The following is a 485,967-nucleotide window of genomic DNA, read 5'->3' as shown; positions in this document are numbered from 1 at the left end:
GCACAGAGACACATATGATGTTGCTTCTCTAATTTTACATGCAAGTGTAGAGCCGAAATCACAGCACAGTTGTATGTTTTTATCTTACTGTATGTGTATTTGATTTCATCAGACGACGGCTCGATTATCAGGATTTTTGTGCAGATTAATGTTTTTGGAAAAGGGAGAGCTGGTCACTATTTCATATTCATTGTCTGACAACAGAAACAGTAAAATATATAAATGAAAACAGTTTTTTTTTAGAATTTAGCTGCATCCAAATACAGTTGTGGGCAGAGAGAGGCAAAAAAAAATTAATAATAAATAATAAATGTGCATTTTCAGAAGAAGTGAGCTGAAAGTGAGTCTCCGGCTGCGGAAAGTGAGTCGTTCGCTGCGTGAGGTGAGTGTGTATATTGTTGCACCCGCCGGCCTATCAGTGGTAAACTCAGTGGCTACTGGCAGTTGTATAGTGAATTCCCGCGACAAGTCGGTAGCCTTATTTTTGGACCGGACCGGACCGTACGCTATCCAGCCATGGACGCGGTTCTTCTTGCAGCTCTAGACGGGACCGCCTTGTGGCCAGAGATCCGTGCATTCCTCTGTTTGCGTATCCTGTGCGCTTTCGTCATTGGCGGAGCAGTCGGTCAATCCCATCTTCCAGTAAATACGACTTGTGATTGGACTGTACGTCAGCAGACAACAAAGCATTGGCCAATAGCAAAAGGCCCTCCCTCCAGGCTTTTTTTTAAGTTGCGAGTTTGCGAAGCTTCATTTTCGCTCAGTCTGAGTTTCAGAGTTTCAGAGCGGAGCTGCGTGACAACGCTGCCACAAATCAGGTGAGTCGCAAACTCGCAACTGTGTGGGCGTATCTCCGCAAAGTCGGTGTTGTAAACTCGGCTCTGAAAAAATAGTCTGCAATAGGAGTGCAAATGTAATGTAATGTAATAAGTTTCGGCCCTTCGAACCTCAGTTTTCAGAGTTTCAAAACTTTTTTTTCACCTGTTCGCACACCAGTTTTCAGATCACTATTTACAAGGTTTTAAAACATGGAAAACAAACTAATACAGTGGGAGAACACTGACAAATTTGAAAATCTGAAAAATTCTTTGCCGCAACATCGTAAAAAAAAAATGTTGCAGTCCTGAAGAAGGAAATCTTTCAAAAACAACATAATGTTTGCAGAGATATTTGTATTTTTTTTACATTTTGCAAGCTTGCAAATCTTATTTTTCGATCTTGCAAAACTTTTTTTTGTAAGATTTTGAGCTTTCGAACACTTAGTGTTTCAACCTTTCAGAACTTTATTTTCAGTTTTGAATCATGGCAGGATAATAATCCCATACTTTTGAACCAGAAACAGCGGGGCAGAAGCACCTGACCTGGGCTACAGAGAGAAGCAGCACTGGACTGTTGCTCAGTGGTCCAAAGTACTTTTTTTCGGATGAAAGCAAATTTTGCATGTCATTCGGAAATCAAGGTGCCAGAGTCTGGAGGAAGACTGGGGAGAAGGAAATGCCAAAATGCCCTGAAGTCCAGTGTCAAGTACCCACAGTCAGTGATGGTCTGGGGGGTGCCATGTCAGCTGCTGGTGTTTGGTCCACTGTGTGTTTTATCAAGGGGCAGGGTCAATGCAGCTAGCTATCAGGAGATTTTGGAGCACTTCATGCTTCCATCTGCTGAAAAGCTTTATGGAGATGAAGATTTCATTTTTTCAGCACGACCTGGCACCTGCTCACAGTGCCAAAACCACTGGTAAATGGTTTACTGACCATGGTATTACTGTGCCTCAATTGGCCTGCCAACTCTCCTGACCTGAACCCCATAGGGAATCTGTGGGATATTGTGAAGAGAAAGTTGAGAGACGCAAGACCCAACACTCTGGATGAGCTTTAAGGCCGCTATCGAAGCATCCTGGGCCTCCATAACACCTCGGCAGTGCCACAGGCTGATTGCCTCCATGCCACGCCGCATTGAAGCAGTCATTTCTGCAAAAGGATTCCACGACCAAGTATTGAGTGGCATAACTGAACATCATTATTTGAAGGTTACCTTTTTTTGAATTAAAAACACTTTTCTTTTATTGGTCGGATGAAATATCCTAATTTTTTGAGATAGGAATTTTGGGTTTTCATGAGCTGTATGCCAAAATCATCCGTATTAAAACATTAAAAGACCTGAAATATTTCAGTTGGTGTGCAATGAATCTAAAATTATATGAAAGTTTAATTTTTATCATTACATTATGGAAAATAATGAACTTTTATCACAATATGCTAATGATTTTTTGAGAAGGACCTGTACACACACACACACACACACACACATATATATATATATATATATATATATAAGCAGTCATATGAGCAGTTAATCAGATTGCTTGACTATTTTCATAAACAGCCCAAACAAGCATAACAGATGTATGGTGCATGTGACACTGTAAGGTTCTTTCCTCTCGAATGTAATTATTTAAAATGTGACCACAACCTTCGGCTCTGTGAAGACGGCACACATAAGAGTACATGTGTGATTGGCAGACATAGTTTTTGTGATAACATTTTTTTCACATCTTGATGCAGAGTGATTGAGGTTTTATACTTTTGTGTGCAAGTATTTGTTTAATTGAATCAGGGGGTTGTTGCTCATTCTCTCTCTTTCTCTCTCTCTCTCATTACACTGTATTTCTACTAATATAACTGTTTAAGTGCATCACAAATAAATATAGATTTGTGTGTCTGGGGAGGGGTCTTGTGTGTCCTCTAATACTCAGCTAAACATTCAAAATTAGTTTTGCATGCTTTCTCACCCTCAGGCCATCCAAGATGTCGACATGACATGTGAATTCTTCCTCCAGTGAAAACGTTGTCTTGTCTAAATCAGGAAAGGTATAAAGCACATGTTAAGCACTGTTTACAATCAAAAAACAGTTCAAAACAGTTAAATAAAAAAAAAAAAAAAAAAACATGTTGGTGGATTCTGATGTGAGAGGACAACAGGGGATGGACTGGACTGGAGGCAGTGAAAGAAATTACAAACATGCAGCTTTTCACTTCACAAGACTATGGCTAATTGATGGACTGGAGTCATGTCAATTACTTGTGGATTGTTGCTTTTATCAGCTATTTGATCTCTTAGCCTGACAGCACCCATTCACTGGAGGATCCATTGTTGAGCAAGTGGGCAATCTGGTGAGCAAATTTCTCCAAATCTGTTCCAATAAAGGAACAATCTCATCTATATTTCTGAGGGCCTGAGGGTGAGTAAATTTTAAAGGAAATTAAAATTTTTGGGTGAACCATTTCTTTAAACCAACAGTCACTGTGCTCACACTTTTAATTGGAGAAAAAAAAAAAAAAGTTTCAATAAAACAGATCAAAGGTAATTTCCCATTGTACACTAGATGCATTCAATAAACTGTTTTCATTACTGTTAATAATGTAAAGAAATGTTTGTTAAGCACCAAATCAGCATGTCAGGTTGATTTCTGAAGGACTGTGACACTGAAGACTGGAGTAACGGCTGGTGAAATGTCAGCTTTGCAATCACAGGAACATATTAAATTCTAAAATATAAAAAAACAAAAAAAAATTGTTATTTTAATTTGTAATACTATTGGACAATATTACTGTTTTACTGTATGTTTGATGAAATAAATGAAGCATTGGTGAGCATAAGAAGTCTTACTATCCCCAAACTTTTGATAGTGTATTACATTTAATCAAAACTTTCACCTAAATGTAAAGAAAAAGGAGGAAAAGGAAGGATCAATATAATATGACTTGTAAACAAACATATTTGTAAACAATGCATTGGCTCCAAATGTAGTAGTCATTAAAAACCATGTTAACCAAATAAAATAGTCTCTGCTTAAGATGCACACAAACAAATGCATCTAAACTAACATTAAATGTGCGACTGCATTAGTGTCCTTACAAAAAATACGGCTTCCACAAAATAAAATCAAGAAGAAGTGTGCATCAATTATCACTGCAGAAGTTAAGACTGTGCACACAGAGCTTCTCATTAAACCAGCATTCACCTTTCTGGCCTGTCAGAACAAAGTGTCTATTTGTAGCCCACTGATTAAACCATTAGTGGGCTGCAGATTTGCAATAACTCTGCTAATCTATTCAAACTTTCTTTAGCCTGTTGCAACTCCTATGTCTGACAGCCCGTGCAAAGGCGTATGGTAAAACATACTTCATGAAACTCCACAAAGAATAAATTCTCCTCCGTAGCCTACAAAGCATTCCAAGTTTTTCTGTTGAAGCCCAGCTGCTGAGAATAGAAAACACTGGATCTTTTGTGAGGTGACTCAAAGTGCGTGGGTACAAATATATCAGTCCTCAACGACAGAATTATCCCACTTTTCCCTCCTTTTTAAGGTACAATCTTGCCATCTTATTTGTTAGAACATCCTTTCTCGAGTTGCCATAACAAGAGCATAATGGGTATCATTGTCACATGAATTATGCTTGGACCTGTGAGTGGGTGGGTTGAACTCATAGAGGACAACACCATCATGGTGTTTTTCTGTCCATGACAAAGAGCTTCTTAATTGTGACCGAGTACGTTTTAGAACTGAGTCATGCCATTTTGTCTTCACTGTGCACCGCAGACCTTTGGCCATTGTGTTTGTCCATTTTAATCAAATTCTAGACGCGCTTATGGTTAGAGCCAATGTGAATGATAAAAGAATCCAGGCTTGAGATGTGGATGTGTCATGAAGTCATGTTTTCCAGCACATAGAAGGCTGCTGTTTGCTGTTTAGGCCATCCTTTTGTCCCCCAATATTCAAATGGGGTTTAGTTTTAAAACGCGAGCCCGTTCTGCATAAAAGGCCGATAGAAATCTAAAAGGACAGAATATGTGACCAAAAAGGCTGGTCAATAAATGTCTTGTCCTAACACCCGGGCAAGAATGTGGGAAATGGCCCAAGAGGCAAAAGTCTGCCAGACATATAGATACAGTTCAAATGTCTGAGGAAATGGAGATTATATTACATTCAACACATTTTTCTAAAGGCAAAACTGCCTGCAATGAATGTCTTTATGTATTACCCTCTCTGTTCTTTATACTTGCTGATCTTTTTAGACACTGGAGTCGAAATTAAGCATTTTCACAGCTTTACCTTGCAGAACACAACCCAGCACACGTGCGGTCGCATCGTCACACACACACACACACACACAGCACCACTACCTTATTAACACTGACATCTGATGCCACGACTGGGCAAACGAAGCTCAGCAATTGATGTCAGAGCCTTACAAATTAAATAAATGGGGAAACGCTATGGTGTATTACACCCACTAAGTCTCCTTAATGAACAGTCACACGTTGGTGCACAAAGTGTCCTGTGCCAGACAAATCAAACATGTGCTGGCTAGAAAACAGCCATGGAGCTGCACTGCGTGGTGAGAGATCAATGAATAGATTACCTTTTATAGATTAAACACAAAGTGAAAAAAGTGACAATTAAATAAACGGCAAATCTTAAGAACAAGCTAGATAAAAATTAAACTAACACTTTTTTAATCAATATTTTAACATTACCATTATTTTAAGAAAATATTTTAATTTAATAAAAAAATTACATATAAAAATGCATGACAATTTTTACTTCACAATAAGGTCCAATTGATTAACATTGCCATTAACATCACATTAGAAATTATTTTACATCTATTTTTAATAATATAGTTGTATTTATTATTATTATTATTATTATTATTATTATTATATAAATCCATATTCATTCGTAATGCATTAACATTAATAAAATGTATTAGTATATGTAGAACCTAGAGTAATAAAAAGTATTGCTAATTGTTAGTTCATGATACCTATTGCATTAAATAATGTTAACAACTTGAACTGTTACTGTAAAATGCTACAGATGCATAGACAGAGATGAATGTCATTTCCTGTTTAAGGTACTTGTACATGGACAGCTTCCTTCTTTAGAGTGCTTAAATTTATTCATTCAATCGTCTGCCATTTTTGTTTTCACGGCTTGCAGCCCTTTGGTCTGCCGCCCAACACCTTATAGGTGTTCAGCGTGCGGGGACATTATTTTCAGATCACTTTACAATCACTTATTTTGCTGTCGGAAAATGTAGAATAATACGTGTGGATACTACAGGTTGGTTGAATGCATAACTGCAGCCAGACATCTCTTGTTCTCCAAGGTGGGCTGAGCTCGGTTTTGAAAGACAGGAGAGGAGAGAGATGAAATATCTAAAAGGGGTTAAGTGCCGAGGTTACCCATCCACGGAGCATAAAATGAAGGCTCTCACTTTGATGGACACCAGAACCCAGATCCCTGATGTCCCAAAATATTAGGTTTCTCTTCTAATAAGGTTGGAAATATTGCCTACTGTCATGATTAATCTGGCCGGGTGCTGGCACTGATTGCAGGTGACGCGGTCACAGCGCAGTGCCCATGTTAGTTTCCACACACCGTCAGCTTCACTCCAAGTTCTGGGCGAGCCAGCCTGTGCAGTGATAGCAGCTCTCGGTTGCCTCTAATAGATTGTGACAGCCAAGAAGGAAACCTTTATTTTAATTCAAACAACAAAAGCCAAATAGCAAAACTTATGTACGTGCCTAACTTTTTCTTCCGCACCTTTTCTTATCTTCCCCCATTTCCATTTCTCAAATTCTTTTTTTCTCTTCAGGAGAGATGCAAGCGCCCTACAGGGTGAGAAAATCTCCAAGCCACATTATTCTCAGCCTTAGCAGATACAAAATGCGGAGGTATTTGCAGATGTGGAGGACGGCGCAAAAACATTTGTCGAATCAAAGGCTTGAATTATTGCACAAAGTTCAGCAAGTTTCACATGGCACTTAGAAACGCCATTGTCCCAGCCTGGAACAAGGAAGCCCATTCTTCAGAGGGGGTGAAAGATAACCTTGGACATTCTCATAATCAAATCTGTAAGTCCCAGTGGACCATCGGGACAAGGCCTTGAGAATTCTTTGCATTGGCCATGTTCAGAATGCACTGTTTGGCCTAACAATGGCAACATTGATTTTAATGCTCAGAGAATTTTGGTTGAGCTGAGCAAAATGATGGGGATGAGGGGGGTGTGCGGCTCCTTGTCATTCCCATGAGGGGCGAAGAGGGTCATATCTGTCTCCACCACGTCCACCCACCCCTTCTCCATCCATCCGGCTATGATCTCATGCTGAAAGCTTTTCTCTCAAACAAACATATGCAGATGCCCAGAAAATAGCGCCACTTCCTCCTTTTGCCCGTTGCCCTCTTGCTATACTGCTATCAGGCCTGATATTATTTGCACAATCACTCATTGTTGACAGTGTATCGAGACTGAAACAGGAGTGTTTTGAGAACTGATGTTACATTGATGTCCGGTTGCCATGGGGCCACAGTTGCGGCATGAAGTCATGACCTTCCTGTTTGGCCACATAGTAACTTATTGAGTCGATACAAATTACCCTGATTCTTTATCTACCAATTTAGCTGCTGGTAGTGGGCAGGGGTCACATAGCCCCATTCATGGGATGCCTTTTGAAGTTACTGCTACCACTGTGAGACTTTAACGCTTACCCCCATGCGGTGGGATGGGAGGTGGGAGGTGGGGGGGATGTTTCCAGACAATGAACACTATTGCTTCCCGCCTTCAAAACACTTACTTCAAAAGGATCTCCCTCTGCCAGTTTTGAGTTTGCTCTGGTTGCCGGCATTGAACATGCTTTTCCCCGTGGATATAAATGTTTTATTAGAGGTGACACCTCGGGCTGCTCTTTCCGTGCTTTGGTGCAAACCCTTAGACAGAGACACAACAGGACCGAAGGGAAAGCACTCATGCAAAAAATATCAATTAGAAAACACCAAACCGTTCACTGACACACTATGAATTTGTCACTCTTTGAATGAACAGCAAATATGTGAGGCAAGAGCATCTGGGCATCTTATTAAATCAGAACTCACAACAACATGACTCCACAGCAATGACAAAAATTTTATCGGAATATCTGCTCCACATGTCATCCCAGGCTTTGGGATTTCATCTTTTACCGAATTATAACTTGATTTCATGTGGTATGTAATATTCAAGCACCCCATCAACAGAGAAAAATATAATGATTTACAATAGATATACATAATTGATTGCCAATCAGTCTCTGATCAACCTTTAATGAGACTATTGTGTTTCCCAAAGAAGATGGATGTTAAAAGAAGCCTTTGAAAAACAGATGGTGGATCCCTAACAATAAGGTTTTTGCTTCTTTTTGAAAATGATCAACTTCCTGTGCAACCCTGACAGAATATTATCAAACCCTGATGAAATAATGCTCTTCATTAAAATAACTATGGACATAGTAATATATAAAAGTATAACAAGACATTTCCTTCCTTTTCAGTAGTCATATATTCAACATTTAAAAAAAAAGAAATATAAACACATATACTTCATTTTTTCATATTCAGTAATAGTGGCATTGTTTTTTGTTTGTTTGTTTGTTTGTTTGTTTTTTCTATTTCATTACTACTATTAACTTATTTTCTGTCCAGCAAAACTAAATTTAAAACTACAGTGTCAATACTATAATGAAAAGCATATTAAATTACTCAATTCAACGATTGTTGTTGGTGTGGAAAACCAGCACTGAAGCACTAATGAAATTTATATTGCATAGTAGCAGATAAAAAAAGATTTGTCCTAATGACTCATGAGCCTTTCCTCAAAAGATGAATGTGTTTCCTTACATTTGCACACCTTAACTGCATGGATTTAATTTGTTGACAATTGATACTGATCACCTTCAAATGGCTTTTAATTGATATTGGTGTGGAAGCAGTGAACTTTAAATAGACATTTCTAATTATTGGATTTAAAAAGTGGGGGCTTTTCGGGAAATGTTATGGCATTTGGAAAAGGATTCATGAGGCAATAAGGAGATGGCCACCCTGCAGCTAAATGACATTAAAGCCTGTTACTGCTTATACCTGAAGGGAGCAATGCTACCCAGTCTAGGGAGGCGAGAGTGGGGTCCCACCTCGGGGCTGGTACTTATCTGGAGAATACATTACTTTATCCTGATGGCCAGATATTTCTGTGTCACTCATCTTGCAATTGAAATGTGGCTCATGTCTTTGCAGGAGTCAAAAGGAGGTTGAGCTGTTGCAGAAGACAAATGGTATCTGAATAAAAAGATTTACAGGTAGGCATGCATGCCAATATTTGGCGTTTGCTCTTGTGCACTGAGAAATGCCATTAAAAGAGATAAAACAAATAAGCAACATTACACGGGCAAGAGTGGTGTTATTACATTTAGCACACAGCTTTTACAAAAAAGCTTTTTACAAAAAAAAAGTTTAATACTTGAGATTTGAGATTTGATTAATTCCAATTTCAACACCATACAGCCCATTATAGACAAGCTATTTTATTTATAGAAGGCCGCAGGGATGACATATTTCTGTAGCCCGAAATATGGAAACAAGTTAGCATTTTAGCACTTCCAATTTCATCGTCCTGAAGTCAATAGATTTTTTAAAATGGGTTTTTGGTTTAATGCCTGAAATAACGTCTGTGGTTAACATGCTCACATTATTTTTTAAGTTTTTCTCTACAACATAAAATACATCAGTAATACCCATTGTGAAGCTTTCACTTACTTTTATATCTTGAAAAAGGAATATGCTAATAAGTGGCTAAATGAGGCTACAGAGGTTGAAAGACATTAAATGTCATCACGCCAAACAGGAAAACCAATCTACTCGCTAGTCCACTTTTATGTTTATAATTATGCTCTTGCAACATATTCTAAACCAAACTGTCAGGGGAAAGGTTTTTTTTTTTGTTTTTGTTTTGTTTTAAATAAAGACTGAAAGAGTTAAAGCTCAATGGTGGTGGTGTTAAAGCCATGTGACCGTGGTATAATTTGTTAATAGACTACGTTAAAGTTTTTACTTCTGGCAATTATATTTAGGCTTTGAAATTCATAAAAGTTGTGTTCATTTGTGACTTTTATGTTCAAAAATAAATAAATAAATCATGAAGAACAAACATTTGACGATCATAAATGTTTGTTGGTCACATAGCTTATTGACTGCAATAATCCAGAAGTCAATAGAAAAATTCTATTTAGTTGTTTTTGTGGTAGTTAATGTGGTGGTGGTTTCTTGATTGTTGTACTAAAAATATGTGTTATTTTTTGAGCACTATTGTTGTTCAGTCAGTGAAAATGATCCCAAACGAAGACAGAGCAGGGTCCACTATTGCATGTTGCCAAGCACTGCACAGACTAACGAACTGTGAATAAAAGGAAAGACACAAACCGTAATATATTCCTGTTGTGTTATAAGAAATATCAACCATCAAACCATATAGTTTTATAATGGACAATTTTGACTAAAGGACTTTAGTCCATACAAGTAGCTATTTATGCATGTCCAAAAACAATGATTGAATGAGATTGATGACTAAATTACAATTGGTTACTGTCATCATTAACTTCTGCTTAGTGTAAACCAGACATTGCTCTCCAAGCCCTCCCACGCCAATGATATCCCATTAGAGAGCTTAAATCTCATTACCTAGCACCAAGCATCAACATGCCTGCAGGGAGCTAGCAAACAGCCGTGACAGTGCTCAGACAGGTCCAGACGGTGTCCCACAAGGCTCTATCCTTGGTCCTGTGGCATTTTCAGCATGGAGCCCTGTAGAAGGAGAGCCAGATTGAATGGAAGAGAGAGGGGTAGTTAAGTATGGTTAAAAGGTTTAGAAGAAGTTATGGGCACTCCTGGGGTCAGGCAGACATGGTGTGAGAAGGGTCAGAGTAGGTGATAATCTCAGAGGTCCCAGCACTGAGACTACTGTGTCTTTGGTCTTGTTCCCTCAGGTGAGGTTAGGGGCTCTATATTTTGCTGGAGCAGCACAGGACTAAGGCTCCATGGAGAATGACTGGAGGAATGAACCTGGAGAGTTCAGAAGAGTGATAGGCACCCATAGGGATCTAATCTTGTCAAATCTGATGAGACTTAAATTATCACCCACAGTTAGCAAGAAAGAGGTTTGAGCTGATTTGTTCACTACTATTATTTTTACAGTTCGAACTTAATGTTTTCAATTACATTGAAATAAGGATAATAATTAAATTATCTCGTCATTCCTTTTTCTTTCACTTGTAAAACATCATGCAGTATGGCCTTCAGTTTTACATCAGACACTAGTGAGAACAATCCCTAATGTAATGTCTGTCCAGCATGCTTCATTGGCCATAATGGAGGATCAGTGTCAAAGCAGCCAACAAGATGATTACATCCCACCAAAGCACAGCCATTCTTTAGTATTGATCCACTTCAGCTGGGAAGACAGAGGACGTAAATATTGAGCCAGGTGCAAGCTAGAGCCAGTGAGAAAAAGATCCCATATATGTTAATATCTACATAAACACTAAGCTGCAATACATATCGGGTATGAAACTTAACTCTGGCCTCAATGTTATAACAAAAACCGGCATTTCAGGTAACTCAAAGTTTTCTTTTTGTATTGAAGAGGATATATAAAAATATGGTAAAATACTGGACAAATTACAACACAATTTACACTTGGTCTTTTCATCAGATCAGATATACAATCAGTAAAAATGCATGAAGAGACCAATTTAAACACCACCATAGTGATCAGGATCAAACAGGCAAGGGAAATAATAATTGAACATCATCAATTCAATGAAGGATGGCATATTAAACAGATTTGGACGTCTGTTAATTATTTATTTAGCAGCGAGATCCCATTCACCAGTATTAGTCAAGAGCAACTGTATGACATCAAGTCAATACGGGAAATGATCTGATTGATTCACACTGTCTGAGTACCAGCAATTTTTAAAGTTCTTCCAAATTTTAACTAAGCAAAAATTGGAGCACTGATAGCATTTTAACCAGAACCAGCATTTATGAAGAGCGAATGCAAGTGTACTGCATGTTTCCTATGTTAATTGCAATCCCACCAGCATAAACATTATTATACACTGTTGAAATGTACAATGTCGCATAACAAAAAGCTGAGTGTCCATGTGAACCATCTGAATAGCTTTGTTGTTTACCATAAATAAATTATTTATACCTATAGAGCTTCAAAATGTTTATCTTTGTGCAGTATAAAGCTAGTGGAAAATAAATTATGTTTTTATCAAAGGCAACAAATGTTTAAACTGAGGTTTTGAAAGATGGGCTGCACTTTCCTGGGAGGTGTTGGTTGGCCTGTCAGTGATTACTGCATGAAACATCAAACACAGACACTCACACACTAATGTCTTACAGATACAGCTGAAACGAAAACAGACAAAGTTTGCACAAACCACCTTTGAGGAAGATCAACTAAAGGAAAATTTCTTTATCATACTGGAAGAAATGCCATAAATGCTAGTTTGAAATGTTCTGCTAACCTTGTGGCAACAAAAAAAAATGTTCTGGAACAACAAACCTTGCTTGTGAAAAAAATATAAAAATTGAAAAATGGCTAATGGGTTGATTGAGTTACAGTTAAACAATAGAAACAAACGGGATGTCCTCAAGCTTTTCAAGGATGTGTCAATATGGACCAATCTTGAAATAAAGCACATAAGCACAACTAATCATAATCGTTATCCTCTGAGCCTTGAGCATTAAGTCTTCAAGGGGTGTTGTGTTGTGTTGTGTTATCCTCATCTGTTCAAGAGTGCAAGTTGGGCAAAATAAATTGGACTTGGAAGGCCTCTCAAAAGTAGTTGTCATGATAATGAAGTGCTTGAGATGTTGCCATCAATCGAAATCCAGCACCAGGGATCACACACAGCATATCAACAAAGAAAAAAAATGTGTGCATGCACACAGAAAATAAATTACAACCTAAGAATAGAAATGGCAAAAATGTCAACTGGGGGAAAAAAAAATGTTCTGAGTTATCAAAAAAAAAAGTGTAAAAACATATACACATATAGATAAAAAGCAAATAAATAACTAATATTCTATACACACACACATAATATTATATTAATTATATAAATATAATTGCACTATTGATACCTATTTTTTAATTAAATAAAAAATAATAAAACAAACAAACAAATAAATAAATAATACACTATAGACATAGATATAAATTATAATTATAATATGCACCAAATAATGACAGACTAAATAAGTTATATATATGTGTGTGTGTGTGTGTGTGTGTGTGTGTGTGTGTGTGTGTGTGTGTGTGTGTGTGTGTGTGTGTGTGTGTGTGTGTGTGTGTGTGTGTGTGTGTGTGTACACATTTTATATATATGTTTTTTGTTTTGTTTTTTCAGATAAAAATCTCAAAGGGAAAAAGTTAAAAATACAAAACTTAAAAATACTGAAAAATACAAATAGAATGGTTTGGACCTATATATATATATAGTATTGAGATACAATACAGATTACAACAAAACATATTTAAGCTTAAGACTACAAAAGCAATCAAAAATTTATCTAAGCAATCTAAATTTTGATTGTGGGAGGACGGTTATCCTAATACATTTTGTGTAAGTCAGTGTAAGTGTGTGCACACCCCATGGCTCTGTTGTCCCAATACTTAAACCCCTCTTTTTCCCGAGCATTTAAAATTGTCCTTCCCCGACACAGCGTGACTGTTGCTCTACATGACATATGTCCTTATGCTGGTTCACATGTCGACCATTAATAAACAAATGAGGGCTCACCCAGGAGGTCGAGAAGCTCAGCTGGCCCATTTGTGACAGGACCAGAGGACAAGAGGACGAATCTGGGGAGGGGAGATGGGGGACGACAGCATGTCTGTCATCCTCTCCTAACCTTGTCTTTGTCAGAAGCGGGAGAGTCAGAACACGTGTGCACACACTCTCATCCCTCACTCCAAACCTTCAGTGGCTGATTAGTGTGAGTGACAAAGTGGAGCAGCAAGTCCACTCAGCTCTTCATAATAAATCTATCAGCAGGGTAATAGAATTCCATCAATCCCCCCTTCCACTCCTCCGCCCCGTGGGGTCAGTCCCTCGAGCACCGCCGAGGCCTCTCCCTTGGGACTGTACAACTGTTATTATTCAATTACACTCTTTTCTTCCCAGTTAAAAGACCATGATATCATTATCACTTAATGAATATATATAATTGGATCTAGGGACGCTTGCCTTTCCAACTGATGAATAATGGTCACAATTCATTTTGGCCTGCTATGAGCCTTTTTTGAGCATCTATTATTCGACTTCTCGCTAAAAATGATGATGACAAAGGGAGTTTGGAATTAGCTTCAGTGTTCATTCAATGCTTAGTTAAACAGAAAGGATAATAAAATGGAATCTGAGGGTTAAAGCTCAGGGCTCACTGCCATCTCACAAATTCACTGAAATGGTACTTTAGTGTGACAGTGATGTCATTAGAAATTGAAAAATCGAAAATGGAAAAATAGCCTACCTATTTGTGTTTATGTTTTTTTTTTTTTCATGTATTTTTTTATTTCTCATTCCACGCTCGGTGCTCCTTACAGTAGCGTATATATATATATATATATATATATATATATATATATATATATATATATATATATATATATATATATATATATATATATATATATATATATATACATATATATATATATATATATATATACACATACATCTCTGAAAAGATATGAGAAGCACAATTGTGAAGAATAGATGTTTTCAGAAATTTCAGAAGTTCTACTTATTCAGTATTTTTTTTTTCATGTTTTAAACAGAAACCGTTGTCTGATTAAAACAAACAAAAAAAGTAAGTAAATAATAAAGAAGCAGATACAACTAAGATCATTTCTATTTTTAGGTTAAATTTTTATAATAATGACTCTCTGATAGATAGGTAACTCAGTATTTGTGAAATTGAAACAAGTTGAGCAGATTGCATTCAGTCAGTGCTGCTACAAAACAGAATAAGGATCTTAGAATCTTATCTGAATAAATAAATACAAATGATCCAGACAATCAGAGTCCAATGGATATAACAAAAGCCTGTAAAAGGAATAATAATGATGGTAATAAGCAGAACAGAAACATTGACTTCAGTTCATTTGTAAAGAAAAGGAGGAGGAAAAGTGACAGAGGAGAGCAAGGGACCTGGGAACAGAATAAAAGGGTGTGATTTGCCTCATAGCAGTAAACCCTTGCTCTCCCATTGGTAACCAAATGCAACAGTCCCTCCCCTCCACATTGTGTGGGGTAAACGTTGCGTAGAGAGGGTTTGTGCGGATTAGCAAGCTGACCAACGTTATCAATCCTGGTTAAGGAGGTTCTGTTGACAGGGCAGGGAAACAAGGATCCAGCTGCTCCCAAGTCCATTGGGCCTCACTGAACCTTTTCTTCACACATACACACGCACGCCCATCCATACTGCTGCGACAAGGCCATCTCATACCCCCCTCCCCCCATACATCACTCCAAATTAAATTTACATCAGGCCCTCCTCAATCAGGGACCCGGCGGGAAAACCTGACATCGTTAGACAGAGCGTGTGGCCGCCATCCATTACACCCCTATTATACACATGTCTTTGGGTTTTAGCAAAGTTCATGCATACCTAAGTGCAAGTTTGTGTTAAAAATTAAAGACTCTTTTAGGAGGACAAAGGAGTTTCTGAACTGTTGACTTTGAGAGAGTCTTCATTACCCCACAGCTGACGGGTCAGCACAGAAGACCCGGTCTCACTCCTTTTTTCCCCTTTCATCCTTCCTTATTTTCCCCCAATCACTGCAATCCGAGGAGTCTGTCTATCTCTTTTTCTCTCCTAAATGCAGTGTGGAGTTCGAAGGTGAAAAATGGCTTGCTAATAGACAGACGCAAACACATTTGTTTCCCCTAATTTCTCCATTAAACCATATCTGTGAAGCAGGATCTGATATCAGGTGGTGAGAAGATAGTGGGACCTGGCACCCGAGTGAAGCGCTTTACTCTTTAATTGCTTCATTAGCATCAACACTAATCCCCCTCTAATTTCCACTCTCATTTCTCACACTCATTTATTCCAGCTCCCTCTTCAGCGCTGTACTCCCCCCCAACCCCCCCACCACACCGAATCCCACCTCCCCTAATCGCACACCACCTATTTGCTTTCCAAGGTAATGATAACAATTCACCACACAGTAATGTTCATTTCATAACCTCTATTCCCCAGATAAACAAGATGATGTCGAAAAACAGTCAAGCATACTGAGCCCCATTGCATCAGACTCTAATTTTTCTCCCTAATTATGGTTTAATTACAGTTGTGTATGCTAATACACTAAACATTTGTACAAAACATGCCCAGCTTCCACCTTTTCTTTTCAAGGTGCTGTGTGCAATTAAATTTCGCAGGATTTTTTAGAGGTAAAAAGTGCAATACTACAAAATACTTCTACTACTAATAATAATAACAAATAAATAAATAAATAAATAATAAATACAAAATGTCAATTTGTTACAAAAAATATTTTATAATACTGCTATTACAAATAATAATAATAATAATAATTGTTGTTATAAACAAAAAATGTCAGTTGGTTAAGAAAAATGCTTCTGATGATGATGATGTCATGGATGAAAAAAGTCAATGGGTTAAGAAAATATATATTTTTAATTATACTACCATTACTACTACTACTACAAATAATAACAATAATAATTATTATTTAATTCATAATATCATTCATTTTACTTTTCTTAACCAATTGTCAAATTAATCTTCTTGTTTTAACCATAAATGTATCAATGGGGGGGGGGTTAACTGGAAAACAAGACCATTAAGAGATTTGCAGTGAAGAGTTTTGCCTGCTTATAGCATGAAAACAGTCTTTTTACTCTGGTGTGGCAGCTATGAATGAAGAATGAAGAAACACAACTTCACACAATGAAACACAATGGAAGCCATTAGATTTACAATATTCTGCTAACTGTTTCCTGATAAGTATAATTTACGAGAATTAACAGCAGCTCTGTAGAGAGGTGACAGAAAGCTCTATAGGTCTTTGTGAGATCACACACCCACGCCACCCTCACTCTCCTGCAGTCAATGACCCAGTGTGACGGTTCCAAAGTTGCTCATCCACACACATCCATGGACTGCATGCCACTGAACCATTAACATACAAATGGCCTCAACTTAACACGTGATTAAGATTTCAAATGCCATTAAATGTTAAAGAACTACCAACTAAAGAATAAATAACCTTAATGGCGACCTATAACATGCTGTCTGTAATTTCCATTCTGCACCACCTTGGTTAAAATGGTCAGAATTTAATTCCTTATCATTCAACAAATCTTCTCAAAAGGCTTTGGCACTACTGTAAGAACTTTCCATTAAATATAACCTATACTGTCCCAAACAGTACATTAAAAGTCCATAAAGCATAAATGGAATTATATGGAAAATTAATTCAACTTACCATATATAAAACCTAAAAGTAAAATGTATATAGCAACTAATTAAATGCAGTATTTTTAACATGCTATTTATTAAAATGAGTGCATTCTTCACACCAAGAATTATTTAGAACCAAGAATATATGCATTCCTCAAAGCATAATACAAAGAGTTTATTAACCTATCTGCTGTTAACACTTCAGATCCCTCATAGCCTGGATTAATGGTTCAAAATGAACTTAGAATAGAGTCTGAAGAGTTTGCTGTTTGTTGCCAACTCCATATCATGGCAAACGGTTGTCATATAGGCATAACATGGATGACATAACTGGTCCCTTTTCATTTAGACTTGATAAACACCAGCTCACAGGCACAAGAATTGAATGTTTGTGTGAGTAAGTGATGACTGCAGTGTGGTGGATGTATAATGACCACAACCACTGACAGAATGTAGTGATTCATCTTCTGGGAACTAAATCTCAAGTCAGTAATGAAAAAAGCTGCATCTTTTTGATCACAAATACAGTCAAAAAGTACACAATATATAGTAGTATTTAAAATAAATATTCTAATATTTTAATATAGTTTTATTATTACTTTTTTCCCTGTGATGGTAAAGTTGAATTTTCAGCAGCCATTACTCCAGTCTTCAGTGTCTCATGATCCTTCAGAAGTCATTCTAATATACTGATTTCTTATCACAGCTAAAAAAAAATAATAATAAAAAAAATGTTGTGCCTTCTTAATGAAGTATGGAAACTGTGTGTCTTTTTCAGGATTCTTTGATTAACAGAAAGCATTTGTTTGAAATAAAAATATTTTGTAACATTGTAACACATGTTATTGTTATTTTTATTAAATTTAACTCATCCGTGCTGAAGAAAAATATATTTTTTCATAGTGATCCCACTACCAAACTTTTAGAAAACCAATCAAACATCAAATTCATACCTTAAATATTGTTTCTCTGATTACAGAGTTTATTTTCTCCTCTTTTAATTTATTGTTCAGTCTTTCCCTGCAGGCCTTAGGCTGACTACAAGGGTCAAGTCAAGACAGGGTGAAAGAAAAGATCACCCTTCCCATCATTTATTTTTATCTTTCTCTGATGTCCCACACAACAGCTTCTCGAGAAGTACCTACATGGATCAATATCTATTTAGTGACCTAACCCCTGTGTATGTGTATGTCAAAGCAGGCAATCTAAAGCTGTTTGAAGTATTTCATCTGGCACAGTCCTGCCCCCTGACCTGTCCGAAACACGGACTTCTCCGTCCTAAAGGCATGCTGCTCTGTAGCAATAAACAAGGCTGGGAAGTTGTTTCACACTTGTCACAATGTTGGTGGCAACCGACCCCCTCTCGTTTTCTACCAGGCTCTCGCTTGCTCTCCACCTCTGCTTTTCAGAAAACAACAGTAACTCAGGGCCATAGAATTACCACTTCTGAAACAAAGATGGCCAAGTGGCCCAACTTGCCCCATGTTAGGGGTAAGTTGAGCCATATCAGCTAGCTATATTTACATGAAATTAAAACTTGCATGTAATGAATTAATATTATTATTATAAAATACATTTTTAAACTATGTATTCAGTTTCAAATATTGGCCAACATTATCTTGATATTTTCTTAAACATACCCAAAAAACAACCAGAAAGGGAAGATAATCAGGCACATGTTTGTGGAGTGATCAAGGAAGTTTCAAAGAACTAAAATTGCACATTTGGCTTCTTCTTGGGCCACTTTATTGGATAGTTAAACTAGAAAATGGGTAGATGAAGAGAGACTGGAATGAAAACATGTCATGGGACAGATTCAAACCTGCGCAATGCTCTGATTACTGCACCAAAGCTCCCACAATATTATGAATAATCATTATGAATATACATTTATCAATAAGTTCTACAAATATGAAAATTTTTCTGCCTCAGTCTGATATCTGACAACCTGTTCTTTGTACATAGACAAAATTCCAAGCATTTGACAAATGAATTAAAGAACTTTTTTTCAGAAATAATATAATTAAAATTTCACTAATCAATTTCACTGGTGACCAATGCTGAGACACAAAAACAAAGGAAAAACATAAACACATAATACCTCCAATTGGTTCATTGCTCTGACAGGATAAGAGTAAATAAGCAGACATTTACGCCAATCTTTCATTCAGCCGGCAGTCATCCATCCAGTGTGCACCTCTTAATCTGGTCCTGCTAGCACTGGGGAAACAAAGACCTTCACCAGATAAAACAAATGATCCCACTAGGAATGGGAAACAACTCACAGTCAACAGATCCACTCTTAACACAGGTCGGCCATCTTTGTGTGATTGAGCCATGTGTGTCCACAAAAACAAACCCAAAAAAAACACATTGCACCAGAAAACAGAGATAAACCAAGGCATAGAAATAGACCTCCAAAGTAGTACACAATTTAAAATCTGCCATCTTTGCTCATGGGACCACAAAAACTTCTAAATGCCATTTACTAATTAATTTGGAGTTTCAGGAAATTTTATCTGAAAGACTGATGGCATCAGAAGAACATATACAGTCCACTTTTTTTCCAAAAAGTTTCCAAAAATATTAGTATATATTGCTTGTTAAAAGTAAGAATGAAACAGAAGTAGCAATATTTTCTGTATTTTGACTTAGATCAAGTGGATTACTGAAACGTAAAAAGTAGGGGGGGGGGTTTAATTCTATGCATTGGTTGTTAATTAGATTTTGAGATGTGTGGGTTGCACTCAAAAATGGGGGTAGATGAAGGCAAGCTTGCAAAGGATGAGGTTTGAACCCTTACCAAAAAGTAGTATACTTCAAGTTTATTTTATTAAGTATACTTAAGTAAAGTTCAAGTATATTTAGACTTTTTGTAAGTATAAGTCAAGTATACTTAAATGTCATTTTAAGTATATTTCTGAGAAGTACATAAAAAGTAAACTAAAAGCATACTTTCCTATTTTTTTAGTTTAAAAGAAGTATACTAATAGCACACTTGAATAAACTTCTTTTTCGTAAGGGAAGTCCTGCATGTCACCAGAAAGACACTTGAATGAGTGTGCACACTTTTCAACAGTACTACTCTTTTTTTTTTTTTTTTTTTTGAGTAAAAAAATGTATACTGTACATGTAAAAAGAAAGGGCATTCAGTAAAATTTAAAAATATGATTATGTGAACTAAAACGCATTGATCTGTGTCCATGTATCATAATATTCATCAAATTAATTCACCCTTTATGAATAAACTACATACGAGGCATGGTGGCTAAATCTAGTCTATTGCTTCAATATTTTTACAAATGTGACAGTCTACTAAACAGAATACTGCTTAAAAAAAAACAGCGCTCTTAAAATTACGCATATAGTTGTCAAATATAAGCCAATTTAAATGCCTACAGTTGTCTGAGATGCTGTGTTTTGGATATTTGCTGCCAAGAAGCATTACTTGTCCGTTGTGGTGGTGACCTCTGCAACTTGTTCCCCTGATCTCATCCTAATTTTAATGTGAAACTAGAGCTCTATGTCAGCCCCATGTGAGGGTGAGTAAGGGGCCTGGAAATATCAAGCAAAGGGGTGCGGCCGCCTTCCATGGAGGAACACAAACATTGCTGACCGACCTGATGGTTCTGTAATGAATATATTCAAAGTGTAACAGAGAGAGTAATCCAACTGCAGTCTCGGGTCAGGAAAAGGACTGTGCCAAAAAGCTACAGCACCTCATTGCATTTTACAAGCAAAATTAAACAAGTTTTACAATTTAAAAAGCTGACACTGTCCTTATTGTCAAGTTTACACCTTTTTTCAGAGCCGTGGAACGTTCTACTTCGAAACAGAAGCTACTGTAATACTGAATATGTTTATCTAAATGAAAGATAAATGCTGTAGATGATCAACCTATGAATAACACTAAATACAGCTACAAGCAAACTGTGTGAAACATCTCTGTGTCAAATCTAAATTGTGATAGAGTTCATTGAGAAACAATGACACCTCTGTTGTTGTGTTTCTCTCTGTTCACACTCTGCTAATGACCTTGTGACTCTGTGATGTGTACAATAAACAAGTGTGCAATAGTTTCTTCTCTTATTCACAGTGTTACATTTTCTTCTAATAAATTGGTCAATTATTCAATGGCATGCAGAGTCACTAAGTTGTGTTCATATCAAATCAGTTTTTTGATAAATTAATAGAAAATATTTAAATGCACTTCAGAAAATTTAGAAATAATAATTTTTGCTTTTGAAATTAAATTGATCAGTGTAAAGCTTATAGTATAAGAGATCACCAGAGATGCATGAAGCATCAAGTGCCAAGAAAAAAAAAAAAGGAAGATCCGGCACATATATCAAGGAAAGGGCATTTAGATGATAATTCTAATAACTGCTTCCATTCTACAATTAAGTAAAACAACTTTTTCTGTAAGTCACTAAATTGGAACAAAACAGCATGACATAGCCAACAAAGCCCAAAATATATGTAACTTCCTCAAAGTTATGCTTGACTAGCTTTCTTTGTGTGAGATGTGTGTCCATAGTATGCACATGGATGAATGGCCCAGTGAGGAATTTAGCTGAGCACTAAATGAAGTGACTTATGCCAGGCAAATTTAATATGTGGTTTTCACAGACTAAAGTGGTGGTAGAAGGGGGGCGCTATGTTGTTGCCCCAAGGCAAGATGATAAAGAAGAGCAACACTGGGGAAAGAATGAAAGCTTTGTAGAGCAAAAATTAAAGAGACCAAAAAGTGCACTTATTACAGAAAACTGCTAAACATCTTTTAACTGAGCTTGCACATATAGGTCCATAACATAGCCTATCAGTGATATACATAATCATGAGATATAGAAGAAGCTCAAAAGAACAACTAACAGAATTCAAAACAGTAATGAAATTCTATTATGGGACACAAACCATCAGTTCACATATATCCCTAGCAGGCAGAAAAGACCACTTATCTGTGGGTGACATAGAAAATTTATGATTCTACAAAAAACAAGCACACACAAGAAACTACTATGAAAATAAATACACATAGAAAACAAAAAATGGCATTTCGGTTCCATAAAGCCTAGATTTATTTATCAATGCATGTATTGATCTGCCTTTTTGGGCCTTTCATAAAGATCAAGGGATCCAGGCGGTGAATCCTGGGTGCTGACGCCGGCACACAATTACTGCAGGCCTCACTGATTCCATTTACCAGATTAAGCACTTTGTAAACATTTGATAACATTCAAAGAAGGGGTTCGGTTGTCCCAAACAGAATTACTCGCAGATGCAAGTCATCTGACAGGAATAGTTCTAATTTCTAGTATAGATTGTTTTCATGCAGAATTCTAACATGATAATTAAATCTGCTGTTCTGAGCCCCATCTCAAGTCAAGTCACATGGTACCTTTAGTCATTTAGCAAGTCCTTTGCTGGGCTATTGAAAGCCGCGGGATTCCAGGGCAAGGTTCCTGACTGCCAAATGACAATTTGCCACAGCGCTTTGATGATTTTATTATGTGTTTAAATAATACAAATAGCCTGATTCCTGCACTTAACAGAAGACCACTCAACTGGGAACAACATGAAAAACACCCTGCACGTGGCCATTAGCAGCCATTCACAAAGTTACACCAGTTTTTCATAGTGAGGTTAGAGAGTGAAGCAAAGTTTGCTTTGAGAAAAGAGTGTTTATGAGAAATATGTGCAGCAATGTAGGATAATACAAGAAACATGCACACTGAAATTTAAAACAGATTTTTCTGTTTTGTTACAAAAATATTATTATTTACCTATAAGGCCCTTAATGGTTTAGCTCCTGCATATCTAACTACTCTTCTACCACGCTACAATCCATCACGCTCCCTAAGGTCACAAAACTCTGGACATTTGGTGGTACCTAGGATAGCAAAGTCCACTAAAGGAGGTAGAGCTTTTTCACATTTGGCTCCCAAACTCTGGAATACCTGATAATGTTCAGGGTTCAGACACACTTTCTCTGTTTAAATCTAGATTAAAAACACATATCTTTGTTCAAGCATTCAAATAATGCATCTTATAATTTTGGATTGCAGTTATATCTGATCAAATGTGCATTATTATTCTTTAGCTTGGGTTAAACTAATTAATTTTACTTGGTTGGAACAGCAGCTTCGCTAATTATGTCTCTATTTGTTTCTCTGTTTTTGCGTAACTAGGATTTACACAAGCTTCAGTCTGGATCCAGAACACCTGAGAAGAGATGCCAACCCCTCAGGGGACCTCAGATGATGTCAACCCTGAAACAACATGCAGAACTACCAAATTTTGCTATAAGTTTGATTGCATCATATGATAACTGCTGTTAACAGTGTTCATCGTCTGCTTGTTTACATCTTTAATTGATTTTTCCATACATTTCTGCCATATGTACATAAACTGACAGTCACCACTGATAAGCGACTACTAAATATTGTAGAAACGTAATTTTCTGTAAAGTTGCTTTGCAACGATTTGTATCGTGAAAAGTGCTATACAAATAAACTTGAATAAAATTTTTTGTCAAACTAGAAAGACTAGTAAATAAAGACCTACAAATTTATAAGATTTTTACAGTCTTTTAGATAATTTTTGTTCGTATTTCCCATTTTGACCAACAGATGGCACATAATAGTGAATCAGTCCAGTGTTGCCATGAACTGCTAGTGTGGTATTTGCATTTAATATTAGCAGTCTGTTCCATACAATTTCCATCCACCTAATAAATTATTCAAAAAAAAAAAAAACAGACAATTTATTTTCTTTAATTTTATTTATTTATTATTTATTTCCCCCATAAAGATGTAAATTTAGAAAGAACAAAAAGTTATTTTCCTCAGTTTTAGCATTGTACACAAGAAGTTCATAATCCAGTACAATCCAATACATCCACCTTGTCTGAGCTGAGAAAGATCCTTTTTTTAAGACTTGTTGTTAATCGGGTGTGATATATGGGCCACTAAAACTGCAAACAAAGCCATTAAAAACAATGCAGTTAGCAGGGTTTATACATGTCAAGTTTAAAATACCATTTGGAAAAATAACCAAAAAAAAAAAAAATGTATTGTAGTTAAACCATATGGTAGCCACAAATTAATCATGGTTTTGCTACACTAATCATAACAAACAGTAATCAATCAGGAAAAAAAATGGTTTTTGAATCATAAAATGCACATTTATCAATAATTGTCTAAATCATATTGTTCCGTTGTTACAGTTTCCCTGCAAATGCATCAACAGCTCTTGTGAAGCATTCGCTATAGGCTATGCTGTGGCGCTGCGTGGCGATTCACTTTATGGAGTGCAAAATACAAACCTTTCTGTTAATCTTTAATAGCTACGGGTCGCTGAATCAAAATAAGTATACGGCTATACGAATATAATGTTCTAAATGTCTCTATAAACAATCTGGCGCGTTTTAGGAACACACAAATACTAATTTTATAGTTATGAGAATTACATGAATGAATTACATAGCTATATCACGCTGAGAAAACATCTTCAGACATTACGTTCAATATTTAGGAATGTCTTAAAACTATTTCATGTGCAATAAATAAATATATAAACAGTAGCCTACATAGCCTATGAAAAACCCAAAGAACATAAGACTACGTCTTTTTTTGAACGCAGACTTTGCAAGGCAGTCATAATTACATTGGCAGGGGACGTGTGATCTTTTTAATTATTCTGCTCTTCATTTCTGTCCCACCATTCAAAATGCTCGAAACCCCATCTTTATAACCCCAGAAGGCTATAAATTATCTAACTTTGAGGTGAGGGCGACAAGCAGATCTCTTTCATTTGCTGGCAAGAGATGTGCAGGGGTTAATTGAATGGACCGTTCTCTGGCGTGAAAATAGAAAGTACACTTGTTATCTTGTGAACTCTCAACGTATAAGAATCTAGTGAATGTCAGCATGAAAGATGGAATTAACAAGAGATCTTTTTATTGTTCTGGAAGGTCATTAGGCTGCCAATTGGGTAATTATGGAAATGCTCTGAATGTTTTCCCCCTTCCGTTATAGGATCTGAGACCCTTCAATCAGCCCATCTCGTGGGAAAGTTCAGCCATAACTGCAAGTGTACCAGCAAAATCAGATTAGCCAAAGTTATTTCATTAGTATTTATAGCCGGAGGCATTTGTTGAAGAGAGAAGTTGTGAGGCTCAAATGGAAGAATTATTAGCTAATGACAAGGGCCATAGCCCACCTAAGACATACACTTGAGTAGACTTAATGAATTGAACCCATTGATTGCATCGACTCTGGACGTCTACAGTGTTCAGTGAACATCATAATACACAACAACGCTGCGGTTTGCAGCTACTCATTTTAATACTTTATCAGTCTGGATATAATACAATTCAGGATGTAATGCAGTTATTGCATCAAAATCTTAGAGGAACATCAGGATGGAAACAGTCGGCGTGCGTTTTTTGGGTTAAAGGAATCAATAAAACTGAATATGAATACATTTATAATTGAATGAATATGAATAAATACGAATAAATTTAAATATGAATACATTAAAAAAAAAAAACTCTACAATGGAAAACTTAAGCTTGGCTGAAAATAATAGTAGCCTAAAGTCAAATTGTTGGAAAAGGGACAACCTGCAGTGATGAGTTCATCCCACTGTTTTTGACTACTTTGAACAGAATTACTATAATTCAAGTAGAAATAACAGAATAAGTTACTGGCCTTATGATAAAAAAATGTTTACAGTGAGATCTCTTATGATCTGAGAATTCAATTATTTTTTACTACTAATAAAAAGGGACATAGGAAATGACAGCGATAACGTGTAATTTCAGTGCATAGCCAATTATGCCGAATTGCTCTCGCGAGATTATAGGAATATGGAGCTCTTGGAAGAGTCCACTGTGACGCCACTCAATAACTCAGACATTTCGCGTGGTGGCGGTGATTTTCTCAACCGCATTTTCTGACTGAATAACAAGCATTAAGATAATTAGCTCTAAAGCTACTATGGGTAAAGTGACTGAAGCATCACTATTGGAAAATCTGACTGAGATCAGGGGTCAGGAAGATAGCACGTATAACAATTACATTTATAACAAATACATCATTATAAATATTTTATCGAAGTTCACAGTTGTTTAGGCTATAGCCTAGTACAGACACAACAATCTTATTTAATACCCCATCTACACGGGCAAGCTCTGACGTCTTTTAAATGAACGTGAAATATTGACTGATTATAATAAATAATGAAAAGTTAAGTCAGCTGACCTATAAACCCTTAAAGAACACATCAGATTTTATATTAATATGTTTTCAATATGAAAAGTTACCATTACTGTATCGAATGGAAATTGGGAATATTGTGTGTTCCTCTCGGTGAGAGAAGACCGTGGTTTTCATAAATAAAGAATACAATTTAGATGTAAAAAAAGAGAAAAGAAATGGATGTTGGATGAACTTGCTTTACGCAGGAAGTTCATACTAGTATTAAGACAAAACCTAAATAACACCCTCTCATCGTGCTAATGTGCTACTTCAGTCTTCATCTAAATAACAATGAAACGTAGCCTACAAACCAAGTAACATCACACATGCTTAACTATGCGCATTGACATGTTAATCTGTCTGAATTTTTGCACCCATCCTCGACATCATGGGCCAAATCCAACCATATCAAAAATACAGCAATATCAAAAGATAATTTTGTAGAATGAAATAAAAATACATTGAGTTTATTAGGGGTTAGCCAAAAAAAAAAAACGGATTGCATATGCATTATATATTATTATATGTAAGTATCAGGGGATGGAGCTTTATTCCAGAGATTCTCCGTTTTAACAACTGATACCAGAATTCATTGATTAGGTTTGAGGAAATCAGTTAGGAAACTGTGGCAGTTACTTGCGTGCAGCCAGTTTAATTTTACATCCAACTGCAGAAAGAGAAAAATTATAATCTTCAGAACAATATAATAAGCATTAGGCTATTCATTATACGACAAATTTGAATTCATTAAGACATTTGATGGAATTCTGTATTTTGTGTGGAAAACATTTGTTCAGGAAATGTATTTAAATTATAAAATGGATTATTTTACATCACAAAAATTCATACAGCAGTCCTGTGTAAAATACAAACAGATCGTCAATATCAATGATTTCATATTCATTTTCAAATGCATAGTCTTCATTGTTTTGACACCCTTTTTTATTTTTCCCCAGTGATGATAGCTCAAATCTCAGTTATTCGTCCATTGATTTTCACCTGCTCATTATTTTTAAAACAGTGTTTTGATACCGTTGTCATTTACCATTTTGCAGAATTATGTTATGTTCAACTGAATCTGCAGAGCATAACACTGATTTTCTAGTTTGGCTGTAATGATAGGAACCTGCAGGAGGAAACTATAAAGGGGACTGTTAAAAATGAGCTGGATCATATTGTTTGACAGAAAGTTGCAGGTTGATAGAGTGGATTCTTCAAGAGGGTGAAAATGGTGAATTCAGAGAGAAAAACGGAGATCCTGTCTTCTGGTGGGTATAGCCTTGGGGAATCACGGTGTCGACCGTAGAAAATCCAATTAAGGATTGCATTTAAATGAAAAGTCATTTTTTAACCAGAGTATGACGTGGACACTTCCCTTTCTAGATGAGAGGAACAGTTTTTCTGCAAATGGTTCATTTTTATTAAATCTGACATGCTGATAATGCGGAGTTGATAATAATTGGCACAATAACCGTAATTAACCCTTGTATGCGTTTGGGTATGTGGGACCCGTTTTCACTTTTTATCAAAAGAACAATGATACTATTAGTTATTTTTATTTTTCAAACTCAGACTCATTGGCCGTGGCTCATTTTCTGTGAAGAACATATATCAGAATATATCATTTCTGCACAAGATTGTAGCACTTAAATTCATAAATGTGATCTAACAAAGGCAAATGTCACATTTTGACCATATATGCTGTTTATATTGCTTGTAATTGTGATTAAGTAAACATCTGTTGAGTATTTTAACATATCATTTTTGATTGTGTTTAATGAAAAACCCAAAACTGCAGCGGGTCCACACTGGCTGAGTAACAAAAATATGAACACCACACAAGGGTTAAAAGCGCGCTAACAAAGCAATTAATTTATTACAGTTGTACAAGCTTGCCCCCCAACTGTGCTTTGCTTACATAATAAAATAACTCATTTTTACACCAGTTTTGCAAAAGATGAGACTCTTACGAAATACATTTCATCTCAACGAAGTAAAGAATCATTTATTCTTTAATAACCTTTTTATTAGTATTATTATCAAAAATATATTACACATGTTTATGACCGAACAGTGTTTGCTGTGTATACAAACAGCATGTCAAATCAAACACCCAGTCTGTCGATTTAGATAAAAGACAAAATGCTGAAAATAGACATTTTCCAAAAAAAAGAAAAAGAAAAAAAAAACACTTTGAAAGGATTTATACCAATATTGACAAGAATTATCCTATGTTTTATTTATTGAGATCCTGCAATGTCCTATTTATTAATGTATTAACCATTTGTTTTATTGAGTCCGTGCAGCATTCATATACCCTTCAAATGCGAGGCATCCTCGTAGTTCAAATTCAGTTTTCATCTGGGTTACATCCTTTCCTCTGCAGATCCCTTCTCCCCTGAATGGACACATTCCCCATTACGCCCTTCAATTTTCCCTTCTATCTCTTTTATTTCAGCGATTTAATTAGGCATATATTCGATCCTGCTTTGCTATTTGTGAGCTATTTGTTTCTGACCTTGCTGGGTAATCACATTCAGCAACTGTATCCGCACCGTCACCTGCTATGCCTGCGTCTCCTAATAGGTTCATGCTGGAAAGAGTTAGCTTATTATTCTAAAAGGTTTTGTCGGGTTAAGCCGTGCATGTGTGCTTAAATGTGCATTTCATTAACAAACTGCGAAGGTATAAATCCGGATTTACGTAGCTTCAAAAGATCACAGAGAGGACGAATTTGATCTCCTTTTGGGCGATATCATCCACGATGTCTTTCAGTGCGCACCGACTCGAGATATATGGTCTTTTACATTCTAAGCCGCTGACAAAACCCTTCATCATTCTTCAACATGCAGCGCTACAACGCAAGCGTTTATATTTTGAATTAAACAATAGCACAATTACAATCTAAAGCAATTAACCAGCAAATGTTTGGAGTTTGCTGAACTAAGTGGACTCCTATAATATTATACAAAATATTTATCTACTAAAGTAACAACGAAATATGTATAGGCCTAAACTATTAAACAATTGCGTAATGAAAAAATATTTCCCAAGCCAATATTGGCTTTAGGCAGCGTTAGGGTGCTCCGACTTCATCCTAAGTAGCCTGTATTGATAAACGGGACATCACACGGGCCACTGTATGCTTGCCTGAGCTCTTCAACACCATTAATAACGACATGATTCAACTAATCTCATTCATTCACCGTGCAAAAAAAAAAAACAGCTTCAAAGATGTAGCACAAGCAAGCGTTCCTCGGAGAATTGAAAGGATGGTAAGCAGGCTAAAGGTAGTAAAGGTCGAGGTGAAAGGTGGTGGCCTATTTGCAGATTAAATGTCATGCAACAAAAACAAGTGTACTGAAAATATAATATAGGCTAACCAGTAATTTAACTCCCTATACTTTGTACCAAAAAATCATATCATTTTTATACTAAGTAGGCTAATAATAATAATTTGTATTATTGTTATTACCATTATTATTATGATGATTATTATTTTATTGACAATAGGCTAATTAATAATTCGACATAGGCTATATAGCAGTACAGTTGGCTATTTTGAGAGCAGTGCAGCAAAACCTGCACCAAAATACAGAGATAAGCGATTCACTGAAGAAATATGGATCTTAACAGTTTCGCAGTTTTCTCTGTTATGAAAATGATATAGGCTAGTCTATTTTGTAACCTCTAATAGAATGGTGTTGAGAATAATTGATTCGAGCGTCAATTACATCAGCCTTTATTTTCATTACAGCTGGGCAGATATTCCAAGCTGTAGATCGATAAGACGCTATATGTGGTTAAATATGTGGTTAAATAGCCTACGTGATGAAACTAAACATAAAACTTTTTTTTTCTTTACAATGACAAAAACCAGACAATCACATCAATGATTAATCTCTCAGATATTACAAGAAACAAGAGCATCCAAGTACAAATCACAAATAAGAGCATAATTAAACCTTGCAGTTCCCGTGAAGCACACTGAGAAGCGTTTTCTCAAACGATCCAGGAAATGTTAAGAGTTTACATATTCCCTCTCCGCTTTCTTTTTCTTGGGAATATCCCACATGCGTCGCTCACCTGTGCGCGTGTGAATGGCTCCTATGCATTTACCCGCGCGCTCATTTCCTACTTAATTCATATGTTAACACGAGCCATGATGAGGGTCGTTAGCACCTCTACAAAGATCTTTATTTAGAGATTTCCATTGTTTTTGTACTTATTTCAACCGTAACAAAATCAGTGCTGCTACGTCTACAGAAACACTCGTGTAGCCTATTTTTTTCCCCCAAACTGAATTCTACTAAAGAATTTTATTAATAAAAGTAGCCTACAATATTTAAAACTGTTCGTTTAACCATGCAGTATTCGAGCACACAATATAAATGACAAGAGATTCAATTAACTTAGCTGTAGACGTTTTCGTTCAGCAGCTTTCAATATAATTGGCCTAAGAAAAGTTAAGTTTGCGTTTAGCGCGGGCGAGTGAATGCACGTCAGCTCTGGAGATGATTTCAATCATGCAGGCCGATTTTCTCCCCTCCGCCGCCGCTAAATGGTCTATGACGGACGAACAGAGGCGATGTTACTGTTGTTCCCTTTGTTGACAAATCCATGAAACAACTTCAGCTCAGCGGTATAACAGCGCGACCTCTGACGTCGGCGGGTCACGTGACGCAGCTGATAGTATATCTTTAAGTGAAAAGTAATCTATCAGACAGTCCTTAAAGCTTTTCAAAGCATGTGTCATCTTGACTCCTCGGTGCAAAACCACGCTTAGGTTTCGAGGAAATACAGTGGAAAGGAGACAAGGTTTAAGGAAGCATTTGGACTGGAGAAATATCTTCTAAAGTTGAAGTTTTCCTGGCAGGCCGGGACTGACCTGCATTTATAGCCACCGGTCGTCATCTGATCTGACCGTGCTCTTACCTTGGGTTGCTCCAGCAGTAAAGTGAGCGGTGATGACCCTGTCTGGAGGCACCAGTGCCAGCAACATGTCCGGTCAGACCGTGCTCACAGCTGACGATGTGGATATCGACGTGGTCGGGGAGGGCGACGAGGGGATGGAGCGGGACAGCGACTGCGAGAGCCAATGCATGCAAGACCGGGGAGATGAGGTGGAGGATATCGAGGTAAAGGAGCGCAGCGACAGCCCTTGCGAGAGTGCCGGTGAGGGAGAGTCTAAGGGGGATGCTCAGGAGAGCTCCTCCGGTCCCATGCAAAGCAAGCCCAAGAACAGCCTGGTGAAGCCGCCCTACTCGTACATCGCCCTCATCACCATGGCCATCCTCCAGAGCCCGCAGAAGAAGTTGACTCTCAGCGGAATCTGCGAGTTTATCAGCAACCGCTTCCCTTACTACCGGGAGAAGTTCCCGGCCTGGCAAAACTCCATTCGCCATAACTTGTCCCTCAACGACTGCTTTGTCAAGATCCCACGGGAACCGGGCAACCCGGGCAAAGGTAACTACTGGACCCTCGACCCCCAATCGGAAGATATGTTCGACAACGGCAGCTTTCTGAGGAGGAGGAAACGCTTCAAGAGACACCAGCAGGACATTTTCAGGGAGCAGACCGCCCTCATGATGCAGAGTTTTGGGGCATATAGTATTGGGAATCCCTACGGGCGCCACTATGGAATTCACCCTGCCGCTTACTCGCACCCTGCAGCTGCTCTGCAGTACCCGTACATTCCCCCGGTGGGTCCGATGCTCCCTCCGACGGTTCCTCTCTTGTCCTCCGCAGAACTGAACAGAAAAGCATTTAACTCTCAACTAAGTCCAAGTCTCCAGTTACAACTGAACAGCCTGAGCACCGCGTCAATCATCAAATCCGAGCCGTCCAGTCGACCATCGTTCAGCATAGAAAACATTATCGGGGTCTCCAGCAGCTCTACGAGCGCACAGACTTTCCTGCGGCCGCCCGTGACGGTGCAGTCTGCCTTACTGAGCGCACAGTCCCTGTCCTTATCCCGGACATCAGCTGCCATCGCGCCAATTCTCAGCGTCCCGTCAAATATCATCTCCGGACAATTTTTACCGACAGCGTCCACAGCAGCGGTATCTAAATGGCCTTCTCAATGATAATCAAACTATTTTTTTAGACATATAAATTTTAAAGACGATACAGCACGAACTATAGGCAGCACTGGACAATTCGTCCGCCCCAATGTAGCCATGTAAAGACTTTTGAGAAAATTCATAATCAAAAAGGAATGCTTTCAGTACAGGTAATGTTTGTAAATATTTGTACAAAGAAATTAATTTACATGTTTTTTTCTTTCCTATTTCATTTCGTTGTTTAAAGTTATAGCTGAGTGAGCCTTAATTTTCCTTATTTTGTTTTCATTTTGAAAGTGATTTCACAATGTTTTTTTCCCTTTGTTTTCCAATATGAAATATTAAACTGTTCTTATTGAAAGACTGAAAAAGTATGTTTATAAAATTTAAATATATGTATTCTATGTAGCTATATTGTGTTGTAAATCAACTTCATTTGTTAATAAATTTGAAAACAATCCAATGCATCTTAGGCACAATCGACTTTATTAAATCAAAATTATGTTTTCTAAAATTACAGGAATGTAAACAAACAATGAAATGTAGGCTATAAATTATAGTCATACGTATATTAGCCTACTCATATTATAGGTTTAAGTATTCAAGTATGAGGTAAGGTTTTCATCTCGAAATAGAAGAAATGTTAAAACAATAAATGTTTTCAGTTATGAGTGTTATAGGCTAGCTAAAATAAAAAAGATAAACGAAATATTCATGATTATATTTTGAGACGGTTAATTTGCGATTAAGGCATTTTGGTCTATTATTTCAGCGGTGCTTTTTAAAATTAATAACAGGACATTTTAGGTTCTCTTTAGGTTATAAAAAACACTGTAGGCCTAAATACGAAAATGTTCTTTTATCTCTGTGTATATACAACTCTAGGCAGTAATTTCATCAGAACAGCATCTCAGTTTCATGTTGCAGAACAACTATCACAAACGGTTTCAGTCATCCATCCTTAAACTTGCATTAAAGACAAATAGCTATTCTAACCATTACCAAAATCAGAATATTAATTTCAAATTAAACTAAGCTTACTTAATCCTACAATTTCGACAATGTAGGTTACAAAAATAGCAACATTCTTTCTAAATAAAAAGCTCAATAGCCGTCGAGAAGCATTTACAAGTGAAAATGCAGTGCGACCTAAAAATGTTTGGGAAGTTGTTCTTATAAAAGCAACACTCTTTCACAGTTGTGTCTAGCTAATCAGTTCTACTCAAACAGCAAATGGTAGATGGTGTGTGGCGCACAAGAGTTAGGGCTATATTTAATTTACACCCATGGGAAAAGAAAAGGAGCCGCTTCTTGAATTCACTTTCAGGCTAAAAACGCTGAGACTGACCTTCTGAAAGGCACTAACAGGGCCTTCACAACTGTTTCCGTATTCCTTAAAGTAAATGTTTGTAAGCACATTGTTCTGATGCCTTCTCTCACAGTGGACTTCGCCAGCACATTCAGTAATTTATTGCTGCATTTTGCTGTTAAAAATAAAGCCTTATTCAAATTAGCCCAAATTAGGTCGTTGCTGTTGTAGGTGTTGTTCTCTCAATGGATACATATAACTACTAACGCATTTGTAATCGCACTCATAGGGTATGTAAAAGCTATCTCAGCTAATTCAGTTTGATCTATAATGTATTTATCAAAGATTTTAGCGAAACCGAAAATTGGACATTCAGAAATAATTAGCTATAACATAGATACATAGGCTTAATAAAACATTTTAAAAGCCCAACATCTGAAAAGACACCGAGAAGATGATTAAGAAAATAAATATGCCTGTACATTCTATAATTAGCCTATACACACACCAGATGATGATGATGATGATGATGATGATGTTTTAAGTCCATCACTAGATGGCGTTTACAGGAATAAATTACACGATACGACTGCTTTTTCTAATGGGTGCAAAATTTCGATGCATCTACAGTAACCGTGGTCAGATCTCTAAAATATCTGTTTTAAGGATTACGATCGCGCACGTGGAGCAGTTAGATGTTATTTGTTTTGGACTAGAGATACTGTGAAATTGTTTAGATTCAAGGGGTTTAAATGAGGGGTCTATTTCTAGGACGGCTGGTGGGAAAGAGTACAACGCATCCTGCTTTATTCTTAATAGCGAGCCTTGGATAGGCCTATTTGCTATTAGGCCTATACAAAAATAAATAAATAAAAATAACAATAAAAGAGACCTTACGCCAGATTTAACAATCATGAATGTCAGTGATCATTTAACTGTTGTTCAATAAGAACAGTCATGCCATTTGGTTTCATCAACAGTATCTTGAGAATTATGCTATATTCGTTTAAGTTCGGTTGCGTAACATTTAACAGCCTTAAGACGTTTAACAACAACTGTTTTTGGCAACTTTTTATTTTTCTTGGCGTGTGAGATACAAAGGAAAACCCCTTGCTGAGCATTTTGAAAGTGACAAGTGATCGGACACATTTCTGGGTAAACTAAACAACGCTTTGACCTTTGTGGATCCACCTGCTCACCGCGCTACACAGGTGTAGAGTCTCCGTATTCCCACCGCCTATCCCTACTAACAATTTTTGGTTCTGGGAACGTTCCCTGGTGGTTAGCCAGGAAAGTTTTCTTAACGTAAAGAGAATGTTCCTTTTAGGTTAGGGGAACGTTCTGGGAACCTCCCGGGAACATTTAACCATCATAGGGAGAATTAAATGAGAGTGAATTTATCCATTATTATGTAAGATTTCGTGACATAACCCAGATTTTACATTTCTTAAGAACCAAATAATAACTTAAATTTGAATTTTATTTTTACAGACATTTACAATGAATAACATTTATTTGACTTTAACTAGGATAACATTACATTAATTTCTTGCCACTGAATTAGCCCGATTTGCTTCTCTCTTTTGGTCAGTATACAAAAACTTCATGTTCTCTTCGAATAGACGTGCCAATTCTCTCTGAAATCACAATATTTACTCTCGCAGCCTATATGTATTAATTATAAATAGTTATTCAATAAAAGGGGCTGCGTTTCCCGATAACGTTGTCTCTTAGCGCGCTACGAAGACTCTAAAGGTATGCCTGTACTATTTCTAGGCGTGTTCCCCGAACTAGCTATACCTTAGGAGGCTGCTTACGTGCGACGTTACCAGGTGCTGTCCGTGGCGGTGGTGCTGAATTGATTGATATCGATGGCATTCTATGCACGGGCCACTTTTCTGCGTTATGTGAGAAAGCAGTGTTCTTTAAAAAACAACTGTTGATTTTAAATAAAGACACGAAACCTTTTCAGAAGTTGCGTAAAACTTTTACTTTCGCTTTGCAACATGCATCACGTCAGGGAAGAAAACCAAAAAAAAAAAAAAAAAAAAATTCCCAGAGCACCCCCCAGTGGTAACCACATAAAATAGAGGGGGGAAAAAACCTACACGAGACACTGCTTAATAATTTAACATCTTCTAACAAAAGAAAAGAAACAAGAAAGAAAAAACAAAGGCCTACACAAGTCCAACAGAAAAATATTCTGGTGAGAGTGCTTTCCAGCAAGAAGCAGTTCAGTTTTTTTTTTTTTATAAGTTCTAAAATTTTAGTGCACATACACTATATGGCTGCGCGGACGGCATCATCTTTGATTTTGCACAACTATTATACTCGTATATAATGAAATGTAAAGAACTGTGAACTGTGTTTTCTGTAGAAGACAGGAGAAAGCACGTGCTGGAGAAGCGCGTGCAGATCAGAGGCACGCAGTAAAGAGAGATTTAAATAAACCCAGAGGTGTTTATGATAAGCTTTTCAAGATTACGCTTAACCTTGGCTTAATATTTCAGCTACAAATTTTGATTTATCTGATAATTATAATGCGATTTGACTGCTTTAATGTCTACAACTTTATTAAAAGCTTATTTCAGACATGAAATTATGCTAAATATAGTTTGTTTATGAAAAAATACACATTTCAGCATCAGAATAATCTCTTTGTTGGTCATCACTCAGAAACATCTGCAAAGTTTTTTTTTAGCTTACATGGTTATGAAAATAAAACTAAACCTGCAGGGAATGTTCTGGGAAGGTTCTCTTTAGGTTATAAACAAAATAACCTACAGGGAACGTTCTTATTTGGTTCCCAAAAGAATAACCAAATGGGAACCATATGGGAATGTTAGGGGAACGTTCTGTGTTTGATTACAGCATCATGCCTGACCCATTGCTTTACACTCATGTAATGTTCATTCTTCAAGGCTATGTGTTACATTAAAGACTGTTTTTCTATTAGACATTATTCTCTAATCATATAGATGGGTTTGGTTTCACACAACGGAATTCAGGACAGCTTCTCTCGAACCTTGCTTTGCAACAATAACATTACTTTTCTCTTAAAACTTTTCAAACATAAATGGATGTCTAAACAATTCTGAAAGCAGAACAATTATTGCAGTCTAGTACAAATGGAAATGTAAAAAAATAAACGAACAAATGAACAACCAAATAAATAAATAAATATATAAATAACAGATACAAAAAACACACTACAGAAGCTACATGCAGGGCAGCATTACTATAAGGACCGTTGACAATCTCCTGGAGCACATTGCCAACAGTAAATTTGGATACAGTGGTTACTAAATATTTAAAAGGGTGCAGAGACAAAGCAGTAAATGACAAAGATGGCAAACAGGGACATTAACATGTCATTGAGCTGGATGTGACTAATAGGCTCCTTACTGTAATGAAAGTGTCATTGAAAATCAGCACTTGTCTGTGGTAATTATTTATAAATATTTGACGTCCAAACCACAATGTCATATCCAGCAGCTCTTTAAGTGAATGAATTAATAATGATTACACCACTGCTCAAAAAAGAATTGAGGAACTAAAGTATGATTGTAAAGTAAGTGACAGTTTTGCAAATACTCTCAGACCAAAATTTGACTGACATCCAGATGACTCACTGAATGCCTTAACATGTCTACTGATATATATTACTGAATGTTGTATTTTTGAGTCAATAAAAAGATTGATGGGACAATAAATGACACAAAGAAATAATAAACTAACAAATTGTTCTTCAATTTAATAAAGCTATATTGGCTCTTATTGTCTATTCTAATTTATTTTCTGTAATGGAATAAAATCATTAGTTTACCAATGCAACAAACATAAGTAATGCTAGAATTCTGAAAATCAACATGGTGAGCATATTCTGATGAAATAAAAAAATTACACATTGCAAAAACTCCATATAAAACAGTCGTTTGTAATTTTTAAGGTTTTAATAGATAAACAAAATGTATGTAATGTGCAATAATGACATTTGAAATGGTTCTACTAAAAATTATAGGCTAAATCAAAATAGTTCTTTATGGAATAGATATTTGGTAGCCTACAGACCAGCGTTGATTTAGGCATTTTTGGGATATAATTGAACATAAAAAACCATTCACATACACATAGTGTTCGTGTAGGGCAGGCAAAAGGCAGTTCATTCAGTGTCTTTACCTGGTGATGTTCCACAAATTTGATCTCTTTTCTTGCTGCACTTCAACACTCTATCTGAGCCAGAACTTATTTAATACCAAAAATTTTCATGTTTTGATCAGACCATGTATTACATTTACAAATCAGACCTTGACCTCCCAAACGCTCAACTAGTTTAAACACTTCAACCCACGTGCTAATCTATGATGTCATCACGAAGCGCCACTCCGCCGAAGCATCAGGAAGTGAATCTCAGCAGATTCGGTTCTGTAGAAAAGTATGAGCGATGCTGCAGATTTATGATTTTTAAATCAAAAGTGGTAAAGGCTAACGGACATGGAGAACTGGAGCCTTTTTTCACTGTGCGTGCTGCTCGGTTTAACGTCGAGATGGGCGGTGTCTTTTCACTCATACTCAGGTTGGTTTTCAACGGTGCACCGGTTTCTTTAGCATCAGTAGCCTATGACACGTCAGTGGCAAGTGTTCGGAGCAACTCATTCATATGTAAATAATCAAGATCAGCTCAACTAAAACGACAAGCAAGAGGGATAAACATTATTCGGGAAAGAGTGTTATACATGACTAGTATTGTACCTTATAAACTTACGTTTTTTAATGAATAAATCATGCTATTCTGCATGTCGTTTAATGGAATAGGTGCAGGTAAACCGCCAATGTTTGGGGACTATGAAGCACAGAGACACTGGCAAGAAGTGACTTACAATCTACCTGTTCATGAATGGTTAGTCTCTCATTATTATTTCATGGCCGAGTAAACCAGCACTGGTGAAGCTCCCTTTCCTTATATATTGTAGAAATTAAACGTCACAGTTATTTATTTATAAGGCCAAGATCTTATATGAATGTGGCCTAACAGTTATTTTTTCTTTCTCAAACAGTACTTCAATACTACAAATAATGATTTGAACTACTGGGGTCTTGATTATCCTCCTCTGACAGCATATCACAGTCTGGTCTGTGCATATGTGTAAGTTTTCTTTTACATGGTATCGCATATATATACTGTATATATAAAAGAGGTATATATATTCCATTTATCAGTTGAACCTGGCTTGATGATGATTTTTCTTTGTGTGGTGTGTATTTTTATAGAGCAAAGCTGCTCAATCCTGAATGGGTGGAGTTGCATGCATCTAGAGGCTATGAAAGTCACTCACATAAGTTGTTCATGAGAGCCACAGGTAGGTAGCAGTGTGGCAGTGTCGTTTCTACCTCTTAACTTTACTGAATTTGCAGAAATACTTGAATTATGAAAGGCATTAAACCACTTATAATCTTTTGTTTCTATTTATTTAAAGTGAAGTTATTTCTAATGAAGCTTCCATGATGATAGCTACCACAGTCACCACAAATTCAGCAGACTGACCACAGCTCCTTTTTAAACATAAAATTATGTACTAGTGCAGAAATAAGGATTATTATTGTTTTGTATGTAAAATATATGCTTGTTCTGTGTATAGAATTACTCTCATACACTTGTATATCATATACCATCTTGTGAAATATATATGTATATACAGTATTATAGAGTATATATTATATTCTCTTTCGGGGAAATTGCTCATCTGTCATTTTTAAAATGATTTATAATAAGTAAATATTAAAGGGGTCATGAACTGAGAAATCAAAATTGGAATTTGCCACTTTATTATGACGTAATAGTGTGGCCAAACACCACCTCCACAGAAGCAGATCAAGATCTGCTTCTACATCGCTGCCTGATTAGCCCCGCCCACCGTTTCAAGCATATAGTGTAACTAACGAGAGAGGCAAAGGCAGGTCTATGCAGAAGCCAAACAATAAAGATGGCTCAGAAGACAACAAGATGCTGTGCAGTGCCAAGTTGTGGAAAAACACAGTCTTTGCCTTGCCTTCCTTCTGATCACAACATTAGGAAAGAGTGGATGAACTTTATTTGTAATGAAATTCCAGACCACGTCAGTAAGAACTCGTTTTACCACAGATTCGTTTATAAACAAGGCACAATCTCACGCAGGATTTTCAGAAAGATTAAAACTTAAAGACAAAGCTGTGCCAAATATATTGGAACCGACAGTAATGTCGCACCACACAAGTGTAGCTTTTTATTACGTGGTCACTATTGCTTTGTCTGTTGTTACAGATCATTTGATATGTATTGTGTATTTATGCGTTTTAACCTAAATGCCAGCAGCATCCATCTATGAAGGATGTAGGTTATCAAACACACACAACTGTTAGCCAATCATAGAAGTGGGTGTTTTCTTCCATGTCTACAATCCACTACGCCTATTCAAGCAGAGCGTTCCGATGAGGGGGGTCAAAACAGGATGGAAAATAGCCTATTGTTTCTAAATTATGATGTTTTTTTTTTTTAACATTATAAGTGGACCTCAGAGAATAGTACAAAATAATAAAAACGGCAGTTCATGACCCCTTTAAAATGTAAATCTATTTATTAGTTTTATGAGAGTGTGTTTAAATTGGTGCATTGAAGTGCTTTGAATAATCTATTATAATGTTTTTAACTGTTTATAGTCGTCAAAGTCAACAGTCATTTGATTGCATCTAGTTATAGTTAAATGTAATGTAAATCTCTGTAGATGAGGAGAAATATTTATATGGTTATATGAACCTTTCTTGTTCCAACAGTTCTTTTTACAGATATTTTGATCTACATTCCAGCAGTTTTGCTTTACTGCTTCTACTTTTGCGATGGGTCCTCGAAACAAAAGGTAACTAAAAGACTGCCCTTGAATTGGTATATTGTTAAATTTTATTTGTAATCGTTGATAATGCTTTGATTTGGTCAAAATGTATAATTTTGTTCTCATAGGTTGCCACAGCTCTCTGCATCCTTCTGTATCCAGGACTTATACTGATTGACTACGGTCATTTTCAGTATCCTTTAACCTTTACCTTAATTGCGATGGTATTTATTTATTATTATGGTATTTGTTCATTTAAGCTATTCACAGTCATGCCAAGAACTTAAAATCCAAAAAGAGCAGCATGGGCATCGTCTTTAACTGCAATTTCAGATATAACAGTGTGAGCCTGGGTCTGGCTCTATGGGGGATTTTGGGACTTGGTTTGGGCTGGGATCTGTTTGGTTCCTTGGCCTTCACTTTGGCTCTCAATTACAAGCAAATGGAATTGTACCACTCACTGCCTTTCTTCTGCTATCTCCTGGGAAAGTGCATCAAACAGGGCTTGATTGGGAGAGGGTGAGTCTCTTGGGTTGTTGCATAAACATTGTTTTTTTTTTTTTTTTTTATTAACGATTGCAATCATATGTTAAAATTGATTAATTTAGTTATTTAAGCAGACCTCAAGAGATTCCAGAAGATACAAAACCTAGTGTAGTAAAAGTTGGCCTGCCAATTGTTGACATTTTGGGAGACCAGTTATAGGCTTATTCATTATTCACATTAGTTAAATGGTGTCAGATTTATTTATCATGATCAATATATATATCAATATATATATATATAGTATATGAGCAAGTATGAAGTATGCTTACAAGTGTAAAAACCCTGTTAATGGAAGATTGCTCATAATTAATAAATCTGTTGGCAATGCTAATTACAAAGTTAGCTGCAAGTGCTCAGCTTTCAGTCCAGCTGCACATGTCATAGCCTTATTTATGCCTGAGAATAACAAATCCTTAATATTCATCATTAGGCACTTCACCAATACAGGTGGAATTTTTAAAATGATCTTTTATCATTCAATTTGACTTTGTTTGCAGGATAGATACATTTCTACACCAATCCTGCAGCCAAGCTCAGTGCAAGGACCCTGCTCTTTGCTGTCTTGCATTTGTTGATTTAGTAAAAATGTACCAAGGGCATTTAGAGGCAGATGCATTGGTGGATTAGTTTGCCAGGGAGGAGACATGTCCAGATGACTCTCTGGCCATGCCTGACCCTCCCTGCTATGCCTGTGCGTGCAACTGTATATCTACAGCTGAGGGGTGTTAGTTGCTCCAGTATACAGTACACTGAAAAACTGAGTGCATGTTGTCTCTGTTCAAGTCATCGCGTGACCTTATTTATGACCCATTAATTATGGAAAATATTTTTTCGAAATGTGTAACACATCTAAAGTATTTTGTTTTTCACTAATTAATATTACATGAACAGTGTTTTATGACAAATATGTATAAGATGTTCAAGACTGTTGTATTGGTCTGCAGATCATAAAAACTGAATTGTTAGGACAACAGATTTGACAATTTGTGTTCACAGAATAAATTGAAAGACATTTGTATAAGTATATTGCTAAATTTTTGTGTACCCAGATTTTTTCAACTGGCCAAGATCTCATTGACTGTATTGGTGACCTTTGCCCTCTGCTGGATGCCCTTTTTGTCCGACCCCAAACAACCTCTGCAAGTTCTTCATCGACTTTTTCCTTTTGGTCGGGGTTTGTTTGAGGTAATTCACATAATGTATATGTAGCAACACAAAGCATCAATGGCAAACACGTTCAAGTTCATCTAAATTGGTTCCTTTTTAGATTTTCTTGAACCAATGCTTGGATAACTGAGATTAACTTGCCTTGAAAATTGAGAAATACATGTTTACTATTTACTAATTTTCACAACAGTAGTTGCACAATTGGGTATTGGGCTTTAAGCTTTACTTATGTAAAACACTGAGGTAAAATCTATGTAAATCAGTCATATTTATTGCTTAAGGAGTGAGTTTTAAACCCATCATTACAGTGTGATGCTTGTGATGCTTATTCAGCTCTGTGCTTGCCTGTTAAAATTTCCAATGCAGGGTCGGCTTGGAAATGCCCTTGAAATCCTTATCCACATGCATTACATTTTTCTCTGTATGCATGCATGCATGAATGCATAAATACACTGTTGCTAGAATCCTATATAGATAGATATATACAGGAAACTGTAAACTGTGTTCAATTTTGGATCCGTGATATTAATGCAAATAGAAGACTGACTTAATACACATCTTGCCAGTTGGAACTTTCTGTATTCATAGATTACCTCAATGAAACCCCTTGGGTCTAGTGCAGGATTTATCCTTTAGATCTGATAAGTAAACAAGGGATTCACATTGAGTTTATTGGAAAACCAGAGCTGTGTCCTGTTCATTGTCTAAAGCCAGGTATGATCTCTTTTTGTAAGCCAATACTGAAATACACTGTGTACAAGTACTGCTTTTGAAATGGACCCAAAAAACCCTGTTGTCAAAGGAGCTGTGTTGTGAGAAGTAATTGAAAATTCTGCAGGGCTCAGGGCCCGGAATATATCATGTGTTTGCCTGACATGAGGCTAACATAATACACAAGGTGTGAGTAATTCTAAACTAGAGCCTTGAGCATTTGTGACGGAGGGATCGCTAAGAGAGTCTTGGCTGTTGCTATCATGTATACATCAGAGGATGGTAAAGCTAGGTGTTATTTGTCTGTAGAAAAAAAGAAAAAAACAAAAAATTAATTAATTAGGCATGACACTACACAGCAAAACCTTTGTGTTTTTTGTGCAAAAAGACCTGTTGTCTAAAATTCTGTGGAACAGATTTGTTTGTCAATGCACCTCATTGACTTTCACTGTATAGACAAAAAACAAACATTTTTCAAAGTTGGTCTCATTGATGGGTCTCATCTTCAACTGTAGTGTCCACTCGTCTTTACACAGCTGTGAAAGACAGCAGCTGTGTTTTCGAGGAATGAGCACTATGGAGAATTTCTCAGAAGCAGGGCTGAAACTTTCATAACATTTACTAATTTTGTTGTTGCACAACTGTTAAAGGCCACAAGTCTTTGAGGAATCACATGTCGGTACCCCAGCAGAAAGGTCAATGAGCACTCAGAACAGATCGGTTTCCTAAAGGGCTCAAGTTGGTCTTCTGTATGTGGTAAAACCAGTCTTTGCAACCTCGGGGACATTATTCATGTCCTTGTTATGCATTAGGACAGACATTTAACCCTGTGTCCATAAGTTGACAAATAAGTGCATAGCTTTTTTGACATCATGGTTACTTGACGGGAAAATTAATGGGAGTGTAATGCTTCACCCTTTCCCTTTGTACCAATGCCCCCCAAGAATGCCCACAGGAATTTTTATTGCGCTTTCAGTTGGGAAATGATTTCACTGAGTAATGTCACTTATTTGCTTTCTCTTCAAAAGCCATATACCATTTAAAGATACTTACCTAATATGTCAGTGCTAATTTTGTAAGCATGATCATAAATTTGTGGTTATTTCAGAAATTTACTAAAACAAAAACTATTTAAAAAGTTTTAGGTAATTGGAATAAAGCTGAAATAAAATATAAATATTCGATTATTAGAAAAATTACTAACTAACTGAACTAAATAAGTTAAAGTACTAAAGTTGAAATACTAAATTTAATAAAACGTAAAAAATAAAGCTATGTAGAAGTATCTTTTTACATAGTATATAATTAATGCTAAAATAACACTGAGGCCTAACATAGCTTTAGGTGCTTTATTAGTTATCAAGAGTGGTGCATGCTGTTTCTTTATATTCAGTATTGATGTGTGATATGTGTTATGTAACACATGGGGCAGCTGTGGCCTAATGGTTAGAGAGTTGGACTTGTAACCAGAAGGTCGCAGGTTTGAGTCTCTGTGCTGGCAGGAGTTGTAGGTGGGAGGGAGTGAATGAACAGCGCTCCCTTCCACCCTCAATACCCATGGCTGAAGTGCCCTTGAGCAAGGCACTGGACCCCCAGTTGCTCCACGGGCGCTGGATATAGCTGCACACTGCTCCGGGTGTGTGTTCACGGTGTGTTCACTTCTCACTGCTGTGTGTGTGCACTTGGATGGGTTAAATGCAGAGCACCAATTTCCCGAGTATGGGTTACCATACCTGACAAATGTCATGACTTTCACTTCACTAATATTCTCTATATTTTACATTTTCATTTTGTATGTATATGTAATCTAAATGCATTTAAATGAACTCACTTTTATTTTACCCCAATATTACTTATTAAAGCATAAAATAAATTTAAATTGAGTTAACACCCTTGAATGTATAATATAGCCTAGTTTAAACAACTGTTCATAAAGAACTTAAAAAATGACCTAGCGGTCAGTGTATCATTTGTTCTCATTGTGTCATTCTGTCCGGAGCGCATTAGTTTAGTGACTTTGACAGCATGTGTTTGTTGACAGGATAAAGTGGCTAACACATGGTGCAGCTTGAATGTGCTGATAAAGATCAAGACCCTGCTGTCCAGAGAGACTCAGCTGTTCCTCAGGTAATCCTTCAGCATCCATTTACCCACCACCCTTTCTCCTTTTCCTTTGTCTCTTTATGTATCTTCTCCTCAAAATATTTCTCAGTATATTCCCCATATTTGTGAAACACATCTCATTATAATAGAGGGCACAGTGGGATTTTGGGTAGTTAATGATTTCAGAGAGATTTTGAGATAGTGATATGTGGACACTAATCTTCAGGTGCAAGGGTTTGGTCAAGATTATTTCTTTGACTATTCACTTAAGAATTTTTTGTGTCTTTGCTTAGTCTTATTTATTCGTTTTCTCATTGTTCTGTTTAAGGTTGAACTCAATCATGGTTTCCTCATTAAAAAGTTAAAAAAAAAGTTAAACAGCCTGAAGTTATATAAGTAGCCTACTAAAACTTTGTTTTATTTTAAACGGAGCTGGTCCCCTCATTGGGGCAGCGATTTTGAAATGACAAGACCAGTCAAATACTGCACACTTTATCTTGGTTAACCCCACTATTATTGTACATTAAAACATGCAGAATAAATGAATCATGGCTGACTGTAAATAATGCATTTCTAGTAAGTGTAAACATTGGCATGATGCTACATCCACACTACTTGGGGCAGTCGTGGCCTAATGGTTAGAGAGTCAGACTTCTAACCCAAAGATCACGGGTTCGAGTCTCGGAGTGAATAACCAGCGCTCTTTTTCACCCTCAATACCACGACTGAGGTGAGACCCTTAAACCCCCAACTGCTCCCTGGCGCCGCAGCGCATGGCTGCCCACTGCTCCATGTGTGTGTGTTCTGGGAGTTTTTCTGTGTGTTTTTTCTTGGATGGGTTGAATGTAGAGCACAAATTCTGAGTATGGGACACCACACTTCAGAATATGTACAAGACGACTGCTACATCAGTCAACTCTGAGTTCACCTTTCCATGTAGTTTTATAAGCAAATGGATATGACTGTTAAAAGAAGAAAAATTAGCTTAATTCAGTGTGAAAATGTCTCGTTTACAACTATGTTTCAAAACCAAACACAGGTGAGAAGTGATTCAGGAACAATACAGGATACAATACAATATGTTTTTGAGACTTCTGCAATTCGGCAGTACAGTCAGGTCACGTATATAACACTTTGTACACAATAAATTGCTTTAAAGCAAGCAGCTTTATGGCATTAAACATAAAAAACAATGTCAGTTTCGCTCTCGATTAACTGACATCTGTTCACGTTTTTACTCGCATCTGACCTTTGTAAGGAGTGAAATTATTTCCTTATGAAATGAATTCTTTGTGAAGCCAGACTTTCAGGAACTCTCGCATTGCAAATGCAGATGCACCAAAACAATTGGGCAAACAAACAGATAGGAAGATCTGGAAGAAAGACCATTTGTTCTTTGGTACCTTCACCCCTCCTTCCCCCCAGGGCACATGGTCCAGGCATCTAAAAGTTGTTACGCTCATATAAAACATTTACTATATCTTCAGGATTCATGATTGTAAACTTTTCATGTTTGGTGTCATTTTAAAGGTCTTTGTGCGATTGGTAAATTGGTCTCAATTTCACAGTAGTCACTCGTATTATAAGAGAGATTGAAAACTTCTGTAGAATTGTGTTCTGCTGTGAAGGGGGTGTGTGTCCCTTTAGGGGTCTGTGAGAATGTTTATCTCCAGCCAGGTGTGACCCTGATGTGATCACGGGAACCTAAAAAAACCAGAAGGTCTTTTATGTTTTTACAGCTGATTTGAAGATTATTTGTTGTCTGGTCTGAGTATTTAAGGGAAGTGACAAAACACTACTGGGCGATTCTGTTGCCAGAAAGCCCGTAGTGTGGAGTGTATTTCATATGCTCCATACTATGTATCTTCCTGAAGTCAGGTATACTATTATGTAATTGTGTTAAACACATTGTGCTTACAGAGCACACTGTATAGTTGTTTGTGCTACTACATGTTCACATTGGCTAGTTAAGTTTATTCTCTAAAACACCTGAGTGCTTTGCTATGCATTTTAGACCATGTGTCTTAAATTAGGATAACTGTTACATGTGTGACTATGTTAAATTTGTGTGCCTCCTGCATGGATCACTTGGCCGTTCCCAATATGGCTACAGTGTCTTTGTGCAGGAGCAAAGTTACAAAACAACTACAATGTGATTTACAATTACACTGTCCTTTCTAAATTGGCTTCTAATTATTTTCATTATGTAATTGGCATGATACAATTTTACCTGACTGATAATAAATTGTTATATTTGATTTATTCTGCATTATTCTTAATTCATTATTACTAGTAGATTAAAGCGAAGGTATTACCTCAAATCTGTGTTCAGGATTGTTCATACGAAAGGTTTAATAGATGGAGCACGGGGCACATCAATTGAGTCCATTTCGATTTCTGACTATCACTGTCTTAAATAAGTTGCAGTTTTCGTAAATATATAAAAACTATGCTTTTTGTACGAGTAAGCAGGGCGCGACCGACTTAAAGGTAGATATTTACCCTGCATCCAATGTTTAAGATCAGACTGACGAGTTTGTGTCCGGGAAGAGCATTCAATCGGCCGAAATGTTACTTCTAAAGCGATATCGGGTCTGCAGTGAACGAATAATTGAAAGTATGGGATTTTCAGAATACTCAAATATCTAAATTAATAAACAATCGATATCTGTGATCAGCTTTTTATAGAAATATTGCCTAAATTTAATGATCACGTGAAATTGGAGTCAGATTAAACATGGAGCTAGACTAAAATTCAAACTAAATCCTGATAAATTCAGAAGCGCAAAGAAAAGACCGAATACGCATTAAACCTTCGACCAGGCCGCTGGATTCCGTTTTTTGGGCTGGCGGGTGGATCCTTACACCTTGATGGAGTGAACAGAAGATTTCCACATCAACGAAGGCAGAGCCCCAGAGCTGACCTACCTATTACCAATAGTACCAATAGTAGATCGAAGGTGTTTACCAGCCAGAGCAAAGTTTTCCGAAAGTTCACTTTGGCAAACCGTTTTGAACTCAAACAAACTTTGCTTTGGCCAGATTTTGTTTAAAATGACGCCACACTAGTTCTTTGATTTTGCTTGAAGTCTGTCATGGCCTATATGCTTTTCCTGTAGTTTATCTCGCCTCTTACATTGCATCTGTCATGATGGACCAGATTCTTTGTCCCACTAGGGTCATTTTCCTCCAAGTGAAAGATGACTGAGGGGTTTAAGTAATTCTGTGAGTGCTCAGCAGGCCGTCCCTGAATCTCATGCATTTCCTGCATGCTGGGATCTTTCTTGTTGACTGTGAGGATGTATAAAAAGATCAGGCAGCCGCGTCCTCTAGTTCCATGGGATAGATTACGGGCTTTGGCAACAGGGGCTCTTGATCGTATTTCTCTGTTCCATTTGTGTGAATAGTTCATCTTTTATTAAAGGGATAGTTCACCCAAAAATTAAAATTCTGTCATTAATTACTCACCCTCATATCGTTCCAAAGCCATAAGACCTTCATTCATCTTTGGAACACAAATTAAGATATTTTGATGAAATGCATAGACAGCAAGGGAACTACCATGTTCGAGGCCCAGAAATGTAGTAAGGACATTGTTAAAATAGTCCATGTGACAAAAGTGGTTCAACCATAATTTTATCAAGCATGTGAGCAAAGAAAACAAAAATAACAACTTTATTTTCTCAATTCTTCTCTTCCGTGGCAGTCTCTCTTCGTCGTGATACTGTCGTGAATGGCGGCGGAGACTGACACAGAAGAGAAGAATTGAGAAAATAAAGTCATTATGTTTGTTTTCTCGTAGCTTGATAAAATTACGATTGAACCACTGATGTCACATGAACTATTTTAACAATGTCCTTACTACATTTCTGGGCCTTGAATGTTTTTGTTACTTTTGTTTTGTATGTGGTGTGATGTATATGTAGGGTTTGATAGATATTATGTTATTTTGTGATTTTTATTATTTAGTGTTGTGTTGATGGTTTGGAACGACATGAGGGTGAGTAATTAATGAGTAATTTCATTTTTGGGTGAGCTGTCCCTGTAATGTATGAATGTATTCAATTAAATCATTATTTCTTTTTTCTTTCAGTTTTGCTCTTACTCTGTTGTTCATCCTGCCTTCATCTTTAAAATTGCTGTCCAAACCCAATCTATGGCAGTTTAAGCTCGCCTTGGTGAGTGGTGTCATGATTAGTTTGTCTTTGACAGTTCAGCGGGTTGTATTTTTGACCACTGACTCTCCTGATCTGCTTGCATTATAGGTGAACTCCTCCCTGGCTTTTTTCCTCTTCTCCTTCCAAGTCCATGAGAAGTCTATCCTTCTAGCAGCCTTGTAAGCAGCAGAATATAATTCACTACTTGATCCAATTGCTTTAAACAGTTCTTTTGCTCAATCCACTGACACTGTCTGATGTAGACAAAATTTATGACAGACTAAATAACAGTGTCATGTTTAAGACGAAGTGTTCAGTTTCATAACTTTCCACTGGGTTTTTTGGTTCAACCAGTGGCATGAGTTATGGCTGGAATATTTTTCCAAAGAAGGGGTGGTAGGAAGATTACAGAAACATGCTTGAAAATAATTATTATTTAGTAATTACAAGAAACTACTTTTTTATTTTTATGCTTTTTAACTTGCAGAAATAACTTTCAAAATGCAGAAATAAAACAATTAAATAATGTATAACAGTTATCAAACACATAATCATAAAAATATCATATGATAAAAAGGCAATATTGGTTGATCTCTAGACATTAGAAATGTCACCTTCAGTTACGTTAGTAATTGTTAAGTGCAGTATTTTTCCATATTCTGCATGTTTATTCCTTCAAGTCATAAATCTAATATATTATGATGTACAACATATGCACATATGCAAAGAACCAGCTGCAAGCAACAGATTTTAATTGTTGTGTTATATCTTGTGTGTGTTAGTCAATCAGTGAGGCATGTTTCTGGATTAAGTGTTTCTATTAGGTGTTAAAAATTAGCTGACAGAGAGTGTAGTGACTGGATCACTGAGAAGAGATGATACTGATACCTAGTCCTTGCACTCTCAGCTACATAATTATAGCATTGGTATCATATAAACATATCTGTAATGTTGTAAATATAGTCTTAAAAGTCAAATATATGTTTTACAGGCCAGTTTGCCTTGTCATCAACGAAATACCTCTGATTGCCATTTGGTTTCTACTAACGTCAACTTTCAGGTAAGACACCAAGCAGTATGTATTATTAAATTAAAATCACAGTACTATAAACAAATTATTCCTTACAGTTAACAAAATCAACAAATATATAGTAGATATACAAATATATATAGACTATATAGTGAGAGGAAAAGTAGTATTCAATAGGGAAGTCCCAGCTGTCAACACTAATTGTTGTGTGCATGGTTTAGTGTAAGGATATCACTGGATTACATGACATAGCCCACATACCATTAAACTAAGACCCCTTTGTGTAAACACAACCCACCATTCTCTGGACTCACACTGCCTGCTTCCACAAAACTGTTTTAATCCTGCATATTTATGTTTTTAGCTGAAGACATGATGTTCTTTGTTATGGAAGATAATTTAATTATATTCTATGATAGAGTAGTTGTTGCACTATTAGGGGAAATATCCACAAGAACATACAGAGACAACACACTACCAGTTTTCTATGCCCCAAACGCACACCATTTATTAGCAGACTTTCTACTCATTATGGCAAAATGTTGCGCCATCAAAATTCACAGCTAGTATTGTTTTTTTTTTTGCATCATAACTTGTTCTGCTAACACAAAGATTTTTTCATTTTGTCAACACTTTCTCAATAGCAGTATTATTCATGATATGGTTGGTGCAAATTATTGTTTTTCAGCCAAATGCCTATGGAAACAGCTAAGCTAGTTAGCTAAAAGTTTACTTCCATGTCTAATATACTTATGCAAAGTCAAGTGTATTAACTTTTTTGATTTTGTCAATGCAAGTTACAGAAAATGTTTTATGAGCAATAGTGAAGACCTGCCAGAAAAATGTGCATCATTGTGATAATTAAACCATATTTATTAAAAAATACTGTTAATAAAAATATGTAAAGAAAAAATAACATTGTATCACAATACTTGTTATTACTTATTGTACTTAAGTACATTTTATGTAATAATGTTATTGTTTCTGGAGATCTGTTTTTCACAGAACAGTTTTAAACATTGTTTTAAATGTGCAAACATATAAAATATTTGGTTAAATTAAAAACATAATTTTCATCTAAAATTATAAGCCATTTTAGACAGAGTAAAACTGACTGAAAAGATTAAATATGGCATAATATTGATTAAATATAAAGGATTTTTTGTACACAGAGAGGGTCCACTAATGCAGGCCACCATTTTGAAATGACAGGGCCAGTAGAATACTGCATGCTTTATCTTGATCACCCTGCTATTATTAGACACTTTCATTTGCAGAATAAATTAATCTTGGCTGACTAATGCATAATGCATTTCTACTAAGTGCAAACGTGTGATTCTACATCCACATCACTAGATGTCCATAAATTTTGAAATGGCAAGACCAGTTGAATGCTAGGAACTTTATCTTGGTCACCCGTTATACTACGAATAATGCTTTCCCTTCTAGGGAACTAGCGCTGCGTTCTCTACTGGACACTATGGGGACTGCCGCCAGCAGGACCAGTGTCTGAAACACGTGTGAAACAACTCCAAACCCATTGACCCACATAGCCTGTGACGTCACAGGTAGGAAGCCTGGAAGAATAAGAGGCCACCTGCCGAACACATCACCAGGTTTTGTTGTCTTCAAGTGCCGCTTGTTTAACAGTGCGAATTGCACTCGGCTGCATCTTTTTCAGCATACAGATTACGCTATTGTTAAGGGTGTGGCTGAGCGCAGATATGCAAGCAAGTTTTCTTTAAGGACTCCTGCTCTGTCATCCAGACCACTTCAGACCACCTTGCATCTGAATGGCAGGGCATATGTGGTGGCAAGTCAAGCTAGTGGAGCCTTGCACACAATGGCTGTATTACAAGCTTACCAAGCTATCTTGCTTAAAGACCTAGATGAGGACAAGGGTTTGCAGCATCACAGACTTGGCTCTTCGTGCCACTAAGCAGACTGCTGCTGCCATTGGGTGTGCTATGGCAGCAATGGTGGCTACGGAGAGGCATTTGCGGTTAAATCTCATGAGAAAGCCTTTCTTCTTGATGCTCTGCTGTCACCTTCCGGGCTTTTCGGTACCTCTGCTGAGGAAGTGGTCGAGAAGTTCAGAGAGGCGAAGATGCAGTCCGCTGCCTTCAGGAAGCTCATTCCCCGCCGTCCCAAGTCTTTCTCTAAAACTTCTGAGGGGGCTGGTCTATCTCGATCTGTGGATTATAGGCAGGATCAGAAGAGTAATGTGGCCACTCCCACCCCCTTCCCTCTAGGAGTCGGGCAAGCACTAAGAGGAAGAGAGCGGATCTCAGGAATGTGTTGGATAAGAAGCATTCCTATTCTTAAACCGTGCTTTGCTCCTGACACTTCTTGATGCTTCAAGGGGAACATCTCGAGTTACGCATGTAACCATGGATCCCCGAGAGGGTGTCCCCTCACCATGCCAAGGGCTTGCCTGTTTTCACATGTTCTTCAGACAACCAAGTTGGTGACGTGTTCGGCAAGCGTCCTCTTATACTTCCGGCCCCCTGCCTGTGACATCAAGGGCTACGTGGGCTAACAGGATTGGAGTTGTTTTACACGTGCCTCAGACACTGGTCCTGCTGGCGGTGGTCCCCATAGTGTCTGCTAGAGGATGCAGCATCTTGTTCCCTCTCTGGGAACCATGATTACATGCGTAAAACAAAATCAATTGTACATGAAAAGATTTGCTTGATTCTACATCCACACCACTAGGTGTCAGTATATATTTACAATGTAGCAAGTATATGATGATTGCTACATCTGTCTGAACACCAACTGTTACAGAGGGATAAATAATCAGTTATTGTACACATCTTGGATTCTGTTTGTTTTTAAGACTTACGTTTTATTTTTTATTTTTTTCGGGTTTTTTTTTTTTCACAGCATGCTCCCCCTGCTGGTGAAGGACGGCCTGCTGTTGCCTTATGTGGTGACCTCATTGGCGTTCCTCTTTCTGAGTTTGTATCTGCTCTCTGCTTTAGAGAGAAGTACAGAAGAAGAGCTCAGACTTGGCCTCTATCGCAAACTCACTAGGCACTGGCTGCCTAAACTCAACCTCAGCCGGATCATTAAATGGAAAGTAAGTTAACACTGACATCACAGCCTGTTACTCCACACCACTGATGTTAATGATATCAATGCTTATGAATAAGTCAGTTAAGTACACTGGCCCACCTGAACGGCCCATAACTTTCACATTAGCTTGACCCCATACTCTTCCTAGTGCTTTTGAGGACTGAATGTTTCAACAGCTCCTTGCGTGAATGTTCGAGACCAGGAGGTGTGCTATTTGTGTAGCGTGAGTCATTAGCACAGGTTTGCCTAGATATATTTATTTACACAAGAGACATAAATAAGGGGGCCCTACGATGAAGGTAGTGTTTCATTTGGGGGTTGCGTTGCTCACACCAGCACTTCCACTGATCCTCCACTCCATCCATCATAAATAGACATGTTAATGTTTATATCTCGCCTCACCTTCCTGAAACAGGGTGGAAAATAAACATCAGGTTACAAGGATCGGTGTCGGGCCGAGCACTTGACTAGGACTAATGAACCTTTGTTTTGGTACTTCCCCTTTCTTGTAATAAGTGTTGCTACTTTGTCTTTTGCAGTTCTGGTTTTCACTGGTGGCCATGGCAGCGTTGAGCTTTACGAGTGTGTGGTTGGAGCCACCGGCCAAGTTCCCCGATCTGTTTCCAGTGCTGGTCTCCATCCTCTCCTTTCTCCACTTTCTGGGCTTTATCATATATTTCAACCTGGTCCAGTTGATGGAGCCGCAGAGGAAAAAGAGTCAGAAGAAAACAAACTGAAATATGTCTTCAAAGATGTTGGTTGTCAAAGGAAGAACTACAGCCAGTATGATGGTGAAAGGAAAGAACAACCCCTTTGGTTAGAATAGAACAGGATGGAAATAGTTTGTGAAAATTCAATTTCCTCTTAATGAGGTTCAGGGATCTTGCTTGACTTGAGAAGAGTGAATCCAATGAAAGGAGATACAGTTTTGCTAGACTTTCTCTCACTTGTTTGCCTTGGAAATAAATTCAGTTTGTGGGATATTGGTATTGTGTAAATGACCAAGCCATAAGGCCATTATTTTTACATTTTTGATACAACATTAAATGGTTTTGTACCAAATGAAAGTGTCTCCAGTGTTTTCCAAGTTTGCTGTCTTTGTTAACAGGGCAGAATAATTTGGACAATTATTTGTGATTATATAGCAATATGACAAAAAAGAGTAATTGTTATAATTATTATTTTTAAAATAAATTATTAAACAAAATAAAAAATATTACTATATTAAATAAATAATTAACCGTTTTTGCAGCTTGGAAATCGCACCAAGCCCACTAAGCCATACCACTTTTTTTTATCATGCAGTTCACACCAAATTAACAAAATAATAATAATTCACAACTAATTCTATTTTTCTTTCAAGTAGTAAATGAAGAAAAATATTCATTAATTCAGTGGAATAATCTTTCTAGTGACTGAAGACATGAGTCTAGTACTAAAGCTATGCATTAAAATGCTTCAACTTCAACGAGCTGTAAAACAAAAATGATTGAAGGAGACATATCAGAACATAATGCTGTAAAGCTGAAATATCAAGGGGAAAAAGTACAAGCAATCTTTTTCACCCCTCTTTGTCCGAGTTAATGACAGCCATTAAAAAAAATCCATTACAACTATAAATGTTATCAGGTCACAAAGGGGCTACTGTGTTACAGCCTGAGCGAGGTCTGGGGCCACACACACACACAGACACAGAATGAGAGGAGAATGAACAGGTTTTGGTAAACTCTAGAACAAACAGCAAGTCACAATACTGGAGTGCTTGATACAATTTTAATGGATGGTGCTAATATTAACCATATCTTGCTGTCGGGTCATGCCGTACTTAGTTACATATCTTGAAACTCTTCTGAAGCATAACCCATAGCGAACAGACCAAATTGCTGAATTCTGAAATGTTGTTCTTGTTCTTCTCAACTGTAGCAATGCAAAATGTGTGAGAAAGTGTGTGTTTTGTTGGGTCAGCTTAAGCTTTTGTCCTTCAGACAGCCTCTAGAAGTGATAAAGAGAGTTACGTGATCCATTTTGAGCAGCCACCAGCTGCCGCCCATGTCATACATCGAGAAATGATCCCTCAGCGGCTGCCAAAATAAAGAGACAGATCCACCATGAATACTCTTATGTTCTGTATAATGTGCATGTGTAGTTTTCCAACATCTGTTGTTGCTTTCTCAAATATGTGTGTCTGTGTATGCATACATTTCTCCCTGTATCACCCCTAAAGGGACTGTGTGCTAGAACTAAGAACACTATTTTCGCAGCAACGCAGCACACTGTGTATTGTAGAATCAACATTTTGTCAGATTCCCCATGAAAGGTGGGGGGAAACCTTTCAGAGAATGGATTCAATGTAAATGTGTCTGAGATGGGATGGGATGGCAAGATGTCAGCAGCACTGTCTCATTTTGACTACGCTGGAAAGACTGACAGCCTCTTCATACATCTCGCTGCTTTCAGACTGACAGGATATTCAATGTACATCAAACATACTGACAGAGAGCTGCGGCTCTGCCAAAATGAGAACCATTCTATTTGTGACTGTGCACAGAATTACAGTGGGTATAGAAAAGAATCACTCCCCTTTAAAATAATCACATTTTGTTGCTTTGCAGCCTGAAATGAAAATGGGCACATTTTTTGTTTTATCAAGCTGTATTTACGCAGTGCAGCTTATAACATCCAAGTGAAAGATATAATATCAACACGTCAGAAAAAATAAATAAATAAATAAATAAACAGAATCACTGAGTTGGAAAAAAAGATCACCCCCCTCCAAAAACATTATAAAGGCTTTATCAATGCATCAAATTTCAAAGGCTTCATTTGGTACATCACAGACCCTGTCTCTCCAAACTGGATGAAAGTGCCAGGAGGAGACTGGTCAAAGAGGCTACCAAGAGACCTACAGAAACTCTGAAGCAGCCGCAGGAAATTATGACAAAGAGTGGTCATTGTGTGCATGTGACAACAATATCACAAATTCTCCACAAATGTGGCTTGTACAGTATGGGAGGGTTGCAACAAAAAGGCCACTCGTTAAGAAGGTCTACATGCTGTCACGACTGGGCTTTGCCAAAATGCACCTATAAGTTTCTGAGGCAGATGAGACTAAAATTATTTGGCCTCAACACCAAATGATATGTCTGGCAGAAATCCAATACAGCTCACCACCCAAATAACAGCATTCCTCCAGTAAAGCATGGAGGTGGTAATATCCTGTTATGAGGGTGTTTCTCAGCAGCAGGGACTGGAGCTCTGGTGTCAGGATAGAAGGAAAAATGGATGGGGCAAAATACCGTCAAATTCTTGAGGAAAATATGCTGCACTCCACCAGAAAGTTGTCAATGGGAAAGTTTACCTTTCAACAAGACAATATCCCAAAGCACAGAGCAAAACTGACCACACAGTGGTTGAAGGAGGAAAAGGTGAATGTCCTTGCCTGGCCTATTCAGAGCCCAGATTTAAACTCCACTGAAAATCTGTGGAATGACTTAAAGACTCCAGTCCAGAAACACTCACCATTAAATTTAACTGAACTCGAGCAGTTCTGCAAAGAAGAGTGGCCAAATATTGCAAAGTCTAGATGTGCAAAGTTAGTAGAAACAAATCCCAACTTACTAAATGCTGTAATTAAAGCAAAAGGTGGTTAAACAAAATACTGACACAAGGGGGTGATCCTTCTTCCAGCTCAGTGATTGTTTGTTTTTTGTTTTTCTCTGAGATGTTGGTGTTATATCTTTCACTTGGATGTTGCACTGAGTAAATACAGCTGGATAAAACAAAAACCATGTACTTTTTCATTTTAGGCCGCAAAGAAACAAAATGTGATTATTTTAAAGGGGGTTTTAAATGTTTTTGTTTCTTTTTTTTATGATTGTATATGAAGAATATTGAGTGTATTGGTTTTTGAAAGTCTCTGGCATTTTACAATATACTATGTCTAGTTAGTTAACATTTATAACTAAGATTTAATGGATTGTTAAAATTAAATTTCAGTTCAAAAGTTTGGAGTCAGTAAAAATCTCTTATGTTTACCAAGGCTGCATTTATTTAATAAAAATACAGTAAAAACATGATAATATTTTTAAATATTCTTACAATTTAATTTTCTATTCTCATATATCTTAAAATGTAATTTATTCCTGTGATGCAAAGCTGAATTTTCAGCATCATTACTCCAGTCTTCAGTGTCACATGATCCTACGGAAATCATTCTAATATGATGATTTGGTGCTCAAGGAACATTTATTATTATCAAAGATTAAAAGATTATACTTATACTTTCAGGATTCTTTAAAATTAAAGCTTTTTGTCAATAAAAACACTCAGTATGACACTTAAATGCATCCTATTTACCAGTTCTGTCAAATTACTCTAAAATTATCACATTTGTAAAATTAAGTTACTGTTAAATTGAACATAATTCAACTAGAAATAACTTTCTGGTGTCATGATAATGTTTTATGAAGAAGATTCAAGAGATGAAATCTCTGCCCCAGTGGTTGCGTGTATGTTGCTATGTGGTTGTTAAGGTGTTCTAACATGTTACTAGAGGGTTCTGGGTAGTTGCTACGCTGTTACTAGGGCGTGCAGGGTCAAAACAACCCACCCTGCTGTATAAAAACTCTACTTATTACTATAGAATTACATGAATCTCTGTAAAGTGACAAGCTTGTAAATTTACTATGAGTACAATATCAACCCAGGTAGAGGGGAAAAAAACACACACCTTAAGATTGCCTTCAGAAATTCAGAAGAGCTCCCAGTCTGTTTCAACCCTGTGAAAGCAACATAGATAGATTACCACACACTTGATTTAGCTTAAGAGACTAGATCATTTTGTGAATACATGAATGAGACACGTGCACATGTAACTTATCAGGTAAATCCATGCATCAGTCATGGATTCTGTAGACTGCTGCAGCTGCCAGAGCTGCTAGATGATCTAAATGCAAATGATCTGAAATGCCTCTGAATGCATTGACTAAATGCATTTCATACTCCTGCAGGACGTGTGGACATAACAGGCATTCACATCAGAGACCAAAACACATGCTGAGAGTTGCTCAACTCTACCCTCCCCACCCAAAGCCCTCTAATATACAGCAGCCCTTTAATTGTTCTGGTGTTTTCCATCAAAAAGACTAAAATGTTCCCCAAACACACCCCATTTATCCTTCAACAGCCCAGGATTGATGTGGTATTAGCAGGGTCTGTGACCCCGTCCCAGCCAAGAACCAAAAACCTATTTGTTTTATTACATTTTAAGGAATTTTTAATACAGTCTATTAAGGCTGTCTTACAAATCTCCCACGGCTCGACCCCATCTGCAGCCTGATCAATTTTTATACTGCTGATCCGTCCCCTTCCTTCTCATTTTGTCATCTCAAAATTCATATTATATAGGATTTTCTTATGGAAACCTTGCCATAAATATATGTTACTACATCTGCTGATGTGCATTGGAGGTCGCGGCATGAAGATGGAGAGGACTTTGGTGAAGATAAAATTTGTTTCAGCGGTAAGCAGAACTGTTTAAATGTTATTTATTTTCATGCTCCAAAGAAAATATATTGTGAAGTGCAACATTGATTTAGAACATAACAATGTCTCTGTATGGGTGTGGAATAGGTAGAGGCATGGGCCGATTTATGAATCCTTTGCTCAGCTCCTTTAATTGAATTTTCCAAATCTCTCGCCACACAGAAATAATCAATACCCTCGGTTCAGGCGACAAAACTGCCTCAGAATTATTGCACTCTCTCTTTTTCCATTTTGCACTCATCAGCAACATGTAGCATTAGACTCGGGACTTGGTACTGCCTGAATAAGCCAGCAAATTTACAGCCGGTCTGATTGTTTTGGAGGGAAGGCCTCTATAGAATGCTTGGGGAAAACTTTTGTCAGTTTCGCCATAAACATCTTGCTTGTGAGTTGCCCTTTCACCCAAGGTTTTGTTTTGGAAAGCCATTAGATGATTGCCTGGGATGGAAAGGGCTTCTGTTAGAGACATGGATACAACGGTTTGCCTGTCAAAGTTAAAATATCCTTGTGGATTTTCTCAGCTGTCTTGGCAGTATCACGCTGCCTGGTGCTCAGCTTGCTTTTACACGAGTAGTGTCATATCCTTGCCATCATATGTCATCCGCACCAGCTCCTGTATGGCTCAAGTGACACTGTGTGTTTGAGAACTCTAATAGCAATTATGTGTCTCTATGAAATTCAGGGTATTAGTGATCTGTGCCAGGACATAATGGTGTCCCAAGACTACAACTACAACATCTTCAACTACTTACATATATTTATTAACTGTGGTTGTAATTTGTCTTTAGGTATCTTTATTTATTTAATAATGCTGCTGCAAAAATAGTTCTGGCCTAGTTGTGAATGCAGAAAAATATTCAATAATCTTATGAACATACATTAGGGAACTTCGGTAATTTTGAGCTTTGACTTTAAACCCTTCTAAAATATAATGAGAAAAACCTCACTGGAACGAATCACATTATTTGTACAGGACATACTCTGATGCTCAGTTTGATAACCGAAGTCTGTTTACTGAAATGGTCCATATTTAGCATCATTTCTGTGAAAATGTATGTTTTCATGGACAATCACAATCTTTTCCTGGAGAAAAGATTTCCTGAAGTAATTTGATTTCGTCACACCAATCTAATTCACAATTCCAACACAGAAAAAGCCAGAAAATGCCTTTCATAACACAAATGACAATAATAAATGTTATAATAATATAATATATCTATTTTAATATATTTTGCAATATATAAATGCAATTTATTCTTGTGATGGTTAATTAGAATTTTCAGCAGCCATTACTCCAGTCTTCAGTGTCACATGATCATTTATAAATCATTTTAATCTGCTGATTTGATGGTTTCTAATTAGAATCATTATAATGTTTTTGCAAACTGTGAAACTTCTTTCAGGATTTTTTGTTGAAGAGAAATGTAAAAAGAACAGTATTTTGAAAGAAATGTTTTGTAACATTATAAATGTCTAAACTGTCACTTTTTTATCAATTTAATGCATCCTTGCTGAATAAAGAGTACTGATTTATTTAAAAGAAATCTTACTACCCCAAACTTTTGACAGTAGTATGTAGTAACACAATATATAGTAACATACAATATAATATAATATAATACATAAAGCATCAGTCAATCCTAATTTTACTTAATGGCATAATTTGTACATCATTTTTATTATTTTACACAATGGCATGATTTTTTCACATAATTTGTTTATTGTCAATGTATGTTATAATGTCTTAAAACATCAAAGGGTTGAATCTCTTTCTAGGGACGTAAATGTGAAAACACTCTTGTACTGTTGTTGTTGTTTATTATATTGATAAATTTCATGCTCCACCATGTGATCAAGATTGTGACATTCCTTTGGTGTCGAGCTACAAGCAACATATACGCAGAGGTCCTCGGGTGTGACTAATTAAAACAATTTCAGGCGACCTTATCTTAAAAACATGCTGAACTTCATCACAATTCAACCATTGAGTTGCAACAAATCACCATTGTGTGACTGAATCACAAGTGCAGCTTTGCTGGGGGCTGAATGTGTGCTTGAAATAATCTAATTAATTCTGTCCCATGAAGAGGAGTTCTGGCTTGTTTGTGTTAGGAAAATGAAATATTTGTCTTAGAAAAAGAGAACCTTTTATATGTGCAGACATCGAGACAAATATCTATGAACACACCGCATTGACAACCAAATCTCATAAATGGCTATTCAAGGGTCCCATGTGACCAAGATCCAGAACTTGTGCTAGTGCTTGAAATCAATCATGACTCACATATAAGTGGAACACAAAATGTTTTCTTTCTCTTGCTCTTTTAAGCAAAGCAATGGGGTCACAATCATCATACTGTTATTGGAATCAATTCAATGTGGCTCATAACTTATCCTTGTGTCAGAGTCTAACAAAGACTGTTGTTGTGATAGGGAAACTTTCAAGATTTGAAACATAACTAACTGTGAAGTTGTTGCTATCTGATCTGGATTATCTTTGATTGGATATCCACTTAAGATAAGTTTTATCGTTCATGCTTTTAAATAGCAAATAAACTTTTTAATTCATTTCTGAACATTCATTTGATTTCCAAATTTACTCACCTTGGAAATGGCCCTTGTTTGTGTCTGCTCTATGTGCACAAGAAGCAATTTTAGCAGCTGGAAAGCAAAGAATTCAGTTTTATGTTTCAGCAAGAATTGATAGCCAATACTCTTAATAGCAAATAAATTGTTTAACCAATGTCTATAAAGTGACCCTGAGAAAGTGAATCATTTTATTTCCATGCATTATGAAGTTTATGAATTACAGCTGAAAAGAAAAAGGACTCACACAGATTCTCATGTCTCTTGAGTTCAGTTTGTAGATCAGCAGGACTCATCAGCAGAAGACTCCTCAGCTCACCACTGCCCTCTACTGGCTACAAACAAAAATTTATGTAAGAACAGTCTTGCATTATATGGCATTCCTGTTAAAAAAAAACCCCACATAAATACACAAAAACAACATTGTGTGCAACCTCAGTAATATGCCTTAAATATAGCTTGCATCACGCATCAAAATAAGCTTAGCCTAGTTTATATCTGTACCACATATTCAGGATTGAGGCACCAAATATAATAATTTAGATGAAGCATATTACCCAACCACTAAAGCTTCTCAAGGTCTATGGTGGTTCAGACCCTGATCTAGTCTTAGTTTAGAGGTTTAGTTGGCAAATCTATAAACAATCCTCTACAAAAAGACACACTGTGGTTTTCTTACTATATTGGATCCACATACCACTAATGTTTCCAGCTGTTGTCTGTATTTCATAAGGTCCTTGAATGATTTTTTCACCTTAGACCTGAGGAACAGAATTCTGAAGGGGAAAAGGTATTAAAAAACAAAATGAAAACAAACGAAAGAAATCTGAAACCACTTTCATTTGTTTTAATAAGGTTTCATTTGTTAACATTAGTTAATTTTTTTTAATAAGGTTTCATTTGTTAAAGTTTGTTTTGTTTATTGTTTATTTTAAAATTTTTTTGTAATTTTTTTGTAATATTAATTTTGTTATCTGTTATTATTATTTAATGGGCCTGATGAATTAACATGAATTATCAATGAACACTTGTAATTATTATTTTTTTTTCTGTTAACAAAGATTAATAAATACTGTAACAAATGCTCACTGTTAGTTAATGCATTAATTGTCATTAACTAATGGGACCTTACTGCAAAGTGTTACCAATAATTAATACAATATTTATGAATTAGATTTTTTTTTCTTAAATTACAAATAAGGCAAGTGCCATGACAAAATATATTACACATATTACATTCTTGCAGAAAATTTGCTTGATAGTGACAATGAATTTGAATTCATATTCAATATCCTTACTAAGTCTATGAGAAGACAAGCTGACTAAGAATAAGATTTTTAATTGTATTTTTAATACACGTTTAAATATATTGCAAGACATATTAAAAGGTTGGCAAAATCTTACACAAGGACTGTCGTCCAATCACATTCAAGATCTCGTCTTCATTTTGCACGGGAATTCTCCTGGGTTTGACTCCCCAAATGAATACTTTCTTAAATGAATCATAAGCCCGCTCTCTTTATTGATGTTTTTATATATATTTAACTAGCTTCCTCTTAAATGACTGCAGTATAAAATTCAAAACTAATGCTTGTCTTGATGGATCACACGGAGCTCTGTGTTAGTATGCCTTGGAAAGGAAATTGGTCTTTTCTTAAACTCTCCTTATCCAACTATTTTTAGTGCTATGTAAATCAACGAGGCTTTTGGCTAATGATGAAACTTCCTCCATGTCCTGTCATTAAATTCTGATCAGTCAAGTGGGACAAAGGAAATATCCATTAATGAGAGGAGAAATCTCGGTCTGTTCCACTGCTCCAGTTATACCAATGTTAGTAGCTTCCCTAAAATAGACTTTAACGACACTCTGGTTTTTCTAAAATACAATCAAGTAAAAAGTTTAATATAGTAACTCAACAACATATGGGCAAACAGCTAAGCAATATTAAAAATATAAAAAACTGTATTTTTATTTGTAATTTTCTCAGATTTTATTACTAAAATTACAGGAATCATCAACATGTATAAAAGGACATTTCTACATCCTTACCTCTCAGCATCTGTCATGGGCTCTTTTGTTTGAGGGAGATTCGTTTTCTTCCCACCTGCTCTGGAATTACCTGCTGATGAAGCAGTAAATGTCAGCAATTTATCAAATCAGCATGAGCAAAGATATTATTAATGGCTACACAGACAGCTAATCTAAATGCAATATCAGTGGATTACAAGAGACCCCTACTGTACAGGATTTAGGCAACAACATGACATGAGCAGGGGATTGTTTATGGCGATTACCGAAAGCGAAAAAAAATACACACACATCTTATTCTGCTCACGATGAAAATAAATAAAAAAATAAAAACTCCTGGGGGGCAAAATATGAGTTTTATAGGACTAAGAGGACACAGTAGCTGGTCTGTGGATTTTATACCTGCAGTTTTTGTCGTGGGACTCATCAACTGGGTTCCAGTCACAGGGGAATAGTCCCTGTTTGGTGCTTGCCTCTTAGCTGGGATCTAAAATAGATTCATTTGAAGCATTGGTATAGATTTCTTTATGTTGTTGTACTTTTAATAAATAAGTAAAACCTCATTCTTTTACTTTCATAACTTATGATTAATGACATGGTTCTGATGTTACATTAAAATGAGCTGAAATAATAAACATTAAAAGAATATGAAAAGGCCATTTATGATCTGAAATCCTGGCGTAGAGAAGTGTTCGTGATTTACTTAACTCACATTTTCTTTGTCTTGTAACTGAAGGGCTCTCTTCACACTGTATGGAAATTTAGAGTTTATTAGGGCAGTCAAAAGGGTAACATCATTATCAGCAGTTTATTTGATTTTTGTAATTAAGGCTTTAACACTTTTGGGTTTGCTTATTTATGTGGGTGATATCCATACCAGAATATACTTCTTAAAGTTAAATAGTACTTTATGTATGTATTTACATTCTCACATTATAACATTGTAACGTTACATTATATGTGTTTTTATTCCAATTATACCTGTACACATTCAAGTTCAATAGCTTTATTAGAATATAGTAATTGCTAGACGATATTAAGTGTGACAATTATTGTACTAGACTAGCTATATTAGGTTTATCCGTGAATTATGATACTAGAATAGTAAAACCTCAAATCTAATACTTAATTTCGGTGTGTGATATTTAAAACTTATTTAAAAACACTGAAGTATTAAATAGTTCTTAGTATTTGTCTCACGTGGAGGTCCTTGGACAGCTAAATTGATAGTTATATGGTCATAGTTACATATTCGATGAAGTATTATTCAGTATTATGGCGTATTTTGCAGAGTACCTACTCTAATGCCATCTTTTTCGTAAGGATAACATGAACACAAACATATATCGTTGAAATTATAGTACGTTGAAATAGTGTTAATAATTCTGAGAAAAAGTGAGCCACGTGAATCGATAAACTTACGGCATTTTAAATATTTATCTCTTTCTTGCGATGGAGTTGACAGGCGTTTTTATTTGTAGTTTGGCGCGGTGCGGCAGTAATTTAAGTCCCCCGGAAACACTGAGCTGTAACTCTACATGCTTGTTAAAGTATCTGACAGTATTTAACTCCATTTTACCAGAGAATTTCCACACAGCATGAGTTAAAATATTGTTAGAGTATCAGTGGTGCTGGCTGCCAAGATTATATCACACACATATCTAATTGATAAATATTGTGTGAGGAGCATTGAGAGCAGTTGTTTCCCGTTATCGCATTTTACCTGCGCACCGGGTTTGTTTACACACGGCAGCCATGGCAATCAGACTCGTTAGTGAACAACACCGACAACCATAAACTAGACCGGACTCACCTCTCTAGCTGACTGCTGTTATCACAACATGCTTTGATATTTCGCTTGCATATTGAATATATTTTCATAATGCAGCGCTCAGAGGAAGAGAGGTTTTATATGACGTGCAGGGCTGCTTATCTGTCTGTGTTCAGATCCAGCCTGGTCAATATGACTTCGAAAGATCAGCTGTGCTCCGGTGAGCTCAACATCTTTATACCTGCACGTTGATCATAATATAAAAGGCTAAATATTATTGATAATATCAATAAATGGGTAACAGTTAATTCATAACTAATCAATCCGCATTCATAATTCAGAAACAACGTGTTGTAGATAATGTAAATTCAAATAATACAGTATAATGAACGTCATGAATACATTAGTGAAAGTGATATTTCTAAATATTTCTATATACCATCTTATGTTAATATTTTTTAATGACTGAGCCAATGTGAGTGCCGAATATTATCAGTAGTCAATGTATGTGATTGTCCATCTTTGCTGTTTTGTCTCTCAGTTCTTCAGCAAGCTGGTAGAAATCCATCACAGAAAGCTTTAGACAAATATTGGCCACCTGGAACCAAGAAGCTGAATTTTGATGACTTTTGTGAGATACTTAAGAAGGAAAAAACAGCAGAACCAGACCAGCTTATGAGAATTTTCAAGGAATTTGATACAAATTGTGATGGATATATCTCACACGATGAGCTCAGCAGAATCCTTACTTCCGTACGTGTTACATTTGTTCTTCTCTCTCTTTACAACCATGTTTGTCTGCTGTTATAATCATTTCAGGTTTGATTTTTATTGTTTTAGTCTGGTGAAAAAATGTCACCTAAGGAAGTGGATGAAGTCTTTTCCTTAGCAGATGTCAACAAAGATGGGAAGTTAGACTATGCAGAGGTACAATCTCCAAGCATTTCACAGCAATACATGTTTTGGTTGAAAAAGAGTGGTTTGTAATGTAAACAGACAAATTATAGTATGAAATAGGTGAGCTGAATTAGCCAGGCTGCTGTTTAGTTCTGCAGGCTTCTCGAGTCTACAGTAGAACAGTGTCAGACCGCAGCACTGGAGAAGCTTGAGGCTGATGCCAAACTGAAGAGGCAGAACTTTGGCAACCAGTTGGACAACTCCCCACAGAGCCTAGAGTCCCAACCTGAGCTTCCAGCTTCAGAGATACAGCCCAGAACAGAGCCGGAAACCACACAGAGGAAAGGTATGAGACAAGGTCTGCACTAGGGTTCAGAACTTCAGAAAAGGAAAATACGGGACAATTGTTGTTTATAAGGAACAGAATACGAGACATACATACGTGTATATATGTATATATATATATATATATATATATATATATATCTATATATATATATATATATATATAGATATATATATATATATATATATATGACAATTCATATTTTTAATTAAAGACAACTTATAAATTTAATATGGGCTACATTTTTTTATTAGTCATTTTGTGTTTCAAGAATAAGGTCCAAGGTTAAGAATACACTAGAAGTTACTGAAATGTAAAATGTTTTTCTCTATTTAACAACATTACAATAGTGAACGCAACTTCCCTTTTTGGTCAAGGCTCATGTAGATTGCATTTTTTCTTGCGCGGCTGGATGTTGGACACATGAAATATAATGACGTTGTCTGCATTTGCCAAAACTGATTTCGATTCTGCAGCCTTCCTCTACATATACAACATGAGGCAGTGGCTGTGATTGGATGATGACAGGTGATGGTGATCATTCTCAAGTGTCATGCTGCTATTGCATCAGTCAGAGGTTAGATCAGCGTAGCAGACAATAAACGGGACAAGAGAGGTCACATACGGGACACATCAATTGGCAACCCTAGTCTGCACAGAAGCACAAAACATAATGTTAGTAACTTATGCAACAAAATGCTTTTGCCTTCACTCTATTTAATTTGGAGTGAGGAAATTAGAGTCAAGGTTGTCTTAAAGGAGCAGTTCACCCAAAAATGAAAATTTGCTGAAATTTTACTCTGGCCATTCAGGATATAGATGAGTTTTTCCTTCATCAGAACAAATTTGGAGGAATTTAGCATTACATCACTTGCTCACAAATGGATCCTCTGCAGTGAATGGTTGCCATCAGAATAAGAGTCCAAACAGGTGATAAAAGCATCACAATAATCCACATAACTCCAGTCTATCAGTTAAAGTCTTGTGAAGAGTTAGGCTGCATGTTTGTAATAAACAAATCCATCAATAAAGCCTTTTAACTTTAATCCATAATAAATTGAGCAAGTGATGTCATGCTAAATTTCTACAAATCATTTCCGATAAAGAAACAAACTTATCTATTTCTCGGATGGCTTGAGGCTGGGTACATTTTCAGCATTTCTTTTTTTTTTGGATGAACTATTCCTTTAAAATGTGACAGTATTGCTTGGGTGGGGTTCTGCCAGCTCTGCTTTACAGGCTGGATTGCAAATGATGCGCACAAAAGCAAACAGACACACAATTCTATTTCCATTCCTCACACTGCATTCTATTATATAGCAACTAATGTTTAAGCTATTGATGTCCACTCATGTGTGATGAAAAATCATTTGGATTTGTGCCATAATGTGAACTCAATAGTGGGTTTGAATAGGGAGGAGCTTTTAAAACCTTTTGATTAAGGCAACCATTTGTCATTATTATGAGTAAGCGCAGGACTAGTGAAGATTTTCTGGTGTTCGGCTTTAAAGATGTGCAGTTTCTTTTTCTTTATCTACATTGTTCATTTTCTTTTTCGGATCGCTTAGTGATGATGCAGCTGTTGTAATGAAGATCCACATGAAAATAGTGGTAGCTTATAGTTTCTATTTTTGCATGTGACAGATAGTCGCTCATCATCCAGACCATCATCAGCTCGCAGTCGTCGGTCACCTTTATCCACGGCCATCACCATGGGTTCTGGCAGCACTAAGAGTGGGAGACTGGCAGAGCCCAAATCTCTACAGGTACCAGCTGCATTGTGGGAGTGCCGGTGTCTTTTGGAAACTCTTTCTCTCTGATATAGCTCTTAAGAATAGAGATTAAGGTTGGGATAAGATTACACAATAAAAATATAATTAAATCATGTTTAATATTAAACAACTATAAATGAGCCAAAGTTCGCATTATAGGCTAATTTCCATTTGTTGTCCCCGGTCCATTCCGAAAAACTGTCAACCTAAATTTTCTAATAAAAAAAAAAAAAAAATACATGCATACATAAATAAAAGATGAGTAATTATGGAATAAGCAATTTAGGAATAAATTGTTACACACAAGTAACAACTCCAAGCTTCCTATCTTGGAACTTCCATTTTGCCAACATCTTAAACTTTATCTAAACTGAAGTGCTGTGTTTTTGTAGTATAGAGGCCTTATGGTAGCAAATTTTCACCTGGTCGATATGAGTGCAGCTCTGCTACTGATCTCCTTCCCTTTGTTTGCACTCTTTTTGACTTTAACCTCAGCTGGTTTGCTTTGCCACAGAAAAATAATGACCAAACTCATTTAAGCAAAGAGATTGGAAAAAATCTAGATGCTCCTGGGTGAAGAAAGTTCTTTCGCCTCAGTTCTAGCATGTTGTATTACCTGAGCCAGGAGCTTGATAATTGGGTGTAGGGATTGGAAAGGGTCAGGTCGTGTGTTTTTATGGTGGCTCGCAGTCGGTGTGCGAGACTTTAAATTACGAAGGTTTCTGGGAGGTGACAGGGCAGTGTATTAGTCCAGCCGAGTGACCCATCTCCTTGGGACACTACATCAGGGCCTTTTAAAGTAGACACTTGCCTCGGGCGCTTTTCTTCATTTTGATTCGGGGTGGACAAACCACCCAAGTGTTATGATTTGATCCTTAACACGTTTCACAACCCAGCATAAATTCTGTGAGGAAATTGCTTTTGTTGAAGAAGTGGCATTTCAGGAACATGTTTTTTTTTTAGAAGGAGGAGAAGAATAATATAATTATTATAATTATTAGGAGTCTTTTGTGGCATGTGGGGAAGGTTTTTTTTTCAAAACTACTCTCTGATGGGTCAGAAAGGAGGCTGTTTGACTCAGATTTTTGATTACTTGATGATTTAGAGTATATTTTCTATAACATTTTAGCTGGACCTAAACAACAGCAGTTAAAAGAGCAAAAAGGCTTTGTTTAGACAAGAATTTATGGGTTTCCTCAGGCCTTTTTACTTTTAATTACATTATTAGTGTGTATAATATGAATTTCAATGGTCTGTATTGAAATTTAGGCTTATTCACTTATTATTTGCATACGAAAATAAATGTTTGACTGTTTTGTTTCACCCAGGTCTTTGATTGCCTTTGTTCTGCAAAGATATTATAATACCGCCACCCTGTGGTTGCATCATTCTTACTGGAATTATGATACTACAGCTGTTTGCAGTTTTCATTATTTATTTTTTTTATTATTATTATTTTTTTAATGCCTTTAACACTTATTTCACCAGGACTGGCATCACACTCTTATGAGAGGTTGTTTTTATCTGGAGGAAGATGGAACAATTGTTTCTCTTCAGTATCGCCTGATTATACCAGAGACAACCAGCATCTACTTGACCATACGTCCCCTCAACCTTAGCCCGATTCCTGGTAAATTTATTGTAGTAAATATATTGTGGTGTTATAGACCAATGGTTTTAAAGACCAAAGTTACTGAAGTTACAGTTATTCAAAGTATCCAATTAAGCAGATTAGTGAATTTTGTAGTTGTATTTTTGACTATATGTGTATGCCACAGATAAACCTTCTCCATGGATGTGTGTGGACACAGCTCTCTATGTGGTGACGGGGAATGAGACCAAAGAAGATTCAAATTTGGTTTGCTTTACTGAGTTAAGGGATAAGGAGGTTGGTAAATACATCACTTTCCTATCGAAATATGATAGTATATATATTATTGATTTATAACGCCTTCTTGTATGTATAGTATGTTGATATATTCTCTTCAGCAATGATATAAGAGTCATAATCTGACACAAGTGCCTTTTCCGTTTTGATATTAAAATATACTAATCTGATCTTTTTATATATATTTTAATTATTCTGTCAAACAAATAATTTGTGTAAGTGTTAATAAACCGTTCCATCTTAAGCTAAATGAATACATTTTAATGGGTGTGTAGATATAATTATGCCTTCAGAAAGGTACCAGGGTTGATTTTAATGCTGATGCTAAAGTGCTAAAAAAGGAGAAGACTTGTTCTTCCTGAATGTGTGGCGACGTCATTATGACAACATTTACTTGGGTACACAACTGATAACTATAACTTTTTAATAATACATTATGTCAGCAAACATCGAAAAGTAAATGTAGAGCGAATAAAGACAAAAGGCTCTCTCTCTATCTCTCTTTCTATTTGTCTCTCTCTCTCTATCTGTCTATCTCTATGACATTTATATTAACATATAGTAAACGTTTGCATCAGCTATTCATTGCTGAAGCCTTTTTTTTTACATTAATTCAATATGAGGGACACAAATGTCCTTTTATAGAAAAACATATATGTGTGTGTGTGTCTGTGTGTGTGTGTGTGTGTGTGTGTGTGTGTGTGTGTGTGTGTGTGTGTGTGTGTGTGTGTGTGTGTGTGTGTGTGTGTAAAATATGGAGGGAATAATTGCAGACAGCCCATTGAATTATTAGAAAAATAATGCACAACCGAGGTGGTGATACGGCCACGATGCGAAGCGGAGTGTCCGTTACACCTCGGGTGTGCATAACATGTTGTAGTTTTTGTTAGTCCTGTAATTTCCGTTATTACAGTTAACTATTCGAAGTGATATGGAACTGTAATGCGGTCAAGAGAGCTGCCTGGAACTACGTTCACCATGTGTTTCCCAGAAAATAATTGCACACCTCAGAACGTTTGTCAGCCAATCAGATTCAAGCATTCAACGGCCCCCGTAGTATAAAAGTATATATTAGCATATGCAATGTATATATACTGAAAATATCAAATACTAAACAGAGAACTGCATCAAGGCAATTACATTTTACAACAGTTAATAAGATGTTTGTCCTGTGATTGATGAACAGAGGTTTCTGTGGAGAGGAGAGCTCAATGCCGGCTCATATCTGCTCTTGCCCTTTACCACTGGCTGCAGATTGATGAAGAGGACAAGGAAGACCACCACTAAAACTGCTCAGCTAGTCAACCGCACCCAGTCAGGAGAGCTGGAGCTAACCAAAGAGTTCAAGTAAGTCAATTCTAATCTTAAAAGCTAACATATTTATAGTGAGTTAAGGTAGAGGACTGAATAAATGTTTGATTACTTGTTTTAGGTATCTATGAGAATGTAATAATGAATTTGTGCAGAGATGCTGTACTGGTTTGTTCCACAGGGCGGCATTGTCTGAGATCTTTGAAGTGATTGATTTGGATGGCAGTGGTCTGCTGAGCCTAGAGGAGTACAACTTCTTTGAACAGAGAACCAGTGGAGAGAAATGTGATGAGGATGCCTGGGCCATCTGCAAAGGTCCCTTATACAAACACACTGTAAATGAAACTGAGACATAACACCGCCCTACATCACATCCAATACCTGTTTCCAAAAATAGTCCCTGTTTAATCCTGATTTCAAGGTTAGAATTATGGCTAGTTACAGAAGAAAATACAAACATGACCCAGATGTTTTCTGTGTAGCTACGGCCAAACAGCTACAGAAAAAAAAAAGTTTATTTATTTATAACCTTGTGCTTATGTAACATTGTTTGACATTAAATGGTTTATTTGAACATATTTTTTCCACTTCTGTAAAATGTAAGTTAAATGATACATTTGGAAAAAAATATTCTTGTAATTAAATCTGAAACATTTGACATTTGACTATTTTTGTTATTCTGATAAATGCATTAAAACTGATGATTTCCGTCATTCTTATTTTGTAAAAACAAACAAAAAAAATGTATACATAATGGAAAGTTTGAACTCAGCTTCATCAAATTAGGTAATAATAGGCTTTTTTTTTTATTAAGCAAAGTAGCAGAATGTTTCCCAGATTGCAGGATTGGAAAATGCATTTCTTTGGATGTTGTGATAACAAAGGCTTCAGTAATGTTAAGTTTAGTTTAAAATAAAAATATTGCTTCCAGATCTTAAATAAGTAATGTCCTATCTAGTCTAATAATATGCATTTCTATAACAGTATTTGGTCTCCTGTAGAGAACTTTGACACAAGGAAAAATGAGTTAACTAGACAAGGCTTCCTGGAGCTCAACCTGATGGAAGCGAATGATCGGGAAGGTGACCCCAGAGATTTGTGGCTCACCCTGGAGGCCATGGGCTACAACCGCAGTTTAGAGATGGTGGAGGTACAAGTGTCTTTGAGATTTACTCATGAGAATGTCTTGTAATTCCAACTAATATAAACTGAAGATGTTTTTGCCAGGGTTTAGGGAAAATGTTCTTTTTTTGTGTGTGTGTAACTAACTTGTAACCAGTGTAATCAGAACATGCTGAGCTAATGTGTGTGTACATTTTTTTTTTTCTCCCAGGCCTGTCCGTTTGTTATTGCAGTCTACTGTGAAGATGTAAAGGCAACTCTTCAGGCAGTTCATTTGGATTCTGGTATCAAGATGTTGAATTCTGCTGTACAGAGGTCTATCACATCAAAAGCAGAGGCCAGATCTCTCAAGGGTCATGAAAATGTCTTGGTTTATACATACAAAGGAGAGAGCAGGATTTCATCAGTCATTGCCAATAAGGTAGGTTGGCTATTGTTTTATGTCACTTAGCTTTTTATCCAAAGAAGTCTAAAATCAATACAAGACATTCATCTCTAAGCTTTTAAAAAAGTTCTTGTGTAGGCCTCACTTTTGCACTTCTAGTACTTAACATTCACTGGGAATAGAACAAAGTAACTGGAATGCTTTATAAAAAGGAACACTGGTCATGAGTAGAATTTAAATGTGTTGAATTGCCATTATATAGGCAAAGTCAGCTGAAAGACCATTTCAGTTGATAGAAGAGAATTAGATCTGCTAAGAGGGCTTAGGATTTTGCCGTAGTTAGTGGAACTATTATCTGAAATACACACTAATGTTCGGGGTTGGGAAGATTTTTTGTTAAAGTTTTGTATAGAAGTCACTTATGCTCACTAAGGCTGCATTTATTTGATCAAGAATACTGTAAAAACATGAATGTTGTGAAATATTGTTACAATTTTTACAATAATCTCTATTTTCATGTGTTTTTTTATATTATATTTTATTAAATATTATGTATTTTTATGTCGTTTATTCCTGTGATGGCAAAACTGAATTTTTAGCAGCCATAACTCCAGCATTCAGTGTCACACGATCCTTCGGAAATCATTCTAATATGATGATTTGCTGCTCAAGAAACATTTATTATTAATATCAATGTTGAAAATGGTTCTGCTACTTAATATTTATGATACATTTTTTAATATTCAATGCTGAATAGAACGTTCAAAAGAACAGCATGTATTTGAAATAGAAATATTTTTTATCAATTTGATGTATACTTGTTAAATAAAAGTACTTTTTCTTTCAAACATTTTTTTTTTTTTACTCATCCCAAATTTTTGAATGTAAGTGTTCACATTTCCTGTAGCACTGTTGTTAATGAATGATTATAAAATGAAATGTAATGTTTTCTTTTCACCGATTTTCCCATTTTGTTTTCTTGGTATCCATCACTTTCGATGCTGTAGTCCAATCAGAAGGTGACGGTGCACATCAACAATGAACAAAGCAAGAACTGTGTGAGCAGCAGGGGCATGAGCGTGTTTGCTGTGGAGGTTCCTGCTAGGACTAAAATGGTGAGATACACTATTTTGACTCACAAATAGAGGTTAGTTTCTTTTGTAGATGCTGGATGAGGTGCATTTCATGCTCTATTTCCCATTAGAACTAATAAAAGAACCCAACTAGAGTGAAGCTAGCTATACATGACAGACACTTTGACATATTTACACTTACAATGAGTGTCTTTAACAGTTGTGCTCTGTTTTGGTCTGTGTTCAGGTATGTCAGCACGTCATGGCTTTAAATGAACAACAGGAGTGGACTTACAACTGTGTTGAGACCATCATACCAAGTTTGTAACTGTCTCAGTAATGTTTTTACTACGAATTTATGAATTTAATAACAAATTTATTATGAGACAACAGATAATGTAGTGCTTGTAAAATAAATAACACAATTTTGTTTGCTACAATAACCATTGTAAACATGTTTTTTAATAGCATGATAAAATAGTATGTTTGTTCGTCTGTTTTTACTGTTTCTGTAAGCATTATTCATGTCATTACAGGTACATTCGTGATATTCATATTTTTTGTAAATAAAGCATTTTTTTTTTTTTTTTTTGCGATAACTGTCAGTAAATCATTTTTTATTTGTTTATTATTTAAATTAGAAAAATGATTTTAAAGTTCACACAATGATTTAATATTATTTTCTGTGAATGGTTCGTTTGAATTAATTTATTTTATTTTAATTTATTTAACATAATGGGAGGTGACCAATCACATTACATGTCATATCAGTTTGGGTTTCCTATGAAAAAGTGGCAATTTTACATAAGCAATATAAATACACTAATTTAGTTTTAAGCACTAGTCTGGCATTAAGCTAGTGGACAAACGTACAATCCAAATTGCAGAGTGTTATACACACAGACCTAAATTTTATTCGCCCTTGACCTTTAGCACCACATGTAGGTTTAAGCTTCTATTTATAACTTTCAGTCAATTATTTTGCCCTTTGACTTTCACTACTGTAACTGAAGAACAAGTCTCTAAAGGTCACATGACATGTGAGGAGTATTTGAAATGCATTCCTTTGCTCTCCATCTCTCTCACCTCTCCAAATTTTGTATTCAGTATGTAGCCTGTTTTATTTAGTGTTGCTAGAGCTCAGAGATTTTTGTATAACAGTCTTTTATCCAAAATGTGACACCCACGTCTGTTTCTCTTGCATTCGAGACACTCTTTCATCTTGACTTTTAACCTTTTATTTTTTTAAAGAAACCTGCAATATCATGACAACATCTGAACCTTGCATCATTGTAAACTTTGTTCTGCTTTGAATGAATTCTGGGTGAAACTTGATGCAATAGATAAACAAAACTCTGATCGAGAGCTCCAGCTTTTCCAGCATGTACTTTCAAGGGCCCCTAAATTTTCTCCCACAAGACCATGAGCTGCTTAAGTGTACAACTAAAAGCCTTAAATGTTAGTATTGAGATAAATATTGAGATTCAGTGAAGAATCAGACATATCTAAAGAAGAAGAATTTGATCTACAACCACTCTGATGTTCAGATATTGTTTGTTTAGTTTTTCATATGATACAATATTAATTTAGAGGAAAAAACAGTTTTATGTTTTACATTCTTCAGCCTTTTTGTACAGTAGTATTACAGACGTTATAAATGGCATAACTGTCTCTTTAAATGTGGGCGTGTCCGTTTAAGCGGCGAAAGGCAGAGAAGCTACGTGGGGAACTCAACGCACATCCCGCTGGGCACCCGGATAGTGACAGACACTGACCGCTGCTGCAACATGGTGAAAATTACGGTTATTAAGACCAAACCTTACACCGATCAAAAACCCGGAACAAGCGGTTTGAGAAAGAGGGTGACCGTGTTCCAGCAGAACCAGCATTATGCAGAGAATTTTATCCAGAGTATCATTTCCACCATTGACCCTGCTCAGAGGCAGGAGGGCACCCTGGTAGTGGGAGGAGATGGACGGTTCTTCATGAAAGACGCCATTCAGCTGATCGTCCAGATTGCTGCAGCTAATGGGGTTAGTATTAGCCGAATTCGACGCGTAATTTTATGCAAAAGTAGCATGTAGCAAAAGTTATTTCCTTAAATAGGAAAAGGTGTCTCTGTCTAGTCATTAACACATAACAGTGCATTGCAAAACAGATACGTTACTCATAGTGTTTCCAAATACATTGCATACACATCTATAAACGTTACATAATTATCGCTGGGGACTAATCTTGCCTATCTCGTTCATTTAAGTCGGATCTTTTCAAATCTAACTGAGCGATTCGGACTGAATCAGTCCGTGCGGTTCACAAGTCATTACCAGACCTTGACGGTTCATGTACGATTCAAAATACAGGAATGAGCGAGTTTGATTTAATAACACCCGTGTTAATGAAACCGAACCAACAAAAACTAAATAATAAGCATTATCACTTTATTTTTTTGATGCCAGGGACGAATGGATGACGTAACTGCTGCAGAATTGCGTAAATTAACCGCAGAATCCTTTTTTCTGATTCTTTAAATCAAACTGTTCAAAAGAACCGACTCGCGGAAATGATTCGGACTTGATGCAAACGAGCTCCGTGAGCTTTCAAGCTGAACTGTTTTGGGACACCTTTGACATTTCACGCACTGCCAAAAGCAGGAGCCGCTGCGTGTTGACGTCACAACATCCGTCTCATCATGTTGCAGAGCGAAATTAATTTAGAAAGTAAAAACTTGCAGCAGCGTTTAACAGAAGGAGTCTTGTAGTAGCGACCATGATGAGGAAGAGGCGTGCTTGCGGTCACGTCCCTCGTCTGCACGGCATGAGTGCTGTATTAAATTAAAATCGGTACAGAATAATGTTTGCGTCACTTTTTTAAGTACTACATTTTCATTCTTTATGAATATGCACTACCCATGTCCTATCAATTGCAATGCAGTTGCAGTGTTGTGTAACAGTCCATAGTATATGTGTGTTCTATAAGTCACAAGGACACATCAATAAGGTTGACGTGATTTAAACATTGTACTGGATGGCAAAGTCAGTGTTGTTGTCTCTTATGGTTCAGGGTTTATGAAACAGTGTATTTCTGAATTTAACCTTCAAATTTAAATTTTTTTATAATTTTTTTTTATTATTATTTTTTACCATATTTTTCTATGAGTTGATCATCACTTGTTCCGTCTATGATCTCTTAGATTGGCAGGCTGGTCATTGGTCAGAATGGGATCATGTCAACACCTGCTGTTTCCTGTGTGATCCGAAAAATCAAAGCCATCGGGGGGATCATCCTGACAGCCAGTCACAATCCTGGTGGCCCCAGTGGAGACTTCGGCATAAAGTTCAACATATCTAGTGGAGGTTAGAGATGCATGCATGAATTGGTAATTAGCATATGTTAGTGATGAAGTATTAAAGACTGTATTGAACTGGAATTCAGTTTGTCTTGTTTGTCTTTCCCAGGTCCTGCACCAGAGGGCATCACAGACAAAATCTTTCAGATCAGCAAGAGCCTCCAGGAATATCACATCTGCCCTGAGCTCAAGGTGGACCTCTCAGCCACTGGCAAGCAGATCTTTGAGGTTGACACGTTCAAGCCCTTTACTGGTACCATTTTGGAGTTTTACTATTTGCCAGATATATAAATTCATTTTTCAGTTCATATTTGATTAATGTGTCTACACTGTCGTTTACAGTCTTGTATCTTTTGCAGTTGAAATTGTGGACTCAGTGGAATCCTATGCAGAGATGCTAAGAGATATCTTTGATTTTGCTGCTCTGAAAGAATTGCTCTCAGGACCCAATCATATCAATGTACGGCTCGATGCAATGCATGGAGGTATGGATTTTATTCCCCCCAAAACACCAAAAACATACATAAGTCCTTTGAAATTACATAGTTTCATAAACCGTATATGAACCAACTGAAGACTACCTCTTTCTGTGTTCTTCACACTAGTGATGGGTCCTTATGTAAGAAAGATTGTATGTGAAGAACTTGGTTCACCTGCTAACTCTGCTGTTAACTGCGTCCCCTCTGAGGACTTTGGGGGACACCATCCTGACCCTAACTTAACATATGCTGCTGACCTGGTCAGTGCTATGAAGGGAGGTGAATATGACTTTGGAGCAGCGTTTGATGGTGATGGTGTAAGTCTAAAAGTTTATATCTGAAGTTTATAACCGCATACGCTGCTGTTCAAAAGTTTGGGGTTACTCAGATTTTTTGTATTTTTAAAAGAATTCTCTTCTGCTCACCAAGACTTCATTTATTTGATTAATAGAGAAAAATACAGTTAAAACTGTAGTATTGTGAAATATTATATCAGTTTAGAATAACCTTTTTCTATCGTAATATCTTTTTGAATATTCATCAGCCATTACTTCAGTCTTACTTCACATGATCCTTGTTTAGGAGCAGTTTTACATTTAGATTTACATTTCAAATAAATACTGTTCTTTTGATCTTGCTATTCATCAAAGAATCCTGAAAAAAAAAATATATATATTTATTTATTTATTTATTTATTTATTTATTTATTGCTGTTTTTTCAGGATTCTTTGATGAATAGCAAGTTCAAAAGAGCAGTATTTATTTGAAATGTAAATCTAACATTATACCATTAACTTTATGTAACATTATAAATGTCTTTATTCTCAGTTTTGATCAATGTAATGCATCCTTGTTGAATAAAAGAATAAAAAAACTGATCCCAAACATTTCAGTAGTAGTTTTGCTTTTAATTATGCAATTAAAATCATCCAGAAATTATTCTCAAGTAAAACCTCATCATATTTCCCTTCTTACTGTTCTCTTTGCAGGATCGTAACATGGTTCTGGGTAAGCATGGATTCTTTGTAAACCCCTCAGACTCTGTGGCAGTCATCGGTGCGAACATTACATCCATCCCTTATTTCCAGAAGACTGGCGTGAAGGGTCTGGCTCGCAGTATGCCCACCAGTGGGGCTTTGGACAAGTATGATCATCTAATCTCACTTATATTTTGTGATTAAGCCCTATATTTAACCACCTCAATAAGTCTAATAAGTGTGTACTACACATGCCATAGTATTTCATAAACTTTAGTGCAATATATTGTTTGTTTTTGCCATACAGTGTTGCCAAAGCTTTGAAGATGCCGCTTTTTGAGACTCCCACAGGCTGGAAATTCTTTGGAAACTTGATGGATGCTGGCAAGTTATCCCTCTGTGGTGAAGAAAGCTTTGGTACTGGTGAGTAGCTGTGAAACTCCCTTTAACTCACTATTAACCTGCTTAGAAGGTTTATGGTGAAAAGCTTTTATTTTGAGGTATTTAAATTAGTGGGTAAATACTTAAAAAAAAAAAAAATCTATATTTAAAATAAATATATATACACATGCCTAGTGACTAAAATGTTTGATGCTTATTATTTTGAGGAAGTACACTGTAAAACAAAAAAAAAGGTGTCTCGCAGGGACTTTTACTATTTTTCACCATAAATTGTATGATAATGCATCATTTTTGCTGCAAAACCATAAATTTGACAGTATTTTAAAGTAAAATGACAAATAATGTGATGTTAAACCATTTATAGTTTCTCACAATGTATGGGAAGGATACTCATAGTTAATCATGTTTGACTGTAGCATTTGTATTTTTTATCTGTAAGCATTACAAACATTTTTTACAGTGTATATTAATGTAATTGAATGTTATTTACAAGGGTATGTCCAAAAACCATATCAAATTATATCATGGCATTCTACTGAGGTGCATTTATAACATTTTGCACTAAAGACGCAGTTATACATTAAGTTCATAAAGTTATACATTTGTTTTCCATGACCACTTAAATTATGTTTTCAAAGTAAGTCAAGCTCTTTCCTCTCAAAATATGAAAGAAAGCCTGATTCCTCATGATACAACCGTTTAAAGTCCTGTTTTTTTTTTTTTTTTTGGTAGGTTCTGATCACATCCAGGAGAAAGATGGTCTGTGGGCAGTTCTCGCATGGCTCTCAATCCTGGCCACTCGCAAGCAGAGCGTAGAGGATATCATGAAAGACCATTGGCAGAAGTTTGGACGGAACTTCTTCACAAGGTAACTGCAATAAAGTGATCTCTATAGCTTGACTGCCCTCTGCTGGTAGACTTGTGGAACACACCAAACTTTGTCCTGAATCTCTTATTTCAGGTATGACTATGAAGAGGTGGACTCTGATGCTGCGAATAAGATGATTGATCACTTACAGACAACTATGTCTGATAAAGCCTTTCTAGGGCAGAAGTTCTCCTCAGGGGATAAAACGTATCAAGTGGAGAAGGCTGATAACTTTGAGTACACAGACCCTGTTGATGGCAGTGTTTCAAAAGGACAGGTGAGACAGGTGTACACAAGACTCTGATTATAATATGAAGATGTGATTCATGAGATCAGGAAACATTAATGATTAGTGATTATATGGTCAGTCCTTTGCATAATTAGTTTTTTTATAAGCTCTCCTGTAGATTTCAGATCACGTTAATGTTCTGATGTGCATTTGTTCATATATATGATTAGAACTAAAAACAGTCAGTTCTCATATAATAAATTATTTTCTATAATATTTATTATTTACTTACTAAAATGTATTTTCAATAATGTATTTTCACTTATTAAAAGAGCTTTTTATTCCTGTGATGGCAAAGCTGAATTTTCTGCAGATGTTACTCCAGTCTTCAGTGTCACATGATCATTCTAATCATTCTAATATGTGATTCTTATTATAATCAACATTTTTTTTTTAATTCTCTTTCAATTTGCTTAAGTTTTTAGAATATTCAGTCATATATTTCACTACCATTATTTAGAAAACAGCTCTTTCTACTCGTATAATGAAATGTTTCATATATTATTTACATTTATTTTATCCTTTTTTATGTCTGTTCTGTTACACATCAAATACTGAAATGACATTGATATGAAGATATTCGTTAATATGATTTCTCTGATGAAATTACTGATGAACTGCATTACTGTTGAAAGAATAGCCTCATCATGACCTTTATTGTGTTTGAAATATCCAAAAGAACAGTCTTGGAAACGTTTAATCTAAACACCTTTCTCAATTTCATAGAAATTTGTGCATGCTTTCCAAAACACAGTATTTTGGCCCTCATCCCTGTTTCCTGTCTTCATGCTTTTTTAGGGTTTGAGGATCATCTTCTCTGATGGCTCACGTATTATCTTCCGTCTCAGCGGGACAGGCAGTGCCGGGGCAACCATCAGGCTTTACATTGACAGCTATGAGAAAGACCCCCAGAAAATTTATCAGGACCCACAGGTAAACTGGTCAAAAGTTACCCTTTTTTTTTATATATAAAATATTTCTTCATCTTTATTCATTCATTCATTCTCTTTAAATGTATGCATTTATTTTTATTATTATATGTTAAAGAAAAAAATCTGTTGTAGCTGTAGCAGTAATCAGTTTTGACAGGCTCATCCCTGCACATGTGGTTAAAGATCAGATTCACTCAATTTTATCTGCTCAAACTGGATCACAAGAGTCTTAAAGAATCAACTTCAGACACGCTTAGAATTGAGCTGAGATGACTTTTTAGTTCCAGCAGTTCTTTTCATCTTGAGTTTTGCGGCTTGAGTTACTGTAGAAGAAAAGGATTCTCATTTTTAATACAAAACAGTCAATTTGGACCATCCGTTTTCATTTATTCTAAATCAAAGTCCCTATTGTATTTCTCTCATTTTGTGGTTCCCTTTTAGTTCACTTGTAACATTTCTATCCTCTTTAACATTAACTTTGTCTCTGGACTGTTGTGAACAGGTCATGCTGGCTCCTCTGGTGGACATTGCCTTGAGGATCTCTCAGCTTCAGGAAATGACGGGCCGCACTGCTCCAACTGTGATCACATAATTACCCTAGAGCCCATATTCACCTGATCCAGCCCAGACTAGCCCTCACTGTATGCAGCAATGCCTTACTGCATCATTATTACCATCAGTTTCATACCCCAGTAACTGTGTCTTCAATGTGCCCTCAAGAAAGTGTCACATTTTTAGTGTTCCACATGCACAATCAAAGATCTATATCCATTATAAAAAGAGAGAGTATGAAATAAAGTCTATTAAATTAAAGGCTTGTTGTGATTTGTTCTTGAGGAACATTTTCATGAATTTTCTTTTGTCATAAGGACTAAAGCACTAAACTTTCCTCTGTGTCTGCTCATATTTAGATTCTAAAAACAATAGCTATGTTTTATTCATATACACAGTTTGTCATTCATTTGAGGCTGAAGGTAGTAACTATAATGTTACAGTGTGTTATTTGTATATAATTTATTATTCAAAATATTGTTTTAAAAAAGGTATTTTCATTAGTGGTCTCAATTGTATGTATGGACCCAAAAGTTTTGGCAGTGACACAAATTTTGTGTTTTGCAAAGTTTGTTGCTTCAGTATTTGTAGATTATTTTTCCACATGTTTCTATGGTATACTAAAAAACAATGATAAGCATATCATACATTTTAAAAGCTTTTATTGGCAAAAAGAGTAACCTCTACAGTTTGCTCCTAACTGATGGTGCTCCATTCTTGCCTTATTAGTTTTTGGAGTTGATCACAATTTGTGGGCTTCTACTTTTACACTCGCCTTTTGAGGACTGACACAGGTTCTCTATGGGATTGAGATCCGGGGAGTTGCCTGCATGGATCCAAAAGTTCAATAATGATCTTTGAGACACTTCTTTATCACTCTTTGTGACATGGTGTGCCATCATGCTGGAAAATGCAGGAATCATCACCAAACTGCTCATGGATCGTTGGAAGGAGTCACTCTTGCGGGACGTTTTGATACATACCATTCTTGGTATGTGTCAAATATCAAGTGGGAAGTCATGGCCTAATGGTTAGAGAGTTTGACTCCTAACCCTAAGGTTGTGGGTTTGAGTCTCAGGCCGGCAATACCATGACTGAGGTGCCCTCGGGCAAGGCACCGAACCCCCAACTGCTCCCCGGGCGCCGCAGCATAAATGGCTGCCCACTGCTCCAGGTGTGTGTTCACGGTGTGTGTGTGTGTTCATGGTGTGTGTGTGTTCACTGCTGTGTGTGTGCACTTTGGATGGGTTAAATGCAGAGCACGAATTCTGAGTATGGGTCACCATACTTGGCTGTATGTCACATCACTCACTCACTTTTTTTTTTTTTTTTCTTTATTCCTGGCAGTGTTTTTGGGCAGAATTTTAAGAGACGCACACCCTTGGTTGAAAAGCAACCCCACACATGGATGGTCTCAGGATGCTTCACTGTTGGCACAACACAGGATTTCTGGTAGCGTTCATCTTTTCTTCTCCAAGCAATTGATTTTCCAGATGTCCCAAACAGTCAGAAGGGAGCTTCATCAGAGATAATAACTTTGCACCAGTTTTCTGCTGTCCATTTTCAGTCTGTCGTTGACATATTTCTTGTGTTGTCATCATAAACTCGCAGTCAGTCTATTTGGTTTGAAATTTCCTTCAATTTAGTTAATATGGGACATGGAAAATCAGGTGCATATACTTGAGAACAGAAACCTCTTTATTTTGAAAAATATATATAGGCCTATTTTTTTTTTTTTTTTTTTTTTTTTAATAAAGGTAGCAGCCTATTCGAAACCTGCATACACACATACACATATGATCAAAACATTTCTTCAGTCTTTGTCAGAAATGACCTCAGCTTTATTACAACCCATTTATTACTACCTGTCAGGACACCCATCAAACACCTGCTTTCAAATAGTCTCCTGCTTGTGCTCTGGATGAATAAATGGGTGGGACATTTTTTAAGAACAGGTTTGCACATTGTAGAAGCCCCCCTTTGTTGACATAGCAAGATACAAAGAACGTCCTGCACAGAAAGTAATGGTTTGCAGGTTTTATTTTCATTGGAGGTCATTACATGAGGTAATGGCAGTAACAGTGTGTATTTAGCTGTCAGGTTATTATATTTTGAAATTCTCTTTTAATCTCTTTATATTTCTACCACAGCATCTTTATTTAATCTAGAGGTTTAAAGAGATCTAAAGCCCTTAGAAAAGGTCACTCATGCAAATAATTTTAGACATAAAGACTACTAAAGAGATCTTGTCAAATAAAAAAATTGCAACCAGTGCAAATACCTTTTATACTCCATATGTTATTATTATGTAGAATTATTTAAGTATTCTGGAAATCTTAAGTTATTTTACCCCTTTCAACATCTGCTTTGCTTTAATCTTTCCACATTATCATTCATAAATCATAATTTCTTCATACATGTATGTATACATTGTGTGTGTGTGTGTGTGTGTGTGTGTGTGTGTGTGTGTGTGTGTGTGTGTGTGTGTGTGTGCACGTGCGCGTGTGCGTGTGCGTGTGCGTGTGTGTGTGTGTGTGTGTGTGTGTGTACACAACATTTACCTCATGTAACATTTTAGTTTGTATTAAGTCTGGAGTGGCATATTTCCATAGCTTGTTTTCCAACAACTGCAGAGAAAGAATCTATTTGTTTTTAAGTTTACACAGTTCCCCATGCATAGTTTACTCCATGAAAATAAACCTACATCAAGTTTTCATTCCAGTTATTTACTGGACGATGCATGACAGACTAATCCAAGAAGCCCTTAATATTCCAAAATATTAGCTCACACAGTGTGGCATGTTGGTCTTTTCTGCATTCTTTTCCACTCTGTTATCCGGAGGTTATTATGCTATGATATCAATTACCATAGGAATCTAATAACACAGAAGACAGAGAGAGATGACCTATTGACCTAACAACAATACACTGTTGTTGCTCCATTTTGTTTATGTTATTGGGCCCAGGTTAAAGCCTTATGGAATGTGCTGAGATGCAATCATTGTCAGCAGGTCATGTGGTGTGAGCAATAATTCCAAAAGCCAGGCAAAATAAATCCAGCAACAGGGTCATGCTGGCACTCTTTGCATCTTTCATTTTCCTTTTTGAACCCTCCACCCCACCTCTTCCTGAAACGCACACACACACACACACACACACACACACACACACACACACACAGAGACAAACACTTTTGAATAACATCTATGTCACTCGCTGTCTAATTCTTGCTGACCCTATTTCCATTTGATCAAACATGGCCCCTTGTACCAGATACAACTGCTATCAGAGGCTGAAAGACTGGAAAACTTTAATGAGAGACCACCCATCCACCCAAAGTCTTCAAATAAGTCCTCTCTATGTGCCCCATCACTATCATACTATATGGGTTTTGTAAATATCACCTTTACTTGCTGCTCATTTTGCCTTAGCCTGTTAATAGCACACATGTAAATGTCACTAGATGTTAGTATGCACATTGATTCTTTGTCATTCTTGGACTCTGATCAAGGATTATTTTCAAAGGGCTTTTTTGATCTAAATGTAAATGATCTAATAGACATAATTTACAGATCTTCATGAAAATGAGGTCACAGTCACAGCACATCTTGAACTCCACTCAAAAATGTCTTGTCAGACACACATCATCAGTTACCAGAAATGATGTCACCAACAATGCCCTTATTTGGGTAGAAGAAAATGCATGACAATACATGCATCATCTCTGAAAGTCTACGTCTTTATTATTAGACCAAAAATGCTTGATGTTTAAGAGTGTCGACAATAATTAAAAAGAAGAGAAGTGCTATTCATGTGCTTTTCAATGAATTTGGAAAAATTTGCATACCATTTTCAAGAAAAGTTTCAAATAGATGACTTTACAAAGTGTCATCTGCTACAACCAAGTTAATATAGGCCTTATATTTCCCTGCATATTGTTCATACTAATTTGACAAGTAAAGATTTTATAGTATTTTAGCATTTTGTATTTTTCTACAAATTAATAATAAAATATTATTACACCAAAATCATAACAATGAAATGTGTGAAACTACCAATTATTTGTAAGATTTTTTTTTTAAATATTATTTTTTTTTTTTACATTTTACATAATCAGGACAGTTGTATCACCCTGATACTGTTGGTTCTTAAAATACATCAAATTAATTTTAATTCAGAAATTAATGCTCATCATCATAGATGGTATGTTTAAGCCACCGCATGTATGAATTATGAATTACATTTTTTTAAAAATAGATAATAGGACAAAAATATAAGTATCATGTAACCCTATAAGAAAAAAAGAATATGACATTAAAAGGAAAAACACAAGTAACTTCAATTCAGTTTTTGAATAGTAGGAAGCTCAGTAGTAGCTTGTCATTCATAATTCAAGAGAATTTAATCCCATTAGCTACAAACCCTATAGTAACTCCAGAGATTATTCCATTTAAGGTACAGAACAGAAGGTCCATTCTGAATAGATTTGCTGTGTGTGGAGAACGGCCAAAGGGATGGACCTTCAAAGCGGCCCGCATAACCCTCAATCCTCAGCTCATTACAATTAGATGAGTTTCGTTGTGCATGGTTGCAATTTTAATAATCTTATTTTACTTTGGAAAAATAAAACAGATAGACATCGGAAAGAAAAACAGCCCCATGTCACAAATATTTCAACTGCTTTGCTGCTCAGCCGATAATGGCTTCCAAATGTTTAATATTAGATGCAATCACACTGAAGAAAAGGTACAGCTTTTCTTTGAAAACTGAGATGCTTGACGGAAGAGAGGGAAAAAAAGTTATAAATCTTAGCTTGGACAAAATAATCCTGTTGCTTTATGAATCTTCACGGCTTTTCTACGCAATTGCATGCTCACAGTAATGTGTTTGATTTCTTAAAATTAGTTTCCATTCCTTCATAATTCATTCCATCAAAAAGCTCTTATGAAAGCAGCAGGGACATCCTCACCAGTCAGCATCTCCTCCCAGCATGTGAGCTCATATTAGAGTCTGCAGGAGTGCGTCTTTAACTGGGCTTTGATCGCAGCCTGCTGTTTGTGTGTGTCAGAGAGCTGAAGTCACTGGAGGAAATGAGGGATAAACTCTGGGTCTGGAGAGTCAACCCAGCCCATCACTTCAAAAGAGGAATGTCATACTCTTCTTGTCCTCCGCTGATATAACATAAATGAGCAGAAACAGGTCAGGATGCAAAACCCCAGGCTTGTAAAATTGCTACCATTCTCGGTCTGGTCTTCATAGACCTGAAACAGCAGCACGTTGGGTCTGGATATTAGAAAGAAAGGGCATTCAGTCAACAGTGATCGACTGACAGTTATGGACATTAAAAAGTAAAAGGCAATTATTAAACATTTATTAAAATGATTAATATAATACAAAATATAAATATAATTTTTATTTATTTGTGTTAGAAATGAATTGTAATTTACTTTAATTGGAAATGTACATATTTACAACATTATAAAATATAAGAGTGCAGCTCCTTTAAAATTACTGTAGCTATTCTGTGGCCTTATTTATTTATTATTTTTATTATCATTAATCTTCTTTTTTAGGGATTGTTTTTAAATACAATAACTGTCTTTAATTTTCATTGTCTGTTGCAACACAAATGAGCTAATGCAACAAAATTCCTAAACATTGTAAAATGGAAGGTAGCCTAATTAATTTGTGTTGGGTTTACAAACATAATTCCCAACATACTTTTCAAGGATTTTGAAATGAAATGCTGAAATTATGCGTTTTTGAACAAGGTGGTATAGTTATTGTCCAATGTTATCAAAGATTGTGATTCAGAGGGATTTCTTATGCTAAAAATTTTAGGGATTCTCATTGTGACAAAGAATAGACATAGTGTTTAGGCAGAACAGGCATTTTGAGACTAACAAAATTATGTGGGAAATTGAGTTACTTAAAAATTAATTAGCAAATATTGCACTACTGATTGTTTTTCTTATATGTGTTTTTTTGTTAAAAAATAAAATAAAACAAAAAAGGAGGTGAAACAGCTGTATTTAAACAGCAGGTGGCACCAAGCACACCGTTAAGCAGCACAAGTCCTGAGACTTTGTGGGAACTTCTTGAGAGGACTGAAGAAAGTCAAACTCCAGAGAGGGGCGAGAGAAGGAGAAAGCAGAGCAGAGGACCGTCCGCCTACAACATTACACCTCTGCGGACACCCGAGGATTAGTAAAGTCCAGAAGAGCTCTGCATCCTCCAGCTACAACACTGACCTGCGAGAAGAGCTTGCGGTGGATGTAAGAGCGCTCACAGGCAGAAGAAATGAGAAGAGGAACAGTGAAAGAGCCGCTCGGATGCCAGCGCAACTTCACACGGATCATCGTGTTGCTCGTAGTCAGCTGCGGTAGGCGATCGAAGTCATGCATTTACAATACTGTGTTCATAATCGACTTACAGATATATCTTTATTTAAATTGAGCCTCATCTGTCTAGTAAGAAGTACTGAGCAGTCGAAAATATTTCAACAAAAACAAATTACAGTGCAATGCCCACGTTACATCATAAATGTACAATATTAAATTAATTGGTTGTTTACTTGTTTTTATATATGGGCTGTAATATGTACATTGTTATGTAAACTGACATTTTGTTAATATTTAAATAAGTTATTTATGTCATTTTACTCAAACTTCATGTTGAACAACTAGTTAGAGGTGTCATTTCATTCAGTAGTCCTCAGGTTTTTTTGTTTACCTGTTGACTCATGTTGCCAAAGGGCTGTCTAAACATTCATTGGAATGACAATAAAGCTCTTAAAGTGCACTGATTGAGAGAGTAACAGTCTTTAGTTCTCAGTTGGAGCCTCTTTCTATGGTCTGAGCTGCTTCATTTGCCTTATAATAGTGCTTTGACATAAGATAGCATTCAATTATACTGAGCAAAGGGCTTAAAAAGGTACATTAAATTCTACGAGCTTTTCATTATTTCCTAGTTTACAAGGATGAGACTTGAGTATAAATACCAAAGACTGACTTGAATGTAGCCATACACTTTTGAGCAACTCTGTATTTATGCGTGTGTATGTTACTTTTATTGATTACTGCAATAGTTAAAACAATAACAGTATATGTACTGTAAGTACAGGCAGTTTGCAGAATAATTATAGAGTACCTGAAGTTCATAATTATCAGTGTACCCATATATACACTGCAACATGGACACTTTAAAATAAACGGGTTTAATTCCAGGTCATATTATAATACTAACAAATTGTTTTTTTTTTTAATAGTAATAAGCATACAGATAGATGTATATGTATTCAAATGTTAATATTAAATATTAGATTATTTTATTCAATTTCATGTTTATGTCCACTTCATATATACCACTTCTAAAGTTAATTCTGATAACTGGTGTGTGTTAACACTTGAAGACATTTATTTTTAAATAAGCTAACTTAAAGTTAAACTTAATTTACAAATGTAGCTTGTATTAAGTGCTAATCAGATTTCAATATAAGCATGAATTACTTCAACTAAAAATATTTCAGTTGAATTGTGAGATTAAGTTACATTATACTACAGTATATCGGCATGTTTGACAAATTTTACTGACAAAGCAACAACCTGCTAGCAAATCAAGTAATATATCTCTGATACTATGACTTCAGTGTTATAGAGTGTCTGTAGTTCATGACATGCAAAGTTTTCTGCATTGAGTTGTCAGAGGGGAATTTTAACAATTGCTCCTCATTTATAACTTAAAGTACTGACTAAGCCCATTGGTGCTGTGGTTTGGATAGATTTCTTTCCAGATTCCCGCTTTCCGCTTTGTGCAGGGATGTCTGTACTTTAGGATGGGAGACATGAACTCCATTTTATGTTTTGACGAGTTAGTTTGACCTTTTACCTGATGGATGAGTTTTTTGTCAATATGTGGCTTACTTCACCTTGTCGATATAAATGCAATAGAGTTTTCCCATCTGTTCTACATAGTATCCGTGGATATTTTGTCACAAAATGTAAACCTTTTCAGATGGAGTTTTATAGACACTACACTACATATATCTGGCTGTGTCATATTTTTGAGAGTAGCGGGCAAAATGGAAACAGACTGCTTTTGTGATCCAGTCTTTGGTTTTAATAATAGTTGGTAGATTGTAAATCACTGGGGTGGAACTCTATCAGTGCATTATACTGCCAGACTGGATATTGACACTAAAGTCAATTGGCCTCCAAGAAAAGTCTACGAAGGAGTATTTGACTCGTCATAGTAAAACTCATTGGTTTAATCTGGTTTTCAGTAGTATTCAAGCGTCAAGGCTCCCGTCTTTAAAAAAAAAAAAACGCTTCATAGATGTTGAAGGAATGCCTATCCAACAACATGTTCCAATTTTGTGAAACCCACGCAACTCTGGTGAACTGTTCACTTTATGTTGGGATGACTTTATAAATCACTGTTAAATGTGAGATGCTTGTGTGTATTATATCACTAGTTGTATTTTTTCCCCCTGCTCTTTCTGCAGAGTTATAAATCTTTAAATATGAGGTGTCAAACACAAGAAGTTACTGTGCATTTTATCTTTTATGACTAAATTCTGAATGTTGGCCGGATTAAAAACTTGGCTTGTCTTGTTTATTAAACAGAATGGGGGGAGAATTATAAAGCCTACCAGCAGTTTTAACACTTTGAGTGTTAAAACTGCTCTCTCTATTAGCCTATCTTTTATTCTTCTGTCAGAGCTGGATGTTTAGGTCTTGGATATGAGCTCAGAGAATGATCTGTGTATTTTCACTTGTCTTTAGTGATGGTGTGATTAAAGATCTTAGTCTGTGTCTCTCTGTTTTGGTTTGTGGTGGAGTAACTGGTTTATAGACTGAGTTTATAGCCATTCAGTTTCATTATCCAGCTTCAGTGACATCAGAGTGATTTAGAACATCATTGTTCTTATTTTTGCAACCTGCTTTTTGAAACATTGTTGCAATGTTTTTTTTTATGTTATACAAATATCTGTCACATTACATGCCTTTATTTTTTATGTACTTTTTATTTTATTTTCACCCAAAATGGATGGGAAAATCAAGATCTTGTTATCTTGATAAAAAAATATGGAGGGACATCAGAATAAGGCAGTATATTGTAATAGTCTAGGTGGCAGTTTGCTTAGTTAATTCAATTATATTTATCCATACAACTGGACCAATATCATCTTTTTTCTTATTTGCTGTTTTCACAGTGTTCGTATGGCTTGTTTAAAACAATACAAATTACATTTGATTTTTTTTTTTTTTTTTATCATCCAAAGTGGATACCAGCATCTGGCAACAATGTCATATTTGTTTAATTTTGTCAGTATTTAGTAATCTCAATCTTTATATGGCTTGTGGATACATTTGTATAAGTCTTTTCCACCTTTCTCCACCTTCATCTTTCTGGTACTTGCCCTGAAAAATTCTAATGGTAATATACATCACAGGCCAAAAGGTCTGCAGTGAATATAATAGGAAATGACCTGCAATGATTATCTAAGCGATCAGACGTCTGCCAACACTTATCAAATAATTACTTTCCCTTGCTTGCCCAATGTATTGTGCCAGGATACGCTACATTTCTCTTTTTAGAGGGTATGATGAAACATGGCTTTTTAATTTTAGCTGTAAATGTGTCGGAAAGTAAAGCTCTAAAGCCTGTTTTCGCTGTATTAAGGACTAAACTAACTCTAAATGCGTAAAGACTGGTAAATTTCTTGCCGACCACAGTTGGGCCTTTGTACCTGCCACACTCCCAGTGAGCTCATAAATACCTAATCTTAACTGCCTGTTCAGTCGGAGATTGATATTTGCTTTAAAAATGAAAATATATGTGCAAAGTATCAGTCCTCTGGGAGATTTCTCTCTTTTCCTCCACCACACAGTGCTGGTCTTGACAGCGTCAGGTTTCTATCTCTGAGGAGCGCTTTGTACATTCATAATTCGGTCTCGCTGTCAGTCTTGGAATTTTTTTTTTTTTTTTTTTGGGGGGGGGGGGGGGTCTAATGTGGTCTAGTTGTCAAAATCTGTCTCTGAAATTGCAGTAGTACATTGAGTGATGGAAGTGGATGTTACTAAGCTTGGCTTTCTTTGAAAAACATCCTTTGGGTGTTGAAAATGCTGCTACACTCATGCACCCACATACAGTACTCACAGCTGATTAAACCATTTATAAAGGATTCTTTGGCAGTGTTTTCCCTATGAGGTTTCAGTCTAATCAGGTTTTTGTTCGATTTATGCATGTCTTTTTCAAATGCTGGTTCTTTGCTATATACACTGTACCTAGCACTTCTTTGGCTTGAACACTGAGGACTAGTTGACAGGCTGGGAGTGTTAAAACTGTGCAAGTCAGATCTCAGGAAACAAATGGTTATGGTTTTTAGACACTGCACAATGTTAGCATAACATGTCCCTATTGCAGCATTCAGTTCATAGGCGGATTATTAATTTGGGATTAATTTGTAATATTCAAACATTCCTAAATCTTTTGGCGTTCTTCCTCTGATCTTATTAAATACACTGGCCTAGCTCTTTAGGAGATCCAATAAGCTTTTTAAGTATGTTTTGAGTACTTTTGATTCTTTGTTGTTTGGTAATTACTATAAGTAGCTAGAAATGTAGATCCTGTAGGTAAAAAATGCTTAAGACTGTGATGATTAGCTCTGTTAAAGTGATTTAAGTTTAACAAGCTGACTCCAGCCACAATAATGCTTCACATGCAAAATAAAACGATCAGAAAGGTCCTCGCTGTCTTGTTTTGAGAGTCCCACTCTTTTTATAAACCTCTTATGTAGTGAAGATTGTGTTAAAAACATATTATCCACTGACAGCAACTCTTGAGCATTTTAAATTGTTGTGTTGTAGCTGGGGATTAGAATACCCAGAGTGAGGCCTCTCCGCTCTTACAGACATTTACCCACAGGCTGCAGTTAAGCAAAGAGCTTTTAAATAAATATTTGTTTGTTTAGGCTCTGTTTTTTGTATGCTTGTCAATGCCAGTGGGTCACAATTAAACACAAGTCAATGTTTGCCCTGTTACTTCAGGACAAAAGCCAAAGCACTATTAAATGTTGGTAAGGTTTGTTAGAGGCCAGCAGAGAAAATCTGAGGTGTTGAAGGATTATAGCTCCATGATGTCCATTTACTAAAAACAGAACAATATTCAAGTTCTTAAAACAAAACAAAAAACTTATTCAAGAGGTTTTGAAATACCTGAAGCTTCAAATTGAATTTAATTGTTTTTAATTGAAATAACAGATGATTGTTGAATCATCAGTTGATGAATGGAGTTGGTGTTTGGATAAAGTGTGTACTTAAATATTATTTATTGCTATATTGTAATGCTATATCATAACACAGACACACACAAAACATACAACTGCGCTACAGGAAAACTCCTTCTAGTTGTTTTTAAATTTCTATCAATATTCAATAAAAATCATATTTTTTTCAATTGGAAACATAAAAGAAATTACATTTTCTTAAGAGGAGCTGTTAGCCCAATTGTTGGCTTTGTGTATTCCTCCATTAACTCCACATCTCTTTTTCCTTTTAACTCTTTTATGCAGGCAGCTCTCTTACTCTGTGGCAAAGCAGAAATGACTTACCCGGCCGCACCAACCATAGAATCCTGAAATAAAAAGCTTAATTTCCCTACAATGCTTTGTGATTGGAAGCCAAACAGGCCACAGAGGCCTATGAGACCTAAGCCCAGCTATGTGTACAAAGAGGAAACACTATGAAGCCTTTGCTGTCTTAACTGCTCTAAAAGACTGACCCCATAGATCTGTGAAGCAGATATCTTAAGCAACATAAAAGTCTTGATAATACTAAGACTGAAGGGATTATCCATCACCTCTGACAATTACTTTACTTTATAAAATTTCCTCAACAATGACAAGGACTGACCATAGTCTCTTACAAACTACAGTGTACTGTAGCCTACATGTATCTTTAATGTTTATGAAATACAGCAACGCTCATGTGGCTTCGCTGTGTGTTTGCCTGTGGCAGAGAGGAATCTCATCAAGGCTCACTTAGATAGAAATTTTATTCAGCAGGAATGTCTTCTTCAGTCCCAGTGGAGTATCTCAGAAGCGGATCAGAATCTTAAATGGCATTGAGGGGAAAATTGAGTTTACCTGTTTGGACTAGCTCTTTCATATTTCCACGTTAACAGTTATTTCATTTCCTTTTGGATGTTTTTCAAAACCAGGACTACTTTATACTGTTTACTACATTTTTAAGGCAAAGCCGTGTTTCTCTGTGACATAGACGTTATTCAGGTTTAAATTTAATTTAAATAAAAAAAAGGGATAGATGGATTATATTATATTGTTATTTATTTATTCATTTTCATATGATTCATACTTTTTATTTTATTTGATATTATTTTGTCATATCATGTCATTTTATTTCATGATGATAATGCCTAGAGTGCAGGGTGGCCAATGGCCAAAGTATAATAGAAATAGAACATAAAAGCAAATTGACAAACAAAATTACAATTATATTTAAAACATTTTACATATTATATTTACATATTATATTTACAAAGTATTTATATATTAAATTTCACTTAATATTGTTAGAAAACATTTTTTTTTAATGTAAAATGTGCATTATACATGGACATTATTTTTTTTTCACAGTGTTCACTGTTTACCTCAAAAATGGCCAAATATTGTCTGATTAATTGGCCTGACTGATCAGTCTTTTACTGCTGCAAACTTTGACTTCAACAAGTGAAGAAAGCAAAGCGACTGGGTCAAAGAAATGAAGAGAGAGGAAGCAGGAGTGAGTGTGACTGGTTTTAGATATACAGCCCACTTCACAACAAAAGAGATTTACTGGACTAGGAAACTGGCAGATGAGTTATTTAACCAAACAGAGGAATGAGGTCAAGTGAATGGGGCAGCGGTGAGTAATGCAGAAGCTAGGAAAGTGTATGCTTTCATTATTCTACTCATTTTATACCAGTACAAGTCAGTTTGTGTCTTTTGAATCAATCAAACATGTTTACTAAACATTCTTTGTGCCTTTCCTTCCATATACTTCCTAATTTTATTTTTATGATACTGTATAGATAGTTGGACACAAAATTAAATGTTAACAAATAAAAGTGTGGATTATTCCGAGGTGTGTGATCATTCCACCAAGACTCAACATTTTGAGAAACACCTATTCAAACATTCACAGCTATTTTGCACAAAAATTCCATATTAAATGGGCGTGAAGCTATTTATTGAAACTGATACGGACATGCATTTACATGCATGCTGCTCTGTTGTATAATTAAATGTGCAAAACTTCAGCAGGATCTGTGGCCTAGCGTGAAATTTGGCTCCACTTTATGGGGTGAACAAGCCTATTACCAACATTTTGAGTTATTATTTCTGACATGCACCGCTGGACTGCCGATTTCAAATGGGAGGCACATTGTGCTTGATTCATTTCTGTTTTATAGCACATCCAAACACTGAGACTGCTAAGACAAGTCTATTGTTAGTATTTTCCTTCAACTAGCCAGTGGGAAAAAATATGAGAAATGAAAGTGCTTGATAGCTGTAGATGTTTTAATTTCCAGTTTCTTCAACTGCAGTTACTTCTTGTAGTGAAATGTGCTTCATTTGAGATTTTGTAGCTTTGTGTTTAAGAAGATTTTGAATATAGCACAATTAGGCCATATTTATGGCACACTTAGTTTTTTTTCAACTCGTCAAAAGGGGAGGAGCTGGCCTCTATATACAAGCCAGCTCTGAGTGCCATTTCATCAGAATCTTTTCGACTGAAGCGACAGTCATCTATTCACGTGCAGCCTTATAGCACGGCAGCCTACGCAATGCTCATTCCCTTATCTCAGGGAACCGAGGTTACATTTGTAACCGGAGCTTTCCCTTTCGAATGGTCTCCCCTCCCTTACGAAAAAGAAGTTTATTCAAGTGTGCTATTAGTATACTTCTTTTAAACTAAAAATAGGAAAGTATGCTTTTAGTTTACTTTTTATGTACTTCTCAGAAATGGGCTTTATGTACTTCTCAGAAATATACTTAAAATGACATTTAAGTATACTTGACTTATACTTACAAAAAGTCTAAATATACTTGAACTATACTTAAGTATACTTAATAAAATAAACTTGAAGTATACTACTTTTTGGTAAGGGCTGTTGCGTTGCTGATGCTTTCGGGCAATGTTCCACTGCAGTTTAGTGCCACTAAATACGTCTGTACTTCTTCAACAGTCAATGAAACAGCCATTTTTTGGTTGTAAAAATTTTTCAAAACAGTTGAGTTTGATCCATCACTGGCTGTGCTGATTTAAATCTAGCGGTTCTGTTGTGTTTATGTCACAAGTGTAACTACGCAGGTAGTTACGATTCTCTCCGGCCAATCAGTAATTCGCAGAGTTTACACATCACATTTTGTTAATTGTACAGTTCGCTTGGAACCTCAACTGAGGTGGTACTAAAAAAAGTACCAGGTACCAGGTACTGTACCCAGTGGAAAAAAAAACAAAAGTGAACCGTACCGAACCGTACCGTGCCGTACCATTTAGTGCAAAAGCCCCATTACTAAGGGGTTCCTGTTAGCATGAGCTAATGATGAGACCCAAGCTGTTTAGGCTGAGGACTACATAACATAACCCTCTCCACTTATAAGGGGAGTAGGTAGTATTAAGTGGACAAAATCCAAGTTATAAAATATTTTGAATTTAGAAGGCGAAGTCTATACCTGTTGAAGTTAGATGTCGATGATAGGAATGTTGGTGGACAAAGATATCACCAATAGAAATCATGCTACCAAGCCCAGGAGGAGGCCATTAGGGCACTGCAAGCCTGCTGAGGAGTATGCCAAGGCTATAGCATCCACTCTCCAGCGAGATAGTCTCTGCTTCGTAACCGGCAGCCCTTTAGAGCGGCCTTCGAAGCACCCAAAGAGTTGCTCTGAGTGTCTAAACAGACCAGAGTACTCGACATACACTCTAAGAGCCCGCACTGGGCAGAGTGGATTGGGATACTGCTCACAATCTGAACTGGGGAGTGCTAGAAGGGTGATGATTTGTGCTCTAAACAGAGTGGAGAGCCCTTTTTCAGCACATAGCCGTGTCTCAGTTTGAGGACAACTCTACAGTGGTTAGGCCCAAACTCAAGACAGGAAGCACTGACTGACAGTGCTTGCAGGTCACCCACTGGCTTGACGGATGTTAGAGCCTAAAAGAGGGCGGTCTTAAGTGACAGAGGCCACAAGTAGGCCGATTGGAGTGGCTCAGAGGGAGGGCCCCATATGGCCCTGTGGACTATAGATAAGTCCCAAGTCAGCACAGTATGAAGACGAGGCAGATTCAATCTCCGAACTCCCCTCAGAAACTTAACGACTAAGTCGTTTCTACTAACTGATTGGCCAGCCACATGAAAGTGATTCGCCGCAATGGCTGCCACATACACTTTGAGTGTGGAAGGGGTGCACCTCTTATTCAGCAGCTCTTGTAGAATGGTTAGTATGTGGGACACGTCACAAGAGAACAGGTCCTCAGTGGGGAGGACCTCCTTCATTAAAGAAGGTGATCCACAAGCGGAGAAGGGCGTGACTCATGCTCTCGCAGTGAAAGCATGCCAGTTCACTGAGCACAGCCTCGGTGTGGGCGGATTATGATTGGTTGCTAATGACCTTATGTTTAGGTCACAGACTAAATTGAGTTGAAGCACTTCAAGTGTTGCAATAAATGATTTTTCTGTTTAAGTTTTTGGATTGCTACTCTATTTTGAGTAAACATACATATGTAAAACTAAAATCATAAGAAGCAAGGAGGTTAGAAATCTTTTTTCTCTTCTTCCTATTGACTGAAAATATCTAGACAGGAGCTTTCTCAGGTTTGTGGAGAAATGAAAACACTCTGCTCTAGTATTGTATATTACACTTGAAGCAGGTCACTGAATCTTTCACCAAGATTATGACATTAATCCATTCTCAGAAGCCAATAAAATACCCTCTCAATTTTTACTGCTGTCAACGCTTCATGTCTGAGTCTCTTATTTTACCCCAAAAAAAAGCACTAACCATGCATATGCTTGTAGTTTTTCATTTTCTCCTCAAAGTGGAAGTTGCATGCATGACTCACAGTATTTCTCATCTTGAAGGTGGTCTTGGACGGACCCCAAGATTGCCTTGATGCTTCGTAATATGAAAGCAATTAGCAACAGTTTCATGGTGTGCTGAGATACATGCAATAACAGAGTGACTGTGAGTCACTGGTGCCTATGTCAGTGCTTGTAGTCCAGTTTTACCGTCATAGGTGTAGGTAAACACCTGTAACAAGGGTCTAAAATTAACACTCACCAAGCGCCAAATATGAGTAAAAATCAGCATTGGAAAGTTTATAAAACAGTGTTACTCGCCAGTTGGCCGGTAACTTTTTATTAATTCTAACAATGCCTTAGAATGTGATATGGTATAGTGTGATTATCAAATTTTAATGTTATCTGATGTGCTGCGTTTTTCAGAGTGAAGCGCAGTGCATTTGTTTAAAATAATTAAATTTTTTGTAGTAAATGCTGTTGTAGTAAACTCAATCTTTGCAAGCGCTGTAAGTATTGAAGTTGCACTGTTGTATAATATTAATATTATTAATAATAATTTGATTATTATTAGGCACTGCCTGCAACTACCACTGAGGATTGCATTTGACGCTTGGGGTCAGTAAAATTAGTTTTTAATCATTTTATTCAGCTAGAATGCATTAAATTGAATAAAAGAGACAGTAAAGTCATGTGCCTTATATTCTTATATTGCAAAAAAAGAAGAAAAGTTAAATAAATGCTGTTCTCTTGAACTTCTGTTTAAGAATCTTGAAAAAAAACAAAGAAATGTGATGATAATCAGAAATGTTTCTTGAGCACAAGATCAGCACACAGCATAAGAATGATTTCTGAAGGATCACATGATACTGAAAACTGGAGAAAATGTATGTATTTATTGTATATATTTATTTAAAGTGAAATTATTTTATTGTTAGAAGAAAGAGAGTAGTACACAAAACATGAAACCAGCACAGCTTAGGACCAATATACATTAGACTGTTCATTAAACAAAAATATTTTACCGCAGATTACTGTGATTGACTGTTTAGAATAAAGTATTCTAGAAATGTACCTTCCTTTTCCACAAGAAAAAAGACAAAGCATTCTCTCCTGGTCTACAAGCATCTCAAAAGTCTGAAAAAAAAAATGTGGAAAATATTCCCAGCTGTAGCATCACAAGGGCTTTACACCGGCTGCTGCTCCACAATTCTCTCCTAATTGATTGTCCATTTTCCTTTCCAGAGACCAGGCCAAAGGGGTTCTGTAAGCAAGTAAGAGTGTGTGGCTCTCTGCCAGAGTTTGTCCACTCAGCTTTAACATCTGCGTTTAGAAGTGTGTCCATGGGTTTGAATACTGTATTCTGTATCAGTCAGCTCGAAGTCTTTGAGTGATACAGATATTAAGCATGATGTGGACACTACTCGGCATTTCTCAGTGTGTGATGTTGTTTTTCAGTTTAGATTTACACCTATATTGAAGCATTTTCCAAAACTAACAGGATGCAATAACACAGAAACAAAGTATAAAATAACAAGGCTGAGATTTCTGGCCAGCGCAGCTTGAGATGAGATATTTCTCAGAAGGTAAAGCCATTTTCACCTTTTCTTGAAGAAGCAAGGCCAAAAATAATCTATGTGAAGCATAATTCACAGTTCTTTTAAGCCTTAAAGAAAGCATAGAAAAAGTTTGGTTAGTTTTAAGCTATCCACTATCAGTTTGCTGCACACATCTGAAGAAGACAAATGGAATTGAAGGAGGAAATGCATCATCTGAAAGCCTTTTTAATATCATAAGAATTTGTTAAGCTCAAAACTTTGATGTTATGAGGAAAGCATAACTAATAGAGCATGACAGATGTGCTCTTATCAGCATACTGATAACTTCATCTTTGTGCATATTTTTTAAAGAGATGAAATATGACGAAATACAGACGCAGACATCAGTTGCAAACTTGGAATGGAAACAAAAGGAACTGTTTTAGTCCTGCAATAGCAGTAATCTTCATTCATCAGTGTCTGTTACATAAGTGGTTGGAAATTAGTGACAGTACAGTATTTTACAAATTGGTGCTGAGAAAAATGCTATTATCTTATTTGGTGGTCTTATTTGGAGAGTGCTTATGTTTCTTTCTGCCGATGTTTCTTTTTTATTTTAGTGTGTTTGTATCTCTCAGGCTCAGACAGCTTTTCCATGTGTGTCTTTGCCTTTCTCTGAACAGGAAATATACACCGTATTTGAGTAGTTTTGGGGCTATTCTTCTATCAAGCAGAGATTTTAGGGACTTTGTGTTTTGCAGTTGGCAAGATTTTACTTTTTCACAGCAGCAGCGGCATTTTACTTCAAATAATGAAACGGCCAGATGTCAGTACTACTCTATTTGACTCCTGGTACTTAGTTCAAAAGATTGGAAACTACCTACCTTATACCACTGCAAAATAAATTTTCCATCACTTAAGTGCCATTCTCATAGACTGCAGTTGTGCAGTTAAAAATGCAAGGCAGTGTATGGGCAGTGGAACAGGGACAAAATGTTTTTGAAAAGTTGAACTTTGGAACGCTGTGATACACTGCAAAAGATGTGCAACACGAGAGCAATGGTCAAACACGTCAATGTACCTCATGTTTATGTAGAAAAACTATTAAAAAGCAGTGCGGTGGAATGGAAAAATACATCACCCCTTACTCATTCTCATTTCGTGCTGTCCCATATTGTTTTCTTCTGTGAAACACAAAAAATGAGAAGTTTAGCAGAATGAGTGATCTGCTCTTTTCCATGAAAGGAAAGTAGATGGCAGTTTATACAGCTTGTGTTATTACAAGTCTTTTGAAACTGTACAACTGTACATTTTGCATGATGAATAGTCCAAATTCATAATTTTTTACATTTATTTATTCATTTGTTTATTTATTTAGAAGGTCTGACTGTGTGTTTCCTCTCAGTCAGAGGTTTGCTTCACACCTCACTGTACAAGTATTTGAAAGGTACGCTGTACTAAGTGCGGCGCTCTGAATCCCCTGGCTTCAGCCGTGGGATTCAATTATTCCACCACTGCCGTGTTTTCAAGTAAAGCAAACATGGAGATTCGCAGAACATTGAAGGCAGCTGCATCTCTCGAGTGGAAAAAGGCACAAAAGACCAGAGGGGGTGCTTCTGAAGGAAGTAGAGGGAAAAAAAACAGGGTGACGGGGAACAAAACTACAGGAGAAGGAGGAAGGGGAGGGGGTGAAGATGTTTTATTAATGGCCAGGCATTAGAAAGATAATACAAATTATAAATTGCCATAGTCCGTTGAAACCGAACCCTTTTTCTTTGTTCATTGCAAAATCCACTTGGTGCACTGCCACGAAGGAGTATTGTACTTAAAAAACAAGTAGGCACAACTAGAAATTAGGGTTTCCCATGTAGACAGGAAGTTATAAAATGGAGAAAGGGCAAGACATGAATGCGGATTCTTTATATAAAGCAAGAAAAATCAATAAAGAAGGGGAGTGAGGCTGCTCTTCCCACTCTTGATCATCCAGTGGCAAGGTATGGAGAAGAGGCACCCTGCTTTTCCTTTAGCTAACTTGGGAATAACTCTGAACCTTGCTGTGCTGCTTGATTGGCATGACATGAATCTGTAGACCGATGAGGGGAGGGGTTTAATGAGGGGGTGCTCATCAAAGGACCCCCCCACCCCATGCCCCCATGTTAGTGGGACTTGAAGCCCAAGATTCCCAGAGCCAGCAGGGAATCTGAAACCTCAAGGGGAAAAAAGGGAAATACGATAGGCCTTTCACTGACACCTGTCTATCTCTTTGTTTACCTTAACTGTCATAAAGGGCTGATTTACATGTTTTTCAGGCTTATATGTTCTCTGCGGGTAGGTTTTGTGCTTTCTACATTGTGGATCACCATCTGTGTTTCCTCTTTAGCCCGTGTAGACCCTAAAGTGTCCAAATTTTGGGGACAGTATTTTTTTTATATTATTATTATTTTTTTTTTTCAGCAAGGACACGTTAAATTAATCAAATGTGACATTTAAAAAACTGTTATTTTAAATTATAATAATAGTTCACAAATTATATTACTGTTTTTACTGCATTTTAAATAATTGGAGAATTAGAGACCTCTGTCAAAAAACATTTCAAAACATTACTGATCCCAAACTTGTTGAATTGTAGCTTGTCCTAATATAAATAGTTGGTTTTCCATTAGAATGTAGCCTCAAGAAATATTTCATGGAGGAATGGACATACTGATACAATCTCATGCCAGCCCTTGTCTTGTCTTGATTAGTGTAAATAACCTGTCCCTATAGAGGTGTGAGAGATAAGGGAGACTGCACCTACACTTAGCACACTTGACAAATAGTAGTCCACAACATGCCTTACAAGTGCTTACACAATCCTCAGCTCATCTGGCAGACAAGAGAAGATAGAAACAGCTCTTCCAAAATAGAAGCTAGAGTTATTTTAACTTTCTGGATAAGAAGAGCTGTGCATAGAGAGAAAATTATGACTTGTCTTGCAGTATTTGGAAGCAAGGCAAGAAAAATAACATTATTTTGTGCACTGTTATTATTATTATTATTATTATTATTATTTTACTACATTAGACATCAATTTTATACTAGTGGTCAAATAAGTATCCTATATCATTTCATGATATATTGTGAATCCCTATATGATAGTATGGTTGAATTTGGTGGGTTTGAAGGGAATAAGTGAGTGAGAGAGAAATGATCATTACTCAAAATCCTGGCATGTTGACCATTTCATCAGAGCATAGGTAACATTGGACTAAAAAAACAGAACGGGAAGCCTAACCAGATCCTAGCAAACACAACCCAGACTCTAACGTCTACAGCACTATCTCTCTGTGTGTGTGTGTGTGTGTGTGTGTGTGTGTGTGTGGTCACATGTGTAAGTGTTTGTGTGTGCTTGAGTGAGAGACAACAGTGGTTTGCTGTCATTCATCTGTCATTACGACACCAACATGTTTTCACTCGAAAAACAGAAGCCGTAAACTAACTTTTACTTTCCTGAAACTGAAAAGATTTTACTGCATGTGTATTTTAGTTAGGGCTTATTTGTTTCCATTCATATTTGCACATATACAACAGCACTCTTCTGGCGATAGCCTTGATAGTGTACCAGTACCAATATATAAAATATAAATAAAATAAAGTTGTATTATTTTTATTAAATATATGTTTTTTCAGCAATTTTGTGGACTTCCTACAAATGAATTCTATTATACATATTAACATTTTAAAGGGATCATAAACTGAGAAATTCAAATTTTAAAATCAAAATAGATCTGACATATAAGACGTGATTATACTATAAAAACATCCTGTAAGTTTCAGAACTCAAAAATTCCTTGTTAGTCTAAAAACAACTTTTATTGAAGCCAGTCTTCCAAAATGACAGGTTGTGGAATGTGCCACTTTATGATGTAATAGTGTGGCTAAACCCCGCCTCCACAGAATCAACGCGTGTTTCTACATCACTGCCTATTTAGCCCCGCCCACCGATTTGTGCATGTAGTGTAAATAATGAGAGAGATGAATGCAGGTCTACACAAAAACCAGATGATAAAGTTGGCTCCTAAGACAACAGGACGCTGTATATAAACACAGTCTTTTCATGGCCTTCCTTCTGATCCCAGCATTAAGAAAGAGTGGATGAACTTTATTTTTAATGAAGTTCCAGACCACGTCAATAAGAACTTCACCTTTGTTCATTTCATTTTACTGCAGGTTCATTTACAACAAGGCACAATTTGACGCAGGATTTTCAGAAAGATTGAAACTAAAAGACAATGCTGTGCTGACTATATTGGATTATATTGATAGTAATGTTGCACCACACAAGTGTAGCTGTTTTTATTACGTGGTCACTATTGCTTTGTCTGTTGTTACAGATTGAAGTATTTATGCATTTTTAACCACAGCAGTGTCCATCTATGAAGGCTGTAGTTTATCAAACATACACAACTGTTAGCCAATCATAGCAGTGGGCGTTTACTTCCAATTCTACAATCCACTATGCCTATTCAAACAGAGCATTCCGATGAGGGGGTCAAAAATTGACAAAAAATACAAAATAGCCTATTACTTCAAAAAAATTTGATGTAAAAATCGTGATAACATTATAAGTGGACATCAGAAAACAGTACAAAAAAGGCAGTTCATGACCCCTTACATGGTACAGTAATCTTTCATTAGCCTCAACATAATGTGGATATGTGGTTGGATTTTCTCAGCAAATTTATTGTCTATGATTAAATTATATGGTATTTTAAGTGATTGGCAACTAATTATATATATAAAAAATGTCTTTTATATCGAACTAATTAACTATTATATATTATTTAATTATCTATGTAGTTATCTAAATATATAAACAACTAATCTGCCTCAAAATGATTGAGTGAAATATTACTTTTAATTTCATGATTTTAAACTCTTCATTATTATTATTTTTAAACCCCTTTTTAAACTCTAAACTCTAGCTTAAAGTGCATTTACTGTATATCTTAAGCAGACATCAGCACACTCAAATGCTTGAATGTTGGTAAAGTGCCACATGTGTCACGTGGATGGCTTATAATGGTATTATGTGTGAACCTGGATTAGGAGGATTTAGACCAACCTATCTCCAGTTGGTTAGGAGTTTGTTCTGTTTAAATGACTTTTCCATTGCTAAGCCAAGAATATCGTCTGTTTATGCTCCTTGGGAGGCTGGGTTTAAAAATTAAGGTGGCTGGCATTTGCCTGATGAAAATGACCTTCTTTTGTAAACTATGAACTCATAAGGCTGAACAAAGACTTGTGCTTAAGCCACGTACACACAGCGTCCAATTTATTAAGCAGCAAACATGGCCAAATGCTATAATACAATAAATCTCCAAAACCCTCATTCTCAGACTCGGTTTAAGTGATTTTGCGGTCAAAAAGCCACTTTTCTACACCATGCGCAGTAATATTGATATATTGTTGTTCCTTCTCTGGTAAATTTTAGTTAAAATGTATCTCCTGTCTCGTGTAACATAGGCTTTTCATGCAGTCACAGTCTGTATCCCACCTCACTAAATCACTTCTGACGTGTGGCGTTCGGGTTCTGCTGGTTCACCCCGCCAAAGTCTGTACCCGCACATCCTGCAGGTCAATCTTCAACTCACATTGTAAATTCAGCTCTCCTCCTTCAAGAATAAAGCTCTGTGAGGCCTGCAGACATTTAGCTTGGCCATGAATACCAGCGTGCTGAGCGCTGGAGAAGAAAGCCTGTGTTGAAACAGGGGCTATATGCAACTGTAGACATGTGCTGAGGCCAAGACACTCGAGACAAGAGGTGAGAAAAAGTGCATGACGCATGACTGAGTAACATATATATATATATATATATATATAGTTGTTTTTGTTTGACATGAATATCTCTATGTCATCTGTACACTGTATTCAGGCTTTATTCGATTTTATTGGATCAAGATCTGCATACAAAGTGCGTGCCTCTTGTGTTTGGACTATCTTTTCCCTAGTGCTTCAGTTGGAACTCTACGGACCATTTTACTATAATAGGCTTGAGCACAGAGAACAGAAACACTGCTTACAAGTGTTTGTATATGTGTGTTGTAAAAGTACAGGAATTCAGATGCAGTGTTTGAGTGTGTTTCAAATCTGTACAGGGACAAAATTGCTATAAAAAAATGTTCGCTAAATCTGACAAAACCTTATTTAAAAAATGCCTTTAAATGCAAATCTAGTTTGTAAAAAAAGTAAATGTTTTTCTTAAAGCTGTGAAAAAAGATAGGAAAAAAAAATTCAGATAACAATTAGTAAGAAAGTTATTTAATGTGTGTGTGTGACTCTTCTGTGTTGCAGTAGTGTGTTGCATCATTAGTCACCAAAAGCAGTTATTGTGTTTGTGTTGTACAGTTTGTTTATTTGTAGTTTTATCCTTCATCACTTTAGAAAGAAATCTCTCATGAGATATAATTTTTTTAATATCTAAGTTGTTTCTCTTAAATACCAATGAGAGATGTAGCACGTCTAGTCTAAAGCATCTAAAAAGGTAATGCCACAAACTTGTCAAAATTATTTAGTTTTGTTACCCATATTAAGTTTTATAACTCTGTTATATTGCATATATTTACAGTACTCTGTTATACTGTATATATTTACAGTTCTTAGCTTTAGGAGAAATGTCTGAGACAATCTTTATATGTAATATACCTGATTAAAGGGATACTCCACCCCAAAATAAAAATTTTGTCATTAATCACTTACTCCCATGTCGTTCCAAACTCGTAAAAGCTTCGTTCGTCTTCGGGTCACAATTTAAGATATTTTGGATGAAAACCGGGAGGCCTTTGACTGTCCCATAGACTGCCAAGTAATTAACACTGTCAAGTACCAGAAAAGTATGAAAGACATCATCAGAATACTCCATCTGCCATCAGTGGTTCAACCGTAATGTTATGAAGCGACAAGAATACTTTTTGTAAGGGAAGAAAACAAAAATAACGACTTTATTCAACAATCCCCGCCACAGGTATGCACTGTTTTCTTTCAATTAAAGCTAAATACACATAGAAACAGCGCATCCTTGTGGTGTGGCTGATACAGAAGAGCATATGCAGCATACGGTGATATGTAGAGACACAGAGGAGACTGTTGACAATGAAATTATTGAATAAAGTCCTTATTTTTGTTTTCTTCGCTTACAAAAAGTATTCTCGTCGCTTCATAATGCTACTGTTGAACCACTGATGGCAGATGGACTATTCTGACTATGTCTTTCATACTTTCCTGGACCTTGAAAGTGTTACTTACTTGGCAGTCTATGGGACAGTCACAGGCCTCCCGGTTTTCATCCAAAATATCTTAAATTGTGGTCCGAAGACGAACAAAGCTTTTACGGGTTTGGAACGACATGGGGGTAAGTGATTAATGACAACATTTTCATTTTGGGGTGGAGTATCCCTTTAAGTCTCCTGAGACATAAAAGCGCAACATCCGAGCATGAACATTTTCCAGAGATGTCATACACTGATTCTCCATACAGTTTTCCTCCTCTGCACCTCTATCTGTCACTGTACGTAGGCATTTTTAAACAGGTTTTCAAAGTATCAGCTCTTATTTTCCATAAGTCTTGGGTTCCTTTGAAAAATATTTAGCTTTCCTGTCAACAATTGACTTTGTAGGAGTCTGAGAAAAGGTCCTGCTGGAGCGGTTATTGTTGTCAGCAATGAGGCAGATTTAGGGAGAATTTCTGTTAGCGCTGTGTGGGTTGTCTGCATACCCCTTACCCAGATTCCTCTGAGGACGGCCCAAACGCCATTGTCTCCCGATGCCTTTGGGACCCAATGATTTGAAACAAATGGAGCATATGAATGGAGATTCTTGTTGTGGGTACGAGTGTGTAATGAGGAAAAAAAACATGAGAGTTGACAGAGAAAGTTTAGTAGTTGTCAGAATGTTATTTGTATGCTGTATAAATGTGTGAAGCCACATTCTGTTAACTTTGTGCAAAATCCTGTGTGATTAAATTCATCTGTACAGTCTCCAGGGCTGCATTGTCTTCACTCTGCTCTGCTTCGCGGCACCCTACCTGGGCTTGTCTTGTTATGTGAACCCCCCTTCTGTGGATGTCGATCATGCAGCCTGAAGAGGGACAAAATCAATCTTTGGTTGGGTGACTGGTGAGCAGGCTGGAGGTGGTGTCAGCTGTCTGTCAAAAGCCAGCATGATGAATGCAGGTGGTGCCGATTCATGGATCAGACATTGGAGAAAGGTTAAAAAAGAGGACAGGAATAGTCATTCTTATCACTGGCTTCATCTCCAACTCTCCAACTTGTGTGTGATCATCTCATGGCTGGTTATGATTACTGAGAACAATTGCAGAGGGTGAACAAAGCTAAAATATGTTATTAAGACCCATCTTGTGATTTGTCTCTCAGTATCCATATCTTGCTCCTTGCTTTCTCCACTCTTTCTTTTTCTCTTTGATTTTCTTTGATCTCTTTGAATTTTTTGTTTTTTAAAGAACCATTAAAGCAGGAATTCCCAAACTCAATTTTTTTTTTTTGCCGAACCCCTTGAACTAAAATATTTACTTGAATACCCCCTGAGATTTTAAGTTAATATTTGAATAATTTAATGACACAATTGTATGTTCACAGTTCTCGGTTAATGGTCATGCAGTTATACAAATAAAAATTAATTATTGTTTAGTAAAAATTTTACTTTGTTTTGATTTTACAATTATTTATCTCAGCTCTTATTTATCTCATGATTTAATTAATAATTAAACCTCCTGTAGTTCCCTCATGAACACCAGTTTGAGAAACCCTACTTTGTAGGAAAAGTTCATCCAAAAAAGAAACTTTTGTTATTATTTACTCATCCTCATTATATTCAAAACATATGACCTTTTTCTTCCATGAGACGAAAGTAAATATTATGTCTGGTTTTAGTCATTCAGTTGCAATGAATTGGGATCGAGGTTTTTAACCTTGAAAAAAGGACACAAACACATTGTAAATGTGACATCATAAAAATAGTCCATAGTGTATCTTCTTTGTGTTTGAAACAGACTGAAATTTAAGAAATTTGTTATACACTGAAAATCTCTCCTAACTTTCTTTGGCTCAATCGTGAAAGCAGTACATTAGCAATGTCCAATTTGTGACTGAATCATTCTTTTGAGTCAAATATTTTCAATAAATTTGTTGACCTGGCTCATAATATCAGTCTGAATGATTATTTCATTAATTGGACTGATTTAGTTCTTAAAGTTCTCAGCTGGCTCTCTGATTCCAACAAAGAGAAAGATTGTCAGTGAATAATGGCTTTGTTTTTCTCACAAAGCTATGAGATGAGATGACTTCTGAAGAAGTTATATGGACTACTTTTATGATACCTTTTTATCCATTTTGAAGCTTCAGTCCCCATTAATTGTAACTGCATGGAAAAAATTGACCAGCACAATCATCAGAATTTCATATTTCTTCCACTGAAGAAAGAAAGTCTCACAGGTTTGGAACAACATGACGGTGAGTACATGATTACTGAATTTTCTTTTATTTGGGTGAACTATCCCTTTAAACTCTTCCTCATCCACTTGCAATGGAATATTATATCACAAGCTCCAACATTTCTTGACGCGTCTTGGCCAGGATAAACAAAACTGCTGTGAACAGCTTCTCAGTAGGCGAGCACTACAGGTTTGGATTGTTAATATGAGCTGGAATTCACTGTAGTCCACCAGATCCCAGCGTTTTCTGAACATTTCCTCTACTCAGATATACGGATGAAAAGAGGCCACAAGGTCGTTTTTGTTTTTTCAGAATCTCATAAGTTTCTTGTCATTCAAAAGAAAGGCTACAAGGATACAGCAGTTGAGTAATTTTTTTTTGCACTGGGTTCAGTGATACAACCAGTGTTATTCATCACTGACTTCCAATCATACACAAGAGCATGAGCCTGCTGGCAGCTGTTGAGAGAAGATGGATGCGGTATGTTATTGATGGTGACATTGGAGTTTTTCTTGCAGACGGAACCCCCTGCTCGTGTCCATGTGTTTGCCCACTTCAGAGACACACCTTTGAGACCCAGACATGTGCCTGGATCTTTTAGGGTAACACCCAAAGCTTTGCTTTTACTACACAAGCCACCATGGCTAATGTTAACCTTCACCATGGCTAATAACATCATGCTTTTAATAGAGACTCAGAAGCAGAAAGGGGCGATTTGGATTACTGGAGAGTGGAGCATTTAGACCTGAATCCAGGTTAACTTCAGCTTTCTAGAAAAGGATTATTTATTCATTAGCGAAACCCAAACATTCTACGGGACTGTTATTCATTTGTTTAGTCTAAACAGTCATAGGGCAAGCTGCAAAACCTAGCGCCGAAGAGGGAAGGTTTAAGAATGCCTGTTATTTGAATGCAATCAAAAATATATTGGTGCACACAATGATGTATATATATATAAATAAATAAATAAATAAATAAATAAATATGTGTGTGTATATATATATATATATATATATACATATACATACATACATACATACATTTTTTATATATATAATATATATATATATATATATATATATATATATATATATATATACAAACCTCCTTTTTTGCATTATCTATTATAACCACTTTATATATATATATATATATATATATATATATATATATATATATATATATATATATATAAGTGGTTATAATAGATAATGCAAAAAAGGAGGTTTCATTTATATAAATATTTATCATTTTAATATTTAAATTATATTATTATAATTTGTATTAGTATTATCATATTAGTATATGTCATCTCAGAGTTAGATAACCATACAGTATAAGATACTAAATAAATAAGAGTTATAATGCACATACTACCATTATGAATATTTGTAGCTTGTTGAAGAAAATAATTTTAATATTTCCCATGTGCGTCGAAAGTTGAAAAGCATGATTTATGGTGTAATATTGGATAACATCTGAAAGAAGTTTACTGTGTATTTCAAAGTGATATTACAAAAGTTTGCGTAAAAAATCAAGTAATGAAGTAAACTCATTTCATGCATGAATTCACACTAAAGTAGTAACATGCACACAACAGCTCAATTGAGAATGTCGTGGCCTAATGGTTAGAGAGTTTGATTGATTACTATAAGTTTGTTTGTTTGTTTGTGTGTCGGGAGGAAAAAGAATGAGTTGGGTTTGTATTTGATGTCACTTCACTTCATCTAACACACTGCGGCTCATTCTATGCTCTTGAATCAAAAATATAAGAAAAGTTCAAGTTTCACTTTGAAATTAAATTAAAATAGATTGTAAACTGTTTCATATTAATGTGTATGTTGACATAAAGAGTTAAATCAGTGCCATAATGTATTTTTATCCCTTTAAATTAGCAGTATGGCAAAGTTTTAACTTGTCTTGAAAGAGTAAAAACAAGATCCTACAGTTAAATATCCAACATGGACCGCTAAATATCCAGTATTGAACAGAAAGCATCATAATATATCCCATTAGTAAAATGACATCAGCTTGGGAAGTTTTACTTTATGTTTGGAAAGTGTCATTTGGAAAGTGTTAATTCCTGTTCCTTCAGTTGGATTTGAAATGGTAATTATTCTTAAGTGACTAAATAAATGAAAATATCATGTTAGGAGTATTAGAATAAATTCAAGACAAGCTAGCACAGCTCTGTTTTCACTCTCTCACAAACACAAAGCTGTTGAGCGATTGTGTGCCATGTGAGAGACATTTCAGATGTTTATGTTAGCACTGAACAGGCCCAGCTGCTCACATCTGGATCTGCGGTGATGCTCACTTTGGAAGAGAGAAGAAACAGCTCTGTTCCTCTGCACATCTTAAGCAGTATTCCGACAATAAACAAATCAATTGAAGAGAATAGCTCTTACACCTACAGAGAATTCACCCATGTCAGAAGTTCTTCCTCAAGGACTGTGGTGCTCTGGCACTGCTTGGGCGTGCAAACAAGAGAAATTCCCTAACAAAACAAAGGAACTAAACCTATGGATCCAGGCAGTTTGTCTTTTTATTCTATATTCTAGTGTGTGGCCTTCAAACGGCTGACCCCAAATGCTATGTATGTATCTTAATTTGCAATGTTTTTGCAAATCCATCCTCTGCTATACTAAAAGTGGATCATTTATCCAGTGCCCTTCTTCTTCCCCCCATGTTGCCACAGATTTTCCAGCTAGTGACATTCTGCCAAGACAACCGCAGAAGGCTATGCACACACTAATGTTTTTCAGGCACAGTAACATGATGCATAATCTACAACAAAACAAAACAGTCATTTAGAAACAAAGGGGGTCACCTCCAGCTCTGGCTGTATTGTTTTGGATGGATGAGAATAGGGCCAAAGGCAAACATTGATCCTCACTGTCCTACTGAGAGCCTTCCTGAGTTTCCCTGAAACTTCATGGTGCAAGTTCTAAGAGTCTGAGAGATGTGTGTGATTTTTATTATTGTGTGTGTAAGTTTTGTATTTTTTTTTTGAGATTGTTGGTGTGATATGATAATTTTTACAATGCCAAATAGGGCATTCCAGTATCAGACAAGTTCTTAATATCAAATGAACATCCATTGCACCTCATTTCTAAACGTACTTTTTAAAATGTTCCTGGTTTTAAAGGGATAGCTCACCCAAAAATGAAAATTACCCCATGATTTACTCACCCTCAAGCCATCCTAGGTGTATATGACTTTCTTCTTTCAGGCAAATACAGTCAAGGTAAGATTAAGTAATTTAAAATGTCAGTAAATGGTGGTTTAGATTTTATAGCAAAATTTCTGCGTTGCGAAGTTTGGAATTACTTTGATCAGAATTATCTGACAAAATAGAATAACATTTGATCAAATGAATCAGTGAATCTGAGCTGTCATAATATCACCACCACAATGAAAAAACACATAAAATCCAAACAGCAGTCGACTGACTGGTGGTAAACGACTGCAGGTAAACGCAGCTGTACCCCGAGTGAGCCAAGAAGAGAGCTTATCTGATAGCAAAATGATCCTGAGACATATGCTTTATCTGAGTTTCCTCGAGGATGAGTGGTTTCAGAACAAAAAACACAAAGCGCTGTAAGAAACTTTGCTTAGCACACTGTTATCTTTGTGTCTCTGGAACGTCTGTGTCAGCGTGCATTCTAATTGTTATCAGACTGAGGAGCCAACTTTCATCTGAGCATGTGGATATTATTTTCCTTTTCTCAACATTACCATGTGAAACGATATAAACACTATGAACATAGGCCGACTCGAGTGTATGTACACTCTGTACTATAATTGGCATGGCCTGCTTTAATTTTTCCATTTGCTCTGCTTGAGCTTGAATGCTTTTGTTCTTTATACATAATCAAATATTTGTTTTTTATGAGCCCAAAGATTCAAATAAAATATTTTTGGTAAATGCCCTTCCCTACTTCAAAATCTAAACCCCCATTCACTGCTATTATAAAGCTTGGAAGAGCCAGGACATCTTTTAATATAACTCTGATTGTATTAGTTTGAGATAAGAAAGTCATAAACACCTAGGATGGCTTGAGGGTGAGTAAATCATGGGGTAATTTTAATTATTAGGTGAACTATACCTTTAAGTCAACCCTGGATCAATTTTTCTGTTTTTTTTTTTTGAAAATCCAATCTATTCGAAGTAAACTTTTAAAATCTCTTTTTTAGTATTTCAACATTTTACTCGCCCAAGAAGCTGGCATGGCGTTAAAACACCAACAAACCAACCCACTAAAAGCATCAGGTTTGAGTGGACTTTGGTGTCCAAATTATTTACCTTATGTTTGACTTAAAACAATATGTTTCGACTCTGCAACTGGCATATTGTATGGTTTGCCAGCGACGGAATGGCATTGGCGTTTGGACCTCTTGAACAGTATGTATTTTGAACAAGCATGCTTTTGATTATTGAGGACAGTGTGTAATGTAAGCAATGATTTTTATTCACATGCCTTCCAGTTACCTCTGGGTCTTCCTTTGTTCTTTCAAAATTTTGTGGCATGGTTTCAAAAGTCAGAGTGGCACGCTTTCAAATAGTCCTTATGGTCTGATTGTCAGGACATGTGAGGAGCCACAGAATACATGTGGGCAGCACATGAGGAAATGATGCGATGGTTCTGTGAAATCAGGTCATATTAAATGACCGGGCAGCTTCGATCTTCTGTGAAACTTTTACGGCTTTATATTAACCGTTCAAGCTGCTTGAGATTGTTTTTCAAAACAAGTATAATTACCATCACAGCTTAATCGAATGCAGGCCAGATCAGAGGCTGAAACTGTAGGAGTGCACCTACTCTGAGTGTGTGTGCGGCAGAAAGAGTAAAGCACAACCAGAACACTCTGAAACACCATGAACCATTTCCCACCAGCATTACAATTAATAGCAGAGCTCATCAATGGAAGCATCATGGTGAACTTCTTTGCTGACTGAACAAATGTGTTTTTTAATTTTTTATTTTTTTAATCTGTGCTGGCTGTCAGGGCACAGTGTTTTGCCATGTTTAACATGCTGTTAATGAAAGTGTATTGTAAATTAAAATGGTCACTCTGCAAAAGAAGCCAGTCTGCAAAAATAATATTCTAAATCAATATTTTTGAGATGTTTTCCAGTAAAAAAAAAAAAAGACGAAGAAGAAAAAACAATATGAAAATTGATTGTTTTCAGAGAATGTATGCTTTAAACCCAAAAGCTTTTTGTTTTAAGCTTAAATCTAACAAAATTCAGTGAGGTTTATGCTTAAAACAAGTAAAAACAATTTTTCAAAGCGGTAAGAAAAATCATTTAAAACTTAATTAATACATAATCTGAAAAGAAATCTTAAATATTGTGTAATTTTAAAGAATGTTTGGGTATTTTTACTGAAAAATACAAAACTACTAGTATTGCAGTGGATATTTTAAATATTGATGGCTCATGTTTTCTCTCTTTTTTTCTTTTTTTCTTTTCCTTTTTCTCACTTTCTGATTTATTCATTAATATTGCATAAGCTAAGAAAGTATTTTAGTGTGGATATGATCTGAAAGGGTCTTAGCTGCATTATCCATAGAAAAAAATGGTTAGTTCAACCTGCTTTTAATGAAGAATAACAATTTTCTGTCAATTTCAAGGCTTTTCCTGCATGTTATTTTAAGAAAAAACTAATGTCTGGACCAGATACGCAGCAAACTGTGCTAAACAGCTTGACACAGGAGTGTTGAGAGGAAACAGATGCCTAACTTCAGCATGAAACAGAAAAGAAAAGGCATATTATTGTCAGCGAATAAGTCCTTCGGTCTCATTTGTGAGTAAGTGGTGTGTGTAAGTTGTGTAATATTTCATTTGTGGTTGACTGTGGGGAACTAGTCAATTTCCTCAAGTTAAAATTCTCCAGAACACTAGATCACCAAATGGGTTTAGTTATTCATGACTAAACTCTACCCCTCTTAATAGGGCTTGCACAAGTACTCGTTTTCACTAGTCAATTAGTCATCAATAAAAAAAGGTCAATTAGTTGGTAGAAGATTAGTATTGACGTAATTCCGAATATGTTTTGCCATTACAGGATAACAAACAGAAATAATCTGTTTAATAATCTGCATATTTTTGTCAAATTGTTTTTTTTTTCTTTTTTTTATGCCAATGAAGAAAGACAAACTTAATTCAAGACATTTATTCTTAAAACAAATCTTAATATGCTATTTTAAATGTATCTTGTTATTGTTTTTAGATATTTTTACTCAAAAACAAAAATACTGATCAAAAAATAATAATGATCTTTTTTTCTCTTTAAAAATCTGTCAAATCTAAATGCTACTGCCCAAATTTCATCAGCTACCACAGTCTACCATTTTTCAAAAATATATATGAAAAGAGGTTGATTTGAACATGCTACAGTTGCCTAATAATCAGTAATTTTTATATTGTTATATTGTTTATTTTGTTTTTTGACATGACATGTCAGTCAGAAACAGTAATTGCTACTTTTTACTACGGCACGTCAATTCTTCTTAGACATTGCAAATGTCTTTTAGTAGCTGAAGGCAATTTCTTGTCAGATTTTACTCAACTTTTTTTTTTACTTGAAAGAAAAACAAAATTACAAGAAAACCATTATTTTCTGACCTACTTCTTGTAAGAGGGGGCGGGGCCTCTCGCTCTTGAATGACGGCCTGAGCAAACAAATGAGAAACCAGAATGTTTGTGTGGTCATTTGTGGGTTTCGCCCTCTATTTGCATGTCATTACTGTCAACTCACAAAGTGTTCATTCATACTTATGCTGTACGTATGCTACACATGGGTGAAGAACACACACATGCTCATAAACACATGCGCATGCTAAGCGTTGAGATCAGAGCCCAAACACACATTCAAAAACATAAATAATCACTCACCATGACCTGTCTTAACATAAATAGAAAGACAGCTGTCAGGGCCGGTTAGAATTACCTCTGGAAATGACAGTTGTCAGGATGGTACTCTTGTTAGCAAGTGTCGCAGTGTGCTGAAAGGAAGTTTTGATTTGATAAGTTGCTCTTGACACATGGACGTTTGAGCTTAGGAAGCGTTGTAGATTGACAGTTTGGCACAGAGGAAAAGTTAATGGACACAAATAATTCTATGTTTGTGTTTTATGAATCACTTGCCTCTGCCGTGTTGTAATATCAGCGCTTAGCCAAGTATCGATGGTCCCATTGCTAATTGGCTAGTGTCAATGTGTTACATGACCGCTAAAGAGACATTCATCAAACAGGGTGTGCAGTTTTTTCAACAAATTTATTTCTTGTGGAAATAAATCCCTCTCTTGCACACTGTCATCGGTCCATCCATCAAACAGACAGTGTTGAAAAGCTCTGAAATGGTATTTTGTTTTGCAGCAGTTAAGCAAGACTGGGCAGAGTGAAGAAACAGTATAATGTAGTATTGTGCTTGTGTGTTGAATGAGTAGAGGAAGCCTTGTAGATGATGAAAGAAAGGAGGGGGAGAGATTTTCAGAGTGAGGATTTAAACAAGTGAATGCTGCTGAGGATGAACTGCATCCCACTGATAGTGTTGTTTACTTGCACATGTTGTCTGTGGCATTTTAGCACCTAATTGACTAAAGCAGACATTACTGATTAATAGGTTTCTTCTGAACCACAATTAATTTCTCAAAAATTAGTGTAAGTTCTTCTTCAAATGTATTTCCTACTTGGACAGTATGGGATTTCTCATTGTTACAGTGCAGATGTTCACTCATTGTCATGGCAACAATTTTCGTAGTCATTGACTTACAATTTAATAAAAAATAATAAGTTACTTAAAATAAAAACAAAACATTACCTGAAATAAATCATTTTTTTATTATTATTATTTCACGTAGTTTCCAACACAACATATTCTTGCAATATAAAAAAAAAAAACAAAAGACAAAACAACAAAATTACTAAAATTAAAATGAAAACAAAATATTTAAAAAATATCAATTATCTAAAACTCATAATATTAACAAAAACTATTATTACTAAGTATTTGAATGTAACTAAAACACTGATTTGCAATATGAACATTGTGTGTAAAATTGCCCTTATAGTAAAACTGATATATTTGAAATTGATTCATAAGTTAAAACTGCACATTTTTGCTTTCAGGGTATGAGATTATTGAGGATTTATGTTTTTCAATTTACTATTGCTTCCAACTTCTGAATTACAATATACCTAAAATATCTGAATTACAATATTCCTAAAATGAACATTATTTAATTTCATACCTACAGAAGACATTTAAAAATTCATGCCGCCACAGTATTTCATTGCATTTAGCACCTCCTTTACATGGATTCTGTGGGTAAAACAGAGCTTTCTGTGCTGAAATATTTCATATGCAAGTTACATAACTGTTTAGTGGATTTACCTCTTTAAAGTTCTTTCTGACCTTGTCTTGCTTACAAGATGCAGATCTTTATGGGAGGATGATCTAATAGGACACAAGGAGGGAATGAGCAACAGATTCTTTTTGGTTTTTGCTCTTTCATGTGAGAATCCAAAAGGCAATAAAACCCAAATTACTTAAGTCAGGCTTTCAAGTTACCATGAAGTAATTCAGAAACATAGAGGGTGTTCAGTTGCACCAGCATCTCTGAGTTGCATTATATTAAAGACGAAAAAGAGACAAGGCAGACATTAGGGAGAAATGTGAAAGGAAGGCAGAGAAAGCAGATGGGTCATCTGAGCCAAATCATTACGTGTGTGTGAGTGCTGGCAGTGCTGGGATGTTTTACAGTGGCTTTTTGTGGTCAATCTGAAGCTCTCTGTGACCCGCTGGTGACCTGTCCTCCCCCTCTGTGCCACAGGCCACTTGAGGTGCAGGTTAATGAGTTGCTTCACAGTTCCCACAGTCTGACACCAGCATACCTTCTTCATTTCTATGAACTGCTCCTATCTAATCTCAGATATAGACGTTAACATCCATCTCCGGTGATCTGATCACAGTTTTGTGATTGATTGCTATTTACACCTGGTCGTAGTAAGCATCTCAAATCTATCTCCTTTGACCACTAGAGATCAAATTTTGACGAATGAAGGGTTTTATTTCAGGTCTCAGATTCTATTGTTCAAAAGTTTAGGGCCCTTAAGATTTGTTTTTTGAAATAAATTACTAATTGTGTGCAGCAAGGATGCATTACATTGATCAATAGTGACAGTAAGGACTTTTCAAGATTAAAAATCAAGATTACTTTTGCCAATTACATGTTTGTATTGTAAATTAAATATCTATTCATCAAAGGAAAAATGGTTTCCTCCAAAATATTGAGCAGCACAACTGTTTCCATCATTGACAATAATAAATGTTTCTTGAGCATTAAATCTGCATGTTAGAAAGATTTCTAAAGGATCATGTGACACAGGAATAAATTACATTTTAGCCCATAAAAAATAAAGAAAAAAATGGAACGTTTCCACACTGTTTCTCCCAAAAGCAGTTGAATTTTATTTCTTCACAAATGGGATGTTTCAAAAACCAGAGCTATAATATGATGTGAACATTTTGGTCCCTGTTTACAGCTGTATTCACTTAGTATTTGTTAAATGATTGGAAATGGATGTAAACATGGTGTAAACAGAGCCTTGGATTGCCAGCAACAACACACTCTCCTTAAATGTAATTTGCTTGCAAGACTAAGAGTGTAAACTTTTATTTATTTGTGAAATGTTCTTTTCATTTAATCTGTCAGTCACTCTGCTAAATTTTGTGGTAGCACAATCATTAGGAGAGAAATGCATTTGCACTGCAGGTCTATTTAAAAGCTGCAGATGTGTTGATAAACTAATGCTCCGAGCTCTGCTTTTTTTGCTGCGGTCACTAAAATTGCCCCTCATGAATCCAGTTTAGTGTCATTTGCCTGATAACGTCACTTCAACAGACTCTACTTATACATGCAAGATTCAAATTTTATATTTGGATTAGGGATGCACCGATGTGAAAATTTTGGCCTATACCGATTACCTATATATATATATATATATATATATATATATATATATATATATATATATATATATGTATATATATATTATTTGAAAGCCGATAACCGATATGTTGGCCGATAAATCTATATCCAAATTTTATATACTTTTTGAGAGCCTGATTACAAAAAAGTATCATCATTAAAAGCCACATCCCTAACACTTCAACATAAACAGCCTAGTTTAAACAGTGTACATTTATAGTTTTACTCTCCCATTACCAAATTTCATCATAAAAAGTCTTACAAATAAATAAAATAATACAAACAAGTTGTCTCAGGTCAAGAGTTTCAGAAGGATATAATGCATTATTTATTTATCTGCTTTAAGATATCGGCCAAATCTTCTTATCGGGCCAATACCGATAACAGAAAAAATGAGCATTTATCGGCTGATACCGACATGGTGGCTGATATATTGTGCATTCCTAATTTGGATGCAACATTTTTTGTGCTTTTTGAACATACAGAAACATAATAACTGATCTACAATATATAGTCATGAAATCAGAGACCTTCCCTTCGATGAAATCCAATCACAAGTGGCCACAGGAGACCCATCTGTTTTGGCTGACCACTTATGATCAGATTGCCAGAGACTGATGTCTGTGCATTTCTTCAGCCAAGATTTGAACCCATTACAACTGGATTGTCTGTCCAGATGCTAAACCACCACCAAAGAGAGTTTAGTTTTATTTTACAGCAAGTGTATAGTTTTCGGATTTTAATGATGCTATACTGCTGCATGCATCCTGTACAGACTCACATAGCATTGACAAGTTCTTTAGCCAAGCTAGAGTTAAGATACAAGATGAAGCGCAAATAAAAGTGTCTTGTGTGAATAGGGAGAAGATGAATCTCTCTTGTCTTGTTCGAACAGCTCAGATCTTCCTCTTCTGTTAATGGTCTGTGGATGATTTCTTTGAGATATTTTTATAAGCTTTCATGGAAGCCGGAGATATCTCTGAGAAGTCCTTCGTTTTTGTACTTCAGCATAACAAATCTCTGTCTCTCTCACAGGCTCTTTCTTAACGCCTTCCCAGACTTATGAACACACTCCTCTTCAACTCCCACACTCTCACTCTCCCTTGCTTCACTAGAATATTGAGCTTCCCGGAGACAGGTGGCTCATTTCTTATAAGAAATATGCCCGTGTTGTATTTTAAGTAAGTATTATCATAAACCTGTATTCCAGACTTTAATATGCTCTAGTAAAGCTCAAACACATAAACATTATTAATTTTAACTGTATTTACACAGTAGCAAGAAAATTAACAGGATAAAGCCCTACAGGATAGAAATGTGGAGCTAAAGCCATTGAGCACTAGTTTATTTATTCTTTTGAAATGTTTGAATGTCTTTTTGAATGTTTTAAAGTGAGACAAAACAACTAATACCACAGAACATCATAATTATCCCGGGTTTTGTTAGCTAAAAATATAATATGAAAATAATGTCAGAATGAAAGAAGACAGATAAATGAATAAATCAATAAGTAAACCAAAATTAAGCCAAAGTAGTGAAATTGTTTACAATTCTTCCCTATGTTCACTCAATTTTAATACTTCTTTTAAAGATTTCTGTCTTTAAAATGTGTGGGTTTATTATTTCATTTAGGGTGTTATGAAGTATAGTATGGTATATGGTAGGTACATAAAACTACCAGAGTTTGGATGCACTGAAAGAGAATATGAGGGAGGGAAGAAAGGAGGGAGTGATGGAAGATGAGAATTTGTGTAATGGAAGATCAACATTTATCAGTCACTGAATCCCTGTTTTGGAGGGCATGCCGCAGGACGGTTGGATAAACAAAGCAAGACAAAGGCCAAAGTTCACCAAGTCAATACAACACTGGAATAAAATAGAAGAGAGTGGGATGCTGTGGTCATTCATTTCCTTCTTCTCAACCCCCTGTCATTGTTTTTTCAGTCTGTCACTCCTCACTGTTCCTCCCAATTTCAGTCACTTCAACCTTGGACTCCTCGTTCCGCCAGTTTGCTTTTGGGTCACACCCCATGCAATATTTTTTTGTTATTTAAAGAGTGTCATCGTTCACTTTGCTTATTACACACAGGGATGCACAGCAGCACACAAACATTTTTAAATATGAAAGATTTAAAATTAAAGATTAAAATATAAATTATTATTATTGTGTAGACTACATGAATAAAAACATGCCTACATGTCATAATGGAAAGCCATTGCATGTATCAGAATTAGGCTACCTGTATTTGCTCGAGCACGAGATGTGTTCTGTCTTTGCGCTTGCAAATTCCACCGTGTAAATAGAAAATCCGCCATGGCATGAGCACAACTGCCTCTTAAAGGGAATGGGAGATAACACTCTGATTGGTTTATTGCATGTTACGCCCAAAATACACCCATTTCTTATTAAGAGACTAGGGACAACCCTTTACGACCATTTTTTCCCATGGAAAAAGTGGATTAGTGTACCTGCGCCGTGCGCTTTAGACCATACACTTAGATCGTTAAAATAGGGCCCCAAGTCTATAAGTGAGTTTTTAAATCTATAGGTTACCCATAAATAAACGATTCTTTGATTGTTTATTCACCCTGATGTCAGTCTAAACCCATGTTGTTTCTTCTATGAAACACAAAATGAGACATTTTGAAGAATTGTGCTGGTTGCGCTTTGCCATCGAACATACTTCGGCACCATTTTTGAGGCTTAATAGAATGGAAAATAGCCACATATTTTCAAAATCCTCCTTTTGTGTCCCTTAAGTCATAAAGGTTTGAAACGACAAGAGGATGAGTAACTAATGACAGAATTTATATTTTTATGTGAAATATTTCTTAAATGGTTGTTTTAAATGTCTCCCAATGCCAAAATATTCTTTATTTAAAGAGAATTTTCTTGTCCCAGTTGTGCATCACATAATAAAGGCTAAAAACTGACAATCCAAATCCACTTTAAATCATGTAGGAGTGAAGTAATCAGGCCACGGTCAGAGTATTGCGCTTTGGTCTTTTTTAGGTTCAGTTGGCCTTATTTAATACAGCTTGTCTGTCCGCCCAGTGTAACTTTGGAAAGTCATACACGAATCAAAGCAAAGCATGTGGTTCTGTCATTGTTGGGATAATTAACAATGGTAAATGTTTGATAACTATGCCAAATGGTAACAAAAACCTCTATAGAGAACTTTCACCATAAAGGAGGCCGTATCAAGCTCAATTGCTCAAACACTGTGTGCACTTTTAGATAGTCATCAGATCTTTGAAAAAGTCGATTATTTTTGTGACATAGTCCATTTTAAGGTAATACAGTCCAGACTGAGTCGAGGCCATATGGCTGTGTCTTTGTGTGTTTGGAGAGAACTGCTCATTTATCACGACCATTTATCAGAGTCTGCTGAGAATTCCCTCTAAACCTTTTTACGCTGTGGCCCCAATTTAAAGCCGCTTGGCTCTGCCTATCAGAGTATGTGTTTGTGCATGTGTACATGTGTAAAAGTAGTCAGGAGTGAAAGGTCTCCATGCTCTTTAGAGTTCATCACATTAGCCAGATTTCACTCACGCTTGATTTTGTGGCAGGGGACTTACACCATAATGTCAGTATATATGTGCTGGTTAAGTACAAAAACAACTCATTTGTGACCCTGGACCACAAAACCTTAAGTCTTAAGTATAAATTTGAGACATCAATTTATACATCATCTGAAATCTGAATAAATAAGCTTTCCATTGATGTATGGTTTATTAGGATCGGACAATATTTGTCGGAGATACAACTATTTGAAAATCTGGAATCTGAGGGTGCAAAAAAATCGAAATACTGAGAAAATCACCTTTGAAGTTGTTCAAATGAATTCTTAGCAATGCATATTACTAATCAAAAATTAAGTTTTGATATATTTACGGTAGGAAATATCAGTATTTTGATTTTGCACCCTCAAATTCCAGATTTTCAAATAGTTGTATCTCGGCCAAATATTGTCCGATCCTAATAAACCATACATCAATGGAAAGCTTATTTATTCAGATTTCAGATAATGTATAAATTGATGTCTCAAATTTACACTTAAGACTTAAGGTTTTGTGGTCCAGGGTCACAAATTAGTTGTTTTCGTACTTAACCAGCACATATATACTGACATTATTGTGTAAGTCCCCTGCCACAAAATCATGCGTGAGGGAAATCTATCTATCTATATATATATATATATATATATATATATATATATATATATATATATATATTTGTTAAAGACCATGCTTTATTCAGCATACTGTATTTTAACTGGTTCAACAGTAAAACCTTCTCATAGGGTTTAAATTATTCTACATGGTGACTCAAACTGATTTTTTTTTTTAATACACTGAAACTAAAAAAAAGCATTTAAAGAATTGTGTCCCATTCATTTGTGCTTTGTCTATTTTTAATTTTTTTTTCAGCGCAAGAACATGAACATCTTCTTAGATACATAGTCAGGTGAACTTAAAATCTAAAAATTAGAGTTTTCTTTCGTTCAGGCGACCCATACACTTGTTATTTTTGAAAAAGTGAAGTTTTACACATCCTTTACCAGTATTCACAATGTAGACTCCCAAAGCCAATCTTTTAGAGTGCATGATTTTCAATGAAATGAGATTGAAAGTTAAGAGAACTTGCAGATCTGTCCTTTACACTTTCCCTAGCTCACTTCCTGCAGACTGTCCCAAGAGAGGTATTGGTTTCCTGTGGAGCCCTTCCTTTACTAGTTGTCCCACCTGGGTCATGGTATGGGGTGGACTGGGACAGGATTTTGGGTAAAGCCCTATTTGCTAGCACTTGAGCAGCACAGCCTCCCTCTGTGGAAACTGCATCTTGGAGTCTCTTGTTCTTCCAGTCACTCGCTTTTTGCACTGATCCATGAACTGCTCCTGACCTCCGTGTGCTTGTGATTAATGTCCTCGGCACAACGTTTCATCCCCCCCTTCGAAAGAAAACATGCAAGTGAGTTAGAGAGCCAAGTGATGTTGGGACTTTTTGCGAGTTATAATGAGGAGAGAAAGTAATAAAGAAAGAGAAAAAGAAAGCAATGGAGAAATGCCTTCTTTTTAATCACCCTGTGGGGCCTCAGACCTTCATTGGTGGCAATATTGATGCGGCATAACATGATGATGATGATGGGTCAGTTCCTCTCGCCCATGCATGTCTTCAAGCCATTGCTCAAACTATGTGGTCTTTGGTTCAGCAGAGTGAGACGGTTGCTCCAGTCACTATTGTGGTTCACCTCAGTAGCTTCCTATGAATCAAAGAATGTCCTGTGACAAAGCGCTGGTCAACCAGCAGTTTTACTCTGAAAATTAGCATGGAGGTCAAGTAGCTATGTTTACCCTGCTGAGTTAGGGTTAGGTTGAAGTATCTTGTAAACCTCGCTGTTCTAGTGTTCATAGTATGTCACAAGCATTTGTTTTTCTTCTTTGAAGCAATAAATCATACAATTTTGTTATGGCATTTGCCATAAAATGTTACAACAGTTTAACTTACATGCACAGAAGTACATATGGAGACTCAAAAATGTGAAACACAGCTTTTCTTACCCTGTTTTTTTATGCTATATGCTACTTGGATTTTTTTTTCTGCGAAGTTTCTTAAGAGTTAAATGCCTGTTTGATGATGTTTATTTCAAAGAAGGAATTATGTGGAATTCTGCAGAGTGGATCTACACAAAGGTTTTCAAATTACTGTTGAAAGGGGGTGCTTGGGGCTCTGAGAAAATTTTGAGATAGAAAAAAACTTTACTTTCACATCTACCAAATGTTATATTTCTAGTTCATTATGTCTAAAGACAGAAAAGAAATCATAAGGATAATTCCAATTATTTTATTTTATTAATAGCACTAATACCAGTAAGAAAATGTTTTCCAGAGTATATTTAATAATTGCTTTTGTATAAAGTCAATTTAATTTAGGAAACAAGCATTTAATTTAGTCACAATTTTACATCATAAAGTATAAAAAAAAATTTATACATTAAAGTATATAGCTGCCTTTATATTATAGGAAGTGGGCCCCTCGCAAGGGGGAGGGATCATATCATATTTTGGGGCCATCGAAAATCCATGGAATTAAGTGTGGTAAAATGTATTTAATGGAGCAGATAGCTGTTATTACCCTCTTTTTTTTTGGTAGCCGAAAGCATGATCAAATAAATCAGAGTATTTAATAAACAAATATGACCAGACTTTCTAATTAGGAAATCTGCACATTATTTGTGGCTGCAGATTCCATGTACACATGCTCTTTAGTAATGGATAAATCTATCAGAGCTAGAATCATGGCTTGTGGCATATGTTTTTACATTTGCAGATTCATAATGAAAGCTATATGTTGTGTGTCATCAACAATAAAAGCATTGGTGAGACAGACTAGACGTTGTTTGATGAGGCCTGTGGGTGACCCACCTCTTGACCTCTTCCTACCTCTTGACCTGCATGACCACAGTGTCCGACTTCATAGGGACAGAACTTAGCAACCTGCTGAGGTGCCATAGCAACTGGCTATGAGCCTTTGCTTTCCCGCCACCATTTGACCGTTGATCATTGTGATTTGCAGGAATGATGATGAGAGACACACACACACACACACAGAACCACATGAAAAATCTAAAGAAGGATTCACAGTGACACAGAATGAAAGTTACAGACTTCAAAGTCTGCCCGTTCACACACATTACAGGGTTCCCACGGCCCTGAAAGACCTGGAAATAACTGGGAATGTTAAAATTGTGATGTCCAGGCCTGGAAAAGTCATGGAATTTAATGTAATCTTTAAAGTCTTTGGAAAGTCTAGGATATTAATGCAATGTCAAAAGTTTTGGAAAACCCATGAAACTTTCTATTGTAAATGTACTTTTATTATCGCTTTAAATTGTTTTATCGGTAAGCGTGAGCAATTAGTCCACTGAGCCTCATTCATAAACTCAGGACTTTTTTTTTTGTAGACTAAAAAGTATAGTTGTTTAAATTCGTTAACTTTAAAAAAAAATAAAATTAAATAAAATTAAAAAAGCTTGTCATGAAAGTAGTTTGTAGGACTCATTCACTGTGTTCCATGTCATCTGAAGTTATACGATTGCTCTGTGTGTGTGTGTGTGTGTGTGTGTGTGTGTGTGTGTGTGTGTGTGTGTGTGTGTGTGTGTGTGTGTGTGTGTGTGTGTGTGTGTGTGCTGCATAATACATTCAATAATCAATATTATAACTACCACCATTACACTACTATTTAAAAGTTTGACATCTATAGCATTTTTTTATGTTTTATAATAAATATTTTATGCTCACCAAGACTGCATTTGTTTGATCAAAAATGTAGTAAAACAGTCATTTAATTACAATTTATAATAGCTGGTGTCTTCTTTTAATCATATTTAAAATGCAATTTATGGCAAAGATGATTTTTCAGCAGTCATTAATCCAGTCTTCACTGTCACATGATTATTCAGAAATCATTCTAATATGCTGATTTAGTGCTCTTGAAACATTTCTTATTGTTATCAATGTTGTGCTGCTTAATATTTGTATGGAAACCGATTTTTTTATGATTCTTTGATAAATATGAAAGTTCAAAAGGACAGCATTTGTTTGAACTACAAATCTTTTACAACATAATAAATGTCTTTACTGTCACTTTTGATCAATTTAATGCATCCTTGTTAATAATTTCTTTTTTTTTGTAAAGAAAAAAAAATCTTACATAGCCCGAATTTTGAAAGGTAGATTAACTAACTACTTTCATTGTGCCTATATATATATATATATATATATATATATATATATATGTTTTTTTTGTTTGTTTTTTTTTAACGTGTGGGTTTCATCAAAACATTTAAAATAGTTCATACTGCAGTAGTTCAGGAACACTTGCTTGTTTTATTTGTCTAGCCTTCATTGCCCCATTCAAAATAAGTACAGTATTTCAATTTAAATTCTATTAATCAAAATTAATAATAATTCTTTGAAGGAAAATAATCCATAATTATGATTCCTGCACTAAGTGTGTGTTTTGTTGCGCACCTTTCTGATGTCTCCTGCAAAGACACACATTCAGCATTCACCTGTCCCCATTGGCAGGAGGTGTTGCTGGGTGTTTATGATGTCAGTTTGATTAGAGGATAGGTTTACATTACCCGCACTGACATCCTGCTCAGGCCTGAGAATGGAGTCAGTGTGCTGGAATCCCTGGCATGTTTTCAGTGCTGTGCAGAGTAAGGGCATCCTTTTATATCCAAACCCCCTCTCTGATCCTTTCTTCTCTTTCCTGATGAGGTGATAAGAGCCAGAAGGGATATAATGAACCTCTGTCAGAACAGACAAGGGAGTGAGGAGGGTCTCTGTTGAGCTGGACAAGCTTACATGACAGCAACTGTCCTGGGGCAAGGCTACGCACACATGTAGACGGATACACACGTGCATTCCAGTCTGACACGCTGTACTTATTGTTAGACCTTTTGACCTGCTTGTCAGGCAAAATGGTGTCTTCCTCTGGAAAGCCAGTCATAATTTATGCAGTTAATCTCCTCTAAGGGCCGCAGTCTAACTCTTTGTAGCACTCCGAACTCATGGAGTCCTCTGGAGAAGCACCTCTGGTTTTTATCTGTGGCAGAAAAGCGGAGCCTTTTTTCCTGCAATGATCTCAACTGTCCCTGATCTGCCCTCAATTTGAAATTTTTGCTTCCTTTAAAGAGGAGCTCAATGGTAAACAAAGTGAATGTTTTGAGTATATTAGATAAAGCCTGCTTTTTTTAGGCTTTGGATGTGATTTATTGAGGGGACAAAGTTTAGTTTTTTGTTAACTGAATTTACAGCTGACTCGTAACAGTTTTCCTCAAACCACCATAACACCATTCACTCTTTTAAGTGAATCTGTATAGAACATTCCCAGGCTGTTAAAGTTAGTTAGCATGAAATTTGCGATTAACTTCCCTACTGATACAGACAGGTCTAGTCATTGTTTGCTTATTTTAATGCTTGACGTGTGCTGAAGGTATGTCTATCCTTTATCTGAACCTCACAGATTGGTTTGCAAGCCTCCATCTGCACTGCTGTGTCATGTCCAACCCTCAGCACAGTCATGCTGCTCTTAGAATCTGACTCACCACATGGGTATACATTAAAAGAGCAATGTATCTACTCACACTTTTAAATGTTGTCTACTCTTAGTTATGATTTCACACAGCTGTGCAGTTTGACTGGACATTCACATTGACAGCATCTTGCAGTGACAAAGCAACCTGAAGTCATTTGTTTTCAGTGAAAGTTGGTGAATTTTGGCAACATTAATAAAGCATTGTAAGGTTGTGCAGCAATGCATTTACTTTATGCAAATTAACTATGCATCAGCAATCACATCCATCCAGTGATATTAAGTGTACAATCATTTGGACTGCTGCAGTGTTGGTCTTTTTACGCAGTCTTAGTGAAAATAGAAGTGAGTGGTAACACGCTGTTTGGGTAAATGAAGTGCCTCCTAGTAACAACCAAATCATGTCAGTAAATAAAATCCAATTGCCTAAAGCTACGGCTGCCTTAAAACAACAGAAGTTGTAATTGCAGCGTGCTGCAAGCTCCACTGGTGCTTTCTGGTCTGACTCTGAGAGGAAGGAGGGCTTTCATACGGAAATTATAGGGCTTAGCTGTGGCTGTTTGGTTTGTTTGAGTAAACCATTGCTTTTATTTTGAATGTGCAGTGGAGAGTGATTTTTATGTGGCATACATGTAGAGCATCAAAAGGCGCTGCAGTCAAACTTATGCCCTCTGTGGGAGGAAACAGGACTAATCAAGGTATGGTTTGGGATGTATTTCAGAAGAACTGGAGAGAAGCAACTAGCCTATGTGTTTCTGAAAGCACTGCTGAAATTTCTTGCAAAAAATAGTGCTTTGTCTGAGCTTGTCTCTCTCAGGAAGATTGGTTCGGATAACACACAAACCACACATAAACACTGATATACTGAATTTACAGTACTAACTCAGTTTTCAGTAAAAACCTGATAGCAATTCAGTAAATAAAAAAATAATAACAACATTTTAGCCATTGTGGTATGACATTTTAGTGCAAATTTATTAGGTTCCTAAATGCACAGTATACAGTCAAACCAAAAATTATTCAGACACCAGATATAATTTTCATATTTTTTTACTAGTGGATGAAGGGCACTATAGTTCATTTATGTAAGTGTGAGGATAGCAAAATAAAGTAAACTGTGACATATTAAACATATTAATACAGTGGACTACCAGTAAAATTGATCATAAAAATTTGGGACCAAAAAAAAAAAAAACCTTGACCTGGCCATGTTTTGCTTAATTGTTATCTGATATTATCAAGATGAATTTGTTCTGACACAGTTTAACTTTTAACGTTTTCTAAACTATAGCGAATAAAATGTGATAATGTGTGAAATGTTGAAGGTGTCTGAATAAATTTCATTTTTGACTGTATATTAATTAATGGTTAAATGATAATATTCAAGTTTGGGGCCCGATTCTCACTATGAACTATTAACTTTTGCCTCAATAAAGTCCTAATTTCCTACTAATTAATAGTAAGGTTAGGTACTGTATGCTAATTAGCAAGAAAGATAATTGGTCCCTAAACTATTTTTTTTTATGTATTTTTTTTTTCTTCAGTATTTTGAAATAAAATTGTTTGTCCTGTTAAATCTATTGTAATTTACTAAATATAATTTTCACTTTATACAGTAATGTATAAATTTGTATTTTTAGCATTGTAAATGTATGTTAAATTTAACAGAGAAGTTAATAGCAAGATTTAGCATTGCAAATAATCTTTGGCTTTGCACGCATTTTGGAGTTATTAAAAGGTACTTTTTAAGCTAGCAGAAACTCTGCGATTGGCCAACTGCTCTCTGTAGCTCATCTCTGAGTCTCACAGCATAGTATCTGTCCTCTGTCCCTGGCTGATGAACTCACAGGTCTCTTTTCTATTAAATTAAATGAAGCGCTTTAGTTGTTTTTCTTTCGTCCAGACTTGGCGTGTGCAGAGGCAGCAGAACAAAGCCTCCGCTTTCCTATAGCGAACGTGGAGCCAGATCTACGCCATCCAAACTTGGCATAGAAACTTGGAGTCAATCTGTAAGCAATTTAGTGTAGCTCTGTGGAAGCAGTTTGCGAGAGACAGCGCACGAGAGCGGGAGATTTCTTATAAATAGTAATAGTGTGCGGCAGTCAGTAAGCACCGAATGGGTGTGCTTCAAATTAAAATGTGCTGAAAAAATCCTTAAAGGCAATCAAAAGCGAATACCCACAAAAGATTGAGTTCGATATTACAGTAATCATTTCCGCCAAGGTCTTTCTTTTCCAAAACAAAAAAAAAGAAAGGGGGGACTTCATAAGAGCATATGAGTTGCCTGCAAGTATGCACAAGTCTATGTGCGGCTAAATGTGTTTTGTTAGTGTGTGTAAAAGATTGCTCGCGTGACTGTTATGATTATGTCACCCATATGCTCTCCAAATCTGTCAGTTCGCCGCAGAGTCAAAAGTATTGACCTGCACGGACCAGACGGTGGGATCATATAACTGATATTATGTGACTGATTTTACAAGGCAGGTGGTGCAGGGTCATGCTTTCTGCCTTTATTAGAGCAAAGCAAACTCAAATACCCTTTTGTGCTGTGCCATCTCCTGACTGCAGTCGACCATAAGAAAAATGAGAGATACTTCAGCCTTATGGATCTGTAATATTTTTTGGAAAGCATGAGTGATATTTCAGTCAAGGTGTGGTTGATATGATATTATTAATATTTATGAGTTTGCAAGAGCAGGGAATTAAAGTCTTGGTATTTTTGAAAAAATTTAATTGCCAGATTTAATTCGTGAAATTCTAGCATGTGTAACATTTTAACACCCTTAAAACAAACGAAACACAAAAAAGTAATTAAGGAGACCTGATAAGCTATTTTATCCTTTAAAAAAAAACTAGAAAGATTTTTTAGAAAAAATAATAGTGGACAAGGGACAGTTCTTCTAATAATAAAAAAATTAAATAAAAAAATACCCCTATACATGTATACCTATAGCTGAGTGTATATCTGCATGGCCTTCACAGTTATTATATAGCAGATGTTTCTTTCGGTCATTGCACAAGTTACCTCTTTTATAGACACTTAATTATGAGCAGCTTGTAATAAGAATGTTCTTTATGAAAACAGCACTTGGGATCCACTCCACCTCTTTAAACCTTTGAACAGTTGTACTGGGACTGAAGTACACATACATCAAACATAATAGTCTATCTGTACCAAATGTACTATTTTTAATTCGGATCATCATTCATAGACTGTAATATTTTTGTATTGATGTAGAACAGAAGTTACATTGCGGCTACATTTTGTTCCCAGTGGCATGCTGAGAGGTTTAGACCATTGCAAGATATGCTTGGCTCTTTCTCAGATATGATACAAAATCAATCCTGAACTGACTTTCATAAGTTTGTGTTTCCTTGTTTGGGACATGAATAAGTAGTAAGTACTGCTTTTCCCCCACCCTATCTGTGAAAAGTGCCAATATTAATGGTGGAACTGTAGGATGAGACTGGACAGATAATGCTTCAGACTTGCAGAGAAAACTGATTTGCTTAAGTCTTCTGTTCAGGAAGCTGGGCTGATTTCCAAAGGATGTGGTTATATGGATGTCCTGATTTTAAGCTTAACTAAGCATGCCAGATATTTCTCTGATGATGACTATTGATGAAGAGGTGGGTGCTCTGAGGTTCAGAGTGGAAATGCCTCGGCTGAGTAACATTGGAGTATAAAACAGACATTTACTTTTATATTTCCTTAAGGCACTAATGGATCATATAAATACAGATTATTGCACTAAATATCACTGTATAAGCAGAGTTCTGCATGAACTCCAAACATTGGTCTGAAGATCCCACGATGGATTCTAACATGACTTGCTGCTCTTTTAGATCTTCTGCTGAGAGTTTATCACTGGCTCACGGCTTGGTGAAGAACCACTTCACCTCTGATGTGAGATACAATGTGCCACATTTTCCATAAAGACATCCCCAAAGGGCAAAATCAAAAGCTTCCATTAGTTAGAGATCCCTGCTGTTCCCATTTAAGGCCAACTCTGAAACTTGAGAGGAGAAATGAAATGTGTTGGAAATCTGCACATTAAGAGCAGATAGTTTTCTAAAGGTTATTCATCCCTCATGTTTGAATCGTCCTCCTTTTTTGTAATCACTTCTTCAGATGTAATCAAAGTTTTTCCATCTGCTTTGCATCTAGGAAGTGATTCTTAAAGCCTTGCAAAAGTGCTCATCAGCAAAGGCACTCAAATGATAATGTTTCTTACTGGGAGCCTTACTGAGTGTGTGAATGCCTTTAGGTTTGATTTATGTAAATGTTTGAGGTTGTGCAGTGTTGTGGTTATAGTTTTGGGGCTAGCATGCATCTCTTTGTTCAAGGATGAAATTGCACATGAACAGGGAACGTGAGGAACCAGCAGGAGGCATCTTGCTCTCTCTCTCTCTCTTTCGTATACAGTGTCACTATAATGCTCTAATTTTTCTCACTTTCAAAACTAACACATTGAAGCTGTGTGTTTAGCTCAATCCTCTGTCATGTCACCTCATGTTTGACTAATTGTGCTGCTACCCACATTACAGAACTCCATATCCTCTAAACTTAGCTGACATTGTTATTACTTCTCTCTAACAGTGTCACTGTTAGTGTTTCTCATTATTTGGGATTTGAACAAATCCTTAAATTGATAGTTCACAAAAAAAATGAAAATCATTTACTAATCATATGTCATCCCAAACTTCTTTGACTTACTTTCTTCTGTGGAACACAAAATAAGATATTTTGGAGAACTTTTAATGGCCCTCAAAAAATGTAATTAAATAAAACAGGCATTCAAAATATATATGTTTTTCTTTTTGTATTCCACAGAAGAAAAAATGTTAAGTTGCATCTCAAATGACACACTATACATTTATGCACTATGTACTCAAGTGTGAAGTGAATTAATTTTATAAGGTTATTTTGTCATTAATAATATGAGTCTGATATTCCCCTCCCCTCTGCTACCTAATTAAAGCTGTGACATTTCAGTGTATGAAGTGCCAACATTCCACACTTAGTTTTTTTCCTGTTAATTAAGTGCATTATCTGCATATTTAAAGTGCTTTTTCTTTTTGGAATTTTAAGTGTGAACACACTAATAGTGCTATTTATACTATAAAACAGCATAGAATGGTGCATAAGTACGCACATTGTGCAGAACAAAAATTATGACAGCATTTCAATTTTAGGGTGTACTATCTCTTTAACTTTTAATAACGAACTTGAACTAGTTCTGCATTGTTTGTACTAGAAATATGAATGACGGCATAAATCAGGCAGTTTGTTGAAGAGAGGTATGCTGTTACATTTTAATAATTTTTTTATTGTAATTTATTGTTATTTTCTTTTTCTTCAAAAAATGTAAAGTTCTGTTTTTAGGTGTAATTGTGTCATAGTGCCATGGGATGTGCTGTCAGACTCAATGATAACTTGTGTACAGATGGACGTGAGGTAATATTGTTATTGTGCTGGGCTCAAGGGTCCAATCCAGTCACAATGATTGGAGAGTTTTGTCTTCCGGGAACAAACTTATTGTGTTCGTCCATAATAAATAGTCTTTTCCTCCACATATGTATGAAAAACTGCAGCCGCCTGTTGATTTCAAGGGCCATAATTTATGCTGTTGACGTACTTAATGTGTGCAAGCTGCAAACAACATCTATGAGCAATTCATAATTGTAACATTTTAAAGAAAAGTTTGACAGGGCTGTAAAATGTATGATGTTTTGCATTGTATTTTGAGATTAAGTGGTACAGGTTTATTTTTGTTGCAGCACAGCCATGTAATTACATGTTAGGGGAATCAGTTGTAAAACAAGTAAAAATTTGTTGAGTCTTGTGAAGTCGACTTGTGAGGGATCAGGGTAATGAGAGAGAAAAAGAGCTGCCCTCAGGAGCCAGGGATGAGGAGATGTGTGTGTGCGACAAGATAGAGAAAAAGAATCATAAGTAATGGGAAGAAAAAGTTGGATGATATTGTCCTACACTCATACACTAGGGACTGAAGAAAGATAAAATAGCTGAACCACCCAGTTGAAAGGAAAAACAAATGAAAGATAGAGAAGATAATACAGGAATTCCACAAATCCCCAGTGATGAGTCAGGGAATGATACGTCTCAGCGGAGGCCCTAATAAATTCCTCCCTTGATTGGGAGCATGATGTGAGGCTTAGGTTGCTATGGCTGCCTGCAGGAATCTTGTCTTGCCTCACCCAACTTTCTCAGGACATTGCAGTTGATTGTGGAGTCTGGCTAAGTCAGTTGTCACCCAGACAGGTGTCTTCAGTAATCACGGTAAAGTTTGATTGAAATAATTGGGCTGAATGGGCCTTGATTGGAAACGTCTTGGGTGTTCTCAATTAAACAGGCAAGTGTTTTTTGAAATCAGGATTCATTTTTGGGTCAGAAACCCACACCTGAGGTGAAGCTTATAGCCAAAGCATACAGTTATGATGAGTTCCAGCATTTAATGATGAAACAATGAAATATTCAGTGTCATAATACATGTTGTTTTCATCGATCATACTTTTTTGTTTAGGCTGAAACAATTCTTACATACTCTATTCAGACTCCTTGTAGAATTTCAGCTTTAGGTATTTTGTCTAAGGTTATATTAAATATCAGGGAATTTTAAAATCATGTTTTCCAGGCCTGACAAAATTGTGGACATTATTAAAATCTTAAAAGTCATAGAATTTTATGTAGTGAATATACACTACTACAGCGGTTCTCAATTCCAGTCCTCGCGACCCTCTGCTCTGCACATTTTGTATGTTTCTCTTATGGCTTCAGATGTTTGTTCTATTCGAACGTAAATCACAGGATATTCCGCCATGATTCCAGTTCAAAGCGAATGTATATGTTCCATTCAAAGTGCATTGAAGTGTGCGAGACGCGAATTTAAATTATATTTATTTACTGAGGTATATGATGTCACACTTGTCTGTGTGTGAAGACATTGTGCAGCACAAATCGGTGAGTGAATCGCTCAACCAGAGCAGAGGGTTGCGAGCACTGGAATTGAGAACCGCTGCACTACTGCTTTTCAAAAGTTTGTGGTCAGTTAGATTTTTTTAAAGAAATTATTGCACATTTTATTATTTAATAATGTTATACAAGATCTCTATTTCAAATGCTGCTCTTTTGAACTTGCTATTCATCACAGAATCCGTGAGGAAAAAACTAAGCATCACAACTGCTTTCAACATTGATAATAATAATAACAAAGCATCAAATCAGTATATTAGAATGATTTCTGAAAGACAATGTGACACTGGAGACTGGAGTAATGGCTTCTGAAAATTCAGCTTTGCCATCACAGCGATAAATTATATTTAAAAATATATTAAAATACAAAGTTTTGTTGGAATTTTAAATTGTAATATTTCACAATATTACTATTTGTTCTGTATTTTTGATTAAATAAATGCAGCCTTGGTAAGCATTAAAACAATTTAAAATTTTCAAATACAATTTTTTCTGCTTGATATTGCTGTTTTGTTGAGCTTGTTTTTTTTTGAGTTAATCGGTCTAAATGATTAATTAGCAAATTTAACAAGTTCTTTTCCAGTAATCACAATCAACTGGAAAGATCACGGAAAAGCCAAAAGGTTTAGAAACCCTGGTGAACAAGTTTTGTTCTCTGTAAACTTTACATATTAATAAATGTAAATTTAAAATCTGAAAATTACTTATCACCCACAGTGACATCACTGTAATATTTACAGACTTAATTGTGATTGGTGACATCTTCCTTTCATTTATTACCAGTTTTATTACCATTATTTAAAACTTTAATGCTATTCTTTTGCAGCCTTGCAAGCAATGGTTTTCCGATTAAAGCACTTGGTTATTTTAGCCAGATGTTTGAATTTGGGTGTCAGTCTCACCTACGTAACATCTGGTAAGGCAGAGCTGTCAAAATAGACTCCACTTGTACTGGAGGCAGATACGTATATGTGCACAAAACAAATTAGTCAGATGCCAATCAGTGCAACTGGCCCAAAGGGCACTATCTACAGCTGCTAACATATCATGTTTGACATTCAGCCACTACTCCATGCCTCTGGCAACCACACCCTCATGAGCAGGCTGAGAGTTATGGGAGCTTTGGGGCCCATGGGCTGCAGTTTAGCTCTGATTCTGCACTCGTCATGCAGGAGGTTGTGATTACAGGCCAAGCTGGAACCAGTAGGCCTGAGTCAGCGCCATCTCACTAGGAATCTATGCAAACCCACATGAACATACATCTACAGATGCATACTCTGATGTGAAAACCACCCTTCCAAGCATTACACATAGATAAAGAAAGTCACTGTGACCTTAACCCTCTCTGTAAACACCCTTTACGTTGTCAGATATACATGTGAAGCCATACGGTGAGAATCGTAACCACATACTCATAATTCATTCCTCAAAATTACACACAGAAACACACACTCACTCACACCCATATCCTCGCAGCCTGCTGCTGGCATGATCACTCTTTCCTTTCACGGATGCCAGCTAATCACAAAAGCACACCTTAGACGTGGAGAAACTATGCGTGTGTGAAGGAAAAATAAAAGGGTTTGCTTCACTATAAATAATCATTTTAGCATTTTTGTTTTGTTTTTTTAGTAAAACTATCAAAACATGCTTATAATGACATAAATGTACTACTTTTGCAAACATAATTGCATAAGACAAGACTTGTTTTCAGAGAATCTTGTTAAGTAAAACTATCTAAACATGCTTATAACAAGATAAATGTAGTTCTTGTGCAAGCAACAAAGTTAGTTTGTTATTTAGTTAGTTTGTTTTGCTTGTTTGAAGCATAAATCTCATGAAATTTAGTTTAGCTTATGTTTAAAACAAGAAAAAAACAGTTTGCAAATGAGGTAAGTAAAATAATTCATAATTCAAGATATATTAGTATAGTAAGATTTGATTTTTAAAGAATAGACTTTGGCTTAAGCAATACTTTTAGCCAACTTGAGTTTGTTTGTTCACTAAATGCTTATTTTCTTATAGACAGAAAGTTTTTTGTCATGGCAGCAACACTTCTTTGTTCAGCAAATGGTAGGGATGCGTCTGTACCATATTGGTTATAGGCCTATATTAGAGGTTTTTTTAAAATTGTCTGGATCAATATATATTGGACAAATAAAAGTACAGTCTCACTTCACTGACATAACACTGTTAAATGTAGTTTTTATCAAATCGTGAAATGAATATCCATTTTTTTATATTGTATATTATAACATTGTTGGATGTTTTTTTACAGTGTTCCTATAATTTATGGCAGAACAGACAAGAAATGCAACACCTAGTACACCTTAAGTGTCTGATTCTGCAGAAAATGTCAATTTAAGACAAAGTTATTCTCATCTACATAATCTGATCCTAGAAATGCCTCAGATGTACAAAATATACTCGCATTCATCCAGTTAGAGCTGTGCTTGACCGGCCAACCAAACTCAGTTGCACTGAACAGAACTGGACCTAGATCAGTTGATAATAGATGCGTCTTAAAGGCATTTTTTTTTCCAGGTGTTGCGTATCTTTGTGTGTGGCCTTGTGTCACATGTTCAAGACCACCTTGCTCCGTTCAGCCGACATAGCTTGTGTTTGGTTGACTTCCTGTTTCATCAAGCCGTTTGCTGAGAAAAGCCAGGCCTGGTTAGAATCAAAATGTACATGCGCACACCCTTGCCTCCTCACTGGCCCTCGAGCTCTCGCATTACACTGAGGCTAATGTCAATTTTCTTTATCCAACACCTTTCTCTGCGTCCACATGATTAATGAAGCCTAAACCTGCATTCATCACTCAAACACTCAGGGTTTGTCTGTGAGTAACAGCAGTGGACCTGAGGCAACACAGAGCCATGGGGTTTCTGTTGTTTTGAGAGAATTACAATTATTTAGACCTGTGATTTCATAGTCTATACACACCTATTTGAAAGATTTCAAGGTCCATGCTAATTTCTTACATAACAGAGCTAATTTCAAGACCACATAAAATCGAACATACGTTAGATTCAAGATGCTGATATTGTGTTATATATAAAATGATGTTGTGTTCAAAATGATGCATTATAAACTATGCGCTCACTCTGTGTATTCTGTGTGTGAATTTTGAAATGTAGTGTTTTCTAAAATGAAACAGCCAAATTTTTCAATTCTGTCAAAATTTGCTCACCATCATGCCATTCCAAGCCCATTAGAATTTGGTTAATGTTTGAAACACAAATTATGATATTTTAATGAAACCTGAGAGGTTTCATGTTCCTCCGTATAAAGTCAAGGTAACCAAAACATAGAACATCAAAAAAAAAAAAAAAAAAAGGTCATAAAGGCCTTGTAAAATGCTCACTGGTTTTTGTGCATTACCCATTCATGTTTGAGCTTCTGTGTTTGCCATGTGTGATACGCTCTGTGTATGTCTGTTTATATGTGAATAAGAGCCTAAATTAAATCTGTTCATCATAAAGAAATGGTATCTCTCACACAATTCATATGAATTTGAACACCTTTATGGCCTTTGGATCTTATAAGTTTTAGTTACCTGGACTTTTAATGGAATGACAGAAACATATATCTTAAAAAAAAAAAAAAAAAATATCTTAATTTGTGTTTCGAATATTATTGAAAGTTTTATGGGTTTGGAAAATGATGATTTAAGAATGTTCTTTTTCGGATGAACTATCCCTTTAACACTATGTCCTGTGAGATGCAATTTGATTGCAACTGCAACAAGACACAACAAAAACAATCACAAATCACAGCCAGTCAGAAGAGCTTGTGGACGGGCTCTCTCTCTCTCTGCAAGTGCACTGTTGTCTCACACTCACAATGAAATGGATAAATACATAACCAAATGAATGAAAAATAAACCATTTTAGCGCTATTCAAAATACACGCTCAGTGACTGATACAATCTTTGTCGTGTTTGTTCACACAGAATTTACACTCTGAACATCCTCATTTCCTTTGTTATTTTCAAGATCTGAGATAAAGTATTCATTTTCGCTTTCATCATGGTTATTAAGTAATTTACTTGGCAGTCTATGGGACAGTCACAAGCCTCCCGGTTTTCATCCAAAATATCTTAAATTGTGTTCCGAAGATGAACAAAGCTTTTACGGGCTTGGAACGACATGGGGGTAAGTGATTAAAGACAAAATTTTAATTTTGGGGTGGAGTATCCCTTTAAAGTCATATAAAAATACCTGAACTCAAATTAAACTATTTTTATGTTGTACAAAACACATAAATTCCTAAGACTGTTGCAGAAATAGAAACCATCGCTTGCTTCGTATCACCAAAGTGCAGAAGTTTGTGAAATGGGACACACCTCCAGTCTTTCTCTTCTTGGTAAACAGAGCAAAAATATTGAAAACTGTACCAGACTTTTTTTTTCAGAGGCAGGTATAAAAAATCAACCTTTGTAAAATCAGCCATTGTTTTTGCAGTTTACTTTGGTTTAGTTGGCATTATATATAGATATTAGCACTGTAATTATAAGAGGAAGTTCTATGCTGGGTGAAAGGGTTTAGGTAGCTTCTGTTTTATGCCAGTCTGCTCATACATACATACACAAACCCCAGACACGGTGTGTCACCACAGGCTTTGCTTGTAAAATCAGAGCAAGTGTGAAAATAAAGAGGTGGTTTAAGGTTTTATGAGGACCGGTACTGTGGCAGTGGTGGAGTGTGAGAGGAGAACTTCACCTCTCTCAGCTTAAGCTCATGTGGCAGTTGGCTGTTCGCACCATTTACTGGAAGCCAAAAAAGTCTCATACAGTTGTGCTACACTTGCAGAGCACAGAGCGTTTTGCCTCAGTGTTATGATGTCATTCTGAACGTGAGGTCCTGGAAGGTGGATGGATTAGATTATGTATGGTGGAAAAATGGATTGGTGGATTAGAATAAAGGAGTTGAACCTTCAGTGAGTTTGAAGGGAAGCACGGGGATTTGGGATCCATGATTCTCTCACACACCTCAAGCATCACTGCAATGGCATCAGCTTCACATAAATCACAGCAGACAGAGTAGACTCCAGTTCAAAACTGAGTGAAATATGTCAATGAACCAAACATTCAATGCATTCTTGAGGTTAAACAACTAGACAGAGCACAATGAATTGACATAAAACACAGGTGCCTCATGATGTATTTTAGGTTGAAATGTAAAGTTCAATTTATTATAACAAATATTTTATGTTTACATTTTTTAAAAGTGAACAATTATCTTGTTTGGTGTTTAGAGAGAATCAAGTGTGTGTGTGTGAGGGGGTGGGGGGGTAGTCAGAGATAATTGTTTTATTGCAAGTATTACTTGTATAATAATTATATATATATATATATATATATATATATATATATATATATATATATATATATATATATATGTATATATATATATATATATATATATATGTATATATATATATATATATATATATATATATATATTACAACCTTTATGTAAAATAAAGATAATAGAAAGTGCCATGTGGCTCCAGCTCCAGTTTGAATGGATGTGCCACAGCAGAGTGGAGGTGTGTTTATGGTGCCATGTGCCCCACTGGTGCATCTAAGAGCACCAGGGGATAATGTTAGCTTGTAAAACTTTAGGAGCTTTCAGCCACAGCCAGCCTTTATGTGCAGGGACAGAGCTGCACTGTGGGGACTTTCCTGCGATGCTGCTACTTTTTCATTATGGAAAGATTGGAGAGCACACTGAACTGTTGAGACTTTTTTGTAAGGCAGAAATGGACGACTACACGCTGCACAGCTGACTTGATAAGCGTTTTCCTCTTTCTTGTCTGTATGACATTTGTTTTAAATAGTCTTTCACTGAATAACTGGCCTATAACATTTCACTTTTTTACAGAAGACTGTTTCTGCTTCAGATGAAAAATCATTTTAATTAATTGTGACTTAATATTTCACTTGCAACTTTTTTTCACATAATTGTGATTGTATCTAAAAATTGTTTGTCATATTTGCGAGTTTATCATAGAACTTTGTATATCCTAACCCTAACTCTTTTTTTTCATAAATGTGACTTTACAGTATATCGCAATTTGTGTTTTTACAGTTTTGACTTTATTTTTCATAACTGTAAATCATAACATTTCATAAATCTGTAAATATTTCTCAGAATTGTAACTTTACATCTCAAAATATGACTTATCTCAAATTCTGTCCTTGTTTTTTCCATAATTGTGAATATTTCTCATTTCTTATATTTCATTTATTTCTCAATTTGACTTTTATTTATTCTCATAATTAATATTAGTTTTTTTATATATCAAATAATCTTTTCATATTTGAAAATGCTCACATTTGAAATTCCTCACAGTTATTTGATTGATATTTTATGGAAACATGCTTTCGTCATTTTCTAAAATCTTATAGCTTTTTTCCAGTCTTTATAGTGAGTTAAAGGGGAGTACATTGACCTGTCATATGTCAAAAGATCAAGGGAAGTTTGATTTTTCAGTTCATGACCTCTTTAAATTTGGTGATTTTGGTGACCTCTTTTAATAAAGTTGACCTAACATAACCTAAATTTGGTGGTTAAAAATGTACTGTGATGGTATACAGTTATAGTATCAGTAATAGCATCATAATTTTATATATACCATGGCACTAAATGATTACCATAATCTCATATTATGATATCAACATAGCTCCTAAGACATGTCAGTGTTAATACCATGGTACTTTTACTGAGACGTAATAATATGTGACAAAATCCAATGGAATTAAATGCATAGAATACTTCTATATACTGTACATTGTTGCTCTTGATACTCACACACACACACACACACACATACATCCTTGCTTTCTCTGTCTCTTGCATCTTCTCTTTATACATTTCTAATGGTTTGGCACTAAAAGTAGCACTGAAGTGGGAATATCTGGTGCACCTAACATAGTTTTACAGAATTGCTAAACTAAAATAAGAATTTTTCTTTTGTTCGTATGCTTTAGTTGTTGGAGGGTCTTTCTGCGCTCCAGTTCTCTCCACCAATTTACTGTAAATGTTCCATGCATTAATCCATCTGTTCTGTGTAATTGTACCATAGGTTGTGCAGGAATGTTGGGAGCCATCTTGACTTGTTTTTGTCATATTGCTGCGCTTGCTAAATGCATAGCCTTACTTCTAATTGTCCGGGAGACAAAATAAACTTTCTCGCTCAGCCGTACTAAATTGAATTAGGGTTTTAGCAATTAATTTGGCATCCATTTCTAAGGCAGGTCAACCGTCCTGTGGAAACATGGTGCTCAGATGTTGTTGGCAGGACTTCATGAAGGTTCATGGCTCTGTGGACTTGTAATTGCACTCTGTGAAGGCAAACTCTTGATGAGCTCTAATGGACCCAGTGCTGCTCTGCGGTGCTGTTCAGTGTCCTACAGGAAGACATAGAGCTTTCGGAGTGCACAAACACACACACACTCACAAAGACTTTGTTTTTGCTCAACACAGAGCGTAGAGGTGGTACTTCCCGAAACATTTACCCCCAGATTCCACCAGCAGACTTCTTTGGGCCACAACTGAGCTTTCCCTAAACAAAAACTTTTTGTGTTCATACACAAACAGTTTATACCAATGGTAAGTAGATAAATAAGCCTGTTAGGTAAGAACTACAATCATTCAAGGGTAATTTCTGTCTGGATACAAGGGCTTCGATTCTGCCGCATGATTACATGAAAGACGCTATGGCCTCTGTTTTACACAATAATAAACAAAGCCTTAATTATGCTTGTGGAGGGAAACCTCAGGTCATACGCAGCTAAGGACGGACATATTTTGATGAAAAATGAGACTGTATGCTGTGGAAAACAGGAAACTCACTAGCCTTGCTCATTTGCTATGGTCGATTGTAGTGTTTAGATGAAGTTCCAGAAATAGCACATTAAGTACCGCATCATACCGAAATGCAGATGTACAACAGGTGGGCCGTATGCTTTTATTTCATTTTTAGCTTATTATTTCTGTCTTTTTCAGGTCCAAACAGATTTTGAACATCTTAAAACAGTTATTCTTAAACAGAAGTATGTGTATTGGGAATCTGAGCAGGTTCAAATGGGGTACTACATGGAGAATCTATAAAACAAAACAAAAATTTGAATAATATTTATACTGGTAAGATTTTTAATGAAAGAAGATGCTCATCAAGGCTGCATTTTTTGATCGAAAATACAGTGGAAATAGTAATATTTTTATTTCTAAAATAGTTTTATTTTATTTATTATTATTTTTTAAATGTGTTTTTTTATTATTATCATTCATTCATTCATTCATTCATTCATTCATTCCTGTGATGGCAAAGTAAATTTTCAGCAGCCATTACTCCAGTGTTAAGTTTCACATAATCCTTCAGAAATCATTCTAATATCGTAATGATTTCTATGATATATTGACTTGCTGCTCAAAAAACATCTCATTATTATCAGTGTTGATCTTACTGGACCAAAACTTTTGCGTGGTAGTGTGTATTATATAATATTTTGAAAATGTGTTAAAAAATGTATTAAGAAGTAACGTTTTATACAGTGAATTTGTGTAGACTATTCTCATAGTACAATTATACAGTGGTTTTTTTTTTTGTTACCGAAAGTTTTGTTTAATTTAAACCAGACTTTATTAATATTAATGATACTGGAATATGATATCCAGTAAATGAGAAACACATTTTGCTTTGGTGTTGATGAAAGTATACTTGAGCCTTACTGATGGGACTCTAGGGGTACAAAGTTGGGAAACACTGTCCTACGGAATCAATTCAGTCTTGTGCTCATGTGAAAACTTGAGAAAGTAGTTTTAATAACAACAGCACATTTAGACAAAAGCCCCCGCTGAGGTGATGAATCCACTGACTGAGTGAATGGGGGGAAGAGAAAGGACATAAAGGTAAAATATGTGTAGCACAAAGTCTGCTGTAAGAGTACAATTTATGGCTGACCAGGTTGAAAGCAAAATGAGGGATTTTTATTGGGTTAAATCTACTGCTCAATTCCCAAGAGCTGGGTCACTCTAGAACCATCAGCTTTAGGTATGATGAAGCTCTTTTTCTTCCCCACTTCCTGCAGCTGTTAGGAATGCCATGGGTGGGTTAATTCACGCAAAACTCTGTCTTGAAAATGACTGCAGTTTGTTAGGTTGAATTTATGCCTTTAACAACTTTAAATAGGTGTAAGATTGCATCAAAGTATTCAACCTTTATCATTCAGCTAATAAATGTAATGTAATGTAAATAAATGTATCAGTTTGAAAAAAAGTAATGTGGTTAACCATGGCACGATGTTGGAATAAATAGTACTTGTTACTGAATGATTACCAATGTACTGTTAGCTTTTTGAAGATTAGTTTTTTTTGTTCTTTAAAGTTAATGCTAAGGTGAAACTTTAATTTCAGATGTTAAAAGTTACAGTATTTCTGCTACTTAAAAAAAAAAAGTAGTTAGCTTCACTAAAGCTGCAAATTATTCACCGCATATCCACAAAAATATTAAGCAGCACAACCATTTTTTTTAATTAATACAGTAATAATAACCAGTGTTATTAAGCATGCAATAAACAGCATATTATTAGAATTATTTCTGAAGGATCTTGTGACACTGAAGACTGGAGTAATGGCTACTGAAAATGCACCTTTGCCAATAAAGGAATAAATTATATTTTGAAATATTTTAAATGAGAAAAAAATTATTTTAAATTATATTTGTTTTTCATTGATGTATAACATTGATGTAGCATTTTATAGCATAAAGGAGGCAGTTGTAATGCTACTGAAAAAAAATTGTGTTCTTCCTCTCTCTCTTTCTCTGGTCATATGTGACTGATTAGAGGATGGGACAGGGAGAGAAGCACAGGCTTTGTTTTCCCTCTCTTGGTCTTCTTGGAATTCCAATGAATTTCTATGTTGCACTCACCCCTCTGATCCTACTGATCAATGAGACCCTGGAGATGGACAGATGGAGACCCCCTCCCTTTCCTCTTTAACTATTCTCTTTCACCACCGATTCTCTTTCTCTTGTTCCCTCCCTGCGTCCCTTTTCTCTGACTTGTGTCTGTTTCTCTCTGTGGAGGGAAGACACAAGAAGCCCAGCTGTGGAGTGACTGGACATTTGCTGATTTTGGCAGTGACTTTGTCTTTTTTGTGGCTTTGATCCATTAGAACTGATTGGGAAAGGGATAGGATTCACAATGGAATGGCCTCTTAAACAGCGTGTGTGTGTATGCGTCCTTATGTTTGTGTGCTGGAGAAACAGGTACAGATTTGCATCTCCCTGGCCAGTGATGTGAGCTCATGATGTTTTGGTGTTTAAATAAAACCGTCACTATGGAAATTGCCCACCAAACCCCCATCTATTACACTATATGACCTCACTGCCATCAAAACTTGTATATATGTAGGCCTTTTGGTTTTCTTATTTGTTTAGATACTGTGTAACTTAATGTAACGAAATATAATATTTATATTTCTGTATTACATATAACAATTTTACATGTAATAATAAAAATAATAATAATATAAAGTTAAAAATAATATAATTATATAATATTATGAGATTTGAGATATATAATATATTATATTCAAGTCTCAAATATTTTTTATTTTCCACCATTGCCTTACATTGTCCCTGATGGTCATAAATGTGGCAATTTGGAGGAGAAGATAACGTGATTGAAATAGATGAATGAAATTAAAATAGAATAATGAATAAAATGAGGATCTCTCTCACTCTCTTTCTCTCGCTCTCTCTTGAATTACAGCTAAAATCAGAGTGAATAGGTCCTGGCGTATTTGACATTACAGACCATTTCATGAAGACAAAATGAAATCACTTCAGTTTTAATAAACACAGGCATTTTCAGGGTCATGACCGCTTAACTTAGTCTCTTGCTTTAATAACACATTTTTCTATAATAATTGTTAAGTTAAAAAACGTCTTACTGTAGCTGTTCAGAACACGTAATTGGTTAGCACAGGAGTTGTGTGTGTTAATACACTTGGGAGTTTGTTTATGTTGAGATCATGCAGAATGAATGCAATGAGATTCACAGAGCGCTGACAGTTCATTGGCACAGCAGCGCTCTCTGTCCTCTCAGCACATTAGTACTAGGCCAGAGAGTCGCCATCTATTAAAACATTGATGCACACACACTTCCCCATATCATATTCTGCAAAAATTTTTACTAAACATTATCATATTGTTCATATAATTTAGTTATTCGGGCACAACACAGCTTGTATGACAGCTGTGAATTTTCTCTTGTTATCTATTGTGTATTAATGTTATTATAACTTGCACTACCATTTAAAAATTTTAGGTCAGTAAGGGTTTTTTTATGTTAATTTTCTTGTGCGTACCAAGGCTGCATTTATTTGATCAAATGTGTGGTATCTGTTAAAACAGTAATGTTGTAAAATATTATTGCAAGTTAAAAAAATCTATTTTAATATATTTTAAAATGTAATTTATTTCTGTGATGGCAAGCTGAGTTCTCTTATTATTATCAATGTTGAAAACAGTTGCTGATGCTTTTTTTCAGGATTCTTTGATGAATAGAAATTTCAAAGTAATTTTTTTTATAGAATTTGTTTTTTTTTGTTTTTTGTTTTTACATAGTCTTTATTCAATTCAATGCATCTTTTAGGTAAAAAAATATTTTTGAATGGTAGTGTGCTTTGTTCCCTCTTTCACACAAATGAGCAAAGCTGCTCTAAAAAGCGGAGTAGACTTGCTGTAAAACTCATTAGCGTGTCTGCTCCTCCTCAGATCCCCACACCACCAAGCAGGAGTCATGAGGGGGGTCACCAGACATCCTTTGCCTGCTTTGACCTGGCTGTCTCTCAGGAGAAGAGAGGTCAAGGCTACCATTTTAGGGTTCAAGGAGTGATGAATGGCTAGCGTTCCTGTTCTGTCATAAAATTGTGTTTAGTTTGACCTTATTCACAATGGCTTTGTTTCTTTTTTTTGTGAGGTGAGGCTATGCTATGTTAGATTAGTTTTAAGCAAAACAATTATAATCCCATACTTTGTTATGCACGGGGAATATTAACTCAAATCCACCATATTGTTAGTCTTTAAGCTGACAGCTCTAGTGCACTTTGGGGGCTACAATTACATCAGAACGTATGCTCCTTATGCGGCTTATTAGTTAGCATCAATGAGCCTATATAAGCGCATTAGAAATGCCATCACGTTGTAATATTTTGCAGTTCTGGCGAGCAGACCTCCATCAAAACCTCAGTGTATTTCATTCTGCTTTCGTCTTCCTGGAACTATTTGGCGATTTCATAACAAAAAAGAAAGAGAGACCAAAATATGTGAAAGAGAAAGGAAAAGTGATGGATGAATCCAAGAAGATGAGAGACCACAGGCCGGTGATGGCTTGAGCAGGGCCGAGCTTCTTGAGGCAAGAGGCTGGCAGATGAACACATTCCACCAGGTTAATTTATGAGCTCCTGTGAGCTGACTGAACCACGCTGATGCATCATGGAGGAGAACAGACTGACTGCATAACAGACCACCTTCCACCATTTACCTCCCTCACCTTTGTGCTCTTCTCTTGATTTCTTTGTCACTCATCTTAATCCCACGTCTGGTGTCGGTCCATTTGTTTTCATTTGTTAATTAGTGGTGCTTGCTAAAGCTGCTAGTTTTGCTTATACCTAGGGAGTTTTTCAAAACATTTTAAACATTAGCACAGATATGGTTGATACCTCAAATAATGCAGCTTGCTGAAAACGATTCAGTAGGTACCTTGTTTTGAAGTCATGATTCAGTATGTTTTAAAAACTGGCAGGAGGAAAACAAAACTTAAAATTGCTATTTTGTCCACCTTTTTATTTATTTATTTATTTTTTATTTTTTAAACTAGACTAGACAATGGCTTACTGAACAAACTATGGACCTGATTCCAGCACACTCTTTAGTTTATGTTGTTGTTGTAAATGGGGAAAGATAGGTGTTTCCACTTTTGGATACAAAATATATTAGAAAAATGTAAATATTAGTCACAATTATTGCTCTCTTGTTCTATTGCACTCAATCTGTTAGATGGAAATTCTTCTTTTAATGAAGTCTGTGAAGTTTAACAGAGACTCGCTTACTGTCAGGATGAGCCTTTATGCAAAATGGAAATGCTGGTGTGACTTATTAATATAATAAATATAATTATGAAAGAAACAACCTATTCTAGCAACCAACCGGAACAAGGGTTTTCCACAGTTTTTGTTTTTATTACTACTTTAATCTGCTTTCTGGAGACTTTGCAGATATTATTAGATAGTATTATGCAAATTAATTTGTTATACTGACAGCATTATTAACAGTAAGGAAAAAATATAAATAGCTTTTTGGGTAAAAAATTATCTCAGATGTGCTGTCAGCCTAAATTAAATATTTAGTATTTACAGATAACTTACGTATATTTACTGAGTTTATTTACAGTTTACTAATGTAAAATAAATTTGGAAGCAGTTGAATTTTTTTTTGTCTTTACTGTCTAACACACTTTTGTCTTCATAACATACTTTTTTTTCCACACTTAATATTCTTTTCTTTTTGTATTAAAGAATGGGTCAATATACATGAAAATTTGGTATATCTGCCTTAATGTTTTAGCAAGAGTGTCCCCCAAGTTGATCATATTTGTGGGTCCTTAAAAAAAGAAAATCCAGTCTCTCTTTCTCATTCATCCAACACACGCACAACCCCCCACAAACACAAAAATGTTTAATACCACTTGCATGAGACTTGATAAAACAGTCTTCCAGAAGGAAAGGGGGCGGTGGGGGTGGCTATCATGGGAGCAGTGGTCTCTGTAGACTGTCAGCGATGGCTGCTCATTTCAAAGACTGTATGTAGATGGCCTTAAACCGCTGAGCAGCTTTTCCAGATGTGCGGAATCAAAGGCATTGCTGCACATCAGTCTACAGAACCCCTCTCCCCCCAGAGAGCCTGAGAAACTCTAAATGTAATGCAAAGGACCCAGAACGGGTTAAATTATTGCTCATCATATCACTGAAAGGGCACTTTGGTTCAGTTTACTTAAAATACTAACTGCTGTGTGCATGTTCCACATGAGGTTTCTAAAATTTATCAGTCTCCAGTTAAAGACAAGCCAACTTAAGGCATATAGACTGTGCGCCCTTGCTAAAATGTGAGCTATTTGGCTTTATTATGGAGCGATAAGATTGTCTCAACACAGGTTTCGTCCATAAGAGCCTTTCAAGTTATCTTAACATGTGAATCTCAATGGTGATCGTTCATGTGATCGTTCTGATAGCTTTCAGGCATTTAAATGGCCGTGAGAACTGTAACGATAAGGTAATCAGAATGTCGTTGGTGGTGGCTGATTCATTATTTCAGTATACATAATTTAAGATGAAAGTCGTCACCTTTGTTCAAATCGTGCTTTATACAATACAGACTGTTTTTTAAAACAGCTTCACGGTGATAAACAGGAAAATAACAGAATCAGTTATGAAGTTGTTCAAATATGAGACTAATTTAAAAAGCAGCTCTGTAGAAAACAATACAGTCATCCTCCAGCTCAATTCGGTGCAAGTTTTGTTCTCATCCAATAGAGTCATCAAATCGATAAATTTGCTGAAATTCATAATGTTGTTTCAAAGGGACCGCGGTCTAAACTATTCTGTCCATTGCCCTTTTATAAGCTGTGTTTTGTTATTTTGTCTGGTTATGATCCCGTAGATATGCTTTTGTTTAAAATCCCATGGATGCGCTAGAACTATGTAACTGTAATTGGAATCATACTTTAAAAGCAGGCCAAAAATGCTTTGTTGTATCTCCAAAATGCTTGTGCTTATTCCACAAGTCTTATTTTGCTACAAAGATAGATCGCCCCAGTAGACAATATGTGTCTACGCATAAGTTGACCCCCCATCTAATCTATTTCCATGAAAATCTGTCCCTGTTTCTAGAGCCCCTCTCTCAGGAACATATGATCCATGAAGGCATGTGATAACATCAGAACAGCAATATTAGTGTAAACATCTTCCATATGCTATCAGATGCTGGCTTTATCTACGGCCAAGGCTGCTTATTCCATCCTGCGTTGTTGCTTCATTGAGGGACGAACTCATTGGAACTGGAAGAGGTAGCATTTGATCATATCAAGGCTTTGTCAAGACACCCTGAAGGAGGTAGAGCTGTCAGGACGGGATAGATTTAGTACATGTGAACCTGCATGTGTCCCCAATTACACAGAATGGATGGTTCCAGACCTTGAGCTGAGGTGGAGGTGCTGAGGGGGAATGAAATGGCTAATGAAGGCCAGACCCCCTCGCTCTCCGGACCAGTCTGCACTGGACCAAGCCTCCCCTGGTTACCTGCACATTATTAACAATTTAAAACAATGCCATATAGAATTATTCCAGTCTGGTGTGTTGATGGAGTGGCAGAAATAGGAGCAATATGTTTTTTGCAGAATGTCAGCAAGATAGGACGTCTCACAGCTAGTTGTGACAGGAAATGAGGTAATACAAAATGGATCTTTTTTTTGTGATGCCTTTTTTCCTCTACATCGTCTTTTCCCTTGGTGCTACATCCACTGTCTTGTCTTTTGTCTTGTTCCCTCTGTGACTTTGATTCTGACCTATACTACTATTCAAAAGTTTGGGGTCAGTAAGATTTTATAATGTTTTTGAAAGAAGTCTCTTATGCTCACCAAGGATGCATTATTTGATCAAATATAGAGTAAAAACAGTTATATAGTGAAATATTATTACAAATTGTCAATGATACATTATAATTCAGAAATCATTTCTAATCTGGTAATTTACTGCTTAAGAAACATATTTCCTAATGTTTTCACAGATCTGTTTTGTTGAAATCGTGATCTGCATTTTTTCAGGATTCTTTGATCAGTAGAAAGTTCAAGGGTTTGCCAGGGACCATTTTTGGGGTGCTCTTAAAAAGCATAGAATTAACTATTTTGGTTCTGTATACTAGCTATAACATCACATAAGAGTTACTAGAGAAGGGTTTGGACTATGTGCTCTCTGTTGGTACCATCTTCCAATCATCATTTGCAGTTGTGGCTCATGTGATTTGTTCAAAAGCTTCCATGACCAGACCTTCCAGACCTAAGTGCCCATGAGCAAAGATGGGAGCAGGCAGGTCTTCTGGGGCTACTGTCCTATTGGATTTCCTTCCATCTGGACTTTGTTCCTGCTGTTCACTCTCTGTACCCATCTTGTGCTCATTTCCTCTTGAAGTCAAGTCCTCTGGAGAGTCCACTTAGTTAATGCTTCATTAACATCTACTCTTAAGTCGCTGGTTGGCCCGCCCCAGAGTTGAGTCCTGCAGTCTATTATCTCTACTGCTAGTTCATATTAATTAATTAATTAATTAATTTTTTGTGCTATTTGGTCTGAGTTTTGTGGCGAGCTTTAATATGATCTTTCGTAATTTTTTTCCTATTCATATTAAAGTGCAAAAGACTTTCCTTATTGCACTCTTTTTTATATAAAGATATTGTCATATATTGAAAATCCACTGAAAACTTATAACATTTTAGAAGTTGAAATGACAGAAAGTTAACTTAAATGGATGGGAAAAGAGATTATATAACAAAATGATGAAAACATTTTTTACCATGTACATAAGTTTATACACACACCCATGACTCATTCCTCATGGTTCTGGTTGTTTACAGTCCAGTGTCTAACCAGATCCAGGCTTCCCCCACATCATCACTCATTGTTCTTCTTTCAGTGCTGCCATGTTCACCCCATGAATACACAAGCATATGAAGTGATGTCCAACCGAAATTCATTTTTCCGCTGTATATGACAAATAGCTACATACATCCCGAGTCGTAATCAATTGGTGATCTTCGATCACCCTGATAATGTCACACTGATATAATTTTAAAAGAATGATAAATGTAGCATTAAATCTTCTGAAATAGACATTAAAGATTTGTTTTTGTTTTTTTTACATTTGATTAATTTTATATTATTTTTATTTTTTTAAAGACAATCTAATTAATGCTGTATAATACTCTTCCTATTATTATTCTCTGTTGAAAACCACTGAAGTACAGACTAGATGTGACTTTTTTTTCAACGAGTCTCCATCTGGCAATCTACTTGTCTTCAAACAGCCAGAGATGCAAGTTTCATTAAGACTGGAATCCCACTGACAAATCCTCAGCATTAGGAGCCAATTGCTGAGGAAGAGTCTGCTCCTCAAATGATAGTCTCTTTCTGTCTCTGATTTCTGATGAAATATGTGTTTGGCTGTGGAATACCAACTTTGCTCTCTTTTAGATGCAAATAATATCAAAGCAGCAGTATGCTTTCATTTAGTGATCCTTCTTGTTAATGTATGCTAATAAACTCTCAGTTGATACAGTTAAAAAATCAGTTGATATAATTCAAAATGAAAGGTCCCTGCAAATAGAAGGTGAGAATTTTTTTTTTTTTTCAGGAAGCATCTTCATTGATAGTTCATGCAAAAATGAAAATTGTTATCATTTACTCACTCTTCTGATGTCCCAAACCTGTATGAGTTACTTTCTTCTATTGAAATGTCTTTTGTATACTAAATACTGTAGTAAAGGTTGATGATTGATCAGCGTTCTTCAAAATACCTCCTTTTACCTCCTTATACCTCCTTGATTACAGAATTCTCATTTTTCTGCAATTCTGCAGTGCTATTTCAATGCGTTTAACACCTGGTTAAACTGAATTGCAGGTGGTTAGTGAGTAGCTCTAGCACACAGAACGCGATTTTGCATGCTCTAGACAGGCATGTTTGACATTTGCGCTCGTCTTTTGCAGGGCCTTGTGCATGATACAGGATTCTAAAAATGCAACGCTTATGTTAAAAAATCTTCAATGTCTCTAGACCTTGCTCTTTTTTCCATGCAACTTGCTTTTTTAAACACAAAAATGCATTCTGTGTGAGTGGCCCCTAAGACTTTTTGGATGAAAATACTCCACACAATGCACCCCAACTGTTCACTGAATTCTCCCTTTTCTGTACAGTATTTCTGTATATATTGTCTCATTTAAAATCTAAACTTTTCCCTAGAGATTCATCCACCGGTTTTACAGTTTACAGATTATTTCATCAACTTCCCTTCGATTGCTTTACTTGACAGTTTATGCATGCTTCTCCATGTGTTGTCTTCTTATGAAAGTCTTTGTGGTTTTCCAGAGGAATAATACTCAGCAGGACATCGCATATAACAGCAGAAATAATGTTATTTTTTAATATAGTGAATCAATCAGAGTCTTCTTAAAAGTTCTCCGAAAGACTCCTTTGGGGTTTTTTGTTTGTTTAGTTTTTTTTTTACTTGCACCAGATGGAATATCCTTTGATTTTTGGCTAAAGTTTGTCCAACTGACTTCAGTTCTCTCTATCTGTCTTTGTCCCCATCCCTTTTACTTGCTTTTCCTCTCTCATTCCGTCTCTTGTGCATATACTGTCTTCCTCATTATGTCATCTGAAGGTTCTCTAACCCTTGAGGGCTGTTCTATCAAGAGACTGTCTGTATGATTGACAGAAGAGAAAGCTGGAGGCAGCCAAAGCTGTAGACATCCCACTGGCACTTTCTCCAAAGCTGGCTAAGAAACAAGTGGAAGACTGGGCTGGAAGAAAAGAGAAATAATAAATGGCTGTAAGTTTTACTGGAAACATAGATGGTTCTGGATCGAATCTGGTTCATTTTGCCGTGACTGTCACACCATTGGGTCAGGTGACAAAGACATAGTATGTGAGAGAGGCTCTTAAGCCCACAGATGTTTTCCATTCTGTCTGGGCAGACTTGTGAATAGTGCGGTGCGGCCATCAATGGATCACGTTTAAAGACAAATGGCTTGTATTGATCAATGTCCGAGTGTTTTATGTGATTAGTTTCCCAGTAGTGTTTTTATGGATATGTATCAATGCAGCAGTTCTGGGAACTAACAGCTTCTGCGGACACATTCCTACGTTTCCATGCGAATAGTGTCTGGTGCTGATAGCGTAACACATCGCCCATGACTTATCTGTCATACTTGTCTCCCATTTCCCAGCTGCAAGATTTACCATAAATCAGGGAGATTAACTTTTGCATAAAAGCAAGGAAGTAACCCTTTGGAAAAGGAGTTACAAGCACATGGAAACACCTGTATACTAAAGAAATAGACCCAAGCGATTGATTTTTATTCGATTGTGGGTTTTCTTGGCCTAGTAAATGGATTATCTCATCTATAACTCTCATATTTAGGGTATTACACCTCTTTTGAGGTCAGATTTGTGGGCTTTATGAATGGTGGGCCCTGAAAATTGCAGTGTTGTGGCATGTAGTCCACATCTGCTAGCTTTGAGGCCATCTGTGTGCTTTTTTGTTGTAAATGTTTTTTTTTTTTTTAAGCACATATGCACATTTAAAATGTGTAGGCCTTCTCTTTCAGCAGAGGTAGCTTTTTATGAATAATCTTTTCAGTGCCTGGTTAGAAATGTTAGAACATCTCTTAAAGGTGTATTTCTTCTTAATCATGAAAATGTTTATGATTTTTATTTTTATTTTGTGTTATTGACATACATTTTCCCTTAGTTTGTTCAATTGGCAAACTAATACTTAGCCTGCTAGCTTAGCATAGCACTAAAACATTCTGGTGGCAAAAAGCAATTTTCTCCATTGATGTCCATTCAAAATTAGCCTATTAAAATCATTGTTTATGGAAACTACATACAGTATAAATTGCAAATATCCCACCACATAAAAGTAGATATTTTGAATGTGAATTCTTACAGATAATATCTTAATATAAACTCTCATCAGTGTGGTTTAAGGATCTAGAGTTCAGTATGGAGTAGTTGAGTAGCACCAGGTGCAGCATGGGGGCTTGAGTCCTGGATGTGAAGAGCTTGGATGATGGACAGCTCTGCAGCATCACTGGTAGTCCTCAAACACTTTCTCTTGTCAGTGTCATTTTCTGCAATCATCCCTTAGGCAGAAGACAATCATTGCTTTTAAACGGATTAAGATGTTCCACAACCTACATCCAACTAGCTTGATTTGTTCATTACACTCTCCCTATTTCTATCAAGCTTACGGAAAGACTGCAGAAAGCATTTAGAAATTCTGATCATGAGGATTTGGATCAAACCCCGGGCCTCCCGTGATGTTTAATCTGCAATGACATTCTAAATTGTCCCACATTAACCGGGGCATCTCGGTTCTTATCCGTCCCAAACGCTCCTCAGGCTGAGGTTGCGGAGTTGCTTTAGTGAAAATCTATGTGAGTTTCATATGGGACCTTTGGAATACTGACAGGCACTCGCAGTGCTGTTGCCAATCACACAGTACGTGTCTTTCTCTCTTCACCTGAGATCGTGCTTGTATCCAAATTCTGATAATGCAAGTGGAGTCTGTTTCACGCAAGTGGAGGATTTCAGCATGTTGTCAGTCTGGCACAGGGAGATCGCTTTCTCCTGGTTGTCAGCAGAAAACAAATGACCTCTACAGTAGGTGGTAACCAGAAGAGCACATTCCAAAATGCTCCTGTGAAATCTCAGAGTGACCCGATATGCCCAGAGATTGCATTGTGTGTTTACACGAATCATTAAAAGGTAGAGTAATATCACGTTTGTGACGTGTTGCATGTCTGACCAAACATCACTCTGGGCCCCTGAAATTAGACCGTAGGTAAACGATGCACCGGCTTTGAAGTGGTTTGGGTCCTTTCAGGAATATGCTAATCTCTCCCTGTTGATCTTGATTGCATGGGATGTCCTGATATAATACCCATCAGCCTGTGTGCTGCTCTGCTGTTTCAGCAACACATTAGCCTGCGCTGGGGAAGCAGCTTTGAAACTGTAGCTTGCCAAGCTACAAGCTACTCATAATTTAGAGTAGTTCAACTACAGCCAAGCTACTCCTGAAAAAGTAGTTGGCTACACTACAAGCTACTAATGAAAAATGCTATAAGCTGCTGATAATTTAAAGTAGTTAAACTGCAGCCAAGCAACTCATTGGAAAATGAAGCTAGTAACAAAAAAGCTATGTAAATGGAAAATAGTTAAAGGGTGAGTACATACATACACACACTGCTGTTCAAAAATTTGGGGTCAGTAAGTTTTGTTTAGTTTTCCAAGAAATTAGTACTCATTAATAAATATATAAAATATAGTGGGTATAGAGAGGAATCAGATATAATACCAACATGACAGAAAATAAATAAATAAATAAGGATCATCCCACATAAAAATGACTTGTAAAAAAGATTAGGTAAATTGTTTTTCCTTACGTGATTTACTAGTGTTAATCTGACATTACATTGTTACATATGAAATGAAGGACAATTTACAAAAGTTTGAACTCTTTCAAGATGGCTTAATGAAGCTGTGTACGCAATAATACTGTGCTGTATTGTTCGCTATACTGTTTTTCATATATTATATATGTTATATATGTTATAAACTCCATTGTACTAATTCTTCCTAGCAACGTATACTAAATTTTGCTGTGACAAAAAATCTCTTACGAGGACTATTTCACAAAAATGCTCTTTAGAGCTGATGTCCATTGTTTCCAGCTAAGTACTTTCACCCTGGGGCTAATGTTAGCTCATTCCCTTTAGCTCCCAGGAGGGCCGCCCAGGGGTGGGCCTGGCTGTTGTCTTGCTAAGGAGGGCTAACCGGAGGAGAGATTACCTTTCAGCTGCATCAGAGGCTGTGTTCTGCTCTGGTGTTTGTTGTGCTAATGGGAAAGTTCCTTGTATTACAGTGTCCATGGCCAGCGCTCACCCTGGTTCATTGCCCAGTCTCCAGCCTGTCTACACCTGGTCTGTACCAGGCCATCTGGGTCCCTGGAGCCTGAACAGAGTTATCACGTTACAGCTCGGCTTCCTGAGACAGGACGGTGGGTTAGGTGGTGGAGGATTTGGGGGTAGCTTGGTTCCTGTTCCCCTTAGTGCACTCGGTGTAGTTATTCAGGTGGAGTCTTGTTGATCCTTTAATTTATGGATCAGGTGACACCTGAGAAGGTGAAACAGCCATGTTCCTCTACCATGGATCTTCTCCATCTCTCTTTCACTCAGACAGGAGGTTTACTCTTCTCAAAGGTTGTGACAGTAAAGGAAACACCTAGCCAAGACAAACCTCAGCATTTGGGCCAGGTTCAGCGCCCACCTCCAAACACACAAAAGCTTATGGATGGAATCATCAGCATGGGCTTTTCCCTCACATTATCCCTGTCATTAAAAAGCTTTATTGTCTCTGGCCCAGCTAGCTTCACATTTTCCATTCACATCCAAGTGCCGATGTAATTATGCTAATAATTTATTAAGGTCGACAGGCAATTGTTGGAACCCAGGAAGATCCAGCAACTCTCTATAAAGACTCAGCCAGCTGTTTTTATTTAATTGATTGAAGGGGACCTTACAATTAGATAATGACAGAGTAATTATGACTGCATTATTTATTAGACTTAAAGACTTTCTTTTACTTGACGTCAATAGTGCCTTTTTGTTGCTTTGTTTAGAAAATATATGCCAAGAATCTCTATCTATCTATCTATCTATCTATCTATCTATCTATCTATCTATCTATCTATCTATCTATCTATCTATCTATCTATCTATCTATCTATCTGTCTGTCTATCTGTCTGTCTGACTGTTTCTATCTATCTATCTATCTATCTATCTATCTATCTATCTGTCTGTCTGTCTGTCTGTCTGTCTGTCTATCCATCCATCCATCCATCCATCTATCTATTTATCATGTTGACTTCTGTTTTAAGTTGATAATAATTTGCCACTATTTAATGGTATTTTATGGGATACAGTACTTGGGATACAGCTCAGTTTATTGCATTCTTCAAAAATATAATGACAGAAAATTGACAGAGTAATTATAGTATAACATGACTATAGTATAACTTGGTTGGGTCCCTGCTTTGAATAAGAAGACAATATGTCGATAAGTCTCTCCTTGTGAGCATTCTTGGATAAAACTAGATTTTAAAACGTGCGTACCTTTTTGCCTTTTATTTAATTTCGCTTTAGCATATTTTAAGAATAGTCATATATATGTAAAATAGTGAAGAATAGTGAAAATCAAGATCTTCATCTGTGTTTATATTATATACAGATATACAATATACACTATACAATATACACTTATTATACAATAAGTGAAAGTGACAAAAAGTGGAAAAAGTGAAAAAGTGAAAGTGATGTGACATACAGTCAAGTATGGTGACCCATACTCAGAATTCGTGCTCTGCATTTAACCCATCCAAAGTGCACACACACAGCAGTGAACACACATACCGTAAACACACACCCAGAGCAGTGGGCAGCCATTTATGCTGCAGCGCCCGGGGAGCAGTTCGGGGTTCGGTGCCTTGCTCAAGGGCACCTCAGTCGTGGTATTGCCAGCCCGAGACTCGAACCCACAAACTTAGGGTTAGGAGTCAAACTCTCATTGAGTCATTAGGCCACAATAAGTGAAGAGAACACATAACACAGAAACCAGACTGAAACCTACAACCATTATGTGCTTTCAGATACATACTTATTGTGAATGCTGTACCAGAGGCTTTCCTGTGCATTCTAGCTTGATTTTTCAGGTGTATTGCCTTTTAAGGTCATAATTAACAAATATTCCCAATTAAAGCTTTCTTTGTTGTTTGGCAACATTAGAAAGGTAATCTCCAAATTACACTGAAATTTGCCTAATATTTCATGATTAGCTAATGATGGGTAACTTGCAGATGTGGACTAACTGCATTTCATCAGTTTTGATATATTCAGCTGACCTGTGTCGCACCAGTTTAAATATATCACAAATAGGGCTGTCATTTAAAAAAAAAAAAAAAAAAAAAAAAAAAAAAAAACGGGTAAAATATATTTAGATGATCCTAATTTGGGGCCACACTTGACTCAGATGTAAGTGACAGGTCATGCTATAATGAGTAATGGTCATAATGTAATGAGCAGATGAGGTGAGCTGTCATAGATACATCACTAATGAGTGTAATTCGCATTTGCAGTCAGTGTCATCGTGGAAGGGGCATTAAACCCCCTTCCCCCTGCAGCTGCTGGTCTTTACCCCAGCAACGGTAGCATGTGGTGGTTTGTGTGTGTCACACAAGACAGTTCATTGGCTCTAACAGGTGTGTGTGTATATCAGCAGCTCATTAAAGTGGCATGTTTTCTAACACCAGGCCTATTTAAACATTAAATTAACAACCAGTTAACGTAATAACATCTCTGTGTTCACACTTTGACGCTTGTCTATCTCTTTCTCCACACTTTCACTCTCTAGCTGTGAGATTTGTGTATTTATTCCACACCACCACTAGAGCTCTGTTAAAATAAAACCTAGGGTACTTCTTCGTTGCCTACATGTGCAGCTGCCTTCTAAGACAGCATCGTATCCATCATGGAACATCATAAGCGAATGATTAGGAGCGCACTACACAGAAAGCAACTTTAGCAGAAAAAGTTTGCCATTAGCATGTTGTTCATCTAATTGTGTTATACACTAATAAGCATAAAAATAAACAACATGCAAATATTAGGTAAAGTAATAAGTTATTAATTTTGCAGATCTTTAAAGTATGCTGAACATTTTTTTAATTATACTGGTTATTGCTATGTTTTGTATTATAAGAAATGTAAGTTTATTTATATACATTTAAATTAAATTTAATTTCAAATTAATTAAGTTGAAAATTACATTTTTTGTTAAATTTTTTTGTTTGTTTTTGTTGAAAAAATAAATCATGTTACTATGCATTCTGGGATTTCCTTCCACAAGTAAGCCTACTTTTTGGAAAAGGCATTGTGGAGAGACCAGCGAGGCTGTAAAAGAGCAGTAAATATTTTTATTTGTGTAATATTTCTGAATGATCATCCCCGAATGGAAGCACACCTTTCTGTTTTTGGCATTCATGGAACTAGGTACAAAAAGTGAATACCCCATCCCCCCCCCCCCCCCCCCCCCCCCCACCCCCCCCCCCCCCCCCCCCCCCCCCCCCCCCCCCCCCCCCCCCCCCCCCCCCCCCCAACACTGTAGTTCCAGCAGAGCTCTGAGCCTGTCAGCACACTGGAGATTTATCCTCCAATGTGAGCCCAGTCAGCAGGGAGTCTGTGTGATACATTACCAGAACTCTACTTAACATATGGATGCACACATGCACAGACGCAAATGCACACACAGCTTTGGTAGTCATGTTGACTGAAGTCTTTGTTTTCAAGGTTATAAGAGTGTTTGTGCACTGTTTTAGTGTTTACTTGAGATTATGCTATCAATCACACCAAATGGCTTTTTTAAAGCAGGTCAGTCAGTTTACACAGCAGCCATCAGTTACACTTTATTTTAAAGTGTCCTTGTTAGAGTCTTTGTAATTATACATTTAAATACTGAGTAATATTAATTAATTACATGTACTGTACTTACTATATGGTTAGGGTTAGGATTAGGGTTTGGCAAAGGGTTACTTGCATATAATTATGCATAAGTAATTGTTATTATAATAGTAAGTACATGTAACTTGTAACAAGGAGACCTTAAAATAAAGGGTGTTACCCAGCCATCTTGAAAAACTAATCACATTGTTTATTACAGCAAGCTGTTTCACTTTGCAGCCGTCTTGGTAACTGACAGATATTTTGTACCCTTGTGAAAAAAAGAAGTGCACTTAATCATTTTGTTTTAAAAATACTCTTAATCTTACAAGAGCATTTTTTAAAACCTGCATATAATTTTATATTAATGAAATAAAAGGGCATTTAAAGAGAGATTAAACTTTTTTGACTGGCTCTAAGCACAATTTAAAGTTCATTTTAGATCTGTATTTTAAAGAAGTACACTTATTTTGTTGACTATGTTAGTCAACAAAATAAATGTACTTCTTTAAAGTACAGCAAAAGTTAATAAACATAACATTGAAAGGAAAAACTGTTTGCTAAACTTTTACTGTAATGTGTCATTATCATTATAAAATAAATTGACAAAATTGCTATCATATATTTATGTCGGGGCTGTTCAGACATGGTCCTGGAGGGCCACTGTACAGTTTAGGTCCAACCCTAATTAAACAGACCTGAACCAGCTGATCAAGGTCTTCAGATTCTTTAGCTAAAATCACGTAAATCTGCATAGACAAGTCAAGCTTATGCGCTCTAGAAAGAGTAAGACTAAATCAGATCATGTCTTTAGCAATATGGTGATTGTAAATGTCTACACGTACATACAGTTACAGTGTTGGGATTTTTCCATTGATTTTCCAATCATTAATTTTGTCTTTCTCCTTTTTATACCATCTCTGGGTAAGCATACATACGTTAAAAAAAGGGAGAGAAATGAACTAATTCTGTACATTCATGGAGCACCTTGCACCTTACACCTTTTATCGGACTCCTGTACTGCCCCAGTCCATTGTTTATTGTGTTCTGTAGTAAAATGATGAAAATATCCCTGATCTGACTCAAAGGGGGCCATTGTAAGATGAGCATCACTAACTCTGAACCTGTCAACACTTGCCCATATTGTACTGCTACACTATAATAAAATGTCCTTTGTACAGTAACAAGCCTGTAATCTTCTTATATTAGAGGCAGTTTTACCTGCACGCTCCTGAACACACAGAGCACTAATAGCAACATGACTGTCTCTTTAATTTCACATTCTTGCTGTATGTTTTATAATTTTCACAAAAGTGAATTGAGACCGAAATACTGAACCGAAAATGACAAAATGTTTTTAACAAAAAAATAAAATGTTAGAATCAGCTTATATACATAGATACTATCAGATTACTATCCGTAATGTAAAACGTTTTGTCAGTTAACCTTAAAAACTGTACTTCATGTCTTAAAATCTAAATTCAATAGGGAACTATGTACACTTTGACAAAATAAACAGAGTCAAAAGGGCCCCTATGCAAGGCAGAATTGTCTTATATCATCCTGAAAAGGTTTATTTTGCAATAATGACTGGCTCACTGTATATTATCTCGCTTATTACATGGCTACCTGTTCAATAAACTGCTCCATTAAAAAAAAAAAAAAAATCTGATTAATATTTTACATGTGAGGTTTCACAGGGTTAATTTAGAAATTAGTTTTCATGACATGTATTTTTTGAAATGTCAAAATATCATAGCAACTGCAGAACAATACATTAAATATTACTCAGAGCACCTTAGCAAACGCATAGGTTTTATGTATTTGTTTTAGAATTATTCTTACATATATAGCAATGGTATTACTATAGTAGCCTATTTATTTTAAATATGCTGAATCAATTTAAATACAGTAGTACATGCATATGTTTTAAAGTACCTTTGTATAGCCATCTATTACATTCTCTGTACCATGATAACACAATGTGTCTGAAATGTGCCTCTCTTTGATTTTCTGTTCTGGCTTTGTATCTACAGGGGCAGAGATTCCTTCAGACCCAAACGTGGTGGCCGCCTCCAGTTGGAACATGTCCAGTGGCACTGAAAGAGGTGAGTTTTAACCCAGCTCTGCTAGGCCACTCAGGGATGCCATTAGGACTACAGTAATGTGACAGATCGGCAGCGATTGCTGGATGTTTTGTCTGGAGATGAATGTTAGTTTTGATTGCCAAAGCAGACAGCATTTCTAGCTGGAACATGTGAGCTCTAGGATGGCAGCATTTTGAAAGAGGCTTGTTATGTGTCTTAAGTCATCCTAATTCCTCAGTCTGGGACAGTGCGTGCTCATTTGGGGGTTTCCATGGTCATGGTAAACCTAGATCTGTTGTGTCTGTGCTGTCATTTTAGATGCAAGTTGGAACAAAAGTCTGGAGAATTCAAGTAATAATGTATTTTCCATAAGATTTCACAGTGCCATCATAAAGTAACTCCATTTAATTTCTTTCTGTCATGAATGCACATGCACAAATACCTACAAATACATAATATTATACATACAAATACATAATATAAGCACTCTGTCCTCTGCCTTTTCTGTCATTCTTTTATTTGTCATATCATTTAATTGTTCTTCCTGTCTTGAACAAAACTCAGTAGTAATTAAAGTAATAAGAGAATTGGAGTCATTATGTCCGCTAAATGATTTCTTCAAATTCTCCTAATTCAGATTTGTTGCCTGGCGTTTGAATACAGCTGTCAACACAAGAACTTTCCTCTGACTTTGAGACTTTTCCTTTTGACCAGCAATTGACTTATGTTTTAGGTCAGAAAACAGAAAAGGTTTAAAGAAACAAAAGATCTCATATTTATTCCTGTCTGCTAGATGTATACCTTTTTTTTTTTTGTATATGAGAAAGTAAGCTAGAAAATAAACGCTTTGAAAACTTACTTTACACTCTCACTAGTTTATCTGATTTGTCTGCTAGCAATTTAGTGTATATGCATGTCCCAAATGAGAATTTTCCAATTATTTTCATGTCTTTTTTCTTTTTTCTTTAAGCCATTATAATTCTCCAATTATATAATTTTATGTAAATTACAAATGTTTGAAGTAAAATACCATTTTATGTATCTCAAATACACTCAATACAATCATATATATATATATATATACTTTATATATATATATATATATATATATTATTATACACAACTTTACATTTATTATTCATAGTTTTTTTGTCTTCAAATATAATATGTCTCATATTTTATCTCAAACATGCTGTTTATGACATGCTGTACCCGAGGGATTGCCTTTTTTTATATAATTAGCACTTTAACATTTAAAGCCTACCATATCATATTTAATACATGGATTTCTAAAATCTAAAAAAAATGGAGCTTAATGGCATTAAAGGGTTAGTTCACCCAAATATTAAAATTATGTCATTTGTTAATCAAATTCATGTCGTTCCAAACCCGTAAGACCTCCATTCATCTTCAGAACACAGTTTAAGATATTTTAGATTTAGTCCTAGAGCTTTCTGTCCCTCCATTGAAAATGTATGTACGGTATACTGTCCACGTCCAGAAAGGTAATAAAAACATCATCAAAGTAGTCCATGTGACATCAGAGGGTCAGTTGGAATTTATTGAAGCATCGAAAATACATTTTGTTCCAAAAATAACAAAAATTACGACTTTATTCCGCTTTTTCTTCTCTTCCGGGTCTGTTGTGAACGCGACTGCTGTGACTGTTGACGTACGGCGCTGCTGACGTGTTTTCTGGTGCGCCCAATAACAAAGATAACACGTCAGCAGCGTCGTACGTCAACAGTCACAGCAGTCGCATTCACAACAGACCCGGAAGAGAAGAAAAAGCGGAATAAAGTCATAATTTTTGTTATTTTTGGACCGAAATGTATTTTCGATGCTTCAATATATTCTAACGGGACCCTCTGATGTCACATGGACTACTTTGATGATGTTTTTATTACCTTTCTGGACGTGGACAGTATACGTACATACATTCTCAATGGAGGGACTGAAAGCTCTCGGAACTAAATCTAAAATATCTTAAACTGTGTTCCGAAGATGAACGGAGGTCTTACGGGTTTGGAACGACATGAGGGTGAGTCATTAATGACATAATTTTAATATTTGGCTGAACTAACCCTTTAAATGTGGTTCATTGGCTCGTAATAATATATATAGTACCTTTGTCAAATGTTCCATAAGAGGAACATATCTAAAATCTAAATGATTTTTATGAAGTAAATTTAAAAATCACTTTTATATAGTCATTATTATTTCAAAACACATGGAAACATTTTCTTAGAGTTTTTTTATACTTTGTCTAAAGGTTCAACAAACTGCTCCATTTAAAAAAATGTGGGCTAATATTAAGACTAATATTTATGTTTTACAGAGGCTTTACAATTTAGATGTCAGTTTTTAAGACATGCATTTTTATGAAAGGTAAAAATATCATAGCAACTGCAGAACAACATGACAAATACCACACAGAACACCTTAGCAACCACATAGCTACACCTTGGCAATCTCCTGTAAAGCTCTAGCATCATGGCGTCTAGTTATCTAATGCTTTGAATAAGTATCTACTACATTTTAAGTGATAAATGTTTGCATTTTGTTGCATTCACTTAATATGGATTCAACATCCAAGAAAGAATATACATTCCTTCCTAATTGTCTCAGTGGCTCCGAAATGGAATGATAGACTCGAACATCCATTTCCCTGACACTCCCCTCCAATAACTATCAGCACAGTAAACAAAGAGCCTACTGTTCACACACATCCACACTGCCAATAAAAGATGCCATTGTCTTGAGCCCGCTAATCTTAAATGGTCAAATTACTTCTTCAAATCATCTGCTGAACAATGATAAATAAACAACTGAATTACATGTATGTGTTGGTTTTGTTTGTGGTTGATTCCTTCTGGCTGAAGTTCATAACCATTCACTGCATCCTTACATTATTAGAAGGAATGTGGAAATGCCCCAAAGATTAGACTTGTCAGTCAGATGCATTATGGGTCAGAACTGATCGCCCTGTGGTTGTATTCTTCATTTGGTTCCATTTTTTGGAGAGACAAAAATGTATATTTTTGCACTGCAAGACAGCTGATGTTTGGATGGAGGAAATTAAGATGGTGAGATAAAGAAAGATCCGCTAGGGGAAGGAAGGTATCTTTTCCTCCAGCCGTCCTCAGACCAGACATGTCTGGAACGAGAGCAAGGAGGCGGTAGAAAGAGAGGAGGGAAAAGAAAAGGGAGGAGGTGTGAATGGACAAGAGGACGGATGAAAGAAAGGGAAAAAGGAGTGGAGTAATAGTTGGATGGTGTGTATATTAGTCATTTGTCACCCAGACCTCAGGTATCTCACTGTGGTTTCATATGTTGTGAGTGGGACATTAAGAAATGACTGAGGCCCCAAAAATCTGCATGATTAATATATTTTGTGGTGTGAATTTGCAGTGACTTGCTTTTCAACACACTTTAATGCAGCTGTTTTTAAAGGTAATGTGTGTGAAATATATTGATATTATACAGAAAAAAGGTTGTTTGCAAAATTGTCTCTAATATTATTATTGTTGTGCTTAATAATGCAAAATTAAATAATTACTAAATTAAAATTAAATTATTGTTCTAAATTATTGTAAAAATAAATTTAAACTTTGAAATTATTATTGTAAAAAAAAAAAACACATTTGCTGAAAAAATAAGGCTCAGAAATTAACCAAATTAAAAATTGACAATTAAAAAACAGTTAATATCATCATGAACCAGTTTTTTTAGAAAGCAGAATATTGTGTGTGTGTGTGTGTGTGTGTGTGTGTGTGTGTGTGTGTGTGTGTGTGTGTGTGTGTGTGTGTGTGTGTGTGTGTGTGTGTGTGTGTGTAACAGAATATATTTAACAGAATATAATTTTTAATAACAACATTTTGGGCCGGTTTTGTTATTTTTCTTTGGACACTTAAAGACTCCAGTTTGAAAACCCCTGGACTAATGTATTTCAGATTAAGTATAGAGTCAATATTAATTTTTTATTTTTTTAAGACAGCTTTTTTTTTTTTAGATCCAATCCTCATATTCCTGTTGATGTTGTGGTCAACAAAATCCTGCTCAAAACTACCAAGAGGTTCCTGGTAACCCTAAATGTAGTTTTCTGAACTCTGCTGTCAGGTGTAGTTCAGACAGCACTGGGTTTTCAGAAAGGTGAATGGTAGGAGATACTGTAAACCCCCTCCACAGCAGGACTATTATTGTGGATGTACCTGCACAGCTGTAGACCCTGCGGCTGCTTACCCTGCCTGTAACCCTGGGGGACCACACTCATGGAATGTATTTCATAGTTTTACAATTCTGATTTATCATATCATGTACCTCATGGATTCAAAGACAGTTTTCAAGTTGTATAGTTGTATAATGTACAACAGAACAGAACTTTTTAGGTGGGCGTGGCTTTGGAAATATTTTTCTCCAATGAATTTCTTCATGGCCATTACCAAAAAAGACAAAAATTGAAAATAATTATGCTATGTCTTTAATGGAGGAATGAACAGCTCATCTTATGAAAAAAAAAAGTGAATGGCACAATTGAATCAGAAACAGCAGTACGATATAAAAACGATTCACTATGACTATTAATGAAATATACCTTTCTTGAAATATTTATTATAATTTTAAATCGTTTTTTCTATGGAAAAAAAGGTATTTTTACGTTTGGAACCCCATTTTTGCACTGTATTATTTATTTATATATTTTTATTAATTCATTTATTTTGTTGTAGTAATTACAGTCACTGCACAATGGCCTAGTCTATTAGACTCTTTTTAATCATGAGTAAGTATTGACAGAATGTTGGACTGCATGTATGATATGCTCATAGTAAATTCGTGCTGAGTGAGAGGAAAAGTTTACTTTCACTCTTTGCTTCTTGGCTGCACCAGTAGGGCTTGTCAGGATGCCATCAAGAGCCTGTCAGAGCATGTCTGCCAAACCGATCATATGTATCCACAGGAAATCCCAGGGAACTCTACAGAGGTTAAAATTATTTGTATGTAACAACTTTGACTGTCTGGTTTTTGCCAAGATGATCTCATTAGTATTCATAGGAATTTGTACACTAAGTATACACTTTTTATTTAAATTTCTTTCACAGTCTTTTTGACTGTATGTTTCAGTGTCTATTCAAACGTACAAAAATGGATTCGTGCTAAAACCACACGTTACTAATACTGATAAGATCGCTTTGTTTTCACAAGCACACACACATACCATTGTATATCCACTCTAACACCAATTCTGGTTGAGGTCCTTCACCACAAAGTGTTTCAGCATACCATCTGTGTAACTTTCCCATAGATTTGAAGTGCTACCTCATACGTTCCCCTCTATGGCCTTAGTCAGACCAGAATGGGTCAGATCTGCTGAGTTCACTGCAAACACTTTTATTTCCCTCCCACCACTTATGAAATATTGGGGGTTGTCATGTTTTTGCTGGCCTCTTATCAAAGTTAGCTGTAGGCCTGGCAAGACAGATTTTCTAGAGACAGAAGTTTCCAGAAGCTTCAAGAGGTTTTGCCGTCCCCTCTGGTGATATCCACCCTGATGAGACAAACTAATGATTTACCACCTAGTGGCAACCTCTATATATCATGTAAAGAATTCCTAACTGGCAGCTTAGAGGTTTGTTGCACATCGTATGCTCATATGTAGTTAAAAATACACTCAAACACTAAGAAAACCCTCTCAAAAAAAAAAAAAAACCTTTGACTTACTGCATGTCATATAATGGTGGTTTAAAGGATTAGTTCTGTCTTTATTGCTCCCCCTCTTAATGTTGACTTTTTTCAACACTAGTCCCTTTGGGTAATTTGAGTGAGTTAGCTACAATCTACGTTTTCAATAACTTTTCTGTCTTGTCCTTTCAGATCACTTTCTCAGGCTGGATGCTCCAATGAATAACATCACTACCTCCCTCGGACAGACAGCTGAGTTACATTGCCACGTTTCAGGGAATCCACCACCCACAGTCCGCTGGCTTAAAAATGATGCCCCTGTGGTCCAGGAACCGCGGCGTGTCTCTTACAAGCCCACTTCGTACGGCTCCCGCCTAAGAATCCGAAACCTGGACACCACAGACACCGGCTACTTTCAGTGTGTGGCTACCAACACCTATGACACAGTATCTACCACAGGAATCCTGTTTGTCAAGTTTGGTGAGTGTTTTTGGAATTTAACAATATCTTGATGAATTCATAATAAGGTGACTGACTGACATATTGCAGAAAAAATCTAGGTCTGTGTTCAACACATCCCATCTCAGAAGATCGTCTTTGCTAGCTGAGGAAACATTAGGGTTTTTTCAGTTATATATATATAGTAATTTTAGGAGAAACATCTGAGACAAAGTCGATACTTAAAAAAAACTATATATATATATTGTTTTTTTTGTTTTGTTTTTTTTTAGTATCGACTTTGTCTCAAATGTTCCTCCTAAAATTACTTTGGAAAAACAAATGCAACAAATGCCAGCAAACCAAATTCCAACATTTGCTTGATTGTGTTAACCCTGTTGCTGGTGCTATTAACCAGCCTTAAAGGGAAAGATAGTTCACCCAGGAATGCAGATTATTACCATTTAATCACTTTATGTCATTACAAACCTGTATGACTTTCTTTCTTCTGTGGGACATAAAAGAGCATATTTTGGAAAATATCTGAGTCTGATTACTATATAGTAGGTGATAAATAGTATGAGAAATGAGTAGCATTTCCAAATTTCTTGTATTCATAACATAAACAGTAGATATAGATTCCGAAGTGTGCATCCAATGGACACTTTACTATCTCATGAGGCCGTGAGTCACATAACAAAGCCGAAGGATGTAATATCTACAAATTTCATTCATACTACATGCATTGTACCTACTCAGTATGAGATTTTGTACACACCTGGTGTTTTTTGTTGGTATTGTTAAGGACCCCATTGACTTTAGTTGTATGAACAGAAATAGCTGATTATATAAAATAAAATTAGTCTTTCTTTGTAGAAGCATCTAAGTAGCAGTATAATTCGGGGGGGGGGGGGGGGGGGGGGATCATATTCCATTAAAATAATGTCTTTGTTATCTAGGAGAAACTAATACGATTTTAAGAGATTTCCTAGTAGTACACAACTCGAGCGTAGTGTTAGTTCTGGCAAGTTACATCAGTCAAGCTCGCATCAGCTGACTCTCAGCTGATCCACATCTAGTAAAAGGGATATGACACCTATCACAGCATTCCATATAGAAGCTCCTTCAGTTTATTAGCGGCTTCGTGTTGGCTCAGTAGCTAATTACCCTCCTCCATCCCCAGCTCCTCTCATCCAGTCAGGATTCAGCCTTCTGATTCCCCTTTGAATCAGACTAATTTCTAAAAATGTGTACATTAAATTATTGAACATTAATGATATCTGCAAATGCATTTATGTTGGTTCTGTTCTGTTTACCCTGTGGGGGTTATCACTGCTCTCCCTGCTCTTATCCATGCTAGGCTGCATGGATGCGCAGGAAGTCATTGCCCAGAGCATAGCTGTACCGCCAATCCAAACTGTATGCTAATTGTCAATCATCTTTGACGATAGTTGTCCTGACAGAACCCACATAAATTTTCGCCTGTTGCAAAGCAATGGTCCTTCCATTTAGAATGACGACCCTTGTAAATGTTCTGATGGGCTAAATGGCACAGAAACTGAAGGTCTGATGAGGTCACTGTAGTTATTCTCTATTCCATGATGCCAATGAGCCATACTTGCTGCATGTGTTGTGCTTCTTTGCATGTGTTGGGCGATTTGTGCCTAGCATGTTGTTAAAAAAATTCTACTCCCTCTTTCTCCCAGATCCGGCTCCCACCCCTCTGCCTGGAAGGCCTTCACCGTAAGTCCATTTTCCTTTCCTTTGTGCTGTACCCCATCCAAAAACCTCCAATATCTGTCACTAACTATAGCAGAGCAAAAGGGGAAAAAACTTTTGATTGGGAAATTATTGTTTTGTTCTTTAAGGGTTTGTTTGCTTGAGGGTTTTCATTTTTTGTGTGTGTGTGTGTTGTTGTAGTGCTGGAAAAGGAATGCATGTTCTTGTCTGTAGAATTTTGTACTCTATGTTAGACTGGGACTTCACTTACTGCGATTTAAGTATAACATTTCCAACCTATATTTGCTTGCAAAGTCTCACACCTCACACTTTGCATATTTTAAAGAGTGTATTTGGATAGGGATGTAAATAATATGATTTGATTATCATTTATTACTAAATTGTGTTACAATTCAGTACATTTGTATAGGAATGTTCTGGAACAATGTGTCCATGCTGGAAGTAGATTAGGGATCTGGGTTTAAAATGTATAATTTTATTCAACAATGATGAATTAATCAAAAGTGACATTTTATATTTCAAGTACTATTTTCTATTTCAAATAGTTCTTGTGTAACTTGTTCTTGTGTAACTTCAAATTATCAAAACATCCTGAAAAGCTTGTATCACAGCGTCCACAAATATATTAAGCAGCACACTAATGATAAGAAATGTTTCTTGAACAAATCAGCATATTAGATTAATTTCTGAAGGGTAATGCGATAAGAAATGGCTACTGGGAATTCAGCTTTGCCATCACAGAAATCAATTACATTTTTTATATTTAATACATTAAAATAGAAAACAATTATATTAAATTGTAACAATATTTCACAAAATTACAGTTTTACTGTTTTATATATTTTATAATTTTATAATGTAATCATTTAATTAAATGTTATATCATTTAAATATTATAAAACTTATAAACCATTCAATTATATAATCAATGCATTGCATTTTCATTATGATTTATTTTACTGTCTCAAATAAATATTTTAGTTTTATATTGGAATTGAGGTTTACAATGAAAAATGCAAAGAAATCTACATTGCAATTCTAGTAGTTAATTTCAGATGTTTATCAGGAAGTACTCTTATATCTGGTAATTAAAGACTATTCTGAACATTTCTGATTTATAGTTTTAAAGTTTGCATTCCAGAAACTTCAGCAGGTCAGTTCTAGGTTAGCTAAGACAAATGAAGATATCGTTCATTATGATTGCATGTGTCTTGTTTAAGACTGTATAGGAACTGTAGTATTTGTATGTCTAACTTCATTAAAATCAGCCAGCACCTGTTTGTGCTAAAATGTACAACCGGGTTCACCACATGTTTCTGTTTCAACCCACTCAGATTACAGACAATACATTAATACACTGCCTTCATGTTTCTCTTTTAATCTTACCATATTTCCATGCTGCAGGCTTCAACACCTATTGTAGTCAGTTAGCACGGGAGCATAGATTTATGATAGCACATGTTTTTTTTGTTTGTTTGTTTGTTTTAGATCCTAGTAATTCTTTCAATGCAGTGCTGTGGAAATTTAGTAAGTAGTTTTCACCCTCACTGGTATCTTCTCATATTATGTAGCAAGTTGACCAACTGCTAGAAGTAAACAATCGCGTGGTTTTTATTTACAGTACTGATGCAAATCTCAAAGTGGTGCAGATTTCATTTCTAAGCTTTGTGGATAGTCTCCATCCAAATCAAAGTCTGAACCCCTGACCATTTGACGTGACTGGCTGTGCTCCAAATCACATTAATATTGATTAAAGTCCACAAACCCGTCTGTGTGCCTCTAAGCCTCGTACACAGGCTCGTTTTGGACTGGCTGCCGTCATTGCGCTGAGGTGCACAGAGATCCCTTTGAGCCATATGTTGGCCTGTTGGTAATCATTACTGTCATCATCACAGAAAGTCGTCATGTCAGCTTCCATCAAGAGGAATAGGGTCAGTATGCTGTTTGTTTTTCTTTACGCTCTTTCTCCTTTTTTTGCTTCCTTTCTTTCCGGAGAAGTATCAAAGTGTCAATCTTGTCTTGGTGAGAGGTACCTGGTAAAGAGTGTGGGGAGAGAGTGTTCCTGGTGATGTGTTGTGGCTTGGACTCTAATGAAACTCTTCCTTTAATGAACTCCAGAGCAGAGGTGTGTTTGCAGGCCTGGTGTCAATTCACAAACTGAGATCTGAACTGGCCACAGCTGGTCTTAAGCTGCCCTTGTAGTGGGGAAAAGAGGAAATTTGAGAGAAAGTGGGGAGGGGTATTGGTGTCTGAAGAGCAAAAGGTCAATGAATAGGCAGAGTAAAAGGGATGAAGCACGAAAAGGACAGAATGAGGTGACATTCATAGATTAAAAGTCTACCAGTATATGGCAGCTTGTTTTTGTACATTCCAAGAAATAAGCAAGGTGTCTGTTTTACAATTTTGAAAACTGTAGTTGTTTAGTGCTTGAAAAATTGTTTGTGAAAAACTTGGAATATTCTGAATAACCTGTTGAAATATCCTTCACTTGCGACCTTATCATATTTGCAACTTTATTTCTTTTAATTACTACGTTATATCTTACAATTTTAACTTTTTTCTCATATTTTCGACTTCATATCTAAGAAATGCTACTTTATTTATTGTAATTGTAACTTAATTTTACATAATTACAACTTTATATCTTTCAATTGTGACTTTATTTCTCATATTTGCATAATACGACTTTATTTCTTGGAATTTGCAGCATAACTTTTTATGTAATCGCGCCTTTATATTTTACAATTTTACAATGACTTATTCTCAGTCATAATTGAGAGTTTATATCTCACAAATGCAGCTTAATATTTCTGTAACTGCAACTTTGTCTCACAATTTTTTCCATTAATGCAATTTATCTTATTTCTTATAATTGTGACTTCATATCTCATAAATACTGCATATATATATATATATATATATATATATATATATATATATATATATTTGTAATTGCAACTTTAAATCTTACAACATTAAAGGGGTCTTATGATGCTGCCAAAAAGAACATTATTTTGTGTATTTGGTGTAATAAAATGTGTTTATGGGGTTTAAGGTTTAAAAAAAACACATTATTTTCCACATACTGTACATTATTGTTTCACCTCTATGCCCCACCTTCTGAAATGCATCGATTTTTACAAGGCTCATCACTCTGAAAAGCGAGGTGTGCTGTGATTGGCCAGCTATCCAGCGCATTGTGATTGGCCGAATGCCTCAAGCATGAGACGGAAATGTTACGCCTCTTAACATATTGTGATGCCTTGTCCGGCCAGAGCGACGAGACATAAACATAAAACCCATTATAAATGTGATATAAGCATGATTTCTAGTCGTGTCTTCTTTTGGAAGGCAAAAACAAAGTAGTTTCGCTTTCACAACGAAACAGCGTTGCACACCTTGAGTGAGCAGAGGCTGAAGGCCTAGAGTGAGCCGCGGCCAGCTTGAGTGAGCTGCAGCCAGCTTGAGTGAGCAGAGGCGGGCGGCTTGAGGTGGATTCTACGAAGTAGCATACCTTGTGCTTGCGGCAACCACATGTGACGACCCCGGGCTGGACTCTTGTTTGTCCACGGTGAAAGCCGATTCGGCGATCCACAGTGCAAAGTTGATGTATTTCCTCAGTGACCAGCACGGATCAGCTGCGGGCATGACAAAGCGGTTATCCTCTTTTGGAAGGCCAAACAAAGTAGTTTCGCTTTCACAGTGAAATACACAGCGTCTATATGACATGGCGGAGGCAGCAACAACAATACTACAACGAGAATAAAAGGTACGCCTTCTTTCATTGCGTGAACATCTGGGCGGTGTTATGCAAATCTTCCCACATAGTGACGTAGAGATGTGGGGGCGAGCAGTTAGAACGAGCCGTTTCAGGGCGTGGAAGAGTCATAACTTTTATAAAGAACATCTCTTTTAATTTGAGATTTTAGTCTTTGCAACTTCACAGATCTTCTTTATTCACCAAGAGCTTGTAACACTCCAAAGATAAAGGAAAATTTGAAATCGCATCATATGACCCCTTTAACTTTTTTCATAAATGCAACTTATCTCACAATTGTGACTAATTCTCATAACTGTGGATTCATGTCTTATACTGTATATGTGGCTTTTTTCTGTAATTGTGACGTCATATATGACCCTGGACCACAAAAACAGTCATAAATTAAATTAAATTAAATTAAATTTATGCATTTTGTTGTATTTTTTTTCTAAAGATATTTGTAGTTCATTCAGGCTATCAATTTTTACCTATCATGTGTTCCTGGGGAATCGAACCCCCAACCTTGCGCTTCGCAACGCAATGCTCTACCACTTGAGCTACAGGAGCACTGATATAAGTAGCACGGATATATTTGTAGCCATAGCCAACAATACACTGTATGGGTCAAAATGATCAATTTTTCTTTTATGCCAAAAATCATTAGGATATTAAGTAAAGATCATGTTCCATGAAGATATTTTGTAAATTTCCTACCGTAAATAAAAAAAAAAAATATTTATCATTAATAATATGCATTGCTAAGGACTTCATTTGGAAAACTTTAAAGGTGATTTTCTCAATATTTAGATTTTTTTGAACCCTCAGATTCCAGATTTTCAAATAGTTGCATCTAGGCCAAATATTGTCCTAACAAACCATACATTAATGGAAAGCTTATTTATTCAGCTTATGGCTGGTTTTGTGGTCCAGGGTCACATATCTCAAAATTGCGACTAAGGGTTGTTGGACCACAGTGACTCACATCCAATGAATTAAAACATTTGAAACATATTTCAAAATATCTTCTTTCCTGTTCCAAAGAAGAAAAAGTCACACAGGTCTTGAATAGCATGATCATGTGTGAATGATGACAGAATTTTCCATTTTCTAGTGAACTATCCCTTTAGGAGTTTGACCATAATGGAGTCCCATGAGCCCTTTAAGACACAGGAGGCTGTTTGTTTGATGAGGGCGGATTTGGCTTTGATTCAGTGATGCGAGGTTAACTCTGTTTTATCGTTTGCAAACGGAAGGGCTTGAATAAGGTGAGCTGGTCTCAAAACAGCGGGTAGGGGCAACGTCTACATACAGTCCCCTGTTGTGTCTAGCGCTTCTCAGATGATCACCACAGCTGCACATCATGATTACTCACACTGAAGACCTTACTCATAGACTTTTTAATAAATGCAATATGTTTTCTTACCACTTTTCACTGCCCCTCACTTTTAACATTGCCTTTTTTATGGGGACCACCTGGAAAGGAGGTAATAGATGAGGAATGGGCATGAACCTTGAGAGAAGAAACAATGGTCAGTGTTGTTCTGGCCCAAATGTCAAGAAATAGACAAAAAATAAATAGACAATAGACAAGAAATAACTTTTAAGGAAGACAAATGACTCATCAACCAATACTTTCTGTGCTTTCTTGAAGCCTCCCACAAAAAAAAAAACTGATTGATCACTGGTTGCTCTTTCATAGTTCAGGATTTACTGGCATACTCAGTTATGTTTTATTCAAATATAAGCTTTGTTTTAGATGTCCCTTCTAGAATTTCTTAGAAAGGCAGTTCTCAAACTTTTTAACTCTAGTGTCACCTCTGATCAGATCTTACCTTATTTCTTGTAAGTCTGACGCAGTATTTCTAAATTGTGACTTTGTATCTCACGGTTGCCGCTACATTTCTTGTAATTGTGACTTTAATTCTCATTCTCATAATTTTGACTTTACACCTCACAACTGTGACTTCATTTCTTATTTTCAACTTTGTCTCCCAATTGCCTGCTTTATTTTTAGCTCACAGAGCAATGACAAGGTCATATGTTTGATTTTAAGAAATGCATATGCTGAATCAATTACTTGTCACAGTTTAGTTCTGTTTTTGTCTTGTGATACAGTTTTCCTGTACTTAATTAGTTACTGTACTTTGCACACCTATTTTGCCTTTGAGATGCTTAGCCTGTCTATATAGAGCCCTCTGTTTTCTCCATTGTTTGGTCTTGTTAATACTTAATGGTTGTGTGTATCCCTGTTCATGAAATGCATTAAATGTGTTGAAATTGTTACCTTGCCTTGTAGTGCCCTCTCTCCCCACACTCCGTGGCAATACACGCTGGGAGTTTTTCATTTGCAGGCCTTGAACATGAAAACCCCTTATAGTTAACATTTTTGATTCTCATTTTTAGCTATATGTCTGTCTGCCATCACTAGCCTCTTTCATAATGAGCTGCTTTCAGTTGAAAGTTATGGACATTAATCATAGTGGAGGAGCTGCTAAGGTTATCCTTAACAAAATATTAATGTACTATAAATAGACTTGATTTCTTTACTTTAATAGTCACAATGCAGTTCCGATGAAACGTCAGCAGAATTCTTTAATAGTAGGTGCTTTAACCATATACGGCCCCACATTTCTTCAAGGTTGTTGATAACATCCCCCTTTTCCTGTTTGAAAAGATGAATACTACTGTCACTGTTTTCCTTGCTGTTCCTTGCTGTTTTCCTTGCTGTTTTAACTGGCCTGCTGAATGATGGATCGTACTGTTCTTAACAAAGTCCAGACCATTGTTCGCTCAAGGCTGGGTGATCGGGGTACGGGAGCTTGAGATATCCCAGAAGCTTTCTTAAAGCTTTTGAAGAGATATTTGGACATTCAGAACCATGTCACCGTGGTGTGTTGTTATGGACGATAATTTAATTGGAAAGTTATGATAGTAAGTAGCAGCTGTTTGTATAGGGTTTGAGTTGGCACATTGAGTTACAGGACTTGTAAAAGCAGCTCAGATTTATTGCAAGTTCCTTTTTTTTTCTTTTCCTCACAGACATTTTTTATCTAATGGGACACATTACCCTTAGAACTGGTCACTATATATCTATGGAAGCCAGTTTTCCACCTTGGGGCGGGGGGGGGGGGGGGGGGGTGGGGGGGGGGGGCATTATGTCTTTATTTTTCATAATTGCGACTTTATTACTTGTAATGGTGACTTTATGTTAAACAATTGTGATTTTTATATCTAACCATTTTCACTTTATATCACACCCATTTAATTTTTTATTTAGATATTTTTATATGGCTTATATAAATAACACTGACAGTCCAAAAATATGACTTGGATGATAGCCACTTTAATATAGTAAGTGTTAATGTTTTTTTTTTTCACAACATTTTTGCTCAACATTTATATTGTGTACAATTTATCTGCTGACTTGACCAAAGATGCACTTGTTTTTTGTACCTTCAAAATAGGTTATAATAACTGCAGAAAACTAGCTCACCATGTGAGCAGATCCAGAGATTTAAATCTCTAGCTTGTTATGGAGTTCTTTTAACTAAGTGTTGATTGACTGAAGATTGGAGCTCTAATATGAGTCTCTTGGTATATGACCTTTGACCTGGTATGCTCTGTGGTGGAGGTGCAGTCTGAAACTTGAGCCTGACCTTTCGTCAAAACTTCTTTTCCAGTCTCGGGGCAAGCAGTGCAGGTCAGCATACCTCCCCAGCACCCCATATGATGCCGTATTACCCTCACTCAATTACATCAGCAGACCACACCACCCTGTCATAGACATCCTGTTTATCTTTATTTTATTGGTCCATTAATATATACCAGCTGATATTAGGTCATCACAGACAAAAATATTTTCATTTCAGTTTGATACATGAAGGTTGGTTCTTAACAATTATATACATTCTCACAACTTACAAAAGTATAATGTGGTATACATTTTTATTTATGAAATATAAATATAACTATGTGTGTGTGTCATAATTATAATCATTTTAAGACCTCTCAAAATTAAAAAAAAAAAATGCTTATAATCAAATAATACAAATATAGGTTTTTCATGTTGTCTCCCTCTATTTATGATGTCATTTTCTTAACCTTCTAAATATCATTCATCCTATCATGTAAAAGACACTTTTATAGTGTATAACTTTTGAAATAGTACTTTATGGTAGTTTATACTTTATATTATATATTCAGAGTATCCCCAGTATCACTCTCTCTCTCTCTCTCTCTCTCTCTCTCTCTCTCTTGCTCTCTCTCTCTCGCTCTCTTTCTATCTCTCTCTCTCACAGTCTTCTGACTTTCCTTGTTCTATCAACTCTCTGCCCTGCACTCTCTCCTCAAGTTTTTCCACGAACAAAGTCTGGCAGCCAAAGGCTTCTGATTTTTTTCCATTTGAGCTATAGCAGACACACATTTGGATACACAACTGTAAATATGAATGAAAGCTCAGAAACGCTTTCTCTTTCTCTCTCCTTTTCACTAAGGGAATGAATTATGCCTTATTCCCATTACTTTTAGAGGGACATGGGGCCAGTAAATTTGCTTTTATTGGGAGAACATGAACTTTATTCCCAGGGCCCCTCTCAAATGGATAACCCCTTACCTGCAGCGCAAGTTCCTTTCTGTTTTAATGCGTTTTACAGCTTTGGATATGCTAAAGTTATGAAATAATGTCTTAGTGAAGATAGTTTAATGATATAAATAATGTATAATGATTTGTTCTGTTGATATGGACAGAGATAAATAGGTCATGCTTAAGGAAAGCAGAGACAGTTGTGTACAGTGAGCCTATTTATTGATATTCCCCGGCTTACATGGAGTCCCTTTGTTTTCCTACACCTGGATGTAAGCCGTGAGTAATACATAATTACCCAAGGTTCCTCACTCTCTGTGATTACACAGTGGCTGTGTTAAGCATGCATGTTCTTGCCATTTAAACAGCCGTGTTTGCATTATGATCTTTACACTTTGGCTTTGTATATCATAAGGTGTGACAAATCGCAAGCACATATCAAAACATAGTGGAGAAGCTTTCTTGGATAAAGGTTGTTCTTTACTCTGCTTAGTGATTATATGAGTCATGTTGTCAGTTTAGTGGTGCTGTGCCAATTCTTTCAGCCAACACTGATTACAGCATGAACTTCAGGTGCTTTTTTGGCAAACGAATGTAGATTCATATAACGCGCAGTAACATATGAAGTAAATAACAGTGGTGTCAGGATTCAGGTTTATCACTTTCACACAAGCAGATACAAAATCACCCACATCTATTTAAACACACACATGCACAAAATGAGTGTGAAATCAGAGTTGTGCCACCTAGTATTCATCAAAAAACCCTGTCTTATTCACTGAGCACCACAGATTAACCATTTTAGCACTTAAATAGTACCACAACTTAATGTAATTTAAAGGAATAGTTCACCCAAAAATTTACATTTGCTGAAAATTTACTCAACCTCAGGCCATCTAAGATGTAGATGTGTTTGCTTCATTACCGGAACAGATCTGGAGAAATTTAGCATTACAACACTTGCTCACCAAATGGATCCTCTGCAGTGAATGGGTGCCATCAGAATGAGAGTCCAAACTGCTGATAAAAGCATGACTCCAGTCCATCAGCTGATGTCTTGTGATGCAAAAATCAGCATGTTTTGCTTGATAAACAAATCATCATTAGAACTTTTGAACTTCAAACCATTGCTTCCAGCTAAAATTTAAGTCCCCTATATCCTATTGCTTTCTCCAATAACAAAGACGTCTTGTCTGAATCAGGAGAGAAATATGCACAGATCAAGCACTGTTTACAAGCAAAAACAGTCCAAAACAGTTGTGGGCAAGTATGTTGGTGGGTTTTGATGTGAGAGGACAACAGTGAAAATAGTTTTTCACTGGTTATTATAGATTATGGACTGATATTTTGGCCAGAAGTGACAGTTTAATGTTAAAATGCCGTAATGATGGATTTTTTGCAGACAGCAGCTTTTCAGTTCACAAGTCGTTAATTGATAAACAAGAGTCTTGTGGATTATTGTGATGTTTTTATCAGCTGTATGAACTCTCATTCTGATGGCACCCATTCACTGCAGATGATCCATTGGTGAGCAAGTGCTGCTCACCAATGGATACATTTCTAATGCTAAATTTCTGCAAATCTGTTCTGATGAAGAAACAACACTCATCTGGGATGGCTTATGGGTAAGTAAATTTTCAGATAAGTTTTATTTTGGGGTAAACTATTCCTTTAATTAAAGTCTGTAATTTAATATTTACATTTATTTATTTATTTATTTATTTTTTGTAAATGAATAGTTGAGCTGTTATCACCCGTGCAAATAATGTTGTAAAAATAATTTTATTTATGAGAGATGCTTGTTTGCCATTTTTATATTGATCATGACAGAAGTAATTCATTACAGGAAGGAGAACAACATTAATTTTGATAAATATTGTGGTATCCTGCTATACTCATCACAGCAAAGTTCTCAGAACCTTTACAAGATGGAGAACTATGGCATGCAAACTGTTTATTAATTTTGTGGGTGTGTTTGCGCCGTTACCTTGTTAGCATGATTCCTATAGTGTTTCAGATGCTGACGCAACACAGACCAGCATGTGCAAATAAACAGCTCTATCAGTTGGCACAGTTCACTCTTTGTTTACTCCACCTAATCACTTGTTTTGTGACACCTCAGCTGGTCAGTTCTGTCTGTTATTGAAAGATCAGTGCACACTGTGGTTCGGTGAATAGACAAACAAACATGGACTGTTTTTCTCCGTGTACGTTGTCACCTCTCGTCCTAATGGGCTCCTAACAGCTTGACCTTTCTGCTCTCTTTTGTTTAGCAAATCACTCAACTGCACATTGTATAAGCAAATCATCTGTGGGGGTTATAATACACCCGTACAGCCGATCTCCAGATTATTTGTTTCAGGGAGAGGCGTTGCCCAATGGACATGGATCTTTAAATTGAGAAATCGGATCCCGAGGCTCACACTGCTCTCAGGGGATGTGATGTGGTCAGATGGAGTGTGGAGGGAAGAGAAGGGGTGGATAATCTTTTGGGATCCTAAAATATATATCATAGATTTAGTTGCACATTTAATCAGGCTTTTGTCAGATGTTGATTGATGAGGAGCTGTCAGAGTACCAAAAAAATATCAGTGACATTTCATGGTTCTTGGTGCTAATTTTGATACATTTTGATATGAAAAAACTAATATGTCATTTATTTGTGCACATACTATTTAACAAATCCATGGCATGGACCTTCAGATATATTTACAGCTAAATTATTTCTTCAGTGCAAATTTTAAACTATTTTATTTAAACTAGTTTTATTCAAAAATAAGAGCAGTCAGTGCCCCCCTCCCTTTTTTTCTTTTTAATATTTTGTATAAGGATAATTAATTGTTATATTAATATTATTGTAAACTAACATGTTTTTAAGTAATTATTTTGAGTAGTTTTCTCTTTTTCTCTTATTGTTAATTAATAATCATTAAATAATAAGATAATTTCATAATAATTTTTAAATAAACAATAATGTCAATAATATTATTATAAAGTTTTAAGTTCAACTACAAATATTAACATTAATACAATTATTATTATTATTATTATTATTATTATTATTATTATTATTATTATTATTATTATTATTATTATTATTATACAGGCATTTTTGTCAACTTACATGAATTTCATATGACTGGTTTCTTTACAATAATACATTGTCAAGACAAGCAGTATGATTTTGTTTAACCTCTGCTCAGATCATGTGTCTATTCTCTGACTATAGTATGCATGCCCCATTTCTCTCTTTCTGGGAGAGCTCAGGAGTCACAGGGCTGTGTCCTTTGCTTCTGTAATAGAGGCTGCTATTGTGGTAGTGTAACCTGAGGACTCTTTCCTCTTTTTCTTCATGGCTTCTAATGAGAGTCCCTCAGTGGCTGTCTTTCCCTTCCTCTTGAGGTGCAGTCACGGACCACAGACCCCCCTGTATCAGGGACAGACCTGTCCACTGTTACCCATACACCCCCCACCAATTGTTACATATACTGCTATTGACCCAGGTCAAATTTTAACTCCGGAGTAAACCTGACTGTGAATTGTATCTTCTCTTTTTCAAAAATCCTTCTCAAGGTCTTAAGTCTAGTCCTCATTATACAAAATTTTATGTGTCTTACATCTGGCATACAGAACAGTCTCAAAAGCCTTAAAGATTTTGTGTGTAGATACATAGCCAATGAAACAGTCTATTTTACAGATTCAGGCAGTTTGGCCCTCTTTACAAACTCTACTCTGGAATGCCCTCATACTTATAGTAACAACAAAGTTAAGATGTTTTGGAAAGTGTTTCATCAAAACAGCACGGATAATATGGATATGAACATTCATAGTGCATGCTCACAGTCACCGAGAAGTGAGATTCAAACACCATCATTGCTATCATGGTACACAAAGTATTTGAGATGAAAATATTGAGTGTTATAAACTCCAGAGGTGCATGAGCACATAAAATATGACATGAATTTGAATGAGAACAGAAAATAAGAACATGCATCACTGTTGGCCCCATAAAATATTAAAGAGAGGTGATCTAACACCAGAGTTTAGGAAGGATCCTTTAGTCATGGAAACAAAACCTTTCATGTTTAGAGATAAATCTTTCAAAAATAAAGTGTGCGTCTAATATACAAGTAGATAGAGGGCAGTATGTTATTACAACTAAACATGAATTTTCGGCATTATAATACACAAGACTTCTGTAGATTTTGACTTAAAGGAATAGTTCACCCAAAAATGAAAATTTGCTGAGAATATACTCACCCCCTCAGAGCATTCAAGATGTAGAAGAGTTTGTTTCTTCATCAGAACAGATTTATCATTGCATGTCTACGGTGAATGGGTGCCGTCAGAATGAGTCCAAACAGCTGTTACAAACATCACTGTAATTCACAAGCAATCCACACAACTCCAGTCCATCAATTTATCTTGTGAAGCACAAAGCTGCGTGTTTAAAAGACACAAATCCATGATTAAGGTGTTTTAACTTTAAAAATTCTCAGTCTAACGGAAGACCAATGCAGAAGATCCACTTGTGAGCAAATGACGTAATGCTACATTTCTCCAAATCTGTTCTTATGAAGAAACTCATCTACATCTTATATGACCTGAGGTGAATTTTAGGCAAATTATTCCTTTTTAAATTTATTTTAATAGTTTTATTATAAATGTACTTGATGGTATGTAGAGAAGTACAGGGTTCAGTGCATTTTCATTACTTTGTTTTCTACAATCTTTCCAGTCCTTTTTTCAATTTTTTTTAATCATTGCATAAAAATTAATCCAGATTTCTATTTGTATGTCAGTAACCAATCTTTGTAGTGTACATTTTTTTTTTCTAGGGTAACAAAGTCCCTCAGTGGACAGACTGATGATATCAAGCTGACTTGTGGACCAGTTTTACTCTACTTTAAGATCTTAATAATTTCCATGATGTTTCCAGAACTGGAAATCACATGTTTTCCATGATCGTGGGAGCCCTTCAAGTGAGCTTATCTACAATTAGTTTTCTTAATGTAGGACAGTGAGTCTCTTGATCTTATAATGTACTAAGTGGAAATATCTGTTCATAAAATCAGTCGTCAGCAGTCAGATCTGCTTATTTCAAAATCACATTTCTGCATTCCAAACGGAGTATCTCACTGTCCATACTGATCAGCCTTTCTACTGCTTAACTCATTTTTAAGCGGAGCAACATATGGGGGGAAAAAAACATCTTTAGGAGGTGAAACATCTTTAGGAGGTGTTTTTGACTCCTTAATGGATAGAGAAGGAGGGAGAGTGGTTAAAAATGATGGAGTAGGCTTCAGGCCAGGCAGATTGGTGATTGTTTCCGGATGGGAATATCTTGATACATTTATTAGACTCCAGGGCATGTGCAGTAACACTGATGACACAAATCCATTCTCCTTACCGTGTTAGTATGCGGCACTGATATCTTCATGAGCTCAGCTTCTCAACAAAGCTCTATCTTGTAAATCACAACTTTGTTTGGGCCAAGATGATAATTTTAGGGCATCAGGTTTTACACAAACGTGGAGTTTTCTAAAGCATGCCTTTTTCTTAGGTGGTGGAAATGGCCTTATATAGATATAGTCAATAAAACAAAAGGGAAATTCCAAATAATATGAAACTTTAAAATGTGTTTAATTCTTTTTTTATTAAAAAATTATTGAGTGAATACAATTTAGTACATTATGTTTAATAAATGAATTAACAACTAATAAAAAATACAAAATAAGAGTCATCTGTGGTCTCAAATGTTTAGGCGCCTTTGTATAATTGTTGGTGGATGGTTTTGGTTACACACTCTCAAGAACAGGACACCCTGAAAGGATTAAACATCAATCTTGGTAATGTTTAATGTGCATCTCTCTCAGGTTGATTTCTGTGCTACTCAGCGCACAGGGGAGCGTTTTAGACTCCTCGCTCCATCCTGTCACGGCTCAATAGGTTTAACAGGAGACTTCAAGCGTCCTGCAGGAATTCCAAAATGTGCTTGATCTGAAGAGCATGTTGAAAAGCATGTCATGTTTTGTGTGTGCAGATCTTCCTCTTGTTACATCGCTGTCACAGGTCAATTAACACAGTTTGCTCAAACTTTTCCTTTAATTATCACTCATTTTCAGTTGGCTCTGATGAGTAAAGAAATGCCCTGGACTTCCTTCTGTTTGAGTGTGTTCATGTATATGTGCATGTCTAAGACAGCAGGAGAGAATGTAAGGGGAAGAAAAAGTTGGAAAAGAAAATATAATATGCAAAAATAGGTTGTAATTCTCCACAACAACTGTTCCTCCTTGTCATTAAGCTTTTTGTGGGTGGCCACAGTTACCAATGCATTCTCATGTGACGCACATGCTGGAGAGCTGTGAATCTTTTCCAGTGTCTGTCACTGTGCTGGATTCTTGTGCTGGCCTGAATGAGCACACTCAAGTTTAGTTAACTGTTTTTACATAATACTTGACAGGACAAATTTTGAACAAAACTGTTTCATCCTTACAAAACAGAACTGTAGCGTTAGTATGGGAATGGTGTCAGATTGTAATGCCATGGTACTTTGATATATTCCATTGCATAATTTAAATAAATACAGTACCGTTCAAAAGTTTGAGGTCAGTACGAAAAAAAATAATAATACTGTTATTCAGCAAGGATGCATTAAATTGATCAAAAGTGACAGTAAAGACTTTTAAATTGTTAGAAAAAAATATATTTTTTAAATAAATGCAGGTTTTTATTAAAGAATCCTTAAAAATGCATCAAGGTTTCAGCAAAAATATTAAGCAGCACAACCGTTTTCCATCATACTGATGATATTAAAAATCATCTTTTAAAAAACATTTAAAAACTTACACACCCCAAACTTTAAACGCTGTTGTATGTATATATAGACAAAACTGCCACAAATAAATGGACGTAATTGAATTGAAAAAGGCACAATAACTTTTATTTCCAAGTTGATAGCTAATCACTACTGTAGCATGCAGTTATGTGGCAAAAATGCAATGTACTATTGTTTAAAACATTTGTATAACAATATAAAAGACCATAGAATAATACTTATTCTTCTAGTTTGAGCATTTTTAAAGAATAGTATACAGTATATAATGTAGACTCTTAAGTAAATAAGATAGTATTTCATTCCAAACATGTCCAGATTGAGTACTAATATCTGGATTAAAGTTTGACACTGCTTTGACGTTTGACCTGTGACTTTTCACACTTTCACGCTTTTCATCAACACCCCCAACCATTTTAACTGATTCTGATTTTTTTCAAATTTTGTCTGTTTATTTGAACTGTTCATAACCCGATCATTGTTTTTCTCTCACTTTGTCTTACATATTATAAAATCAAATTGTTTTGGTTTACCGCACTGCAAATCACTGGAGTCTAGCAGTGACTCAGTCTTTGCTTTTTTTCTCATAGTGTATATATGGATGCCATACGCTTTTGCGAGAACCACCCGTTCATATGGTTTAAATTACAGGGTATGACATGCAGACACAGAACAAAACAACTTTTTTATTATTTACAATATGTTGAATGCTTTAAATGATATATCCAGGTCTGTATTATATTCCATTTGAATGTATTTTTCAGATGTTGGATTTGTATTGTATAGGTTGATTAAATATGCCAAGCTTGTTCTGTGGGGTTGCAGCTGTGCATTTGTGTGATACAGTGGTGCTAACTGCCCTCTAGTGTTAGTGTTAAAATTACAACAGTACATGATTTCTCTCTGCCAAAAAAGAGACTACAATGCTGTGATAAAAGCCAGGGTAGGGGGAATCTGGGCTGGATATTGTTTGTAAGGCCTGCTAATCATAATTAACATGCACATTTCATGTTTGTTTTGTTTTTAGAGAGGATTTTGAAGAGGAAGGTTTCTGCCAGCCGTATAGAGGGATTGCGTGTGCTCGCTTCATAGGAAACAGGAGTATCTTCGTGGACTCGCTGCAGATGCAGGGCGAGATCGAGACCCAAATCACAGGTAGCCCTTTAAAAAAAAACATTCTCTCCTCAGTCCTTACAAAAGACATTTGGAAACAACTCTACTGTACAGACTTCAACCGAAACACAGCTGATAAAATCAGTTTGAAGACAGCTTTTGCCAGCTAGACTGTGTTTTTGGACATTTATGATGGTCATAAATGGAAATTTATCATGGTATTCTTTGAGCTATGTGAATATAGTAATTATTCGGGACAATCTTATATATCTGCCATGGTATTACAATCTAATATCTGATATCTTTACTATAGTACTGCCCACCTTTCTTTTTTCGAGGGAATAGTTATGCAATCTGAGAGCCTGGCTTCAGTTTTAAATTTAAAGAGTTTTTTGTTTTCTGTGACAAAGTTTACAATTGTAGCCATTTTTGATCACACAGGCATTCACTGTGGTTTCTTCTCTCAAGAGTGAGCAGTCGGTTTGTTTTTAAATCACACAGCTTCTTGCAAAACCACAACAATTCACCAGAACTTTGTCTCTTTGTTGTTTGTGTGTAAGATATAATTTCCCTCGAATACAACTAAATTGTTACGTAGCTTGATGGAATCCACAATGGCTTATTCTTGCATTCAAATCTGCAGGAATCCCCTGTGTAAAGGCTTGTTTCTGTTTTTTTCCAGCGGCGTTCACCATGATTGGCACCTCCAATCACCTGTCAGATCGCTGCTCCCAGTTCGCGATCCCATCCTTGTGCCACTTTGCCTTCCCCACATGTGACCGCAGCTCTGGCATGGACAAACCACGCGACTTGTGCAAGGACGAGTGTGAGATTCTGGAGAATGACCTGTGTAAGACAGAGTACATCATCGCTCGTTCCAACCCCCTCATCCTCAAGCGCCTCAAACTGCCCAACTGTGAAGACCTGGCCGCTTCGGACAGTCCCGAGGCTGCCAACTGCATGAGAATAGGCATCCCAATAGCAGAGACCATAAATAAAAGCAAGTATTTTGTGTAATTATTTTTTAAAATATATATTTTATTGAAAAACTAAATCAGTTCTCTTCTTCTCTTCCATTTTAGGCCACAAATGTTATAACAACAGTGGTTCAGACTACCGCGGGACAGTCAGCGTGACTAAATCTGGTCGTCAGTGTCAGCCGTGGAACTCGCAGTATCCCCACAGCCACATCTTCCTGGCCATGCGTTACCCAGAGCTCAACGGGGGACATTCCTACTGTCGCAACCCCGGCAACAAGCATGACGCTCCCTGGTGCTTCACCCTAGATGAGAGTGTGCGCATGGAGCTCTGCGACATTCCTCCATGTGGTGAGATGCACTACTAATATTGACATCTGATTATGTTCAGAATAGCATACTACACTCATACTATTTTCAAAATATACAGTATGCATGCTATGTGAGTTTTCTTTATGCACAGAATACCGGTAAGATCTACTGAATTTACGAAATGCTGTATCCCACAATGAAATGCACCGTTAGTATTATTTATATGCCTAGACTATTATAGTACTTATTAAAGATTTTGGATTTGATTTCATTTTTATACTGTATTTAATATAGCTTTAATTTAAACTTTTATTACAGTTAGTTACAAAGCCAACATTTTTAATTTTGTAAATGTTAAGTTTTTACGTTTTCTAATAATATACATTTTATTTCAGCTTAATTTTAACTACTAAAAACATTTTTTATGGTAACAATAACAGCAAAGTAATGCACCTCCCATTTCAAGTGTGATGAGAACAATAAATATAATTTAAAGTAATGTGAGCTTTGATTTTACGTTTAACTTTTTTTTTTTTGGTTGATTATTTCATTTGACTGCAAAAAGTTTAAATATTTGTACACAAAATTTGGTGAAAAATGCCAAATATTTTTGAAATCATTCATCATCGTTTTACATGCTCTTTTAAAAATTAGTATGCAATGTACAGTACTTTTTTCAGTATGCAGTATGCTAGTATTTAATTCTGAACAAAGCCAAACTTGGGTAACCTGTGAAAGATTTTACTCCAAAACACATATTTTTAATGAGCACTGGCTTAGCTTGACTGCAAATTGTTGTTATAACAGAATTATCATATGGTTTTAGTATATATATTTGTCTATTGATTGTCCTCAGATTTGCCCAAGCATGGCAGCAGCAGTATGGGGATCCTGTACATCCTGGTACCAAGCGTTGCTATACCGCTAGCCATCGCCCTGCTGTTTTTCTTCATCTGTGTGTGTCGAAACAACCAGAAAGCCTCACGTCCACCAGCCCCACGCCAGCCCAAACCAGTACGTGGTCAGAACGTGGAGATGTCCATGCTCACGGCATACAAACCAAAGGTGAGATGTTGCTACTAACAGATCATAACCAACTATGAAAGTGCATCTACACCACAGTGTATCAGTGGATTTCAGCACAAAAACTTGCATTTTATTCACTTACTACCCAAAATTCAGTTGCTAAATGCGCTGAAATAAATGATTAAGTCAGTTCTGATAGTGAATTTGGTGCTAAAACAACAGATCATGTGTGCAAATAAACAACTCTATCAACAGGTGTCTCCATTTAGATTTTTATTCTTATACTTTTTGCCCATTGGAGTTGTGGGGTATTCTCATAATGTTTGAATTAGTGTATATTCCTGGGTTAAGGGCACTGCACAAACAGGAGGCAAAATGACAGGATGGATGAGCATATGGAGGCAATCTCTTCCAAGCCTGAAGAGGAATCTTAATATAATCATATTGTTATCATTCCATTTGGATCATTCAAAGCAGATTCTAAATGAGATTTTCGCTTGAAAATGGTTTTTCCTTGCTTTGTCTTCTTGGTTGCTGGATAGAGAGACATTTTACAAACAAATATTTCGATGAGATGATGGTAGTTTCATTTAGCTCCAGTATTAATCAGACCTTTTGACTCTCTGAAGTGCTGTTTGTATCTGTAACACATTGAGACCTCTTAACTACAGTCTCAGCTGCAGGCCAAAGTTCAGCCTTAGGTCATTCAAAGGTCACCATTCACTCAAAACAGGGATGAGACATCTTTAGCCTCAGGATGGGTTGCCGCTAACACAAAACATCTGTTTCTTTCAAAGAAAGAGACTCCTATCATTCATTTAACGCTGTTCATTTTTCTGTTGAATGTAGCTGTGACCTTTTGTCAAACTTTTTATTTCCTGTTTCATGAGCCAGAGTCTTGTCCATACCAGTCACACAACATTATGCATATTACTTACATCTCTATCACTCTTATAGGGGATAAAACAACATTGAGTCACAGTGACTGTCATGTAAGTGGTAAGACAGCTTCTGCGAAGTACATAAATGTACACGACAGTGAGAATATTTTAAAAGTAAACAGAGGTTTTATGCATTTCTGTGGTCAGTGGTTGAGGCTGTAGCATGTCTTAATTTTCAGCAACAGAGCATAAGATTAAAAACAAAGCTTTTTGACAACAGCTTCTTGTATATATTAGTGCTGTCAAATCGAATAATCGCGATTAATCGCATCCAAAATAATAGTTTGTGTTTAAATAATATATGTGTGAGTACTATGCATATTTATATGTATATATAAATATATAAACACATACATGTATATATTTAAGAAATATTTACATGTTTATATATATTCATATTTATATAAATATATGTTACAAATATTTCTTAAATATATACATCTGTGTGTGTCTATTTATATATACACAGTACACACATATATTATGTAAACAAACTTTTATTTTGGATGCGATTATTCACGATTAATCGTGATTAATTATATATATATATATATATATATATATATATATATATATATATATATATATATATATATATATATATATATATATATTCAAATTATAATAATAATAATAATTTATTGTAATTGCTGTAGACCAATGAGATTACATCAGAGCATCAATCGATAGTGCAATTTCATTTGTGCGAATGCGTAGGAATGTAAACAGTGACATAATAAGGTCTAACATTATCAGCCATAGCACAGTGTCATTTGTTTTGCATAATGTTACTTGACCACAAATCCTTTACTACATTTTTGGCTCATATTTCCAATAACAAATTTGCCACCCCAGCCTTACCTTTCTATTTCCTTCTCTTCTGTAGAGCAAAGCCAAAGAGCTTCCTCTGTCTGCAGTTCGCTTCATGGAGGAGTTGGGCGAGAGCAACTTTGGTCAAATCTACAAAGGCCACCTGTACCTGCCAGGCATGGAGCAAGCTCAGCTAGTGGCCATAAAAACACTGAAGGACGTCTCAAGTGCACAACATTGGGGCGATTTCCAGCAGGAAGCATCTGTCCTGGCAGAACTTCATCATCCCAATGTGGTTTGTCTCCTGGGTGTTGTGACCCAGGAGCAGCCCGTTTGTATGCTCTTCGAGTTCCTAGCTCAAGGGGACCTCCACGAGTTTCTCATCATGCGCTCTCCCCACTCAGATGTGGGCTGCAGTAGCGACGAAGACGGAACCGTCAAGTCCAGCCTCGACCATGGAGACTTTCTTCACCTGGCCATTCAAGTCGCAGCTGGGATGGAGTACCTCGCAAGCCATTTTTACGTCCACAAAGACCTTGCAGCAAGAAACATCCTGGTTGGTGAGCAACTTCACATCAAGATCTCCGATCTTGGCTTGTCAAGAGAAATCTACACCTCAGATTATTACAGAGTCCAGCCCAAAACGCTTCTTCCTATTCGCTGGATGCCACCAGAAGCCATCATTTATGGGAAGTACACAACAGACTCTGACATTTGGTCGTTCGGTGTGGTTCTGTGGGAGATCTTCAGCTTCGGCCTGCAGCCCTATTATGGTTTCAGCAACCAGGAAGTGATGGAGATGGTGCGGAAGAGGCAGTTGCTGCCCTGCCCGGAGGATTGCCCCCCTCGCATGTACGTGCTGATGACCGAGTGCTGGCAGGAGGGTCCCGCTCGACGGCCGAGATTCAAAGACATCCACACCCGACTACGAGCTTGGGAGGGTCTGTCCTCTCATGCCAGCTCCAGCACACCATCCGGAGGCAACGCCACCACCCAGACTACCTCTCTGAGCGCCAGCCCCATCAGCAACCTCAGCAGCCCGCGCTATGCTGGATACATCTACGGACAGAGCCTCCCACCGGGACAAATCGCAGGCTTCATGGCAGCACAGATGCCTCAAAACCAGCGTTTTATACCTGTAAATGGATACCCTATCCCAACAGGCTATGCTGCCTTCCCTGCTGCCCATTTCGCTCCAACTCAGGGCCCTCCACAGGTGGTGCAGCACTGCCCTCCGCCGAAGAGCCGGTCACCCAGCAGCGCCAGCGGCTCAACCAGCACGGGTCACGTGACCAGCGTCCCCTCCACAGGCTCCAATCATGATGCCAATACACCTTTGCTTTCTCATTGTGTCACTCTGACACCCATGACAGCAGTGCCAGGTGGCACAATGGCAGTTTTTGGACATATGACACAGAAGTCTATGCAAATAGACCCAAGTCAAGCAGCACTGCTGGCTGACACTAACAGACTGATGTACAGTGAATCCTTCATTACTGCCGATTTGTGAATACATGTGTTGTCCTGTATATTGATTTATTGAATTATTGATATTTTAATGTTTTTTTTTTTCTTCCTTGTAAATATGAAATAGCCTGAACAAAATGCGAAAGTTTATATTGTAATGCTGTTTTATAAATGTGTTTTAAAGGAAACTTGTATATTCACAAATGCTCTGTGAAGTTCATGCCACTTTTTCAACTTAGTATGACTAAACGTGGCCTTAAAATGTGCTTTTTTTCAACCAGAACTTTGAAATCATGCTCTTTCTCAGTTATTTTCGTCAGAGCTGTGGGTTTATCACCAGTTTTGCCTTCTTTTTCACTCATTGACGATTTCCTGGAAGGCTTCAGAATGTCTTGGTCTCTGTCCCGTCGTTGTATTTTGGACTTATTGAATCTGTTTAATTGCATTAATATTGCATTGAAATCCAACCCTGTAGCCGACGTTCCCAAATGAAGGGAATAGTTTTGCAAAAATATATCACTGATGCCTTAACATGAAACAAAAAGTGGTAAGACTTTCTTTGTAACCTGTGTTTATAATACATTATAAAGGTATTCTTAAGGCATTATAATTAATGCATAATGCATTATTAAAAAAATAAAATAAAATTATAATATGCTGTATCATCTCATAAATAAACATAAAAATAATAATACTTACACATTTGTGGTTATAACTTTTAAGAGTATGATTATTTATAACACACACTGAATGCCATTTTAAATCCACTTAATTTATAATGGCTTATCTCATTTCTTGGTATTGTTTATTTAAGTTCTGCACATTATCTTTCTACATCTTGTGAGTGGTTAGGAATGGTTGAGTGTTTTTCCTGTGAGGTTAATGTTAATTTTACTGTGAGCTAGTTTAATCTCAGTTGCAAAGTTATTTATCAACAGTTGTCTAAAGAGTACCATCAAAATAACCATACTGATATTACAATAAAAATAGTTCAAAACAAATGTGTACACATTCATCTGATCTGATATCTGATTTTATGGCTGTAGTAGTAGTAGTAGTAGTAGTATTTATAAGTGATCTTTGTCTGCTTTAAGTAAAGTGAACTACTTTAGTTAACTTGAAGCAGACAAAGATCACTTATAAATAATAAGACCACATCATAAAGCCTTTTGGATGTTTTCATGAAGACTTTGCATTTGTCATTTTAAGGTAAAAACACTAATAAGATGTACTAGGTTATTGTGCAGATCTTAAACAATGGCAAGATATGAGACTTATAATACATTATAACTATGGGAAATATGATTCATTGTAACTTAAGTGAATGCAACGTGTTCATTGTGTGTTATAACTCATCATACTCTTAAAAGCTATAACCACAAATAAGTAGGTATTATAATACATGAAAAGTGTTCTTATGATTATTTATGAATTGAAACAACGTATTATTATGCATTATTCATTAATTATGATGCCTGAAGAATACCTTTATTATGAATTATAAATTTGGGCTTCATAGAAAGTGTTACCAAAAAGGGTTGCTTTAATTATAGCCACCATATGATCCTGCATCTTATTATAAATTTAGACATTTGTACATGTGGGAGAGAATGTGTTCTGTGACATTCTTCTGTTACTGTGGTGGCATTCAAGTCATTGCAACACATGAGACATGCCGGGGCTGCGTTTGCTGTAAGCCAATAAGCCAGTGACTTCTCAGGCAACATTTGCGTTTCTAAGGTACATCCTGAAACTGATTTCAGCAGGCTTCTGAAGTGGCATAACGGTCTAATGATCTACAACAAAATAGTGAGAACTTTGGTGTTAACCAAGCAAATATTGAATTTATACCATCTTGCTAGGAATTAAAGTGATAGTTCACCCAAAAAATATGAATAAAATAAAATAATATTTTGTCATCATTTACTTATTTTGTGTTCAGCAGAAGAAAAAAAACTAATCTAGGTTTGAAACAACGTGAGAATGAGTAAATTTTGACAAATTTTTATTTTTGGGTGAACTATCACTTTACATAAAAAGCTCACAATACTGGGCAGAAACCTACATTTATACACAAACTGACTGCTGCCTTTCAGGTGTCATTTTTTTCCTTTCAGTTCAACTGTCATGGAATCACACACATATACTGGGATATCATTAGCAGATGAAGAAATCTCAGTTGATAAGATGTGACACAATCATTGGATTCAGATGTGCCTTTTTGCCTTCCAACCTCCATATGCAGCATTTTTTCATCTTTCAGACATAGCCCAGATTGTTTACATAATTATATTTGTCATTGAACAATATAGCCGAAATTCAGGCAACCAGAAATCATTCACATGATTTCACATGATTTCTATGTATATTCTATATGTGCCTTAACCCAGAGCATATATAAATATTTTAAACTGGATAACATTTTATTTGTCTAAACGAGTCGTCAAATTTTCACATCACTGTTTGGCAAAGCATATGTGAAATCTGCCCTACAGTATAACTGATGCAGGACTCCTCACTACCTATAGAATGTATTGTCTAAAAATTCCTCAAGAGGTCAGTGTCACTCTGCGACTCTGATTGAATGAAGTTCTTTATATTTGTCTCATGTTAATACTCTATGTGCCTGCAATTTTTAGCTCTCATTTGATGTTTGTTAACTTTATTTTCTCTCTCTCTCTCTGAATGTGTATCTTGTTTAATCTCTTAAACTTTCACAGAAACAGAGATTAAACAAATCACTTTAGTAAGCAGCTGTATGTCATGGTCATTCACATTGTGGTTTGTTGCTATGCAACTGTTTATTTCAGCGACACCCTTGTGTTGAAGACAATCAAGAATTTATCTTTTATGCTGGGTACAGTGTTTGTGAAGACATGATTGCTTGTGACCTATGAAATGCCTTTTGGACAGTCTCATGACATTTCATGAACAGCCGTTATGCATAAAAAATCTGATCAATGGTTTATTTTTATATGATTTGTCACACTATTTTACATCAATATTGCAGTCTTATTATTGTACGACTGAACATACAGTGTGTTGACATTATAAAACCCACTAGTGAAGACATTTTACTGGTCCTCACTAGTTAAAAAGGCTTATAAATATGTTTTTATTGAAATCTATTGTTCTGCACGTGGTGTGTGTGTGTGTGTGTGTGTGTGTGTGTGTGTGTGTGTGTGTGTGTGTGTGTGTGTGAACCGTCTTTTGGGGACAAATTTGTGCCCAGAAGTAAGTTAAACCTGACAAAATCTTCTAAATCCTCCTTATGGGGATGTCCTCATTAGTAAAAAATGATAAACAAAGTTAAAATAGTAAACATGCTGAAAGTGTTCGGTTAGGTTTAGGGTGTGGGTGTTGGTTAGGTTATAATATATAATATTTAACTTGCTGTATATATACATAAAAAAATGCAGAAAAACATGCAAGAAGTTTATGCAATGTGCCCATTTAGCTGGGTAAACATGCATGTCTGCATGTGAATGTTTTACATTATAGTACTGAACGCATTTCAAAGGTACGTCAAACAATTTTCCTTGGCACTGGATAAACAAATCTTTTAAAACGACTAACAAGTCCAGCATGTTTGCCAAAGGAAAAAGAAAAGAAATGATGTGCGCATGACTTAATGATTACTCCCATAAAGACTCAATCTCAACCAGGAGAAAAAACTCCTGACCTTGAACACAGAACGTTCAGCATTCAGAGGGGTTTGATGTTTGGAATGTTTTTGATCAGTTCTGCTCTCCGGTTTCTTATCTGGAATAGGCTCAGGAATGGCCATCCAGTCTCTGGCTCTGGAACGCAATGTGAAGGTATAAATCCACACCAAAGTGCCATTTATGAAAGAAAATTATAACAATATGCTATATATTATTCTAAAGGCTTATGATTAAGAAGATACGAAGAAACATAAGGGGGGGGGGACAAGACTAGGGAAACAATAGGGATCCATGTGATTTGCAAATAGTAGGGCTGTGTAAATGACAGACAATGGTTATGATTGGGGCTGGCTTTGAATGAAACCCCATAATGGCAGATGGGTTCCAGGTGTGCGGTTGATGATGGGCCAGGGGTGGATCTGGGCATGACAAGAGCCAGTGAACCTTAGGATGGGTGTTCCAAGAAGTGGGTGGAGAAAAGGAATGGCAAAAGTGCTTCCAATATGGAAATTATGTATAAATGGCATCTATGCTAATATTAGTCTGTTTCATTCTTATTCCGAGGTCACCACAGCCACCCAGATCCAGTTCTTACCCAGACCAGATGGTGGATGAGCACCTAGAGACGACCTCTACAGCCCTGAATGTCAGCATAGTCCATGTCAATTAGATGAGCCCTAGAGACAGATCCTCTGTGAAGACCTCGTCAACTCTAAAAATACTGGGTTGTTTCAACCCAACTTTGGGCCATATATAGACTAACACAGCTGTTGGGTTAAATTTTGAAATTCAATTTTTAACCCAAAAGTTGGGTTAGTCCATATTTGACCCAAAGTTGGGTTGGAACAACCCAGTATTTTAAAGAGTGACGCCAATCAGCACAAGAGCAGCAGCCTGGAATTAAACCACACCATGCTGGTTTCCAATGGAGTTTTGGTTCCTTGCCACTGTCGCCTTTGGCTTGCTTAGTTGGAGACACTTAATTCTGTAAATATTGTCGGCTTGACTGCTCAGACACTGTTGGAAGAGAACTGAACTGAGCTGGATGGTGACATCACTGAATCAACAATGAACTGACTTTAACTTAAAAACTGACTGTTTACTATTGTCCTCCTAAATTATCAACACACTGTTTTCCTGTTTATCACTGTAAAGCTGCTTTGACACAATCTGTATTGTATAAAGCACTATATAAATAAAGGTTACTTGACTTGTTAAATATAGTGAATATAGTGAAATATATGTCTATATAATATTCTATAGAATATAGAGTCTGTAGAATATTCCAAATGTTAAAAGACATTTGAACAACTCCTCCTTGTTCCTCCTTTTGTACGACCAAGTTTTACATGCGTTTACATGTAAAATAGATATTGCGAATACAGATCGACTTTCTTCCAGTGTGTATACTCTGAAAGACAATGGTGACGTGTTATTTATTTATCCATCAAATATTCAAGTATTGTATACTTGACCTTGATGACTATATCTTGACTTTGCAAAAACACGCTCTTCCTCACTTTTAACTGTGCATGTAAATGCACTTCTGGTTATTTGTCGTTTAGCAGAAAATGTGATTTTTTTCCAGTTTTACAATGAGTGCACAAAAAAGTGTAAAACGTGAGTTACAACAGTGAGGCATGACAGCAGACATGAATTATGGATTGAGTCCAAGTGAGGTACAACATAAGGTAAGTATATCAATACCCATCCTATATGGTTTAGGATGAACTTAAAGAATGTATTCATAATGATAAATTATTAAACTTTACCTTTATTCACTTAATAATGCCAAGTAGGGGAAAATTTTATTGAAAATGCGAATGCTAGCTGGAGAACTATAACAAGATATTTTATTGTTTTTTAAAGCTGTTACACTATGAATAATGCGATTCATACAATTGTAATTTTATTTTACAGTTTTTCATTCTTTCTTATATTGATGCAAATTACCCCAACTTGTAGGCCTATTATGTTATTGGGGTTACCTTCTCGTTATCTTACACACACACACACCAGGTGAAGTCCAAGAACTTTGTCACCTCACAACCCCACCCCAATTTAATATAGATGAATGCCTAAAATTTTGATGAGCCCCCAAACCATAACTTGTCAGTCCTGTGAGCATTCAAAATAATCCTTTCAGTCTCCCCTCAGTTTAGCTTCTTTTGTGTTCACAAGAGACAGTGAGAAACAGCAAATCCTTCTGGTATGAGTAAGCTTGATTATGAGATGAATAGAAAACATTAGCATAGTGCTAACCAATGCTACAGATTAAATGTGTTTTGAACACAAACCCTGCTAATGTCTTATGTTTTTCCTCCCTACACAATTAAAATTCTTCAGTTAAATCCAATGTTTTTTTGTTTTTTTTTTTGGAAATCTGCAGTGCAGTAAGACAACTGGTATTGTGAACTCTATGACAAGAAGTCTTGATATCTTATTTGGTGTATCTTTTTAAGTAAATGTGTCTTGTTGCGAGGATTTTTAACTGGAAAACCAGACAAAAATAATAAAGAATATTATTAGTGTTATCTGAAGAAAGTGCCAGTATTTTGGTTGGTACAGCAAGATCTCCCTCAAGAGCTGACCTAATTTGCATCAATCATTCAGCTCTCTATTCCCTCCAAGTCACTGTGGTTAAGCCATGGAAAGTCAACATGTGACAGGTAACCTGCAGATGATCAGTTGCTCTCCTCAAATAAGAACTGTTCCTCAAGGGGCTTCTTTAGAGGAACATCCTTAACTTACCTGAAAGGTTCATCAGCCTTTTGCATAGTTCTTTTAAGTTTGCATAGGGATGTGTGTGAATAGTGGATGTGAGTATTTTGAGTGTTTGTCTGTGCTTTAAAGTGAGATATGAGATATGGGCTCTGATGAAATGTGAGTCATAATAATGAAAACATTCTATATTAAATTGCTTCCATTTGTCAGTTTGGCAGAGAAGGCATCTCTTCACAAATATGAAAGCGCAACAGACAAAATCATAAAATTCCTTAATAAAATTATAGCATCCACCGTAGTCATCATAGACAGGCTAGACATATTCCATATTAAATTATATATCATAATGAAAATGAGGACTTTAATGTCATACTGTATGCATCTTATGGCCGAAATGCTCTACAAGACTTTTTCACAGATTTTTGCATCAGTTTGCAGTCTGGACAAGTCAATGCTAAATGCCGAAAGTCAGAGTCTGCAGATTTTGGGCAGTCGGAGTTGTAACATTTCACTGAAAATCGCATAGTGTATGAGGGGCACAGAGTCTTTTTTTTTTTTTACTTCAAACTTAGATTCCCAACAGTCTGAAGAGATCAAATATGTTTGATGTTTTGATAATTGTGATATTCTTTTGATTTGTCATGCATCTCCTAGCAACGAGGTGCACAATTCTGTATGAGTCTGGTAGTGTGCGATCTTTAGTAATTTTGTGCAAGATGCCCAGTTATCCTTTGTAACCATTTACAAAGTCAACAAGTGTATGCTGCCTAGTGGTTTCAAATCTGATCAGATTTAAAATGTCATGTAATGTATTCCAGCCTTTAGCTGAGATATCCTTATTGACATGGTGCACAATAGTGTATTTTTTATTATCCTGACAAAACATTGACTACTATTTTGAGTTGGTATGGTACCATTTCAATTTCACCATCTCAAATTGCTATGGTCCTGTTGGTTCTCTATCACAGTGCAAGACTGCGACTGCATCGACAGACCTTTTTGTGGAGGGTAAGATTCATCACGAAGGTGATTAATTTGAAGTTGATGAGCTTGTCACGCTAAACAAAGACTGCCAGTTTTGGCATATGATGAAATGGGCAAAATTGTCACCAAAATTGCACAGAAAATGCAATATTTCTTCAATGTTGTGAAGTCCAGTACAAAAGACACAAAGTACATTCAGGTGGATACTGGACATAGTCAAAGAGCATCTGAATGCTGATGTGCTCTTCTAGCAGCAAAAAAGGCAGAGTGATGCAAGAGAGAGAATGAGATGCTGGTGTAAAGTTACTGTGTTTTTTTTCCTGGGCCCTCACTCTTATCTATTCCCATCATCTCTTCCTGGCTCGCATTCTTTCTCCCTCTTTGCGCAGACAAATCCTCAATTGTCAGGGAACGTGTGAACTGTTGTTTCAGAGCGGGCGACAGCTGATTGACCCCTGGACAAAGGAGTGCACTGTCCAGAGCATGGTGCTCTGACCTTAAGCAGTACAGATGAACAAAAGGTCTTCTGATTTCCTCAAGTGGCCAATCTTCTTTATTAAGACCTCAGGGTATGTGTCTAACCATTATTTCTGTGGCTCCATAAGCAAAACAACAGCTGTTAACTTACATTTATTTAAACATGCTCGATCTACTGTTAGAAAAGTACTGTTGGATGTTTTCATTTATGAGTTGATCGCATTTTGAATGTCATGAATTAATGATCATGATTTAATCATCAAGAATTTAATTAGCATCACAAGCTACCACTGTAGTCCTCTTGTTGCATTTACATTTATGCATTTGGCAGACACTTTTATCCAAAACAACGTACATTGCATTAACAGTATATAACTAATGCATTCCCTGGGAATCATATGATCTTGGTAGTGCTAGCAACATACTCTACAGTTTGAGCTGCAGGAATTGTCAGCAGCCAGCTTTTTCAAGACACATCAAAACTTATATATAAGAAAAACGTACTGTATTCTATGCCATGAATAGCACCATTGCTAATATGCATTTAAAATACATGTCAGTATTTTCACCAGCAATGTCATTGAATTTTTGGAATATTTTGATCAGTATGGATGGGTTTGGGAAGAAAAACAAAACATGGGTTTGGGTTTGGCCATTTTACAAAAGTGCACACACTATAAGAGGCAAGAAATCTAAAGAGAGCCAGGTCTCGAGTTTTGGCCAAGAATTTCCAACAATATAAGGATGATTTAAGGCTTTCCAACCACTAGGTAGCATGGTCATGGTCGTATTTACCATGTTTTCGACATATCAGATTCTTTGGTAAAACACAGCATTTTATAAGAATGAAAAAAAAAATGTTGAAAGGCGATATGGCTGACCTTGAAACCGCATATTAACAAGCTTGCAAAGATAATGTAGTCATGGTTTCACCTGAACAGATTTAGATGGATCTGTGGTTTTCCATTACAGACCACCGAGGAGAGGTTTTCCTTCGACATTTGTGCTTTCCAAAGCTTTAGTGAACACAGTACAGCTTGGATTACTGCAATTTGGCAGCACAATGGAGAAAGAAGGTATAATGAGAAGAGCTGTTTCATCTTGGAGAAACAGGCTGACGAACAGTCATAGCTAATGAGGGTGTTTTTTTCTTGTCTCGGTTTATTTAGCTAGCGAGACTTGTGATGAAGATTGTTTAACAAGAAAATGAACTCTGCATATATATCCGTCATCAGTCCATCCATCCTCTCAGTCTTCTTGAGGAGAAAATCAACATAATGCTCTTTAATGTCTTCCATGTGCTTTTGGGGTTCATGAGTAATCCGGAATGCACTCACTCAATCCCCTTTCTGTTCATTTTTATTGTTTTTTCTTTTTTTATTTCTATTATGTTCTGTGTTCTTTCTTACTGTCGCTGCCCATTTCCCTCTCTCTCCTTCTCTCCCCCGTCTCCCCCGTCTCCCCCCTCGCTTTCTGTTTCTCCTATATTTGCACGTATGTTTCCACTCAGCCCAAAATTCTTTCCAATTCTAAGGCCTCTTCCCCCAGGCTAAAAGGAGGGGCCAGATCTGAGGCCAGTTTTCATGACCTGGATCAGCGTGTTTCTACGTACTCTCCTTTAGAAGAATCCATATAATATTACATAACAAAATCCTCTTGAGTTACAGGCTCAGAAGTTGTTCCCACCTGTACAGCAGTGAGTTATTTGAAAGGTCTGTGATTGGGTCTGTTGTGTGATTCATTTTTTTCAGACTGCTGTTTCTTCATTCAGATTTTGTGTACAAGTCTTTTATAGATTTGGTTCATAATACACCGTCTCAATTATGAGATCAACTTAAATTCAAACATCATCGGCCTATGGAATCCTACCAGACCTTGATCACCTATTCTCAGGAATCAAATACTCTGACACAAAAGGCTTAATGTCCAACAGACATTGTGTCCTCAGTCACTCTAGTCTTATTCATGGCAGTCTGCCCAGAGCAAAAAGTCAAACCCTTCAGGAAAGCATCCTATATGGGGCTGGTTTTAACGTTAGCTTTAAATTATTGTCATGGAGGAAATGTTCCACCTTAAAGATTTACAGGACAGCTGTAGAGAAGGGCCTGTTTTCTAATACATGAATATGCTTTGAATCTTCAAGTGTGTTCTGTGTTTTTCAGTTGCAATTTAATGGATGTGACTGCAGATTTTGTGCTCTATAATTTCTGATATTTTAAGATAGAAATATTAGCCAGTGCAACTCTATATAATTGGAGATCTTCACATCTTGAACATACATTGCTAAGAGCACTAACTTTAATGAAAAATTAACTTCTGGGTTCTCATAGATGTGCTACACAGAGACCTAAAGAAAAGTACTGCACACATTAAATTCTGCCATTTACTCTCCATCATGTTGCTCGAAACCTGACTTTCTTCTGTAAAAACACAAAAGGAAGCCAAATGTTAATCCTGCAATTTTCAATACAATGAAAATAAGTGGTGACCAACACTCCAGAAAATAATTAAAAGCACCATAAACGTTATCCATAAGACTCATGAAACTATGGCTGGCCACACACTTGAAGATTTTAAGGCCGATTTCAAGCCCGATTTGCAGCCCTGAATGATCTGGGGGTGTGGCACGATTCTAGGCTTGTCACAAATGATATTTTGTCCAAAAAGTCCTCTAAGTCCTCAAGTCTTGATATCACCATATTTTGTCAGTGATTCTAAATTACATTAAATCTCATATATCTTGTAACTGTTAAAGATGTGCCAAATTTGATTATGCCCATATTCAATTTCAATAATAGGATTTGAGAGATATTGTGGCCTACAAAAGAAGGAAAATAATTTGGGTTTAGGACAACAAGTAAAGTAATTCATTTTTAGGTGAACTGCCCCTTTAAGGTTCCGGTAACTTTACTTTATAAATCTTCCAATAATTATTTTGGTCCAGTTCTCGTTTCCATGGTTACATGGACTACTTTGATTGGTGGAGCTGCCCGCTTCAGGATTATGATTGGATATTAAAGACAATTTGTTTAAAATTACTTTAAAATCACTCTGACTTGTGGCTTTTATGGAAGCATATATCATCACTTAACAATCTCAGAGCTCATGGAATATCTATCTTGAAAGGCTTATACATTATCTCCAATATATTTCTCTATGGAGAAAATGAATGAAGTTTTTATTGCACTCTGTGGAGTCTGATTCCATTGCTATATTCTCACAACAGCATATTTACAGCTGAAATTCATAACCAGACCATCATCTTCATCATTTTGGATTTACTATCATCTTTTGCAAAATATTATTTTGCTAAAGTCCTGCTTAAACCAAATGTCTATTGGAAATGTTTTTGCAAATGCTGTTTCGCATTTGCTTGCTAATGTCACAGTCCTCAGCACATCCAGAAATAGAAAATAGCTTCATCTGGGAATCGCCTTAGTCCTCAAAGCTCACTATACTGCTCTGATGTTGAAATAGTTTGGGGGGGGGGGGGGGGTTGAGGGGGGAGAAAAGTGCAGAACCAGATTCAGTTTCAGTTGTCTGTAAAAAGCCAGGAATAAGGTTGTCATGGCAACACGAGTAGGTTTAAACTCCCCCAAAATCCCTCCTTAAACCGACATTAAAAAGAGTATAAAACATAATACAGAGCCATGGTACCATTTGTTTTTGGGTGCAAAACTCTCTGGAATGGCTTTGTCCTTTTTGTTTGGCTATTCGGCTCAGCAAGAGTTCAGGCTATGAGAGTGTTTTAATGATGCCTGCTTGAATCACATCCATCTGCTCATTATTGAGGCCTAGTTTAGCAGCTGGCTCAAATTAAAAACTGATAGTGGCTACTCCCAGACTTACTTCTTTGAGGTGAGGTCCATGTTTCATCTAAGACTAACGCTGCATCCAAAATCGCCTGTCTGAGTATACACATTTGTGTAACTACTTACTTTGTGACCATAAAAAAGTGTGTAGTATGGATCACATTGTCATGTGACCAGTGTCCATTGTGTCACTTCACTGCCATCCAGAACTCCTCTCATGTGGCCTCATTGGATAGTTAAGTGTCTATTGGATTTGCACTTTGAAATCTTAACATAAATAGTAGATCATCCGCATAAAATCGCCTGCTGTTTTATGTTTACTATTTATTTTGTCATACTACTCTATTCACATAGTTGTTTTCACCTACTACATTACAGTGTTGGACATTGTATTGTTTCCATTGTGTAGTATAGCCCCACCCACTGTGAAATCTCATTGGTCCAAACTCCTGCTTACATAAATGTACATTAAATATTAAATGTCTTTCGACTAGCTGTGAATTTGCCACAGACAAACTGCTTGTTGGTGGAAACTTGTTACATTGTGCTTGGTGTCATTAAAAGACTGAATATTTACAGTATTATAACATACTGCTAAAGTGCACTTTCTTTAAATGCTGTTTCTTGTTTCATTTTTAAGTCTTCAGATCTTCTCAGAGAGAGAAGAGTGAACACCAGTGGGCCACTGAACCCCATGTGAAGAGGACCTGTTTCAAGAAAAGGTCATGTAAAGGAATGTGGCCCCTTGTGGGGTCAGAGTTTAAAAGTCAGGGTCGGCATTCATTCTTTTAATGGTGCAGTCCATTAGTTTACACTGTTCTGTGTGCAGAGCAGAACTAAAAACAACCCGGCACGTTCTTTCTCTTTGTCTTCTGTTGCTCAGTGGGAACCAAAACAAGAGACTAGTTTAAATTAAGAAACAGTATTCCTCAAGCTTTTGAAATCTGTAGAGAACCAGCAATTTAGAACACAGTTAGAACAGTTGTCTTTGTTAATGCCACTCTATTAAAACCTTCATACTGTATTCAAAGAGCAGCAGTAGTCTGCAAATCATGCATGTTCTTGCTCAACCTTTATCACTTCAGACCAGGTGGCTTTGTGGAACTGCAGACAAATTAGAATTATGTAAATGAAATAATCCACTGAGTCAAATTCTGAGCCACTAACTACTAATCACTATGATTCTTATGTAATTATGTTTTGCTACAGGTGAATGACATAGCAGGCAAGGGAACATGGAGATTTCAATGTAATGATTTTAATGTTTCTTAATGTGATCTATCTGAGTATTGTTTTGGATCATTTTAATGTTATATTTGTGTAAAATATTCGTCATATATCAATAAAGCACATTCAAATTTAAAAATAATAATAATAAAAACAGAGAGAGGTTCTTGCTATTGCATGAAGATCCAAAGTCTATATTTTCAGCTTTAAAATACTGACCACTATGCTGCAACTTCTTGGTACTGCTAATGAGACTGAAATCTCTCCCGCTGTTTAATGGGGCTAGAAAAATACCATACTTGAGCACGTTCCTCCGCCTAACCCTGGCCACATACGAAATTACAGCCTGGGCTGCTGCTCGTGTGTATGGACTTGATGATAAACTACCACAGACATTTAACTCACCACCTCTAAAGAAGAGCACAGCAGCATATGTATGGTATGTAAATATACCACTTATTTGCAACTTATCCAGTGCTGATACATTATTCTGGACTATCAGGCATGTTAGCTACGGTCATGAAATTTTCATATGAAACAGTCGAAATGCAAAGCGTGTAGCTCATCTATTCCAGTTTCTGTGCTCTGCAGGCATCGGCAGCAGCCGGAGGAGAAACTGCGGGCTGTGGTGATGCTCCTTTCATCTCCTCTGGCTGTGGATCAAGCAGTGTGTGCTGCCCCCACCCGCACTCACTCCACCTCTCCCCCCTTCTTCTCTTCATCCTCCACACAAGCACTGATGGAGCATCCCAGCGGATTTCATTCACCATCAGCATATACCCGGTTTTTAACCATCATGTCTTTTGAGATTGACTTGACTGTTTTTTTTATTTTTTTATTGTGTATTTCTTTTTTCTTTTTCTTTTTTTTATGTTTATGGTCCTATAGTGGAATCCATATACATTTAAACATTTAAATTTTTTAAACATTTATGCATATTAATATATAAATGATATAGATTCATATAATTAATAAATATAATTAATGTATACTGTTTGTCATTATTAAATGTTAATATTGTTACATATATACAATATATATTATATTTAAATATTTGAATGATATTTATTGTATAAATATATAAAATTATAGATGAATGTTACATTTGTAAAGTAAATGTATATTATAAAAAATTTATATACAGTATATAATAATTGATATTTATAATATAGACAGAAGACAAAATAAGTTCATTTTACATCATACAGTCATTGTTGGAAAGGGTTCAAGAACAGCGAGCAGTTTAATCGATCAGGACAAACAAGGGCCTCATGAACAAGTATCACAAAAAATAAATAAATAAATCTTATATTTAGACACATACTTGTCAAGATTAAATAGGACAGCTTTTAATTTGACTCAGCTGGAGGCCTTTTTAGATTGCAATTAAAGGGGTTCTTAATTCAGGGCAATTAATCTAAGACTGGGGCGTATAATAAATCAGTAAATACAAAGATACAAAAGAGACCGGACGAAATTGAACACATGAAACCAATTTTACAGTGGTGGGTTTGTTAAGCACAAGTAAAAACAGAGTCTTAAGCCCCTGATGTTTTGCCAAAAGCCCCTGATCTTTTTGAAGATGGACCATTCACCTCACAAATAAAATATGTATTACATGTTTTATAAATTTTAATTTGTTCTCCAAGTACTAGAAATCCATTTTTCCATGAGAAAAAAGCAATCTGCGCTGCTGGCTTATCTCTTCCAGCCCTTGCAACGCCCCTGGTGGTGACCAAACTGTCCTCAAGTAATTCAAAAATAACTTGTTGGTCACCATGCTTTATACACTTTTAAAGACACATAAAGCTAATTGTGTTTTCATGCATTTTTCCATATGCATACATTATATTAAACTGTCTCTAGAAGTAACTATATGAATGAATTGCAAATCACCCCACACAGCTGGCTGAGGCTGATATTGTCCATCCCTTAAATTCCAGCATGGTTTGCAAGGTTTTCCAAATCACACCATGCTTATATAACGCAAACTGTTAAATATTTATTAACACCTAATTAATCCTCACTCTCTCTCTCATTAAAATTAATTAGACAAAAATATCAAAACAATTTAAAAAATATTGTAATGACCCTACTTCATATTAGGTAATGTAGCACAGAGATTCATGAGGTTGTGAGGTTCCTATCCTTATTTTGAGAGAAACGATAATAAAAAACCTGCAGGCTGCTTTCGTTCAGCAGAACCAATGCATCCTCAGTTGCCCAAAATGAATGTGTTCTGCTTTAAACGGCCCTCAACCACAGGTCAGACCACATTATTATGCTTCTTAGCTTTAAATTACATAAAAATATAGTGTTTCACAAGTCCAGTACACATAGAAAATCACTGAAAGCACAAAAGCATTCATTCCCTCACACTTGGAGTTCACCTCACCGTTCTGAATATAGGCTCCCTTACCACACATTTCAGCTGTTATATTTGCCATTTTACTTATTGGAGTAGCCAGTGCTTTTCTGAGGTTGGCACATGCATGCATCTCAGTAATGCCCCCACAAACCACACATGCTCCTGTCATGCTATGACTGGGGCGCTGCATTTTTGCAAAACATGAAAACTTTGCAGTAGCATGCATATTCCTAAGTAAATAAATGTTTAAGAGATTTAGGCCACATCTTCAATGTATTCTTGATTAACCCTCATGCTGTTTCGGGTCTGAAAAACCTCAAACCCCTTTTGATAGCTCACGTGCATTCATTTAAAAAACTGAAAAGACTGCCACATCTAAAAAAAAAAAAATGTTAATTTCAATATGCTGTTCTCAGATTGATATACAACTGAGTCAGATAAAAAACGTGATTCAGTGACACAAAATACCCAATTATTTCATTCATTCGTTCATTCATTCATTTTATTTAGATATTTAAATATCATTTAATAATATTCTATTTTGCTAATGCCAACTGCAGACATTATTTACAATGTGTTCTAGCAGAATGTTGCATTACTATATTGTATTATTGACAGCTACTTTTGTATTTGTTGGTGATTTGATTTTATATGTAAGCCTTAATGGTTTAGATTAAGAAACTATTTCAACAGATGATGTGCTGTGTGTTTTTTAGAAGAAAAAAAGGTAATATATATATATATATATATATATATATATATATATATATATATATATATATATATGCTTCTGAAAATGAATTATATGGTCCAAATATTGCCCCTACATCACTGACACACAATGTAGCAGTAGACATTTTTTCAGACATTTATTTGAATTTGTTTATCAATAGTTTTATTTTATTTTATAGTTTATTGTTAATTTTTTTTTCTACAGGATGTGGTTAATATCAGATTGACCCCAAACACAAATGTCATTACTTTTCTACGATCTTCTATAAAGTAGGCTTAACATAAAAGTCACCTTTTTGAAAAGCGTATGTCTACTTTGTGTTATAAAAAGGGTTAAAGCCTTAATCAGATGTGTCTACTTAGTTTTAACTTGGTAAATGACAATTTGAAAGCAAAATAGGAGGTTTTGAATTATGAAAATACTTCAGAGGAACTCTGGGATCCCAAACAGCAAGGAACAAATCCAAATCCAGCTGCTCTGCAGAATCCATGACGGTGTTTGGATGGCGCGCCTCCTGCTTTTCACTCCTATTGTGATGCTTCGGCTCACACACACTCACTCGCTTTAACAAGCGCCAACAGCCAAAGAAACTAATGCTGCGCTCTTTACCAGCGTTTGAGTTTTTGAAACTATGCCTTGATGCGACATAGTAACCCCGCTGGAGTTCGAAAAGTGGGAGAAGTGAAAAGGGAAAGTTGGGAAGTAATCGGTGAAGTTTGTCGCTATTCCCGTGCAGGAGCGCATCGAGCCATAATGGCGAGTCGTGCGCGGACAGGATCTCGATTCTCTCTCGCGGCGTGGAGCACACACTCCCGATCACACTGGAATAACCTGGAGATTTCAAAGTGGAGCCTTGTCGCCCTGTTGCTGGTTGTTTGTGGTGGATTTTGCGGTGCGGATAGTGAGTTTTCGATCCTGGAAGAGGCTCAGATTTTGGCAGTGCAGATGAAGAAGCTGTCTACTCAGGAGCTGGGTGTTCTCACCATGCAGGTAACTAATAAAACACTTTTAAAACGTCAGCCTGTGTCTTTTAATGCACTTTCAATTTGTAATATATAATGTTTTTTTTAGAGAGTTTGGTTTGCTCTATTAATCTTAAATAACATTGGAAGTGTGACATTATGTGCACGTTATTTAGGATAGATGCAAGTCCTGTATAATATCATATACTACTGTGCATTTCTGTTAATTAGCCTACCTTAATGCTTATTTTGCATGGTTTGCGCTGTTTATCAAACATACAGACGGTTCATTGCAGAGTTATTTGGACTTTTAAAAACACGTTGACGTAATGACAGCTTTTACAATTGCTTGTTTATTGATTGACTGTTTCCAGTCATGCTTGTGTGCATTCATGCATGTAAAGGCTTTACGTGATATGAATGAACAGATTTAAAACTGCATTTGAAAGATTTATTGTTTACTTTTCCCCGTGTTCATTTTTCCCTCATCAGAAACATCTGCAGTAGTACTTAAGTTCCTCCAATGCATGATCATATCTGCATTTTAAAAATAGACAATGCGTAGCCTACATTTATTACCCCAATTTGTTATTAGCTTAAAAAATTCTTCTAGTTTTAAAAATGGAAGTGTATATCTCATTTACAACTATAGCTTTTTATATTACTTTGGGGTATTGTGTGACTTGGTTCATTTTATAAGCAAATAATGTTTATTTATAAATATCTTACCGTGTGTTTTTGTAAAGACATACCATTAAATGCACTATTTGGCGCCACCAGAATCAGGCAGCTTATGTATACACCGTATGTGTGTGTGAAATTCATTCCAATTTCACATTAATTATATGTTTTGTGAAAGTTTCAGGATCGATTTGCGGATATTATAAGGCATAAACATCTTCCTTGGACCTTATTATTAATTACGAATACAATTAGAAGTGTTTTTCGCAACAAATGGTAAATTTTTTTGTTGCGCTGTGATGTGTTGGTGTGAACGCGCTGCACTTCAGAGGGAGCGCGCACAGAGGTGGGCAGTAGGGGGCCAGACCCAAATGGCCTTTCATCTGTGCCACACTATACTGCTGTCCTAGCTCCTCCTTTTTTCTTTGTCACACTCAGATGTTAATAATCTCCCTCTCTCTCTGTCTCTCTCTCTCTCTGTCTCAGTCTCACACACACTTTCCCCCTCTCTCTCCTCTCCACACTCTCTTTGGACTTATAATTGGTTGTTAATCAAATGAATGAATACTCATGCAGCAACAATTACAAATTGGCAACCTCCACCGAATATCTGTTGAGATAAATTTTTCTTCTCTTGCCTTGAGCCATGTATTTAGCTAGAGTAATTTCCCACAAACTAGAATATCTGCTTCCAGTTTAAATATTCCTGTGCCCATAAAAACATATCTGACCTCATGTGTCTGAACTCTTTTACACCTGCATCATAGCTGGATGATGGATGATTCATCCTTATTTAAGATGGGTTGCTCACATAAATGTTCTGCACCACCTGTTAAGTGTACTGAGGGTTGTAAATGACATTTCATTTATTTGCAATTTTTCTCTTAAAGCTTCTCTGAGCTCCTTCTGTTTGTCCATCAGACTGGTGGCTGTGCTTTAAGTTGAGGCTGTTTTAACTGAGGCCTCCTAATTAAATAATGATGGTAATTGTGAATCGCTGTGTGTAAAAAGTAATAGAGATGGGCTAGAGGATTGATTATGCAGACTCAGCTGGTCCATGGTGCTTGTCATGTCTTATTTTCAGTATCCTCCCACGTCAATGAACATAATCAGTATAAAACCTAATAGCTGATTGTGATAAGATTGGTGTTGTGGTTATAGGAAAATACAAAAGCTTTTAGATGCATCTAAATTTTAAAGGGATAGTAAATGCAAAAGTTATTCCAAACCTGCATGTCTTTCTTTCTTTATGTGAGCAACACACAAAGAACATATTTAGAAGTTTTTGTCTATGCAATAAAAAAATCAGTTGGATCCAAAGTAATACTGGACCCCATTTATGTTCTTTGATTTAAAAAAAAAAATAAATAGAAAGAAATCTGCATATCATATAGTGATTTTTTTTTTTCTTGTAAGTAGTCTTTGTGCTGGATGTATCAATGGAAATTAGTCCTGGTTTGAAGGACTTTTCATAGTCTCTGCGTGGGATGATATCTGATTAAATAGCCCATTGAGATAGAGCCATTGCAAATGACCCATCCAGTTAACGACAGTCCATCCATCAGCTCATGGCTGCTGGGGCCCCTTTAAAGAAGTCCAGTCTGATAGGCCACCTCCACCTTACTGCCAAACTGGTCACTCATCTACATGTTCATGTGATCTAATTCAGTTACACTGGATGAGTGTGTAACAGTAGGTTGCTTGTGAGCTTTCTTGTGAGGGCGAGGCTTTTCGGTCATGCTTAATTAGCTCTGGAGTATTTGTTGTGTTGACTGTCCACTACACTGTGACTGTGACCTTTGGAACAGCTTCCTGCTTAAGTGCACACGCTCGTCTGAGAGGAACAGCCACCAGTATTGATCAGAAGAACCGTGTCCTGTCTTTATGTTCTGTGGATTGTGTATGATTAGTTTTCTTTGAAATTAGTTGAAGATTATTGTGATGACTCAACCTTGCCGAACAAAAACGTACTGTGGTAGTACCATTGTACAAGTGATTATCCGGTAATTTGATATACTGAACTAATATTCATATACCATGGTATTTACATGGTTCTTCAAAGAAAACCATGACAGTATCAATTCCAAAAAAAACAAACAAACAAAAAAAACAGTAATACCAAAGTTATTTTTGGTTCATTTTAATTATGTTTCCTTATTGTTGACCTTATGTTGAAATTAGAGTTGTTAATTTTCTGACAAATCAAATGTTATTTATCAGTGATCACCAGTTTTGAAATATTATCAGTGCCAGTGAAATCAGTTGTTCGCTGCTATTCAAAGTTTGGGTTATGTGCACCAAGCCTGCATTTATTTTAGGGGTGCTCCGATTGATTGGCTGCTGATGGCTATCTGCCGATAATCGCTTTGGGAAGTTCGGTGGTCTCTATAAAGGCCGATCCCATGCTGACGACCCGCCTGCCATAAGAGGTTCGGCATGACATGCAGCGGCATAGTCTCAATCTCTTTCCAGCCCAGGTAAAATAATGCTGAAGGTGAGGTACAATTCATATTTCTTCATTAATAACTTTCTGTGCATGCTGCACAATTGACACAGAAATTGTCACTTGCACAATCAAGGCATCGTCACTAAAGTTTATAATTTGTATTTCTTTTTAAGTCTTGCCAGTGTTTAAACCATTCAGCACTCACACACTCTCCTAGAGACGGTGCGCTCATGCACACTCGTAGTGCACACACATAATGGCAGGTTCACACATACTCCGTTTGCAGTGTGTATGTGGCACATTTTTTTTCCGCGCCCATGTTACCAGATTAGAGCAGGGGTGGGCAGCTTCGGTCCTGGAGGGCCACTGTCCTGCAGAATTTAGCTCCAACCCTAATCAAACACACCTGCCTTTAGCTTAGTGATGTTGAAGACATTGATTAGCTTGTTCAGGTGTGTTTGATTAGGGTTGAAGCAGGACAGTGGCCCTCCAGGACTGAAGTTGCCCAGCCCTGGATTAGAGTGTTCACACTGCACACAGTTGCGGTCCAGCAGTGCATTCCAGGTCTATTTTTGCTGTGCTGCACACGCTGAATTAAATCCTGATCAGAGCACCGATCTTTTTTTTTTTTTTTTTTTTTTTTTTTTTTTTTTGACTTTTTTTTTTTTATTAATCATAAAATATCATATTAATATATAATTAAGCTTTTGGAGAGTCGCACCATATGACATTTTACATTCTTCGCTGTGATATCAGGACAGTTATAGAGTTACAGTACAACAAATAGACAAACTAAATTTGATGTGTGTTGCTTGTGTTTAGATCTTTGAGTTCACTGTTCACTTTCACACACAAAAGTTCATAGTCTAATACCATTTTCTTAGATTCCTAAATTGATTTGCCCAACATTAGCAATTAAAAAGCGTTTCTGTCCTCATCCTCCAGCTGTTTGATTTTAATTAGTGATGGCAGCAGCAGAAGATTCTCTCTTTTGTTTTCCCTATGCACTTGTTGCCCCCCCACCATATCTTTTCTGCTTTATGTTTCATTCTATTGTCGCTGTCTTTTGTCCCCACACTGATGATCAGTATCCTGTTGAAACCACTCCCAGACTCGAGTTAACAATCTAAAGAGAGCGTTCCTCACTGTGCATCGCAGCAAAACATTTGTATGCTTTAATTGGGCTTTCGGTGAGGGGAAAAAAGGCCACCCTGGCGGTCTTTTCGTTGGGTATCACCATGGTAAAGTAAACCTCAACAAAGCCATTGTGGCATATTTTTCATTTACTCGAAACTTCACCAAGAGGGCTTCTCATTGCACGGCTAGGATGCGCCTGTTATTGAACAACCTAGTTAGAAAGTCTGCTGTGAGGAAGCTTTTGAGAGGAGGTCTTTCATTCACAATCTCCCAGAGGCAACCCCCCCCCCCCACCCTTTCTCTTGGAGAAGAGTCTGCCTTCTGTAGTGCCTTTATTAACCAGGAGCTGTAATTAACCAGCCTTATTTAATCAGTTTGGGCTCTTTCTCTCACACACACGTAGGGAAGAATAGAAGCTTCATGGGAACTGGCATTTGTGCAGCACTCAAAAGCTTCTTTCTGTAAGTTCAGGGTCGACCTGGGATGGGACATTGGGCCTTATCACAGAGTCTTCAATGGGGAGGTCTTCACACACCCTACCCTATTCCTAGGGGGATGGGAGACTAGGGGCCCCACAGCACTCTTAGAAGTGTGTCTGTGTTGTTGTTTGTTGGATGACTATGCAGGGAGGCTTGGTGCTTGTTCTCTCTTCTACCTTTATGTTTTTTGTAACTGTGATCTCCTTCCCCCCTCATCTGATACGACCTTACATTAACTGTGAGAGACGAGAAGGGCCCTGACTGCATTCGCTCCAGACTGTTTTTCATTTCTGCTTCTTTTCTTTTCAAACTGACAGCCCCCCTCTGTCCAGGGTCTAAACCGTCCTGATAACCCTCATGTTGTTGTTTGTCTCAGAGTAAAAGAAATGTATAGGATTTAAGAGTTTGATGTCGATTAAGGATTAATTTTTTTTTTTTTTGGGGGTGTATTGTGATGCAATATTTGAGCAGTTTAGAGGAATAGCCTAACTCATCCACGTCATTTCCAAACCTGTATTTTTTTCTTTCTTCCATTGAACACAAAATGAGATACTGACTACACAAAAGGAGTGTCCTGACTACTCTATTACATACAATGAAAGTGAATGGGGATGGGTGATACGTTTCTTTACCTAGAACAAAAAAATAAATAAATACTCAGAAAACCAGCAAAATTCAATTTTTTTTAATTAACACCCTTCTACTGTAGCTGTCAAAAATTTGTAAAATATATTTAAATGTTAACAGAAGGTTTTTTTAAACAGACTTGTATTTCTTGAGCTCAGAAGCATTTTGAGTGGTTTGGATTGACTTGAAAGTAATTTATTTATTTATTTGTTTGTTTTTATTTTAACTACAATTAAATTTTCCTTTTCATATTAAGTGCATTTGAGTAAATTCTAAATCACTTTGAGTCAAGTCTGACCATTCAGACTTCATTTAGATTTAAATCAGATTTCAAACCACATTTTGATGTGCTTTGGATTGGTTTTGTAAAAAAAAAAAAAAAAAAAAAAAAATCTTCCGGGTAAGATGTCAGCAAAGTCTATTTTAGCAATCAAACAGCTTTTATCTTTGCTTTACAGGCTCTTGATGTAATGTTGGAGTAATGTTCTCAGGCTGTGATTGATTGTTTAGAGAATGTGCATTTTGAATTGACATTTTCTTCCCAGAGTTTCCAAAGCCTCATGCATTATGCAGGCGGCTGGTGGAAAATTTTCTAGGTAGGGCGCTACGTCCAACAATTTTAGCATACATCCCAGTATGATTTATCCCAGTATTTTAAATAAAAATAATTATGTTAAAAGTTTGAGGATGATTCTCACAAAACTATCATTTCTGCAAGAATTTTTCAATATAAATTAAAACATTTTTTAATTTTCATAATTCACAATTTATGTGTACAGTGCAACAGCAGAAACTGAGGAAAAAAATAAATGTCACATTTGTTTAAAGCATTTTCTGTAACAACAAGTCAAGCTGCAATACCAAACAGGACCACACAGAGATGCCAACAGACCACTATACCAGTTGCTTTAACCTGACTGTAATTAAATATATATACGGATCCATTCAGAATTATTAAACAGCGCAAAAAGCAAATAAAAACATTCTGAATTTGTCGAATGTGGTGATCTGAAGGCAGCTCAACATGACCAGTGAATAGTTCCTCTGTCAGAGTGAGTGTTGATGCCCATATGTATATAAACAACACTGACCGCAGCATACTCCTATAAAAACAGCATTATTCAGCATTATAAAACACTTGCCAGATGTGCGACCATACTGAAATGTGCTCGTGCAAAAAGCTATCAGAGAGGTCACATACATGGCTTATTCATTTGCACACTAATAATAATGGACTCGCATGTGTTTAATAAAGTACTACTCCTCTATGTCAATGTTATCGTCTTTACCTCCATTACAATCGTCATCCATCAAAACTTTACTGGTAAGATAATGGTTTGCTTTATTCAGGCCATACAGACTAGTCCTGACTGAGTCTGACTTCGGCTTAAAGATAATTAATAGGTATGTTTGTTCATTCTCCCGGAACTCATAGAGATTGCATTGCAGTCCCTGCAGTTAAAACAAAAAAAAACTTTGTATAGAAGTGTATGAGAACACTTAGGGCAATTCTCGGCTAGAGTGAAATTGCCTAAAAAGAGGCGGTACTCCACAGAATGTGACTGACGCTGATTGGACTATATATCCAGAGGCAGAACAAACAGTCTAGAAGAGTGACAGCTGTGGTTGAATGTGATGGGGGAAAAATCCCTCCTTTTGAACTTTGGTGGTGCGTCGCCCTATTGCCCTAATAAAGAAGCCACCCCTGGTATTATGTATGGAGCCAGTTTGATAGGGCATTGAAGTGTCTGAGGCAGGAATGTTTCAGTTTGGGAGGAGTAGAACAGCCCTCAAATGACAGGGTGAGGAGGACTATGTCTGGGCATCTAAACCCATTCACTTGGAGTGAGTGAGTGAGTGAATGAATGTACTCCCCTTCATTAATCCTGAAATCTTCAATCCCAATCGCACCGGCTGTTAACATCCATTTTTCTAAGCCGTTCAAAGTATTGAAGTGCTCACATAAGTATAACAGACACTCTGGGCATTGGTTCTTTTACTTTGTATGCTTCTGAGAAACCGCACCAGACCAGACCTTGTTTTATTAGTTCAGGAAGCAAATATTGGGACATTTTACCAAAACTTGTGTTATTCTTCACAGAGGAGGGAGCTCAGATAGAAGATGGATGTGTTTAGAGATTAAGAAGGGGAGGATGAGAGCGCCCACTGTGTTTGGTCGGGGGGTCACTCCCTGATTTAGAGATTTAAAGTGGGTCCATAAATACAGAGGTCAATAGTTTGCATCCCATCCAAACCCCTTTATCTGATAACCTTTGAGATAAGAGGGTAGGTGGGAATTCCTCTTTGTGGTCCTGAAGGCACATTTCCTTTTGCTCATTGGTGGCATAAAACGGTTGGAATACGTCTCTATAAGCTTTTTGTGCTTGACCATTGCTGTTTTGCTTAAGACTAAGTCGCAACAACAGGCTAAAGCACAGCATGTTGTCAGCACACAAAAATTAGGGATGCATGATATGTCATTACCATGTTGGTACCATTACTATAATAATAACATTATTTTTAATAAAAAAAATTATATATTATTATTATTATTAAAAATGTAATTTAATTATTAATTTAAATTTGTTTTTTGTGTATTTTTTTAAATTGATACTTATCAGCACATATTGAGTATTAGATTTTTACAATTTGTCATTGTATTCCCATTGTGCTCTTTTCTTCTGATTTTCACATTTAGATTATCTTTGCTGTCTTGTTCTCTTTTAAAATAAATTTTAATAATACTACATTTTGTTAAATTTTTTAAAAAACAAATTAAAAAAAGAAAGAAAGAAAAATTAGTCAACCTAATTGACTACTGAATGACTGACTAGTTGGTTGTCTTTTCTGGTACTTTTATTATTAGTGTACAGGTAATTCTAATTTCATATATTCCATTTAGAAGATTGGCAGCCTCTCTCACCACCCAAGATGAAGCAGGAAATGACCTCAGATAGTGTCTGAACTTTGAATCTCTCTCTTGTAGTGTGTACTTTGAAAGATAAAAAGAACCTTGATTCTGAGGCCACTAGTTGGCTGACATAAAGGAGCGTTCCTTCTTTGAATGTGCGATAGGAAAAGGAGGAAAGCTGCTAGAGCAACAAGCAGCAGCTGTGTTTTGCTATGACTGTCTCAAGCCGGGCCGCTGCTTGCCAAGGACAGTTATTTTATCTACCCCAACTGACTGGTAACGCAACACCTGCGTTAGCACAGCAGATGAACTTGGGTGTTAGGCACAAGAGTACACTTCCCCTCTATGATATGTAAACATGAAAAAGGAATCAAAAAGAATTTTTATTGGCCTCGATACTGCAGTCGATGCTTAACATTTGTGTGTGTGTGTGTGAGGACTATTTATGAGCATTTCCAAAGTAATACTTCTGTTTATTGATTCTGATTTATTGATACTGAATACTGATTATTTATGTTGCAGTGTGGTTTCAGATTAACTGCCCTTGTCTTGTCTTGTGATTGCTTTAGCAGTAGGGAGCAATTTACTGCCTGATTTACTAGGTGCCTGTGCCTGTGAGAGAAAGAAGAGAGCAAGGTTGTGGAAGAGAGAAAGAGAATATGTTTTTGCTCGATGTATGCATGTGCACTTCTCAAATCGTGCCCGCCAGCAGTCCGCCTGGCATTTGTGTGTGTGTGTGTGAACTGGTCCAGTGCCAGCGTCTCTTTTACAGGAGTCTTGGGGACAGTGCTTTTTAGTCTCTGGCGTCTGCTGAAAGGAAGGCTGTGTAATGAACAGTTTGCAGCAGAGCACTGTGGGAATGCAGGTGTCTGGATGGAGGCACTTATTGTAATGTTTAGTGGGCTCTGCATGCACGTTGACTCTGTTAAAAGGCTTAATGTGGTATTTTATGTAGTTATTTATGGTTTCTGTGTTATTTTCTGTTTGTAGTTAATGTAATACTGAAGTATTGTCCAAAAAATGTCTCCAAACTGAAAGACCCGATCAAAAAAATTAAAAATAGTTGATATTTGAGAGTTAATTCTGATGTTGACCTGATCACTATCAAGCCTATTCATATCATGCATTCAGTCAACATCTGTAAACATTTGATTCAGCATAATATCATCTTCTATTTTTTTACCTTCAGTGTGAGACCGCTTCGGATTTCCTTCGGATTTCAACCTGGTAATGTCTCTGTGGTTAAAATCTGTTAATTTCAGCGCAATTTCTTCCTACTTACTTCAAAGAGTGAGTTTACCACACCGCAAACCGGAATCAGGCCTTCAGCTGTGTTTAAGTGAGGATTTGCCAAATCTTTAATCTGATTTTCATCTCTGTTTGGGTTCCTCAAAGAGGATTAGGTGAGTTTGTTTGTTTGTATTGTCTTCACTAAACAAACCATTATGGATGGTGCCAAAACCTAGTGCCGTATTCCTGTATTTAGCTGGATTAGGGGAAGGGAGGGTTGGTATTTTTTTACGATTTGAATTAACCCTGGCAGCTTTCTCGGTGGAAATGTTATCATTTAGAGAGCAGTTGCAAAGGAATGTAAGGAATGATTTGACAGAAAATATATCTTTGGTTGCCTGGGGTTTTTACTGTCTTCGACTTTGTGGTTCATGTTGTGTGAGTTTACCAGTTTGCGCATAAATGCATATTTGTGTGAGGAAAAAATTGTCCATGAATACCCAGGGCTTTGATCAGCCAAACTTTAGGCTTGCAATGGTGTCACGGTGTAATCTGACAGAAACCGCATCGATGACATTTCCAGACTGCTGATTCAAATGCATTTCTGTCTCGTTCTCAATGCTTGGTGTTGGCAGAGAATTTAAAGAGAATGCAAAGCGAGTGTGTTATTTTTCTTCACCCATTTCCCATGAACATGTGCATGCAAACCTGACTGAAACTAAGGTATTGCAGAAATAATTGACGGCAATTGAGTTTTTCCCACACGTTGTTTTTGTAGTTATTATGTTTGTAGGCAAATGTTTCACCATGTCACTGCCACTTTGAGCAAATATTCACTTGCATCTAAAGTTTTTGGCCTATTAAGCTGGTTTGATATACAGATAAAATGTAATTTTCTTTAAATGGAGAGAAATTGCCTACCTAGACAGGCTTCCTAACTGCACATTACATACTTTATTGTACATACTTATTTGATTGGTTAGGATGGTGGTATGTTCTTTTTTTTTTAAATACTTCTAAATGCAAAAGATAATTGCTAACTTTCAACTGTCATTTGATGATCTGCCATAGATTTATTTTCTTTTATATTATATTTATATAATTATTTAATTATTAAAATTGTATTTGTATTACAAGATTTTAATGCCATTTAAATAAAATTTTAAAAGCACACAGCCTGCGAAGATTTTAATTCTTGTCTTAGCACAGTGGATGATTGATGGTGAGTAGGCGGTCCTTCACTGTTGTCTTGGACACATCAAGTGTTTACACTATAAATGTAGTGTGGTCACCATTTTGACTACCTGAGAATGTGAAGTGATTGTATTGCAAACATTCTGTTCCCCAATTACACTTGTATTTAGCATTGTCCACTTTTGATCAGATCACCCAAAATAAATGTCTATGGCAAGTTAAAACAGAATCCTAGAAATTCATTGAAGTCAGGGTTTGTTGCATAGTAGCTTGTGTGAGTGTAATAGACTTTGGCAGGCCTGTGGGTATCAGAGGCCCTTCTCGCTCACTGATTCTGTCTGTAACCAAGCCCCTGTGTCCATCTGAGCGTGTTCATCACGCACCCTGAGTTCACATCCGGCAGACAGCCAACAGAGCCTTTGTCTTCTGGACTGAAGCGAGCAGCAGGATCCTGCTCTGTCTTACTGATCTGAGAATAACCAGAGATAAGCAGTGGTCCCAGACTGGAATGATTCTCCCTGATCACTGGAATGTGCTTCCCCTTGTAGGCCTTGGACTGGGTTTTCATTTGGAAGTTTTCTGGATTCAGGATTAAAGTTTTGTGGGGTTTTAGGAAATGTCTGTTAGCTTTGAGGTAATTTGTACTCCTAAAAGTTTAATTTTATCAAATATACATTTCAAATGTGAAATTTCTTAGAGAAAACGGACCAAAAATAGTACTCACTCATCCTGGACTATGCTGTTTTTTTCCACCTCAGTGATGAAGTACAGAGCTGTATATCCAAGTAATACACCTTTAGAGCTCCCCAGAGTTTGGTCTGTTTTTGAAACTTGTTTTACAACAAGAGCACACGTGTACAGTAATTCTAGGTAGTGTTGGTCAGTGTTCCTGTGAAAGATGCTGCATTCTTCAATAGGGTTGACAGAAAACACAGCCTTTTTATTTTGATTCGTTTTTGTTATTTGAAAAGAATCGGATATTTTAGCAATTTCTAAGTTCCGTTTCCGAAAACGGTTCTGGTGTGAAACGTGACCAAGTGCTGTGTGCAGCCTTCCGCCGGTGTTCTGACGATTCTGCATTTCCCGTAAAGGATGTCACAAACCAAATAATAGAAACGCCGCCCTGCCTCTTTAACTACTGAGCACATTGATTCCAATGACACGCATTCCACAGACACGCCGGGTCTTTAACTACCAAACACATGTTTCTCACGACTGTACGCGCACTCGCGGCTTTGATAACTGTGCACGTCGTGTTGTCTGACTGTACATGTACCGACAGCGTGCAGCACCTGCCGCCACTAAATTACATTATATTTGTCCCATATTCTCATTAATATACATACTGTCTTCAACTTGGACCACTAAATAAATAGACGTTATTGTTATGCAAGTATGAGGGTTAGATTATTTAGTGTCCAGGTCATTTCAAGAGTGATAAACAAAATGATAGAAAATATTTATTTTCATGCATTTTAAAAGTTTAAAAATGTGGAAACCACTCATTGCATCACACCATCTCCTGACTGCATTATAAATAGGGGCTTTATGGAGTGTGTGTATACATGGTTATAAGTATAACAGTTTATATTTCATTAATTTAGGGAAATGAACAAGTGTCTTAGCCCCCAAGGGACAGCTTATTCCTGCTTGAAAAGCAAAATGTTATTGATAGTGTAAAAAACATCAACTTTGAAGCACATGCTGATTGATGGACTAGCATTACTCAACATTACTTACTATCTTCCAGCAACACTACATTCAATGAAGGTAAAATAGTAAAAAACATAATAATAGTCCATTTAAATGGAACCGGAATCTGAAAATTTCTAACAATACCCGACCCTACTTATAAAGATCCGTATGCTGTAATTCAAATTGAATTTTGACATTGCCAACCTTTGAATTAAGTTGACAGTAAGTAATAAACAGTATTGAGCATTGAGAAGTTGAGTATTGTGCATTTTTCCTTACCACTATTTTTTAATAGTTATTTAATGATTTTAATGGAACCAGAATCGGAACCGGAACTGGGAAATTTCTAACTATTCCCAAACCTATTCTTCAGTGACAGCCCTACAAAAGTCCCTCTATAGCCCCTTTCACACTTCACGTCGGACCCGGCAAATTGCCGGAACATTGCCGGGTCGACTTCTGTGTGAAAGCAAACACGTCCCGGGATTGATTCCGGGATTGAACCCGGGTCGGGGACCTAGTAACATTGGCGGGTTCAGTCCCGGAACGAGTGCTGTGTGAACAAATGCCAGAACCAATGCCGTGTCGTAGTGATGACGCGTGTTATCGCGCGACTCTTTTAACGGGTGTTTTAAAGGCAGATCACCGTTCGCGATTAAACAAATATGTGCAAACTGTAACGAAGCAGAGATCAGTTAGTTCCTCACTTTCCGCGCTGACTTTGAGATCGGTTACCAGCTTAAGTGAAAGTTAACGTGCCTAGCGTTTTCGACTCGTACATTACACGTCACACCCTGATATCACGTGTCTTCACGGGACCTTTACGGGTTGTGTGTGAACGCATGCACATATTCCGGGTAATCACTGGCAGTGTGAAAGTGCAAAATCTAGCGACCTGGGTACAAATGCCGGGACACATTACCCGTGTATTTGCCGGAATTGCAGTGTGAAAGGGTCTTATGAGCCACTGCCACACTGTCTCCTGTTTTGGGGTCATCAGGACAGAAGAAATACAAATGTATCCCAGTAAAGCTTAGCATTATGGAAATAGCAGGAAGAAAAAGATAATTTGTTTACTTGGTAATAAGTGCCTTAACCCTTTCACATGTAAGTTTGAAATATACTAACTGACCCCCCAGCGTGAGTTTTTTTTAATGTGACCATTATTTTGAATGTGTCACCTTATTATTTCCATGGTGACGCATTATGCTTGTCATGTGACATACCGCAGCCACAATAGTGCTGTATGACAGATGTGTCACCTATATCTCATTCTTCATAAACTTGTTAACTATGGCATGAACTATATGGTTTTCCCATTCTGAAATACGTGTAAGTGAATGTTTTGTCATTTGCAAACCTTAATAATGATCTTGTTGGTTGATCTATAGCACCACAATTCAGAGAATTATATCTGAGAGATTTACAACACGTAAATTCATCCATTTTTCCCTATATACATGAAAGTAAGTTGCCGGGGGACTGGGAGAAGAACAGAGTGAACTTTATAGTTATTTACACAATATTTATCCGGTATAAATAAAACACGTTGTCTTATTATTTTTGTATTTTACAAACTATAAATGTATTGTTTTGCTCTGTATTTAAATGTCTGAAACCTAAAATAAACATTATGTGGTTGAAAACACTGCATAGTTGTGATAATATGACAAGCCGAGAGCACGTCCGTCTCTGGCTCTACGCCAGCCGAAGCAAGAGAGCACATTTGAATCGGGCAGTTATATGATGTCACTGTACATTCTAAAATCCCATATGTGGGACTGTACTCCCTGGGGCACAGAAAATGCGATCCCACATGTGGGACTGTTCCGCTCAAGAGGTTAAACTGAGTATCTTTCTTGATTTGCTTCCACAAACCTGGCAAACTTTGACAAACCCAGGAACTTTCTAACATCAAATCTAAGAGCATGATTTTGTTTCCCAACAGACTGATTAAAATCTGTACACCCTGACTCTTGGAGGTTGCATAATATGCAATCTAATTCGACCTTGTGATTTTCAGCAACATGAATACGGTCACTGAACAGACTGTTGACTATGTCGACTGAGACTGAGAACAGCTGTTTTGATTCTTGTGGGGCACTTATTTAGTCAGTAATTTATTCAGTCAAATTTCATGTAACTTAAAGGCATAGTTTAAGCGCATCAAGTAAACATGTTTGAGTTTCCATTTACCATATTTGATGTGCTCTGTGTATTTGCATTGATCAGTGTTTAAAAATCGGTTCATCATATTGGAGATTCTGTGTCTTCAGAAGACTTGGATTAAACCGTTTGGTTTATTTTACCATCTCTGGTCCCACTTTATATTAAGTGGCCTTGACTAATATGTACTTACATCAAAAAAATCAGTAAAATGTACTTACTGTGTTCATATTGTATTGCAAAACACTTTTGCTGCTATTGAGGTGGGAAATGGGTAAGGTAAGGGACAGGTTTGGTGGTACGGGTAGGTTTGGGCGGGGGGTGGGTTTAAGGTGTAAGGGATGGGTCAACAGTGTAATTATAAATGTAATTATAGAAATTAATTACAGAAGTAATTACATGCAGATGTTTTTCAAATGTAAGTACAATGTAAAAATATGTGTGTACACAATAAGTGCATTGTGATTGTAATCCAAATTATTCATTTAAATGTAAGTACATAGTAGTTTAGGCCACTTAATATAAAGTAGGACCCAATCTTTTTCTGAAATAATTGAAGCGACAAAGTTTTTGTGGAATAAACTTTCAATAAAGGGACACACATCTCTCAGATTTCATAAAAAAAATAAAAAATCTTAATTTGAAGGTAAACAAAAGTGAACCTTTAATTCATTTTGCTTACACGGAACAGAGTACTGATGTTAAAAATACCCTCCCAAAGTTAATTTACAATGTATAGATTCACTAGTCTAGTTTTCTGTTGCTTGAAATATGGCTGCTTTACTTCTTCCGTGTCAATAGTCATCTGCTAAAACTCTGGGGCTTAAGGTTTCTTACAGAGGATTTTCCAAGTGTCTTAACACAAATATCCTTAATATTTTCACGAATCTAACCTGAAAGACTTCAAAGTAATTGTCCAGAGGAACAAGCTCAAGAGAATGCAGTATGTAGACGTGAGCTCACATTTTAATATAATGCAAAACAGGAGAGTGAGAGGACCACCCTTGATCTATTATACTTGCTTTCATTCAGTTTGGCTCTCCCGAGAGATGTGGTTGAATTAATGCAATCAACGAATTACATTTTCTGAACAAAAAAAGCAGATCGCTGGTTTATACGGAGAGGTCTGTTTGCTTAAGCTTGACGGTGCTGAAATGTTGGCTTTCACAAGCCTGCGGACACAGTTTGATTGCCTTGTTCCCATAAACTTAAACTGACTCTGAGATGTTTGATCTGAATTACGTATTTTATGTGGAAAAAGAGATTTGCCCTTCAGTCCAGGCAGAAATCCCGTCTTCTACCATGCTGTTTGAATTCTGGTCAATGTTTGCTCTCCAGTTCTTGAGGTTTTCTCACCTCACTTGCTTCATATTTAGCCGTTCTCAGTTCAAAAGCTTTAGATGAAGAACATTACAAGGGTGTTATTATGACTGCAGGTGCCAGATCTGTTGGTGTGTGTCTGACTGTGTTGGCAGTGTTAAAGGAGAATGGGCACAGAGGGCAGCTAAGCCCGATGTAGCCCAGACCATATGTGGGCGTTGTGGGTTGAGGTGGTTGGGAAGTTGGAAAGTTACACCACCGTGAGTGCCAGGGTAGCCAGTGCACGATTCAGGACTCGCAACATAACCTGAATGTAGCATGATAATTAAAAACACAGCACAGAATTCTTTGTTGTTGCCATTTGATCGCACCTGTGTGTGATAAAACAGCTTGAGTCCAAGATGGAGAATGTGTATGGATTTGCAGTAGGTCTGCATATATTTATGGATTAACACTTCTGAAAGATTTTGTTTATTTTTTTTGGTTCAGGTTTGCTGTACTAAGAAACTCTTTTATAATCATTTAGTAAGAAAATCCTTTAGTGCTTTGATCTGCCAGTAACAGTTTTATAAGTTGTCAAATGGTATTTCTGTTTAACAAGACCCAGATTTGAAGTTAGACTTTCCTCTTTAGTGGATTGGAAATGTATCATTGCACAAGCCGAATGTTTGGCTAAAAAAATCAGTATTTTACACAGGGAAAACTGACACCATTGCTGTTTAATATTAAATAGTTTATTTGTTTTATGACTTGTGAATAATGAACAGTCTGTAGTGTTCATTAACTACTTTGATCTGTTTGTAGACTCATAGCTTTTATACCAAAATTGGAAATTTGTTAGTCAAAATCCAACACTACTGTGTTTTTTTTTGGCATCTGATGGGGATCTGGATGATCTGGTTCTAGGCAGACCCTGCCAGTATAGCAGGAAATGAAGTGGTGTCTCCATCGTCCCTCATAGATGGATGAGCTCCAGGAATGTCAGACAGGGCTGTGGGCTCCAAGACCTTCTCCTTTTTTCCCCAATCTTCTCTTCCTCCTCCTTCTCCTCCTCCCCTTTTTATGTTTTTCCAGCGAGTTGTGAATTTTGCTCAGTGTTTGAAGCTAACATTTCACCTCTGACAAACAGACATCGCTCATCTCCTAAATTTTAACACCCCACGAGAGGAAAGATTAGAGACTCTCTCATGTTTACCTCCACAACTCTCAGAAGCAGAATTGCATGCTGCCCTAGTTTTAGTCAGAAGAGTATAAAAGTCTTGCTGCTCTTCTCTCTGAATGTTGCTATGGTGCAAATAAAATCATTAATTTCATCTGGAACCTCAAAACAATGACTCGACAATATTGAATAGATTTTATTTATTTTTCCATATGTGGCAAATTGGATGAAGTTTGTTGCTTCTTAAATCTACTGAATTCTGCTCTACGCTAAAGACTTTTAGATTTTTTTTTGTTGTTGTTGACAGTTTTGATTTCAGTTTTTCACATGGGCCAGTTAAGTTCTCAGTTAGTTTGTTGTAACCTACACATTTAAATCCTACTCTTCATTAAAGCAAGACTCAACAATATGCATTTTTTCTGCTGTAGTTCAGATTTGTTATTGCCCTGCCAATATTACACTTTTCAAAGTTTTAATTTATATATATATATATATATATTTATATATTTATTTATATGTTTCAATTTGAAAGGCATAAAAAATTTGATCAACGAATGTAAGATGTAGTGACAACACAGCTTTTTCCTTTTTTCTATAGCTTACCACTTTTTACACAGGTATATCTTTTTATGTGCTGTGCATACTGGATCTTGTAAGACTGCAGCAATGGCTGTATGCAGAAATTCAAGGTAATAAAACTCTCGGCCTTTCAACTGTTGTAATTGTTATTTGGGTCCCCTTCACATGTGGAAACCATTATATCCTGTCTGCTGGACTGAAAAAAAACAAACAGGGCTGCCATGAGTTGGAGATCTGCGGGGAACCCGCTCTGTGACCCGGTCTCTCAACGGGCCCCTCAGTGTTTGCACAAAGAGGTTTTTTTATTATAGGACCCCAGGCTTTGTCAGCTCCTCCAACGACACTCAGTCTCTCTCTCGGTGGAGGGGTGGCCTAAAACATAAGTTCAGCCCAGAGCGGATCATAAACACACAGGTGTAAGGTGTGTTATCTCTGCAGGTGATTTATCTAAGTTGTAAGTTGAGTGAGGCCTGATGTATATCCCTGTTAAGACAGTATATTGATGCTGGATGTGTTAAGAGATTCTTTTATAGTAATGCCACATTTTTTTCTCTCAAGAAGACAGTCATCAGGCTTACTTAGGCTGAACTGCACATGGTGCTGGACCTTGAAAGTATATGAATGCAATGTTTTGACTGTGCTAGTAATGCGTAACTGTGGAAACCAAAGTCATTTTTGCTCCAGCCTTACACAGTGTCATTACTTCAGTTCTGATGGTCAGATAAGTTTGAGAAGATTTGATATTAAAGAACCATTAAAACAACTTCTGCTCCATCAACCTGATAACTCTGTGAGATTATATATGCTCGCATCTGGAACTCATTTTACACTCGCTCTCTTCTCGTCCACCCAACCCCCTCACAAACACACACACTTCAGTTTATTCACTGCTAATGTGAAACATGTCAGCCACACTTCAATATGTTAACTCTTTTTTTCAAACAAAATTGAAAAATTTATGCAAGAAAAACATGAAATGTTGTAACTTAGGACATAGCTCACAAATATCTGACTTTTGACATATCTTTAAACTAGACTTTTTCTTGGCTGTTTGTTGTAAGAACCAGTTGTAGTAAGATTTTTTATTTAATTTTTTTGTTACTGTAATGTATAATTTGATTAGGTATGCCTAATCATAAGGGAACCAACATTCATATATTGGGACAGCAAACATTTAGGAGACAAAAAAAATTCTAAATTAAAATCTAAATTATTAAATAGTGTTAAAGTGTGAATAACCTTGATTGCTTTTTCATGATACAAGTTTGAATCTAATGGCAACGATGGTTGAAATTGTTTCCTTTTATTGAAAAGAAAAATCAATTTATAGCAACTACATAAATATCAGTACATAAATATTGAATATCTTTTAAAAGATGTAATATTGATATAATTTCTAGTTATATTTCTTAATCCTAGATGTTACGGAATGATATTTATACACCATAGTATTTGCAGTATTCCAATTATATAATAAAATCCAATAAACTGCAATAATACCAAGGTACTGTTTCGTTAGCGAGGAATCAAAATTTGAGTTATCTGTTGCTCTGTGGTTCAATCTATATTGCATTTCAGTATTCATTTGTCAGTTGATGTTACATTCAAATTGCTTTTTGGTTCGTGCCAATGTGTATATTAAGCATTTCCGCACATTCAGGTGCAGATGCAGAGTGCTGCCTTGTCTCTGGCTCATCCTTAGAAACTGGGAGAGGGTGAGAGAGAGATGGAGAGAAAAAAACACATCAGAGGGCAGGGAAGGATGCCTCATTCTAGAGCAGAAGGCTTTGTAGTGCAATGAGCACATTGCTTCTGAGAGTTTGAGCGTGGGGGTGGGGGAGATGGGGGCAAGCGGGGTACCTGCGGCAGGAAATCGCAATAGCATCCCAGACTGGCTTCTGTTGTCTGGCCTTTCATCTTCTCTGTTTGTACCCAGTTTCCCCTGTCGCTGCCACAGCAACTAGGTGTTGTCAGCTGCAGTGAAGAAATATGGGATTTCAAATCAGATTGTCAGTTACTGTCATAGAACACATTTATTTGAAGGCAGTTTTTAGTACATCCAAAAAAAAAGAAACAGTCAAGGCAAATAATTGAAAATAAAATTACATACAAGAGATAAATGTAGGTCATAAAGAATTCATTGGGACGTTTGAGCATACAAAAACTTTAAATGAGTCTTTTTCTGATTTACCACAGTATAAAACATTGCAAGTGAATTGAGTTTTACAGTGTTCATACACGATGAGGTAAAAAACAACAAGTTATAGTGATAATGACATGTAATCTTTTTGCCTGTTTTTATTGTGAATTGTATGAAAGGATTTTCAGTCATGAATTCACTTTAGATCACATTTGTTTTTGATAGCAGCAGTAGATATCCTAAAGTGAAGGATCAGCCAAAACTGAAATTTTTTATCATTTACTCACCCTCATGTTGTTCCAAACTAACTTTGTCAAAAGTATCGATGTTGGTACCAGTCGGTACTGAAATTTTAAAAATGTGATGATGCCAGCATTTCCCGCTAGCATTTTGAGCGCTGTTGAGCGGATTCTTAAACAGCTCTGATTGGCCGCTGTGTTCACGTGCTCAACAGATAAAATATTAGTACCGACATTGGTAGTTTTGACAGTACTATTCCAAACCTACAGTACTTTCCTTTTTCTGTGGAAAAACAAAATAAAATATATTTAAAATATGTCTCAACTGTTCTGTCCATAAAATGAAAGCCAATGGGTACAATTTTGCTTTGTTTTGTTACAGTGTTGAAAATGGCTTTTATTGTATGGACAAAACAGTTTATATCAGATTTTGTGTTCCACAGATGGCATGAGGGTGAGTAGAAATGACAGAATTTTCATTTTTGGGAACTATCCCTGTCATATTTCATTATCGTATTTCACATCTCCTAACATCCCTCATGACTGATGAGCAACTTAAAATAATAATACTAAAAGATTATTTAACTTAATTAAATTATTTTTCGAATCTTTAAAATGTAATCACTTCCCTTTCCTCTGAAACAACATTTCTTTTCCAGTGACATCACTTGGATAGCCACCACATGGCCACATATTTGTTTAGTCATTGTTTTAGCAAACTCTCAATCAATGTAACCTTATTTTATGAAACGACCACTTTTGCTGTCAAATAAGTTATAGATAAATGAAATTGATTTCTGGCCTATATTTTTTCATTCATTATTGTGTTTACAGAGTTCACATTAACTTACCTTAGATCAAAATCACAATGCTCTTTAACCTACATCTTTACTGCAGTGTAAAGGGAGGGTCAGTCCAATGATTTAGACCTTGTAGGCCTAAAGAGAGGATTACGGCACCTTTTCTGCTCATTGCATTATGTGAACACACCCTTTCACTCCTTTGTACAATCCCAAATTAATGAGGATTAGCTGGATGGGCTCTGGCCTTTGAAGATGACTGAATTGCTAATAGGTTTATCCCCCTCCATCGCACCATTTTTAATGGAAATACTGCAGAGCATCAATACCACAACTCCAGTGTTGTTCCGCTCCCACAGCACATCAGCTGTTTCCTCAACCAATGCATGGAAACTTTACAGAAGAGTGTGTGCAGTTAAAATCCAATAAGCTCATCTGTGCCTGTTAGCTTTGTGCAACTTCTACGCGGTATGCTGGGACTGACAGAGCATTTTTCTGTTTGTGTATTGAAATATGGACATGACTTATGGGTTTCATTCCTTAGGTGGAGGCAATAATTCTTAAGTGGCTGCTTTTTGGCTGAGGAAGATGGCAATATTGATATAATAAACCACCCTGCGGAGGGCTTGGTTTTAGTCAATCTGTCTTGCTGTACCTCTGTTGAAGGGAGTACCGGAGCCTTGACAAGCCTGGATCAAAGACAGCATGACGTTCAGTCATTCCAGACATCTATTCAACTGCAGTCAAGATTAACCCTGAGGTTGACCAGATTAATAACTGCCCTGGATACCACATTCTGAGCAAAAGCAGCTGCACATTGGCTTCTTTGTCCTCACTTAGTTGAATGGCAGTGTGTTATTGCTTACAATCCTATAGCTTGTCATTCATTTTAATGTCAACTTGTCTGTGAGGATTAGATGGTGGATAGTCCAAACATGGAGCGGTCCTGTCAGTTTGTAAAGTTCAGGCACTGAGTATTGCAGATGGCATAGCTTGATGTAACTCTGTTTCTTTCTGTTGTTGCAGAGCTACAGACCGAGACTAAATTGGTCACAGATGTGACAATAAACAATTGCGACAATAATTTAAATTCTAGTCACCATTGGTGACAGTTGAGAAAACTTTGTTTCCATCCATTTCATCAGTTTTGTCATAATATCTCCTTAAAGCGGTGGTTCTCAAACAGGGGGCCTCAAGATGCCTTAAAATGATTTAAAATAAGACAGAACAAGAACCATGATTAATCAAAATTTAATCAATTTTTTTAACTGCATGAGAATTTTCTTTTAGAATACACTTTTTCCAGTTATACCAAGCTCTAAAATTCCTTATCCAGAAAATCACGAACAAGCAGAAAAGTCATGGGGCCTTCAAATATTTTTTTAGACAATGGGGGTCTTGGTAGCAAAAAGCCTGACTTAATGTTTAGATTTTGGTTTAGAGGACTTCAAAACATTCACAAAACCATTTCGAATTTCTTGCGAGTTTGTGATTTTAAATCGAACTAATTTGGGAATCGTTTAGAGTCGTCATTGACTCTTTCATTCAAAATAGTCCGGGAGCCTTTACTGTGATATATACTTCAGTTTCTGAAACTTAAGATACATATTCCCATACACACAACTTTCAAATCTTTTACAAAACATAGTCACAGTGAGGGAAACCTTGTTTAGGTGAAATGTTGGAACCATAATAATAGTCTAGTGCCTTGTGTTTTTATCAGTTTTCTTAAGTCAAAGACCTTCCTCTCAAGAGTTTCACATTTGTTGAGAGGGTTCTCGACTTACAAGCTGCAAAATTCCTCTTTGGCCTGGGTAAAGCTGTGAAAGCCATCGGGGCAGTTCAAAAAACAAACCCACTATGCCGGGGAAAGACCTGTGCTGGTGCCCGATGTGCTATTTGTGTTTGAGCCTGTGTTTATTTTACAAGAAGGGTCTGAAATTACAAGTTTCTTCTTTCACTTAGTTTTCCACAGCTTCTGTGTCTGGAGCTTTATTCACAAAGGTGGGGCTCATCCATACATCACCCACAGTTTGTTTTGCTTTTTATAAACATGCGCTCGTGATGAAATTCCAAGCCTTAGGTGAGTGCGGACATGTGCCAGTTTCATCATCTTTTATGTGGGTGACCACCCTGACCTCAGACGCATTTCACAGTGACTAAAAGAGTTTCTTCTCTTCTTAAGTGTTAAAGATCATCAGTCCTCCTGATGGCGAGTGATTTTTGGATGGGGTGGGAATCCATCAAGTTGTTATGACACATTCCGCAGCGGTATTCCGTGTCAGGATTGCCATGGTAATGAGGCGTGCAGAGAGCAAATATCTTCATTGTGAGGAACTATTGAGCTTGTAGGCTATTTTTGAAGGTTTACAATGGTAAGGTGTAGACATAGAAAGGTTTAATCTTCCATAGCTCATTTAGCTGGGAATTGGGAGGCCAATGTTTGCTGAGCTTTTGTGCAGTATGTAATGTAATTGTTGGCTTTAGATGTTTATCTAGTGTTTGTGCCTATGATTGAGCATCATGTTGGCAAAAAATGTACATTTAGGTAAAAGGTACTTGGGGCCCTATGAAATTGGTTTTATTTTTTCCCAAATTCCGTTTTATTTTTTTCCAAATTCAGTTTTTTCCATTTTAATTTTTCTGGATTCCGTTTTTTTTCCCGTTTAAATTTTTCTTGACTCCTTTTTAATGGTAAATTTAATTTTATTAATCAAAAAGCATGTCTAATTAATTAAAATCATGAAACATACATTTTCACATCAATTTATTAAAAGTTTAACAAAAATTACATGTTTAGGGCTCTTTGAAATGTTTTATTTTTTCTTCACCATATGTTTTATTGTAACCTAATTCTGTGTTTTAGCATGTCTAATTATTTAAATGCATAAAAACAACTTAATTTATTCAATTTTTTCTTCAAATAGCTTTATAAAATGTTTTTTTTTTTCCCTCAGAAATTCTGTTGTGTATTTACATTTTTCTGGTTATCAAATGAAGGCATAAAACATGAATTTAATTGATCTTTTAATTATTGAAAATGAAGCAAACTTAATTTTTTTGGTAAACAAAGGGGATTTACTATTAAAATTAAAACATGGATTAAATGTTGTGTTATTATTCCTTAAAAAATAATGTTTGTTTTTTTTTTTTTAGTAATAGTAGTAGTAGGCAATGTACATTCTGCTGAACAATAGGTAATACATTTCTGGCAAATACTTGTCTTTAAATTAAACCGGACTGTTATTTTGACGGGTTGCCATGAATACCTTTACAGTTCTGTGTATATGATATGATGCTAGTTTTACTCAAATCAAACTGTCAAATGCTCATGAAGTCACTCTCAGAGCAGTTCTGGGGATGTTGTTCATGTGTTTACATCCTCATTTAGTGAGATAGCAGTTGCTGAAATTACCGCGAGCGTCACGCGCGCTTCCATGTGTGTGTAATAAAAGAAACCGCACTTCTGCACCATTTATTAACAGAGACACGCAGAACATGCAGGATATTTAAATCAAAGTCCCTTTAAGACAAGTCATGTCACTCGGCGGCCATCTTTGAAACGTCTCTTGGGCATTCAAGTGCAACTCCTATCTCTTAGAATGGGGAAACATCAAATTCTACAAAACTGTTCACTAGGCTTGCGATTAAATTTCATATTTGAAATCAAGAAATCTGGTAACAACTGTGTCATAAATGTTGTTTATTTTGCACAAATAGCATTATAAAAAGGCTATTATGTAGGCTAGAACATGCAGTCCTAAGACCACATCTCAAAATGCTGATTGTTTCTTTTGCAACCGGACGCTTCTAACGCCAGCTGCAGTGACGCGCTGACTTTACTGATTAGCGATTGAGTTTTTCCCCATTCAAAACTATATGAGTGACATGTCTTGGGTATTCTATAGTCTTTGTTTAAATCGACTTTTCCAGCTTAATATTTACAGATATTAGTCCATATCGCGATTTGATTTAAGTGTAATGACCTACTTTTGATTAAATTTGAAAAATTCCGTGACATTCCGCGTTAAACTGTAAATTCTGGTTTTTTGACTGTTTTCCGCAATTCCGTCCGTGTTTTCCAGATCGCGTAAGTCATAGGGCCCTAAGTACTAGATGAAACTTGAAATCCACCTGAATCTGGTGAATTCTGGTGAACACACTCTCTTTCTCTAGGAATTTTGCCAACAGAGAAATTACCTGGTGTATTTTCAGTAATAACAAAAATAGAATTAGTAATTAACATAAGTTATTCAAATAAGAATATAATGTGAGAGAACATTTTGAAACCATTTTTAGGGAAACTTTGAACCTGTAGCTTGCTAAACTAAAAGCTACTCATAATATAGAACAGTTAGCATAAGATATATTTGACCAAAAAGCAATTAGGAAATCAACATTAAATTCAAATGAACAAGATAATAAAAAAACAAAAACAAAGTTGAACCATGGCTAAACAGTAATACTCGTAGTCTAAGACAGGTCTGCAAAAGAGCACAACGTAGATGGAAAAAGGATAAACTCCACGTATCCTTTGAAATCTTGCAGGAGTTTTTAATAACATATCAAAAAGCTTCAAAAGTTGCCAAGTCTAACTATTTTTCTGCAATAATTTCCAAAAACACCAATAGTCCTAGGACTTTGTTTAATATCTTGAGTTCTGTTTTTAATCCAACAGGCAATATCTGTCTTTGAGTCTTTAACTTTGTGTGAAGTTTTTTTTTTAGATTATTTGTGGAAAAAATAGAAGCAATAAGACAGTCCATTATTTCTTTTACTGATGACCCTTCAGATCTTCTGACTCCTACTTGGTTTTTTTATTCATTTGAGCCAATTACCATGCAGGGTTTAATGGATTCAGTTGTAAAACTGAAGCCTACTATGTCTGCTCTTGATATTGTTCCTACCCACTTTTTTAAAACTGATATTTGATAGTGTTGAGGCCTGGATTCTTGCAATTGTAAATAAGAGCCTTCTTTCTGGGTTTGTTCCAGCTTATTGTAAACATGCAATGGTGAAACCTCTGTTGAGAAAGCCTAATCTGGATACAACTGTTTTATCAAAATTTAGTCCCATCTCAAATTTACCATTTATTGCTAAAATTTTAGAAAGAGTTACAGTTACAGAGCTTTTTTGGAAACAAATAATACTCTTGAAAAATTCTAGTCTGGATTTAGGAAAAATCATAGTACTGAGTCTTCTCTTTTAGGAGTATTAAATGACATTTTGCTGCTTGTTGACTCTGGGAACTTAGTAATTTTAGTGCTTTTAGATTTGAGTGCAGCATTCGATATGGTTGATCATGGCATTCTTTTATCGCACCTTGAAAAGTGTGTGGGCATCCAAGGAAGTGGCCTGAGCTGGTTCAGGTCTTATCGTAGTAACAGAACTTTTTCAGTAGGTATTAGTCGCGCTGTTTCATTTGTAGCTCCTCTTACCTTTGGTGTTCCTCAAGGCTCTATTTTGGCTCCCATCTTGTTTTCACTGTACATGCTTCCACTAGGTTCAGTTTTAAGGAAGCATTGAGTGTCCTTTCATTTTAATGCTGATGACACCCATATCTATTTACTTTTAAAACACAATGACAAGAATGGTTTAGAAACATTGCTTGCATGCTTAGCTGATGTAAGATCTTCGATTTTATAAATACTTTTTTGCATTTAAATGAGGGAAAGATGGAAGCAATTGTCTTTGGATCCTCTGTAGGTAAAGGAAAATCAAATTTTAACTGTGGTCATTTGAACTCTTAAATCAAACCAACGGTCGGTGAAAAATTTGGGAGTTCTTTTTGATTCCTCCCTCAAGTTTGACCAACATATTAACTCTGTAGGTAAGTCATGTTTTTTCCATCTTAAACTTATGTCAAAAGTTAGATCTTTTCTATCTTTTAACGATCTTGAAAGAGTCATACATGCTTTTGTTTTATCACGTTTGGACTATTGTTACTCCTTGTATATTGGACTACCCCAATCCTCCATGTCACGGCTTCAAATGGCTAAAAATGCTGCAGCCAGATTTTTAAAGGGGTTCGTAAATGAGAACACATTACTTTGATTTTAATGTCTCTTAATTAGTTGCCAGTGCGTTATAGAGTTGAATTTAACATGTTGCTGTTCGTTTTTAAGTCCTTAAATGGTCTGGCACCTTCTTATTTGTCAGATCTTGTAAATCTGAATAGGTCTGCCAGATTTTGCGATCCTCAGACAATATAACTCTGTCATATCCACGATCAAGAGTTGAAAGTTGACTGTGCATTTGCAGTGGCCGGTCCTAAGTTATGGAACAGTCTTCCCTTATCTGTGAGATCCGCATCTTCTGTATATGATTTTAAATTTAAGTTACAGTCTCAAGTTTTTATCCTTGCATTTAATTAATTATAATTCTTGATCTTATTAGGGCTCAAGCCTGGAGGGCGAGAGCCCTATTGTTTTCCTTAGGATTATTTTTTATTATTATTATTATTATTTTTTTCCAACGTCTCGGGGGCTTTTGGGGCCCTTAACATACTCGAAAACTCTTGAAAATTGGCACACACATTGGAACCTGCGGCCATTAGGGCCGGGCAGAGACTGATACACGGGCGTGGCACAGGGGCTCTACAGCGCCCCCTGGAATATGGAGGGCCATATATCATACATACTTGCACGTAGACGTATGAAACTTGGTACACATATAGATCTCATCAAGCCAAACAACTTTCGTACTGCATGTCATAGGCTCCGCCCAACAGGAAGTGAGCTATTTAGGGTTTAGTATTCTTATTTTTCGTCAAAGTTGTGGGGGCTTTTGGGGCCCTTAACATGCTCAAAAACTCTTGAAAATTTGCACACACCTTAGAATCTGTGGCCATTAGGAGGCTGCAGAGGCTGAGACCCGGGCGTGGCACAGGGGCTCTACGGCGCCCCCTGGAACACAGTCAGAAATGTTGATGTATAGTTCAAACATACTTGCACGTATTCATATGAAACTCAGTACACATATAGATCGCATTGTGCCGAACAACTTTCGTATTGCATGTCATAGGCTCCGCCCAACAGGAAGTCAGCTATTTAGAGCTATGTAAAAAGTGCATGCTCTGGAATTTGATATACTTGTCATAGGTTTTTTACCTGATTGCCACCAAACTTGGTCAACATGATCTCAAGACATTGGGGATGCAAAATTGCCAGGGGATTTTTGATATCTCGAATGGTTTGCTTGTGGCGAGGCGTTGAAATTATGGCGAGAAATGAGAAACAGGAAGTGTCTAATAACATCCACATACATTTCCTGATTTTAATTAAACTTCGTCAATTTGTTCGTTGTATGATGCCGATCGCATATATGTGACTATTAGGAGTCAAAATTATAGCGCCACCAACTGGCAGCAGGAAGTGTGCCATTTTCAAAATGATTTGAATTCAGCATCTTATTTTTTAATCAATTTGCTTCAAACTTCATCAGAATAATGACAAAACACAGCCCATGTAAAACTGTTGAGGGGATATTGATATCTAATATAGTGTTGCCATGGCAACATATCAAACTGGAATATTTTTCTGTATAATATATTCTGATTTTGAGGCAGATAACATGCTTAGAATTTCATGAAACTCAGAACACATATCAGTATTAATGATAGCTAGACACTGGCAAAAGGTCATAAAAGGGCGTGGAGGAGGCACTCTATAGCGCCACCTTTTGTCAAAAGTGGGGGGTTTAGTTTTAGCTACAGACACCAAACTCGGTACATATATTGTTCTTATCAAGACGGACAACTTTCTAATTTACAGTCATTAGCTACGACCAACAGGAAGTCGGCTATTTTGATTTAAATTTGTTTTTTTGGCTCTGTGTGAGGAATGTATGTGTGCTGAGACTTTCATTGTCTGAGAGAAAATGCGCCTCTACCGGAGCAATTCCCGGGACTGAGAGGGAGGAGTCTCGCTTAGTTTCACTTTTAAATCGGTTAAAAATACAACTAAATAAATCAATTTAATTCACACTTACAAGCTAAACCAACATATCTTATTATTAGCGGGTCATGGCTTATTAATAATTGATGTCTGGCGACAGAGAACAGAGAGATAGACGAGAGATATGTCACCGCTCCGAACAGCGCGTGCAGTCTCAACGAGCTCACAACAAACGAGTTTATTCTTGTTTAAGACCTTTTAAAAATAAAATATTACGGCGATTGCACGCAATCCGCAAATTAGAACACACCAAGAGCTAAATTCAGATGTTTGTGAGCTGTTAACATGTTAAAATGAAATATTTGCTGCAGCCTGTCTGACAGCGCGAGACGTCTGAACACTTGAAGGGAAAAAAAAAGTCTACATACAGAAACTACAGCCTTTTACATTAAAACACAGCGGCGAATTAACACAAAACAATTAGAAGAACATATTATAGAGATGAAAATTGAGTGTTTATGAGTGCTTGTGAGATTTTCTTTGTCTAAGGGCTGAACATCACATATTGCTCTGCGCTCCAGAACACGGTGATGGTTTTTCGGCGAGAACGGACAAATAAATACACATTTAATTCACACTGACAAGCTGAACCAACATATGTTATTATTACCGGGTCAGCTCTCATTAATAATTGATGTCTGGCCAGAACAGTGAGAAAGACCAGAGAGAAATCACCGCTGCATCAGCGCGTGCAGTCGCACGAGCTCACAGTTAAAGCATTTTTATAGTTTTAGGAGCTTTTTAAAATAAAATATTACCGCGAATGCACACAATCCACCCATTAGAACACAACAAGAGCTAAATTCAGGTATTTGTGAGCTGTTTGATTGTGAAAATTGAAAGACTATTTGACAGCGCTAGACTGTCTAAGGGCAGAATAACATCGATCTCTCGAGCTCCAGAGGACGCTGATTCTGGCAAGAACGAACAAATCAAGAACAAGGTTATTTCAAAATACATAATAGCTTGGCGAATATAAACGAAAACAGTCACGTGAACATAAACAGTTTGAGAAATAAATCTGAAGTGTATCATGATACTGGATTTGAATATTAAAGTGACTGCATTTACCAGCTGCTTTCTGTCTTTAATTTTAATCTATAAAAACAGAAAATCATTCGTCTTGGCTGCTTTTTTTGTATGTATTCATGTATTTATTTTTTATTATTATTATTATTATTTTTTTTTTTTTTGCTCTAACAAGAATTAATCTATATTTAATTAAATTAAATTTCTGCATCTAAACACCTATAAACCTAAAACATGCTCTATTAAACTATTGTTAGCAATTTCTTTATCGTCCAGTTTAACTGGTATACACACTTTTATTTTCATAATAAATTTTTTTTTTTTTAGATAATAGACAGTTACAGTGGTCTATAATAAATTTTAACAGGTTTTGTTCAAGCTGCTTAAAATGTTTGAAGTAGGCTCATTTTTTTAAATGTAAATCCTAAAAAAACAAACAAAAAAAACAAACAAACAAACAAACAAACAAAAAAATAAAACTGGGAAACAGCCATATTTACGAAAAGGTGCTTAACCTATAGAAAAATAAAACTATGAATTAAATTAGTGTTTAATTTTTAGTAATTACCATTTTTGTTGTCATAAAAACCTTCTTCTTTACAATACAGAATAACGATTGTCAATAGTAAATATTATGAAAACAATAACTGTTGTATTTTTCATCATTATATAGTTTATGTATTATAATTGTAAAAAACAAAACAAATTTAGCAACTCACATAGTAATCATTCAGCACTGCTTAAAAATGTAAGTTGAAAATTAAACTCATGATTAAGCAAGAAATAAGATACAGAATCAGTAAATTCAATTTTAATGTGGGTATATTATCAGTAAACTAATCATTAAATATTTATAATCAATCAAAAAATATTGCCCCCTTTCATAATGTTGTTCAAAAATGAAGGGCACAATGCTAATGTTGTCCACTCGATGGCGCCACAGGATAGCAAATACTTCAAGATTTGTTCAAAGACTTGAAAATGTTTCATTTATGTAAATAAATCAAAAATGCATATACATTCATTCTTTTTTCATAAACTTTAATAAAGCCCAATATAGTAATTATGCAAAAACTATCATCTCCGAAATACCATTACGTTTTTTATCTTATTTTCATAGTATTGACAACATATTTCTCAAGTTATCACGCATTACTGAAAAAGTGAAGAAGGGACACTATATTTGTTATCTATTTTCATGTTGTGTGTATAATAATTTACTTGAAAAGAGACACGTCCATTGTTTAACTGCATCATCTACACAAACCATTGTGCTTGGACCCCTTATGATCACCTGGACTTAAACCACATTGTTTCAGTTACCTTCTGTGTCTTTGGCCACAACGCTTCAGTGACAGGAATGTGAAATAGCAAACAGGGGAACAAATAAAAGGCATGACTTTATTTGCATACAGCTAGCCAACTCTATTACAGGTGTTCCACAGCCAAGACTCTTATTAGAATAGAAAATAGCAAGGGTTCGAATAAATAGTTTATTAATCATTTAATTTCACTTTCTTAATGAATATTGTTCTGTGTATGTGATTTCAAAGTCTTGATGCTTCGGATTAACCCGTTAATTGCCGTATCCCTTAAAAACCTGAGTGCCAGAGGATTATTGTAAATGCATGTGCCCGCTGGGCACAGTTTACCTGATGCCACCGGGGTGGCGTTTGCGCTGATGGCTTGAGCCCGCCATCGCTGCTTGCAGCTATATTTTTAACTTATGTTTTAGTGTATTATATTTATTATTACTCTTTTTATTTTACCTTTCCTCTTTTGTACAGCACAGTGGTCAACTCTTGTTGTATTTATTTGTGCTTTATAAGTAAATAAATGAAATTAAATGAAGTTGACGCTAAATTCAAGTAAAAACATTCAAATGTGTATATCTGAGTTAAAAACCTGGTGATGAATGTTTTTAACTGAATGCATCACAATAAATAGAAATACTGTCAGTAATACTAAAAAATACTGAATCATGAGTATTTCAGTTTGCCAGTCAATAAATTGGTTTTAATTGATCCTTTCAAATGAACTGATTTACAAGAATAAATCAGACTTTTGAGAGGGAATGTTTAGTAACAGCTCACTTTGCTCTGAAGTTGTGTTTGCAAGACAATGGAATATTAAAGACAGTGTTATGTTGTGCTGCAACTTGGAAAATGTAGTTAATTACTGGAAAACTGTTTTACACTATTTTGAACATAACTGAGCTGAAAAATGACCAAAAAAGTCATTAACCAAAAGTCCTGGTGCATACGGATAAATTCTGCCAGATATTCTACCTGTCATTGCCATTTTCTTCTTGTGTTTCAGTCTAGCAGCTCCTTACTTGTATTTGTCAGTTTTCAGCAACTGTTCTCTCTTCTTTTCCACACAGAGAATCTTCAGCTCCTTTGTGTACACGGAGAAGACTTCAAATGGTGAAACAGAGGTGCAGCAGGTGAGTTACTCATCAACATCCCTTGATACTGAATGAGTGCTGTGCGTGTGTGTGTGTGTGTGTGTGGGGGGGTCTAGAGGTGCAAAGGACACCCATTAAAATTCTCCAGTTGCTGTCTGCTGTCTTTGAAGCCATCTTTGAGCTTTCTACTGCTGAAACACTAATTCCAACCTCTATTGACTGCACTGTGTCCCTCCCTAACAAGCTCTAGAGAAATGAGAAGATGGTTGCTCATGCTTTAGCTCTTTCTAACGTCAAGGCATTTGGCCCATGATCAAAACTCTCTGATTAGAAACCATTTTAAAACTCTGCGGCATTAGGAAAAGAGCTTGTTCAATTACAAACATGCCTGTCTGTCAGTATGGATAACATTTAACAGAATGAGACAGGAACATTATGTATTTGTATAATACCCATGGCATAAATGTCTATTTTAAAGATATGCTATCATGGTTTAAAGGCTTAACACTGAAATTGTCATATTGTGTTAGAGTACACTATTTCAATGTGAAAAGTTTACATAAAGGAAACATTTAGTCTCATAATTTTTCATACTTTTTTTTTTCAGTTTGTTAACCAGCCAAACTGTAATAATAATACTTTTAACTGATGTTTCAAATGGATGCTATTAATATTTTATTTTCTTTTTTAACTATCGAAGTAAAAGATTGGGCATTACAATATTATGATTGGGCAGTATAATAATGAATTGGATATACAAAAATTTTACCTTTTATGAGGTTTGGTTATGGATGTGAGATATCACGATTTTTGTTCGAGGATGATTAAAACGTCTCTACTCTCCCTTTTTTGAGGAAATATCGTAATAATGTGCTAAAACGCACATTCTATTAGCTGTGATTTTGGCGCCTCTATCTCAATATACTGTAAAACGCGACATACATTCACATCAAATTTTAACACAGCTTTAGAGTTACACTTATGAGACATTGAATGTATGTTTAATTAGATCTATACTTGGCTTTTTTTAAATAAATGTTTACATTTTAATAAACAAATAAATAAAGCCACTTAGCCAATGTAAATTTTAAACACTCACACACACACACACACACACACACAACACACATATATCACAAATTGTGATATGATATTTTTGCCATATCACCCACCCCTACCCCTTACCTTTGACCTTTGGACAACCTTCAGAGATCATGCCAGGTTTTTGCTTGAATTGATCAAGAACCACTTTATCACAAATAATTAATAGTTAAAAAATTACCCTAATCCAAGTACTCTGTTGGATTTTAATTGGACTTTATTATTATTATTATTATTCACATTTAATTGAATTGCATTACAATGCATTCATAAACTTGATTGCTTATAAGATTACATACACCTTGCAGAATCTGTTAACTGTTTTTTTTTTTAACGATGTCACGTTTTTTTTAATATAAAAAATACTACATCCCTTATGAAGCTATATTCTACAAGACAAAAAAATAACAGAATTTACATATTGTCCTGTTCAAAAGTATACACACCCTCGTTCCTTAATATTGTGTGTGTTGCCTTGAGCATCAATAACTTGTAGTTTTTGTCTACAGTTCATTTATTTGTTATGAAGGCTCTTAAACTAAATACACTATTTTATGATCCCTTGTTATTTTTAAAAAGAAAATATATATATATTTATTATTTTTTGAGGTACATTTATGAGCACAACTGTGTATATAGTGTGTGCATATGTATTATCATAGCTAAATTAAAAGTAATAATTAAGGAAACAGTAACCATGGAATTTCATTTCAGTAATTTTCCATCTGAAACTACGGGAATGCATTTCTTTCCTCTGTCAGTTATAAGACAGTAAGCCTGTCATGTGCTAGTGTTTTATTCTTGCCATGGGCCTCTCCCTCATGCCTACTCCAGCTTCTGTTTTGCTGTAAGGCATAAAGAGCTTTCAATGTTAATACACTCTGTTCTGACCAGCCTCAAAACAAATCAGCATGAGTGGCAGCAACTGTGCTCGTACCCCATGAATGTGTTTCTCAGTGACACACACACGCCCTGAGCAAGAACGAACAGGTTGTTACTCTTCACCTGGGTTTCGGTGCCAAGAGAAGCCCTTTTGTGTGAATTATTCCTGTACGTTTTCTCTCTCTCTCTCTTCCGTTCCCTCTTACCTGCAGCTATTTACCGGCTGCTGGTGAGAGATTAAGCCGATCGCTGGCAGGTTTTACTAGTGACACCTCGATAGCTAATTGCCAAACAGGGTTTTTGGGGGTAGACGCTAATAAACTGTTCTGCCTGCTGATGCAGTCGAGACCTGAAAATGTTTGATTATAAAGTGTCTCAGGCTTTGTCATGCTATAATGCTGTTTTGTTGTTCCGCATTAATTGGCACTGGATGTACTCATATTAAAAAGGGAAGGAAGACCAATTAAAATGATTGCTCACTCTACTATTTTGGATCTTGCCGCTGGTGTAGTTAACTAAGCTGGGCAGATTCAGACTTATTAAAGTGTCACATTTAAGAGGCACATGTGAAACACCTTTTTCTGCTGATCTAATTCGGTCAAGCCATTTCTACATGTATGAAAACTACTTTGTGTTAAATTGCTTGGCTTAATATGCAGCAATAAGTTTACATAAATGTGTGAAATTTAGAAATGAATAATTATATATTTATTTTTATTGTATTATTTTGTGGTATGGTGATGCAGCCTAAATAGAGTCTATTCTTAGCTCTGAAATCTGTATTGCATTAAATTGACCTAATTTTAGTTTCTGTTTAGTAGAGCTCTTTAGATTGTTGTCCTTAATCAGGATGAGAATTAACTCAAGCCTTGTGAATTTCAAATGCGTTTAAGAAATAAAGAATACGGAAAGAATAATGGTTGATAATTTGAGTGTAGTGAAAACGGTCCGTGTACTTGGTGGCCAACGGATTTTCGTTTCCGATTTCCATCTATAAACACAATCGGATAACGAGATTGTTTTCCGTTTTCCGTCTTTTAATATCAAAAGAAAAATGGATTGTTTTCCATTTTTTGTTTTCCTATTTACTAATGGAAATTGGGAAACGAGCGTTTTTCGGTTTTGTTTTTTTCCTTTTAAAACAAAAATCCGTTGGCAACCAAGTACACGGACTGAAAACTGTGAATTTTTTATTCTGCAACACAAATAACCCAGTCATACTTTAGATTTTTAAACCATTGTGTGTTCTTAAAAATGTAAGTTGCTAACAAGTTGTTACAATGGTTATGTTCCTCAGGCATGTAAACTCATATGTCTCTAAGTGGTTTACTCCAACTAAAAAACCTTCTAAAACCCATTAGAAATTCCCAAGGTAAAGTGAATTAACCTTGTTAACCATGATAGCCAACAGATATTTCATATTTGATCATCTTTGATTGCCATTAATTTGCGAGAAAAAGAAAAAAAAAAATAGAAAAACAATATATTAATACATTGATTTACACTTATGGTGTCAAGACCTGGTTGCTCATATTTCCTTTATACTGCTTTGTATTGTCTTTTGCTCCATTTATTGTTTTAGTTGACATTCTAGTTCTTCTTTTATTATTCATTGTAAAGGTTATGAAATAACACCTTTTAGATCTGTAACTACAAATCCCATTATTCTGGGTTCCTCTAAAAAATGTGACTTTTATCGGTTGCTCGTTTGGCAATGCTGTCAACATCTGCCAGTCTTGTGTATGCGCACACATGGTAATGAAGGCCTGGCACTGCCATTTGTGCAAGTTGAAAAGGCACCCCAGTGGAAAACGGCACCAATTAGGATCATGTCCATGTCTTGTAGTGACACAAAGACAAAGTAAGCCGGTCTTCTCTTAATGTCACCATTTTAATGAGCTAGGACACAGACCTCGGGAAATACCCTAAACTAATTTTCACACAGTTTGTCATTAAAGACATTTTTATAAATTAGATAATTTCTTATATTAACTGTAGCTGGCAAGTAAAATTTTTTATTTTTGTTTAAATTCTCAAAATTTTCTCTAAAGCCAGGGTTGTGGATTGAGCTCAGTAACATGTAACCTTAAATTATCTTCCAGCTTTTTCAAGACTTGAAAGTTTGATTAGATTGTACAGAATCAGATGTACTGATGTTCTGGATAATAGTGTTATTTTCTGACCTGTCTGAAGTTGGAATGTTTCCCTTGGATCTTGAACTTGAAAGAATAGCATTAAAGTTTAGCAGCAGTGGCTGAAACAGGCAGCTGATTGGATGTTCACGGTCAATAGGTCATGCATCGTTTCTCCAATCCAGGACATGGAGAACATTTATCATGTTTTTTTTCCCCCTTCATATTTTAGTCCTGTGTATTTTTGTTGTTAATGCAAGAATAATGTGTGCAAGTTTTAGTTTACTAAAACATCGGGTGGCTCATGTGTGAGTAATTTATGTCCTGTGTGAGGAGAAACTCTTAGCTGAGCTGCTGCTCTAGTTAATAACTTTCTCCAGGGAACTCATTGGGTAAACCAGAATTCACAGAAGCATGGTTAATCAGCCATTACTCCTTTGCATAAGTGCAGTATAGACCCAAAGTTAAAACAACATCCCAGTTTATTGAAACCCCTTCTGGTTTATGAACTCAGTTTTCCCTTATATCACCAAACCATTTCCCCAAAGCCTGTGGCACTGCAGCAGCTGACAATGCATGTCTAATGCTGATCGATTACTAGTCTCCAAGGTTAGTTCAAGCTCTCTTTGATGTAGAGTGCAGCACTAGATTTGGAAGGTGAATTAATCTCAGCTTATTTCACAGGAGTAATGGAAAGAGAGTTCTCGAGCAAGAAATGTGTATATTAAAGTGATATTTGATTAATTTATTCTGTATTTATATATAAAAAAAGAACAGTTTTGCATTCAAGTGGTAAACTATGTATGCATACGTGTATATATATATATGTGTGTGTGTGTGTGTGTGTGCATATATATGTATGTATATGTATATGTATGTGTATATATATATATATATATATATATATATATATATATATAATGATTTTTTTGATCATTGGGTGATAAAAATTAAAGGGATAGTTCAACCTAATTTGAAAATTGTTATCATTTACTCCAAATCTGTTGAACACAAAAGAAGATATTTTGAATAATGTTAGTAACCAAACAACTGATGGTAGCCATTAGCTTCCAAAGTATGGAAAAAACACTATGGAAGTCAGTGGCTACTGTCAGCTGTGTGGTTACCAACATTCTTTAGAATACATTCTATTGTGTTTTAAAGAATAAAGAAACTTACACTGGTTTGGAACAAGTGGAATGTGAGCAAATGATGACAGATTTTTAATTTTTGGGTGAATTATCCTTTAAGTTGAATTCCTAAATAATATTAATTTATAAACAATCTTAATAAATAGAAATATGAATACATCTGTTTTTATTGTTTTTTTTTTTTTTTTTTTAGCTAGCAAAAAAGATCCGTGAGAAGTTTAACCGGTACCTGGATGTGGTGAACAGGAACAAGCAGGTGGTGGAAGCCTCTTACACGGCCCATCTCACCTCCCCTCTCACAGCCATCCAGGACTGCTGCACCATCCCCCCCTCCATGATGGAGTGAGTACTCATTTATTACACCTTTAATTTAACCTCTTTTTTTTCCACAGCACTTCCAAAAACAAGACATATTAAACAAATTTTGTGTACCTTTTAGTACTTGTAAAACATGTTGAATCTGTGTGAATGTGATGCGTCACACAGTTTACTTACTTCACTGATTTTACTGTGTGACTGTGTAATGGGTGTGGGTCAGTGTGAATGAGAAGATCATTTTTAAATGCGACAATTTTTTGTTTAAATCACTGAAAGGCAATGATGAGTAAGCTGAGATGTCAGACTGCTCTTTCAAACCTAATCTCTCTCTCCCAGTGCAGTTTGCAGAGTTCTTGGTGCTTTTTTTGTCTGCTTTGTGTCTTAACTGTCCCTCCCTTCTGTCTGTCTGACTGATTCTGTCTCACTCACACATCCAGACTCAAATGTTTGGCTCTACTCTTCTGAATTTTCATCTTCTCTGCAACCCTTAATCTCTGTTTGAAGGATGTTCTCCATCATCCGATGACCTTCTCAGCTATGTCTCTTTCATTCTTTATCGCTATCATCTGACATTTTAAAGATTCTACTGGTTATTGCAAATGAATTAAGTTGTTTTTTTCCCTCTACATTTCCTTTATCATCACGTTCTATTAATGTGTTCAGTATTCCTCAGCTCCATCAAGAGAGAGGCAATGTTTCCGCATACTTTGGCAAAGATTTAATTAGAAAATAGATTAGATTAGAAAAAGGCTCCCACAGTCATGGAAAACATGGATATATTTAAAAATGTTTAAACTTAGATTTTTAGACCAGGTAGTGGAAATTACTAAAATATAAATATCATTTTACACCACCAATTTAAGCTTTTAGGGTAAGAATTTCTTTGTCTTTTGTAAGAAATGAATACTTTCATTCAGTATAAGGGATGAGATCTTGTGAGATCCGATGTGTCTCGCGAGATCTGATTGGTCTCGCAATAACGGGATGATATCATCACAAAAAAATTTGCAGTGTTTACATTAGAGCTGCACGATTAATCGTTTAAAGATCGATTAATATAATGTATAATTAACATTTTTTTTTAAAAGACTTAAGCAATGAACATCAAGTTGTTTATTGCTGCATATAATACATTAAAATAGTAGTTTAATCTCATAAAGTACAAGTTGATTTCAAAATGCACCTACATTTTTTTGCATTTTGTGTTTTTAATTTGAATAAAATGATTATTGATTTATTGAAAAATCTCGTCTCGTTCTCGTGAACCCAGTCTCGTCTCGTCTCGTGGGATAAGTGTTTCGTCACACCCCTATTCAGCATGGATGCATTAAATTGCTCAAAATAAATAAATTAAAATTTAAAATTAAATATCTTCACAATATTACATTAATAAATAAATACATTCATTGATGTGCATAAAATACTCCTTTCAAAAATATCAAAATTCTTTGTACATTGGCTACCATTTTTTTTTTTTACCAATTTGCTATATATATTTTATCTTTCTCCCTCAAGAATAAGTTTGCTTTGTCAAAATGTGCAGTTCTCAAAGGACTGTTTTAGAAAATGTCTCTGTCCCTGAGGCACAGAAACATCTTTTACAATGTGTTGAAGGGAAGTAAAATGATAGTAGGTGTTTAGAAGACTACAAATAGAAGTTTACTTCAGGTTTTCCAGTATATCATACAGTGTCCAGTATCAAAGTCAAAGCATTATATGTATCACCTGAGCCTTGATGAAAAAACATAAAAGAGCTAGCTAGGAGCTGCTTTATCCTACAAGACAACCCTTGGATTTATTTATGAATGATACATCATTGGGCCTGCCTTAAACCTTCACACACCTGTCCAATCAGCTCATCGATGTTTATCTAAACCGCCTCGTCAAGTTTTCTTAACAATGGAATGTATTACACACTGCCTTGATATTATCATGTTACATCCTGTTTGTGGGTTTTTGAAAAGCCTTTCATTATGACAGCATGATGAACAATATAATGTAAATTTTTTTAAATGGTAGAAGTGAATAGTACTTTTGACAAGCAGGTTTACAATGGTCTACACTTAAATGAAAGATCCATATCAGTGATCTCTAGAAAAAGTCATTTTATTTTGCATAAGGGTGGTCTACCCTTATGGTGGTAACCACATTCAGATCATGCGACCTGCTGTGTCCTGTAAAAGTTGCTTTAAGGCACTATGGTTCACTCCGTGGCCATCTTGGTCATGTTTTCTATGCAGATAGTAGGCATAATAGTATAGCTCCTGTGTGATTGCAAAACATCCATAAAATGTTTGTCAGGATTTTGTTTTAGTAATATATTTAAAGGCACTGTACACTACAAAATTTAATGTAAAGGCTCTATAAATGTCAAGGTCACTGCTGTATTGGCCAGTAAAACATACAAAATATTACATTTAAGATGACCAATTTTAAATTTAAGGCAACCAGCTTCTGCAGATTTTTGAGTTTTCTCAACTTTTTGTTGTATAAACTGAAAACAAGTTGAGAAACTCAAAAATCTGCTGAAGCTGGTTGCCTTAAACTTTTAAGTTTTCTCAACTTTTTATTTTTTACAGTGCAGTCGTGGCCAAAAGATCAAATGTTTCACACCATATCAGTACCACATCCCCGTCATACATCCCAGCCGTGTCTGTTCTCCCATGAGCGCTGACCTCTGGCACAGGAGAATGCTTTAATCAACATTCAACTCCACTGCCTCCTACACTTAACCAGCGATGAAACCATCTAGAAATAGCCCCTTACTCAGGACGCATGTGATAGACTGCTCTCTCGCTCTCTCTCTCTCGCTGCTTAGGGGGATTTAAATGTCGGTGAAGTGTTAAGTTACATTTGTGCATTGCCCAAAGGATGGTCTGCAAAACTAATGATGTTGAAGTGTGTGCATGTGGAGTCTACAGTCTCCACATGCATGTGATAAGGCTACAACTGTTATCACCTGTACCAAGTCACTAACATGTTTTTTTTTTTTTTTTGGACCATGGTAATACCATGATATTCTTTGAAGAACTTTGAATACCATATAAATATCATGATGCATATGTATGGTAATGATGCAGTATTATTTTTAGCCTTTTAAGGATATTCCAATTTCCAGTTTCTGTACTTTTGAGCTTTCTATTCATCAGTGAATCCTGAACAAGCTGTATCATTTATTTCGAATAAAAAATTATACAATAGTAGTAAGATAGTCTAAGATTAAGATAAGAATTAGCACCAAATCGGCATATACAAATAATTTCTGAAGGATGATGTGAGACTGAAGACTAGAGTAATGGCTGTTGAAATTTCAGCTTTGCCATCAAATGGAGAAATTACATTTTAAAATATATTAAAATAGAAAACAGTCATTTAAATTGTATTAATATTTCACTAAATTACTGTTTTTCTTTCATTTTGACCAAATAAATGCAGCCTTGGTAAACAGTTTTTTTTTTTCAAAAACATTTAAAAAATCTTGCAGACCCTAAACTCATCACTCTAGTCTATGATGTTTACAACGTATGTACATATAATTTTATTAAAATGTTTGGTAACACTTAATTTTAAGGCGTCCTTGGCACACGTTACCTTTACTTACTACTATAATAACAATTAATTATGCAAAATGACATGCAAGTAACACTAATCCTTACCCTAACATGTAGTTTAATTAATAATACTCAGTAATTAAATGTATAATTACACTGTAACAAGGACACCTTGAAATAAAGTGTAACCAAATATTTTAATTCACGAAGTATGAATGATGTATGTATGTATGATGTTTACAGTGTTTCTTAGATTTAATCAAGATTTTTATCACTACAGTTACAGTAAGGTAAATCAATTCAGATTTTCAGGTGGTTAGAGAAAAACATTTCATATATTAATTCAAAGATTGTTTTTGTTTTTAATTCTTGCGCCAATGAATTTAGACTGTCACATTACATTACATTCCTTTTTAAAAAAAATCACTTGGATCTTTGTTTTTCCAGTGCTTACATTTCTTGATTAGGGTTTCTTCCCCCACAAGCAAACTCTCGTTCTCCTGATCTCTTTTCCTCCCTCTTTCACTCATTTTCTCATTCTCTGTTAACTGTTAATCCGGTTTGTATCTCCCAATCCTTTTGGAGCCAGACCGTTTGGACAGGCTCTGAGCCTGAGCTAATAAAGATAGCATGTGAGAGAGAGTCTGTGTGTGAGAGAGGGATGCAGAAAGGGAGCGAGAAGAGGGGCTTAAGTTACCATAAAGGGGTTTTAAAAGCTGCTCTGCCGGACTGCATGCTTTCCCAAGTCCATGCAGGGTGAAATAGGGAACCTCTTTTCCCATAATCCCCCTTGAGCCTCCCTCTTAACTCTCGGAGACTGTTGTGCTAATGAAGCCCATTCTGATAGATGCAGTGAGAGTGTGAGTGTGTGTATGTGTGTGTCACAGACAGAGCTGATACCGCAGTGGTACGTGCATCTTATCTCCGCCGCGTGGCGAGACGTCACTGATCTGCCAGCACTCTATTAGCCATAGAATAGAATCACAGGGACTTGTTCTTGTCACCGTCAAACATGAAGTGCCACTAAATGAGGAGTTCATCTCAGTACATTAGGACAGCACTTTACTTAGTTTAAATATTAAGAGGCTAAAAGCATTCACTGCTCATATTAATGACTGTGTCCTGACACAGATTACACATTCATTTAGAATTACTGTGTTCTAATACCTGATCATACATTTAATCGTCATCTGACACACATGCATTAAGTATTTCCCAATTTACTTTTAGCGCAAAATACTACTTTGGGTATTTATGACTAAAGGTTTTATTGATAGACCAATATATCAGCTTAGTCGGTTAATTAGCCATTTTTGGCCAAGTGTTCATTCCCCCTTGTGTTATAAAATCTTACGAATAAAATGAAACATGAGTTTTTTTGTTAATAATAATAATAATAATTATTATTATAATTATTATTACTTAAATATAGTAAGTTGGTGTCTGCATGTTGTAAACAGCATCATATGTTTGAATCCTGTATTGTTTTTAAGTATATATATATATATATATATATATATATATATATATATATATATATTGTTTTTAAGTATATATATATATATATATCTATATATATATATATATATATATATATATATATATCTATATATATGTATATATGTATATATATACATAACATTTTTATCATTTATTTTTATTTTTTTTACATATATATTTTGCCTGGTAATATACACATCATACTTTTTTTTAAGAGAGAATTTAAATGCATATTTTGAATGTAACTGTTACCATTTTCATGTATTGTTTATTATAATTATTTAATTGTTGTCAGCAGAATCAAATTAACATTTTGTTTGAATTGTCAGTTTTAAATGGTTGAGATCATGGCAGCTGGCTTCAATTTTAGGATAATTTATTATGTGATTTAAATCGTATGCTTTGAAATTGAAATATGCAATTAGAAGTGAACGGCAGATGTGTTTTAAGTTCTTGGTTATTTTAGGTCACATGCTGTTTTTCACACCGTGCAAGCTAAACGATACCTTAAGGGCTTGTTTTTCCATTCATTTTTTTCACCTCCTCATTCTTTCTGAATGTTTTTGCAGAGGCCCTAATTTGCATGTTGAACCGAAATCAAACATAGAGGAGGAATAAGTCTCAAGCTTTTACTTAATATATATTTTCTCTCCTCTTTTCTCGCTCTCTCACTTGAGCTTTCCCCCGCTTTCCTTTTGCTCACTTGCTCTCCCGTCTTTTTTCTAATGTAAAATTCAAAGCAGCTTGCAAATTTATTTTTTTATCTAGCACATTTGCTTTGCCACCACATGTAAAGTGTGTTGAAGGAGAATTCTAATGACTATGGCCTGATGGGAATTAAATGTCTGTAGTTCAAAGCGCTTTGCACATCACAGCAGCCGTCAATCAAACCGCAGCCCCGCTCCAGCTCTGTGAGATGACGATAATGGGGAGAGAGAAATGAACCCGATGGTGAGAAAGACACTAGTTTAGTAATGGGTGATAGAAAAGAACATATGTAGTTCATGTGGCAAAGGACAAATACAGTGCATTATGGGGATTGTGTGAAGAGGAACAGAAAGATGTATGCAGTAACTGACATCAGAAGCCATCGGTTGGCAGATGATGAGGAAATGATGGCTAGAGCTTGTTACAGAGAGTGTGTGTGTGTGTGTGTGTGTGTGTGTGTGTGTGTGTGTGTGTGTGTGTGTGTGTGTGTGTGTGTGTGTGCAGCAGTGTTTTTGTAGAGTCATAAGGGAGATGAAAGCGAATGTCAGTGCAAGATCTCTGGAGATACTGCATAGATCTGTGCTCGATTAGTGCAGGCAGAGACCTGAAACAGCAGCATAATGGGTGGCTATGAAATATTTGTTTGCAGCATGTTCTGAATAGACAAGAAAGAGTCTATATCTATAATATATATTAGTGTAAATTCATCTGTATCTTGGTAAAAACAGACAAATGCCAAAATGGATGGGTTGAATACCATCCTGATTTGCAAACCATAAGCAAAACAATTATAAGATAAAGGAAGTAAGACTGCATTACATGCTTTTTTATTTTTTTATTTGCAGTGTGGATAAACTAGTTTTTTGTCAACCAAAGTGTGTTTTATGCAATGCATTATTGAATTAATAAAATACATAAATACACAATTTGACAAGTAACAGTTATGGCTAGTTTTATTAAGACTTAGTAAAATCATTTAATATAGATTTAGCATTTACCCTTTACCTTGAAGATTTGAATTTCATTGGAATATTAGTTAGACATGCTTGTATCATCTTTTTAGTTTTAATTATTTTTCTGGTTTTCTATATTTTATATGTACACTGCCATTCAGATATGTTTTTTATTTTTTTGTTATTTTGTTTGTTTTTTAATGTTTTGGAAAGTTTTCTTAGTTTAGCATTCTCTTATGCTCACCATAGCAATTATTTGATAAAAAATACAGTCAAAAAAGTATATTTGAAGTATTATTATGCTTTAAAGTAACCATTTTCTGTTTTAATATATTTTAAATTTACGATTTATGACAGTAATGGTAAAGCTGAATTTTCAGCAGCCACTACCTCAGTCTTCAGTGTCACATGATACTTCAGAAAACTCTTATTTATTATTATTCTTAATATCTGGTGATTATGAAACCTTTTTTAATTATAATTATTATTATCAATGCTGAAAACGTTTTTATGCTTAATATTTTTGTGAAAACAGTGTTAGGTATTATTAAAAAAAAAACTTTAAAAATGTCTCTGCAGTCTTTTTTTTATCAATTTAATGCATATTTGCTGAATAAAAGTATTTTTCAAGAAGTATTTGGAAAAAGCTTACTGAACCCAAATGCTTGAACAGTTTTTGCTGTTTATTTTTATATTTATATTTTATCTATAAATTTGCCTCTTCATGCCTATCTGAAAGAGTTGGATGCTGTGAATAAAATCAAAAGGGTTCTCCCATCTGCTCTTCGTCATCCTTCTCTCCCCTCAGACTGCATCCCTCCATCTTCCTCTTTCATCTCCAGCAGAAGAGCTGTGCAGCTGGTAGAAATAGATATCGACACAGTCTTCCTCAGGGGGTTTTACCACTCAACTGTAAAAGCTGTTTTTATAGAATGAGAAACACTTCAGCTTCATTTTTCTTCATGACTGAGGCCTTGAACTAACTGAACACTCACCAATCAAGTGCTGGACTGTATATCCTTCAGTGTCACTTTCTAATTATCGCCGAGATAAAAGAATCTGTATTGATGTTTTGTCTTCTCTCTGATTTCAGGTTTGATGGTAATTTTAATGCCAATGTTTCGAAGACCATCAGCTGTGATCGTCTCTCCCCTACCGTCAATAGCCGAGCTTTCAACCCGGGACGAGACCTCAACTCTGGTGTGTATAACACAGACAGTGTCTAAGCTTCAAAAACCCAAAGCCAATTTCCACTTATCCAGCTGCTGCCATGGCAACCGTTTGCAAAGAACAATATTGCTTTTCTGACGTCAAATCTTCAAAGATTTTTTGGCCTTTTGAGTGAGACCGAAATGAACAATGCTGTTGAATACGTGACCTTGCTCATTTGCGCCTGGAAATACTTTATTTTCTCTCCTCTCATCTCTCTGTTTTTATTCCTTCTCTTTTGAGTGACCACAGCTTTGTACATCTGTGCTCTTTTCCCCTTTATATCTGCTCTACCCCACCAATCAGGAAGTGCACGTTTTTATCATTTTCTACTAGGGCTGCACGGTTCTTGCTAAAATGTGAATCACGATTTTTCTCCAGGGGAATTGAGTCCACGATTCTCATTTTTTCAACCAAAATATTTATTGCAGTCAAGCCAAACCAAAAATTGCTGGACTTAAAAATAACAAAAAAATAGTCTCTCTTCCTTATTTTAGACACCTTAAAGTGAATAACTTAAAAGCTGTTGAACAGAAACAGAACGTTAACAATAATAAATAAAAATAACTAATAAAAAAACTAACTTTACGGCTGGCCGATACCGATCCCAGTCATGATTTTTTGCTTTTTATTAATTGTGCAACCCTAGTCAGTGTCAACACCTCCACTTCGAATCAGATACTTCAGTGTTTTGCAACAGGAAAGCCCCCAAGCCCCCTATAATTGTTTTAAATAAATATAGACAAAAGAATACTAACTGATTCAGTTAATTCAGTTCAATTCAATTAACCTCTGTGATGGATCCAGCAAGTGGGTAGACTGAATCCAACTATAACTTGATTCCTTTCGATCAGTTCTTTAAAATAATCAGATTGTAATAGTCATTTATTTGTGAATTGGATTACATAGGCCCCCTATTATATATTTTACTATAAAATATCTAAAATGGTGCATAGGAACTCTGTAGAAATGGAGAATTGTTTTTTTAACCATCTGTATGAACTGAATGGTACCACTTAAGTTTAGGAAGAGAAAGGATATTGTAGTGTACAGTAACAGCACAGTTCATTCTCAGGTTTAGTGTTAAACACAGTTGCCTTTTTTTTCAGTCACCTTGGTTCAGACTCTCCCTTCTTCTGGCCTCACACACTTGCTTTCACTCCTGAACCGATTACCCCAATTCATCTTCATACAGATGCTTATTTTTGTAATGTAGTTATAAGGAGTTCATGTTACCACTCTTCCTCCATTTGTCATTGAATACTGACCCTGCTAACAATGCAGGCAGTCATCAGTCACTTTTGATCCCTGTTAGTCTAAACATTGATGAGAGAGAGACAAAACAATTAAGAGGGAGGAAAAACCTGGTGAGAGAGAGAGAAAGAGAGAGATAATGTTGTGTTAGAGTGTGATGTCTTTGATTTAGTTTGTAGGGTTGGTTCCTATTTCCCAACATTCCCCCCTTTAGTGTCCTTTGTTTCACTCTTTACTCCTCTTCACATCTCTATCTGTTTATTTCTCAGAGTTCTGTAAGAGTTCTCCCAACTGCGTCCCAGTGTTATAAGTCCTTAAAGCATGTACTTATTATGCTGCTGACAGAAAAATAAATATTATCAAGTGCTGTCCAAATGTTTAAGGTCAAATTTTACCTTTATTTAGCAAAGATTCATTAAATTGGTCAAAAATTTAGTGAAGACATTTATAATGTTATAAGAAATTTCTATTTTAAGTAAATGCTGTTCTTTTGAACTTTCTATTCATCAAAGAACCCTAAAAAAAAAAAAAAAAAACGCTTTTGATTTGTTAGGACAAGATACCACCATAATCAGGTTGAGGATTAAATTTTATGAGGGATTGGAACTTGCACAACAGTCACAAATTCCTCTTATGATAGATTACAAGGGATTGTGTTCAATTTTAGGCACAAAAGCATGTGCAGATGTGCACTTCTTAAAAATCCATTGCCGTTTACTACGATTTGGGATACTCAAATTATTATGCATACTGTTTAGGCTCACAGCCTACTTGAGACGCAACTTTTGGTTTATCACTGAATATTTCTCTGCAAGAAATACACAACAATTCCCATTAGCTGGATGAGAAAGAGAGTTTACATGAGAAAAAACCAAATGCAATGATTTTTGGAGTTAATAATAATCTTGAAATTGACAGGACCGTAAGCGAGAAGAAATATAACAGTCGGTGGAGATTTAAAGCGGAATGAAGGGGTGTCACGTCATGACTCTTAACACTGGATGGGGTATTAAGCACTCTGGGGCGGCACATGTGTATGATTTTTAAAGCTGTCAACATGCTGTAAAGTTCCTGTTTATACTTCGGGTATGGATTGAAGGCTCTTGTGGTTGGGAGGCCTGTTCGTGCTTAGCATCCATTTTTCTTCTTCTGCAGGTTTCCACAACAATTTGATGAACTGTGTTTATTTTGATCAGAATTAGGAAAGGCTATTCCATGTCTCTGTGGCACCTAAAGCTAGTGTTTTCTTTAATAAACCTTTTCTTTCTTCATTATTATTATTTTTTTTTCATTCTTAATTATATTATATAATATTGGCCTTGTGTTGTTTGAGTATACATTTTGAATCACTCAAGCCACTTAAAGATGTCGGCATGTTTAAGTGGAATGGGTAAATCAGGTCATTTAATTGACCCGAGTAACCTCTTGTAGCACACATTCTTCCTCTTTATGTAAATTAAAGTCTTTTTTTTTTTCCTGTTCTTTTTTTTTTTTACTTTGGGTGTAAAGGGTTCATGTAATATTACAAGAATACATTTCTGAAAAGGATCCTACATATAGACGTATGCCCTCCTGAATACTTCCACTGCCTTTTTCACTTGTATTCCTTCTTTTCCTGTATTTTCTTGTTCTTTTCCCCACTTTCCTTCACTTCCTGGCTCCTGTTAAGTAAGTAAACGCTTGAATTGATGGCAGCAGAGTGGTGATCACTGTGCTTCTCGAGTGTTTGGAAAGGATCAGCTTGTCTGGGCTCCGGCCATCACACAGCTGGGGCCTGTTCAACTGACACGAACCCTACAGCTGCCTGCTTCAAGTGCACACACCATTCAAATAGGTCCATGCTGCATGGCATATTAAATTAGTTCTGGGTGATTGTCTTAGAGAGCTTGTGACATTTAGATACTGTTTCTATAATATATAAATTTTTTATTTTTTTATTTATTTTTTTTTTTTTTTAGACCACAGAGTAATACAAAAGATATCAAACTTTTCAAACTGTTCTTGCTTTCTCATTTACTTTAGTGCTGGCAGACAACCTCAAATCCAATCCAGGGATCAAGTGGCAGTACTTCAGCTCAGAGGAGGGCATTTTCACTGTGTTTCCTGCTCACAAGTTTCACTGCAAGGGCACATTTGAGCATAGGAGCAGGTACAAAGAGCTTTCTCTCTCTCTCTCTCTCTCTCTCTCTCTCTCTCTCTCTCTCTCTCTCTCTCTCTCTCTCTCTCTCTCTCTCTCTCTCTCTCTCTCTCTCTCTCTCTCTCTCTCTCTCTCTCTCTTCTCACCCTCACACTCACACTCACACTCACACTCACACTCACTCTCACACTCACACTCACACTCACACACACAGTCCTGTAAGTTTTCACTCTGAACACTGATATACCCTACAGCGAGGTATTGAATCCCATGCTTATCGAAGTCTTTAGAGCTTGCTTGGTAATGAGACTTTCTATATTTTTTTTTTTTAACTTTCCTGTTTTAATAAAATTCAAACACATTATTATTATCTTTATTTATTTGAACAGGGACACTGTAAAATATACATTAACCTTAGAAAGGAGAGATGCATTATACCAGGTTGTAACGCTTATGCTAATTTCCACCTGTAGTCCCTGGGCAGGCTATTGACAAATAGATACACATATTAATAATACATTTACCCCAAAACAGCATTAAATCATTCATTCATGCACACCAACTAAGTACATATTTTTCCAACACTGTCTTTTTAAAAGAAGCTGTTTAGACTGATTCTATTTAGAAATGTTTCAAAATTTTTGCCAAGTACTTGTAAAAAAAAAAAAAAAAAGTAAAATGCTCTTGCTGTTTTTGTCTTTATATTAGTATTTTTAATTAACGGATTTGTTATTTTTTTTTACTGTCCCCATGTTTTAACTAGAGACCAACTAAAGGTTATTTAACCGCCCACGCACCTCAGAATTTAGCATCTTATGTGGCTGGTCTGTTTAATGTAGTTACAATAGGCCCCATGCCCTTTACTGGAATGCAGGGTCGCCTCTACTAAACCCCACTGGAATCTGCCACCCAGTGTTGTGGGCAGTGTGTGCCTATGCTGAAAGATGGGCTCATTTCTGATGCCATTCCCACAACTTCTCTCCTCCTATTTGAGATTGCACATGAAACTCTGGTACTCAGGATTTTAGCTTGATGTATATACGAGATTTAGGCATTAGCGAGAGCTTTTTCATAGTGTTGGAGTTGAAAAGGGTTTCCAAAAACCACACAATAGAGTGCAGTATCTCTTGCACTAGCACTGTAGTGAAGAGAGCGGGAATCGCGCCAGGACTACACTTGGCTTCTTGCCGTTAGAGTCCAGGAAAAGTCGTTCTGCAAATAAGTAGATCGTAAATCTTTGTTTCTGCGTGTTGGCAGGCCTGTGTATGTTTCGGCAGTAAGGCCACAGTCGAAACATATTGTAGTGATCATAGACCATGGTGCCTCCGTCACTGAGACCCAACTCCAGATCGCCCGCGACGCTGCGCTAATCATCCTCAACTCCATTGATGAACATGATAAAGTAAGGAAGTGACGTCATCGTCATCATCATACACCTTCCACTGATTGCATTTGTTCTTTTGGCACTCAACATCCTTTTTTTTCCCTTCAGATCTCAGTGTTGACCATAGCAGATACTGTTCGTTCCTGCTCTCTGGATCAGTGCTACAAGAGCTTCCTCTCACCTGCTACCAGCGAGACTAAGAGGAAGATGAGCACCTTCATCAACAACATTAAAGCATCTGACAGCTCTACCCAGCATGCACTGGGCTTCCAGAAAGCCTTTCAGTTGTTGAGGAACACAAGCAACGTCATTAGACAGCCGACTAGTAAGAGTCAAAGCTTATGTACATTAGATTTACTAACACTGTGCCGTGTCATTTCCTACCTTTTACTATGCATTTTTTGTTTAGGGTTAACATAAGTGTCCTTAAATGTATATACAGTACAGGTCAAAAGTTTGGAAACATTACTATTTTTAATGTTTTTGAAAGAAGTTTCTTCTGCTCATCAAGCCTGCATTTATTTGATCAAAAATACAGAAAAAAAAATGTAATAATATTGTGATATATTATTACAATTTAAAATAATTGTTTTTAAATGTATTATAACTTTAAATTATCATTTATTTCTGTGATGCAAAGCTGAATTTTTAGGATCATTATCACATGATCCTTTAGAAATCATTCTAATATGATGATTCATTATCAAAGTTGGAAACAGTTCTGCTGCTTAATATTTTTTCAGAACTTTTTTAGGATACTTTGATGAATAAGAAGTAAAAAAAAAAAAAAAAAAAAAGAAGCTATGTTTTTAAAATATAAATATTTTGTAATAACAATATACACTACTGGTCAGTAATTGGGGTCAGTAATTTTTTTTTCCTTCTTTTTTTTTAAATAAAATCAATACTTTTATTCAGCAAGGATGTGTTAAATTGATAAAAAGTGATAGTAAATAAAATATATTATTAGAATATACATTATTAGAATTTGTTTTTTTTATTTGAATAAATGCAGTTCTTTTTAACCTTTTATTCATCAAATATATTAGACAGCAGAACTGTTTCCAACACTCATAATAAAATCAGAATATTAGAATGATTTCTAAATGATCATGTGATAGACTGGATGTTACATGTGACACTGAAGGCTGGAGTAATGATGCTGAAAATTCAGCTTTGCATCACAGGAATAAATTACTGTTTTTTCTGTACTTTTGATCAAATAAATGCAGGCTTGATGAGCAGAAGAGACTTCTTCCAAAAACATTAAAAATAGTAATGTTTCCAAACTTTTGACCTGTACTGTATATATATGTGTGTGTGTGTGTGTGTGTGTGTATAATGCATTATAAAAGTAATTTTAAAGCAGTAATTATGCCTTGTAAAGCACCATTGTAATTTTCTAATGAATAATTCTTCTAACCATTGTTATAATACATTATAATACGTATCTATTCATTGAACACTCTTTTAGAAAGTTTAATACATTATACATGAAAAACATGGTCTCAAGTTGCCTCAGGGTCGGTAATTATATTCAGAATGATTGATTATTGATCATCTTCCCTCTCACAGACACGGACATGGTGATAATCTACCTGTCATCAGGCATCACCTCCAGAGACTCATCTGAGCACGAAAAGAGAGCAACCCTGAGCGTGGTCAAAGAGGAGAACCGCCACCTCAACAACTCTGTCATGATCCTCACTTACGCTCTCATGAACGGTGAGATATCGCCAAGGAGTGCAGCTTTTTTATTGGCTTTTTGTCTCGTAGCCAACGAGGCCTCATGGTGAACACCTTTGTGCATGTTTTCAAATGCTTTTTCAAAATATGCTCAGCTGTTTTGACGCCCCTTCATCTTTCTTCTGGTCTTTTTGTGTGCATGTTTACGCGTCTACTGTAAGAAACCACTCTCCATTATATTGCTCTCCTCAGCTGTTCCTTTCCCTGCTTGTATTAGCCTGCAATTAACATACATTACTTTGGCATCGTGAAAATTAAAAATGGAGATCAACGAAAAGAAGAAAGAGGAATGCAACAATACATCAAAGGCCACTCAGTGACATGAAAGATTGAGAGAGGCCTTTTTTCATGCATTAGATGACTCAGAGATATGATTCAGATTGATTAGCTTGGCAATGCAGGTTACGCTACTTTGACTAGGTATTGTGAGGCTCTGAAGGACACACACACTCATATTTCCTTGTTTATTTGAAGTCTGGTTAATTTATGACAAGTTGTTTTATATTCACATATTAAAACCTGTCACAGTTTCAGATTAATAGACTGAAGTGTTGAAATGTATGTCCAGTCCAATAACAGTTCAACAGAATTGAATGTTCCTCCAAAAATGAAAGACTGACTAACAAAAGCCTCCTATTCTTTTTGTTAAAGGTCCAAAACCACCATTTCATGATGGAAACAGATTATGTGTGATTTTTAGCTCTGGGATTAAGTAATCCATGTGGGATATGAATGGCTTTCTATTACTGTGCTGCACTCTAAATGGGCCACAGAAGCAAAACCTTTACAAAATACCCACAATATCTGTGAAAATTTAGATGAATAGGTAGATTGAATTTGATTTTTGTTCCAAATTTTAAGTGAGTGCACAAGAGACACACAGCACATAGATATTGTGTAGAAATGTCAGTTTTAATTTGTGTTTTGTTTTTTGTACAATTGTCCTCAGAAGGAGTAACGGGACTCAAGGAGCTGGCCTTCTTGCGAGACCTGGCTGAGCAGAACTCTGTTAAGTATGGCGTTCCGGATCGTTCTGCCTTGCCCGTCGTGAAGGGCAGTATGATGGTTTTGAACCAGCTCAGTAACCTGGAGACCACCGTGGGCCGCTTCTACATCAACCTCCCCAATCGAATGATCGACGTGGCCTCCTTCAGCTTGCCTTATGCAGACCAGATGGGAGACGGTAAGTTTAGAACATGAACTTGGCATAAAGCTCAAGTCTGGCACATTAACATTCTCTCTGAAAAACCATATGCACTCAATGCACAAGTGGCTCTGAACCAGAAAGTTTCCATGGTGCTATATACTGTGAACTTAAACTATAAGTAAAGCCACAAATCACAAATGCAGTCTGCTCTTATAAAGCTGCTAGACAGGAAGTCATTCTGATGAAATTATAGCTTGATTGGAAATGATGCACAAGTGATATTTACCTTGATTTTTTTTATTGCTTCATAAAAATGTCTCATTTATCATTTTTAAATTTTGATAAAACTTTATTATGCTGTGATGGAAATGATCCCTGAAAGAAGTCAAGGAACATTCATAATTTGATTTAAAATGTAAAAATAAATTTTTTCATTTATTTTTATTTTTAGTTAGAATAGTCTGGGACAAGGGTAAAAAAAATGAAAATCTATAATTTAAAGATATTTTTAGAAAACATTTGATGTTGTCAAGGATTTTTTATTATTATTATTATTATTATTTTATATATATATATATATATATATATATATATATATATATATATATATATATATATATAAAAATCAACCACTGTGACAGAGAATGTGGCCAAAGTTAATACCCAAGAAACGCATATCTATTTGAAACTTGGAAATTGTTTATTGTTGTTTTGGAGTATAACTGGCCTTTTGGCCATGGCTTGTACCTCACAGTTAATAATATTTCTTACAATTGAACAATTGAATTACTGTTTACATAGTTTGACATATTAGTATGGCGACAGAATCAAAGGAACTTCTTCTGTTTTTCCGTTTTAGGTTTCATCATGACCGTCAGCCGGCCATGCTACTTTGGGAACTTGTTGCTGGGTGTAGTTGGAGTGGATGTAAATCTGGCATACATACTGGAGGACGTGACCTACTACCAGGATTCCCTGGCCTCATATACATTCCTCATAGACAATAAAGGTAGGGAGATGCGTGTACTGATGATTGTTTTTGGTGGAGATCCACCTGGTTCCATTTATTTAAAATGAGCCAAACTTGTTCCATATATTTCTGTGTTTGCCTCACTTCAGCTTGACTTTCTAGCTTCACCATAAATGACTCAAAACACTACACTGAAGGCCATTAACCATTAACCTCAGCTGTCCCACATTGGGTGGCTCAGAGCCAGATCCATGGCTGACATCATGCCAGTTTCTTGACTTTTAGGGAGAAAAACTTAAAATTAGTTTTTCCTTGAAAAGGAGCTGTAGAAGCACTGTCAGCTTGTGCAAATATTGTCCACCATAGAATGAAATAATTGGCCTTATTTTGACACTCTTTCATTTATTCTTACCTCATCCTGCTCTAAATAACATCTATTCGTTTTTCCATGACTTCCCCCAGCAGGGTGAAGTTTCTCTGAATTTACAACACTGTTAACCTCCACTTAGTACATATTAAAACAATTTGATAAGCCCACCAGAAATTGCCGCTTTGCACTAAAAGGGTGTGTTGTATTACATATGTAATAAAATGAGGGTGATTATCTGTTCCTGAGAGTATACAGTCTATCCTAATGACTGGGATAATGAAGTGGCACCTGCTGTCTCCAGCTGTTCAGTAAAGAGACGTGATACCACTGCCTCTCAGTTCTTTTCAGAAAGATGTCTCTCGCTGTGTTGTGCAGGCCACAGTTTTTGTGTTTAACCTAGTAGTTGAGAATCTTGACTGGTAACTGAAGTTTCTAATTCAATTCTTTAAGTAAATAATTCTTTAATAGTAATTTAGTCAATTCTAATGGTCAGAGAAAGGATGGAAAATTGTATTTTTTTCACACAAAAAAAGTTTCAGTTTAATTTAAAGTTTGTTTATTAGGTTTCATTTTTTTATTTAATTAAATTTAAAAATTAGATTTAACAGTTTAATTTAATTTAATTTTTGAATATCTTTCAGGCTACACCCTCATGCATCCGTCACTCACCCGTCCATACCTGATGACTGAAGCTCCCCTCCATACAGACATCATCCACTATGAGAACATCCCAGGGTTTGCTGCTGTGCGTCAAAACATCCTCAGGTGAGGGTGTATGGGCTGTCAAAAAGACCTGGGTATCTGCAGTTGCAAGAGTCGACTGTGTTATTCACGTGATTGCTAAGCTCATGTTGTGTGTTTCTTGTTAGTCTGCCTCTGGGGAGCCAGATCATTGCTGTGCCTGTCAACTCTTCTCTGTCTTGGCACATGAACCGCCTACGTGATCCCAGTCGAGATGCCTACAATGTCAGCTACGCTTGGAAATTGGTAAGCTATTCCTCCACAGTGGAACAAGCATTGGTTTAGAGCAGGCTTAGGGAAAACCAGACTGTGTAGAATCACCATTCTATGTGTCTGTCTGTTATTTTATTCATTCTTTTTATTTTACTTATCTTGATCTCTGATTTGCAGGTTCAGGACACTTCGTTTATCTTGTGTATAGTTTACGTTCAGCCAGAGATCCCGGTGAAGCAACTGAAAAATCTGAACACGGCCCCTAGCAGCAAACTCCTGTACCACCGCCTGGATCTGCTGGGGCAGCCCAGCTCCTGCCTCCACTTTAAACAGCTTGCTACAGTCGGTAAGTTCAGATGAAACATTAATATAATCTTTACATTTTGTAAAAAAAAAAGAAAAAAAAAAAAAAAGTACATGCTATTCTCATATGTTGTTAGGACTTACCACACAGAGCTTATGTTTCTCTGAAAATGGACATTATTTTAAGATATATCTTTTTTTCATAAATCAAATAACAAATCCAGATGGAACACTTGCAAAAGACTTTTTGCATTCTTGCTCAACAAGTGATTTTTTTTTAACCAACAAAACCCAAATAAATGTTTTACTGTACCAGTAGTACCAATTCAAATCTTTACCTGATCAAAGTCAACAGCTTTCAAATGCGACTGTGTGTTTTTTTTTTTGTGTGTGTGCGGTCTAGTTTCGAATTACAAAACCAAAAGTTTCTATTTACAATGGTTTTGCAGCGTTGAGTATTCCAGCCAATCACAGGCATCTCTGTTGAAATCAGTGGCCAATTAGAGGTGTTTTCTGTAGGTTAGTCAGAATCTGCTATGAAGTAATTTTTGTTTTCGCAAGTTTACAGAGTTCTACACACTAGAAATAGAGCTGTGCATTAAGTGATGCAGAGTAAATCAGAGTAACTAAACTACAGCAGCAACAAGTCTGTTCCCTGAATTTATTTAGCAGCTTTTACAGTTAAAGATAAGTACTCTTTTTAAGGCAATATTTTTAAAATATAGTTTTTAAATTTAATATAGAATATTTAATGCATTATTATTTAATTATTATACCATTAATCAGTAACTTGTAGTTTACTAGTTAAGTATTTTTTTGTCATCTTCATGAATGAAAAGTTAATCTATAAATGAATTTTACTGCATAACTGCAGAGTTAAAAAAATAATAAAGGCTTTAAAATATTATACATATATACACAAACAATATACCGTATATTACTAATGCTTTTTGTTTTGTTTTTTGAAAGAAGTCTGTTATGCTCACCATGTACAGTAAAACAGTAATATTGTTAAATATTATTATAATATTATTTTAATATATTTAATTTAATTTATTCCTTTGGCAAGCTGAATTTTTCTATTCTAAATGTTGAATAGGATTGTGTTTCATTTTTCATGGTTCTTTGATAAATAGAAAGTTCAAAATAATATAATTTATTTTTTTTATTAGTCTTTACTGTCACTTTGGATCAATTTAATGAGTCCTTGCTGAATAAACATGAATTTCTTTCCTAAATAAATAAGTAATTTTTGAAAAGTGTACCTTTTTTTAAGTTACTGTTACTAAGGGATAATTGATAATGGTTAGGGGCTAATATAATAAAGCAGCACAACTGATTCCTCTCTCTTTTTTTCACAGAGAGTCCCACAGTGATGTTGTCTGCTGGTAGTTTCTCCTCTCCATATGAGCACTTGAGTCAGCCAGAGACCAAGCGCATGGTGGAGCACTACACAGCTTACCTGAGTGACAACACCCGGCTCATAGCCAACCCAGGCCTGAAGGTACACACAAACACACACTTACTGCACATCTCAGCAACACATGTCTCATAGCCAACCTGGGAATGGCTCAATCTTTCACAGTTAGTGGTCACATGGATGGTTTCTCAGTCCTAACTGGTAGTTTTTAATTGGCAGTCTTCCTGTCCTTTTTAATTCTTCTTTTTCATTAGGGAAATGCAGTGTACCAGTCTTTATGATTCTCTGCTTAGTAGAATTCTTTAACACCCCCCTCCTTTGGTCTTCCAGTCTTCTGTGAGAAATGAGGTGATGGCCACCAGTCACGTGACAGATGAATGGATGAGTCTTATGGAGATGAGCAGCCTCAACTGCTACATTGTGAGGCGTTACATAGCAACGCCCAATGGGGTGCTGCGGATTTACCCCGGTTCGCTCATGGACAAAGCCTTCGATCCCACCAGGAGGCGATGGTAAGATTTGAGCCTCAGGATAGAGGTCTTCAAACTCCTAGTGGGACACTGGTCAACAGATCCCACATTCTGTTAACTAAGCTTAACTGATTCCCAAGAAAGTATTTTGTCCATATGCAATTGCACACACTGCAAAGAAAACATGTATTTAAAAAAAAAAAGATTGTATGGGAAAAAAACAAATACTTTGATCAATTTGTACATTTTTGTTTAAAATGTGGTCTGATTAGTGATCCGTTTGTCTTTTAGGTACCTACATGCTGTAGCCAATCCTGGTCTCATCACTTTTACTGGACCCTACCTGGATGTTGGTGGGGCGGGTTATGTGGTCACCATTAGCCACACTATCCACGCCTCTAGGTCAGTTGTTTAAGGGTCACATTTCAAATTCAAACCTACTGGATCTCAACCAGCGGGCCTCAGCAAGCTTCCACAGTATAATTAATTAAAGTAATAAACTATTAATAATATATTAGAAATGTTCTAACACTTAATTAAAATTTTTAAAAAAAAATCTAGAGGTCTTTCCCCTCTGAATAACTTTTTTTTTTTTTTTTTTACAGTTCTGGAATCACAAAATGCATTGTGGTTAATTATATATATATATATATATATATATATATATATATATATATATATATATATATATATATAATATCTATAATATATATTTTTTTTAAAACAAGCAGTTTTGTCTTAATTATGTAAGAATATTGGAGACACAGGAGTCAAAAAGTTTCAGAAGCGCTGGTTTAGACACATCATTTGCTGTGTGTTAAAGCTTTTATAATGTGGATATTAGTTTATTTTTTGCTTTTTTTATGCTTGTATGGATCAGCTTTTAAAAACGATAATATAAATAACGTAAATATAGAGAATTAAATGAATAGGTTAACCATAACATGAAAATTTTACTCACTCTCAAGATGTTTTGTTTTCTCTATGATGAAATGGCCAATGCTTTACAGTGTCAATCTTACTATATAGTAAAAGTAGTTCATACAACTCATTTGCTACATAAGTCATTATTCATTTTTTTTTAATTCAACATCAAATTTTATTCATGCACATTGTACATAAGTTTATAATGTACCATGAATGAAACTTTTATTTTGTATGAACAATCTCTTGAACAGAACTTGAGTAAATAATTTTGGCACTTTTTTTTTTAAGAGTTGCCTGTAGAATGTGCAGCATATGTAGTACGTAATAGTACCTGTTGCAAATGAAAAACAACTGCCTTATCACTGTCGGGTTTGTGCTTGGCACAGTGCATGCATGCGTGTGTGTAGAGATATGATGAAGCTATTTGAAACTGGCAGTGTTCCAAAATGTCTGGTGTAGATAAAGAGAGTTTGCCCTCCACGTTTTCCAATCAGTTCTCTCTTAAGAGGAGGAAATGTGACTATGGAGTGTGCGATCTGATCTAAAGCTCCATTGCAGTGACCCATCATACTGTAGATCTCCTTATTCTTCATATTGTTCAACACACTTATCTTCCTCCTTTCCCAGTTCCCAAAAGGCCTCCGGTTACACAGTAGCGGTTATGGGCATTGACTTCACTCTGCGCTACTTCTACAAAGTTCTGTTAGATCTTCTGCCCATCTGCAACCAGGACAAGGGCAACAAAATCCGGTAAGGCCTTTCCACCAAACACAACCGCCATCTCATTTCTTCTCAAACTCTCTAGTGTTTGCCAAGACCCCAGTGTGCTGGCTGTGGTGTCCAGCGTAGTGCCTGAAGCTATCCATGCCCCACAGAGGCTCTTTAAAGCTCTTTCAAATGAAACTAATCAGATTTGCTTCTGTTTGAAAAGAGGCATTCACTTAGTCTTCTCTGCATGCTTCTAAGCTCCCTCTTTTAGCATAGGAGGAGATAGAATGAGAACGATCTGAGGTGGGGATCAAGAAACAGTGAGGGAGGGCTGGACGTAGAGAATGAGGAGAGATGAGAAGGGAAAAGTAGAAAGACTGGAAAAATTATGCTTATTTTATTTATTTATTCATTTATTTATTCATTTTTCCAAAAAAAAAAAAAATTTGGTGCTTGCCTCTGCAAAAGTCACTGCAATGATAATAGGGTGTTGTGGCAGTTGTCAAAGATTTTCTAATCACTGGGGTGGTCGCTTATGATATTCAGAGAACCAGCTTAAGCTGAAGTCACAAGCGTAGTTGTAGAGTAAATGAGCACAAAGTAAAAATATTATGTACTAGTATAATATTTGAGCATAATAATTGGGAAAAAAATGGCAGAAGGATAACATAATGATAAACAACTTATGATGATACTACAACATAAACAACTTCTTGCGCTTTTGAGCACAGGGTTCAACAAAAAACAATTCCAGTTTGTTCCATATTTCCCCTTCTAATTTTAGATGTAGTTCCTGAATATAAAACAACTTAAAAAAAAATAATTACAAAATAAATAAAACTTTTGGAATTACACAATGTATTTTTTTATTATTATTATTTTTGTAATTATAATTTAGTTACTTTTTTAATCTATAGATACACCTAATTTTTGCAAATTATATACTGTTGGGGACAGTTGGAGTCTTGCAATCAAAAAGGTAGATAGCCACTGATTTAGACTATATCAAGTATAATAGTTTTTGAAGCTTGTTTTTGTATCATAAAGAAATAGAAATCTAAATTTGTATTTTCTAATAGTCCAGTAACTAGTACTCACTAAGCCCCTAGTATGAAATTTGTAACTTTGTTTAGAATAGCAATAGCACACTTCTCCTCAGTAAGCCATGCAGTTAGCTGTATCATGCATGTCTGTAGCACAACATCCTTAAGAATAAGCAGTAATAATGCTTGCCTTTGCAAGCAGCACAAATAAACCCTACTGATGCAATATATAAATGCCAGGGAAGAAACGGAGTATGATTTTCAGGACTGACTGAAAGACACAAAGGAAGATAAGCTGATTAGGGCTGCATTCCAGGCACATCCTGTTATGTTAGGTGCCAGTACCCCATTTTTCCCTCGCTCCCTTCTTTTCTCTCTCTTTTACCCTTCCCTCTCAGTCCTCTCTTCCCTCCCTTTTTCTTTCTTCTTAACTCTATTTCTACCAGTTTGTCTCTTTCTTTGTCCCTCTTCACGCTCTCTCTGTCTCTTTATCTTTCTCTGTCTGTGCTGTGGAGGCCTCAGTGTTCTTTGAGTTTTCAGTGCTATGGTCATTAAACAGGATTAGTGACGTGGAATGCCTCAGTGTGCCACACAATAACCCGAACCGTTCTGAACTGCAGATGGTACCCTGTGAACATACAGGAAGCCATCTACTGTTTCCTTCCACCTTTCCCCTCTAAATGTCATTTTGGATCTTTGTACAGGCTCAGAGTGCTTGATCCTGTTTGTCTTGGTCTTTATGTATGTGTAGGTGTTTTATCATGGAGGACAGAGGCTATCTGGTGGCCCATCCGACTCTGATTGACCCGAAGGGCCACGCTCCAGCAGAACAGCAACATATTACTCATAAGGTAAGGAATTTTACTTCTCTTGAACAAGAAAATAGGCATTTTTATGTATTTGTCCTTAGAAAAAGGGGCATGTTTATATTCTTTAGCCATATTATATTAAAAGATTGGTAATGAAACTGAAAAACAAGCTTATTGAGTTCATAATTTTCTCCTGTTTTGCTGGACTTTTAGGAGCCTCTAGTGGCCAATGACATTCTTAACCATCCCAACTTTGTGAAGAAGAACCTGTGTAATAGTTTCAGTGACCGTACTGTGCAGCGCTTCTACAAGTTCAACACCAGTATTGTGGTGAGTGGAGTCTCTGAATTATTTCATATCAGTCAACTTGTGAATTCTGTTTGAAGTGATAATCCTGCATTTTTTACCATGTAAAGTTAGTCAGCATAATGTATTAATGATGTTAGGATGCCACCTAGTGGAGTTTATTTTAATAGTGGTAATAGCAGATGTGCTTTCTAGTGTAACCAGTAGTTGTGGAAAGACTGTTATGAAATTAAATGATTGTTAATGGCTAACTGTGTCTTTGTAATTTTTTCAGGGTGATCTGACAAACCTTGTGCACGGCAGTCACTGTTCAAAGTACCGGCTCACTCGTATCCCAGGAACCAATGCGTTTGCTGGTATTGTGAATGAGACCTGTGATTCACTGGCCTTCTGTGCTTGCAGTACTGTGGATCGTCTTTGTCTTAACTGCCACAGGTAATGTGTACTCTCTGCACAACTCTACTAATAATAATTCTGTATCCGTGTTCTGTTCATTTACGTAAATATTAAGGCATAGCTATGTTTATTTATTTATTTACACAACTGTTCAAAAGTTAGGGGTTGGTGAGGTCTTTAAATGTTTTTTTTAACTATAAAAAAACCTAACAAAAAACAAAACAAAAACTACAAAAAAACAATAGTTTTGTGAATTATTTTTTACTAGGCTTGTTTTTTATATATATATATTTTCACTCAGTTTCACAGACAAGGCTTAAGCCTAGTCCCAGATTAAAATGCGTGTCTGAGTTTTTACCTGAAAGAAACTTGCACTGACATCTCTTAAAATATGTCAGTGCCATTATTTTGTCTTAAGATGCACTTGAGTAATGTTATTTTCTGAGGCACGTTTATAAAAGATACTTAAATGTCCTAATTAAACTATGGCCTAATCCTTTTTTTATTTTTTTATTTTTTTATTTTGTAGAATAGAAGTTTCAGAAGTCATTTTTGTTAAATGTACAGCATCCTTGCTAAATAAAACCATTCATTTATTAAAAAAAAAATAATCCTGACTGACCCTATACCTTTGAAAAGCATTTATTTAGTTAGTTAGGGTTAGGGATTTTAACCACAAGAGTTCATAATGAAAATAAAAGTAGTTTTATGATAGAAAAGTAATAGCCTAAATTAAAATGAATTAAATACAAAAATATTTAAATACAGTTAAGTGCCTATCAGTACTTTGATTCTCCCATTCTCATACTTAAGGACTCCTTGAAACGGTTTGAGTTGTCTATCCTATGTTAATGTATTTCCTGGACTGAACACATTAATGGCTCAACCCTATTTATTTATGTATGTATTCATTTAAAATGCCAGTATGCTTTAGTTGTAACTCACAATTGTAAACCAAAATTTGCATTTGATTTGAGAAAATCAAATTTTTAATCAATTTATAAGACTGCACTAACAAAAGTCATAGCCACAAATCTCAAACTTTACGTCCATTCATATAAATAATAGTGAAGTTGATAGTTCCAGGTTAAAAGACCTGCAAACAGACTTTTTCAATGTATTTTCATCTTCCCCAGAATGGAGCAGAATGAATGTGAGTGCCCCTGTGAATGCCCTCTAGAGGTGAATGAATGTACTGGCAACCTCACCAACGCTGAGAACAGGTAAACCACTGATGTTTAAAGGACAGTCTTGCATTATTTATTTAGGGACATGTAGAAGACATTGAGTCCATTTTTAAACATATTACATGTTGTACACAATGTGTTGGGAAAAAGGTTACCCCTTAAGAGCTTGGAGAATAGACTGCCACAATATATGATCCAGAAATTAATCACTGGACCACATGTCCAGATTCTCATCAGAATGCACTGGAATGAATCACACTTAGTCACACACATGCACACACACACACACTTCTGCCTGTCACTTCATCAAGTTCTTGTTTGTCACGATGAATAGATATCCAGCCACCTGTGTCCTCAATTAGCCGTCAGTTCAGGATTGTTCCTCAGTAGACATTTAGACAAATTCAGGTTTGTTGCATTATTCCCAGCTGAGAGATCTCAAGGCATTTACTTTCCTCACTGTGCCATCTGTTAATTTTAATGAAAAACTGTACACTTGAATGCTAATAAATGTATGCTTTACTACAGAGAGCTGTGTGTTAAAAAAGGCTGGGTATTCATTGTGTAGCAATAATAATTGTTGATTTGTTGTCTGCTGAATGTCATTGATCTACAGAAATGTAGTAATTACAAGTAGCTTTGACTTTAATGAGTTCCATATTGAATTTAGGGTCTAACTGACTCAGCTTGCCTTATTACTGTGTGTGTGTGTGTGTGTGTGTGTGTGTGTGTGTGTGTGTGTGTGTGTGAGCAGAAACCCGAGCTGCGACGTGCACCAGGAACCTTTGTCTTTGACTGTAATTGAGCCCAGTCTACAGGACACTCTGCCTCAGTGTATCAACACCAGATGCAGCCAGCGCTTCACCAGCAGGTACAGCCATATACTGTATCAGTTGTGATCAGTCTGCCCTTAGCAGGACCTTAACAGAAACACAGAGTCTTTGAGAGTAATGATGTTTCTCCTTTCACTTACATCTAATTTCACATCACTTATTCAGAACCTGTGCTGACCACCGCAACAACAAGCATGTGTTTCTCAAGATCATACAACGTCAGCTATTATCAGGGACTGTCGAAATCAAAGACTCAAAAATAGCTCATGAGTTATCACACACTTTCATTCACCACAGTCTCAGAGAACAAAATCTGTGTTGGTAACATTAGTTAACTGTATGAACTAGCAATGAAAAATACTTCTAAGGCATTTATTAATCTTAGTTAATTGTATTTCAGCATTATTAAAATCCAAAGTTGTATCTGTTAATATTATTTAATAGACTTGAACTAACACTGAACAGTTAGTTTAATGACTTACATTAAGATGATATAAATACTGTAAAAAATGCATTGCTCATTCTTAATTAATTAACTAATGTTAACTAATGGAAGCTTATTGTGAAGTGTTACCACTGTGTTTTATGTGACTAGTTGTTAAATATACATACTCAAAACTTGTAGTGACAAATGGTATTTTCATTTTTAGAACTAAGTATAGTCTAAACTGCTTTTATACATTTTATAAAATAGAATGTTATAACATTTTCTAAAATGATTTTTAGTATATTGTTTAAACAGTGTTTGTGGGGGTGCTTTGGTGAAACAAAAGATGATTCATTGTTACAAAAGATTTTTATATTAAATAAAATGCTGTTCTATAGTACTTTCTACTCATCAAAGAATCCTGTGTCATGTTTTCCACGAAAATATTACAAACATTACCAAAATAAATAATAATAAAAAAACATTCAGCATTGCTGATAATAAGAAATGTTTCTTGGGCACCAAATCAGCATTTTAAAATGATTTCTGAAGGATCATGTGACACTAAAGACTGGAAGTAATGGCTGCTGAAAATTCATCTCTGTCATCACAGGAGCAAATTACATTTTAAAATATATTGAAATAGAAAACTTTTTTTTTAATAATTGTAATATTTTACAGTTTTATCGTATTTATGATCAAATAAATGCAGCCTTGGTAAACGAAAGAGATATCTTTCAAAAACATTACAAAATTCATACTGTAGCCATCTCTATAACTTTTTTCTTTTTGTATGTTCTGTTTTATTTGTGTGGGTTTTAGTGACTGTTTTGGTGTTCTGGACTGTGAGTGGTGTATGGTGGACAGTGACGGAAAGACCCATTTGGATAAGCCTTACTGTGCCCTACAGAAGGAATGTTTTGGAGGGATAGTGGGTGCCAAGAGTCCCTATGTGGATGGACTGGGCATTTTAGGTGAGCTACTACTTCTGCAGTCACATTTATTGCACTTTATTAATATATTTTTTCTGTTTATAATAACTTAGGTGGATAAATTGCATTGATGGGTCACAATAGTCCAATAGTCATTTACTTCTTTCTTTTGTTTAGTTTTACTGTTTTAGAAAGATTATGCACAGAATTTTGGAATAACACCGACTCCATGATTCACACATTTTGCCTTGAGGATCTTTGCTAGCGTGTATGCTTTATTTCATTATTTCATTTCATTATATCATTATTTTTGTATTTCTGTGCAGATGAGGAGTTGGCTTCGCTGAACATGATCAAGAGTGCGCCTGTGGGGCCAGTGGCAGGAGGGATTATGGGATGCATCATGGTACTGGTGTTGGCTGTGTATGCCTACAGGCACCAGATCCACCGTCGCAGCCATCAGCACATGTCTCCGCTGGCCGCACAAGGTGAGGCTGGACACTTTGAGTCTGAAAGTGAGAATGATTCTTACCAGGGACTGTTGGGAAATAATACTAGGGCTCTGCAATTAATTGAATTTCAGTTTTGATTTTGGCTTCCAAAGATTATGAAAACACAATCATTGAAATACAAATATAATTATGCTACATTCCATTCCTTCGCATTAAAGCGGTTTGCTTTCACTTCTCCTTAATGTCCAAATTGGTCAAATCTTGTAACACAAGTGCAATAATGTGCAGCCTACTGCAGGATGCGTTTGAAAAAAAAGTTGTTAAAAGTGCATAAAGCTGCCAAAAAGAACTCAGGCAACTTTCTGTACGCGTATTCCAAGATAGAGTGGAACACAGACAAGCAAAGTATACTTTGGGCTTCGGATACACATCTAACAGTCAAATACTCACCAAAATATGCCAGAAGGCCCGTGTTGGCAAGTATTCATAATAACACAGTCAGTTATGTCTTAAGTGAACACAAACAGAGCACAAAATTAAATTGGATGCGTCGTATATTAGAGCCGTGCATTCAGTCGTAGAGTGACAGCAGCCTAATATACCTGCTGCTGTCCTTAATGTTAATCAAACAAAAGCTGAAGAAAAAAACATTAATAAGCTTTAATAAGAATCCATGTACAGTATATATAATTCAGACTGTTCAGTGTGTTTATATATATATATATATATATATATATATATATATATATATATATATATATATATATATATATATATATATATATATATATATCAAGAATTGTGAAATTTCACTGGTATATAAATGTTGATATCATAGCAGCCTTCTTTCCAGCAAATATACTTAATGATGTAGAACTATCGTGAAAAAAAAAATGTATTGAAAAGATGTGTGGTATCGCTCGCTCCTAATTTTGCTAATTGTGATTATAATATTGACCAAAATAACTGTGGTTATGATTTTTGCCATAATCAAGCAGCCCTATGTTTTACTCTGTTGTGAATGTGATTTGGTTTCGTTTTAATAGTTTACTACTGAATAAAAAAATAATCAGCATTAAAGATTATTGAATTAAAGTCACAGCGCATAACCCATGTTATTGCCATTATGTACCATATTTCAGATCGAAACAAGATATTCAAGGATTATAAAATGTAGACTGGGACCTTTTTTAATCGTGTATTGATTAGACAGTGACGAGTGATCTCTGACAAAGAGTCTGGTGACGTCAGCCTGAAAAGGAAAGTTGTTTCAGAGAAAGAGCAAGTAAAACTCACCTTAATGAGGGAAAAATTATTGAGTGCACTTTTAAAGTGTGCTACTCTGTGCTAATGAGATACTAAAGTACAGTTGACCACTAAAAGGACTTTAGAAGGATATAAAAGTAATTTAAAGAGCTGAATTCCCTCTTCCTTTCTAGTTGCTGCCTCATGTCTAAGCTAAATTAAACCTCCATATGTGCACGACTAGGAAGCATAACTTGCATGCAGTATATAGATCTGTCTGAATCAGTCTGAGAAGTGCTGCTGTTTTCTGTTTTGCAGTTACATAAACTGTCTGAGAGAGTCCACTTTAGTCTGAATCTGCATTCTAGAAATGAATAGACTTGAATGCTATATTCCCTTGAATTGGCTGTCTTCGTTTTTTTAATGTCTGATAGGCATTCGTGGGCAAAAATTGATTTGAAGAGATTTGATGTCTGTCTTCTTTTTTATGAGAAAGACTGGACCAAGGGAGAAGACAAAGATATATTACATCAAATCTGTTCAGGGTTGCTCCATCTTTCTGATCTTCTCCTATGCCTGTCTTTCTGTCTCTCTCTCTTTCATCAGAGATGTCTGTCAGGATGTCCAACCTGGACAACGAGCGAGATGACAGAGATGAAGACAGTCACGAAGACAGAGGAATAAGTAAGATCCCCGCCTGCCTGCCTGGCACAGCTTCAAACAAATTAACACAGAAAACCTTCAATGCCCATTTTAGCATTAGTAATTGCACTGAGGGTTTTTATGTACATCAAATCTGCAGTATTATACTTTGTGCCATTAATGCTGTTTTTCACTGATTCAGTGCATCAGACACCAAATGGATGATAATCCGTAAATTCTTTGTGTATGGTGTGCTGTTTTATTCTCTTAGAGTAAAAAGTGAGCATTTATGCTCACAATGGTACTGTGCCATTCTTGTGTGATAATTGCTTCAAACAGCCCATGTGGGTTAGTCTGATGTCGTAATTGGTCTCATCTTTATGCACAATATAAAAATGTGTTGTACATTTTATAATCAGAAGCATTTACAATGCCATCTGATTTACATCACAAAGTTCTTTTAATTAGATTTTGTGCTATGCATAACTGTAAGAAAGACTTTTTGAAACATCATGCATATCTGTAAGAAATCTAAATGAATAACAGGCAGTATGTATATAATACTGATTATTAGTGCAGAGCAATTGGAAATGTGGAAAAATGTAAACACTAAAAACAGACAAAACATACAGGAAGGTACTTACAATGGCCGCTTGCCCAATTGACTACCATTGTAAGTGCATAACAGTCAGTGCATTTATTTGAATTTTTGTTTTATGAACTTAGGGCAATTTATGATCTTTGGGCAACATGCAATGAAAAAAAAAGTATAATATTGAGTAATAACTTAGCAAATGTATCGCATAACATCTCACATTTCATAGAGCTACTGATATACAATTTCTTTCCCTATTCACTTAAGTATATCCTGGTGTCCACTACAGTGGACATGTATGAAACTGATGCATGTCTCAAAACAGAAAGTCATATTCTGCTTTGAACCCCACTAAAGTTGTCCTGAGATGTTCATTTATGACAAACACTTTGAAAATTAGTCCGATTTAAATGATAATTGCAAATATTGTCATTTTCTATGAGAGTGCCAAATTTGATCATTCTGTAAATACAGACAGTAAAATCAACAATTATTATTGCTACACAGTGAATACCCAACCTTTTTTAACAAACAGCTCTCTGTAAGTACAGGACATCCAGAGTTAAAACTGTGGCCTGTATGCTCTCAGAGAAACTTGCTAAAATATAATGTCTTCTACAGCGGACAGAAATAAATGCCTATAAGACAAGAGTGTGATATGGTGCTTTGAAAGTCTTTTGGAAGACATCTTTTTGAATTTTTTTTAGTTCATCCCCAGTATAACCTTTTATATGAGAAGTATCTACAAGTATGTTATTGCCTTTAAAATTTGCTGTACTTGTACACTATGCTGGCCAGCTGGAGACCCAAGTGTTTTATTGTTATATGACTGTTTGGCTTTGTTTCTCTCTCTCTCTGCAGTTAGTAACACTCGATTCATCGCTGCTGTTATTGAGAGGCACACACACAGCCCAGAACGACGACGGAGATACTGGGGGCGGTCAGGGACCGAAAGTGACCATGGTAAGAATGTGTGTGTGTGTGTGTGTGTGCGTGCACTCCTTCCTCAAAGTCTAAACGAAAAACGATATTAGTATGTCTGAAAAGATCCTTTTGAAATAAGGGTCAAAGAAAAATTCAAAGGCGTGACCATCAAATTTCTCACTTAAGAATATACTGAGAGTTTTATTATTGAAATAAAGCAAAGCCAGGGAGCTCAGTGTATGCTTGTGTTTGGCCTCTATTTCATTGGCGGCTCCGGGCTTGGGTTACATGGAGTCTTCAGTGCATGCTAAATCTGCCGCCCCTCAGGGACGAGGCTTTCTGGAGATCATTGTGTAACCAGCAAGAGGAGAAAGGGCAGCCCTATTCCACAAGGAGAGGTGCAATGAGAGACCTGGAGGAAGAAAGCCAGCAAAGTGGGTAGATTGAGAGATGCCAGAACAGTTAGAGGTGGCAAAGACCAAGTACAAAAGTTTCTTCCCTGTATTTTTATTTCTATGGTTAAAGTTCGCCTCCCACCAGCTGCTCAGTCATCCAGCTTAAGGGGTCGTTTTAAAGCAATATCGATTTGGCTTTTGAGCGTGTGTATGCAGGAAAACAGCACCGAAGCCTTTTCCTGTGCGCTCTGACTCATTACCACTCCACCAACACGGAGATTTTTCGCCAGGAGCAACGTAGATATTGGAGTATTCGATTCAGATCGAGGCTTAAAGAATTTCTCTAAACAGAAATGTGTTTTCTGCCAGGAACTGGGATGCTTTTTAGTACTTGTTTGCTTGCTTGGCTCTTTGATATGTTTAGGGATAGATCCTGATCCAGAATTGGTATCCCAGCTCTTTCATTCTCACTGCAGAGTTTCAAAGCTTATTCCAGATCTGGTCTGAGACGGCTCATGCAAACATTGATCAAAGTCAGGTTCATAAGAGGTTTTTGACCTTTCTTTTCACCTCCGATCCCGTTTCAAATGTCACATGTGGCTGGACGCTTGGCCATCTGACAGCGGGACAAGACCTTTTTTGTGCTCTCTGTATTGGGCCTTAATTTAATTCAGGATGTGCTGTGACTGTTATTATGTTAAGTTTCCAACTGTTTGTTTGTTTTTGTATGCATTGTGAGCTCCTCTCCCACTGTACAAGTTTAGTTGTCAGCAACTGTCTAATCTATTATTCACTTCAGCTACTTCATGAGTCTTTTGTATTGTTGTCTAAACAGGAACATCAGCAGTTTGACGGGAAAATAGATTTGGGTAGATAACAATAACGTTGACAGCTTCTGCTTTCAACTAGATTTTAAGTTAAAAAATTATGTATAAAGGAAGGTGTGTGTTTCAGATGATAACTCATCAACATTTGTTCCTAGTTTAATTTATTTTCTTTTTGAGGCATTTAGTTTTAAAAAAAGTAGAAATATTCTATGTAGTCTCAGTATAAAGTCTGTATGTTTAAAGCTGTATAATAGGTGTAGTAGGTACAGTAGTAGGCATCAAGGCTTTCTTCCCCAATGCAGAACTCTTGCAATGAGACAAACTGATAATATGAACACTACTTTGCACTATTGCCATTCCTCTGCAACACAACTTCCACAACTTCATAATTATTATAATCATTACTGCAACTATATCAATACATTTATAACATATAGCTGTTTTTATAATTATAATTTTGCACTGCACTGATTAAAACATTTTTATTTGGATCCCTGGTCTGTATTATTTTCAATATAATACAGTTTGTGGACAGTAAGATTTTTTTCTTAAAGAAATGAATACTTTATTTGACAAAGATGCAGTAAATTGTTTTAAACTGACAGTAAAGACTATGAATTTTGATATTTTTTTTCAACTGTGATATAAAAATCTTTCTTGAATACTAAAGCAGCATATTAGAATGATTTCTGAAGGATCATTTGAGACTGTATACTAGAGTAATGGCTGCTGAAAATTTAGCTTTGCTATCATAGGTATTGATGACATCAAATTGTCATAATATTTCACAATTTTACAGTTTTTACTGTATTTTGAATATATATATATATATATATATGTATGTATGTATATGTGTGTGTGTGTGTGTGTGTGTGTGTGTGTGTGTGTGTGTGTGTAACTAGTTTCCGTAAGCAATTTCTACAAAATGACAGCGATATAACTAGGTTCAAATTTCCATTCTCAGTTGAAAATTTCTCTTCAGCTATTGTTTTAGAGATACAAAAAGCTGTTAGCTACACTCGTAGAACATTTAAGATTCAAAGTTAATTTATAATGTAGCTTCCGAAAATATTGATTGTGATTCCTTGTCTGTTTGTTTGTAGGTTACAGCACCATGAGCCCTCAGGAGGACAGCGAGAACCCGCCCTGCAACAATGATCCTCTCTCTGCGGGCGTTGATGTGGGCAACCACGATGAGGACCTCGACCTGGACACGCCTCCACAGACAGCTGCTCTTCTCAGCCACAAGTTCCACCCTTATCGGCACCCGCACACACACCACCCCCTGCACTTGCACACGCATCATCTCCAGGCTGCCGTCACCGTGCACAGCGTGGATGCCGAGTGCTGATCCTGCCCACCCGTGACCCCAAACCAACCGCCAACCCTGCCTTTAATGCCACTTCTAACTTCAGCCATCACCTCCATTCAGGCCCTGCCAAACCGAGGAGAGAACCTTAATTCCCGACTCTCCCTGGGCATCTGCTGAAGGAGGTCAGAGGTGTTGTGTGCTTGTTGACCATGGGGGCGAACATTTAACCTCTGTAGAGGTCATTAAGGAGTGCATTTGGCAGGTGCATACAGTACAAAGCTCCTTATGTTTGTTTTTTCCAAGAAACAATGAAAATGAAAGGATTATTTTTCTACTATTTATTTAACAGGAGTGGAGATGGAGATAATGATTGGAAAAAAAATTAAATTAACTGACTGACTGAGTTTGTCAGCTTTCTATTAGGCCTATGGAGCCCATTTTAGGACCTGGTCCAGGTTTTCTCCTCAACTAGACTGTGAAGCAGCCTTGAAGGATTCGATTCATGGCACATTTGAGTCATCTGCATGCCATGAGAATTTCTTGTGGGGAGAGTAAACAAAACATTTCAAGGAACGATAGACACAAATGCCTGCGCTGCACATCCAGGAGACAAGAAAATGTGGCATATTCTGAGGAGCTGTCACTCGCTGGTTTGATTTATTTGGGGTTTTTTTGACAGTGTGAGATGATGGTGAATCTCAAGACACTGTGCAATGTGACCAAGGTGTTCGGGGCCACAAACCCAGCGCGGGATATTTGAAATATTTTAAAGATGACTGGGAGAGAGACTATGCTCAGTTGTGTCACTGTGTGTATAAGCTCTCGTTGTATTTCTGTCTGCCCGATTATTTTACATTTGGTGTACGAGAGAGAGAGAGAAACAGAGTGTGCATGTGTTGGTGCTTGTGTACGTAATTGTGTGTGAATGTGGTGGATGTGTGATGGCGCAGATGGATCGTCTCCAATAATGTTGTCATTTTTTTTTTAAGTCATTAGTCAGTATTGATGGAATGCCATGATATTTTCAGATCCTTTTAAACCCATGTGCACTTTTACTGAACTGCTTGTCTACTGATATATAGACATTGTGCTCCTATGATTTTAGAGGGATTGTGTCTATTGTTTTCAGAATGAAATGATATACCATGTATATACATCTAAAGTTTAACGAAGTAGCTATAAATGTGTCATACACTACAAACCTTTTATCCTCTTCAGAAGTGTTTTATTTTGTCAGTGTTTATTGAGGTTTTTCTGCATATGGGGGGGGGGGGGGCTAATGAATTGTTTTATTATGGTTTTAATTTATCTGTGATAAGAAAACATACCCATTATCATGAGTCATGTGATCTTAAATGATCTAACACATAAGCAAAACAACTTTTCACACTTTATGATACAGAAGTCTGGAACATTAGTTCTGTCCAGGCATGTCCCTGTGAAATTTCATCCTCAGTCTGTTACAGTGACAGTTTTAAGCAAGTATACCTTTGAGACTGCTGAATCACATCTATGAATCATATTTTATGTGCTTAAAGTTCCGTCCGTGTGCAGCTATCATTCTTATTTTGGTCATATAACACTTTAAACTTGATATTCAGATCTCTTGCAGGGTGAATATGATAAATCGTTCCACTTTGTGACTGTGATCAGTCTGGTCATTATATGGGATCTGCTGTGATTCCAACATAAGCAATAATTGCACAGAATTTGGTGTTTGTGTTTATACATGCATTTAACTTCATATAAAAAGATGTAATATTTTCGTTATTAAAATGTTTTACAGAACAAGTCATTTCAATACTTAGAGATTTAAGATTCAGCTCATAATTCAACCACCCCAAGAGGATTGAGGGCTACTGTAGTTGTCAAACATTTTACTCCAGTGAATATTTTTCAGGGTGGGGATACTGAATAAATTAACTTCGGTGTAGGCACATGCCTTGAAGCTTTGGCCACAGAACATTTCCAATGTTATTGCCAAAGTAAAATGATAGAGTTGATTAAACACATACATTTTTGCCCATTATATGGTGTAAGGGGTTAATCTGTCTATTAAAGGCTTTTCAGCTAAATTAAAATGTTTTGAGCTAGTTTCAAACCAACTGAATCTGTGGAACTTGACTTTTGACCTTTATGGTTACTGAAAAATATCCCATATGTTACCTTCCCCGTGTGGCATCTAGCCCCGATGTCTTCTAAATATTAGTAGTCAGTAAGTATTTAACAACATTTCAACTTTCTCTCATGCCATTATTTCTCTATCGCATATTTCAAGTATATCCATTATAACCCTCTTTCAGGTTGATGTGGTGATCCTTTTCATTTTTTTTAAATATCAATGCATAGGTTGTCCGTTTAAATGAAGCAAAGCACTGGGATTTATGGGGTAGGATTAAAATATAAGCCTACTCCATTATGACATCATGAACCCATTACTGACCTACATTTACGATTTTTGGTTGATCATTTTTAACCTGAACACGAGGTGTGAACACAGTGTTGTAGGCAGAAAAGTGGAGCACTTCTGTTAAAGGGTTACTCCATCGCAAAATTAAAATTGTCATTATTCACTTACCCCCATGTAGTTCCAAACCCGTAAAAGCTTTATTCGTCTTGGAACACAGTTTTTGGATGAAAACCGGTAGGCTTGAGACTGTCCCATAGATTGCCAAATAAATAACAGTGTCAAGGTCCAGGAAAGTATGAAAAGCATCGTCAGAATAGTCCATCTGCCATCAGTGATTCAACCATAAAGTTATGAATCGACGAGAATACTTTTTGTACACGAAGAAAACAAAAAGAAAAGTTTGTTTCAAAGAACCAGTTCAAAAAAATATTCATCTAGTGTCCTGACAAAAACACCATCACATGTTGTCACCTGGCATGGCATATTAGCCTAAGTGCTTTAAAAATGTTCCAACGTGTCATACATATATATATAGTTTTTTAAAATTATTATTATTACAATTATTATTACTATTATATAAATTATTATTGTTATTATTTTTCCTTTTATTTTGGTTATTTCATAATGGTGTTTATTGTAATTTCCATGTGTTCAGTTTCTTTCTCCCATGATTTACCAAAGTGCTCAAAACTGGCCACTTCAAAGGGCCCTTCGGAATGAAGGATTTCAAAGGGTACAGCTGATGGACACTTCGGGCTCCCATGATCCTTTGCGTAGATTCTTTGCATGATGACAGCGCCTGCGTGTGGGCATGTGATGATGACGCAGAAGGGTACTTCAAGAAACAGTTGTTTGGTCCCCTACACCCTTCAACCCTTTGAAGGTCTCACTCCGAAGGGTAAACCCTTTGAAGGAATTAGGGCATAGGGATGAGCCCTTCCGAATGGACACCAGGGTATAAGCCTTCGGTTGATTCGGACCGATTCGTTAAAGGTATACTCCACCCCAAAATGAAGGGGGTAAGTGATTAATGACAAAATTTTCATTTTGGGGTGGAGTATCCCTTTAAGACTCGTTTTATGAACCGTTTTAACTTACTGAAAGATTTGAAAGAATCATTCGTTTACGAATCGGACATAGTGAAGATTTAGAGAAAACCAGTTGCACAAGTTCACATCTTCTCAAATTTCTCTCATTCTGTCATTACCAAGGCAAACATATCCTGTGAAATGTGAAAATCGTTCAGTTTAATTACTTATTGTTCTCGTTCTTCTGTTCCAGGTGTAGGCTACAGTGTTTACCTCTCAGTAATTCATATGTATGCATCAGTTGCGAAATAAGAGAGTCACGCATAAATGAATAAATTGCCAGTGGATTCACGATGCTTGGGACAACACACACACACACACACACACACACACACAATGACTCGGATATCGCCGCCCACGCATACTACGCACTCAGCGCTGCTCGCAGTGAGGAGTTCAAGGTTCCCATCACCCCTTTACATAAACACGCGCGTCCCAGATGCGCGCTCTGCCCGCTCCAGCACTCGATCGAGCGCCCACGCGCTACTTTTGTGAGCCATTGAAATATTCTGGTCTTTTCTCTCACTCCCACTCAGAGACGCGCTGAATCACTGCTTTAGTTCATGTTCAGGTAATTCAAGTGAACGCATATGATATAGGCTATGTAACGTTTTACGTTGCTATATTTGACATTTTCGTTTTTCATTTATTTATTTATTTAAACTGCCACCTCCAAAATTGCACAGAAAATCTTACGCTACATAATGATGATGATGATGATGATGACAATAATAATAATAATCTGATTGTTACATTTATTGTCTTGTCGAAAAAAAAATCCAAAAACAGTGCAATCCCCATTCTTAAAGAGTCAAATGCAATCATCTGTAAATATTTTTGATGTGGGATGTGTAGCTGCTGAAACTGAAAGCGTTCATTCAGGGATATAAGGACTCATGTGATGGAGTCTGGCAGGAGATGGCATTTAGCACACCCCCAAAAGACGGCATAAGTCATTTATTCCACACCAGAGCCAGTGTATAATGAGTCAAAAGATCTGTCAGGCATGCCTTCAGATGTTTCTGCCATACACAATCTCTCCAAGTATACAGACTAAATGATTTCTGAGCTATAAATGTCAGCTTGTCCATACAGTTTATTTAAGCTTTCATGTAGTCACTTATAAAAAATTCATTTTAAAACGTATAGCCTAAGTTTTTAGACACATTATTGGCAGATACAATGTTTGCTCCATCAACGAAAATAGTTCTGAATGCAGTCAAAGCAGGAAAAATGTTGTGCATCTCTGAGCAGCACACAGCAGTGGTGTTTAATTAACTAATGAGCAAATCGGTTGAGTGAATGATTCAATATACAGTGACTTGTCGCCACCTACTGGTGTAACGATGTAACAACAGAAAGAGTCGCTGAAAAATCGCCACTACTGAACAGACAGCCTGTCTAGAACACTGAGTGTTATTCGAATACAAGTGAAAAATTGGAAAACATATTCATTCTTTCGATAATGCTCTTTTTCTTTTGGAACTTTTTTAACAAAAATATGCTAAATATCAGAATAACAATTGCCGTCAAGTTTACCATTGCTCTGTAAAATCTTGCAGGTGAAATCCAGTCATATTAACATGAATCTTGGAGTTTCTTGTGTGAGCTGTGCTTTAAATTGCATTAGCGAAATTTTGTGGGCAAAAAAAAAACAATTTTCTTTTTAGTTGTGTAGCGATATATCAATTCGCCAATGCAGTGAATCCTCACACAAAATTCCCAGTCATGTGGATTCCAATTGAAGAAGCTGGATTTTGCCTGCAAAAAATTTGCAGAAAAAAATGAATTTTTTGACAGCGTCAACATTGTTATGCTATTATTGACAATAAACAATGGACCTTTCTTCTTCCTTTTTTTTTTGCCAAAGAATTTAGCTGAAATTTCATAACAGCACTTGCCTGTCCTTTTAAATTATTTGCATAAATAAATAAATACTAAATATACGTAAATATTGCTTAATGTTTTAATAAATATTTTTAATTACAAAAGATCTGCTTACTAGAACTATTACATCATCACAGACTGTTATAGAGCTGTTTTTGTTGTTGTTGTTGTTGTTGCTTTCTTAAATTTATATGACATTGATTGTTATTATTATTATTTTAATATGATACTGTCCTGTTAAGAAGGGGAAAAGAAACTAATAGTCAGGATGTGTTTAGTTTTCCATCGGTGGAGGTCGCCAGTTGTACTGTGCTGGGGCTCATTCAAGAGTGCCATCGATGGGTTTGACTCAAAGCACAGACGCCCACCTCTCCGCTCTCTCCGACTCACTTTCCACCGAGCGCTTCAAGATGGCGGCCGCTTCATCCATCCAGCCGCCGAGCGTGCACGCGATAAAGCGTGAAAATTCACCTCACCCGGAGTCCGACAGCCCCGCGAGCCGACAGGACGAGGACGCAGCATCCGAGGGGCTCTCCATCCTCAGAGATCTACCGGAACTTGATCCCGAGGAAATCGAGAAACGGCTGGAGAAAACTCGCAGAGAGCTGAGCAACAGGAGGAAGATCCTTATTAAGAACCTGCCACAGGATACAACCAACCAGGTAGAGATTCACATTCATCAGCCTGACAGGTGAAAGTTACACCGCTCACTAGTTCACGGGACAAAAGGGCTGTTCAGTAGCTTTTCTTATCATTTTAAGTGTGGTTGTTAGTTTGTTGTTGAGTTTTATTATTCCACGAGTGTGCATGTCACAAAAACAGACATTTAAGCGCACCACCGCTACGATGAATATGTTTCAGACAAAATAAATACATAAATAAAATGGCAAACACCAGTTACAAAAAAGTTAAATTAAAACATTTATCAGTTTGTAATACGGATATAGGGGATCGTCTAATTAAATGTAAACAGTTCAATTTAAGTTGAAAAAGATGAATTAATAGATCAGTGCTGCAACTTTTGCGTTCATCTTCGGGAAAACCTGTCAGTACAACTGTTTGCGCGCGACTCGCCTGCTTTAAAACAGCACCAAATTTCTATTGTAAAACACCGCTGAAATGAAACGAAAACAAATAAGCGGAAAATATGCAGTAAAATAACAACCCGACGGCACCTTTGGATGAACCCGTCTGTACAGAAGAGCTCCTGTGAAGCCGAGTTCACCGTTTATCAAGCTTTCCGTCTTATGTAGCCCCACAACCTCATAAACGCGACTCCAATAACCAATATGCATCCTAACATATGTTCTGTGGAACTGGTGATATAGGCCTAACGTTACTAGACATTTTTCGAAATTAATTGAGTATGTTACTACAAAAGCGCAACGAGTTACATTTTAATACACCCTAATAGGTTTTATTTTGTTTTAGTTGTATTTTTTGTTTTGTTATACTTTGTTAATCCTTCCTTATTGTAACTCTAATTATATTTATTTAAGAGCACGGCTTGCTTGCGTAATGTTTTCTCCGCGCGGCGGCTCTTATTAATTTACCTGGTTGTGGTTGGATGTTGTCTGGAGGCATGTTTGCTCGTGGAGACAGACAGACTGAGTGAGATCCGGCTGAGGGCGTGCAGGCGGGGAGAACGGCACAACGGTGAGCTGAACTCTGAGTGGGAGATTTTCATATTCAACGAGCTGCGTGGCTGCTGCCCATGGCATTTCCTACAGAGTTTTCCTCCACATTATTAATGTCAGTAAACATGTCAGATACCTGGGTCCTTGAGGGAGGTGTAATATTTCCTCAGCTCCAGGAGGAGATGAATGCAGTTAATATCTAATTGTCAGAATCTGCTGAGCAGATGACATTACACTGACGTTTGCACTTCTACAATGCACTTTCATATAAAGTTGTGGTGAATATATCGTGCAGTAGCATATGTTTTTATAGATTCTGTTAATATGTTTAATTGTTATTGACATATTATTTCAGATGCAGCCTCTACTGCATGTTGTATTACGGGCACCTATAACCTTAGACAGCTCGACAGTGAGTAACAGTTTGGAGAAGAGTGTCAGGTGCACACTGCTGCTGTGATAAGGTCACAGAGTAGCGGCTTATCACTGAGAACACGTGTCAGGCAAAGCAGCTCTGTCTCTCTTTCTGTCTGTGTTCCTCATTCATACATACACAATCACTCTGCTCCTTATACTGAATAATTTAGGAGCAGGTCGGTCACCGGTTTGGGCAGGAGAAATGTCAGAAATGAACTCTTCTGATTGGTTGATCTCATCCACCTCCTCACTGTTGAGCTCTGTCTACTTTTCCACAGGATTGCTGTTGGTTTGGGTGTCAGTAGCAGATGCTCAGCAGTGGAGTATGGAAGTGTGTGTCCTCTCTGAATACACAACAAAACATTCACACTTACAGATGGGGTGGGCGAAATAAGCAAAAATGTATCATCATATTGTATTAATGATCTGTTATATTAATATTCTATTATATAACTTTTTGGTCAACAAACATGTGGTTCAGAAAATAATTCAGAAATGTGTATATATATATATATATATATATATATATATATATATATATATATATATATATATATATATATATATATATATAATTCCCGTTTTTGAATCATTTTCTGAACCACATATATGTCTTTAACTTAAATTAACATAAAAATGAAAAAGCATATATATCCACCCCCTTATAGCTACAGTGTATCTTCTGATGGCTACTTCCAGCAGGATAATGCACCATGTCACAAAGCTCAAATCATCTCAGAGTGGTTTCTTGAACATGACAATGAGTTCACTTTACTCAAATGGCCTCCACAGTCACCAGATCTCAGTCCAATCATGGATGTGCAGCCGACAAATCTGCAGCAACTGGGTGATGCTATTATGTCAATATGGACCAAAACCTCTGAGGAATGTTTCCAACACCTTGTTGAATCTATGCCAAGAAGAATTAAGACAGTTCTAAAGGCAAAAGGGGGTCCAACCCGGTACTAGCATGGTATACCTAATAAAGTGGCCAGTGAGTGTGTGTATGCATGTGTGTGTGTGTGTGTATGTATGTATATATATATATATATATATATATATATATATATATATATATATATATATATATATATATATATATGCTTCTTTAATTTTTGTTGTTGTTGTTGTGATAAAGTCATTTTGTAGTGTTTTTGATATATTACTTCTTTAAAACATGTTTTATTAATTTTATATTGGTTTTAATTATTTTATTACAGCCAGTTAAACTAAATGAAAATGAGAAATAGCTGAAATAGTTTTGTTTTTATTTTTTCGTATTTTTTTTTTTTTTTTTAATTATTATTTTATTTAAAGTAACAGTTCTAGTTTAAGTTAACTATAAACCTAAATTAAATATGAAACAAATTACTAAGCGGTCCCCAATCGGTCATCTGTATATATTTGAATGTAAAGTTATTGGAATGCCTGTTCCCTACCACGCGGGGGCATTTTGTACAAACTTGATACAAACAGTCTATCTCAAAATAAAATATATTTAAAACATCAATATTTAGAGTAAATATGTATTCTTAAACTTTAAGTTTGCTAAGAGCTCGGGAATATATCATACTTGAGTTGTAGTCACTTAGAGGTCATTGCATACTGTTTACCTAGTGTTGCTGGATAGAATAAATAGTTTAGCATAATTCCTGAGGTACTGCACACAATAACAACTGCTAGTTCTGTCAGGAGCCAGGCTAGTAGAAAAGCTTGTCCTACCTAGCAACAGTAACCAAGGTCGTGGAGCTTAGTGAAAAATGATCACTAGAGTGAAAATGACAAAATCACAATTAGCATTTTCTGCACATTCCAGAATAAACGTGAGAAAGCAGTGTAATGAAAATTGTGTGTTTTGTAGTGATAGATAGTAGTTAGCAGCTTTCATCAGTGTCACAGGTCAACAACACATTCAGACAACATTACACATCTCATCCTGGCCATGTCTTCTCAAGGACAACAAAGCGTCTTAGTTCTCAGCTGATTCTAAATGATTAACAAGTTAGCATATTTATTCTCTCACTCTTATAAACTGCTCTCTCATTTAGTTTTAACTTCCGTCTTTTAGTTTTAAATCCCCTTGTTAACACAGACGGTCTGTAAAGCATTTGAATAAGTCACATGCAGCATACCTGTGTTTCATTGGTGAACAGGCACAGAGACATTAATCAAGGGCAGTAACCCCCCTCCCTTCTGTTAGCCTTCAGCCGTCCAAGATGTTCAGTTGAATCATAGCGGACTGATGCTGGTCCTGACAGTGTGATCCATATCTGATTGTATCAAGATGCTCACTCAGGCTTTCTCGCCATTTATGGGCCATTACAATGCATGTGTAATGCTCTGTGTTAAGAGAAAGCCATAAGTGAGGCAGACTTGTGTGGAAAGTGTCTTGTTGACTCTAATTAGAGCAGGGGGAGGGAGTGCACTGCTCTTTGAAATGGCAAAGAAAGTGAATTAGACAGTGTACTGCAAAGGACTGAACAGAATGTGAAGTTGAAAAAGCATGTCAGCATGTCAGTGCTGTCTACTCAATTTGATTTGGTTTTCATACATATTGAAGATGAATGTGTTAGTGAATAGTTTGATGGATATGACTCAGGGTTCCCACGGGTCCTTGAAAGTTTGTGAATCTGAATTTTTTTTTTCAAGGCCCTGGAAAGTTTTTTAAAATAAACATATATTGACACAGGTGCTCGAAAGTGCTTGAATTTATTTTGTGCAAGAAGTTTTATATGGAAAAAATTCCATATTATTCCCTCTGGTCCACTAATGTGTTATTTCGCTCAAGACTTGGTGGCCTGTGCATAGCTTGCTTGATTTACATTAGTTACGCGCATTTACGCGTTACGTTAAGTGTTTCCCAAATGAGGTACTTTGTGTTGTACATTGCCATGATGTTAGAGTGACCATATTTCCTCTTTTTCCAAGACATGTCCTCTTTTTGGATCTTAAAAATGCCTTCGGCCTGGATTTCTGAACCTCCCAAAATGTCAGGGATTCGGCTTTTGCTTTCTACAGTCGCCAATGATTGTGTGAGTTCTTGTATTAGAGCGCCACTAGGGACAGTTTTCTTAATCCCGCTGCCAATAAATTTCTGACCATTATTACCCGCTCCCGTGATTTTTGTGTCCAGTCCCACCTGCTCCCACAAACATTCTAATATTGCATAATTTTCGTGCATCAGCGAGCATCTATCAATATGCATAATAAGTATTTAAATCTCTTTTAAATAAGCGCTCGCTGTTCACTTTCACTTCTGTTTACGCGATCATGCACGCTCTGTGTAAAGTAAGATCAGATATTTGTCATTAAGCTCAGGATTTGTTGAGCAGCAGATCCTCCAGCATGGTCTATCAGCCATCTCTCTCTCTTCAACCCATGATCAGTCAAATCTGACTCCTGCAGCTCATGTTGAATGCAGGGTTGCCAAGTCTGCGTTTTTTTTTTTCTCATAATTTGATGCAAAGGTAATAAAAGACAAAGTACAGTGGTATAAATGTACATACATTTTCTTATGTAAATCTAAAATGCAAAGAGTATAAATATAATTAATTTGAATATAAAATTACATTTGTAATCAGAGTCTGAGAAAAGGCTCCATTGCATTTTTTTCGTTCTGTGGAACACAAAAATAGAACTACTGTTGTCCTTGCAGTGAAATGCAATGACCAGGGATTAGACAGTCTCCTTTAAAATAAACAAAACCATAAAAGTATTAATAAATGGTTAGTTCACCCATATGAAAATTGTCATCATTTATATCATTTACCTTCATGCCGTTCCAAACCCAAAGACATTTGTTGATCTTCGAAACACCAATGAAGATATTTTTAATGAAACCTGAGAGATTTCATAAGCACTTTATTTTTACAGTCCTGTTCCACGTGTACATACTATGTACTTATTTTAACAATTACAATAACTGGGTAATAACTAGGTACTACCCTTATCCCTAAATAGGGCCCTATGATTTCCGGGATGCAGAAAACACTGACGGAATCACGGAATCCAGTTATTCAAAACTGAATTTACTGTATAGCGTGGAATGTCACAGAATTTGCCAAAATTTGGATGGATAAATCAAAAGTAGGTCAGTACACTTAAATCAAAATGGGACATGAACTAGTGTCTGTGAATATTAAACCACAAAAATACTATTTAAATATGAATCCTGCATGTTCTGCAAGTCTCTGTGTGAATGAATTGCACACACACTGAAGCGTGTGTGATGCTCGCTGTGTTTTCAGCCTCTGCCTCCTCAATATATACGTATAATATAATCTCTAGAACTGCTCTGAAAGTCATTTCATGAGAATTTTACCTTTTTTTTTTTTTAAGAGAAAAACTGCTCAGTTGATGTGGATTCATTTTAAATCACCAAATACACAATTTCAGGTCCTCAGCAAAATCATAGTTCGACAGATCGCCGACATTACAAGAAAGTTCATCTCACTGTGAACAGTAACTCAGCACAGCACACATTAACAGCTCCATGCTGTTGCAGTTTGCCATGTGCCCTGCTGAATCCAGAAGTCCCTTTGTCATAATCAAATGTGTGCTTCTGGATGTTCCTTATGACCAGCTAGAGAAAACACAAAGCCAGTGTGGGCACCTCTGGTTTATCTCTGTTAACACACGTTCGGGATGTGACAGCAGGGCCTGCTGTGTGCATAAAAGGGAAGAGGAAGAGATTTATGAGACAGTGTATGTGTGTGTTTATCTGATGGATAACAGCGGACGCTCTGTTTCTGTGTTTGGCTGCAGTACACCTTTGTTGTATCAATTTTCATAATGATAAAAGAACAAGTTTGTATGGCACCCCAATATACTGCATCGGGATGATCGCTCACTGAAAGTATTACTGAATATTTGATATTTTGATATTTTATGTTTTTATTTTTATGTTTCGCCAGAAAAAAAATGTTTATACATCTTAAGTTGATTTTACAAAATGAAGAAACCCTTCTGAAAGAGACATTTTATGTCTCAGATTCTCTCTAAATAATGGCTGGAGGCCAATTTGCGACATTACTCACATAATGCGCCAACATTCTTTCCTCACACAAATGAAATCATCAGCTCTATACAATATACTGTATAAGCATGCAAGATAAATGATTGCCCTATAAAGTTAACACCTTGTTAAACCAGTTATGCATCTCTTCAAATCCCTAGTATGAGGCTATATATTTATATATTGTTTAGTTATATTTTGTTTAAATTTCTGCTGCAATAAATACTCACTTTTCAGAAAGAGTACTCTCTACAGACTATAGTGCAATAATGCACTGGATAAATATATTACTGTATGTAGTGTATTTTGGTGATGTATTTGTGTTTTTATAAATTAAAAAAGGTGTATTGGTTATTTTATGCTATTATTGAAATATAAAGCTTATTCACAATTTTAGCTCCGGGTTTTCCATTTACTCACCAGTAAATGAAAGAGGAACAACTTTCAGACGATCAAATTTGAGGAACTAACTGCTAATAATATAATTTGTGTAATGTAAATATCCAATACATTGTAGCATTAATTTGCTCACTTTTTGTCTCTTTTTCGTTTCCCCCAGGAGGTCCATGAAATTCTACGCGAGTACGAGCTCAAATACTGTTTTGTGGACCGGAACAAGGGAACAGGTAATTGGCCTCCATCAGTCATCCTAGTGCTCTCATGTTTCTAATGGTTCTCTTCCATCTGAGCCATCAGAATCCAGACCTCTGAAAAAAACGGCACATGTTTGCCTACTTAACACACCTGAGATTTATTTCCTGTGGTGGTGAATGAGGACTTACAGATAATTGTTGAAAGGTCTCAGCTCTGTAACTGCAAAAATGTTGCCTGTTCCTCTGAAGTTAAGTGAAGCTTTGAGGTTATTTGAGTTTGTACATTCTGTCACTGTGTTGATTTGTCCTCTTTTTTTATCTTTGTTCTGTTTAAAATATTGAATCAAATGAGCAGGTGCATTTTAGATTTCATATATTATTTTAACTACAATATAATAAAATAATAAATAAAATGTAATAGTATTTTAACTTCAGTCCATCACTTAAAATAATGATCTAATACATCCTGAAGAGCTGCTATTTCAGCTGGATTCCAGACAATTTGAAAGCTCAGGGTGACTTCCAAAACAAACCAAGCTTGTCATTGTCATCCATGCTGAAAAACAATTTTAAGTCTAACATATGGTAATAAATTCTTGAAGATAAATAAGGGAAGATAAACAAAATGCTCTGAAGTTAAGCAAAAGTGTATTCTGTTATTCAGTTTGAGGATTATTTGCTATTGTTGCAAATGGGAATGTAAAAAAATATATATTGGTTGTCGTTTCTGTATACTATAAAAGTTTACCCAACTATGAATGTGAAAAAGGTCCATGTGGGAAACTTAATAAGCTTTCATTCTCAGAGCTGTCAAAATAAAAGTCCTGTTTCCAAAACTTATCAACCAAACAGAAAAACGTATCGGCCCAAGTGCTAATAATTAAAAACGGCAAAATATGAGCTGATATATTGCATTACTTTTGACACCAGCCGTAGTCAAGCCACACATAGCTACTGTTGGATTGAGCCTCAGCTGCACTATTACTGCGATTACAGCTGCACATTTCACACATGGGCATTTTTCACAGTCCAGTGCTAAACCCAAGGCTGATTATCAACCTGCACCTTCATGTCACGCCGGGATTCTGGCCTGCTAAATGTCGTCAGTACCTAAAACCCCTGGCAGCACTGCAAACATTCCCACATGCTCTAATTAGCAGTATCTAGGGATAAAGGTGAAACACCGTGATGATCTCATCCTCCAGCCGTTCGGGGCTTGTCACCTCCTGCCAGCACCCCAGCAGAGGCTCCGGTGTCAAAGATCAGAGTCCAGTGTGCCTGCAGGAGGTGGAATGGTGCTTGTGCTCTTTAATACTTGCCTGAAATATTCAGAACAATTTAAAAATGAGCGATTCACATAGACCTGTTCTTTCAGTTAGAGATGAGTTTAAGTGAAGAGCTGTGAAGAGTGTAAAAGAATGAGGAACTACCATGAGAGGAAATGAGGAAAGGTTGATAGAGACTGCAGGGAGAGAAAGCAATCAGAGATTGAAGAAAGAATTACAACTTATATGATGGTGAAAGATGGGGAAAAAAAGAAATCCTACAGAAAAAGAATTGTTGTCTCCTCTGGCGTTCAGCCCAGAATTGAAATATGCTCTGATATTCCCAATGCTGGAGGCTTACAGTAAGGGAATTAAACACCTCCCCCCCTATTCCTCATGTTATAGTTGCTTCATACTGCATTATGAATGTTCCTAGGCTAAATGATCTGAACATATGCTTTTAAGGCCTGCCAGGGAAGAGCTGCCTTCCAAAACAAAAATAGTGACAATAGTGGCAAGCTCTCCTTTCAAACGCCGGTTCTTAGAAGCACAAGTCCGTATTGTTACTGATCTGAAATGTTCAGTGTCAGTGCTTTATTTCAGGTTTTGCTGCCTATGTCTTTGTAAGGTCATTTCAGTCTGCCATAAATGTAAGTTACTCGTGTGTCTTGGGAAGTACAGTATATGGAGGTCCTCAGTGCTCAGACTCCATGTTATGCACCTGCCACACAACACAAAGACATAAACATCACCTAGACAAGTTGAGTTTAATAAAATCAGCCCAGCTTTGCATTCACACTCAGTTCTTTCATTTCTAAAGCCTCTTTAGAGATGGTAAAAGTCACTTGTGTGCCTGTGAATCTCCCCCATAACTTTTAAATGCCAAACAAGGCTGGTGGACAGCTTTCTCCTTTAGCAGCTGCAGGCCCTCTAGCTTTATAAATGTTTAGATTGCCTGGAAAGCGAGGCAGTTTTCCTTCAGAGCGGTATGTTCAGTCTGTGGTATGCTGATGATGTAAATTATGAGCTGTACTGTCTGACCTCTAGTGTACTATATAGCCCCTGTAGACTGATGCAGGTGTGTTGTGTTTAAGGGATTTTTAGGGCTGTTGTTAGTAGAGTCTGACCGATATGGGTTTTTTGGGGCCGATACCGATATTAGGGAGTAAAGAAAGTCAGATATCGACATATCGGCAGATTTTCTTTATGTGAATATTGTAGTACAGTACTAGTCAAAAATTTGGACACACTTCCCATTTGTGTGTGCAAAATTTTGCCTGGTTCTGTATATAGAATACAGTATATACATAAACAGAATATGTATATATATATATATATATATATATATATATATATATATATATATATATATATATATATATATATATAATATATATATATATATATAACAGATTTTTAGCAATGTTAACTCAAATGTGGTGATCAAACACATGATGTGACCAAAATATGTAATGGAGGCAGGGTTTTCAACAATTTCTCAATAAACTTTATTATCTAAAATGAGCCTGACATCAGTGCACTTCACAGTACGCTTCACATCACCTATTATAAATAACTTTAAAACACAATAGAACTATATATATATATATATATATATATATATATATATATATATATATATATATATATATATATTTATAACTTGAATTAAGAAAATAAACAAGTTAACTGTGTAGGGCAGTAGGGCAACAAGCTACTGCCAATCCAACGGGGGCAGGTTTCATATTTAAATAGTCTTTTTGCAGTTTGATATTCACAGACACTAGTCTATATCGTGATTTGATTTAAGTGTACTGACATGTTTTTTATTTATTCATCAAAAATATGACAGATTCCGTGAAATTCTGCGTTATTGTCACGATTCGCTTTGGGAAGAATGATGGAGACACAGAGAAACATTCACAGTCTTTAATACTTGAATCACAGGGGTAAATCCACAACAGGAACACGGGAAACACACGGAAGAATGATGTAGAGAGGGGTTGATGTTATAAGTATTTGATTTTTGTGTCGCGGTGAGCTCCGGTGCGCCACAGACGTGTGCAGTGATGTGCAGATCAGCTCTGAGATCTGCTGTTAAAAATTAACCACCCATTCATCATATCATCATGCAAAACTAAGAATTAAAATCATTGTAATGTGATGATACTTTAGGTGCGGTTGGGTGGCGGGCGGACAATTTGAAGTAGCGAACTCGGGTGAAGTACACTACAGTGACCTGGGTTGCCAGTAGCAAACAATGCAGCAAGCTCTGCTGGACAAACAAATAGGGATGTAATTATTAACCGCGAGCTGGTTGAAAATTAATAAAAATATGTGACGATTCAAATTGGTTGAGATGCTAAACAAATCGCGATTCAGTTAGGGATAGTAGTTTATATAAATTTGTATGTCTGAGGGGAACTTACTGTCTTTAGAAATGTTTAGATGGTATTTTTTCTTTTCATCTTGCCTCTGTATAATGCAAGTTCATAAGCGCAGCGCTGCTTTGTTTACAGTGGAAACTTAGGAAACGCTTTAAGCGCCGCCTGCTGGAAGAGAGTGAATCTGCGTCTCATTCAGCTCGTCTACTGTTTCTGTTTCATGCAGATATTTTTTTTATGTATAGTTTCACAAAACTGAAGTCAAATCATTCTGTTTCTGCTTCAAATTTCAAAATTATACAATCTAATTAAGATTAAAAACTGCTCATGTTGCATGTATGCAGCATCTTTGTTTGGATCATGATTAAAATGCAGTGGTTGCCTGCCTCTAATTTTAAATGGAAAGAGCACAAACAAAGCTTTATTTTGTTTATATGAAGAGATTTATTTTATTTGTGTTACTTGTTTATTTGATTCTGAGCTTGTTTTAAAATTTCAATTTAGTTTTGTTATTAGCATTTACATTATATTTAAATTTTGTTATTTAGCAGACGCTTGTATCCAAAGCAACTTACAAAGGAGGAAAATAGAAGCAATCAAAACCAACAAAAGAGCAATGATATGCAAGTGCTATATTAGTATATTATTATAGTGTTATATTTCAATTTCACAAAGAAACGTGCAGAATTTTGTCCAAGCAATAATAAAAGGACGCATTTAATTTATAATTTGTCTTAAATCTCATTTTGTTAAAAAAAAATCATGAATCGAATCGTGACTTGAGTAAATCTTTACATCCCTACAATTTAAGTAATTACACCATTTAGAAGCATTTAATCTGTGTAATGTTGGTGCTCATCGTTTACTCTGGTAAAAGGTCAATAAGTTCTGTAAAAAAAACTAATTTCTGTGGCATATTAGCCGATACTGATATATCTGTGACATGCTCATATCGGCCGATATAAACGGTAAAATGATATATTGGTCGGGCTCTAGTAACATTAAGCAAAGATGCCAACATCTAAGTTGCATAGTTTAGAAGTTGCATACCTCAGCTGAGTAGCTGCCATGGAGATGATAACAGATATCTCTCTCCAGGTATATTAGACTTTGGGTGACTCAAACAAATAGAGCAATGTTTTGATAGCATCACAGAGCCAGTATGTTTACACTATTTGGTTAAATCAACATACGAATCACTCAAGTTCTTGGGATAAATTATAGGATGTATACTGTTTATTGAGAAATATTATTACAGTTTAAAATAACTTTTCAAATTTATATTTGTAAATTGTAATCTATCTTGTAATGGCAAAAGCTGAATTTTCAGCAGCCATTATTCCAGACTTCAGTGTCACATGATTTCATAATTCAAGTATTCTGATTCACTGCTGTAGAAAAAAATAATTGTTATTATTAGTGTTGAAAATGGTTCTGCTGCTTTGCCACCCGTAGTTGATTGTTTGCTTCAGTTGCACTGACAAGGACTGAAATGCTCCAGAAAAGCTCTTTTCATGCTGAGCTAATCAAAATGACCACAGATGTTCACTGCTCAAATAGCTTTGTGTGCCATTGAGAAGGTGATTAGCTACACCTTTACACAGTTTACAAATACAGCTGTAAATACAGTAAATACAAATACAGAGTAAATACAGCTGGATAAAACAAAAACTGCATCCATCTTCATTTCAGGTTGAAAAGCAACAAAATGTGATTCTTTTAAGGGGGGGGGGGGTGATTATTTTACTGTGTGTGTGTGTGTGTGTGTGTGTATGTATATATATATATATATATATATATATATATGTTTGTGTGTATAATTCTTTACTGATTGCATATAAGAAAGTTCCTAAGTACAATTAATTAATTTTTATTTAAAAAAAATAATTAAGAAGCTCTCATATTTTCTTAAACATTTTTTAAGTATATATATATATATATATATATATATATATATATATATATATATATATATATATATATATATATATATATATATATATATATATATATATATAATATTTTTGAAGACATCTTAAAAAATAAAATCTACTAATATTTTTAAGCATCTTCTTTTTTTTCTCTGTTAGTATCCCTCTGAATGTTTTAGCAGCATGATAAAGCAGTTTCACTCAAATAAAAGAGACAGAAGGACAGGAGGAAAGAAAAGGACTCAAGTTTTAGAAGAAGATACATGATTTATTTTTATTCACATCTCTTATGGGTGAAATGTTTTAGGTTTACCGGTAATAATCTTGCTTGGGTTTATTGTTTAGGTATTTCTGGACATTGGAATCTGAGAGCTGGTGTTATTGCACTTAGGAGTGATGTGGAAGTACAGACTTACAGCAGCTGGAGAAAATGCAGAGAAGAAAGTAATACAAGAGAACCAGCTGTACACACTAGTTCATTTGATTGAATTGTCAGTGTCTGGGAAGGCCATTAGGGATCAGACCTTCTTCTGTCTCTCCTCCCTTCCGTTAACATGACTGCATAGCTTTTCCAGTAAAATCATGCACGTTGTGAAGTCTACTTTGAGTTTTTTTTTTCTTCTTTTTTCTATTTCTGCTCCTAATGGAGGTGGTAAGAGTGGCTTGTGTAGAAGTTTTTCCCTGTAATTACAAAACAACAGAGGGTGTGTGTGTGTATGAATGTGAAGAGGTGCACACTCTCATAGAGGGATTTGCTCCGGGCTGTTGCTTCCTCTCTTTAGGTAATGAGGAATATTTATCTTCCATCTCCTATGCAAAGTTTACTCAAGATTCGCCTCAGTGAGCCCAACAAATTGGCTTCGTGGTTTGAAAGCAATTGTTAATGGCTGTGCATTACGAAACAAAGCCTGTTAATTTAACATTTAGAATCCACCATCAGCAGTCCTGGATTTTCCCATCCTCTGTAGTTATAGAATTAAAAAAGCTCGGTTGTTTCAATAGGGGCATCATTCCATGATGGAATTCTGAAGGAATGTGTGGTGTTCCGGATTGGCAGTGGAATGACAATGGATGCAGTGGGCATGGGAATTAAAGTTTAACAATGGGACTTTTGTTTAAACTGCACTGTCCTGTATTGAAGACACATACAGATCAAAAGCGCTTACGCTGGACTAACTACACCAGCTCAATTGGCCCAGTTAACAAAGATGCTAAACTACATAACTAATTTCTAAATTTTTGAATATGCATATAACAATTTGAACACTTTGCATAACAAGCTCTTGAAATTTAAGTACTGAAGAAAGTTTATTATTAGTTGTTGTTGTTTTTTAACAGTATCTATAGTTGCAGGCCTTTCTGTGCTGAGGTCTTCAGATCTCACCTGTTAACTGTCACTTGACACTTTTCTTTCGGACTTATGCAGTTGAAATGTCTGTAGAGTGCTTTGAAGCTGCTTTAGTGACCATGATGTTGAGAGACTTTGATAAAGTCTCTCTGCATACATTTTATCCTCATTCAGCCTCATAATATATAAGGGTTCACGTACAGCCCTGCATATTTTGCCCAATTATTTTTGCCCAATTATTATATTATATATAGGCCATCAATGTTCTGGCCTTTCATGGGCTACTGCACTTGGTGTGATCAAGAGGTGCTCATATACGCCCTTTTGTGAAGCTTTTTTTTTTGTTTCCTTGCATATTTTTTAAAAAGTATCAATTAGGGATGGTTATGTCATGGTATCTAATTAAGTGATTAAACCCTTTTGCTTTTTGTGTTGCATTGTGTTCATTTACAAGGTGAAAATGGGCTGGTTATGACTGATACGAGGTCATAAAAAGAGCTAATTTATGGATGTTCTTTTTAATGTCAAGCAAAGCTGCACAGAAAATGGAGGAAAAGCTTAATAGCACAGAATCGCTTGGCCATGAGGAGTTTTTCTGCTGAGGAATATTTTGAATATTTATATTATATTATATTATATTATATTATATTATATTATATTATATTATATTATATTATATTATATTATATTATATTATATTATATATTATATTATATTATATTATATTATATTCAGCAGAACAGCTTAATGCTGTATTAAGCTTTCTGCCAGATTGAGGTTAGCTAAATGCTTACCCTGTGTGCCTCTTAGAAGACACAGTGGGTGACTACAGCTTTATACTCACTTCAGATATTTTTAATTTTTTTACTTTGTCAGTCCTGGATGTAGTAACATATTTAGAATACATTGTCTCCCACAGTACAAATCCTTCAAATATGGACGTTTATGCAGACAATAGCTTAAAAATGTTCAGCCATCAGTTCAGCATCTCAGGATTCTTCTCATGCCTGTGACAGCACTTCACTGATCTCTCTCAACAGTGGCTTATCAAGCAGAGAGACAGCACAGATAACAGCTGAATTCAAGTCCCAAAGGGAGGAGAAGAACACCATTAGAAACCCACATGCTGTCATTTCACGCCTCAATTCTTATGTGCGCTGTTGTTTGCTGTGCCCAGTTTCTAAATGACTGATTTGCAGCCTTAAAATTAATTGGCGTGTGAGCGTTCACATTCACATTCACTCCCAACGGACAGTTCATCAGCATGTTCAGTGACAAATCATAGCTGTTAAAAGTACTTCTAGCTGACACGAGTGGTCTATGAGGGAAACACACCGGAAATGGCTGCCCACTCTCTTGGCTCATGTCATGTTGTAGTTGTCCTTCGAGAATCACAAATTGGGAAAAGAGCATTGTGTTCTGGCCTGCTGACACTGATACTATATATATATATATATATATAATGTGTTTATATAGTATATATATAATATATATATCTATATATATATATATATATATATATATATATATATATATATAAAATCATGGTTAAAGAATTTGGGTAAATCTCACGAAAACGTAAAAAAAACTATAAAAATAAAATAAAATGAAATATTTTTTTGTGCTGTTTTCTTTTTTAGGCCTATTTTGCATTGTTTAAATGATAATTAAGTGTGTTTAATTAAGTTCCCTCAAATGATCATTACCATAATGCGTACAAACATTTTTCTTTTAAGCTTTAAAAATTAATGTAATGCGTACAAACATTTTTCTTTTAAGTTTTAAATAAAGTATCTATTCTTATATGTTACAAATATTTCAGCAAAATACTTGTAGTGCCTTTATTACTTTTTCATTATTTTATATATATTTTTAATTAATATTAATATAAACTAAAAAAAATTAAGCCAGTATAAAGGCAATACAACACACTATGATGCATAAATTAGTGGTAATTTTGAGGTGAAATATGATATGATCTTCACAGGTTCAGACAGTTTTTTGGTGATGCATGTGTTTATGTGATGGTACGATGTACGTCATTTAAACAGCATGAGCACTCCATCAGAACAACCACCCTGCATGCATCTCAATCTCACAGATGATGAAGATCGAGAGAGGGGGCCGCGAATGGATCCAATAGCGGTGTGGGGGTCTCATTGTCCACTTGAAGCTTTAGAGGGGCTTTTTACGGGAGCGTGTGGGAGTTAACTGCTCGGCCCGACAACCACTTCAGCAGTGGAAAGCAGAAGGAGATCATCATTAATTGATGCAGTGGCAAATGTAGGCGGCTTTGGAGAAGGAGCACACAAACTCTCACACTCAATCATGAACACACAGGAGGACAAAGGCCAAAGTCGTGGCTGCTGAAGAACACATTTGAATATTGACGCTGGGTAATGTTAGCATTTAACTGATCCATTATCGGGCATCTTTGCCGCGCAGCTGGAAATGGGAATTACAATGTCATTTAGTTTGTTTTTCTGTTTTGACTGTCTTGTATGCAAGGTTTTTTCAGATATATTTTGCTTATATTGTGCAAGGAGATTTTTTTAGGACACTCCATGATAATAGTAGCAGATCCTCTAACATAGGCTCATTGAAAAAACATACCTATACCTACGTTGTTGAAAAAAAAACTCCAAAAATGTACATATACATAAAATCCACTGCAGTTTCCAGCTGAAATGAACCCTAGTGGCAGTAAAACACCAACCATTTTTATTTCTTTTCACACAAATTACAATTACAAGAGCTGATTATAAGGGATGTAACGATTCACTCAACTCACGATGCTATACGATTCACAATACTTATTACACAATATGATTTTCTTTTCTTTTTTTCTCTTTTTTTTTACAAAATGAGATTTAAAACATTATAAATGAAAAGATGTCCTTTTATTATTGCTTGGACAAAATGCTGAACATTTCTTTGTGAAACTGAAATATGAAAATTTAAAACAAACCCCAAATCAAATAAATAAAAACACAAATAAAAAGATATTTTTATATAAACAAACTAAGGCTTTTCCTGTGCTCTTTCCATTCAGTTAGAGAGGCAACCACTGCATTTTAATCATGATCCAAATAAAGATGCTGCATGAGCAGTTTTTAATCAAAATTAGATTGTGTAATTTTGAAATCTGAAGCAAAAACAGAATGGTCTGACGTTAACTTTGTTGAATTATTCTACATAAAACATCTGAACAAGACAAAAACAGCAGGTGGGCTGAATGAGAATGCAGATTCACTCTCTGACAGCAGGTGGCACTTCTGGTATGGCAGCGGTGATGCATTTTTTTGTTTGTTGCTGTTGTAAAAGAAGCTGCTTGACCCTGTTGATGAACACTGCTTTAATATGCATTATTGATAGTCAATGTTTTAATGTGAGTTATACAGAAACTTTTCTAAAGACAGTCAGTTCCCCTCAGAGATACATTCATATAAACTCTCACCCTAAAATGTGTTCGTTTAATATCTCAACTGATTTGAATCATCACATATTTGTATAGATTTTCAGTCAGCTTGCAGTGCAGTTACATCCCTACTGATGTAAGGTATAATTAACGACGGGCCGTTGAATTATGAGGAAAAATAATGCACACCGAATCGGAGTGGCCGTTACATCTCGGGTGTGCATAATTTTTCTAATCATTTAATGGCCTGGAGTCAATTATTCCAATTATACTATGGCTACCACACCTCAAGACATCGATCAGATGATATATTTAAAGGGATTCGTCTGGTTTTTGTACTTAAATCACTATTGTGAGAAGGATTATTTCTTCCGCATCTCATCCAATACCTCTTTTGCTGGTTCCAAAATGTCATTTTAAAGCTGGTAATGGAGGCTTGAGCCGTTGATAGCATTCTAATGCAGTTATTAATGAAGTTATTAGAAAGAGAGCGAGAGAGACAGAAACACACAGAGAAAGAGAAAGAGAGAGAGAGAGCTTGTGTGAATTAGGCTACCTCTGTGCATCCCTCAACAGTGTTCTGCAGCAGCGTCTCTACACAGCGCTGTTATAACCTCACTAGTGAGAAATGTCATGTGTATTTACTTTCGGAAAATCGTCTGTCATGTTGTTGTTTTTGTTAGTCCTGTAATTTTCGTTATTACGGTTTTGTATGGGTTTTGATTTTTAAGTGTAATTAGGTATTGAGTTCTGCCTGGAACTACGTTCACCATGTGTTTCCCAGAAAATAATTGCACACCTCAGAATGTTTGTCAGCCAATCAGATTCAAGCATTCAACGGCCCCGTAGTATAATATTCATTGATAAAAACTTATTTTATGTGCGGTTTGAAAGGAGTGAAATTATTTCCTTATGAAATAATTTCTTTGTGAAGCCAAACATTCAGGAACTCTCGCAATGCAAATGCAACAAAACAATGGGCTTTGATCTGTTTGTGAAGCCAAACACTCAGGAACTCTCGCAATGATTTGATCAGATAGGAAGATCTAGAAGAAAGACCATTTACTCTTTGGTCCCTTCACCCATCTTTTCCCCCTGGGTACATGGTCCAGGTCACTAAAAGTCGACAGTGAAATGCCAAGAACTCAAGTTACTATTCTCACATGAAACATTTACTATACTGTATCTTCAGGATTCATGATCGTAAACTTTTCATGTTTGGTATCATTTTAAAGGTCTCTGTGTGATTGGTAAAATGGTCCCAATTTCACAGTAGTCACTTGAATTATAAGAAACATTAAGTTGTGAGGAGTGTGTTTCATATGCTCCATACTATGTATCTTCCTGAAGTCAGGTATACTATTATTTATTTAAAAATGTAACTGTGTTAAACACATTGTGCCTATAGAGCACATTGTATAGTTGTTTGTGCTACTACATGTGCATACTGGCTAGTTAAGTTAATTCTCTAAAACACCTGAGTGCTTTGCTATGCATTTTAGACCATGTGTCTTAAATTAGGTTAACTGTTACATGTGTGACTATGTTAAATTTGTGTGCCTCCTGCGTGGATCGCTTGGCTGTTCCCCATATGGCTTCAGTGTCTATGTGCAGGAGCAAAGTTGCAACACAACTACAATGTGATTCACAATTACGCTATCCTTTCTAAATTGGCTTCTAATTGTTTCATTATGTAATTGACATGATACAATTTTACCTGACTGATAATAAAATGTTATATTTGATGTATTTTGAACTCTCCTGAAATCATTATGACTAGTAAACTGTGAGGAGGCTCTTGTTACAGCAGATTTACAGCCAGGATAGGTCAAACTGAAGGCTTGAGAATGATAGGAGCAGTAGGCACGTCACCGGAGACCTTCTGATTTTTGTCTGTCCCTGTATTAGCAAGTTGTACGGGAAAGGACTAAATGAACTACACTTTTTGTCATAAGCAAGCAGTAGGCAGCAGGCAAAACAGGTATTAGTCCACCTACACCCTCTGACTAACATCAGACTGGCGAGTTTGTGATCGTAAGATCCACGTGAAGCTAGCGTTAGACTTAAAAGAGACATTAGGTCCCCAGTGAACGGATAATTGAAAGTATAGTGAGTCTGGAATAATCAAATATCTAAATTAATAAACAATTGATATTTGTGATCAGTTTTTAACTTGAAACATTGCCTAAATTTAATGATCACATGAAACTGGAGTCAGATTGAACACAGAGCTAGACTAAAATTTTAACTAAATCCTGATAAATACAGAAGCGCAAGTAAAAGACCAAATACGCATTAAACCTTCGACCAGGACGCTGGATTCCACTTTTTGGGCCGGTGGGTGGACCCTTACAGGTTCCTTGCACAATACTGTTTTATGACCTCCAAATGCTTTTACCAGAATGCATGATTTGTAAACTAATACATTTTGAGATTTGCATCTGCAGCTCTAAAGCTTTTCTAATGTAGCAAACTTGCTTGTTAGCTCACCCGGTACAATATCTCACTTGCAAAGTGCTCAGGTACGAGCCCTGTAAAACGTGAGTCAGGATTCTTTTTCCAAAGCCTGTTTTTACACTAAAGATAAAAGACAAATGTGTCTGTTTGTTCTTTTGAATGTTTATCAGTATACATACTCCAAATATACAGTATGGCAGCTGTCAGTTTGTTGGGTGTTTTCAGTGGTAATTGACATGCTAAGATATAGCGGGTGGACGCCAAAATCTGTGTGTGTTGTAGCATTATTTTTAATGCATGGTCAGGTGACCTTAGAATTGATATAGTTGCAGTTAGGAACTTCAGGTATGCACGTGATTTTGTGTATCTCTGACTTGCAAGTTGACACACCATAAAGCAGTAGTTGGATCATAGAGCATCTGTCTGCGTGTTTGTGATAGCGTTTGTGTGTCTGCCTGAATGCTTGATAATTGACATGCTGTAAAGCAGCAGGGGAAGACTTGTTTGTGCTCTGCCGCTGAAGGCAGCTAGTGGGGGGAGGACACTCTGTCAAGGCACAGCCTGAAGGACCCAAACTTGGCCCGGCGCTGATGGCATTGGTCTGCTAAGATATTGCAGCCATCTGGTAATGACACCCAGTCTGAAAGGAGCCTAACAAGCCATAACGAGCACAGACCAGAGCAGAGCTGCGTTGTCTGCTCTTTGCCACAGACCTAGTTGTAAACTAAAGCCACAGTGATTGCATGTGTCTGTGTCACAGTGGCTAAATCCGCATTCACGGTGCTACAGTGTTTAGCATGACAGAATAAGGAGTTGAACTTGCTCAACTGAAATATTTAGTTGCAATTTTTTTTCAGGTTTACATCTGATATTAAAATGCGTTATTAAAATCCGATCTCAAGTGGACAAAGGGATAATGACATTATCCCCCCTATTACACGGCTACTTGCCACATAAGTAAATAATTAGACAAGAAATATTGATTTGATTTTAAATATTTAAAGGCAAATGTTCCGTGAAGACAAGCGGCAAGTTCAAACTAGACAGACATTTATGGGATATTGTGCAGTCAAACCACTTATTACACAACATTTTAACAATTATGGCATTAAAAGATTTAAGACAAAAATGTTTTAAAATCTTACCAGTTTGTTAGTTATCTTATAATCTAATTCAGTGTGCAAAACAGTCATCAAAAAATGGCAACAGCTGCCTTTGTATGAAACGAGAAAGCGAGTCTGCGATACCAGGATGACATAATTAAATAGTTGTACACAATTTTGAATTGAGTTTTAATATTTTATTAGCTAAACAAATGCAAAGCTTCCACCAAGAAAAAACTTTAACATACCTTGGAATGTTGCGACTGACCAATCAGAATCAAGTATTCCACAGAGCCATGTAATAAGTACAGTTGTAAAGGGGGTGTGAATCGTTTTGTTCTTGTCCATATTTGACCACTCCAGAGGAAAACACATTAGACCGGGTTGCTTTTGTAGTGTAGATGCTCATGTGGTTGAATGCATTTGAACAGCCACAAAAGCCACTTTGTTGGCTGAAATCGCAAGTTTGGTTTAAAGGCAAAAAATGTAGCACAAACTCAGTGTTTGGTGAAGTTTTGCGGCTATCAGAGCAGAAACAAAGCTTGCTTTCTGTATCATTTTCCATTGTCTCTTCACATTCATAAGTATGTGAGCTTTTTCTCAATATTAGACTGGTAGATCAGAAAAACTCATGCTCTTTTTTTTTGTGGAAATTATGATTCAGAATTTGTTGATGAACAGAAATTACAAAAGAACAGAATTTATTTGAAATGTTTTTTTGTAACAATAAATACATTTGTACATAAATTTTACGCATCCTTGCTGAATAAAAGTATTAATTTCTTTAAAAAATATATTGAACAGTAGTGTATGTGCTGCCACATAGAGTTTTGGTCTTAGAATAAATGTCAGATAAATGTTTTTTTTATTTTTGTAATGGTAAACTATCCAGTTGAGGTACAACGTTTCGATGGTTTGTATGTTTTTGTTTTTAATCATGCATGTTTAGAATGTGAGTGTTCATTTTTGACCCTGCCTTCAACATTTCCAAAACTAACAAAATAACAGCCATTTAATATTCCTCAGTTTTTGCTGGTGTGGCCATTTTTACCAAGGTTTCTGACCCCTGATTTGTGTTAGATGGATATTACACTTACATCATGCATGCAACAAAGCAGTCTCTTGGTATCAAGAATAAGATGTAAATTTATGACATAGTAGAATTGGGTACAGTTTTATCATTGCCAAAGAAGTGAATTCAGTGTGTAACTGAAATATGCAAATTTAGCCAGTTAGCCAGTTAGTTGGAATGATGCTTTATGAGTATCATTATTAGCCTGGACAGAAACGACTGCATCAGTCATCTTACCCAGTGTGCTAACAGATACAAACCCATGCTTGTTTTGTTTTTGATGTTGTGTTTTTTAACATGGTTTATTAATTATTATTGATGTGTTATTGTGTTGTTAGTGGTGATGTTGTAATATACAGTAGCTGAGTGAGTGTTACTCCTCCCCAGCATTTTATCATCTCAGAGCTAACGAAAAGTCTAATGAGTGTAATAAGAACGGGGAAACGGAACACAGACGATGCTCATGGGATGAGGAGGCTCAACACTGTGATATTAACTTTATAATTGCTGTAATTGTAGTGCCTTTGTTTTGTGATGTTTCTAGAATGCTAAACATTCCAATCTGGACTCAAACTGACCACAACGGACCTAAAGAAGCCATGAAAGATCTGCAGTAGATTAGAACAGTAATGTTATCTTCTATTGACAGCTGAACTCCGTCATGCTAGTCCCTGTGTAGCGCTTATTAATGACTCCACTGTACATTAATGAGTAATTTTAGAAGTCTCATGGCAGAAGAATTATAGACTTTATGCTGCTACAATAAAGCCCCTCACCACACAACCCCCTCTCCTCGACTTATAAAAAAAAACTAATAACTGTCACAGATTGAGACGAAGGCTATAATCAGGTTCCTGTGTTTTAAAAAAAGGCTGTCTCAGTGCTGTCACCAGCTAAAGTGGCTGTGATTTCTAAGATTATTGTGTAAGCTGTTCTTTGTTCACTCTGTATTTTTTCTTTGTCGGAAAAGAAAATGCCTAGCTATGCTTCATTTACTGTAGTTAAAAGGAAGGGAGGAATAAAGGGGGCGGAGGAGGACAAAAAAATGAAGTATAGAAGAGATTAACTTCTATGGATCATGGGCCTGTGTGACATTATTTATAATAGTTATTTACTATTTATTATAAAAGATTGCTGTAGTTTTAATGGATTGCCACTGTATGTTATAAAGGGCAGAACAGGTACAGCAGCAGTTAACAGGCTGATTAATTTCTGAGGGGGTGGAAAGTATCCAATTAGTTCTTGCTAAACAATTTACTGGGAAATAATGCAACAGCCTCATTTACAGCATAAATGTCATAAACTGGGTTTTGTGCTCAAAAGCTGGATGTATAATTAAAAGTAATGTGCGTAACATATTGAGAATTAGATTTTACTGTATGTGGAACAGCATGTTTTGTTAAACAAAATATTTAATGCCTCGGCAAGAGTGATAGACATACTTTTCAACACTTTATGCCCTGTTTTTTTTAAATCATGTAAAATCCTTTTATGTTTGATAATTAAATCGACAGACTTCTTGTGAAGTTAATTACATGTTTTAATTGAATTTCATTGTAATTAAGGAATTATTTTATGACAGGCTCACTGTATTGGCATATTTCCAGGAATTAATCAGGTTAATAAACTGAGAGCCATCTGCCAATCCAAATTTAGCTTTTACTTTTTTTTTTTTTTTTTTTTGTTAATGAGATAAGACTGAGATGAATAACTTAGCAGTTATTCTTATGAAGTCAGGATTATTAGGAAAGAGTGGCAGATCTTTTATTCCTAATTGTGACGTACATCTGAGTGTAACTGATTATCGAAAAATAAATCATTTAGGGCTGATCTGTGTATCCATTGTTGTTTGGATTTTAAGATATGGGTGTGCATTTAAAAATGGAGGCAGACAAATGTGGTTTTGTAGAGACAGGAGACTTAAGTGGACTAAATAATTAAGAAAAGTCCGGCATGCATCACCAGAGAGAATTCTGTTGTTTTTATCAGAAAATTGCATTGGGATTTTAATTAATTTATCAAATAAAATAAAACATGCATGGATATCGTTCACAATAGGATCAATGCATTTCAAAAATATTTTATTTTGTTTATGATGTATGTGTATGTGTTATTTTAATGGTTTTCTCTGACCTGTATGTTATTTTTTTTTTCATTTGTGTTTGTTAGACTCAGCGTGACCCACAACTTAAGTTCTTTCTAAAATCACTCACAGGATGTACAGTAGTACTTCTCTTGTACTCTTGTTGCTTTTTAGTTTCAAGACCCGTTTGATTTGCTGTTTGAGTGTTTTATTAATGTTTTTTTTGTGTATGTGTGTTTATGTGTGTGTCTCACTAGCCTTCGTAACCCTTCTAAATGGTGACCAGGCACAGGATGCCATCCGAACTCTGCACCAGACATCAGTCCGAGGCCGTGACATCACAGTCCAGCTTCAGCCCACGGACTCTCTCCTGTGTGTCACCAACCTGCCCTACACAGTCACTGCCAGCCAGTTTCAGGAGCTGGTGCGCTCCTACGGCAACATTGAACGGTGTTTCCTGGTGTACAGCGACCTTACGGGCCACTCCAAAGGCTATGGCTTTGTGGAGTACATGAAGAAGGACTCGGCCTCCAGGGCACGGTCAGAACTCTTGGGCAAACCTCTGGGCGACCGTGCACTTATGGTGCAATGGGCTGACGTCAACCAGCTGACCTCTGCTGACCACCTCCACTCCAAGTGCCTATGCGTGGATCGCCTGCCGCTAGACTTTGAAGACTCTGAAGAGCTGGCGCACATTTTTTCAGAAAGCTACAAACCCGTCTTCTGCCAGGTGAGATGTGGAAAAAATAACAGGGTGTTTTTATCTAGGCATTTTATCGACACGGATGGAAAGAATTATTTTATAGAAAAAAATATTTTGCTATTTGGTGAAGTAAGGGAGATAATATTTCTTAGTCCAACAGAGAAATGATTTCTATAGGACTACTGCAGTCCAGCTGAATTTGTTGGCTGCTGCCATTTGCAGTCTTTTAAAGAGAAAGTTTTTGCCATCATTTAATCACTGTTTGTTTCAAACTTGTATGACTTTCTTTATTCTGTGGAAGACAAAAGGAGAAGTTTAGCACATTGTTGCTGGTGCTCTTTTTCATACAATGAAAAGATGGGAACTGTCAAACTGCAGAAAAAAAAGTTTCAAAAGACAAATTAGTCTTTTGATTCAATTAAAATAACCAGCTCATTTGAGTCATTCATTTAGGAATCCAGCCACAATGATTGTGCTGTATGTTTTTCATTCACATAAAAAATGGCTTATAAGAGTCGTTTGTTGGAGAATCAGACTTCTCTGATACTTTTCTGATTCACTTAAAGAAATGGCTCATGAGAGTTTTAATATATTTATTTTCGGTAACTAATTGGTGTGTATGTTTTTGTTTCACTTAAAATAACTGCCCTATAAGAGTCATCTTTTCAGGAATCAGAGTACACTGAGTCTTTTATTCATTTAAACATTTTAATTGAGTTTTTCTGATTCACTTAAAGAAATGGTTCATGAGAGTCATCTGACTACACTGACTGCACAGTATTTTTTTTAATTGATAAACATAAGAGTCATTCTTTCGGAAAGATGACACTGCGTTGTTTTAATTCAGCTAAAAAATGGCTTATAAGTGTAATTCATTTGGGAATCCAAGTATACTGTGCTGGATTTTTCTGATTCAGAATTTGTTTGGCTAATTTGTTTGGTATTTAGACTGAGCTATGCTTTGTAATCAGTTCACTAAAAAGAACTGACTCATAGTCGTTCACCAAAAAAATGCTCATAAGGGTAATTTGTTCAGGATCAGCCTACACTGGTCACATCTTTCTTCATTAAAATCATTTGGTTCCAGTATTTGTTTTTTTGTTTTTTGTTTTTTGGAATACAACCCATGTTTCTGTTCCAACCCAGTCATTAGAGATGTACTGATGATCTGATTGTGGCTTTAGAGGGTGAGTTCTTTTACCAGACTTGGTGACGAGGACTTGTGTGGAAACCCTACCCAGCCTTCACTTCTGTCTCCACTGTGTTAATAAGAGAGTGCTTTTCACCATGCATACCTTCTCCAGAAATCAATACCTCCCAGGAAAACTGCCTTTAAGTGCTGAGTTAGGGCCAACACCAGCCAACACAGAAGTCAATACGCTACACAACTCTCAATCCCATGAAGCTTTGCAGCCGCACTAAACCCACACCATCTGCTGGGGTGTTGGGGATGCATCAAGCTTTCAGGACTTTGACCTCAAATTGCATTACAGTGCTCTCAAACCTCTTTAATACTCAAGCATTGCTTCAAGAATCAATAATGGAGCTCTCTGAATATTGCCGCCCCCACTTCTGTACAGAAATGAGATAACACGATGAACTGCACAAGTGATTCAGCTCATTTCTGTGCTGGAGATGCCGGAAAATAAGATGTAAAATGTGCCTCATGTCGACAGAAAATGTCTCATCAGTATTTAGGGTTTTTTTAATGATCTAAAAGCTTCTTTCATAACTGGATGGTGATTGGAAAGAGTGACTCTGGTAATGTTCTTCTAATTGTAGTTCTTCAACACAGCTGTTTAGATTATTTCAGAGTTTATTCAGTCCTTCTGATGTAATAGCACAGTGGTTATCGAACATTTTCAGATTGATCGCTTTAAAAGTAAAACAAAAATAGCAGACCACTTCACCACCCCTAAGTATATAATATGTATATATAATTAGCCTTAGTTTATTGCTTATATTTTGAAATAGTCCCACTTTTACAGTTTTTCTAGACTACTGTTTCTTGTTTAACAAGACTGCTAATTAACTAGATGTTAAAGGTGCAGTATGTAAGATTTTTACTCATATTAAAGCATAAAAATACCATAATATGTTTGCAGATATTTAAGAAACATGCTAAGTTGACATGTTTATCTGAAAAACATATGCTACTGTGAGTTATTCTCCTTTGAAAATGTGCGTTCCGGGCTGGAATGTTGGTGTTTGTTTTGGTTTGTGAAACCTGCCCAATTGTATTTCAGCACCCTGGGTTGCCAGTTGGCGGAAAACACAGCGTATTTCATTTCATTCATCGTCAAGTGCGCTTCCATTTTGTGCTTTCCTGTTTGTGTCGTCAATCTGGCAACCCGCATGTGCATCAAGTCTGAGGAGGAGTGGCCGGGTGAAAAAACCTTTTCAATATTTTGAATTTGGACTGCAATACCTAGTTCAACCACTCGGTGTCAATCCTACATATAGCACCTTTAATAAAACTAAATGAGGCAGCTGTTCACTGTTTATGAAGTTTAGTTTGCATCCACTAATACATAGATGACATTATTGAAGTGAGATGACAGAAAAACTAAATAAAAAATTAATGTTAACATTAGTCAAATTACTCAGTAGTGTGCACATTTATACCTGGGATGTCTTGACTGATCACAAGACACACAAGAAACAATTATTAGGGAAAATATTATCTTTGTGTTCCTTAAAGGAAAGCCACACTGACACTGACTTTTACTGGCTTAATGTCAAAATAACTTGATCCTATTTCTCATTTATAGCGATGACCAGGTCATGTTTGACTCTGTACACATGATGCAGCAGTGTATTTCTCAAAACCACTATGGTGTGATATGAAAGGACACAAAACTCTTGAGTTTAGTTGACAGGAAATGTCAGCTCCATTAGATGTGTTTGAAAATGCATCTTTTTTTTATTCTTTCTGACATCTCACCTCCTACATTGTCACTCATTCATCTCGCAGCCCCCCTCCCTTCTGTCAACTCTCTTCCTTTTGCCTTTCTTTTTGAGAAAGACAGCAGCAGTTATGTTATTAGATGACTCAGCGTGTTCATGATGGGCATATTCTGACCCTGGCACATATGATGGAGTCACATACACATAAAGACTGACAGTTGGAGGCACACACAGTGCATCCAGATATATTTAGGTGGACGTGATTTTTGGTGGAGAGTTTTGATTTTGTTATTGCTGCTTTCTGTTTTTCTTTATCCATTCCTTCCCCTCCCTCTCTCTTTGTCTCTGCTAGTCTCTGTTTATCTCTATGTTTTCCTTTTGATTGATATGAAGGCCAGCACATCTGCTGACCCGTGGCCTGACACATTCAGTAGAATTTAAAGGCTGTCACAGCACAACCACGAACAAACATGTCACTTTTTAAGACAACCTCCTTCTTGAAGATGGAGTATGAAGATGCACACAGTATATATACTTTTAAAATAAGTAACCATGAATGTTTAATGTCTAAAAATATTCATATTGATCGCACAGATTAAGTGATGTGATTTTTAATGCTGCTGCATTATTAATGACCACATGTAGGTTATTTGAAAAATTTATACATCCATTTAGATTTTTGGATTGACATGCTTTTACATTTAGCCTTTATTGTTTTGCTGCACATGCATTCTGCACTGCTTTTATTTTTTATTATATTACTTAGTGCTTGCATGTCGAGTGCATGTGTATATCTGTTATTTTCCAGGTTTGAGTTTTATTCCCAGGTTGTGTTGTTCCTAGGTATATAAAGGTAAAGTGTTCAGCACAAATGTTCAGTGCAATTTCCGAATACAATTTGTCTATTTAGACCAGGGCAATCATACTATTATTTATATAATATTAAATTTTTATTAATATGTTGAATTTTAGCTTTAGTAGTTTTAGTAATTTTATGTACTTTTGTCATTTTTCAATTTTCTGTTTTTTTTTCTGTCATTTTTATCCATTTCTATTTAGCTTTTTCTTTTTCAATTTTAGCCTAGTTTAAGTACTTAAACTTATTTTATTTAAGTTCCAACATTAGTTGGACAACATTGCTATTTTTTTTATTTATGAATATTTTACTTTAATGCAGCTTTGTTTCAATTAACGAAAACATTTTTTTCTTTCTTATTTTCTTCAAAAAAAATAAAATAAATAAATCTTGTCACTTGATCTTATACCAAGTTACATAAGGCAGAATTTTTTTGTACTTCACTGCCTTGACATTATTGTTTCATTCATACTGCCTGGCGCCCCCTTTTTTTCTCCGAATCCCACTGGGGTCTTTCTATCGCTCTCAAAGGTCAGCCATTTATAAGAGGTAATAGAACATGTCCAAGCCAGAGGGAACACACCATGCAGACATCCAGCTACAATATTTGCTTTTGATGGAGTACTTTATAGTTTGGGATACTGTTTGTGTGTGTTTAAATGGAGGTGGTTGCTGTATTGATTTCCCTGGCCTTAGGTCAGTAATGGCTGGTATTTGCATGTCTCAATGGGTGTAGTCTCAGACTTCAAGCCCACGGACTATTGGCAAAATGGGCAACACTTTGGGAATTTCGAAGTCATCATCTGAACAGTTGAATTCCACAGGATTTCTGGGAGAAATTTTCTGTGTCTAATTCTTTAACGGTTCGCCTGGAAACAAAGCCATCATGACTCCAAACCCCTTCAGAAGAACAAAGCCATTGTGTTTACAACTGTGACCAATGATTGTATATTAGGATCAACTGAACGCTGGTATGTGAAGTTCATGGTATATACTCTGTGCCATTGTTGCAGTAACCTTGCACAACATGCTTGAATGATTAATTTATTAGTTGCACACCGGTCTGTTATTGTAGGAACATTGAATTTACATTTTCAGTCCCCAAACATGATGCTGAACAAAACAAACTGTGATTGGCTGCTTTACATGTCTGTCACAGCTTCTTGGGCGGTCCTTGGGCATTGGCAATGAAAGTTGTGATGGAGTCCAGAACCTCTACCGTTTACCACTCTCTCCTTCCTGTCTAGTAAAATGTTTGTATATACAAGGCCTAAAAAAGGAAACTTAAGGATTATCATTATTGTGTTAGATTTGTGTCAAGTGCCATGCAGGATATAGACTCATGACAGAATCAGTTTAGGCCAAGAGAGAGCAGTTTACCATTTGCGCAACTCAGCAGGTTTACTGAAATTATTTTTTTTTGCTCCAATTTGTCATACAGAAGCTTGTCATCATCATATACATACACTTCCTGTTTGATTTTGCTTGTCTGTGTGTGTGGTGTGATAAGAGCCCTGGGTGGTGACAGTTTCCTTGTTTGTTTTTTTCTATGCCTCTAAATATCTGCTTTTGATATTCCATCTCTATTTTCACTGGGTTTTTTTGTAAAAAAAAACAAAAAAAACAAGCGATTTAATGAGCTCATCTGGGGCTGTTTGTGTGTGTGTGTGTGTGTGTGTGTTTGTGTGCAAATTTTAGAGTCTGAATAGGTGGGTGTTTTAAAAGCAGGAACATGAAGGAAGCCCATAAAAAAGAAAAATCACAAATATGATGTTTTTAATATGAGATTTTTCCAAAACTTTTTTCCTAGACAGAAATGCGACTAAATGGAGAGCAAATGGAGACCTTTTCTTATGTTTCCTGCTTCTTAGATTTTTCTAAATTTCACATGTACATTACCATTCAAAAGTTAGAATTTTTAAAAGAAATCAGAAAGGATGCATTAAATTGAAAGTAACAGAAAATACATTTATAATGTTAAATTTTTTTTAAATAAATGCTGTTCTTTTGAACGTATCTTTTAATCTATTATTATCTATTACTGATCTAATTTATCTATTCATCAAAGAAGCCCTGAGAAAATGCATCCCAGTTGCTACAAAAATATTATACAGAACAGCTGTTTTCAGCATTGATAATAATAAGAAATGTTTCTTGACCACCAAATCAGCATATTAAAATAAAGCATGCAGACTGGATTAATGACTGCTTTGCAATCACAGAAATAAATAAAATTTTCAAATATATTGAAATACATCTCAGAAACATAGAAAATCTGGAGTGTCGCATACTATGGTCACTTTTTAAAACACCATTGTTTGCAATCAAAAGTCAGAAGTTTCCATACTCTATGGATGTGCAGTGTACCTGTTATTGGCTGATATTAGGGATATTTAAAAAAATGTATCGCATCGGCCAATAATACATGCTTAATCATGGGCTTTAAAGGTATGGTACAAAAATACAGGGGGAAATAATAACTCACTATTTATTGAAGCATACTGTAAAGAGTGCTTTCCTATAATAGAGGAAATCATCTGTTATCGGCTGTAATATCTGTGAACTCAATATCAAAGAACAAATGATCTGCATCAGTACACATTAATTTTATAGCTTTGTTTTTACTGCATGGCAGTGATTGTCTCATTTGCTTCTTGCTTCTTATTATATTCTTCTAAATTTATTTGGGAATCAAAAACCATAAAACAGAGAAACTGTATTTGGTAGGATGGAGCCACCTGCTACTAAAGCAATCACACACCCATTCAACTCTAGGTGCCACTTTAATGAGTTAATTTACATTTTCACAACTCTGGAAGTTTGGTACCAAAAACATCCACAGGATTTGTTCTTTCATATTTGACTATTTTAAGATATTAACACATGTGCTTCAACCTTGATGTTTTGTGCTTTGGCTCTATTAATTTGTAGGAATTTTAGATTAAATATCTGAATTGACATTCAAATGAAATGTAACTGATAACTCCAATAAAACTGCTGAGCTATAGAAGAGCAGTAGAATGTTCCTCTGGGAAGGTGGATTCTGGGAATGGTGTGCATTCACCATAGTGTTCAATCAAACGGACACACACACACACACACACACACACACACACACACACAATTGTTTGACACTCTTCCAAATGACGAATGCTTTTCCTTCTCTATATTTAGACTTTTACATACGCTGTCCTGACTGCATTATAACTGGCACAGATAAGACTGGGTTCCTCTGAGACATACCGCACCACTTATTACTGCCAAGGACGTATGCCGTGTGTTGTGTGTGTGTGTGTGTGTGTGTGTGTGTGTGACAGTGTGAAAGAAATATCCAGGCCACACTAGTACACATTACAGATTATTGGTTTACTACATCCTCACCACCATGTATGTATTCGTCTCTGTGCACATCTACTGTACCACATGTTTAAGGTCCCACTTTGAATCTGACTGTTTCCCTTTTTGCTTCTATCATCTTTTCTATCATCTGTCCTCTAATCAGCCTGTCTTCATCTCACATTCTCTCAACATCCTGTCTCTTCTTCAGCGCTCCTCGTTTTCCATCTTCTTCGCTGTCACTAGGACATTATCCGTTCATTCATTCACTCACTCTCCAGAGCTCCCCTCCTTCTCTCTCTCATTCTCTCATTCCTCTGTCTTCCCTCAGGAGTCTCATTTCCATCAGAGTAACTGCCAATAGCTGATCAGTTTCTTCCACCCCCTCACTTTATAGAGTCTCTCGATTAAACCTTTATTCTTTATTTCCTCATCTTTCTCTTTCTTTCTCTGAGGCTGTAGAAAGGCTGTGCATCAGTGTTTACTGCACCACTATTCCAATGTTGTTAACTTGTGAATTGTATGTGGTTGAGAAAGAAAGTATATAATATATTGACATTAAACATGTTAGAACAATCTTAATTAGTGCATCTTTCTTTCTGAATCATGGACTGAATCGATAAAGAAAGAGACTGTGCTGTGGCACACAATGTGTATAATATATTGATTTTAAGCAAGTTAACAATGTTCTATTGGTTTGTCCTCACTAACTGCACAGATATAAGAAATTAACAGCACAAAATGTGAACACATCACTTTATTAGTGTGATTCTTTGTAATGAATCAGTAAAGTCTATAATAAAGCACAGGAGTCATCATTCTGAATCGTGGACTGAATCGACTTGATTTGACGTCAGTGTTAAGAACATGATCCAGAATATTTAAGATACGTCGCTTTAAGCCGAACATGATGAAGGAGTGGACAGAGGAGGCAGGTCTTTCCACTGATAAGTCCCTGGCAGTTGGTATAGATGTTTTGATGAGGCGCCGCCAGACTCCCTTGAGGCCACTTCAACAAAATGACGCACGTAGATGAAAGGCAACACCTCACAACACATCTGGAGAGTGTGTGTTTGTGTATGTTTACTCAAGCTCACCCTTGTAAATGTTCTTGATTCCCTGTGTGGTTCCTCATAAGGAATGTGAGATTCACAAACACTGCCTGGTAATTGTGCTGGGAATTAGAGAGTCTTTAGCATATTTGCAAGTAAGCTTGTGTGCATGTGCAAGTTTTTTTTAAGTTGACTTAACATGTTTTTTGTACATAGTGGTCCCACATATTTTGTTACCTAATGCAATAACGTTCATACATCTTTAAGTGTGGCTTAAGTGACCATGGTACTTTTTTGGGGGAAATGCATGTTAGAGATGTTGTAAGTGTAAAAGGTTATTCTAGTTCATATTTAACATATCATTCATATTTATTTTTCAAAAGTAAAAACAGAAAGGTTTCTCTTCACCCCATCCAGAGTCATGGAAAGAACTATAAACAAGGAATTGACTTGCCTGCTAGAACACAGCACATTCTCCCACAGACAGAGTCTAGTTTTAGATCTGGACACTACTGGATTAATGAAAGTATAAAATGAAGTTATTGTTCCTGACATGAAGCTGACTCAAAGATGATATGCTGCTTGGTTTACACACTTTTGAAAATTTACAGTGGTTTTTGCATACCAATTACATTTTTTTTTTTTTTTTTTTGTGATAAGATCATATTTCTAGCAGGTAAACCTATAAATGGCTTCTCTTCAAACTATTATATTTGTAAGCCGAAAATAGTAACTTTAAAACACAATTTATATTCCTTACCTCACTAATAGATGATTTACAACAGTAATTTCTGCCATACCATAGTATTATTGTTGTATACCATGGTAGATTTCATGGGCGTCGCTAGGCCATTTTTATCAAAAATTTCTACTCGGCGCCCCCTAAAAAAAATTACAGTGCATGTGACATTAACTACCATACAGTCATGCACAGAAATTTTTGAAGACGGTGACAGACCTACTTGAGCACAGAAAGAGGTTTGTTTAGAAATGCAAACAGTACAATTTTGTGTTTGTAGAGTAAACAGGTGTGTGTGTGTGTGTGTATGTGAGAGAGAGAGAGAGATCAGGAAGACTTGTATTTGGTTTATTCAATACTCAAATATTATAGCCATCTAATTTATGCAATACAGTGGACTACTGCAATAGGTTTAGTATATCACCCTAACCTATTAGTCAAACGTTATTTTATTATTATACCCTTATTGCCCCCCTAAAATGAAAATCCTAGAACCTCCCCTGGTAGATTTTATTTCTATTTTTATTTGTCTGATCTATACTTTGGTGTCTTGGACTGGTCTAACAACTCCAATAATATAAAGAAAAGGGATGAGCTAAAATTGTGTTTATATAATAAATATATACAGTGGAGTCCTAAAGTCTGAAAGCACACTGAAAATCTGTGATTCAAAACCAGATTTAAACCTGTAAATAAACAGAAAGTTTTAGTATTCTTAAAAAGTTGTAAACAAATAAACAATATAGGAAGAAACTAAGTTCATAGGAAATATTATACAGTATTTCTAGATCACTAATCAGATAAGCAAATTTGAAATCCTTTGTACAGGTAATAATAATAATAATTGTAATTATTATCACTGTTGTTGTTAAAACATTTGAATTGAACAAAAACAAAAATATTCTGAATAGTGGTCTCAAATGTTTGGAGCCCACAGTATCAATAAACAGAAATGTTCATGTTTGCCACAAGGAAAAATACTCAATAATTAAACCTCAATTTCTGTTCTAATATCAAAGTAGTGCAGTGGGGGTTTTATTTCTCATGTCAGAATGTCACAATCATTAACCACATCCTGTAGCTGCAGGCAACTCACAAATCAACACCAGAAGACACAGATCAGTGGGTTCCTTAAGGCTCTGCACAGCCCAGCGGAGCTCATTTCTACAGATAAATTTTGTTTCCATTATTTAGGATGCATCCAATTGAGTATTTTAATGAAAATGAATGAAATTGTTCATTTTTTGGTTTCATAAAATAATCATGCAGAGATGATCAGAAAATTGGATTGTAATGGTGTACCCTCAATCACACACCTTTGGCAAGATTTGTTGATTTATGAACACTGTGTGTGTGTGTGTGTGTGTGTGTGTGTGTGTGTGTGTGTGTGTGTGTGTGTGTGTTGCAGCTGGCTCAGGATGAGGGAAGTCCAGTGCGAGGTTTCGCTGTCGTGGAGTATGAGACGGCGGAGCAGGCTGAAGCCATGCTGCTGGAGATGGACAGACAGCTGATCCAGGGTCAGGAGATACGTCTGTCTCTTTGTCCCCCAGGAACTTCTGGACGCAGCACTCTCGCCGCCCTCATCGCTGCTCAGGGTGTGGTGAGTGATGTGCACACTCGTGGGGGACAAGTGACTTTCTCTTTATTGCCACATAGCAAACAATGAAAGTGTTTCTCACATATTCATCCAGAAGCATTAACGCACACACGTGCATGTGTGAAACAGCAGCGGTGACAGTTTAATTACAGTATTCATACAAACCCTGCTGTTTCAAACATCTCCAGATCTCCGCTGCATTTCCGAGGCCTGAAATAAACTGCAGGGCTATTTGCATCATGCTGGACAGATCCACATAAACCAGCAGCTTGTCCTGAAGACACTGTCAGTGGTGTTGAGCATTAACCGATATTCTCCAAAACACAGGTTCTCTTTGATGTTTTGTTAGAACATAGGTTTTTTTTGACAGTCCACACTTTAATTGTGTTTATTTTTTTTTTAAATTTAGGACTAAATTCTGTAGACAGATATAGTATATTGTTCGCAGAGCAGGATGTTACATCTAAATATGAATTGATTTCATTTTTCAAAATTCAGGTTTTTGCTTGTGGTGGACAATAAAATATCTGACTGCAATTCTTTTAAAGATGAAAAGGTGGAATGTTTATAGACCAAATAAAATTTTCCTTCTAGTGTTCCCTTCTAGCATTTGTCCTATTGAAACAGGAAAATAGAGCAGGGCATATCAAAGACCTTATCTATAGTATATATATATATATATATATTTTAGATAATAATAGTGTGCATCAAATGTGCATGCTTATTGGTAGTTTTTGTAAACTTTTAGGAGTACAAGAGCATATAAAATACTTCAAAACTAAAGACCTGAAGCAAAAGCCACAAAATTGCAATTTTGATTTCATGGGGTCTTAAATGCTATGCTTTATGTCTCCACTCCTCTCTGCTCTCTCTTGCCTCTCCTCTCTCTCTCTCCCTCTCTCTCTCTTACTTCCCCATTTTCCTGCAAAAAAATATCCAGCCAAATGGAGCAAATGCAAGCTGACATTTCTCAGGAAGTCCACCCCTCCGAGCCACAGGCATCTCTGTGCTCTGTCTGTATCAGAGACACGCCTACCCACTCATCCACAGACTGTGAGGGCACAAGCTTTCCCCTCAGTCTGATGGGCCGTTGCGCTTGCGTTTGAGTGTAGTCATATAATTTTAGCACTGCTTGGGGACTTGCAGGTGTCTGCACTTGTCTTCCTCACTGGTTAGTACTGTGGAAATTCTGACACAAATGTCAAATGATACGTGCTTTCTGGTTATATATTAGTCATTTTCAATTCCGCATTTCAGTTAGTGCTACATGAAACTTAAGTTTAATTGCTGCCTTATGATGTGTAAGTAAACTCAGAGTGGTGCAAAGGTTACAGTGATTGATTGAACATGAGGAATTTAATAATCAAGTGAAAAAAAGTCAAATAAAAATGAAAGTCAAATTAAACAAAGATGGTATTATGTAATTAGGAAAACATTTTTACAGTGAATATATGTAGATACAAAATATGTTATTTTGGTTGTTTGTTCTTGTTTATTGCTTTTTACATTAAAGTTAAGTTACACTGAAGTCAGCTTTATGCATGTTTAAACATTTTAAACTGCTTTAAAATAATAAAAACTATAATTTAAAATTTCAATTCATTTATACAGTTATAAATCATACTTAATTTATAAAATCTGATTTTAAAACTATAACTACAATAATACAGTAAATATATATATATATATATATATATATATATATATATATAAAAAATTTTAATGGGTAGAGGAACCAAAAAAATAAAAATTTTATGTGGTTTAATTTATTTTGTAAATAGATATTTTTCTAAGTAGATATGTAGATAATAGATATTTCATGCTTAATTATGCTTATTAAAGTGTATTGTGCGTGCTTCTGTTCACTGTTCATTTTATCGTTCTGTCCTATTTTATCTTTCATTAAATTGTAGAATGAACATTTAGAGCTTCTCCAGTGCAGCAGTACAGTATTCACTTGACATTTTCCTGTAATGATGTTGGGAACCACTTATTGTGCAGAAATGATGTAACATTTAATCTTTTTACTTACATGAACAATTTACTGTTAATCCAGAAGACACATGTGATGCCACTATCTGTATCAGTGCATCCCTAATTCTTTTATTTTACTTTCTATTATACCTCTAAAATGTACTATGCCTGGAATTAGCAAAGAATTAGTGGTTTATACACTGTGATCTCCTTTCAGATTATACATACTGCATGATGTAGATTACAGTAAACCACCAGATGTTCTGTAGATGTTTTCTGAAGTTTCAGTTGTCTCATGCAATAGAAAATAGAACATCTCAGCTGTAGTTTATGGCTCTTTAGAAGCAGACATCAGGAGCAGAGCTCCCTGCAAATCCATCTCTGAAGCTCTGGGCAGGGGGCATGATGGGACACGGCCCTGCTTTTGTCAGTCTTATGAAAAGACAGGCCAACTGTCTCTCCAGTCCCTCTCCCCAAATACTCCACCCATCTGCTGCTTTACCCAGGGCCATCACCACCACCACCACCATCATGTTCCCCGGATTCTTAAATTATTACGTACATCTCCCCTTATTCCTAAATATGTGGTTACAACCTTGACTTCACCCATTCCAGTATGAAAGCAGCAAAATGTGTGTATGTGCACTAGTGTAGATGTCTATGTGGGTAGGGGAGTAGTAGTCAGCAGATGGAGTTGGAGTGTGGTTGGGATGGATCCACACCTCTAGCAGACATCAGAGATCTAATCAGGGGTTCCGCATGTCTGCAAGCATCTCCCCCATGCCAACACACATGCTCACTCACCGCTGGGACATAAACATCCCAGATAAACATTTGACAAGACATCAAATATGAAAAGGAAGCTCTGCAAAAAAATAAATAAATAAGATAAAAAAATCTTAACCCTGTACAGCCTACTGTATCATATTTGATATTCACATTTCTAAGGCCTTTAAATTATCAGCATGATCAAATTTTTTACTTAAAAAAAAGTGCACCGTCTATTAGATGCCTTCTGCCATCTGATTGATATTTTGCACTTTTTTAGCAAATAAAAGGCCTTTTAATATAATTCTAAAATTATTGTGGTGCATTGTATTACAATAAAAACTACAGACCTTTGATAATAAAACAAAGCATACTAAGACATTATTGGCAGATAGAGAGTGTCAAGTGATGTTTATATACATTTTATGTAAATAGTCTGCTATACTCTTATAAAGATCTTACTGATTTACATTATAAGCTAACAGAATTTAATATTACTTTTTATATACTTCAAAATGTAAAAAAAAGTTTAATAACTTAAGCTTAAATTTTTAACCCTTATTAAATTTCTGAATGCTCTTATATTTAAAACATAAATCTTACTAAATAAAGTGAGGGACATGCTTTGACTAGAAAAAGTATTTGCCAATCTTCTATGAAGCATGTAAAAAAGAAACAATGAATAGGGACTGAAGCTTTCAAGCTTCAAATATGAGGTAAAAACTATAGAAAAGTATCATGAAAAATATATATTTCATTCCAGGAGATCTAGGATAGATGTAAAGATCTACTTTAATGAATAAAAACTTTATTTTTCATGTTAAAAACTATTCTTTTAGTTCAAGATATTTCTTACTTTATGCAGTTTTGCTTCCCAAGTAAATTGTTATTTAAATTGATTTGTCTTTTTTTTTTTTTTTTATATGGTCATATGACGTTGCTAAAAAGAACATTATGTTGTGTATTTGGTGTAATGCAATGTGTTTAAGGTTCAAAAAACACATTATTTTCCTCATACGATACATTATTGTTGCTCCTTTATGCCCCATCTTTCTGAAATGCGTTGATTTTTACAAAGCTTATTGGTCTGAAAAGCGAGGTGTACCCTGATTGGCCAGCTATCCAGTGCATTGTGATTGGCTGAATACCTTAAGCATGTAACAGAAATCTTACGCCCCTTACCATGCTTTGATGTTGTGTTCTGGCGCGACGAGACAAAATCAATAAAACCCATTACAAATGAGGCATTTGTTGCATCCAGTGGGGACATAATTACTGATTATTATGACTTATACTGTGTGTACTTACACTTGCGTATCGCGCCGCGTAAACATAAAACCATGTCTGCATTTGTGATCGGAGAAACAACAAACAACAAGCGCTACTCTAAACTGCTCAAAACTTGCATTTGATTTGTATGTTGAGTGTTATTTTATTATAAAAATGTACTTACAGGCTGTGAGTCAGAAGTGCCAGACTGTCCTTGCAAAGTTGGAACTGCCCCACTTTATAGAAACAGCCTTTGTGCCACAGTTGCATTGTAGGCTACTCTGCAGGATCAGGAAACAGTCCTCCATAAAATGTGCTGCACACATCTAAATATTTGGGTTGGACTGTTCTGGAACAGTGTTGTAAATACAACTTAACCACTGATTTCTAGGTGTGTCTTCTTTTGGAAGGCAAGACAAAGTCACTTTCACTTTCACAACGAAACACACAGCGTCACACACGGCGGGCTTGAGTGAATGGCAGCTGGCAGGCTTGTGTCAACAACATGTGACGACCCCGGGCTGGACTCTGCTTTGTCCACGGTGAAAGCCGATCCGGCGATCCACAGCAGGGGGAGTCCTGCACGGGTCCATTTTTGGAGACCCGCCCCCACCCGTACCCACAATGTTCAGCACCAGATCCGACCCGTCACCCGTGATAATATCAAAATTAAATCCGCACCCGCCCAGACCCGTTAATATTTGGCCCATTACCCGATTCGTGCCCACGATAAATCATTCCAATTAAAGTGCTTTATTTTTTTATCTCGCACCTCTCTCAACACCACAGCAGCATCATGAATGAGCTAATGAAACAGGCTAAAGTGCGCTTTTTTTGCGCCATTCAAGTAGCCTACCATAGGCACCTAAATAGGCTATACAGTAGAACCTGATAACTATACGCAAATAGACCTATTAATGAAAACAAAAACAAGAAAAGATACAACCTGAGCCTGTCGCTCACAAACAATAGCCTTACTAGGCTACGAGAAGCATCAACAAAAGTCAGTGGTGGTGACGTGATGGGTCAAATGTCATATCGTTGTTGCGTATGTGTAATGGTAATTAAACATACAAATATTGCGCACATTTTTCATCCGCGCTACTACCCGCCCACATGGAGTTAATTATCCGCCTGCATCCCTGCCCGTGAATTTTAGGAATGTCACAATCCACCCGTTTTAGCCAATTTTAATGCAGGTACCCGCGGGGTATCTGCAACCCATTGCAGGACAGCGCGAAGTTGATGTATTTCCTCAGCAACCAGCACGGATCAGCTGCAGGCATGACGAAGCGGATATCATCCTCTTTTGGAAGGCCAAAAAAAGTAGTCTGGCTTTCACAATGAAACACACAGCATTTCCACAACATGGCGGCGGCAACAACAATACTACAGCGAGAATAAAAGTTACCCCTTCTTTCTTTGCGTGAACATTTGGGCGGCGTTATGCAAATCTTCCCACACAGTAGATGTGGGGGCGTGTTTATAAACGAGGCGTTTTAGGAGGGCGTGGACAAGTCTTAACTTTTATAAAGATTATCTCTTTGGATTTCAGACTTTAGTTTTTGCAACTTTACAGATTCACCAAGAGCTTGTAACACTCCAAAGAGAAAGGAGAAATTTTAATCGCATCATATGACCCCTTTAACTGACAAAAACATAAATACTGATTAAGAAAATTCTGTGTTCATTATAATAATTGTTTGGATATGGGTTTATTTTTGTATAATGAATGAATGAATTAATTAATGTTTCTTTCTTTGTCATCTTTCTTTGTCGTCTGTGCTCCTGTAGATGTTGAGCAGTAAGAAAGGTTTGCTGCCTGAACCCAATCTGGCCCAGTTCCTCAACAGTATGACCAATCCTGCTGCTCTCCAAGTCCTTATGAGACCCTACCCTACCGCCAAACGTGGAGGTAAAGCGCTCTCTCTGTGCCTCTCTTAAGTGTCTCTTTCTTTACTCATTAGGAAAATAATTTATTGAGTATTCATGAGTAATATGTTTAAGTACTTTTCCAGACAACTGTGTCCTGCGAGTATTATAGATTTTGAGATGAAGTATCATGCTCATGCTTCTGCAGATGTGTGAGTGTGTTGGCTGTGTAACAGTGATAACTAGCACTGTAGATTCTGAGCAGATTTTTCTCTTGATGAAAGCCTAATCATATATTAAAATGAACTTTTCATTGGGTGGGAGAATAAATGAGCTGAGGAATAAGTGGAGGCCGGAGCTTAAAGAGAACACACAATTACAACACTAAATATAGCACATGATTAAATGTTAAACTTCTCTACCTATTCCGGAGCAACTTGCCATTAGTGCTGAAGCTGGAATTTTGGAATGACAAAATCATGGGCCACCAAAATCAACCACATACTTTCTGCTGTCCATCTCTCTTATTTTGAGGGCTTGTCTTTATTTGTTTCTTTCACATTGTTTACTCTCCTATTTTGACCTCTCATTTCATTCATCTAATGGTTTCCCACTAGGAAAGTTTGGTCGACCTCACAATCTTCCCTTCCTGCGTCCACCATTGACTGCTGCGCTGCTACAGTTAGGAAAAGCACAGCAGGTACTCATTATCTCTTTCTGCCACTCGTAAGACTGACTTAAAGGGACGGTTCACCCAAAAATGAAAATTCTGGAATCATTTACTCACCCTCGAGCTGTACTCCTCTTTTAGCTGTTGAACACAAAAGAAGATATTTTGAAGCATGTTGGTAACCAAACAGTTGAGGGTAGCCATTATCTCCATAGTATGGAAAAAATACTATAGAATACTATAGTATTCTGTCAATGGCTTTCATCAACTGTTTGGTTACCAACATGCTTCAAAACTTTTTTGTGTGTGTGTGTCCAGCAGAAGGAAACTCATACAGTTTTTGAACAAGTGGAGAATGAGTAAATGAAGACAGAATTTTCATTTTTGGGTGAACTGTCCCTTTAAGGGACCTTAGCAAAGCCAAATGTACTCATAGTTAAAGAATCACCCTAGAGAAATAATGTAGATTCTGCATTAATGGATAAAAAAGGCTATAGTACAGCAAAAAAAAGAACAGAGGAAAATATTTTTTTTATTTAGAGGAAAATATGTTATAGAATAGGGTGCTACCTCAGAAATAAATAGAAAAGATTAAGGATGCATGTTTAACAATCTCTCTTTCTCTTATGCAGAGTGCCATTCTAGGAAATGGTCTTGTTCTCCAGAATCTTCTTCACATGCAGATGGCCCAGCAACAGCTCTTACAGATCAAAGACAAGCAGATCACTAATGTGAGGGTCTGTGTGTTCACTTGTCTCAAACATACCCATAACAAAGAAATACATCGCCACTTTACTCTTACCTGCAAACACTGCATAATTGAACAGCCTGAAATTGTGTTCATAGTTCTTTTTGTGAGAATATTATTATTCTGCATTAAAGTCTGTTGTAAATAATGAGAAAACTGCAGATTTTGTTCAGAAAAGCATTATTTATTTTATATAGCAGTATTAGAAGCATACATCTAACTGGCATTTTAATGCAAATTTGAGGTTCTGGTTGAAGAATAATAATGCTATCCACAGGAAAATTTCTGTGAAAAAACAAGGTAAATTTGTGCAACAATAACGCTAACATAAATCTTCTTTTGTGCATGTGTGTATGTATTTTGTAGCTATAATTTCATCTGTATGTACTTCATATTTCACTTTCCAAAGGCCCCTGTTATGGCCTGTCTGCTCTCTTTTCTCCTTCATCGCTCTCTCCTTTCCCTTCAGGTCCCAGGTCTTTTAGGCGACCCTTCCCGGCTGCTCCTCCAAAAAGTTCTGGGTCTTCAAACTCCGGCGGCGGTTCCTCTGGGGAAGGGGTTGCTGGGAGATTCTCCCACAGGTGAGAGCTTCTGGTCGGGTGGTCAAGCTCGCAAACCGCAGGCTTGGTCCAGAGGTCTCATTCGCTTATGGCAGGGAAAGACATTTGCAATGCAAATCTTCAAACTGTTTGAAAGCCGCATTATAAGCAGTTTGAGGCAGCCGCTTCAATCAGTATTTTTTCCTTTATGCTTTTATACAGACGTGTGTCTGTTTGTGTGTGCAAAGTCCAGTACTGGCATTCATCAAAGCATCGAAGACCATTGAAGAGTATACCTTTGTCCAGGGTCATTTCTATTTGAATATCAGTGCCATGCAGGTGTTACAGTGATGTAGAAATTGAAATACTAATCTAAGGATTTCCAGAGTATGCAATATATGCATTGATAATGTAAGCTTTTTTATTAAAGTAATTTAACAAAGTTCTCTGGTTCGTAGAGTTGGGCCAAGACTCTTCTACGGTCACGTCCCAGGGTGGAAACTCAGGGGCTGGAATGTTGTCACATGTACCTGGACGTTCACACGCGAGTTCCATCGGCGAGCAGAATGGAGTCACTGTGACATGTCTGGCTCCGGAGAAACAGCCTGCACCTCCAGGAACCACAGGTGGCTCCGTAAGCTCCCAAACCCAACTGCAAAACTTCCTCCCTGGAATTAACACACCAAGTCTGGGACCTTTGCTGGGGAGTTCGACACACAAAGCTGCAGCAAACCACCACAGTACAAGTGTGCAGACTAGTACAACTGTTACAGTAAGCCTGATTTTCTTTTCTGTTTTTCTGACTTCTTAGCTCAAAGCAAAAATGAGAAAATCAGAGACATTTCAGAGCTTTAAATGAAAAGAATTCACTTCAATATTTTGTTATCATATCTGTCATTCCATATATATATATATATATATATATATATATATATATATTTATTTATTTATTTTCAAAGTTTGGTCCTTGATTAAATAGTTGCACAGTTTTAAAAGTATTACGGAAATATAAAAATTCTGGTCAGTTTATATATATATATATATATATATATATATATATATATATATATATATAGTAATAAAAACTAAAGACTTTGTTCAAAAATTGATATTTCAAAATAATGTTGTTATTTTAAACTTTCTATTCACCAAAGAATCGTTAAATCTCCTTAAATGTATCACGGTTTCCAAAAAGTATTACGCATAACAACTGTTTTCAACATTGATAATAAAGGAAATGTTATTTGAGCTCCAAATCAGCATATTAGAGTGATGTGACACAGTGAAACAGTTGTATTAAATTGTAATAATACTTCACAAAAATTTTGACTGTATTTTGATCAAATAAATGCAGCCTTGGTGAGCATAGGAGACTTCTTTCAGAAAAATTATCTTATTGACATTAAACATTTTCATATATTTCATTTTTTATATTTTTAGTATGTAAATATACATATAATACAATATATAATTATTGTTGATATTTTTATACAACAATAATAAATATATTATATGTATATTTACATTTACATTTACAAAAATAAAATAAGTGATGTGACATACAGCCAAGTATGGTGACCCAGAATTCGTGCTCTGCATTTAACCCATCCAAAGTGCACACACACAGCAGTGAACAAACACACACTGTGAACCATTTATGCTTGGGCGTCCGGGGAGCAGTTGGGGGTTCGGTGCCTTGCTCAAGGGCACCTCAGTCGTGGTATTGCTGCCTGAGACTCGAACCCACAACCTTAGGGTTAGGAGTCAAACTCTCTAACCACTAGGCCACGACTTCCCCCGACTTCCCAGGAGTTAATAAACTACATTAAAATGTACCAGAAGTCTTTCACCAAACACAGAAAAGTTCTTGCTTATAGTTATAATTCTGTCTGAAGTGCTCCACTTCCATTGTTCTGTCTGGAGGTGTCTTTATTCAGACACAAGCACTCAGCCACCTAGTAGAGTTCAATACAGACTCTGACAAAGTTCTGAGCCCTAATGACAGACCACTAGTGCTGCAGGCTCTGATTACTCACTGCATTACCCTACACAGGCTAATGGAGAGCTCTGTCTTCTGTGTGACTGTATTGGAGATGAATGCCAGACTCTGTGCCAGTACTTTTCCATGGCATCTCTGCTCTTGCATTGCTCTTTATTTGTGAAAACTGTGAAAGAAAAAAACAAAGATGCTTTAAAAAGAATGTCTGTCTTTCTTCTGTGGAGAAAGAAACATAAGGTGTTTAGAAGAATGTCTAAGCTGCTCTTTTCCATACCATGAAAGCGTACAGTGACAGAAGTACCGTATGGTTTCTAAAGACTTAGAATGTAGGAGACGAGTTGTATGGGGTGTTTTTATAATGCTTTTTTTTTTTTGATGAATGGAAAATGGCAAAGCTGCTTGGAAAAATAACTTATTTTGCACTCCATGAAAGAAATAAAGCTATATGCATTAGAAATAATTCAGTTTAGGGAATGTATTTTTGAATCTACTGAAAATCTATTTAAAGAAAATATATATTAGGGCTTATTAATTTAATTAATTACACAATATGCCAATTAATTAATCAAATTAATAAATTTGGGCTAAGAAATTACTCCCCAAAAGATCATTATTGTGTTAATTGAGAAATGCATTGTATTGACATTACAAAAATGTAGCTTTAGAAAGAAGTATTTTAATTCTACATATAATTTATTATATACAGATTTTTAAGGCTACAATGTGGCCATTAGATTCTTTTTCAAAACCTGCTTCTGAAGTGGCATTTAGGCATGTTTACACAGACTGTTCAGAAGTGTCATGAATGCATTTCCACTGCAATTAGAATTGCATTAAGAATGCTTTAAGATTAATGGCATTTAAATAGGCATTAATAGGTTTTAAATGAAATTAAATATTGAAATAGGAATATTAACAAAAAATTAAACAATACTCTAAATTAAAAACAATAACCACCAGTAGGTGGCGGCAAGTCATTCAGGTCATTCGGTCATTTATTCAACAGATTCATTCAAACAGCTGAATTATACAGAAATGAAGCACGTGACTGTCTTTATGAATGGGTCACTGAAACATTGGCTCACTTGATTCGTTCAAAAACATGGATTCATTCAATAATGAAACACCACTGTGTTGCTCGGAATGGAAAAACAGTCCTGCTGTGGTTTTGTTTTGAACTATTTTCATTGGCGAAATTGAGCAAAACCAGTCAATACTGACAATTTTGTGTATAAAATGTAACACAATATTATCTTCTTGTTTATTGAAGTGTTGTATAAAATTTGCAGTTGTGTAGATATCCAGGAAAAAAACAGCACTCTTGCTCATGTAATATTGCTAAACTGTATCATATGATGGAAATATAAGATAAAAAAACACATACCTTGAATGACATTCATTATATCTTGAATTTTAGTGGCATACAACCAGAGCTGGGTAGTAACTGATCACATGTGATCTGGATTATGTAATCAGATTCCAAAAATTAAGTACTTGTAATTAGATTAAATTACATTTTAAAATACTCACAATCATACTACAGTTACTTTTTTATGAATTACATGATTACACTTTCTTTATCTGTATCTATAGAGTCAGTCCAGTTGTCAGACATCTCTGTTGGGAGACCCCCCTAAAGAAGTGAAGTTGCCTTCCAACCCATATCTAAACCTGGCTAGTGTGCTTCCTGGAGTGGTACTACAAGGTACGTGCACGATCAGAATGGAACACACTGAAGATGACTCACTTCTGCCAGACCTTGGAATGTATCTCTTCTCTGTCAGCTCTCTATTTTCAACTGTAATGTTTACAGTGTAAGACTGTCTTGTCTCTCTCTGACTGGCTGCAGCCCACACCAGCAGAGAAGATAAAGACTATGTGTATGAGAGATGTTCTAAATGGGTGTCCCTGAGCAGGCCTTGATTTACATCAGAATTTGTCTGTGTTTCTCCTGCAGCACCCTGCAACAGTAAACCTCAGACTGTGCAGACGCACAGTGGGACGTACAGTGCAGTCCTGCCACCTGCCACCCACCAACCCAGTCAATACAGCGCAGAAACTACTCCAGCAGAATACAGTCACCAATACACTCAGCAATACACGCAGGTATATAAATGAAAAATATACATGCATTTATATATATATATATATATATATATATATATATATATATATATATATATATATATATATATATATAAAATCATGGTTTCGACAAAGTTTCCATTCTCAATATCTATCCATAGATAGATAGATAGATAGATAGATAGATAGATAGATAGATAGATAGTCTGTTTTTGAACCATAGTCTTGGGACCTTGTATATCAGATGAAAGTATTTGACCATTGTAGAATACAGATGCTGACTGTCACAGACACAGAAAGAAATCCCAGCGTTCACTGCAACGATCAATCAGTCTCACTCTTAGCCCACTCTCTCAAGTCTTTCCTCCCCCCATTATATCCCCTCACAATATCTCTCTCTAACACAAGCTTCCACTGAGCCCCAGACTTGACAGCGAAAGCCAGAGAGAGCGAGAGGAATGAGAAAGAAAACAATTCTGCCATATGCTCAGTTGCACAATAGAGATAGATGGGTCTATACGGAATACAGAAAATAAATGTTCAAAACAAAACAAAAAGAGTTCTATCAGAATGGAGCTGTAGTGCAGCACCATGTCCTAATCAGAGCCTGCAAATAAAAGTTACTTCTTCCATTTAAATAGGATTTTTTTTCCTCCCAACTGACTGAGCTTTTTGTTGATTGCTTGGTTTATATTTATGCTCTGTTACGTTCTCATCGGATTGAAGTCCCACTTCACATTAAGCATCAAATATCTTCTGATATCTATGACTGAGCACACAAATCTCTCCAAGCTCAACTTGTCACATCACACTAAGTTTGGACTAGGGAGGTCTTTTATAAGCTGTCTCAACAGCTCCTTTCATACCAGAATGACATTTCATTACACAAATGTGCTGTTTACACAAGCAACAGAGTTCCATCTTTTTACCGATAAGATACCATTCACAGATCATAGTACTACAGTTACTATAATACGCAATAGCAACTGGATAGTGACTATCCTGAACTGTGAAAGGCAAGCTCTAACCAATCATTTCCTGCCATTCTGCACTATGCTGTCAAAAAGCCGTCAAATGAAATAGAAATCAGAATGTAAGGATCTCAACAGACGCAGAGGAGAGGAAAATGTGCTCCAGGAGAGGATGAGAGGGAAGGAGAAGGAGTTACAGTCCTCCCAACGTCTCTCAGATTCCTACTAGCGTCTTTTGGGTGATCCCCTACTCATTCCATGGCAGAGAGTTTGGAGGGGAAGGAAATTTAGCAGGATTAAATGGCTTAAATGTGGGTCTCCCTCTCATTACTGCCGGCGTTCCTATGACAATACTAGGAATGGGTGGGAGATGGAGGGAGAGAAGGGGGAGCGAGAGATGAAGAGGGGGAAGAGAGGAGGGAAGAGGAAGATTGGCTGCGAGTTGTCTGTCCCATCTGGTCGCACACTCCCACACACTCCACCAGCTTTAGTGAAATGAGACAGTGAGCTTTCACGCTGTAGGCGTCCAGAGAGAAAGAGAGCAGGGAATGGAGAAAGGAGTGATGGGAAGGAGATGAGAAGGAAGAGATATATTAAAGGAATGGTAGAAGAGAAAGCTAGCGAAACGGATTAGGCCACAAGGTTAGACAGACGGAGAAAAAAGAGGAAGCAGCTGAGAAGATGGAGCTTTGCAGGCACCTGGACTCAAAGCAATACATACAGTATATTGCAGAGTCATGTAGTCAGACATTTGACTATCTAGTCCACTTCGATGCTTATTCTGGCCAAGGTCCACCCCTTAGAGATCAACATGTAAAAGCTGCTCCTGGAAGGCTGCTTTCCTGTAGACTCCCGAACACCTTTATTAGTTTGTTGAAGTGTGTTTGATTAAGGATGGCTACCCTTGATATAAGGGTCTGTGGGTCAACCTAAAATCAGATACAACCCTGTTATTAGTGATTTTCATTTTTTTGTGATTGTTTTTTGAAAAAATGCAACGCCATAAACAATGAATCACCAAATCTTCTTGCTCCGAAGTCTGCATCAGAAGCAGCCTGTGTTTTTTTCTTATAATTTTAATTAGTGCTGATATTATGCTGCATTCTGTGCTCTGATGTTAGTGGTTCCTGGTTCGAGTCTTACTGTTTTAGTAATGGAAAGAATACAGATCTTTTCAGTGGAGAAAATATCCCACCAGACTGGGCACAAGGGGCATAACTGGAGCTGCCCGGTACCTTGTAAACACATTTTTTGCCTGATGGACTTGTCTGCACCCTGACCATTGCAAAATCCAATAAAGCCAGAAAGTTGTTGTGTACAATATGCAGTGAATAGACTGAGTATGCCATCTAAGGCTGGGACTAGAGTCAGTGAGATGTGTCAGTAAAGGCCCAGACACACCAAAGCAACATCAAAGATCTATCAACAACAAAAGCCAACTGTGCTGTCACACCTGCACCTGGGCCAAAAAGTTGCGCTTGAACACACAGCAAAGACTACAGCCAACAGCCAACTAGCCTGTGGGTTCTGTGCCTATGTGAGAGGAAATAACTCTCCATACCAGCAGTAGCAATAGCTGTATTCATGATTCAAAAAGGGAAACCAGAAGAAATAGGACTTCGAATATACAACGAGAAGAGCCTTCTCTGCGTGCCTTCTTGGCTTTCTTTCTTCACTTTCGTTTTCTCTCATCGTGCCCTGGTTCGCTAAGCTGAACAGCTAATCAGGGTGCTCTCTCTCACTGATGGGATCCACCGCAGATTTGACGAGCTCCAAAAAAATTCCAAAGGGGTCCGACTAGTGCCAACACAAAAACTAGTCCAACCGATGCTCAACAACGGTCCGACATTGGCTAATGGTCAACCGTCAATCTTGGTGTGTCACAACTTGGTGTTAAGTCAGAGAAAAGAGTTGCAAGGAGAATCACTTAAGCCCTCCATATACTCACAGCAGAGCCCCAGAGCACACAGACCTATTATTTATCTGCCACTGATCTATGATAGTTTTAAAGGTGTTAATCTGCTGGAGCATATCTTTTCAGAATGTTCGCTTTGGCAAGCTGTTTCAAACTCCCAAAATGAACTGCAAATGAACATCATTTTGGCCTGATTTCATTTGAAATGTCACACCAGTTTGGTTTTTTATTTCACTTTAAGTATATCGGGGTCTTAAAGTTATAGTGAAGACTCCTGTTAAAGCTGTCTGACTGTATTTTATTGTGCTTCATTGGTTCTGTTTTATGTCTCTGTGTGACAGGAGGCCATGCAGCAGTGGTACCAACACTACCATGCACAGACCTATGGCAACTCTAGCCAAGAGACAGCTGCAGTTACTGAATGCACAAAAGAGCAACCTCAGGTAATATATACATACAGTCTTAAGTGGCATTTGTTCTAAATTGAGATTTATACATCATCTGAAAGCTGAATAAATAAGCTTTCCATTGATGTATGGTTTATTAGTATCGGACAATATTTGGCCGAGATACTGTACAACTGTTTGAAAATCTGGAATCTGAGGGTGCAAAAAAATCTAAATACTGAGAAAATCACCTTTGAAGTTGTCCAAATGAATTCTTAACAATGCATATTACTTATCAAAAAATAATTTTTTATATATTTACAGTAGGAAATCTGCAAAATATCTTCATGGAACATGGTCTTTACTTAATATCCTAATGATTTTTGGCATAAAAGAAAAATCGATAATTTTGACCCATACAATGTTTTTTTTTTTTTTTTTTTTTTTGGCTATTGCTAAAAATATACCCCAGGGACTTAAGACTGGTTTTGTGGTCCAGGGCCACATATAATTAATTTTTTACTGTTTTTCAATATTAAATTATGCTTGAATAAAACCATCAATTTTTATGACAGCCAAAATTTAAATGTTTATATTTATATTTATATTTATATATTGGAGTAGAAATATAATAATGTACAGTAATTGTAAAGTTAGTATTATAACTTTATTATAAAAACTTCATTGAGTGTAATTTAAGTGTTTGTATACAAATCAGTTAATTTTAACCTTGAGTATTATAGTAGGCTAATGTAGTACCAACTGACTCTCATGTATATTTTGCATTAGTTGAGAGATTTTTTTTTTCCCTTCAGAAAATTTGGCATGTATTGAACCTGCTATATATCCAAAATAATCAGTCAAATCGGAATCAAATTGTGAAATACCCAGTCCTAGTTTTAGGGTGTACTTATTTTATGTCAGAGGGGTTCTGCTGACAAATAATAATAATAATAATAATAATTTGGGTAATCATTTAGTAAGGAGATAGTCATGACGATGTCATGAACAACAATAGAAGTCCATGGAAAGTTCCCACCATGATAACAAATGTGTTTGTGTTTGTCACAGGTGGTGGTCACCTCCTCATACGGAGACTACAGTTCCTACATGCATGCTGTCAGTCAGTACTATTCTCAGACGCAGATGAGCCAGACAGCTGCTCAAGTCTACCAGCACCGAGATGTCAGCAAGGTACTCAACAAACACACACTGAAACAAATCATGCTTAATGATGCTCACTATACAGTGTACATTAACTATCTCTGACCATCTCAAAACTCAGAAAAAAGGGGGATTATACTCGCAGGAATACACATACATACACTGCAGCAGAAATGCTAAACGGTTCACCCACTGCCCAAACCTCACACACTCTCTAGAAGTAGAAATACTCCAGCCGTCATATTTATGACAGATGTCAGAAAAGTCAAAAGCCTGGACTTCCACTGTGTCTAAGTGCCTGACACGGCATCTCTCTATGACAGATCATTCTATGACTTACTGCCAATTGTTCATACGGTCACAGACCAAAATAGGTCAGAAATCAGACTTTCATTTTGCTGTAGGTATATACAGTATGCAAACTGTATGCATTTAGCAAAACACAAAATCTATACTACCAAAATGTAGGTAAAATAAAATAAAAACAATAAGCTAAGCTTTTATACATGGTCTTTTTTTTAGCTGTAATGCATGCTATTCAGAAGTTTGGGGTTGGTTAGTTTATTTAATTATTTATTTATATGTACGGATTCCCGCACATGGCATGCATGAAAAAATAGTAGGATAAATCATGTGCACGATTTACTATTCGTTTCCTCGATTTGCTAAATCGTGCACACGATTTATAAATTGAGAGAATGAATTAGTAAATTGTGCGCACAATTTAGCAAATCGAAGGAATGAATTAGCAAATCGAGGGAATGAATTAGCAAATCGAGGGAACGATTTAATAAATCGAGGGAACGAATTAGCAAATCGAGGGAACGATTTAATAAATCGAGGGAACGAATTAGCAAATCAAGGGAATGAATTAGCAAATTGATGGAACGAATTAGCAAATCGAGGGAACGATTTAATAAATCGAGGGAACGAATTAGCAAATCAAGGGAACGAATTAGCAAATCGAGGGAACGAATTAGCAAATCGAGGGAACGATTTAGTAAATAGAGGGAACGAATTAGCAAATCAAGGGAACGAATTAGCAAATCAAGGGAATGAATTAGCAAATCGAGGGAACGATTTAGTAAATCGAGGGAACGAATTAGCAAATCGAGGGAACGAATTAGCAAATCGAGGGAACGAATTAGCAAATCGAGGGAACGATTTAGTAAATCGAGGGAACGAATTAGCAAATCGAGGGAACGAATTAGCAAATCGAGGGAACGAATTAGCAAATCGAGGGAACGATTTAGTAAATCGAGGGAACGAATTAGCAAATCAAGGGAATGAATTAGCAAATCGATGGAACGAATTAGCAAATTGAGGGAATGATTTAGTAAATCGAGGGAACGAATTAGCAAATCGAGGGAACGAATTAGCAAATCGAGGGAACGATTTAGTAAATAGAGGGAACGAATTAGCAAATCGAGGGAACAAATTAGCAAATCGAGGGAACAAATTATCAAATCGAGGGAACAAAATAGTAATCGTGTGCAGATTTCAGTACATCGAGGGAATGAATTAGTAAATTGTGCTCATGATTTATTTATTTTTTCTTGCATGTCATGTGCGGGGCTCTGTACATATGCATTTATTTGATAAAATACTGCAAAAACAGGAATATTGTGAAATATTATTACAACTTAAAACAACTATTTGAATGTATTTTGAAATGCAATTTTCAGCAGCTATCACTATTTCAGTCTTCAGTGTCACTTGATCCTTCAGGAAAAAAGTTGTGCTGCTTAATATTTTTGTGGAAACCGTCAAACATGTTTTTCTTTATTCAATTACTGTCTGCTTTGTAAATTTCTTTTTGAATACTTTTTTTCACTACAAATTATATTATTGCCATAATGTGAGTGAAACATTGAAAAATTATCTAGAATTTCTTTTGCTTTTGAAATGACAGCAGCACTTTAGCTGCATGAACGCCATTGTTGCACTGTCACAAATTTGCTTATTTGATTAATGACTTAGAAATACTGACGAAATTTAATTAAATCTTCATTCTTACATTGTACATATTAAAGACTGTGAGCTGATTTATGTGCAGGCTTTGTGGACTGTATACACAAAGCGTGTTGCGATAGAAGTTAGCTCATGTTTGAGTGTTTGTGGTATTTGTGTGAGGTGTAGGAGCTTAAGTAAATGTGGTGGCAGGTGGTGTTACAGGTCAGACACACATTCCTCACTTAGTCTCATGACACTTTCAGGACATGAGATCCTGCTAAAAACACTCTATCACTCCTCAGCACAGCAGCTGGGCCAGTGTGTGTGTGTGAGAGAGAGAGAGTGACCTGTCATCTGAATAGTATGTGTGTGTGTGTGTGTGAGAGAGAGAGCGAGAGAGAGACCTGTAATCTGAATAGTGTGTGTTGCATATGGAGAGATACTGTATAAGTGTATGTATAAATGTTTGATGGTGTCTCTGTATAGGAGGTGGAGGTGGTGAAGACCCCCTTGAGTGGGCCTCTGCACACCTCTCTGAACGGCACTGCTCAGACCCTGCTGCCCACCTACAGTGCCCTACCCATCATGCCTAGCTTCATCACACCAACTCACACACACGTGCCCAGTCCTGCCACGCACACACCCGCCACACCCTCAGCCACCGACTGGAACAACTACTATTATGTGAGTGTGTCTTTCTATATAAAATGTGTGTATAATTGTGTGTAAGAGAAAGAGAAGTGAAACGAACCACATATATTGTGATATATTAGAACTACAGCAGACACCTGAAAGATTACATGTGTTTAGATTCCAGGAAAAAAAAAAAAAGTGTCATTTCAGTCGAAAAGGTTAAGGCATGATAACATTAGCAAATTTTTGCAGGCAAAGTAAGTCCATTGTCCATTCTCAGTAGTGTAGCGATGCACGAAACACTGCTTACTGAGAGGCCACTTCCAAACTAAGCAGCTTTTAATTGGTAAATGCGACAAATAAGTTTGTTTAAAGTTTATTGTGAAATTCACATCGGGGAATGGGAATTTTGCCATACAAAGTATTACACCCTTCTTGTTGAAATTTAAACAAATATCTTGCCAAAACTGTCCCTTCCCTTCATTACTGTTGCTATGTCCGACAAGCCATGGTGCTTTCACGCCACACATCATGCTCTCACACAGTGAAAAATACATAGTGGAGCAAAGAGGAAACTGACAACATGCAGACAGACAAGACAGAGCAGGTTATTTTTGGTATGAAAAAAAGTCTCAGCTTTCAAATGTTGTCCTTTATTTAAGAAATTCAAACAATAAATACTGTTTTGTGGCTCTTTAATGTGTCGTGACAGATCGCTGTAGTGCCTCAGTTTCAACCGCGGAAAGACTACAATATATACCATTTTTCAAGTTCAAGTCCACCAGCGTTAATCTACTCTGTTATTGAGGCGGAAATGGGCTTCCATAGTTAAAAAAAAAATACATAAAATAAAAAGGTATTTAAAACTTTATATTTCCAATATTTCAGAATGTGACTATATTTTCCAGTTGTAACTTTATATCTCACATTATGACTTTACATCTCACGTTGTGACTTTATACCTCACAGTGTGACTTTATAAGCCAAATTGCAACTGTTGCTTGTAACTTTATAACTCACAGTATGATTTTATTTATTATTTTAAACTTTATCTCACAAATCTAAAAATTATTCCGCAAATAACTTTTTTTTTTCAACAAAAAGAGAGGCAAAAACGTGTTTCTATAGATCACAGCCTCACAAAATGCCAGTAGTTATTTATCATTGCTTACCATAAAGTGTTCTTTCACACAACGTTTTGAAATGATAAATGAAAACACTGATAACCTATGAGTGCAAAATGTCTAGTAATGGCTTAAATATTGAATAACATTGCAACACCACCATTTATTAGTTTGTGTTGTTGTGCTTTGTGCCTTGAACATTTTTAGGTAAGTTTGACAAGGCCAATAAAAGTGTAAATGATAAAATATCAAGCACTATTTCAGTCAAAAATAGTGCAAGTGTGATATTTAACGTCCATAAAGGCAAATTTTTAATGTTTTTTTTTTTTTTTTTTTTTTTTCATGAACCCTATTAAAATGCCCTGGCAGTAGTACTAGTATAATTATATTAGACAAACAGAACAATATATGAAATGTTAATATATGAAATGATAGAAAGACAGATGGATAGAAGGTCAAGTGAATACATACGGTGTGTGTTTCTGCTCTCTGCTCGAGTCTGGCAGTAACTTTATTCTTCAGTTGGAAGTAGAAGACTGACACATTGAGAGATAAACACCTCTAACTGCACTTCGCTGATTTAAAAATGAGTGCTTTATCGTAGTGCAAGAGTCAGTGTAAATTCCTCAGACGCGTGGGTGGGCTGAGGGAGACGGCGTCAGTCATTTACTGTATGGAACACAAAAAACCCGTCACTCATTTACAGTATGTCACTCAAACTCAAGCATACAGTGAACAATGAGTCGCGTACATCATCATCAATCAGCAAACAGGTGAACTCATTCTAATCACTGTAATCACTTCTGTTATAATCAACCTCTTTCTTTCTCTCTAGAGTCAGGCTAGAGGGCAGAAGCGAGAATACCCCACACTGCCTACACAGGAAGTGACATCAGAGTATGTAGGCCAGCACTCACAGGGTCTTGGGGGCCAGTATGCCGACTACTTCAAGAAGAAGAGGATCTAACTCGCACTCGCTCTCATTACTCGCTGCGCTGTATGTTGCCGTTGTCATGTCCAGGCCTTAACTTTTAGTCTATTATTGATATTTATGAAAAGATTGTACATTTTATTGTGCGTAAGGAGGTTTCTTCCTCTTCTTGAACTGTATGTGGATCTGGGTACTGTTGTTATTTCTGGCCGACGCTAGATTGCTCTGACTCTGTCCCAAATGATGCATTAAGATAACTGATATTTCTCTTTTTCTGTTCTGCCTTTTTACCTCTCTCCCAGGCGGGACGTACCATTCCACTCCAGAGGGGGGGGTTCATGTCCGTGTTTTACTGTACAAACGGTTAAGGGCTGATAAAGATTGAGCTACACTCAGAGTATAACAACTTTTTTCTTTTTTTTCTGACAGGGTAGGGCATAGCCAATGTATATTGTATATTCTGCTAAATGAGTGTATTTTTTACTGTGTACAGACATTGAGGATATTATTAATATTAACGTCTTGCTTAATGTGCCACTGTTTATCTTGACTATCAAATCGCTTTCCGAAGTGTACAGGAAACACGTGTTCATATCTTTGAGGATTTATCTTTAATGTGTGTCTTTGTACATACTGCTGTATCTGTAGGAACGATCAGCCATTCTGAATACTGCAGGAGCCTTAAAACATGGCGCTCGGAGAAGACATGGCTAAGGCAATAACCTCAATAACTTCAATAACTTCTCTGGAGAAACTACCACCACATACAGCACGTCAAGGTGACTTTTCCCCCAGGTGTCGGTGGGGTGACCTCCACAAAACTTTCAGCTACGATGCTGCCAGTGGTTTCTTTTTAATAACAGTATGAGTAATAATACATTAGAATAGTAGTAGTAATAATCTGCTGGAAGGGTGTCATGGGTTGGAGGCGTTACATATAAGATAAACACCTGGCAAACAGCCCTGATGCAAACACCCACATGGTAATAATCTAATATAATGCCTTTATATGGATATTAGTAGTCTGTTATTCTGTGGTTTAATCTATTTACTTCTTTAATGGAGAGAGTCTGTATTTTGGTGATTTTATGCTGCAAAAAATCCTGTTTTTTAAACCCATATCAGTTTTTTTTTTTTTTTTTTTTTTTTTTTTTTTGCTATAATATACGTTTAAAAAGATAAATATACTTGAGAGGCAAAATATGTGAGATATTAAAATAATCTATGTCTTATTTTAGAAACTTAAAACAAGTGGCAGAAATCTCCCAATGGGACAAATAAAGTCTTAAAGGGATAGTTCACCAAAATATGAAAATTCTGTTTTTATTTACTCAATAAGATAGATTTTTTTGCAGTACGCTGTTGGTTTCTGGTTGGATGCAGTCTGGCAGCAGATTGTCTATCACATAGCACATACAGGCGTTTGCCTGGTGCGTTCAGCTGTTTATGTAGAAGGATCTGTGCCGCCTTTTTTCTACTCTTTTGAAGTGATTGTCTCTCGGTTGTTCTTTCTCTGAAAGCCATTCTCTCACCTCCACAACAGACTGACAGCACATTTGAGGAGCAGCCTCTGTTATCGCGTCCTATTTATGTTGCATTTTTGTATTCTGACAAGTATAAAGACAATCCCAAATTTACATCAGTACCTGAGGCTCTGCGTCCCACTTTCAGCACAAAACTACCGTTTTTAAACACAGAGGCCTTTTTTCCAGGAAACACTAGAAATGCTTAAGAATAAAATGTTAAATGTGAGCAGTTTTAGTTGTGTGTGCTCAAGTTCAGTTTGACTCCTGCTGCTTGTTTCTAAATAATCAGAAATGGGATTTGTTGCAAAATGACACTCCACAGGGATTATAAAGCACGTTTTTTTTTTGGTCACCTTCCCATGAGTCTCCTGTTCTCCAGCCGTAACACTGCCCCAAATCAAGGCGAGTCTGACTCTTTTACCATTAAGAGAGGGGTTTGAGTTACTAAAGTAAATAATCTCTTTAAAGTGTTCTTGTTTCTATAGAAAGGTGAAGGATGGAAAATTGTGCCTATTTTGCATTTATGAATCTGGTATTTCTTACCATTTTTGCTGATGGTCAACACATACTGATGTTCCCCTTGTATTTCAAGTCAAGCCTGTATTGTATTTTTTTCAATTCTGCTCATTGCAAGGTCACTTTTATCCTTCTGAATATCATAAATGTGTACATGTGTGCTTGTATCTCAGAGCTTTGCAATACTGAAGCGTCTCTTGATGTAGAAGGTACCACTGCCTGTTCAAACACGCAGGGTCATCAACAGCCTGTTTTTAGTTTAAAAGGTTGTAGTTTCTTCTTTTCTTTTTAACCTTGAATTGAGATTTTGCAATATTTTATAATCCAAACTCTATTGATATTGCTTTACTGTGAATAAGCTATTTTTAGGAACAGTGGAATTTAAGCATGCATATACTCCTGCAATACAAGAAAAACTTTTTTCCTCTTTTTTTTTCAGTAGATGTTTTCAACACGAGTATTTAACAGCAAAACAAAAGTATTTATTTTATGTGTATTTATGTACATTTTACTCTGTTGGATACAATTTTGTTGTCATTTTTTTTATTTTATTTTTTTGGAGGAAGATGGGTTTGGGTTTAATTTTGAGCAGATGGAATTGTTTTGCATTCCATATTAAAGGACAGGAAAATGATGTCTCTCGTCGCCTTTTTCCTTTGACCGTTCTCAACTCCACTGTGGCCACCATGGAGGTGTAGATATGAACACAGCGACATGCTTTTCATAATTCCTTCACATGGCAGATGAATCATTTTCCCTTTACAGGAACCATGTGTGAGGATTAACCATAATCTGATAATCAGATGGGAATTAGGGCGTCTTTGAATATTTAGTCTTCTTTTAGCAATATGAATAACAGCTAAGGCTTTTAAGCACTTTAAGATGCTAAACTCATTTATACGTTTACACCCTGATCCTTCTCTTTACTGTCAGCATCCATCTTTTAGACAATGACAAAATACCTCCGATAGAAAGATGTTGCACTTTTGTTAATCACCTATAAATTCAATTTTGATTAAAAAAAAAAAAAGGAACAGATAAAATACTAACGTATTCGTCTTATTACATTTTATTCAGTTTCTGAAAGATAGCGGAGCCTGGAATATAATTTGCACAACATAAAATGTGAACTGTTTTCTTTTAAAAATATCAGAAACTCTACTGCCCCCTAGTGCCTAATTTTAGGCATTTCATTAAACCCATATTCTCCTTGCCAAATACCCTTCCACATGCTGATCTCAGAATCATCCTCTTCAGTTTTCCGTGGCAAATGTGAAGCTCAGAGAGGAAGTACAGTTATTAGAATGTGACAGCATAGTGCATCTTGACCAGCGCATGCTATTTCAAAGTTCTCCGGTAATCCAGCAACGTTTGGAATTTTCCAAGAAGGACAGCTGTCCACTCCAAGTCTGACAAACTTACAGTCTTTGAGCGCTTAACATACTTTGCACGTCTTATGAGAAGGCGCATAATCCACTCAACATTCACTTATCAAAGCTCCAAACTGTGGACCACACGTGTAATAAATCTACATTCTGACATGCTCCTCGTCTTCCTCTTTTTCAGTCTCTGTCGGTGCGTATACCTCACGATGGGAAGAATCCATACAGCGCGTGCTGTAATGCACCTAATAATGAGTTATTCATACATGCATCATGGTGGCTGCTGTGACACTGAGGCACAATATGAAGCTGAGAGTGTCACGAGTCAAAATTCCTGATTCACCTTCCTTTTCGCACCAGTCTGCATTTGAACTTGAAGAAAAAATGAGCGGCTCGTGACTGGCAGTTACATATTTGCATATTCAAAGAGAGGCCGGACAGTATTCAGTGGTTCTACCGGTGTCTTATTTGGCTATTTCAAAAGTTCTGCAGTTTTTGAGGTCATAAGGTGAAAGATAAAGAGTATGTTGAAAGAGTGCTACACTGCACATTTACACTTTTTTTTTTTTCTTGGGATGTACGGGACTCTCTGGGACTGCCTCTTGCAAAAGAAGCGTGTTCCATCTTATTTCCAGAGTTACTGACTGTCAATCATCTGCTGAAAGTCAGTAATCAGGCCTTTGAAGTCGATCCGTTTTTCAGGTGTCGCCTCCCAGCATCTCCTCATCAGACTGTACAACTGTCAAAACACGAAAGATTACAATCAGACACAAGCCCTTGAGCGCAGCCCATACCTGCTGTTTAATCATCTAACCCTGCACTATCATAAAACAAATGTGTGATTCTGCAATTCATAAAGCAGGAAATATCCTATGGCAGGATTTTCCAACCAAGGTATGGCTGCAAGGGGTTTTGTAAAATTGCAAAATGTTAATATCCGAAATGTTTATGCCAAATAAAGTGAAATATGCATACTAATACTAATTTAACAAATTAAAAATATTTAAAGTAAACTGTTTACTTGAAAACATATTCATTTAAATAAAAAATGTATACTTCATGTAAATAGATGAGTTAAATAATATTTTTATTAAAAGTAAAAAACAACACCGAATTAACACATACTTTATGTAAATAAATGAAATGTAAGAATTATGTTTGCTCAAAGATAAAAGGCTCATTGTCAGTTACTGCAAAAGATTAGTTTGACTGTTTGTAAAACAGTCTTGACAGTTAAAAACACTTTGAGATCTAATGGACGTCTATGGGGAAACGGTTGCTCCTAAGACTTCTGTTGCATATGTGGGTGTGAACTGACTTCCATAGAATTCTCTATCATTATTTAAGATCTGAAGTTACTTTAAGTTATCATACTAATATGATCTGTAATATACACTACCATTCAAAAGTCTGAGGTCAGTAATAATTTTTTTTTTTTTAGATCGGAGCTCAAGTCGATTTTTTTTATTTAAAAAACACAATAAAACAGTGAAACATTACAATTTAAAAAGACTCTTTTCAGTGTTAACATATTTAAAATGTAATTGCTATCCTGTGATGGCAAAGTTACATTTTCAGCAGCCCTGACTCCAGTGTCAACGTCAGTTTTAGAAATCATTTTAATATGCCGATTTGCTGCTCAAGAAACATTATCAATGTTTAAAACGGTTGTACTGCTTAATATTTTTGCAGAAGCAGTAATAATTTTTTTATTATTATTAATAGAAAGCTCAAAAGAACAGCATTTATTTGAAATAAAAATATTTTAAATGTATTTACTGTTACTTTTGATTAATTTAATGTATCCTTGCTAAATTAAAGAATTAAGTTCTTTCCAAAATAATTAAATGAATATAAATACCCAGCATTTTGTTTTAGTGAAGCTATATATTACCCTGTCTGAGCAGCCGTCTGGTTTTGGAAGTCTCTTTCCCTCCTCCAGGACTTTGACCAGTCGAGTAACAGTCATCTGGCCGTGTGTTGGACCAATCATCTTAAGGAACACCTGTGGGGGTGAAGCAAAGTCAGGTCACTGGCCTAATTCAGGTATTAAACGTTCATCCATGTCTCCTCTAGTAAACCCAACTTTAACCCTTTGGTGCTTTCAGTGGGTGAGAAAGCATTGCATTGTGCATCTGCTTTGTGTACAATGTGAAAATCTGACAAGTCCCTCAATAACAATGTTTCCCCAAAGTGGCACACAGAAAAAAAGTGGAGACTGGTGTGCAGACGTCTACCGCGGCTGTTGGGTAAGACATCTGCCACTGTGGGCACAGACTGGCACCATCTGTCATGTTCTCAGAGAGAGACTCACCAGCACCTCCTAAACAAGAGCTTCTTTCAGCCTACAGAAATGAACATGGGCTTTCTAAGAAAATGCTAGAAGTGCTCAGTTTTGCTTCACAATAAATCTGTATTACCCTCCTGCTGCTTAAAATCAAACACTGAATTAGAAACGCAATCACAATAAAATACTTGCATGAGGAAATATTTACATAACACATTTGCATAAAAATAATTACATACGTCTGTCAAATGCAGCTGTGATATTTTGTGATATTTATTTGAATCATCTTGTACTTTTATTTTCTGTATACCTTATTTTCTTTCAATTTTTTACTACTTTTTATTATATTTATAACTGTTTTATCATTACTATTTTTAAAAAAAATTGTTTATAGCACTTTGAATTACAACGGTGGATGAAATGTGCTGAATAAATTTGCTTGCCTGCTGACAGAAAGCTCCACTGTTATTATGATAAAATATTTCATTTGAAACCAGGGTTATTATAGTTACTATATATATATATATATATATATATATATATATATATATATATATATATATATATATATATAACAAACCGAAATAATAACTAATAAAAACTATAAACATATTTAAACATATCTAAAGCTAAAACTTTAAAATTAACATGAAAGCAGAAAATATAAAAATTAAATCCAATTCAAAATATTAAAAACTATAATAGTATCTCATTGGTAAATAACACTGTTTGATACCCAGTCAAGAAAATGAAGATTCTAAATTGAGAAACAAATTAAAGAAGAATTCCATTTATTATTTTCAGGTTTCAAAAGGGCGTTCATATGCGAATTACATCACCAAAGTGGAGACTTAAAGCGAGTATGCAATGGCTTTGGAGTGTTTGGGACAGGGCTAAAAACATCTGACTGGTCACTTACCGACATTGGGCTGCATGAGGTGTCACAGTATGTGAGCAGCTCATACATGGTCACTCCAAAAGACCAGACATCAGACGCCCTGTAGAATTTGCAGTGGATCAGGCACTCTGGAGCATACCTGGGAAAATGAGGAAAAGAATCATTACAAAGTGGATTTCCCAAGGGAATTTTACAATTACATGAATACAATTATGGATGATGATACATGACATCACCAACGCATATGGCTCATATTAGATTTAATGGAGATCTAGTTTAATGTACTTGGTCACTGTTGTATAGCAGGACCTCTTATGAGAGATTCTTACCAGAACACTGGACTGTCCAAATCGTCTTTCACAGTGTAATAACCCTCATTATCCTTAATGCTTTTGGTCAGGCCGAAGTCTCCAATTTTTACCGTGCTTTCATTCTCCACCAGAACATTCCGGGCCGCCAGGTCTCTGTGGATGTAGTTGCGAGAGCCCAAGTAGTCCATGCCCTGGAGTTAGAGGTCAGAAAACAGCAGGATTGAGCATAATGTTACAGCCATGTCTGCATTTCAAACACAACATATGGGCTCAGAAACCCAGAGCATGAGAACACAAAGGATCACTGTAAGCAGCTGTTGTTATTGTTGGTCTCGGAGTACAAGACCATAAAGACAACAAACAAGCAGAACATAAATAAGCAATGTGGAAAGTATATGTATGTGTATATATAAGAAATAAACACTTTTATTCAGTAAGGACACATTACAATGATCAAAAAGGACAGTAAAGACTTACAATGTTAGAAAAAATTTCAAATAAATGCTGTTCTTCTGCACTTTCTATTCATCATGGTAATGTATCACGGTTTGCACAAAAATATTAAAAGAAAAACTGTTTTTAACATTAAAAAAACAATATGCGTCGAGCATCTAATCAGCATATTAGAATATATTACATGAAAATGTTTAATTTTATTTAAATAATTTTCAATTGTAAAAAGATTTCACAATAATCCCTTTTTTATTGTATTGTAAAATCTTACCAAACCCAATAACTCACAATTTGATTGTAACTGAAACTGCAGCAAATTACACACAATCTAGCTCTATTAGTTTTTATTATACTACAGAGTATTTCCACATCACACTATCACTCACTATATCACTGCATTAAGCCAAATAAAATTGATTTGATCAGATGGCATGTATTTTGAATTAAAGTGAATGTTACAGGCCTTTACTTTAAAATATTTTTTTTTAAATATGTGACCATGGACCACAAAACCAGTCATAAGGGTACATTTTTTTTAATAAATAAACTTTCAATTAATGCTTGGTTTGTTAGGACAATATTTGGCCGAGATACATCTATTTTAAAAATTTGGAATCTGTGGGTGCAAAAAAATCAAATATTGAGAAAATGGCCTTTAAAGTTGTCCATATGAATTCCTTAGCAATGCATATTACTAATGATAATACATTTTTTGTATATTTATGGTAGAAAATTTACAAAATATCTTCATCGACACTGATCTTTACTTAATATCCTAATGATTTTTGGCATAAAAGAAAAATCGATCATTTTGATCCATACAATGTATTTTGGCTATTGCTACAAATTGACCCGTGCTACTTATGACTGGTTTTGTCACATATGTCTTTTTTCGTCAGTCGCATTGTTTTTTTGTTTTAAAGAACATGAATGAATAGAATAGAGCATTTTTATTTTTTGCTCTTATGTGAATAGTCCTTTTCTTTGTGATTATTTCTGGCTTTTAATTTCATTACATGTTTGTTTCAGTGTGTCTGTGTGTGTTTTAGGGGTAAAAATGCCGAAAATAGTCACAATTTTAGACAACTTGTGAAGCATCATAACCCATTCAAATATGATGTTACCTGGCAGATCTGCACAGCATAGTTGAGCAGGGTTTTAAGGTCTATGTGTGCTTTGTTTCTTGGGAGGTATTCCTTCAGACTGCCTGCCGGCAAAAACTCCATGATGAGCTTAATGGATCTCCCACCAAAACAAAAACATGGAAAGATTCACTCGACCAACTCGTGCATTTGGTATCAAAAGCCATTACAGTGTTATATTATTCATGGTGTTCAGAATCGTGGTTTACCCTCTTCATGGCAGATGCCCTTATATTTGACAATGTTCTCGTGGTAAAGTTCTCTCAGAATGTGAATCTCACGCCACAGGTTACTGCTCTGCTCTTCTCGGTTTTCCGGCTTTAGAGACTTCACGGCCACCAGCTCTCCGGTCCGATCTCCCCGCGGGTCATACCTGCACAGCTCCACCTTTCCAAAGTGACCCTGAAAACACAAGGATGAACTTCAGTCCTACCAGGAGCTGGTCGCTGAAACTATAAGCAGTCTGTCCTTGATGAGTTTAAAGACAAAACACACACACACACACACACACACAGTGTAAATACCTCTCCAAGGTCTCTGATCTTCTTGAGGAACCTCTTCTCAAACACTGTAGGGTCCACCTCTAGCATGGGAACAGGCTGAATGGACGGGTCTAGAGAGAAAACATTAAAGAGGACATTTAATGGAAAATTTAATAACCTACAACAGAACTAAACACACATTCAGTATTTTTAGCATGATGAATGTAGTGCTTGGTACTAACCACAAGAGGTCAGTATGAAGAATAAGGAAGGAAATAAATGTATTATTTTGGTTCCAACAGTTAATATTTTAAATAACTAATCAAGTGTTTGTCTCTGTCATCTGTATAACCTGACTTCTTTTCCTTACTCTGTTTCTCCACCATGTCAATGTCTCTGACAATGGCTCTGAAGAAGAGTCTCTGGTGAGGGTCGTAGGTCATACAGTGCGTCATGAGTTTGGCCAGCTCCTCACAGTCAGGGGTGGCCAACTGACACTGGGCTGCGTAAAACCTCTCCTTCTGCTCACAGAGAAGACCAACAAGAAAATTGCAGAATTTTTCAGCACAGAAAGGATCATGCTAAGACATACATGTACCTAGCAGAGCATGTGTATGCGTTACCTCTGTGAGCTTTTTGTCTTTGAGAGGTATCTCTCCGTTGTAACAGATCTCCCACAGAGTTGTCCCAAAGCCCCACTTATCCGCTGCAATGCTCAGATTAGCCGTGTCCTGTACACACTCAGGAGCAATCCAAGGAATCCTGTCCACACACTCTGCAGACACACACCAAGAACACAGTCATGCATGAACAACATGCTAGATTGGATTGTTTTAAATCAATATAAAACTAACACTCAAACAACCAAGCTGGGTTTTACTGGGTAAACAATCCTCATTTTAGGGGGTTTCCACAACCATTTCCTTATTCAAACACACACTGTAGTTTCAACAATCATCTTTACTGTTATCGAGCTTTTATGTCTTTTAAAAGGGCATTTCATCTAACACATGATCTCTCTGCAATGCTTTCTTGTATGCCGCATTTCCCTCTCTGTGCCCCTTTCATTCATCTGAGAAGCACACACACCACCACGCCAAAACAAAACACACAACCAGTCTTTCCTGTAACAGTCCCTGACATACAGCAAACAAAGAGCTTTTCTGGTCTCTGAAAGTGCTTCAGGGAGCTGAGCTGGATCTTGGCCAACAAAATTCCTGTCAGTTATTTTTTCCGAGCAGTCCATTTTCGCAGTGCAATAGAGCCCTACTATCAGATACACTGCACTGACTCAGATGCATTTATCCTAGATAGACACTTGACATTTTACCCATACAACTCTTTCTATATACAATATTATTATAATGCACATATGGTATATTTAAATTAATATTTATTACATTTAAGTTCATTTATTTTACATTATCTATTAATATTTTTAAAATATTTATTTATTGCATCAAAAGCTGATGAAATAAACCTGTCGTAATGCCAACATAAGAGTTGTTATTTAAATGTTATTTCTCTGTAAAGGCCTTTTTTAAAAATTCCTTTATAACTGTTAATGTGTTAACATGCTATTAAGGCAGTCATAACCTGACTAAATGTTTATAGTGTGTTAATAAAGTGGTCATAATGAATCTCTCACCTTCTCTGCTAAGGACAGTAATGGGTATGCCGGGGTCACTAAGCTTGATGAAGGGACCTCCCTCTCCAACCAGACCATCTCGAGCCACCAGAATGTTCTTACTGCACACATATCCATGAACCAGCTTCTTATCCTCCTACAGGATACACGGAACAGTCACATTATTCACTTATTATAATAATTTTTATTGATATGCTACACTATGTTGCTTAACAGTTCAAATAAAAATAAATGTGAACATATGAATACATAAAAAAACTGTAATATGGTGAAATAATATACAAATTTAAAATACTGTTTTCTATTTCAATATATTTTGTAAATGTCATTTATTCCTGTGATGGCAAAGCTGAATTTTCAGCAGCCATTAATCCAGTCTTCAATGCTGATTTGGTGCTCAAGAAAACAGGATGCAATTTGATGTGTATAAATTTCAAAACAACAGCATTTTTTTAATAGAAATCTTTTGTAAAATTATAAATGTCATTACTATCACATTTGATCAATCTAGATCAAAAAGAATTTACTTAAAAAATAAAATCTTATTGACAAAGGTAGGATTAGTGCAAATTTATACTATCAATCATTTTTTGTTTTTCCAGTCATAAACACTTATAAGAATATTGGTATAGGATCAGGATTTCAATACGGTGCATCCCCACATACCAACTTTATTTTTAAGACCGGTAAGGCAAGGTTTTGTGCATTTGTTTTTGTTTCTTTACCAGATAGCTGAGGGCACTAGCCAACTGTTTGGCAACCTGGAACTTCCATGCAGTGCTGAGAGGCGTGCTCTGTCTGCGCATGAACAGATCCAGAGGACCATACTGAACAAACTCCTCCACCATGATATCTACAGACGGAGAAGGGAGAGAGAGGCAAATGGTATTTTATGCAAATAACCACCGTTATCAAATGTTCTTCCTCTCTGACACACAAACACTGTTCATACTCATTTATGCAAATTCTTTTTTTGCAAACACGCAGACACACCTATCGCGTGCACATAGGTGGTTATCCTCAGAGTATTTAGGTTTGTTGCTCAATGGACCAGGCAGTGTAGTTTGCAATTAAATAACTAACCTGCAGGCATTGCTCAACAATTTAATGGAGTTCTGTGTTTGGTAGCAGCTTCCTCCTCAGAAAAATAGCATTTATGAAACATTTACATGCCACAGAAGTATAATGCAAAAATTGTATCCTGTTAGACTCAGTTCTATATTCTCATTTAACACTACATTCTTGTTGGAAAAACAATGATTTACTGTTTGATTTCTCTGTGATTTTCAAGCAACAAGGAAATGTTTTAACATTTTACTCTTGCAAATATAACACTGCCAGTGTGCCAGATCTACACGCTCAGGCAGAGAATGACAGTGTTTTGTTTGTAAATAAATAAATTACTTTTGCACCAGTGACTATGATTGCTGGTTGCAATTCAACAAGCAGAATAAAAAGAACGACCCATTTCTGACACTTATCATGCAAAACTTCAACAGAACAGAATTAAAAAGAACCAAAAGTTCTAGTTCTAAAACCTTGAGTAGTCTGATGTGTGTCATCCTCTGTCTGGAAACAGATGTCAGAAAGGTTAGGTCACTTCCAGAATATTAATTTTCCATAAAGTTTACTCACCCCTAGTGCATCCAAGATGTTCAGGTGTTTCTTTCTTCAGTCCCAAAGAAATTAAGGTTTTGAGAAAAACATGGATTTTTTTTTTTTTAAGAAAATGATGGATTGTTTGGCTAGATAAGACCCCTATTCCTCGGCTGGGATCGCATAGAGACCTTTGAAGCTACATTGAAACTGCAATTCGGACCTTCAACCTGTTGGCCACAACTAAAGTCCATCATATAGAAAAAAATCCTGGAATGTTTTCCTCAAAAACCTTCATTTCTTTGCGACTTTAGAAAGAAAGACATGAACATCTTGGATGACATGGGGGTGAGTAAATTTTCAGGAAATTCTTATTCTGGAAGTGAACTAATCCTTTAAGGCTAGAATATACTAAAAAAAGTTTGCCCTTATTTGCAGTCTGGACAAGGTGACACTAGCTGCTGTAAGTCAGAGCCTGTCTACAGATTTAAATTAATAGACTCCATATAAAATCACATAGTGTATGATGGTCACAGACTCTACTATTTTTAGCTTCTGACTATGATTCCATCCAGTCAGAGGATATCAAATATGCTGAGCAGATCTTTAGCAACAAGTCAAAATGACGTCAAAGTCTGGTAGTGTGTGATCCTCAGTTGTTTAGTGTATGATGGCCAGTTTTTTCTCGGTAATTTACAAAGTCAGCAAGTGTATGGTACTTACTCTCCTGATGGCGAACACACACTCCGTAGAGCAGGGCGATGTGTTTATGAGAGATCTGACGCATCATGCTAGCCGTCTCAAAGAAAGCCTGAGAGAAGACAGAGAAACACATACTTTTAACAACCACACTGATGAAAGAATACCGGGAGTTGAGATAAAGTGGAAAATTCAATTTAAACCCCTCATGGTTCATTACATATGAAAATGACCACAATTAGGTTTCCATTGATTCATTAAGCAGAGGCTTTTATCCAAAGCAACTTACAAATGATGAAGACTGTCAGGAGATGGTAAAGTTACAACAGCTGAAATCAATAATTTTGTCTGCTAAACTTAATTTAATCCTAAATAGGCCATGTAATTCCACATGTGCGTCTTACCAGAGAGATATCTCGGTGTCCTGAGCCCAGCACTTTCAAGACCACTTTCACCTCCTGTGAGTATCCTCCCATGTCATCATCATCTTCAGTCTTTAGCTTTAGAATCCCAGCATAGATGTTGGTCCTGGTTCCACGTCCCAAATGCTCACCCTGAATAAGACCACAATGTCATGTAAAGGCGAAGCTAACATATCAGTAAGTAAACAGTCATTTAACAGACACTTTTATTTACATTTAGTGATTTATCAGATGCTTTCATCCAAAGCGACTTACAAACAAGGACAATGGAAACAATCAAAATCAGCAAGAGAGCAATGATATGCAAGTGCTATAACAAGTAGAATAGAAAAAGAATAGAGCAAGCATTTTTTTTTTTAAGAAAACAAGCAGTAAGTAAATGAATAGACTGCAAGTCTAAAAGGGGCACGTTTTTTTAAAGAAAATAATTCAAATAGAGAGTGCTAGAGTTAGAGGGTCAAATAAAAATGGAAGAAATGTGTTTTAGCTGATTCTTGAAGATGGCTAAGGACTTGGATTAAGTTGGGAAGGTCATTCCACCAGGAGGGAACATTTAATTTAAAAGTCTGTGGAAGTGATTTTGTGCCTCTTTGAGATGGCACAATAAAGCAACATTTACTTGCAGAACACAAGCTTCTAGAGGGCACATAAGTCTGAAGTAATGAATTTAGGTAAAGGGGTGCAGAGCCAGTGGTGGTTTTGTAGGCAAACATTAATGCCTTGAATTTTATACGAGCAGCTATTGGTAGCCAGTGCTAATTGATAAACAGAGGTGTGACGTGCATTGTTTACGGCTCATTAAAAATGTATCTTGCTGCTGCATTCTGAATTAATTGTAAAGGTTTGATAGAACTGTCTGGAAGACCTGCCAAGAGAACTCTGCAATAGTCCAGCCTGGAAAGAAAAGGAGCTTGAACAAGGAGTTGTGAAGCATGTTCAGAAAGAAAGGGCCTGATCTTCTTGATGTTGAATAAAGCAAATCTGCAGGACCAGGCAGTTTTAGCAATGTGGTCTGAGAAAGTCTGCTGATCATCAATCATATCTCCAAGATTTCTGGCTGTTTTGTGCCTAACTGGATGGTGAAATTGTGATGAAACGATGTATTTGATGGAACCACAAGCAGTTCTGTCTTGGCAAGGTTGAGTTGAATGTGATGGTACTTCATCCAGCAAGAAATGTCTGTTAGACAAGCTGAGATGCGAACAGCTATTGTCGGATCATCAGGATGGAATGAGATGTAGAGTTGAGTTTCATCAGCATAGCAGTGGTATGAAAAGCCATGTTTCTAAATGAGAGAACCTAATGATGCCATGTAGACAGAGAAGAGTAGTGGTCCAAGAACTGAGCCCTGAGGCACCCCAGTAGTTAGATGTCGCGACTTGGACACCTCACCTTTCCAAGATACCTTGAAGGACCTCTGAGAGGTAAGACTCAAACCACTGAAGTGCGGTTCCTGAAATGCCCTTTGCCAACAGGGTTGACAGGAGGATCTGGTGGTTAACCGTGTCAAAAGCAGCGGAGAGATCCAGCAAGATAAGTATGTACTTTTATTCATAGCATTCGATTTTTATCCGGTTTCAGGGAAAGACCCTCTACAGTAACCTGTAGTGAAACATATTGCTCAGAGTTTTCATTGTAAACACAGTTCACTTCGGATTGTAAGAACCAGATCCTTGCTGATGTAATGGTGTGAGTGATTCAAATCAAACCGGAGATTATAAAGAAAACATTTGTTACAACATAGACATATGTTCAAGTGTTTGGGCTTGGTAAGATTTCTTAAATAATTTTGAAAAAAGTATCTTATATTCACCAAGACTTAAGATTTATTTAAGCAAAAATACAGTAACAACAGTTATATTTTTAAATATTAGTACAATTTAAAATATTTTTTTAATTTTATATATATATATATATATATATATATATATATATATATATATATATATATATATATATAATATATATATATATATATATATATATTATATATATATATATATATATTATATTATATTATAAAATATAATATAAATATAATTTATTCCTGTGATGGAAAAGCAGAATTTCTTATTTTTCTTATTATTATCAATGTTGAAAAGTTTAAACCTGCCTTTTTTTTTTTAATCATAATTTATTTATTTCAACTTCACTTTTCATCAATTTTATTCTTGCTAAAAGTATTAATTTATTTAAAAAAAAATCTTACTGACCCCAGCTTTTTTAAATGTAATGTATAATAAATTATGTGTTATATGTCTAGATACTTTAATAAAAGTATAATTAAAAATTAAAACATTTATTCATGGCCAGTAATAAATATCTATTGCCAGTACATTTTCACTCACCACCTATGGAATTAATCTATACAGTAGATTTTCTGACAATATCTGTATTTAATTTTATTTCTTAATATCATGCCATGCAAAAGATAAGTCAACAGTACGTTTGTTTCAAAATCCATGAAAATGTCACCTGTACAATCTCCTCCTTAAGGATGCGGTCGAAACTCAGCTGGCTGACTTGAAGTTGTCTCTGTGGGGCGGGGTCTCGGTTTGTGGTCATCACTAATAGGTTGGAAATTTCTGAAGGACAAAAGAAAAGCATTTGTGATTGGAGGGCACCATATAAAAAAGTTGAGCCACTGGAGTGATTATCCAGGCATGTGTATTTTGAAAACATCTAAATACATGTGTTGGTGTGCAGACACAGTAACAACCCCCACCTAAACAGACAGCGGGGAAGAGGAAGCTGTGCAGTGACAGTGCGCAGTTCAACAAAACATGTCACTTGCAAAGTCAAAACAATGAGCATGTGTGGGACAATGTGTGCAGATATATTAAGTGTAATTTGTGTTTATGTAAATGTGTGTGTTGTGATGTTCATTTTGCAGCATCAGCTGGTCTTTTGTCTACTCGCTGACATCATCTGGATGCAGACCTACAAAGCTCTGTTTTTATGAGTGCAAGTAGGGTAAAAAGATTAAGAGATGTGAACAACGGAAACCCACATTTACTACATTTCCTGCCTGTCACTGATGCCTCAGCATGTACTTTTAGAGGAGCAGATGTAAACAAGACCTGATAGAGTCTCAAATGTGCAATAACTGGACGTTTTTCACAACCAAAACATTCCTGATGTTTGGTTTTACATTAGTATAGAGCTGTTGCATAATTGCTAATACTGACAGAACACACAAAGAAAATGTATTTTTAAAACCTCTGGATTCATATGTATCAATATACCAATAAATCTCAATGAACTGCAATATTTTCCAATAACATTTTAATACATGAAATTTTCTGTAAACATTTTTGAGTAATGACAGAAGCAAAATCACTGAACCAATTCGCTGAATCACAATTAAAAGACAAATATTTAAAAAAAAAAATCTGAAACTGGAAGATTTTCTGGAAGACTGGCGAAAAGTTCAATTTGGACCCTGGTTTCTCTGCATTACACAGACATCTGTCAGACTCTCTTAGGAACCCTTAACTCGGTCAGGCTGGGAATCCAACTGACGCTTAGCTGGATAAAGGATCTGATCTTGGATCGGTTGGCTGAAATACGAGACTGCACAACTATTAGCTGCCAGATACACAGCTGCCTGGGGTCATACAAGGATATGATTGCATGCATGTGCATGCTGATATTTGACTTCTCTAGAGAGCAATGTGCTTAAAAAACATTACAAAAAAGATAATTCCTCTTTCAGCTTGAACCACTTGAAGATTCTGGTAGAGATGTACACTCTTCTGAGATTTAGAATCATTTGATATGAGTGGGGTAAAGAATCAGTTGGAATTCTTAGCAGTCAGGTTTGTGTAATTCAAAATGCCACTCATTTCAAATAATGAAATTAGCTTGCAGGAATGATCATTTGATTCGTAAACTTAACTTAGAAATCCACTCAGAACAAAAGCAACACTTACAACCCCATCAATATCTCTCACTAACATCTGAATACATAAAAACTGATGAGTCATAAATAACTGTGTATTTGTGTTATGGAAATTAACACCTGACATATCTGTGTGCTTATTCATGGAAATGTATGATTGCGGGGAATTCTAATTTTGCCTCTACATTGCATTCGCCGAGTTCATCATTACTCACTACCTAAATCCTGTATTTATGGAAGACAGAAAGGTATCACTTAAAATTAATTTTAAAAGTTATATTAATTAATTTCCTATGAATTAATGTACCATTCTAGCAAATGACATTTGCTAATAAAAACATATATAATAAGAGATGGTTCGGCCAAAACTATTTAAGCTTAATTTACACAATACTTCAGTCATGTTGACACACAAACAAAGTCTTACAGGTTTGAAACATTTACAGATGTTTTAGCTTTTCATCATCTGAAATTCTGCAGCTGTTACCTGTAATAATCTGTTAACACAAAAGACTGTCAAATCAATTACTTCAAATTAAGGCATGTCTTTTCTTGTTACAGTGTCATACCAAGTCTTTAAAGCTTATGATAATCTAGTTTACTAAGAGAAGTGCTTCAAATCTATTTTTTATCATTCTTTCTAGTCTATTTGCACTTATTCACTATAATATATTACTTTATATTTTATGTGCCCAGTTTATTACCTGTATATTCAGTGAAAACTCAACTGACCTGTCATGTTGAAATTTAACAAGTTAATATACAATTGTGGTTGGTGGCATAGACTGGCTGACGATAAAAGGCAAGTAAACATGTCAACTGCAAATTTCAATAGTGTGTTTCACACACCACACTGAAATTTTCATAACCTCATAACTGCTCGATGATTCAACAAATCCCTATCAAGAAAACAGTGAGATCCATTCATCGGCCAGCAGTGCACACGGAACACTGGAAAATCCTGATAATTCAGCTAGCAGCTTTTAGTAAACTGGGCAAAGCAATGACTTATGATTTTAGTTTCAGTATAAGACAGGACTATTCACACCGGAAAATGTGCAATGTGCTACTATCTATCGATGGCACCAGAGAGGGAACTTTAGGGGCTTTTTCTAATGGAAATCCCAGCCTATCCAAATAGGCTCTGCATTAAATTTACTCAAACACAAAACACAATTCCAGTTTAGCTTCACCTCAGACTACAGGCAATATGAAAGTAGGAATCAAAACTCTGTCTGCAAAACTAACAATCAAACGAATTTTAACATCAGATGAGTGGACGATTGAGTTGATGAACTGATGGATGAATAGATGGACGGGTGAGTGGGTGTTGGTGATGGAGAAATGAATATATGAGGTGTCTGAGATGGATTGACTGATAGATGGACAGAAAGATGAATGTATGAGGTTGACTGAGATCGATGAATGTATTTATGGATCAATGTATGAGGCATTTGGGATGGATGGATGAACGAACTGACAGACAGTTCAATGTATGAGGTGTTTGATTGGGATGGATAATGGGAGGGAAGGATGGATGCCAGATTGAATGATTCAATGGAGAGACAGAAAGATGTATGAGGTGTTTGATTTGGATGGATGAATGTTTGACTGAGATGGAATATATGGATGGATTATCTGTGTTGCTCACTGACACTGCATAGATGGTCCTCTGTCACATGACTGATTGAGCAGAATGAGTGTTGTACCTCTGGGTTGTGGTGGGCAGCAGCGGCGCAGCTGGAAGCGCAGGTTCTCTGTGCGCAGGTTCTGGCCTTGTAAGTGCTCCAAAAGCTCCTTCAGAGTGGGCCTAAATGTCTCTGTCCCATACAGTCTGTAACCTTGAGGACTCGTTTCAATTTGGAAGTTCTTATACTGGGGAACAGGCCTGGATTCATACAGGTCCATCTGAAAGAGAGAGAAGAAAAAAAAAAAAAAGAGACAGAGAAAAGAACATGATTAAGCACAAAAGAGTTAAAGGCAAGAGAAATGGTGCATGAGAAGAATAGTGAAGGGAGAGAACAGGATTTGTTAAACAAATGTTGGGCGGCTGTAAACCGATCTCCTCTAAGATAAGGTAAGTTTGCTTTTGGTTGACAGTAAGGTGCTGGGTTTCTGAAGTCTAGTTACATTTTACACAGTGATGACAACATCAAACATGTAACAGAAAACCTAGCATTTGTGCATTTACTTCCTTGTTTGTTTGTTAAAACGGCATATATTCATTTAACAAACTCATACACATTCTGTTGATCAACACAGGTCAGCTTAGTTAAATCAACTCAATTCTATTTGTACAGCATGCTGAACAAGGGAGTTGTCACGGAAAAGCAATGCAAGGAAACTCTGATCCAGCATGTACAACAGCCCCAATGTGGTTTGTGGTTCCGCTCTAGCTACTTATACAGTGTAATACAGTTCTCACATTAACTGCCAAAGTAAATCTGAAAATGGACGCATTGTCCTGGTCTGATTTGGTCCAAAAAAAAAAAAAAACACTACAGCACGATCCCAATTGTTATTCATGGCTAACTTCTGAAAAGTTTGCTGAATTTGCTGCCAAAATGTGGTGTTGCGATATTTGACAGAGAATTTGAATTATATATCATATGAACACACAATCTGTCATGGTCAGGAAAAGTGTACAAAAAGAGCCAGATCTTCTTGATCTGCTGCAGAGAATACCACAAGAAAATCTGGGCAAATCAAGACTTGTCCTGTCTATGCAAGACAAACAGATCAAAGGGTTTCAGTTCCCAGCTTACTGATTTCACAAAAACGTTTATCCCAGCTACAAATTTGGTGTATGTATGTATGTGTACCTCAATGCAGACAACAGTCATAATGATGTAGTTATAGTCTGTGCAGCTCCAGCGCAGGACGTAGGTTCCTTCTTCATTCCCCTCCTGACGGAGTTTATGAATGGCATACTCTGTGCTGTATAGAGACAACAGACAGAACTAGTCGCAAAATGTCTTTCCTGAAAAAAAGCTGTTATAATCCAAACTAGTACTAAAAAGCTTCAGCATGAAAGGTCGTACATTATTTTACCATGATTACAAGGTGTTCATGATTTCAAGGTGTTGTTAAGGTTGAGATTAACTGTTAGTTGTTCATGGTTGTCAAGCATCTATATTAACCACCATTTTCACTAAATAAATCTAATAAAATAAATAAAATACAGTGGTCATAGATGTACTTGTATGTAATTACTACAGTGATATTAACAATGTGTGACTATTGTTAGACTGGGTCTTATGACTTATGACCCTGCAGCATTTACACAACCATTCAAAAGTTTGGGGTCAAGCCTCTATATAATAATAATAATAATTTATTATCAATGTTTTAAACAATTGTGTTGCTTAATATTTTAGGAAAAGAGTGATACATTTTTCACGATTATTAGCTCTACAGTTCAAAAGAAGAGCATTTATCTAAAGTTTTTTTTTTTTTTTTTTGTCGTCATTATTGATCAATTTAATTTAATTTATGCATTAACAATTCATTTCTTTAAAAACAAAAATTTAGTTTTGTTAAAAACAAAATCTTACTGACCCCAAACTTTTGAACTGTTGAGTATGAAGTGAAGATATTTCCTCAAACTATCTGTGTGAGCCTTATTTGGAAATCTATAACTAAAGTATGCTAATATTGTCATACCAGATAGGTCCATGACAGCCATTTTCTAAATTCTGGACCACTGATGAGGGTGCGACTTCAGTGCACAGGTAATGATGAGCATCTACAGTCAATCTGAAGTAACCGTCCACCAGTGCAGCAAATGACAGAGCTGCGTCACGATAAAACAGGTCCAACTCCTGAGGAGGAAAGAAGAGGAATACCTTTGTAGGAAAAGCACTATAACATATCTGTCACTACTATCTACTTCATTCGGTGAAATTTATTTTTATCCACATGAATTCTTAAGTCAAGCTGTTGATTTATGGATCATATGAGGTATGGAAGTTTTACACCATATTCTTATCAGGTGAAGAGTTCTTGTCCTAACTTGCCAAAACAACAAGCAACAACATATTTTGCTGATAACTAAACACTTCTACATTGTTAAACCCTTGGCATCATTAAATCTTATCGATCCACACATCAGATTTAAAATACCATTATATTAAATATCTCTGATTGGTTACGACTGCATCATATACAGCATGAATGCTTGTGTTGGAATCAAATTGTACCTGGTTAGGACACAGTGTAGCAGAAATTAAAAAGATAAAATTACCATAGTTTTATTGTCTTGTCTGTAAATGGTGGCACAAGACTCCTTAATGACGATGTGGGTGATTTCGAAAAAGTCAGAGAAAATCGTCCATCCACTGTCTTTCTTTTTGTCATTCTTCTGCTTGTTGTCGGCCTTGTTCTTTTTAGATTTGGTTTTGTCTTTCACTATCAGAATATTCTATTCAAAAAGGATTCAAGACAAAAAAAAAGCACATTGGTAACAACCCTTTAAACAAGTCCAGAATTGCTGATGAATTTGTAAGATATTACAAATCTGCAAGCTCACAAAATCTAAGTGCTAAACTCACCGGTACAGGCTTTCTCCTCCAGGAGATCCCAGTGGTTCCGGATACTTGCACTTCATAGCCCAGTCCATCATCCCCCGAAGGAAGTGTGAGGGCCGGAGATCCATCGCTCTCACCAGATACCTTCAGAATCTTGGGCTCAATGGTCTCCCGACCCAGACCCTGGGTCAAAGTTTCGAGAGTGGAGAGATACTTGACCTTCAGGTCATAAAGGGTTATGTTGCTGTCCTGGATGGTCTTGCTATTGAACTCATTGAGGAAATTCTTGAAAACGTTGTTGATACGTATACGTGTGAGGAAGTTACGCTGCTTAATGGTCCGGTTCAGACTGTCCGGAATGAATCGCTTGTAGCTACAGAGATAGAGAAGAAGGTTGAATAAAACTACTTGTTTTTAAAGGCAGAAAACCAAAATGATACTTCCTTTTTAGTACTCATCAATACATACACCAATTCACATATTTATTACACATCTCTCTGCGATATTTGAATCTGATTGGTCAATCACAGCATTCTGCAAAATAATTTTGTCCTAATAACTTCTAAATTTTGACAACTTCCCAATATCATATACTTTGCTACATAATAAAACTATTTAAACTCAAATTCATTTCATTTATTTTTATTTATTCATGTCTTGATCATCCTGCCAGAATTTAGTTTGTGATAACGATTGCTTGACTATATATTATCTTAAGTAATGCTACAATATGAAAATATGAAATTGTATGTTGTGTGCTCACTCAACAGCAACTCTACACGAGTGAACTTTGACAGTGAAATGATTCCATACACATCCTAAATAAGAATTAAAACTTTGAAGTACCACATGAACATAGTATGAACATGACAATTACAAATGCAGCTGTTAAAATACAAACATATTTGACCTCAGAATTCTGTAACTGACCAATCTGAATCAAGTATTCCAGAGAGGTGTGTTCTAAAAGAGGTTAATAGTAGGAAGTGCCATTTAAATATTATCAATGTCGATCATTTTGCAGATGTCTTGTAAAAAGAAGATTGTACAGGTCACCTGGTCTCAGCTCCAGCTCCTGATAAGGGCAGATCATTGCTCTTGGCATGATGGGTAATGGCCAAAACAGCCATTCCCAAACACTCATTCTCTATCTCATGAAACTCTGCCTCATTCTGGGGAGCGCGCACTGGAGCAAGTCCCCTCAGAAAGTCATACTGGCCCTAAAACATACCAAAACAGTCTTTAAAATTGAAGTATTTGCCAAGCAAAAAAGTTAACATTATCACACACACAAGTTATTAGACACTAGTGTACATACAGCCCCATAAAGGTTTGAATAAATAGCAGTGCTCCAAAAAAAAAATTTTTAAATACATATCAGACTTCAAAGAAAACAATCAACATGATAACAACAGATACCATATGAGAACGTTTTTGAATAATCATCAAGCCACAAAGCTCCTGTAGCACAAAACAGGCAATATAACTTTTGTTTAAAGTTGTCATAGAGATATGGACAACCATGTTAGTGATCCCTCAGGTGTTTCCTGCACTCACCTGTGCAAACAGGTAGTCAAGAGATGCAGCATCCAGTAGAGGTGTCCCCTCAGGGCCTTTCGGAGAGACTGAAACCCCTTTATGCTTGAAAAGTGAGTGTCTCCAAACTGGAGATTCTGTCTCACTGGTGCCATGCCAGTTTGTAAAATAAAACCTGTGTAAACAAGTAAAATGAGTTGTCAAAGGATTCATGGGTGTTTTTTCATCAACACATACTTTCATGTCCCAGGTTTTTTTTGTTTGTTTGTTTTTTTTAACTTAACACACCTGAAGTTTTTCTTATTTTTATATGAAGATCAGTGTCAGGGAAGATGCATATACTAAATCAAATACGAGATGTGTTGTGTGAAGAAAATGATAAATAAAGGTAAATATCGGTGAACAATATTTCTGTCAAATTATTCCAAAAAAAGGGAAAAGAAAATATTAGATATTATTTTATAGGGCAAAACAGTATATACTGTAGCAGTTTAAGAAACATCCCAGTATGTCTGTCAGAAGAGAAATGAAGAACAACAAGTAGGCAAATATGCACAAGTGCGTGTATGTGTGCGCATAATGCATATCAACATTATGAATATAGTCAAAAAAATTATGATGACAGAAACTGATAGCATATAAAAACATACAGAACATTACATAAAGGATCAAAACAAAGGCTTACATTATGTAAATATGCTAACATATGGTTAATAAGGTGCACAGGGTACACGCATTACCAAATCATGTGTGAATCAATAGAAGAAAAAACTACACCACCCCATTGCCACGCGAGCAAGAGATCATTGTAAACAGGAAGTAGCATGAGTGAGAAAAGTGTGCTGTATGCCACAGAGGAAGAAAGGGTGTGCAAAGGTTGACCATAACCTGTTTGTGTGCACAACAGGAAAGCTTCACACAGGGAGACATCAATTCTGTACCCACCACTCACTCTGAATACAGTAACTGAGTCTTATCTTAGTTTCACTGGTGAAAAGGGGAAATTCAGGGGATCCTATGTTTTACTTTGCAAGATTTATAATTTATTGAACAATTAAATGTTTTTCCGAATAGGAGCGGACTGAAACCATGTCAGAGGATTTGTTTCTTTGTTTATTTTTTTATTATTATTGTTTTGTCCTAAAAGGGGATTGTAACAGATTTTTAATAGGTGTGCCACAGGGTTCTGTAATGAGTTCATATGCATTTCTAACATTTGAATCAAACTAAACGGTAATGGCTGATATTAACAAGCTCTGACATCAAACAATAAACTTCACCAAACCAATCAATAAATGTCCAGGTTATTTTTCAATTTAAAAAGAGAAAAAATGTAAAATTGTATTCAATTATATCTTCTTATTACTACTATTATTATTATGATATAATAATAATAATTAAATATTAATTATAAATATTACTTATTACAAAAATACAATATATTTTCTTATTACGGTAATGAGAATTTGGTTGTGAAAATGTTCTTAATCATCATTAAAATAATGTCACAATGCCGAAAATCTTAATAGTCCTAAAACTGAGCTGTTCAGTTTGTAGTACAAAAACTTTCAAGAGAATTAGAATGCTGTAAGCCCTGCCTGGAATTACTAAGGTTTTTTTTTTTTTATAGAATTTTTTATTTTTAATGTGATGTTATATGTGCTTTAAAAATGTAATGCAACAATGGTGCAACATAAAAACAATTTGTTGCAAATTTGTAGCACACCATTAGTTGCAACGTTTTTAAAGCACACTATTATTTCAAAATTCATGTTCCTTGTTTTACTCTTGTTTTCGAACAAGAAAGTATGATCAAATAATGTTAACCACAACAATTTTTTTTATTTTTTTTTATTTACCCCATATCATAACTGTTTAAAAGATTTTTGGGGTTTTGGCAACAGCATTCAGTTGTGACCACTCACCTCATACGGTAGTGAAGTTTGATGCTGGTCTCCTCTGTGATCTTGAACACATGATTGGGAGCATACCAGAGATCCTGGCTCTCTTCATACAATGCAAACAGGTTGTGGCACAAAGGTGAGATGTCTGGGGAAAAACATTTAGAATCAAAATTAGAGCCTGATTCAAATGGTTACTTTTACACCTGCCATTCTTATAGCTCTCACCAGTGAATAACCTCATGAGATGATTCCTAAGAGTAAATAGTCACAGCTTAATGGTTGTTTATGAGAAAAAGTTTACTTAGCAAAAGTATTTGACAAGCTTTTATTGGCACATGACACAAAAGTGCGTCAATGGTTTTGCACATCTCCTTTGCAAAAGGAAAAAGATACAGTACATTTTGCATTAGTTTGAACTGAAGTCCTTGATGAAAACAGATCGCAAAGCTTGAGCAATTGTGAAACTGTGTAATTTGTCATTTTAATATTATTGTTTGAATTAATTTTTATTTATGCTTTCATTCATTTTATTCATTCTTTTATTCATTTTCATTAATTTAGCATAAAGCAAAGAGTATGAACAAAACAACTACAACAACAATAGCTAAACAAATAAACAATATGAAACAAAGAATAAAAAATAGTGTGGTCAATAATGGTTTCATTTATTTTTATTTCAGTTTTAGTTACAGTGAATTTAAGGTATACACTTTTTCCCTGGGAGTTGAACCCACAACCTTGGTGTGGTTAATGCCATATTTTAACAGCTGGACTAGTAAACAAAAAAAATACTTAACCTTTGAAGTAAAACCAGTGGCTAACCACTGGGTGTGAAAAAAAAAAAACTGTGTGAAACAAACACCATCATAGTTCCTCTTGAGCAGCTGCCTTCTTGTCTAATATAAACTTCCCTTTCCTCTCACACTGTCCAAGCCAGCTTTTGTCCTTGGTCTCAACTTTGAGGAAATTATCAACTTGACATTTAAACCCAGCAGCCATTTTGTGGCTGAATATTGATCAAGAGTCAAATACACAGATATGCTGTTACACTGCGAGATGGGAAGGGGCAAACAGAGACATTCGGTCGCAGTGCTTCTCATCCTAAAGTCAATGTCTTGTCAAAATCCACCCATATCACATGATGATACCAACAGTAAAAACCCTTTAAGTTCCTCTTTTGGGTTCTGTGAAACACTGTACAAAAGCACCATTCCTCAATCACACAATAAAAATATGAAAGCGAATACACAAAAAAAATCCCTTTTTAAACATGAATTAACTTTGATCTGTAAAAGCCCTCTTTTTTAGTCCAATTTGCTTTCTACAGTAACATTAAGCCTGTTGTTACTGTTTAATGTTACTGTCATTAAGTAGCTTTCATCAGAAATTGTACTTTTTTTTTTGAATAATGTAAAAATTGTGTACTTTTACCCGAGTACATTTTTAGTGATGTAGCTGTACTTTTACGCTGCTATTTTCCCTCCGATTGTGGTGGTTACAGGTTTGTTTTCATTTTATTTTTAGCACAAAATGCTACGACTGGCACCATTTTGGAGAGAAATTGCCTATTTTTAATCTCTCATTGTGTGACGAACTCTTGTATGAGTTCCTAATGGTTTTGTATTCTTTGCATTGTTCTAAACATTAATATTTTATGTGCAACAATAGCATGCTCTGGTTCAGTGGCTTTACACCTGTTTTAAATCTATTTGCAAACATTACAATTTAAATGGTGATGAGTGTACCGAGAATAACTCTTTCAGCTTTTCATCATAACAATTTTTTCAGTGTTGTTTTGATGTATTTTAAACATGTACCCACCCTTTAACTTGCTGAGACAAACACTTTTTTTACACGCAACATAATTTAGGTGCTATAATAATTAAATGACTGAAAAAAATGACAATTCTAAAGTTACATTTTACAAAAACAAACCTGCTGAACATACAATTAAATGAAACATACCAGCTAAAAGGGGCCCTTTTGTATAGGTGAACATATTACATTAGGTTGTTAAACATTTCATGAATCTGAAAATCTTTATCCACTCCTTATAGTCTCCTGGTCCACATTACATTGATCCAATATACATTTATCCACTTAAAGTGTCTTTCTAGAAAAAATAATATTTTCTTACAACCTTGGGTGAATTCTTCTGATACATCATCAAATGCAATCGCAGCAGGGCTTACATTAGCACCAAGATAAGATTTTTATAAAACAAATAGTACGTTTTTACTCAAATCTCACTTCAATTCAGCATCGAGTGTTTGTAATAACTTATTTGTAGTTTTTATACTAAGCTACCAGCTTGGCATTTCTCATAAAAACTTTCTTTATTGTTAAGAAAACACCCCAAATCATATTAAAATAACATACAAACCATATACTATTGTAATCGTGTTAAATATAGGGCCCTATGAAATCTGTTTTATTTTTTCCCAAATTCCGTTCTAATTTTTCTAGAATCCTTTTTAATGGTTAAATTACATTTTATTATCAAAAAGCATGTCTAATGAATTAAAATCATGGAACTTACACAATATCACATCAGTTTATTAAAAGTTTGACAAAAATGACAAGTTTAGGGCCATGTTTTTATTGTTACCAAATTCTGTGTTGTAGCATGTATAATTATTTGAATGCATAAAAACAACTTAATTTATTCACATTTATTCTTAAAATAGCCTTATTAAATGTTATCTTTTTCCTCAGAAATTGTGTAACTGGTTACCAAATGAAGGCATAAAACATTAATTTAATTTATCTTTAGATTACTGAACATTAAACTTTATTTTTTGGCAAACAAAGGGGATTTAGAATTAAATTTAAAACACAGAAGAAATGTTGTGATCATAAAAAAAAGTTTTAATAATTTTAGTAGTAGTAGTAGTATGCACATTCTGCTGAACAAAAGTCATAGATTTCTACTGCAATGTATTCAAGGTAAACCGGACTTCTATTTTGACGGGTTGCCGTAAATACCTTCTGTGTAAATCATATGACGCTAGTTTTACTCAAATGAAATAGTAAAATATTCATGAAGTGACTCTCAGAGCAGTTCTGGAGATGTTGTTTGTGTATTTATGTCCTCATTTAGTGAGATGACAGATGCTGAAATCACTGCGAGCGTAGGGCACTTCATCAGTGTGTGTGTGTCTGTGTGTGCGTGCGTGTGTGCGTGCGTGTAGTAAACAGAACCGCGCATCATTCATTCATACAGAGATATGATCGCTATTATGAGTTCATGCTCATCAGATCACGTAAATCGGTGGAAAATTAATAGAAATGATGATTCTGTGTAAAGAAATATCAAGTAAACTTGTATAAAAATATCAGTATTTTTCCAAATATGAACTAAAAGCTCTAATGGAAGCAATTCAGTGACGCTTGCACGTGACTGCCTGTCTGAGTTTTGTCCACAAACAGAGGCAGCACAAAATTTGGTGGACGCGGCCGCCTCATAATTCTCTATGCAGGAAAAACACTGTTAAAGAGTTGGCAGTGAAAATTACAACTGCTGGATAATAGATATTCCTCATTCTTTCTGACAAACAACTAAAGATCATGTGAATTACAGTATGCAAGATGTTTTCTAAATGTTTAAATTGCAGTATTTATTATAAGGGGGTAGAATCCGCAGCTCAGTACGCACTACTCATGAGTACTTTTAAAAAAGCTAGTCTTTTACACTTACTTCAAGTACTTATTACTCTACTCACACTAAATTTTTTTGGAATGTAAGGGTACTTTTACTTGAGTATATTTTTTTCAGAAATTTTTTCACCACTGCTCATACTTTGCTTTGACAACTATTCCTATCCAAACAGTTATGATGAAATGATGCATCACTGCTAAGAAAACAGACCATTATGACCACACTCTATGTCCTCAGAGATGCATTAGAGGGTGCACTATTTTAGCACTCTAAATAGGTGGTCTTCCAAACACTTACGGCATCTCTTGGCAGCCTCCACGCACAGGTCTTCCGCAGTGTGGCAGTCTTTGAAGTACTCGAGCTGGTGTGTGTCAGGCAGGTAGAAGTGGATTTCCAGTCCTTTCATGACAGTCAGAACAGTCATCTCTGCCTTCCTCTGTTTTTTCATCTTCCCACACAGTTGCCTGCCCAGCTCCATGACTGCTAGTTCTGGCATCCAGACACTGCAGGATAAACAGAGGTAACAGAGATTTATTGATAAACTGTGGGTCCCTGCTTTGATGAGCAATGGTTTACTGCTTGTGAAATAACATACCATTTCCAGTAGGTCATACATGAACAAACCATAAAATTTCAAGCTGATATTTCAGCAGTAAGTCAGGCAATATAGGGTTGTCATAATATTTTATGACATTATTATAATATATTTTATGACAATTATTATATTCATAATAATAATTAATATGTTAATCATTTTAGTGTCAAAGCCAATAAAAATGTCATGATTTTCAATACCAATTTCAATACTACAACAAAAACTATTATGCTCATGAACATACTAGGGCTGCACGATAAATCACATGTGACTGTCATGCGCATCTTGTCAGTAGAGCTGGTTACGTGATTAGAAGTGAATCTCCATCACGTGCTTTCAAATGGAGCGGCATTTACTACACAGAGCTGTAGTTCACTGACAAGCTATGCAATATCGTGTTCATAATCGCAGACGAATCGCATGCGATAGTTAATGTGATATTGCATAGCTTGTCAGTGAACTACAGCTCTGAACAGTAAATACCACTCCATCTGAAAGCACGTGATGGAGATTTACTACTAATCACTTAACCGGCTATACTGACGAGATTTGCATGACAATCACATGCGATTTATCGTGCAGCCCTCGAACATAGACTTTTATTAAAAAAGAAAAATTATAATAATAAGAGAAAATTATGTAAACAGAAATAAATTAAAGCAACTGAATAGGAATGACTGTGATGCTTTAATCTATTTGTATTAATTAATTTTAAAGCTATTTACTTAACACAGAATTTTAATATCCATGTACATAATGAAAAAGATGCATTGGGATCACCATTTATTGACATTCTAAAAGTGTAAACAGGTAACGTGTCAGGACCTAAACATTGTCATAATCATACTCTAGATTTAATACTACAACATAGAATTGATGTCGATGGCATTGAAATTCTGCAGCTGAGCGATGATATCTCAGATAATTATCTAGTCTTGTCATGGTATACGCCATATAGCTAAAGCTGCAAATTCAATTCCTTGTTACAAATATGTTTGAACAATCACTTCTACAACAAAAGACTGCTTTGCAAATAATCTTCCCGATTTGTCTCAATTTTGTTGACTGGTTTTTTTTCTAGGCTTGATTGTGTTTATGGGGTGTAGTCTAACATGTGTTCATGCTTAAGTTTTTTAAAAACTGCATTATTTTTCACATAATTTACCTTTATTCCACACCAATCTGTCCCTTCTCTGACAACACCTCAATTATTTCCTGTTTTTATGAAGTCCCTCCCTCAGAAATATGCGATGGGCTGAGATTGGTCAGCTGGCATAGTGTGTTGTTATTCGCTAAACTGCCTCTAGAAAGCTTCTGAACATCCCGCCCCTTAAGCTCAGAATGTGCTCCAGCTGTATTGTAAACAATGACGTCCTCTATATTGCTTATCAATTCGAGCCCGATTGAGACGCAGAGAATATTAATGAAGAGCATTGCGCAGAACCTGTGCAAGCACAGCTCTTAATGGTATGTTTGTTTGTTGTTGTCTTATATTTTTAGATACACTGTTGTTTGTAAATGCTACTGCTTCTGTTAATTATAGCAACTGTTAATATATGGTTTTATTCTGATTAAAGGTTTTATACAGCAACTGTACGCGCGTCCATGTATAATGCTTCTCATTGCTATGTGAAAATAAGTGTATAAATGGAACAGTTTGTTCGAGCTGATCTGACGTGAATAAGAGAGAGAGGGAGAGGGAGAGGGGGAGAAAGAGAGAGAGCGAGAGAGAGAGAGAGAGAGAAAGAGAGAGAGAGAGAGAGCGGGGACGACGCAAGGAAAAGGATTGAGAACCGCTGCTTTAGAACATTGGTTTGGAAACTTGTGAATCCATTAGAAACGTTAGAAGACATAATTGCGATTCATATATGACCAGATTATATGACTCTTCCTCTTCTCTAAAGCAGCACAAAATGGCCTCGCCCCCTTTGTTGCATGTTTCCGGGGGCGGGGTTTATCTTGGTTTGTGACGTATTGGACCAGGGAAGTAGCTCGTTGTAGTCCCTTACCGGGCATTTTTGTAGGCATTAACCTGCCGGAATTTTAAAAGATGATATCTCCGTTTGCATTGAACTTTCAGCGCTGCAACTTTGCAGATATTATTTATGCTCAAACAGCAACATTACACACTAACTAACGTAAAAAAGTGAAATTGCAATAAACATATCTTATTAACATATCATAACCCTTTAATATATCCAACAGCTCAGAAAAATTTGAAGGTGTAACAGAAACAATTGACTCTCTCTTTTCTAGCACTTAAGACATGGCCACTCCTTTATGCTTAAAGAAGATTAAGGAAAACAGTACGAAACCATGGTATATCGAGCACACTCGCGCCCTAAAGAGAGCAGCCAAGAAAATGGAGCGCAGCTAGAAGAAAACAAAACTAGAGGTATTTCATATTGCATGAAGGGAAAGCACTTCTACATAATTCTGGGCGATATGACGATTAGGGTTGGGAATCTTTAGAAATTTTCTGGTTCCGATTCTGGTTCCATTAAAATCATTAAACAACTATTGAAAAAATAGTGGTGAGGAAAAATGAACAATACTCAACTACTCAAGGCTGTTTATTACTTACTGTCAACTTAATTTAAAGGTTGGCAATGTCAAAATTCAACATATATTACAGTATACAAATTTTCCGGTTCCGATTCCGGTTCCATTTAAATGAACTATTATTATGTTTTTTTACTATTTTACCTTCTTTGAATGTAGTGTTGCTGGAAGGTAGTAAGTAATGTTGAGTAATGCTAGTCCATCAATCAGGATGTGCTTCAAAGTTTGTTTTTTACACTATCAATAACATTTTGCTTTTCAAGCAGGAATAAGCTGTCCCTTTAGGGCTAAGACACTTGTTCATTTCCCTAAATTAATGAAATATAAACTGTTATACTTATAACCATGCATACACACTCCATAAATCTCCTATTTCACAAATAATAATGCAGTCAGGAGCTGGTGTGATGCAATGAGTGGTTTCCACATTTTTTAACATTTAAGGTGCCTGACAATAAATATTTTCTATCACTTTATCACTCTTGAAATGACCTGTACACTAAATAATCTAACCCTCATACTTGCATAACAATAGCTGTTATTTAGTGGTCCAAGTAGAAGTCTATATGTACATTGATGACAGTAATGGACAAATATAATGTAATTTAGTGGCGGCAGGTGATGCGGGCTGCCGGTACATGTACAGTCAGACAAAACGATGTGCACAGTTATCAAAGGCGCGAGTGCGCATACAGTCGTAGGAAACGATGTGTTCGGCAGTTAAAGACAAGGCGCGGCACCGTGAGTCTGCTTCATATTATGCTCTATCGTTTATTTTGTGGTGCCGCAAAATGCATTAAGGCAATACTTTTTCATCATTTGAATGACGGCAGTTTTACATGCATTACAAAGGGATGCAGGCAGAAACGTGAATAACAGCATGCACGCTCAAGTCACGTTGCTGTGCGCATGGTCACAAAAACTTTTGCATGCATTTTTAAGCACTGTAATTTAAAACAACTGATTTTAGGCAGTTGAAACACAAACAACAGACCTCTGTCTCTGTGTGAAAGGAGTTAGAGTTAGTTAGCCGTGCATCAGCTGCTAATAGAGCTTGAGAGCATTTTTGCTGCTTTGGCTTGAACAATTGCATAAACACTTATTTGCTTCCAAATGCACGGCTTTGCAAGTATCCTCATAAACACAGTCATTTACGTCTAAAGGGAACGTAAACAGTTGCGAGAGAAAGCGCATATGTAACAGTATATTGGATCCGGACTTTGGTCTTAAAAGGGAAGCTGTCCAACATTCGTCTGCCATTCATGTTAATCAAACAACAGTGAGAGAAAATCTCTCACTGCTCTTGGCTAAATCACTTTTGTAACTAGCAGAAGAAAATAAATAAATAAAGAGGTGCAAAAACAAAAAAAGAGGTGCTTCCAGAAGTCATAGATCCTCTTCTGAAAATCATTAAAAATATCATTCCAAAATATATCTAAATTACGACCTATGCTCTCAATATCAAATGCAGAGACGTTATTGTAATGTTTTATTGGGTGGTTGCTCTGCATACTTAATAAACAAACTCCAGCTGGTCCAAAATGCAGCAGCTAGAGTTCTTATTAGAACCAGGAAGTACAACCATATTAGCCCAGTTCTGTCAACACTGCACTGGCTCCCTATATGCTGAATTTTCAGCAGCCATTATTCCAGTCCTCAGTGTCATATGATTCTTTATGAGTCATTCTAATATGCTGAATTTATTATTATCAATGCTGAAATCAGTTGTACTTATTAATACTTTTGTTGAAAGAGTGATACTTCTTTACAGAATTATTTAATTAAAAGTGGTGTTAGTGTATATAATAAAAAAAAAAACATAAAATAAAAAATAAAAAAATTAAGACCAGTGCGTATTTATTCCAAATTAGAAAGCAGAGGATCTATTAGGTTGAATTCACACAGCATGAGGCCAAATGCACAGTTCTGACACAAATACAATTTTATGTCTACCTGTTTACATTCACTTAAACCATAACTGATTGTGTTTACATTAACAGCTCACTAAAACAAGCCTTTTGACCAAGATGCCCATTTTGGCCGCTCACATGTTCAACTGCTCTTCATCGAGTAGTAGCTTAAGTATGCATGTGAGCATTTGAAAGCAGCCATCTGTCAGTCAGCCAGTACTCTGTACTACTGATATTTTAGAAAGGCAGTTTCATTATTATTGTAACTGACAAAACTGGACTGGAGTGTGTTGAACTCAAATCTTGGGACTAACCATAGACTGTAAAAAAAGATGGATGATGCGTCTCCACTTCCTTCCACTATAGAAAAGTGAAGCCAAAACATCTCAGTATGGGTGCTATCATCTTGCGAAAATGACGTAATTTGGAGCCAGAGTCTGCACAGTAGTGATTAATTTGGAACACGAGTCTGTCCAGTAATCTTGCCCAAATTCCCACAGACCCAATCACAAGATCGCAATCATGAAATCACACCCCATTTTTATAGCATCAAATAACTAACTAAAAGCAAACTTACTAGAAAAACAAACACTTGAACATACATCGGAATGATAAGAATTGCCTAAAATGACAGAAACCATCTTTAAATTTAATATGAAGTGTAATTTGATTATTTAGTTTGCCTCACGTCACGTCCCATTAGATTACCAAAAGGGCAGGGTTTAAGACCTGTAATGGGTCCAGCCACTTAGGGGCGATCAAAACATTTTGGCTTCACTTTCAGGACTTGTGCGGCACACTTGGGACTAACAGCTGACCTCAGATCAAGACAACGGCAGTACACAACAACAGATGATGACACACACAAGTGAGTAACAGCAGTATACCAACAATGATAAAAAAAAGAGATAAACATGGGGAAAGGGAAAATCATTTCTGAGCTCATTGTAACCAAACAATCAGATATTTGGAATACCCATACTTGGAATTTGTGATCTGCATTTAACCCATCCAAGTGAGTTGTGAACACACACATGGAGCAGGGGGCAGCCATCTTTGCTGCATTGCCCGAGGAGCAGTTGGGGGTTTGGTGCCTTGCTCAAGGGTCTCATCCCAGGCATGGCATTGAAGGTGGAAGAAAGTGCTGTAGTCCGACTCTCTAACCATTAAGCCACAACTACCCCCAGCCTTTCAGTGATTCAGAGCTGTTAAATAAAGTGGCTTATTTAATCTGACCCCAGTGATAATGGATTATAATAGGCAACATTATAATTGGCCACAATTTAAATATTCTAATTACAATATGAAATATGTTGTTACAATATCATGATTTGAAAATTCTATACTGTCCACCATCACAAAACAAATGCTACAGTCCTGACTCTAGCTGGAGATTTTATTACATCAACCATGGTTTTACTAATCAACTTAAATACAATATACTCAACGTCCTCTCAATAGGGTCCCTCACATGAAGCAATTTAATTCAACCCCCCATCCTACAGCAAACATGAGGAAGGGCAAGATGAATGCTGTTTGCATCTAAATCAGATGGTTTTGACTCAGTGGATCTTCCTTCAGACCCTGCGGGTCAATTTGTGTTTAGATGCCAAGATCCCTGCTGGCATGTGGAAGGACTTTCCTGAAATAAATGAATGCAAAAACAAACTGTGCGAAAAAAGAAATCTAATTGGAACCAGTTAATGACCACCTTTGTCTTTAAAGTGGCTTTAGAGAATTCAAAAAGCAAACAAACTGAGACAATTGGTTTGGCTTTATGAAGTATTAGTATAATGAGATCACAAATGCAATCAACATTCATCACCTCACAGCCTGAGCAGAAAGCATTTTCAATAATAATGTCCAATTTGTGTCCCATTACTTTGACCATTAGAGGATTTTTTTTCTTTTGTCATTAAAACTTTCAAATATGTGTATGTGATATAATAACTGAAATCATTCAACACTGTCATAGTATTGGGATAATTGGTCAAATTGACGTTTGATTTAAAAAAAAAAAAATCTAACAATGCTTAAAAAAATGTATTGCACCAAAATATTTTTATTTAATTTATGAGAAATGTAAATGTATCAACCATCATTTGGTCCCAAATCAGCTAGCCCGTAGTATTGAGTGATTTGCAACTGTTATTTAAATTTGCTTATTTAATTTTATTACTAATAATTACTTAATAATAAAACCTCACACATCAGTTTAAAACTACTAAACTACTTCGCAAATAAAAATAACGAGAAAAAAAAAACTAAAATCTAATTTTAAAAATGAATAGGAAATAAAATAGCTTATATAAACCTTTAGTTTTACAATGAAAATGAAGTACCTCCTTATTTATTTGTAGCCAGGTTTTGTGTTTCAATAAGCATCCATCAGTAAGTATAAGTGATTGATGTTCTTCTTTCTACAGTTAAGCCTTTATGCAGAACCTTGTTTTGGCTGATATCTCAAATTATATAACAGAACCATTACTGACCTCCTCAACCAGTCGGTAAAATGGCCAAACTTAGCAAGCTTTCCAGATGTTGGTAACTAGCTTTCCATTCAGTTTCTTTTCCTCTCTAATGTTTTTCACTTGCATTTTATAAGAGTTTTTCCTTTTCAGATTCCTGTGAATCATGCCCGTTTGCTTTCTCATTTCTAAGACCCAGTCCTTATTCATCAGGGATAAAGTTCAAGTTTGCTATTCTCCTGCAAGCTGTCTCCACCTGTTTCGGTACGATTCATAAAGTCATTCTTCTGTATACTTGACAGTGGCCTCACTTCCTGAGATGCTGACGTGCTGCTCTCTGATAAAGCCATTGTTAACACTGTTCCTCCGCTGCTTTAGACCCTGCGCCTGTTCTGCTCGTAGACTGCTTGAGTACATCAAAGGTGTGTGCCGGAACCTGCTTTAACTGTTTTATCCTGTTTGCAGGCTCTTAATACTACAGTGAAACCTTTTTCAGATGAACCTAAACAGAGGTAAGTGTAGTTTTCATGGACAGCTTCCTTTGTCATGGAGATCATTCTACATCTAATAGTGTGTAAATAGGTTATTGTATGTATACCACATGGGTTAATTATATTCTAGTCTTTAATTATGTCATTTTACCTGATCCTGTAATAATCTGTAATGTCTTTTCATGTATGCAATCAAATCACACTGCTTTTGGGTTATTTTTCTGCATAATTACCTTTGCCAATTGAGCAGAAAGATCATTCAAATCATTCAAAGTTTTAAACAGTTAAACTTTTCTTAAATCTTCCTAAATATGTCATCCATTATATCAAGTAAGATTTAATGAAACACATCAATAATTTCTACATCTGTAGACAATCAAATTTCTGATATCTGTCTTACAAAGTAGCCTAATTTGTACCTGTAAACAACAAGAAACTTATTTGACTATTAACTGATGATGAAACATCAAGGCCTAAATTGCTTATTTAATTTCTTTTCACACAACACACTTTTTTTTCTGAATTATATTTTCAAATTAAAACTCATCAACATTTTATTCTGCAGCTTGCTATAACAAGAGCCAAGTCTCTTTGTGTTATGTTTTGACACATATGGAGGCATAATATGACTTGGCTAACATATAATTTGCTGAAAACTGCCTCTGGCAGCTTAAATACCTTATGTGGCATATTTTAAAATATTAAGTAGTTGCTCTTGTCATGAAGGCCTCATTAGTCCACAGTAACGTGACATGTTTCAGAAGACCATACTGTACAACATGTTCTATTCTAAAGGGAAACTTCACTCACAATGTTCAGCAAAGGTTAGATCTGGTTAGATCTCGCTAGATCTCGCCACTTCTCTCTGCCCTCAGTTCAATAATACGACTAAACCCACTTCGCAATCTGCTTTCACATTGTTTTTTTCTTTTCTTGTTCTGTACAGACACCAGTTATATCCGAAAGAGGCTCTTGTATATAGTGACGTGACATACAGTCAAGACTATTTAACCAACATCAGGATGAGACAGAGCTTCAGATCGACCAATACTCTACTTAAAATGAATGTCTTTTGACAAGGTTTTATTAAATAATTAATATGAAGCTGCCTTAAAATCTTAAGGGATGACATCATGAAATAGTAAGTCATTTTTAAAGTGGTTAGTAGCACTATATTTTAATTGGGATTTCTTACCAATACAGGCTTTATGAAATATCTCAATTTTGACCATGTTAGCAAATTATCAAAAATGACAAAATCTTTTGATATGGGGTGGGGAACATAACTTTTAGTTAGGTTTTTAGATAGGTTAGTACTATTATTTAAAAGGGATTCCCCACTAAAACCTCTATAGGAACTGAATATCTCTCGCTTTCGTCCATATTGGATCAGACTACCAGTATCAAATTGTCCGGATGACATAAACAGTACTCAACTAAAAGCATTGTATTGTTGTGGTCACTCTTTTACTTAGAAATGTTTACTTGATGTGTAAAAAAGGGAAAATGGAAAGGGAATTTTACATGTTTCTTTTTTAAATCATCAAAAATGTAAAGTCAAGACAACTAAAATCCAAACAGCTGAGCAGTAGATACAGACCTAGAATCGGTTTGAACAGTATATGTGTATATAGATTTTTTTTTACAGTTTCAAACACTCACACTTAATTAGTTAACAGCTTTTAAAAACCATCCGTTGTGAGCATTTTATCACAACGATCCATTATCACGTTTTTCAACACATTGCCCAAAAAAAATATTGAAAACTACTTTGCATAAATATAATGACACTTATACTAAAATTAATAAAACATTTATTCGCATTATTCGTTTATAATTCTAGTATAGTGCTTGTTTGTTTATTTATATTTATTATTTTGTGAAAATCAAGAATCAGCAATCTTCTGCATATCAGTTATGGACATAAAAATAACCAGCATCGGTCGATCTCTACAAAGCACATCAAATATACTGCAACCCCAAACGCATTTGTTCAGCAAATCTACAGTTTGTGATAACTGTGTACAAGCGTTCAATTTTCTATCGACAAAACTGCAGTCACAGCAGCAACAACTTTAACCATTACTGTACTGTCGGCGCATGACAAAGACATCAAAAAATGTCTATGTTTTGGAAATTAGCAACAATAACAAAAAAATAAGTGGTTTTTCTTACAACTTAAAAATAGCGGTCTAAAACTAGGAGATAACTAGTGTGCTTTAAAAAAAAGTAACTTTTCAATATCTTACAGCAATCAAGCAGCTTCTAAAACATCCATTATCACTCAAACTAAGATTAAAATCAATTAATAGTTTGCAGTTAACCGCTCTTATATCTACAATTTAATTCCAAATATGACCGATTATACACTAATATACTAAGACGAGTTACTCCTTGTAACAGTTTGATCGACACACTTTCCAGCAACCACACACAAACTGACAACAAAGCGTCTAACAGCTTGAGGTTTACTAACATAGCACATGAAAAGCACAGAAAAGACAGACATACATCCAGACCCCCAAACATACAGTCAGGATGTAAAGAGTTACGGCCCTCGTCCTTACCTCGTCAGGCAAAGCTACTTCCGTTTAATTTCGATCATTACAGACGTTTGAACACTTCCTCTTGGTTTTTTGTTGATGTAAAGCGCTCGTTATTTCACTCCAAAATAATCTCCGATAGTATAAGGTTTATTCCACGAGGTTTATTTTCAAAACAAACTTCACTTCACAGTGCTACAAACCGTGCTTCAGTCGTCATGATCAACTAACCTTTCCTGTCAAGCGTCGAACACATTCCCGAAAATAGGGTAACGACGAGGTCTGTAACATGCCGCTTATTGGCTCATCCGGCTGTCAATCAAATTCTGTACCAATGGCTTTAACCCTTAAGCAGAGAGTAAGCCAGCGGATTTTTTGTTGTGGCTACTGCACAGCATTGCCTCTGTACTGTATATAGTTAAAAGACTAATTACTATTATGCATGCGATCAAACTCTCGCTTAGAGTGCATTGCTGTAATGTAAACATAAATGCATAAATTTCCCAAAACATCATATTTATACATATCATTTTTTTTCTCTCTCTCCAATGATTCAAATGGTTTGAAAATGATTACAATCATAATACATGAAGATCCTTAAGCGCTGATTTCACTTTCGTTAAATATGTAGTATTAAAAAGATATCTGGATAAAATGATGTCCATTGAATGGTATGTTACATGACCACTTTAAATATAACAACCATTAATAATTGATTCATATATTAAATAATTACTGCTAACTAACCATTATTATGCTTCTCATTTAAAAGTAACGCTTAGATACTGCAGTTATCTAGTCTATATAAACAGTAACAGCACAACACTGTAAAAGATGTTTTGCAGATTCATAAATAATGGATATAATCATAAATAATTTAGATTTCAGAAATAAAATGTAAATAGAAATATTATTAATGAACTGTTACATTTCATTACTGTTGTTTATTTTTGTCCATAAAGTCCTAATCCTAAACATTAAGTTAATCAATCAGCTGTTTCCGCTTTACAGGTACAGTGTCTGTTTTTAAAATAGGTATCAGCAAAACACAAACCCCTCTCTGATTACGCAGATGGTCTTTAAGACCATGAGGTTTAAGCCTGCCGTGAAAGGGAGGGACTTCCCGTCCTCAGCATCATATGAGTTGCCAGAAACTGTGGGCTGCAGAGCACGTTGGGAGAATGTGACTGATCAATAAGTTCAACAGAAGTTCGGGTAGATATATGAAACAATATTAGACTGTGTGTATTGGAGTTTAATAGGTTTTTAGAGTAAAACGTTCAGTTCAAATTCTACTATTAAATACATTTTTGTCTATACATTATCAACATTTCCATATAAATGTTGTCAGACATGTCAAAATGATTTGCAACAATACATATTTATGTCAAATATGCGTTGAGATATGTTGACAATAATATTTAAACAAACACTGGGGGGAAAATGTCCAGTTGGAAACTCCTATCGTTGGATGAGTCATGGGCTATAATTGGTCCGTGATGAGTCTACGTGCAATACTGCCATAAACACTCATCTAAAAGCTAAGACAGAAATTCAGCAAATATTTAGATGAGGATTTCCCAAATACATGTAAACATCAAATTGAAAATGACCCAGCTTTTCAGATGAGAAAACATTTTTATTTTCTGAAAAAAAAAGAAAAAAGAAATTGTATAACTGCATTTCCATATATCACAACGTTACAGAAACCACTTACTCACCTTACTATATGATTCTAAAAATGTTCAGATGACTCAAGAGTTAAAAGGGCTGATGTAACAAGGGGCAAGTGACAGAGGATAATACCTGGGTCTAATTTACTAACATCATGGGAAAATGTCTATAATTATATAAAACAAAATGGGCAGAAAACACTTATCATACTACACTTTAAATCTTCATGGTGTGTGTCCAAATGCTATGAATTGAATAAAATGTTTTAGTAACTAATTTATACATCATATATGCTTTGATATTGTACAAAATGATATTCAATATATTAACCTCCTAGAACTGAGAAATTCAATTTCTTCCTTTGCAGAAACCACTGGCTTTTAATGGATTTCTGAAGAAGAAGAAGAAAAAAAACTGTACAGTACATGCCCATTTTAATTGACATATTGGGCTTTTCAGAGATTCCAAATGTTTTGGGGTTTGGCCATGATATCTTTCTCTTCATGGCTTTTAAATGTCTGACATCACAAATCAGCAGTTTTATGGGAACAGAAAAGCAGGTATTATTTTTTTTTTTAAACTTCTATTTGTTTGGTTGTCAAATTGTTTCATATAAGTAAACATCTTTTTGTAGTAAGTCGCCCTAAAACAAATGTTAATATATGTAAAAGGATGGGAATTCCCATTTCTGCTAATATTTACACAAATATGCATAATAAATAAGGATGTACAATGTTGTTTTAACTTATATACATTTTGTAGTCTTTGAAAAACACAGAAACTAAAGTCTGTGCAAAGTTTGATTACAAGTGTCTATTTGAAAAGGATATTTCTGTGCCAAAATTCTGGAAGAAAAAAAAGATAAATAATTAATATGTATAGTAGTGTGCATAAAATACAAAGCATAAATAATAAAAAAGTGTTAAATCAAATGTTAAAGAGGACACATAAAGAAAAGAAATTGTAGAAAACATTAAATGAAATGCAAACTGAAATGATGTCTTAATTTTCTTTATAGTCGTGATGTCTACAGGAAAAACATGAGTGAAAAGTGAATATTTTAATGATTTTTTTATTTCCCAAAACAACAACATAATGTCAAAATAAATGTCAAAAAACATTTTCTGCCTGATCCTAGGAGGATAATTTAACATTACACTGATGACAAGCTACCATAATGTGAATGATTTCATATATAAAATTAGAATGCAACCAACAGTTTGACACAGTTTGTTATCAAAACAGGATTCAGCAGAGATTTCTCTGTATTTAACTTTATTGTGATGTTTATTTTCTTGGTTTGTTTTTTTATTTTTCCCTCTTTCTCACCTGTTAAAAAAAATAAAAATCTTTTTGTGAGGCTAGATGTCAAGATGGCAGCCATCCTTCAGTTATCACAGTACTGTACCTTTAAGATGGACAGCATCAGCACTATGATAACTGAACCAGGGCAGCCTGTCACATCAAGCAGAGCCAGGGCAGTAGTTCTTCACACATCTTCTTGTCCATGTTCATTCTGGGATAACAACTATCACTTTAATAAATATCAGATCAAAATGTAATGTTTACTGTTTTCAAAATATAACAGTTAATATATAATATAGGCTAAATAAATCTGACATTTCCATTTGTGTGTATTATAGGAATGAGTATATGCAATCATTAAAGTATTTTTATTATTAAACATACTAAATAGAAATTATAATATCATGATTGGAGTTTATGCCATATTTTTATATATACAAATACACTCCATTAGATGTCAACTCCGCTGTCCATCTGACCGGAGGAGATTCAATACCTTCGTCCTGAGCTTTAAATATTAATACACACCACCCCTGTGACGACAGACTTGTTATGGTAACTCTGACTCCACCCTCTATACTTGGCTCTCGTATTTGGCAAGCGCTTGGCTCCTCCCACATCCAGCAAACCCCGCCCACAACATCCCCGCCCTCCGTGCGAAGCTCTTCTTGTAAACAACTCCATCAGCACGTCGTGTTTGCCATCTCAGGACAGTGGAAACGCCTGCCAAATAATGACAAAACATCTGCCTAACATTCCTCTAGCGGCTGTTTTGGGGGAAAAAGGAAAGAAAAACACTTCATTGGGTTAAAACGGGAATATATTAGCTGTTATAATGTGTTGCGACTTCTCATAGAAAAATGTTGATGTCTGATAAAAGTGCAGTTTTAAATAAAACGATTTATGTTAGGAACATTCCAGCAATATAATGTATAAACTATACATGATTACAAGCCGTGTTTGAGCAAAAAGCCCGTTAGGACGTCATGAGGTCAGTATCGTCAACAATCAATTGTACATAAGTTAATACACGAAACGGCATTACATGATCATGTCATATAATATCACAGCAACTATTGTAAATCTTCTGCGTGTATATAAGTTGTTCTACTTGCTATGTCGATTCGTTAAATTGTCGGATATCTTGCGACTCGTCTTATTGAACTGTACTGATGCGCGCTAACGCCCAACAGCGCGCGCACACACCCCTCTCACGGCAAAAACAACCACATACTTCTAACATAAAAACTAATATAATATCACTCTTACAGTTAGACATATGTAATTATTCTACCGACTGCAAAAGTACTTACCTGCATTTTCAACGCTGGACTCCCTTGTTTACGTGAATATTTTTAATGACGCAGCAAGGCTTACAGCGAACAACGTGATTGTCGCCATTTTTTGTTGTTATTGAAATCTTCAAGCCATGTGACAATAAAATAACACGCTTCCGGGTCCTGACGCTCAAAGTTCAGCACTTTCTTAGTGCAGAATGACTCCTGCCATATACGTTAGAAGGTTTAAAAAGTCGACTGATTTTGACTTTGCATGCCCGAAGTGACCTGCGTTTAATATCTCTTATGTTCTGACGCCACCGTAAGGTATCTAGGAAATAAATGTTTGACATGGGATAATAACTGACTATTTCAGTGGTTTTTACCCTTTTTGTCTCCACGTAAAAATATTTTCTGTGACATTTTTGATGTAACGATGACAAAGCCTATTTTATTTTATTTTTTACTTTTTTAACTGACAGAAACAAGTGTCAATAGATAAAATACTTAACTGACTAATGTTGAGATTCGAGAAGTCAGAACTTTATATTATTAAATAAAAACAATTGTTGTTGAGGAGACAACTTAAAATATAAAATGTCATTTTACATCAAAGTTTTTTGTGTTTTAGTATTTAAGAAAAGTTTAATACGGTTGTATATCACTTTATGATTTTGCAGCCCCATTTGGTAGTTTGCGCTATGGCTTGATATCAGTGTCAGTGGCCCATTTTTGAAAACTTTGATGTAAACAGTGCTGTGGCATCTGCGGAATTTTTTCACCTACATCACAGTCAACAAGTGTATCGTGTCCTAAATCAGACAGGGGGCAACATCACACCAGTCTTCCCAATGTGTTGACGCAGTTTGTTGCATGTGGAGAGAATAACAGTAACGTTAGCTGTGTCCCAAATGATGTATGCACACTACGTACGCACTCTAGTGTATGAAATGTATAAGATTATTACAACATCGGAGTATGATAACCCCCCTCCCCCTCCTCACTCAAAGAAAGCTGCAACAGTTGAGTTTTAACTTCTTCTTTTTTTTTTTTTACTATTTAACTTTTTCATTTAAATAAGTGCATCATCCGGGCATTTGAAATTCTTTGGAATAAAATGGCACAGAAACGTGCACCAGTACGCAAATTTTGCGTACGCAATATGTACCTACGTTTTTTTTTATTACCTTCTGGAAAGATCCTCTTGCAAAATAATCATCTGTGCCTCTGACTCTCCGAATGACCATATTAGGAACCTGAAAGTTGGACATATTTCAACACACCTAATGTTTTAATCTTGCGATAAGAACACAGTAACCATAGCAACGTTACGCCGCTCTGATCTTCTTTGGCATAACAGTGAAGCTGTCATTATTTGCCACTGGACTATTGAACATTTACATATTAATACATTTATCACAAGAAAAAAACACGTTTTGCTTACAAATCGATATATATATATTTTTTTTATGTATTGCGCTGCTGCAACTAAATACTAAAGCGACCAGACTCCTATGCGGAACAGCTTGGGCATATTTTTCAGAGCGATGCTGTGCCAGAGGCGTTTTAAAATAGGGCGTTTATGTTTCTGCTCCATTCATTTGCAGAGAGGAGACGTTCACGTCTACATAAAGAGCGGTAGGCGGCGCGTCAGAGAAAGGCTGCCCAGTTTTAACGACCACGGGCTCTACACCGTGGAAATAACACTAACAGTACAGTACTCTGTTGGGTGGGTAAGTTTGTTTGTTGTTTTTGACCTATAACTTTTAAAGTCGTGTCTTTGTGTATGAATTTGTGGCTTTATTCGATGTTACAGGTCCCCACCCCTCATTCTGCACTGAAGAGCTGCTTTAACAGAATTGTAAAACCTGAATTGTAATGCAAACGCGCACTATGTCGCAAACAACGTTAAATAAATGCACGAGCTGCATGATTTCACTTGTAATGCCGAACTCGTTTTATTGTAAACAGGGCAGTTCAGTGCGGAAATGTCCAAGTTATTCCGGGCTGTTATCATGGGTCCGCCGGGCTCGGGGAAGGGGACCATATCCGAGAGGATCGCGCACAGTTTCGGCCTTAAACATTTGTCCAGCGGAGACTTTGTTCGAGAAAACATCGCTGCGAAAACTGGTACGTGCTGCTCGTTATTTCTGTAAACAAGCATGTCGATGCCAACATATATATGCATCTTGCTGGGTTTTGAGACACAGCTGCTGTGAAAAAGAAGAGATTCGTTGACCATATAAAGGGGCGGAACCACTGCTGTGGTTTATGTGTTCAGATTAGCGGGCTGTCGATTCTTTAATATAAGAGTTGCGGGTTATATGTTGAGATTAGCCGGCTATTGATTCTTTAACTTCAACATTTGGTCCTTACAATCTGGAATATGTGGTTGGTACACCCGCGGGCGTCATTATGTTTGGGTTCATGTGAGGTAAATGCCTAAAAAAGTTGCCATGCTGGCAAGATGCCACTCCACATTTCGCCTTACTTATTAAGAGTTCAGATGGCATTCGTTTATGTAGATAAAGACAGATGAATTTACATACTAATCAACATTTTGTACAGCCTACTAATGAACACATTAGTTAGAGTAGACTCTTTATTCATGCTCAGTAGAGTTATGATGGCTGGTAGATCCTTTGAGTATAAAGCCTTAAGTTGAAAAGAATTGAACTTTTTAAAGATGATTATAATTAAGGTAACTTTTTGCATTAACACACTTTTTTCTCATTTATACTAAATATATTTGTCCATTAGACTTTGAAAACTTTGAAGGCTGAGAGCTGATTTAGCTACCAAAGAAAAAAAATACAGAATAGTTGTTCCAAACATGAGCCCATCCATGTTTAGGCTAGTTTTTAATTGTAAAATGTTGTAATTTTTGTAGTGACATTAGGAATTTTATCATACTTTGTTATTTGTATGCTTGTAGATTCAATTCTGAATTAAATTATTGGGTATCAATGTTTCAAGTCTCTCATGTGATTGCTCCGATCTATTATATGATTAACACTAGTTGCTGGTTAAAATATATATGATTAATAATTGATTTGTCTCAGTTAAAGTTTATGTTTGCTATTTTAAGTATGGTCATAAGTTAAAAAAAAAAAAAGTCATAGAAAACAGTTTATTAACGATATGTGTAAAGCCATAAGTTTGATGATTAGTATGAAAGATACTGTATGTGTTCCATTCATTGTCTTTTCTGCAGAGGCTGGTGTTCTAGCTAAGACGTATATAAAAAAAGGTTTGCTTGTGCCAGACCATGTCATGACACGTCTTCTGCTGCCTAGATTGGAGGAGATGACCAAATACAGCTGGTTGATGGATGGTATGGTGGTAAATCCCATTTAGTAATTGATCCTTATGCTATATTATTTTTATGTGTTTAAGACTAAGGTACATCTCAAGGGGAAGCAAAACTTTCATTTCTTCATTTAACAGAAACTCAAAACAATCTGTAATTTTAGGAAGTAAGCTAGGAGCATTGAAAGTATGTTGCTTTTTATTGCTTATTTCAATTTTATCAATTGATTACTGATTTGTGAGATGTAACAACTGCCGTCTTAGAAAGTCAAAGTCTCTAGCTTCCAGTATAGAATGATAGGATATCAAACATTGACTGAAAAAATGTTCAGCGTGACCTACAAAACAGGTTTAAGTATTCTTGCTACATGGAGTAAAACTAGTGTTCCTTTAGTGCAGGACCGTACACATTAAAGCTGAAACTGCAAAGGCTAAAACTTAATATTTAAGAAGTTACGAAACTACACATTGCAACATAAGTGACATTTCAAAATAGTGTTTCTTTATAACTCTCAGATGATATCGTAAAAATGTAATAATCAAATACGAATTGTAATCACTCGTGTGAATAATTCAGCTGTACACATGCACATTTTAGCCTTAATTCAAGTATTAGAAGTCATTTTGTGCACTTATCCTCCAGGTTTCCCTCGAACACTAGCTCAGGCTGAAGCCCTGAACAGTGCCTGTGATCTGGATGTAGCTATCAACCTCAACATCCCTCTGGAAACACTGAAGGAAAGGCTGCGACATCGATGGATACATCCACTCAGCGGCAGAGTGTACAATATGTGCTTTAATCCTCCCCGTGTCCAGGTGAACATTTTAGTCTTTCAGCTAACAGAGAACATTCTCAGAACTTTGGCTAGTGTTCTGGCAAGGTTCTCTCAAGGTTACAAAACGTAATAAGAATGTAAAGTTTCAGTAATGTTAACAAAATGTTTGTTCAGAGTTATCTGGTCTTTAATAATGTTTTCAAAATGTTAGCATAAAAATGTTATTAATAAATTGTTCATGAAATAATGATGAATCATGAATCAGAAATACACTGGATACCCAGGTAGCCTGCAACTGTTAGCTATTTCTACCTGATTTGACTCATGAAAATAGTTTTGTTTGTATAAATTGATGTATTTAGGTTGATTTACTGATATTAAATAATACATTTAACTCAACGTTAATGTTAAAATTTTCCATTCTGAATGACACTACCCTTATAAAATTCATCTACCTTCTTGTTGAGTTTAGTTCCAGTGCTAAAGACCCCTGAACCAACTAAAGGCCCCAATATACTTCAAACGAAATCGAAGAACGAACTATGACATGACATCATTTTGAACAAAATCAGGCCGAAACGAAGTTCGCTTTGAGTTCGTTTCAGCAGTTCGAAACAGCTGACCAAAGCAAACTTTCTGGAGGAGTTCGTTTTAGCTCACCTTCGATCTTCCATTGGTCCGTGGCAGTGACGCAATCGGTGGGTGTGTTCTGAAACTCCACCTTCTGTGACGTGCGTTTTTTTTCTTCCCAGTTCGTTTCTCATTCAACGGAGGTCAGGCAAGAGAGAATAATATCTCCGGTGTAGTCACTAGCAACATGAATACACTGGAGTGTCGAATAGCTGAGATGGCACAGATATATCCGCACCTGTACGATCCCTCGCTGAGAGACTTTAAAGATTCAGAGAAACATTTAATTCCTAGAAAGAAAATACAACGAAGCTTGGTGTCGACGACCCTTTGTTATGCAAAAAGCGACGTAGAGAAACATCTGAGACAAGTTTTCCAAAGTCATGAAAAAAATGAAAGGAAAGAGTAAAGATATAAGGTTGCAAGTACCAAATACATCTGTTTTAAATAAATGTTACAACATACTGCTGCTGCTGCTTTTGTTGTTTTTCTCTCAATAAGTGAATTTAAAGGGTATACAGTAAATGAAATGCCAAACGAACATTCAATAATAAATCTTTGTTTTTATCAAAAGTAAATCGTGACACCACATAACATGTAAACATTTGTCCAGTTCAATAAAATAAATGAACACTAATAAAATAAAGTAACAAACTGACGCCAATGTTTTTCCACATCATGCTAAAGTTTTACAGACTTTGAGACATTCACACTTCCCATAAAGGACTGATTATGGTTCTTTTGTATTGCAAACATGATACTTGATTCTGAACTGCTGCTAATAATTATTCTTTTGTCTATAATATTCTGACCACTGGTGCCGGTCTCACACCAAGATTGCCTACATTTCATAATTTCATCGTTGTTGTGTTTAGGGGATATGCGCGAGTCATGTTTACATTAATCTACACCCCGCCTCCAGCAGTGCAGGGGTGTTGGAATGTTCGAAAACAGTATACCGTCACTCAGCCTTTTCGAACTTCTTTTTGCCCCAAAACGAAGAACGAAAACAAACGTCGTTTGAAGTATACCGGGGCCTTAATAAAGCTCTTTGAAATTACTACAAAATTACAACCAGCTGTTTTGAAGCAAGGTTGGATCTAAACTCTGGCCCTCTAGGAGTTGAACTTGGTACACCCCTATTGTACATGCTTATTTCACAAAAATATATATATATATCTACACACCAAACCAAAAGAAGAATGGCGAGTTTAGATGCCACGCAAGAGCTTGAAGAACCACCTGATAGTTTTAAATCAGCAGTCTGGGAAAGTTTAGGGTTCTAGGGATGCACCGGTCAACCACCCATAAATCAGAACCCGGTTTTTAATTTTATTTTGGCTGATCTCTATTCCAGAATTGCACAAACTGCATTACAAATAATTTCCCTAAATGTAATTTTTGTGGATTTTTTTATGAAGTCTGTAAAGAGGAGAAAACACTGTACCAGTCAGATCAAGCTGACTGTACACGATGCTTGATATATACGAAGACAAATATGTGGAGGTTTATATGAATGTATCTCTGAGAGGATCTGACGTCTTCAGAAATGTGTTCTTTTCCTCTTACCTCTATATAATGCATATTAAAGTAGTTTATAAGTGCAGCTGCTTTGTTTACAACGGTAACCAGGGAAACTCTATATCAGTGCTTTTCTATAAGCACCATCTGCTGTCACAGATTAAATTTGCATTTTCATTCACCCCATCTACTGTTTTTTTTTTGTGCAGGTGTCTTATGTAGCATAATTTCACAAATCTAAAGTCAGACAATTCTGTTTTGGCTTTAAATCTTGAAATATAATTCAAAACAAAAACAACTGCTTATGCTATATGTGTTACATGACTGTCTGTTAAAAAAAAAATGAAAAAAATACTTTTCCTATTGTAACAAACTGTAACCCCAAAACCATGGTATGTACCCAACTGTGACTTCTGTGTATGTTACACCCCTAATGTGAACATACACACTTGTGCTATGTATAAAAGTTTGTATTTCTGGTGTTATTGCATCCATATGATAAATTGCTTGTTGTATTCCTCATTTGTAAATTGCTTTGTATAAAAGCATTTGCTAATTGAATATATGTACATAATCTTTCTATCAGTTTTGCTCAATTCTGGTGTGTTTACAGGGGATAGATGACATCACAGGAGAGCCATTGATTCAACAGGAGGATGACAGACCAGAAGCCCTGGTTGCCAGACTGAGACACTACAAAGATGTTGCCAAACCTGTCATAGACTTTTATAAGTAAGCTGATTGCACATTTATAGAAATTACCTCACATTTTTGAATGCAAACCAAATCTCACCTAGTGTCCTTGTGATTGTACTTCTATGAGTCATTTGAAAGAATGACAGAAAACCTTGTTCTCGTTTGTTAAAAGCATTGTAATTATGTGTACCTTTGAAGGGCTAAAGGCATCCTGTACACATTCTCGGACACAGAGACAGATCTGATCTGGCCGAATATCAGCACACTTCTCAGCACAAAGATCCCCGCCATTCAATCAGATGCTCGGTGTGCTTCAACTCACTGAGGAAATCCACTGAAAGTCTCATATCAAAAACAACGGTGTGGCTTCATCTCAGAGGAATTACTAATTGACCACATTTGGTTTCCAAAGATTCCATGCTAGTCATTTTTATTATCGCACAACTTGTCCATTTTTAGTTTAGTATTATTCTTCATAGTTCTAGCTTTGATTATTTCAGTTTATGAAAAGATTTCATACATTTGAACGACTTGTTCTCCGCTTTTAGCATTTGCTGGAGTCTGGGAATCAGTCGGTAAAATTCAACTTATATCTTACAAGTACAATAGTTGTAAAAGAGTGTTAAAGGGTTAGTTCACCAAAAAATGAAAATTAGCCCATAAATGACTCACCCTCAAGGCATCCTAGGTGTAGCCTATATGACTTTCTTCTTTCAGACGAATCCAGTCGGAGTTATATAAAAAAAATTGTCTTTGATCTTTCAAGCTGTTTAATGGCACTCAGCGGGAGTTGCAGTGCATTGTTATGCAAATCTTCCCGCATCGTGATGTAGACATGTGGGGGCGTGTTAGAAAGATTTCGTTTTAGGATGTGTAGTTGACTCTTAACTTTTAAAAAGAATATCTCTTTGGATTTGAGACTTTAGTCTTTGCAAGTTACAGATCTTCTTTATACACCAAGAGCTTGTAACACTCCAAAGAGAAAGGAAAAATTGAAATCGCATCATATGACCCCTTTAACAGGAGCAAAGGAAGCAAAGTTTCCTTACTTTAGCAAAGGAAAACAAGTTTCCTCATGGCTTATATCGAAATCCTCCGACATTCTTCTTTATAAATCCTCATTTGCTACTTCTTATTAGTAACCGTTGTTTTGTTTTGATCTCTCCCTCTGCTTCCACGTTCATCACTTCTGAGTGGCGCATGCACAAAGCCGACCTCATACGTCATCCACCCGGAACTGCTTTCGTGTACAACAGTGAGAGCAAGCTAGATTAAATTGATTATTACCTTTTAAATATGGTTATTTTTCTTGGACCTGTTCACCCCCTGGAGCTGTGTGAGACACTTTTTATTATGGATGGGCACTTTTTATTTCACTTCTTTTGGACTGATGCACTGCAACACCCGCTGAGTGCCATTGAACAGCTTGAAAGATCAAAGACAATTTTTAATATAACTCAGACTGGATTCGTCAGAAAGAAGAAAGTCGTATACACCTAGGATGACTTGAGGATGAGTAATTTATGGGCTAATTTTCATTTTTGGGTGAACTAACCCTTTAATGATTCCTAGATTTGAACTCAGAGTTCACAGATTTATATAAATGTGATTAAATAACATTAGAATAATAAAGAGGGTAGACGCATGTGACCTTGTGTAAGTGAATGAGACACTCAACTGTTCAAGCATTCCAGTGAGATTTAGTTATTTCTGAAGGGGCTTTACTTGATATCATCTCTGTCTGTAGTGTTTGCGTTTCACATAGTAGTGTTAATCGTGCTACTACACACCATAACAAATGCTATAATTATTTTGTGTTTTATAAATTCTATAATCTGAATATGCCACATATGCCTTGGAGAAGTACAATTTCTTGATCTGCTGAAATTGCTATTGTGAACACCAGGCCTTATTCTTTGAAAAACATTGATAGAATGTTTACCTTTTAAAAATCAAATCAATGTACAAGTAACACTATAGCAAATGGCAATATATAAGAATAATGTGATATATTAATCCTGTACCATATCAGATATTCTTTAAACACTGCCTTTTTTGGTAAATACTGTTTAGCATTACATTTTTTAAGAGCCATAGGCTTACCTGGGAAAACTGTTGATAGAAAAGAATCTGATGCGGTTAAAAGGTCATGTATTGTACCCATTTAATAACTGTGACTGTGTTCAGCCAGAACAACAGTGATGTATTCTTTATCCAGAAGATTAAAGCACAGATTCATCAAAAACCTCAGATTAAATTACAATTAGATTACAATGTTTGTCCCCAAAACATATAAGCTGCTGGAATGTTAGGCACACATGACTTTATAGTTATCAACCTATGTTTATTTCTTTCTGTTTCATTTTCTTTTATTCTTTCTTGCTTCCCGTTCTCTCTCCCATGTTATGTTTCAGTCTTACTTACAGGACAATACGGAATGGAGAAAACACTTAAAATATCTCCACACCTCGTTATGCAATACCATATACAAGAATTTACATGCCTGAGCTTTCCTTTTTTTCCCCAAAGAAAATAAACTTATTTTCACAGAAATGTTGAGTGTATTCTTTTGATTTGAATTGAATCTTCATAATTAATTTTCTTATAAATTTGTCTTTGTACCTCCACAACTGGTATAAATAATACACATAAAAACGTATTCACAGCACATAAAAACATAATACAAACATAGTAATAATAATAATAAACCAGTAATGTCAGCAGTTATTATATAAACTAATTCATAATGGAACTAATCTAAAAATATATTTGCAGCTACAATATTTTTTGATGATTATTATTATTATTAAAAAAAAAAAAAAAAAAAACGTTTTACGTAAAAGCGACGTGGCATCTGACCAGCTGTTAGGAAGGATGTCCTATGGGGGTGGGATGCGCGATCATGTGTAATAACATTTACAAACCCTACTACGGCGAAGGCTTGCCTCATGAATATTAATAAGCTAAAAAACAGACGCTCATAGCTGTTGGACGTTCCAGGAAGTTTACCAAGTAACGTCACCATCATCTAATTAATATTCACGAGCTCAGCTTCAGCAGAGCCACAGTAGCACACAGCACCTGCGTCTGTAGTCTGCGCGCGGCGTCACGGAAGTCCCGAAACGTATTGAAAGAGAGAGTCCAGTATGACACACAGCTAAAATTATCATCATCCCTCCCATAAGAATATAATCAAGTCTGACTGCTTAATAGCCTGTCACTTAAAATAGAAGATAGATAGATTTGACTCCAATTCAAAAATCCGTTCCGTGATTTCCTAAATATGAACGGTTCCGTGCATGGTTTGTACAGTTAGAATAATTAAACATTGGAAGAAAAAAAAAAATAATAATACATATATATGTTTAGTAATCTAGATCAGGCTTGTGGGTTTTGATTCGATGATGCTGAAGTAGCTCTGCAGTCATCTGTTGGTGAGTTTATTCGAAACGCAGCACGATTCGCTGGGACTTGCGCCAATCTGACCTTTGACAGCCAGCGGATGACAAATGAAAGGTCAGCGTTTCTGACATCAGCTGGGGCATCGGAGAATGACAGACAGTGCATCGAAAGGTAGGAGGAAAACGCTGTTTATAAACCACTGAATCTGTTTATTATTAGTAGATGTATGCATACAGCACTGAATGAGTCATCTATGATGTTACGTAGTGAATTGTTATTAATATATAAACCGTCGTTGCTGTCGTGATGTCACAATCAGTCCCGAGGTTTATCCTTATCTGCATTTCTAAATAAGTATTAGGTTTTATATAGTGCCATAGGTGTTTTGTTTCGATGTGGTCTTCTTCATGTCAACGTCGCTGCAGCATAATATCGCATTTGGTCATTTTATATGACGACGGGCCTGTTTTAAAAAGCAATAACCTAACATGAGTCACGACATGCAAAGCAGATCAGCTGATCGGATGCATTTCGAGAATGATGGATGCATAGGAGGCGATGGTTTAATAATCATCGTCGCTTATTATTATTATTTATTCTGATGAACCGAGATTTCGACAGAAGATGATCGATGACCACACTGGAAAATCCAGTTTTAAGATTGTAGATGGTTTGTAACATGGTAGATGGTTTTAAGCTGGTCTGGTCCTTTAACTTGAACATCTTAAGCTGTTATGATCTTTTATCTGTTATGATTTATGTATTTGTTACTTATGTATGCATTAATTAATGTATGTATGTATGTATGTATGTATGTAGCTAGCTAACTAGCATTTCAAAGATGCTACAAGAAGGTACAATCATGGAACAGCTGCTGACCGGCTTAGACCAGCTAATGATCATCTTAGATCAATTGGAAAGCAAAACACAATTTTCCAACAGGGAAGTAATAATATATATATATATATATATATATATATATATATATATATATATATATATATATATATATATATATACATATATATACATATATATATATATATATATATATATATATATGTGTGTGTATATATATATATATATATATATATATATACATATATATAAGCCTTCTCTATTCTTTTTCTATCTGCTTGTTTTCTTTTTATTTAAACCTTGCTACATGTACTGAGTTAGGCTAACTGAGACTTGTCACAGCACTTACATATCATTGCCCTTTTGTTGGTTTTGATTGCCTCTGTTGTGCTTATTTGTAAGTCACTTTGGATAAAAGCGTCTGCTAAATGACTAAATGTAATGTACACACACACACACACACACACACACACACACACACACACACACATATATATATGAACAAATGTAGATAGACAGACAGATAGATAGATAGATAGACATCCAATATAAAATTGTACGGAATACATCTTTAAATATTATATACAATATTGGCAAGGTATACTAATAAACACATTCAGGGCAAATGAGAAAAAAATGCTGATAATTTACCTGGTGTTTACTCGTTTGCTTTTATTCCGTACAATATTACTGTTAGTTTGATCCACTAATAAGCAATGATTAAATTCACTCTTCATTCATTCTGGATAATGGTAGTAAATAGCACAAAATTAAATAATCTCATCTGATCCATCTTTCGCTCTATGTTTAAAGGGGAAAAATCACTGAAGTTTGATCAATGACGAAGAAAGTGTTATGTTATTTGATTGCTTTAAATGTGTAACCTCTAATACGCACAAGGTCAGTTTATGGGTTTAAAAGGTTAAGGGAAACCCCTTGCATCATAATGGAGCTATGCAGAAGGGTGCTCTTACTGCCTCTGTTGCCGTGGAAGCAATATTGCATGTCCTCACAGTCTGGACTTTACATTAGAATGTTTCTCATGACTGAGGATGTCACATATTATTCAGCTGAATTTACCAATGTCAGTTGTAAGCCTATATTATTATTTTTTTACCAACTGCAAAGAGCTATTGGTTTAATCTATAAGGTTTCCTAAAGGGTTAATGCAACCTAAGTAACTTCTTCTAAGCAAGCCACTACAATTTAAGCTTTCATTATGTTAAAAATTAATCCAATCCCAGCCATGAATCCAAGTCCACTTCATTCAGCCAACATATTAACCAAGATACATTGTGGTCTGAGTGTCACCTGAATCACCTACAGTGCGTGAGGCGTGTTAGCTTTGTTAATAGTGTCATCATATTCGTTGTAGTCTTATACAGATGACAGTTTGTGAATATGAAGACTGTCTTTTAAACATATTAAAATAAAAAGAGAAAAGAATCCTGAAAAAGGGTAAAAAAAAAAAAAAAAAAAACATCAGTGCTTCTTGTTTATTTTCTCCGGTCCACTCTTGCTTTCTACACAGGTATAAACTACAAGATCGTAGTATAGTTTTTTTTTTTTTTTTTTTTTTTAAGATTCTTGTAACATTATCAGTGACAGGTTATCAGACATTTCAAGTTACAAGCCTTGAAAATGATCACAAGATGTGTTAAAAAACAACCTTGTGTGAGTGTAACATTAACTCCTATAGACAAGACCAAATGCTTTTCTATGGAAGTCCATTTCTGCCAAAAGAAAAAAAAGGTAATATGACTTTTTTCTGAAAATTGCAAGATATAGAGTTTACATCTCACAAATTCTTTTCCGCAATTGAATAAAAAATAAAAAAGGTAAATGTGACTTTTAAATCTCACAATTCTGACTTTTTATAATTGCAAGGAAAAGTAAAAAAATCCAAATTGTGAGATACCAACGAGATACCAATCAGATTTTTATTTATACATTTTTTAAGCTTTTTAGTAAAAAAAGAAAAATTAATAAAAGTAGTAAAAGCTGTTGAACAAATTTACTTATGTATTTAAATTGCCTGGTACAATGATTACTACTCCGGCTGTTGGTTTCTTCCAGAAAATATAATGTGCATTATGCTTACCATTTTCTCAGCAGCTGATTTTCATTATATATACTAAAATAACAATACTGACATTCTCTTGCCTTTCAAATAGTACCATGGGATTAAATCAACATTATCATATCTTTTTGTCTTTCTTAAAGTTTGCATTTCAAGTAACCCAGGGTTACTAAATTGTTTTTATAACGGTAAAGGTAAACAAATAAATTAGAGTTAGCGTTAAATTGGTAATTAATGGCAGACAGCAACCAGAGCCTTTCTCTTAGTGACACTTCCTAAAGCTGTGTTCTCAGTCTCACTCTTTTCAAAGAGTTGCCCAGGCTCAGCTCCCTTATGAGAAAGCATGTAGCCCCAGTGGCTGCCAAGCAAGGGGGCTGCATGAAGGGAAGCATCAAGTAGCTCAATTAGAGATAAATCATCCTACCAGAGAGGAAGTCTTGGATTGCCTGACTTCAACTGGCAAAGCACTGAACACTATATCAGGGTTACACATTGACTATAAAGCCGTAAAAGTGTATTTTTGTGCAACTGCTTGGCACAGAAACAATGCAAAGCCCCGCGGAAAATAAATAAATAAATAAATAACAATATTTACTTAGCACTGCAGTGCACAGAAACAGCTGAGACAAATTTAGGTTTGAACTAAACAGCTATAACAGTACAGTTGGTTTGTCTTTACTGGAAAAAAGGAATTTTTAATTTTACATGCCAAATATGCATGCCTTTATTATCATAAAGAGCCTTTAGTGTTTAGAAATGACTTGTTCTGAAATGTTTATTTGTACATGCAAAGCAAAAACAAGCAGGTTTGAACAAGAATAAGCTGTTTGCTGAATCTACTAAATAAATAAATAAGATTCTATTAAGATTTTTTGTATTATTATTTTTAAGTTTTAAATGGTATTATTTTCATGACAGTTCCCACAGCAAATTTCCCTCCTAAATATTCATAAATGTATCTTAACATTTGAAATTAGTTTTGTTTGCTTGTTTGATTTCTATTATTATCAATGATGATTCATATGATTGTAATACAGTCATATTTAACAACTTTTATAGTAATTAACTTATTTAACTTATAGTAAATAACTTTTTCTGCAATACAGTGATTTTTTTTCCCAAATTAAAATCATGGTAAATGTAAATGTGCTTAATTGTTAAGAAAATAATGTAGCAATGCAAAATAACATTTCTTTTTTTCATTTAATTTTTAACAATTTGCCTGTATATTATGATGGCCGTCGTAATAATGTTTGTTAATATTATCATTGAAGTTATAGCTCTGTTATAAATTCGTTTCACTCAAATAAAGAGGTGTAAAGCAGGCACAGGATGTGGATAGAGGGTGCAGAGTGGGATGTCAGCTGGCTGCACTGATTGGCTGCTGGCTCTGTGTGAGTGCAGCGTAGTAAATGCGGCGCTCGATGACGCACCGCCCTCTTCTCTCCTGCAGCTAGCGGCCGTATGTAGCGGGACATTATTCCCTCCCTCCGAGCTGTCACACAGAACATGTGCATTCCCCTAGTCTCTTGAAATCGTCGTTGTCGTACGTCTATGTGATTCCCAATTGTGCTCATGAGCCTGCTAGGTGGCTACAAGAAAAAGAGCAGTTACGATGGCTACGAATCTTTGCAGCTGGTCGATAGCAGCGGAGACTTCTGCACCGGGGGACGAAGTGGTAGTGGCGGCGGCGGCGGTGGTTTGACGGCAGTGACCCTCGGCAGCGTTAAAACAGGCCCTGCGCGACAGGACGACTACAGCACCATGGACAGCTCAGGTATGAAACCCGAGTCGACCGGTTGGCGCTTGCAGGCCAGCCGCTCCTTCATCTGATACGCATCAAACAACCTCTTTTGTGCTTGTTTTTAAGAAACCAAGGTGGTGGATTAAATATTAGTTGTCGATATCCGCTGGAAGCATGTGTTTCGTGTCGCCTGCTCGTGTGCTGTGTCATGACAATTGATCAAAGTCACAGAGTCACATTGGAAACTATACAGTAACTACTTTGATTGTTAGTTCATCATAGATGAACTATTGAAATTCGAGTATTGTGAACTAGATATATGTGTATAAATGGCATTTGTGGTTGCCTCATACATTGATGTGCTATGCAGGACCATCCATGGATTGCTCAGCATGCAGTTCGCTTTGGACGTGCATGTAGTTGGGTTTCTTGCATACAGTTCTGTATGGACTAGGATAGCAATATCTTTGGTCGTCTGTGTTATACTGGGATTGCTGCGGTTTTACTGCAGTGATCTGAGATGAAAGGTGGCCTTCAGCACTGAGCCGTGAGGAAGAGCTAGTGTCAGGTGTTTTAGTCCCAGCTGATGTCTGGTGTTTTTGCATGTGTTTGTGAGAAAGATAACTTATACAGACTATACTGTAAATGTTTTTGTTTTTGAGATACAAAAGTGGTAACCTGGATTATCTTGGATAGATATTCTACTTGATTTAGCCCATAAAATGTATTTAATTTTGTTGGTATAAAATGTAATGTATTTAGGTTGATTCAACAATATTAAATAATAGTGTTGTTTATTTAGATGTTAAAATTTTTCAGTCTATTTGAGCTATTAAAATGTTAATTTCTGTAAAAAATGTACTGATAACACACTGAGGTATTGTTTAACATGATGACTGTAATCACTGTTAATATAACCATGCAATCATAACATGCACATGCTATAAGCCAAACAAATAATGGTTGATAATGATTAAATTATTATAAATTACATCAATGTCTCAGAATATTCACCATTTTTTTCTATTTCAGCATTTTTCCATAAAAGTATGCACATTGCTTTGTTAAATATACTCTTATTTTACAATATTTTATCTGTAAAACCTGTCTTTTAAAATACAATGGTATGGTTAACAAATTGCTTCTTCTGTCTTTTTTCAAAAGGCAGTTTTGACACAATGAACTATACCAGTAGGTTAACATCATGAGGCAAGACCAGCTTTGTGTTATGGAATTTGTTGTGATGTGCTGCTGGGTTGTTGCATCTATGACTACTTCATTGCAGTGGCCATGTTTTCAGCATGCAACCTAGTCAGTGAATTTAAAGTGCAAATCTAATATGCACTAATTTTAGAGAAAGTACTGTGCTTATTCAAACCTCTGTTCATTTAGTTTTATTATACACTTTGAATTTTATGAGAGAATTTTGAATGTTTTAAATTGCTGCTTGAAAGGATGGTAGCTTTGTTTGAGCTTGTAGGTGATCTATAATTGAATAGCCAGCCGGATCTTGTAACAAGACACACAAGCACACAATTATACACGCAAACACACAGGGGGCTGCACGTCACAGAGGAGCTCTCTGTGACTCAATGTTGCTGAATTAAAAGGAGAAAAGAAAGGAGGATTGTGATAGTGATAGAGAATAAAAGAGGAAATGTGTTAGGAACCAATTCTTTTATACTACAAATGCACTGATCTGATTTTTGTGCTCAGGACAGCCCCGTCTCTCTCTGACACACACATACAAGCGCTCTTGGGCTCTTTGTGCGATTAAAGGGACATGGGTAGGAGTTCAGAGACTGTGCTCTGTGAGAGGGGCAGCCTTGGACTTTGAAGTCAATTGCACTCCTGCATATTTGCTCACTTAGAATAGAGCTCCTCTGTACCTTAATGGCAAGTCTGACAGGAAGCCCACTCTCTGGCTGGGCCCACTGTTAAAGCAGTGCCAGGCCACCCTGTTCTTTTAGATAAAACGAGAAGTTGGAGGCAGAAAAATGCTGATACGTTTTGTTTTGTTTTTTTTTGTTTTTTTTTGGAAGTTCACTGTTCACTGGTCAAAAATAGTATTGTAATATGTATGTATTTTTTGGAGGCTCTTAAAAGCCTGAATTGTCACTGAGTGAAAATGAATTTTGTGTATTCTTATCATATGTTTCTCATCCATGTGAAGACTATTCCCCCCACAGGATGTTTCATCTCAGCGCATCTAAAGAGAGCACACTAAACACTAACAGCCGTCTCTAATGGCTGCAAGCTCTTTAGAATGAAAAACATTTAATCTGAGTGTAAGTGCACAAGTGTTCAGCTGCAAGGAAGTGATCCTAAATGAACAGAGAAATGACTGAAAATGACTGTATTTTTACAGATGTTGGCAACAGTTAAATGTGCTGACAGTTAAATTTAGTTTGGATGTGTACATACAACCTGTCTTTGAGAGATAAGAAAAGGGCAATAAAATTGTTTTAAAAAAATCAGTAATTTATTAGCCATTCTGACAAATCAGTGTATTTAGAAAATGCTCTTTTCTTTTCTGTCTTATAAAATATCCCCTTACTATTTTGGTGTGAGAAACTGCTGCAAATGATTCAGTGCATGAGTGAACTGTTCTATTGACTCAAACTGAAGCGTGAACAATTTTTGTTAACCCGTTTGACCGATTAGATCAAAAGAGTGATTCATTCGCAAATCTGGCTTGATAGTTTTGATTCCAAACAGCTGATAAAAAACATAAATGACTTGATTGCTGAAATGTTTTCTGAGAAAATGATTCTCAGGTTGGTATGCAGTAATCTTTATTGACACGTAAGGATTTATCAGGGCACACAGCAGTATTTCACTGGGGCTCGCGCCCCATTAAAAAGGATCTAGTGATGCACTTGCTAGACAAGCTGTCACTGGGGGAAAGATGATACAGTACTGATGTATCAAATTTTTATTTTAAAATATTTTATATTAAATATTTATTCATTTGAACAATTTTTTAATGAATTGGTTGAATGCATGATACAGTGACTCACTCATAAATAGGCATTTACTTGTTTCATTCCTAAATAAATCAGTGTGTTTGAATGAATGTTTGAATGAATGACTCATTCATAAACTATCATTTGTCTCCACCTACTGTCATAACAGAAAGTCAAAAATAAATAAAAAATACATTCACACACTGACAAAGGATGCAAACATTTAAAAGTCAGTTCTTTTGGAATACTATTCGTCCAAACATATTTGAGAGCAAGAACTTTTGTATAAATTTTTATAATTATCATTTTTATCATGGATAATGATTATTACCTCTTATCATCGGTATGTGATAATTACCTTTGCCGCCATGTTTGTTTATACTGAAATACAGCATAGGAGAGCAGTAAAGACTTATTTTTCTATCTATTTTATATTTATTGCTACCGTAGAGATTGATGTTGAGAACCAAACAGCAGCAGAATTTTTAAAGCACGTCAGTGTAATGATATCTGATTTAACCAGTGTAAACATGTGTCAAAGTGTTAATAGACATAACCAAATCATTGTCATGTACTGTAAGGTCTCGTTTGTGGTTTTCCACAGGTTGTATCGTTACACCAGTAGGTGGCGACAAACGCATCTTTAATAGTGAGTCAAAGAATCATTTGTCAACTGACTAGTTAAAAAATGCTGATTCATTTACTAACAAAGCAAGCAAGTGAATCAATAATTCATTAATTCAAATTATTTGTTTAATGGTTGATTCTGTTTTGGCTTTGTATGGAACTATTTTCATTGAAAAATTAAAAATGGACAAACAATTGTAGATTAAAACTTTATTTAAAAACATTTTCCCTGAAACTTGACACTAAGAGCGCTATTATAAACACAGAGAGGCTGTAAAAACAGACTAGTCAGTAGACGAGTTTAGATGTTTGGCGTGATGACATTTCATGTCCACGACAACCTCTGTAGCCACATTTAGCCACTTGTTAGCAGCCCCCTTTCTCAAGTGTTACTGAAATGTTAAAAATCTATAATGTAAAATCTATAATGAAAAAATATGTTGAGCTTGTTAACCACTGACCTTATTTCAGGCATTTAACCAAAAATCCATTCAGAAAACCCACTGAATTCAGGACGATGGAACCTGAAGTGCTAAAATGCTTTCTCATTTCTGGGATTTGGCCTAGAGAAATACATAATTTCTGCAGTACTCATTATGTACTTGTTGCACAAACCCTGAAACCCAGTGAACATTCGACTTCACTGATGCTTGTGTTTAAAAGTGAGGGAAAACTAGCAGACATTCCAACATTATGTAAAAGTCTTGGAAGAGTGGAAGCTGTATAGCAGGCAAAGGGAGGACCAAATGCTTTTGGCCATGAATTTTATGACATAAATTTCTATAGTCCATAAACTGAGTAGCTGAGGGATTGTGGGTTGTGCGACTATCACTGGCAGTGGTAGAATCTGTATCAGTAGTGTGCGGTGGTGTTCTGAAATGAGGAGGCAAGGTCATTTATTTTTTTTCTTTTCTCTTCTTGTTAATTTTTACATTAACAATATAGTCAATATTCTATTTATTAAAGCCAAGTATGAATCTGATCAAGTTAGTGTTTTAAGCATGTTACATTTATTCCAAAATAACAACTCAAGCCAGTAACAATTTAAACAATATATTTTATTTGTGAACAAATGTTCAGCTATTATTTTTTAAGAGTTAACTTTTAAAATATTTTTTAATTTTTCGGATCATCAGTCATCAAAGCTCGGTAAATATTGGTCACAGACACAGAGATTTACTTTAAATTTCACCAAGATGATTGCTCACTAAAAACTCCCTCAGATCATGTTTTCATGCCATTTAAGTCTTAATTTGACGTAGTAAACAGGTTATATCTAAGTGTGTGAGTTGTTTACTTACTTTTTTAAATTAGTCTTCCTATTAATGCCATTATATTGGTCATTCAGACTGATTTCAAAATTGGTAGGATTTATTGCATATCTAATCATATTGCGATGCTTCCTCTCACATGACTTTCCCCCATTCATTCTCAATTACCCCTTACCAAACTCACTGCATGCTTTAGGGGGTCTGTTAAAACTCAGTGGGCTCAGGGGAGGCGAGAGAGATGCTGGACTCCCGTTGTAACTTTACCTGCTGGTGTCGCTGTTGGATGTTTTATACCAACAAATATCACAAAAGTGATTTATACAAGTTTTAATGTTATATTTTGTAATATTGGCGTAGTTTTAAAAAATTTTTTCTCATCCAATATTTTGAAGAGGCACTGCCTCCTCGGAGGAAACGCCCCTGATCTGTATGTATCAGAATGCTGATGTATGACAGTGTTTGACCGCCTAATACTGTAGCCTTCCTAATTATTGATGAGAATTGGCAGACTTGTTTTCAATACAGTTGTGTGTTTATAAAATCTGCAGCTGAGTGGGAGGAGGTTGAGTCAGATTTTTTGAATATGGGTGTGGTCTAGTGTGCCGGGCATATAATATATAAACTGATACTGTACATGTTCACAAACATGCCAGGTGCTCAATGTTTTCTCCATTTTCTCATGTCTGTTTTATTGGCTCTTTTCCACTGTACTTACACACAGCTTCGTACCATCATCTAATGCACATCTGACATACAGTAACATTTGTTATTGATTAGCCTATTTACAATACGAGGATGCTTTTGTAAAACTTTCATAGTTTAGAGAGCAGGTTGTGAACCAGCTTTGGCTTTGATTATATAGTAACTGTATTTACAAGGGAAACTAAACCTTCAGATAAACACGAAAAGCACATGCTTTGACCTCGAGTTTCCTCTGTGATCAGCATCAGACATCTGTCTTAAAAATTCTGCATGTTTGATATATGCATGTTATATTATTTAGTCTGCATGCTAGTCATTGTATAAGCATATGCGCATGTATAATGTGTGGTCTTGACTAGTGGTTAGCTGAGTTTATACATTACCATTTCCACAAATATATTAAATAGCAACTGGTTTTAACATTGATAATAAGAAATAATAAGAAAATTCAGCTTTGTCATCACAAGAATATATTACATTTCATATTGTATTAAAATAGAAATTGGTTGTTTAAAATGTAATTACATTTCTTATAAACATTATATTTTATTTATATGGTTTTTGGATATTCCAGTCTATCACAAGTCAAGACATGTAAAATGTGTGTTTGTGGTGTCCCTTCTACATGTGTGTTGTAAGATATGAAATTCTGATCATTTGAGGCCCTCCTTCTCCAGATATGGATGGAAACTACGGAGGGGGACTTCTGGATATGGTTAAAGGAGGTGCTGGAAAGTTCTTCAGCAACATCAAGGACAACCTGAAAGACACCATCAAAGACACCTCTACCAAGGTCATGAACCAAGTGGCCACGTAAGTCCTCATTGTGTATTCATGGTCTTGTGTACATCAAATGTCGCACACGGAACCACCTAGATTGTCCTAATGTAGAAAACAGCTTGTTAAACATACCAAACAATGTAGCTCAGTATAAAAACAACAGAAGTCTGTGGAAATTCCCCACCATGACAGAAAAACGAATGTGTGTGTTTGTTTTATGCAAGTTTGCACTTGTGTTCATGTGTAAGACTTTAGAGAAAACAGAGTCAAGGTCTTTCAATAGAGTTCCTGGTGACCTAGTTTTGTATAATGATTGCTACTATTAATATAACAGGAGTCCTCAATGTAATGACTCTTTTTAGGTGTGTGTGTGTGTGTGTGAGCATTGTACCTCAAAGGTAAATATTGGTACTGTAAAAGTACATATTAGTACCTAAAGTGTACATTTTAGTACCTTTTATATGGGTACCACCCAGTGACAGTTTTGACATTTTTTTCTGAGAGTGTGACATAAGTATTGAAAATAGGGTCTATAAAACATGAGAAGAACCAGGAAGACTGACAGGTCAAAAATGAAATCTGTGTTTTTGTGTACTTGTGCCGTATTCTATGCTGTTTAAATTATAAAATTGTTATTGGTGTGTTCACACTGGAAATTTTTTAAAAGAAAAAGTGCACTTCAAATGCCTGCATGATACACTTAATTAACTAAAAAAAAAAAAAAAAGTATGGAATGTTGGTGTATTGTGCATCATTTGGGAGACAACTGATATCTTCATGTTAATGGCACAATGCCAGGAAGCTGTACAGCAGGGAACCCCTGTTAACTCTCTGTCCCGGTTGTGTTTTGTGACCCTGACCAGCTGGTTTGCAGTTATCCAGAGCATACTCTGGTGATCCAGGGGATAGCTGAGCTTCCAAAGCTCCTGAACTATTCATGTGTGTTTAACACTCAGCCAAAAGGAAGACATTCAACACTAATGGGTAGACATTGCATAAAGTTCTTATGAAATTTATCATTTTACCCCCTATTGACCCAGAAGCAGATCAGATCCACCAGGTTACCTACAGGGCTCCTTATTTGGCTCAGATCATTTCAGCGAAAAGTAAATGTTCTATAAGGCAGCCAAAAAAATCAAATCAGATCAAATTATATAAAATATAAAAACAGCTATAAAAAGATTAAAGAAAAAAAATGAAATAATAAAAAAGAAAGAAATTTAAAAAGTATATTTCTTAATAAATAGTCAGTATGTTAAAAAGTACCTGGGGAGCAAAAAATGGCAACATCCACTGAAGTAGTAAACTTATTTAAATTAAAAATGTAATGTACTGTATTTTGGAAAAGAGTGAAATAAGATTTCCACTTTTAAAAATTGTGGTATAGATATTTTATAGTGCAATAAAACATGATTGGGACATGCATATGGCATAATAACCCTGCTAAATTAAAGTATTTCAATTATTGACATGCGGCATAATGAAAGAAACTTTCTTTCCAAATCTATGTGCCTTTCTCTTACACACACTATTACATTGGTAATGATTAAACAAGTTGCTATTTTCCACCACCATGTAAAGGGTGAATGACATCCATACACACAAACAGACCACTGCACAAACACACAAACACTGACACTGTGAACTAGTAGTGTGTTTCATTCACCTCTTGCACAGAGGCTTAGAATAGCTTGTTTACATATGATCTCATTAGAGGGATTTCACACTTCAGCAGATTACTCCGTAATTTGGGTGTTGTGTAATTCTGTCCAGTATGTCTACAATTACTGTTAGGCTCATGAGTCAGCGAATACGATGAATATACACACCCATTCAAAAGTGTGGTAACATTTTTTGAAAGAAGCATTTTATGCTCACCAAAGCTGCATTTGATAGTACAGTAAAATACTGTGAAATATTACTACAATTTAAAATAACTATTCAAATATTCTATTTTAATACATTATTAAATGTAATTTATTCCTGTGATGGTAAAGCTGAATTTTCGGCAGCCATTACTCCATTCCCCAGTGTCACATGATCCTTCAGAAAACATTCTAAAATGCTCTGGAAACATTTCTTATTATAAATGTTGAAAAAGGTTGCGCTTCTTAATAGTTTTTGTGGAAACCATGGTACATTTTTTCTAGCATCTATATGAAATTTGTAACATAATAAATGTCTTTATTATTTTCTTTAAATGTTACTGACTTTTGAGTAATAGTTACAATTGTATACATATAAGATACATTTATCATTACCACAATTAAACTTTTAAGAAATAAGGGTTGTAATTTTACCATAATTGTCGAGATCCAGTCAATGAATTTCCATTAATTCACCACCAGAGGTTGTCATTCACCACACAGACTCACACTACACAGTACACCTTGGACTACATTTCCCATGCTCCATTACACCAATCACAAGTTTACCTGATAACAAATCACACCATGCACCTGAGACCAATCACAGAACAATCATCAGACACACTTTATAAGCAATAAACTTCCTCTCACACACTGCTGAGTATTGTTCTGCGTATTTCCCTCTATGGACAAACTCCCCTGTCGCAGGTCAAGCAGCTGCTCGAATGGGTCCATACCTGGCCAGGGTCCCTTAGAAAAGCCGCTGGATCCTTGTGTGGCTGTCGAGTATTCTGTAATGTGGGAGCTGATGAGATGTGCGGATCCATGTGCAAGCTTTTATTAGACAGAGACGTAGTAATAACAGGCATGGGTCAAACACTGGCAAACTGGTATATAGAAGGCAAGACACAAGAATAATCCTAGGGCAAGCATGGGTCTTCAATGAGCGAACAATATCCAGAGGGCTAAGCAAGAGGGGTAATCCAGTATCCAGAGCAAAAGGGTCAAAACACAAGTAACAGGGCAAAGCAATGAAAAGACTAAACTATGAAAACTAGAAACTAAGATAAGACTATGAAAACTAGAAACAGAAACAAGACTATAAAAACAAGAAACTGAAACAAGACTATGAAAACTAGAAACTAAGAGAACTAACACGGAAAGGCTTTTGTATTGCAGCCATCGCTAGGAGAGGAATATACGCAGAACAATACTCGGCAGTGTGTGAGAGGAAGTCCAATGCTTATTAAGCGTGTCTGATGATTGTGCTGTGTGCGTGCGTGCGTGTGTGTGTGTGTGTGTGTGTGTGTGTGTGTGTGTGATTGGTCTCAGGTGCATGGTGTGATTGTTATCAGGTGAACTTGTCACTGGTGCAGTGGAGCACAGGAAATGTAGTCCAGAGTGTACTGTGTAGTGTGAGAGTCTGTGTGGTGGATGATGACCTCTGGTGGTGAATTAATGGAAGTTCATTGACCGGATCTTGACAATAATATAATATTTGTAATATTTTTAGTAATATCAAAATAATTTAATGAAATGTTATACCTTCAAAATGGATATGAATATATATTATGCTGTCGATTGTGAGTTTAAATGTGCTTTTATGTGTAATTTAGGTATACAAAAGGAGAGTTGGACATTGCTTACATCACCTCACGTATTATCGGTGAGTAATGTATAATTCTGTGGTAGGAATGAAAACCATGTTCGTATACCACAGTATTTGCATTTACTCATAGGTATTTACAAATGGATGGATTTATGTGTATCACATATGTGTATGTGTGTGTACTCTCTCTGTTTGAACAGTTCAAAATATGTTATATGTTATAAGGAAGTTGGTCCAGTTTAAATGCATTTTAAGTATATCAGATACTAATATTGTCATGTTTGTGTTTCGGCTATATATACTAAATGCACTGTCACGTATTTGTATTGGCCACATTGGACCTACTGGAAAGAAATATTATAATGTCCTTTCATTCTGTCAGTGATGTCATATCCTGCTGAGGTGGTGGAGATGGGCTACAGGAACCACACCGAGGATATCCGTAGTTTTCTGGACTCACGGCATGCCGACCACTACACTGTTTTTAACTTATCACAGAGGAACTATCGGGGGGCCAAGTTCTCCAACAGAGTGAGTGCAATCAGCTGCATTTCCTGACTTACATACTTTCAGTCACGTTCAAAGACTGAAAATCACTTTACCTTTGTTAAACGCCCCACTTGGAAAAAAAATAAATTTGCCTTTAGGATTTTGTTAAAGAAAGTTTCTCCATAATTGCTTGCTTAACCACAAACAGCATTCAGGGCTTTCATCCTAAGGGATACTAAGTATGAGTTAAAAAGGAACTGTGTAAATGAAGGGGTACTTGAGCCTTATTGACGGGGCTCTGGTGTACAAAAAGGTTTGGGGAAACACTGGTGTCGTATGGAATTCTTGTTCTACGATGTTCATTTTTGTCCAGAATGATACTGGTGGCTAAGATGACTCCTCTTGCGTTATTTCATTAAATATTAAACAGTGCTTTTACCATGTAATTAAATAACTCCCAAGATTAACTGCATGACTCAACTATTTCCAGCTATTTTGGCTGATTTGCTGCTGTAGTTATAAAGGATATCTTAGTTCATTTTGGGATCACATGATTATATTCGTATTTCAATGACAAAGGGGGAGCAACATTTATATGTTATTTATTTTGAAGGTTTGGCTTAAATATAGTATATTTGATATATAATGACTTTTGAAGTTTCATTCTTACTCAAATCCCTTGGTGTTGTAAGATCTTGTTTTGTTGTTGTTTTTTGACATGCTGCTGTTTCATAATCTACATAAATATTCTTTTGGATACATTTTATCCATGATTATCCAACTCTTTATTCTTTTTGTATATCTCTCATATTCAGTTATATTTCACTCTTTCCTATTTCTCTCACATGTCTTCCTATCAGTGACAGTACTTCTGTGTCTCATTCCTCTGTAGGTTTCTGAATGCAATTGGCCTTCCAGGCAGGCCCCGAGTCTTCACAATCTATTTGCCGTGTGTAAGAATATGTACAACTGGCTCAAGCAAAACCCCAAGAATGTGTGTGTGATCACCTGTTCGGTAAGAAGATCTCCTGATGTTCATGCCTGTTGTCTGTTGTGGTTACTCAGCATTAAACAATCATGACTGTTAAACCAGATTCATTGTCTACATTTGAGTCAGGTTCTTTTCACATTGTCCAAAAAGGCCCTTTTTTAGGCTAAATATGACTTAAACCCTTGCAAAAGTATACATTTCTGAGATAGAAATAAGCTCACACACAAAAAAAAATAATTCTAGGCAGGTTTGTTACACACTATTCATCATTAACAGCTACCTTTAATTAAACACTTGGACAGTATGTCAAATTAGTCTTTTATTGGCCTTATATATACACACACATACATAGACACGTACACGTACACACACACACATATAATTTGTTGTTTTAATTGTTACACTGTATATTTATTTTTCATGTCATTACTTGTTTTGTATATAATGCTTAGGCAATATTTTATCATGGAAATACAATCATGCTAATAAAATACTTTAAAGTGAAAATTAAAATTTAAAGAGAGAGATGCACACACACACACACACACAAAACCAATTTTTATTTGATTTCTTTTACTGTCACAAAAGATGCTGACAGCATAAAATCTAACTTTAATAATATAACATATATATTATATAATATAATGGCTCTTGAGGGCCAGAGTTGAGAACCCCTGATATAATATAATATAATATAATATAATATAATATAATATAATATAATATAATATAATATAATATAATATAATATAATAAATCTGTATTATCCGAACCTGTCCTAACACTTGTTTGCTCTTTCAGGATGGCAGAGCTCCTTCAGGCGTGCTGGTCTGTGCCATGTTCTGTTTCTGCCACCTTTTCGCCAACCCGGTGCCAGCCATGCAGCTTCTCAGCGCCAAGAGATCTGGATCTGGCCTGTGGCCCTCCCATAGGAGGTACAGTACAACCCATCAGATCGCTCTGAAAATGTAGCTATGAAAAAAACTATGGAATGGTATAAATACTCAATAATAGTACAGTAAATTATGAACTAATAAAATTGATCACTTTGTGCAAGTTTGGCATACGGTACCTTTGTCTTGGAATGTCGATTTATTTTCCTGTCTGTTGTAAACAAAGAATGAAACGTTGTTATTCATCAAAACGTATGTGTCACGTACTGGTGCTGTAAAGAGCACACAGTGAAGGAGAGAATTCCTCAAAATTCTTTTAATTATGAATCCAAGGAGCAAAGAAGGCAGGCGTAGCACAAACACAAATGTAAGCATAACAATACAAATAACCAGTGTCCTAACATTTCACGTACCCGTCAGATTGTCCTACCAGGGCTTACTGCACATGTGCACATCAATATTGCATCAATTTTCTCACGCTAAACAACACATAATTACTGTATTTGCATTACTGTAAGAGTAGGTTTAGGATTGGGGTAGATGTACGTGTTAATAAAGCATAATCTGATGGGTAGCATTTTTTGTTGTCTCATTGTGCTACCTACTGTTTCAATGGGAGTTAGCAAAATCTAACAGGGTAGCACCAATCATCAGAACACCAGCCAAGGAACTGAACAAAGCATGGAGTATAAATACCAAAGCAAGCGAGGGACTAATGACTAAATTAATGGAACACAGGTGAACAGAATGACATCATTTAACTTCAGGAAAACTAGGTCAGAGTGTCAAGGGTTGGCAAGGGAGGAACTCAGGTGCAGACAGGAAGTAACTAAACACAGGATTTATTTAACAAAAAGGGAAAACAAAAACCCACGGGGGGGGGGGAAACAAGGGCTAGGGTAGACACTAAATAATTCTACAAAAACACAATAAACAAGGTAAACAAAGACTCTGAACACTAACTACTAACAAACACTCACTGCTAGACAAAAGACTTCTTTGAGGGGTTTCAAGGACACGATATCTCTGGAGGCTGACTGGTGGGAACACATAAGTTGAACAATCACAATGAACCGACAAAAGACAGAGCACACTAGGAGATCTAAATAGGGGAACTAATCAAGACACGACAGGTGGCACAGATAGGACAATCACGACAAGACTAGGATAACAAGGGGGGCGGGGCAAGGGAACGAGACAAACACAAGCACATGGCCCAAAGACAAGGCCATGTGCTTGTACACAAAACACGGGTCTGTCATGATCCTGCCTCTAGACTAGAGAAAAGTCAGGGACATGATGGCAGGACCATGACAGAACCCCTCCCTTAAGGAGCGGCTTCCAGACGCTCCCTAAGGGAACATCAAACGCGGGACATGACTGACTGGGACAGAGACAAAAACCAACACGACATGACAAATAGTAATAAGGGCAGACATGAAAACACAACAATAGGGTTAGGGTGGCATATCAAGAAAAAACAAACAGGGAAGGGGAGGAGGCGGGAGCACAAAGTTCATGGGGGACAGACCAGGGTGGGTGGGAGGGGTAGGGATCTTAGGAGGACAGGACGAAGGCTGACGACGGGGGGTACGGGCAGGTCTGGGTGGTGAGGGGTGGGGAGGGGTCTCGGGACAACTGACAGAGGACATGACAGGAGCAGACACGGGACGCGGGGCAACACTTACGGGACGCGGGGAGACGACAGCTGGACACGGGGAGACAACAGGACACGGGGCAACACTCACGGGACACGGGGCAACACTCACGGGACACGGGGAGACGACATCTACGGGACACGGGGAGACGACATCTACGGGACACGGGGAGACGACGGCTGGACACTCGGGATTTCTGGGGACTGGGTCAGGGGACAAGACAGGACTGACGGGGGACTTCTAGGATCTGGACAAGACGAGACAAATAATCTGAGAAGGCTTTAGCAGCTAGGATAACTGGCATCTCCTTACGAGATGAGACAGACTGTACTAGAGTCTTTGCTGCAGAGTCGGCCGCGGCTCTCTCCTCCGCTCTCACGACTGCAGACTTGCATACAGCGCTCTTCTTTGCCGGCTCGGGCACGCCAGCGCTCACCGCTGCTGGCTCGGGCACGCTCACCGCTGCTGGCTCGGGCACGCTCACCGCTGCTGGCACGGGCACGCTCACCGCTGCTGGCACGGGCACGCTCTCCGCTGCTGGCTCGGGCACGCTCCCCGCTGCTGGCTCGGGCACGCTCCCCGCTGCTGGCTCGGGCACGCTCACCGCTGCTGGCTCGGGCACGCTCACCGCTGCTGGCTCGGGCACGCCAGCGCTCACCGCTGCTGGCTCGGGCACGCTCACCGCTGCTGGCTCGGGCACGCTCACCGCTGCTGGCTCGGGCACGCTCACCGCTGCTGGCACGGGCACGCCAGCGCTCTCCGCTGCTGGCACGGGAGGAGACAGGGTCACAGGACCGGCAGGCCCCTTCTTCTTCCTCTTCCTCCTTGGGCGCGGTGCAGAGGCCACAGCTGGGTCAGAGGCGGGTTGGGGGAGTTTGGTCTCGGGCAGGGCAGACTCGGAGGCCGAAGACTCTGAAGCTGACTCCCACGACAACCGTCTCCCTCGCTTGTTGGGGGAGACTGAAGGTAGTGGGAGGTGCCTCAGGATTTTGGGAGGGACTTGCCTGATCCCCCAGGGTTGCCACGGCCAGGACACGACCCTCTGGGATCGTTGGCAGCTGGGTAGGTGGAGGGGACCTCTGTGGCTCCTCCTGGGAGATGCTCTCCCACAGCCGGGCCTAATTTTGGAGGATCCATTCCCCCTCAGGCGAGTATGGGAGGGTGACCCCCTTCCTGTCGGTGGGGGACGACATCCAACATTGACGACGGAACTCCAACAGGTGTTGGAGCTCGGGGGACCTCCTGCCTGCTGAGTTCCTTTTTGGTCGGTTCATTCTGTCAAGGGTTGGCAAGGGAGGAACTCAGGTGCAGACAGGAAGTAACTAAACACAGGATTTATTTAACAAAAAGGGAAAACAAAAACCCACGGGGGGGGGGGAAAACAAGGGCTAGGGTAGACACTAAATAATTCTACAAAACACAATAAACAAGGTAAACAAAGACTCTGAACACTAACTACTAACAAACACTCACTGCTAGACAAAAGACTTCTTTGAGGGGTTTCAAGGACAAGATATCTCTGGAGGCTGACTGGTGGGAACACATAAGTTGAACAATCACAATGAACCGACAAAAGACAGAGCACACTAGGAGATCTAAATAGGGGAACTAATCAAGACACGACAGGTGGCACAGATAGGACAATCACGACAAGACTAGGATAACAAGGGGGGCGGGGCAAGGGAACGAGACAACACAAGCACATGGCCCAAAGACAAGGCCATGTGCTTGTACACAAAAACACGGGTCTGTCATGATCCTGCCTCTAGACTAGAGAAAAGTCAGGACATGATGGCAGGACCATGACACAGAGGAAAACTAACAGACACGTAACAGAGTCCAACTTGAGGAGGGAGGGTGGGGGTTCTGAAGGGGGACATGGAGCAGGTGAGGGGCAGAAACAAAACAAGTCCAAATAATAAGTCCATGGGGGAGTGGAGGGTGGGAGGAGCCAGGGGGAGGCCAGGAGCAGCCAGATGTGTAGCAAGAGGCCAGCCAGGACGGCGGCCCACGGTGGAGTTGGCAGAGGTTGGGGTTGACGACACCAGGGGGCCAACTGACGGAGATGGAGACGTGAAAGAGGAGCCCAGGATGGAGACAGAGAGCAGGGTGACACAGAGGTTCCAGAGAGCCAAGGTGGAGCTGATGGCTCAGGTGGCCGAAGCAGAGGAGGAGGAGGCGGAGGTGGGGATCTGGAAGACCGCGGTAGAACCAGAGCGACAGAGGACCAAGGTGGAGCCACAGGGAAGGAGGAGCCAGACAGAGCCAGAGGGATGGAGGGACGAGGTGAAGCCAGAGGAGTGGAATCCTGTAGTGGAGGAGGGATGACAACTGACCAAGGCAGAGCCAGAGGGATGAGGGAGCCCAATGGAGCCAGCCGGATGATGGGTCACTGTTGAGACAAGGGAGCCAGGAGCCAAGGCAGAGCCAATGAGTCGAAGGTCAGAGGTGGAGTCCAGGACTCGGAGGCCAGAGGCGGAGACAGGGGATCCTTACGCCAAGGCAGAGCTGGAGACTGGCAGACCCGAGGCGAATCAGAGCACCCAGATGAAATAACCGGCCAAGGAACTGAACAAAGCACAGAGTATAAATACCAAAGCAAGCGAAGGACTAATGACTAAAGTAATGGAACACAGGTGAACAGAATGACATAAGACAACTTCAGGAAAACTAGGTCAAATGAAAACTAACAGACATGTAACAGTATGTCCTACACAAGGTATTTTTCCAAAACCACTGACAGTCTTCTTTATGTGTGTTTATTTATTTAGGTACATAGGTTATGTATGCAGTTTAGTCTCAGAGAAGCCAACCATACCACACTCCAAACCGCTAGTCATTAAATCCGTCACAATGAGTCCTGTTCCTTGCTTCAACAAACAGCGCAGTGGCTGTCGGCCATTCTGTGATGTACTTATTGGCGAGACCAAGATATTTTCTACAGCTCAGGAGTACGAGAAAATGAGGTAAGCATGTCTATATACAGACACTCTACTAATGGTTCCTTTAAATCATATTATCTGTGTAACTGAAATGATATGTAATGAATGGTCAAATAGCATCCTATCAAATATGGCTCTTTGTAGTCTTATTGTCAGTTATCATAAAATGTTACATTTCAGATGTGGTTTGGAATAAGTCATACAACCAGGGTTTAGCAAAATCAAGAATTTAATCATTCCAAAATCCCATTAATGAATGTGAATTTAAATTGAATTGGCCATGTCTCACAGGAAGTTGAAATGGAGCGGAATTGGTTGAATTAGAATGACAGGAAGAATTTATTAAAATTGAATTTCAAAGATTTTCAACATAGTCACCCAACAGATAATTACAAAGCAAACTAAACATAATAACATTAAATAAGCATGTTGTCATGTCATCTGGATCTACCATATGGTCCATAAAATTTTAATTAATTTAATAAATATAAGTTATTTCAAAGATGAATTATTAATATCATCTAATGTTTGTTGTAAACCCCCATATGTTGTTTGTATGCTGAATACATTTATGAATAATTCATACTGAAAAATGAAATGTGTTATTAAAAAATACACTAATGGCAGATAGATGAATATATGCAATTCCATTTTAATTATACTTCCATTAAATGTTTTACTTCCGTTATATATTTTATTGTATTTTATAAGGCCTTTATGAATTGCATAAAAGATATTTTATGTAGCACTTAAAAATAATAATGTTTTTTTGTGTAATAGTGAAGTGTCTCTTCATGTTTGTTGCTCTCAGGGAACACAGAGTTCAAGAGGGCAAAGTGGTCTTTCCTGTGGGAGTGAGTGCCCAAGGAGACGTGGTGATTTCAGTCTATCACATGCGGTCCCATGCACTTCAGGCCAAGGTATGAGACTAATAACTAAATGTTACCCCTTTTTCATTTAAAGCTGCAGCAGAGAAGAAAACTATAGATGAGTCAGAACTTGTAGGCTTTTTTTTCTTGCTAGTTGTTAGTGACTGAAAGGTTGCAACATCTTGGCAGTGATTAAATTCAGGTGTGTTCGCAGGTAACAAACACCCAGATATTCCAGATTCAGTTCCATACTGGTTTCATCGCCCCTGGCACCACTGTCTTAAAGTTTCTGAAGTAAGTGTTTCTTTTCACTTATTTCATTATCATTGCATTGTAGTCTGAACCAGTTAATCTAGCTTTCAAATTGATGCAAAATCCTGCTCCATATAATGATAGACAAAATGTCTAATCATTCTTTGCTTGTTACGATCAAGGCTTGTTAGGACAATAACTCTGACTTCCATGAAAGAGATTTCTCGCTGCTTTATCATGTGGTTAGCACATCTGATTGGGGTGTAAAACTTCTTCAAACATTTTTCTAATTCTTATTATTATTAATCTGCATGCAGTCTTATGACATTGTTAATTTATACAACATGGAATATTTGTGTTTTTATTATAGATATGTCACACCACAGAACTATTAAATACACTGCTAAAAGGTGATTAAATATTGTTAAGTCTGTCTACCTTTTTATATTTTGAATGGACTTTTTTTAATTAATAATTATTCATTAAAATGTCATAACTCAATCTTCCAGTGAAAAAGTCAGACTTCTCTTTAGTGAAGTATGCAAGACTTAATATGCTTAAACACCACCCCTTCACAATCGACTAAAATCTAATCAACAACCAATGCATGGAACCAAGACCCTGACCTACATTTTTCGTTACACTTGGACATACATCATAATACAAAAGAAAAAATCAATCACATCTTCCATTTCATTGCAACTTTAAATATACAGTATGGCGTGACCAGTATAGCACCCCATCATATAAAATTTCCCTTATACATTCATAGAAATTTAAACTCAGAATCTTTGATGTTGAAAAAAAAGTTGTTGGACATGTTGTTTAACTATTTGTAGCCCTGCACTTAAGTCTGTGTGTGTGTTTATCCAGGACGGAGTTGGATGCATGTGATTCTCCAGAAAAATACCCTCAGCTGTTTCATGTGTTGTTAGACATTGAGGTTGAAAGTACAGAGAAACAGAAAGATCTCACCCCACCGTGGGAGCAGCTCCCCACCAAAGACCTGAGCCCCAACGTGCTTTTCTCTTGTCATCAGGAACACCAGGATGCACTTGCTATTGCAGGTAAAACATAAATCTGGTATATTACTATGCTCTATATAACACAAAAAGCCAACCAAATGGTTTTGGTTCGTTCTTTTTAAAAAAAAATCTTCAGATGGGAGCATTAGAAGTAAGACTGGGCGATATTATATTCAATATTTGCTGAATATAAAGTTAAAGCAGCATTCTGGATGATTTTAATATAATTTATTTTACCCATTTAGTTTTCTGACTGCCATGTTGTGAGACTTTTGTATCCATTGACTCAAAAGTATGAGAATTGTAAAACATGTAGTGTTAAATTATATAATAATATAATAAATCACCCTTTTAACCTATTTCAGCAAACACATACATATCAAGGTGTATTTTGAATATCATAAATAGTTAGAAGTTTCTTAAGCTCACCATGACTGCATTTATTTGATTATAAATACAGTAAAAATAGTAATAATTTGAACGATTATTACCATTTAAAATAATTATATGTTATATATTTTATATTTTAAAATGTAATTTATTCCTGTAATGGCCATTACTCCAGTCTTCAGTGTCACAAGTCCTCAATAAATAATCCCTAATATTAGCAACATTGAAAACAGCAGTTATTTCATCATTTGGATAAAAGTATTAATTTCTTTAAAAAAAAACGAAATCGGCAAAGGCTGATAAAATGGCCTTGTGGAGTTTAGTCACCATTAAGAGCTCAGTAGTTTGTCCCTCAGTGACCCTTAAAACAAGTCAGCTCATCAATCACTCGCTGGCATTGTGTCAAGTGTCTGTGCCCCATTAAACTAAACACCATCTGTTTAATGTACTTTATTCTCTGCTGAAAAGATGAAATGGAGGGCTTTGACTTGGAAGGTAAGATGTAGTGTAGGAGGCTTGTGAGAGTCAACAGGAAATAGTTGATTAATAGATTTGTAGTTGACTATTGAATTTAGCGAATTATTTGATGAGTAGTTAATGAATTTGAGAGGCATAATGTTGTTATGTTTCTCACATAAAGCTATTGATTGTCTTCAAAAACTTGGAAAATAACACACAAATTGTATGGACTAATTTGATGTTGTTGTTTTTTATATAACCATTTCTCCGGTCTGTCCTTTAGATCCCGCACAGGGCCATGGGAGCTGCGGAGGCAGAGTGGGGCCGAATGAGGAGAGCGAACCATCAGATGATGAAATGCTCTCCCTTTCTAGTCAGCAGAGTAACACGAGCAATGAGAAATCAAAAGCAGCTAAGAAACCAGAGCCCCAGCCTGCAGCGTCCCCTCCTCCAGCAGCTGATGAGGTAGATCTGCTGGGACTGGATGGTGATGCAGCTACGCTTCCTCCATCCTCCCCACAACCTCCGACCACCGGCACCACCACAGACCTGCTGGGGGACCTGTTTGGAGCTCCTCCCACACCACAGCCAGCCAGCGGCCCCACTTCTGCTCAGTCCACCCCGCGGAGATCCGCAGCCTCCTCCTCACCCTGTCCATCACCTCGATCTGGAGACAGTAAGTATGTTTTATGTTTTTTTTTTTAACAAAGACTGACAGTTGAACTGATTGAGCTGAGATGTTGAGATGAGTCAGTGAAGTGGAGCAGCATTTTGGTATAATGAGAAATGTGAATTATTCTTTTGAGTGGGATTCATTCAGCATCAAAACACAAAATGGAGACACAAATTTATTTAAACCTGCTGTATCATGGTACATTGCTTTTATAAAATGGCTTTGTTACAACAATATAATAAAAACATCCAAATTCAACTAAAAGTCGCTTTATTAATATGATTATTTATAAATATTATTACTTTACTACTACTACTACTATTATTATTACTATTATTTTATTATGTTGTTGTTTTATTAATAGTAATAAATGACAATAAATAATCATAATAAGCAGTTTTTTCATCAATTATATTTACACTACCATTCAAAATGGATTCAATACAATTTTTTTATAGAAATTAAAAAAGGTTGCATTAAATTGATCAAAAGTGAACAATTTAATGTTTGTAATATTAGTCATATTATAAAATATATATATATATATATATATATATATATATATATATATATATATATATATATATATATATATATATATATATATATATATATATATATATATATTTAAAAACATGCTGAACATGATTTTTTTTTTTTTTTGCAATAATTTTGTAGTCTAACTTTAGGTTGTTTACAATTACCATAAGCATATACCAATAATATACCATTTTACTGGCCATTTTCCAACAGCTTTGACCTTGTTTTAACCAATCAGATGAGTCTTATAGAAGTGCATTTCAGCAAAAGTCCTTTTTTTAATTCATCAGCTTTCGACCTGTTTGGGTCTGGGCCCGCTCCCGCCCCTAAGCCGCAGGACTTCATGGGGGCTTTCCTGGGTCCAGGTAATATGGGGCAGCCAGACCCCTTCCTGCATGCTGCACGATCTCCGTCTCCTACAATGCAGAACATGGGCATGGGTAAGGCATGCGCCTTTGCCTCTCAGTACTGTCAGTGTGTGGGCAACATCACCATAACAACCAGCAAAGCTCTTTTGTGTTAAATCCTCCAGAATATGATTAGCAAAATAGCCTTGCAAATTTATCTCTATAAAACAGCTCTGTAGTAAATGTCATATTTGACATTTAATGTTTGATGTTTTGGAGAAAGTGGAATTAATGTTGGGCCTTGAGTTTGATTGTTTATTTTAAGTACAATGTGTGTGGTCCATAGCTGCATGTGCTCTGTGAAGGACAACTGAGACCCTGCATGATGTATCTGGGAATATGCAAAGCAGATAAACATCAATATGAAATAAAGCAACACAATTTTGCACAGTTTCCAAACATAAATTGTATACAGTCTGTTTGTTGGATGCAGTGGTAGTTTGCATGTCTATGGAAACAGCGTGTGAATTTTAAAGTCCCACCAGTGCCATATGCTTTGAGACATCCTTTTCCCCTAAAAATCAAGTGGTTTTAAATCTGAATGCTTTGAAACAGCACTACTGTAACATAAAGAGCTGCTATTTGTTTGGAACTGTAGTATTTTTTTTATTTTTCAAGCATGCGACAGAGCTGGAAAGTAGCACTGCATGATGCCAAATACTGCAGATTGCTACATTCTGTTACACAGAGCCTTGTGAGATTGAGAGAAATATGAGAGAAATCCCACCCCTTTTCCTCATTGCCTATTTAAAAAATCTAGCACATTGTCATTATATCGTTTTAACTAAAAAGCAAAAGAGCTTTATTAACCAGTTAGCCCTATGCTAAGCTAGTAAGCTAAGCTTTTAGCTTGAAAACATGAAAGGAAAACGTGTAGTTTGTCTGTTTTTAGCTACAGCATTGTAATTAACAGATTTTCATTTCAGGTACCAATTAGAGTACGCATTATTTATATTAGATGTTTTACCACTGACAGACTGCATTTCACATCAAGACATCAAGACAAGTATGTTCCCTTCATAGGTCGCAGTTCACCTGTGCCACCCACTACTCCCACTGTCAACATCCAGCTAGAGGGCTCTGCAGGAGCATGGGATTGGAACAAACCAGCACCTGCAGGTAAGTGTGTTAGAAACACAAGATGTGTCATAGGGACTCCTGGTGGCGTGATCTGAAATTACACCTAAAAACGAAATGACTCACTACTGACCTGCCATCTGGACTGGTGTGTTGAGCTCATATAGCTCATAAAAATTCATATCTTGTGAAACATTACATGCCTGACTTTATGGTTTTTGAATCAATTGAGCTGGATACTTCTTATAATTATTCTCAATAGCTTTTTACAGGGCTCGACGGTAGATGTGTACATGCACAGTATTTCGAAATTCAATACTTTCACTGACCCCAACAAATGAATGATAAATTATAAATTTCACTCACACACACACACACACACACACACACAATTATATTTATAATAAAAGAAAATAAAGACATCATCACAAGTCATTCTCACAACTTTGACAAAACCTTATTTATGTTAGCCAGTTCACTTTAACTAGCTGACAAAATGTTGACGGAAGCATATTTCACAATGTGCGGAAAACCAGATAACTTAAATTTAAAATATCTTGATTTAATTTTAAATGGTCTCTCCTCAGGGTACTAAAGTATAAATCTTGATTAGTCATACCAGGTGGAGGTTTTGGGATGGGAAGTAAGTCTGCCAACACTAGCCCAACCAGCTCAGTTCATGGTACTCCCACCCACCAGGCCAAACCCAACACTTTGGACCCTTTTGCTGATCTGGGTAACCTAGGAGCTGGTCTGGGAGGAGGTAAATGAAAAAAAAAAAAACTTATTGAGTCTCATGAATTTCTTTCTTCTGTTGAACGCAAAAGAAGATATTTTGAAGAATGTTGGTAACAAAATAGTTGATGGCAGCCATCGACTTCCATATTTTTTTCCAATCATTTTTTTTTTTTTTTTTTTACTACATTCATCATGAATTCACTGTTTAATATATGTGTGTTCATTCGGTGGTTCAGGATTCTCTAGCAAGCCAACCACACCTACTGGTGCCGGAGGAGCATTTCCACCCATGGGCTCCCCCCAGCGTCCCGCCCCCTCTCCCCAGCACACTGCCTCTGGAGGCTGGCATCCCAGCACAGGCTTCCCCTCATGGCAGCCTGGAGGTGGGGCTCAGTGGCAGACGCAGACCCAGGGTGCACAGCACCAGACCCCATCTAAAGCACCAGGACCCTCTATGCCTCACGCTTCTCCACAGAACAGACCCAACTACAACGTCAGCTTCTCCACCATGGGTGGAGCTTCGCCAGGAGCCACTGGGGCAAAAGCTCAGCCTAATATGGGTGAGTACCTGGACACAAATTGTCCAGTGACTCACCATAGAATCTGGTCCAGTCTTATGTAGTTGTGCTTATGCGTATGTGTTCACAACTTAAGGGGGAAGTCGTGGCCTAATGGTTAGAGAGTTTGACTCCTAACACTAAGGTTGTGGGTTCGAGTCTCGGGCCGGCAGTACCACGACTTTGGTGCCCTTGAGCAAGGCACCGAACCCCCAACTGCTCCCCAGGCACCGAAGCATAAATGGCTGCACATTGCTCTGTGTGTGTGTGTGTATTCACTGCTGTGTGTGTGCACTTTGGATGGGTTAAATGCAGAGCACGAATTCTGAGTATGGGTCACCATACTTGGCTGTATGTCATGTCACTTTCACTTTTTTCACTTTCATTGTAAAATTCTGATGTTTTGAGGGATGCTCCATTATTATAAGCCAATATATATAAAACTAACTAAAATAAGTTGTTTTAAAAGCTATAAGTGAATTTAGGCATCACAGCATGCATATATAATGTATAAAACGATCAATATTGTTTTTGTGGCTGGCTAAATATGACATTTAATAGTGATAATACTTTTTTTTTTAATTAAAATTAAACATTAAACATTTTAAATGTAACATTTGCAAGTCGCTTTGGATAAAACCTGCTAAATGAATAAATGTATATTAATTGAAAATTAAACTAAGTGAGTTATAGATGATGGCAAAGGCAATCTAAATATAGAAAAGAAGAAATGAGCACATACAACTATATGTCTTTATTAGCTTAATTATAAGCTAATAGTTATAAATTTAAAAAAAAATCAAAACATACCTGTATATAATGTACAATATGAAAGATCAATATTGTTTTTGAGACTGGCTAATGATTACATTTTAATAGTGATTTAATGGTGATTATTAAAAAAAAATCTAAATTTAATTAAAATAAAATGTTATTAAAATTAAATTTGAGGAAATAACAAGCACATGTACTTATGTATCTATTATAAGTTAATACTTAAGATCTCTAATATTGATCAGTGATACCGATATTGTGTATGCCTCAATATTTTCTTTAGACTTTCATTACAACTACAACAAAGAATATTATAAATAGTAACTCAGACTTTATTAATTATTTCCTTTTTCTTCCAGGAACCAGACCAAAGGTTTCGGACGCTAACTTTGATGACCTACTCTCAGGCCAGGGCTTCGCTGGCACTAAGGAGAAAAAAGGGCCAAAAACCATAGCAGAAATGAGAAAAGAGGAGATGGCAAAAGAAATGGATCCAGAGAGAATCAAGGTGAAAAAATAAAACACACACACACACACATAAGTTCAAGCTGATATTTATATTACAAGGCTGACTGGAATATTTGATTCTGATGCTCAGTCGCTTGTTTTATGTTTGCTGTTTATTTTGTGATAATGACCAGCTGACTGTGCATTGTCCCTTTCATGTTCCTCTTTTTAAAGACTTTGTTCAAGTGTGAATCGCATCGTTATGTTTTAATATAATGTTGTTATTTGTGGCAGATCCTGGACTGGATTGAGGGGAAGGAGAGGAACATCAGAGCATTGCTGTCCACCATGCACACGGTGCTTTGGGAAGGGGAGACGCGCTGGAAACCTGTAGGCATGGCTGACCTTGTCACACCAGAGCAAGTGAAGAAGGTCTACCGCAAAGCTGTTCTGGTGGTGCACCCTGACAAGGTGAGAGACGCACTTGTACAGTGTCAAGAGAAATTATGAAGTCTTAAAAACACAACTGCAAAATACACTACTGTTCAAAGGTTTGGGATCTCTAAGAACTTTTAATGTTCTTGAAAGTCTTATGATCACCAAGGCTGCATTGCTCAGGGATCATACATGATATGAGCACTTTAAAAATATATATATTTCAGGCATTTTAAAGACAAAATGTATCAGTTTTCTCTCTCTTCCCCTCTGCAGGCTACAGGACAGCCCTACGAACAATATGCCAAGATGATTTTTATGGAACTTAATGATGCCTGGTCAGAATTTGAAAGCCAAGGACAGAAAGCACTGTACTAAGACTTACTGTATATGATCACAACCAGTCAGCAGTTCCTGCCCCGATTAGACACCCTGCAGCCCACCAGTCCTTGAGACGCTCCTTTGTTATCTCTCCCACCTCCAGGACCCTCCTTCATAGAGACATCAGAGCTTACATCTAGAGTATAGTTGTGTGTATCTCTCTATCGATCCATGTATCAGGTCCCATCATGCACTAGATCAACACAACTGCTGTATGAGAAGACTCCTTCTGGAAAAAGTAGCATTCAGCTTTGTTTTAAAAACTCACCAACATAACAAAGATCAGACTTTGGCGTTAAACAGCTGTGAAATATTTCTCTGAACATTAGCAGTCAACCAGGTCATCAAAAAAAATTATTCAGGAGCTTTCAGGTGAGTTTTGACTTAATAAATGGGTTTAGTGCTGAGGAAACATCTATAACAAATGAAAAAAATATTTTCTAGACACTCCGGAATTCTGCAAGACAAACCTCACACCGCTTTGGCTTGTAATACTTTATTAAATAACTGTCAAAAACCTTTGCCGGCTGTTATTTAATAAGGTTTTGCATGCTACAGCAGTATTCAGGACCTTATCAATTTCTTCCATTGTGTCCAGCGCACCTGCTCACGAACCACTTATCTGTGCGAGGGGTGTGTAGTTATTTGTTGGCTTTACAAGACAACTATAAAATGTGTGAAAATAAAAGTGGTTCTAGGTATAGTCAGGGGTTTTAGTTCAGTCAGGGGCTAGAGGTTAAGAAAGAACACTCCAACAAAAACTAATAAAACTTCTTTCAGAAGTTAAATGACGCGGTACTGGAGGGCAGAAGCACAATACGTATAAGAGACTGTACAGGAAATGGGAGGTTTTTACACACTTGATCTGTGAAATGCAGTTGATTTAACTAGCAGTTTATTCTTATGTTGTTTTTTACTGAATATTGATCTGTATGTATATGTTGCACTATAATAACATACTGTTTACAACATAATTCAAAGGAAATTGTTTATTCATGTAGTTATTCCATAGAAAAAGTAGTTTTGCAGGTACCTCAAAATGACATGGCTTGTTCGGAGCTGAAAGTTGGCGGTTATGTTAACTTAATGTCTTTAATGTCTGGTTAATGGTGCCCTAAAGAACTAGTTACACTTCTTAGGGGCCATTCAAACAGAATGCGTTTATGCTTTGAAAAACACATTGTGTGCGGGAAGCTGCTAAAGACGAGAACGCAATGGTCAAACACATTCGAGCGCATTTACACAGAAAAACAATAATTAAAAAGTAGCATATTGGAATGGAAAAACACAGCCCCTTAGTACTTTTTTGAAGTACTAAACGGTTATCAGGAATCCTCAAATTTGCTTAAAGTTTTGCCTAGCAACTGCGTTCATGCTTGCTACTGAAACACCTTTTGACTGAGGAATGGGATCGATGGATAGTGTTCAAAACCTGTTGTTTTATTACCATAGGTGTCTTTTAAACCGACTGAACATATCATTCAGAGTGGACCGTTAATATTTTGACATTAAATCCTGAAGGCCATTATGCAATATAAGTGGATATGTCTTTAAAATCCAGTATCGGTATCCGTATCCTCATTAATGTACTGCATGTTTGACTGTAAGTGGCACGTGGTCCAAAGGAAGGTTCTAGAGTGTACAGCCACTAATCTGCCCTTTCTCTTCTCAATATATTTGCACTTGAATGGCATTAGGTAAATCCAGAACACACTCGTGTCATAACTTGCAGTACTTGCTGTACATCTTGTTCATGCTTTGCCTTCCTCTTTTCAGTCATGCAGTGATATACTGAAGCTTTAACTGTATCAAAGCTCATACGGTTTGCTGTTACCTTCCCTTTGACACAATGCGACTCTAAAAAGAATGCTAACAACGGACAAAGACAACAGATAGCGAGAACCGAGCAAAAGAAAGGATCCCTGTATCTAGGATGGAACTTTTCCGCCCCCCTCTTGTGGACTGAGCCGTTTATCTTCGATCTTAGGATACCATAATTGTTGGAAGCTAACCTCTGTATACAGTAGTGAATGTGTGGTGTTCAGTAATGCTGTTCTCTGTAAGGAAGAGATACGGTTTTGATACAGCTCTGTGTTTGTTTGCTGTATCAGTATTAATGTGACATGAATTTGTTTTCTGTGTCCTTTTTTTTCTATTCCTGTTCTCCATATGGAGCTGTACATATGATGATGTGCATTGCACAAATAAATGGGAAACATAAAGACGTTAGTGTGATTTTTATTAAGTGACATTTGAAAGGTAAAATCCTTTGTTTGTGGATTATTCATCCAAAAATGACAATTCATTCCCAGTGTTAATATAATATTCATTTATTTTTATATTTTCTGTTTTCACTTTAATTTTAAACTTTTAATACTTATGTATACTTATGCATTTATTAGTTTTAATTTATTTAGTTTAAGTTATTTTACTTAAACTAAATGAAAAAGAGATATACTGCCTTGGCAACTTGATATAAATACAATTTTATTTCAGGTAAATGATTTTTAAAATTGTTATTAGTTTTAGTTTTTTGTTAATGATTATAACTGGTCATTCCAAAACTAAATGATTTTTTTATTTATTTATTAATTTTTTTTATGTGGAACATAAAAGAAGAAATCTGAAAAATGTCTGTGCTTTTTACAGTGGAAGTCAATAGTCTCTAATGTTGTTTAGTTATCAGCGTTCTTCAAAATATTTTCTGTGTTCTGCAGAAAGAAACACATTTAGGTAAAGAGTTTTTATTTTTGGGTGAACTATTCCTTTAATAACAGGGTTACAATTTTTAATTGCAGGTTTAAATTCAATTTATTCTTTTCATTTGAATGCAATAACTGACTTTCAAAAGTTATGTACAAATTAAAAGTGGAATGCCATGACGCTTAAAAGCCTGTGAGGAATGATGCATGTTACTGAACACGTAAAAGTTTATAGTGCAACACTTTAGCAGTAAAGAATGTAATGAAAGGCCTGACTATTCCTGCTATGAATCATCAGATCACCCTTCATTGGCTGATTCATTCGGCTTATCTGCCCACATCTTTGGAATGTGGGGCTTTTTGAGCATCAAAATTTGTTATGGTGAGAGTGAGGTGAAAGATGAAGCAGAAAAAGAAAAAAGATGATCATCAGCAAAGTTTGATAGGGAACATATGAAACTTTGCCGAGAGAAAGAGAAAGGGGGTCAAGATTAAATCTTTGCTTGACCCTCTTTGACTTTAATCTTTAACACAGATTGCTCTGGTGAGATTTCATTAGTGCTGTGTCCTCTTAAGATGTGTGGCAGACTGACCTTTGACCCTTGGGAATCCCTTCAGCTGTGATTAGACGTAGTGCCCACAAGATGGCAGAAATACTGTGATCATCTTCTTTCAACTTCATACAGACTAACTTCCCAGATTTTTTTCAGAAACCCTCTATGCAACATTGTCATTTATAAATGAAACCCAAGACAATTGCATTAAAAACAATAATAATTTTCAACCAATACAATTTTATTTTAGTATTATGAAAGGACACCATTTTCAACCAATAAAATTAAAATTTATTTGCCATGTGCTTCACCTTTTTGGCAACAAGGAAGAGATGGAAATGTTTGGTCACATGACACCAGGGTGAGTTTATTTTAAATAGAATAGAATAGAAAAAGAAAAATATAATTGTATGTCCCACTGTTCTTTTTAAAGCGTTTCCCATCATTTTTAATTACATTTTATAAAAATAAAAACTCACAGACCAAAAAAAATATATATTTAAATCGTAGTCCCTGGATTTGGAACAATTGAATCATGAAATAAAATTGTAAAGCTTTTAATGTTTTTGAAGCACTAAGCAATTGCTGTTACTGTAGGGCATTCCGTTTGTTTGTGTGACATTAAAGCACTCCAGGGTGTTATGGATATAACAGCGCGCCATAATGAAGTACATTAATACAGTCTTCACTACGGCAGTTGTTACAATCAGTGATTTTTGTCTTGTAATTTCAGACAGAATATAACAAGAGTGTTTGTTTTTTTCATAGATATCATCTAGACCTAGATCATAATGGTGAATGAACCGGTCTTTATGTTAAGAACTGGAGTCATTCCTCCACTGAGGGTCCATAACAAAGAAGCTCTTGTGTAAGCACCGGTCCTTAAAACAAGGGAACTCTGAGTCATCCTCATGTAAGTGACTGTAATGGGGTGAAATTTCTTCTCCATTCACAATCTGCAGCTCAAGAACTCTTCATGTCTCCACTTTGTTAATCTTTATAGAGTGCATCTGTCCTTTGGTTCTCTCAGCACTTGAGGTACACTGATGGAATCTACTGTGTTCTGGTAAGATATTACCAATCCTATCCCCTATAACCCAGAAAAAAATGTTTTGTTATTGACTTCTCTAACGTTTTTCCAGATCTTTTGGTACTTGTCCAGGTAAAATATCTTCCCAGGCTTTTTTTTTACAAGAAATATTTAGCTTGCATATGCATCACATTGCATTTCCATTGCTCTCAAAGGTATTCTTCACCAAAACAAAATTTGTTTATTCTCATGTTGTTCCAAACTTGCATATCTGCTTTGTTAGACTCTAGAGTCAATGTAATTCATTCTGTGATTAACATGAACTCATCAAACTCTAATTCTCTGTTTCCTCCTAAAAAAATAAATGGTGAAAATAATAGCAGAGATGATTTGCTAAGCTTTTATTGCCTGATTTTCCCAGTTCTATGCAATTCTGTTTTTGTATGGGGTCAGTAAGGGCATTTGATTTCCTGTTGTCTGTTAGTTTGAGCACAATCGATGAGCACAGCATGACAGTCTGCACTGTTCACAACTAAGATGGCAGTTTCATTACCATGCACCTGCACTGTAACGCACCTGCTTTATCAAAATGACATGTACTTCATATGCATGGATATTTTATATAAAGATATGGAGCTGTATATGGACAGGAATATGTATATGTAATTGTCTGTATCCTCTTTCATATCCTTTTGTTCGGCCCTCTTAGTTGGCATTGCAGGCTCATTCACGTCAGTGGGCTGTGTGAAGTTTTAACAAGGCCAGAGATGAGTCAGGCCAGAAAACTTTATGAGAGACAGTTAAATAAAATGTGCTTAGCACAAAATGGAAAATGAATTTGAGATCCAAGAGAAACATGAATAAAGGACAAAAGCTGTCAGCTGTCAGGATGGCAAACAGGGACCTTCATTTTGACAGTAGCTTAAATAAATATTGTGAAAGTTTTGACAGTCTTGTGCAGATACAGCTGCCGTCCTCCAGGAAAATGTCCAGATTTTCAGCCAAGCCTGAGGGTTTGATTACAGCAGTTACAATCACATTATAGCAGAGCCGACTGATGGAAATCTCTGGAAATGGAGGCCAACAGTCTGATCATTAACACATGCTTGACTGTAAGTCACATTGATGATTTGGTCTAATGATTGAATTATTCTTTGGTTAAATATCAGCGGCTTGAGAATTTGGACAAGTGCATGTTTAGATTATAAATATAGTGACTTTAAACATTAATATTGCCTTTTTAACTATTATAGCGCCATCTGTGGTATGATCACCATAAATCTTTGCATACTTGTTTAGAATCACTTGCATGTGCTTACTTAATTTTGTGCCCCCCAGTGGCTGATTTGTTTTAAATTTCTCACAGACCTTTAGGGACATGAGTCAAATAGGCCCACTGAGTTTTTTCTGATCTAATAGGTGCTCATATTTGTTTTTTCATGTGACCTCAGACTGAGCTCTTACATGAGTGTTTTGAGTTTGGCTACGATATCTCATTCAGTTCAAAAGTTACAGTTATTTCAGTAAAAGTAGCCCCGCCCCTTTCAAATGTTTTTTGCATCTCTTTGCGACGGTGAGTCTAAAGTTACTTTTTTGGGGGGATGATTATTGGTATTCACTCCCCAGAGAATCTTTCTGCACTGGTTAAGTTCTGATGGGGAAAAAAACCTAGGACTGGTTCGCAAAAGTAGGGTTTTCAAAAAATCTGAAATTTACTGAACGCACAGCCACCAATGAATATTTTTAAAGTGTTGAGACATGACATGAACAGACATGAATAATCAGTGAGTGAATTATTTATGAGCCAGAGTTTTGGTTTGGAATCATAATAACTATCATCCAAACAGAACTGTTGGTTCATTATGTGAGATTACATGACGACATTTACCCAAACTCACTTGAGTCAGACAGGCTTTACATATGGAAGTTATCAGTGCCTTGAAGTGTGATTTCAGTTGTTGATCACTGCACCTCCTTGAGAACTCGACGTTGGCACTGTGACATGTCCCGTAGCCTAACTCAGAATTTTAATGGTTCTTTTTATTCATCTCACATGTTCAGAATGAGAAAATATTCCTCCAAGCTTACTCAAGGTTGCAGCAAAATCTTATCTTCTATACTGGAAACCAAAGGACATTCTAATGAGGACACATCAGCCCAGTGTTATTGTACATGTAGCAGAGAATAAAGTCAAGTATAAAGCTCCATCAGTGTGATACTTTCTTTAGTCAATATTTAGCTTTTATTTTATGGTTATATAATCCTGTGAATGTTTAAACAATATGGATTTTATAGTATATGTATATGTACAGTATATAAAGATATATAATAAAGATAGATAGGGATGCTATATGACAAATTAACATTTTAAATATCATCTTAATTAAGTCTTTGCAGTTAATTTAAAATCATAAAAATTGCACAATAACTGCACACTGCATTTCATGTCAATTACCTGTGTCTTCATACTATTTTCCCACCGTTTATATAAATGAAGCTGATATTGATCACTCTTTTGAATGTCCTCCAGGAAAACTAAAGTAAGGCAGTTCTCCATCTTCTTTTATTGTTAATTAGGATACATACTGCAGCTGCTGCTGTGGAGACTATTGCTATAATAGTAGAAATAATAAATAGTTTGGGGGAAGTTGATGGGAAATGTTTAATTGGAGCCAGAATAACAGGTGTAGGGATTTCACACAGAAGCTTTGATGGGGCCGTTTATTCCGTCCGTCAAGAATAGAAAGCTTTAAAATTTAAGATCACCAGATAGCTGTGAACAGCTGTGTATTGAAATGCTGTGAGATATTGCAAAAGAGATAGTGATACATTTTTATTCAGGTAATACAATGCAGTGTTTAAAGCCTGAAAACAGTAATTAAGACCTGAATCTTAAATGCAAAACATTTATAAAGAAAAGTAAATATTCCAAATAAACATTTTATTGAACTAAGATGACATTATATTTTAGGTCAAGATGTTTATTTTGTGAATATTTACTTTTTGTCATAAATATTCACTTTTCATTAAACAACTGACCTAAATGCAGGCCATGCAACTGCCAAATAAAATACATTACAAACATTTTCCAACAGGAAAATTGTATATTGGATCCACTGTTTCTGAGGTCGAGAAACCATGCTGGCACAGTGTGTTGCATAGTCATCCATGAAAGCAGATCTATCTTCATTTTTAGTGTCAGGTTGACCTAGGTGATCATTCTGAATATGCAAGCACATACACATATTTTTAGTAAACAATCTATTTTTTTAAACCCAGTATTTGCTGCCTGGCAAATTCAGAAAGAGTCTTTGCCCAAATCACACACACACACACACACACACACACACACACACACACACACACACACACACACACACTTACATTTGTGGTTTACGAGGAATCTCCATAGGCGTAATGGTTTTTATACTGTACAAACTGTATTTTCTATCACCCTACACCAACCCTAAATCTACCCCTTACAGAAAACTACTGGCAATTTTTGAATTTCATAAAACACTGTTTTGTATGTCTTTTAAGCCTTGTGTTTTACGGGGACACAGGAAGTGTCCTCATAAACCATGTTAATCCTTGTATTACCCATGACATTATACACATTTGTGTCCTCATAAACCATAAATACCAGTACACACAAACACACTATTAGTTGATTGGAGTGTATTTCTGGCACTAGAGACCCATGGGAAAGAAGAGATGGGGTCTACAAATTCACTGAAACAAAACTAAGCTCTCTTATTTTTCACAAACATTGACTGATGGTTTCTCTCTTTTCAAGAGCACAGGCCACATACAAACTAAACAGGTGAGCTTCTGGACTCTTTTGGCAAAGATCATTTTCTTCTTGATTCTTGCTTATTCTTGAGTTAGCAAGTATATATTGGTAGCTCTATAATGGCTGCCTAAGGTATATTGTAGAAGCCTAAAAGTAGGATTTATAAAACTATGTAAAAGGTCACAGCTGGTAAACATTGAGATATAAATTATTATATAAGGTAGATGCAATACCAGGTGGAAAATTCATTTGAGTTAGTTATGGCTAAAAGATGCAACGTGTGAACAAGGCTGCTCTACCTATCTATTCCTTGGTCCCTGGTGTCAGTTTGTCAGTGTAAAAGGATTCATTGAGCCAGACTGAGTCAAATTGAAACCTAGGTTCAGGTTATGTCATATGTTTACTCAGTTTTTGCACTAGGAGAGCTGAGGATTGTTTTGTTGCCCCTAAGGACAGAAAGAGAGCCAATGAGTGCAGCTTATGAGCTCCTGGTCTAGTCTTTGAAGTGTTCTGAGCAGACTGTTCAGAATTACACCCAGTTTAGAAGCCTGTAAAAGCACATTGTGTTGTCAACACTTGAATGAGGACAAGTGCTGCTTTTTTAAATCTGATAATGGCCCGGTACTGCTTAGTTGTGTAAGAGCCAATTTTGTGCTGAATTTTGAACCCAATCCCACACCTATTCCTAAAGCTAATCATACTGGGGACTTAAGGGGGTAATAATGTAGCAGGGATCAGACTTCGGCACTACACCAGTTCACAAAGCACTGCTTTTTAATTGTTTTTCAATTTAAACATGCCAGACGGACATGTGTAACTGGATACTATTGTGCAGTGTCTAATGGACCAAGGAAGACTTGCTGCTCAAGCAGCCAGATGGGATCCCTCAACACACCAGCATCCCAAACACTTCACATTTACACATTTTAGATGCTTTTATCCCAAACACCTTACACTGCATTCAAGGCATTGGTTTCCCTGGACTTTTCATCTTAGCATTCCCTTACCAAAAAGTAGTATACTTCAAGTTTATTTTATTAAGTATACTTAAGTAAAGTTCAAGTATATTTAGACTTTTTGTAAGTATAAGTCAAGTATACTTAAATGTCATTTTAAGTATATTTCTGAGAAGTACATAAAGCCCATTTCTGAGAAGTACATAAAAAGTAAACTAAAAGCATACTTTCCTATTTTTAGTTTAAAAGAAGTATACTAATAGCACACTTGAATAAACTTCTTTATCGTAAGGGTTTTAGATGCTTTTATCCCAAACACCTTACACTGCATTCAAGGCATTGGTTTCCCTGGACTTTTCATCTTAGTGCTATTCTTTTAAGGATAATGTAATTCAGCATATGTTATTTATTTTACTTTTAAAACCTGAAAGTGAATTAGCCATGGGTTTCTAATGAGTTTTTAGCATAGCGATTTTGAATTTATGAGCAAAATAAGGTCTGTGGTTAACATTGCCAGGCAAAAGACATTCATGTTTAAAACAACATTACATTAAAACATTAATTTTGAAACCTTTGTATGTTTTAAAAATGCAAATTGCTAACAGGTTAACAGTTGACTAATTAATCCAAGCAGTTTTAGTCCTTATGTAGCAACATGCTGAAAATCTGTTTTTAAAGCACATATTGGTTTCAAAATTCATGTTATAGGTATTAACATTGATTATTGGTATTAACTATGATTGTGTTGTAGAATAATACTGTAAGGTATTCGGTTAATTTTCAAAAATCTAGAAACGCTATTCTAAAAACACATTTGAAATTTAATGGTGAATTATTCTTCTGTTGGCTTACAAAAAATGATTGAAAAGCTCTCTCTAATAAAAGGGTGTAACTAATATATATTTCGCAGGTATTGCGTATGAATTCTCCAGCACACTCTCATGGCAATTTGTAATTTTTATTCTATTTTACATTTTAGGGAATTGGTGGCTAATTCAAATGATCTCATTCATTAGTTTCATCATTTTCAAATTCCTACGCAATCACCACCTTGTAACATAGTTATGTTTTGTCATGATATCAGGTTTAATTCTGTAGGGAAACAGTAAAAGTTTGATCCACACAAGGTTCATTTCTAAAGCCACAGAGTTTTCAGAATTCAAATTCTGATTAGCCTTTTCAGTGTGTAGCAGGATGAGAATGGCTCATATGATTATCTTCACTGCATTAACACTAATGACTTCAGCACAAAAGCTACAGACAGGGCGAACGAACGTTAGTGGGGGATGCAGAGTTGTTTTGTTGCTGGGTCATCCAACCATTGTTCAGCAGTTCCAGGAACATGCTGTCTTATTCTAATGATCAATTAGCATTAGTGAATCAGTGCGGTGTGCTCTCGTTCCATTCAAGTGACAGTGTAATCCAGTATGTAGCAATATTATGTGCCATTATAGCCGGGCTGTCAGGGCAGGTGGGTGGCAGGAACTCGTGCCAAGAACCCTTCAGAGCTCCATTTGCCTAACGCTGATACATTACTTTTTAAGTGTTGTCACTGACATGAGTACTAGCAATAGTCTGTTTATGTTGTTGATAAATGAATGTACATCAATGTTTGCCATATTATACATTCTTTTGTGATTAGTTATTTTATTATATTATTTTATATTGATAATATATGTAGATTAAGATCTAAAGATCTTAAGTAACTGATGTGCACTTTAATCTTTAAAGATTCCATTAATCACTTTTAACCTCATAAGTGCTTTTTCATTTTCTCTTGAAGGAAGTATTTTTAAATAAATGTTTTCCCCAAAGTGCAGAGCTGCTTCCATACGCATTCTGTAAACTCATTCTGTGACTTATCGCCCACATGCTATCAGTTATTTCGTTTGGCTCTAGAAAAATGGAGCTGTGCTGTGCATGAATGTATCTAATAGGTCCCGCATTCCCGGACCTGCCAGATGAATGGTGCTTATTTGAGACTCTGAATGTAAATTACATTGTACATTCCCTTGTCATGCATAATGATTATGTGGGTTATACCAACAGTGTAATGTAGCTTTTATGGTCTATGCATGTATTCATAACTTGCAATATGTTTTGTTCCTCATGTGCTATAGGACATTAGATGATTCAGATATTTATACATTAGAACCAAGGATATGAAGTCTATAAAGTTAGAAGATGTGCAATAACGTGTCCTTATTAGGAGTAATGCGAAAAGTTTCCTGATTTTCTGTCCACATGTAAAAATGTGTGATGCGGCACAATCGCAATAAAGGCCAATCGGAGCAGTTTTCTCTGTTTGTGTGCTCGCAAAGCAGCTGAAGCATAAACAGAAAAACATATACTTGTATGACTTCCGTGATATTTAAGCAGATGTCTTTTTTATTGTGTAAACTGAGTCATATAATATTGACCTCTATACAAATCCACTTTCACAATCGGTCCATGTTGGGTGTTTAATAAAAATGAGGGGAGACACTAAGGACCAATGAGATTTTAGTGTGGGTGGGGCTACATGGTGCGATGGTGAAAAATGTTCTCATTTCCAGGGTTCTCAGAAGAAACTACAACTAATATAATTTTTGTGTTCCCATTTACCCCAGTAGCAAAAGAAAAAATGGTTTGGATACAGTTAAACTGACATTTTACTAATGGGATATTTTGTGCTTAATTTAGAGCTCTGAATGTTAAATTCATTTTATTAATGCTAGAACCAGAGAAAAGTGCTGTTTTGACAGATGTAAGGTGTAACCTCAAAGTAAACAATGAAGACAGATTGTCTAAACCTTGTTTTTAATTTGTTCTCAAACCAAACTAGGTGTCAGTGTTAGTAAGGTTGGGCTGCTGTTTTATATTTCGAGAAAAGACTCTGGTTAAACACATCTGGGAAAGTCTGAATGCAGGACTTTATGTAATACATTACTGCTCAGTCGTCTGCCAGCAAGATGTCAGTTATGAAAACCACTCATTTTTTGAATAATCAGGCCACCCTGATGACACCAGACTCTTAATATTGCAACGGATAATTCAGAAGACAGGAAACCACTAGTGCTTTGCATCGTGTAACCCTGTGTGAAGGTCATTGTTTATCTTTGCTTCTTAAATTATGAACTGAACTTTGTTTTACCACAAGATGAAATAAAATCTATGGAAAAAATTGTAAGCATTGTTATGTGGGCAAATTGATGAGAACTCTTCTGAAACTCTAGGAAACTAAAAAAAAAAAAAAAAAAAAAAGAGAGAATATGGAACATTTTTAGACTCCTAAATATACAGAATTTCCTATGCCTTTATATAATTTTTTTTTTAATTTGGTAAAACTATAAATGGAATGGAATTTAACATCTAGGGAAGTATACTTCACATTTGCAGATTCTTTTCACGTATACATTTATTATTGTCATCTGAATGCATTTTTTGTAGCTTAAATGTAAAATTTGCAACTAGCCAATGAACACTTGATGTAGTAAACATGACATATTTTGTTCTCACTCTATAGAACACCTGTTTGTGTGCTGCAGTTCTCAAACTGATGAAGGTTACTTTCTCTCACTATTTTTTACTTATTCACCATTGTGTCCTGACGTTCTTTGGCTGTGAGCGAAAAATGCTTTGGTGAATCAAGCCTGTTTGTTTCAGAGTCCTTGTACCCAGTCTTTATTACTTCAGTATGTCTGAATGTCTCAGAGACAACACAATAAAGCAGACTGACACAGTAGGTGTGGTATTATGAGAATAGATGGTAGCCAGGGGAACCAAGATGGAGATAGAAATTTGGAAGGCCAGGGGTTTATACTAAGGTCAAATGGGGACATCATTCTTCCTGGAGAACCAACAAATTTGACATTACATGTTCACAAACACACAAAAAGTTTGCACAGTACAAAAAGTTCTGGTTTAAATATTGAAATTTGCACAGTACAAAAAGTTCTGGTTTAAATATTGAAATTTTCAATATTTATAAGGAAAAATACACACAAAAAGTTTGCACAGTACAAAAAGTTCTGGTTTAAATATTGAAATTTTCAATATTTATAAGACAACTTGTATACTGAATCGTTAATGCATGTGTCTATACAGAAATTGAGTTTCAAAAGTACCATGACAAATATTTAATGGAGTCAAGTGTGACAACTAGCCCCAGGCTTTTACTGTTATATAACTGTGAACATATCCTAAAACATGCTAACGGACTGTTAGAACTAGTAAATAAGCTCATACCTGAGGGATCTGTGAAATAGTTTTATCTGTTTTTGTAAGATGGGGAAGGTAGTGCATGGAAATGTAATTTGCTGTGGTCCCTGTTATAAATACACGGAATCACCTCCTCAGCAGTTTTAAGTTTTAACTTTCACTTCATCTGAATTGTTTTCATTTTCCGTACTTTTTGGCATATACATTTGCTCACTTCGGGGAAATGAACATCTTTGAGTGAAGTTAGTCAGCTGGCGTACACCATCAATCATGTGACAGGACTTTATGAGCCGGACTGTAGAATTTCATGCAGTCTACAGCTAATCCTGGAAGTACTGCGCAGATTTCCTGCTCACACATATTAAACGCAAAACATATGAACGTTTAATTGGAAGTCACTGAACTCGCATATCAGCACAAAATCATAACACAAAGTTCAGAGAAGAAATCCAGAGCTCAAATGTTTTCATCAAACCCATGTGCACCAAAAATGGAACTCCTAGACTGACAACTGGACCATTTAACACAGAGAACAGCCCTTTACCTATTATGACGTAAACTGTGTGATTAACCTTTAGGCTAGAGGTAATTTCCTTTCTTTGAGAAGAAAGCATTATTTATTCTGTCTCCTGTGGTGCTTGAACCAAATCCAGTTATTGATCTGTTGACATGCATTCCATTCTCCTATATCTGCAGAAAGGTAAAGTCATTAATATTCCAGTTTGTGTAATTTTTCAGAACAGCCATGATGGAGGCTTAAACCAACAGCGCAGAGTTCACAAATGAAAATTCCATCCACAGATTTAATCATTTTTAATTCCCATTGTTTGTTCCATCATAAGATCAGGCAATGGCACACAGGTAAATACACCCAAAATTGTTCTGAAAGCAGTTGACTTTTGTGAATAAGGTGCAATCTTTATAGAAAAGAGGTGTGTTTGCACTCAAAGTCATCCCATCAGAGTGCTAGCCCAGCACATTTAGCTCATGGTTAAACTGGATTGCATAGAAATTGTAGACATGGAGTTTTTCACTGAAATATATGCAAGAAAGTGGCAAACACTGGCATAACTCCCCCCCATAGTAATTTATGTCTCTAATCAAAGTCCGCACACAGGTACTCATTCATATCGGACCCATCAAGCACATGGCGCAGACCCAACAATAATGAGATGGGAACATACTGCATAGACCTTCCACTGTCAGAAAAAGGACCTCTCTAGTATGATTTCAGGGGAAAGAAATGATTGCCCATGATTAACACCTTTGCAGACATGAAGGGAAGAAATGATCACTTATTATGTAGTTACCAGTCATTTGGCAGAAGTTGTTTTTCCAACGTGGCCTAAGGTACATCAGTTGCAGTGATGGACCCCTTAGAGCAACCAGGTGTTAAGTGCCTTTCTCATGGACACAATAACATGGTAAGAGCAACTAACAGGCTTTGAATGAGCAGCCTGGACCCTAAAACGTAGCAGCACATCTTCTCTGCAATTTACATAATTGGAATGCAGCCTTATCTTAAGCCTATGCTGAGTTCATTTCCTGTCACGATTTTGCCTTCGGTTGCCTACGCAACTTACAACAGAGGTCACATGACAATGCCAACATGGTGAAGATAGTAGAGTAAGTCCATACTGCTAGTAACTTTTGATAACTAAAATGTGTAAAAGTTTATTATTATTGTTTTATCACTTAAAAAGCATTTTTTACTTTCTTTCTTCAAAGGGGTAATATGATGTGATTTCAAGTTTTCCTGAGACTAAAGTCTCAAACCCAAAGAGATAGTCTTTATAGAAGTTAAGACCTGACCACGCCTTCCTAAAATACCTCATTTAAACACGCCCCCACATGTCTACATCAGTGTGGGAAGATTTGCTTAACACTGCCCAAATGTTCATGCAAAGAAAGAAGGCGTAACTTTGATTCTCGCTGTAGTATTGTTGCTGCCACCGCTGCCATGTGGAGACGTTGTGTTTCGGTGTGAAAGCAAACTACTTTGTTTGGCCTGCCAAAAGAGGACACAATTAGAAATCAGTGGTTAAGTTGTATTTACAACACTGTTCCAGAACAGTTCAACCAAAATATTCAGATGTGTGCAGCACATTTTACAGAGGACTGTTTCCTGAACCTGGGAAAGTAGCCTACAATGCCTTTTACACACAAAGGTTGTTTCTATAAAGTGGGGCAGTTCCAACTTTGCAAGGACAGTCTGGTGCTTCTGACTCACAGCCTGTAAGTACATTTTTATATTAAAAGAATTTGTCACTGATGGTTCAAATGCAAGTTTTGAGCAGTTTAGAGTAGAGCTTGTTGTTTGTCGTTTCTTCGATCACAACATGGTTATATGGTTACGCGGCACAATATGCAATGCAACGTATAAAAAGACAATATAAGTCATTATAATCAGTAATTATGTCCTCACTGGATGCAACAAATGCCTCGTTTGTAATGGGTTTTATTGGTTTTGTGTCGTCGCACCAGGACACGGCATTACAGTACGGTGAGGGGCGTAACATTTCCGTCACACGCTTGAGGCATTCGGCCAATCACAAAGCACTGGATAGCTAGCCAATCAGCGTACACCATGCTTTTCAGACCGATGAACCTTGTAAAAATCAACACGTTTCAGAAAGGCAGGGCATAGAGGGGCAACAATAATGTACAGTATGTGGAAAATAATGTTTTTTTTTTTTTTTTTACCTTAAACTGCATAAACACATTTCATTACACCAAATACACAAAATAATGTTATTTTTAGCAACATCATATGACCCCATTAAATATGGCTTAACTGTCCACACTTACAAATCTCTTTACTCATTACTCTACACAATTATCAGATTAGTAGCACAAACTATATAGCAAATATGGCAAATATCCTCTTCAGATTTTCACTATATTGTACACAGAAACTTAAAACATTTCAGAACCATTTCCTAGTATACTTTGCATGTGTGCTGATTTGTGGTGATTAAGCAGATGCTGCTATGAGTCAGCTCATTAGAGGGGGTTAATTGAAATGGTGACTTAAGGGTCAAATATGTGTCAGTTTGTTTGGGATCAACAGCTTCATAATCAGAATTAAACATCTAAATCTGTTACTGACCTTTTCAAGGCTTGCAGACCACGCACTACACTGACAAGAAAAAGAGGTGAAGTTCAAAGGGTTTAAATTGGTTTCACAGATAATGTATCCTGTTATTGAGAAAATTGATATTTAGAACAGCCAAAACTGAAAACAGAACATCTATTACATATATAAAAAATTAGATGTTCAGTATAATTTCTCAGATTGGCCAGATTATCATTATTATCTTCCTGCTGTCAATTTGTCTTCCTTGCTATTCAGTTGTGATCTTGTAATCTACAATAATACCCAGTAACATAACAGATTAGAAATATTATTGTTTCTATCAGAAGACTAAGCCAATGTAATATTGCTGACATTTTGTTTCTGAGCCCTTGCACTGTTCACCACAGCATGCAGTGGATTCTTTGCAACCTCATTATGGTAGCTATTCTTCTCATCAGTTAGCCCATAAATCTCACAGTCCTCCTCGTAATCACAACCCTGCGAAAACAAGGGCACTTGTGAATGGTGCCTGTGCACTGGGTGCCAAAGGAAAGATTTTCTCAGTCATTGACTGTAAATCTCCTTTCGTATTCAGCATGCCGTAAAATGCTCCCTCACCAATTGCTTAATTTCTTCCCTGGTAGGAACAAATCTCTGACAAAGCCTGTTGGTTTGGCTTAAACATCCACCTCTGTATAGGTGGTCTTTTTGAATAAGGGAGGTTTTTTTTTACCTCCTTTATTTCCTAAACTAGAGCATGAGCAAACTTCTGAATATTTTATTAATGCCGCACATGCAAGATCTCTTTAGAACATGACATGACAGTGCATGAGGTCATATCTTTAACCCTCCTGGATGATGGTGAGAGATGATGTCATTCACATGCTAAGTAAAGGAATTTGGGCACTTAAACCTCTAGTCTTTACCCTAAATAACTGCTTTTGCCACACATTCAGTGATTTGATGTGAGGAAATATATTTGAGCTATAATGGACAAACACAGACTCTTGGTATTTCAAAGACTTCGTTTTGTAATTTTTTTGTAATTTCTAGGAAAAACACATATTTGCCAGATTGTCTATTGTGTGCTCCCTTCAGAATCTTGGTGGAAGTACAGTAGTAGTGCATTCATATTTTCACCTATATTATTTTGTAAATATTAGAAAATTGGACAACTTATTTAACATTCATTAATTCATTCATGCGTTTATTCATTTATTTATTTGCAGTGATGCCACAGAGAGTTCTGAAAAAAGGTTTAGCAGAACATCAGAACATTTAACATTTATTAATTTTTGCAGTTACCACTTGGTTTGATGATTGCTTCTGTCACACATGCTGTGCTATGAAATGACAGATGCAATATATATGAGCAGATATAAAGATATAGATAAATCAGATATAAAGATGATACTCTCCCATACTTGTGACATTTTGAAGACTTTCTGATGCTATTACATCATAACAATCATTGCATATCAGTGCAACATTTGCTGTGCAGCCGTACTGCAGTATTGGAGGCCATGTCATGACTCATTTGAAATATCTCCCTTGGTGATGTGCCTCTGCCCTCGCCATTCAGACTCTGCAGGGCTTCCCAGGCGCTAGTGATTTAACTACAGCTCATGCTATGCATGACTAGTCTCATTTTTAAGGGTCAGACCTTGCCAGAAGGAGAGCATCAACCCCACTGCTGTCAAAGAACACCTACACCACACTGAGATTCATACCAAGCATTGGCAGCCCACATGCAAACATACCCACACAAATGCATCTGTTCTGCTGTCGCTGTTTACTGTGGCAACACATAACCTTGAAAAGCCTATGGAGAGAACAACATGAATGCTTTGTAGGCTTTAAACAAACAAGCATCTAATTGCCCTGCATTTTAGTCAGTTTTATTAATGGATGATACAAATGTAGATAAAAAAATGACATGACCCTTAATAATAAATGGATTAATCATCCAATATAATAATGAAATGAAAAAAATATATATATTTGTATTGGGACACCTGACCATTACACCAACGGGGACTTAAAAATACAAAGACATTAAAGGGTTAGTTCACCCAAAAATGAAAATTAGCCCATAAATTACTTACCCTCAAGGCATCCTAGGTGTATATGACTTTCTTCTTTCAGACGAATCCAGTCGGCTCCACAACATGGCACAGGTGGCAACAGCGAGAATAAAAGTTATGAGTCATTGGGTGTTGCAGTGCATCAGTCCAAAAGAAGTTAAATAAAAATCGCCCATCCATAAAAAGTCTCACACAGCTCCTGGGGGTTAACAAAGACCTCCTGTAGTGAATCGATGCATTTTTGTAAGCAAAATATCCATATTCAAATGTAATAATCACTTTAATCTAGCTTGCACCAATTGTTGTACACGGAAGCAGCTCTGGGAGGATGACGTATGAGGTCGGCATTACGCATGTGCGGGTAAGTCTCGTGAAAACCTACAAATCCTCGTTTTGTACTTCTAATTAGTGGCCGTTGCTTTTTTTGCATCTCTCCATTGCACTTCCGCATTCGTCATCTCTGAGCGGCAGCATGCGCAACGCCGACTTCATACATGGTCCGCCCGGAACTGCTTCTGTGTACAACAGTGAGTGCAAGCTAGATTAAATTGATTATTAAGTTTTGAATATGGATATTTTTCTTACAAAAATGCATAGATTCGCTACAGGAGGACTTTGTTCACCCCCTGAAGCCAAGCGAGACACTTTTTTTTATGGATGGGCGATTTTTATTTCACTTCTTTTGGACTGATGCACTGCAACACCTGCTGAGTGCCATTAAAAAGCATGGAAGATCAAAGACAATTTTTTATATAACTCTGACTGGATTCCTCTGAAAGAAGAAAGTCATATACACCTAGGTTGACTTGATGGTAAGTAATTTATGGGCTAATTTTCATTTTTGGGTGAACTACCCATTTAATATGGAGTTGGTTGTCCCATTGCAGCTATAACAGTTTCTACTCTTCAGGAAAGGCTTTCCACAAGTTTTGGAGTGCTTTTGTTTGAATTTTAGTACATTCGTGCAGTAGAGCACTTGTGAGATCAGGCAATGATGTTGAACAAGAAGGCCTGGCTTGAAATCTCCATTGCAGTTCATCCCAAAGTTATTCAGTGGAGATGAGGTAAGAGCTCTGTGCGGACCAGTCAAATTCTTCCACACCAAACTCACCCAACCATTTCTAATTGGACCTTGTTTTGTCTACTGGGGCAACAGCCTTATACAATTATCCCTCCTCCACCAAACGTTAGAGTTAGTACAAAACAGTCAGGCAGGTAAAGTTCTCCTGGCATCCACCAAATCTAGACTTAACCATCAGATTTCCAAACACAGAAACGTGATTTATCACTACACAGAACACGTTTCCACTGAGAATTCAGTGGCACCTTACACCACTCCATTCAACTCTTGGCATTGTACTTGGTGATGTGAGGCATGCATACAGCTATTCGGCCATGAAAACCTATTCCATTAAGCTGATATTAATGCCAGTGGACATTTGTAAGTCTTCAGCTATGGAATCGGCAGGGCGTTGGTGACTTCTACACACTGTGCTTCAGCACTCTATGACCCAGCTCTGTGACTTTATGTGGTCTTCCACTTCAGTTGTTGCTGTGCAAATGCAGTCTGCATGGATAGGTGCTTGATTTTATACACCTGTGGCAATGGATCTGATTGAAACACCTCAATTCAATAATTAAGAGGTGTGTCCCAATATAATAGTAAATATTTTGGAAATTGTTTTGGAAATTGTTCTTCAGTTGTACACCCAATATTTGTATTTTTCACAGCTGTAAATCTAATCCTAACATGTTTCTATGGTAATGTAATTTAAAGTTTTGATTTTGATAAGGTTTTGATAAGCTGGCAGCCATCTAAATTGCATCCCGCTGACTGTCTCCAACCTGCTGTGAACTGCAAACGAGATACATAATGTTCTTGGTCTAGATCACAGCATGAGAGGGGCCACATAGTGCATGTCATCCATTTAATTGGTTATTATGAGAACAGGCTGTAGTAGCATTATGTGTATATGAGCCTGTAAAAGGCTGATAAAGGTTGATAAACATTTAAACCCCTGAGCGTCATTGTTATCTTCTGGACTGCTTTGGTGTCTGTATCTGCCTTCACACGCGTGACTCAAATGTTTGCGAGTATTTTATGTAACCGAAAATCTCTTATAACTTCAACATCATATAAGGTCTAATAGATGTCTAGGCTGAGATTAATAAATGCTTTAATACTGCTATAATATTTAGGCTTAATTATATACCTAAAAAAATTATTAAATCAAATGTATTTGCTTATAAAAAGCTATAATAAGTGATAGGGTCTAAGTATTAATAAATATGCTTTCATAAGTGAGATATGGATTAAGTATTAGTTCTACAGTGAAAACAATTGTGGAGTAAATTTAATTTGACCTCAGTGTGTGGCTATTATTACATTGATCCCATGTAAGATCATGCATATATGAGAGAAGCACGTCACGTGGGAGCCTCCTCGCGCTCACTTTAGGTGATGACAGCATGTTTGGATCATGCGGATGACGTAATGTCGCCAAACTGCAACAGTGCGAGGGATACAGTTAGACGTTCATTTTATTCAATTACCGATGACTCATTATTCAGCTATATTCAATTATTACTCTTTACAGATCTGTTGAAACAATTGCTATAGTATATCATTGTTAAAAATAGCCTACCACATTAGGGATATTTGTGAGAAATGTCAGCTCAGTTAGGTAGCCTATTAGTTTTTTGTTGTTATTGTTGTTCTTATGTAGCTTGTTCTTAAGAACTTACGATTGAAAATAAATAAATTAACATTAAACACTTGCTCAACAGCATGGACAGTACAAGAATATATTTAGACTAGAGTGAATTTCACAGGAATAGAGTAGAATAAAGAAGTATTCAGACATTTCCTCTAGGAAGGTGTGTGCGTTGTTAAATAAAACAAATGCTGCAGACTTTCTTTCCCTTGCCAAAAATTAAACAATGAAGATTATGGTGTGACGCAATACGCTCCGTCGATGCTGCCCCTCCCTCGGACGGGAAACTCACAGCGGCGGCGGCAGTGTGCTCGGGTTCAGGATGCCGAGCTCTGGAAACATTCAGAAAGTCACACGCCTCTTCTAGTCTGCAGAACCGACTACAGGCATTCCTCATCACAGGAGGGAGAGCTTAACTGTGGACCTGGAGCTTCTTCCTCATTTTTAAGCGAAGTAGGACTCCTACAGTAAGACTTTGCCAGTATAGTTGGATCAAATCCACGGTCACAGCCAGAAGTGCGGATCACCTCAGGTGAGACTTTCGGCGCATATTTCACACTGAGTTCAAGCGGATGATCTCAGCCAGCAGTAATAGCGGTAAAACTGCCCTTCACTTTTAGCAAGCCACTCAACCGCTTTCGAGATCTTTTAATCATAAAACAAGGAAGACCTTTTTATTTGTTTCCTATTGCTTTACTCACCTTTTGTAGTTTAGTGACCTGTTTTGTGCGTGCTTATTCAAACAGTCTCATGTTCACTGGATAGTGTTCTTCCAGTCTAATGAACACGATTCATATTGTGGGTTTGCTTAGTAGCAAGCTGAATATCTGTGGAAGTATAATTCATTATCTTGGGGTTTCCTTCTTTATGTCTGGAGCAATGTCTTTGTTTCCGTGGCCATTATAGCGATGGGCAATACGTGAACGAATCGTTCTTTTGAATCTTTTGAACCGGTATTCAAATCTATCCGAGCAATTCGTGAGTCAACTACTCACTGAACCGACTCATTGAACTGAGCTTCATTTCATATGTCCGATCATAATGAACAGAAGGGCTCAATGTGCTGAAAGTCAGATCATGTGGAGTGAACTGAGGATTTAACTGATGGGGGCAAAGTTACAAATAAAGGTTACATAAATATGCTAACAGCTTCATTGTATGGCAGTTTTATCAACCCATGCGAAACAAATTAGAGATAAAAATGAATTTTAATACTGTTTAATGTAAATTATTTTCTGCAAATTAATTATAAGTCATTATAATTAGGTTCTTAATGTTTTTAATGTCATACCTGAAAAAAGCTCAAATGGTACATTAAATTACAAAAAACATTCTATTTAATAAAACGCTATTTTTAATTATGGATTGTCCACTACTAGTGGACAATCTATACATCTGAATTTTTTGGACTGTTTATTACCACTCTGGGATGTCAGCAACTACATGATGATGCAATTATGATGACAATCTCTAAATAGAGTGTAACAGTTGGTTCCGGGAGTAAAAATCCCATTAATTTTCTCCAATCGATTTTTTTTATGATAACTTATAAACCTTTAAAGACAGACCTACTGTGAAATATGCTTTAGTCGAAGCCATCAGAATTAGGTGATCGATTATGCATGATCACCTTCAACATTCAGACTCCGTGGCCTCAGAACTTCCAGTGCAGCACAGTGTATGGAAACTGTGAGAAAATCGAGCACAAAATTAAATCTTGAGGAAGGACAGAACAAAGGAATATATTGTACGAACCACTTTTACACTTAAGCTATTTAAAGCTTCTGGAATTCATTATTAAAACGAACGGTTTAATACAATATACCAAAATGTTATGTTTACCAGTTAATAATATTTATAATATACTGTATTATAATATAATGCAATTAGTTATTAGAAATATGACAGAACATGTTTGCTACTACCATGGCTTGTTTACCATAGATCTTAGTGGAAATACATTTTTTAATTTGATTATATTATTCATAATGCTTCAATTTTGTGTCAACAACATAAAAACAAATGCACACCAAAATGAATATTAACTCGGGCAGAATACTAGAACATCTCAAAGCTGATGCAGTCAATGTGTTGCTTGCTTTGACTGTTACAGTGAGGAGGGAAAGAGTGATGTAGTGAAGACACTCAATGGAAAACAGAGTCCAGGTGTTCTGGGATAGGTTTTATGTTTAACCTACATGTGATTTTATTTTTTGAACCATTTTTTTTTTAAGGAACCGGATCAATTAGATGATATCTATTGGATGTGGCATCGCATATTTGACAATGTAGTAAATGAGAAGAAAATTCCAGTAGCTTATTAATTCTGATACATCAATCAGTTCTTAATCTTCCAGTTAAAATCATTGTATCTAAAAATGTTGGACTTGTGACTGAAAGATTGTAGGTTCAAACCTCTTGTGGGCTTTAATGATCACCATTGTGTCACTTGAAATTGGTAATTTAGGGGTTAACATTCTTTTTTTTTTTCTTTTTTTTTGCCTATTTCTGCACCATTTAATTCACATGTAGGTTAAACATAAAACCTATCCCAGAACATCTGGACTGTTTTCCATTGAGGGGCTTCACAATGTTACAGTTTTCACATTGAGTATATCAGCTTTGAAATGTTCTAGTGTTCTGCCCGAGTTAATATTCATTTTGCTGAGCATTTGATTTTATGTTGTTGACACAAAATTGAACATCATCAAAGTTGTTTTGATATTTGATAGGGGATTTACATGAATATATGAAATGTTCACAAGAGCCTTCCTGGAAAAAAGGCTTTACTGAAGTGAATGGCCACTTGCATTGTCTCCCTGCATATTCATGTCCGGCCTGTTTTTATGTTATGTTATTATCTTATATCATGTTTGGTTCAGCAGCAACTCCAGGTGGCTCTAACAGATGGTGTGGAAAGCATTGCATTATGGGGCCTGTAGTGTTTTATTTGCTGAATACAAGGCAGGTTATAAAGTTTTTTTTTTTTTTTTTTTTTTTTTTTTTTTTTTAATAGATTTATTTAGTTCACTAGGTCACTTGTGTTCTGACCGATCATTGCAGCATTGTGGCAAAACCGGTTTTAGATTACACAATATTTCTCAGAATAAAATGGGTGTTTCTGTCGTTAACATGTTTGCGCAAGCACAGAATCAAAACTTTGTTCATTTAACTTAGCATTTCAGTACATCCAGGAACAGAGGGTACGAAAATGTGGAAAGCAGTCATTACTTTGTACAAGAAAGAGAATAAGCCAGCGAATCAAAAGCAAATATAGTCAGAGCAGAGTAATTCACTCTGAAGCCGGTGTCATATTACTGCCTCATACGTTTAATGCATGCCAAAATCTTTTGCCTGCTTTATTTTCCATTAAGTGACTCAGGAATGACTTCTCCATCACTTAAGAGAGTAAAACTATTCCTGTGTTCTTCTTGTTTTAGTTCAAATCAAATTTGTCTGTCTTCCCACACAGAGGCCATTCCTCTCTTTTTATCTCTCTCATTGCAGATTCCATCACTCCATCAAGAACAGAAATGATGCTCACAATCATATGAAATAATGTAAGTATCTCTAATTGGATTTGATTAGGGCTTGGATTTTAGAATGCCTTCATTTGACTCGTTTTATATAATTGATTACCCATTTTAAAGTGGTTAATGAACTGTTAATGAGAGGGAATTTGTATTTCTGAGTAATTGTGTTGTGGAATATATAAAACTAGCCAAGTAATATTTCACACACATTGCACAGTAGTGCACAATATTGCTTATTTCTTGAAATCTTGATGTTATGGAAGGCAAATGTTCTTTAAGAGATAGAGTTTGACGTAGTTTGATGGGTAGAGGCATCCTGTTGCAATCTGACTTAAAAAAATTTTCCATGAAAATAGAAAATAGATTATGAGATGCATGATATATCGGTACCATATTGTTTAATTGGTGATATTATAGATCAGTTCATATTGGATATTTATCATCTGATATTGGATTGGATGTGCAGGCAAACTCATGAACTACAATTAAATGGATAGTTCACCCAAAAATGAAAATTGTCATCATTTACTCACCCTCAAGTTGTTTGAACCTGTATGACTTGCTTTCTTCTGTTTAACATAAAAGAAGATGTTTTAAAGAATGTGGGAAACCAAACAGTTGTTGGTCCCCGGTGACTTTCATAGTGTGGGAAAAAAACTACTATGGAAGTCAATGGGGACCAGAAACCTTTTGATGGAGTAAATAGACAATTAAAAAAATTAACAAAAATGACAAAAGCACATAAAATTACTGAAATGCAAACTAAAAAGAAACAAAAAATAAATCTAAATAAAAAGTAATAGTATGTAAATAACACTAAAATAACACTGCATAGCAACAAGCTAGTATTGTGACGCTGACATTATATCAGCACCACTAAGATTTGAATCAGAAAATGTATGAAAATGATCAGAAAAAAATATAAAAAAAAAAAAAAAAAAAACAACAGTAGTGCTTTTGATTCAGGCAGCACTGGAATCATATAATGAGTAAACTAAATGGTGTCACACTGTTTGAGCTTAAAGCTTTGACTATTCCAATGTGTAAGATGAAAGTGAGTCATATCCATACTGAACCATTTTACAGATGTCCTCTCTTTCCCGCAGGACTCGGTTTATCATGCTTGCACTTCTTGTGAATTTCATTACCATTTCACAAGGTGAGTTGTTGTTGCACTAAGCTAAATTAAACTTAATGTTTTCATTCAAATTCTGTATCTAGCATCTTTTCATTGTTTTACTTTTCCTATTTGCTGTTGAGGCAAAGACCTACGTAGCGTGCAGGACACCCACCAGCTGTCAGCAGTCCCTCTGCCCACCTCAGACATGCATTAGTGTGGGTTATGGTTGAACGCACAGAGTGCAGGAGGCTGATGAATGGACAGAGAGATAGAAGAAGACAGAGAGGTAGTGAGAGAGAGAGGTAGATTGAAAGTAAGGGGTGTAGGAGGGAGGTGATTGCACCCACATCATGAATCAGACTATAAACTTTTAACGGTCGCCTGGAGGCGTCACATATAGACAGATGTTCAGATTAGAAAGGGCCATAGGCCTTCAGGGTAACAGTAGTGCAGTTGGTAACTAAAGGTGATATGTGTTGTCACTTTGGATGATGTTAAATTAAAATGGATATTATTGTAATTATTTAAATGGATAGGAATGGACGATATATCAGCGCCATATTGATTATAGGTTGACACTGGGGATTAAAAAAAAAATCATTATCTTTATCAGTGTTTATATAACATAATTAACTGTGAATATGCATTTCACCTATTTCCATTTTGATGACTTTTTCCATCATCTAACGCTTTAACACAATAACTTAACATTGCTATAATCTTTAGAAAAAGTTAATATCCATTTTTCCATATTGAACCATACGTTATATTGTTGTGATGCCTAAATTCACTTTGAGCATTTGAAATGATTGATTTATTTTAGTTTTTATTTTTAGTTAATTTATTTAGGAAAATAGTAATATAAGTCATATATGTTGTCTTATTAGAGTCAGCCAGAAATGTATGTATATGTATTTTGATGTCAAAATATTTATCCTAGCTTAATATGCAGGGAGAGCTGTGTGTATACCTTTTGACACAAAATATAAATACTGTGTCACTATTGCTCTGTTTGATCATCCTGACACAATAAAACAGTAATGCAACCATTGGCATTTATTTGGGGGCGGGGGTCATCTGTCCTACCGACCAATGAAAGATAGATGTTTGGGAAACTTGTTTGGAAATAGTCATTATTTTTGCAATTCCATTTGGTAACACTAGTTGTGCAGTAAGTTAACACACTACATTAAAAAAATATATTGTGCTCATTATTTAAAAAGATTATCTTGAGTAAGTACACACTTTTTAACTATAATTTTAAAAGTATTAAATCTTTGTTTGGAAATATATGATGGCTTGCTTATGTTGCAGTCCTACACAGTTATGTCGCCCTTGAGTAGCTTTCAGATGAATATTAAATTCTGAGCACTTCTGAGAACTGATTCTGTCAATAGATTTTTCTTTTATACATAATGTCTGTGTGTCCTTTGAGATTTTTTTTCCCCCACTGTTTGTTCAGTTTGAATAGTATTGCAAATGAGTGTCACTCACATTGAGATCCTCGTGTTCCAGGTCTTGCTGCTTTGAGTCCTTCTGATGGCAGGGGAGGTGTTTATGAAGACCTGAAGTGGAAGGCTCTGCTATGTTGTGAGCTGCCTTTTGCTCAGACACTTGACGGTGGTCTTTCAGAACACCCACCTGTAGGACAGTGTCAGCTACTTAATGCTACAAAACCAGAATTCTCAAGTAAATCACCCACCCATTCTGGTAAAATCAATCTTCTTTTGGAATGAAGAAAGAATATTTAAAATCCTGTTTTTTTTTTCATGTTTACTTGTTAAAACCGTTGTTGTTAGTCACATTATTGTTGATTTTCATCATTAAGCTAATAAAATGTAAATGTCCTTTTATCAGTAGGCTATAAAATGGACTATAAAATGCAGTTGATTTTCTTTACATGTAAACATTTGTATTTCATCTGCATTTTGACAGCAAATGCGATATGTTTGTTTACATTATGACTTTTAGACCAGAGAAATTATCAATACATTGAATGACATTTAAAAAGTAAAAGTAGTAAAAAAAAAAAGTAGTTTTACAGTTTCCCCAAAAAAATTAAGCAGCACAACTGTTCAATATTGATAACAATTAGAAATGTTTTTTGAGCACCAAATCAGCATTGTAGAATAATTTCTGATGGATCATGTGACCCTGAAGACTAGAGTGATGGCTTCTGAAAATTCAACTTTGCATCACAGGGATAAATTACATTTTCAAATATTTAAAAAATAATATTTAAAATGGTAATAATATTTCACAGTATGACTATTACTGTATTAAATGCAGCCTCGGTGAGCATTAGTGACTTGTTTCAAAAAAATCCAAACTTTTGAACGGTAGTGTCCAAAATAAATGAAAGGCAATTTATGAGATGTCCTTGCCGTTTTAAGGTCTCAGAAAAGCAGTGTTGTTTATATTTGCGTCAGAGGTCTTAGCTACAGCTGTGAACCAGAGAGACTGAGAGGTTTGACCTCTCCAGACAAGTAGATGGGTGCCATTACACTTACTAATCAATTCTCATTACTTTCTCTTCTCTGCGGTAGGCCAATAATTAAAGTCTATAAATACATTTATAACATTTAAGTGGAAAATAAGTTAAGGTTTGCAATCCTATTAAAGTGTGAAGTGGCTCTGCCAAAACAGAAAAGCAATCAATACAAATACTCAGAGGTGGATGCTTATTTTTCCCAAACATTATAAAGCATCCATTAAACTTAAAGAAAAAAATTAAATCATTTCTCCATCTACATTTAATGGGCTCCTGCAATAGTGCGAAAGTTTAAAACTTAAAAACCATCCTGACAGAATTTCAACTAGACTATGAATAATTGATGTTTTATGTTGATTCAAAGCATCGTGGTTGTATCTTTCATGTTATTTGCACAGTATGCAATGAGGCTGTGTCCTGACAGGCAAAAATTGCATGTTATTTCTAGAGGCTTCTAACTGCGATTGGCTGTGATGAAAGAAGCTAACATGGGAATGCAATCTCTTTTCAGAAAACTGTTTGGACATCCTGTGCTGGCTTGAAGGTGAACCGACAAATTTGATTTGTAATGCAAAGAGCTACAGAGCAGCAGCCGCTGCAAGTCTGCTCACCATTAGACCTCAATTAGTGTGAGTCCTCTGTTTTTATTCTGCTCTCCACAGACTGCTGATTGGCTGCTGCTCCCATTCGTGCTTAAATTGGATTCAGGACAAATTAAGAGTGTAGATTATGTAATACATCTAGACTCTATACTACAGGTGCATCTCAATAAATTGAGAGACCATTTTGATGGCTCAGGAAACCTTTGCAGGCGTTTTGAATTGATTCGCTGATTGTTATTTCACCATATTCTAATTTGTTGAGAGAGGTAATTGGTGGGTTTTTTGTTAAATGTGAGCCAATATCATCACAATTAAAAGAACCAAAGACTTAAACTACTTCAGTCTGTGTGCACTGAATTTTTTTAATACATAAGTTTCACAATTTAAGTTGAATTATTGAAATAAATGAACTTTTCCACGACATTCTAATTTATTGAGATGCACCAATAAGATGCACATATTGAGATATTTATGATCAACTTTTAAATGTTCTTAATTATTTAATTAATATTATTTACTTTTTTCTCCACTGTATATACAGATTCTGATTTTGTGATTATTTCTGCTGTGATAAAGATTAGCCTGTGTCAATTCCAAACTTAAGGCACCTATGATAAATATATTTGTTTGCACGAGTTCTTTAGGGGCTTAATCTAATGTTATGGATTATCAGTTGTATTAATGATTTTATATGTAAATATTTTTTTTTTCTTTAGTGTACAGATGAATGTACTTTCAGATGAAACCAACCATGCTGCTCAGTGTGCCGGGGAAGAAATTGCCATGTGCTCCATTTCTCTTCATGGCAATGATGCAAATGTCTCATTGACCATCAGCATATCTTTGAACGAGACTACTGCAGTGTCACCCAAGATGCAAGTCAGCACACATCATCTGCGTAAGAACTGCATTATGATATACAATTTTATTGACTTTTGTCTATCTGTCCGTCCATCCGTCCGTTCTGTCGTTCTTAGCTTCGGGTGATTGAACAATAAGCGAGTTCCTGAACAGTTCTGCGAATAATGCTGATTTTGATCTTAGGTTATCAGAGTGAAACCAGCTATTTCATTTCCTTCATTCCTGCCCATGTTTACTTTGAGGGCTGTAAACTGCAGATTTAGTTATTTCCTGTTTTTTATGTATAGTTCTTAAAAATGGTCTCATAACACAGACCTGTTTTAGGGAAAACTGCTAAAAATTTTTTTTATTCATGATTGATTTAAACTCTTGTTTATTTTGTTTGATAACTCAAGTGGAAATGGCCAAACATTTTATAAATTGTTTTTGATAATTGTGAGATTCCTTCTTTAACTAATCAATGTAAAATGTTAGAGTAATACATTTGCATAAGTGACCAAATGACTGATCATACAGCTTGTAGCTTGTTATTTAAATTTTTTTTATGTTACTTTATTTTAGTTTTTTTCATACAGCTTGTAGCTTGTTATTTAAATTTTTTTGTTTTTATTTTTTTTTTTTTTTTTTTTTATGTTAGTTGTTATTATTTTACACGTTAAAAGTGTGAGTTCATGGACAATGATGCCAGGGCAACAGGTGTTTTATTAGGGTGTTTGTGTGTTCTCAAGTGTTTTTCCAGGCAGTGGATTGTAATGGAATTTCACAATGGCATGGTTGAATGATTTACCAGGTCCAAACCTTAAAGGGATGCTCCACCCCAAAATGAAAATTTTGTCATTAATCACTTACCCCCATGTCGTTCCAAACCCGTAAAAGCTTTGTTTGTCTTCGGAACACATTTTAAGATATTTTGGATGAAAACCGGGAGGCCTGTGACTGCAGAAAAGTATGAAAGACATCATCAGAATACTCCATCTGCCATCAGTGGTTCAACCGTAACGTTATGAAGCAATGAGAATACTTTTTTGTAAGCGAAGAAAAAAAAAAAACGACTTTTTTTAACAATTCCTTTGTCACACAGTTAATAGTCTCCTCCGTCATCACCGTATGCAGCGTACGCTCTTCTGTATCAGCTGCACCACAAGGATGCGCTGTTTCTATGTGTATTTAGCTTTGATTGAAAGAAAACAGCACATCCCTGTGGCGCGGATTGTTGAATAAAGTCGTTATTTTTGTTTTCTTCGCTTATAAAAAAGTATTCTCGTCGCTTCATAACATTACGGTTGAACCACTGATGGTGAATGGACTATTCTGATGATGTCTTCCATACTTAACTGGACCTTGACACTGTTATTTACTGACAGCCTATGGGACAGTCACAGGCCTCCCGGTTTTCATCCAAAATATCTTAAATTGTGTTCTGAAGACTAACGAAGCTTATACAGGTTTGGAACGACATGGGGGTAAGTGATTAATGACGAAATGTTCATTTTGGGGTGGAGTATCCCTTTAAGTCAAGCTCTTTATTGTTATTGTACAGGCACTACACATTTTTTAAATAACGCAACATTGTGTAACCCCTTTTTTGTTCCATGTAGCAAAGAAAGTCAGGGGTTTGGAATGACATAAATATGAGTAAATGATATCAGATTTATCTTTTTGTAGCTAAATGGTTCCTTTTGTTTAATTTTAAGTGAACACATTGTTCTGACATTTTCACTTCCTCCTTTTCTTTGAAGTACATTGAACGCTTGTTGGAAAAGAAGAAAACAAGTCAATAACTACAGTAAATTAATAAAAAATCCAATCAGTGTAAGCCTATTTGTATTAATTGCAACAGCAGGAGCCATTTACTTTATTATGTTTTAGTGTCATTGAGGTAGTGGTTTTAAAAGAAAATGTTAGTCTGTTAATAAAGCCTCAACTGATTAGTATTAATGGTATTGCTGTTATTAAAATAAAGAATTTTTTTTTTTTTTATACAAAGCAGTGGGTGCTGAGGCCATTTTGTTTTAGAAAGACAAATACTTTGTTCAGAACAAAATAACACTTGAATGTGAACAACAGATAGAATTGGGTGCTGAGGCCATTTTGTTTTAGACAGACATAAATACTTTGTTAGTTTAGCTCCAACCCTAATTAACACAACTGAACAAGTGCAATCAGTGTTTTCGGGATTACTAGATAGATACAGGCTGGTGAGTTTTTATGAGGGCTGAAGCTAAACTCTGCAGGATAGTGGCCCTCACGACCGGAGTTGCCTATCCCTGCTGTATATACTTGTTGTGTGTATATGTATATATATATATATATATATATATATATATATATATATATATATATATATATATATATATATATACACACACACACACATACTTCAAAATACCATCAAATAGGGCTGTGCAAAAAATCGAATACGATTTTCATGCGCATCTATTTAGTAAAGACGCTCCTGTGATTAGTAGTATATCTCCAGCACGTGCGTTAAGATCAGGGTTGCCAGGTTTTCACAACAAATCCTGCCCAGTCACTTCTCAAAACTAGTCCAAAACTAGCCCAATCGCGTTTCCAGGAGGTTCCCCGATAAAAATTGCATCCCGGGGTTATAATATAAGTTTTTTTTGGCAGGGTTGCCTTGGTAAAATTCTCATTTTAGGGGCTAAATATCACGTTATTGGTATTGGGGTCGCTTCAACCCGTGAACGTGAAAAACAACCGCAGACTTGGCAACACTGGTTGGCATTTACTACACAGAGCCGTAATTCACTGACAATCTACACAAAATCAAAATTTTAAAATCGCAGGTGATTCTTTGTCGATTTTGTGTAGCTTGTCGGTGGACTACGGCTCTGTGTAGTAAATGCCGCTCCACCTTGAACCAGTGTTGCCAAGTCTGCGGTTGTTTTTCATGTTCGCGGGTTGAAGCGACCCCAAATACCAATAACATGATATTTAGCCCCTAAAATGAGAATTTTACCAAGCCAACCCTGACAAAAAAACGTATATTTTAACCCCGGGATGCAATTTTTATCGGGGAACCTCCTGGAAACGTGATTGGGCTAGTTTTGGACTAGTTTGAGAAGCAACTGGGCAGGATTTGTTGTGAAAACCTGGCAACCCTGATCTTAACGCACGTGCTGGAGATATACTACTAATTACAGGAGCGTCTTTACTGATGAGATGAGCATGAAAAATCGTATTCGATTTTTTTGCACAGCCCATATACACACATACATATACATATATATATACACATACATATACATATATACACATAGCTAAAGATGTTTAACTAGTCTTCAAAAATGGGTATTCCCCTTTGAAATATGTGGTGTGAATTTTAAACTATTGATATGTACCTTATTCACACCCTCCACCACTTTTTCACATAATGCAGTGTGTGGATTCCCCTCCCTCTGATAACCGTTGAAGACACTCTCATGAATAGCGAAGTGTCAAAAACAACACCTCATAAAGATAATAATTCTAATAATATATAATATATATATATATATATATATATATATATATATATATATATATATCATATATATAATATATATCCTATATACATATACATATATATTAGACTTATCATTATGAAACTGTGTCTTATCTTTGGTATCTCTAGACATAGAGCTGTTTCAAAAGCTTCTTTGGGCTCTGCAAAGTACATAAAGTAATATATTTATTGGTATTCCTGATATTTGATGGTCATTATGGTTAATCACAATTACTCTTAACAACTATTAAATCCAAATAAAGTTTTATATATATACAAATACAGTTTAATATTTTGTGAATATCCTCCCTTCACAGGAAGACCAGACCCACCTGTCAATCTGCATTACAATGTGACGATAGAAGGAGAAGTAATATTCAGATGGAGTGACACACAACCTGACGGTTATGCCATAAACTATGAGATACGATACTCATCCAATTCCTCGCTTCAGCAGTGGGAGGTAATTGAACTCATTTGTTGGTGTGATGAATGTGTTGTAATAGAATTACAAAGTAATGTTTGTGAGAACTGTTACAGACCCCTAGAGAATTCCACAGAATCAAAATTAAAGAGATTTAAATATACCTTTCACCTGCCAAAAAGAGCTACCTTTATCCAATGATCTCATTGCAGTTTGTACATATTTGTATCTAAAGTGTGATTTTAGATCTGCATAGATTTTGGTATATTCAGATAGACTATGAAATATTACAATTTGAACATATTGACTGCATCTAAAGTACAAACCCTTTGAATCTGAATCTGTTTGAACTATGGCTCTTTTAGATGGTGAAGGTCAAAGGTCGTTCCTGGGTGACTCTGAATGATCTCAGTTCTGGGATCAGATACATGGTCCAAGTGCGCTGCCAAAGCCACTTCAACTACTGGAGTGAATGGAGCCAACCGTTCTATTTCACACTGGATGGTAAGGATCTGTAATACACATGAATTTTATGTACTAATTCTGTTCATGCAGTATGTGTGTACATTTAGGTAATGAATGAATTAAAGACCTCCTTTTATTTAATGGCTCATCAGGTATAGTGAATAAGTAAATATATGCAAATACTGACATTTATGAAAGGGTACTCAAAATGTTGCTGCCTGGTTTGCTCATGTTCCCATGACTTACAGCCTTCCGTTCTCAGCAACAGAGTGCACAGGTCAACACATTTAACCTAACATCATTCAGTCTAAAAGCGGCTTTTAGTGTACATCAAACTTCATGCAAATGAGTGCTTTTGCTTTTCCTGTTATATTTATCTTTCAGAGAGACCCGTTGTCTTCCCTAAGCCTCCACTTTAAGAGTTTGACATTTGATAATTACATTCATATATATACTCTCTGCTTCTCTGCATCTGTATAGTGCTTTGGCTTGTTGCTATGCACTCACAATATCACTTTGATTTGTCCTCTAAAAGATGCATCCAATTCACTGTTCATTTTCAGAATTAATTACAGTGCTAAACAGTCCGTTTTCTAATGTTTGTGAAAGCATTAATATGCCATTTGCATGCAAACCGAGGTCAGACATTGCATTTGCAACGTATATGGTATTTGCATACTTAATACTCTTAAACAAGATTGACACTGTGCAATAGAGGTTGCAAACACATTTGCATATAATAATTTTTCATGTCCGTAATAACCAATTTAAAAATACAATAGAATATTTAGATTAATTCTTAGATGACAATAGGGTAATGTATTGTAAATCTTTACAAGGCCAGAGTATGTACTTTTATCTTGACATTGTTAGGTTTATTAGTAAGGTTTAGATTGCTCCTTGTAAATATGTTTTTGTTAAAAGCCTTCGTAATTCAAATGGAACCCCAGTTTGCATATTAGAAGTCTTTAGCTTGGCATCATGCTCAGTCTCAGGCCAATAAAAGATCTTTGAATTCATTGAAGTTGAACGTGAGCGCTGTACCTATAGCAGTTAAATAAGGTCAAATAGCTAGATGATTCATACTGATTCTGACCAAAGTTTTAGGGAACATAAAATTATGTTTACTTTAGATTCATCTGAACTGCTGTGGGTTTTTGTGAATTTGTCAGATGGCTTACACATACTGGTAGAACACACATAGCATATATACACACATGCTCCTTAGAGTGACTCAGTATTTTGAAATATCTTTGGTAACGTGAATGAAGCAACTCTTTCTAAGAAAATTATTACTTAACTTACTGTACGTACTTACTGTAACGTAAACACTAGTTCATGGCAGAATAGAGCTTCATTTTGTCATCCTAGCTGAATACTGACACTAATCAGGTGGGTGTTTTTTTCTTTTTCTTTTTCTTTCTTTTCATGCTTTTAAATCACCACCCCACAGCAGTTCCCATGAAAAAAAATCAGTTGAGTTCAGTAGTCAGTCTGAAATACTGCTGCCAACTAATGCTGCACTTTAGTTAATGTTTCAACTGTTTCAGCTTGATTTAACATCACAAGAGACTTGACTCTGTGTCTGTTTTCCTACTTTGATGTATTACTCGCCTGCTATTTTGTACGTGTTTGTACGAAGATCATACATTGTTTTTTTTTTTGTTTTTTGATATGCCAGTTGGATTGTATATTTTCCGAATCCATGCTCCGCAAGTCACCATAGCAACTAAGCTTCAGTGGCCGGTTGCATAAACATAGCCATTGTCTTAGGATTGCATCTAAGAATTAGCCTGACCAACTAAAGTCAGTGGGGAAAGACTGTTACATAAAATAAGTCCATTGCTGCGTCTCAATTTGCCTACTATACTATGCCCTAAAAGTATGTATTCTTTTTGTGAAGAAAAATAACATACTTTTGAGTATGTAGAAAAATAGTAGGCCAGCTTTGGGACTTACTACCAAAGACTATAGAATACCCAAGACGTGTCACTCGTATAGTTTTGAATGGGGAAAAATGCAACGCTCAGTATGGCCGCTCATTCGCAGGAAGCCCTGCATTCTGAATGAAAGATCCAATCACTAATCGGTAAAGTCAGCGCATCACTGCAGCTGCCGTTAGAAGTGTCCCAGTTGCTATGGAAACAGTCAGCGTTCTGAGACATTCTGCGCATGCACACTGGCTGATCTAGCCTGAATAATAAGCTTTTTATAATGCTATTTGAACAAAATAAACAACATTTATGACATCTGTTATCAGATTTCTTTGGTGATTTCAAATATGAAATTTAATCGCAAGCATAGTGAACAGTTTTGTAGAATTTGATGTTTCCCCATTCAAAGAGATAGGAGTTGCACTTGGATGCCCGAGAGGCGTTTCAAAGATGGCCGCCGAGTGACATGACTTGTCTTAAAGTGACTACTACTTCGTCATAGCTGCTTCTTTAACGGATGCTCTGTTGCTTAGTTACATGCATTCTGTCACGGTTTAAACTGCACTGTCAATCATCTTGTCACAGTTAACATCATCCACATTTCATTTAATCGAAATGCGGGTCTATCATGCCGAGAACTCTGCTCATGTGTTTGCATAATGATGCATTTAAAAGTTAATGACACAGGAAACTCTATGAATGATTCTTGATGCTGTAGACTTGTGTACCCCAATTACGACTGCAGCTGCATTAATAAAACATCCTGTGGCAAAGAAGCATGGTGCTAGACATATTTGTAGCAGTGAAGGGATGCTACAATTTCTTGAAGTTTTGGGCTTCAGCTGCTCCTCCAAGTCAAATGCTAATTGTTGAATCGCATGTCTTGGAAATCTCCTTTTCAGAAAGGACTTCCAGTGGATTTGAACAGTCTTTGAAAACCCTTTCGCTTCTTATTGCACGTTCATAAAACCAAAGATGAATATTTGCCATAGCACAAGACAAACAAAAGTCTGGCCATTTTTCTGAATCTGGCACAGCTGACAATGGGTTTCCATGGCAACATAGATTGTAAGGAAAAGTCAGCCATGGGGCAATCAGTCTTACTTTTTAGTCCTAAATTAGACCAGTCTAAGATTTTATGCAACTGGCATACACTTAGCCTCTATGTTAAGTCAGTGTCTTAAGTACAAGTTTGACCAGCTAACTAATCTACACTTTTATGTAACTGAAAGAAGAAAAATAAAAGAGCAGTCTTAAAGAAATTGTAAGACTAGTCTAAAACAGTTTTATGCAACCAGCCCCTGGTTGTTCACTAGCATTAGAATAAATACACTTTCTCTTTGCTGCAAGGGACCAAGGTTGTAACGAGGGAAAATAAAAATCAATACAAGGGTGAATCTCATATATATATTTCTGCATTATAACATTATTTCCAGATTTAATTTCAGATTTATAGTTGTGTATTAGTGGTATTTGGTGTGCCTGTAATGTATATACACTTTACTGCAGTAATTTCAGTACAATACTGTGCAAACTACTGTTTTACAGTGTTGAAAATCTAATGAAAATCATAATTAAGAATAATAAAAATGAAAAATGTAAATTAAGTAAAATGTTCAGCTGTATTATGATAATTTTGGGAGAAATGCTTAGTTTTTATGAAAATAATGTCACAATGGTATAAATCTTTGGTACAAAAATAGGCTACATTTTCTTGATGCAATATAATTTCTTCTGTTATGGTCTTTTTATTTTGGGATGAAAGTGGATCCAGACATGTTGTTAAGAGATTCGCCTGCTTGCTGATATGCCACATGCTGTTCTTAAGTCAGGTTTATTTATTTGTATGTTTACTGCGCAAAACCCCTGCTTTAAATTTTCCTCTATCTTTCTCTGCTCCTCAAAGTCAGTTACATCCCTGCTGAAGTCTTCACGACACCAGGGTCAGAGATAACGGTTTCTGCCGTCTTCCACAACCGAAGCTGGAGAGCGAGTAAAGCTGTGTGGATGCTTAATGGGCAGGAGAAGATTCCGGAAAGCCAGTACAGGGTGATCAACGAGCAGGTTAGCGCAGTGACTGTGACAGTAGATGAACCAGGCTTTGATACTCTGATGTGCTGCCACCAGTGGGGAGAAAGGTTCAAGTGCATTATCGCCTATGCCAAAATATATACAGAAGGTAAGCTATGAATTATGGAGGACATCTCTAACCAGACATTTCAAAAAATGTGCTTTTTTAAAAAAGCTAGAAAATTTAAAATTGTCTCTTTTTTTCAGGGATGTTTAATGCAGATATTACCTGCCAGAGCAAGAATTCGGAGGTGGACACCATGAGCTGTGAGTGGAATAAGAGCGCTTGGGCACAAGTCAGACTCCTTTACAGGTATGAACACAATCATAGATCATCCATTTCTATTCCAGCCAGGTTGTTTATTACAAAGATGATAAAGATCTTACTTTTTGTTCTAGACAATATACATCAATGTGTGAGACCATATCAGAGATGGAGGGCAGCGAAGAAGCTGAAGAAAGCATGTCTTTGGTAAAGGAGTGTCCATCTGGAGCAGGAGACCACAGAGAGTGCACTTTAAGAAACCTTAGTCTGTTCTCGTGCTACAAAATCTGGTTGGAAGTGGAAGGAGGGCGTGGGAAAGTGAGATCATTTCCTGTCTATGTTTTACCCATTGACTGTGGTGAGTTCCAAAGTTTTCCAGCAGCATTCCAATGAAATCCAAAGTGCTAGTATTCTGTCGACTTTTGGTTATAGACCGAATCGCTGACAAATTAGACTGGAATATATCAGTGAAAATTAAACACATCAATATAATAGTATATAATATTTTTTATTAAATATAAATACACTACCAGTCAAAAGTTTTTGAACAATAAGGGTTTTAATGTTTTTTAAAGAATTCTCTTCTGCTCACCATTTATTTGATCCAAAATACAGTATAAGCAGTAATATTGTGAAATGCTTTTACTATTTAAAATAACTTTAATTTTAAAATGTCATTTATTACTGTGATTTCAAAGCTGATTTTTTTAGCATCATTACTCCAGTCTTCAGTGTCACATGATCCTTCAGAAATCATTCTAATATGCCGAGTTGCTGCTTAAAAAACATTTAATATTATGTTAAAAACAGCTGAGTGGAATTTTTTTTTCATGTTTCTTTGATGAATAGAAAGTTCAGAAGAACAACATTTATTTGAAATAGAAATCTTTGTATCATTATAAATGTCTTTATCATCGCTTTAGATCAATTTAAAGCATCCTTGCTAAATAAAAGTATTAATTTCTATAATTTCTTTCCCTAAATAAATGAAATAAAATAAAAATTATACTGGCTGATAAATGCTGATCTTTCTATTCATCAAAAAATCCTGAAAATATACTCCACTGTTTTAAATATTATTATTATTATTATTATTATTAATAATAATAATAATAATAATAAATGTTTTTTTGAGCTGCAAATCAGAATACTAAAATGTTTCTGAAGGATCATGTGGCACTGAAGACTGGAGTATTGCTAAAAAAATCAGTTTTGAAATCACAGGAATACATTACATTTTAAAACATATTCAAATAGAAAGCCGTTATTTTAAATAGTAAAAATATTTCACAATATTACTGCTTTTGCTGTACTTTGGATCAAATGAGCGGAAGAGAATTCTTTAAAAAAGATTAAAAATCTTACTTTTCAAAAGCTTTTTCCTGTTAGTGTATATGTTAAAAAAAGAAATTTTGTTTAATTTTTTTTTTTTAAATTTTGATTTTTTTTTTTGTTTTTTTGAGAGATATCTTTTTTTTGTTCATACTGAATTTATTTATTTAATAAAAGATATAGTAAAACAGTAATATTGTGAAATATTATTGCAGTCTAAAATTATTTTTATTTCAATATATTTTAAAATGTATTTATATTTCAAAAAATTATTTCAGTGATGAAAAAGCCTTATCTTCAGCAGCCATTACTCTAGCATTAGTCTTTGGTGTCACATGATGATCCTTTTTAAATCATTGTAATATGCTGAGATATGCTAATATACTGTATTTTCACAGTTGAAGGCTGTTCTGATTATTGTTTTTGTGGAATCCGTGATATATATATACAGTGTATGTATGTGTGTGTGTGTGTGTGTGTATATATATATAAATATATATATATATATATTATTATTATTATATATTATTATTATCATTTTTTTATATCGATATTTTTTTATGAATACATACAAGTTTAAAATAAAACATCATTTATTTAAAGTTTTTTTATGTGAAAAAAAGTTTCTTTTATGAATAGAAAGTTTAAAAGAACATAATTTATTTAAAGTCTGTACTTGTGTCCATTCCTACATGCCACTCTATTCACATTGTAAACCGAGATGAATAAGAGTTTCCATTGTGTTTTTTCCTTCTTCAGTGAAACCATCTTCTCCCACAGTCCTGGAAGCAACCACTTTGCCGAATAAAACCCTGAGTGTAAGCTGGAGACGCCCACATTTACCTGTGTATGACATGCAGTACGAGCTGCGCTTTGTGGCTTTGCGTGGGATGGCAAATACACAATGGAAGGTAGGAAGAAGTTTCTGGAAGCTGGGGTCTCAGGTGGATAATGAAACCAGAAAGCTGAATAAAATATATTTGAGTACTGTGCTCTGATCTGTTTACCTGTATAATCGAGATGGGTGGAATTGAAATGACAAGCTAAATTGATCTTAAATTAAAATGTTAAATCTTCCTCTTACTGTGCCCGCAAAACTTCATAGCACTTCATTTTCAATTTATCCCTTTTTAAATTTCAGAAGGAAGATGGTTACACTCTGCACTCAGGTATAAGGTCTGCAATTTTCTGTGGCATTTACAGATGAGTGTTATGTCCCTTACAGGTCATCGGCCCTCTTTTGGAACCACAGGCAGAGATTCAGCTTGAAGAGTCCTGTGTTCAGTTTGAAGTAGATGTTCGCTGTAGAAGACTGAATGGCTCTGGATACTGGAGTGACTGGAGCACGAGTTACACTTCAGTTGTTTACAACAGGAAAGGTAACGTCATTAATATAGTTGTGCTACTATTACTTAGCCTATATAATACAGATGCCCTGCAAGGTATGCATTATTTTCACTTAATTTTCTCCTGATCTAAACATAACAAAAGTTGTTTTCACTTGCTGTACAATAGCAAATCATTTAATTGCAACTATTAACACAATAAACACTATTACATAGATATTGCCAAGCGGTGTTTGTGGTTAAACCCACAGTACTTTGTCAGTATACTGTATATGACAACAGCATAAAACAAAATTAAAAAAAATGAAGTCAGACCAAACTGGAACTGGTGAAAAGAATATGCAGGTGAAAAAAAATCTTTTCCTGTTGATTTAAAAAGAAAAAAACAATGAAAAAGATTTTATAAAAAAACATTCTGTCATCTTGGCCTTGAAAGCCCAGTTGATTTTTAATACTTATTCGGAACACACACCTGCTTTATAATATCCTTCGTATGTCTGTGAGTCATGATGAGTAACTTTATCATTTGTGAGAACTTAATAGGAATAAAGTAGACAAAGTAATGTTTACAAGAATGTACTGTATTTAGAGGGCTGGTAACAATTTTTTAATAATAATAATAAAATGAACTTAAATTCTTTTTAAAACTTGCCCTAAAAGTCTTACATTTAATTATATTAAACATACAGACATCCTAAATATGAGTTACTTAGTTACTAAATTAGTTCATATATATCTTTTGGAGCGGCAAAGTGTAATTTGTCAGTGTGTCTCCATAGTGGCAATGTTTTGAATTGAACAAAATTACGGTTTGAAGTCTATTAGGATTAATGGAAATTGTACCACATATCACCCACACGGATTCCTAAGCTTACGTATCACTGTAGGAATGTGAACTGGAACACAGCTGCTGGGGTGAAGATCAGTATGTGCTTGCAGCACCATTTGTCAGCTCTTTACAGCACATTTCTAACACCTTTACATTAGTGCAGAGCTGTCTGCTGGTGCCAGAGCTCATGCTTTTGAAGTAACTGTTTTTAGCAGATTGCCGTCAACATTACAGGATACAGTGGAGAAAATATTTAAGTACTAAGTCATGTTTTGCTTGGGGATCAAATACTTATTTCACTCACTGAAATGCAAATCAATTTCTAACCTTTATATAATGTGTGTGTTCTGGATTTTTTGGTTGATATTCTGTCTATCCGTTAAAATAAACCTACCATAAAAATTACAGACCCTTCATTTCTTTGTAAGTGGGCAAACTTACAAAATCAGCAGGGCATCAAATAAATATTTTCCCCACTGTGTGATCAGTCTTTCTTGTCTGTTACAGTAAGTACAGAGTTGTAGGAATTTGCCTTTCTTAGCTGAGAGAAGACTTGACTACTGTAGGTGTTTGTAGTCAGAAGTTGCAAATAACAGATAAGGGAGAAGTATTTCATTATATGGTGAGCTTTCTAGCAAAACAAAAATGTTAGAGTCATAGTCTTGTGTACAGCGCTCCATCATACTGTGCAACAGCGATTTGTCTGATCTAAGGTCAAGTCCCAACTTTCCCAGATCCCATTGCCCTTTCTCCAGTCTAATTGTTTCCTGTCTTTCTACGTCCATCCTATCTGTATAAAGGCTAAAAAACAAAAACAAAAAAAACCTTGCTTATTGAATAAAAAATGCTTACTTTCTAATTATGACATTTAATAAAACATTTAATAAAGTTTATTGTTTATATTAATATTTATCGGATAATGTAGAACTTTTATATTTGAACATATACTGTATACAATTTTATACCCATTTTATGTGCATACTAAAACAATGAATTAATTTTAGAAATTTGCACCTATTATTCGATTTACTGGATTTTGTGGTGGACTTAATTTTTTTTTATTTATTATAGGGGCCAGCAAGTCCAGTTTAGGTTTTGACCACTTCTCAGTATTTTTTATTTTTTAAATGTACCTGTCACATTAATTTTAAATTTAATTATAAGTCCAGCCTATGTACACTACCAAGTATTTTTTATTATTCAGTAAGGACAAATTAAATCAATCAAAAGTGACACTAAATGCTGGATTTGGTGTTTCAGCTTTGACATCACAGGAATAAATTACATTTTTAAAAATGTTTAAATTACACAGTTATTTTAAATTATAATATTTTACAAATCTCCTCTTTTAACTGTATTTTTGATCAAATAAATGCAGCATTGATGAGCATAAGAGACTTCTTTTAAATAAAAGCATTTAAAAAAAATTCCAAGCCTATATCCTTATGCCTTTTTTTAAATATCCTTTTTGAACATGAGATGTAGTGTCCTGGAGGTAATCATGACTGTATGGTGTGTCATTTCAGCACCAGAGATGGGACCAGACTTCTGGCGCATCATACAAGAGGATCCTGTTAGGAGTGTGACAAACGTCACACTTATTATTAAGGTTGGTGAAGATTGACTTGATTGATTAAACTCTAGCAACAAAATGAATGTGATATAAAAAGTTTGAGCTTGAATGTTTTTTGTCACTTTTAGCAGCCCGTCTTAGCAGGAGATCCATATAGTTGTGTGGAGGGTCTGGTGTTTGAACACCAGGCCTCAGGCAGAGCCGTGTGGTCAAATGAAACAACCTTGGTTCAGTTTCACTCATTCCAGTGGAGGAAGGAAGCGCACACAGTCACTGTAATATCACGCAACACTTTAGGCATCTCTACACGGAATAGAAACATCACGTTATTGCATCAACCCAAGCGTGAGCTGACTTGCTTCATACCCTTCTTGTAACATCATGCAAAATTCTTTCATGTAGCCCAATGTTTTAGTTTTTCTGTTTGCCATCAAACTAAATATGTGTTTATGTGCCTATTGCTGGTGTTTTTTTGGGTAATTGTTTTGATAGAAGCTTGGTGTTGTTTGTTTGGTGAAAGGGTTGTTGGGGAGGGAGATTTGATTTAGTTATTAAAAAATATACAATGAAAGCTAATAATAACAATAAGGTACTCTGATAATTTGGTCCTGCTTGCTATTACCTACTTTTGCATCTTAAGTGTTTTTCACATAGAAATTATGTATATTCCCCTATTTACATTAATTAATGTCCTTCTTTCCTTTTCTAGGACGTGTCGTACATTCATTCAGCGTAGTTGCAAATGCTAGCTGTGTGTATCTTTCCTGGAGCTTGTTATCTAATCATCCAGTGCCTCAGTCATTTGTCATCGAATGGTTAGACCTGAACAAAGACCCTGAACAGGACATGTCTCTCACTAATAGGCTGCAGTGGGTCAGAGTGCAGTCCACATCGAGAGATCTCTCCCTTTGCCGTATGTTATTTTACTTGATATTTTTCATATATTCCTCACATTTGCCTATCAGCGTGTAATAAAAAAAAGTTTATCCTCAGCAGTATAAGTGATCTTTGACAGTGTAATTTGTTTTTGTACAGGCCGTTTTTATGGCTCAGAGGAGTTCACCTTGTATCCAGTGTTTGTGGATGGCGAAGGGGAGCCGGTGCGATACACTGGTGGGTTTTACAGCAGTGACATCAACTAATGCATTGACATCATCATGTGATCAGCTAAACCCCTGAAGACATTTTTATATGTATTTGGTGCTTGGCGAGTGGACTCTGGTTTACAAACATTGCAGTATTATCTAGATTTTTTTTTTCTGACAACTAAGAACATTATATAAATAGCTCTTTAAATTTTTTAGATGGGTTAATTTAAAGTTTTTTTTCGTGACACACCACGTTTCGCAAACCTCCGGTATCCGAGGTAAGACTTGACAATTTAAAGAAAATGTATGACATTAAAAAGTGTTTCTATTTTGTTTTGTCATCCAGCTACTAGGGGGGATCCAGCAGCGTACATACTCCTACTGATCATTGCGTTCCTGTCAGTGGTGCTGTTTGTCACTCTTTAAGACCTACAACTATCTTCTTACAGTCAAAATAAGTAAGCAATAAGGTACGAGAGGCTGTGCTGCATTGTGAATAAATCACACCAGTAAGACCTACAACTATCTTCTTACAGTCAAAATAAGTAAGAATTAAGGTTTTGTTTTGTTCATCGTTACGGGGTGTGGAAATATTGCCACAATAACAGACAGGTGTGTAAAACTCTCGGACATATTTTAAAGATTCTATGCCACAACTTTCAATATTTCACATACTTTTTAAACTCCAGTGTTTAGATGATCCTGATAAGCGTTCATCGTCACAGTTGTAAACACTACAGCTTTCTTCTTTCGTGAGGGGGTTTGGCGCCACGGCATCTTTGTTTTTTAGACAGAACGTTAAAGAACGTGACAATGCCTGCACCAGATGTTATTCTCTACCTATCCAAGTAAAGAACGTGACACACACGTTTCGCAGAATTCAACGAATCCGATGACGACTTCGACACTCTTAAAGTGTTTCCACTTGTGTCCCATATGCATCAGATGTTTAGCCAACGGTCCGTGGGCATGACGTCTGAGGCTGAGACTAATGGAGCTCAAATAAAAACAGAGTATAGGAACTATTCTCATCCGCTGTCATTTATTTATTTAATACCATTTATGACATTTTCTCACACACATACATCTGTTTATCTCGCAGCATGAGAAAATGTGTTTTGTTTGACAGGGAAGGGGGCGTGGTCTCAAAATGAAAGGTGAATGATGAAAAAAAACCCAGCAGGGGTCACTCATACTTCATTAAATAATAAATATTGATTGTTCATGTTGCTAAGGGTGTTGCGCAGTGATACACAGAATTGTTTGGTGAAGCAGTCATAGCAGTGCTTTATTGTGAATAAAACATAGCTGCTGACCAATCAGAATCAAGGACTGGAACTAATCACTAATAATTGACCATATGCACGGAGCGCTATTTAGAACTTCCGGATAAAGATAAGCCAGCTTGTAATCTTCCGGTGAAGCTCATTTTATATGTGCTATATAGGTAGAGACTTTCACAGAAACCTCTCCTGCCTCATTCTTATCAGAAACTGCGAAACAAAACAATTGCAACACTGTAAATAATGATAGCGGACTTAACATGGTTTAATCTTTTTAAAGAAAAATATAATTTTTTTATGCATAGGCTGGTAATCCCAGGAAAGTACCCATACACGTAACTGTACATTTAAATGCTGACAAATAAACACTTTCGTAACTGTTGAGTCAGTTAGACTAATCTCTTAAACGACATGGTGATGGTATTTTCGATAATCAGTAATATCTTGCCTTCAAAGGCATGAACAAATTTTTTAAATCTTATAAAATTTTAAAGCATTTATTATTTCTCAACATTGTGCAGTAAAATTTACATTATTAAAGGTTCACTTTCTAATTCATGAAGACGACATGAAGAAATGTGCCAAAAACGTGTCTCAGCGAAAAATAAAGACTTTTTAAGATGAAAATAAAATTACCGTTATAACCATGAGATGGCAGTTTAGGATCACTCATTGGCTGCAGCTGCCATTTCAACACCCTAGTTTTTTTCACATCTTTTGAATAAATATTGCAACAAATGTAGTACTTTATCGCACTGAAGTATAGCAAGTGCAGGAATACACAAAGTCACTTGTCATTTAAATAAATAAATAAATAAGGCCAGACAACAGCCTATAATGCTGAATTGTTTAAATACCTATATAGTTAAATACAAAATTAAATAAGTTATAACAAATAAATAATGCATTGAATATTTTTAATTAAATAAAAAAATTACATCGTTTAAGTTTTATCCAACGCAGACAGGTTGCTGCTGTAGTTTTGTTAGTCTGAATCACTCAATGCACAGCTCTATTTTGACATCGGCTCGTCAGATGACTCATTCCGTTACCACTGTCAATCATAGCAATAACTCGCGGCATGATTTAACAGATTCTCTCGCGTAAATGTAAAATTCATGTTTGTCAACTTTCCTCCGAATTGTGAATGGATTATGTAGAGAAACCGAGCAAAGGGCGCTCCCTTACAGCACAGTACAGTTGACCGGAAATGACTGAGCTGGCTTATCTAAAACCAGGAAGTTATCGTGCATATGGTAATCGTGCATATGCATATTTTGTCTGTGACCCCTAGAGGGCCCAGAGAGATACTGCATGGGTCTGCTTACTGATTTTTGAAATCGATTTTTATGAAACAATTCAAATATTTGTTTAAAACAATTAAAATTATAATGTTTAAAACTGTTGTTTAAAGCTAAATGATTTGTTTACGTTAAAATCTTTTGAAGTAAAATTGTAACATGCAAATATATGACTCAATTATAAGTATTTTAATTGCTTTACAATGTAAGTATCATGCCAAACTATGTAAATGCAGAAATACAACAACATAACCATGTTATTATAATGCTACACTCACTTTTATATACATATCTGGAGGTCCCTGCTATAAACTGCAATAATGTTCGTTTGCTTGAGGGTAGATATTTCACAAGGTCTGCCAGAGAAAATTACTAGGGTAACAACTACAATCATATTATTGCTTATCTGCTTAGATTTTCAGGTAATATCGTGTCTTTGTGTACCATAAAAAGGATATGCCTATTTAGTTCTTTGAAAGGAGTGGCAAAAGTGCAAAAACACAAGTCCATAATCCACAATAATGCTTTTTCCAGTTAAAAAAAAAGTTTATTCCCTGTTGTCCTCTTAAATCAAAATCCAGCAGCACATTTGTTTAGAACTGTTTTGGCTTGCAAACAGGGCTTGACCTGTGCATACTTCTTACAGGATGAGAAAACTCATGTGGAAAGATGTTCCAAATCCCAACAACTGCTCCTGGGCCAAAGGAATGGACTTCAGGCAGGTCAGTGTGACCAAGCATTAAAACTGACTGTCACATAAATATATTAGCGTGCAGTGACAGAAGATTAGACCATTTTTATGTAGGTGTTTCTGCCTTTCCATTAGGGGCTCAAGATATTATTATATTTGCTTGCACGAGCAGAGCACTCAAGCTTTTTTACCTATTTTTTCTACCTTAAAATGGAGTAGATCCAGATTTAAATAGAGAACCATTGTGTAAATTATTAATGAAAACATAGGGCATTCATATATATATATATATATATATATATATATATATGCCACAACATGTCTGTTTCTTTCTCCTTGCAGATTGACACCATGGAGAACCTGTTCCCTCACTCAGAAGGTCTTACTGCCTGTCCACTGCTGCTGGTCTCTGAGAGCATCTGTGAGGTGGAAATCATCGAGAAACCACATCCTGTCACGCTTGAACATGTAAAAGAAAATGAAGTACTTATTTATAACTCTGGAGACAAAACAACTACCAATTCTACCCTTCTAGCAGACTCCTCTGATCCTCTGTCTCTAGAGGCTTCCACTGCTGCTCCTACCCCAGAAACATCAGGCCAGTCCTCAGTGACGTACTCCACCGTTCTCCTCTCCGGTCAGCCCAGTCTCCATCGAAAGCAGCAGGAGAGTCTGAGCAGCTCCAGTGATGAAGGCAACTTCTCTGGCAACAACTCTGACATTTCTGGCTCTTTCCCTGGGGGACTCTGGGACTTGGAGAACCATGTGTGCTCTGACAGCGCAAATCCCCGCCATTCCAGCTCCTACAACTCTGTGGAAGAGTTCTCGGAAACATCAGATCAAGATTATGAAGCATCAGAAAGCACAGGTGTAGCCAAAGACCTCTACTACCTCGAGGTAAACGAAGAGGAGAAGGAAGAAGATGAAGAGGAGATCGAGGAAACACAGGGTGAATGGGAAAAGAATGAAATGGTTATGAGGGTGGATGCCAGGCCTCTTCTGGAAGAAAAAGATTCCACAGCCGTCGATACCAATAATATATCTCACAGCATTCCTCTTTATCTGCCTCAGTTTCGGACTGAATGCATTAATCCACCCTGAAATAAGAGCAACAACACCACTTGGTGGTAATGTGGGATAATGTTTTTCTTCACTGGATAGAGGTCCACAAAATGTCTCAGTGGTTTTCCACTAGGGCTGCACATTTTATAAGATTATATTTATATATATATATATATATATATATATATATATATATATATATATATATATATATATATATATATATATATATTTTTTTTTTTTTTTTTTGCAGTTCAATTTAAAATTATTATTATTTTTTTTAAAGGGGCCAGGCAGCATTGTCTTTTTATGTGCCTGTAAAAAAATATAATTGCATTTTTTCCCCCTTTCCTTATAAAAATTGTGATTTAAAATATCACAATTAAATTATTTTTTAGCTCCAGGTTTTCTGTGCTTGTTTGTCGGCCTGCAGAATTTGTCCAAAAATTAGCTGTCAATATGACTATAAAATAATGATTAATATTATTAAAGGAATAGTTCACCCCAAAAATGAAAATTCTGTAAAATGTGTTCTGAAAATGAACAATGGTCTTACAGGTTTGGAACAAAATGAGTGTGAGTAATTAATGACAGAATTTTCATTTTTGGGTCAACTATCCCTTTAACATTTTTATTATTATTGCTAAATGGAAATATTAGAATAACTGTAAAATACAGAATGGTCTATTTAAATAAATACTATAATAAAAATAATCATTATAATCATTTTATTTTAGAGTACAACTGTAAAATTACAGTACTAATATTTATAAATTACAGTCTAAATTTCTTAATTGAAACAATTAGCTGAAGGAAATCTTCAGGGAGACTTTAAACCTTCTCTTTTGTCGAAACAGCTGGCTTCTCATTATAAGTTTGGTCAGATGGTTAGCATGTTGCGTTTTTGCACACTGCGCATTATAAGTGTTATAACAGATGCAGTTTATGTGGAGCAGCATTTATTTTGAATCAAGTCACACGTAAAAGAAAACAGTGCCGAGCTTCACTCTGAAATGCGCAGCGCATATTTTTATTTAAATCACAGTCTTCATGACTTGATAACCGCACTAAGACATTCGCTATTTCGTTTTTATTTTGATTAATTGTGCAGCCCTACTTTCCACCCTCAAATTTTTGGGATTTGAAAAATAAATTTTTTTCACAATTCTCCTACCAACCCAGTGTATCAAATGACTGTTTTATGGTCCATTTGATTTGTGGTTAATATATTATATCTTTGAGGGTTTACAGCCAGGTTTCCCAGGCTCAGTTGATAGTTGCTTTCCATCTTCATCACGTGGAACCTTTCGAAGCCTGAAGTAAAATCTTGTAAAGACCACACTAACTGGAATGAAGCGCTTTAACAAGAAAGAGTCTGAAGTAGGAAGGACTTTATCATCTCTCTCAGTGTGGTGGTCACAGGCACGGTTTAGTGGCCGTTTGTGCATTTTTAGGTGCTTCATCAAGTCCAGGTTATCATAAGTGAAGGGGCTTGTGAAGAGGCGTCCATCAAAATATCAGCTTTGTGAAGAAATAGCCTCTCGTGTCTGCATTTACATTGGGCTTATTCATTCAATATGAATGTATATTTTGTCAGTGAGGTCTATGTTCTTTGGAAACTCAAATATTTTGAGTCTAAAAAGTGTCACCTATTTTCATTGTATGGTATTTTTTGATGAAATGAGGGTTGAATGTAACTCAGTGAATAAAACTGGTTAAATATGTCAGAGTATCATTAAGAATGTCTGTACAGTATACAGTATCTCTTGTCTATTTTTCTGGTCAGAATAAACTATTTATTGCAGTAATGGCCAAATGTTTGTCTTGCAACATTCTATTTCGCCGAATGAAGAGGATTGCAACATTTCCATTTAGATTACTAAATGCGAGTTGATTTCTGCGCATAAACGTAGGGAGATTTTCTGCGTCTTCGGTTGCGGAAGGATGACTTTCTTGAATAACCGGGGCACAGCCAATGAGAAAGCGTCTCTAACAGCGCGCGTCTTCACTGCACCTCAATAATTAATTTCAGGTGAGTTAAATTTAATAAACTTGAAAATTCGTCACTTTAGCATTATCCGGTAGCAGAAAGTACATACGTGAAGTCATCCAGAATTAATCTGATGTAATGTAAACAATATTTGGTGATGTTTAGCTAGCTCGCGTTTATAGTTGATTGCACAATGCACATGTATTGAGTGAAAACAACACATGCACGCGCAACATATTCGCGAATGCACACTGGAATCCAGAAATACACTTTTGTATTGGTATTCTTATTCGAGAATGTTAATTTATGACTGAAAGCAAATTATTCGCCTATTCATTTTGGTAAAAAAAAAGGAGACGCATAATGTAAGCCTCACTCGTTTTTAAAAATATATTGGTAAATGTATTCTATTTTTAATTTTTAATTCTACATGTAATTGCACGTGTTAGTTTGGTTTAATTTGGACGTTTATATTTTGTCGTCAATGTGTATGTATATATATTTATTGTCATAGAATAACAAAATATTATACTATTATTAAAAACACCATTATAAAAAACACCATTCATTGAACAGCTGGTCAAGAAGAGAGTGTCAACATCTAGATTTGATTTTTATTTGCCTTCTATGGTTCTCCTGTGTATAGAGAGGAATTTAACTGCTTCTAGCTGACCGACAGATGGCACTATAACACTATTAAATGCCAACATACACCTTTCAGAGCAATAATTGTCATTAGGCTATATAATAATTTTTACAGTATAGCTATTTTGTAACATATTGAATACTTATTCGTTCTTTCTAAATGGTTTATATTCCAGCAAACTGACCTCCTGCAGTTACTCCATGGGCCCCTGAAGTAGCCTACATATGCCTCACCTTGCTTTTATGCAACAATTAATATGATTAATTGTAATGTTCTATTTACCACTCATATATTTAAAAAAAAAAAAGAAGAAAAAAAAATGTCTGATAGTTTGACAACGCTCCATAATCTACTTAAGAGAGCTTTAACAATCTCACGAGAGACAGGTCAATTGGTCGTGAGCTCACTCATTCTTTTATCCTGCTTATCCTGCTCAACTAATAGACACACATGTGCTTTAAAGAATCCCTCAGCAGCATCAAATCCAATCCTTTAAAAGACGTTTCTTATGTTCACCTAGGCCACATTATAAAATACTATAAAAACAGAAGTATTGTGTAATATGGTACAATTTTAGATAACTGGTTATTTGTAATGTAATTTATTTCTGTGATGGCAATGCTGAATTTTCAGCAGTCATCATTACTTTAGCCTTCAGTGTCACATGAGCACCGAATCAGAATGATTTCTGAATGATCAAGAAATATTTCTTCTTATTATATTTTTGTAGAAACATTTAACAATTTTTTTAAGATTCTCTGATGAATAGAACGTTCAAAAGAACAGCTTTTATTTGAAAAAGACTTTAATGTAACAATCTAAAAGTCTTTTGTGTTGCTTTTGATCAGTTTATTGAATAAAAATATTTATTTCTTTAACAAAATATCTTACTGAGCCCAAATTGTGGTCACCTTTTCTTATTACTGGTAGGCCTAAATGTGCCTCAGTGATTTGGGAATAATTCTCTGCTCAGCCTTTATGGCCAGTAACTCCAAAGCTTTCAGAAAGCCACATCAAATATGAGACACTAAACAGCTCAGTGGAAAATCTGTGCAGGGTAGAGAGGACTAAATGGGTTGAAATGGAATCAGATTGTGTTGTGCTTGTACAGGTACCAGTAAGTGCCGCTAAGTGGCTCTTTCATCCAGCGAATAGTCCGAAAATTTGACTCCTGCAGGAATCTGCATTTCATATGAGATATTCCATTAGGTTACATCTGCACAAGACCGCACTGCACAGGAACTGTAATGCTTTGATATTGAGAGCCTTTGATGTAAAGTGGTGATTCTAAGGTCATCATAAGTATTGTGGGTAGTAGAAGAAGACATTATCTTCAGAAGCATAAGCACTGGAAAAGTATCCAATATATATTGGAAAGATTAAAGTAATATGTTATAGAGATGAGAAAGAAAAGCATAAAGTTGATTTTATATTTGTGTGTGAGAGAGAGCTGTTTGCTATACAGCAAAGTCTTTAAGGAAGAGTTTAAAACTAGCAGAACAGAAATAGAAGGAAGAAATCAGAAGGTTGAAAGATCGGTCAAGGTTATTTTCCTCAGGGCTGGGAAACATGTTACGTAACTTGACATATAGGAACATGTTCGTGCTTAGCTTACAGTAACAGAAGGATAAGACTGTTATTCATAGGGCATTCAAGTTTAAATGAAAAATAAATAGAATATAAAAGCAAAAACTCACTATGTTTTTTTATGATAAAACTAATTATTATATTTCCTATGGCATGAAAAACTGAAGCATGGTCAAGTATTTTTAGCGTTGCTATTTTGACGAACTAGGAACTTCAGTGAGAAACCTTGTGAAGGGCATGGGAATTTTATCATCATGAAGCTATAGATGGGGTATAATTTTGTCATTATGACATATATGTTGGTGTACGATTCTCAATTTAAAAAGCCACAATAATTAGATTAACATTAGACTTTTGAACATTCACATTAGACCCCTAAACCTAAACATTTATAATTTTAAAAAGCCACAATAATAAGATTCACATTAGACTTTTGCACATTCACATTAGACCCCCAAACCTAAAGTGTACAGGGTATATTTATTATGTATATATAAATACACACACTAAATTATATATTTAGAAAATATTTACATTATACATTTATATGTATATTCTTATATTTTTATATTATATATAAATAGAAATATATAAAACATAAATTCTTCTTAAATATACATGCATGTGTGTGTATTTATATATACATAATAATATACACAGTACACAAACATATATTATGTAAACAAAACTTTTACGTAATCATGATTAATCATTGACAGCCCTAGCCACAATAATAAGATTCACATTAGACTTTTGCACATTCACATTAGACCACTTTGTATGAGCATTTATAATATAAATCAATGAATAGAAATGGTGTTCAAATCACAAATATTTTGATAAACGATTAATTTGTATGATAAATTGTAGACTTATAGAGTATTAGAGTTTAGACTTATTGATTGACCTTGAATTCGTTTTTTGCTTGACCATGCATTCGTTTTTGACACCTTGGGAACGAGAATGGATTTCTTTTAGTTTTCTTCCAAGACATCATCTGTTTTTCTACAATTTTCTTTCTTGCAGTATATAAATTGGTCTTATAATATTTAGCTACCTTCATATTTTAGGAAAGGGCGTCCGTTTGAAGAGGATCATTATATTCTGGGGTCTTTTGCATCAAATACTTTGAAAACTCTTGTTCGAAGTACCTGAGTGTAGACTCGTATTAAACTGAGTCTACTTAGTTTTTTTCACTGAAGCTTGAATCCTTTGAAGAGTCTCTAACACTGGGGCTCCCATTCATATTCATTAGATTCAGCCGCTGAGGTGAATAATGTCAGCACGATATGATTGAATGGCTGTGTTTGGGCAGCCAAATGACTCATTAATGACGACCGCACTGCACAGTTATTAGCTCAAGTGCAAGAAAAATGATAGATAGAACAAAAGGAGGGTGTCTTATGAAGGGGGAAAGGAAATGGAGAGGACAGCAAGAACAGCAAAATGGCTTATTAACAAAATAAGATGAATTAATGATTCCAGAGTGTATGTGGAGAACAAAAAGGCTTATAGTTGGAAGAGAACAGGGTCATGAGTGGATAGAAGGATAAGAGGAGAATTTCCAACAAGGAGAAAAAGAGGGAGAGAAAAATGGGAGATAAGTGGTAGGCCTATAAAGAAAGCAGAGAAGCAGGAGATACAGATGAGGGGTTTAAATGTGCTAAGTTTTTGATTCTACTAAAGCATAAAAATACCATAATATGTTTGCAGATATTTAAGAAACATGCTAAGTTAACATACTTGTTTATCTGAAAAACAATGCTACAGTCAGTCATTCTCCTTCGAAAATGTGCATTGCGGGCTGGAATGTCGGTCTCTGTTTTGGTTTGTTAAACCCGCCCACTGCTAGTTTACCCAATTGTGTTTCGGGACCCAGGGTTGCCTGTTGGCGGAAAACACAGCTTATTTCATTCATCCTCAAGTGTGCTCGTTCCTGTTGGTGTCGTCAATCTGGCAACCTGTGTGTGCCAAGAGGAGGAGAGGCCAGGTGAAATAAAACCTCTCTAATTTTTTTTTATTTGGACTGCAATACCTAGTTCAACCACTCGGTGTCAATCCTACTACAGCACCTTTAAGTATATGGATGTGAGGAGGAGAATGATATTGGAAAGACAAGAGTGGTAACTGACAGATCTAGAGGAAGTAGTGGAATGTGTTTCAAAAAGGGATGTGCTGGACGGATATGAATAGAATCTGAATCTAATAGAAATAAAGGAGTAAGAGAGGTGGGTAAATAGGCTGAGGAGGAATGTTCAGAAGTACTTACAGCACACAGAGGGTGTTAATCAGCCATGTAATGTATGTGCATGCACACTCACTGGCCACTTTATAACACCTTGCTAGTATTAGGCCTCCCCCCCCCCCCCACCTTTGCCTTCAGAACTGCCTTAATTCTTTGTGGCATATATTCAGCAAGGTGCTGCTGGAAACATTTCTCAGAGGTTTTGGTCCATATTGACATGATAGCATCATAGTATGTCACAGTTGCTGCAGATTTGTTGGCTGCACATCCATGATGCGAATCTCCTGTTCCACCACCACATCCCAAAGGTGCTCTATTGGATTGAGATCTGGTGACCTGTTCAAGAAACCAGTTTGAGATGATTTGAGCTTTGTGAAACGACCTGTTATCCTGTTGGAAGCAGCCATCGCAAGGTGGGTATATGATGGTCATAACATGGACAAGGTCAGCAATAATAGGCTGTGGCATTTAAAAAAATGTTCAATTGGTACTAAGGGGCCCAAAGTATGCCAAGAAAACATCCCCCACCATTACACCACCACCATTAGCCTGAACTATTGATACAAGGCAGGATAGATTTTTTTTGTGCAATACTTTGTTTTATAATTGTTGTCATTGATTTTTTTTTTTTCTTGTATATTGTATTGTGTACTACTATATTGTTTTTCTAATGTATAATCTTTGCCATGAAATAGCCTGTGAGGCTGATGTGGCAATAAATTTAAATTAAACTGTAAGTTGATACAAGGCTTAAATGTGCTAAGTTTTTGATTCTACTAAAGCAAATTCTGACTCTACCATCTGAATGTTGTGCAGAAATTGAGACTCATCACACCAGGCAACCTTTTTCCAATGTTTTATTGTCCAATTTTGGTGAGCCTGTGTGAATTGTAGCCTCATTTTCCTTTTCTTAGCTGACAGGAGCGGCACCTGGCGTGGTCTCCTGCTGCTGTAGCAGCATCTGCTTCAGTTACTGTTGCCTTTATGGATATGAATATATGAATATTTCTGAAATTAATATTATATTATTAACAATGTTTTCAATTATATACAAATATAGTATTATGTAGTACATTATATATATATATATATATATATATATATATATATATATATATATATATATAAACATGTATATGAAATAAAGAAATATAAATATTTATTCATTTACAGTTAACTATATATATATATATATTTTTTATATATATATATATATATATATATATATATATATATATAATCACCTAGATCATGATGTTCCTGCTATCTTCCTTTCATATTGGATGAATTAATAACTTGTGCATGTTTTCACATACTTTACTTTGAGCTATGATAGATATGGTAGACAATTGGTTTTTCCTTCCATTTCATAAACAGAATTCCTACATGTCAAAGACACACACATGGCTGGCAGATGATAAGGGCTGGGGCAGGGGGATGCTGGGGAATCACTCTTTGCCGAGGTGCATCCCACGCTAATAGAACATTCTGTTTACCAAGCGATGTTAATTACCCTTGTGCTGATGTGCGATCCTCTTCTCTTTAAGTTCTATTAATTAACTTAATCAGCAGGCTGAGACTTCACACCTCTAGCTACGCTGTTTTGTTTTTTTAAACAAGAAGTGGAATATAGCACTACAAAATGTTATTTCCATGTCATCGTATTAAATATTATCCTCTCTCTCACTTTTTCCTCATGTGTGTGCTACTAGGATGATTATTCATTATTAATCACAGTGGCATGCCAGTGTTTATTACATAAGTGCTTTCTTCTGACACCAGGAAACACTCGCTACTTTGAAGGCTTTTTTTTTTTTTTTTTTAATAGTTTGGTAGGCTGAGTGAGGTTGGAGATTTCCTAGCCTTATGTGTCCTTATAAATGATGGTATGTCATGAAATTTGTATAACGAGGGTAATCTGCCTTCATGATCTGATGCATTAATTTTAAAGTCATCCCACTTGTTTATACAGCTGAATATTTTAGGTTAAGGAATTAAGGAATTATTTTAACTTAATCTGACTCTCACATATTATTTATTAGTGTTTTGTTGGTTGATTCATATAAATCCCTGAGTGTATTTTTTAATTATTAATATTTTATCAGATATCTAGGAAGGGTAAGTGCGTCTTTTTAAGAAATGTATTAAAAATGTCATCAAGTGATTTAGGTTTAAACCATGGAATCAGCAGTAAAATGGCAATCAAAGACACAGCTGTAATTTTTTTTTTTAAATATTACATTACAAATACATTAATTAGATTTCTCCAAATATTTACATGTATGCATTTAACAGACACTTTTATCCAAAGTGACTTACAGTGCATTCAGGCTATGCAATTTTTTTTTTTTTTTAACCAGTATGTGTGTTCCCTGGGAATTGAAACCACAACCTTTTG

The 485,967-nt window shown here is 36.2% G+C and overlaps 12 protein-coding genes and 2 long non-coding RNA genes across 27 annotated transcripts; 10 read left to right on the top strand and 4 right to left on the bottom strand.

Moving 5' to 3' along the window:
• Positions 1-2,825: 2,825 nt before the first annotated feature.
• Positions 2,826-38,352, bottom strand: LOC122145324. Its single transcript, XR_006160270.1, has 3 exons — positions 38,188-38,352; positions 10,553-10,675; positions 2,826-2,853 (listed from the first exon to the last, which is right to left on the bottom strand). It is a non-coding gene; the product is annotated as an uncharacterized LOC122145324 (long non-coding RNA).
• Positions 31,205-32,837, top strand: LOC109051405 (forkhead box protein D3). The gene has a single exon (XM_042758374.1). The coding sequence runs from the start codon at positions 31,605-31,607 to the stop codon at positions 32,721-32,723; it is 1,119 nt and encodes a 372-aa protein (XP_042614308.1). The 5' UTR covers positions 31,205-31,604; the 3' UTR covers positions 32,724-32,837.
• Positions 38,353-38,380: 28 nt separating the features above from the next.
• LOC109051404 (ALG6 alpha-1,3-glucosyltransferase) lies at positions 38,381-54,728 on the top strand. Its single transcript, XM_042758373.1, has 14 exons — positions 38,381-38,584; positions 38,824-38,909; positions 39,066-39,154; positions 39,280-39,368; positions 40,819-40,901; positions 41,003-41,067; positions 41,208-41,393; positions 42,470-42,605; positions 45,340-45,425; positions 49,495-49,579; positions 49,667-49,737; positions 50,550-50,618; positions 53,475-53,670; positions 54,206-54,728. The coding sequence occupies exons 1-14, from the start codon at positions 38,503-38,505 to the stop codon at positions 54,401-54,403; spliced, it is 1,521 nt and encodes a 506-aa protein (XP_042614307.1). The 5' UTR covers positions 38,381-38,502; the 3' UTR covers positions 54,404-54,728.
• A 692-nt stretch (positions 54,729-55,420) lies between these two features.
• Positions 55,421-65,772, bottom strand: LOC122145323 (integrin subunit beta 3 binding protein). Its single transcript, XM_042758376.1, has 9 exons — positions 65,639-65,772; positions 64,538-64,574; positions 64,228-64,312; positions 63,847-63,919; positions 62,494-62,572; positions 62,044-62,131; positions 61,815-61,871; positions 58,396-58,444; positions 55,421-55,747 (listed from the first exon to the last, which is right to left on the bottom strand). The coding sequence occupies exons 1-9, from the start codon at positions 65,704-65,706 to the stop codon at positions 55,741-55,743; spliced, it is 543 nt and encodes a 180-aa protein (XP_042614310.1). The 5' UTR covers positions 65,707-65,772; the 3' UTR covers positions 55,421-55,740.
• efcab7 (EF-hand calcium binding domain 7) lies at positions 65,682-74,979 on the top strand. Its single transcript, XM_042758371.1, has 13 exons — positions 65,682-65,816; positions 66,138-66,349; positions 66,437-66,523; positions 66,644-66,839; positions 68,484-68,605; positions 70,100-70,241; positions 70,390-70,499; positions 71,686-71,846; positions 71,992-72,125; positions 72,812-72,960; positions 73,144-73,353; positions 74,325-74,432; positions 74,638-74,979. The coding sequence occupies exons 1-13, from the start codon at positions 65,708-65,710 to the stop codon at positions 74,716-74,718; spliced, it is 1,821 nt and encodes a 606-aa protein (XP_042614305.1). The 5' UTR covers positions 65,682-65,707; the 3' UTR covers positions 74,719-74,979.
• Positions 74,980-76,112: 1,133 nt separating this feature from the next.
• LOC109079955 (phosphoglucomutase-1) lies at positions 76,113-82,496 on the top strand. The gene is made up of 11 exons (XM_042758372.1): positions 76,113-76,423; positions 77,581-77,743; positions 77,846-77,989; positions 78,096-78,221; positions 78,342-78,532; positions 79,205-79,359; positions 79,500-79,615; positions 80,327-80,462; positions 80,556-80,739; positions 81,550-81,684; positions 82,186-82,496. The coding sequence occupies exons 1-11, from the start codon at positions 76,178-76,180 to the stop codon at positions 82,273-82,275; spliced, it is 1,686 nt and encodes a 561-aa protein (XP_042614306.1). The 5' UTR covers positions 76,113-76,177; the 3' UTR covers positions 82,276-82,496.
• A 5,832-nt stretch (positions 82,497-88,328) lies between these two features.
• On the top strand, positions 88,329-195,667 carry ror1 (receptor tyrosine kinase-like orphan receptor 1). The gene is made up of 9 exons (XM_042758369.1): positions 88,329-88,617; positions 162,875-162,946; positions 168,797-169,084; positions 170,749-170,785; positions 186,987-187,114; positions 187,755-188,072; positions 188,155-188,400; positions 189,218-189,426; positions 191,215-195,667. Exons 1-9 carry the CDS (start codon positions 88,536-88,538, stop codon positions 192,646-192,648), a joined length of 2,814 nt encoding a protein of 937 aa, XP_042614303.1. The 5' UTR covers positions 88,329-88,535; the 3' UTR covers positions 192,649-195,667.
• A 13,473-nt stretch (positions 195,668-209,140) lies between these two features.
• On the top strand, positions 209,141-282,577 carry LOC109054253 (VWFA and cache domain-containing protein 1-like). The gene is made up of 27 exons (XM_042758368.1): positions 209,141-209,585; positions 241,728-241,790; positions 247,211-247,359; positions 255,141-255,247; positions 258,533-258,659; positions 259,905-260,049; positions 260,140-260,356; positions 261,607-261,756; positions 262,727-262,960; positions 263,784-263,933; positions 264,906-265,029; positions 265,134-265,251; positions 265,396-265,564; positions 266,883-267,025; positions 267,272-267,453; positions 267,703-267,813; positions 268,966-269,088; positions 270,841-270,940; positions 271,112-271,228; positions 271,479-271,639; positions 272,737-272,823; positions 273,542-273,658; positions 274,870-275,021; positions 275,306-275,467; positions 277,283-277,360; positions 278,775-278,876; positions 281,163-282,577. Exons 1-27 carry the CDS (start codon positions 209,235-209,237, stop codon positions 281,408-281,410), a joined length of 3,987 nt encoding a protein of 1,328 aa, XP_042614302.1. The 5' UTR covers positions 209,141-209,234; the 3' UTR covers positions 281,411-282,577.
• A 4,507-nt stretch (positions 282,578-287,084) lies between these two features.
• LOC109104353 (ribonucleoprotein PTB-binding 2-like) lies at positions 287,085-344,819 on the top strand. 2 transcript variants are annotated; one of them, XM_042758358.1, is made up of 15 exons: positions 287,085-287,418; positions 294,384-294,450; positions 311,736-312,208; positions 322,480-322,671; positions 328,474-328,594; positions 329,169-329,251; positions 329,854-329,952; positions 330,439-330,550; positions 330,967-331,280; positions 334,101-334,212; positions 334,465-334,613; positions 337,820-337,921; positions 338,936-339,058; positions 341,468-341,665; positions 343,574-344,819. In XM_042758358.1, the coding sequence occupies exons 1-15, from the start codon at positions 287,095-287,097 to the stop codon at positions 343,703-343,705; spliced, it is 2,601 nt and encodes an 866-aa protein (XP_042614292.1). In that variant the 5' UTR covers positions 287,085-287,094; the 3' UTR covers positions 343,706-344,819. The 2 variants fall into 2 exon arrangements, with proteins under 2 accessions (XP_042614292.1, XP_042614290.1); XM_042758356.1 differs by having other exon boundaries at positions 334,462-334,613.
• Positions 344,820-346,768: 1,949 nt separating this feature from the next.
• LOC109103981 (tyrosine-protein kinase JAK1) lies at positions 346,769-383,398 on the bottom strand. The gene is made up of 24 exons (XM_042758355.1): positions 383,150-383,398; positions 372,854-373,059; positions 368,920-369,043; positions 367,016-367,169; positions 366,515-366,678; positions 365,483-365,831; positions 365,176-365,352; positions 364,596-364,753; positions 363,755-363,869; positions 362,642-362,840; positions 359,507-359,616; positions 357,014-357,163; positions 356,634-356,721; positions 355,040-355,167; positions 354,315-354,450; positions 353,290-353,441; positions 353,037-353,187; positions 352,709-352,797; positions 352,394-352,586; positions 352,167-352,291; positions 350,608-350,780; positions 350,300-350,417; positions 348,988-349,098; positions 346,769-347,832 (listed from the first exon to the last, which is right to left on the bottom strand). The coding sequence occupies exons 2-24, from the start codon at positions 373,050-373,052 to the stop codon at positions 347,731-347,733; spliced, it is 3,465 nt and encodes a 1,154-aa protein (XP_042614289.1). The 5' UTR covers positions 373,053-373,059; positions 383,150-383,398; the 3' UTR covers positions 346,769-347,730.
• LOC109103976 (adenylate kinase 4, mitochondrial-like) lies at positions 381,578-394,881 on the top strand. Of its 9 annotated transcripts, XM_042758361.1 has the most exons (8): positions 381,578-381,723; positions 385,167-385,359; positions 388,989-389,114; positions 389,353-389,511; positions 390,596-390,715; positions 391,334-391,506; positions 394,231-394,349; positions 394,512-394,881. In XM_042758361.1, exons 4-8 carry the CDS (start codon positions 389,370-389,372, stop codon positions 394,636-394,638), a joined length of 681 nt encoding a protein of 226 aa, XP_042614295.1. In that variant the 5' UTR covers positions 381,578-381,723; positions 385,167-385,359; positions 388,989-389,114; positions 389,353-389,369; the 3' UTR covers positions 394,639-394,881. The 9 variants fall into 9 exon arrangements, with proteins under 9 accessions (XP_042614295.1, XP_042614293.1, XP_042614296.1 ...); XM_042758362.1 differs by lacking the exons at positions 381,578-381,723; positions 385,167-385,359 and adding an exon at positions 389,198-389,256 and having other exon boundaries at positions 388,994-389,114; XM_042758366.1 differs by lacking the exons at positions 381,578-381,723; positions 385,167-385,359 and adding an exon at positions 389,198-389,242 and having other exon boundaries at positions 389,008-389,114.
• On the bottom strand, positions 385,856-387,668 carry LOC122145322. Its single transcript, XR_006160269.1, has 2 exons — positions 387,418-387,668; positions 385,856-386,871 (listed from the first exon to the last, which is right to left on the bottom strand). It is a non-coding gene; the product is annotated as an uncharacterized LOC122145322 (long non-coding RNA).
• Positions 394,882-397,490: 2,609 nt separating the features above from the next.
• Positions 397,491-430,442, top strand: LOC109103975 (DnaJ (Hsp40) homolog, subfamily C, member 6). Of its 5 annotated transcripts, none has more exons than XM_042758353.1 (19): positions 397,491-397,886; positions 402,289-402,430; positions 408,626-408,776; positions 412,228-412,277; positions 412,603-412,751; positions 413,602-413,724; positions 414,502-414,635; positions 419,023-419,217; positions 420,005-420,113; positions 420,277-420,356; positions 421,188-421,381; positions 422,472-422,864; positions 423,692-423,841; positions 424,832-424,927; positions 425,499-425,647; positions 425,850-426,183; positions 427,314-427,462; positions 427,696-427,872; positions 428,113-430,442. In XM_042758353.1, the coding sequence occupies exons 2-19, from the start codon at positions 402,418-402,420 to the stop codon at positions 428,212-428,214; spliced, it is 2,748 nt and encodes a 915-aa protein (XP_042614287.1). In that variant the 5' UTR covers positions 397,491-397,886; positions 402,289-402,417; the 3' UTR covers positions 428,215-430,442. The 5 variants fall into 5 exon arrangements, with proteins under 5 accessions (XP_042614287.1, XP_042614288.1, XP_042614284.1 ...); XM_042758354.1 differs by having other exon boundaries at positions 397,492-397,886; positions 408,641-408,776; XM_042758350.1 differs by lacking the exon at positions 397,491-397,886 and having other exon boundaries at positions 401,904-402,430.
• A 19,045-nt stretch (positions 430,443-449,487) lies between these two features.
• On the top strand, positions 449,488-477,265 carry LOC109104349 (leptin receptor-like). Its single transcript, XM_042758349.1, is given in 20 exon segments — positions 449,488-449,858; positions 452,834-452,886; positions 453,966-454,018; positions 455,495-455,668; positions 456,982-457,099; positions 457,789-457,970; positions 461,756-461,901; positions 462,228-462,366; positions 466,168-466,440; positions 466,539-466,644; positions 466,731-466,954; positions 468,688-468,839; positions 469,154-469,307; positions 471,630-471,712; positions 471,805-472,021; positions 472,386-472,589; positions 472,712-472,789; positions 473,111-473,222; positions 475,995-476,070; positions 476,382-477,265. Coding segments are annotated over 19 exon segments (3,252 nt in total). The 5' UTR covers positions 449,488-449,858; positions 452,834-452,884; the 3' UTR covers positions 477,141-477,265.
• The last annotated feature ends 8,702 nt before the right edge of the window (positions 477,266-485,967 follow it).

This window comes from Cyprinus carpio, chromosome A6 (genome assembly GCF_018340385.1).
Source record: "Cyprinus carpio isolate SPL01 chromosome A6, ASM1834038v1, whole genome shotgun sequence".
Taxonomy (NCBI): Eukaryota; Metazoa; Chordata; class Actinopteri; order Cypriniformes; family Cyprinidae; genus Cyprinus; species Cyprinus carpio.
Note: the sequence above shows the minus strand (reverse complement) of the source record. Positions and strands in the feature narration are given on the sequence as shown.

Bases quoted from the DNA above. Each gene is read 5' to 3' on its own strand.
- efcab7 (XM_042758371.1), top strand. From the start codon at position 65,708: ATGCAGCGCTCAGAGGAAGAGAGGTTTTATATGACGTGCAGGGCTGCT. The intron at 70,242-70,389 runs GTAAATTTATTG...TGTATGCCACAG, and splicing joins CAACCTTAGCCCGATTCCTG to ATAAACCTTCTCCATGGATG. The intron at 71,847-71,991 runs GTAAGTCAATTC...TTTGTTCCACAG, and splicing joins GAGCTAACCAAAGAGTTCAA to GGCGGCATTGTCTGAGATCT.
- LOC109103981 (XM_042758355.1), bottom strand. From the start codon at position 373,052: ATGCCAGAACTAGCAGTCATGGAGCTGGGCAGGCAACTGTGTGGGAAG. The intron at 352,798-353,036 runs GTAAGGAAAAGA...TTTTCTCTCTAG, and splicing joins TGACATGGTGGAGAAACAGA to ACCCGTCCATTCAGCCTGTT. The intron at 350,781-352,166 runs GTAACATCATAT...CTCTAACTCCAG, and splicing joins ATGCTGTGCAGATCTGCCAG to GGCATGGACTACTTGGGCTC.
- LOC122145323 (XM_042758376.1), bottom strand. From the start codon at position 65,706: ATGAAAATATATTCAATATGCAAGCGAAATATCAAAGCATGTTGTGAT. The intron at 63,920-64,227 runs GTATAAAATCCA...CTGCTTCATCAG, and splicing joins TCCCACGACAAAAACTGCAG to CAGGTAATTCCAGAGCAGGT. The intron at 62,132-62,493 runs GTATGTGGATCC...TTTTGTTTGTAG, and splicing joins AACAGCTGGAAACATTAGTG to CCAGTAGAGGGCAGTGGTGA.
- LOC109103976 (XM_042758361.1), top strand. From the start codon at position 389,370: ATGTCCAAGTTATTCCGGGCTGTTATCATGGGTCCGCCGGGCTCGGGG. The intron at 389,512-390,595 runs GTACGTGCTGCT...TCTTTTCTGCAG, and splicing joins AAACATCGCTGCGAAAACTG to AGGCTGGTGTTCTAGCTAAG. The intron at 391,507-394,230 runs GTGAACATTTTA...GTGTGTTTACAG, and splicing joins TTAATCCTCCCCGTGTCCAG to GGGATAGATGACATCACAGG.
- LOC109051405 (XM_042758374.1), top strand. From the start codon at position 31,605: ATGACCCTGTCTGGAGGCACCAGTGCCAGCAACATGTCCGGTCAGACC.
- LOC109054253 (XM_042758368.1), top strand. From the start codon at position 209,235: ATGCGACATAGTAACCCCGCTGGAGTTCGAAAAGTGGGAGAAGTGAAA. The intron at 262,961-263,783 runs GTAAGTTTAGAA...TTTCCGTTTTAG, and splicing joins TGCAGACCAGATGGGAGACG to GTTTCATCATGACCGTCAGC. The intron at 273,659-274,869 runs GTACAGCCATAT...TGTGGGTTTTAG, and splicing joins AGCCAGCGCTTCACCAGCAG to TGACTGTTTTGGTGTTCTGG.
- LOC109104353 (XM_042758356.1), top strand. From the start codon at position 287,095: ATGGGTTTGACTCAAAGCACAGACGCCCACCTCTCCGCTCTCTCCGAC. The intron at 287,419-294,383 runs GTAGAGATTCAC...CGTTTCCCCCAG, and splicing joins CACAGGATACAACCAACCAG to GAGGTCCATGAAATTCTACG. The intron at 341,666-343,573 runs GTGAGTGTGTCT...CTTTCTCTCTAG, and splicing joins ACTGGAACAACTACTATTAT to AGTCAGGCTAGAGGGCAGAA.
- LOC109051404 (XM_042758373.1), top strand. From the start codon at position 38,503: ATGGAGAACTGGAGCCTTTTTTCACTGTGCGTGCTGCTCGGTTTAACG. The intron at 41,394-42,469 runs GTGAGTCTCTTG...TTGTGTACCCAG, and splicing joins CAGGGCTTGATTGGGAGAGG to ATTTTTTCAACTGGCCAAGA. The intron at 49,738-50,549 runs GTAAGCAGCAGA...TATGTTTTACAG, and splicing joins TCTATCCTTCTAGCAGCCTT to GCCAGTTTGCCTTGTCATCA.
- LOC109079955 (XM_042758372.1), top strand. From the start codon at position 76,178: ATGGTGAAAATTACGGTTATTAAGACCAAACCTTACACCGATCAAAAA. The intron at 77,990-78,095 runs GTACCATTTTGG...TATCTTTTGCAG, and splicing joins CACGTTCAAGCCCTTTACTG to TTGAAATTGTGGACTCAGTG. The intron at 81,685-82,185 runs GTAAACTGGTCA...TGTTGTGAACAG, and splicing joins AAATTTATCAGGACCCACAG to GTCATGCTGGCTCCTCTGGT.
- ror1 (XM_042758369.1), top strand. From the start codon at position 88,536: ATGAGAAGAGGAACAGTGAAAGAGCCGCTCGGATGCCAGCGCAACTTC. The intron at 88,618-162,874 runs GTAGGCGATCGA...TTGTATCTACAG, and splicing joins GTTGCTCGTAGTCAGCTGCG to GGGCAGAGATTCCTTCAGAC. The intron at 189,427-191,214 runs GTGAGATGTTGC...TCTCTTCTGTAG, and splicing joins TCACGGCATACAAACCAAAG to AGCAAAGCCAAAGAGCTTCC.
- LOC109103975 (XM_042758350.1), top strand. From the start codon at position 402,229: ATGAGCCTGCTAGGTGGCTACAAGAAAAAGAGCAGTTACGATGGCTAC. The intron at 421,382-422,471 runs GTAAAACATAAA...TCTGTCCTTTAG, and splicing joins GGATGCACTTGCTATTGCAG to ATCCCGCACAGGGCCATGGG. The intron at 425,648-425,849 runs GGTAAATGAAAA...GTGTGTTCATTC, and splicing joins TAGGAGCTGGTCTGGGAGGA to GGTGGTTCAGGATTCTCTAG.